The sequence below is a fragment of the Schistocerca piceifrons genome, chromosome 9 (genome assembly GCF_021461385.2).
Source record: "Schistocerca piceifrons isolate TAMUIC-IGC-003096 chromosome 9, iqSchPice1.1, whole genome shotgun sequence".
NCBI lineage: Eukaryota > Metazoa > Arthropoda > Insecta > Orthoptera > Acrididae > Schistocerca > Schistocerca piceifrons.
The window spans coordinates 44,001,051-44,577,766 of NC_060146.1; the positions used below are offsets into that span (position 1 = coordinate 44,001,051).

The 576,716-nt window shown below is 44.1% G+C and overlaps 2 protein-coding genes and 1 non-coding gene across 3 annotated transcripts; 1 reads left to right on the forward strand and 2 right to left on the reverse strand.

Moving 5' to 3' along the window:
- Positions 1 to 35,543: 35,543 nt before the first annotated feature.
- LOC124716682 (endothelin-converting enzyme homolog) lies at positions 35,544 to 366,535 on the reverse strand. Its single transcript, XM_047243221.1, has 9 exons — positions 366,523 to 366,535; positions 366,359 to 366,476; positions 270,841 to 270,940; positions 132,360 to 132,536; positions 113,849 to 113,952; positions 86,225 to 86,292; positions 83,540 to 83,670; positions 60,580 to 60,747; positions 35,544 to 35,717 (listed from the first exon to the last, which is right to left on the reverse strand). Exons 1-9 carry the CDS (start codon positions 366,533 to 366,535, stop codon positions 35,544 to 35,546), a joined length of 1,053 nt encoding a protein of 350 aa, XP_047099177.1.
- An 8,417-nt stretch (positions 366,536 to 374,952) lies between these two features.
- LOC124716683 (membrane metallo-endopeptidase-like 1) lies at positions 374,953 to 485,645 on the reverse strand. Its single transcript, XM_047243222.1, has 9 exons — positions 485,633 to 485,645; positions 485,499 to 485,574; positions 472,981 to 473,087; positions 463,456 to 463,512; positions 452,697 to 452,858; positions 417,197 to 417,449; positions 393,697 to 393,985; positions 384,555 to 384,659; positions 374,953 to 375,147 (listed from the first exon to the last, which is right to left on the reverse strand). The coding sequence occupies exons 1-9, from the start codon at positions 485,643 to 485,645 to the stop codon at positions 374,953 to 374,955; spliced, it is 1,257 nt and encodes a 418-aa protein (XP_047099178.1).
- An 87,502-nt stretch (positions 485,646 to 573,147) lies between these two features.
- Trnas-cga lies at positions 573,148 to 573,222 on the forward strand. Its single transcript has one exon. It is a non-coding gene; the product is annotated as a tRNA-Ser (tRNA).
- The last annotated feature ends 3,494 nt before the right edge of the window (positions 573,223 to 576,716 follow it).

Consider the following 576,716-nt stretch of genomic DNA (forward strand, 5'->3'; position numbering starts at 1 on the left):
GGCCTCACAACGACGGGGCATGCTGTGAATTATATCATCAGTCTCATGTTGAGGCAATAACACCCATTGTTTTTGCAGAGCTGTGGGCAAGTCTTGGAGAGTGGTTGGTGGATGCTGACATGATGCAACCCATCTCCCTAGTGCATCCCAGACATACTCTATGTAATTCAAATTGGGAGAGCGAGCGAGCTATGCCAGGCGTGGAATATCTTCCGCTTTCAAGAAAACACTAACCGCACATGCTCTATGAGGTCCAACATTATCGTCCTTGAACAGTAAGTCCGAGCCCACGAGACCTCGCAGCAACCGTACATGAGGGCCCAAGACCTCGTCATTATACCTCATGGCAATTAAGCCTTGCCAATTCACCGCCACAATTTCACAAAGAAATGTTAGAATGGTCAACATAATCCCTGCCATTACGGACCCTCCTCGATATCGGTCTCTTTCCACTATGTTTGGGTCTCGAAATCGTGTTCCACATGCCCTTCAGATGCGAGTTCGTCGATAATCAGTCTCCAGACCAAATCAGGAGCATCTGTAAAAAGAACATGGGCCATCTGTTCGACCGTGCAGGTGGCATGTTGACGACTCCACTCTAGACGCTCCCTTCTGTGAAGACGTTTCAGAGGTAAACGTACTGCACGTCTGCGCCAATAAAGGCCACTCTGCCGGAGTCTTCCGCACACCGTTTGCCTCGATACAACACGACCAGTGGTAGCTGCGAGGTCAGATGCCAGTTTGCGTGCAGTACAAAGGCGGTACCGTCGTGTCCTTACAGCCAACAGTGATCCTTTGTTTCTCATGTCACACGTGGTTGGCCCTGTCCTGGTCTTCAGGATACAGTTTCGGTCTCTGTAAATTGTCGCAACATCCGAGAAACGACTGAACGATTTCAATTCAGCCATCGGGCCACATCAGACTGCGACTGTCCTGCTTCCATTCTTCCTAAGGCCCTCGACTGCAGACATCAGGTAGGCGTCTTCACTGTGCTATACTCTGCCGTCTCTGACAGTGGACAAAGCGATTGTGGTTCTTGGACTTCCCGACAAACGCTACCGTGTTTGGTAGGTGTCCTGACGTCATTGTTGGCATGGTTGCCCGTTGTCCGAAATGCCATCTTCCGTGCAGAACACGATTCTACGGACATCTCTCGACAGCTCTTATGACTATATCGCGAATTAGACCCAGGCCGTGGAAATAGTGGTTTGTTGCTTTAATTATGGACACCAGTGTATATAAGTTGACTCGTTCCGCACATCTATTTAGGAGCGTAAAATGAAGGCGCCGGCCGCTGTGGTCGAGCGGTTCTAGGCGCTTCAGTCCGCAACCACGGGGCTGCTACGGTCCCAGGTTCGAATCCTGCCTCGGAGCGGCCGCGGTGGTCTAGCGGTTCTAGGCGCTCAGTCCGGAACCGCGCGACTGCTACGGTCGCAGGTTCGAATCCTGCCTCGGGCATGGATGTGTGTGATGTCCTTAGGTTAGTTAGGTTTAAGTAGTTCTAAGTTCTAGGGGACTGATGACCTCAGATGTTAAGTCGCATAGTGCTTAGAGTCATTTGAACCATTTGAAAATCAAGACATAACCAGGATTTCACAGAATGCAGTGAAGACTTTTTATTTCTTCTTTCATTCATTCAGTCACACTGTTTGTTCCATAAATGCGATTCCGAAGAAGAGTCCTTACGGATGTAGAAAGAGTGAAACTATGTACTAGTAGGAGGAAGTGACCAGTGTAAATTATATATGCTATGCTAACAACAACTACATCCAAAAATATTACCACACTTTCTCTTACAATATTCAACTGCTACTTTTGTTTACCACTTCATACAAGCCATCTATGTCCCTTTAGAGACAGTAAATGCAACTGCCAAAGGCTAAAAGTAGTAAAAAAGAGAAAGATCTGTGCCTGTGGCAGCCGGCCGCGGTGGTCTCGTGGTTCTAGGCGTTCAGTCCGGAGCCGCGTAACTGCTACGGTCGCAGGTTCGAATCCTGCCTCGGTCATGGATGTGTGTGATGTCCTTAGGTTAGTTAGGTTTAAGTAGTTCTAAGTTCTAGGGGACTGATGACCACAGATGTTACGTCCCATAGTGCTCAGAGCCATTTGAACCATTTTTTTGTGCCTGTGGCACCACCCATCTGGCACTGACATTGGTATAGCATTGATATAGCATCTGTCTCTTTGAATAGCGGCAAGAATTCTGCACAGGCCTGGCATAGTTCCCAGCTTTTTTGAGATCAGTAGCCCTGAGTGTAATCAGATGTTACGCCCCTCGCTCTCCCAATCTCGAACAGCGCGCGGAAAAAACGAACGACTGTATCTTTCCGTGCGAGTTCTGATTTCCTTTATTTGATTATGATGATCGTCTCTATGTATGTAGGTCGTCGTCAACAAAATATTTTCGCATTCGGAGGAGAAAGTTGGTGACTGAAATTTCGTGAGAAGATTCCGCCGCAACGAAAAACGCCTTTGTTTCGACGATGCCCACTCCAAATCCTGTATCATGTCAGTGACACTTTCTCCCGTATTTCTCGATAATACACAACGTGCTGCTCTTCTTTGAACTTTCTCGATGCACACCATTAATCGTATCTGGTAAGAATCCCAGACCGCGCAGCAGTACTTCAAAAGAGGACGGACGAGCGTAGTGTAGGCAGTCTTTTTCGTATATTCGTTACATTTTCTAAGAGTTCTACCAATAAAACGCAGTCTTTGGTTAGCTTCCCCACAACATTTTCTGTGTTTTTTTTTTTCGAATTTGAGCTGTTCGTAATTGTAATTGCTAAGTGTTTAGTTGAATTTACGGCCTTTAGATTTGACTGGTTTATCGTGTAACCGAAGTTTAACGGATTCCTTTTAGTACTCATGTGGGTGACCTCACACTTTTCATTTTTAGGGTCAATTGCCATTTTTCGCACTGTCAGGTATCTTTTCTAGACCGTTTTGCAATTTGTTCTGATGGTTTTACTAGACGATAAATGACAGCATCACCTGCAAAGAACCTAAGACGGCTGCTCAGACTAAGTCGTTTACAAAGATAAGGAAGAGCAGAGGGCACATAACACTACCTCGGGGAACGCCAGTTAGTTACTGTTGTCAGTTTGCTTATTGTTGCGAAGTAAGTAATGAGGAAGATATTGTTACACAAACTGTACCCCATACCACAGAGTGTCACTCATTAATCTAGCACAAGAAAAACATGTAATTATCGATAACTTTTGTAACTGGCATAACAGTCTTACCAAACATTGGTGATAATAATGATCCATTAAAAATAATTTAGTTTCATGACTGATATATAGTTCAACCCTATTGTTTTATTCCCTCAGAAAATTACATTTTAAGCCTCAAGGGGTAATTTAGCCCCATACTCAGAACTACTGGTGAAGACGAATGCAACACATACGGTGCATCCAGTAATAACTGGGACTCAGTCTCTCCCCTTACAGTTCAAAGAATGTGTCCCATCTGGATACTGGAGTAACAACAAAACTTGTTTCATCTGTAACCTGCTAGTTTCGCTGCGTATTTTGGAAATAAAACAACATTGTTTCACTTTTTTCTCCAAATGTTCAACAGATTTACTAGTAATTCCGAAACCTTAAGAAATAGCAACAGAAATGTAATTTTCCACAAATAAAAGCTAGGCGAAACAACTGTTATCGTTCTAAGTGTATCAACTACCTTCCTGGTTTTGCTTTTCCTCCTGTCTTTTTCGCATTATTCGTTATACGTTATTTGTTTTCGAATTGTTGACTGCAAAAAGGTAGCAAATGTTAGCTTTTTCATCTGCCGCATTTTGGTCGAACAACTTCGTAATTATAAATGAAAAACGCCAAATTAATGTTATAGATGTTAAAGTCTGATGATGGACTGCGGAGCCGAAAACCGTCTAATGAAATAAATTAAAAGCGTATAATATCGATTTCGAGTGTGTCAGTTATGATAGTTCGTGTTTATACATATTATAGTTAACAATATGTGTTTTCAACAAAAACAATACATACATTGTGAAAATGACGCAACCAAATTTCCATATTTGCTGCACTCTCGTTACCCCCACAGCTACATCTATATTTTTCCAACCCCTGCGAGGTGTATGGCAGATGGTACGTCCCACTGTATCAGTTATCAGGGTTTCCTCATCTTCCATTCACATATGGAGCGCGTCAAGAATCATCGCTTGGATGTATCTTTGCGTGAAGTAATTATTCTAATCTTATCCTCACAATCACCATGTGAGCGATACGTAAGGGGATTGTAGCATGTTTCTAGAATAATCATTTAAAGCCGGTTCTTGAAACTTTGTTAACAGACTTTCTCGCGATAGTTGTCTATATTGAGTCTTCCAGTTCAGTTCGTTCAGTATTTTCGTGACACTCTCCCGCGGATTAAATAAACCTGAGACTGTTCGTGCTGTTGTTCTCTGTATACGTTCATATCCCCTATTAGTCCTATCTGCTACGGGTCCCACACACTTGAGCAATATTCTAGAACCGGCCGCACCAGTGATTTGTAAGCAAACTCCTTTGTAGACTGATTGCACTTCCCCACTATTCTACCAATAAACCGAAGCCTGCTTTATCCACGACTGAAACTATGTGATCATTCCATTTCGTATCCCTACAAAGTGTTACACCCAGGTATTTGTATGAGTTGGCCGATTCCAACAGTGAGTCACTGATATTATAGTCACAGGATACTGCATTTTTTCTTTTTGTGAAGTGCATATTTTTACATTTCTGAACATTTAAAGTCAGTTGCCAATCGGTGAACTACTTTGAATCCTATCAAGATCTGACTGAATATTTGTGCAGCTTCTTTCAGTTAGTACTTCATAACAAATAACTGCATCATCTGCAAAACTCCTGATTTTACTATTAATATTGTCCGCTAGGTCAGTAATATACAACTTGAACAGCAAGGATCCCAACAAACTTCTCTGAGACACACCCGAAGTTACTTCTACATCTCACGATGACCCTCCATCCAAGACAATATGCTGCGTCCTCTCTACCAAACAAGTCCTCAATCCCATCACAAAGTTCACTTGATATGTCGTGTGATCGTAGTTTTCACCATAAGCGTATGTGTGGTACTGAGTCAAATCCTTTTCGGAAATCAAGAAAAACCGCATCTACCTGATTGCCTCGATCCAAAAGTTTCAGAACGTCATGTGAGATAATTACGAGTTAGCATGATCGGTGTTTTTGGGATCCATGCTGGTTGGCATTGAGGTCATTCTGTCCAAGATACCTCATTATGTTTGAGCCCAGAATGCATTCTAAGATTCTGCAACAAATCGGTGTCTAGGACATTGGACGGTAGTTTAGTGGGTCACTTCTACTTCCCGTCTTGCAGACAGGTGTGACATTGACATTCTTACACGAACTGAGCACTGTTTTTTTGTTCTAGTGATCTACGATGGATTACAGTGACACGAGAACTAACACAGCCGAAAATTCAGTTTAAAATGTGATAGGTATTCCAGCGGGCCAATATTTCCCGTGGTACGAGGATTAAATTCGGGCAGTTCTCCGAGGCTTTTCTTCATAATGGAACATTTGAAACGGAGTTAAGCATTTCAGCTTTTGCTTTGCTACCGTCGATTTCCTTTCTCATTCACTAGGGACTGGGCACAAACTTTGGTATCACTAACGGCCTTTACATACGACCAGAATTTCTTTGGGCTCTGTGAAAGGTCACTTGACAATATTCTGCTACGGTAGTCATTGAAGACATCACGCATTGCTCTTTTGACAGCCAAACGCGTTTTATTCAGTATCTATCTATCTATGGCCCTACGCTTTGTTTTACACCTACTATGCAGTAATCTCTGTTTCTTTAGAAGTTTCGTTACAGAATATTCTTTATTATTTTACTTCAAGGTAGTTGTGTACACTGGATTTGTAATATATCTGCATGAAGAATACTGCATGGCTATAACACTCATATGACACCTGCTAATGGCCAAATTATCACATAAGAGAGCATGCATTTTGAAAGAATTATAATGTAGAAGGCGGTGTGTCTTCCTGATATGTTCCTGAGTTTTGAAGCTATAAATCTTGCGGCACTCAGGCATAATTCTAGAAAGCGTTCATCCTTCCCGTGATTCTGCTTTGATTTCTTTCAAATATACAGGCAGTGCTTGCTGATCGTTATGCTGTCGAATGAACAAAAGCCAGATACGAAAATTTCGAAGTGATACATAATGCCTTGATGCAAAGAGAACACTTGTATTATTGTTGTTGTCACATGATGGTGTCTTTCTCCAAACATCCAACTCCTGTACCTGTTTTCTGATTAAATATTAGGTGATCGTTACAGATCCTCCTGTTATTCTAAAGTTTTGTAAAGCTGATAATCATACACCTTGTAGAGACCTCCTCCATGGAATTCCTTTGCTTGCACAATTATATCACTTTTTAGAAATTGCGACCAACTACAATCAACACAACCACAGTGCAAGGTACTAAAGGAAATTCCACATTAGTTTATGTCATTACGTTAGGATCAGAGCGGAATTCTGTTGATCGTGAAAAGTTTTTAAGAGAAAAATTAGGAATACCAGCACATACAGAATACAGCTAAATATATTTTTTATGAGCCATTCCTTATACGGGTTATTTGTTTACCTATTTCAAAGACTGAAGATCCATATTTTCCGTGTCATATTTAGTAATGATAGCCATAATCAGTTCTCTCTTTGAACTATACACAGATAACTACTGCAGTGTGACCGTGTCCATATAAAGATATTTCAATGAACGGAGAAGTAGTATATTTATCTGATAATGGTGGCTTCTGAGCTAACTGCAATGTCAACTTTTGGCAAAACAGAGACATTTTTAGTGTCTTAGTGATAGATAATTACTTATTCAGTTTCTAGGAGCTGTATGACATTTGTTGTGAATGCCTCGATTAATTGTATAATTTTGAAGGTTTCCTTTCATCACGGGTGAATGGATTTCAAGGAATGAGTAAGTGAATACAGATACAAAACCGCATAAATGCAACATTTATTATAAATACAGCATTTATTGCTATTCATCACCTACAAAATGCTTTCCTTATAAATAACACTGTCCATGAATTGTCTCGCTCTGTCTCTCTCAAACACACGTACAGCTACCCCACGCCCCACACACACACTTACACACTTTGAACATAAGCAAAGAATAACTTTAACTTATGAAAAGTGTTATATGTTCAATTTGCTGCCATATCCTGACAGAAGCATTCTTAAGTTTCACATCTTCAGTCTCAACGCAAACTTCCCAAATAATACTGTTCTTGTGATGGTTGTCTTATATACGACGAACCAGTCCTGATCTGATCTGGGAATCTGTACCGAAGAAATATCTCAAAGTTTTGAACTGATAGTGATTTTTCTTCCAAACCTAGTGCTACAGTTAAGCACTGACAGTTCTTTGCAAACAATTTCACTCCCACGTTCATTTTCTGACGGAGTGTTACTTCACCATTGCAGCTCCTCATTTTTTTTTGAATTTACGTAAAGAATATTTTTATGAGTCTCTTCAAGAAACTTGAAATGCGTTCAAACTCCTATGTCATTTGCTGCTTAATAGTACTTGTGGCTAGTAGCCAAAATGTAATGCAGGTGAAATCCAAGACAACAAAGTAATTTCCCTGTGAACATTACTTACTTCATAATCACAATATAATGGTGCTATGGTCTGCACTGATGCTAAGATCTTTAACGTGCTACTGCAGACACAAGATTTTCTAGGTTAATTTCTGTTAGCTACACGGCAAGGAGCTGTGCAATTATAAAGCTATCTGTCAAGTAGTAACATACTGCAAACAAGACTATTTACAGAGGTTAGGTAATAATTTTCTTTGAAAAAGTGTCAGTGTAATCGAGTAAATTTTGAAACTACCAACAAAAGATAAATAGCAAGTATGTTATTTCCGTTGCCATTACTATATAATTTCCATTACCACAAACTTAAATGTATATAATATCTAGAAATATACACAGTACGAGTAAAAGAGCGACTTTGAAAAGAGCGATTGCTTTGAGAGATTGCTCTTTCTCCTAAACTGCGCAGCTGCTGTTTTTTTCTACTGCTTCATTCCCACCGCATATGTAACAACAGATTTCAGAGGACTGATCCACCCATCTTGTAAACTGTAAAGTAAAAACCATCTTAATATGAATGTTGGTATTGACTGCAGGTGGTGTTGCTCAGAAAAAAATACCTAAAAAGGAGGCGCGGTTACTTTGGTACTCTTCTATCTTCCCTTTGAGTATCGGGCAATTCCGAGTTTCCTAACTGACGTCTGTTGGCGAGCTGTTGTAGACTATGCAAAAGAATATAAAAACGTTGTGACCCCTAGACAGGTATGCATAGTCCATATGGAAATAATTTATTCCTGCTATCGTGGCTTTGAAACACACAGTCGACTGCATCGACTCGTCGGTTCAAAATGGTTCAAATGGCTCTGAGCACTATGCGACTTAACTTCTGAGGTCATCAGTCGCCTAGAACTTAGAACTAGTTAAACCTAACTAACCTAAGGACATCACACACATCCATGCCCGAGGCAGGATTCGAACCTGCGACCGTAGCGGTTGCTCGGTTCCAGACTGTAGCGCCTTTAACCGCACGGCCACTCCGGCCGGCTGACTCGTCTGTGTTAATAATGAATACCAGTATGGAATAAATGAACTGAGACGTCAGTGTCTGAATCCCATGGCCTCTGCAGAGGTTTCTACCACATGATTCGGTTGTGAACTTTGTTTAATCTTTACGCTTCTGTAACGTGTAAGAAATGCATAACATGAATGCTTATGTTTTAGTCACCAACCGCTTTCAGTGCAAGGCCATGCTGACGGTAGTCAAAATGCTATTGCTTCACTGGCTTTATTCGAACGGATGTGCGGCTGCTTCTCACATAGCCATTGTTCATTGGGTCTGTACTGTTTGGATTTAATTATGTTTCTTACGCTTTCATAAGACGTACGTCATGTACTGAAATCGTTGGTGAATCAAATACAATGAAAGTCAGCATTCGTGTTATGCAGTTCTTAAAACATGTACATGCTGATATTCGCCTGAAAAGGACGTTTTAAAAACGTTTGACTTCATCTACATTGCGTCAGAAGGTGTCATAACCATCGAAATACCAGGTGTCGAGGAGGGGGAAGGTGGGGGGGGGGGAGTCGGGGAGTAATTTATGGCCATCTTTTCAAAACATTGTAATCTAGTCAGATACTTTATATTTTAATATTCTGAAAAAAATTATTATTTTTAAATGAAGTCACCTATCAGATTTCATAAATGTTTTAACTTTTCAGCTAAACTTGACCAAAAAATGTAAGTCTTAGTAGTAGATACGACTTTTCGCAATTAGTATCATATTCAGTACTTTCAGTTTCAGGTAAGACAATTTGTTGTCAATGGTTGGTAATACTGTAGATAAGACTGTATTGAGAGAAAGTATACGAAGTTTGCCATCTGCAAGTTAACACGATGTGAGGTCTATCTACGTGTAAAGTTGGCAGAACTTCTCTCCTTCAGACTGTGGCGTGGCATTGTTTCAAGGGCGACGCAATTTTATATATTATTGACCACAGCAACAGCTTTTGAGGTTCCACAACATAGAGACGTCTGGCTCGGTTTCCCACCGCTCATGGTACAGAACTCATTGTGTTTAAGCTTTCACTCTATGTGCGAGGCGTCTTCCAACTTATTAACCGTTCACATACAACGGGGTGGTCAAAAAGTCTCTTCGCAGTGCCTTATGATTGTTCGCCTGCCTGGGTTACTTCCCTTCAAGTGGACTCTCCCAACATTCCACTGTTTCGTTTATCTCAGCCAGCGTCAGTAACATCTTTGGTGTGTGTCGTTACGTGTTGACGTGAACGTTTGAGTTTAGTTCCTTTGTTCGTTTGTTTCGTTTTTGTCACTGTTAAAATGCTAACCATTGAAGAACGTGTGTTTTTAGTCGAACAAGTGTTCAAAGCTGGCGGTAAATACACAGTTTCAGTTCGTCAAACATTTAACTCAGTTACTCCGGAGACAACACTCCCACATCGCGATACCTTGCGAGATTTCGTTAACAATTTCGAAGTGCGGATTCAGTGACTGATGCACCGAGAAGTGGTCGCCCTAGCGTTTTGTCTGGGAATAAACTATTCGATATTTGCGATAAAATGTCCATGAGTCCGAACAAGTCAGTAAAAAAACTCGCCCAGGAAATCAATGTTAGTGTCGGAACGGCCCACACAGCTGTAAGGAAAAAATTAGAACCTTTCCCATACGAAGTGACAGTCGTGCAAGAACTGAAAAATACTGATCATGGCAAGAGACTGCATTTTTGTCAGTGGTTCAAAAATGGAAGGGATATTTTTAATGAAACGTTTTTCGATGATGAGGCGTGGTTTCATTTATCCCGGTTCATGAAATCGCAAAATTCGTGTATGTGGAGTACTGCAAATCCATTGTGTATTCATGACGAACCATTTCATTCTGTGAAAATAGGAGTTTGGATTGCTATTTCTAGACGTCGGACTGTGGGTCCCATATTTTTCAAGGAAAGAATAAATGCACAACGATACTGAAGTGCTATTCTGTACCCATTCATAGGAGAACTTGTGTTAAGCGAAATACTGAACGGTTATTTTCAACAAGATGGTGCAACCGCGCATACAGCTCGCTTTTAAATGTTGCTGCTTGCTGTTTTTGGTGATCGCATAATTTCACAGGGGCTTTGGCCTCCACGATCGCCTGACCTAACACCGCTTGTCTTTTTCTTCTGGGTGCAGCGAAAGCCGCTGTCTATAAAAACCGTCCAAATATCCACTTTGACAGCTTCTGTTACAGAAGAAATGCCGGCCGTGGTGGCCGAGCGGTTCTAGGCGCTTCAGTCTGGAACCGCGCAACCGATACGGTCGCAGGTTCGAATCCTGCCTCGGGCATGGATGTGTGTGATGTCCTTAGGTTGGTTAGGTTTAAGTAGTTCTAAGTTCTTGGGGACTGACGACCTCAGATGTTAAGTCCCATAGTGCTCAGAGCCATTTGAACCATTTTGAACAGAAGAAACGTTACAGGTTGAGTTTGGAAATATGATTAGACAAATTGAATTGTGTATTCAACAACAGGGTGGAGACTTTCAACATTTAATGTGAAAATTTGTAAGTAAAAATGAATATTCAATAAATTAATAACTTGTATTCCACTGAGTTTCATTTCGGTATATTCACTGCGACATACGGCAAGCGCGGCTAACAATCATACGGCACTGCGGAGAGACTTTTTGAACACTCCGTATAAATCGCTGGCGATATCGTCTGCAGTCAGTCGCTTGCTTCGGTCCCGCTAAAAGCCAGAGATTTAGCAAGCCTTTTCAACCAGAATTTCGAACGTCATTGTGTCGCGAAGCTCTGCTATGGAAAATGAACTGTTTTGTTTATCAGCCATGGTAGTTTATCTGCTCATGTCGAATAACACTTGCAAAAATAAATACACTCTAAGACAGAATAAAGACGTACATGGGAGGAATTATCCGAACGGGACAGAAATCGGTAGATGTATAGAAAAAATAAATAAATAAATAAATAAAATAAAATAAATAAAAAAAGTAATAAATAAAATATCAGGAAGAAGTGGATGACTTATTCAAGAGAAAGAGCTTCAGAAATTGAGCAAGTCAGTAGCGTTTTTGTCCTTCTGTGGCCTTCATGCAAATAGGCATTCGGCTTGGCATTGTTCGATAGAGTTGTTGGATGTGCTCCTGAGAGATCGTTCCAGATTCTGTTCAACTGGCGCATTAGATCGTTAGAATCCCCAGCTGATTGGAAGGGCCTGTCCATAATGCTCCAAACATTCCAAACTGGGAAGACATCTGGCGACCTTACTGGCCAAGGTGGGGTTTCTTAAGGACGAAAACAAGCAGCAGAAACTCTCGCCGTGTGCGGGCGGGCATTATCTTGCTGAAATGTAAGCCAGGATGACTTGCCATGAAGGGCGACAACACGGCGTGTAGAATATTGTTGACATACCGCTGTGCTGTAAGAGTGCCGTGGGGGACAACCAAAGTAGCCATGCCATTTTTTTTTTTTGAGTCATCTGTCATCTGAATGGTTTGGTGCTGCCCGCTACGAATTCCTCTCCCGTGCCAACCTCTCCATGTCCGAGTAGCATTTACAACCTACGTCCTCGATTATTTGCTGGATGTTTTCCAGTCTCTGTCTTCCTCCACAGTTTTTGCCCTCTACAGCTCCCTCTATTTCCCTGATATCTTAGCAGATGTACTATTATCCTGTCCCTTCTCCTTTTCAGTGTTTTCCACGCATACCTTTCACTTCTAGATTATGCGCAGAACCTCCTCATTCCTTACCTTATCAGTCCACCTAATTTCCACATTCCTCTGTCGCAAATGTTTAGACTCTCTTCTGTCCCGATTTTCCCACAGTCCATGTTTCACTACCATCCAATGCTGTGCTGAAAACGTACATTCTCAGAAATCTCATCCTAAAATTATGGCCTATATTTGATACTAGTACACTTTTCTTCGCCAGCATTGCCCTTGTTTCCAGTGCTAGTCTGCTTTTGATTTCCTCCTTGCCCCGTCCGTCACTGGTTATTTTGCCGCCTAGGTAGCAGAATTCCGTAACTTCATCTACTTCGTTACCGTCGGTTCTGATGTTAAGTTTCTTGCTGTTCTAATTACTGCTACTTCTCACTACTTTCTTCGATTTACTCTCAGTCTATATTCCTTACTCATTAGACCTTTCATTCCACTCAGCAGATTATGTAATTCTACTCCGCTTTCACTCAGGGTAGCAATGTCATTAGCGAATCGTATCACTGATGTACTTTAACATCAAATTTTAATCCCACTTTTGAACCTCTCTTTTATTTCCATCGTTGATTCTTTCATGCACAGATTGAATATTATGGGCGAAACAGTACATCCCTGCCTTACACCGTTTTAATCCGAGCACTTCGTTCTTGGTCGTCCACTCTTATTATTCCCTCTTGGGTCTTGTCCATATTGGGTATACCTCTCTTTATAGCTTATCCCTACTTTATTCAGAATTTATAACATCTTGCACCGTTTTGCATTGCTGAACGATTTTTCCAGATCGACAAATGCTATGAACGTATCTTGATTTTCTTTAGTCTTGCCTCCATTATCAACCGCAACGTCCGAATTGCCTCTCTCGTACCTTTACCTTTCCTAAAGCCAAACTGATCGTCATCTAACACTTAGTTTCTTTTGCATTCTCCTGTATATTATTCTTGTCAGCAACTTGGATGAATGTGCTGTTAAGCTGATTGTGCGTTGATTCTTGCACTTGTCAGTTCTTGCAGTCTTCGGAATTGCGTGGATAATATTTTTTCGAAAGTCGGATGGTATGTCCCCAGACTCATACAGTCTACACACCAACGTGAATAGTCGTGTTGTTGCCACTTCCCCCAATGATTTTAGAAATTCTAATGGAATTTTATCTATCCCTTCTGCCTTATTTGCTCTTAAGCCCATTCTTAAATTCCGGTTCTAATACGGGATCCCCTACCACTTCTAAATCGACTTATATTTCTTCTATCGAATCAGATAAATCTTCCCGCCTCACAGAGACCTTCAGTGTACTCTTTCCATCTATCCACTCTCTCCTTTGTAATTAACAGTGAAATTCGCGTTGCGCTCTTAATATTACTACATTTGCTTTTAATTTCACCGAATGTTGTTTCGACTTTCCTATGTGCTGAGTAGTCCTTCCGACAATCATTTCTTTTTCGATTTCTTCACGTTTATCCTGCAGCCATTTAGTCTTACTTTCCCTGTACTTCCTACTTATTTCGTTGCTCAAAGACTTGTATTTCTCTAGTCCTGAATTTCCCTGAACTTTTTTGTAGTTTTTTTCATAGATCAACTGAAGTATTTCTTCTGTTACCCAAGGTATCTTCGCAGTTACCTTCTTTGCATCTATGTTTTCCTTCCCAACTTCTGTGATTACCGTTTGTAGTTATGTATATTACTCTTCAACAGTCCTGCTTACTGAGCTATTCCTTGTTGCTGTATCTATAGCCTTAGAGCACTTCATGCGTATCTCGTCATTCCTTAGCACTTGCACATCCCACTTCTTTGAGTATTTATTCTTGCTGACTAGTCTCTTAAAATTCAGCCTACTCTTCATCATTGCCGGCCGAACGGTTCTAGGCGCTTCATTCCGGAACCACGCGTCTTCTACGGTCGCAGGTTCGAATCCTGCCTCGAGCACGGATGTGTGTGATGTCCTTAGGTTAGTTAGCTTTAAGTAGTTCTAAGTTCTAGGAGACTGATGACCTCAGATGTTAAGTCCCATAGTGGTTAGAGCCATTTGAACCATCTTCATGCCGGCCGTTGTGGCCGAGCGGTTCTAGGCGCTTTAGTCTAGAACCGCGCGACCGCTACGGTCGCAGGTTCGAATCCTGCCTCGGGCATGGATGTGTGTGATGTCATTAGGTTAGTTTGCTTTAAGTAGTTCTAAGTTCTAGGAGACTGATGATCTAAGATGTTAAGTCCCACAGTGCTTAGAGTCATTTGAACCATCTTCATCACTACTAAATTATGATCTGAGCCTATATCTGCTCTTGGGTACGCCTTGCAATCCAGTATTTGATTTCAAAATCTCTGTCTGACCATGTAATCTAACGAAAATTTCCCGTATCACCCGGTCTTATCTAAGTGTACTTCCTCCTCTTGTGATTCTCGAACAGAGTATTCGCCATTACTAGCTGAAATTTATTACAGAAAATTAGTCTTTTTCTTTCTCTCATTGCCTGTCCCAAGGCCATGTTCACCTACAACCCCATTCCAGGCCGCCATGAGTATTAGATTTTTCATTTCCATTCACATACTGTATTACACTTTCAGTAGGCTCATGTACTTTCTCTATCTCTTCATCCTCAGCTTGCGAGTTCGGCATGTATACCTGAACTATCGTTCTGCTATGAAACGAAATGTCACCTCAGACCATCACACCTGGTTGTTGGGTCATAGCGCGGGTGACAGTCGGAATGGCAATCCACCTTTGTCTGGGGCGTCTCCACACACACACACACACACACACACACACACACACACACACATCTTCGCTGGTCAGTGGCGCTCAGTTTGGAACGGGACTCATCACTGAAGACAAATCAATCCATTGCAGTCAGTGAGATTCCAGGCAATGACACGTCTGGAGAATCCCTAGACAGCGGTGAGCGTCTCCAGCCGTATGACCTGGCAACGAGGTGTGTTGGTCTGTGGTGCCATTTCATTTCACAGCAGGAGGCCTTTGGCTGTAAACCGCACCCTTCCACCACAGCAGTACGTCTGCGTCCCGTTTTGTTGCCCATTTTGGCAAGCCATTCTGGACTTACCCGTCAGCAGGATAATGCCCTTCTACACGCGACCAGAATTTCTATTGACTGACTTTGTGCTAGTCAAATCATACCTTGGCCAGAAGGTCCCCAGTTGAGAAAGTTTGGAGCTTTCTGAACAGGACTATACAACCAGTTCGAGATTTTGACGATCTGACGAACTAATTGGACAACATTTGGCCCGACATCGCTCAGGAGGACAACCAATAACTCTGTCAACCAATTCCAAGCCGAGTAACAGTTTGCACATGGGTGAGAGGTTGATCGGTGCGTTATTGACAGTTTCTGAAGCTCTTTCTCTTGAATAAATCATCCTATCTTTTTTGACCCCCCATGAACCATGGATCTTGCCGTTGGTGGGGAGGCTTGCGCGCCTCAGCGATACAAATAGCTGTACCGTAGGTGCAAACGTTTGGTTCGTGAAGAGGGGCAGCAGCCTTTTTGTAGTTTCAGGGGCAACAGTCCGGATGATTGACTGATTGGGCTTTGTAACACTAACCAAAACGGCCTTGCTACGCCGGTACTGCGAACGGCTGAAAGCAAGGGGAAACTACAGCCGTAATTTTTCCCGAGGGCATGTAGCTTTACTGTATGGTTATATGATGATGGCGTCCTCTTGGGTAAAATATTCCGGAGGTAAAATAGTCCCCCATTCAGATCTCCGGGCGGGGACTACCCAAGAGGACGTCGTTATCAGGAGAAAGAAAACTGGCGTTCGACGGACTGGAACGTGGAATGTCAGATCCCTTAATCGGGCAGGTAGGTTAGAAAAGGGAAATGGATAGGTTAAAGTTAGGTGTAGTGGGAATTAGTGAAGTGCAGTGGCAGGAGGAACAAGAGTTTTGGTCAGGTGAATACAGGGTTATAAATACAAAGTCAAATAGGGGTAATGCAGGAGTCGGTTTAATAATGAATAAAAAAATACAAATGCGGGTAAGCTACTGCAAACAGCATAGTGAACGCCTTAATGTGGCCAGGATATATACGAAGCCCACGCCTAACACACTAGTACAAGTTTATATGCCAACTAACTCCGCAGATGACGAAGAGATTGATGAAATGTATGATGAGATAAAAGAAATTATTCAGATAGTGAAGGGAGACGAAAATTTAATTGTCATGGGTGACTGGAATTCAATAGTAGGGAAAGGAAGAGAAGGAAACGTAGTAGGTGAATATGGAATGGAGGTAAGGAATGAAAGAGGAAGCCGTCTGGCAGAATTTTGCACAGAGCATAGCTCAATCATAGCTAACATTTGGTTCAAGAGGGCAATATTATGGAAATGGAAGAGGATGTAGATGAAGATGAAATGGGAGATAAGATACTGCGTGAAGAGTTTGACAGAGCACTGAAAGACCTGAGTCGAAACAAGGCCCCGGGAGTAGACAACATTCCATTAGAACTACTGATGGCCTTGGGAGAGCCAGTCCTGACAAAACTCTACCATCTGGTGAGCAAGATGTATGAGACAGGCGAAATACCCTCAGACTTCAAGAAGAATATAATAATTCCAATCCCAAAGAAAGCAGGTGTTGACAGATGTGAAAATTAGCGAAGTATCAGTTTAATAAGTCACGGCTGCAAAACACTAACACGAATTCTTTACAGACTTAGACAATGCTTTTTACGATTTGTACAGAAACCAGATGGCAATTATAAGGGTCGAGGGGCATGAAAGGGATGCAATGGTTGGGAAAGGAGTGAGACAGGGTTGTAGCCTCTCCCCGATGTTATTCAATCTGTATATTGAGCAAGCAGTAAAGGAAACAAAAGAAAAATTCGGAGTAGGTATTAAAATCCACGGAGAAGAAATAAAAAGTTTGAGGTTCGCCGATGACATTGTAATTCTGTCAGAGACACCAAAGGACCTGGAAGAGGAGTTGAACGGAATGGACAGTGTCGTGAAAGGAGGATATAAGACGAACATCAACAAAAGCAAAACGAGGATAATGGAATGTAGTCGAATTAAATCTGGTGATTCTGAGAGAATTAGATTAGGAAATGAGACACTTAAAGTAGTAAATGAGATTTGCTATTTGGGGAGCAAAATAACTGATGATGGTCAAAGTAGAGAGGATATAAAATGTAGACAGGCAATGGCAAGGAGGGCGTTTCTGAATACGAGAAATTTGTTAACATTGAGTATAGATGTAAGTGTCAGGAAATCGTTTCTGAAAGTATTTGTATGGAGTGTAGCCACGTATGGACGTGAAACGTGGACGATAAATAGTTTGGACAAGAAGAGAATAGAAGCTTTCGAAATGTGGTGCTACAGAAGAATGCTGAAGATTAGATGGGTTGATCACATAACTAATGAGGAGGTACTGAATAGAATTGGGTAGAAGAGAAATTTGTGGCACGACTTCACTAGAAGACGGGATCGCTTGATAGGACATGTTATGAGGCATCAAGGGATCACCAATATAGTATTGGAGGGCAGCGTGGAGGGCAAAAATCGTAGACTGAGACCAAGAGATGAATACACCAAGCAGATTCAGAAGGATGTAGGTTCCAGTAGATACTGGGAGATGAAGAAGCTTGCACAGGATGGAATAGCATGGAGAGAAGTCTCTGGACTGAAGACCACAACAATTAAAACAACTGTTTTGAAATTGTAATCAGTTGTTTCTCCGCACATGTACATCACATCCACTTATTCGTGATGCGTCGTTTTTTTTTTTTTTTTTTTTTTTCGTAAGTGTGTACGTCAAAACTCACGTAACAACGTCATGAAATTCTCCACATTGTTTGCTGTAACGAAAAGACCCTTTATATATACGAGGTGTATCGAAAAGGACTTTACAAAATTCGTACAAACTTATTTGTACGACTTTTTAACAGATTCAGTCTTCGCCTCATCTTAAAACATAGATCACGTTTTGACTCGCCTAGTACGCTAGTTCTGAATCGCACCAAAGCTAGCTATAGCAGTATGTACAGCAAAGATGCTGTGTGTATTGGTTTGAAGGGTCTAACTCTGGCACAACTCTGCAACGTGCTAGATCCTTTCAGTAGGCCTTGCCAGCTTCTGTACCCGATCTGAGAGCTTGAATTTATCTCGTAACTATACAAGTCAGACCTGACATGCTGAAGCGGGGTTGGTAAGCAACTGACTGGAGATAGATATGTGCCACATAACCAGTGGAAGTCACATTGAACCTGTTTCCCTATAACGTAAAAAACGTGGTGTATTTTGCTATAAAAAGACACCATGACCATGACTGTAAGATAAATGAATTAATTAGTATGAGTCTTCAAAGCTGGGAAGTTCATTTTGATACACCCAATAATTACTCGTTACGGGAACGTTTCAGGCGGCCTGTCTTAGCTGCCTTAGCTTTCTACTAGATGGAAAAGTAAATGTGCAGTCCTGTGAATAAGCTGTTTCACGGTACACTTAAATTCTCCCTCGCCCCAGTGTTTCGTGCAAGCCTGGATTTTGAGGCTGTATTTGGGCCAGAGGACGCGCTTATCAGCTGATTAGCACATGCAGTGTTACGCCGAGGTTAGCTGTGGTGGTACATGACATTAAAAGGCAAGTGCACGACTGGAATGTAATCGTCCACGTTTTCTGGGAGCCAGAGTTGGATTACCATGGAAAGTGGCGGGCTATAACGGCTGTCACGAAAACAGGAGCTTCAAGGTCATCTCACTGTCTTACAAAAAAAAAAAAAAAAAAAAAAAAAAAAAAAAAAAAAAAAAAACAAAAAATTTGTTCAAATGTGTGTGAAAGCTTATGGGACTTAACTGCTAAGGTCAACAGTCCCTAAGCTTACACACTACTTAACCTAAATTATTCTACGGGCAAACACACACACCCATGCCCGAGGGAGGACTCGAACCTCCGCCGGGACCAGCCGCACAGTCCATGACTGCAGCGCCTAAGACCGCTCGGCTAATCCCGCGCGGCACTGTCTTACAGCATTGCCAATTAGTGGAGATTTCAGATGTTAGTAAAATACCGAAAAAATATTAGAAATCTCTATTTTTAGTCAAGACTATGAGTACTTCGCAAAATAAAACTGTTGCCAACTGCTACAAAAAATAAAATAATATAAAATCTGATGTAAGAAGAAATTTTCAAGAAAAATAATTTTTTACTTCATCTTCATGTAAGAACAATACATATATATTCCAAACACATTAGTGTTATATATGTATATATGTATATGAAAGTTCTGAAAGTTTATAGATGCATGTGATAAATATTTTATCAATACAACATAAAAAATTCCGAGGTAAAAAAATGAAATAATATGAGTGTTGTGAAGCTGTTCCGTATATGTAACGAAAAATGTCGCTACTGATGAATGGCCTTTGTGTTGGATCTTGTAGAAAGTTCTAGCGAAAAAGTTGTTTAGAATACTATAAAATTAATGTTGGTAACATCTAAAACATCATAATTGTATCGTATAATCTGTGAAAGCATTTTACTTGCTAGTGACTCGGTGCATGGCAGCATGCCAGTACTTCTGTGCCGCCGCTAGGATTTCCCTTCCGATGGCTCGCCTTAATACTACCAAGAATCTTCCATACTGGTACCTCGAGAAAGTTTTTTGCTCGCAGCTCCAACCGCCACTGCACCCATCACCCAAATCGTCGATATACATTATACAAAACTAACTGTACGCACTTTCTAGCCAGTACTTCTGTTGAAGTCGAGCAAAACATACTTGTGCGATGCTTTCGTGGAACCCAGTATTATCTCGTAATGACTGGGTGTTGTGTGATGTCCTTAGGTTAGTTAGGTTTATGTAGTTCTAAGTTCTAGGGGACTTATGACCATAGATGTTGAGTCCCATAGTGCTCAGAGCCATTTGAACCATTTGAACCCAGTATTATCGAAGTATACTACAATAATACTGTCCTCGTCACGCAATAAGTGCGTGTACGCAAAACTTCGTTCGCGCTGCTGCGATGTTTCTGCGTTCCATTAAAAAATTTCGTCTACCATTACACTTAATGAATCAATAACCAGGTGAGCGAGGAAGACAGTTCTTCAAACTAATTTCTTGTCGCCAAACTCTGTAGAGTTCCGTTTTCATTTATTTTCCTTTCTTGGAGAACCGAAACATATGCTCACATACATAAATTCTTAGTTTACTGCACTGTTAATATGGAATACAGTCGATCCTGAAACATCTCATAGGTCCGGCTCATCCATTTCACTCACTACAAAACACACATGAAGACAATGAAGACAAGACTGAAACCACACGACGCACTGACATACTGCACTGTTAACTGTGTGCCAACAAAGCTATGAAGCGTGTGAACCACAGCGAGTAGTGCCTGTGGGTTGCAGGCAGTGGGTGAGGCATCTGAGGTGATTGATTTCGTGTCGGCCTCTCTAGCCAATGGTGCATCGCCTGGGAACAGGCATTGGCGCAATGGCTGAGCTTGTTTGGTATTGGCAGGGTCAGCCCAGATGTATTGATGTATTGTTCGGTGTGACGGGGGAGGTGGGGTGGAGCAATCTCGGAGTTGAAATCCATTGGAAAAAGCTAACGTCTTCAAACAGTACCGCCTGGAGTAGAAGTGCATGGTGTGGAGGCAGCAGGCAGTGAATTTGCAATCGGACAGCACTGGATGTGTCCGCTGTTAACATGAGGCACCGTTTGGCTGGGGTAGCATATGGTGCTTGCTTCCGGATGGCCAGAAGGCAGCAAGAATTTGCGGAAGAAAGATTTCTGTTATGACGATTGAAAGGCTACGTGTAGAAGTAACTTCCGCCATTTTGTTATTCTGGCCTTAAGAATCTGTGGTGTCAATTGTGTATTGCCAACATTCCGAACTAATGAAACATGGCAGGGCCTGTATTGGGCCAGTAATTGTGGGATCTATACCTTGTACAATAAAAGTGTATTGTATTTTTCTGAAATGCAGTGAGGCCATGAGGGGCATGAATACTGAAATCTCTTATTGGTTCAAGTTGCCTTTCTGTGTGCCTTGATAATTGATGAACATTTGGTTGTTTTGTTACAGTAGATCATGTATATGCAGAGTGTTGCCTGTCTATGTTTGCTTTAAGGTGTATCACTGTGCTACCTTGCTGACCAGTGTGTGTTGTAGTACGTTATACTGAGTGCCCACTTTCAAGTTAATGTCAGTGGGGCGATGTATTTATATTGGACGATACGCTCTTACGTACATTAGGTTAAGATTTTCTGATTTGATGTTCTCTGGTGCCACAATAAGGCTTTATTATTATTGAGGTGCTACAGCTTACGTTCCTGAATTTCTATGTTGTTGTAAAGGTGTTTAGTCGTTTGTAAAACTGACTACAACTCTTGGTTTGTTTTCTTTAGTATGCACTGTGATAATTGTGCGGTTCATGCTGTGAATAAGATTAAAGTTGTTGAAGAATCCATGAGCCGCGACGCGGGTTGGGCTCTCACTATCGTTTAAACAATCAGTGCCCTATGGTTTGGTTGACAAAAGCAGCGTTGACGAAAATTAGACTAAATGCCTACCACGGAAAGGCCACATAACTCAAGTCCATGGGCAGTAGCGCTACCCGAAGTAACGTCTAATGTATTTTCATTCTGATAAGTGTTCCAGTAAATATTTAGTCTTATTTATGATATGTGTTGTTTCTTCTCTTTGTACGCTATCTGGTAGATATGATCAGAACCAGTAATTAGCTACACCTCTTACTGCTAGTGCTTCTGGGTTACTTGGCAGAATCTTGTAGTCGATAGTATCTACAGCCTTAAAAGATCGCCGGCCGGTGTGGCCGTGCGGTTAAAGGCGCTTCAGTCTGGAACCGCGTGACCGCTGCGGTCGCAGGTTCGAATCCTGCCTCGGGCATGGATGTGTGTGATGTCCTTAGGTTAGTTAGGTTTAATTAGTTCTAAGTTCTAGGCGACTGATGACCTCAGAAGTTAAGTCGCATAGTGCTCAGAGCCATTTTGAACCTTAAAAGATCAGAGAATACAGGGTGAGTCACCTAACGTTACCGATGGATATATTTCGTAAACCACATCAAATACTGACGACCCGATTCCACAGACCGAACGTGAGGAGAGGGGCTAGTGTAATTGCTTAATACAAACCATAAAAAATGCACGGAAGTATGTTTTTTAACACAAACCTACGTTTTTCTAAGTGGAATCCCGTTAGCTTTGTTAGCACATCTGAACATATAAACAAATACGTAATCAGTGCCGTTTGTTGCATTGTAAAATTTTAATTACATCCGGAAATATTGTAACCTAAAGTTGACGCTTGAGTACCACTCCTCTGCTGTTCGATCGTGTGTATCGGAGAGCACCGAATTACGTAGGGATCCAAAGGGAACGGTGATGGACCTTAGGCGCAGAAAGAGACTGGAACAGCACATTACGTCCACATGCTAACACCTTTTTATTGGTCTTTTTCACTGATGCACATGTACATTACCATGAGGGGTGAGTCAACTTTAGGTTACAATATCTCCGGATGTAACTAACATTTTACAATGCAACAAACGGCACTGATTACGTATTTGTTTATATGTTCAGATGTGCTAACAAAACTAAAAGGATTCCATTTAAAAAAACGTAGGTTTGTGTTAAAAAACATACTTCCGTGCATTTTTTATGGTTTGTATTAACCAATTACACTAGCCCCTCTCCTCACGTTCGGTCTGTGGAATCGATTCGTCAGTGTTTGATGTGCTTTACGAAATATATCCAGCGGTAACGTTAGGTGACTCACCCTGTATACTTGTAATACCAGAATGGAAAAGAAAATTGAGAATGTGCTAGGTGACGATCAGTTTGGCTTTAGGAAAAGTAAAGGGACGAGAGAGGCAATTCTGACGTTACGGCTAATAATGGAAGCAAGGCTAAAGAAAAATCAAGACGCTTTCATAGGATTTGTCGGCCTGGAAAAAGCGTTCGACAATATAAAATGGTGCAAGCTGTTCGAGATTCTGAAAAAAGTCGGGGTAACCTATAGGGAGAGACGGGTCATATACAATATGTACAAAAACCAAGAGGGAATAATAAGAGTGGACGATCAAGAACGAAGTGCTCGTATTATGAAGGGTGTAAGACAAGGCTGTAGCCTTTCGCCCCTACTCTTCAGTCTGTACATCGAGGAAGCAATGATGGAAATAAAAGAAAGGTTCAGGAGTGGAATTAAAATACAAGGTGAAAGGATATCAATGATACGATTCGCTGATGACATTACTATCCTAAGTGAAGAAGAATTAAATGATCTGCTGAACGGAATGAACAGTCTAATGAGTACACAGTATGGTTTGAGAGTAAATCGGAGAAAGACGAAGGTAATGAGAAGTAGTAGAAATGAGAACAGCGAATATTTCCGTTTCCTTCAAGTTCTCCATTTCTAGCTCGTCTCTCAAATAAAAAATATCATAAGATTGTTGTCTGTTGCAACGTTGTGTTGTGTACGTCTACGTGTTATTAGCTTTGTCAAGTGTGGATCAGTCAATGTGGCCTTTAAAGCGGGTATAAAAATTTCTGCCCATTTCAAAATACAGTATTTATTGGAACGTCTACTCGTTAATTTAAAAATTCCTGATTTGCTCAGTTTTTCAGCTGGCTACGATGTCTTGCACAAGTTTCTTCCTTAAATTGTAGTTGATGACAAAAATGCTCATGGTGACTGCGTTTAAAAACAACTTGGCTGTTTTGTCTGAAATAACTCTTAAATATGATATCTATACATTTAATAAAAGTGGATGTATGTATGTTCCACATCTCCTCCTACACCACTGGATCGGTTTCAGCCAAACTTGGTACACATATCACTTACTGTCTAGCAAAAACCATTGTGGGGCAATAACCACCTCGCAGACAGCCCAACAAAATGATGAAAGGAAAAAAGTTTATCACTTACTACATTTTTGCTGTTTTTGCAGTATATTTACTGCGTCACGAACGACCGCTTAATTTATTACTTCTTTATCAGTTACTGTATTCGCAACACATTTCACAGACAATATCCAGATATAACACTAGGTATACATGCAAAATTGCATCATTATACGCCACATGCGTCATGAGATATGTCAAACACTGAGCTGCGTGAAAACGGAATTGCATCGCGAAATTCGATAGAGATACAGAAGCAATGCACGTACAGTTATGTGTGAAATATGTGAAATACGTATGAAATATATATTATATGTGCGCACGAAGGCAAAGCCACGGGGAAATTACTTCTCCTAAACCCCCGGATCGATTTCATCCAAACTTAGTAGAAATAAAACATTTTTCCACCTCATAATGGGATTGGTTCCGCAACCAGTATGTACGATGTGAAGAAACAAGCGGTCTTGGCTGCGGTGTTAAAATTTTTTATTATTTTGGCGTCTTCGGATTAGTCTACAGATAGTGGTGTGACCCCATTTAGGGAGTTTGAATTACCAAGAAAATATAAAAGATATTAGTGATATTTGGTAGCGATGGGTACATGGGATATCGTGCGTAAAATGCAGTAGGTAAATGCCTCTTGCATTTGCTTTAAAACACTGAGCGCTGTCCTATAAAATAAGATAACAGAAGATAAGCGAAAGGTATTTTTTTGAAAAAAAATTGTAGCCTGCTTTGTCGCTAAATTGACAACCCACACCAGAAATAACAAGGAAGCAGCAGATTACCTTATTACAGCATATGGCTCAGTCCAGTGCAAACTAAACGTGATTAGACATACAGTGAATCCTTAAACCATGAACATGCCGGAGGTTTAGTGCATATTATGGCTGCACACATCACACTGGATATGAAAACATACAATGCCCCTAAGACTAGTGCACGCAGCTCTCGGCAGAGAGCGCTTGCATAGTGTGAGCTGATAGTGTTAGTTGCTAAATCTTGTCAAAAACAAACAAACAAACAATGACAGTTATTATAGATAACTAGTCTTCTAAAAATTGTTGATAAAATTCTTAGATTAATAACCGGAATTATAATAAATTTTAACACTGCAACCAAGAATGCTTGTTTCTCCATGTTGGTACAAATATTACTTGCCATATGGTAAGAAATACTGTGGATGTAAGAATCAGCCACCTCCAATAGGCGGCGGCGGGGGGTGGGGGTGGAGATGGACGGACAGAGAGAAGGGAGGGTGGGAAATGGACCGAAAGTAAAGGGCAGGACATGGACAGAGAGAGGGGAGCAGAAGATGGAATGAGAGTGGGGAGGAGGAAGGAGGGAGGTGGACAATGGCAAGGAGGAAATGGTGAAAGAAAGGGAGGAGGATGAGCTGGACAGAGAGAGAGGAGGTAGGAGGTGGACAGAGAGGGGGAGGAGGTCAGAGGGTGGTGAGAGGAAATGGTCAGAGGAAGGGAGTGAGATGGACGGAGGAGAGAGGATAAAATGGACAAAGAGGGTAGAGGACAGAGCAAGCGAGGAGGAAATAGAAAGAGGAAGGGAGAAGGATGTGGTAGACAGAGAGAGCGCGGTGGAGGACGACAGACGGTGGCGGGGGGGAGCAGGTGATGGAGAGGAGGGAGGTGGAATGGACAGAGAGTAGGGGAAAGGTGGAGATGGACGAATAGACGAATAGGAGGTTGTAATAAATACACACTAGGGCAACGCCAAGTGCTCAGCTAGTATTTATATGATTAGGATTTTATGTGTTGTTGTGGTTGGTGGCTTTTAATTTTTGTTATGTGTGATCAATGTGCGTCTCTTACATATTCATAATAGCATTTGCTATGCAGTGTATTTGATTGTGTACATTTCTGTCTCATAGCCGGCAGCTCTTTGTTAAGTGGGAATTTCTGTGCTCCGTTTAAGAAAGTTCTGAATGCATTTTGTTCACTGAGTTGGGTGTGTGGAGGAATTACAGGGTGACAATTATTGAACTACACTAGCCTCCATATGTTTGGAAACACCTAGTAATTATAGACAATGGAAAGTAAATGCAGTATAAAAATGCATTTTGTTGTTTTCCAAATGTTTATTAAGCTCAAATAATACACAGGAAGATGCAACAATTAAATTTTCGATCCCTCAAAATAGTCGCCCTTTGCTTTCATCACTATCTAGCACACTCTCGGCATGCGCTGCGTCAATATTGCCAAGGTGTCAGTCGGAATTAATCTCCATTCTTGCTGCACGACCTCCCACAATTATGACACACTCATGATTTCCCGTTTTCAGATCCTCAAGTCCAGTTCATGCCGTAGCAGCGCGATTGGGTTACAATCACGGGATTGGGGCGGCCATTCCATGTTTTTCAATATTTTACGAACCTCTAGAGACGTCACATATTTCTGACACAAGCGAGACGTATGTTTCGGGTCGTTGTCTTGCTGCAAGACGAACCCTTTCCCAATTTGACGCAAACCAGATGTCTTAGCATGTCGCTGGAGAATGGCATTATAATCCTTTTGGTTCATTTTTCCACCTATTTTCACCAAATCTCCGACTTTATTCCCTCCAAAGGATCCCCATACCATCACAAAAACCCCTCCATGCTTTACAGTTGGATTTACGCACTGAGGATTCAAGCGTTCATGGGGTAAACGGCGCACAAACTGAAGGCGTTTACTTCCAAATATTTCGAAGTTGGATTCATCAAAATGGCTCTGAGCACTATGGGACTTAACTTCTGTGGTCATCAGTCCCCTAGAACTTAGAACTACTTAAACCTAACTAACCTAAGGACATCACACACATCCATGGCCGAGGCAGGATTCGAACCTGCGACCGCAGCAGTCCCGCGGTTCCGGCCTGCGCGCCTAGAACCACTAGACCACCGCGGCCGGCTTGGATTCATCAGTGAATAAGACTCTTTCCCAATCCCCCGCTGTCCATTGTTGGAATGTCTTCGCCCACTGAAGCCTTTTCTTCTTGTTAACAGGGCGCAACAGTAGTTTCCATGTTGCTACATAACCTCGGAGGTTGTTGTCTGCCAGGCGTCGTCTCACTGTTGACTCACAGCCGGCCGCGGTGGCCGTGCGGTTCTAGGCGCTTCAGTCTGGAACCGCGTGACCGCTACGGTCGCAGGTTCGAATCCTACCTCGGGCATGGATGTGTGTGATGTCGTTAGGTTAGTTAGGTGTAAGTAGTTTTAAGTTCTAGGGGACTGATGACCTCAGATGTTAAGTCCCATAGTGCTCAGAGCCATTTGAACCATTTTTTTTGTTGACTCCCTCACCGGTGTATCCCTCGTTGCGTTTAGTTCAGCAGTCAATTCACGGACAGTTTTTAATCTGTTACGTTTACTGGCCACTACCAAATACTTTTGCTGGCGTTCTGATATTTTCCTGGGTGCTCATGAGTGAGGACGGTCTCCAAAGGAGCCTGTTTCTCGATACCGGTGTATGGTTTTGGCGACCCCGCTGATGGAAATCATCAGTTTCTTTGCTATTTGTCGGACACTATTGCCTTCTGGGTGCAAAGTGATTATCATTACCCGTGATTCACGAGGTACTGTGGAGCCATTTTCAATTACTTTCGCGGCGTGTTATACCGTTATGCAAACGCAACTACGATTGAACAGAAATGTAAACAACGTACTTCTACATAGCCACCTGGCGTGTTTAGTAGAACTGCTTGGACTGGTAACGTCGATTTAAATAAAACGGAGCAATACTAGTATGTTCCAATATGTATGTATATATACAATAATTAAGTGTACAATACTGTACGTGTCATTATTAACCGTTATTTGAGCTTGCTATTCCGTATTCTAACCAATAACTCACATAGATCACTGACATCTTGCTCCGTTGTAATACACAACTTGGTGTTTCAAAACTTATGGAGGGGCAGTGTACGTGAAATAAAATTGTCGTAACTTCTGAACCGTTTGCGTTCGGAAGTTCAAATTGCACGATTGGCCGCGGGGCATGATGGGAATTATGTACATTATGGTTGGTTTAGTGACGAAGTCCACTTTCATTTGAATGGGTTCGTCAATAAGCAAAATTAGCGCATTTTTGGGACTGTTAATCCGCATTTCGCGATTGAGAAGTCTCTTCATGCTCAACGGGAGACTGTGTGGTGTGCACCGTCCGGTCACGGAATAATCGGTGCTATATTCCTTCATGGCATGGTGACTACCGAAGGTTTTGGAAGGGAAATTTATCCCCATTATCCAAAGTGACCCTGATTTCGAGAAGATGCGGTTCATGCAAGACGGAGCTCGACCCCATCGAAGCAGGGCATGGACCTCGATTGTCCGCCATATTCTCGGGATCTGAACACATGCGACTCCATTTTGTGGCGCTGTATTAAAGACAAGGTGTGCAGCAATTACCCCAAAACCATTGCTGAGCTGAAAACAGACATTCAGGAGGTCATTGACAGCATCGATGTGCCAACACTTCAGCCGGTCTTACAGAATTTCGCTATTCGTCTGCGCCACATCGCCTATCGAAAATGTCATAACCGAAATCGGAATATCCGTAGTGAAGTTTGCATGTTGAATAAAGTGTTTGCGCGCTGTAGTTTGCAACTAATTTACGTTTTTCTTCATATTGTTCAATAACTGTCACCCTGAATCGATGATCATGTCTAAGCTAACTGGTTTCCTTTGTACACTGATGTTCAGGGTTTGGTTTGCGTTTATTTATTTTATAGTCACGGGTATAACTTTTATTTTGTTATCTTTTTCGTGCTCTACTGTGCAGTGAAGTGAATTTACTTAACAAAGTTTCTATTTCTTCATGTCACATTCAGTGGAAACATGTATAAACCGATTGTATGGCTATCAATGAGTAGTTTAGTCGGTGAGATCAAAGCAGAAATTTTCATTAATCACCTTGAAAATAAAGTTTTGAAAGACAATGACACGTCATTCAGCAGAAAATTGTCGCTACTACAGATATGTAGATGATACATTGATGAAGCATAATAGGTCTCAGATAAATAAACAAATATTGCAAATTTTCAGTTTGCTCAACACGTTTAATTTAATTTTCCACACAAAATATTTTCTCTTTGTACAATACGTCTTAAGAAAATACACATTATTGAATTTGTTTACACTTTTTCAGTACAGTTATTTCTCACAGCCTGTGGCAAGGATAAGGAAACACACGGTGCACAGATAATATCTGCACAAACACACAGCTACTGTGCAGAAAATTTAACAGCTCTGTCCTATTCCTAAAATAGATCAGTGGACACAGGAGTAGCGGACAGACATAAAAATTGAAAATATACCTTTCAAAACGTCTGCTGACATCTTCCTCTTAATTTATGCACCATGTTTGGCACTCAAAGATATTGTTCATTCTGGTGTTTTGTGTTGAAAATTACTCTCAAATTTTTATCTTTCCACCCCACCAAACAGTGAATTACAACAATTGTGTGTATTGTAGTGAATGACAAAAGTTAAACAGACAGTATGACTTTTCGCAGAAAAGAAACCGTTAAGGGCTTGGTTATGGATGCGGACAATGCGGACGGACCGAGACCCCTCTATTTTCGACCTTACTGCGGAAATACTTTTGACTGACTTAGGAGACTCATAGACATCTGCCTTTCTGCGCTGTGAAAAGACTTTCCTTCGCTAAATCTACGCCTCCTTTAGAATCAGCTAACCTTCTTGCGAACGTCCGACCATCGCTAGGCCACCTCGAGGGATAAGCTTGCCTTCAACATTCAGCGAACCGTCATATTGTGGGACAAGGCCGTGAGGATGCTTGCTAAACGTGTGTGCGTGCTATTTGTACACAGTAACGCAACGGAGCGGGGACATGGATGAAAACTGACTTTCAGGGACGTGGACTTTTTGATGTCGCTAGAGTGACGACATTCTGTGGACTTTCTCGGGGATACTTTTGGCAATATTAGTGTTGGAAATTCACACCCTCCAGGGTAGCCGAGAGCGCTTCTACAAGAATCCCCACTACCAGTGAGATATATCGATACTTGCGGCGTCATCACGGCAGCAATGTTGTCGAACTTAAATACCCAACGCGAGACTGGCAACAGATTCGGCGAGCTGTCCATACGCCTCTCCTCACCACGGCAGCGAGGTCGTCATGGTATGTATACATTCATCAACCGCAAGACAGTCAACCGCCAACGATTGTACGACATTCGCATGGTAGATTCCCCACTCTGCCTTATATGTGGCATGCAGGACACCGACGAACATTCTCTGCAGTGCGGTGGGGCAAAGGATGTCTGGCGGCTGACGCAGTGCATCATGGCCCTCCTCCGACGCACCGCCGACTCCACGATCACGACGGACGCTTTATTTTTCCCTGACGCTATCTTTTTCCCCTCACAAAAAACATCGGCAATCCGATGGATTGGAGGACACGCATCGCACTACGTGCTCTCGCAGACCTTGATATCGGGCATGGACTATTGGCATTATCTACTAGAACAACACGAAATCATCCGACGCCACTCTATATATAAAACGCATTTTGCGAACTTTCTAGGCAGCATGTTTCATAACCCCCCGAAGCGGTGGGGAGTCCAGGTTTACGTCGTTTCGAGGGATAGGATTTACTCCCAGTGAAGTGTTGAGGATGTCACTTCGTCCCTATATTTCTTTCCCTTCTTTTGCATATATGATTTTTCTTTTGGGACATTAAAATTAAATGAATAAATAAAATATTATCCTTACTAATAAAAAAATTACATAATTGTACAATGTTTCCTTCCCGCTGCCTCTCCCTTATCCTGTCAGGAGACGGGGACTCCGTAGCCAGGGCTCCAAGTACGACCTCTGCCCACGCTGCACCCTGACCTACTACACCTTAAAAAAAAAAAAAAAAAGAGAGAGAGAGAGAGAGAGCGCTATAACGCGCTGCTTCCTGGACTCGGGTAGGCGCGCCGGCCCCGAATCGAATCCGCCCGACGGATAGCCGACGAGGGCCGATGTGCTGGCCAGCCAGGATGTGATTTTTAGGCAGTTTTCCACATCCCGCTAGGTGAATACCGGGCTGATAGATAGATAGATAGATAGATAGTATTGGAAATTCACCTCAAGGCTTGGTAGTGAAGACTTGGTTTGTACTTGCTCTTGGTGCTGATCCAGTTTCGTTGTGACTTAAATCTACTCCATGTTTTCTCTCATATCCATTGCAATATTTGCTGAATTTCATCCCAGTTCGATGTTTATTTTCAAGCGCATTTGACTTCGTTTCCTTTTCTGAAGCCAGTCTTTCGTTTATCAGCCGTCTAATTTAAATACTAACCCGAGTTCTGACTCTGTTGCCAACGAGTAATTCTCATCCCCATTATCATCCTGTTAAAAACCGTGTGAAGCCTCTGTAATTCCGCTACGTACAAAACACCGGAGAACCAACTCCTCGTCGCACAACTATATGAACGCTAAATGTGTCAGCCGTGTAGCGCTCACCAGTGGCCCACAGCGATAATTAAGTGTCAAATCAAAACTACTTCAGTTACCTAATTTTCTAGTTTTGTTTGTACAACCAATGTCAGCGTTACAATAGGCCATTTTCAGCCCCCCTGACTGACATTTAGGATGAATCCTACCCAGCCGAAATAGGGTTAGAATTCAGTTATTGGTGTCCGTAGATTTCTTTTTAACACAGCAATTCCTTTGATCATTGCCGCGCGGGGTAGCCGCACGGTCAACGGCGCCTTGTCACGGTTCGCCCGGTTCCCCCTGCGAAGGTTTGAGTCCTTCCTCGGGCATGGGTGTGTTTTGTTGTAAGTTAGGTTAATTAAGTTAGATTAAGTAGTGTGTATGCCTAGGGACCGATGACCTCAGCAGACTGGTCCGATGGGAACTTAGCACAAAAATTAAAAAAAAAAAAAAAAAACGCCTTTGACCATCACTTCAAGATGGCTGCACGAATAAAATAAAACTGCAAATTTAAACAGCTGAAGGTATTTTGATTTGACATTTATACTGAACAGCTGAAATGCTGCGATCATCTTGTATAAAGATAGACATACAGAGACAGCGATAATTATCTCTTCCTGCACAAAGGAACAGACCGTTCAGCCGCCGACAGTCGCCAATCATCCACCAGGCGCTGCCCACTCGCGGAGGGGAGGGGCAAGACAGCCCAAGACACGAATGACTAAACTGAGGACATACAATGGCATACGGCTGGCGTTCGGCTGAAATCGGAAATCAGTCACGTGACGTCCATCACTCATTACTTTTGAGACGCCATATTGGATTCATCGTATTCCTTTGTTTCCGTATTAGAACTAGCGTGTTCCGAGAGTATTCCGTTTCAGGGCAATGGCGCATTGAAGATTTATCGCAAGCATATCACTCTGGATACAGTATGTTTAATAAACAATTAATGACACATCCGCAGTAAAAACATTTAAGGGGTAGTGAGGTGAAAAATAGTGATCGCAGACGTCAGGTGGTTAGAGAGGCGCAGTTACAGAGTCGATGGATCATGTTCGTGTCCCACTATACGCTCTTTTTTCCGTCTTCACGTTTGTAACACTTTCTGGGACTTTCCTATTCATGTAATAGAACTATATTTTGCAATATACGATCTTATTTACATGTAAGAGGTTGCTCTCTCAAGAATGAGTTTCATCGACTTTGTGACTTCTGCATGATTAAATAAACGAAAGACGAAACTGTTGCGAATGAAACAATGGCATTGACATTTACATTCCTCCTTTGTCAAAAATATCTGGTTATTTTTTTCTGAATATTTTCGAAGGTGTGTTTAGGTAGGACCGAAGAAGACAGCTGAAATTTCTGCGCGGTGTCAAAAATATTTGTCCCTTTTTTCGAATATGTCACTATTTCCGAGGGTTTCTTTAAGCATAAACCTAAGAGTATAGCTTATTTTACCGCGAATGAAACGAGTAGCACTGACATTTGTACACTTGTCTGTCACAAGTATTTAGCTTCTCAACTCCATAACAACGCATTCGATGTGCTGTGAAATGAGAATCTACCTTCCCAGCGTGACGAAACCCTCCTCACGTCCGTGGGTCTTATGAATCCCCACCGTTAATTCTGCCTTGTAGGCGCCCAGGACTAACGACCATTACCTTTCTACCTCTGACATCTGCTTTGCACTATTTCAAATAATGCCAGGCATTTATTACACTAATTTTGTATGACTGTACAACTTTAGCGTCTGAACTTCCAGAAATAGCAGTGGATAAGCATGTTGGAATTTGCTGTATTCAGATACTTCGTATTGCGATTCATTGTTGACACATTTAATCAACAATGCGCCAGCTAACATCTCTCAGAATGTGCTGTGGTCCGCTGCATCAGGGTGAACTGCAGTTCTTATCGAGTGCCGTCCATTTTAAGATTTGCGTCCAGCTCATGTCGTGCAAGGCTGCCGTAATGGGAGAGGAATGCGCCGCCATTAGTACTAATTCGACCTGTAACCTTCCAAGGGGCTGTTAATGGTCTGGTGTTGGTCCTCAGAGAAGGGGAGAGACACCCATTCTGCTTTTTGTAGTTTTTAAAAGAAACAGATCCTTGGGTTTAAAATCTTCTATTTCGTCGTCGTGTGGTAATTATCAGTTCTCATAGTATGCGTTCCGTTTACTGAACACGGCATAATACACGTACCAGTAAATTTAAGGACCACATAGGAATGGGTATTGTCCAAGAATTACGAATTACACACATTTGCATAGAGTGAGCGTAAAAAAGGTTTCGGTGACTTCGAAATTTCAGCTTTGAAGCATGTTTTCGAGACAGTGCACCGTGCGTAAAAGAAAGCACACTGCTGATTTTCGATTTTTAAGTCTATGTTATTTAAGAGAAGCTCGGAAAAAAACTAAACATTAACCCATTCAGTCCGAGTAAACCATTAAGTAATCGTCTATTTCTAATACGCAGGTGGCACTTAACAAGGACTGACACCTGGATTTGTCGTCTTAGAATGTTTCCTATGTACAAATTGCTCTGCTAATATGGAGCAAATGCGTAACAGGAACCTGAAAGGTGTTCTAACACACATCTATTTTTGGTTCACAGGTGAATTACACTGCTACTCTCAACATACGTTGAAGACTGAAAGTTCGAGTTGCTGGGATGATGATCTAAGGAAATGGGCACATAAAACGAGAAACATATTATATACTGCTTCAAAGATGTCATATTTGTTAGCATTGGTCAGTTTAAGAATTTTTACTTTATTCCGATACATAATACGACGTTAAGTTGCTACATAGGCGCAAAGAGTTTTGTCAACAGATTTAGGAGGTACAACGCGAGTACTGAACTCGCCGCTCGTTTCAAAAATCCGAGATCGATTGTGAGCATTCGATCTACTTCATGACTACTGCATTTGATTAAAATTTCTGTCTAAACTATAACCTAAAATTCTACGTAATAAAAGTTGGTTCTGATTAAAAGTAAGAGAAGTATTCGGCCACTACATAAAATTGTTTGAAATTATCCTTCCCTTCCCACAAAGATTTTTTTTTTGCCTGTAACTTTTTTCATCAGCCTTCTTCGTGTTGTTCAAGTTCTTATCCACCCCAGTTATACTGAAGTATACTGGAAATCGAAGCCACCTCTAGTTCCCAGTGATATAGTTTGTGTGGCTGAAACCTTCCATATATATATATATTACTCCTACAAGGCCAGATATGAGAACACAACACATTTTAATTTTGACTCGATTTTTGAAAAGTCTTTTGAAGCAATTACGGTGTTTCAGTGGAAGGACGAGGTCAAAGATCTCGATTGTCATAAGCAATCTTCTTAAAAGACCTTATTTAATGATAATTACAACATCGATAAGATAGATCGATAAATTTCGTAATGTTTCGCGTAAACGAAATAAAATTTCTGTTTCGTGACACTCTGAAGAAACGGATTCATTCACTTACCATAACAGCAATATTCTGTTTTCTTTTTCTTTTTGGCGTTCTTCTAGTGATAGTTGTGTTTATATGTGTACCTATAGCAACAAATACTGCCATTAGTAAGTGAAAAAAATGATGAAATTTCACATGTAAAAAAATTATTTCGTTATGTTTTCGAACTTCCACTGCTATGAGTGTGAATTCTGAATCGTTCCTGGTCATTCTGACAAAGTTTTATGAATTTTTTTGTAAAAGTATAGACAGTGGAAATTAAAATGTCATGTGCTGCCTCTCCTGCACCAAGTCGGTCCGTTTGACGTCATACCCCCCCCCTCCCCCCTTAACTTGGCCCCTTCTTCCTTGAGGATCAGGTGGAGGTGGATTCCACGGGCGAAGTTCGTCTGACCATTTGCGGTGTCCGATCGAGGTGATGGCCGTCTACCAGAGCTTGCAGCGGTTGTTAGGGTTCATGCGCGACCCATTTGGACAGCTGAAGGCTTCGGCGAAGTTGGGAAGGTTGGAGAGCGTGCCCTGCACCCTGACGTGGTTGGGCGCGTGCTCGTCCTCCAGGGCCCACTGGAGGCCTCGGGGCGTGCTCGCTGTACACCACATCTGGAACCGAACAACGCACTTTGTCATCCTCTGCCCCTAACCCAGATACTGTTCTTCACAGGTTTAACATGTGTTCAGAACAAAGACTCTAACCTGGCATTTGCCTACCCGCCATTTCCCTGCAACTGAATAAACTGAATACATTGTACTTCAAGATCACATTAGGATGAGTATTTACGTAGAAATAATGGGGTGAGCTCCACTCAGGGACCACAACACGCATTCACTCAACCCACGAGGCTTGCTGTACAGCCGCTACCAGACCTTCACCCCCTACTAAAAATGGTTCAAATGGCTCTGAGCACAATGGGACTTAACATCTGAGGTCATCAGTCCTCTAGAACTTAGAACTACTTAAACCTAACTAACCTAAGGACATCACACACATCCATGCCCGAGGCAGGATCGAACCTGCGACCGTAGCGGTTGAACGGTTCCAGACTAAAGCGCCTAGAACCGCTTGGCCACCAACGGCCGGCTCACCCCCCACTGCTACAACACTTTCCGTCTGCACTAAGGTTGGGCTAAATCAGAGGTGCAACCACTTGCCAGTGTAGCGGGCCGCAACCCGTGACTTTCACAAAGTAAGGGCCGTAAGAGGGGGCAAAACGCCACATAATTAGTTTGCACCATTTGTTTTACTAATATTCACTTCATTTAAGAAACAGAGGTACAACAATGTATTCTCGAAAGAACTAAGGTCTGCTAGCTGTTGCCCTCTCCTGGAAAGGAGTGAAAGATCAGTAAAAAGAAAAAGATTGCAAGAACGAACTGTGAGGGGCGGTCCGCTATCAGATCAGTGGAGGGCCGCATATGGTTGCTACAGTTTGGTGAGGCGTAGAACGGGCAGACCTCTTAACTCTGTCTCGAACTGTCTGCAGCTCTTACAAAACAATGTACTCAAAATCATAAGCAATGCTCTACGATACACACGCATCGCGGACCTTCATCTGGAATACCGACTTGAGACTCTCACGGAGGTATTCCACAAACTCACCACAAGACTATACAGAAACTCCAGACATTCACAGAATCCGTTTATTCTGAATCTGGGGAACTACGACCACAACCATAGATGGAAACGAAAAGACCAAAAGACATACTTGAAAGGACCTAACATCTATGGCCAAGCACACGCAAACACAACGGTACAGGTTAATCAGACGCCATTACTGGATATCCATCTGGAACACACTGGCACCACGCACCACGCAGGGAAGCCGTACCGTACACTGCATGAAGACAAGCTCCACACATCCCCCACACAGTGAGATGATCTATGGCCGATCTCCCACTACTGTATAACGATCTTGATTGTTCCAGGAATGTAGCGGCTGCATCAACTGGGACACATCGCCATCGCTTTCCACGGTAATGATGCATGATACCTATACTAACAAATCCAACCTTGCATGAACTATCGCAGATAGTAACCCACTACTGCTTTTACTACCTATCCCACTGTCGAAGAGGTTTTTTTTCCCACGACACGAGCCTTGACACTTTTTTCCCTCTGCTCTTCAAATTGCTACCCTCATTCGCGTTTCGTCCACCATCTATCACCTGACGGACCGTGTTAATGCGTAGTCTTACCCAGACGCACGGACAACATCACAGCCCAGCATCCTGTGATCCGCTTACTAGATAACTAACATGTTTTACGGAGGTGACAGTAGAACTTTTAGTCTGGTCACCACGTTGGTGCTGGCGTGGAGGGGCCCCATCTCTATAAAAAAAAAATGCTCTGTCTTAGATTATGGAAACATCGTCTGTAGCAACGCGACGAAATCGACGTTTTGTAAAGTCGATGTCGTCCATTATAGGATGCTTCGTGTGTTGTTCTTGGAACCATGCAATCAACTCCCACCAAAGCACTGTTAGTGAAAACGTCTGCAGTGTCACTCGCCATACGTCACCAGATGTAGTCTGACAATTTTCTCTTTAGCTATAATAATGTCGTGTGACTAGGGCCTCCCGTCGGGTACACCTTTCGCCTGGTGCAAGTCTTTCGATGAGACGCCACTTCGGCGACTTTCGCGTCGATGAGGATGAAATGATGATGATTAGGACAATACAACACGCAGTCCCTGAGCTGAGAAAATCTCAGACCCAGCCGGGAATCAAACCCGGGCCCTTAGGATTGACATTCTGTCGCGCTGATCACTCAGCTACCGGGGGAGAACTCTCTTTAGTTGTTCTCCCATATTTGATTGTGCTTCCCTCAAGGCAGTTGTTCCGTGGGGACTCACACAGGCGCCTCACAAGCGAAGTCCCATACTAATTCGCAGCTATGGGAAATGGCTGCATCTTTTACCGCTAATCCTAAAAGACCCGAACCTCTCTTGCTTTCGCCCTCCGTTTGGTGCGTTCTTTACTCTAGCCCCGGTGCCGCACTTGCCATTCGATTTCAGAACGGGGGTGAAGATTAATCACGACCTGGAGCACTTTCTTACCCGATATTGGTCACGGGGAGGCTATTTATAATGACACGCAGACTTTCCGGTTCGTATTGATCCTCAGCGATCCACAAAGTACACTCATGCTCATAAATTAAGGATAATGCTGATACATGGTGAAACAACGCTCTGGTGGGCGGTTTGCAGGTTTAAATCACCTCGCGGTATGATCATGCGGTGCATTTGAACTGCGGTCGTCGCACGGTGGCGCTGGCAGCAGTCCACATATGCAGAGGAGTGTTGGTGCTTGTCAGGGTACGGTGCAGCGAGTAAGTATGCAGACATTTTCAGACGTGCTAATGGTGACTGTCTCTTGAAAATGACTCAAAGGATTGTTTGGATTGGATTGCTTGAGGGAAGAGACCAAACAGCGAGGTCATTGGTCTCATTGGATTAGGGAGGACGGGGAAGGAAGTCGGCCGTGCCCTTTCAAAGGAACCATCCCGGCATTTGTCTGGAGCGATTTAGGGAAATCACGGAAAACCTAAATCAGGATGGCCGGACGAGGGTTGGCTCAAAGAACACACATTGATGACGTTATAAGGGGTAGAATAGTAGGGCGACTGGTGGCTGGTCAAACACAGCTGGTCGTAGCACGGGCCCTCCGTGTGCCACAAAGTGTCATCTCAAGATTATGGCAACTATTCCAGTAGACAGGAAATGTGTCCAGGCGCTACAGTACGGGGCGTCCACAGGGTACAACACCACAAGGAGACCGATATCTCATCTTCAGTGCCCCCAAGACGGCTACGCAGTACTGCAGGTAGCCTTGCTCGGGACCTTACCGTAGCCGCTGTAAAAGTTGTTTCCAGAGACACAGTCTACAGACGACTGAACAGACATGGTTTATTCGCCCAGAGACCTGCAAGGTGCATTCCACTGACCTCTGGTCACAGGAGAGCCCGTAAGGCCTGGTGTCAAGAACACAGTACATGGTCATTGGAACAGTGGTCCCAGGTTATGTTCACGGACGATAATATGAGCAGTGATTTTCACGGGTTTTCATCTGGCGTGAACCAGGAACCAGATAACTGCCCCTTAATGTCCTTGAAAGGGACCTGCATGGAGGTCGTGGTTTGATGGTGTGGGATGGGATTATGATGCATGTACACATGTCTTTGTCAGGTGTATCGAGACGTTATTTTGCACCAGTATGTCCGCCTTTTCAGGGCTGCAGTGGGTCCCACCCTCCTGATGGATGATAACGCACGGCCCCACCGAGCTGCCATCGTGGAGGAGTACCTTGAAACAGAATATATCAGGCGTATGGAGTGGCCTGCCTGTTCTCCAGACCTAAACCCCATCGAGCACGTCTGGGATGCTCTCTGTCGACGTATCGCTGCACATCTTGAAACCCCTACGACACTTGAAGAGATCCGACAGGCTAAACCCCAGCAACTGCTCGACCACCTGATCCAGAGTATGCCAACCAGTTGTGCGGCGTGTGTACGTGTGCATGGTGATCATATCCCACACTGGTGTCGGGGTACATGCGCAGGAAACCGTGACGTCATTTAACACATGTGTTTCGGGACGGTTTGCTCAACTTATCACCAATACCGTGGATTTACAGATCTGTGTCGTGTTTGTTCCTTATGTGCCTATGCTATTAGCGCCAGTTTTGTGTAGTGCCACGTTGTGTGGCACCACATTCTGCACTTATCCCTAATTTATGAGCATGAGTGTATGTTGCAGAAGCTGGTACAGGGTGCCTTTGGTAAACAGACCAATAGATATGTCTTGGAGGCCATAACAGACAGGCGGACTTTGTTCATTGACGTCCCCTCATTTTGGACGAAAGGGCATCTTGGCATTTTCCATAATGAAACTACTGACCGCCTCTCTAAGAGGAGCATTACTCTAGAAGGACAGTTCCACCCAGCGTCAATCCCTTATACGAATGTCGACGGTCAGGGACGCTACTTATGTCGAATGGAGTTGTGGGTGGCACGTATTCCAGAACTATGAGAGCGGCCATACAACCGAACGTCTCTTCGCAGCCGGGGTTTATCTCGGTGAAACTAAGTAGACATCATGTGACCTCTCTTATCCACACGAGGCCGGTCGAAAACCATCGTTTCTGGACACTTATCAGGACACGACGCTGGTGGCGGGTCTGAAACACGTCATATTGGCGTGTGCAAAGTACTCTGCAGTGCAGGCAGTCTTGTACAAAAAAATGGTTTGTGGGGCTACCTCCTTTCTACGAGTGTAGCTGCTTTTCTTCACCGCTGTCATATATACAGCGTGAGTCACCTAACGTTACCGCTGGATATATTTTGTAAATCACATCAAATACTGACGAACCGGTTCCACAGACCGAACGTGAAGAGAGGGGCTAGTGTAATTGTTTAATACAAACCATACAAAAATGCACGGAAGTACGTTTTTTAACACAAACCTACCTTTTTTTAAACGGAACCACGTTAGTTTTGTTAGCACATCTGAACATATAAACAAATACGTAATCAGTGCCGTTTCTTGCATTGTAAAATGTTAATTACATCCGGAGATATTGTAACCTAAAGTTGACGCTTGCACCCTCCGACGTTCAGGTGCGTGTTGTAACAAACACGGGCCACGGGCGTTTCATAGGACGTGGAGGACGCATAAATTGGCCAGCCCGTTCTCCTGATCTTACACCTCTGGACTTCTTTCTGTGGGGTACGTTAAAGGAGAATGTGTACCGTGATGTGTCTACAACCCCAGAGGATATGAAACAACGTATTGTGGCAGCCTGCGGCGACATCACACCAGATGTTCTGCGGCGTGTACGACATTCATTACGCCAGAGATTGCAATTGTGTGCAGCGAATGATGGCCACCACATTGAACATCTATTGACCTGACATGTCGGGACACACTCTATTCCACTCAGTAATTGAAAACGGAAACCACGTGTGTACGTGTACCTCACCCCTCATGGTAATGTACATGTGCGTCAGTGAAAAAGACCACTAAGAAGGTGTTAGCATGTGGACGTAATGTGCTGTTCCAGTCTCTTCTGTACGTAAGGTCCATCACCGTTCCCTTTGGATCCCTACGTAATTCGGTGCTCTTCGGTACACACGATCGAACAGCGGAGGAGTGGTACTCAAGCGTCAACTTTAGGTTACAATATCTCCGGATGTAATTAACATTTTACAATGCAACAAACGCCACTGATTACGTATTTGCTTATATGTTCAAATGTACTAACAAAACTAACGGGGTTCCATTTAAAAAAACGTAGGTTTGTGTTAAAAAACATACTTCCGTGCATTTTTTTACGGTTTGTATTAACAAATTACACTAGCCCCTCTCCTGACGTTCGGTCTGTGGAATCGATTCGTCAGTATTTGATGTGGTTTACGAAATATATCCAGCGGTAACGTTAGGTGACTCACCCTATATATATATATATATATATATATATATATATATATATATATATATATATATATATATATATATATATATATATATATATATCGTTGTCAGCGGAACTGTAGAACTTGCCACTGCTTCTTTAAACAATGTTCGTCTGAGGAGAGGTTACATTCTAAGTTTGTGAAAACTTGCAAGTCGATGACATCCCCCGCTCAAGTGCTTTCACTACCGGAAATGTTAGCAATTTTACCCTGTGACACTCCCCCACAGATCAATCGACCGTTGCTTGTAACGTCGGTAAACAGGCGGCACACGGCGATTAATGTTATAATGCTACTTTTAGTTGTTACTTTTGACTTATATCGTCCTTGAGAACGGTCGAAATAACATCATAACAGTTGAAACAGCGTGACTGAAATCACAGCCAGATACGATAACTTGTAAATAAGAAAGCTGTGACTTCTCAATAACCTGTGATTTGTAACATTCACGTGATTTCGTACCCATCCCTATTATTCAGTTCAAATTGATTACCCAGTGATTTTGTGGTCATATTCTGGTTTCACGCCACGACGAACATCAATGAGTTGTACTTGCGTTACTTTACTTTACATGTGGCAATACGCCTGCTGCACGAGCCTCTTCCACTTCTGTCCGTCCAATGCACTGTTTGTCCAGTTGCTGTTGCTGTTCATCCTAGTTGTGTCCTCCCGAATGTTATCCTGCCATCTGATTCTGGGTCTCCCTCTTACTCTCGTTCCGTCTACTGTTCTGCTGAATGACATTCTAGGTAGTCTTTTCTCTGTCATCTTTGCTATAGGCCCTGTCCAATTCAACCTTCTTCTCTTGAGCATCTCGACGATGTTACGGTGTTTGTACATCCCTCTTAATTCTTCATTTCTTCTTATTCTCCATTCCCTGTTATTTTCGTCATATACAGGCTCAAAAATTTTCCTTAGTACTTTTCTTTCGAATATTAACAGTTTTTCTTCATTTTTATTTCTCAATATTAATGTTTCACATCCATATAACATCACAGGCATAATGGTCGATTGATATAAACGGATTTTGAAGTTACTGCTAAGTGATCTTTTTCTTAGAATTTTAATGAAACTAAAAGGTGTCTTGTTTTCTGTTGCCAAACGGGCATCTATTTCTATACCTGTGCTGTTGTTATTACTAAAAAGACTTCCTAGGTACTTGAAGTGGTCAACAGTCTTGAAATTGAATCCATCTACAGTCAGAGGTGCATCTTTTCTGATTTTTTACTTATGGGCGGGTATTCTGTCTTTTCTTCATTAACATATAATCCTGTTTTCTCCGCAATTTTATAATAGTTTTGCAGAATTCTGATTAATTCTGTTTTGGAACTGCTTATTAGTGCTACATCATCTACATAGGAAAGTCTAGTAATGTTCACATTCTGTAGCTGGATCCCTTGTGGACTGGTTTTAGAAAAATCTCTATCGATCTTCTCTAGGACAAGTTTAAATAAAATAGGTGAAATGGCATCTCCTTGTCTCAGTCCGGTGTACATCTTAAAATCTTCAGTTTCTTCTACCGGTGTCTTTATGCGACATAAGATTTCGTCTATACACATTTTAACTAATCTGATTAATTTTAATGGTATTTTAAATTCCTTCATTATATTTAGGAGTGTCTGTCAGTGTATGCTGTCATAGACCTTTTTAAAATCTACGAATAATATGTAGACATCTTCATTCAATTCCCACGCCTCCCCAGTTACTTGTATTAGGGTGAATAAGTAATCTAATGTGGATCTGTTTCTGCGGAAACCGCATTGGTAGTCCCCAATCGGTTCTACTGTTATTGGAATCAGCCTGTTTAACAGGCAGCTCGATAAGATTTTGTAAGTGACATCCAGTAAGGCAATTCCTCTGTAGTTATCACAAACAAGTGGATCATTTTTCTTAAACACGGGGCACACAATTGCAGTTTTCCAATCTGCAGGAATGCTTTCTGTCTTCCAAATTGTTTCTATTAGCGCCTGTATTTCTAATTCCAGTTGTGGGCCTCCATTCTGTAATAACTTAGCCTATATCCGGTCTTCGCCACAAGCCTTATTATTCTTTAATTTCTTTGCTGCTTGCTGTATTTCATTTACAGATGGGGAAGTAACTGTGGTTCCGAGCACTATGCGACTTAACATCTATGGCCATCAGTCCCCTAGAACTTAGAACTACTTAAACCTAACTAACCTAAGGACATAACACAACACCCAGTCATCAAGAGGCAGAGAAAATCCCTGACCCCGCCGGGTAGTAACTGTATTAGCTGTATCAATGAGTTGTACTCTGCCGAAATATTGCGACAGTGTGCTTTCATTTGGTGTAAGAATATTATATTTTAGCTGAAAAGGGGGCGACATATGTGGTTATGCTTAACGGAATCCTTGCTTTTTTCGAGCATTTTTGACGAGTGTCAATTCTGAAACATAGCAGAAACTAGGCGGTACTTACGTTAACAGTATCCTTTGAACAATTTAAAGATACAACCAGTCTCTTCTTAAAGGCGAATTTTCGTTGCTTTCTGATTAGTCGTTTCATCGTAATCATTGCGATTAGAGAGAGTGCCGCAATTCGCCTAATGGAGATACGTATGAACAACACGAGTAAGTGCCAGCTCTATCGTTGCCTTTAATAACTGTTATGTTTTATGCACATAAACTTACATAAATCTCTAATATCAGGAGTGCAATTTATTTGCATTTGCGTCTTTATGCGCCTCGTGCTCCCATATGTTGGTTGCATTTCATTTATGCATTGTTGCAGAGTGCGCATCAGGACTTTCCGTCGCATAGAAAACAACCGTGCCGCAATTCCTTATTGTGTATGCGTGTGATCGTCTTCGTGATGCAATCACTTGTCTTGTACTCGTATGAAACCATGCACTCACGGAATTGTGAGAAGTTCATGATCATCAGTGCGAGTGCGAGGCCGATAAAGAACAGGACACTAGCATTTGAGCATCACAGCCAGTATAAACTTCCTAATGTCTCGGTATTAGTGAAAGTACACGGAACTAAATTTCGAGAGAATATAGATATGAACTTCGTATCAGCAAAAAAAGATTTCTGGCGCGCGACAAAAGTTTGTATTTAACAAGTTCACAAAGGGATAGGTACACTACTGGCTATTAAAATGGCTACGCCACGAAGATGACGTGCTAAAGACGCGAAATTTAACCGACAGGAAGAAGATGCAGTGATATGCAAATTATTAGCTTTTCAGAGCATTCACACAAGGTTGGCGCCCGTGGCGACACCTACAACGTGCTGACATGAGGAAAGTTTCCAACCGATTTCTCATACACAAACAGCAGTTGACCGGCGTTCCTTGGTGAAACGTTGTTGTGATGCCTCGTGTAAGGAGGAGAAATGCGTTCCATCACGTTTCCGACTTTGATGAAGATCGGATTGTAGCCTATCGCGATTGCGGTTTATCGTATCGCGACATTGCTGCTCGCGTTGGTCGAGATCGAACGACTGTTAGCAGAATATGGAATCGGTGGGTTCACGAGGGTAATACGGAACGCCGTGCTGGATGCCAACGGCCTCGTATCACTAGCAGTCGAGATGACAAGCATCTTATCCCCTTGGCTGTAACGGATCGTGCAGCCACGTCTCGACCCCTGAGTCCACAGACGGGGACGTTTGCAAGACAACAACCATGTGCACGAACCGTTCGACGACGTTTGCAGCAGCATGGACTATCAGCTCGGGGACCATGGCTGCGGTTGCCCTTGGTGCTGCATGACAGATAGGAGCGCCTGTGATGGTGTACTCAATGACGAACCTGGATGCACGAATGGCAAAACGTCATTTTTTCGGATGAATCCAGGTTCTGTTTACAGCATCATGATGGTCGCATCCGTGTTTGGTGACATCGCGGTGAACGCACATTGGAAGCGTGTATTCGTCATCGCCATAGTAGCGTATCACCCGGCGTGATGGTATGGGGTGCCACTGGTTACACGTCTCGGTCACCTCTTGTTCGCATTGACGGCACTTTGAACAGTGAACGTTACATTTCTGGTGTGTTACGACCCGTGTGTCTACCATTCATTCGATCCCTGCGAAACCCTACATTTCAGCAGGATAATGCACGACCGCATGTTGCAGGTCCTGTACGGACCTTTCTGAATACAGAAAATGTTCGACTGCTGCCCTGGCCAGCACATTCTCCAGATCTCTCACCAATTGAAAACGTCTGGTCAATGGTGGCGGAGAAACTGGCTCTTGATGAACTGTGATATCGTGTTGAAGCTGTTTGGGCAGCTGTACCTGTACACGCCATCCAAGCACTGTTTGACTCAATGCCCATGCGTATCAAGGCCGTTATTACGGCCAGAGGTAGTTGTTCTGGGTACTGATTTCTCAGGGTGCACCCAAATTGCGTGAAAATGTAATCACATGTCAGTTCTAGTATAATATATTTGTCCATTGAATACCCGTTTATCATCTGCATTTCTTCTTGGTGTAGCAATTTTAATGGCCAGTAGTGTAAGAAGGAAAATAGACGACATCTATGTGGAGAAACATTTTCCAACGGTAGCAGCCGTATTGGAAAAGTTGAGTGTTGAAGTGAAAGACTCTCCTGATATGAGTGAAACAACTCTTTTGCGCGCTATTCGGAAATAGGGCTTAACATCCAAAAAGTCCAACACAAAACATAAGCTGACAAAACGTAAGCGAGTAGCAGGGAAAGGAAACGTATTCTTGAAGGATATAAGACACCGAAAAGACCATTTGTAACACTGAACGAGCCGGCCGGTGTGGCCGTGCGGTTCTAGGCGCTTCAATCTGGAACCGCGCGACCGCTACAGTCTCAGGTTCGAATCATGCCTCTGGCATGGATGTGTGTGATGTCATTAGGTTACTTAGGTTTAAGTAGTTCTAAGTTCTAGGAGACTGATGACCTCAGATGTTGAGTCCCATAGTGCTCAGAGCCATTTGAACGATTTTAACACTGAACGATTTTAACACTGAACGATTGGCGTGCAAATCATTGCAGGAAGTTTGGATGGTAGAGACAAAAAGTGCCTTATGCCTCAGAGAATGTACACGCTTATCACAGAGGAAGTGTTCACAATGGAGTGGCTGGAATGGAAGAATTGAAATAGTGTGCAGGTCTGGAAAATGGATTTACCTTCTGTAAAATGTATTCTGTTTAGTGGGCAAGGAAATTAAACTTCTGTGGTTGCCTGTGGAGCATTTCGAATTCAACGCCACTAAAAATATTTGACCATTTGCAAAGATCTATGTTGGAAACTAGAACAAGACTGTTACGGTAAGGGACACTTCACAGTTGTTCCTCTGCGCACTGGAAAGTTTTCCGCACAGCGTACGGAGGAATTTAGTGAGTCACGTGCACAAATCTGAAAACAGGTACGACCAAAGAGCCTTCTGTCTTGACATAGAACCGCTGCAGAGCCAAGCAGACGGCTGTAATAGCAGCAGCGAGATCTCTGCCAGGAGAGAAAGCGGCTAAGTTGGTTTTATTTCATTCGTTATTACTACCTGCAGACTGTATTCGAGCTAGTCGGTTTCGTTTACTGCTAAAATGTAAAATACATTTCATTGTTCGTTTACTGGGTGCTCCTTGCATACCGAGCGTTCAGGTATAATTTCGCATGTGATTGCCCTCTACCCGTAACAAATGAACGCGGCAATGCTGTACTGGAATGAGACTACGAAATCGCCATTCTTCGCTGGTGGATAGGCGCTTACTGTGTACTTAGCAGTGGCGGCGTGCTGGTATAACTGCGCTCCACCTCAGACTCCATAGACTGCGACTACTAACGCAACTGCTTTACAAACTCGCAACTGACAAACACGGAGAGTATTGATTAGTAATGACATACGATGTAATCAACAAAAATTCAAGCTTCACAGTCGTGCTTTCTCCGTCGCAGTGTCTACAACGGAAAGATCAATAGCAGGGTCTTGCTTTTGACATTATAGCCATGAAGCAACTGATCAAAACATAATGAAAATCTGCCTGAAAACAGAAAAGGGTTGTATCTTTAAACTGACCAAAGGAAACTGTTCTCCTAATTATGGTCCGGATTCTACAGCTCCTCAAAGTTGAAACTGGCCAAAAATGCTCGAAAAAGTACGCTTTCTCTTAAATAATGCTTCCGAATTCTTACGTGAAAATATTAAAACATTTTAAATAAAACGAACTTTATTAACTTTCTACATCTTTGTTCTTCGTGCCTAGTATTAATTTTTCAACGTGGTCGCCCTGGCGACGAACACATTTCTCCCGACGAGACGCCGGTTTCCCGGTACCGCTACTATAGTACAGAGATCGTCAAACGGTGACGCACGGTTCTCAGCAGCATTTTACAGTTCCAAAAATGTCAACTAACACTGAGACTTCTTAACAGTGTAGTTCTTCTTCTCGGCAACAAACAAAAATGCTTACACAGACAGTAATATTTTAAGATGTTTTTAATTTTAACTGAAGTAGGTGAATTAGGCCATGAGGTAAGTTAGCCGCTTATCTCAGAGGCAGAGGGGTAAGCAGCGCGGCCACCGCAGGGTTAGAGGATGTGAGAAGGGGAATATTATTTGTCTCCCAATGCTGGGAACTCACGGACGTACCAGACAGGTGCTATGATATAAATTTAGTCACGGAGGTAAGATGGATTTATGGGTGCGCGTTACAGAGATGGTCATCGTCAAATACGGTACATATTTGTGGCAACGAATAGGGAATTAAATTAAGGCTGTTATAATACAACGCAACGAGTAGAAGAAGTGGTAGTAGAACCGACGCACTCACGTGTCCGTACAAATTTATTTACGTATGTAGACAGTTGGTACATTACGAGTATCGAGAATCTGGATGATTTTTGGCTGTGATTGACAATGATACTGGCAAGATATCGCTCGCAGGGATTCCATGACTCTCAAGAATGTCTTAATTTCAACTTTGACGTCGGATAACAGATGACAAAAGCAATATTTTTTTCCCTTTGATATAAATACAAATTAACAATTTTTTGATTATTTACTTTTGCCTTGAAACCTTGGTTCTTGCCAAATTTGATGGGTCTACGTCTAAAGGAGGTACCCTTTAGGTTTTCTAGAATCAAAACATGTGACATAAACGGCCGTATGTTTTGATTGCACTGACCTTTACACCTGTAAGGGACTGTAGACCTTAGTCTAATTGTAAAATGTGAACTTTCACAGCCATAAATGTCGCAGTTAATAGAATGTTTTGGAGTCTTATGCCGTAGTTGGATGGATTTCACCTTAAAACCCCGTCTGCGGAGGATATTTTCGAGGCGGATCGTAGCTTCTTTGAATGTCCAGTTGACACCTGGCTCGCTACTGACTTCAGCAAAATTCCGCCTCTCCGTGCCTCCGCACAGTGGCGTGTCGTCATATGTTTTGAACACGCGAGTGCAATTTGCCGTTCAGACAATAAGAAATTCAGCCTTCAGTTGCAACTGCAACCTTGCAATTGAAGGCTGAACTTCTTTTTGTCTGAACAATTCACGGTTGCTGACTGCTGCATTATGCTAAAGATTTATTAATTTGCTGTTGTCGACTGCGTCGTTCGCTGTCGCTGCCATCGCATGGTGGAAGACTGGCACAAATCTTCTTCAGCACCAGCTGTCGGAGTTCATGCTTGTTAGCTTCAAATCGGAACAAAAGAAAAGGAAAAAAAAATCATGTTTGGATTCGTGACTAAATAAAGAGAAGACATCCGCTGTGCTATTCAAATGGTTAAAATGGCTCTAGGCACTATCGGACTTAACATCTGAGCTCATCAGTCCCCTAGAACTTAGAACTACTTAAACCTAACTAACCTAACGACGTCACACACATCCATGCCCGAGACAGGATTCGAACCTGCGACCGTAGCAGCAGCGCGGTTCCGGACTGAGGCGCCTAGAACCGCTCGGCCACACCGGCCAGCTGTGCTATTCAGCAGAGTTGTTGAAATAAACTATTGTTTGAGATTCCAGAAGCTGTTTTGACCAACCAAAGAATGACGCCAGAACAGTTCACGGATCTCCTCAACAGAATTGAAGATGTGTTAAGGAATTAAGATACTGATCTGAGAACCATTTACGTCGCTGAAATCGCAGATCACTCTGCGTTTATTTTGGCAAGCGGAAATTCTCGTATGTTTCTATAGAATCCGTACTGGTTTCCAAACTCCACGATTGGGAAATTCGTCCCAGATATCTTTGGTAACATGTATTAGGAAACGTCCTTCTCTCCAGTATTCAGACACTAAAGCTTTTCACTTCGTACATATTAAGTTTTGTAATGTCCGCCATCAACTCCACATTCCATTCTTTGAGTAACTTCCGTAACTGCGTAGCTGTGCTTTCATCGATACTGACTATTTCGTCAGCATCTTGGGGAACACTTTATATGACCTGGGACCATTTTCCAACTGCAGAGAAGTATCTTTATTTATATTAGATGTTTATTATTGCTCCCAAAACACATTTTATTCATACCAACGGCTTCGAAAATCCTTCGCGTTCATCTAATGAAGAACCGCCTGAGCTGCAGTACTTCATCCCACTTTATTCTTATAACGATTATCTTTAACGTCCCAAAAGAACATACGCATAGTGCAATTGTCCATAAGCCGAAAGTTTTCTCAATTTACCACTTCCTACCGCACTTATTGATGCGCCGTTCATCCTGAAAGTATATGCAACTGATAGTCACGTGTCGTAGAAGTTGAAGAGACTAAGGAACTGAATAGTTTCGCCAACGAATTTCGCCACTGTGCGGTTCGAAAGTGCAGTGGCTGGCAGCACTGCTTTGAAACTTAATTTCGCAATTTAGTGCCTCCGTGTAAAGTAGGCCTAAAGTAGTCTTGACCAGGTATAGTTACACAAGAAAGTGTGGTAATGGGACATATACACTATCTCAAGAAGAGTATGCAGACAACTACATGTTGAGTCAAAATTATGTGGTCTTAATTTTGTTTCGTTTTCTGTTCCGGGTTGTTGATACTTATGGCTGACAGACTCACATTGGAGCAAAGAAAAGTGGTTGCAAGCTTAATGGAAGTCGTGCAATCCGCGATAAAGTGCGTGGAAGGTTTTCAGAACCAGTTCCAGATAGACGGCCATCAACTCGGCCAACAGTTTATCGCATTTACGAGAAGTCTGTATCAACTCGATCAGTAGCAGACAATTATCACAGAAATGCGGGGCGACCAAGGACTGGCAGAAGTGAAGTACATTGCTGTAATGCAGGAGGGCATATTACAGAGTTCGTAAGAAATCGATGAGATGGTGCAGTCTGGAAACATGGATTCCACTGTGGACAGTGAACCGAATTCAATCCAGGGACCTTGGCATGTGACCACGTCACCTACAACTCGTTCAAGATTTGACTGCTCGGCAGAAACACATACGACTGGAACGCTGTGAGATTCTGACACAAATGTCACGGACGCATCTGGGCATTGTTAGGAAAATGACTTTCAGCGGCGAAGCTACCTTTCATTAGTGCTCATGTCAATCGTCATAACACAATTTTCGTAAGTACTGAAAATTCACGTATCGTTTGTGAGCATTAATGTGCATCTCCGGAGGCAAGTGTGTGGTGTGCCGTGACTGCTGCTGGTGTTCTTGGCCCACTGTCCTCTACAACCACCACGGCAAATGCACGTGACTACTTACAACTGCTGAAAAAGTTTGCCGTTAATAACGTGCCCATACAACTAAGACGTTAAAGGTCCGCAGCTCATGGTCGTGCGGTAGCGTTCTCGCTTCCCACGCCCGGGTTCCCGGGTTCGATTCCCGGCGGGGTCAGGGATTTTCTCTGCCTAGTGATGACTGGGTGTTGTGTGATGTCCTTCGGTTAGTTAGGTTTAAGTAGTTCTAAGTTCTAGGGGACTGATGACCATAGATGTTAAGTCCCATAGTGCTCAGAGCCATTTGAACCTAAGACGTGTATTTTGAACATGATGGTGCACGCCACATTTTGCTCTCCCACTCGTGGTTATCTTGAACAAACGTTCCCAAAACGTTGGATTGGTTGCGACAGACCGTTGTTACGGCCTCCCCCATCTCCAGAGCTCACACCTAATGACCTCCGGTTATGGGGTATGATAAAGGAACGCGTGCATTGGGCAAAAGTAAGAGTCCTGTAAGAACTCAAGGACAGTATAAAAGGTGTGATCTTCAACATTTCTCAGAAATGCGTGTTCGGGCACTAAATTGTACTGTTGAACAATAGTTTGAGCGCATTAATCATGCTGGCGATGGGATTGAGACTCTGTATATTGAAAATTCTGAGTAAATGCTTTCTCTCAAACAGTGTACACATAATTTTGACTCGCCCCATATTGTGTACTGTGTATTAAGCCGGAGACCTAGAAACAACGGAGAGGCTACGTCTTGCCATAGCCCTCAGTGGTTCACAACCTCCTAACAGGCCACCCACCACACCGAACCCAGGGTTATTGTGCGGTTCAGCCCCCCAGTGGCACCCGCCCCCCCCTCTGCCTTTCCCCCTCCACTCGCCTGGGAACGTCTCATACCAGACGAGTGTAACTCCAGATGTTAGATGTTAGCGTGGTAGTGTAACTATGGTGTACGCGTACGAGGAGACAGTGTTTGCACAGCAATCGCCGACGTAGTGTAGCTGAGGCGGAATAAGGGGAACCAGCCCACAAGCGCCGAGGTGGATGGAAAACCGCCGTAAAAACCATCCACAGGCTGGCCGGCACACCGGACCTCTACACCAATCCGCCAGGCGGATTCGTGCCGGGGACCGGCACGCCTTCTCGCTCGGGAAGCAGCGCGTTAGACCGCGTGGCTACCCGGGAGGGCCACCCCTTATTAGTGGACATTAATGTAGAGTGTGCCAATTCTTTTCCTTTATGACTGTTAGATCTCTGCTGTGCACACTTCCAGTGAAGTTTTTGAATATCTGTGGAGGAATGGCAGTCATTTATTCCTCAAGGGCCGCAACTAGTCTGGAGCGAAGTCGACGTTGTAAATCATACTTACAGGTGTTGCGTTGTGTTCAGGCCGAGTCTCAGGGCGGGACAATCCATTCCAGAAATGTTATTGTCTGAAAGCCACTGCTTCACAGTTGCTGCTTTCCGACAGGGAACATTGTCATGGTGATACAGTTTGTGAGCAGTTCCTCTACTGTACGTGGCACACAATGCTCACCCGCCTACGAGATCTGTTAAGGGGAGCCGGAGGTGCCTATGCTGACAATGTTAAAATCACTAAGTCTGACGAACATTTATGAATAAACTACCAAGTAGAAAAATTTGAATTTTTTTTTACATATAGAGTGGTTTAGTATTGCAGTTATGACAAAGGGATTTTGGAGTATCTTTTCTAGTTTCCTTCCAATTATTTTTTTTATTAATGACCCAAATTTTTTTACAAATAATTGCTTTATAATAAAACTGAAATGAAACTACTGAACATATTGCCAAATGGCTGTGTTACAATATAAGTTTGACCACTAGGAGTGCTGTATAAAAATTTCATCTCTCTAGCTTGATGGATTTTGAGAAAATTTTCCTTTTATTCGAAAAATTCTAATTTACGAGAAATGGCTATCAAAGTTTCTCAATACATTCCTGCACTAAAGGATGGATTATCAGGGTCTTCTTCTTCATCCTCCAAAAGCTTCCTCTTCTTTTTTGGCCTGTTGTTCCATCATACTTCATATGCCTTTGTCTTCTTTCTGCTCCTCTTATCCTTTCTCTGTCAATATTTCTTAGTGCTCGTACAGTGTTCTCCCCAGCTGTAAATCCTAATGCCTTCAGAACTTCACACTTCACACTGTTCCCTTGTTTGTAGGTTGCTATTGCATCATAAATGCCAAAGTGCTGTGTTTTTATGCTTACAAACACCCTTTTAGGAATCACTTTCCAAATCAAATTGTTTACGCTCTCATTAGGATTCTGCTTCTTTCCGTGTAGACATTTGTGTAACAATTGTGGCTGTGCTAAGTCATGAAAAATTGGTTTTATTGTTCCCTCCTGATTCTTGTACATATTGCATATTACCCGCTTTACACAAGAAGTATAATACTACCAACAACAGGCGCAACACTGAACTAATTGCCCGTATCTCGTGGTCGTGCGGTAGCGTTCTCGCTTCCCACGCCCGGGTTCCCGGGTTCGATTCCCGGCGGGTCAGGGATTATCTCTGCCTCGTGATGGCTGGGTGTTGTGTGCTGTCCTTAGGTTAGTTAGGTTTAAGTAGTTCTAAGTTCTAGGGGACTGATGACCATAGCTGTTAAGTCCCATAGTGCTCAGAGCCACTGAACTAATTCGAAACGGTAAACAGGAAAGAGACGATGTTCCGCGCTCTTATTCATTATAGTATCGCAACTTGGTATTAGTGTTAATTATCTTTTCCCTACGGTCTTCCTCTTCTTATATACACGGTTACTAAAACGTGGCATCGTAACCAGAACAAAAGTGTACGACAATATTAAATGGAGGAAGATGTTCGGAATTCTGAGGAAAACAGGAGTAAGCTGTAAGGAAATACGGGAAATATTTGTCACAGAAAACAACGTAGCCAACCCTTGCACACTTGCTGTATGCGTAACATAAGGCGCTGTATGCGTAACAGGCCAAGAAAATCCCAAGCAGTTCGCCAGGAAGTCACGAGAGGGTGTTAGATGCATTCAGCGGCCGCCCATTTCCTCTGCAGGCGTGGGGGAAAATGGTAATAACTCCACTTCTAGGGCGAGTAAAACAATAATTCAAAGTTTACATTAAAGAGGAATGTTCCAATTAATTTTCGGTAGCAAAAAAAAATCGTAATTTTTTGGACCACCTCCGGCTCCCCTTAAAAAAATTCCGCAGCTTCGTCCACAAAACTTTTCTACTGCTACCTTTTACTTATTGTGAATGGTCTCCTTTGAAATATTCTCCTCCACAATTGATACAGCGCTCCCAACGCTGTTTCCACTTCCGGAAGCAGTCCTCGTACACCTCTTGCTGGATCGCTCGAAGCGCCATCTGCGAATTTTCTTTTGTCTCGTCCATCGTTGCAAATCCTTTAAAAGGATTTTTCAGCTCTGGAAATAAAAAAAAAATTCCGTGGGACCAGGTCTGGAGAGTACGGAGGACGAGGCAGGACACTGATTTCGTTTTTTGTGCAATAGTCACGCACCAACAGGTATCAATGTTCGGGTCCATTATCCTGATGCAAGAGCAGTGAATTGTCTCGCCACATTGCAAGCTATTTCTTTCTCACATTTTCTCGCAGGCGTCGCCACACGTCCCGACAGTAGCATCGATTAACAGTTTGTCCCTGTGGCACGAATTTACGAGGGCGGTTCAGAAAGTAACCTCCGATTGGTCACAGTGCGGGTTGTGGGGGGAGTAGCGACGCCATCTGTGCGTTCACGCACTCAACAGGTCAGTCGGCATCAAGCCGTGGTCGAGTGAACGTCGTATCTGCGCTAGTTTAGTTTTTGTGGCAGTTTGAAATGTGTGCTGCAATAGAAAACCCCGCCAAATGTGAAGTGCGTGCTGTCATAAGGTTTTTTACAGCCAAAGGATATTCTGCAGCAGCTATTCATCGTGAGCTTTGTGCCATGTACGGACCAAGAGTTATGAGTGAAGGAGTTGTCCGTGAATGGATACGTTTATTTAAAAGTGGACGAGAAAACGTTCATGATGAAGAGAGGAGTGCTAGACCATCATTGGTGACTGACGAACTCGTTCAGACAGTTGATGCAAAAGTTCGTGAAAATCGACGTTTCTCAATGTCGGAGTTGTCTACTGGTTTTCCACAGATTTCTAAGACTCTCTTGTTCGAGATAGTGACAGCAAGATTGGGTTACCGTAAGTTCTGTGCACGATGGGTGCCCAAAATTCTTACCGACCACCACAAAACTCAAAGAATGGCCTCTGCCTTAGACTTTCTGTCACGTTATGAGGACGAAGGAGAACCATTGTTAAACAGAATCGTGACCGGTGACGAAACCTGGATTAAGTACGTGAACCCTGAGACAAAAGAACAATCAAAGATGTGGGCACATTCAAATTCGCCTACCAACCCAAGAAAAGCCTCGCAAGATTTTTCTGCCAGAAAACTGATGGCAACGGTGTTTTGGGATGCCAAAGGGGTGTTGTTGGTTGAATTCATGGAACGTGGTACGACCATTAATCAAGACGTGTACTGTGAAACAATAAAAAAGTTACGACGGGCTATACAGAACAAACGCCGTGGTATGCTGACTTCCGGTATCGTTTTTTTGCACGATAACGCCCGTCCTCACTCTGCTCGCAGAACAACAGCCCTTCTTGAGTCCTTCAAGTGGGACGTTATCAACCATCCACCTTACAGCCCAGACCTGGCGCCAAGTGATTATCACCTCTTCATACATTTGAAGAAATGGCTCGGGTCATAGCGGTTTGATGACGACGAAGAGCTCAAAGATGCCGTCACAGGCTGGCTCCAGGCACAAGCGGGTGATTTTTATGCAGAAGGAATTTCAAAGCTTGTGAAGAGATACGATAAGTGCCTCAATCGCTATGGAGACTATATAGAAAAATAGTGCAAAGGTGTAGTTGTAAGATGTATATATTAAAATATTTTTATTTAACTTGGTGTATTTTTTTAAATCAACCGGAGGTTACTTTCTGAACGGCCCTCGTATAATGAACAAATTCTTCAAAGTCAAAGAAAACTTTCAGCATGGTATTCACATTTGACCTGACGGGCACTTTTTGTCTTGGAGAACCTTTCCCGACTCTTTGTGAAGTCTGAACCTTGGTCTCAATATCATACCCGTAGAACCACATCTCATCACCAGTAGTGATTCTCTTAAAGAACATCTCTTTCTTATTTGTGTGATTCAAAAGTTCTTCACAGATAGCGAGGCGAAGGTCTTTCTGGTCTTGACTCATGAGCCGTGGGACGAACTCGGCGACAACACGATGCGTTCCAAGATGCTGTGTCAGGATTTCATGAGATAATCCAACTGAAATATTACATTCTTCTGCAATCTCTCGGACAATCATTCTTCGATTGGCATGGACAGATTCGTTGACGTTCGTGACATGAGCGTCGAAGGGCGTTCCGAACGAGGGTCATCTTTAACTTTCGTCCGGCCATTTTTAAAGGGTGTGAACTATTCGTAGCACCGAGTAAGGCTTAAGCACTCATGACCGTAGGCTTCCTGCATTATTTTGGTGTTTCTGTGCAAAGGTTTTCTTGAGATTCACGCAGAATTTTGTGCAGACTCGTTGCTCCTCTAACTCTGCCATCTCGAAATCCGCAAACTGTGCGACACAACTTTCTGTTCAGTTCAACATTAACAGACATGCAACAATGAAACCTCTAGGCGCGCAGTCCGGAACCGTGCGACTGCTATGGTCGCAGGTTCGAATCCTGCCTCGGGCAATGATGTGTGTGATGTCCTTAGGTTAGTTAGGTTTAAGTAGTTCTAAGTTCTAGGGGACTGATGACCACAGCAGTTGAGTCCCATAGTGCTCAGAGCCATTTGAACCATTTTTTGAACAATTCCGGCGGTTACGCATTAAAAACAGGCGTGTGCAGGGATGCCGACCATATTTCGCTCCAACAAACCATAGTTGTTGTTGTTGTGGTCTTCAGTACTGAGACTGGTTTGATGCAGCTCTCCATGCTATTCTATCCTGTGCAAGCTTTTTCATCACCCAGTACCTACTGCAACCTTTATCCTTCTGAATCTGTTTAGTGTATTCATCTCTTGGTCTCCCTCTACGATTTTACCCTCCATTCTGCCCTTCAATATTAAAGTGGTGATCCCTTGATGCCTTAGAACATGTCCTACCAACCGATCCCTTCTTCTAGTCAAGTTTTGCCACAAACTCCTCTTCTCCCCAATTATATTCAATACCTTCTCATTAGTTATATGATCTACCCGTCTAATCTTCTGCATTCTTCTGTAGCACCACATTTCGAAAGCTTCTATTCTCTTCTTGTCCAAATTATTTATCGTCCATGTTTCACTTCCATACATGGCTACACTCCATACAAATACTTTCAGAAACGACTTCCTGACATTTAAATCTATAGTCGATGTTAACAAATTTCTCTTCTTCAGAAACGCTTTCCTTGCCATTGCCAGTCGATATTTCATACCCTCTCTACTTCGACCATCATCAGTTATTTTGCTCCCCAAATAGCAAAACTCCTTTACTAATTTAAATGTCTCATTGCCTAGTCTAATTCCCTCAGCATCACCCGACTTAATTCGACTACATTCCATTATATTCGTTTTGCTTTTGTTGATGTTCATCCTATATCCTCCTTTCAAGACATTGTCCATTCCAATCAACTGCTCTTCCAAGTCCTTTGCTGTCACTGACAGAATTACAATGTCATCGGCGAACCTAAAAGTTTTTATTTTTTCTCCATGGATTTTAATACCTACTCCGAATTTTCGTTTGTTTCCTTTACTGCTTGCTAAATAAACAGATTGAATAACATCAGTGATAGCCTACAAACCTATCTCACTCCCTTACCAACCACTGCTTCCCTTTCATGCCCCTCAACTCTTATAACTGCCATCTGGTTTCTGTACAAATTGTAAATAGCCTTTCGCTCCCTGTATTTTACCTTTGCCACCTTCAGAATTTGAAAGAGAGTATTCCAGTCAACCTTGTGAACAGCTTTCTCTAGGTCTACAAATGCTAGAAACATAGGTTTGCCTTTCCCTTAACCCTTCTTCTAAGGTAAATCGTAGGGTCAGTATTGCCTCACGTGTTTCAGCATTTCTACGGAATCCAAACTGATCTTCCCCATGGTCGGCTTCCACCATTTTTCCATTCGTCTGTAAAGAATTCGTGTTAGTATTTTGCAGCTATGACTTATTAAACTGATAGTTCGGTAGTTTTCACATCTGTCAGCACTTGCTTCTTTGGGATTGGAATCATTATATTCTTCTTGAAGTCTGAGGGTATTTCGCCTGCCTCATACATCTTGCTCACCAGATGGTAGAGTTTTGTCAGGACTGGCTCTACCAAGGCTGTCAGTAATTCTAATGGAATGTTGTCTACTCTCGGGGCCTTGTTTCGACTCAGGTATTTCAGTGCTCAGTCAACAACCATTAGCGCGAAGTTACGAATGTTCCAGAATTTTTGAACTGACCTGATACCGTAACACCACAGCCTCCGTACTTGAGTATTGGCAGTACACATGATGGCAGGTAACGTTCTCAAAGCATTCGTCAGCCCAAACCCTCCCACTGGACTATCATAGGGTAGAGCGTGATTCATCACTCCAAATCACTTGTTTCCAGTCATCCACTGTCCAGTGGATCATGTCCGAAGGAACAGGTACGGCTGCAACTACCGCTGCTATGAAAAACATGAAACGTATGCGCAGTTGCGAATGTGAACCACCTCCAGTTGTATAATGGAATGACGACAGTGAAAATTTGTGCCGGAACGGGACACGAACCCGGAATTCCTGCCTTATGCGGGCGGTGTCCTAATCCATTTCGGCTATCTAAGCACGACTCACGGTCCGACCACTCCCGTAATGCGGGAAGTCCGAGTTTGAGTCGTGGACTGGCACACTTTTTCATTCCAGTGTACAGCTGGAAGTGGTTCATCTTCGCTACTGCGAATACATTTCATGACGAAGATCTGTTGTTCAGAGGTAGCTGGTCGACACTTTTACCCCACGCTTTTTAACTCCTTATTCCAGCTAGACTGCTGGTAGTGCGGCAGAACTCACGAGTGATTCCTTCTGCTGTTTTCATGCGACTTCTTGCAACCGTCCTTCGAAACGCTCGACGGTCCCTGTCCGTGATCACATGAGCTCTACCTGGTCTCAGTTTAGCTGTGGTCGTTCCTTCACATTTCCACTTCACAATCACATCAGCAAGAGTCGACCTGGGCAGCTATAGATGGGCTGAAGTGGTCCTCATGGACATATTACTCAGGTGACATCCAAAAACTAAAACACATTCAAAGTCACTAAGCTCTCCTGACCAACCCTTTACCAAGGTTTTGGTGATTTCCGTAAATCGCTACCGGCAAATGTCGGGATGGTTCCTTTGAAAGGTTACGACCGACTTCCTTCCCTAGTCTGAAGGTACCGATGACCTCGCTCTTTCCTCCCCTCCCCCAAATCAACCAACCAACCCATTCTGTTGTTGTTACAAGTGTAATGTGCTGCGAATACATAGAAATATAGATCCCTTATCATTTAGCTACAAAATAGCAGGTCAGCAACTGGAAGCAGTTAATTCCATAAATTATCTGGGAGTACACTTTAGGAGTGATTTAAAATGGAATGATCATATAAAGTTGATCGTCGGTAAAGCAGGTGCCAGACTAAGATTCATTGGAAGAATCCTAAGGAAATGCAATCCGAAAACAAAGGAAGTATGTTACAGTACGCTTGTTCGCCCACTGCTTGAATACTGCTCAGCACTGTGGGATCCGTACCAGATAGGGTTGACAGAAGAGATAGAGAAGATCCAACGAAGAGCAGCGCGCTTCGTTACAGGATCATTTAGTAATCGCGAAAGCGTTACGGAGATGATAGATAAACTCCAGTGGAAGACTCTGCAGGAGAGACGCTTAGTAGCTCGGAACGGGCTTTTGTTGAAGTTTTGAGAACATACCTTCACCGCGGAGTCAAGCAGTATATTGCTCCCTCCTACGTATATCTCGCGAAGAGACCATGCGGATAAAATCAAAGAGATTAGAGCACACACAGAAGTATACCGACAATCCTTCTTTCCACGAACAATACGAGACTGGAATAGAAGTGAGAACCGATAGAGGTACTCAGGGTACCCTCCGCCACACACCGTCAGGTGGCTTGCGGAGTATGGATGTAGATGTAGATGTATTGATTCTCTACTGGGAGCACAATATTTCTTCCCTCCTTTTATGCTAGCGGGGCCACCTGTCGTGACATCTAGTGGCCAAATGCGCATTACTTTGGGGTGTACGAATACTTTATATCACGTAGTGTTTATTTTGATAATGGAACACGCTGATAGCTAGAGATGCAGATGCTGATTTACTCACGTTTCCATATCCGATGAAGAACATTTGGTTATGAGTGAAGTTCTGGAATCCAGGCAGCACGCCATCCTCATTACGGTTGCGTATGAGGTACAGCTGGTAGGCTACGAACGCCTCCAGCAGGCCCCCATTGTCTGCGATGTTCTCGTCCAGCGTCTGCTCTCCATCAACCTGCCAACAGTCACCGACACATCAAAAAATCAACGTTTCTTCCTGTTGTTTTATGTATGATATGGTACAATAGCGTATCCAAAGTTGTGACCTCTAGGACAGGAATAGCTCATATTAATGATGAGCACGTAATAAGACGGATGGTGATGCTTTGCACAATTTCATGGGTCAGTGTAGTCCGTTGTGCTCCAGCCAAGGGCGTTATTCCATCACATCTGTCTGCAGCATATGCTTCGGGGCGCATGCAGAATAATTACCGTTGTTTTCATGTTAGGTTACAAGTGATGAGGATACTTAGCTACTGTACTGGCCACTATGGGTGCCAGAAAGCAAAAAGGCAATTAATACATTGTGAAACGATAGTTTTTGGACGATATAAATTGTACTAGAGAGAGTCAGAAGTAGAAGGAATGACCCAATATGGCACTTACCCCAGCTTAGTCTGTTACCGGGGTAGGCAACAGCTGGTTCATGTGGAGTGAGACAGACAAAAAGAACTGATGGGCGGGACGTAATTATACTCTGTCAGTCCCCATATGCAACCCATCATACACCCTTCTTCTTACTTGCACATTACAGCAGTATCTGCTATCTGTGTTACATGCTGAGCTTTTGTTCAAATTGATACTGAATTGATGTATTTGTCTGTTTAGTGAGGCAGTTCACTTTGTAACGATCATTTACTTCTGCAGTTGGTGGGTGGGGGGTTGGTAGTAGAGGGTAGTTGTCCCCTCCCCCCGCCCCGCACCTATCCCAACTGGATATGCTCTTGGTATGACACTCACAATGGGCACACAAAATAAAAGTGGTTCTCAAAACATACCTTAACACATATGAGTATAAGCCAGTATGATTTCTGTAACGATAATGTTGACTGAACTTTAAAACTTGCAAGGTAAAATCTATTTCTAAAGTCTTTATGTTTGAATGTAAGTCACAAGAGTATCAGCCAGTATGATTTCTGTAACGATAATCTTGTCTGAACTTTAAAACTTGCAAGGTAAAATCTATTTCTAAAGTCTTTACGTTTGAACGTAAGTCACTGACGTCACTAAGCAGCGTAATTTGAAAAGGCAATAAACCTCTACTGTCATCAGATGGCAACCTGTTTAAACACGATCAGATGAAACCATGTGCTTCCAGAGGCCGTTCCAAGTCTCAGGCATTTATGATATCTACGTGCTGGCATAAGCTGGCGCCAGCCCACCATGCGGCAAAGTGGTTGCGAGACGATAGACAGAGGCCAACAACAGACTCACAGGAAACGCGCCGCCAACGCCCTCTCGGCTGGCAGTATTTAGGATCGCCACCACGGACCCGAGGGCGAGTCTGTTCGAGTCTGTCGCAACCGAGTTAATTGCAGTGTCATCAGTCGTGGCTCCGCCACTAACAGAGACAGGCAGCACAAAGCAGGCATAATTGCCTAGTGGACTTTACACTTCATCACCACTGAGATTAATGAGGACTATACATAAGAACTTGTACCAAAACTAATATCTTTAGTTAAGTAAACAGTTTGTGTTACAGAAAGAGGAAACTGGTCACCAAACAAAAACCTCTCCTTGCTTCATCATTGTACAGGTCTACAGAGACAACGAGATGACATAAAAGTTTATAAGCAGACTAAAAATATGTACCAAGACCGGATTCGAACCCAGTTGTCCTGCTTAGGAGACAGATGCGCTAACTATACGCCACTGTGCCACAGTGGCTTGCCACAGACTACCCTAGGGTGCCTCCCTCCCCATTTATGTCTCAGCTCACTTGGTATTCCTCCCAGGATAGTCCATGCAGTTGTGCGTAGGGTGGCAAATTGGTTTACTCATCTGCCTAGCGAGCAGGAGAGCTGGATTCGAATCCTGGCATTGCTACAAATTTTCAATCGTCGCTTCAGTCTGGATATATACATCACTGATGCTTGACACTTGAAAAGTTCTCTCTTCAAGTGATAAAGCAACTAGGTCTGGGCTTCAGGCAGGCTCTCCCTTTTCATTCCTTGCAGAGGTGCCATTCCAATGCAGTTGGAGTGCCTATGCAACGCGGTTCGAGTTGAGGGTGAACACGAAGTGGATTGAGTCATGAATGGGAATTTGCGTTGAAGAGGTACGTGTGCTAGGGTAGTCTGTGCCGGTGTGCAAAGCCATGTGCCAGTGTGGCGTAGAAGATAGCGCATCTGCACATTGCGCAGGAGACCCGGGTTCTAATCCCAGCCGTGGTAAAAAAAATTCATTTGTCTCTTTTGTCTTCATATGGAAATGTTTAAACGCAAATTTACGTGCCATCTTTACTTGTATAGCAGGCAAATAAACCTGTGTCTAACGGTTTTGGAAGGATAAAAAAGCAAAGGCAAAGCTCCGGGTATTGACGCTCATGGGCCAATAGGGGCCGACCGACCGCCGTGTCGTCCTCTGGCAATGTTCTCACTGGATGCAGTATACAGGGGCTTGTGGCCAGCACACGGCTCTCTCGGCCGTTCTATTCCCTGGAGCTGCTATTTCTCACTCAAGCACCTCCTCGAACGGCTCCACAAGGCTGAGTGCATCTTGTTGCAGTCCTCCCACCTAGGAGAAATCTCTGGCGGTATCGTGAGCCGAATCCTGGGCCTACTCATAACAGCCAAATATGCTGCCCACCGAGCTAGGAAGGTGGATTTCAAAGTACACTATAATATTTCTGGCTTAGTCAGCCATCATATTTGTCTCCAATAAGCTGTTCCCAGAGCAGTGGAGATGCAAGAAGTATATACGAGCTGCATTCAAGTTATAAGGCCTCCCATTTTTTTTCTCCGGACTGGAAAGAGAAAGAAACATGCGCATTGTTTTAAAATGAGGCCGCGTTCATTGTCAATACGTCCCAGAGATGGCAGCACCGTACGGCACATGGAATTTTACCGCCAGCGGCGAGAATGAGAACTGTTTTAAATACTTAAAATGGCGACGTTTTCCTTAGTTGAACAGCGTGCAATCATTCGTTTTCTGAATTTGTGTGGTGTGAAACCAATTGAAATTCATCGACAGTTGAAGGAGACATGTGGTGATGGAGTTATGGATGTGTCGAAAGTGCGTTCGTGGGTGTGACAGTTTAATGAAGGCAGAACATCGTGTGATAACAAACCGAAACAACCTCGGGCTCGCACCAGCCGGTCTGAGGACATGATCGAGAAAGTGGAGAGAATTATTTTGGGGGATCGCCGAATGACTGTTGAACAGATCGCCTATAGAGTTGGCATTTCTGCGGGTTCTGTGCACACAATCCCGTATGACGACCTGAAAATGCGAAAAGTGTCATCCAGGTGGGTGCCACGAATGCTGACGGACGACCACACGGCTGCCCGTGTGGCATGTTGCCAAGCAATGTTGACGCGCAACGACAGCACGAATGGGACTTTCTTTTCGTCGGTTGTGACAATGGATGAGACGTGGATGCCATTTTTCAATCCAGAAACAAAGCGCCAGTCAGCCCAATGGAAGCACACAGATTCACCGCCACCAAAATAATTTCGGGTAACCGCCAGTGTTGAAAAAATGATGGAGTCCACGTTCTGGGACAGCGAGGGCGTAATCCTTACCCATTGCGTTCCAAAGGGCACTACGGTAGCAGGTGCATCCTACGAAAATGTTTTGAAGAACAAATTCCTTCCTGCACTGCAACAAAAACGTCCAGGAAGGGCTGCGCGTGTGCCGTTTCACCAAGACAACGCACCCGCACATCGAGCTAACGTTACGCAACAGTTTCTTCGTGATAACAACTTTGAAGTGATTGCTCATGCTCCCTACTCACCTGACCTGGCTCCTAGTGACTTTTGGCTTTTTCCAACAATGAAAGACACTCTCCGTGGCCGCACGTTCACCAGCCGTGCTGCTATTGCCTCAGCGATTTTCCAGTGGTCAAAACAGACTCCTAAAGACGTCTTCGCCGCTGCCATGGAATCATGGCGTCAGCGTTGTGAAAAATGTGTACGTCTGCAGGGCGATTACGCGAGAAGTAACGCCAGTTTCATCGATTTCGGGTGAGTAGTTCATCAGAAAAAAAATCGGAGGCCTTAGAACTTGAATGCACCTCGTAGATGACGAAATGTGGTGTGAGGTACCTGTGACAGATGTTAGATTCGGTACCATTCCCGTGAGAAAGACCGCCTGCGTAATGCTACTGCTGTATGATTGGCTGCTCGGGACATCAACTTGAAGACAGCAGGTTAGTGAACTATAACAGAACCTTCCTATTCCACACAGTGCAGTGGAAACAACTAGGCGCCTCTCGTGTACTGCACGCACGGAACAAATGTGCTCAGTGGCACGTCATCTGCAGTAATGCAGAGAAGGTAAAGAAGGATGATTGTTCAACCTCGGTGTAGAAAGAGGACGTCTCCATACTCCTTTAATGCGTCGATACTCGCGAAGAGCAGTAGAACTATTGCTGTTTTTTTTTTTTTTAATATAAAACAGCTTTACTCACCAAGTCCAGACCCGTGTTGACCGTCTGGAACTGTATTCACACTGATGCTTGTGTTATCGACCCTACGTCACCGTATCAGTACTGGCGCCTAACGGCTTGTCATCGAACTAACACGTAACGACGCAAATCCTGCAGCGCTCAGTCTGAACATAATACCTGTAAAGTTGGGTACCCATACGACAAAAAGTTTCCCTCCTGCACTGGACCAGGTAGCGAAAGTTTATGACCACCCTTCACATTTCCATTGGCGTATGATGGCAGTCGTAAGCATGGCTAAAACATGATTACTTCTTGCTATGTTGACTAGGACTCAAGTTACGGTAAAGGAAATAAACGTATTTTGCAGTTCCTATTGACACGTTCCTTTCGCTGTGATTACCCTAGCCAGTTGATCAACACAAGTGTTTTCATATGTTTCACTGTACCAAAGCTTATCCAGTTCATAATCCTCCAATCTAACATTCGAATTACAGATCTTTGTAACTTCACGGACGCCCTTTTAAAAATGCCGAGAGCGATTGTAACCACTGGAAGTATTCCAAAACTATTACGTAAAATGAAAACTCCTTCGTAATAGAAGTTGGTTCTGAAGTAACGTAACAGACACTTTCGACAACTACATACAATTACCCGACCCTTCCATATCGATCTTTTCACTTTGTAATGACTCTATCAGCTTTCTTCGTGTGGTACAAGTTTTTGTATTTGGTTTCTCTTTTAGAAATAGTCCCTCACTTGTGACGGAACGTCACATAAATTGACATTTCGAGAAAAATTAAAAGGGTTTTTTGTGTGTTAAAAACAGTGACGTGTGAACTATAAATTATTGAAAGACTGCGTCCGTGTGCGCGATGAATATCAACTATTAAAAAAGTATAGTTTACTATCTGTAACGCTCGCAAACAGCGATCCGTTTAACAGCCTTTTGTTTTAGTATCTGTGTAATGTAGATGAAGAAGAACAGAGATAATTTTTTTGGGTTAGACTTTTTTTCCTAGTCTGTTTCGTCTAGCGGAAGGCCGCCATTGTATCACAGTCTGATATTTAATGTAAGTCTGCCTGTAAGTTATCAGAATGTATGTCAAACTGTTATTAAAAGTGTTGGTTATTGAGGTAGTGAGCACCTCCCATAATAGCCACCATTAACTGTAATTAATACCTCTATTTCAGAACTTCGTATTGCGGGGAGCTCTCTTTCCCTAGCAGCATTTGGTCGGCCATTACGCTGATGATATTTTTTAGTTAGAAATTCAGTCTGTAATATTAAATGTAAATGCGGGAGACTTCTCTATTTTGATCTTTTAATAGTTTCAAAGCTAGTAAAGTAAAGACAAATTCCATTCTTTAATGTTTTCGTACTGAATGAGTTCAATATGTTTAAGATTGGCTGCTTAACGACAGATGAGATTCTCCTCAGCTTTTGTCTTGCAGATAACAAATAGTAAATACAGAAAAATATATCGTTTAATAAGCATAAAAAATATCTCAGTTTCTTTGTGGAAGTTAATACGTAAATGACCAGTAGCCCCTGACAACCAAATTAGTTATTACAGTTTGTGTGATGTCCTTAGGTTGGTTAGGTTTAAGTAGTTCTAAGTTCTAGGGGACTTATGACCATAGATGTTAAGTCCCATAGTGCTCAGAGCTATTATTACGGTTTGTGTAAAAGCACACACATTTTCTCTCCCTAATAGCAGCGCTCACGCGAACTATCTGTTAGAAGGCGGTGAGTCGCGCGCTGTGTATGAAATATTATTTCGTGCGTACTTCGGAATAACCGATGTACGTACGTATGTTATCGTGGTACTAGGTTATTTCAGAGTCTCATGCTTGTCCACAATATTTAACAGAGAAAATAATATTGCAGTACGGAGTAAATAATATTGCAGTATTCAGTATTTATTTTTTTGATTAATCACTGCATGTATAGAATTTAACAAAACTCTCAATCCCGAGTATCGCGCTATACTTTATTAATATGTGTCGGGGGTCAGTACAACCTATTACTATTAGGTTTTGTGGCGAATAACTTCCGTCAACTAACCCTGCACACTTGATATGAGAGCACTACTCATCTTCATTTTAACGCCGTATTTAGAAAAGCGTATTGAATCAATTTGCCAGAAGCTGGGTGCGCTTTGAATGCTCATCAGATGCCTGGTAGGTATGCAGATTAGATTTACAGTTATGACTCCAGATCAAATAACATGATAGATCACTTCCATGAAGTTAATAGGCTATCTGAAATATCAACTACCGTACACAAAACAAACTTATTTGATAAGATCATGAATTCGCCAGGGGCCTCGAGTATTGCTTATCGCTACAAGACCTGGGAATTTCAGTTGAATAATTTACTTTAATGGTTGCTGAATGATAGTATTTGATCTGGTACACGTTACTAAAACAATATGCAATTTAGTCCGAACACATCAACGTCAAGATTACAGACAACTTGAGAATGAATTTTAAGTAAATAAAATAAAACAGCGATCGAAAAATTAATGGTTATTAGGTTTGTCATCAGCGTGATGCTGGACAAATACGGTTGATATCGTGCCCACGTGCATAAAGTACACAACTCAACATACATTTTCTACCATGCCTGTAAAACTGTCTAAAATCAGTAGAGAATGAATCTGAAAAGAGCACATGACAAGTCAATGAGTAAAGGAAGGAACGGAAAGAATCGCAATCGGACGGGTGAACTTGAGTGAATTAACTAAATACCTAAACGAAACACGAGTAGCTACGGAGAAAGATCCTCTTTGAAACAGGGATTAGATGCAGAGTACACGCAGACTAGTGCGTGAAGCGCGTAGATCAAATTATGGAAACTGAAAGTGAAAATGTGGGAATGAACTCCTCTCCCTTCATTATACCATGGTCACCGAAGTCGGGAATCTTCACGCGACTGTGGTTGAGCTGACTCCACGCGAGTCACCGTGCGAATTGCTGTAGCGGCTGCTGATCACTGCCGGCATAGCCAGATGTGGTGATCGTGAGTGGAGAATCTCCTGATAACCGATCACAGATGCCGATAAGTTCAAACTAGAACTTCGAAAACTTGGCAGAAAGCTGAAGCCAAGAAAAATATCGTGCAAACGCGAAATCTGAAAAGTATGAACATCCAAATGAGAATCCGAAATAGAGTCCCTGCCTAAATTTTGATTGCCTTCTTTCATACAGCGGAAAGGCACCCGGTACAGTATTCTTAGCCAGTTCCAGAAATAACTGTCAGTCTCAATAAAATTCCCAACAGCCGTGTAATTTAAGATGCTATTTCATTTTATTTTGAAGGCTACCAGTTTCAGGATTTCACTATGCCATCTTCAGGTCCCATATGCATAGTGAAATGCCGAAACTGATAGCTTTCAAAATAAAATAAAATAACATGTTAAGTTACACGGCTGTTGGGAGTTTTATTTACGTTGACAGTTAATTAACCAGCCGATGTCCCCTGTCCATGATGGACCAACATAGTCCCAGAAATGGTGAAATTGCTCCTCCAATGAGGTGTCTGGAAGTCTGTTCAACACCGCCGATCATCAAGTGGAAGGTGTATCTATCAGTGAGCTTTGTTTTTATGGCACCCAAGATCGAGAAACGCCCCGTTCCCACGGTCAGACTCGTTTGTCGGAAATCTTGGAAATTTTGTAGAGCATGTCAGAGGATTCTCAGGGAGAAGGGAGAGTCTGGAAATTTCGCAGAATCGTGTGCCAACATTTACATAACTTTTGGAAACGGCGTCTGGAGTCCGAATTACAGTGGGGTGACGGCAACTGGAAAGCTGAGAACCCCACCAAAAGTTTGTCAACAGGCGTAGTTCTCACTCTTTCCACTACTGGTTTCCCATTTTGCTACAGAGAATTCCAGTCATCCATTCTACCACCCATTGTTTGAGGTACCTTCAAGATAATTCCTGAAAGGGTTGCTCGGCTGCCCGTGCGGTTCGCCAACTGCTCTTTTAGTGACTGACAGCTCCTCAAGAACCTGAGAAACGTTCCGTCTTTTTGTCCACAGCGAAGAGGACTTTCCGTGACGAAAACCGGTCACATTAAGACAGAAACTACTATAAAAATTAAATGTTACATTTAGTATCGAGATATGGGTTATTAACATTACTACGAGCTACATCCTAACCACTCATGTAATCAGCGTGCAAAACAAGTCAGAAGTTGGCATAAAAAAAAGAAAAGGGAAAGTAAATGAAACAAGAGACTCTCAGATGTAAATTCATTATGTGAGTAGAAGGCTTGAAACATGCGGCCCCTTCACAGATTAAGTTATTTAGTAAGTTAGTTACATGTTCCATAGATCAAGTAAAGTATTATTTTATCGAAATTACGTGAACGACGAGTCACTATACAGTATACGCATACATGATTAGCCGAGCGGTTCTAGGCGCTACAGTCTGGAACCGCGCGACCGCTACGGTCGCAGTTTCGAATCCCACCTCTGGCATGGATGTGTGTGATGTCCTTAGGTTAGTTAGGTTTAAGTAGTTCTAAGTTCTGGGGGACTGATGACCTCAGATGTTAAGTGCCATGGTGCTCAGAGCCATTTGAACCATACATGATTAGTGTTAACATTAATGAACACATTTTCAGTCCTACCCATGCAGCTTCTCGTAATTGTTTTCTGGCTACCAGTTTCCAAGGAGAAATTCTTCAATGTAATATGAACAGTCCAGGAGCAATGATTTTAAATTAGATTAAAAAGTTGCTTTGCTACGTGTCACTGATTTTATGTTATTTGGAAAATGAGTAAAAAGTTTTGTTGCTACATATTGAACTCCTCTCTGAGCCACTGACAGCTTGAACAGTGGGTAATAAAGTTCATTTGTCCTAGTGTTGTAGGTATGTACATCACTGTTATTCTCGAATTGTGATGGATTGTTAATGACAAAATTTGTTCCCGAATATATGTATTGTGATAGCGTAGTTAAATTGCCTAGCTTCTTGAAGAGGTACCTACATGAGGTCCATGGGTTAACATCACATATTATTAACACTGTTCACTTTTGTGCAATCAATACTTTCTTTCGTAGTGATGAGTTAGCACAGATAATTATATCGTACGACATTACTGAGTGGAAATATGCAAAAGATGTCAGGAGATTGATACGTTTATTTCCAAGATTAGCAGTCATACGAAGAGCAAAAGCAGCTGAACTTAACTGTTTCTTCCAGTTAAAGTTTTCATCAATATGTACACCCAAAAATTTGGAGCATTCCACCCTACTTATTGGCTTCTTCTCACGTGCTACATCAATTCTTGGCACGACTCTAGTTGTTGCATGGAACTGACTGTAGTATGTTTTTTCAAAATTTATAGAGATTCCATTGTCAGGGAACCACATAATAAATATTTGGAAAATATTTACCAGCTTTTATACTACTTTCTCTCTAATGGGATTTATTATAATAATAGTATTGTCTGCAAAAGTACCAATTTTGCTTGTTGAATTTTAAGTGGAAGGTCATTCACATATATAAGGAATAGGAGTAGACCTAAAATTGAACCCTGTGCGACTCATTTATGATTTTTTCCCCCACCCGGTTATTAAAATTTTCTACCTTTCCGACACTGAACTGTTCAGCCCAACCTTTTGCATTCTGTTTGTTAAGTATGAATCAGACTAGATGTGTGTAAAGCTATCAGTTCCACAAAAATTGAGTTTTCCTAAGAGACTAAGACGATTACACAATCAAACGTCTTGAAAAGATGACAACTGGCAATGTATCATTACTTAAGGTTTGTACTATTTGTTGAGTGCATGTATAAATAACATTCTTAGTCGAGTATCGTTTCTAGTATCCAAACTGTTTTCTCAATTGAAGCATGAAGTCAAAATACCTCGATTCTGGTAAGTAACTTTACTTGTAATCATTGACAACTTTTGAACTATTTCGCCTAATCAAGATACAATTTCAGTTTTTTAATTTTGAGTTTTTTTACAACAATCACAATAACTTTCGGTTACATTTTTACTTTACAGTGACTTTTATTTTTCATATTTTTAGTCCTTCCACACCCTTTCGATCTTTGTGCAATTATCTATATTTAGTTCACAAAAACTGTAGAACTCAAAAAAATGGTGGTTTGTGATAACTGAAGGATAAATCACCAAGTTTATTTGCATATCTTTGTTGCAGGTGAAGCTGAGTAGAAAATACTATAGCCATTGTCGTTGTAAAATGGCGTCACGCGAAGAGAAAGTGCAGTGAGTTTTGTGGCATCACGAGACAAAATCTGCATCTATTGTGAAGCGAAATTTTCGAAGACAATACGGAAGAGAAGCGCCTGATGGAGTATTTGTGCCTGGTACATGAAGTTTAAATACACCGGCAGTGTGTTGCATCTCCTGCGAACAGGGCTGCGTTCAGTCAGGGGGGTATGAAGTGTCGGAGATGTTCAACAGGTGTTTTTACGAAGCCCTTCCAAATCTACTCGGTATGCACCTCGTGAATTAGCGAGTTCTAGGACGACGGTGCAAAGAATTCTACACAACGGATTGACCGTGCATGCATGTAGGGTCCAGACAAGTATGGAACTTGTCGAGCAGTTTTTGCGATTGATATGTTGGCACCAGTCGACACTAGCAATAAGCATCTTCAACGAAATTGTTTTTCAGATGTGGCTACTTTCCATGCATAAGGCAAAGTTAACAGGGACACTGAGAGGATATGGTATTCGGAAATTCCACTTGTTGCCTTAGATCAGGTTACGGATTCCCCTAAAAAGAATGTGTGATGCGGTTAAATGCATGACAGAGTAAGTAGCCATTTCTTTGGTCGGAGATCGGTAACAGCTAACATCTATTTGGATAGGATACGTCAGATTGCGGACCCACAACAAAGAGACTTGCAGCCTGAAGTGATTTTCCAACAAGTGTGAGCACTGCCTCATTGGGGATTGCAGCTTTGAAATTTTCTTGATGAAGCACTTTCTGATAGGTGGCTTGCGCATGACGGTCGCACTGCCTGCCCTGCGAGATCACCAGACATAATACCTTTAGATTTCTTCTTGTGGGGCTACGTAAAGGACAAGGTTTAAGCTACCTGATTTGGAAACATGAGGAAGAGGATAACAGATGCTGTTGCTGCTGTTACACAAGGGATGTTGTCCAACTTATGGAGTGAGAACTAAAATCGATTATACAATCTTAGAGCAACAAACGGCACACATGTTGTGCTTTAATGGTATCATAGCAAAAGCTTGGTGATTTATTCTTCATTTGTCACATACCACAAACTTGTAAGTTATACAGCTCTTGTAAAATAAATGTCGCTAATTGTACAAGGACTTCAGTTCTGTCCTCAATTATAAACATGGCTTACATGCGAGCAAAACAAGCAGTCTGTCAGTTAGCTATATTGAGTTATCCACATAACTGGCCATCAACATAACTTAAAATTATATGTAACTTAATTTCATTCTTCAGACACGTCGTAATTCTGACGTATGTCTTGCTTGAGGCCATGGCAATGATGTCACAAGTCACATGAAAAAAAAAAAAGTCTGAGTTGACGGTGGGCAGTTTCGTGGACAGTTTTGAAGAATGCCGAGTTAATTAGGCTTGATATCCTCCAACATCTATTTTTCAAAATAACACATTGGCAACAATCACTGAGCCAGGTGCGAGATGGTTCGGGTTTTGCTCTGAGCAACAATAAACAAGTATTACTTGAATTTTTGTTTATTATTTACGAAGATAAATCACCTAAAACTTTGGACAACTGTTAACCACTTCTTTTTCTTTTTCCTGGCCTTCATCATGCTTCTACGCTGGGCCAGCATGTTTTTTATGGCTTTGGCTGGTTGATTGTGCCAGGTGCCTTTCCTGTCGTCACCCCTTTGACTCCAAGCGACGAAATTTGTGTACGCCAACAGTCTAATTCTAGCGTTATCCTACCTGGAAGCCTACGAACATGCCAATGAATCGTGTAATTGAGGTGAGACCTGTGTCCAGCCAAATATTCGCCTAGTCGCAAATAGGAAAACGCCTAAAATCCACACCCAGGCTGGCCAGAACAACGGCCCTCGCCGTGAATTAGCCGCCCAGATGTCATTTGGGAAGTTGCATGCCGCCAAGCGTAGCTATCTGGGCGAATCGGCGGATAACGACCAGAAGATACCGACACGGTTTATTCACATTAATGTGACCACCGCCAATGTTCGATGTCAGAGTGCAATAACCAAGTGCAATAACCACCCACTGACTGCAGGTGGCTGCACTAGCATTGGGGGGTGGGGGGGTGGGGGGTGGGGGGGGTACACAAAGCATGCCAAGGCGACACGGACAACAGTGTAGCCGTTGTATTACAAAAATGGAGCGATTTACCCGACGTCCAAAAGGGCATAGCCATTGCCTTTTGTACCAAGGGTGGAACCATTTCTGAAAGTGAAAAGTTTGTGAACTGTTCATATGCCACGGTGATTAAAGTGTATTGTGCAATGCGAAAATGGGTCTATCCAGTTCTGGCACTGCGGGCAACTGCAGTACACTGCAGACCGTAGATGACAGGATGGGGCTGATGGCTGTGGAGATGTGTATGGGCGAATTGACGTGCAACTATTGAACAGCTGACCGTCCAGATGAATCAAGGACTACCAGCAGCGTCTCCTCAACAACTGTTCAGCAAGCGTTGCTGGACATGGGCTCCCACAGAAGGCACTTGGTTCGTGCATCCATGCTGACTGCTGTACTTCACCATAGATGGTTGGAGTATGCAAATATGCACACCCTTGCCACAACAGAACGTCTACTGGGTGGCGACAGGTGGCCTTTCCAGATGAATCAGGTTTAGGCTCCTTCCAACTGACAGAAAACACCCTGCAACAAACATTGGAAGGGTCCAGGCTGGAGGAGAGAGCATTACGATATGGGGAATATTTTCGTTGCATTCCCTGGATGATCTCGTTCTCTGGAAGGTACAGTGTATCAACACAGATATGCATCTGACCTCGCAGACCATGTTCACCCCCATATTCAGTTTGTTTTTCCTCAACATGGTGGCATCTACCAGAAGGACAGTTCAAGTCACACAGCTCAAAGTGCACGCGCATGATTCGAAGAGCATCAGGATGAGTCACCATACTCCCTTGGCCACCAAAGTCACCAAACTACGACCCAGCCGAGAATGCGGGGGACCAACTCAGATGTGCTGTTCGCGTCGTGGACCCTCAACCGAGAAACTCATCGCAGCTGGCGACAGCAATGGAGTCAGCGTGGCTCCACACCCCAGTCGATATCTTCCAGAAACTCACTGACTCTTCATGCACGGGGTCCCGGGTTCGATTCCCAGTGGGGTCAGGGATTTTCACCTGCCTCGAGATGACTGGGTGTTTGTGTTGTCCTCATCATTTCATCACCATTCAAGCAAGTGGCGAGATTGAACTGAACAAAGGTTGGGAATTTGTACAGGCGTGGATAACCGCGCAGTTGAGCGCCTCACAGTCCAAACATCATCATCATCATCATCATCATCATCTCTTCCTGCACGTCTTGCAGAGGTCCGTGCTACAACTGGTGGTTATTCAGGCTTTTGGGAGGTGGTCACATTAACGTGACTTGAGTGTATACCCATTGGAGTTGCAGGTTTGGAAATCTGCCGATGACAGCTACTTTTTGCGAATTAAACGACGAAGCATATTAGATTTCCGAGAGAGAAGGTCTAAGAGAGTCTCGCCGTTTCTGATGCCAGCGGCCCAACTAAAGATTCTGAGTAAGGAGGAACGTAAACAGCCATAGGATGATTTGCTAATGTAGCGAAACTCGTGAGGCTTGTATCCAGATAAGGTGGTATTCTTTAGATAGAACACAAGGCAGGAAAGAAGAGGCACTTTTAAACATGTGTCGGTATTTCGTTCAGATCTTATTAGCGGTGCCATGATGTCCACCATTATATGCTCCATCATCGATATTCAGTTAATTCAATGTTCACTAGAAATGCAGACGTCCACCACCAACTATAAAATCACATCCTTTGGTGACAATTGGCGAATGTCTATAAAGCTTTAAGAAAAATTTGACACAATAATAGAAAATTTCAGGTATGTACAAAGTAGAGAAACAACCCCAACATGAGCATACTACAGAGTTACTTTCAACTGAAGACAGCTTTACACCACCAAAAGCCGCTAGCAAATAATTATTCTACTGTGAAACATCGTCAGCGTATTGCAGACTTTAGAATGCAGATTGGTATAAACCACGAGTTCATAATTTTAATGTGCCTCAAATGTACAAGTATATTTAGCACTGTGGAAGTAAGGGCAGAACGTCGGCCAGCATAGAATTAAAAGTCACTTCCAGTCACCTCTTCGATACATGGGTCAGTCCAACGGATCTTCAGCGCCCAATGGAAACGCTATGTGGTATTATTTTACACAAACAACTTCAACACTAAAATTTTCCTACTGGAAACTCCTTCGGTCACTCATAAATCGTATTTAGCATTATTATAAAACGGTTTCAAAATGGCTAGAAGAAAATAGTCGTTTGGTGTTACGTCGAGATTAATGGCTTGATCCTTAAGAACTTAACAAAAAAACGTTTTAGGTCCCGACCGTTTCCCGTTTCGTGTGACTTAGGGTCAAGAAATATGGAGCAAAAACCATGCATCGGTATTTATCATTCTTGGTATGACCAGCCTATCGAAGCCCATTCGAGGTCTTAAAAAGTGTCTGTTGACGTTTGTGGGTTCATGTGGAGTCGAGATATCGATCAACAAAATGCTATCGTTTCCCCAAGAGAAATTCCCTGAGTTATTTATGTATGCAATGTTACGCCTACTGCATCTGTAACCTTATGGTTTACAAATATAACTAAGAACATTACACAGTATAACAACATAACAATCCCGAACGATATTAAAAATATCGTGAAACCTTACAGACTCCTGCTTTTGACGGTCGTCATTTTTATTTATTGTGGATAGGGATGTGATATAATTTTTAATTTCACTGTATTAATAGAGTTCATAGGTTACCTAGAAAGAATAATGAATGGAGATAGTGCAGAGAAATTTAAGGTGGAGACGGACAAGGTATATTGGGAGACAGTAAGTTGGGGGAAAATAACATGTATACTGAAAAAGCAGAGAGTGTTCTAGGGAAGAAGCAACTGAACCCAAGGAAACCACAAACGGCTCAAGATCTCATAAAAAAACTAACCTGGTTGAGAAAAATAGGCTTTAACTGCGAGAGAAGAATAAAAGAAACCGAATACAACTATGTGTCGCACGGAAATGGATAACTGATCTTTCAAATCTAATAGGATGGAACACTATCAGCGGCATTAACAAAAAGTAAAACAAATAACATATCAAAGAGTTGAAATACCAGTGATCATTCAAATGATTTAACTCTGGCGCTACTGCGCCATGCTTCAAATATTCTACTCAATACCGTTAAGCGAAGACTAAAAGCAAAGGTTAAACGACATTTAGGAGAAGACGGTTTGTTTTGGGGGGAAGGAAATGGAAACAGAAGGTTATAATGACACTACAAATTACCTCAGAAAGAAAAAGTTTGAGGAACAGGAAAACGTATGCTTTTTTTCATTGACCTAGAGAAAAGTTTTGAGAGATTGGACTGGACGGTACTGGTTGGAAATCTGAAAAGATAAAAGATTGAGTCACAGTCTGTACGAAACCGTTAGTACAGAATATATTTCAGTGGTAGTAAGAAATAGGCTAGGATAATAAGAGATGTCCGACGAAGCTGCTCTCTTCATATTTATTTAATTTATCGATGAAAAGTTAAAAAACGATGAAAAGTGGCACCAAAGGGCTCAAAATTAACGATAAATAAGTACATCGTATTCGATTTGATGATGCGTGCTAGCCTTAGGAGGATATGAAATATATGTTAAAAATTTTTGTTGTTGTTGTCCTGGATAACCACAAATTGAAAATAAACGCAGACAAAACTAAAATAATAAATACTTACGAGACTAAAATAATGGTGATAAATCAATCTAATGGACAAGCAAGGGCAAATATTAAGACAGTAAACAAAATGCTAATGCAGGTACATGAATTCCGCTACTTGGGAAGTATAATAACAGAGACAACAAAATTGTAATAGACGTTAAAAGAAGTAGTTCGGTAGCTAAACAAGCCTTCATAAATAAGAGTAATTTGTTAATAAACATCCGCTTTAATAGAATAACAAGAAAGAAATTTCTAGAAAGAATTTTCACTCTGCAGCGGAATATACACTGATTTGAAACTTCTTATCACATTAAAAATGTGTGCCGGACTGGGAACTGAAACTGGGACCTTTACCTTTCACGGACAAATGCTCACCTGCTGAGATATCCAAACACGATTCACGACCCTCCGTATAGTTGGTAGGACGGGTCGTGAGTCATCCGCGAGTAGCTGAGTCGGTAGAGCCTTGCACGCGAAAGGTAAAGGAACTAGGTTCTACTGACGGTCCGCCACAGAATTTTAATCTTCAGAGAAAATTCAGGAAAGAAGTTCATCAAGACTTTTGTCGTCTGGTTTTTTATTGCACTGCTTAAATGCTGAAGATATGCCGTTTTGTGTGTAAGGAAAGTAATATTAGTATTCGTACTATGTTGCGAGCGACTTCAGATTTTACTCTGTTACATTATGTGAATTCTACTCATTGTGCAGTGTTGGAAACGTGTAACATATGATTCAAACATCGTCTGGGTTGTGATGCTCCATGTAAGTTCATTACAAGTGCTACATCGCATTTGACAGCATGAACATGGCTATAAGAAATCAAGAATAATCATATTAGTTACTATTGGTTGAGACATTTATTTCAAGGAAGTGGTGGTGGTGAGATGATTCCAGAGAACATGACTGAGAAGTAGCAAAAAACCTATTTGTCGTTCAGGATTCATTTACTCCATCACGCTTGTGAAATTCCTCTGGCTATGTGGCAGTACTGTTGGTGTCACAAGAGAGAAACAGTTTAGTTAGTTAATAAGTGTTCGGTGTTTTAGGACGCTAAACGATGAGGTCATCAGTGTCCTTGCATGAAATAAATAGAGACAAGAGCTGTGAAAATCTATTAAAAACAAAAAAATGTAAAACTAAGCTGTATCAACAAACAGGAATTTAAAATAAAACACAGACATCGAGTAATTAAGAAAAGACCATCCACATAATGCAGATAAAACTACAGAATAAGTACATCACATAAAGTATAAAGTAGCACAGCTGGTACATACAAGGTGTGATTCAGAAGTTTCAAGACAGTCATTTCTGAGTAGGGGAGCAGACACAGACTGGTTCCGCTGGGTGGGGGAAGTAGTGGGGGGAGGAGGGGGTCTCAGGGAACAAACTGACGCTGCGGCAGTTTCCTCCAGAACCCTGGAAAGTGCGCATTGCTTGCAGCGTGAGTGTGTGTCATTGACCTCAGTCGAAAAGTGGGAGACGCGAAAGTGGAGCAGCGTTATGCGATTAAGTTTAGCGTGAAACTGAACAAAACCGCCACAGAGACTCTCAGGCCTTTAAGGAAAAAGCCATGTTCTGTGCAATGGTTTTCATGTGGCGCAAACGTTTCAAAGATGGCTGTGGGAATGTTGAAGACGGCGAACGCTCCGGGAGGCCATCATCAAGCCGAACGGATCAAAATGTGGAGAGCGTGCAGGAACTTCTAAACAATGACCATCGAGTTGAGGGATCTTTTTTTTCACTTGCCACCCTGATTTTACGACCCACCACCTAATTGCTTAAGGTGAGTCTTTATTGACCACTTAGCCGCTGCGATTGGTATATGGGCGCTGATACAGCTGAACCTCTGCACCAGTTCCCACATCTGATCGCACCGCTACCCATGTCCCGCCACGTGGAGGTGGGTCATAGTTTATCGTGTTTTGCTTTTGTCTCTTTTATTTTATTTTCTTTTACTTGGTTATCTTTGTTTGCTATTAGTCTTTCTTTTCTTTTCTTTATGGCAGCTTTCCCAAACAGTTTAACAAAAATTTACTTGAAATTTAAATTTTGAAAAAGAAATACAAAAATATAGTTTAGAATGAAGACGAGGAAAGAAGATAGGAAAAGAAGAAGTTTATAGTCCCTCCACCCTGGGGAACTGAGGATGAAAGCCTTGGAATTACTCGTCAAGGCATGATCCTCAGTCTCCAATCCCTCGCTTCCTATAACTAAGGAGATCTATGCTAATTACTAAAGCTGGTACTAAGATAATTACTCTGTTAACATATTTTAAGTGCCATGTTTGCCTGTGGCAATTGAGATGGTGCGCCGACACTGTTTACATCTACTCATGTTGAGCTTTGGTTATGTGTAATCTATTGTGATAGCTGTACATTATGTTTAGACTAATGCATTTCTGTCAGTCTTCTTTCTGTCTCGGTTTTCATCTTCCACATAATGGCGTTTATATAGGTGCTGCATCTAGGTTTGTCGTCTGTACGGTCTCTCGAGCCTGTACGCTTTATGGCATTCATCTAAGATTTTTTCTGTCAGTAAGTTTAGTTTGTCCCGAAAGTCAGGTGTTCTGATTGCATGGTATATGTATCTTTCAGTTTGTAAGTTTTGTATTCCTGGTGTGTTCCTGTGTTGTCTGTATTTGCCGCAGAATAGGATTGTGTGTTTGGGGCTTCCCACACCTCCGCATGTACATGTAGATGTGTCTCTTAGACTCACGCGGTTCAAGTCCGTGGGATAAGGTCCGTGCCCAGTCAAGAAATGCACCATGCCGCGGCTAGGACCGTCATGTTTTATTCTTAACCTTTCCGCGATATCCGGAAAAAGTGTATGTACTCTCCGTCCCTTATCACTTGTGCCCTATTCATCTGGCCATGTATCGATTTTTCATTGTTTGAGGTCCTGCTTGTCGCTCAGCGGAGAACCAGTTATTATATTAACCTGGTCTACTCTGCCCATCTTTAACCAGTACCGTGTGGCACGATGCCTAATAGTTATATCTATCGGGAAGATTCCAAGCACTACACACAGCGCTTCGATCGATGTCGTGCCAAATGCTCCAGATAGTCGCATTAGGAGGCTTCTCTGTCCTCGCCTAACTGCTGTGACGAGGTTGAGCCTGTGCGCCCATGTACTGGCCGCAAAACATAGTTGAGGGATCGAATTCGCCGCGTCCGCCTCGAGATCAAGGGCGATTGGATTCTCCACCACGACAACGCGCCCGCTCACATGTCACGCGCCGCCGCCGAAGTTCTGGTGAAGTTCAACATGACAACACTGCTGCAGCCACCCTAGAGCCCCGACTTGGCTCCAAGTGACTTTTTCGTCTCCCCCGAATCAAGACAGGCCTAAAAGGGAAGTGATTCGAGTCCATCATCGCGCCATCCAGCAGGCTTCGACGAGAGCCTTTGACAGCATGACGTCCGAGGCGTTCCAGAAGGTTGTAAGTAGGCTGTTTAGGTTTTTATGTTGGTAACGCCACGTAGCGCTTTGTATGAAAATCACTGACTGTGCTGTGTGCAGTCTGTGGCTGGTTTGCTGGAATACTCGCTATTGTAGTGTTGGGCAGCTGGCTGTGAACAGCGCGTAGCGTTGCGCAGTTGGAGGGGAGCCGCCAGCAGTGGTGGATGTGGGGAGACAGATGGCAGAATTTGAAGAGCGGACGATCTGGACTTGTGTTCATCAGAAAGAGTAAATTTGTAATACTGGATATTATTGACTTTTGAACATTATTAAGGTAAATACATTGTTTGTTCTCATATCAAAATATTTCGTTTGCTGACTATGCCTATCAGTAGTTAGTGCCTTCAGTGTTTAGAATCTTTTATTTAGCTGGCAGTATTGGCGCTCGCTGTACTGCAGTAGTTTGAGTAACGAAGATTTTTGTGAAGTAAGTGATTCATGAAAGGTATATGTTATTGTTAGTGGGCCATTCTTTTGTAGGTATTTTTGAAAGTCAGATTGTGTTGTGCTAAAAATATTGTGTGTCAGTTTAGTGTAGTGTTGATCAGAATAAGTAAAGAGAGTAATGTCTGAGTACGTTCAGTTTTGTTCAGCTGTTTGAAAATCAAATAACGTAAGAGTAATTTATAATTTTTTTAAGGGGATGTTTCAAGGTCTACGAACAGTGGAAAACGCGCTGGCATCGCTGTGTTGATGCTGAAGGAACATATTTTGAAGAATTTTAGTCCACTGTACTTAAATGTCCAATAAATTTCTAGTTCTGTGTTAAGTCTTGAAACTTTTGAATCGCATCCTGTGTAAAAGGTGCCAGGTTACTTTAGGTGAGGGAGTGCTTAAATGTGAAGGCTAACCAAGCCACTTTGCTACACATTTAAATTGGAACATCGAGTATTTTGGGAATTCGCCGTGGCAATAAACAAAAGCTTAAAATATCAGGGAAAGTACCACCACAGCTGTATTTTGAGAATGTCTTTATTCGATAAGCGACGAGTTTCGGCGGTACGGTACCGCCATCCTCAGGCCTCACCACTGCCAGAAGAGTAATTGATTTCCTTGGCGCATTTGCTGTTGGATCGTTGTTACTAGCACACGTGGCTATTCCATCAGAAGTCTATACTCGGCACCGTGTTGTCTACACACCCGCATTTTCGTCGTTTAAAGTAGGCAGGTCCTGTGGGGGAAACAGTTCTGCTCTCAGGTCGTCATACAAATCACTCTCAATTAAAATACACTACTGGTCATTAAAATTGCCACACCACGAAGATGACGTGCTATAGACGTGAAAGTTAACCGACAGGAAGAAGATGCTCTGGTATGCAAATGATTAGCTTTTTAGAGCATTCACACAACGTTGGCGCCGGTGGCGACACCTACAATGTGCTCACATGAGGAAAGCTTCCAACCGATTTCTCATACACAAGCAGCAGTTGACCGGCGTTGCCTGGTGAAACGTTGTTGTGATGCCTCATGTAAGGAGGAGAAATGCGTACCATCTCGTTTCCGACTTTGATAATGGTTGGATTGCAGCCTATCGCGATTGCGGTTTATCGTATCGCGACAGTGCTGCTCGCGTTGATCGAGATCCAATGACTGTTAGCAGAATATGGAATCGGTGGGTTCAGGAGGGGAATGCGGAACGCCGTGCTGGATCCCAACGGCCTCGTATCACTAGCAGTCGAGATGACAGGCATCTTATCCGCTTGACTGTAACGGATCGTGCAGCCACGTCTCGATCCCTGAGTCGACAGATGGGGACGTTTGCAAGACAACAACCATCTACACGAAAAGTTCGACGACGTTTGCAGCATTGTGGACTATCAGCTCGGAGACCATGGCTGCAGTTACCCTTGAAGCTGCAGCATAGACAGGAGCGCCTGCGATGGTGTACTCACCGACGAACCTGGGTGCACGAATGGCAAAACGTCATTTTTTCGGATGAATCCAGGTTCTGCTTACAGCATCATTATGGTCGCATCCGTGTTTGGCGACCATCGCGGTGAACTCACATTGGAAGCGCGTATTCATCATCGCCATACTGGCGTATCACCCGACTTGATGTTATGGGGTGCCATTGGTTACACGTCTCGGTCACCTCTTGTTCGCATTAACGGCACTTTGAACGGTGGACGTTACATTTTAGATGTGTTACGACCCGTGGCTCTACCCTTCATTCGATCCCTGCGAAACCCTACATTTCAGCAGGATAATGCACGACCACATATTGCAGGTTCTGTACGAGCCTTCCTGGATACAGAAAATGTTCGACTGCTGCCCTGGCCAGCACATTCTCCAGATCTCTCACCACTTGAAAACGTCTGGTCAATGGTGGCCGAGCAACTACTCTTGATGAACTGTGGTATCGTGTTGAAGCAGCATGGGCAGCTGTACCTGTAGACGCTATCCGACCTCTGTTTGACTCAATGCCCAGGCGTATCAAGGCAGTTATTACGGCCAAAGGTGGTTTGTCAGGGTACTGATGTCTCAGGATCTATGCACCCAAAATGCGTAAAATTGTAATCACATGTCAGTTATAGTATTTGTCCATGAATACCCGTTTGTCATCCGCATTTCTTCTTGGTGTAGCAATATTAATGGCCAGTAGTGCATGCTGCATCGACACTTGTGTTCAACGTCTTTGACGCACTGGTGGCTCCCTTGACCGGAAGAGAAAATCATTTGTTGATGGGCAGCATCCCGCACTGAGGCTTGGCAAGGGTCACTTCCTCAGCCATCGTGCTCGGAAGTAGGTAAGCCACGGCCACACTGGTGGTCTGTATTACCACAGCTGATTGCTGCTCACTTGCAGCCACTGAGCCCCAACCGACACATGGTCTTCAGGGCCACGTGTGTAGTGACTGTCTGCAAGAGGACTGAATATCGAGCAAGGAATAGTCTGGTGTACCTTACTGTGGAAGAGAGCAGGCAGGTGCTCTTACCTTTTTGTTGACTTCCGGAACCTCATAGGCGCTGTACTGGTTGATGTAGCACTGTGTGCGGTTACTGTATGCCTCCACTGTTCTGTTGGTCCACCACGGCACCAGTTCACCTCTCGGGTCGTACTGACGACCTGCGGGCAGCAGAGCAACAATGAACATGAGTGTGCTAGCAACATCTATGCAGTCAGCTGCGTGAGTGACTGAAATGGTGCCTAAGGTGATTTGTGATTGTCTGGTTAGTCCGTTGCTGCTATATTAGACATAAGATATGTTGATAAATCGTCGATAGTTCGATTTCTTCATCTACTCGTCAATATCGACTGTCGATAATAGTCGACCACAAAACGTCGAAGTTCTTAACATCAAGGTGAAATGGTGAATTTATAGAACTGGTTAAAAATCGACAGACAAATACATCTAATATCATCCTGTTCATTTATAAACACATCACTGCATATGCCATAATATTTTGTTCAAAGATTCTTTAGTACGAGGATGAGTCAAATGAAAACCTTAAATATTTTTAAAAATATTATTCATTGTGCAGAAGTGGTACAAAACTGTATCACATATAAACATAATCTCCCCCACGCTCAATGCAAGTCCTCCAGTGCTTACAAAGTGCATAAATTCCTTTAGAAAAAAATTCTTTTGGTAGTCCGCGCAACCACTCATGCACCGCGTGGCGTACCTCTTCATCAGAACGGAACTTCTTTCCTCCCATTGCGTCTTTGAGTGGTCCAAACATATGGAAATCACTTGGGGCAAGGTCTGGTGAGTCTGGTGGATGAGGAAGACACTCAAAATGCAAGTCTGTGATTGTTGCAATTGTTGTACGGGCAGTGTGGGGGCCTTGCATTGTCATGTTGCAAAAGGACACCTGCTGACAGCAATCCACGTCGCTTTGATCTGATTCCAGGCAACATATGATTTTTAGGAGATCTGTGTATGATGCACTGGTGACAGTGGTCCCTCTAGGCATGTAATGCTCCAAAATGACGCCTTTTTCGTCCCAAAAGAGAGTCAGCGTAACCTTCCCTGCTGATGGTTGTGTTTGAAACTTCTTTGGTTTTGGTGATGAGGAATGGCGCCATTCCTTGCTCGCTCTCTTCGTTTCCGGTTGGTGGAAGTGAACCCAGGTTTTGTCTCTAGTAACGATTCTTGCAAGGAAGCCATCACCTTCCCGTTCAAAGCGCCGAGGAAGTTCTACACATGCATCTACACGTAGTTCTCTCATTCCAGGAGTCAACTGCCGTGGCACCCAACTTGCAGACACTTTGTGAAACTGGACCACATCATGCACAATGTGGTGTGCTGACGCATGACTAATCTCTAAACATGCTGCAATGTCATTCAGTGCCACTCGGTGGTTTTCCGTCTCTATGGCTTCAACAACCGCAATGTTCTGTGGAGTCACAACTCGTTGTGCCTCACCTGGACGAGGAGCAACTTCCACTGAAGTCACACCATTTGCGAACTTCCTAAGCCATTCGTAGACTTGCTGCTGTGACAAACATGCATCATCGTACTGTACCTTCATTTGTCGACGAATTTCAATAGGTTTCACACCTTCACTACGCAAAAACCGAATAACAGAACGCTGTTCTTCCCTGGTGCAAGTCGCAGGTGGGGCGGCCATCTTTATACTGGTACTGTGACACTATGTGTGCATCTGCACTATGCTGCCACCTACAGGCCATTCTGCACACTATTTGTAGCACGGTTAACAACTTACAAGATATAGTATATGCAGTGAGCGTAATATGGTAGAGTCAGTCATGAAGATTCGGTTGGCTGTAAATGATTGTTTACGTGGGATAATATACCAGTCAATACTGTAATATTCTCTGAAATATCAATAAATGCAAAAATTTGACATAGGTGTAAGAATGTTTTTCGCTTTTGCTATGACTTAGACATACAGCCGTAGAGTAGACAGCTGTATTGTTGGTTGGCACTGATATGCAATCCTTGTTTCGTAGATAAGTGGCAGCTGACTTCCGTTAGTAAATGTGTGGGTGTTAAGCGCCACCGTTAATTACGATCTTTATACCATGACTTGTTTGTTGCTTGCCTATTTCTGACTGTACCTAGTAGTGTGATCCTTTTAAGATACGTAGTACTACGTGGACAACGAAGATACATACACGTTACATGTAATAACGTGAAATAATGCGATATAATGAATCGCGTTTAGCTTGTTTGTAGAACTCGATAATGACATCATGTCTTCTCGGATCATGTTTCTTCAAATTAAATCGCGTATTTGGTTATTTTATGTGTCATAATCTCTGTACTAAGTATCGAATATGAAGCAAATAATAGTTTGAATTCGACAAGCAGTTAGCCGCCTATGTTTTTTGACTTCGCAGTCGCGTTATGTAATTTGTTAAAAAATCTGATTTCATCGTGGAAAGTCAATGCACATCAAAGTAACGGGTATTTATGAACTTGTAAATCATGTTCACGTTTCCGCGAGAAAGAATGTGTAAAAGAATTGACAGTGTTTCAAACATACGTAATCGGCTTCTGATCATACAGATCACTGTTGTACTCCGTGTTTCTGTGCTACAGTGCTTCACATTACAGAACGCTAAAGTGCGGATGTGCTAAACGTCTGGATACTACGTGAAGTTTTCAAAGTGCTGGCGCGACACGCTTAGTACCGTCCCACACTAGACTCACCTGTATCATCAAAGCCGTGAGTGACTTCGTGAGCCAGGATGCTCCCTATGGCCCCGTAATTCAGTGCCCTGCAGCAGAGTGTTCAAGACAAGTGCACTGTGAGGAACAAAATGTGTACAAAGGCTTCTTATATCAAGCCTGTCTGCAGCTCTTACATCTTATTAGCATGTAAAGATTAGCTATTTAACCTACACTGACGATTACATAATATTTATTCCAGTCTTCTATGACGCATGAACATGATTGGAACAAATAAGCCCTCGGTCACAAATATTAAGTCAAAATTGACCAGGTTTCGACGCTACTATGAGCGTCGTCTTCAGAATTAGACTAACTGTTCTAAAACATATTAGGTATATAGTACATTAATAAAATTAATTTTTTTTAATGTGTGACTTGTAAGTACTGCATCTTTTCGAGTCAGTACAAACTTTAATTTTATTAATGTTGTGGTGTCACCGCCAGACACCACACTTGCTAGGTGGTAGCCTTTAAATCGGTCGCGGTCCGCTAGTATACGTCGGACCCGCGTGTCGCCACTATCAGTGATTGCAGACCGAGCGCCGCCACATGGCAGGTCTAGAGAGATTTCCTAGCACTCGCCCCAGTTGTACAGCCGACTTTGCTAGCGATGGTTCACTCACAAATTACGCTCTCATTAGCCGAGACGATAGTTAGCACAGCCTTCAGCTGCGTCATTTGGTACGACCTAGCAAGGCGCCATTATCATTTGCTATTTATCTTGTGATGCATGTACCGTCAGACAGATGTTCACCAATTATGGATTAAAGTTAAGTATTCCAGAAGCTACGTACTATTTCTGCTACTATAAAGACCTTGTCATTTTCCAGACCTCACGCCAGCCTGCGTGTGCTTTAACGCGTGCCTTTCGGCTTCACCTCATACTGGCTTGGCTGTCTTGCCAAGTCACAACAAATGTACTATACACCTAATATGTTTTACAACAGTTAGTCTAATTCTGAAGACGACGCTCATAGTAGCGTCGAAACCAGGTCAATTTTGAATTAATATTTGTGACCGAGGGCTTATTTGTTCCAATATAATTCTCACACGGTCACTGAACCTTAGCAGCTACGTTCAAAGGTTTGCATGAACATGAATTAAATTTCTTATAATATAAAACTAATTCTACTGTGTCCATCCACATTAATGTGACCGCCTGTCAATTGCCTGAATAACGACTGAGCGAGGTGGCACAGTGGTTAGCACACTGGTCTTGCATTCGGGAGGACGACGGTTCAAACGGGCATCCGGCCACCCTGATTTAGGTTTTACGTGATTTCCCTAAATCGCTTTACGTCGGGATGGTTCCTTTGAAAGGGCACGGCTGACTTCCTTGCCCATCCTTCCCGAAACCGATGACCTCACAGTCTGTTCTCCTCCCCCCAAATCAACTCAACCCTCAATAACGGCAGACCATGTCCACACCTACAGACGTACTGGGTGAGAGTCGATGAGGTTCTTGGAGGCACCGACATGGATGTGGAGCCATTCCGATTCTTTGTTTCTCGGTTGAGGACCCATGGCGCAAACACCCCAATCCAGGTGGTCTCGACTGGGTTTAAATACTGGGAATTTGATGGCCAGAAGAGCAAGGTAAAATGCTCTTCGAACCACCCAAGTACACTGTAAGCTATGTGGTTACATTCTCATGGTGGCAGATGCCACCATGCCGAGGAGAAACAAATAGCATATAGGTGTCTACATGATCCTGAAGAATAGATGCATAATTGTGTTGTGTACATAGTTCTGCGTAGTCAGCGTGTACACAACTTTCCCACTAGAGCGCGCCCTGCTAAGCACAACAGCGCAGGCACAGCGCTCGTCTGTCTCCACAGTACGAGATGGCGCTGCCTTGCTGCTGTCCACATCTGTTACTTTCCCCTCTTTGGGGAAGAACCCTCATAGAAGGCCCTTGCCAGATCCTGGAAGCGCTCTCTCAGGAGTGGGATTTCGGCTGCGGCGTGCAAGTCGTCTGTGGGGAATCCAAGAGGTAGGCGCAGTGCCCTTCTGAGGGCGCGGTTCTGCAGCCTCTGGAGTTTGTCCAGGTGCTGCTTTGCCGCGCATCCCCAGACAGGGCACGCATACTCCATTACTGGCCGGATCAGGGCCTGGTAAACATTTACTGCTACTGGGCAGGGAAGGGAGCTGTTTGTGTTCAGGATAGGGTATAGGATGGACATTCTGGCGCAGACCTTCCTGTGGACCTCGTCTATGTGGGGTTTCCACGTAAGACGAGAGTCCAAGGTTACGCCAAGGTACTTGGCGGTTCTGCGCCAGGGGAGTTGGATTCCATTTAAGTGAAGGTGGAAGGGGGGACGTTGAGGAGGTTCGCGCCTTCCGAGCCTGCGGGTAATCAGCATTGCCTGCGTCTTCTCGGAGTTGATCGAGATGCACCAGCGACAGGCCCAAGTTTCTGTGTCATCTAAAACCTTTTGTAGCCTACGGATGACCAGGTCCTTGTTCGCGTTTCTCGTGTAGAAGGCTGTATCGTCAGCGTACTGTGCAGTGTGCACCAGGGGGGCCGTTGGAGTGTCCGCAGTGTACAAACTGTACAATACGGGCCCCAGGACCGATCCCTGCGGCACCCCGGCACGAATACGCCTTCTGGTGGAGGTGGCTGTTTCTACTTTGACGGAGAAAGTCCTATTCGTGAGATAGCTCTTAATGAGCTGAACTATGCTCCCGGGAAACCCTTGTGTGTACAACTTGTAGAGTAGCCCTCTATGCCATACTGAATCAAAGGCTTTGGCTACGTCTAGTAGCACTATCCCGCAGTAGCCTCTGTGGTTGAAGCCCTCTGTGGCTGCTTCAACCATTCTCATGACCTGTTGTGGGGCAGAGTGGTTCTGCCGGAACCCTAATTGGAAATCCGGCAGAATTTGCTCTCTGGTAATATGTTCTTGTATGGGTCTTAGCAGGAGGCGCTCATAGATCTTGCTGAGAGTTGGCAAGAGGCTAATCGGCCTGTAGTGTTGCGGGAATAGAGGGTCTTTCCCTGGTTTGTGTATCGCGACCACTTCCGCATGTTTCCAGCAATCTGGGAAAACACGGGAACGAGTAATCTCGTTGAGGACGTTCGCGAGGTGTGTGATCGCTGTGGGTGGGAGTTTTTTGACTAACTGGTTTGTGACACAGTCGTGCCCTGGCGCCTTTTTTGTAGGGAGGGACCTGATTACTCTTGCCACGTCCTCGGGGCAAAAAGTATGGGTTCGTCCTCTGGGTCCTCCTCGGCATTGAGGAAGACGGCCAGTTGACGACTGACTACCTCTTCATGCTCTTCATCCTGGGGTTCTGCCGCTTGGAACTGCTTCTCGAAGGAGTCGGCGAGGGCGTTGGCCTTTCCAGCATGGCTGTAGACCAGTCCCCGCTCGCCATGCAGTGGCGGCATCCTAGCGCGTCGTTTTGTAAACTGTTTTGTCGCTTGCCATAGTGTATGATCGTCTACTTTGAGAGCTGTGAGGCGGTTTTGCCATTGCTGGTTTCTGTGCTCATTGAGCGCTACCTTCAGCTCTCTCTGTAGACGATTGAGCAGCCTCCTTGTGGCCTGATTTCTGGTGATCTTCCACTCTTTTGCCACTCTGTTCTTGTGTCGAATTTGAGCTAGCAAGTGTTCCGGGAGCTGTATTTGCGGCGGTGGGCCATCCCTTTGTGGAGGGGTGGCTTCTTCCGCTGCCTGCAAGATGGTGCCTGTTAGGTCTTGTAGCGCTTGTTCTACTGTTTCAGCAGTGGGTGGCGGAGCGCGAGCGATATCAGAGGCGACAGTTTCTTCGTATCGCTCCCAGTCTGTTCGTTTGTACGACGTCTGGTACCGTGGGAGTGCTACCCATTCTCCCACATCGACCTCCAGAATCACTGGGTTGTGGTCGGAGGACATTCTGTTGATTGTCCTTGCCGCCACGAACCCTGCGATCCTCCTAGTGAGAGCTATATCTAACACGTCGGGCCTGCTTCCATTTTTTGGAAACTGTGTGGGCTCGACTGGACCCCATGTTTCGAAGTGCTGGGTGCGCGCTAGTTGTTGCAGTTTGGCGCCTGCTCTGGAGGCTACTCTAGAATTCCAATCAGGATGTTTGGCATTGAAGTCTCCCCCTATTATGAGTTTGCCTTCAATTTGCCCTAGGGCAGCTATGTCTCCCTCATCTATCTGGTCATGTGGGGGTCGGTAGACTGCAACAATTGTTAGGGGTCCAGTGGCAGTGGTTACTTCCACCGCCACTGCTTCGATTTTGTTGGTAGCTGGTAAGAATACCTGGTGGTGGGGGATCCCTCTTTTTACATATATGGCCACTCCTCCGCCTTGGGTTGGCCTGTCTTTACGGTAGCTAATGTAGTTGGGAACTGTCGCTTTTACTCCCGGTTTTAGGTGGGTTTCCCCCATCATGCATATGTCGATGGAGAACTCCTTCATGAGTTCTCGGAACTCGACCTCTTGATTAACAATGCCGTCTGCGTTAAAGACGCACATTGTCAGGCCTTGAATATTTGGTCGTCTATTCATGATGGGGTGTTGATACTACTGAGGAAGTCGCAGAGGGGAGCGACTGCTGGACTGTTGCCTGAAGGGCGACGAGGATCTGTGTGTTCTGCTTCTGGGCTTCCCTGAATTCCTTCATCATTTCCATGACGAGGTTCATGGTCTGCACCATTACGCCTAACAGCTGATCCATGGGGGGGGAGTGTGTGTGGGGTTCCCTGGGGCTTCCTCCGTCATGGTGGACCTGGTCGTTGTTGCTGTGTGTTACCCGGTGTTGTTCTCGTGATAGTGTCTGGTGTTGTGATGGTTGGGCTACGCTTTCATGGTTCCTCGGGGGAGAAACCACTTCCGCGTAAGTCGCCCTCGGTGTGTCCGGCCTTGGTTTTACCCAGGCCTTGTCCGTGTGTGTTGCCATGGTTTGTTTTCTTGTGTGTCTTGGTGGGTTTATGGTGTTTTGTTTGTGTGCCTTAGAGACGCTGCCTTAGAGACGGACCAAATTCTGTTTCCGCCCATCCGCGTGTTAATATGTAACGCAGCCAATGAGATTGCTGCTAATGTAGAACCTTTTCTCCTCGCGGATCACACTCGCGCAGTGATACATGAATGCACGAGGTATTATAACGAGTGTACAGAACTCCGATTAGTCTGCATTAGTCTGCATTTCTCTGCACCAGTCTGCACCAGTCTGCATTTGTCTGCACCAGTCTGTACCAGTCTATAGTCAAGTTTCAGTCTGCGCCTAATAAAATTACCATATTCCTGTACATAACCATGAAGATAAATGAATAGACACTTTGCCAAGTATATGCCATGAAGATAAATGAATAGACACTTTGTCAAGTATCAGAGATATGTGAGAATAAGATTAACGTACCAAGACCAAAGGAACTTCAGACTGTCAATTGTAAACAGCATGCAGAATCAAGTTAAGTAATGTCTATGTTTTTTATTATTTTAATAAATGTGTGTGAAAATTAATCAAGTTCTGTTAAAAGTTGGTCACCGTCAATCTGCTACTGTAAGCGTGCAAGTGGCATTTCTATCGTCTGACATAACGGCAGAAGATAAACACGCCACGATAAGCCCACGAGACATATTGCTGACATTCGCCTACTTCGTTAGAGCGACAAGTCAAATAATCTGATGGTGTGTGTACCGAAGGTCTTAGAGTACGCACACCACAAATTGCGTTATGCACAGTGCCTTCCAAATTAACGAGATCACCCAGGGGATGCCATGAAGACACTTTCCAGACCATTACGCTCCATCCTCCTTCCTCGAGCGTTTCAGCGACTGTTACAGGCTGTTTGCTTCCAAACATTTCATGCCGATGATGTGTAAAACGTCACTGATCTGAAAAAGTCACTTGTCGTCACTCAGTGTACGTCCTGTTGCATTACTGGCGAGTAAAATCTAGCCTTTGTCGCCGATGGACAGCAGTCGGCAGTGGGCGCATGAACCAGGCGTCTGCTCCAGGCCTACACGCAACAGCGATCGCTAAACGGTCATTGAGGAGACACTGTTGTTAGCGCCTTGGTCCATCTGGGCGGTCAGTTGCTCAACAGCTGACCGTCTGTTCTCTCGTACACATATCCGCAACGGTTGTTCACTCTTCACATTTACTGCCCGTGGTACAGCAAGACTACTCTTCCAGCAAACATGTGGTCAAACGGCTGTAGATCGGAAATGGTATGTTTACAGACATGGGTTCCTATTGAGAATATTATGCACTCGCTCTCCTCTACAAGATCTAGAGGTCTGAAATGGGAATTTCCGAACACCGGCCGCCTGTGAGTGGCTATTGCACTTCAAATGGCTCTGAGCACTATGGGACTTAACATCTGAGGTCATCAGTCCCCTAGAACTTAGAACTACTTAAACCTAACTAACCTAAAGACATCACACACATCCATGCCCGAGGCAGGATTCGAACCTGCAACCGTAGCGGTCGCGCAGTTCCAGACTGAAGCGCCCAGAACCGCTCGGCCACACCGGCCGGCTATTGCACTTCGAACTTTGGGTAACGCCATTTGGTAAGCACGGTATTCTTCAACTACGGAGCTACGAGAACTGTTTACAAACTTTGCTGTTCTGGAAATCCTATCCCTCTTGGCTCGAAAGCCAATGATCATGCCCTTTGGGCGTCAGATAAATGGCTCCCTTTCCGCATTGCCACAACGATTGCACTGTTTCCACGTCCGCCTCACTCTTCATACAGGGTGTTCGGAAATTTCCGTTACAAACTTCTAGGACCTGTAGACGGGAGCGAGTACATAGTGTTCTGAATAAGAACCCATGTACGGAAACGTACAATTTCCGTCCAACTGCCGTTTGAAAACATATTTTGCTAGGTAGGTTTGCAACAGGGTAGTCACGGTTGGGCGGGGCGGAGGGGGGGGGGGGGGGGAGGAAGGGTGTAGGTGGTTACCTTGGATCGGCTGATGTCATTTGACGTTTGTTCTGCCTCTCTAATCTGATTCGAGCCTCATCAAGTATCTGTAAGTAGACGTTTGCAGAATACACCAACATAATCATTCTGTATGGCGGAGCTCACGGTAGTGGAAGAGTTTTTTTTCTTTATTGTTATTTTGACACCTTATACAAAAGGTGGGCCGGCAGCGGCATTATTATGCCGCTCTTCGGCCACAGTCAGTACAAATAGAAACAATGAAGATACAGAAAAACATAACATAATGGTGGACATAAAACAGTAGACACATGAGTTAAAAACACGGAGCCGTTCACAGGTGTAGTAAAAAATAAAAAAAACGGTCAGCACTGTACACGAACACTGTTGACTGAGATAGCACACGTCAACGATGGAGCGTGGTGCGGTGAAAACGCTGAAGCATGAACACTACGGCACACACACAGAACCGATGGCGATGATCTCCAGCGCGCAAATGTTCACTTGACGTGTGCGAGTCCGGGGACCTGCCAAAAGGGGAAAAAGCGGTGGAGGAGGGAGAGGGGAGAGTGTAGATGCCAGTGGCAGTGGAGATGGGAGGGGGAGGGAAGAAGGTTAGGGGGTAGGGGAAGCCCGGGGGGAGGAGGGAGGGAGGAAGGGGGGAGGAAGGGAGAGATGGTGCCCTAAGGAAATACAGGGAGGGGATAGGGAGGATCAATGTTGATAGAAGGGGTAGATGGAGGGGATAAGGGCATCATCAGGGAGGGGGAGTTGGTGGAAGCCACCTTGGGAGAAGGTATGGAGAGTGGAGAGATGGAGAGCAGGTGGGACGTGGGAATACAGGCGAGGCAGCAGGCGGAGGGGGGGGGAGAGGATGGGAGAGAGTAGTGGGTGAGGGGGATCAAGTTTACGGGAGGTGTAGAGGATCTGTATCCATTCGAGGAAAAGGAGGAGGTGCGGGAACGGAATTAGGTCATACAGGATCCACGTGGGGGATGGGAGACAGATGCCATAGGCGAGGCGGAGAACATGCCGTTCTAGGAATTGAAGGGATTTGTAAATGGTAGGAGGAGTGGAGATCCAGGCAGGGTGGGCGTAGCAGAGGGTAGGGCGGATGAGGGATTTATAGATGTGGAGGATGGTGGAGGGGTCTAGACCCCATGTACGGCCAGAAAGGAGCTTGAGGAGACGGAGTCGGGAGCGTGCCTTGGCTTGGATTGTCCAGAGATGGGGGGTCCAGGAGAGGCGACGGTCAAGGGTGACTCCAAGGTACTTGAGGGTGGGGGTGAGGCCGATAGGACGGCCATAAATGGTGATATAGAAATCGAGGAGACGGAAGGAAGGGGTGAATTTGCCTACAATGATCGCCTGATAGTGGAAGAGCTGCTCGCCAACTTTATGAAGATCGTTGTGCACAATGTCTGGCACCGCCAGACACCCTTTTCGCCACAATTACCCGACGACTTCGAGGATTGAGTATCTTCATCCTGAGCAGGCGTGGCAGTGGTGCTCCAAGGAGACACAGTATACCCGAACTGGAAGACGCCTCATGTTGAAAAGAACCTGTCGGCGAGTACACGAGCAATTGCGCGTGTAGTGGATGTTAATCCCAGCGCCGTCTGGTGTGCTGTGGATGAACAACAACTACAGCCTTGCCACCTTCAACACTCCATACCACCTCTAACACTCACAGACTCCTGAATGAGACTCGAACCGGGTGTGACTTCAAATGACGTCATCCAATTAGAAGTAATCACTGCCACCCCCCCTCTCTCACCATGAATACCACGTAGTGAAACAACCTAGCAAGTATAGTATGTACTCACTCCCCTCTACAAGTCACTGAAGTTTGTAACGTGTATTTCCGCACACCCTGTATACCCTCCATTGCTAGTGCTGCCAGCTGCCGCCTGTTAATGCACGTCACACATAGGAAGCGGTCACATTAATGTAACTGAACAGTGTACTTGCGTAATTTTACATACTCTGTGGTATACAATTCAGATTTTTACAATTTCGCCATTGGAAACAAATTACAACATTTCATTGTTTAGGAACGCTACCGGTTGCAGCCATCAGGTTCATTTACCTCTACACGCATTCTTTGAAAACTACCATTAAGTGCGTGGCAGAGCGTACTTCGCATTGTATAACTTATTAAGGCTTTTCCTCGTTCAATTCACATACCTAGCGCTGGAAAAGTGGTTGCCTGAAATCCTCTACGCGTACCGTAGTTAGTCTAGCCTTGTCTTTTCGACAGCGATACGTTTGGGGTGTATTATAATCCTAATGTCTATCTGAATGAAGATACATTAAGATTTTATACGGAATAAACTCCCAACAAACATCAGTGCACAACACAGCATATTATGAGGGGACTTAAAAGAAAACTGGAAATTTGTGGTAAGATCTTATACGACCAAACTGCTGAGGTCATCGTTCCCTAAGCTTATACACTACTTAATCTAACTTAAAGTAACTTACGCTATGGACAACACACACACCCATGCCCGAGGGAGGACTCGAACCTCTGACGGGGGGATCCGCGCGGGCCGTGACAAGACGCCTCAGACCGTGCGGCTACCCCGCACGGTGGAACATAAAAGTTACACGTTCATATGGCAGGACAAATAACTTATTCAGTGCTGCACAGTACGTCAGTGTGACACAGAAACATGACACGGCTTTTCAACATACCCACCAAGTCTCCGAAACAACGGTACGAATGTTCTACTAATAGTTCAGTTCCTTGTCGACAGAAATCTGATCCTCGGTTGCAGAACCATTGGAGAACCGCCGTGTGAACATCTTCATAGTTGTAATATCTCTTTCCCCCCCAGATGCTCTTGCAGCTAACCAAAAAGGTAGGAATGGTCCAAATGGCTCTGAGCACTAGGGGACTTAACATCTGAGGTCATCAGTCCCCTAGAACTTAGAACTACTTAAACCTAACTAACCTAAGAACAGCACACACATCCGTGCCCGAGGCAGGATTCGAACCTGCGACAGTAGCAATCGCGCGGTTCCAGACTGAAGCGTCTAGAACCGCTCGGCCACGGCAGCCGGCAAAGACAGAAATCACACGGTGCAAGATCGGACTTCCCAATCAACATCACCCACGTGTCTGTGACGGGATTTCACGGCGAATCTTTGTGGAATTCCCATGTTGTGTCCACAAGAAATGTAACGTTCCGAGAATTTCAACTCTGGAGTACGTTTCCAGTTGCTGCACCACATCGCTCGCACTCTGAGATGGCGCATTTATCCGTATCGCAGCAAAACTGTGTCTACAGGAAACGCACTACATCCACCCTCTTCTGACAATGCACTGTTCATTTGTACAGTGGTCTTAGTGTGAGACGATAGGGGGCAGGACCGAAGCCTCCCACAAGCAGGTTGGCGTGGCAGGTAGCAGAACCCTTGCCTCCCGAACAAGTCTAAGTACCAGCAGTAAGAAGCCCTCACCCATCCATGCCTCGTCGGAGTGCTATTTTGTGAGGGTAGGTTTCTGTTTACGTCAGGTAGTCTCATAGTGAACTATGAAATTACAATGAAATCCAGGCCATTAGCTGCTTACGGGCTTCGATAAATAACAACGGGGACAGTTGAAAATATGTACCCCAAGCGGGACTCAAACACGGAAGCTCCTGCTTACATGGCAGACCCTCTATCCGACTGACCCATTGAGGACACAGACGATAGTGCAACTGCAGGGGCATGTCTGGCACGCTCCCCGTGAGAACCACAAGTCCAACTTACTGTCCACACACTACATTTGTAGTTGGCTCTGAGCACTATGCGACTTAACTTCTGAGGTCATCATTCGCCTAGAACTTAGAACTAATTAAACCTAACTAACCTAAGGACATCACACACATCCATGCCCGAGGTAGGATTCGAACCTGCGACCGTAGCGGCCGCTCGGCTCCAGACTGTAGCGCCCAGAACCGCACGGCCACTCCGGCCGGCTACATTTGTAGTTCTCCTGCCCACTAGACTCATTACTCGCGGTAGCCAATCTACCGATTCCCTCAAGAGTTTGAGCAATGTGAGTGCATCCGCACTGAAGAAGATCATTGGCCGGTAAGCCTCATTTATATGAAGATCGTATCTGTTCTTTCGGACATGTCCAAAAGAATAGATACCATCATCATATAAATAAGGCAAACTTTTACGGGAATCGGTAGATTCACTACCGTGAGTAGTGAGTATAGTGGAAAGGAGAACTACAAATGCAGTGCGTGGGCAGTAAGTTCGAAGCATGAGTCTCACGGGGAGCTCGTCAGAGATAAGTCCCTGCAGATGCACTCTGCTCTGTACCCTCGGTGGCTCATTCGGATAGAGCGTCTGCCATGTAAGCAGGAGATCCCAGGTTTGAGTCCCGGTTGGGGCACGCATTTTCAACTCTCCAAGTTGATATTTATCAACCACTGGAAGCAGCTAATGGTCAGGATTACATTGTAATTTCATTCTTCGGGAGCTGCTAGAACACCAATGGCATCTGCTCTTTTGGACATGTCCTCCGACGCTGCTGCAGTTACTGTGAGTAGACCGGGAAGGAAAATTCTACTTTAGAAAGACAAAACTCTACCATCTGGGATAGCAAAATGTATGAGACAGGCGAAATACCCTCAGACTTCAAGAAGAATATAATAATTCCAATCCCAAAGACAGCAATCGTTGACAGATGTGAAAATTACCGAACTATCAGTTTCACAAATCACGGCTGCAAAATACTAACGCGAATTATTTACAGAGGAATCGAAAAACTGGTAGAAGCCGACCTCGGGAAGATCAGTTTGGATTCCGTAGAAATATGGGATCACGTGAGGCAATACTGACCCTTTGACTTATCTTAGAAGCTAGATTAAGAAAAGGCAAACCTGCGTTTCTAGCATATGTAGACTTGGAGAAAGCTTTTGACAATGTTGATTGGAATACTCTGTTTCAAATTAGGAACGTGGCAGGGGTAAAATACAGGGAGCGAAAGGCTATTTACAATCTGTACAGAAACCAGATGGCAGTTATAAGAGTCGAGGGGCATGAAATGGAAGCAGTGGTTGGGAAGGGAGTGAGACAGGGTTGTAGCCTCTCCCCGATGTTATTCAATCTGTATATTGAGCAAGCAGTAAAGGAAACAAAAGAAAAAATAGGAGTAGGAATTAAAATCCATTGAGAAGAAACAAAAACTTTAAGGTTCGCCGATGACATTGTAATTCTGTCACAGACAGCAAAGGACCTGGAAGAGCAGTTGAACGGACTGGACAGAGTCTTGAAGCGAGGATATAAGATGAACATCAACAAAAGCAAAACGAGGATAATGGAATGTAATCGAATTAAGTCGGGTGATGCTGAGGGAATTAGATTAGGAAATGCGACTCTTAAAGCAGTAAAGGAGTTTTGCTATTTTGGGAGCAAAATAACTGGTGATGGTCGAAGTAGAGAGGATATAAAATGTAGACTGGCAATGGCAAGGAAAGCGTTTCTGAAGACGAGAAATTTGTTACCATCGAGTATAGATCTGTCAATAGGTCTTTTCTGAAAGTATTTGTATGGCGTGTAGCCATCTATGGAAGTGAAACATGGATGATAAACAGTTTGGACAAGAGGAGAATAGAAGCTTTCGAAATGTGGTGCTACAGAAGAATGCTGAAGATAAGATGTGTAGATCACATAACTAATGAGGAGGTATTGAATAGAATTGGGGAAAAGAGGAGTTTGTGGCACAACTTGACTAGAAGAAGGGATCGGTTGGTAGGACATGTTCTGAGGCATCAAGGAATCACCAATTTAGTATTGGAGGGCAGCGTGGAGGGTAAAAATCGTAGAGGGAGACCAAGAGATGAATACACTAAGCAGATTCAGAAGGATGTAGGCTGCAGTAGGTACTGGGAGATGAGGAAGCTTGCACAGGATAGCGTAGCATGGAGAGCTGCATCAAACCAGTCTCAGGACTTAAGATCACAACAACAAGAAGACGCTATCGGATTCCAAAAATTGGTAAAATGTGGTGTAGCGTGATGGGCGTGCAACATTAACAGTTGCAAAAGTTTTGTACGAGTAGCAACTGTCTCCACTGAAGACACCGATGTGCTCCAGAATCAAGTCAACTACAACCATAAAGAAACAGCTGGTGGTAAAATTCAGAGACAGAAAATAGTTTGTGAACTGAAGAAGAAAGCTACAGAATATATATGTCACAGACCATCGAAACGTATACACTATGTGGTCAAAAGCATCCAGACACCTGGCTGAAAATGACTTACAAGTTCGTGGCTCCCTCCATCGGTAATGTTGGAATTCAGTATGGTGTTGGCTCACCCTTAGCCTTGATGACAGCTTCCACTCTCGCAGCCATACGTTCAGTCACGTGCTGGAAGGTTTTTTGGGGTATGGCAGCCCATTCTTCACGGAGTCCTACACTGAGGAGAGGGACCGATGTCGGTCGGTGAGGCCTGGCACGAAGTCGGCGTTCCAAAACATCTCAAAGGTGTCCTTTAGGTCACGACTCTGTGCAGGCCAGTGCATTACAAGGATGTTATAGTCGAGTAACCACTCCGCCACCGGCCGTGCATTATGAACAGGTGCTCGATCGTGCTGAAAGATGCAATCGCCATCTCTGAATTGCTCTTCAACAGTGGGAAGGAAAAGGTGCTTAAAATATCAATGTTGGCCTGCGCTGTGATACTCCCACGCAAAACAACACCACCACATCATAACACCATCGCCTCCGAATTTTACTGTTGGCACTACACACGCTTACAGATGCCCGTTTACTGGGCATTCGCCACACCCACACCCTGCCATCGGATCGCCACATTGTGTACCGTGATCCGTCACTCCACAAAACGTTTTTCCACTGTTCAGTCGTCCATTGATTACACTCCTTACACCAATCGAGGCGTCGCTTGGCATTTAGTGGCGTGATGTGTGGCTTACGAGCAGCCGCTCGAATATGAAATCAAAGTTTTCTCACCTCCCACCTAACTGTCACTGTACTTGCAGTGGATTCTGGTGCAGTTTGGAATTTCTGTGTGATGGTCTGGATACAACCCTTTTCAACTGTCGGCAGTCTCTGTCAGTCAACAGACGAGGTCGGCCTGTACGCTTTTATGTTGTACGTGTCCCTTCACATTTCCACTTCACTATTACATCGGAAACAGTGGACGTAGGGTTGTTTAGGAGCGTGGAAAACTTGCGTACAGACGTATGACAGAAGTGACATCCAATCAGCTGTTCACGTTCGAAGTCTGTTAGTTCCACGGAGCGCCCCAGTTTGCTGTCTCACGATGTCTAATGACTATTGAGGTCGCTGACATGGAGTACCTGGCAGTAAGTGGCAGGACAATGCACCAAATATGAAAAACGTAAGTTTTTGGGAGTGTCCGGATACTTTTGATCACATAGTGTGTATAATTAACTGGAAGAAGAATACGCGGAAGCGATTTCTACAGGTTTCGTGAACCAAATTACAATGCCGGACGGAAAATTCTATACTAATTACCAACAAGTATGAAGGAGGTTCTTCTTGTTCTGAATACATTAAGTGTGAATACTACAGATGGACAGTTAGTTATATGATGATGCTGACAAGAATTTTGTAATATACTTTGAAGAGGAAACCTCTAAATACGTAGTTAGACACAATACATGTTGATGGAGCTTTCAAGCATTGAATTAAGTCTTTTAGCAGCTATTTGCGATACATAGTCTTGTTAATGGACGTTATATTCCAATGGTTCTCTTTCTTTGTTGAACGATAAGAAAACTTAACCTTTTCAATGTGTCCTTTCCACAGCTGTTGGCCGGCCGGTGTGGCCGAGCGGTTCTAGGCGCTTCCGTCTGGAACCGTGCGACCGCTACGGTCGGCGGTTCGAATCCTGCCGCGGGTATGGATGTGTGAATGTCCTTAGTTTAGTTAGGTTTAAGTAGTTCTATGTTCCAGGGGACTGATGATCTCAGATGTTGGGTCCCATAGTGCTCAGAGCCATTTGAACCAACAGTTTTTGACAAATGTGATGCTCTATGTCTGAAATGGTTCAAATGGCTCTGAGCACTATAGGACTTAACTTCTGAGGTCATCAGTCCCTAGAACTTAGAACTACTTAAACCTAACTAACCTAAGGACATCACACACATCCATGCCGGAGGCAGGATTGGAACCTGCGACCTTAGCGGTCGCGCGGTTGCAGACTGTAGAGCCTAGAACCGCTCGGCCACCCCGGCCGGCTTTATGTCTGATCTTTCAGAGTTTGGAGGAAGTTGAATGCAAGCTAGAAGTGAAGTTTGGACTAATGCAAGAATCCAACGTTGTAAATTTCATCTACGACAGAGCTGGTGGTGAAGGATAACAAACATCAAATCGCGAAGTTTCTTTCTTGTACAGCTGGTTTGTCAGTGCTGGATCCTTCTATGGTTGCTGACTGTTTTGTTGACAACATAATGTCAACGATGTCTGTATGTGAAAAACTACGAACATTCTGCGACTATTGAGTAGACTTCCTTCGTCCATGTGGGCAAAAATAAGAAACAACGAATGCTTCTGGAAGTGTCCACAGCAAGTACCATAGTGTTCTACTCCTACAGGTCACATATACACAGATAAACCAAAATTGCAATCACTTTCTCAAAAACAAAAAGAAGAAAAGAAGTAGTTCGAATTTAAAACTCGTGAACCAACAAGTGGCTAATTTAAGGATGAAAAAATTAGAAGAAAACAATATGTGAAATTAGTTTCCTACACAGTGAGACATGAGGCAGTCCGCCTCTACATGGTGCACCCTGGATATCGCTAAACAAACTGGTACAAAAACCACCAAATAATTTTTAAGCAATAGCAGAGTAATCAGAAGCGTTTTTTCTTCTTACTTATGAATAAAAATGTTTTACAGCTTCGGCTAGAAGTATGTATGTTACTACGTGATTTGAACGGGAGGACTTGGTTGCTTCCCTCACCGTGGCACCCTTGGATGTTGTGCCCCAGGTTGACCAGAAGGGTCCGGGAGGCATGGATCCTATTTTTCTCACCGCGGGAGGCTTGGGTACTGCGTCCTGGACGAAATGTGTAACTTACTTTGTTAAGTCCCGGATATCCGCGCGCATTAAAGCACCACTTCCAGGACGGGGAGACGCGACAGTCCCGGATTGAGTCCGTCTGGCAGATAAACGACGAAAGTCGGGGCCGGCGAGCGTAGGTGTTTTCTTTTTTCTTTTTTTTTTTTTTTTTTTTAGGAAGTTTCCCACATCCAACTGATTTCATTGTCCAAGCAATAGCATCGACAGTATTATTGTTTTCAATTTTGCTGATTCAGATAAAATAACCAATAGGCTGGGAAAGAGAATTTATCCCATCGATAATAATTAGATCTAGATTTTAAATGCGAACATTTTAGGTTAGGCTTTACAGTGACCTTTATTGACATTAAATGAATCAACAAGTTTACCGCTACCAGTCACTGTTTATTTATCTCCAAGACGCGTTTTAAAGGTTTAAACCTCCATCATTAGGTCGATTTACATTTGTTGGTATGGATATTTGTGTGTGTTGTGTTACGTTTTTTGGACGAACTTCTGGCACTGTCTAGTGGAGAAACAAAACACTAACCAATTAAATTCACCTGATGATGGAGGTTTAAACCTTTGAAACGCGTCGTGGAGATAAATAAACAGTGACTAGCAACAGTAAACTAGTTGTTCCATTAAATCTAGACTACTATTAAAAATTGGGGATGCATAATTGCACTTTTGATTTCCGGAAGTTATAGGGCAACAAGTTGAAATAATTGTTTAACACTAATGACATGACAAAAAATAGCTCCTGTAATAGCACTCTCATATTGTAGTCAACTAAAAATATTTATTTGAATTATTATTATTACTATTATAAGAATTACTATTGGAGCGATCGGAGGTTTAAACCAAAAGTCACTTATAGTTACTTCTAGCATTAGCAAAATATAATATAAAAAATCAGTTGTACAAAATACACTAATATACTAAAATTATATTTATTAAAAAATTAAATAAACAAAAACTCAATAAAAGATAATCAATAATCAAGACGTATTGATTTGCAGAGAAAAAGTTTCAGTGTAAGTGAAATACTTTCACTCAATTTTGCTTGAATAACGGTACATGCAGGCAGTAGGGTTATGCGTATTGCATCACAGAGGAAGGGGGCGGGGGTAAGGGGGTGACGACGGAAGTCCCTATGTATGAATTAACACGATGTAAAATAAATAATGATGTATGTCGCTACTTTCCCATTTTATGTAACTTATTCCATTCGTACCTTGTTTTTTAAGCTTGTTAAGTTTCGTAAAGTACCAAATTGAGTGTTTTTATTTGTTACAAATTAATTATTACAGTTGCTTATACCCTGAACCATCATGTTCAACATGTTGGACAAAAATTCGCCACTGTCTTAACGAAATACAAAATGTGATTATTTTAGTATGCATGAAGTGTAGCAATAGCTAATAAACCATATGGTTAGCCTACTCTCCAGCAAACAACATACTTCAGGCAAACAGTCCACACTCGAATCAAATCTACAGTACGTAATAGACTGCTCTTCACTTTCCGTTAGTTTTGCTACCAGCCTTTCTTGCCTCCAGTTGCTAGACATGTGGGTACAGTGTTAGTCATTACTGTCGCCAGCTACCCTAGAGCAACCACACGCACACACACACACACGCACACACACACACACACACACACACATATATATACACTCCTGGAAATGGAAAAAAGAACACATTGACACCGGTGTGTCAGACCCACCATACTTGCTCCGGACACTGCGAGAGGGCTGTACAAGCAATGATCACACGCACGGCACAGCGGACACACCAGGAACCGCGGTGTTGGCCGTCGAATGGCGCTAGCTGCGCAGCATTTGTGCACCGCCGCCGTCAGTGTCAGCCAGTTTGCCGTGGTATACGGAGCTCCATCGCAGTCTTTAACACTGGTAGCATGCCGCGACAGCGTGGACGTGAACCGTATGTGCAGTTGACGGACTTTGAGCGAGGGCGTATAGTGGGCATGCGGGAGGCCGGGAGGACGTACCGCCGAATTGCTCAACACATGGAGCGTGTGGTCTCCACAGTACATCGATGTTGTCGCCAGTGGTCGGCGGAAGGTGCACGTGCCCGTCGACCTGGGACCGGACCGCAGCGACGCACGGATGCACGCCAAGACCGTAGGATCCTACGCAGTGCCGTAGGGGACCGCACCGCCACTTCCCAGCAAATTAGGGACACTGTTGCTCCTGGGGTATCGGCGAGGACCATTCGCAACCGTCTCCATGAAGCTGGGCATGTATCCCGTGCCACCCAACGTGCTCTAGAAGGTGTAAGTCAACTACCCTGGCCAGCAATATCTCCGGATCTGTCCCCCATTGAGCATGTTTGGGACTGGATGAAGCGTCGTCTCACGCGGTCTGCACGTCCAGCACGAACGCTGGTCCAACTGAGGCGCCAGGTGGAAATGGCATGGCAAGCCGTTCCACAGGACTACATCCAGCATCTGTACGATCGTCTCCATGGGAGAATAGCAGCCTGCATTGCTGCGAAAGGTGGATATACACTGTACTAGTGCCGACATTGTGCATGCTCTGTTGCCTGTGTCTATGTGCCTGTGGTTCTGTCAGTGTGATCATGTGATGTATCTGACCCCAGGAATGTGTCAATAAAGTTTCCCCTTCCTGGGACAATGAATTCACGGTGTTCTTATTTCAATTTCCAGGAGTATATATATATATATATATATATATATATATATATATATATATATATATATATACTGAGCGGTACAAGAAGTAATTAGCCATTCTGATACAGGTGACATTTGGTAATACTCACTCAACTCCTAGGTCGTAGAATGGAAAGTCCAGAATTGCTGCTGGAATAGCTGGAAAATGAAAAAAATTGTGTGTTAAGACAGCTTCGACTAGTCAAGACGTCAGCTACTGACCTGGACAAGGGACAATTTTAAGACAGTCATTGACAGCGCGAAAAGGACGACGTCAGTTGTAATTGTTTTGAGCGGGAAAATGCAATAGTTAACGCAGATGGACATTCAGAAAAGCATCTGCAAAAATTTATGTTTCTTCCTGTAAGGAAGTTTGTCACTATAGTAAGAATTTAGGCTATACACTCGGAGTAAACAGTAGAAATAAGCAGCAATATCACTTTACCTTACATCCACACAAATGAATGCACTTTCACCTACACTAGGCTTTAAATTTCTTGTCTGGGATACATTTTCTCAGAATTTATCTAACTACTAGTCAGTTAAAAGTATCCGGACTCCTATCAGTGGACATTAATAAGTGATGTGTGCAGCTTTGCCTATGTGATAGCTTGAGCTGTCCTGGGGATACTTTTGATGGGGGATGTCCGTTGAGGAATGGTACAGACATTCTTCCTCAAGAGCCGAAAACAGAGAAGGTTACGATTCTCTGACGGTAACTTTTCGTCATAAACGTCGATATTCAGGAGGGAATATAAGGAAGGATGCCTTCATAGAATGATCTTAAGTAATAAATGCATACTTTTTATTTCAAAAAGCAAGCATCTTCTTTCACCGTATCAAGTGAAATTTTAATTCGTATACAGCAATAAGACACGAAGGATTGTTTACTAGAAGGAACTATATTCCATTGTATAAGAACGTAGGCTCCGGCCGCCGGTGTCATTGTGATTAAAATTCTTCTGGGTATTATGCCGCGTCATTGCTAAAAAACTAAAAACAATAATAAACTAAAACCGACGTTTCGGCCGAATTGCAACGGCCTTCCTCAGGGCACGACTGGTTTTGCATGGGGATAGGTGCTTCTATTTATTACAGACTATCGATGTCTGATGTCACTGTTGTAAAACTTTTAATTGGCCCTCTAATATGATTGGCTAGTCATGACGTAAGGGAAGATGGAAGGAAAGAGGCTATTCGTGGATGTCCATGTCGTCAACGACAGCGTTCGCCTTCTGGTCGGCAAGTTTTCCTCCTGGTGTGCGCTGAAGTGCATTAGTCTTTAATGAATCCAGTGATCAGAATGGATTTTGTTATATAACGCCCTGGCCTCTAGATTTAATTTAACAAAAGAGCGCCGGCCGAAGTGTCCGTGCGGTTAAAGGCGCTGCAGTCTGGAACCGCAAGACCGCTACGGTCGCAGGTTCGAATCCTGCCTCGGGCATGGATGTTTATGATGTCCTTAGGTTAGTTAGGTTTAACTAGTTCTAAGCTCTTGGGGACTAATGACCTCAGCAGTTGAGTCCCATAGTGCTCAGAGCCATTTGAACCATTTTTTGAACAAAAGAGCAGCGCAACGACAACGCGAAATCCGTGACGACGTACGAAAGCCAAATGCTATTTTTACTAACCTATTTGTTCTTCTTACGCACACCATGACAGGTTCTTTACAATTTCATACGTTTCATCTACGGTTGTTTGCGGGTTGTACACTGTTCAGCCAGAACATATCGACCACTTACTTAATGTCCACCTTTGGCACGGATAACAGCGGCGACGCGTCGTGGCATGGAAGCAATGAGGCCTTAATAGGTTGCTGGAAGGATTTGGCGCCACATCTGGACTCACAAGTCACCTAATTACCGTAAAATCCGGTGAGGGGGGCGATGAACCCTGACGCCACTTTCAGTCACATCGCAGATGTGTTCGATCAGGTTCAAATGTTCAAATGGCTCTGAGAATTATGGGACTTAACATCTGAGGTCATCAGTCCGCTAGAACGTAGAGCTACTTAGACCTAACTAACCTAAGGACATCACGCTCATCCATGCCCGAGGCAAGATTCGAACCTGCGACCGTAGCGGTCGCGCGGTTCCAGACTGAAGCGCCTAGAGCCGCCCGGCGAGTTGAAGTGCCAGCACATCAACTGGAACTCGCCACTTTGTTCCTCGAACCACTTCATTACACTTCTGGCCTTGCGACGTAACGCATTATCTTGCTGAAAAATGCCACTGCCGTCGGGAAACGTGATCGTCATGAAGGGGTGTACGTAGTCTGTAACCAGCGTACGATAATGACTGGCCCTCATGGTGCCTTGGACGACGTCCACTGGACCCAGGGATTCCCAAGTGAATGTTCACTAGAACATAATGGAGCAGCCGCTAGCTTGTCTCTGTCCGGCATTACAGGTGTCAAAGAGCTGTTGCCCTGGAAGACGACGGATTTGCGTCCTCCCATCGGCGTGACGAAGAAGGTATCGGGATTCGTCAGGCCGTGCAACGCTCTGCCACTACGTCAGCGTCCAGTGCCGATGGTCAAGTGCTCGTTTCGGTCGTAGTTGGCGACGTTTTGGTGTCAACATTGGCACGTGCATGGGTCGACGGGTGCACAGGCCCATCGCTAGGAGAGTTTGGTGCACTGTGTGTTCACACACACACTTGTACTCTGTCCAGCATTAAAGTCTGATATTAGTTCCGCCACAGTTCGCCGTCTGTCCTGTTTTGTCACTCTGCCCGGCCTACGACGACCGCCGGCCGGAGTGGCCGAGCGGTTCTAGGCGCTACAGTCTGGAACCGCGCGACCGCTACGGTCACAGGTTCGAATCCTGCCTCGGGCATGGATGTGTGTGTGATGTCCTTAGGTTAGTCAGGTTTAAGTAGTTCTAAGTTCTAGGGGACTGATGACCTCAGAAGTTAAGTCCCATAGTGCTCAGAGCCATTTGAACCATTTTTGAACCTACGACGACCGACACCTGTTTTCAGGGGAGGCCGCCCACCTACACGGCATCTTGATGTGGTTTAACCACATGTTGAAGTCGCCTTCCCCGTTCTACACGCGGACAGCGCTCTCACTGGTACTACGGTACACGCACCATGGGTGTGACTGACTAGCAGTCATTCCTTGCCAGGTGACGCCGCTATCGCCTGGACGGGTCTATACCGATAGTAGGTCGGTGCTTACAATGTTCTGGCTGATCAGTGTATACGAGGTGTGGCTAGAAAAAAACCGGACTAGTACTGGTGAAACAATGAAATGAATGCAATAAGGCTGAAAGCCGCGTGGCCTGTCACGTGACTCTCGCTCCGCCTACTGCTCGAGTTTCATCTGCCTCCTGCACTCAGTCTGCCCGTGGCGTCTGTTTTAAGTAGTTGACGTTTTGTCTGTGCGTCGGAAAATGTTGAGTGTACAGAAAGAACTGCGTGTTAACATCAAATTATGTTTGAAACTAGGAAAATCTGCAAGTGAAACGTTTGTAATGTTACAACAAGTGTACGGCGATGATTGTTTATCGCGAACACAAGTGTTTGAGTGGTTTAAACGATTTAAAGATGGCCGCGAAGACACCAGTGATGACACTCGCACTGGCAGACCATTTTCAGCAAAAACTGATGCAAACATTGAAAAAATCGGTAAACTTGTTCGACAAGATCGCCGTTTAACAATCAGAGCAGTGTCTGAGTTAACACGAGTTGACAAGGAAAGTGTTAGGCAGATTCTTCATGAAAGTTTCAACATGAACAAAGTGTGTTCAAAAATGGTTCCAAAGTGTCTCACAATTGAACAGAAGGAACGCCGAAGAATGATTTGTTCTGACATCCTGGAAAACATTGAAAGTGATCCCACCTTTTTACAAAATGTTATTACTTGCGATGAATCGTGGTTTTTTACTTACGATCCTGAAACTAAACGCCAATCGATGCATTGGAAAACTCCTGGTTCTCCACGACAAAAAAAAGCACGAATGTCAAAATCGAAATTCAAGGCAATGATGATTGTTTATTGTGCACATTGATTGGGTACCAGAGGGACAAACAGTGAATCAGCATTACTACATTAGCGTCCTGGCTACCCTACGTGAGCGAGTACGGAGAAAACGGAACGATTTGTGGAGAAAAAAGTCATGGATCCTTCACCAAGACAATGCCCCAGCTCACAGTGCGTTGTCAGTGAAGACGTTTTTGGCAAAACACAACATTCCCATCTTAGATCATCCACCCTACTCACCTGATTTGGCCCCCTGTGACTTTTTTCTTTTCCCTAAAGTCAAGTCAGCTTTGAAAGGAACTAGATTTGAGACTGTTGAAGCAGTAAAAGAAAAAGCGACGGAAGTAATGTATGGACTTACCGAAAATGATCTGCAGCATTGCTATGAACAGTGGAAAATTCGTATGGAGCGGTGTAGAGACCGAGGAGGAGAGTACATTGACGGAGATAACATGAAATTGTAAATAATTGTAAATAAATGTTTTTTCCAGCATCAGTCCGGTTTTTTTCTAGCCGCACCTCGTATCATTAATACAGGGAATACCCAACATTAGTTTATTACAGTAAATCTCAGTATTGCTTACAAACGGGATTTGATTAGTCTACCACAATTTAACATTATATCTGCTTGAACGTTTACTTAAGCAGTCAAGTCTCTCAATAAGGAATTGAGTGGGAAAGGGGGAGAATGACGGAGCCTGACCGCTACTACGAGAAATTCACGTTAGTGATTACGAAGAAATAGTGAGGATTAACATGCAGACGCCGCTGAAGATACCTAAACCGGGAAACAAACCGCTACAGGTAAGTAAGAACAGCAAAGTAGGATCCGTTCTTCATGCTAGGTAACTCACTGGAGCACTCATCACACGATCTGTAACTTAATACAGCGTCACGTATAATATTATTCTTTTACGCAATACTACAATCAGCCGTTCGCCAAATACTTTTACAATCAGTAACAAAGCAACAAGAACTTGTCTTGCCATAAATTAACGGTGAAACGCCCCTTAGAAAAATTAATGAATGACTGTGCTGATATGATATCATATGATATCTGATCAACACTAAACTGACACACAATATTTTTAGCGCAACGCAATCTGACTTTGAACAATCCCTACAAAAGAATGGCCCCGACTAATATCAACCTATACCTTTCACGAATCACTTACCTCACAGAAATCTTCGTTACTCGAACTACTGCAATACAGCGAGCGCCAATACTGCCAGCTAAATAAAAGATTCAAACTACTGAAGGCACTAACTACTAATAGACATAGTTAGCAAATGAAAGCTTTTGATGGAGAATAAACAATGTATTTACCGTAATAGCGTTCAAAAGTCAGAATATATATATCAGTTCATGACATCCAGTCTTACAAATTTACTCTCTCTGATGGACACACGTTCAGATCATCCGCTCTAAAAACTCCGCCATCTCACTCCCCACATCCACCACTTCTGGCGGCTCACCTCCAACTGCGCAACGCTACGCGCTGTTCACATCCAACTGCCCAGCACTAGAATACCGAATATTACAACAATGCCAACCAGCCACAGACTGCACACAGCACAGCCAGTGATTGTCATACAGAGCGCTACGTGGCGTTACCAATATAAAAACCTAAACAGCCTACTTACAACGGTTACAAAAATACTCACTGGTGTCTGCACATGCATTGAAACGAAGAAGCCATGCTCTCAAGCTAAACTAGCTCTCTTTGCGTCGCCAAACACGCAGGAGAGCCAAGGTTTCAAAGGTTGGTACTGCTACTTGTGACAATAAGTAAAGGGGCTTATTCGGCCACGACAAGGCTTTTCAAATGAACGATTCATGCTTTTAAGCTAAACGAGTTTTCTTTGCGACACCAAACATACAGGAGGAGCAAGGTTTCAAAGGCTAGTACGAATACTTGTGAGAATAAGTAAAGGGGCTTCTTTGGTCCAGACAAGGTATTCAAACGAACGAGTCACGCTTTCAAGCTAGACAGTCTAGGCAGGAAAAAGGACTCCATTATGGCTACTTGACAGGAGAGATTGCAGTTTTTAAGAAAATAAAACAGAGATACCTTGCCCTCGTCCTCAGTAACAGTATGTTTTTAAGTGTAGAAAATTAAAAACCAACTGGGCATGACATTGACCGACCAAAAATGGGGGATTAAATATTATAAAAAATATGAAACGAGAGCAAAAAACGAGCGTCTTTCAACATTTCAGAACAGCAGTTTCGACTTATAATTCATCATCAGCGACCTCAAAATACTTTGTACCCGTAGGTCTACTTGAATCCGCAAAATTTCTAATTTTTGATCCGCTAAATTGGATCCACCGTTTTCAATTTTGTAGTTCTGACATCCGGTTCTTAGTCAGCGACCCAAAGAATCTATGAAGAACACTGTTGCAGGATTTCATATTCATTTTTCTGTTATGTCCAGGTTTTACTTAATTGGCATGATAAAGAGTTCTTGTGTTTATTACTTACTGATAGCGTTGGACTGGAATGTGTGGTACGCGTTGACAGTTGTAGGATCGCTGGCCCAGTCCGCACTGAAAAACGTAATTACCATTCATTAGGCAACGTTTTCTCCTGTGCACACGTCATAAAATATTGCCTGATATTGTAATTGAAAAAGCAGAGACAAAGTAGATGAAAGCATTCTGGGAGTGCTTTGAGTGGTAATCACAAAACTGGGTTAAAGAGGTGAACAAAATTAATTTAACTGCCAATTTTATCTCTCTTTACGTTCGTAAATTGCATTAACTCTGAATTCACAACTGATAATAACCTGTATTCGTTCAAAACCAGGACTAAGTTTGATCCCTAGTAGGAATTCATACCAGTTGTATCAAAAACTTAAATACATTTAGAAACTGAAGATATTGGAAATTAACCCAAATTTTAAATTATAAGAGAAGTAAAATTGTTTAGCCGTTAACGAAACTCAGTTAATTTCTAGCATCATACGTTCCATGGAAAAAGATCTACACTCATGCTCATAAATTAAGGATAATGCTGATAGATGATGAAACAAAGCTGTGGTGGGCGGTTTGCGGGTTTGAATCACCTCGGGATATGACCATGCGGTGCATTTGACATGCCACATACGCGGTGGTCTAGCGGTTCTAGGCGCTCAGTCCGGAACCGCGGGTCTGCTACGGTCGCAGGTTCGAATCCTGCCTAGGGCATGGATGTGTGTGATGTCCTTAGTTTGGTTAGGTTTAAGTAGTTCTAAGTTCTAGGGGACTGATGACCACAGATGTTAAGTCCCATAGTGCTCAGAGCCATTTGAACCATTTGAACTTCAGGAGCTCCGACAGGCATTGGGGCAAGAATGGGAGGCTATACCCCAGCAGCTGTTCGAGCACCTGATCCAGAGTGTGCCAACCCGTTGTGCGGCCTGTGTACGTGTGTATGGTGATCATATCCCATATTGATGTCGGGGTACATGCGCCGGAAACAGTGGCGTTTTGTAGCACATGTGTTTCGGCACGGTTTTCTTAACTTACCTCCAATACCCTTGGACTTACAGAGCTGTGTCGTGTGTGTTCCCTATGTGCCTATTCTATTAGCGCCTGTTTTGTGTAGCGCCATGTTGTGTGGCACCACATTCTGCAATTATCCTTAGTTTATGAGCATGAGTGTATTATGTTTCAAGGTTCCAAATGGTGCAGGACCGTCGAAGTATACTTTACATAATTAGCGTTAAAAATACACAGATTTTACCAACCATAGCAATGAGTGACTGAAGAACTAACGATGTATTCCAAACAGCATAAATATTTTATACAGCACTTACATGCACTGATGAACCAAAACATTATGACCACCTGTTTAATAGCTAGTCTGTCCGTCTTTGAAACGAAATACATCACCGATTCTGCGTATCAGGTATCCGACAGTTTCTTGGTGGGTTTGTTGAGGTATGTAGCATGAGATGTCTACGCAAAGGTCATGTGATTCGCATAAAAAAGGCCGCTGTCTGGCGTACTCGCTGATGGCGCCCGATAGCGACCCGTATGGGTTTCATAGGATTTACACGGTCGCCGAGACATCAACGTCAGTTCACTAAAATGCTCCTTAAACCACTATATCACAGTTCTGTCTCCGACTGCTGAAAGATGACATCACCATCGGGGAAGACACCAAGCATGGAGGGATTCAGGTTGTCCGCAGCTGTCAGCGTGTCTTTGATTACTACCACAGGTCCCACGCATGAGCAGAAGAATGTCTCCCATAGCATAATACTGCCTCCAGCAGCCTACGTCCGTGGGGCGCTGCACGTTTTGAGCCGCCATTCACCTCGATCACAGTACTTGTGGAGACGACCTGCGACCTAGTGTAGCGAAAGTGTGAAGTGCCGACACGTTTCCATTGATAGACAGTCGAATTCCAATGGTCCCGCCGCCACTACAATCGTAACTGACGATATCGTTGGGCCAACATATGAACACACAGGGATGGTCTGCTGCGGAGATCCATGTTCAACACCGTGTGATGAACGGTGTGCTGCGAAACACTTGTGCGCGCACCAGCATTGTGCTCTTTCGGCCGAGATGCTAAGATCACCCACCATCTGTGCTACTTAACAGAGCAGTTAAGCCTGCGAACCCCACTTTCTATGAAGAGGCGTGGACTTTCCACCATTTAGCGCATAGTCGTAGTTTCGCTGTCCTTCTACCTCTTTCCGTAGATGCTCATGACAGCAGCAAGTCATACGAGGGCATTATACGCGCCAGTTGCTGAAGCCCTTGCAGCGCACCAGTTACAGTACAGGTGGTTTCTCAGGGATGAGACGGCGGCTGGTGGGTCCTGAATGGACCATTAAGGTCATAATGCGCTCTTTGCTTGCTTACCTATACAGCGTGGACCTTGTAAATCGAAATATGATTTTTTTGTTACCTCCACTAGGTATGTTCATCGTAGGTATGTGTTATTATTGTAAAAAATAATTTGATCCCATCACATGAAAATTTATCTTACCTGACGTTATTGTTTGTGGTTCGTAAAGTCGACAGCATGGAGTAGACTTGCAACCGCAGGATTCCCAGCATATTCTCCAGATGTTCCCCCACCTGGATCTCCAGCTGTGGGAAGCAAATATTACGAAAGTATCCATTATAAAGACAACTATTGAAAGTCATACATTAAAAATCCTATCACAAATCACTTAATTAACAAACTGAATTCATACAATTCAGGAATGAGGATATAGTGGATTGTCGCAGAGGGTTTTAGTAAACAGAAACTCAAAGATATTTGCTTACATCACTTGCGCGATTGGAAAACACATCAATTTATTCATGAGTTTTAACCTGGCTCAATAGATAACACACTGCAAAAATTTGGCGCATATGTTTAAATAATGTGTTCCATAAGATCACCAGGTTTCTTTAGAGCACACAGTCAAAAAATCAGTACATAACTTGCTTACGTGCTGGCAGGATGATTGAGACGAACTAACTTCGCCTGCTTTCCCAGTACAAATAAGCAGTAGCTACGCCAAGAAAGTGGGACTCTTCATGAACACCCAACGTTAGAGATGTTCTGTGCTGATGAAACAACGACACACTAGTGGTCAAACAGGGAAGACGGGCAGGGACCAGCGTAACATGAAACAATGAAAGGTGACAAATCTCAGTGAAAATCCTCATACACACCAAAAATGTGGCATTTATGTAGGGAAGATATACTGTCTCCCTCAACAGGGAAGTTGTTCGAAGACAACAGTTTGTTGACCGCCTTGTAACATGAGATAATCCCTAAACAGTCCGCCCCGGTAGCTGAGTGGTCAGCGTGACAGAATGTCATGCCAGGGAACCCGGGTTCGATTCCCGGCTGGGTCGGAGATTTTCTCCGCTAAGAGACTGGGTGTTGTGTTGGTGTCCTAATCATCATCATCTCATCCTCATCGACACGCAAGTCACCGAAGTGGCGTCAACTCAAATGACTTGCGCCAGGTGAACGGTCTACCCGACGGGAGGTCCTAGCCATACGACATTGCATCCCTAAACAGGAAACCTGTCTCTTGCTTTCCAAATCGTTAGTGAAACTTACAGCTGTTGACAGATTATAGACTGAAAATAATGTTAGTGTCTCGATGTTTGTTAGAAACTGAACGACCCGTAATGAACAAAGGCATACTCTCCTCCGTAGCAGATATCTCATGCCTTTGAGGTGGCACTCATATGGGAGGTACATGGTTCGAATCCTGATGAGAAATTATCGTCATCAGTATTTGGCTGACAAGGTCGTGGAGATATGGTGGTGTGAAGTTTGGGCCAGCGATCTGGCTAAATTCCAGATCTCTCCACAGCGTCTCGTGCACTGAGTGTTAGTGATGCGTCGTTTGTCGAATTCGGTCGACAGTCTTCAGTTATATACCGAAGGGATTGAGTGTGTACTGTTAGAGAGAAAGAGAGAGAGAGAGAGTGAAAGAGAAAGAGAGAGAGAGAGAGAGAGAGAGAAAGAGAGAGAACGTTTACATCGACATGGACGCTCTGCAAATCACATTTAAGTGCCTGGCAGAGGGTTCATCTAAGCACTTTCACAATAATTCTCTATACTCCACTCTCGAACAGCGCGCGGAAAAAATGAACGCCTATATCTCTCCGTGTGAGCTATACGACAGTTGTGGGCACTTCTATTTGAGGTTTGAATACTTTTTCTCGAACCCCAACGTGCTATGGCACGAAAAATATATATATTTGTTAAACTTAGCTTAATTAAGTGGCCCAGAGATGTGGGTGGTCTCAGTTAGGAAACTGCTGCGGAAGCAAAGGGAACTTCACAGCAAACATAAACATAGCCAAAGCCTTGCAGACAAACAAAAATTACGCGAAGCGAAATGTAGTGTGAGGAGGGCTATGCGAGAAGCGTTCAATGAATTCTAAAGTAAAGTTCTATGTACTGACTTGGCAGAAGTCCTAAGAAATATTGGTCTTATGTCAAAGCGGTAGGTGGATCAAAACAACATGTCCAGACACTCTGTGGCCAAAATGGTACTGAAACAGAGGATGACAGACTAAAGGCCGAAATACTGATTGTCTTTTTCCAAAGCTGTTTCACAGAGGAAGACTGCACTGTAGTTCCTTCTCTAGATTGTCGCACAGATGACAAAATGGTAGATATCAAAATAGACGACAGAGGGATAGAGAAACAATTAAAATCGCTCAAAAGAGGAAAGGCCCCTGGACCTGATGGGATACCAGTTCGATCTTACACCGAGTACGCGAAGGAACTTGCCCCCCTTCTTGCAGCGGTGTACCGTAGGTCTCTAGAAGAGCGTAGCGTTCCAAAGGATTGGAAAAGGGCACAGGTCATCCCCGTTTTCAAGAAGGGACGTCGAACAGATGTGCAGAACTATAGACCTATATCTCTAACGTCGATCAGTTGTGGAATTTTGGAACACGTATTATGTTCGAGTATAATGACTTTTCTGGAGACTAGAAATCTACTCTGTAGGAATCAGCATCGGTTTCGAAAAAGACGGTCGTGTGAAACCCAGCTCGTGCTATTCGTCCACGAGACTCAGAGGGCCATAGACACGGGTTCCCAGGTAGATGCCGTGTTTCTTGACTTCCGCAAGGCGTTCGATACAGTTCCCCACAGTCGTTTAATGAACAAAGTAAGAGCATATGGATTATCAGACCAATTGTGTGATTGAAGAGTTGCTAGATGACAGAACGCAGCATGTCATTCTCAATGGAGAGAAGTCTTCCGAAGTAAGAGTGATTTCAGGTGTGCCGCAGGGGAGTGTCATAGGACCATTGCTATTCAAAGTATACATAATTGACCTTGTGGATGACATCGGTTGTTCACTGAGGCTTTTTGCAGATGATGCTGTGGTATATCGAGAGGTTGTAACAATGGAAAATTGTACTGAAATGCAGGAGGATATGCAGCGAATTGACGCATGGAGCAGGGAATGGCAATTGAATCTCAATGTAGACAAGTGTAATGTGCTGCGAATACATAGAAAGATAGTTCCCTTATCATTTAGCTACAAAATAGCAGGTCAGCAACTGGAAGCAGTTAATTCCATAAATTATCTGGTAGTATGCATTAGGAGTGATTTAAAATGGAATGATCATATAAAGCTAATATCTCGGCAATGCTTTGGCCGATTAATATGAACAAATTTTACAATTTTTAAGACGACAATAACTTTTAAACTAGTATATATTTTCGTGGTGCGTCTAGATAATTTAGTTTCACATATTTTTCTGTCCATGAGTGCCAGCTTGCATCTCCGTGTCACTCTTAGTTTTAGTTTTATCAATTTTTCTTTCTTTCTTTTACTGATGCCTTTATGCCAAGGTCGCAGGGTTGGCATGGTTAGGAACGGATTTGGCAAATTTAATGTTAAGGGGTGGCCAGATGCCTTCCTGTCGCCACCCTGTAACCCCTGGGAAGGAATTTGTGTACCTCAGCTGTCTGTGTCATTGAACAGTGTGAACGTTTTGAGATGTCTGTGAGTGGTGTAACTGAAGTGGAACGTGGGGCTCATCTTGGTATTCACCTAGTGGGATGTGGAAAACGGCCTAAAAACCTCATCCAGGCTGGCCACTACAATGGCTCTCGTCGTTAATCCGCCGGGAGGATTCGATCCGGGGCCGGCGCGGCTGCCCGAGTCCAGAAGCAGCACATTAGCACTCTCGGCTACACTGGCGAGTCAATTTTTTTTAGCAATTTTTCTCTCGAATATATATTCCTCCAAGCGCGAAAACACGGCCATACGCTCCCCTGACAAGCGCTCGGGTTTTTCCAAGGCCGAGTAGGCGCTAGCCGCTCGCCACGGCCCCGTAGCAACCGCCAGCCACGTGCTATGCGGCGGGAAACTGCCGCTCTAATCCCACCCCACAGCTTGTACGCTCACACCGCTGATTACCCTTACTTTATTATGATGATGATTACTCGCTGTGAACATCAAAATAATTTAGCATTCGGAGGAGAAAGAAACGCCTGTGTCATGTCTGTAACACTTTCTCCGCTGTTTCTGGATAATACAAAAGTTGCTGCTCTTCTTTGGACTTGGTCGATGTACTCAGTTAATCCCATCCGGTAAGTATCTCGCACCGCGCTGCAGTAATCCCAAAGACGAAGGAAAAACGTACTGCAGGTGATCTCTCTAGTAACTCTGTTGTATCTTCTAAGAATTCTGCTAATAAATCACAACCTTTTCATCGCCTTCCCCACATTTTCTATGTGTTCTCTCTACACTCACGCTCATGAATTAGGGATAATGCTGATACATGGTGAAACAACGCTCTGGTGGGCGGTTTGTGGGCTTAAATCACCTCGGGGTATGACCATGCGGTGCATTTGACCTGTGATCGTCGCACGGTGGCGCTGGCAGCAGTGCACATACGTAGAGGTGTGTTGGTGCATGTCAGAGTACGGTGCAGCGAGTAAGTGTGCAGACTTTTTCAGACGTGCTAATGGTGACTGTGTATTGAAAATGGCTCGAAGAACACGTATTCATCACGTTATGAGGGGTAGAATACTACGACGACTGGAGACTGGTCAAACGCAGCAGGTCATAGCACGGGCCCTCCGTGTGCCACAAAGTGTGATCTGAAGATTATGGCAACGATTCCAGCGGACAGGAAACGTGTCCAGGCGCTACAGTACGGGACGACCACAGCGTACAACACCAAAAGAAGACCGATATCACACCATCAGTGCCCGCAGACGGCCACGGAGTATTGCAGGTAGCCTTGCTCGGGACCTTACTGCCACCACTGGAACATTTGTCTAAAGACACGCAGTCTACTGACGACTGAAGAGACATGGTTTATTCGCCCGGGGACCAGCAACGTGCATTCCACTGACCCCAGGTCACAGAAGAGGCTGTAAAGCCTGGTGTCGAGAACATAGTACATGGTCAATGGAACAGTGGATTCGGCTATTCATCTGGCGTGAACCAGGAACCAGATACCAACCCCTTAATGTCCTTGAAAGGGACCTGTGTGGAGGTTGTGGTTTGATGGTGTGGGATGAGATTACGATTGGTGCACGTACACCCCTGCATGTCTTTGACAGAGGAACTGTAACAGGTCAGGTGTATCGGGACGTCATTTTGCACCAGTATGTCCGTCTTTTCAGGGGCGCAGTGGGTCGCACCTTCCTCCTGATGGATGATGACGCACGGGTCCAACGACCTGCCATCGTGGGGGAGTACCTTGAAACAGAAGATATCAGGCGAATGGAGTGGCCTGCCTGTTCTCCAGACCCAAACCCTATCGAGCACGTCTGGGATGCTCTCGGTCGACGTATCGTTGCACGTCTTCAAACCCCTACGATACTTCAGGGGCTCCGACAGGCACTGGTGCAAGAATGGGAGGCTATACCCCAGCAGCTGCTCGACCACTCGAAACAGTGTGTACCAACCCGTTGTGTGGCCTGTGTACGTGTGCATGGTGATCATATCCCATATTGATGTCGGGGTACAAGCTCAAGAAACAGTGGCGTTTTATAGCACATGTGTTTCGGGACGGTTTTCTCAACTTATCACCAATACCGTGGTCTTACACATCTGTGTCGTGTATGTTCCCTTCGTGCCTATGCTATTAGTACCAGTTTTGTGTAATGCCACGTTGTGTGGCACCACATTCTGCAATTATCCTTAATTTATGAGCATGAGTGTAATTTAAGTTGTTTATGTGGTGTCACCGCCAGACACCACACTTGCTAGGTGGTAGATTAAATCGGCCGCGGTCCATTTAGTACATGTTGGACCCGCGTGTCGCCACTGTGTAATCGCAGACCTAGCGCCACCACAAGGCAGGTCTCGTGATACGAACAAGCACTCGCCCCAGTTGGACGGACGACCTAGCTAGCGACTAGATGTACGAAGCCTTTCTCTCTCATTAGCCGAGAGACAGAATAGCCTTCAGCTAAGTTAATGGCTACGAACTAGCAAGGCGCCATTAGCCTTACAGTGATTGTAATTAAAGTCTCCTGTGTATAGTCAAGAGCGATGTACCACAATGATTGATTAAAGATAAGTATTAATCCAGCTACGTACTTTTCTTCATAGCATTAATTACGTAGCCTGTTCCAGTACTTCACGCCCGTCTGCGTTAGTCTAGCGTGCATTTCCAGCCATCTCGACCTACAAGGTGTTGGCCCAGCTGCCGACACATCACATGGCGACGACTCTACAAAGGATCTTGTGTTTTACTTTGTCCTAATTTATTTGTGTCATGGCTTCGCCACATTCTCCAGATGTACTGTCCGAATTTTATCGCTTGCATAATCAGCAGACGCAGGCGTTATTGGATGCCCTTGGACAGCTCGTCCAGGGTCAACGTGCCATTCAAACCGATGCGGCCGCCGCCGCTTCATCGCTACCGCAGCCACAACCTGCCGTTGCACCACCATTTCGAAGTTTTGATGAAACCCACGAGACTTGGCAGGAATGGTCCCGCCAGTTTGCCTTCCACCTCGCCGCCTACAGTATTCAAGGTAATGAGCGGCAGCCGTTTTTGCTTTCTTGTGTCGGTGTGTCCACCTACCGTGTGATAGTGAAATTGTGTCCCCGACGCGACGTAGCAACTCTGTCCTACGAGGAAATTTTGTCTGCTTTAGATGCCTATTTCAAAGAAACAGTTAATGTGGTTGCAAAACGGTATACGTTCTTTCGTACAAAACGTACGGCCGGTCAAACTAATAGGGAGTGGGTAGCAACATTGCAAGGACTTACTAGGGAGTGTTCTTTTGACTGTGACTGTGGTCTTTCTTATTCAGATACAATGGTATGTGATGCAATTGCACAGAACGTTTCTGATGTTCGCATACGGGAGCAAATTTTGAAACTAGTTAATCCCTCCCTTCAACAAGTGATAGACATATTAGATAGACAAGACACACTTGACTGTGCTCAGGAATCTTTTGAAACTTCGCCAGCAGTGTGTCGCATTAACCGGCCCGCCGGGCGAGCTGCGCGGCCCGGTCAACTGCCCTCGCGCAAACAAACGCAGCTGCCGCCGCGTTATAAACCAGGTGTGCCGCGCCAGCCCACAAATGCAGTGAAATCGTGCCCGCGGTGTGCTACTAGACATTCGCGTGAACATTGCCCGTCACGCCAAGCTATTTGCTTTTTCTGCAATAGGAAAGGACATGTTCAAAGTGTTTGCCAGAAAAAGCTCCGATCAGACAATCACAATCATTCCAGGCCCTTTGCTTCGCGCCGGAATCGAACCAAGGACACTCAGGATCGTGGACCTTCGCCCATGGACATTCATGTAGTTAATTCCGATTCGTCCAGTGCCACTTTCTCTAACAGTGACTGTGTTCGTCCCACAAACACTGTGCGTCGACGTCGCCGGAAATCACGTCAATTAGCAAGTGATTCTGTACCAGTGTCTATTCCTATTGCACAAAACAGTCGCTCTTGTCGTCAGCAGGACAATAAACTTTTTGTGGACTTAGACTTTGAGGGCAAAGTGATACCATTCCAGCTCGATACCGGAGCTGCAGTTTCATTGCTCAATCACGACACGTACAAACAACTGGGCGCACCTCCGTTGCGTGCCGCAAATGTTCAGTTAAAAAGTTATTCCGGACAGACAATACCTGTGTTAGGACAGTGCACTCTTCTTGCAACATATAAGGGACAATCAAAAATTGTGTCATTTTACGTTCTTCGTTCTTCTACTGCAGTGAATTTGTTTGGCTTAGATTTATTTCAGTTGTTTAACATGTCTATTGTAAATCAGATCCTATCAGTCAATCAGACTGTGCCTTCAGACAGTGTTTCTCGCTTATGTGACGAATTTGCAGACATTTTTGCACCGGGCTTAGGTTGCGCTAAAAACTATGAAGCACATTTGGAACTGAAGGTCAACGCGCAACCGAAATTTTTCAGAGCGCGCAATGTTCCCCACGCATTGCGTGATGAGGTCGCAAGAACGTTACACGATCTCGAATCACAGGGTGTAATTGAACGTGTGCAAGCTTCTCTCTGGGCCTCACCCTTAGTAATTTTGCCAAAACCTTCCGGCAAATTGAGACTTTGCGTGGATTTCAAGGCCACAGTGAATCCACAACTAGTGACTGCTACTTTTCCTTTGCCCCGCCCGGAAGATGTTTTTGCTAAACTGTGCCCGGGAAAATATTTTTCGAAGTTGGATCTAGCCGATGCGTACTTGCAAATACCTGTGGACGACGAATCCCAGAGCGTATTGGTGGTTAACACGCATCTTGGATTGTACAGGTTCAAAAGACTGCTGTTCGGGTGTGCATCCGCCCCTGCATTGTTTCAGCAGTATTTACAAACTACTTGTGCGTCGGTCCCTACTGCAGCAAACTATCTGGACGATATAGTGATCTCCAGACAGACAGAAGGAGATCATCTTGCGAACCTACGAACGTTATTTCAGGTCTTGCGACACAATGGTCTTCGCTTGAGGAAGGACAAATGTGTGTTTTTTGCTCGTGACTTACCATACCTGGGCCATGTCATCAATGCCCAAGGCATACATCCGAGTCCAGAGCACCTCCGTGCCATACAAGATTTACCTTCCCCTCGCAATGTGAAACAGCTACAGAGTGTGTTGGGTAAAATTAACTATTATCACAAATATATGCGCAATGCCTCTTCCATTTCAGCTCCGCTTCATCGCTTACGCCGTAAAGGTGTTCCGTTCGTCTGGACGACGGAATGCGAACGCGCCTTTCGCCAGTTGAAATCGGCGTTACTTTCTAATACTTGCCTCACGCCTTTCGATCACCAGAAACCCCTTTTGTTGATGGTAGATGCATCGGATTTCGGGATCGGTGCTGTGCTTGCGCACAAAGTTGGCTCCCATGATCGCCCTATTGCCTTTGCGTCCAAATTGCTCTCGTCTGCGCAAAGAAATTACTCGCAGATAGAGAAAGAAGCTTTGGCTCTCGTGTTTGGTGTTACTAAGTTCCATGATTTCTTGTATGGTCGTCACTTCACCATCATCACAGACCACAAACCTTTGACATCGCTTTTTCATCCGAACAAGCCTGTACCTCCGCGTACAGCGCAGAAATTCATTCGCTGGTCTATTTTCCTCTCGCAGTACCGCTACGATATCTTGTATCGGTCCACCGCTAAGCACGGAAACGCCGATGCATTCGATTCTTCCGAACTTGCTTGCATGTTCATTGATTCGGAAACCAATGAAGTGGTCGAATCGTTTCCGATTGATTTTCGTCGTGTAGCTACAGCCACCGCTGCTGACCCTGTCCTTGCTACTGTTTTGCGTTTTGTTGCTACGCAATGGCCTTTGTCAAAGTCTCGGATTGCGGATCCGTTGGTTCGCCGATTTTTTGCTCACAGGGAGAGACTTTTTGTTCGACGTGGTGTTTTGTTGTTGCGTTCTGATAATGATCAGTCCAGAGTCGTGGTCCCACGTTCGTTACAGTCCTCTGTCTTACGGCTTCTCCACCAAGGACATTGGGGTATAGTGCGAACGAAACAACTTGCTCGTCAGCACTGTACTTGGTTCGGAATCGATGCTGCGATTACGAATATGTGTTCTTCTTGCATGGCGTGTGCCGAACAACAATCCGCACCGCCGCGGAAAGTCTTTGCATGGCCGAAAGCCACTTCCCCTTGGCAACGCTTGCACATTGATTTTGCTGGTCCATTCTGGAATGCTCGATGGTTGGTTCTGGTCGACGCCTTCAGTAATTTTCCTTTTGTTGTCCGGATGTCTTCCACGACGTCCTCCGCCACCATCCAAGCGTTGTCTTCTATCTTTTGTATTGAAGGTCTTCCGCAGACTATTGTTTCCGACAATGGCCCACAATTCATGTCCGCAGAATTTCAGTCATTCTGCCAGGCCAATGGTATTCAACATCTGACATCCGAGCCGTTTTCGCCTCAGTCAGACGGTGCCGCTGAACGATTGGTCCGGACTTTCAAGTCACAGATGTTGAAATTGAAAGAGTCGCATTCTCGGGAGGACGCATTGTTGCTCTTTTTGTCTTCGTATCGCTCTCAGCCCCGAGATGGTCGCTCGCCGGCTGAGTTGCTCCATGGTCGTCCTCATCGCACCTCGATGTCTTTGCTGCATCCGCCGCATCAGGTTCCTGTGCAGCGGCAGACTCCTGCTTTTGCTCCAGGCGACGTTGTATTCTATCGCAACTATCGCGGTTCACGGCGTTGGCTCGCAGGGCGCATTCTTCGCTGCCTCGGCCGCGCGATGTATTTGGTTTTGGGGGCCTCTGGTGAGGTGCGTCGGCATCTCAATCAGCTGCGCCTCTGTCGTCGCACGGGTTCTGCCGCTCCCCGTCTGCTTTCAGCGACGGTGCCGTCTGGTCAGCGCCCTGGGGACCCATCTACTGGCTCGCCTCATCCCCAGGTGTTACCGACGATGCCTTCCATTTTGCCCCATGGCGACGCGCCGCCGCAGCCGCAGCCGCCGCCGCCGCCGCCGCCGCCTGTTCTCCCGCCGGCGCCGCCCGCATTAGACGCTTCGCTGCAGCCGCCAAGCGCCTCCCAGGGTCACGCGCCGCCGATCGCTTCCCGTGACCAGCTGTCCTCCGCCATGGAACTCCCGCCCGCTCCGGACCACATGACGTCATCGCGCGTCGGCTACCCCGACGCAATGGAGGTCGACCCTTCGGCCCCTCCTGTTTCTTTACGGGCGCATACACCGCATGTTGACGTGCACCCTGGACTAGGTTTTCAGGCGTTTCCTAGCTCCCCTCGGACCGAATGGCCGGGTGCGGGTGGCACAGCCTCGCCTGTTGTTAGGCTCCCCACCTCATCGCATACGTCAACATGGGGTCCTCCCCACGGCGGGCGGAAGCCTTATCTCACGACCGTTCGCCGATTTGCGGGGGAGGAATGTGGTGTCACCGCCAGACACCACACTTGCTAGGTGGTAGATTAAATCGGCCGCGGTCCATTTAGTACATGTTGGACCCACGTGTCGCCACTGTGTAATCGCAGACCTAGCGCCACCACAAGGCAGGTCTCGTGATACGAACAAGCACTCGCCCCAGTTGGACGGACGACCTAGCTAGCGACTAGATGTACGAAGCCTTTCTCTCTCATTAGCCGAGAGACAGAATAGCCTTCAGCTAAGTTAATGGCTACGAACTAGCAAGGCGCCATTAGCCTTACAGTGATTGTAATTAAAGTCTCCTGTGTATAGTCAAGAGCGATGTACCACAATGATTGATTAAAGATAAGTATTAATCCAGCTACGTACTTTTCTTCATAGCATTAATTACGTAGCCTGTTCCAGTACTTCACGCCCGTCTGCGTTAGTCTAGCGTGCATTTTCAGCCATCTCGACCTACAAGGTGTTGGCCCAGCTGCCGACACATCAGTTTATAATTGTTATTTCTTAGTAAGTTCAATTTACCGCTTTTAAATTTGATTGATTTATGGTGTAACCGAAGTTTAACGGATTCCTTTTAGCACACATTTGGATGACCTCTCATTTTTCGTTGTTTGGGGTTAACTGACAATTTTGTACCATACAGATATGTTTTCTGAATCGTCTTGCAATTTGTTTTGATCTTCTGGTGAGTTAACTGTACGATAAGCGATAGTATCCTCTACAATCAACCGAAGACTGCTGGTCAGACAGTCTCGAAAATCGTTTATATAGATAAGGAACAGCAGAGGACCTGTAGTACTACATTGGGGAACGCCGGAAATCACTTTTGTGTTGTGTTAATTAGTAAGAACTATGACTTCACTGACAGGAAATCACGAATCTCGTCGCATAACTGAAACGATGTACTATAAGCACCGAATCTGATTAGAAGCCGCTTGTGAGGTACAGTGTCCAAATCCTTCTAGAAATCAATAAATACGGAATCAGTTTGAAATATCTTGTCAAGAACTATGTTTCCTAAATCCGTGTAGACTGTGTGTCACTAGACCTTTGTCTTCGAAGTAAATCATAATGCTCGAACACAATGTATGTTCCAAAATCCTGCTGCATATGGACGTTAGTGATATGGGTTTGTATTCTAGTATGATCTTATCTAGCTTTTTAGCGATTTATTTTAACGACATTCATCTTAAATGCACATTCCATTAGAACTACTTACAGCCTTGGGAAAGCCAGCCATACAAAACGCTACCATCTTGTGAGCAAGATGTATGAGACAGGCGAAATACCCTCAGACTTCAAGAGGAATATAATAATTCAAATCCCAAAGAAAGCAGGTGTTGATATATGTGAACTATCAATTTAATAAGCCACGGCTGCAAAATACTAACACGAATTCTTTACAGACGAATGCAAAAACTGGTATAGGCCGACTTCGGGGAAGATCAGTTTGGATTCCGTAGAAATGTTGGAACTCGTGAGGCACTACTGACACTACGACTTATCTTAGAAGGTAGATTAAGGAAAGGCAAACCTACGTTTCTAGCATTTGTAGACTTAGAGAAAGCTTTTGACAATGTTGATTGGAATACTCTCTTTCAGATTCTGAAGGTGGCAGGAGTAAAATACAGGGAGCGAAAGACTATTTACAATTTGTACAGAAACCATATGGCAGTTATAAGGGTCAAGGGGCATGAAAGGGAAACAGTGGTTTGGCAGGGAGTGAGACAGGGATGTAGCCTATCCCCGATGTTATTCAACCTGTATATTGAGCAAGCAGTAAAGGAAACAAAATAAAACTTCGGAATAGGAATTAAAATCCATGGAGAAGAAATAAAAACTTTGAGGTTCACCGATGACATTGTAATTCTGTCAGAGACAGCAAAGGACCTGGAAGAGCAGTTGAACGGAATGGACAGTGTCTTGAAAGGAGGATATAAGATGAACACGAACAAAAGAAAAACGAGGATAATGGAATGTAGTAGAATTAAATCGGGTGATGCTGAGGGAATTAGATTGGGAAATGAGGCGCTTGAAGTAGTAAAGGAGTTTTGCTATTTGGGGAGCAAAATAACTGATGATGGACGAAGTAGAGAGGATATAAAATGTAGACTGGCAATGGCAAGGAAAGCGTTTCTGAAGAAGAGAAATTTGTTAACATCGAGTATAGATTTAAGTGTCAGGAAGTCGTTTCTGAAAGTATTTGTATGGAGTGTAGCCATGTATGGAAGTGAAACGTGGACGATAAATAGTTTGGACAAGAAGAGAATAGAAGCATTCAAAATGTGGTGCTACAGAAGAATGCTGAAGATTAGATGGGTAGATCACATAACTAATGAGGAGGTATGGAATATAATTTGAGAGAAGAGAAATTTGTCTCACAACCTGACTAAAAGAACGGATCGGTTGGTAGCGTATATTCTGAGGTATCAAGGGATCACCAATTTAGTATTGGAGGGCAGCGTGGAGGGTAAAAATCATAGAGGGAGACCAAGAGATGAATAGACTATGCAGATTCAGAAGGATGTAGGTTGCAGTAGGTACCGGGAAATGAAGATGCTTGCACAGGGTAGAGTAGCATGGAGAGCTGCATCAAACCAGTCTCAGGACTGAAGACCACAACAACAACAACAACAACAACATCTTAAATGGTTTTTAGACCCGCCAGGGTAGCCAAGAGCGCTAATACGCTGCTTCCTGGACTCGGGTTGGCGTGTCGGCCTCGGATCGGCCTCGGCCTCGGATCGGAGAGGTTTACGACGAGCTCCGGGATGCCGGCCAGCCTGAATGTGATTTTTGGGCGGTTTTCCACATCCCGCTAGGTGAATACAGGTTGGTCCCTACGTTCTTTCCCAGTTACATGACTCACAGACATTTGCGGACGTTCCCACAGATTCATGGCTTAAACTAGACGCAAACAGCTTGGGTAGACCACTTATGTGGTGGGGGGTTCGCGGTGGCGGCAGGAAGGGTATGCGGCCACCCTCTGCACCTAACACTGCCAAATCCGTCATAACACGGCCGACCCCGCGTTGGGGCGAGCAAGGCTCAGAGAAAGAAAGAAATCTTAAATATTACATACAAGGCCGCCGATGACTACGACACTGGACGCCATAAGCATCCAACAACATCAACAACAACAGTAGCAATAATAATAATAATAATAATAATAATAACAGCATCTGACTGCCGGATGGGAGGGATAACGACGGCGGGCTCCTTGATGCTTGAAAGGTGGCTACACTGAGCCACAGCGCCAGAGATTGCGCCAAAGAGTATTATTCAGCCGCCTCCACTGGCAGTGCTTGTTGAGAACTCGTAGTAGTGAGTGCTTGCTGAGATGTCGTAGTGAAAAGTTCTTGTCGAGAAGTCGTAGTGGAGAGTGCTTGTTCCATGTTTTACGCAGTTGTTTGATGGGATAGACAGCAGATGTTGTTCTAATGGAGATATTGTAATGATTAGAGTGCTTTTCATCAATGTATATGAAGGTAACAAAACTCGCTTTATTTTTCATTGTTTTAATGTCGTAAATAATGCGTCATTACAGGTTCAGTCAACAAAGCATCTGGCTTGTGTTCTTGTATTAGAGTGTAATTCTGGTTTTCTTGCGCAATTATAGTATTTCTAATTTTTTTTATCACTTTAGTATAAATGGTATTTGAAGTTTCTTGTCTTATTGAAGAGGAACCGTGCCAGATGTGTACGTTGAGTCATACTTCCACACACAGAACAGTTATACTTGTGCTTTGGTTTCGTAGGTTTTATAGTTGCTGGGGGCTTAATTAATTAATTGTGTTAACGAAAATTTTCATTTCATTCTTTGTTGTTGTTCTATGCAGTCTGATTGCGTACAAAAACTAGTCAGGGCCAACCGTTTACGAGACTTCGTAATCGGACAGACGACAACTACTAAAAATTTAAAAAGTATTTGCATTTCGTATTTATATAATTAAGCCCCCATGCATGCTGTTCGAGAGGAGGGAGGAGCCACTTCCTTCCTCTGTGCAACGTCCGTCAGCGGCCTACAGACGGTAGGCGCTTATCCTCGTCGATTCGTGGGTCGACAAGCTGAAGATACCGTCCGCTGCCGACACATACGCTGTCTTGCAGTGTTCTCTTGTCATCAGTCGATGCTAGCACGCTGTATGCATGCCTCATAACGACATGCGACTACGCCCTTTCCTTAGCCCGAGTACCAATGTACCGGATTGGCACATAAGTCCTGTTTCTTTATTTGAAAATTTTGCTTGGATAATAAATGGTTTTGGCAGCGCGTTTTATGTTATCCGATAGAGGCCTATGTGCTCTACAAAAGAGTGTGTTCGATTTTTGCTGCTGTTATACTCGTGGTGGTTTAATTCGGAGCGGGACTCACGACCGAAGACCAGTCAATGAGTTTCCAGGGAGAAGAGTATCCGGAGACGCCCTGTCTAGCGACAGGATACCAACCTGGGACTCTGCCACCATACAGCCCCACAATCAGGAGTGATAGTCTGGGGTGTCATTTCAGGACTCATAGCAGGACTCCTGTGGATGTGAGCCGCGGCACACTCACAGAACAGTGGTACGTTGACGCTATCCTACTGCCTGCTTTGTTGCCCTTCATGGCAAGCCAAATTGTGCTTACATTTCAGCAAGATAACGGCCGCCCGCACGCGGCGAGAGTTTCTACTGCTTGCTAAACCCTACCATGGCACCAAGGTCGCCGGATCCCTCTCCAATTGCGAACCCTTGGAGCATTATGGGCAGGGCTCTTCAGTAAGCTCGCGACTTTGACGATCTAATGGGCCAACTGGACACAGTTTGGTACTCTGTCCCCCAGGGGGACATCCAACAACTCTGTCAGTGAATGCGAAACCGCATAACTGCTTGCGTAAGGGTGGCAGGTGGACCAATGCGTTGTTGCCTAGCTCAGTTTGTGAAACTCTATCTCCTGAATGAATAATCAAGTATATCTGAAGTTGCAATTTGTCTGTGCATGTACATGACATATAGCGAAGTCGTTTCTTTTATTTTTGAGGAAAATCATGACAGGAAGGCCAAGAAAGATATAGTGTAGGGATGTATTCGTCCGCTTCTTTTCTTCGGTCTGTGCATCAAAGGGAATAACGTGTACAAAAGAAAAGGTCAGAAGTAACATTCAGCGTGAAACGATATAAAGGATAAGTTCCGTTGATGACACTGAAATTCTCATTGAAAATGAGGAGGAACTGCAGGACCTGTTGTACAGTATGGAATGGTTCAAATGGCTCTGAGCACTATGGGACTTAACATCTGAGGTCATCAGTCCCCTAGAACTTAGAACTGCTTGAACCTGACTAACCTAAAGACATCACACACATCCATGCCCGAGGCAGGATTCGAACCTGCGACCGTAGGGCTCGCTCAGTTCCAGACTGAAGTGCCTAGAATGGCTCGGTCATACCGGCCGGCTATACGGTATGAACTGCCTCATGAGCACGCAATACGGAGTGAGTAATGAGCACGTGCTGAAATGAGATTTGCGGCAAATTTAACGACGAAACTGCAGCTCACGACGATTACGAAGTGAGGGAATTCTGCTAGCCACGAAGTAAAATAAAAAGCAGACTAGCGTAGGCACAGAGGTTACTTCTGGTCATAACAAGTTTTGTAGTATCAAACATCAACGTGAATTTGAGGGAAAAAATTTCTGAGATCGTACGTTTGGAGAGTAGCATTGTATAGTAAAAAACTGTGGACTGTGGGGCAGAAGAAGAGAATCGAAGAGTCTGAAACGCTGCGCGACAAAAGTAGATTGAAAGCTAGGCGGACTGACGAGAAAACGTGGTTTCCAGAAAAACAGTGGTGCAGAGCAACGTCGCAATTATGTGAACTGCACAGGCTAAAACTGTAGGGAAATACACAGATTGGTATATATCTAAGAAATGACTGGCGTACACTATGTGATCAAAAGTATCCGGACATCCCCAAAAAACATACGTTTTTCATATTAGGTGCACTGCGCTGCCACCTACTGCCAGATACTCCATATCAGTGACCCCAGTCATTAGACATCGTGAGAGAGCAGAATGGGGCGCTCCGCGGAACGTGGTCAGGTGATTGGGTGTCACTTGTGGCATACGTCTGTACGCGAGATTTGCGCACTCCTAAACATCCCTAGGCTCACTGTCTCCGATGTGATAGTGAAGTGGAAACGTGAAGGGACACGTGCAGCAGAAAAGCGTACAGGCCGACCTCGTTTGTTGACTGACAGAGACCTCCGACATTTGAAGAGGGTCGTAAGGTGTAATAGGCAGACATCTATGCAGACAATCACATAGGAATTCCAAACTGCATCAGGATCCACTGCAATCACTATGACAGTTACGCGGGAGGTGAGAAAACTTGGATTTTATGGTTCAAATGGCTCTGAGCATTATGGGACTTAACATGTATGCTCATCAGTCCCCTAGAACTTAGAAATACTTAAACCTAACTAACCTAAGGACATCACACAACACCCAGTCATCACGAGGCAGAGAAAATCCCTGACCCCGCCGGGAATCTAACCCGGGAACCCGGGCGCGGGAAGCGAGAACGCTACTGGATTTTATGCTCGAGCCACTCCTCATATGCCACACATCACGCCGGTAAATGCCAAACGACGCCTCACATGGCGTAAGAAGTGTAACATTGGACGATTGAACAGTGGAAAAACGTCGTGTGGAGTGACGAACCACCGTAGACAATGTGGCGATCCGATGTCAGAGCGTGGGTATGGCAAATGCGAGGTGAACGTCATCTGCCACCGTGTGTAGTACAAATGGTTCAAATGGCTATAAGCACTATGGGACTTAACATCTGAGGTCATCAGTCTCGTAGACTTAAACCTAACTAACCTAAGGCCGTCACACACATCCATGCCTGAGGCAGCATTCGAACCTGCGACTGTAGCATCACCGCGGTTCCAGACTGAAGCGCCTAGAACCGCTAGGCCACAGCAGCCGGCTGTGTAGTACAACAGGAAAATTGGGAGGCGGTGGTGTTATGGTGTGGTCGTGTTTTTCATAGAGGAGGCTTGCACCCCTTGTTGTTTTTCTGACACTATCACAGCACAGGCCTAAATTGATATTTTAAGCACCTTTTTGCTTTCCACTGTTGAAGAGCAATTCGGGGATGACGATTACATCTCTCAACACGATCGAGCACCTGTTCGTAATGCACGGCCTGTGGCTGAGTGGTCACACGACAGTAACATCCTTGTAATGGACTGGCCTGCACCGAGGCCTGAGCCGAATGCTATAGAACGCCACTGGGATGTTTTGGAACGCCGACTTCGTGGCAGGCCTCACCGACCGACGTCGATATCTCTCCTCAGTGTAGCTTTCCATAAAGAATGGGCTACCATTCCCTAAGAAACTTCCAGCACCTGAGTGAAAGTATGCCTGCAAGAGTGGAATCTGTCACGAAGGCTAAGGGTGGACCAACACCATGCTGAATTCCAGCATTACCGATGGAGGGCGTCATGAACTTTTAAGTCATTTTCAGCCAGGTGTCCGGATACCTTTGATCACATAGTGTAGCGTGCAGGTGTTATTGTGAGGTTGACACTGGAGAGGAAATCGTTTCTATCCGTAACAAACGAGTCAGAAAAACGATGGCCCAATGATAGGTAGGCGTTAGCATAGTGTGTGCTGACTGACCTCCTGGTAGTATTCCTCAAAGGTGGTCCTGTTGGCCAGCCAGTCGGGGAAGGCGACCAGCCGGCTCATGGCGCGGACCTTCGTGATGGTGGCCTCTTTGGTGGTCTGGTCCAGCCAGTCAGAGAGCGTCACCAGCGTCTCAAACGCCTTCTGGATGTCCTCGATCATTTCCTCCACCTGTCACAGAGGTATTAAAAATATAGCTGTCGCTGTCAGTGACACGAAAATCCAGTGAAAATCGTAACACTCAGTATGAATTAACAGAGAAATTGCAAACTAAAAGGAAAGTAAAAAAAAAAAAGGTTACCAGCTATGAATGACTGTTTCGTGGGAGATGGTATACACACAGTGGCCGCAACTGGCCTCTCCCTAGTGACAAGAAATGCACGCCAAGGAAGAGGCTTTAGACCAAAAAGGAAGCATCGCCCGCTTGACATCATATTTTAAGGAGTAAAAAGCACAGATAGCAGATATCGGCCCTAGCAATCGATACCGGGCGAAAAATTGGTGCTGAGTCTATACTAATAACAAAAGTGTAAACCCGCCTTGTCTCTCTGTTTGAACACGCTAATCCCCCAAACAACTAGATCAATGGTTCAAATGGCTCTGAGCACTATGGGACTTAACTTCTGAGGTCATCAATCCCCTACAACTACTTGAACCTAACTAACCTAAGGACATCACACACATCCATGCCCGAGCCAGGATTCGAACCTGCGACCGTAGCAGTCGCGCGGTTTCGGACTGAAGCACCTAGAACCGCTCGGCCACTGAGACCGGCAACTAGATCAAAGTTCATTGTATTTTCACGTACAGCTTGAAGCAAAGTGTATGCATCATTTTATCAAAATAGTATTCCGGAAATACTGATACCTTCATTTAAACTTTTAATAGTTTGCTCACCTTAGTATGAGAGACGTTTAATAATTAATGCAACACATTTTTTCCCCGAGCAGCTTAGTTTGAAAAATTACGAAATCTGTTGTGGGGCATTGTGGAATAGTTTGCTGGCGTTATGTAGAGAGGAGTAACACCACCAGCAGTCGAGTCGCAGGTTCGAATCCTCCCTCGGGCATGGATGTGTGTGATGTCCTTAGGTTAGTTAGGTTTAAGTAGTTCTAAGTTCTAGGGGACTGATGACCATAGATGTTAAGTCCCATAGTGCTCAGAGCCATTTGAACCATTTGAACCAGCAGTCGACCAATGGTGTAAACGCCCAGAAGATGACCCCTACGTCGGGTTGAAACCGGTTCGCCGTATAATAATAATAACAATAATAAATGCGATTAAGGGGGGTAGGACGTCAAACGGACCGACTTGGAGCAGGAGAGGCACCACAGGACATTTTAATTTACACTGTCTACACTTTTACAAGTAAATTCATAAAACTTTGTCAGCATGACAAGGAAGGATTCAGAATTTACACTCATAGCAGTGGAAGTTCGAAAACATAACGAAGTAATTTTTTTTACATGTGAAATTTCATCATTTTTTTCACTTGCTAATGGCAGCATTTGTTGCTATAGGTACACTTTTCTTCATAAGTAAGAGATATGGTTCGATGAATTTTCCACAGCATACAAACCATACTTAAAGGTGTATGAAACTCTAGAATTTTCCAAATCTATTAAAAACTGAGGTAAAAATTGAGGTAATTAACTACAAAATTTGTGTTTTTTTAAACATGAAATTTAAAATACAATAGATCATTCGTTTTTTCACAAATTAAATAAATTCTAAAGTTTCATACACCTGTAAGTATGGTATGTATGCTGTGCAAAATTCATGGAAGAATCTCTCTAACTTATGAAGAAAAGTGTAGCTATAGCAACAAATGCAGCCTTATTAAGTGAAAAAATGATGAAATTTCACACGTAAAAAAATTATTTTGCTCTGTTTTAGAACTTCCACTGCAATGAGTGTGAATCCTGAATCCTTCCTGGTGATGCTGACAAAGTTTTATGAATTTATTCGTAAAAGTATAGACAGTAGAAATTAAAATGTCCTGTGGTGCGTCTCCTGCTCCAAGTCGGCCCGTTTGACGTACTACCCCCCTTAAGACTGTTTTTGAATAATTGATTAATCATACTAATCGCTGCTTCATCTCCACAACCATGTTGTCCAAAAATTGTGGAATATTTCCACTTCAGTCACTATAGTTTCGTGAAGTTCCGATAGTGTAGAATTTTGGAACACGTATTGTGTTCGAGTATTATGACTTTTCTGGAGACTAGAAATCTACTCTGTAGGAATCAGCATGGGTTTCGAAAAATACGGTCGTGTGAAACCCAGCTCGCGCTATTCGTCCACGAGACTCAGAGGGCCATAGACACGGGTTCACAGGTAGATGCCGTGTTTCTTGACTTCCGCAAGGCGTTCGATACAGTTCCCCACAGTCGTTTAATGAACAAAGTAAGAGCATATGGACTACCAGACAAATTGTGTGATTGGATTGAGGAGTTCCTAGATAACAGGACGCAGCATGTCACTCTCAATGGAGAGAAGTCTTCCAAAGTAAGAGTGATTTCGGGTGTGTCGCAGGGGAGTGACGTAGGACCGTTGCTATTCACGATGACCTTGTGGATAACATCGGAAGTTCACTGAGGCTTTTTGCAGATGATGCTGTGGTGTATTGAGATGTTGCAACAATGGAAAATTGTACTGAAATGCAGGAGGATCTGCAGCGAATTGACGCATGGTGCAGGGAATGGCAATTGAATCTCAATGTAGACCAGTGTAATGTGCTGCGAATACATAGAAAGATAGATCCTTTATCATTTAGCTACAAAATAGCAGGTCAGCAACTGGAAGCAGTTAATTCCATAAATTATCTGGGAGTACGCATTAGGAGTGATTTAAAATGGAATGATCATATAATGTTGATCGTCGGTGAAGCAGATGCCAGACTGAGATTCATTGGAAGAATCCTAAGGAAATGCAATCCGAAAACAAAGGAAGTAGGTTACAGTACGCTTGTTCGCCCACTGCTTGAATACTGCTCAGCAGTGTGGGATTCGTACCAGATAGGGTTGATAGAAGATATAGAGAAGATCCAACGGAGAGCAGAGCGCTTCGTTACAGGATGATTTAGTAATAGCGAAAGCGTTACGGAGATGATAGATAAACTCCAGTGGAAGACTCTGCAGGAGAGACGCTCAGTAGCTCGGTACGGGCTTTTGTTGAAGTTTCGAGAACATACCTTCACCGAGGAGTCAAGCAGTATATTGCTCCCTCCTACGTATATCTCGCGAAGAGACCATGAGGATAAAATCAGAGAGATTAAAGCCCACACAGAGGCATACCGACAATCCTTCTTTCCACGAACAATACGAGACTGGAATAGTAGGGAGAACCGATAGAGGTACTCAAGGTACCCTCCGACACACACCGTCAGGTGGCTTGCGGAGTATGGATGTAGATGTAGATGTAGATAGGTGGCGGCGCTATACATAGCCGTCAAAATCGCATCTGTTACGGAGGTGCGTTCCAGGCAGAGAACCGTTATTGAATTCTTTTTTTGGCGGAAAACTGAGTCATCGTAGATATTCATAGGCACTTGCAGACTGTATACGAACACCCGGCAGGGAACAAAAGCACGATGAGACGTTGGGTGAGGCGTCTGTTATGGTGGCAACACCGTCGCTCTATTAAGTCCGACCTTCAGCGTGCCGTCCGGCCGCGTACAGCTGTGACTCCTGCAGTGTTGGTACGTGCGGACACTCTCGTTAGAGATGATCGAAGGATCGCAGTCAAACACCTCGATTATCAACTTGACGTCTCTGTCGGTAGTGCTGACACACTAGGCCACCAGTTGGGGTACTCAAAGGTGTGTGCCCGCTAAGTTCTTCGCCGCCTAACGGAAGACCCCGAAGATCAACGAAGGACCATTCTGCGCGGAAATGCTGATCGTGACAATTCTTTTCCGAACATGGATGGATTCATCACTTCGAACCGGAAACAAATCGTGAATTGATACACCACCTCTCCTCCGACGGAAAAGTTCAAAGGCCTGTACGGTAAAGGCGGCGGTTTTCTGGGACTCTACATCTACATGGTTACTCTGCAATTCACATTTAAGTTTCTGGCAGAGGGTTCATCGAACCATTTTCATACTACTTCTCTACTATTCCACTCTCGAATGACGCGTGGGAAAAAGTAACACCTAAATCTTTCCGTTCGAGCTCTGATTGCTCTTATTTTATTATGATAATCGTTTCTCCCTACGTAGGTGGGTGTCAACGAAATATTTTCGCATTCAGAAGAGAAAGTTGCTGATCGAAATTTAATAAATAGATCTCGCCGCAAAGAAAACCGCCTTTGTTTCAGTGACTGCCACCCAAACTCGCGTATCATGTCAGTGACACTCTCACCCATATTGCGCGATAAAACGAAACGAGCTGCCCTTCTTTTCACTTTTTCGATGTCCTCCGTCAATCCTACCTGGTAACGATCCCACACCGTGCAGCAATATTCCAGCAGAGGCCGGACAAGTGTAATGTAGGCTGTCTCTTTAGTGGCTTTGTCGCATCTCCTAAGTGTTTTGCCAACAAAGCGTAGTCTTTGTTTCACCTTCACCACAATATTTTCTGTGTGGTATTTCCAATTTCAGTTGCTCGTAATTGTAATTCCTAGGTATTTAGTCGAATTGACAGCCCATAGATTTGTGCGATTTATCGTATATCCAAAATTTATCGGATTTCATTTAGTACCCATGTGGAGGACCTCGTACTTTTCTATGTTTAGTGTCAACTGCCACTTTTCGCACCATCCAGAAATTCTCTCTAGATCATTTTGTAATTGGAATTGATCGTCTGATGATTTTAATAGACGGTAAATTACAGCGTCATTTGCAAACAATCTAAGGGGGCTGCTCAGGTTACACCTAGATCGTTTATGTAAATCAGAAACAGCAGAGGGCCTATGACACTACCTTGCGGAAAGTCCGATATGACTTCTTTTCTACTCGATGATTTACCGTCTGTCACTACGAACTGTGACATCTCTCAGAGGAAATCACAAATCTAGTCGCACAACTGAGACGATACTCCACATGCAGGCAATTTGATTAATAGTCGCTTGCGAGGAACGGTATCAAAAGCCTTCTGGAAATCTAGGAATATGGAATCGATCTAAGATTCCTTGTCGACAGCACTCATTACTTCATAGAAATAAAGAGCTAGCTGTGTTGTACAAGAACGATATTTCCTGAATCCGTGTTGGTTATGTATCAATAAGTCATTTTCTTCAAGGTGATTCATAATGTTCGAGTACAGTATATGCTCAAAAATCCTACTGCAAATTGAGGTCAGTGATATGGGTCTGTAATTCTATGGGTTACTCCTATTTCCTTTCTTGAATATTGGTGTGACCTTTCCTACTTTGCTGTCTTTAGGATCTGACATTTCGTCAAGTGAGCGGTAGTATATGATTGCTAAGAAAGGCGCTATTGTGTCTGCATACTCTGGAAGGAACCTGATTGGTACGCCATCTGGACCGGAAGACTTGCCTTTCTTAACTAATTAGAATTGTTTCGCAACACCTAATATCTACTCTTATGTCACTCATGCTAACAGGTCATTCTGTTTGATGTCCTTGGTGCAACGATCAAATCTGAAGTGTATTGCCGCGCAGGATTAGCCGAGCGGTCTAGGACGCTGCAGTCGCGGCTGTGCGGCTGGTCCCGGCGGAGGTTCGAGTCCTCTCTCGGGCATGGGTTTGTGTGTTTGTCCTTAGGATAATTTAGGTTAAATAGTGTGTAATCTTAGGGACTGATGACCTTAGCAGTTAAGTCCCATAAGATATCACTCACATTTGGACATTTTTTGAAGTGTATTGTGCCACCCTCAGGACTCTGTGGAAATGACTTCACCGTGTTCGTCGCCACAAGAATGCAAACAAACTCCTGCTTCTCCAATATATGGCAAGGCCTCACACAAGTCTGCGCATTCGAGAGCAGCTCATAAGAAATCATTGGACTGTTGTTCCTCATCTGCAGGACAGCATGGACCTCGCGCCTTCTGAACTCTTGTCTGTATGAGGCCAATCAGAAATGCATTCCAAGGGAAGATAGGAAGGTTACTGAAGCAACAACACGTTGGCTCCGACATCGACAAGCAGAGCGGTCCCATTCAGGCATACAGTCCCACCCAGTAGGGTGGCGTAAGGCCGGTGCATTGAACGGAGAAGATGCTAAAAAACGGGGTTCTGCAACCAAAAGAGTGGGGAATAGTGTGATGCATTGGAATCCTGTTTTCCGAAAAATAATGTGATTAGCATTTCAGTACGTCAGTCCTCTTGTGGCGCTGCTACTAGGACTGTTGATATTTTTAAAAGTATCGAGGATCCCGTTTATCAGCATTTTAAAAATGATCGTTATCGGCCCTCGATATGTCGACAAGAAGAATCGAAATATCGATGTGTCGACGGAAGAATTACCGACGCACGTGACTACAGAAATATCGGCTGCACATGGTAAATATAATTCCAGTATTAGAGCTGTATATTTAAGTATTGATTCATTATTATATATTCTGTACAACAACAAACTAGTAGCCTGCTTCTCTCCCTTAGAGCAGGAATTGAAAGGAGAACGATGTACATTCGTGGAAACTAAAGGTGTCATATTGGATTTGTCAGAAACAGTCAACTTCCCTACTTTTTCATTTCTCAGACGCCAGCGACCTAGCAGTTGTAGTGTCAAAATTGCACAGTGAAGCTACACGTTGCAGTTTCTGTTGGTAGCGCCAAGCGCCGATTACGTCAGCATTTACTCTCTCACGTCTCCGCTCACCACAAAGACCAATCGTGTCTTTTAGATTTTTGCTCATCATTTTCAGCAACTGTTTTTTTGAAGAATACCGATTTGAAGAAATACCACACCAGTTGCGTTAAAAATTGGTTTCTAATGCAATTTCCTCACATCGGAAAACTTGTTATACCATTCACACTGCCAGCCTTCAGTGCAATCGGACTTCTTCTTTGTGCCACTTATACTTTTATCACACAGTCAAAGAAAAGGCTGGACGTGATGAAAATTTAAAAAGTGGTAACAGTCCTTCTCACAGTGAAAGTAAAATTATGTTATACTACAATTTCAAAGCGGACCGCTGTGGCCGAGCTGTTCTAGGCTCTTCAGTCCGGAACCACGCAGCTGCTAGGGTCGCAGGTTTGAATCCTGCCTCGGACATCGATGGGCGTGATGTCCGTAGGTTAGTTAGATTTACGTAGTTCTAAGTCTAGGGGACTGATGACCTCATGCTCAGAGCCATTTGAACCATTGGAACAATTTCAAAAGAACATTTTCAAATATTTACAGGAAATTGCTAAAAAAATATAATATAAAATAAAAATATTGGCCCTTGATATTGATTTTCGGTATAGATCCATTGTTAGTTTTGAGAGAAACAATTCGCCCCTATATATCGTTATATTTGAGAAATGTATCTACTCTACTGGCCATTAAAATTGCTTCACCAAAAAAAACAAAAAACAAAAAACAAAAAAACAGATGATAAACGGGTATTCATTGGACAAATATATTATACTAGAACTGGCATGTGATTACATTTTCACGCAGTTTGGGTGCATAGATCCTGAGAAATCTGTACCCAGAACAACCATCTCTAGCCGTAATAACGGCCTTGATACGCCTGGGCATTGAGTCAAACAGAGCTTGGATGGCGTGTACAGGTACAGCTGCCCATGCAGCTTCAGCACAGTACCATAGTTCATCAAGAGTAGTGACTGGCGTATTGTGACGAGCCAGTTGCTCGGCCACCATTGACTAGACGTTTCCAGTTTGAGAGAGATCTGGAGAATGTGCTGACCAGGGCCGCAGTCAAACATTTTCTCTATCCAGAAAGGCCCGTACAGGACCTGCAACATGCGGTCGTGCATTATCCTGCTGAAATGTAGGGTCTCGCAGGGATCGAATGAAGGGTAGAGCCAGGGGTCGTAACAATCTGAAATGTAACGTCCACTGTTGAAAGTGCCGTCAATGCGAACAAGAGGTGACCGAGAGGTGTAACCAATGGCACCCCGTACCATAACGCCGGGTGATACACCTGTATGGCGATGACGAATACACACTTCCAATGTGCGTTCAAAGCGATGTCGCCAAACACGGATACGACCATCATGATGCTGTAAACAGAACTTGGATTCATCTGAAAAAATGACGTTTTGCCATTCGTGCACCCACGTTCGTCGTTGAGTACACCATCGCAGGCGCTACTGTCTATGCAGCGTCAAGGGTAACCGCAGCCATGGTCTCCGAGCTGATAGTCCGTGCTGCTGCTAATGCCGTCGACTGTTCGTGCAGATGATTGTTGTCTTGCGAACGTCCCCGTCTGTTGACTCAGGGATCGAGACGTGGCTGCACGATCCGCTACAACCAGGCGGATAAGATGGCTGTCATCTCGACTGCTAGTGATGTGAGGCCGTTGGGATCCAGCACGGTGTTCCGTGTTACCCTCCTGAACCCACCGATTCCATATTCTGCTAACAGTCATATGATCTCGACCAACGCGAGCAGCAATGTCGCTATACGATAAACCGCAATCGCGATAGGCTACAATCCGCCCTTATCAAAGTCGGAAACGTGATGGTACGCATTTCTCCCCCTTACACGAGGCATCACAACGACGTTTCACCAGGCAACGCCGGTAAACTGCTGTTAGTGTATGAGAAATCGGTTGGAAACTTTCCTCATGCCAGCATGTTGTAAGTGTCGCCACCGGCGCCAACCTTGTGTGAATGCTCTGAAAAGCTAATCATTTGCATATCACGGCATCGTCTTCCTGTCGGTTAAATTTCGCGTCTGTAGCACGTAATCTTCGTAGTGTAGCAATTTTAATGGCCGGTAGTGTATATGTCGGGATATCGATGTTCTGTCAGCAGCCCTAGCTGCTATCGCAGATTTTACATTGTTCTTCAAACGGGTGACTCTTTCGTGCCCTTTAGTGCGTTCTTTTGATGTTTTCCCAATTTTGTCCAATTAGACTCTGACACGAACACATGTCACTAAAAAGACTCCCACAGTGTGGAGACAATCATGAATATCAGAGCGAGTTTTCAATGGCACGTCCCAAGGAACATTGTATCGTAATTCGGAATAATACAGGCACTGCAACATCGTATTTATCTGACGACACTGGGAAAAGGACTTTCAAATATAACGTGTGCCCTGTAGGAATATACGTAATGTATGTACGAGTACCGGTCAAATGGCAGCCGGCACGGTAGCTCAGCGTGTTCTATGAGAGGAATTAAAAAAATCTGAATGAATAGATCAACGACGAACTTGAAGTGGAGTCATGGGACGTCCGCCGCGAGTCGTCATTCCACTATACAGCTGGTGGTTGTCTACATTCGCAAGTGAAAATATAGTTCATATCCTCCAATGTGTGGTGCTTGTGGTGTGCAGATCACTGTCGGCAACATTTTATTGGACTGAGTTTCATTTTACGACCTGCATGCCGCGGCGGGTTTGCCGACCGATCTGCCCTGTATTTTAGGTAACGTTCAAACGAATGTGATTGGAGTTTTAAAGTTTTGTGAATTGTACAACATTTTTTTCAAGACGTTAGAGAGATGGCTTCAATGTATTCACAGCGTTACTGGCTCACCCACTTTTCTTGTGAGTGGTCACCCAGCGACTTTTCCCTGTGCCTTTCTTTTAGCTCCTCTGTCGTTTTACTTATGTTTTCATCTCATATGCAGTACATTTTACTCTTTCTCCGATCGTTAGCACGTGTGAGATAGAGTGATTTTGTTGTCACATCGAGTGAGATGGAAGTGAAAAAATGGTTCGAATGGCTCTGAGTACTATGGGACTTAACTTCTGAGGTCATCAGTAACCTAGAACTTAGAACTACTTAAACCTAACTAACCTAAGGACATCACACACGCCCATGCCCGAGGCAGGATTCGAACCTGCGACCGTAGCGGTCGCGCGGTTCCAGACTGTAGTGCATAGAACCGCTCGCCAACCCCGGCCGGCCGAAAGTGAAAGCATGAGTGTTATTTTATAGGTTTCCTCATCACTGTATGACGGCATTTTCGTAATTTTATCTACATTCGTTTCCTTTAATTGCGTAACGGCCCTGATAACCTCGACGTTGAACGCCTGTGCGCTCCAAACACACGCACACACATCTGTCTGGAGTGAAGAATAGACGGAAGTGAAACGTGAATTGCAATCATTTGAAAAGTTTTCAAACATGATGTTACAAAGGAATGTTGAAGATAAGATGGGTGTATCGAGTAACTAATGAGGAGTTACCGAGTAGAATTGGAGGAAAAATTTATGTCACAGCTGGACTAAGAGAATAGATCGCTTGATTCGATATATCCTGAGGCAAACGGGAATCATCCACTTAGTAACGGAGGTAAAAGTGCGCGGAAAGGGAGAAGGTTTTTATTGTAGAGGGTTCAAAATGGTTCAAATGGCTCTAAGCACTATCGGACTTAACATCTGAGGTCATCAGTCCCCTAGACTTAGCACTACTTAAACCTAACTAACCTTAGGACATCACACGCATCCATGCCCGAGACAGGATTCGAACCTGCGATCGTAGCAGCAACGCGGTTCCAGACTGAAGCGCCTAGAACCGCTCGGCCACAAGGCCGGGCCCTTGTAAAGGGAGACGAAGTCTTGAGCACCGGTAAGCAGCTTCGAATGGATGTACGAGGACGTGCTGAGAAGTATGGACCCGGAAGTTTTTATTCTTATCTCAAATCGCCTGAAGCATTTCATGTCATGCATATTAATCAGTCGACGTCACAGTTCGGCTGTCGCAGTTTGCAGCTCTCTGCCGTTAGAGGACTCCGAATTGTAGGGTGTAAGATGGCGGTGTGTAACGTAACTATGTCGGTGCAGAAAAAACAGCTTGCTGTAATCGAGTTTCTATCCGCAGAAAAATTCTCCCGCATATAGGGCACTGTCTCTTTCAGCACGACAACGCCAGACGACACACGACCGCTGCGACAATCCGACGCCTTCAATTCACTGTCATCGATCATCGTCCATATAGTCCCGGCTTGGCCCCATCCGATTTTCATCTGTTTCTAAAACTTAAAACCACCATCGACGTCGCCATTTCGATAGTGATGAAACGGTGCAAGCAAAGGTGAGGTTGTCATTCGACAGTGACGGTATAAACAGACGTTTCTCGTTGGGAGAACTGGGTTCGTTGCCAGGTCGACTATATTGAGATGTAAATATGTAAGATGAAGAAAAAAATGTGTAATGTTAATAAAGTTTGATTTGTTTAAAATTTTTTATTAGTTTTCACATAAAATACTCTGGGGCAGTACTTTTCAGCACGATGTCGTATAAGGGGCAGTCAAATTAAAACGAGACATGTAGAAAAAATCAAGTAGACTGTTTGTTATTACAAAAGTAATCGTCGTAACTGTTGATAAATTTACCCCACTGTCAGACAGGATGTGCATTTTCTTCGTCCCAAGCTCCAAGAATATGGAAGTCTCGTGGCGAGTCATCGGGACTGTATGGAGCACGTGCGTGGACTTTACACCGAAACTTCTACAGTGAAGTCGAAGCAGCCTTGGCAACGTTTGGGCGGACATTATCCTACAACAGAACCATGTAGTTTCGCCATGCTGGCTCTCTCACGTTTTTTTTTATAAGTCGTCAGCCAGTGACATTTATGTGTGTCCTTCTTTTAGCTCCTCGGTCGTTTCACTTGTGTTTTGACGTGATGTACAGCACGAGATATCTTCTCTGTTTCACCATCTTGTCTCACTGTGGAAAGAATTCATTAACAGTTATAGACATGACTTTTGAAATATGAACAGCTTTTTCCACCTGTCTCGTTTTCATTTGACCGCCCCTTATAAATCAGTAATTATGGAGATTTGAAGAGACTACACAACAGAGAGTAGGGTGAAGAGCTCTATCAGCAACAGCGACAAGAAATCAGAGACACGAAAGAAAAAAAACACTAATATGTGCGGAAGTACAAAAATTTACTGTAATCCACATAAAAATTACCACGCGGCCTAAATTACGATAGTGGATTTTATGAGTAACTATTTACAACTGTTATAAGCGTTGAAGTCTTTCAGGAAATATCTGTGAAGAATCCGCATTAACCATTGGCCATGTTACCCACTAGAAGTCCAGCGCTGATCTGCCGCTGTTACTGTAGACTGACGCGCTAAAGGAACTGGTATAGGCATGCGTATTCAAATACGGAGATGTAGGTTTAAGTAGTTCTAAGTTCTAGGGGACTGATGACCTCAGATGTTAAGTCCCATAGTGCTCAGAGCTATTTTGAAATACAGAGATGTGTAAACAGGCAGAATACGGCGCTGCGGTCGGCAACGCTTATATAAGACAACAAGTGTTGTTAGATCGGTTACTGCTGCTACAATGGCACGTTATCAAGATGTAAGTGAGTTTGAATGTGGTGTTGTAGTCGGCGCACGAGCGATAGAAGACAGCATCTCCGAGGTAGCGATGAACTGGGGATTTCCCCGTACAACTGTGTAACTAGTGTACCGCGAATATCAGGAATCCGGTAAAACATCAAATCTCCGAAATCTCTGCGGCCCACGAAATATCCTGCAACAACGGGACCAACGACGACTGAAGAGAATCGTTCAACGTGACAGAAGTGCAACCCTTTCGCAAATTGTCGCACATTTCAATGCTGGGCCAACAGAATGTCAGTTTGTCAACCATTCACCGAAATATCATCGATATTGGCTTTTGGTGTCGAAGGCCCACTCACGTATCCTTGATGATTGTACGAGACAAAGCTTTACGCCTCGCCCGGGCCCGTCAACCCCGACATTGGACTGCAGATGACTGGAAACATGTTGCCTGGTTGGACGAGTTTCAAATTGTATCGAGCGGGTGGATGTGTACAGCTATGGACACAACCTCATGAACCCATGGACCCTGCATGTCAGCGGGGAACTGTTCGAGGTGGTGGAGGCTCTGTAATAGTGTGTGGGGTGTGCAATTGAAGTGACATGGGACCCCTCATACTTCTAGACCCGACTATGACAGGTGACACGTAGGTAAGCATCCTGTTGGATCACCTGCGTCCATTCATGTCCACTGTGCATTCCGACAGACTTGGTCAATTCCAGCAGGACAATGCGACACCCCACACGTCCAAAACTGCAACAGGGTGGATTCGGGAACACTCTTCTGAGTTTAAACGCTTTCGCTGGCCACCACACTCCCCAGACATCGACATTATTGAGCATGAAAGTGGTATCTGCACACATACTATTGGTGATCTTGCAGCTCTCGAAGGATGAAATTACAATGAAATCGGACCTTTAGCAGCTTACAGGCCTTGATAAATATCATCGGGGACAGTTGAAAAATGTTACTCGAACCCGGGACCCCCTGATTACATCGCAGACGCTCTATTCGACTGACCCACCGAGGACAAAGAAGAAATATTCTTTTGGGCATGTGCGAAAGAACAGATACCATCTTCATATAAACAAGGCGTACCGACCAATGATCTTCTTCAGTGCAGATGCACTCACATTGCCCAAACTCTTACGGGAACCGGTAGATTGACTACCGCGAGTAATGTGTGCAGTGGGCAGGAGTACTACAAATGTATTGTTGGTCTCACGGGGAGCGTGCCAGGGATAAGTCCCTGCAGTCGCACTATCCTCTGTGTCCTAGGCGGCTCGTCGGATAGAGTGTCTGCCATGTAAGCCGGAGTTCCCGGCTTGGAGTCCCGGTCGGGGCACACATATTTCAACTGTCCCCGTTGATATTAAGCAACGCCTGCAAATAGCTAACGGTGTTATTTCATTGTAATTTCGTTACTGAGCATATCTGGGATGCCTTGCAACGTGCTGTTCAGAAGAGATCTACACCACCTCGTACTCTCACGTATTTATGGAAAGCTCTGCAGGAGTCACGGTGTCTGTTCCCTCCAGCACTACTTCAGACATCAGTCGAGTCCATGCCACGTCGTGCTGCGCCACTTCTGCTTGATTGCGGGGGCCCTACACGATATTCCGCAAGTGTACCAGTTTCTTTGGTTCTTCAATGTAGCTGATGCAGAAGACACGAGGGGAAAGTGTTGTGCAAGAGTTTATTGCCTTCTACAAACCAACATCTAGGAACGGGACACCGACCTTACAATCCCCAAGGGGAAGTCGATTTTCACTTGAACGTCATTTATAAAATCGGCAAATCTGCTGGGTAACGAGTAACTCCATTTCTTCGCAAAAAACATCAGAAATTGCTGTTCCGAAATTAACGTCGCCCGTGGTTTCCACTCGTATTCTGTCATTCCGGCAAATCAGAAAATTCTTGAGGCAGATATCACCAGACGGGTTGAAAACTCAAATCTGAGTAGTGTAATGCGGCCTAATGTACTGTCTCCTTCTGTTGCTATATATTCGCGAAACTGCGACGCCGATTCACTTTTTTGTGTCAATATTTTATGTTTGTTTTATTAGTCGCGAGTCTTTAGGTAAAAAGAAGAACTGTGCAAGAAGGTACAATCTTCAATAAATCATCTATCCAAATGAAGCTACAGATGCAAAACAAAACCTCGTAGTTTTCGAGACTACGATGCAATACATGCAAAACGGTTCTACGAGCGAAGCTCTACCACTATCTAATTCTATCTGTGAAAGTTTTCTCCAGTAGTTTATATATTTTGGTTAGAATGGTGATTTTCCAGCATGTGACCGTTACTTGTCTTTCCACATTTAAATGAAAGTTACGTAATCTAAAGTTTTATGTTGATAATTCCGGACTAGCTCACAAATGAAATCTAAAGATAGCAATTATTTCTCGCAGTCGATTGCTCCGACGATTGATAGATTAGGGCTTAACGTCCTGTTAACAGGGGGGGGGGGGGGGGGTTCATCAGACATGGCCTGACAATTGAGAAGCACCTTGGGCCAAGGTCCTTCGGACACCCTCCGTACCGCAATATTTAGACAGCTTGCAGTGAATCATATTTGATAAACGGTGTTCCGTTTATGTACCGCAATATTTAGACAGCTTGCAGTGAATCATAAAGTTTCCCCAAACTGCTTGTAGGAAAGCGCCTTGATTTCAAAACTGTCGCATTTTCGTTCTCTCTAACGCAGACCTGACACAAGATATAAGACCCAAGTCACAAGACACCAGAGACAGGGGACAAGAAGAAAGAAGAGCTGGGGTTCATCAGACATGGCCTGACAATTGAGAAGCACTTTGATCCAAGGTCCTTCGGACACCCTCCGTACCGCAATATTTAGACAGCTTGCAGTGAATCATATTTGAAAAACGGTGTTCCGTTTATCTAGCTACCTGTTGATCTCTCGAGTCTCTGCCGTTCACATTTTAGGATAAAGTTTCCCCAAACTGCTTGTAGGAAAGTGCCTTGATTTCAAAACTGTCGCATTTTCGTTCTCTCTAACGCAGACACGACACAAGATATAAAACGCAAGTCACAAGGCACCAGAGACAGGGGACAAGAAGAAAGAAGAGCTGGGGTTCATCAGACATGGCCTGACAATTGAGAAGCACTTTGAGCCAAGGTCCTTCGGACACCCTCCGTACCGCAATATTTAGACAGCTTGCAGTGAATCATATTTGAAAAACGGTGTTCCGTTTATCTAGCTACCTGTTGATCTCTCGAGTCTCTGCCATTCACATTTTAGGATAAAGTTTCCCCAAACTGCTTGTAGGAAAGTGTCTTGATTTCAAAACTGTCGCATTTTCGTTCTCTCTAACGCAGACGTGACACAAGATATAAAACGCAAGTCACAAGACAACAGAGACAGGAGACAAGAAGAAAGAAGAGCTGGGGTTCATCAGACATGGCCTGACAATTGAGAAGCACTTTGAGCCAAGGTCCTTCGGACACCCTCCGTACCGCTATTTTTAGACAGCTTGCAGTGAATCATATTTGAAAAACGGTGTTCCGTTTATCTAGCTACCTGTTGATCTCTCGAGTCTCTGCCATTCACATTTTAGGATAAAGTTTCCCCAAACTGCTTGTAGGAAAGTGCCTTGATTTCAAAACTGTCGCATTTTCGTTCTCTCTAACGCAGACGTGACACAAGATATCAAACGCAAGTCAAAAGACACCAGAGACAGGAGACAAGAAGAAAGAAGAGCTGGGGTTCATCAGACATGGCCTGACAATTGAGAAGCACTTTGAGCCAAGGTCCTTCGGACACCCTCCGTACCGCAATATTTAGACAGCTTGCAGTGAATCATATTTGAAAAACGGTGTTCCATTTATCTAGCTACCTGTTGATCTCTCGAGTCTCTGCCATTCACATTTTAGGATAAAGTTTCCCCAAACTGCTTGTAGGAAAGTGCCTTGATTTCAAAACTGTCGCATTATCGTTCTCTCTAATGCAGATGTGACACAAGATATAAAACGCAAGTCACAAGACACCAGAGACAGGGGACAAGAAGAAAGAACAGCTGGGGTTCATCAGACATGGCCTGACAATTGAGAAGCACTTTGAGCCAAGGTCCTTCGGACACCCTCCGTACCGCTATTTTTAGACAGCTTGCAGTGAATCATATTTAAAAAACGGTGTTCCGTTTATCTAGCTACCTGTTGATCTCTCGAGTCTCTGCCATTCACATTTTAGGATAAAGTTTCCCCAAACTGCTTGTAGGAAAGTGCCTTGATTTCAAAACTGTCGCATTATCGTTCTCTCTAACGCAGATGTGACACAAGATATAAAACGCAAGTCACAAGACACCAGAGACAGGGGACAAGAAGAAAGAAGAGCTGGGGTTCATCAGACATGGCCTGACAATTGTGAAGCACTTTGAGCCAAGGTCCTTCGGACACCCTCCGTACCGCAATATTTAGACAGCCTGCAGTGAATCATGTTTGAAAAACGGTGTTCCGTTTATCTAGCTACCTGTTGATCTCTCTAGTCTCTGCCATTCACATTTTAGGATAAAGTTTCCCCAAACTGCTTGTAGGAAAGTGCCTTGATTTCAAAACTGTCGCATTTTCGTTCTCTCTAACGCAGACCTGACACAAGATATAAGACCCAAGTCACAAGACACCAGAGACAGGGGACAAGACGAAAGAAGAGCTGGGGTTCATCAGACATGGCCTGACAATTGAGAAGCACTTTGAGCCAAGGTCCTTCGGACACCCTCCGTACCGCAATATTTAGACAGCTTGCAGTGAATCATATTTGAAAAACGGTGTTCCGTTTATCTAGCTACCTGTTGATCTCTCGAGTCTCTGCCATTCACATTTTAGGATAAAGTTTCCCCAAACTGCTTGTAGGAAAGTGCCTTGATTTCAAAACTGTCGCATTATCGTTCTCTCTAACGAAGACGTGACACAAGATATAAAACGCAAGTCACAAGGCACCAGAGACAGGGGACAAGAAGAAAGAAGAGCTGGGGTTCATCAGACATGGCCTGACAATTGAGAAGCACTTTGAGCCAAGGTCCTTCGGACACCCTCCGTACCGCAATATTTAGACAGCTTGCAGTGAATCATATTTGAAAAACGGTGTTCCGGTTATCTAGCTACCTGTTGATCTCTCGAGTCTCTGCCATTCACATTTTAGGATAAAGTTTCCCCAAACTGCTTGTAGGAAAGTGCCTTGATTTCAAAACTGTCGCATTTTCGTTCTCTCTAACGCAGACGTGACACAAGATATAAAACGCAAGTCACAAGACACCAGAGACAGGAGACAAGAAGAAAGAAGAGCTGGGGTTCATCAGACATGGCCTGACAATAGAGAAGCACTTTGAGCCAAGGTTCTTCGGACACCCACCGTACCGCTATATTTAGACAGCTTGCAGTGAATCATATTTAAACAACGGTGTTCCGTTTATCTAGCTACCTGTTGATCTATCGAGTCTCTGCCATTCACATTTTAGGATAAAGTTTCCCCAAACTGCTTGTAGAAAAGTGCCTTGATTTCAAAACTGTCGCATTATCGTTCTCTCTAACGCAGACGTGACACAAGATATGAAACATAGTCACAAGACACCAGAGACAGGGGACAAGAAGAAAGAAGAGCTGGGGTTCATCAGACATGGCCTGACAATTGAGAAGCACTTTGAGCCAAGGTCCTTCGGACACCCTCCGCACCGCAATATTTAGACAGCCTGCAGTGAATCATACTTGAAAAACGGTGTTCCGTTTATCTAGCTACCTGTTGCTCTCTTAAGTCTCTGCCATTCACATTTTAGGATAAAGTTTCCCCAAACTGGTTGTAGGAAAGTGCCTTGATTTCAAAACTGTCGCATTTTCGTTCTCTCTAACGCAGACGTGACACAAGATATAAAACGCAAGTCACAAGACACCAGAGACAGGGGACAAGAAGAAAGAAGAGCTGGGGTTCATCAGACATGGCCTAACAATTGAGAAGCACTTTGAGCCAAGGTCCTTCGGACACCCTCCGTACCGCAATATTTAGACAGCTCGCAGTGAATCATATTTGAAAAACGGTGTTCCGTTTATCTAGCTACCTGTTGATCTCTCGAGTCTCTGCCATTCACATTTTAGGATAAAGATTCCCCAAACTGTTGTAGGAAAGTGCCTTGATTTCAAAACTGTCACATTTTCGTTCTCCCTAACGCAGACGTGACACAAGATATGAAACATAGTCACAAGACACCAGAGACAGGGGACAAGAAGAAAGAAGAGCTGGGGTTCATCAGACATGGCCTGACAATAGAGAAGCACTTTGAGCCAAGGTCCTTCGGACACCCTCCGTACCGCTATATTTAGACAGCTTGCAGTGAATCATATTTAAAAATCGGTGTTCCGTTTATCTAGCTACCTGTTGATCTCTCGAGTCTCTGCCATTCACATTTTAGGATAAAGTTTCCCCAAACTGCTTGTAGGAAAGTGCCTTGATTTCAAAACTGTCGCATTATCGTTCTCTCTAACGCAGACGTGACACAAGATATAAAACGCAAGTCACAAGACACCAGAGACAGGGGACAAGAAGAAAGAAGAGCTGGGGTTCATCAGACATGGCCTGACAATTGAGAAGCACTTTGAGCCAAGGTCCTTCGGACACCCTCCGCATCGCAATATTTAGACAGCCTGCAGTGAATCATACTTGAAAAACGGTGTTCCGTTTATCTAGCTACCTGTTGCTCTCTTGAGTCTCTGCCATTCACATTTTAGGATAAAGTTTCCCCAAACTGGTTGTAGGAAAGTGCCTTGATTTCAAAACTGTCGCATTTTCGTTCTCTCTAACGCAGACGTGACACAAGATATAAAACGCAAGTCACAAGACACCAGAGACAGGGGACAAGAAGAAAGAAGAGCTGGGGTTCATCAGACATGGCCTGACAATTGAGAAGCACTTTGAGCCAAGGTCCTTCGGACACCCTCCGCATCGCAATATTTAGACAGCCTGCAGTGAATCATACTTGAAAAACGGTGTTCCGTTTATCTAGCTACCTGTTGCTCTCTTGAGTCTCTGCCATTCACATTTTAGGATAAAGTTTCCCCAAACTGGTTGTAGGAAAGTGCCTTGATTTCAAAACTGTCGCATTTTCGTTCTCTCTAACGCAGACGTGACACAAGATATAAAACGCAAGTCGCAAGACACCAGAGACAGGGGACAAGAAGAAAGAAGAGCTGGGGTTCATCAGACATGGCCTGACAATTGAGAAGCACTTTGAGCCAAGGTCCTTCGGACACCCTCCGTACCGCAATATTTAGACAGCTTGCAGTGAATCATATTTGAAAAACGGTGTTCCGTTTATCTAGCTACCTGTTGATCTCTCGAGTCTCTGCCATTCACATTTTAGGATAAAGTTTCCCCAAACTGCTTGTGGGAAAGTGCCTTGATTTCAAAACTGTCGCATTTTCGTTCTCTCTAACGCAGACGTGACACAAGATATAAAACGCAAGTCACAAGACACCAGAGACAGGGGACAAGAAGAAAGAAGAGCTGGGGTTCATCAGACATGGCCTGACAATTGAGAAGCACTTTGAGCCAAGGTCCTTCGGACACCCTCCGTACCGCAATATTTAGACAGCTTGCAGTGAATCATATTTGAAAAACGGTGTTCCGTTTATCTAGCTACCTGTTGATCTCTCGAGTCTCTGCCATTCACATTTTAGGATAAAGATTCCCCAAACTGTTGTAGGAAAGTGCCTTGATTTCAAAACTGTCGCATTTTCGTTCTCTCTAACGCAGACGTGACACAAGATATAAAACGCAAGTCACAAGACACCAGAGACAGGGGACAAGAAGAAAGAAGAGCTGGGGTTCATCAGACATGGCTTGACAATTGAGAAGCACTTTGAGCCAAGGTCCTTCGGACACCCTCCGTACCGCAATATTTAGACAGCTTGCAGTGAATCATATTTGAAAAACGGTGATCCGTTTATCTAGCTACCTGTTGATCTCTCGAGTCTCTGCCATTCACATTTTAGGATGAAGTTTGCCCAAACTGCTTGTAGGAAAGTGCCTTGATTTCAAAACTGTCGCATTATCGTTCTCTCTAACGCAGACGTGACACAAGATATAAAACGCAAGTCACAAGACACCAGAGACAGGGGACAAGAAGAAAACAGAGCTGGGGTTCACCAGACATGGCCTGACAATTGAGAAGCACTTTGAGCCAAGGTCCTTCGGACACCCTCCGTACCGCAATATTTAGACAGCTTGCAGTGAATCATATTTGAAAAACGGCGTTCCGTTTATCTAGCTACCTGTTGATCTCTCGAGTCTCTGCCATTCACATTTTAGGATAAAGTTTCCCCAAACTGCTTGTAGGAAAGTGCCTTGATTTCAAAACTGTCGCATTTTCGTTCTCTTTAACGCAGACGTGACACAAGATATAAAACGCAAGTCACAAGACACCAGAGACAGGGGACAAGAAGAAAGAAGAGCTGGGGTTCATCAGACATGGCTTGACAATTGAGAAGCACTTTGAGCCAAGGTCCTTCGGAAACCCTCCGTACCGCAATATTTAGACAGCTTGCAGTGAATCATATTTGAAAAACGGTGTTCCGTTTATCTAGCTACCTGTTGATCTCTCGAGTCTCTGCCATTCACATTTTAGGATAAAGTTTCCCCAAACTGCTTGTAGGAAAGTGCCTTGATTTCAAAACTGTCGCATTATCGTTCTCTCTAACGCAGACGTGACACAAGATATAAAAAGCAAGTCACAAGACACCAGAGACAGGGGACAAGAAGAAAGAAGAGCTGGGGTTCACCAGACATGGCCTGACAATTGAGAAGCACTTTGAGCCAAGGTCCTTCGGACACCCTCCGTACCGCAATATTTGGACAGCTTGCAGTGAATCATATTTGAAAAACGGTGTTCCGTTTATCTAGCTACCTGTTGATCTCTCGAGTCTCTGCCACTCACATTTTAGGATAAAGTTTCCCCAAACTGCTTATAGGAAAGTGCCTTGATTTCAAAACTGTCGCATTATCGTTCTCTCTAACGCAGACGTGACACAAGATATAAAACGCAAGTCACAAGACACCAGAGACAGGGGACAAGAAGAAAGAAGAGCTGGGGTTCATCAGACATGGCCTGACAATTGAGAAGCACTTTGAGCCAAGGTCCTTCGGACACCCTCCGTACCGCAATATTTAGATAGCTTGCAGTGAATCATATTTGAAAAACGGTGTTCCGTTTATCTAGCTACCTGTTGATCTCTCGAGTCTCTGCCATTCACATTTTAGGATAAAGTTTCCCCAAACTGCTTGTAGGAAAGTGCCTTGATTTCAAAACTGTCGCATTATCGTTCTCTCTAACGCAGACGTGACACAAGATATAAAACGCAAGTCACAAGACACCAGAGACAGGGGACAAGAAGAAAGAAGAGCTGGGGTTCATCAGACATGGCGTGACAATTGAGAAGCACTTTGAGCCAAGGTCCTTCGGACACGCTCCGTACCGCAATATTTGGACAGCTTGCAGTGAATCATATTTGAAAAGCGGTGTTCCGTTTATCTAGCTACCTGTTGATCTCTCGAGTCTCTGCCATTCACATTTTAGGATAAAGTTTCCCCAAACTGCTTGTAGGAAAGTGCCTTGATTTCAAAACTGTCGCATTATCGTTCTCTCTAACGCAGACGTGACACAAGATATAAAACGCAAGTCACAAGACACCAGAGACAGGAGACAAGAAGATAGAAGAGCTGGGGTTCATCAGACATGGCCTGACAATTGAGAAGCACTTTGAGCCAAGGTCCTTCGGACACCCTCCGTACCGCAATATTTAGACAGCTTGCAGTGAATCATATTTGAAAAGCGGTGTTCCGTTTATCTAGCTACCTGTTGATCTCTCGAGTCTCTGCCATTCACATTTTAGGATAAAGTTTCCCCAAACTGCTTGTAGGAAAGTGCCTTGATTTCAAAACTGTCGCATTATCGTTCTCTCTAACGCAGACGTGACACAAGATATAAAACGCAAGTCACAAGACACCAGAGACAGGGGACAAGAAGAAAGAAGAGCTGGGGTTCATCAGACATGGCCTGACAATTGAGAAGCACTTTGAGCCAAGGTCCTTCGGACACCCTCCGTACCGCAATATTTAGACAGCTTGCAGTGAATCATATTTGAAAAACGGTGTTCCGTTTATCTAGCTACCTGTTGATCTCTCGAGTCTCTGCCATTCACATTTTAGGATAAAGTTTGCCCAAACTGCTTGTAGGAAAGTGCCTTGATTTCAAAACTGTCGCATTATCGTTCTCTCTAACGCAGACGTGACACAACATATAAAAAGCAAGTCACAAGACACCAGAGACAGGGGACAAGAAGAAAGAAGAGCTGGGGTTCACCAGACATGGCCTGACAATTGAGAAGCACTTTGAGCCAAGGTCCTTCGGACACCCTCCGTACCGCAATATTTGGACAGCTTGCAGTGAATCATATTTGAAAAACGGTGTTCCGTTTATCTAGCTACCTGTTGATCTCTCGAGTCTCTGCCATTCACATTTTAGGATAAAGTTTCCCCAAACTGCTTGTAGGAAAGTGCCTTGATTTCAAAACTGTCGCATTATCGTTCTCTCTAACGCAGACGTGACACAAGATATAAAATGCAAGTCACAAGACACCAGAGACAGGGGACAAGAAGAAAGAAGAGCTGGGGTTCATCAGACATGGCCTGACAATTGAGAAGCACTTTGAGCCAAGGTCCTTCGGACACCCTTCGTACCGCAATATTTAGACAGCTTGCAGTGAATCATATTTGAAAAGCGGTGTTCCGTTTATCTAGCTACCTGTTGATCTCTCGAGTCTCTGCCATTCACATTTTAGGATAAAGTTTCCCCAAACTGCTTGTAGGAAAGTGCCTTGATTTCAAAACTGTCGCATTATCGTTCTGTCTAACGCAGACGTGACACAAGATATAAAATGCAAGTCACAAGACACCAGAGACAGGGGACAAGAAGAAAGAAGAGCTGGGGTTCATCAGACATGGCCTGACAATTGTGAAGCACTTTGAGCCAAGGTCCTTCGGACACCCTCCGTACCGCAATATTTAGACAGCTTGCAGTGAATCATATTTGAAAAACGGTGTTCCGTTTATCTAGCTACCTGTTGAGCTCTCGAGTCTCTGCCATTCACATTTTAGGATAAAGTTTCCCCAAACTGCTTGTAGGAAAGTGCCTTGATTTCAAAACTGTCGCATTATCGTTCTCTCTAACGCAGACATGACACAAGATATAAAACGCAAGTCACAAGACACCAGAGACAGGGGACAAGAAGAAAGAAGAGCTGCGGTTCATCAGACATGGCCTGACAATTGGGAAGCACTTTGAGCCATGGTCCTTCGGACACCCTCCGTACCGCAATATTTAGACAGCTTGCAGTGAATCATATTTGAAAAACGGTGTTCCATTTATCTAGCTACCTGTTGATCTCTCGAGTCTCTGCCATTCGCATTTTAGGATAAAGTTTGCCCAAACCGCTTGTAGGAAAGTGCCTTGATTTCAAAACTGTCGCATTATCGTTCTCTCTAACGCAGACGTGACACAAGATATAAAACGCAAGTCACAAGACACCAGAGACAGGGGACAAGAAGAAAGAAGAGCTGCGGTTCATCAGACATGGCCTGACAATTGAGAAGCACTTTGAGCCAAGGTCCTTCGGACACCCTCCGTACCGCAATATTTAGACAGCTCGCAGTGAATCATATTTGAAAAACGGTGTTCCGTTTATCTAGCTACCTGTTGATCTCTCGAGTCTCTGCCATTCACATTTTAGGATAAAGATTCCCCAAACTGTTGTAGGAAAGTGCCTTGATTTCAAAACTGTCACATTTTCGTTCTCCCTAACGCAGACGTGACACAAGATATGAAACATAGTCACAAGATACCAGAGACAGGGGACAAGAAGAAAGAAGAGCTGGGGTTCATCAGACATGGCCTGACAATTGAGAAGCACTTTGAGCCAAGGTCCTTCGGACACCCTCCGTACCGCAATATTTAGACAGCTTGCAGTGAATCATATTTGAAAAACGGTGTTCCGTTTATCTAGCTACCTGTTGATCTCTCGAGTCTCTGCCATTCACATTTTAGGATAAAGATTCCCCAAACTGTTGTAGGAAAGTGCCTTGATTTCAAAACTGTCACATTTTCGTTCTCCCTAACGCAGACGTGACACAAGATATGAAACATAGTCACAAGACACCAGAGACAGGGGACAAGAAGAAAGAAGAGCTGGGGTTCATCAGACATGGCCTGACAATAGAGAAGCACTTTGAGCCAAGGTCCTTCGGACACCCTCCGTACCGCTATATTTAGACAGCTTGCAGTGAATCATATTTAAAAATCGGTGTTCCGTTTATCTAGCTACCTGTTGATCTCTCGAGTCTCTGCCATTCACATTTTAGGATAAAGATTCCCCAAACTGTTGTAGGAAAGTGCCTTGATTTCAAAACTGTCGCATTTTCGTTCTCTCTAACGCAGACGTGACACAAGATATAAAACGCAAGTCACAAGACACCAGAGACAGGGGACAAGAAGAAAGAAGAGCTGGGGTTCATCAGACATGGCTTGACAATTGAGAAGCACTTTGAGCCAAGGTCCTTCGGACACCCTCCGTACCGCAATATTTAGACAGCTTGCAGTGAATCATATTTGAAAAACGGTGATCCGTTTATCTAGCTACCTGTTGATCTCTCGAGTCTCTGCCATTCACATTTTAGGATGAAGTTTGCCCAAACTGCTTGTAGGAAAGTGCCTTGATTTCAAAACTGTCGCATTATCGTTCTCTCTAACGCAGACGTGACACAAGATATAAAACGCAAGTCACAAGACACCAGAGACAGGGGACAAGAAGAAAACAGAGCTGGGGTTCACCAGACATGGCCTGACAATTGAGAAGCACTTTGAGCCAAGGTCCTTCGGAAACCCTCCGTACCGCAATATTTAGACAGCTTGCAGTGAATCATATTTGAAAAACGGTGTTCCGTTTATCTAGCTACCTGTTGATCTCTCGAGTCTCTGCCATTCACATTTTAGGATAAAGTTTCCCCAAACTGCTTGTAGGAAAGTGCCTTGATTTCAAAACTGTCGCATTATCGTTCTCTCTAACGCAGACGTGACACAAGATATAAAAAGCAAGTCACAAGACACCAGAGACAGGGGACAAGAAGAAAGAAGAGCTGGGGTTCACCAGACATGGCCTGACAATTGAGAAGCACTTTGAGCCAAGGTCCTTCGGACACCCTCCGTACCGCAATATTTGGACAGCTTGCAGTGAATCATATTTGAAAAACGGTGTTCCGTTTATCTAGCTACCTGTTGATCTCTCGAGTCTCTGCCACTCACATTTTAGGATAAAGTTTCCCCAAACTGCTTGTAGGAAAGTGCCTTGATTTCAAAACTGTCGCATTATCGTTCTCTCTAACGCAGACGTGACACAAGATATAAAACGCAAGTCACAAGACACCAGAGACAGGGGACAAGAAGAAAGAAGAGCTGGGGTTCATCAGACATGGCCTGACAATTGAGAAGCACTTTGAGCCAAGGTCCTTCGGACACCCTCCGTACCGCAATATTTAGATAGCTTGCAGTGAATCATATTTGAAAAACGGTGTTCCGTTTATCTAGCTACCTGTTGATCTCTCGAGTCTCTGCCATTCACATTTTAGGATAAAGTTTCCCCAAACTGCTTGTAGGAAAGTGCCTTGATTTCAAAACTGTCGCATTATCGTTCTCTCTAACGCAGACGTGACACAAGATATAAAACGCAAGTCACAAGACACCAGAGACAGGGGACAAGAAGAAAGAAGAGCTGGGGTTCATCAGACATGGCGTGACAATTGAGAAGCACTTTGAGCCAAGGTCCTTCGGACACCCTCCGTACCGCAATATTTGGACAGCTTGCAGTGAATCATATTTGAAAAGCGGTGTTCCGTTTATCTAGCTACCTGTTGATCTCTCGAGTCTCTGCCATTCACATTTTAGGATAAAGTTTCCCCAAACTGCTTGTAGGAAAGTGCCTTGATTTCAAAACTGTCGCATTATCGTTCTCTCTAACGCAGACGTGACACAAGATATAAAACGCAAGTCACAAGACACCAGAGACAGGAGACAAGAAGATAGAAGAGCTGGGGTTCATCAGACATGGCCTGACAATTGAGAAGCACTTTGAGCCAAGGTCCTTCGGACACCCTCCGTACCGCAATATTTAGACAGCTTGCAGTGAATCATATTTGAAAAGCGGTGTTCCGTTTATCTAGCTACCTGTTGATCTCTCGAGTCTCTGCCATTCACATTTTAGGATAAAGTTTCCCCAAACTGCTTGTAGGAAAGTGCCTTGATTTCAAAACTGTCGCATTATCGTTCTCTCTAACGCAGACGTGACACAAGATATAAAACGCAAGTCACAAGACACCAGAGACAGGGGACAAGAAGAAAGAAGAGCTGGGGTTCATCAGACATGGCCTGACAATTGAGAAGCACTTTGAGCCAAGGTCCTTCGGACACCCTCCGTACCGCAATATTTAGACAGCTTGCAGTGAATCATATTTGAAAAACGGTGTTCCGTTTATCTAGCTACCTGTTGATCTCTCGAGTCTCTGCCATTCACATTTTAGGATAAAGTTTGCCCAAACTGCTTGTAGGAAAGTGCCTTGATTTCAAAACTGTCGCATTATCGTTCTCTCTAACGCAGACGTGACACAAGATATAAAAAGCAAGTCACAAGACACCAGAGACAGGGGACAAGAAGAAAGAAGAGCTGGGGTTCACCAGACATGGCCTGACAATTGAGAAGCACTTTGAGCCAAGGTCCTTCGGACACCCTCCGTACCGCAATATTTGGACAGCTTGCAGTGAATCATATTTGAAAAACGGTGTTCCGTTTATCTAGCTACCTGTTGATCTCTCGAGTCTCTGCCATTCACATTTTAGGATAAAGTTTCCCCAAACTGCTTTTAGGAAAGTGCCTTGATTTCAAAACTGTCGCATTATCGTTCTCTCTAACGCAGACGTGACACAAGATATAAAATGCAAGTCACAAGACACCAGAGACAGGGGACAAGAAGAAAGAAGAGCTGGGGTTCATCAGACATGGCCTGACAATTGAGAAGCACTTTGAGCCAAGGTCCTTCGGACACCCTTCGTACCGCAATATTTAGACAGCTTGCAGTGAATCATATTTGAAAAGCGGTGTTCCGTTTATCTAGCTACCTGTTGATCTCTCGAGTCTCTGCCATTCACATTTTAGGATAAAGTTTCCCCAAACTGCTTGTAGGAAAGTGCCTTGATTTCAAAACTGTCGCATTATCGTTCTGTCTAACGCAGACGTGACACAAGATATAAAATGCAAGTCACAAGACACCAGAGACAGGGGACAAGAAGAAAGAAGAGCTGGGGTTCATCAGACATGGCCTGACAATTGTGAAGCACTTTGAGCCAAGGTCCTTCGGACACCCTCCGTACCGCAATATTTAGACAGCTTGCAGTGAATCATATTTGAAAAACGGTGTTCCGTTTATCTAGCTACCTGTTGAGCTCTCGAGTCTCTGCCATTCACATTTTAGGATAAAGTTTAACCAAACTGCTTGTAGGAAAGTGCCTTGATTTCAAAACTGTCGCATTATCGTTCTCTCTAACGCAGACATGACACAAGATATAAAACGCAAGTCACAAGACACCAGAGACAGGGGACAAGAAGAAAGAAGAGCTGCGGTTCATCAGACATGGCCTGACAATTGGGAAGCACTTTGAGCCATGGTCCTTCGGACACCCTCCGTACCGCAATATTTAGACAGCTTGCAGTGAATCATATTTGAAAAACGGTGTTCCATTTATCTAGCTACCTGTTGATCTCTCGAGTCTCTGCCATTCGCATTTTAGGATAAAGTTTGCCCAAACCGCTTGTAGGAAAGTGCCTTGATTTCAAAACTGTCGCATTATCGTTCTCTCTAACGCAGACGTGACACAAGATATAAAACGCAAGTCACAAGACACCAGAGACAGGGGACAAGAAGAAAGAAGAGCTGCGGTTCATCAGACATGGCCTGACAATTGAGAAGCACTTTGAGCCAAGGTCCTTCGGACACCCTCCGTACCGCAATATTTAGACAGCTCGCAGTGAATCATATTTGAAAAACGGTGTTCCGTTTATCTAGCTACCTGTTGATCTCTCGAGTCTCTGCCATTCACATTTTAGGATAAAGATTCCCCAAACTGTTGTAGGAAAGTGCCTTGATTTCAAAACTGTCACATTTTCGTTCTCCCTAACGCAGACGTGACACAAGATATGAAACATAGTCACAAGATACCAGAGACAGGGGACAAGAAGAAAGAAGAGCTGGGGTTCATCAGACATGGCCTGACAATTGAGAAGCACTTTGAGCCAAGGTCCTTCGGACACCCTCCGTACCGCAATATTTAGACAGCTTGCAGTGAATCATATTTGAAAAACGGTGTTCCGTTTATCTAGCTACCTGTTGATCTCTCGAGTCTCTGCCATTCACATTTTAGGATAAAGTTTCCCCAAACTGCTTGTAGGAAAGTGCCTTGATTTCAAAACTGTCGCATTATCGTTCTCTCTAACGCAGACGTGACACAAGATATAAAAAGCAAGTCACAAGACACCAGAGACAGGGGACAAGAAGAAAGAAGAGCTGGGGTTCACCAGACATGGCCTGACAATTGAGAAGCACTTTGAGCCAAGGTCCTTCGGACACCCTCCGTACCGCAATATTTGGACAGCTTGCAGTGAATCATATTTGAAAAACGGTGTTCCGTTTATCTAGCTACCTGTTGATCTCTCGAGTCTCTGCCACTCACATTTTAGGATAAAGTTTCCCCAAACTGCTTGTAGGAAAGTGCCTTGATTTCAAAACTGTCGCATTATCGTTCTCTCTAACGCAGACGTGACACAAGATATAAAACGCAAGTCACAAGACACCAGAGACAGGGGACAAGAAGAAAGAAGAGCTGGGGTTCATCAGACATGGCCTGACAATTGAGAAGCACTTTGAGCCAAGGTCCTTCGGACACCCTCCGTACCGCAATATTTAGATAGCTTGCAGTGAATCATATTTGAAAAACGGTGTTCCGTTTATCTAGCTACCTGTTGATCTCTCGAGTCTCTGCCATTCACATTTTAGGATAAAGTTTCCCCAAACTGCTTGTAGGAAAGTGCCTTGATTTCAAAACTGTCGCATTATCGTTCTCTCTAACGCAGACGTGACACAAGATATAAAAAGCAAGTCACAAGACACCAGAGACAGGGGACAAGAAGAAAGAAGAGCTGGGGTTCACCAGACATGGCCTGACAATTGAGAAGCACTTTGAGCCAAGGTCCTTCGGACACCCTCTGTACCGCAATATTTGGACAGCTTGCAGTGAATCATATTTGAAAAACGGTGTTCCGTTTATCTAGCTACCTGTTGATCTCTCGAGTCTCTGCCACTCACATTTTAGGATAAAGTTTCCCCAAACTGCTTGTAGGAAAGTGCCTTGATTTCAAAACTGTCGCATTATCGTTCTCTCTAACGCAGACGTGACACAAGATATAAAACGCAAGTCACAAGACACCAGAGACAGGGGACAAGAAGAAAGAAGAGCTGGGGTTCATCAGACATGGCCTGACAATTGAGAAGCACTTTGAGCCAAGGTCCTTCGGACACCCTCCGTACCGCAATATTTAGATAGCTTGCAGTGAATCATATTTGAAAAACGGTGTTCCGTTTATCTAGCTACCTGTTGATCTCTCGAGTCTCTGCCATTCACATTTTAGGATAAAGTTTCCCCAAACTGCTTGTAGGAAAGTGCCTTGATTTCAAAACTGTCGCATTATCGTTCTCTCTAACGCAGACGTGACACAAGATATAAAACGCAAGTCACAAGACACCAGAGACAGGGGACAAGAAGAAAGAAGAGCTGGGGTTCATCAGACATGGCGTGACAATTGAGAAGCACTTTGAGCCAAGGTCCTTCGGACACGCTCCGTACCGCAATATTTGGACAGCTTGCAGTGAATCATATTTGAAAAGCGGTGTTCCGTTTATCTAGCTACCTGTTGATCTCTCGAGTCTCTGCCATTCACATTTTAGGATAAAGTTTCCCCAAACTGCTTGTAGGAAAGTGCCTTGATTTCAAAACTGTCGCATTATCGTTCTCTCTAACGCAGACGTGACACAAGATATAAAACGCAAGTCACAAGACACCAGAGACAGGAGACAAGAAGATAGAAGAGCTGGGGTTCATCAGACATGGCCTGACAATTGAGAAGCACTTTGAGCCAAGGTCCTTCGGACACCCTCCGTACCGCAATATTTAGACAGCTTGCAGTGAATCATATTTGAAAAGCGGTGTTCCGTTTATCTAGCTACCTGTTGATCTCTCGAGTCTCTGCCATTCACATTTTAGGATAAAGTTTCCCCAAACTGCTTGTAGGAAAGTGCCTTGATTTCAAAACTGTCGCATTATCGTTCTCTCTAACGCAGACGTGACACAAGATATAAAACGCAAGTCACAAGACACCAGAGACAGGGGACAAGAAGAAAGAAGAGCTGGGGTTCATCAGACATGGCCTGACAATTGAGAAGCACTTTGAGCCAAGGTCCTTCGGACACCCTCCGTACCGCAATATTTAGACAGCTTGCAGTGAATCATATTTGAAAAACGGTGTTCCGTTTATCTAGCTACCTGTTGATCTCTCGAGTCTCTGCCATTCACATTTTAGGATAAAGTTTGCCCAAACTGCTTGTAGGAAAGTGCCTTGATTTCAAAACTGTCGCATTATCGTTCTCTCTAACGCAGACGTGACACAAGATATAAAAAGCAAGTCACAAGACACCAGAGACAGGGGACAAGAAGAAAGAAGAGCTGGGGTTCACCAGACATGGCCTGACAATTGAGAAGCACTTTGAGCCAAGGTCCTTCGGACACCCTCCGTACCGCAATATTTGGACAGCTTGCAGTGAATCATATTTGAAAAACGGTGTTCCGTTTATCTAGCTACCTGTTGATCTCTCGAGTCTCTGCCATTCACATTTTAGGATAAAGTTTCCCCAAACTGATTTTAAGAAAGTGCCTTGATTTCAAAACTGTCGCATTATCGTTCTCTCTAACGCAGACGTGACACAAGATATAAAATGCAAGTCACAAGACACCAGAGACAGGGGACAAGAAGAAAGAAGAGCTGGGGTTCATCAGACATGGCCTGACAATTGAGAAGCACTTTGAGCCAAGGTCCTTCGGACACCCTTCGTACCGCAATATTTGGACAGCTTGCAGTGAATCATATTTGAGAAGCGGTGTTCCGTTTATCTAGCTACCTGTTGATCTCTCGAGTCTCTGCCATTCACATTTTAGGATAAAGTTTCCCCAAACTGCTTGTAGGAAAGTGCCTTGATTTCAAAACTGTCGCATTATCGTTCTGTCTAACGCAGACGTGACACAAGATATAAAATGCAAGTCACAAGACACCAGAGACAGGGGACAAGAAGAAAGAAGAGCTGGGGTTCATCAGACATGGCCTGACAATTGTGAAGCACTTTGAGCCAAGGTCCTTCGGACACCCTCCGTACCGCAATATTTAGACAGCTTGCAGTGAATCATATTTGAAAAACGGTGTTCCGTTTATCTAGCTACCTGTTGAGCTCTCGAGTCTCTGCCATTCACATTTTAGGATAAAGTTTAACCAAACTGCTTGTAGGAAAGTGCCTTGATTTCAAAACTGTCGCATTATCGTTCTCTCTAACGCAGACATGACACAAGATATAAAACGCAAGTCACAAGACACCAGAGACAGGGGACAAGAAGAAAGAAGAGCTGCGGTTCATCAGACATGGCCTGACAATTGGGAAGCACTTTGAGCCATGGTCCTTCGGACACCCTCCGTACCGCAATATTTAGACAGCTTGCAGTGAATCATATTTGAAAAACGGTGTTCCATTTATCTAGCTACCTGTTGATCTCTCGAGTCTCTGCCATTCGCATTTTAGGATAAAGTTTGCCCAAACCGCTTGTAGGAAAGTGCCTTGATTTCAAAACTGTCGCATTATCGTTCTCTCTAACGCAGACGTGACACAAGATATAAAACGCAAGTCACAAGACACCAGAGACAGGGGACAAGAAGAAAGAAGAGCTGCGGTTCATCAGACATGGCCTGACAATTGAGAAGCACTTTGAGCCAAGGTCCTTCGGACACCCTCCGTACCGCAATATTTAGACAGCTCGCAGTGAATCATATTTGAAAAACGGTGTTCCGTTTATCTAGCTACCTGTTGATCTCTCGAGTCTCTGCCATTCACATTTTAGGATAAAGATTCCCCAAACTGTTGTAGGAAAGTGCCTTGATTTCAAAACTGTCACATTTTCGTTCTCCCTAACGCAGACGTGACACAAGATATGAAACATAGTCACAAGATACCAGAGACAGGGGACAAGAAGAAAGAAGAGCTGGGGTTCATCAGACATGGCCTGACAATTGAGAAGCACTTTGAGCCAAGGTCCTTCGGACACCCTCCGTACCGCAATATTTAGACAGCTTGCAGTGAATCATATTTGAAAAACGGTGTTCCGTTTATCTAGCTACCTGTTGATCTCTCGAGTCTCTGCCATTCACATTTTAGGATAAAGTTTCCCCAAACTGCTTGTAGGAAAGTGCCCTGATTTCAAAACTGTCGCATTTTCGTTCTCTCTAACGCAGACGTGACACAAGATATAAAACGCAAGTCACAAGACACCAGAGACAGGGGACAAGAAGAAGGAAGAGCTGGGGTTCATCAGACATGGCCTGACAATTGAGAAGCACTTTGAGCCAAGGTCCTTCGGACACCCTCCGTACCGCAATATTTAGGCAGCTTGCAGTGAATCATATTTGAAAAACGGTGTTCCGTTTATCTAGCTACCTGTTGATCTCTCGAGTCTCTGCCATTCACATTTTTAGATAAAGTTTCCCCAAACTGCTTGTAGGAAAGTGCCTTGATTTCAAAACTGTCGCATTTTCGTTCTCTCTAACGCAGACGTGACACAAGATATAAAACGCAAGTCACAAGACACCAGAGACAGGGGACAAGAAGAAACAAGAGCTGGGGTTCATCAGACATGGCCTAACAATTGAGAAGCACTTTGAGCCAAGGTCCTTCGGACACCCTCCGTACCGCAATATTTAGACAGCTCGCAGTGAATCATATTTGAAAAACGGTGTTCCGTTTATCTAGCTACCTGTTGATCTCTCGAGTCTCTGCCATTCACATTTTAGGATAAAGATTCCCCAAACTGTTGTAGGAAAGTGCCTTGATTTCAAAACTGTCACATTTTCGTTCTCCCTAACGCAGACGTGACACAAGATATGAAACATAGTCACAAGACACCAGAGACAGGGGACAAGAAGAAAGAAGAGCTGGGGTTCATCAGACATGGCCTGACAATAGAGAAGCACTTTGAGCCAAGGTCCTTCGGACACCCTCCGTACCGCTATATTTAGACAGCTTGCAGTGAATCATATTTAAAAATCGGTGTTCCGTTTATCTAGCTACCTGTTGATCTCTCGAGTCTCTGCCATTCACATTTTAGGATAAAGATTCCCCAAACTGTTGTAGGAAAGTGCCTTGATTTCAAAACTGTCGCATTTTCGTTCTCTCTAACGCAGACGTGACACAAGATATAAAACGCAAGTCACAAGACACCAGAGACAGGGGACAAGAAGAAAGAAGAGCTGGGGTTCATCAGACATGGCTTGACAATTGAGAAGCACTTTGAGCCAAGGTCCTTCGGACACCCTCCGTACCGCAATATTTAGACAGCTTGCAGTGAATCATATTTGAAAAACGGTGATCCGTTTATCTAGCTACCTGTTGATCTCTCGAGTCTCTGCCATTCACATTTTAGGATGAAGTTTGCCCAAACTGCTTGTAGGAAAGTGCCTTGATTTCAAAACTGTCGCATTATCGTTCTCTCTAACGCAGACGTGACACAAGATATAAAACGCAAGTCACAAGACACCAGAGACAGGGGACAAGAAGAAAACAGAGCTGGGGTTCACCAGACATGGCCTGACAATTGAGAAGCACTTTGAGCCAAGGTCCTTCGGAAACCCTCCGTACCGCAATATTTAGACAGCTTGCAGTGAATCATATTTGAAAAACGGTGTTCCGTTTATCTAGCTACCTGTTGATCTCTCGAGTCTCTGCCATTCACATTTTAGGATAAAGTTTCCCCAAACTGCTTGTAGGAAAGTGCCTTGATTTCAAAACTGTCGCATTATCGTTCTCTCTAACGCAGACGTGACACAAGATATAAAAAGCAAGTCACAAGACACCAGAGACAGGGGACAAGAAGAAAGAAGAGCTGGGGTTCACCAGACATGGCCTGACAATTGAGAAGCACTTTGAGCCAAGGTCCTTCGGACACCCTCCGTACCGCAATATTTGGACAGCTTGCAGTGAATCATATTTGAAAAACGGTGTTCCGTTTATCTAGCTACCTGTTGATCTCTCGAGTCTCTGCCACTCACATTTTAGGATAAAGTTTCCCCAAACTGCTTGTAGGAAAGTGCCTTGATTTCAAAACTGTCGCATTATCGTTCTCTCTAACGCAGACGTGACACAAGATATAAAACGCAAGTCACAAGACACCAGAGACAGGGGACAAGAAGAAAGAAGAGCTGGGGTTCATCAGACATGGCCTGACAATTGAGAAGCACTTTGAGCCAAGGTCCTTCGGACACCCTCCGTACCGCAATATTTAGATAGCTTGCAGTGAATCATATTTGAAAAACGGTGTTCCGTTTATCTAGCTACCTGTTGATCTCTCGAGTCTCTGCCATTCACATTTTAGGATAAAGTTTCCCCAAACTGCTTGTAGGAAAGTGCCTTGATTTCAAAACTGTCGCATTATCGTTCTCTCTAACGCAGACGTGACACAAGATATAAAACGCAAGTCACAAGACACCAGAGACAGGGGACAAGAAGAAAGAAGAGCTGGGGTTCATCAGACATGGCGTGACAATTGAGAAGCACTTTGAGCCAAGGTCCTTCGGACACCCTCCGTACCGCAATATTTGGACAGCTTGCAGTGAATCATATTTGAAAAGCGGTGTTCCGTTTATCTAGCTACCTGTTGATCTCTCGAGTCTCTGCCATTCACATTTTAGGATAAAGTTTCCCCAAACTGCTTGTAGGAAAGTGCCTTGATTTCAAAACTGTCGCATTATCGTTCTCTCTAACGCAGACGTGACACAAGATATAAAACGCAAGTCACAAGACACCAGAGACAGGAGACAAGAAGATAGAAGAGCTGGGGTTCATCAGACATGGCCTGACAATTGAGAAGCACTTTGAGCCAAGGTCCTTCGGACACCCTCCGTACCGCAATATTTAGACAGCTTGCAGTGAATCATATTTGAAAAGCGGTGTTCCGTTTATCTAGCTACCTGTTGATCTCTCGAGTCTCTGCCATTCACATTTTAGGATAAAGTTTCCCCAAACTGCTTGTGTGAAAGTGCCTTGATTTCAAAACTGTCGCATTATCGTTCTCTCTAACGCAGACGTGACACAAGATATAAAACGCAAGTCACAAGACACCAGAGACAGGGGACAAGAAGAAAGAAGAGCTGGGGTTCATCAGACATGGCCTGACAATTGAGAAGCACTTTGAGCCAAGGTCCTTCGGACACCCTCCGTACCGCAATATTTAGACAGCTTGCAGTGAATCATATTTGAAAAACGGTGTTCCGTTTATCTAGCTACCTGTTGATCTCTCGAGTCTCTGCCATTCACATTTTAGGATAAAGTTTGCCCAAACTGCTTGTAGGAAAGTGCCTTGATTTCAAAACTGTCGCATTATCGTTCTCTCTAACGCAGACGTGACACAAGATATAAAAAGCAAGTCACAAGACACCAGAGACAGGGGACAAGAAGAAAGAAGAGCTGGGGTTCACCAGACATGGCCTGACAATTGAGAAGCACTTTGAGCCAAGGTCCTTCGGACACCCTCCGTACCGCAATATTTGGACAGCTTGCAGTGAATCATATTTGAAAAACGGTGTTCCGTTTATCTAGCTACCTGTTGATCTCTCGAGTCTCTGCCATTCACATTTTAGGATAAAGTTTCCCCAAACTGCTTTTAGGAAAGTGCCTTGATTTCAAAACTGTCGCATTATCGTTCTCTCTAACGCAGACGTGACACAAGATATAAAATGCAAGTCACAAGACACCAGAGACAGGGGACAAGAAGAAAGAAGAGCTGCGGTTCATCAGACATGGCCTGACAATTGTGAAGCACTTTGAGCCAAGGTCCTTCGGACACCCTCCGTACCGCAATATTTAGACAGCTTGCAGTGAATCATATTTGAAAAACGGTGTTCCGTTTATCTAGCTACCTGTTGAGCTCTCGAGTCTCTGCCATTCACATTTTAGGATAAAGTTTAACCAAACTGCTTGTAGGAAAGTGCCTTGATTTCAAAACTGTCGCATTATCGTTCTCTCTAACGCAGACATGACACAAGATATAAAACGCAAGTCACAAGACACCAGAGACAGGGGACAAGAAGAAAGAAGAGCTGCGGTTCATCAGACATGGCCTGACAATTGTGAAGCACTTTGAGCCAAGGTCCTTCGGACACCCTCCGTACCGCAATATTTAGACAGCTTGCAGTGAATCATATTTGAAAAACGGTGTTCCGTTTATCTAGCTACCTGTTGAGCTCTCGAGTCTCTGCCATTCACATTTTAGGATAAAGTTTAACCAAACTGCTTGTAGGAAAGTGCCTTGATTTCAAAACTGTCGCATTATCGTTCTCTCTAACGCAGACATGACACAAGATATAAAACGCAAGTCACAAGACACCAGAGACAGGGGACAAGAAGAAAGAAGAGCTGGGGTTCATCAGACATGGCCTGACAATTGGGAAGCACTTTGAGCCATGGTCCTTCGGACACCCTCCGTACCGCAATATTTAGACAGCTTGCAGTGAATCATATTTGAAAAACGGTGTTCCATTTATCTAGCTACCTGTTGATCTCTCGAGTCTCTGCCATTCGCATTTTAGGATAAAGTTTGCCCAAACTGCTTGTAGGAAAGTGCCTTGATTTCAAAACTGTCGCATTATCGTTCTCTCTAACGCAGACGTGACACAAGATATAAAACGCAAGTCACAAGACACCAGAGACAGGGGACAAGAAGAAAGAAGAGCTGCGGTTCATCAGACATGGCCTGACAATTGAGAAGCACTTTGAGCCAAGGTCCTTCGGACACCCTCCGTACCGCAATATTTTGACAGCTTGCAGTGAATCATATTTGAAAAGCGGTGTTCCGTTTATCTAGCTACCTGTTGATCTCTCGAGTCTCTGCCATTCACATTTTAGGATAAAGTTTCCCCAAACTGCTTGTAGGAAAGTGCCTTGATTTCAAAACTGTCGCATTATCGTTCTCTCTAACGCAGACGTGACACAAGATATAAAACGCAAGTCACAAGACACCAGAGACAGGGGACAAGAAGAAAGAAGAGCTGGGGTTCATCAGACATGGCCTGACAATTGAGAAGCACTTTGAGCCAAGGTCCTTCGGACACCCTCCGTACCGCAATATTTAGACAGCTTGCAGTGAATCATATTTGAAAAACGGTGTTCCGTTTATCTAGCTACCTGTTGATCTCTCGAGTCTCTGCCATTCACATTTTAGGACAAAGTTTGCCCAAACTGGTTGTAGGAAAGTGCCTTGATTTCAAAACTGTCGGATTATCGTTCTCTCTAACGCAGACGTGACACAAGATATAAAAAGCAAGTCACAAGACACCAGAGACAGGGGACAAGAAGAAAGAAGAGCTGGGGTTCACCAGACATGGCCTGACAATTGAGAAGCACTTTGAGCCAAGGTCCTTCGGACACCCTCCGTACCGCAATATTTGGACAGCTTGCAGTGAATCATATTTGAAAAACGGTGTTCCGTTTATCTAGCTACCTGTTGATCTCTCGAGTCTCTGCCATTCACATTTTAGGATAAAGTTTCCCCAAACTGCTTTTAGGAAAGTGCCTTGATTTCAAAACTGTCGCATTATCGTTCTCTCTAACGCAGACGTGACACAAGATATAAAATGCAAGTCACAAGACACCAGAGACAGGGGACAAGAAGAAAGAAGAGCTGGGGTTCATCAGACATGGCCTGACAATTGAGAAGCACTTTGAGCCAAGGTCCTTCGGACACCCTTCGTACCGCAATATTTAGACAGCTTGCAGTGAATCATATTTGAAAAGCGGTGTTCCGTTTATCTAGCTACCTGTTGATCTCTCGAGTCTCTGCCATTCACATTTTAGGATAAAGTTTCCCCAAACTGCTTGTAGGAAAGTGCCTTGATTTCAAAACTGTCGCATTATCGTTCTGTCTAACGCAGACGTGACACAAGATATAAAATGCAAGTCACAAGACACCAGAGACAGGGGACAAGAAGAAAGAAGAGCTGGGGTTCATCAGACATGGCCTGACAATTGTGAAGCACTTTGAGCCAAGGTCCTTGGGACACCCTCCGTACCGCAATATTTAGACAGCTTGCAGTGAATCATATTTGAAAAACGGTGTTCCGTTTATCTAGCTACCTGTTGATCTCTCGAGTCTCTGCCATTCACATTTTAGGATAAAGTTTCCCCAAACTGCTTGTAGGAAAGTGCCTTGATTTCAAAACTGTCGCATTATCGTTCTCTCTAACGCAGACGTGACACAAGATATAAAACGCAAGTCACAAGACACCAGAGACAGGGGACAAGAAGAAAGAAGAGCTGGGGTTCATCAGACATGGCCTGACAATTGAGAAGCACTTTGAGCCAAGGTCCTTCGGACACCCTCCGTACCGCAATATTTAGACAGCTTGCAGTGAATCATATTTGAAAAACGGTGTTCCGTTTATCTAGCTACCTGTTGATCTCTCGAGTCTCTGCCATTCACATTTTAGGATAAAGTTTGCCCAAACTGCTTGTAGGAAAGTGCCTTGATTTCAAAACTGTCGCATTATCGTTCTCTCTAACGCAGACGTGACACAAGATATAAAAAGCAAGTCACAAGACACCAGAGACAGGGGACAAGAAGAAAGAAGAGCTGGGGTTCACCAGACATGGCCTGACAATTGAGAAGCACTTTGAGCCAAGGTCCTTCGGACACCCTCCGTACCGCAATATTTGGACAGCTTGCAGTGAATCATATTTGAAAAACGGTGTTCCGTTTATCTAGCTACCTGTTGATCTCTCGAGTCTCTGCCATTCACATTTTAGGATAAAGTTTCCCCAAACTGCTTTTAGGAAAGTGCCTTGATTTCAAAACTGTCGCATTATCGTTCTCTCTAACGCAGACGTGACACAAGATATAAAATGCAAGTCACAAGACACCAGAGACAAGGGACAAGAAGAAAGAAGAGCTGGGGTTCATCAGACATGGCCTGACAATTGAGAAGCACTTTGAGCCAAGGTCCTTCGGACACCCTTCGTACCGCAATATTTAGACAGCTTGCAGTGAATCATATTTGAAAAGCGGTGTTCCGTTTATCTAGCTACCTGTTGATCTCTCGAGTCTCTGCCATTCACATTTTAGGATAAAGTTTCCCCAAACTGCTTGTAGGAAAGTGCCTTGATTTCAAAACTGTCGCATTATCGTTCTGTCTAACGCAGACGTGACACAAGATATAAAATGCAAGTCACAAGACACCAGAGACAGGGGACAAGAAGAAAGAAGAGCTGCGGTTCATCAGACATGGCCTGACAATTGAGAAGCACTTTGAGCCAAGGTCCTTCGGACACCCTCCGTACCGCAATATTTTGACAGCTTGCAGTGAATCATATTTGAAAAACGGTGTTACGTTTATCTAGCTACCTGTTGATCTCTCGAGTCTCTGCCATTCACATTTTAGGATAAAGTTTCCCCAAACTGCTTGTAGGAAAGTGCCTTGATTTCAAAACTGTCGCATTTTCGTTCTCTCTAACGCAGACGTGACACAAGATATAAAACGCAAGTCACAAGACACCAGAGACAGGGGACAAGAAGAAAGAAGAGCTGGGGTTCATCAGACATGGCCTGACAATAGAGAAGCACTTTGAGCCAAGGTCCTTCGGACACCCTCCGTACCGCAATATTTGGACAGCTTGCAGTGAATCATATTTGAAAAACGGTGTTCCGTTTATCTAGCTACCTGTTGATCTCTCGAGTCTCTGCCATTCACATTTTAGGATAAAGTTTGCCCAAACTGCTTGTAGGAAAGTGCCTTGATTTCAAAACTGTCGCATTATCGTTCTCTCTAACGCAGATGTGACACAAGATATAAAACGCAGGTCACAAGACACCAGAGACAGGGGACAAGAAGAGAGAAGAGCTGGAGTTCACCAGACATGGCCTGACAATTGAGAAGCACTTTGAGCCAAGGTCCTTCGGACACCCTCCGTGCCGCAATATTTGGACAGCTTGCAGTGAATCATATTTGAAAAACGGTGTTCCGTTTATCTAGCTACCTGTTGATCTCTCGAGTCTCTGCCATTCACATTTTAGGATAAAGTTTGCCCAAACTGCTTGTAGGAAAGTGCCTTGATTTCAAAACTGTCGCATTATCGTTCTCTCTAACGCAGACGTGACACAAGATATAAAACGCAAGTCACAAGACACCAGAGACAGGGGACAAGAAGAAAGAAGAGCTGGGGTTCATCAGACATGGCCTGACAAATGAGAAGCACTTTGAGATAAGGTCCTTCGGACACCCTCCGTACCGCAATATTTAGACAGCTTGCAGTGAATCATATTTGAAAAACGGTGTTCCGTTTATCTAGCTACCTGTTGATCTCTCGAGTCTCTGCCATTCACATTTTAGGATAAAGTTTGCCCAAACTGCTTGTAGGAAAGTGCCTTGATTTCAAAACTGTCGCATTATCGTTCTCTCTAACGCAGACGTGACACAAGATATAAAACGCAAGTCACAAGACACCAGAGACAGGAGACAAGAAGAAAGAAGAGCTGGGGTTCATCAGACATGGCCTGACAATTGAGAAGCACTTTGAGCCAAAGTCCTTCGGACACCCTCCGTACCGCAATATTTCGACAGCTTGCAGTGAATCATATTTGAAAAACGGTGTTCCGTTTATCTAGCTACCTGTTGATCTCTCGAGTCTCTGCCATTCACATTTTAGGATAAAGTTTCCCCAAACTGCTTGTAGGAAAGTGCCTTGATTTCAAAACTGTCGCATTATCGTTCTCTCTAACGCAGACGTGACACAAGATATAAAACGCAAGTCACAAGACACCAGAGACAGGGGACAAGAAGAAAGAAGAGCTGGGGTTCATCAGACATGGCCTGACAATTGAGAAGCACTTTGAGCCAAGGTCCTTCGGACACCCTCCGTACCGCAATATTTAGACAGCTTGCAGTGAATCATATTTGAAAAACGGTGTTCCGTTTATCTAGCTACCTGTTGATCTCTCGAGTCTCTGCCATTCACATTATAGGATAAAGTTTCCCCAAACTGCTTGTAGGAAAGTGCCTTGATTTCAAAACTGTCGCATTATCGTTCACTCTAACGCAGACGTGACACAAGATATAAAACGCAAGTCACAAGACACCAGAGACAGGAGACAAGAAGAAAGAAGAGATGGGGTTCATCAGACATGGCCTGACAATTGAGAAGCACTTTGAGCCAAGGTCCTTCGGACACCCTCCGTACCGCAATATTTAGACAGCTTGCAGTGAATCATATTTGAAAAACGGTGTTCCGTTTATCTAGCTACCTGTTGATCTCACGAGTCTCTGCCATTCACATTTTAGGATAAAGTTTGCCCAAACTGCTTGTAGGAAAGTGCCTTGATTTCAAAACTGTCGCATTATCGTTCTCTCTAACGCAGACGTGACACAAGATATAAAACGCAAGTCACAAGACACCAGAGACAGGGGACAAGAAGAAAGAAGAGCTGGGGTTCATCAGACATGGCCTGACAATTGAGAAGCACTTTGAGCCAAGGTCCTTCGGACACCCTCCGTACCGCAATATTTAGACAGCTTGCAGTGAATCATATTTGAAAAACGGTGTTCCGTTTATCTAGCTACCTGTTGATCTCTCGAGTCTCTGCCATTCACATTTTAGGATAAAGTTTCTCCAAACTGCTTGTAGGAAAGTGCCTTGATTTCAAAACTGTCGCATTTTCGTTCTCTCTAACGCAGACGTGACACAAGTTATAAAACGCAAGTCACAAGACACCAGAGACAGGAGACAAGAAGAAAGAAGAGCTGGGGATCATCAGACATGGCCTGACAATAGAGAAGCACTTTGAGCCAAGGTCCTTCGGACACCCTCCGTACCGCAATATTTAAACAGCTTGCAGTGAATCATATTTCAAAAACGGTGTTCCGTTTATCTAGCTACCTGTTGATCTCTCGAGTCTCTGCCATTCACATTTTAGGATAAAGTTTCCCCAAACTGCTTGTAGGAAAGTGCCTTGATTTCAAAACTGTCGCATTATCGTTCTTTCTAACGCAGACGTGACACAAGATATAAAACGCAAGTCACAAGACACCAGAGACAGGGGACAAGAAGAAAGAAGAGCTGGGGTTCATCAGACATGGCCTGACAATTGAGAAGCACTTTGAGCCAAGGTCCTTCGGACACCCTCCGTACCGCAATATTTAGACAGGTTGCAATGAATCATATTTGAAAAACGGTGTTCCGTTTATCTAGCTACCTGTTGATCTCTCGAGTCTCTGCCATTCACATTTTAGGATAAAATTTCCCCAAACTTGATGTAGGAAAGTGCCTTGATTTCAAAACTGTCGCATTTTCGTTTTCCCTAACGCAGACGTGACACAAGATATAAAACGCAAGTCACAAGACACCAGAGACAGGGGACAAGAAGAAAGAAGAGCTGGGGTTCATCAGACATGGCCTGACAATTGAGAAGCACTTTGAGCCAATGTCCTTCGGACACCCTCCGTACCGCAATATTTAGACAGCTTGCAGTGAATCATATTTGAAAAACGGTGTTCCGTTTATCTAGCTACCTGTTGATCTATCGAGTCTCTGCCATTCACATTTTAGGATAAAGTTTCCCCAAACTGCTTGTAGGAAAGTGCCATGATTTCAAAACTGTCGCATTTTCGTTCTCTCTAACGCAGACGTGACACAAGATATAAAACGCAAGTCACAAGACACCAGAGACAGGGGACAAGAAGAAAGAAGAGCTGGGGTTCATCAGACATGGCCTGACAATTGAGAAGGACTTTGAGCCAAGGTCCTTCGGACACCCTCCGTACCGCAATATTTAGACAGCTTGCAGTGAATCATATTTGAAAAACGGTGTTCCGTTTATCTAGCTACCTGTTGATCTCTCGAGTCTCTGCCATTCACATTTTAGGATAAAGTTTCCCCAAACTGGTTGTAGGAAAGTGCCTTGATTTCAAAACTGTCGCATTATCGTTCTCTCTAATGCAGACGTGACACAAGATATAAAACGCAAGTCACAAGACACCAGAGACAGGGGACAAGAAGAAAGAAGAGCTGGGGTTCATCAGACATGGCCTGACAATTGAGAAGCACTTTGAGCCAAGGTCCTTCGGACACCCACCGTACCGCAATATTTAGACAGCTTGCAGTAAATCATATTTGGAAAACGGTGTTCCGTTTATCTAGCTACCTGTTGATCTCTCGAATCTCTGCCATTCACATTTTAGGATAAAGTTTGCCCAAACTGCTTGTAGGAAAGTGCCTTGATTTCAAAACTGTCGCATTATCGTTCTCTCTAACGCAGACGTGACACAAGATATAAAACGCAAGTCACAAGACACCAGAGACAGGGGACAAGAAGAAAGAAGAGCTGGGGTTCATCAGACATGGCCTGACAATTGAGAAGCACTTTGAGCCAAGGTCCTTCGGACACCCTCCGTACCGCAATATTTAGACAGCTTGCAGTGAATCATATTTGAAAAACGGTGTTCCGTTTATCTAGCTACCTGTTGATCTCTCGAGTCTCTGCCATTCACATTTTAGGATAAAGTTTGCCCAAACTGCTTGTAGGAAAGTGCCTTGATTTCAAAACTGTCGCATTTTCGTTCTCTCTAACGCAGACGTGACACAAGATATAAAACGCAAGTCACAAGACACCAGAGACAGGGGACAAGAAGAAAGAAGAGCTGGGGTTCATCAGACATGGCCTGACAATTGAGAAGCACTTTGAGCCAAGGTCCTTCGGACACCCTCCGTACCGCAATATTTAGACAGCTTGCAGTGAATCATATTTGGAAAACGGTGTTCCGTTTATCTAGCTACCTGTTGATCTCTTGAGTCTCTGCCATTCACATTTTAGGATAAAGTTTGCCCAAACTGCTTGTAGGAAAGTGCCTTGATTTCAAAACTGTCGCATTATCGTTCTCTCTAACGCAGACGTGACACAAGATATAAAACGCAAGTCACAAGACACCAGAGACAGGGGACAAGAAGAAAGAAGAGCTGGGGTTCATCAGACATGGCCTGACAATTGAGAAGCACTTTGAGCCAAGGTCCTTCGGACACCCTCCGTACCGCAATATTTAGACAGCTTGCAGTGAATCATATTTGGAAAACGGTGTTCCGTTTATCTAGCTACCTGTTGATCTCTCGAGTCTCTGCCATTCACATTTTAGGATAAAGTTTCCCCAAACTGCTTGTAGGAAAGTGCCTTGATTTCAAAACTGTCGCATTATCGTTCTCTCTAACGCAGACGTGACACAAGATATAAAACGCAAGTCACAAGACACCAGAGACAGGGGACAAGAAGAAAGAAGAGCTGGGGTTCATCAGACATGGCCTGACAATTGAGAAGCACTTTGAGCCAAGGTCCTTCGGACACCCTCCGTACCGCAATATTTAGACAGCTTGCAGTGAATCATATTTGAAAAACGGTGTTCCGTTTATCTAGCTACCTGTTGATCTCTCGAGTCTCTGTCATTCACATTTTAGGATAAAGTTTCCCCAAACTGCTTGTAGGAAACTGCCTTGTTTTCAAAACTGTCGCATTATCGTTCTCTCTAATGCAGACGTGACACAAGATATAAAACGCAAGTCACAAGACACCAGAGACAGGGGACAAGAAGAATGAAGAGCTGGGGTTCATCAGACATGGCCTGACAATTGAGAAGCACTTTGAGCCAAGGTCCTTCGAACACCCTCCGTACCGCAATATTTAGACAGCTTGCAGTGAATCATATTTGGAAAACGGTGTTCCGTTTATCTAGCTACCTGTTGATCTCTCGAGTCTCTGCCATTCACATTTTAGGATAAAGTTTCCCCAAACTGCTTGTAGGAAAGTGCCTTGATTTCAAAACTGTCGCATTATCGTTCTCTCTAATGCAGACGTGACACAAGATATAAAACGCAAGTCACAAGACACCAGAGACAGGGGACAAGAAGAAAGAAGAGCTGGGGTTCATCAGACATGGCCTGACAATTGAGAAGCACTTTGAGCCAAGGTCCTTCGGACACCCTCCGTACCGCAATATTTAGACAGCTTGCAGTGAATCATATTTGGAAAACGGTGTTCCGTTTATCTAGCTACCTGTTGATCTCTCGAGTCTCTGCCATTCACATTTTAGGATAAAGTTTCCCCAAACTGCTTGTAGGAAACTGCCTTGATTTCAAAACTGTCGCATTTTCGTTCTCTCTAACGCAGACGTGACACAAGATATAAAACGCAAGTCACAAGACACCAGAGACAGGGGACAAGAAGAAAGAAGAGCTGGGGTTCATCAGACATGGCCTGACAATTGAGAAGCACTTTGAGCCAAGGTCCTTCGGACACCCTCCGTACCGCAATATTTAGACAGCTTGCAGTGAATCATATTTGAAAAACGGTGTTTCGTTTATCTAGCTACCTGTTGATCTCTCGAGTCTCTGCCATTCACATTTTAGGAAAAAGTTTCCCCAAACTGCTTGTAGGAAAGTGCCTTGATTTCAAAACTGTCGCATTTTCGTTCTCTCTAACGCAGACGTGACACAAGATATAAAACGCAAGTCACAAGACACCAGAGACAGGGGACAAGAAGAAAGAAGAGCTGGGGTTCATCAGACATGGCCTGACAATTGAGAAGCACTTTGAGCCAAGGTCCTTCGGACACCCTCCGTACCGCAATATTTAGACAGCTTGCAGTGAATCATATTTGAAAAACGGTGTTCCGTTTATCTAGCTACCTGTTGATCTCTCGAGTCTCTGCCATTCACATTTTAGGATAAAGTTTCCCCAAACTGCTTGTAGGAAAGTGCCTTGATTTCAAAACTGTCGCATTATCGTTCTCTCTAATGCAGACGTGACACAAGATATAAAACGCAAGTCACAAGACACCAGAGACAGGGGACAAGAAGAAAGAAGAGCTGCGGTTCATCAGACATGGCCTGACAATTGAGAAGCACTTTGAGCCAATGTCCTTCGGACACCCTCCGTACCGCAATATTTAGACAGCTTGCAGTGAATCATATTTGAAAAACGGTGTTCCGTTTATCTAGCTACCTGTTGATCTCTCGAGTCTCTGCCATTCGCATTTTAGGATAAAGTTTGCCCAAACTGCTTGTAGGAAAGTGCCTTGATTTCAAAACTGTCGCATTATCGTTCTCTCTAACGCAGGCGTGACACAAGATATAAAACGCAAGTCACAAGACACCAGAGACAGGGGACAAGAAGAAAGAAGAGCTGGGGTTCATCAGACATGGCCTGACAACTGAGAAGCACTTTGAGCCAAGGTTCTTCGGACACCCTCCGTACCGCAATATTTTGACAGCTTGCAGTGAATCATATTTGAAAAACGGTGTTCCGTTTATCTAGCTACCTGTTGATCTTTCGAGTCTATGCCATTCACATTTTAGGATAAAGTTTCCCCAAACTGCTTGTAGGAAAGTGCCTTGATTTCAAAACTGTCGCATTTTCGTTCTCTCTAACGCAGACGTGACACAAGATATGAAACATAGTCACAAGACACCGGAGACAGGAGACAAGAAGAAAGAAGAGCTGGGGTTCATCAGACATGGCCTGACAATTGAGAAGCACTTTGAGCCAAGGTCCTTCGGACACCCTCCGTACCGCAATATTTAGACAGCTTGCAGTGAATCATATTTGAAAAACGGTGTTCCGTTTATCTAGCTACCTGTTGATCTCTCGAGTCTCTGCCATTCACATTTTAGGATAAAGTTTCCCCAAACTGCTTGTAGGAAAGTGCCTTGATTTCAAAACTGTCGCATTTTCGTTCTCTCTAACGCAGACGTGACACAAGATATAAAACGCAAGTCACAAGACACCAGAGACAGGGGACAAGAAGAAAGAAGAGCTGGGGTTCATCAGACATGGCCTGACAATTGAGAAGCACTTTGAGCCAAGGTCCTTCGGACACCCTCCGTACCGCAATATTTAGACAGCTTGCAGTGAATCATATTTGGAAAACGGTGTTCCGTTTATCTAGCTACCTGTTGATCTCTCGAGTCTCTGCCATTCACATTTTAGGATAAAGTTTCCCCAAACTGCTTGTAGGAAAGTGCCTTGATTTCAAAACTGTCGCATTATCGTTCTCTCGAATGCAGACGTGACACAAGATATAAAACGCAAGTCACAAGACACCAGAGACAGGGGACAAGAAGAAAGAAGAGCTGGGGTTCATCAGACATGGCCTGACAATTGAGAAGCACTTTGAGCCAAGGTCCTTCGGACACCCTCCGTACCGCAATATTTAGACAGCTTGCAGTGAATCATATTTGGAAAACGGTGTTCCGTTTATCTAGCTACCTGTTGATCTCTCGAGTCTCTGCCATTCACATTTTAGGATAAAGTTTCCCCAAACTGCTTGTAGGAAAGTGCCTTGATTTCAAAACTGTCGCATTTTCGTTCTCTCTAACGCAGACGTGACACAAGATATAAAACGCAAGTCACAAGACACCAGAGACAGGGGACAAGAAGAAAGAAGAGCTGGGGTTCATCAGACATGGCCTGACAATTGAGAAGCACTTTGAGCCAAGGTCCTTCGGACACCCTCCGTACCGCAATATTTAGACAGCTTGCAGTGAATCATATTTGAAAAACGGTGTTCCGTTTATCTAGCTACCTGTTGATCTCTCGAGTCTCTGCCATTCACATTTTAGGAAAAAGTTTCCCCAAACTGCTTGTAGGAAAGTGCCTTGATTTCAAAACTGTCGCATTTTCGTTCTCTCTAACGCAGACGTGACACAAGATATAAAACGCAAGTCACAAGACACCAGAGACAGGGGACAAGAAGAAAGAAGAGCTGGGGTTCATCAGACATGGCCTGACAATTGAGAAGCACTTTGAGCCAAGGTCCTTGGGACACCCTCCGTACCGCAATATTTAGACAGCTTGCAGTGAATCATATTTGAAAAACGGTGTTCCGTTTATCTAGCTACCTGTTGATCTCTCGAGTCTCTGCCATTCACATTTTAGGATAAAGTTTCCCCAAACTGCTTGTAGGAAAGTGCCTTGATTTCAAAACTGTTGCATTTTCGTTCTCTCTAACGCAGACGTCACACAAGATATAAAACGCAAGTCACAAGACACCAGAGACAGGGGACAAGAAGAAAGAAGAGCTGGGGTTCATCAGACATGGCCTGACAATTGAGAAGCACTTTGAGCCAAGGTCCTTCGGACACCCTCCGTACCGCAATATTTAGACAGCTTGCAGTGAATCATATTTGAAAAACGGTGTTCCGTTTATCTAGCTACCTGTTGATCTCTCGAGTCTCTGCCATTCACATTTTAGGATAAAGTTTCCCCAAACTGCTTGTAGGAAAGTGCCTTGATTTCAAAACTGTCGCATTATCGTTGTCTCTAATGCAGACGTGACACAAGATATAAAACGCAAGTCACAAGACACCAGAGACAGGGGACAAGAAGGAAGAAGAGCTGGGGTTCATCAGACATGGCCTGACAATTGAGAAGCACTTTGAGCCAAGGTCCTTCGGACACCCTCCGTACCGCAATATTTAGACAGCTTGCAGTGAATCATATTTGAAAAACGGTGTTCCCTTTATCTAGCTACCTGTTGATCTCTCGAGTCTCTGCCATTCGCATTTTAGGATAAAGTTTGCCCAAACTGCTTGTAGGAAAGTGCCTTGATTTCAAAACTGTCGCATTATCGTTCTCTCTAACGCAGGCGTGACACAAGATATAAAACGCAAGTCACAAGACACCAGAGACAGGGGACAAGAAGAAAGAAGAGCTGGGGTTCATCAGACATGGCCTGACAACTGAGAAGCACTTTGAGCCAAGGTTCTTCGGACACCCTCCGTACCGCAATATTTAGACAGCTTGCAGTGAATCATATTTGAAAAACGGTGTTCCGTTTATCTAGCTACCTGTTGATCTTTCGAGTCTCTGCCATTCACATTTTAGGATAAAGTTTCCCCAAACTGCTTGTAGGAAAGTGCCTTGATTTCAAAACTGTCGCATTTTCGTTCTCTCTAACGCAGACGTGACACAAGATATGAAACATAGTCACAAGACACCAGAGACAGGAGACAAGAAGAAAGAAGAGCTGGGGTTCATCAGACATGGCCTGACAATTGAGAAGCACTTTGAGCCAAGGTCCTTCGGACACCCTCCGTACCGCAATATTTAGACAGCTTGCAGTGAATCATATTTGAAAAACGGTGTTCCGTTTATCTAGCTACCTGTTGATCTCTCGAGTCTCTGCCATTCACATTTTAGGATAAAGTTTCCCCAAACTGGTTGTAGGGAAGTGCCTTGATTTCAAAACTGTCGCATTATCGTTTTCTTTAACGCAGATGTGACACAAGATATAAAACGCAAGTCACAAGACACCAGAGACAGGGGACAAGAAGAAAGAAGAGCTGGGGTTCATCACACATGGCCTGACAATTGAGAAGCACTTTGAGCCAAGGTCCTTTGGACACCCTCCGTACCGCAATATTTAGACAGCTTGCAGTGAATCATATTTGAAAAACGGTGTTCCGTTTATCTAGCTACCTGTTGATCTCTCGAGTCTCTGCCATTCACATTTTAGGATAAAGTTTCCCCAAACTGCTTGTAGGAAAGTGCCTTGATTTCAAAACTGTCGCATTATCGTTCTCTCTAACGCAGACGTGACACAAGATATAAAACGCAAGTCACAAGACACCAGAGACAGGGGACAAGAAGAAAGAAGAGCTGGGGTTCATCAGACATGGCCTGACAATTGAGAAGCACTTTGAGCCAAGGTCCTTCGGACACCCTCCGTACCGCAATATTTAGACAGCTTGCAGTGAATCATATTTGAAAAACGGTGTTCCGTTTATCTAGCTACCTATTGATCTCTCGAGTCTCTGCTATTCACATTTTAGGATAAAGTTTGCCCAAACTGCTTGTAGGAAAGTGCCTTGATTTTAAAACTGTCGCATTATCGTTCTCTCTAACGCAGACGTGACACAAGATATAAAACGCAAGTCACAAGACACCAGAGACAGGGGACAAGAAGAAAGGAGAGCTGGGGTTCATCAGACATGGCCTGACAATTGAGAAGCACTTTGAGCCAAGGTCCTTCGGACACCCTCCGTACCGCAATATTTAGACAGCTTGCAGTGAATCATATTTGAAAAACGGTGTTTCGTTTATCTAGCTACCTGTTGATCTCTCGAGTCTCTGCCATTCACATTTTAGGATAAAGTTTCCCCAAACTGCTTGTAGGAAAGTGCCTTGATTTCAAAACTGTCGCATTATCGTTCTCTCGAATGCAGACGTGACACAAGATATAAAACGCAAGTCACAAGACACCAGAGACAGGGGACAAGAAGAAAGAAGAGCTGGGGTTCATCAGACATGGCCTGACAATTGAGAAGCACTTTGAGCCAAGGTCCTTCGGACACCCTCCGTACCGCAATATTTAGACAGCTTGCAGTGAATCATATTTGGAAAACGGTGTTCCGTTTATCTAGCTACCTGTTGATCTCTCGAGTCTCTGCCATTCACATTTTAGGATAAAGTTTCCCCAAACTGCTTGTAGGAAAGTGCCTTGATTTCAAAACTGTCGCATTTTCGTTCTCTCTAACGCAGATGTGACACAAGATATAAAACGCAAGTCACAAGACACCAGAGACAGGGGACAAGAAGAAAGAAGAGCTGGGGTTCATCAGACATGGCCTGACAATTGAGAAGCACTTTGAGCCAAGGTCCTTCGGACACCCTCCGTACCGCAATATTTAGACAGCTTGCAGTGAATCATATTTGAAAAACGGTGTTCCGTTTATCTAGCTACCTGTTGATCTCTCGAGTCTCTGCCATTCACATTTTAGGAAAAAGTTTCCCCAAACTGCTTGTAGGAAAGTGCCTTGATTTCAAAACTGTCGCATTTTCGTTCTCTCTAACGCAGACGTGACACAAGATATAAAACGCAAGTCACAAGACACCAGAGACAGGGGACAAGAAGAAAGAAGAGCTGGGGTTCATCAGACATGGCCTGACAATTGAGAAGCACTTTGAGCCAAGGTCCTTCGGACACCCTCCGTACCGCAATATTTAGACAGCTTGCAGTGAATCATATTTGAAAAACGGTGTTCCGTTTATCTAGCTACCTGTTGATCTCTCGAGTCTCTGCCATTCACATTTTAGGATAAAGTTTCCCCAAACTGCTTGTAGGAAAGTGCCTTGATTTCAAAACTGTCGCATTTTCGTTCTCTCTAACGCAGACGTGACACAAGATATAAAACGCAAGTCACAAGACACCAGAGACAGGGGACAAGAAGAAAGAAGAGCTGGGGTTCATCAGACATGGCCTGACAATTGAGAAGCACTTTGAGCCAAGGTCCTTCGGACACCCTCCGTACCGCAATATTTAGACAGCTTGCAGTGAAACATATTTGAAAAACGGTGTTCCGTTTATCTAGCTACCTGTTGATCTCTCGAGTCTCTGCCATTCACAATTTAGGATAAAGTTTGCCCAAACTGCTTGTAGGAAAGTGCCTCGATTTTAAAACTGTCGCATTTTCGTTCTCTCTAACGCAGACGTGACACAAGATATAAAACGCAAGTCACAAGACACCAGAGACAGGGGACAAGAAGAAAGAAGAGCTGGGGTTCATCAGACATGGCCTGACAATTGAGAAGCACTTTGAGCCAAGGTCCTTCGGACACCCTCCGTACCGCAATATTTCGACAGCTTGCAGTGAATCATATTTGAAAAACGGTGTTCCGTTTATCTAGCTACCTGTTGATCTCTCGAGTCTCTGCCATTCACATTTTAGGATAAAGTTTGCCCAAACTGCTTGTACGAAAGTGCCTTGATTTCAAAACTGTCGCATTATCGTTCTCTCTAACGCAGACGTGACACAAGATATAAAACGCAAGTCACAAGACACCAGAGACAGGGGACAAGAAGAAAGAAGAGCTGGGGTTCATCAGACATGGCCTGACAATTGAGAAGCACTTTGAGCCAAGGTCCTTCGGACACCCTCCGTACCGCAATATTTAGACAGCTTGCAGTGAATCATATTTGAAAAACGGTGTTCCGTTTATCTAGCTACCTGTTGATCTCTCGAGTCTCTGCCATTCACATTTTAGGATAAAGTTTGCCCAAACTGCTTGTAGGAAAGTGCCTTGATTTCAAAACTGTCGCATTATCGTTGTCTCTAATGCAGACGTGACACAAGATATAAAACGCAAGTCACAAGACACCAGAGACAGGGGACAAGAAGAAAGAAGAGCTGGGGTTCATCAGACATGGCCTGACAATTGAGAAGCACTTTGAGCCAAGGTCCTTCGGACACCCTCCGTACCGTAATATTTAGACAGCTTGCAGTGAATCATATTTGAAAAACGGTGTTCCCTTTATCTAGCTACCTGTTGATCTCTCGAGTCTCTGCCATTCGCATTTTAGGATAAAGTTTGCCCAAACTGCTTGTAGGAGAGTGCCTTGATTTCAAAACTGTCGCATTATCGTTCTCTCTAACGCAGGCGTGACACAAGATATAAAACGCAAGTCACAAGACACCAGAGACAGGGGACAAGAGGAAAGAAGAGCTGGGGTTCATCAGACATGGCCTGACAACTGAGAAGCACTTTGAGCAAAGGTTCTTCGGACACCCTCCGTACCGCAATATTTAGACAGCTTGCAGTGAATCATATTTGGAAAACGGTGTTCCGTTTATCTAGCTACCTGTTGATCTTTCGAGTCTCTGCCATTCACATTTTAGGATAAAGTTTCCCCAAACTGCTTGTAGGAAAGTGCCTTGATTTCAAAACTGTCGCATTTTCGTTCTCTCTAACGCAGACGTGACACAAGATATGAAACATAGTCACAAGACACCAGAGACAGGAGACAAGAAGAAAGAAGAGCTGGGGTTCATCAGACATGGCCTGACAATTGAGAAGCACTTTGAGCCAAGGTCCTTCGGACACCCTCCGTACCGCAATATTTAGACAGCTTGCAGTGAATCATATTTGAAAAACGGTGTTCCGTTTATCTAGCTACCTGTTGATCTCTCGAGTCTCTGCCATTCACATTTTAGGATAAAGTTTCCCCAAACTGGTTGTAGGGAAGTGCCTTGATTTCAAAACTGTCGCATTATCGTTTTCTTTAACGCAGATGTGACACAAGATATAAAACACAAGTCACAAGACACCAGAGACAGGGGACAAGAAGAAAGAAGAGCTGGGGTTCATCAGACATGGCCTGACAATTGAGAAGCACTTTGAGCCAAGGTCCTTTGGACACCCTCCGTACCGCAATATTTAGACAGCTTGCAGTGAATCATATTTGAAAAACGGTGTTCCGTTTATCTAGCTACCTGTTGATCTCTGGAGTCTCTGCCATTCACATTTTAGGATAAAGTTTCCCCAAACTGCTTGTAGGAAAGTGCCTTGATTTCAAAACTGTCGCATTATCGTTCTCTCTAACGCAGACGTGACACAAGATATAAAACGCAAGTCACAAGACACCAGAGACAGGGGACAAGAAGAAAGAAGAGCTGGGGTTCATCAGACATGGCCTGACAATAGAGAAGCACTTTGAGCCAAGGTCCTTCGGACACCCTCCGTACCGCAATATTTAGACAGCTTGCAGTGAATCATATTTGAAAAACGGTGTTCCGTTTATCTAGCTACCTGTTGATCTCTCGAGTCTCTGCCATTCACATTTTAGGATAAAGTTTCCCCAAACTGCTTGTAGGAAAGTGCCTTGATTTCAAAACTGTCGCATTATCGTTCTCTCTAACGCAGACGTGACACAAGATATAAAACGCAAGTCACAAGACACCAGAGACAGGGGACAAGAAGAAAGAAGAGCTGGGGTTCATCAGACATGGCCTGACAATTGAGAAGCACTTTGAGCCAAGGTCCTTCGGACACCCTCCGTACCGCAATATTTAGACAGCTTGCAGTGAATCATATTTGAAAAACGGTGTTCCGTTTATCTAGCTACCTGTTGATCTCTCGAGTCTCTGCCATTCACATTTTAGGATAAAGTTTCCCCAAACTGCTTGTAGGAAAGTGCCTTGATTTCAAAACTGTCGCATTATCGTTCTCTCTAACGCAGACGTGACACAAGATATAAAACGCAAGTCACAAGACACCAGAGACAGGGGACAAGAAGAAAGAAGAGCTGGGGTTCATCAGACATGGCCTGACAATTGAGAAGCACTTTGAGCCAAGGTCCTTCGGACACCCTCCGTACCGCAATATTTAGACAGCTTGCAGTGAATCATATTTGAAAAACGGTGTTCCGTTTATCTAGCTACCTGTTGATCTCTCGAGTCTCTGCCATTCACATTGTAGGATAAAGTTTGCCCAAACTGCTTGTAGGAAAGTGCCTTGATTTCAAAACTGTCGCATTATCGTTCTCTCTAACGCAGACGTGACACAAGATATAAAACGCAAGTCACAAGACACCAGAGACAGGGGACAAGAAGAAAGAAGAGCTGGGGTTCATCAGACATGGCCTGACAATTGAGAAGCACTTTGAGCCAAGGTCCTTCGGACACCCTCCGTACCGCAATATTTAGACAGCTTGCAGTGAATCATATTTGAAAAACGGTGTTCCGTTTATCTAGCTACCTGTTGATCTCTCGAGTCTCTGCCATTCACATTTTAGGATAAAGTTTGCCCAAACTGCTTGTAGGAAAGTGCCTTGATTTCAAAACTGTCGCATTATCGTTCTCTCTAACGCAGACGTGACACAAGATATAAAACGCAAGTCACAAGACACCAGAGACAGGGGACAAGAAGAAAGAAGAGCTGGGGTTCATCAGACATGGCCTGACAATTGAGAAGCACTTTGAGCCAAGGTCCTTCGGACACCCTCCGTACCGCAATATTTAGACAGCTTGCAGTGAATCATATTTGAAAAACGGGGTTCCGTTTATCTAGCTACCTGTTGATCTCTCGAGTCTCTGCCATTCACATTTTAGGATAAAGTTTGCCCAAACTGCTTGTAGGAAAGTGCCTTGATTTCAAAACTGTCGCATTATCGTTCTCTCTAACGCAGACGTGACACAAGATATAAAACGCAAGTCACAAGACACCAGAGACAGGGGACAAGAAGAAAGAAGAGCTGGGGTTCATCAGACATGGCCTGACAATTGAGAAGCACTTTGAGCCAAGGTCCTTCGGACACCCTCCGTACCGCAATATTTAGACAGCTTGGAGTGAATCATATTTGGAAAACGGTGTTCCGTTTATCTAGCTACCTGTTGATCTCTCGAGTCTCTGCCATTCACATTTTAGGATAAAGTTTGCCCAAACTGCTTGTAGGAGAGTGCCTTGATTTCAAAACTGTCGCATTATCGTTCTCTCTAACGCAGACGTGACACAAGATATAAAACGCAAGTCACAAGACACCAGAGACAGGGGACAAGAAGAAAGAAGAGCTGGGGTTCATCAGACATGGCCTGACAATTGAGAAGCACTTTGAGCCAAGGTCCTTCGGACACCCTCCGTACCGCAATATTTAGACAGCTTGCAGTGAATCATATTTGAAAAACGGTGTTCCGTTTATCTAGCTACCTGTTGATCTCTCGAGTGTCTGCCATTCACATTTTAGGATAAAGTTTGCCCAAACTGCTTGTAGGAAAGTGCCTTGATTTCAAAACTGTCGCATTATCGTTCTCTCTAACGCAGACGTGACACAAGATATAAAACGCAAGTCACAAGACACCAGAGACAGGGGACAAGAAGAAAGAAGAGCTGGGGTTCATCAGACATGGCCTGACAATTGAGAAGCACTTTGAGCCAAGGTCCTTCGGACACCCTCCGTACCGCAATACTTAGACAGCTTGCAGTGAATCATATTTGAAAAACGGTGTTCCGTTTATCTAGCTACCTGTTGATCTCTCGAGTCTCTGCCATTCACATTTTAGGATAAAGTTTGCCCAAACTGCTTGTAGGAAAGTGCCTTGATTTCAAAACTGTCGCATTATCGTTCTCTCTAACGCAGACGTGACACAAGATATAAAACGCAAGTCACAAGACACCAGAGACAGGGGACAAGAAGAAAGAAGAGCTGGGGTTCATCAGACATGGCCTGACAATTGAGAAGCACTTTGAGCCAAGGTCCTTCGGACACCCTCCGTACCGCAATATTTAGACAGCTTGCAGTGAATCATATTTGAAAAACGGTGTTCCGTTTATCTAGCTACCTGTTGATCTCTCGAGTCTCTGCCATTCACATTTTAGGATAAAGTTTGCCCAAACTGCTTGTAGGAAAGTGCCTTGATTTTAAAACTGTCGCATTTTCGTTACCTATCGCAGACGTGACACAAGACATAAAACGCAAATCACAAGACACCAGAGACAGGGAACAAGAAGAAAGAAGGGCTGGGGTTCATCAGACATGGCCTGACAATTGAGAAGCACTTTGAGCCAAGGTCCTTCGGACACCCTCCGTACCGCAATATTTAGACAGCTTGCAGTGAATCATATTTGAAAAACGGTGTTCCGTTTATCTAGCTACCTGTTGATCTCTCGAGTCTCTGCCATTCACATTTTAGGATAGAGTTTGCCCAAACTGCTTGTAGCAAAGTGCCTTGATTTCAAAACTGTCGCATTATCGTTCTCTCTAACGCAGACGTGACACAAGATATAAAACGCAAGTCACAAGACACCAGAGACAGGGGACAAGAAGAAAGAAGAGCTGGGGTTCATCAGACATGGCCTGACAATTGAGAAGCACTTTGAGCCAAGGTCCTTCGGACACCCTCCGTACCGCAATATTTAGACAGCTTGCAGTGAATCATATTTGAAAAACGGCGTTCCGTTTATCTAGCTACCTGTTGATCTCTCGAGTCTCTGCCATTCACATTTTAGGATAAAGTTTCCCCAAACTGCTTGTAGGAAAGTGCCTTGATTTCAAAACTGTCGCATTATCGTTCTCTCTAACGCAGACGTGACACAAGATATAAAACGCAAGTCACAAGACACCAGAAACAGGGGACAAGAAGAAAGAAGAGCTGGGGTTCATCAGACATGGCCTGACAATTGAGAAGCACTTTGAGCCAAGGTCCTTCGGACACCCTCCGTACCGCAATATTTAGACAGCTTGCAGTGAATCATATTTGAAAAACGGTGTTCCGTTTATCTAGCTACCTGTTGATCTCTCGAGTTTCTGCCATTCACATTTTAGGATAAAGTTTGCCCAAACTGCTTGTAGGAAAATGCCTTGATTTCAAAACTGTCGCATTATCGTTCTCTCTAACGCAGACGTGACACAAGATATAAAACGCAAGTCACAAGACACCAGAAACAGGGGACAAGAAGAAAGAAGAGCTGGGGTTCATCAGACATGGCCTGACAATTGAGAAGCACTTTGAGCCAAGGCCCTTCGGACACCCTCCGTACCGCAATATTTAGACAGCTTGCAGTGAATCATATTTGAAAAACGGTGTTCCGTTTATCTAGCTACCTGTTGATCTCTCGAGTCTCTGCCATTCACATTTTAGGATAAAGTTTGCCCAAACTTGATGTAGGAAAGTGCCTTGATTTCAACACTGTCGCATTATCGTTCTCTCTAACGCAGACGTGACACAAGATATAAAACGCAAGTCACAAGACACCAGAGACAGGGGACAAGAAGAAAGAAGAGCTGGGGTTCATCAGACATGGCCTGACAATTGAGAAGCACTTTGAGCCAAGGTCCTTCGGACACCCTCCGTACCGCAATATTTAGACAGCTTGCAGTGAAACATATTTGAAAAACGGTGTTCCGTTTATCTAGCTACCTGTTGATCTCTCGAGTCTCTGCCATTCACAATTTAGGATAAAGTTTGCCCAAACTGCTTGTAGGAAAGTGCCTCGATTTTAAAACTGTCGCATTTTCGTTCTCTCTAACGCAGACGTGACACAAGATATAAAACGCAAGTCACAAGACACCAGAGACAGGGGACAAGAAGAAAGAAGAGCTGGGGTTCATCAGACATGGCCTGACAATTGAGAAGCACTTTGAGCCAAGGTCCTTCGGACACCCTCCGTACCGCAATATTTCGACAGCTTGCAGTGAATCATATTTGAAAAACGGTGTTCCGTTTATCTAGCTACCTGTTGATCTCTCGAGTCTCTGCCATTCACATTTTAGGATAAAGTTTGCCCAAACTGCTTGTACGAAAGTGCCTTGATTTCAAAACTGTCGCATTATCGTTCTCTCTAACGCAGACGTGACACAAGATATAAAACGCAAGTCACAAGACACCAGAGACAGGGGACAAGAAGAAAGAAGAGCTGGGGTTCATCAGACATGGCCTGACAATTGAGAAGCACTTTGAACCAAGGTCCTTCGGACACCCTCCGTACCGCAATATTTAGACAGCTTGCAGTGAATCATATTTGAAAAACGGTGTTCCGTTTATCTAGCTACCTGTTGATCTCTCGAGTCTCTGCCATTCACATTTTAGGATAAAGTTTGCCCAAACTGCTTGTAGGAAAGTGCCTTGATTTCAAAACTGTCGCATTATCGTTCTCTCTAACGCAGACGTGACACAAGATATAAAACGCAAGTCACAAGACACCAGAGACAGGGGACAAGAAGAAAGAAGAGCTGGGGTTCATCAGACATGGCCTGACAATTGAGAAGCACGTTGAGCCAAGGTCCTTCGGACACCCTCCGTACCGCAATATTTAGACAGCTTGCAGTGAATCATATTTGAAAAACGGTGTTCCGTTTATCTAGCTACCTGTTGATCTCTCGAGTCTCTGCCATTCACATTTTAGGATAAAGTTTGCCCAAACTGCTTGTAGGAAAGTGCCTTGATTTCAAAACTGTCGCATTATCGTTCTCTCTAACGCAGACGTGACACAAGATATAAAACGCAAGTCACAAGCCACCAGAGACAGGGGACAAGAAGAAAGAAGAGCTGGGGTTCATCAGACATGGCCTGACAATTGAGAAGCACTTTGAGCCAAGGTCCTTCGGACACCCTCCGTACCGCAATATTTAGACAGCTTGCAGTGAATCATATTTGAAAAACGGTGTTCCGTTTATCTAGCTACCTGTTGATCTCTCGAGTCTCTGCCATTCACATTTTAGGATAAAGTTTGCCCAAACTGCTTGTAGGAAGGTGCCTTGATTTCAAAACTGTCGCATTATCGTTCTCTCTAACGCAGACGTGACACAAGATATAAAACGCAAGTCACAAGACACCAGAGACAGGGGACAAGAAGAAAGAAGAGCTGGGGTTCATCAGACATGGCCTGACAATTGAGAAGCACTTTGAGCCAAGGTCCTTCGGACACCCTCCGTACCGCAATATTTAGTCAGCTTGCAGTGAATCATATTTGAAAAACGGTGTTCCGTTTATCTAGCTACCTGTTGATCTCTCGAGTCTCTGCCATTCACATTTTAGGATAAAGTTTGCCCAAACTGCTTGTAGGAAAGTGCCTTGATTTCAAAACTGTCGCATTATCGTTCTCTCTAACGCAGACGTGACACAAGATATAAAACGCAAGTCACAAGACGCCAGAGACAGGGGACAAGAAGAAAGAAGAGCTGGGGTTCATCAGACATGGCCTGACAATTGAGAAGCACTTTGAGCCAAGGTCCTTCGGACACCCTCCGTACCGCAATATTTAGACAGCTTGCAGTGAATCATATTTGAAAAACGGTGTTCCGTTTATCTAGCTACCTGTTGATCTCTCGAGTCTCTGCCATTCACATTGTAGGATAAAGTTTGCCCAAACTTGATGTAGGAAAGTGCCTTGATTTCAAAACTGTCGCATTATCGTTCCCTCTAACGCAGACGTGACACAAGATATAAAACGCAAGTCACAAGACACCAGAGACAGGGGACAAGAAGAAAGAAGAGCTGGGGTTCATCAGACATGGCCTGACAATTGAGAAGCACTTTGAGCCAAGGTCCTTCGGACACCCTCCGTACCGCAATATTTAGACAGCTTGCAGTGAAACATATTTGAAAAACGGTGTTCCGTTTATCTAGCTACCTGTTGATCTCTCGAGTCTCTGCCATTCACATTTTAGGATAAAGTTTGCCCAAACTGCTTGTAGGAAAGTGCCTTGATTTTAAAACTGTCGCATTTTCGTTCTGTCTAACGCAGACGTGACACAAGATATAAAACGCAAGTCACAAGACACCAGAGACAGGGGACAAGAAGAAAGAAGAGCTGGGGTTCATCAGACATGGCCTGACAATTGAGAAGCACTTTGAGCCAAGGTCCTTCGGACACCCTCCGTACCGCAATATTTAGACAGCTTGCAGTGAATCATATTTGAAAAACGGTGTTCCGTTTATCTAGCTACCTGTTGATCTCTCGAGTCTCTGCCATTCACATTTTAGGATAAAGTTTGCCCAAACTGCTTGTAGGAAAGTGCCTTGATTTCAAAACTGTCGCATTATCGTTCTCTCTAACGCAGACGTGACACAAGATATAAAACGCAAGTCACAAGACACCAGAGACAGGGGACAAGAAGAAAGAAGAGCTGGGGTTCATCAGACATGGCCTGACAATTGAGAAGCACTTTGAGCCAAGGTCCTTCGGACACCCTCCGTACCGCAATATTTAGACAGCTTGCAGTGAATCATATTTGAAAAACGGTGTTCCGTTTATCTAGCTACCTGTTGATCTCTCGAGTCTCTGCCATTCACATTTTAGGATAAAGTTTCCCCAAACTGCTTGTAGGAAAGTGCCTTGATTTCAAAACTGTCGCATTATCGTTCTCTCTAACGCAGACGTGACACAAGATATAAAACGCAAGTCACAAGACACCAGAGACAGGGGACAAGAAGAAAGAAGAGCTGGGGTTCATCAGTCATGGCCTGACAATTGAGAAGCACTTTGAGCCAAGGTCCTTCGGACACCCTCCGTACCGCAATATTTAGACAGCTGGCAGTGAATCATATTTGAAAAACGGTGTTCCGTTTATCTAGCTACCTGTTGATCTCTCGAGTCTCTGCCATTCACATTTTAGGTTAAAGTTTGCCCAAACTTGATGTAGGAAAGTGCCTTGATTTCAAAACTGTCGCATTATCGTTCTCTCTAACGCAGACGTGACACAAGATGTAAAACGCAAGTCACAAGACACCAGAGACAGGGGACAAGAAGAAAGAAGAGCTGGGGTTCATCAGACATGGCCTGACAATTGAGAAGCACTTTGAGCCAAGGTCCTTCGGACACCCTCCGTACCGCAATATTTAGACAGCTTGCAGTGAATCATATTTGAAAAACGGTGTTCCGTTTGTCTAGCTACCTGTTGATCTCTCGAGTCTCTGCCATTCACATTTTAGGATAAAGTTTGCCCAAACTGCTTGTAGGAAAGTGCCTTGATTTTAAAACTGTCGCATTTTCGTTCTCTCTAACGCAGACGTGACACAAGATATAAAACGCAAGTCACAAGACACCAGAGACAGGGGACAAGAAGAAAGAAGAGCTGGGGTTCATCAGACATGGCCTGACAATTGAGAAGCACTTTGAGCCACGGTCCTTCGGACACCCTCCGTACCGCAATATTTAGACAGCTTGCAGTGAATCATATTTGAAAAACGGTGTTCCGTTTATCTAGCTACCTGTTGATCTCTCGAGTCTCTGCCATTCACATTTTAGGATAAAGTTTGCCCAAACTGCTTGTAGGAAAGTGCCTTGATTTCAACACTGTCGCATTATCGTTCTCTCTAACGCAGACGTGACACAAGATATAAAACGCAAGTCACAAGACACCAGAGACAGGGGACAAGAAGAAAGAAGAGCTGGGGTTCATCAGACATGGCCTGACAATTGAGAAGCACTTTGAGCCAAGGTCCTTCGGACACCCTCCGTACCGCAATATTTAGACAGCTTGCAGTGAATCATATTTGAAAAACGGTGTTCCGTTTATCTAGCTACCTGTTGATCTCTCGAGTCTCTGCCATTCACATTTTAGGATAAAGTTTGCCCAAACTGCTTGTAGGAAAGTGCCTTGATTTCAAAACTGTCGCATTATCGTTCTCTCTAACGCAGACGTGACACAAGATATAAAACGCAAGTCACAAGACACCAGAGACAGGGGACAAGAAGAAAGAAGAGCTGGGGTTCATCAGACATGGCCTGACAATTGAGAAGCACTTTGAGCCAAGGTCCTTCGGACACCCTCCGTACCGCAATATTTAGACAGCTTGCAGTGAATCATATTTGAAAAACGGTGTTCCGTTTATCTAGCTACCTGTTGATCTCTCGAGTCTCTGCCATTCACATTTTAGGATAAAGTTTCCCCAAACTGCTTGTAGGAAAGTGCCTTGATTTCAAAACTGTCGCATTATCGTTCTCTCTAACGCAGACGTGACACAAGATATAAAACGCAAGTCACAAGACACCAGAGACAGGGGACAAGAAGAAAGAAGAGCTGGGGTTCATCAGACATGGCCTGACAATTGAGAAGCACTTTGAGCCAAGGTCCTTCGGACACCCTCCGTACCGCAATATTTAGACAGCTGGCAGTGAATCATATTTGAAAAACGGTGTTCCGTTTATCTAGCTACCTGTTGATCTCTCGAGTCTCTGCCATTCACATTTTAGGTTAAAGTTTGCCCAAACTTGATGTAGGAAAGTGCCTTGATTTCAAAACTGTCGCATTATCGTTCTCTCTAACGCAGACGTGACACAAGATGTAAAACGCAAGTCACAAGACACCAGAGACAGGGGACAAGAAGAAAGAAGAGCTGGGGTTCATCAGACATGGCCTGACAATTGAGAAGCACTTTGAGCCAAGGTCCTTCGGACACCCTCCGTACCGCAATATTTAGACAGCTTGCAGTGAATCATATTTGAAAAACGGTGTTCCGTTTGTCTAGCTACCTGTTGATCTCTCGAGTCTCTGCCATTCACATTTTAGGATAAAGTTTGCCCAAACTGCTTGTAGGAAAGTGCCTTGATTTTAAAACTGTCGCATTTTCGTTCTCTCTAACGCAGACGTGACACAAGATATAAAACGCAAGTCACAAGACACCAGAGACAGGGGACAAGAAGAAAGAAGAGCTGGGGTTCATCAGACATGGCCTGACAATTGAGAAGCACTTTGAGCCAAGGTCCTTCGGACACCCTCCGTACCGCAATATTTAGACAGCTTGCAGTGAATCATATTTGAAAAACGGTGTTCCGTTTATCTAGCTACCTGTTGATCTCTCGAGTCTCTGCCATTCACATTTTAGGATAAAGTTTGCCCAAACTGCTTGTAGGAAAGTGCCTTGATTTCAACACTGTCGCATTATCGTTCTCTCTAACGCAGACGTGACACAAGATATAAAACGCAAGTCACAAGACACCAGAGACAGGGGACAAGAAGAAAGAAGAGCTGGGGTTCATCAGACATGGCCTGACAATTGAGAAGCACTTTGAGCCAAGGTCCTTCGGACACCCTCCGTACCGCAATATTTAGACAGCTTGCAGTGAATCATATTTGAAAAACGGTGTTCCGTTTATCTAGCTACCTGTTGATCTCTCGAGTCTCTGCCATTCACATTTTAGGATAAAGTTTGCCCAAACTGCTTGTAGGAAAGTGCCTTGATTTCAAAACTGTCGCATTATCGTTCTCTCTAACGCAGACGTGACACAAGATATAAAACGCAAGTCACAAGACACCAGAGACAGGGGACAAGAAGAAAGAAGAGCTGGGGTTCATCAGACATGGCCTGACAATTGAGAAGCACTTTGAGCCAAGGTCCTTCGGACACCCTCCGTACCGCAATATTTAGACAGCTTGCAGTGAATCATATTTGAAAAACGGTGTTCCGTTTATCTAGCTACCTGTTCATCTCTCGAGTCTCTGCCATTCACATTTTAGGATAAAGTTTGCCCAAACTGCTTGTAGGAAAGTGCCTTGATTTCAAAACTGTCGCATTATCGTTCTCTCTAACGCAGACGTGACACAAGATATAAAACGCAAGTCACAAGACACCAGAGACAGGGGACAAGAAGAAAGAAGAGCTGGGGTTCATCAGACATGGCGTGACAATTGAGAAGCACTTTGAGCCAAGGTCCTTCGGACACCCTCCGTACCGCAATATTTAGACAGCTTGCAGTGAATCATATTTGAAAAACGGTGTTCCGTTTATCTAGCTACCTGTTGATCTCTCGAGTCTCTGCCATTCACATTTTAGGATAAAGTTTGCCCAAACTGCTTGTAGGAAAGTGCCTTGATTTCAAAACTGTCGCATTATCGTTCTCTCTAACGCAGACGTGACACAAGATATAAAACGCAAGTCACAAGACACCAGAGACAGGGGACAAGAAGAAAGAAGAGCTGGGGTTCATCAGACATGGCCTGACAGTTGAGAAGCACTTTGAGCCAAGGTCCTTCGGACACCTTCCGTACCGCAATATTTAGACAGCTTGCAGTGAATCATATTTGAAAAACGGTGTTCCGTTTATCTAGCTACCTGTTGATCTCTCGAGTCTCTGCCATTCACATTTTAGGATAAAGTTTGCCCAAACTGCTTGTAGGAAAGTGCCTTGATTTCAAAACTGTCGCATTATCGTTCTCTCTAACGCAGACGTGACACAAGATATAAAACGCAAGTCACAAGCCACCAGAGACAGGGGACAAGAAGAAAGAAGAGCTGGGGTTCATCAGACATGGCCTGACAATTGAGAAGCACTTTGAGCCAAGGTCCTTCGGACACCCTCCGTACCGCAATATTTAGACAGCTTGCAGTGAATCATATTTGAAAAACGGTGTTCCGTTTATCTAGCTACCTGTTGATCTCTCGAGTCTCTGCCATCCACATTTTAGGATAAAGTTTGCCCAAACTGCTTGTAGGAAAGTGCCTTGATTTCAAGACTGTCGCATTATCGTTCTCTCTAACGCAGACGTGACACAAGATATAAAACGCAAGTCACAAGACACCAGAGACAGGGGACAAGAAGAAAGAAGAGCTGGGGTTCATCAGACATGGCCTGACAATTGAGAAGCACTTTGAGCCAAGGTCCTTCGGACACCCTCCGTACCGCAATATTTAGACAGCTTGCAGTGAATCATATTTGAAAAACGGTGTTCCGTTTATCTAGCTACCTGTTGATCTCTCGAGTCTCTGCCATTCACATTTTAGGATAAAGTTTGCCCAAACTGCTTGTAGGAAAGTGCCTTGATTTCAAAACTGTCGCATTATCGTTCTCTCTAACGCAGACGTGACACAAGATATAAAACGCAAGTCACAAGACACCAGAGACAGGGGACAAGAAGAAAGAAGAGCTGGGGTTCATCAGACATGGCCTGACAATTGAGAAGCACTTTGAGCCAAGGTCCTTCGGACACCCTCCGTACCGCAATATTTAGACAGCTTGCAGTGAATCATATTTGAAAAACGGTGTTCCGTTTATCTAGCTACCTGTTGATCTCTCGAGTCTCTGCCATTCACATTTTAGGATAAAGTTTGCCCAAACTGCTTGTAGGAAAGTGCCTTGATTTCAAAACTGTCGCATTATCGTTCTCTCTAACGCAGACGTGACACAAGATATAAAACGCAAGTCACAAGACACCAGAGACAGGGGACAAGAAGAAAGAAGAGCTGGGGTTCATCAGACATGGCCTGACAATTGAGAAGCACTTTGAGCCAAGGTCCTTCGGACACCCTCCGTACCGCAATATTTAGACAGCTTGCAGTGAATCATATTTGAAAAACGGTGTTCCGTTTATCTAGCTACCTGTTGATCTCTCGAGTCTCTGCCATTCACATTTTAGGATAAAGTTTGCCCAAACTGCTTGTAGGAAAGTGCCTTGATTTCAAAACTGTCGCATTATCGTTCTCTCTAACGCAGACGTGACACAAGATATAAAACGCAAGTCACAAGACACCAGAGACAGGGGACAAGAAGAAAGAAGAGCTGCGGTTCATCAGACATGGCCTGACAATTGAGAAGCACTTTGAGCCAAGGTCCTTCGGACACCCTCCGTACCGCAATATTTAGACAGCTTGCAGTGAATCATATTTGAAAAACGGTGTTCCGTTTATCTAGCTACCTGTTGATCTCTCGAGTCTCTGCCATTCACATTTTAGGATAAAGTTTGCCCAAACTGCTTGTAGGAAAGTGCCTTGATTTCAAAACTGTCGCATTATCGTTCTCTCTAACGCAGACGTGACACAAGATATAAAACGCAAGTCACAAGACACCAGAGACAGGGGACAAGAGGAAAGAAGAGCTGGGGTTCATCAGACATGGCCTGACAATTGAGAAGCACTTTGAGCCAAGGTCCTTCGGACACCCTCCGTACCGCAATATTTAGACAGCTTGCAGTGAATCATATTTGAAAAACGGTGTTCCGTTTATCTAGCTACCTGTTGATCTCTCGAGTCTCTGCCATTCACATTGTAGGATAAAGTTTGCCCAAACTGCTTGTAGGAAAGTGCCTTGATTTCAAAACTGTCGCATTATCGTTCTCTCTAACGCAGACGTGACACAAGATATAAAACGCAAGTCACAATACACCAGAGACAGGGGGCAAGAAGAAAGAAGAGCTGGGGTTCATCAGACATGGCCTGACAATTGAGAAGCACTTTGAGCCAAGGTCCTTCGGACACCCTCCGTACCGCAATATTTAGACAGCTTGCAGTGAATCATATTTGAAAAACGGTGTTCCGTTTATCTAGCTACCTGTTGATCTCTCGAGTCTCTGCCATTCACATTTTAGGATAAAGTTTGCCCAAACTGCTTGTAGGAAAGTGCCTTGATTTCAAAACTGTCGCATTATCGTTCTCTCTAACACAGACGTGACACAAGATATAAAACGCAAGTCACAAGACACCAGAGACAGGGGACAAGAAGAAAGAAGAGCTGGGGTTCATCAGACATGGCCTGACAATTGAGAAGCATTTTGAGCCAAGGTCCTTCGGACACCCTCCGTACCGCAATATTTAGACAGCTTCCAGTGAATTATATTTGAAAAACGGTGTTCCGTTTATCTAGCTACCTGTTGATCTCTCGAGTCTCTGCCATTCACATTTTAGGATAAAGTTTGCCCAAACTGCTTGTAGGAAAGTGCCTTGATTTCAAAACTGTCGCATTATCGTTCTCTCTAACGCAGACGTGACACAAGATATAAAACGCAAGTCACAAGACACCAGAGACAGGGGACAAGAAGAAAGAAGAGCTGGGGTTCATCAGACATGGCCTGACAATTGAGAAGCACTTTGAGCCAAGGTCCTTCGGACACCCTCCGTACCGCAATATTTAGACAGCTTGCAGTGAATCATATTTGAAAAACGGTGTTCCGTTTATCTAGCTACCTGTTGATCTCTCGAGTCTCTGCCATTCACATATTAGGATAAAGTTTGCCCAAACTGCTTGTAGGAAAGTGCCTTGATTTCAAAACTGTCGCATTATCGTTCTCTCTAACGCAGACGTGACACAAGATATAAAACGCAAGTCACAAGACACCAGAGACAGGGGACAAGAAGAAAGAAGAGCTGCGGTTCATCAGACATGGCCTGACAATTGAGAAGAACTTTGAGCCAAGGTCCTTCGGACACCCTCCGTACCGCAATATTTAGACAGCTTGCAGTGAATCATATTTGAAAAACGGTGTTCCGTTTATCTAGCTACCTGTTGATCTCTCGAGTCTCTGCCATTCACATTTTAGGATAAAGTTTCCCCAAACTGCTTGTAGGAAAGTGCCTTGATTTCAAAACTGTCGCATTATCGTTCTCTCTAACGCAGACGTGACACAAGATATAAAACGCAAGTCACAAGACACCAGAGACAGGGGACAAGAAGAAAGAAGAGCTGCGGTTCATCAGACATGGCCTGACAATTGAGAAGCACTTTGAGCCAAGGTCCTTCGGACACCCTCCGTACCGCAATATTTAGACAGCTTGCAGTGAATCATATTTGAAAAACGGTGTTCCGTTTATCTAGCTACCTGTTGATCTCTCGAGTCTCTGCCATTCACATTTTTGGATAAAGTTTGCCCAAACTGCTTGTAGGAAAGAGCCTTGATTTCAAAACTGTCGCATTATCGTTCTCTCTAAAGCAGACGTGACACAAGATATAAAACGCAAGTCACAAGACACCAGAGACAGGGGACAAGAAGAAAGAAGAGCTGGGGTTCATCAGACATGGCCTGACAATTGAGAAGCACTTTGAGCCAAGGTCCTTCGGACACCCTCCGTACCGCAATATTTAGACAGCTTGCAGTGAATCATATTTGAAAAACGGTGTTCCGTTTATCTAGCTACCTGTTGATCTCTCGAGTCTCTGCCATTCACATTTTAGGATAAAATTTGCCCAAACTGCTTGTAGGAAAGTGCCTTGATTTCAAAACTGCCGCATTATCGTTCTCTCTAACACAGACGTGACACAAGATATAAAACGCAAGTCACAAGACACCAGAGACAGGGGACAAGAAGAAAGAAGAGCTGGGGTTCATCAGACATGGCCTGACAATTGAGAAGCACTTTGAGCCAAGGTCCTTCGGACACCCTCCGTACCGCAATATTTAGACAGCTTGCAGTGAATCATATTTGAAAAACGGTGTTCCGTTTATCTAGCTACCTGTTGATCTCTCGAGTCTCTGCCATTCACATTTTAGGATAAAGTTTGCCCAAACTGCTTGTAGGAAAGTGCCTTGATTTCAAAACTGTCGCATTATCGTTCTCTCTAACGCAGACGTGACACAAGTAATAAAACGCAAGTCACAAGACACCAGAGACAGGGGACAAGAAGAAAGAAGAGCTGCGGTTCATCAGACATGGCCTGACAATTGAGAAGCACTTTGAGCCAAGGTCCTTCGGACACCCTCCGTACCGCAATATTTAGACAGCTTGCAGTGAATCATATTTGAAAAACGGTGTTCCGTTTATCTAGCTACCTGTTGATCTCTCGAGTCTCTGCCATTCACATTTTAGGATAAAGTTTGCCCAAACTGCTTGTAGGAAAGTGCCTTGATTTCAAAACTGTCGCATTATCGTTCTCTCTAACGCAGACGTGACACAAGATATAAAACGCAAGTCACAAGACACCTGAGACAGGGGACAAGAAGAAAGAAGAGCTGGGGTTCATCAGACATGGCCTGACAATTGAGAAGCACTTTGAGCCAAGGTCCTTCGGACACCCTCCGTACCGCAATATTTAGACAGCTTGCAGTGAATCATATTTGAAAAACGGTGTTCCGTTTATCTAGCTACCTGTTGATCTCTCGAGTCTCTGCCATTCACATTTTAGGATAAAGTTTGCCCAAACTGCTTGTAGGAAAGTGCCTTGATTTCAAAACTGTCGCATTATCGTTCTCTCTAACGCAGACGTGACACAAGATATAAAACGCAAGTCACAAGACACCAGAGACAGGGGACAAGAAGAAAGAAGAGCTGGGGTTCATCAGACATGGCCTGACAATTGAGAAGCACTTTGAGCCAAGGTCCTTCGGACACCCTCCGTACCGCAATATTTAGACAGCTTGCAGTGAATCATATTTGAAAAACGGTGTTCCGTTTATCTAGCTACCTGTTGATCTCTCGAGTCTCTGCCATTCACATTTTAGGATAAAGTTTGCCCAAACTGCTTGTAGGAAAGTGCCTTGATTTCAAAACTGTCGCATTATCGTTCTCTCTAACGCAGACGTGACACAAGATATAAAACGCAAGTCACAAGACACCAGAGACAGGGGACAAGAAGAAAGAAGAGCTGGGGTTCATCAGACATGGCCTGACAATTGAGAAGCACTTTGAGCCAAGGTCCTTCGGACACCCTCCGTACCGCAATATTTAGACAGCTTGCAGTGAATCATATTTGAAAAACGGTGTTCCGTTTATCTAGCTACCTGTTGATCTCTCGAGTCTCTGCCATTCACATTTTAGGATAAAGTTTGCCCAAACTGCTTGTAGGAAAGTGCCTTGATTTCAGAACTGTCGCATTATCGTTCTCTCTAACGCAGACGTGACACAAGATATAAAACGCAAGTCACAAGACACCAGAGACAGGGGACAAGAAGAAAGAAGAGCTGGGGTTCATCAGACATGGCCTGACAATTGAGAAGCACTTTGAGCCAAGGTCCTTCGGACACCCTCCGTACCGCAATATTTAGACAGCTTGCAGTGTATCATATTTGAAAAACGGTGTTCCGTTTATCTAGCTACCTGTTGATCTCTCGAGTCTCTGCCATTCACATTTTAGGATAAAGTTTGCCCAAACTGCTTGTAGGAAAGTGCCTTGATTTCAAAACTGTCGCATTATCGTTCTCTCTAACGCAGACGTGACACAAGATATAAAACGCAAGTCACAAGACACCAGAGACAGGGGACAAGAAGAAAGAAGAGCTGGGGTTCATCAGACATGGCCTGACAATTGAGAAGCACTTTGAGCCAAGGTCCTTCGGACACCCTCCATACCGCAATATTTAGACAGCTTGCAGTGAATCATATTTGAAAAACGGTGTTCCGTTTATCTAGCTACCTGTTGATCTCTCGAGTCTCTGCCATTCACATTTTAGGATAAAGTTTCCCCAAACTGCTTGTAGGAAAGTGCCTTGATTTCAAAACTGTCGTATTATCGTTCTCTCTAATGCAGACGTGACACAAGATATAAAACGCAAGTCACAAGACACCAGAGACAGGGGACAAGAAGAAAGAAGAGCTGGGGTTCATCAGACATGGCCTGACAATTGAGAAGCACTTTGAGCCAAGGTCCTTCGGACACCCTCCGTACCGCAATATTTAGACAGCTTGCAGTGAATCATATTTGAAAAACGGTGTTCCGTTTATCTAGCTACCTGTTGATCTCTCGAGTCTCTGCCATTCACATTTTAGGATAAAGTTTGCCCAAACTGCTTGTAGGAAAGTGCCTTGATTTCAAAACTGTCGCATTATCGTTCTCTCTAACGCAGACGTGACACAAGATATAAAACGCAAGTCACAAGACACCAGAGACAGGGGACAAGAAGAAAGAAGAGCTGGGGTCCATCAGACATGGCCTGACAATTGAGAAGCACTTTGAGCCAAGGTCCTTCGGACACCCTCCGTACCGCAATATTTAGACAGCTTGCAGTGAATCATATTTGAAAAACGGTGTTCCGTTTATCTAGCTACCTGTTGATCTCTCGAGTCTCTGCCATTCACATTTTAGGATAAAGTTTGCCCAAACTGCTTGTAGGAAAGTGCCTTGATTTCAAAACTGTCGCATTATCGTTCTCTCTAACGCAGACGTGACACAAGATATAAAACGCAAGTCACAAGACACCAGAGACAGGGGACAAGAAGAAAGAAGAGCTGCGGTTCATCAGACATGGCCTGACAATTGAGAAGCACTTTGAGCCAAGGTCCTTGGGACACCCTCCGTACCGCAATATTTAGACAGCTTGCAGTGAATCATATTTGAAAAACGGTGTTCCGTTTATCTAGCTACCTGTTGATTTCTCGAGTCTCTGCCATTCACATTTTAGGATAAAGTTTGCCCAAACTGCTTGTAGGAAAGTGCCTTGATTTCAAAACTGTCGCATTATCGTTCTCTCTAACGCAGACGTGACACAAGATATAAAACGCAAGTCACAAGACACCAGAGACAGGGGACAAGAAGAAAGAAGAGCTGGGGTTCATCAGACATGGCCTGACAATTGAGAAGCACTTTGAGCCAAGGTCCTTCGGACACCCTCCATACCGCAATATTTAGACAGCTTGCAGTGAATCATATTTGAAAAACGGTGTTCCGTTTATCTAGCTACCTGTTGATCTCTCGAGTCTCTGCCATTCACATTTTAGGATAAAGTTTCCCCAAACTGCTTGTAGGAAAGTGCCTTGATTTCAAAACTGTCGTATTATCGTTCTCTCTAATGCAGACGTGACACAAGATATAAAACGCAAGTCACAAGACACCAGAGACAGGGGACAAGAAGAAAGAAGAGCTGGGGTTCATCAGACATGGCCTGACAATTGAGAAGCACTTTGAGCCAAGGTCCTTCGGACACCCTCCGTACCGCAATATTTAGACAGCTTGCAGTGAATCATATTTGAAAAACGGTGTTCCGTTTATCTAGCTACCTGTTGATCTCTCGAGTCTCTGCCATTCACATTTTAGGATAAAGTTTGCCCAAACTGCTTGTAGGAAAGTGCCTTGATTTCAAAACTGTCGCATTATCGTTCTCTCTAACGCAGACGTGACACAAGATATAAAACGCAAGTCACAAGACACCAGAGACAGGGGACAAGAAGAAAGAAGAGCTGGGGTCCATCAGACATGGCCTGACAATTGAGAAGCACTTTGAGCCAAGGTCCTTCGGACACCCTCCGTACCGCAATATTTAGACAGCTTGCAGTGAATCATATTTGAAAAACGGTGTTCCGTTTATCTAGCTACCTGTTGATCTCTCGAGTCTCTGCCATTCACATTTTAGGATAAAGTTTGCCCAAACTGCTTGTAGGAAAGTGCCTTGATTTCAAAACTGTCGCATTATCGTTCTCTCTAACGCAGACGTGACACAAGATATAAAACGCAAGTCACAAGACACAAGAGACAGGGGACAAGAAGAAAGAAGAGCTGGGGTTCATCAGACATGGCCTGACAATTGAGAAGCACTTTGAGCCAAGGTCCTTCGGACACCCTCCGTACCGCAATATTTAGACAGCTTGCAGTGAATCATATTTGAAAAACGGTGTTCCGTTTATCTAGCTACCTGTTGATCTCTCGAGTCTCTGCCATTCACATTTTAGGATAAAGTTTGCCCAAACTGCTTGTAGGAAAGTGCCTTGATTTCAAAACTGTCGCATTATCGTTCTCTCTAACGCAGACGTGACACAAGATATAAAACGCAAGTCACAAGACACCAGAGACAGGGGACAAGAAGAAAGAAGAGCTGGGGTCCATCAGACATGGCCTGACAATTGAGAAGCACTTTGAGCCAAGGTCCTTCGGACACCCTCCGTACCGCAATATTTAGACAGCTTGCAGTGAATCATATTTGAAAAACGGTGTTCCGTTTATCTAGCTACCTGTTGATCTCTCGAGTCTCTGCCATTCACATTTTAGGATAAAGTTTGCCCAAACTGCTTGTAGGAAAGTGCCTTGATTTCAAAACTGTCGCATTATCGTTCTCTCTAACGCAGACGTGACACAAGATATAAAACGCAAGTCACAAGACACCAGAGACAGGGGACAAGAAGAAAGAAGAGCTGGGGTCCATCAGACATGGCCTGACAATTGAGAAGCACTTTGAGCCAAGGTCCTTCGGACACCCTCCGTACCGCAATATTTAGACAGCTTGCAGTGAATCATATTTGAAAAACGGTGTTCCGTTTATCTAGCTACCTGTTGATCTCTCGAGTCTCTGCCATTCACATTTTAGGATAAAGTTTGCCCAAACTGCTTGTAGGAAAGTGCCTTGATTTCAAAACTGTCGCATTATCGTTCTCTCTAACGCAGACGTGACACAAGATATAAAACGCAAGTCACAAGACACCAGAGACAGGGGACAAGAAGAAAGAAGAGCTGGGGTTCATCAGACATGGCCTGACAATTGAGAAGCACTTTGAGCCAAGGTCCTTCGGACACCCTCCGTACCGCAATATTTAGACAGCTTGCAGTGAATCATATTTGAAAAACGGTGTTCCGTTTATCTAGCTACCTGTTGATCTCTCGAGTCTCTGCCATTCACATTTTAGGATAAAGTTTGCCCAAACTGCTTGTAGGAAAGTGCCTTGATTTCAAAACTGTCGCATTATCGTTCTCTCTAACGCAGACGTGACACAAGATATAAAACGCAAGTCACAAGACACCAGAGACAGGGGACAAGAAGAAAGAAGAGCTGGGGTTCATCAGACATGGCCTGACAATTGAGAAGCACTTTGAGCCAAGGTCCTTCGGACACCCTCCGTACCGTAATATTTAGACAGCTTGCAGTGAATCATATTTGAAAAACGGTGTTCCGTTTATCTAGCTACCTGTTGATCTCTCGAGTCTCTGCCATTCACATTTTAGGATAAAGTTTGCCCAAACTGCTTGTAGGAAAGTGCCTTGATTTCAAAACTGTCGCATTATCGTTCTCTCTAACGCAGACGTGACACAAGATATAAAACGCAAGTCACAAGACACCAGAGACAGGGGACAAGAAGAAAGAAGAGCTGGGGTTCATCAGACATGGCCTGACAATTGAGAAGCACTTTGAGCCAAGGTCCTTCGGACACCCTCCGTACCGTAATATTTAGACAGCTTGCAGTGAATCATATTTGAAAAACGGTGTTCCGTTTATCTAGCTACCTGTTGATCTCTCGAGTCTCTGCCATTCACATTTTAGGATAAAGTTTGCCCAAACTGCTTGTAGGAAAGTGCCTTGATTTCAAAACTGTCGCATTATCGTTCTCTCTAACGCAGACGTGACACAAGATATAAAACGCAAGTCACAAGACACCAGAGACAGGGGACAAGAAGAAAGAAGAGCTGCGGTTCATCAGACATGGCCTGACAATTGAGAAGCACTTTGAGCCAAGGTCCTTCGGACACCCTCCGTACCGCAATATTTAGACAGCTTGCAGTGAATCATATTTGAAAAACGGTGTTCCGTTTATCTAGCTACCTGTTGATCTCTCGAGTCTCTGCCATTCACATTTTAGGATAAAGTTTCCCCAAACTGCTTGTAGGAAAGTGCCTTGATTTCAAAACTGTCGCATTATCGTTCTCTCTAATGCAGACGTGACACAAGATATAAAACGCAAGTCACAAGACACCAGAGACGGGGGACAAGAAGAAAGAAGAGCTGGGGTTCATCAGACATGGCCTGACAATTGAGAAGCACTTTGAGCCAAGGTCCTTCGGACACCCTCCGTACCGCAATATTTAGACAGCTTGCAGTGAATCATATTTGAAAAACGGTGTTCCGTTTATCTAGCTACCTGTTGATCTCTCGAGTCTCTGCCATTCACATTTTAGGAAAAAGTTTCCCCAAACTGCTTGTAGGAAAGTGCCTTGATTTCAAAACTGTCGCATTATCGTTCTCTCTAACGCAGACGTGACACAAGATATAAAACGCAAGTCACAAGACACCAGAGACAAGGGACAAGAAGAAAGAAGAGCTGCGGTTCATCAGACATGGCCTGACAATTGAGAAGCACTTTGAGCCAAGGTCCTTCGGACACCCTCCGTACCGCAATATTTAGACAGCTTGCAGTGAATCATATTTGAAAAACGGTGTTCCGTTTATCTAGCTACCTGTTGATCTCTCGAGTCTCTGCCATTCACATTTTTGTATAAAGTTTGCCCAAACTGCATGTAGGAAAGTGCCTTGATTTCAAAACTGTCGCATTATCGTTCTCTCTAACGCAGACGTGACACAAGATATAAAACGCAAGTCACAAGACACCAGAGACAGGGGACAAGAAGAAAGAAGAGCTGCGGTTCATCAGACATGGCCTGACAATTGAGAAGCACTTTGAGCCAAGGTCCTTCGGACACCCTCCGTACCGCAATATTTAGACAGCTTGCAGTGAATAATATTTGAAAAACGGTGTTCCGTTTATCTAGCTACCTGTTGATCTCTCGAGTCTCTGCCATTCACATTTTAGGATAAAGTTTGCCCAAACTGCTTGTAGGAAAGTGCCTTGATTTCAAAACTGTCGCATTATCGTTCTCTCTAACGCAGACGTGACACAAGATATAAAACGCAAGTCACAAGACACCAGAGACAGGGGACAAGAAGAAAGAAGAGCTGGGGTTCATCAGACATGGCCTGACAATTGAGAAGCTCTTTGAGCCAAGGTCCTTCGGACACCCTCCGTACCGCAATATTTAGACAGCTTGCAGTGAATCATATTTGAAAAACGGTGTTCCGTTTATCTAGCTACCTGTTGATCTCTCGAGTCTCTGCCATTCACATTTTAGGATAAAGTTTGCCCAAACTGCATGTAGGAAAGTGCCTTGATTTCAAAACTGTCGCATTATCGTTCTCTCTAACGCAGACGTGACACAAGATATAAAACGCAAGTCACAAGACACAAGAGACAGGGGACAAGAAGAAAGAAGAGCTGGGGTTCATCAGACATGGCCTGACAATTGAGAAGCTCTTTGAGCCAAGGTCCTTCGGACACCCTCCGTACCGCAATATTTAGACAGCTTGCAGTGAATCATATTTGAAAAACGGTGTTCCGTTTATCTAGCTACCTGTTGATCTCTCGAGTCTCTGCCATTCACATTTTAGGATAAAGTTTGCCCAAACTGCTTGTAGGAAAGTGCCTTGATTTCAAAACTGTCGCATTATCGTTCTCTCTAACGCAGACGTGACACAAGATATAAAACGCAAGTCACAAGACACCAGAGACAGGGGACAAGAAGAAAGAAGAGCTGGGGTTCATCAGACATGGCCTGACAATTGAGAAGCTCTTTGAGCCAAGGTCCTTCGGACACCCTCCGTACCGCAATATTTAGACAGCTTGCAGTGAATCATATTTGAAAAACGGTGTTCCGTTTATCTAGCTACCTGTTGATCTCTCGAGTCTCTGCCATTCACATTTTAGGATAAAGTTTCCCCAAACTGCTTGTAGGAAAGTGCCTTGATTTCAAAACTGTCGCATTATCGTTCTCTCTAACGCAGACGTGACACAAGATATAAAACGCAAGTCACAAGACACCAGAGACAGGGGACAAGAAGAAAGAAGAGCTGGGGTTCATCAGACATGGCCTGACAATTGAGAAGCTCTTTGAGCCAAGGTCCTTCGGACACCCTCCGTACCGCAATATTTAGACAGCTTGCAGTGAATCATATTTGAAAAACGGTGTTCCGTTTATCTAGCTACCTGTTGATCTCTCGAGTCTCTGCCATTCACATTTTAGGATAAAGTTTCCCCAAACTGCTTGTAGGAAAGTGCCTTGATTTCAAAACTGTCGCATTATCGTTCTCTCTAACGCAGACGTGACACAAGATATAAAACGCAAGTCACAAGACACAAGAGACAGGGGACAAGAAGAAAGAAGAGCTGGGGTTCATCAGACATGGCCTGACAATTGAGAAGCTCTTTGAGCCAAGGTCCTTCGGACACCCTCCGTACCGCAATATTTAGACAGCTTGCAGTGAATCATATTTGAAAAACGGTGTTCCGTTTATCTAGCTACCTGTTGATCTCTCGAGTCTCTGCCATTCACATTTTAGGATAAAGTTTGCCCAAACTGCTTGTAGGAAAGTGCCTTGATTTCAAAACTGTCGCATTATCGTTCTCTCTAACGCAGACGTGACACAAGATATAAAACGCAAGTCACAAGACACCAGAGACAGGGGACAAGAAGAAAGAAGAGCTGGGGTTCATCAGACATGGCCTGACAATTGAGAAGCTCTTTGAGCCAAGGTCCTTCGGACACCCTCCGTACCGCAATATTTAGACAGCTTGCAGTGAATCATATTTGAAAAACGGTGTTCCGTTTATCTAGCTACCTGTTGATCTCTCGAGTCTCTGCCATTCACATTTTAGGATAAAGTTTCCCCAAACTGCTTGTAGGAAAGTGCCTTGATTTCAAAACTGTCGCATTATCGTTCTCTCTAACGCAGACGTGACACAAGATATAAAACGCAAGTCACAAGACACCAGAGACAGGGGACAAGAAGAAAGAAGAGCTGGGGTTCATCAGACATGGCCTGACAATTGAGAAGCACTTTGAGCCAAGGTCCTTCGGACACCCTCCGTACCGCAATATTTAGACAGCTTGCAGTGAATCATATTTGAAAAACGGTGTTCCGTTTATCTAGCTACCTGTTGATCTCTCGAGTCTCTGCCATTCACATTTTAGGATAAAGTTTCCCCAAACTGCTTGTAGGAAAGTGCCTTGATTTCAAAACTGTCGCATTATCGTTCTCTCTAACGCAGACGTGACACAAGATATAAAACGCAAGTCACAAGACACCAGAGACAGGGGACAAGAAGAAAGAAGAGCTGGGGTTCATCAGACATGGCATGACAATTGAGAAGCACTTTGAGCCAAGGTCCTTCGGACACCCTCCGTACCGCAATATTTAGACAGCTTGCAGTGAATCATATTTGAAAAACGGTGTTCCGTTTATCTAGCTACCTGTTGATCTCTCGAGTCTCTGCCATTCACATTTTAGGATAAAGTTTGCCCAAACTGCTTGTAGGAAAGTGCCTTGATTTCAAAACTGTCGCATTATCGTTCTCTCTAACGCAGACGTGACACAAGTAATAAAACGCAAGTCACAAGACACCAGAGACAGGGGACAAGAAGAAAGAAGAGCTGCGGTTCATCAGACATGGCCTGACAATTGAGAAGCACTTTGAGCCAAGGTCCTTCGGACACCCTCCGTACCGCAATATTTAGACAGCTTGCAGTGAATCATATTTGAAAAACGGTGTTCCGTTTATCTAGCTACCTGTTGATCTCTCGAGTCTCTGCCATTCACATTTTAGGATAAAGTTTGCCCAAACTGCTTGTAGGAAAGTGCCTTGATTTCAAAACTGTCGCATTATCGTTCTCTCTAACGCAGGCGTGACACAAGATATAAAACGCAAGTCACAAGACACCAGAGACAGGGGACAAGAAGAAAGGAGAGCTGGGGTTCATCAGACATATCCTGACAATTGAGAAGCACTTTGAGCCAAGGTCCTTGGGACACCCTCCGTACCGCAATATTTAGACAGCTTGCAGTGAATCATATTTGAAAAACGGTGTTCCGTTTATCTAGCTACCTGTTGATCTCTCGAGTCTCTGCCATTCACATTTTAGGATAAAGTTTGCCCAAACTGCTTGTAGGAAAGTGGCTTGATTTCAAAACTGTCGCATTATCGTTCTCTCTAACGCAGGCGTGACACAAGATATAAAACGCAAGTCACAAGACACCAGAGACAGGGGACAAGAAGAAAGGAGAGCTGGGGTTCATCAGACATGGCCTGACAACTGAGAAGCACTTTGAGCCAAGGTCCTTCGGACACCCTCCGTACCGCAATATTTAGACAGCTTGCAGTGAATCATATTTGAAAAACGGTGTCCCGTTTATCTAGCTACCTGTTGATCTCTCGAGTCTCTGCCATTGACATTTTAGGATAAAATTTCCCCAAACTGCTTGTAGGAAAGTGCCTTGATTTCAAAACTGTCGCATTTTCGTTCTCTCTAACGCAGACGTGACACAAGATATGAAACATAGTCACAAGACACCAAAGACAGGAGACAAGAAGAAAGAAGAGCTGGGGTTCATCAGACATGGCCTGACAATTGAGAAGCACTTTGAGCCAAGGTCCTTCGGACACCCTCCGTACCGCAATATTTAGACAGCTTGCAGTGAATCATATTTGAAAAACGGTGTTCCGTTTATCTAGCTACCTGTTGATCTCTCGAGTCTCTGCCATTCACATTTTAGGATAAAGTTTGCCCAAACTGCTTGTAGGAAAGTGCCTTGATTTCAAAACTGTCGCATTATCGTTCTCTCTAACGCAGACGTGACACAAGATATAAAACGCAAGTCACAAGACACCAGAGACAGGGGACAAGAAGAAAGAAGAGCTGCGGTTCATCAGACATGGCCTGACAATTGAGAAGCACTTTGAGCCAAGGTCCTTCGGACACCCTCCGTACCGCAATATTTAGACAGCTTGCAGTGAATCATATTTGAAAAACGGTGTTCCGTTTATCTAGCTACCTGTTGATCTCTCGAGTCTCTGCCATTCACATTTTAGGATAAAGTTTCCCCAAACTGCTTGTAGGAAAGTGCCTTGATTTCAAAACTGTCGCATTATCGTTCTCTCTAACACAGACGTGACACAAGATATAAAACGCAAGTCACAAGACACCAGAGACAGGGGACAAGAAGAAAGAAGAGCTGGGGTTCATCAGACATGGCCTGACAATTGAGAAGCACTTTGAGCCAAGGTCCTTCGGACACCCTCCGTACCGCAATATTTAGACAGCTTGCAGTGAATCATATTTGAAAAACGGTGTTCCGTTTATCTAGCTACCTGTTGATCTCTCGAGTCTCTGCCATTCACATTTTAGGATAAAGTTTCCCCAAACTGCTTGTAGGAAAGTGCCTTGATTTCAAAACTGTCGCATCATCGTTCTCTCTAACGCAGACGTGACACAAGATATAAAACGCAAGTCACAAGACACCAGAGACAGGGGACAAGAAGAAAGAAGAGCTGGGGTTCATCAGACATGGCCTGACAATTGAGAAGCACTTTTAGCCAAGGTCCTTCGGACACCCTCCGTACCGCAATAGTTAGACAGCTTGCAGCGAATCATATTTGAAAAACGGTGTTCCGTTTATCTAGCTACCTGTTGATCTCTCGAGTCTCTGCCATTCACATTTTAGGATAAAGTCTGCCCAAACTGCTTGTAGGAAAGTGCCTTGATTTCAAAACTGTCGCATTATCGTTCTCTCTAACGCAGACGTGACACAAGATATAAAACGCAAGTCACAAGACACCAGAGACAGGGGACAAGAAGAAAGAAGAGCTGGGGTTCACCAGACATGGCCTGACAATTGAGAAGCACTTTGAGCTAAGGTCCTTCGGACACCCTCCGTACCGCAATATTTAGACAGCTTGCAGTGAATCATATTTGAAAAACGGTGTTCCGTTTATCTAGCTACCTGTTGATCTCTCGAGTCTCTGCCATTCACATTTTAGGATAAAGTTTGCCCAAACTGCTTGTAGGAAAGTGCCTTGATTTCAAAACTGTCGCATTATCGTTCTCTCTAACGCAGACGTGACACAAGATATAAAACGCAAGTCACAAGACACCAGAGACAGGGGACAAGAAGAAAGAAGAGCTGGGGTTCACCAGACATGGCCTGACAATTGAGAAGCACTTTGAGCCAAGGTCCTTCGGACACGCTCCGTACCGCAATATTTAGACAGCTTGCAGTGAATCATATTTGAAAAACGGTGTTCCGTTTATCTAGCTACCTGTTGATCTCTCGAGTCTCTGCCATTCACATTTTAGGATAAAGTTTGCCCAAACTGCTTGTAGGAAAGTGCCTTGATTTCAAAACTGTCGCATTATCGTTCTCCCTAACGCAGACGTGACACAAGATATAAAACGCAAGTCACAAGACACCAGAGACAGGGGACAAGAAGAAAGAAGAGCTGGGGTTCATCAGACATGGCCTGACAATTGAGAAGCACTTTGAGCCAAGGTCCTTCGGACACCCTCCGTACCGCAATATTTAGACAGCTTGCAGTGAATCATATTTGAAAAACGGTGTTCCGTTTATCTAGCTACCTGTTGATCTCTCGAGTCTCTGCCATTCACATTTTAGGATAAAGTTTCCCCAAACTGCTTGTAGGAAAGTGCCTTGATTTCAAAACTGTCGCATTATCGTTCTCTCTAACGCAGGCGTGACACAAGATATAAAACGCAAGTCACAAGACACCAGAGACAGGGGACAAGAAGAAAGAAGAGCTGGGGTTCATCAGACATGGCCTGACAACTGAGAAGCACTTTGAGCCAAGGTCCTTCGGACACCCTCCGTACCGCAATATTTAGACAGCTTGCAGTGAATCATATTTGAAAAACGGTGTTCCGTTTATCTAGCTACCTGTTGATCTCTCGAGTCTCTGCCATTCACATTTTAGGATAAAGTTTCCCCAAACTGCTTGTAGGAAAGTGCCTTGATTTCAAAACTGTCGCATTATCGTTCTCTCTAACGCAGACGTGACACAAGATATAAAACGCAAGTCACAAGACACCAGAGACAGGGGACAAGAAGAAAGAAGAGCTGGGGTTCATCAGACATGGCCTGACAATTGAGAAGCACTTTGAGCCAAGGTCCTTCGGACACCCTCCGTACCGCAATATTTAGACAGCTTGCAGTGAATCATATTTGAAAAACGGTGTTCCGTTTATCTAGCTACCTGTTGATCTCTCGAGTCTCTGCCATTCACATTTTAGGATAAAGTTTCCCCAAACTGCTTGTAGGAAAGTGCCTTGATTTCAAAACTGTCGCATTATCGATCTCTCTAACGCAGACGTGACACAAGATATAAAACGCAAGTCACAAGACACCAGGGACAGGGGACAAGAAGAAAGAATAGCTGGGGTTCATCAGACATGGCCTGACAATTGAGAAGCACTTTGAGCCAACGTCCTTTGGACACCCTCCGTACCGCAATATTTAGACAGCTTGCAGTGAATCATATTTGAAAAACGGTGTTCCGTTTATTTAGCTACCTGTTGATCTCTCGAGTCTCTGCCATTCACATTTTAGGATAAAGTTTGCCCAAACTGCTTGTAGGAAAGTGCCTTGATTTCAAAACTGTCGCATTATCGTTCTCTCTAACGCTGACGTGACACAAGATATAAAACGCAAGTCACAAGACACCAGAGACAGGGGACAAGAAGAAAGAAGAGCTGCGGTTCATCAGACATGGCCTGACAATTGAGAAGCACTTTGAGCCAAGGTCCTTCGGACACCCTCCGTACCGCAATATTTAGACAGCTTGCAGTGAATCATATTTGAAAAAAGGTGTTCCGTTTATCTAGCTACCTGTTGATCTCTCAAGTCTCTGCCATTCACATTTTAGGATAAAGTTTCCCCAAACTGCTTGTAGGAAAGTGCCTTGATTTCAAAACTGTCGCATTATCGTTCTCTCTAACGCAGACGTGACACAAGATATAAAACGCAAGTCACAAGACACCAGAGACAGGGGACAAGAAGAAAGAAGAGCTGGGGTTCATCAGACATGGCCTGACAATTGAGAAGCACTTTGAGCCAAGGTCCTTTGGACACCCTCCGTACCGCAATATTTAGACAGCTTGCAGTGAATCATATTTGAAAAACGGTGTTCCGTTTATCTAGCTACCTGTTGATCTCTCGAGTCTCTGCCATTCACATTTTAGGATAAAGTTTCCCCAAACTGCTTGTAGGAAAGTGCCTTGATTTCAAAACTGTCGCATTATCGTTCTCTCTAACGCAGACGTGACACAAGATATAAAACGCAAGTCACAAGACACCAGAGACAGGGGACAAGAAGAAAGAAGAGCTGCGGTTCATCAGACATGGCCTGACAATTGAGAAGCACTTTGAGCCAAGGTCCTTCGGACACCCTCCGTACCGCAATATTTAGACAGCTTGCAGTGAATCATATTTGAAAAACGGTGTTCCGTTTATCTAGCTACCTGTTGATCTCTCGAGTCTCTGCCATTCACATTTTAGGATAAAGTTTGCCCAAACTGCTTGTAGGAAAGTGCCTTGATTTCAAAACTGTCGCATTATCGTTCTCTCTAACGCAGACGTGACACAAGATATAAAACGCAAGTCACAAGACACCAGAGACAGGGGACAAGAAGAAAGAAGAGCTGCGGTTCATCAGACATGGCCTGACAATTGAGAAGCACTTTGAGCCAAGGTCCTTCGGACACCCTCCGTACCGCAATATTTAGACAGCTTGCAGTGAATCATATTTGGAAAACGGTGTTCCGTTTATCTAGCTACCTGTTGATCTCTCGAGTCTCTGCCATTCACATTTTAGGATAAAGTTTGCCCAAACTGCTTGTAGGAAAGTGCCTTGATTTCAAAACTGTCGCATTATCGTTCTCTCTAACGCAGACGTGACACAAGATATAAAACGCAAGTCACAGGACACCAGAGACAGGGTACAAGAAGAAAGAAGAGCTGCGGTTCTTCAGACATGGCCTGACAATTGAGAAGCACTTTGAGCAAAGGTCCTTCGGACACCCTCCGTACCGCAATATTTAGACAGCTTGCAGTGAATCATATTTGAAAAACGGTGTTCCGTTTATCTAGCTACCTGTTGATCTCTCGAGTCTCTGCCATTCACATTTTAGGATAAAGTTTGCCCAAACTGCTTGTAGGAAAGTGCCTTGATTTCAAAACTGTCGCATTATCGTTCTCTCTAACGCAGACTTGACACAAGATATAAAACGCAAGTCACAAGACACCAGAGACAGGGGACAAGAAGAAAGAAGAGCTGGGGTTCATCAGACATGGCCTGACAATTGAGAAGCACTTTGAGCCAAGGTCCTTCGGACACCCTCCGTACCGCAATATTTAGACAGCTTGCAGTGAATCATATTTGAAAAACGGTGTTCCGTTTATCTAGCTACCTGTTGATCTCTCGAGTCTCTGCCATTCACATTTTAGGATAAAGTTTCCCCAAACTGCTTGTAGGAAAGTGCCTTGATTTCAAAACTGTCGCATTATCGTTCTCTCTAACGCAGACGTGACACAAGATATAAAACGCAAGTCACAAGACACCAGAGACAGGGGACAAGAAGAAAGAAGAGCTGGGGTTCATCAGACATGGCCTGACAATTGAGAAGCACTTTGAGCCAAGGTCCTTCGGACACCCTCCGTACCGCAATATTTAGACAGCTTGCAGTGAATCATATTTGAAAAACGGTGTTCCGTTTATCTAGCTACCTGTTGATCTCTCGAGTCTCTGCCATTCACATTTTAGGATAAAGTTTGCCCAAACTGCTTGTAGGAAAGTGCCTTGATTTCAAAACTGTCGCATTATCGTTCTCTCTAACGCAGACGTGACACAAGATATAAAACGCAAGTCACAAGACACCAGAGACAGGGGACAAGAAGAAAGAAGAGCTGCGGTTCATCAGACATGGCCTGACAATTGAGAAGCACTTGAGCCAAGGTCCTTCGGACACCCTCCGTACCGCAATATTTAGACAGCTTGCAGTGAATCATATTTGAAAAACGGTGTTCCGTTTATCTAGCTACCTGTTGATCTCTCGAGTCTCTGCCATTCACATTTTAGGATAAAGTTTGCCCAAACTGCTTGTAGGAAAGTGCCTTGATTTCAAAACTGTCGCATTATCGTTCTCTCTAACGCAGACGTGACACAAGATATAAAACGCAAGTCACAAGACACCACAGACAGGGGACAAGAAGAAAGAAGAGCTGCGGTTCATCAGACATGGCCTGACAATTGAGAAGCACTTTGAGCCAAGGTCCTTCGGACACCCTCCGTACCGCAATATTTAGACAGCTTGCAGTGAATCATATTTGAAAAAAGGTGTTCCGTATATCTAGCTACCTGTTGATCTCTCAAGTCTCTGCCATTCACATTTTAGGATAAAGTTTCCCCAAACTGCTTGTAGGAAAGTGCCTTGATTTCAAAACTGTCGCATTATCGTTCTCTCTAACGCAGACGTGACACAAGATATAAAACGCAAGTCACAAGACACCAGAGACAGGGGACAAGAAGAAAGAAGAGCTGGGGTTCATCAGACATGGCCTGACAATTGAGAAGCACTTTGAGCCAAGGTCCTTCGGACACCCTCCGTAACGCAATATTTAGACAGCTTGCAGTGAATCATATTTGAAAAACGGTGTTCCGTTTATCTAGCTACCTGTTGATCTCTCGAGTCTCTGCCATTCACATTTTAGGATAAAGTTTGCCCAAACTGCTTGTAGGAAAGTGCCTTGATTTCAAAACTGTCGCATTATCGTTCTCTCTAACGCAGACGTGACACAAGAAATAAAACGCAAGTCACAAGACACCAGAGACAGGGGACAAGAAGAAAGAAGAGCTGCGGTTCATCAGACATGGCCTGACAATTGAGAAGCACTTTGAGCCAAGGTCCTTCGGACACCCTCCGTACCGCAATATTTAGACAGCTTGCAGTGAATCATATTTGAAAAACGGTGTTCCGTTTATCTAGCTACCTGTTGATCTCTCGAGTCTCTGCCATTCACATTTTAGGATAAAGTTTGCCCAAACTGCTTGTAGGAAAGTGCCTTGATTTCAAAACTGTCGCATTATCGTTCTCTCTAACGCAGACGTGACACAAGATATAAAACGCAAGTCACAAGACACCAGAGACAGGGGACAAGAAGAAAGAAGAGCTGCGGTTCATCAGACATGGCCTGACAATTGAGAAGCACTTTGAGCCAAGGTCCTTCGGACACCCTCCGTACCGCAATATTTAGACAGCTTGCAGTGAATCATATTTGAAAAACGGGGTTCCGTTTATCTAGCTACCTGTTGATCTCTCGAGTCTCTGCCATTCACATTTTAGGATAAAGTTTCCCCAAACTGCTTGTAGAAAAGTGCCTTGATTTCAAAACTGTCGCATTATTTTCTCTCTAACGCAGACGTGACACAAGATATAAAACGCAAGTCACAAGACACCAGAGACAGGGGACAAGAAGAAAGAAGAGCTGCGGTTCATCAGACATGGCCTGACAATTGAGGAGCATTTTGAGCCAAGGTCCTTCGGACACCCTCCGTACCGCAATATTTAGACAGCTTGCAGTGAATCATATTTGAAAAACGGTGTTCCGTTTATCTAGCTACCTGTTGATCTCTCGAGTCTCTGCCATTCACATTTTAGGATAAAGTTTCCCCAAACTGCTTGTAGGAAAGTGCCTTGATTTCAAAACTGTCGCATTATCGTTCTCTCTAACGCAGACGTGACACAAGATATAAAACGCAAGTCACAGGACACCAGAGACAGGGTACAAGAAGAAAGAAGAGCTGCGGTTCTTCAGACATGTCCTGACAATTGAGAAGCACTTTGAGGAAAGGTCCTTCGGACACCCTCCGTACCGCAATATTTAGACAGCTTGCAGTGAATCATATTTGAAAAACGGTGTTCCGTTTATCTAGCTACCTGTTGATCTCTCGAGTCTATGCCATTCACATTTTAGGATAAAGTTTGCCCAAACTGCTTGTAGGAAAGTGCCTTGATTTCAAAACTGTCGCATTATCGTTCTCTCTAACGCAGACGTGACACAAGATATAAAACGCAAGTCACAAGACACTAGAGACAGGGGACAAGAAGAAAGAAGAGCTGGGGTTCATCAGACATGGCCTGACAATTGAGAAGCACTTTGAGCCAAGGTCCTTCGGACACCCTCCGTACCGCAATATTTAGACAGCTTGCAGTGAATCATATTTGAAAAACGGTGTTCCGTTTATCTAGCTACCTGTTGATCTCTCGAGTCTCTGCCATTCACATTTTAGGATAAAGTTTCCCCAAACTGCTTGTAGGAAAGTGCCTTGATTTCAAAACTGTCGCATTATCGTTCTCTCTAACGCAGACGTGACACAAGATATAAAACGCAAGTCACAAGACACCAGAGACAGGGGACAAGAAGAAAGAAGAGCTGGGGTTCATCAGACATGGCCTGACAATTGAGAAGCACTTTGAGCCAAGGTCCTTCGGACACCCTCCGTACCGCAATATTTAGACAGCTTGCAGTGAATCATATTTGAAAAACGGTGTTCCGTTTATCTAGCTACCTGTTGATCTCTCGAGTCTCTGCCATTCACATTTTAGGATAAAGTTTGCCCAAACTGCTTGTAGGAAAGTGCCTTGATTTCAAAACTGTCGCATTATCGTTCTCTCTAACGCAGACGTGACACAAGATATCAAACGCAAGTCACAAGACACCAGAGACAGGGGACAAGAAGAAAGAAGAGCTGCGGTTCATCAGACATGGCCTGACAATTGAGAAGCACTTGAGCCAAGGTCCTTCGGACACCCTCCGTACCGCAATATTTAGACAGCTTGCAGTGAATCATATTTGAAAAACGGTGTTCCGTTTATCTAGCTACCTGTTGATCTCTCGAGTCTCTGCCATTCACATTTTAGGATAAAGTTTGCCCAAACTGCTTGTAGGAAAGTGCCTTGATTTCAAAACTGTCGCATTATCGTTCTCTCTAACGCAGACGTGACACAAGATATAAAACGCAAGTCACAAGACACCAGAGACAGGGGACAAGAAGAAAGAAGAGCTGCGGTTCATCAGACATGGCCTGACAATTGAGAAGCACTTTGAGCCAAGGTCCTTCGGACACCCTCCGTACCGCAATATTTAGACAGCTTGCAGTGAATCATATTTGAAAAACGGTGTTCCGTTTATCTAGCTACCTGTTGATCTCTCGAGTCTCTGCCATTCACATTTTAGGATAAAGATTGCCAAAAACTGCTTGTAGGAAAGTGCCTTGATTTCAAAACTGTCGCATTATCGTTCTCTCTAACGCAGACGTGACGCAAGATATAAAACGCAAGTCACAAGACACCAGAGACAGGGGACAAGAAGAAAGAAGAGCTGCGGTTCATCAGACATGGCCTGACAATTGAGAAGCACTTTGAGCCAAGGTCCTTCGGACACCCTCCGTACCGCAATATTTAGACAGCTTGCAGTGAATCATATTTGAAAAACGGTGTTCCGTTTATCTAGCTACCTGTTGATCTCTCGAGTCTCTGCCATTCACATTTTAGGATAAAGTTTGCCCAAACTGCTTGTAGGAAAGTGCCTTGATTTCAAAACTGTCGCATTTTCGTTCTCTCTAACGCAGACGTGACACAAGATATAAAACGCAAGTCACAAGACACCAGAGACAGGGGACAAGAAGAAAGAAGAGCTGCGGTTCATCAGACATGGCCTGACAATTGAGAAGCACTTTGAGCCAAGGTCCTTCGGACACCCTCCGTACCGCAATATTTAGACAGCTTGCAGTGAATCATATTTGAAAAACGGTGTTCCGTTTATGTAGCTACCTGTTGATCTCTCGAGTCTCTGCCATTCACATTTTAGGATAAAGTTTGCCCAAACTGCTTGTAGGAAAGTGCCTTGATTTCAAAACTGTCGCATTATCGTTCTCTCTAACGCAGACGTGACACAAGATATAAAACGCAAGTCACAAGACACCAGAGACAGGGGACAAGAAGAAAGAAGAGCTGCGGTTCATCAGACATGGCCTGACAATTGAGAAGCACTTTGAGCCAAGGTCCTTCGGACACCCTCCGTACCGCAATATTTAGACAGCTTGCAGTGAATCATATTTGAAAAACGGTGTTCCGTTTATCTAGCTACCTGTTGATCTCTCGAGTCTCTGCCATTCACATTTTAGGATAAAGTTTGCCCAAACTGCTTGTAGGAAAGTGCCTTGATTTCAAAACTGTCGCATTATCGTTCTCTCTAACGCAGACGTGACACAAGATATAAAACGCAAGTCACAAGACACCAGAGACAGGGGACAAGAAGAAAGAAGAGCTGGGGTTCATCAGACATGGCCTGACAATTGAGAAGCACTTTGAGCCAAGGTCCTTCGGACACCCTCCGTACCGCAATATTTAGACAGCTTGCAGTGAGTCATATTTGAAAAACGGTGTTCCGTTTATCTAGCTACCTGTTGATCTCTCGAGTCTCTGCCATTCACATTTTAGGATAAAGTTTCCCCAAACTGCTTGTAGGAAAGTGCCTTGATTTCAAAACTGTCGCATTATCGTTCTCTCTAACGCAGACGTGACACAAGATATAAAACGCAAGTCACAAGACACCAGAGACAGGGGACAAGAAGAAAGAAGAGCTGGGGTTCATCAGACATGGCCTGACAATTGAGAAGCACTTTGAGCCAAGGTCCTTCGGACACCCTCCGTACCGCAATATTTAGACAGCTTGCAGTGAATCATATTTGAAAAACGGTGTTCCGTTTATCTAGCTACCTGTTGATCTCTCGAGTCTCTGCCATTCACATTTTAGGATAAAGTTTGCCCAAACTGCTTGTAGGAAAGTGCCTTGATTTCAAAACTGTCGCATTATCGTTCTCTCTAACGCAGACGTGACACAAGATATAAAACGCAAGTCACAAGACACCAGAGACAGGGGACAAGAAGAAAGAAGAGCTGGGGTTCATCAGACATGGCCTGACAATTGAGAAGCACTTTGAGCCAAGGTCCTTCGGACACCCTCCGTACCGCAATATTTAGACAGCTTGCAGTGAATCATATTTGAAAAACGGTGTTCCGTTTATCTAGCTACCTGTTGATCTCTCGAGTCTCTGCCATTCACATTTTAGGATAAAGTTTGCCCAAACTGCTTGTAGGAAAGTGCCTTGATTTCAAAACTGTCGCATTATCGTTCTCTCTAACGCAGACTTGACACAAGATATAAAACGCAAGTCACAAGACACCAGAGACAGGGGACAAGAAGAAAGAAGAGCTGGGGTTCATCAGACATGGCCTGACAATTGAGAAGCACTTTGAGCCAAGGTCCTTCGGACACCCTCCGTACCGCAATATTTAGACAGCTTGCAGTGAATCATATTTGAAAAACGGTGTTCCGTTTATCTAGCTACCTGTTGATCTCTCGAGTCTCTGCCATTCACATTTTAGGATAAAGTTTGCCCAAACTGCTTGTAGGAAAGTGCCTTGATTTCAAAACTGTCGCATTATCGTTCTCTCTAACGCAGACGTGACACAAGATATAAAACGCAAGTCACAAGACACCAGAGACAGGGGACAAGAAGAAAGAAGAGCTGGGGTTCATCAGACATGGCCTGACAATTGAGAAGCACTTTGAGCCAAGGTCCTTCGGACACCCTCCGTACCGCAATATTTAGACAGCTTGCAGTGAATCATATTTGAAAAACGGTGTTCCGTTTATCTAGCTACCTGTTGATCTCTCGAGTCTCTGCCATTCACATTTTAGGATAAAGTTTGCCCAAACTGCTTGTAGGAAAGTGCCTTGATTTCAAAACTGTCGCATTATCGTTCTCTCTAACGCAGACGTGACACAAGATATAAAACGCAAGTCACAAGACACCAGAGACAGGGGACAAGAAGAAAGAAGAGCTGCGGTTCATCAGACATGGCCTGACAATTGAGAAGCACTTGAGCCAAGGTCCTTCGGACACCCTCCGTACCGCAATATTTAGACAGCTTGCAGTGAATCATATTTGAAAAACGGTGTTCCGTTTATCTAGCTACCTGTTGATCTCTCGAGTCTCTGCCATTCACATTTTAGGATAAAGTTTGCCCAAACTGCTTGTAGGAAAGTGCCTTGATTTCAAAACTGTCGCATTATCGTTCTCTCTAACGCACCCGTGACACAAGATATAAAACGCAAGTCACAAGACACCAGAGACAGGGGACAAGAAGAAAGAAGAGCTGCGGTTCATCAGACATGGCCTGACAATTGAGAAGCACTTTGAGCCAAGGTCCTTCGGACACCCTCCGTACCGCAATATTTAGACAGCTTGCAGTGAATCATATTTGAAAAAAGGTGTTCCGTTTATCTAGCTACCTGTTGATCTCTCAAGTCTCTGCCATTCACATTTTAGGATAAAGTTTCCCCAAACTGCTTGTAGGAAAGTGCCTTGATTTCAAAACTGTCGCATTATCGTTCTCTCTAACGCAGACGTGACACAAGATATAAAACGCAAGTCACAAGACACCAGAGACAGGGGACAAGAAGAAAGAAGAGCTGGGGTTCATCAGACATGGCCTGACAATTGAGAAGCACTTTGAGCCAAGGTCCTTCGGACACCCTCCGTACCGCAATATTTAGACAGCTTGCAGTGAATCATATTTGAAAAACGGTGTTCCGTTTATCTAGCTACCTGTTGATCTCTCGAGTCTCTGCCATTCACATTTTAGGATAAAGTTTGCCCAAACTGCTTGTAGGAAAGTGCCTTGATTTCAAAACTGTCGCATTATCGTTCTCTCTAACGCAGACGTGACACAAGAAATAAAACGCAAGTCACAAGACACCAGAGACAGGGGACAAGAAGAAAGAAGAGCTGCGGTTCATCAGACATGGCCTGACAATTGAGAAGCACTTTGAGCCAAGGTCCTTCGGACACCCTCCGTACCGCAATATTTAGACAGCTTGCAGTGAGTCATATTTGAAAAACGGTGTTCCGTTTATCTAGCTACCTGTTGATCTCTCGAGTCTCTGCCATTCACATTTTAGGATAAAGTTTGCCCAAACTGCTTGTAGGAAAGTGCCTTGATTTCAAAACTGTCGCATTATCGTTCTCTCTAACGCAGACGTGACACAAGATATAAAACGCAAGTCACAAGACACCAGAGACAGGGGACAAGAAGAAAGAAGAGCTGCGGTTCATCAGACATGGCCTGACAATTGAGAAGCACTTTGAGCCAAGGTCCTTCGGACACCCTCCGTACCGCAATATTTAGACAGCTTGCAGTGAATCATATTTGAAAAACGGTGTTCCGTTTATCTAGCTACCTGTTGATCTCTCGAGTCTCTGCCATTCACATTTTAGGATAAAGTTTGCCCAAACTGCTTGTAGGAAAGTGCCTTGATTTCAAAACTGTCGCATTATCGTTCTCTCTAACGCAGACGTGACACAAGATATAAAACGCAAGTCACAAGACACCAGAGACAGGGGACAAGAAGAAAGAAGAGCTGGGGTTCATCAGACATGGCCTGACAATTGAGAAGCACTTTGAGCCAAGGTCCTTCGGACACCCTCCGTACCGCAATATTTAGACAGCTTGCAGTGAATCATATTTGAAAAACGGTGTTCCGTTTATCTAGCTACCTGTTGATCTCTCGAGTCTCTGCCATTCACATTTTAGGATAAAGTTTCCCCAAACTGCTTGTAGGAAAGTGCCTTGATTTCAAAACTGTCGCATTATCGTTCTCTCTAACGCAGACGTGACACAAGATATAAAACGCAAGTCACAAGACACCAGAGACAGGGGACAAGAAGAAAGAAGAGCTGGGGTTCATCAGACATGGCCTGACAATTGAGAAGCACTTTGAGCCAAGGTCCTTCGGACACCCTCCGTACCGCAATATTTAGACAGCTTGCAGTGAATCATATTTGAAAAACGGTGTTCCGTTTATCTAGCTACCTGTTGATCTCTCGAGTCTCTGCCATTCACATTTTAGGATAAAGTTTGCCCAAACTGCTTGTAGGAAAGTGCCTTGATTTCAAAACTGTCGCATTATCGTTCTCTCTAACGCAGACGTGACACAAGATATAAAACGCAAGTCACAAGACACCAGAGACAGGGGACAAGAAGAAAGAAGAGCTGCGGTTCATCAGACATGGCCTGACAATTGAGAAGCACTTGAGCCAAGGTCCTTCGGACACCCTCCGTACCGCAATATTTAGACAGCTTGCAGTGAATCATATTTGAAAAACGGTGTTCCGTTTATCTAGCTACCTGTTGATCTCTCGAGTCTCTGCCATTCACATTTTAGGATAAAGTTTGCCCAAACTGCTTGTAGGAAAGTGCCTTGATTTCAAAACTGTCGCATTATCGTTCTCTCTAACGCAGACGTGACACAAGATATAAAACGCAAGTCACAAGACACCAGAGACAGGGGACAAGAAGAAAGAAGAGCTGCGGTTCATCAGACATGGCCTGACAATTGAGAAGCACTTTGAGCCAAGGTCCTTCGGACACCCTCCGTACCGCAATATTTAGACAGCTTGCAGTGAATCATATTTGAAAAACGGTGTTCCGTTTATCTAGCTACCTGTTGATCTCTCGAGTCTCTGCCATTCACATTTTAGGATAAAGTTTGCCCAAACTGCTTGTAGGAAAGTGCCTTGATTTCAAAACTGTCGCATTATCGTTCTCTCTAACGCAGACGTGACACAAGATATAAAACGCAAGTCACAAGACACCAGAGACAGGGGACAAGAAGAAAGAAGAGCTGCGGTTCATCAGACATGGCCTGACAATTGAGAAGCACTTTGAGCCAAGGTCCTTCGGACACCCTCCGTACCGCAATATTTAGACAGCTTGCAGTGAATCATATTTGAAAAACGGGGTTCCGTTTATCTAGCTACCTGTTGATCTCTCGAGTCTCTGCCATTCACATTTTAGGATAAAGTTTCCCCAAACTGCTTGTAGGAAAGTGCCTTGATTTCAAAACTGTCGCATTATCGTTCTCTCTAACGCAGACGTGACACAAGATATAAAACGCAAGTCACAGGACACCAGAGACAGGGTACAAGAAGAAAGAAGAGCTGCGGTTCTTCAGACATGTCCTGACAATTGAGAAGCACTTTGAGCAAAGGTCCTTCGGACACCCTCCGTACCGCAATATTTACACAGCTTGCAGTGAATCATATTTGAAAAACGGTGTTCCGTTTATCTAGCTACCTGTTGATCTCTCGAGTCTCTGCCATTCACATTTTAGGATAAAGTTTCCCCAAACTGCTTGTAGGAAAGTGCCTTGATTTCAAAACTGTCGCATTATCGTTCTCTCTAACGCAGACGTGACACAAGATATAAAACGCAAGTCACAAGACACCAGAGACAGGGGACAAGAAGAAAGAAGAGCTGGGGTTCATCAGACATGGCCTGACAATTGAGAAGCACTTTGAGCCAAGGTCCTTCGGACACCCTCCGTACCGCAATATTTAGACAGCTTGCAGTGAATCATATTTGAAAAACGGTGTTCCGTTTATCTAGCTACCTGTTGATCTCTCGAGTCTCTGCCATTCACATTTTAGGATAAAGTTTGCCCAAACTGCTTGTAGGAAAGTGCCTTGATTTCAAAACTGTCGCATTATCGTTCTCTCTAACGCAGACGTGACACAAGATATAAAACGCAAGTCACAAGACACCAGAGACAGGGGACAAGAAGAAAGAAGAGCTGCGGTTCATCAGACATGGCCTGACAATTGAGAAGCACTTGAGCCAAGGTCCTTCGGACACCCTCCGTACCGCAATATTTAGACAGCTTGCAGTGAATCATATTTGAAAAACGGTGTTCCGTTTATCTAGCTACCTGTTGATCTCTCGAGTCTCTGCCATTCACATTTTAGGATAAAGTTTGCCCAAACTGCTTGTAGGAAAGTGCCTTGATTTCAAAACTGTCGCATTATAGTTCTCTCTAACGCAGACGTGACACAAGATATAAAACGCAAGTCACAAGACACCAGAGACAGGGGACAAGAAGAAAGAAGAGCTGCGGTTCATCAGACATGGCCTGACAATTGAGAAGCACTTTGAGCCAAGGTCCTTCGGACACCTTCCGTACCGCAATATTTAGACAGCTTGCAGTGAATCATATTTGAAAAACGGTGTTCCGTTTATCTAGCTACCTGTTGATCTCTCGAGTCTCTGCCATTCACATTTTAGGATAAAGATTGCCAAAAACTGCTTGTAGGAAAGTGCCTTGATTTCAAAACTGTCGCATTATCGTTCTCTCTAACGCAGACGTGACGCAAGATATAAAACGCAAGTCACAAGACACCAGAGACAGGGGACAAGAAGAAAGAAGAGCTGCGGTTCATCAGACATGGCCTGACAATTGAGAAGCACTTTGAGCCAAGGTCCTTCGGACACCCTCCGTACCGCAATATTTAGACAGCTTGCAGTGAATCATATTTGAAAAACGGTGTTCCGTTTATCTAGCTACCTGTTGATCTCTCGAGTCTCTGCCATTCACATTTTAGGATAAAGTTTGCCCAAACTGCTTGTAGGAATGTGCCTTGATTTCAAAACTGTCGCATTTTCGTTCTCTCTAACGCAGACGTGACACAAGATATAAAACGCAAGTCACAAGACACCAGAGACAGGGGACAAGAAGAAAGAAGAGCTGCGGTTCATCAGACATGGCCTGACAATTGAGAAGCACTTTGAGCCAAGGTCCTTCGGACACCCTCCGTACCGCAATATTTAGACAGCTTGCAGTGAATCATATTTCAAAAACGGTGTTCCGTTTATCTAGCTACCTGTTGATCTCTCGAGTCTCTGCCATTCACATTTTAGTTTAAAGTTTGCCCAAACTGCTTGTAGGAAAGTGCCTTGATTTCAAAACTGTCGCATTATCGTTCTCTCTAACGCAGACGTGACACAAGATATAAAACGCAAGTCACAAGACACCAGAGACAGGGGACAAGAAGAAAGAAGAGCTGCGGTTCATCAGACATGGCCTGACAATTGAGAAGCACTTTGAGCCAAGGTCCTTCGGACACCCTCCGTACCGCAATATTTAGACAGCTTGCAGTGAATCATATTTGAAAAACGGTGTTCCGTTTATCTAGCTACCTGTTGATCTCTCGAGTCTCTGCCATTCACATTTTAGGATAAAGTTTGCCCAAACTGCTTGTAGGAAAGTGCCTTGATTTCAAAACTGTCGCATTTTCGTTCTCTCTAACGCAGACGTGACACAAGATATAAAACGCAAGTCACAAGACACCAGAGACAGGGGACAAGAAGAAAGAAGAGCTGCGGTTCATCAGACATGGCCTGACAATTGAGAAGCACTTTGAGCCAAGGTCCTTCGGACACCCTCCGTACCGCAATATTTAGACAGCTTGCAGTGAATCATATTTGAAAAACGGTGTTCCGTTTATCTAGCTACCTGTTGATCTCTCGAGTCTCTGCCATTCACATTTTAGGATAAAGTTTGCCCAAACTGCTTGTAGGAAAGTGCCTTGATTTCAAAACTGTCGCATTATCGTTCTCTCTAACGCAGATGTGACACAAGATATAAAACGCAAGTCACAAGACACCAGAGACAGGGGACAAGAAGAAAGAAGAGCTGCGGTTCATCAGACATGGCCTGACAATTGAGAAGCACTTTGAGCCAAGGTCCTTCGGACACCCTCCGTACCGCAATATTTAGACAGCTTGCAGTGAATCATATTTGAAAAACGGTGTTCCGTTTATCTAGCTACCTGTTGATCTCTCGAGTCTCTGCCATTCACATTTTAGGATAAAGTTTGCCCAAACTGCTTGTAGGAAAGTGCCTTGATTTCAAAACTGTCGCATTATCGTTCTCTCTAACGCAGACGTGACACAAGATATAAAACGCAAGTCACAAGACACCAGAGACAGGGGACAAGAAGAAAGAAGAGCTGCGGTTCATCAGACATGGCCTGACAATTGAGAAGCACTTTGAGCCAAGGTCCTTCGGACACCCTCCGTACCGCAATATTTAGACAGCTTGCAGTGAATCATATTTGAAAAACGGTGTTCCGTTTATCTAGCTACCTGTTGATCTCTCGAGTCTCTGCCATTCACATTTTAGGATAAAGTTTGCCCAAACTGCTTGTAGGAAAGTGCCTTGATTTCAAAACTGTCGCATTTTCGTTCTCTCTAACGCAGACGTGACTCAAGATATAAAACGCAAGTCACAAGACACCAGAGACAGGGGACAAGAAGAAAGAAGAGCTGGGGTTCATCAGACATGGCCTGACAATTGAGAAGCACTTTGAGCCAAGGTCCTTCGGACACCCTCCGTACCGCAATATTTAGACAGCTTGCAGTGAGTCATATTTGAAAAACGGTGTTCCGTTTATCTAGCTACCTGTTGATCTCTCGAGTCTCTGCCATTCACATTTTAGGATAAAGTTTGCCCAAACTGCTTGTAGGAAAGTGCCTTGATTTCAAAACTGTCGCATTATCGTTCTCTCTAACGCAGACGTGACACAAGATATAAAACGCAAGTCACAAGACACCAGAGACAGGGGACAAGAAGAAAGAAGAGCTGGGGTTCATCAGACATGGCCTGACAATTGAGAAGCACTTTGAGCCAAGGTCCTTCGGACACCCTCCGTACCGCAATATTTAGACAGCTTGCAGTGAATCATATTTGAAAAACGGTGTTCCGTTTATCTAGCTACCTGTTGATCTCTCGAGTCTCTGCCATTCACATTTTAGGATAAAGTTTGCCCAAACTGCTTGTAGGAAAGTGCCTTGATTTCAAAACTGTCGCATTATCGTTCTCTCTAACGCAGACGTGACACAAGATATAAAACGCAAGTCACAAGACACCAGAGACAGGGGACAAGAAGAAAGAAGAGCTGGGGTTCATCAGACATGGCCTGACAATTGAGAAGCACTTTGAGCCAAGGTCCTTCGGACACCCTCCGTACCGCAATATTTAGACAGCTTGCAGTGAATCATATTTGAAAAACGGTGTTCCGTTTATCTAGCTACCTGTTGATCTCTCGAGTCTCTGCCATTCACATTTTAGGATAAAGTTTGCCCAAACTGCTTGTAGGAAAGTGCCTTGATTTCAAAACTGTCGCATTATCGTTCTCTCTAACGCAGACGTGACACAAGATATAAAACGCAAGTCACAAGACACCAGAGACAGGGGACAAGAAGAAAGAAGAGCTGGGGTTCATCAGACATGGCCTGACAATTGAGAAGCACTTTGAGCCAAGGTCCTTCGGACACCCTCCGTACCGCAATATTTAGACAGCTTGCAGTGAATCATATTTGAAAAACGGTGTTCCGTTTATCTAGCTACCTGTTGATCTCTCGAGTCTCTGCCATTCACATTTTAGGATAAAGTTTGCCCAAACTGCTTGTAGAAAAGTGCCTTGATTTCAAAACTGTCGCATTATCGTTCTCTCTAACGCAGACGTGACACAAGATATAAAACGCAAGTCACAAGACACCAGAGACAGGGGAGAAGAAGAAAGAAGAGCTGCGGTTCATCAGACATGGCCTGACAATTGAGAAGCACTTTGAGCCAAGGTCCTTCGGACACCCTCCGTACCGCAATATTTAGACAGCTTGCAGTGAATCATATTTGAAAAACGGTGTTCCGTTTATCTAGCTACCTGTTGATCTCTCGAGTCTCTGCCATTTACATTTTAGGATAAAGTTTCCCCAAACTGCTTGTAGGAAAGTGCCTTGATTTCAAAACTGTCGCATTATCGTTCTCTCTAACGCAGACGTGACACAAGATATAAAACGCAAGTCACAAGACACCAGAGACAGGGGACAAGAAGAAAGAAGAGCTGCGGTTCATCAGACATGGCCTGACAATTGAGAAGCACTTTGAGCCAAGGTCCTTCGGACACCCTCCGTACCGCAATATTTAGACAGCTTGCAGTGAATCATATTTGAAAAACGGTGTTCCGTTTATCTAGCTACCTGTTGATCTCTCGAGTCTCTGCCATTCACATTTTAGGATAAAGTTTGCCCAAACTGCTTGTAGGAAAGTGCCTTGATTTCAAAACTGTCGCATTATCGTTCTCTCTAACGCAGACGTGACACAAGATATAAAACGCAAGTCACAAGACACCAGAGACAGGGGACAAGAAGAATGAAGAGCTGCGGTTCATCAGACATGGCCTGACAATTGAGAAGCACTTTGAGCCAAGGTCCTTCGGACACCCTCCGTACCGCAATATTTAGACAGCTTGCAGTGAATTATATTTGAAAAACGGTGTTCCGTTTATCTAGCTACCTGTTGATCTCTCGAGTCTCTGCCATTCACATTTTAGGATAAAGTTTGCCCAAACTACTTGTAGGAAAGTGCCTTGATTTCAAAACTGTCGCATTATCGTTCTCTCTAACGCAGACGTGACACAAGATATAAAACGCAAGTCACAAGACACCAGAGACAGGGGACAAGAAGAAAGAAGAGCTGCGGTTCATCAGACATGGCCTGACAATTGAGAAGCACATTGAGCCAAGGTCCTTCGGACAACCTCCGTACCGCAATATTTAGACAGCTTGCAGTGAATCATATTTGAAAAACGGTGTTCCGTTTATCTAGCTACCTGTTGATCTCTCGAGTCTCTGCCATTCACATTTTAGGATAAAGTTTCCCCAAACTGCTTGTAGGTAAGTGCCTTGATTTCAAAACTGTCGCATTATCGTTCTCTCTAATGCAGACGTGACACAAGATATAAAACGCAAGTCACAAGACACCAGAGACAGGGGACAAAAAGAAAGAAAAGCTGAGGTACATCAGACATGGCCTGACAATTGAGAAGCACTTTGAGCCAAGGTCCTTCGGACACCCTCCGTACCGCAATATTTAGACAGCTTGCAGTGAATCATATTTGAAAAACGGTGTTCCGTTTATCTAGCTACCTGTTGATCTCTCGAGTCTCTGCCATTCACATTTTAGGATAAAGTTTGCCCAAACTGCTTGTAGGAAAGTGCCTTGATTTCAAAACTGTCGCATTATCGTTCTCTCTAACGCAGACGTGACACAAGATATAAAACGCAAGTCACAAGACACCAGAGACAGGGGACAAGAAGAAAGAAGAGCTGCGGTTCATCAGACATGGCCTGACAATTGAGAAGCACTTTGAGCCAAGGTCCTTCGGACACCCTCCGTACCGCAATATTTAGACAGCTTGCTGTGAATCATATTTGAAAAACGGTGTTCCGTTTATCTAGCTACCTGTTGATCTCTCGAGCCTCTGCCATTCACATTTTAGGATAAAGTTTCCCCAAACTGCTTGTAGGAAAGTGCCTTGATTTCAAAACTGTCGCATTATCGTTCTCTCTAACGCAGACGTGACACAAGATATAAAACGCAAGTCACAAGACACCAGAGACAGGGGACAAGAACAAAGAAGAGCTGCAGTTCATCAGACATGGCCTGACAATTGAGAAGCACTTTGAGCCAAGGTCCTTCGGACACCCTCCGTACCGCAATATTTAGACAGCTTGCAGTGAGTCATATTTGAAAAACGGTGTTCCGTTTATCTAGCTACCTGTTGATCTCTCGAGTCTCTGCCATTCACATTTTAGGATAAAGTTTGCCCAAACTGCTTGTAGGAAAGTGCCTTGATTTCAAAACTGTCGCATTATCGTTCTCTCTAACGCAGACGTGACACAAGATATCAAACGCAAGTCACAAGACACCAGAGACAGGGGACAAGAAGAAAGAAGAGCTGCGGTTCATCAGACATGGCCTGACAATTGAGAAGCACTTTGAGCCAAGGTCCTTCGGACACCCTCCGTACCGCAATATTTAGACAGCTTGCAGTGAATCATATTTGAAAAACGGTGTTCCGTTTATCTAGCTACCTGTTGATCTCTCGAGTCTCTGCCATTCACATTTTAGGATAAAGTTTCCCCAAACTGCTTGTAGGAAAGTGCCTTGATTTCAAAACTGTCGCATTTTCGTTCTCTCTAACGCAGACGTGACACAAGATATAAAACGCAAGTCACAGGACACCAGAGACAGGGGACAAGAAGAAAAAAGAGCTGGGGTTCATCAGACATGGCCTGACAATTGAGAAGCACTTTGAGTCAAGGTCCTTCGGACACCCTCCGTACCGCAATATTTAGACAGCTTGCAGTGAGTCATATTTGAAAAACGGTGTTCCGTTTATCTAGCTACCTGTTGATCTCTCGAGTCTCTGCCATTCACATTTTAGGATAAAGTTTCCCAAAACTGCTTGTAGGAAAGTGCCTTGATTTCAAAACTGCCGCATTATCTTTCTCTCTAACGCAGACGTGACACAAGATATAAAACGCAAGTCACAAGACACCAGAGACAGGGGACAAGAAGAAAGAAGAGCTGGGGTTCATCAGACATGGCCTGACAATTGAGAAGCACTTTGAGCCAAGGTCCTTCGGACACCCTCCGTACCGCAATATTTAGACAGCTTGCAGTGAATCATATTTGAAAAACGGTGTTCCGTTTATCTAGCTACCTGTTGATCTCTCGAGTCTCTGCCATTCACATTTTAGGATAAAGTTTGCCCAAACTGCTTGTAGGAAAGTGCCTTGATTTCAAAACTGTCGCATTATCGTTCTCTCTAACGCAGACGTGACACAAGATATAAAACGCAAGTCACAAGACACCAGAGACAGGGGACAAGAAGAAAGAAGAGCTGGGGTTCATCAGACATGGCCTGACAATTGAGAAGCACTTTGAGCCAAGGTCCTTCGGACACCCTCCGTACCGCAATATTTAGACAGCTTGCAGTGAATCATATTTGAAAAACGGTGTTCCGTTTATCTAGCTACCTGTTGATCTCTCGAGTCTCTGCCATTCACATTTTAGGATAAAGTTTGCCCAAACTGCTTGTAGGAAAGTGCCTTGATTTCAAAACTGTCGCATTATCGTTCTCTCTAACGCAGACGTGACACAAGATATAAAACGCAAGCCACAAGACACCAGAGACAGGGGACAAGAAGAAAAAAGAGCTGGGGTTCATCAGACATGGCCTGACAATTGAGAAGCACTTTGAGCCAAGGTCCTTCGGACACCCTCCATACCGCAATATTTAGACAGCTTGCAGTGAGTCATATTTGAAAAACGGTGTTCCGTTTATCTAGCTACCTGTTGATCTCTCGAGTCTCTGCCATTCACATTTTAGGATAAAGTTTGCCCAAACTGCTTGTAGGAAAGTGCCTTGATTTCAAAACTGTCGCATTATCGTTCTCTCTAACGCAGACGTGACACAAGATATAAAACGCAAGTCACAAGACACCAGAGACAGGGGACAAGAAGAAAGAAGAGCTGCGGTTCATCAGACATGGCCTGACAATTGAGAAGCACTTTGAGCCAAGGTCCTTCGGACACCCTCCGTACCGCAATATTTAGACAGCTTGCAGTGAATCATATTTGAAAGACGGTATTCCGTTTATCTAGCTACCTGTTGATCTCTCGAGTCTCTGCCATTCACATTTTAGGATAAAGTTTCCCCAAACTGCTTGTAGGAAAGTGCCTTGATTTCAAAACTGTCGCATTATCGTTCTCTCTAACGCAGACGTGACACAAGATATAAAACGCAAGTCACAAGACACCAGAGACAGGGGACAAGAAGAAAGAAGAGCTGGGGTTCATCAGACATGGCCTGACAATTGAGAAGCACTTTGAGCCAAGGTCCTTCGGACACCCTCCGTACCGCAATATTTAGACAGCTTGCAGTGAATCATATTTGAAAAACGGTGTTCCGTTTATCTAGCTACCTGTTGATCTCTCGAGTCTCTGCCATTCACATTTTAGGATAAAGTTTGCCCAAACTGCTTGTAGGAAAGTGCCTTGATTTCAAAACTGTCGCATTATCGTTCTCTCTAACGCAGACGTGACACAAGATATAAAACGCAAGTCACAAGACACCAGAGACAGGGGACAAGAAGAAAGAAGAGCTGGGGTTCATCAGACATGGCCTGACAATTGAGAAGCACTTTGAGCCAAGGTCCTTCGGACACCCTCCGTACCGCAATATTTAGACAGCTTGCAGTGAATCATATTTGAAAAACGGTGTTCCGTTTATCTAGCTACCTGTTGATCTCTCGAGTCTCTGCCATTCACATTTTAGGATAAAGTTTCCCCAAACTGCTTGTAGGAAAGTGCCTTGATTTCAAAACTGTCGCATTATCGTTCTCTCTAACGCAGACGTGACACAAGATATAAAACGCAAGTCACAAGACACCAGAGACAGGGGAGAAGAAGAAAGAAGAGCTGCGGTTCATCAGACATGGCCTGACAATTGAGAAGCACTTTGAGCCAAGGTCCTTCAGACACCCTCCGTACCGCAATATTTAGACAGCTTGCAGTGAATCATATTTGAAAAACGGTGTTCCGTTTATCTAGCTACCTGTTGATCTCTCGAGTCTCTGCCATTCACATTTTAGGATAAAGTTTGCCCAAACTGCTTGTAGGAAAGTGCCTTGATTTCAAAACTGTCGCATTATCGTTCTCTCTAACGCAGACGTGACACAAGATATAAAACGCAAGTCACAAGACACCAGAGACAGGGGACAAGAAGAAAGAAGAGCTGCGGTTCATCAGACATGGCCTGACAATTGAGAAGCACTTTGAGCCAAGGTCCTTCGGACACCCTCCGTACCGCAATATTTAGACAGCTTGCAGTGAATCATATTTGAAAAACGGTGTTCCGTTTATCTAGCTACCTGTTGATCTCTCGAGTCTCTGCCATTCACATTTTAGGATAAAGTTTGCCCAAACTGCTTGTAGGAAAGTGCCTTGATTTCAAAACTGTCGCATTATCGTTCTCTCTAACGCAGACGTGACACAAGATATAAAACGCAAGTCACAAGACACCAGAGACAGGGGACAAGAAGAATGAAGAGCTGCGGTTCATCAGACATGGCCTGACAATTGAGAAGCACTTTGAGCCAAGGTCCTTCGGACACCCTCCGTACCGCAATATTTAGACAGCTTGCAGTGAATTATATTTGAAAAACGGTGTTCCGTTTATCTAGCTACCTGTTGATCTCTCGAGTCTCTGCCATTCACATTTTAGGATAAAGTTTGCCCAAACTGCTTGTAGGAAAGTGCCTTGATTTCAAAACTGTCGCATTATCGTTCTCTCTAACGCAGACGTGACACAAGATATAAAACGCAAGTCACAAGACACCAGAGACAGGGGACAAGAAGAAAGAAGAGCTGCGGTTCATCAGACATGGCCTGACAATTGAGAAGCACTTTGAGCCAAGGTCCTTCGGACACCCTCCGTACCGCAATATTTAGACAGCTTGCAGTGAATCATATTTGAAAGACGGTATTCCGTTTATCTAGCTACCTGTTGATCTCTCGAGTCTCTGCCATTCACATTTTAGGATAAAGTTTCCCCAAACTGCTTGTAGGAAAGTGCCTTGATTTCAAAACTGTCGCATTATCGTTCTCTCTAACGCAGACGTGACACAAGATATAAAACGCAAGTCACAAGACACCAGAGACAGGGGACAAGAAGAAAGAAGAGCTGGGGTTCATCAGACATGGCCTGACAATTGAGAAGCACTTTGAGCCAAGGTCCTTCGGACACCCTCCGTACCGCAATATTTAGACAGCTTGCAGTGAATCATATTTGAAAAACGGTGTTCCGTTTATCTAGCTACCTGTTGATCTCTCGAGTCTCTGCCATTCACATTTTAGGATAAAGTTTGCCCAAACTGCTTGTAGGAAAGTGCCTTGATTTCAAAACTGTCGCATTATCGTTCTCTCTAACGCAGACGTGACACAAGATATAAAACGCAAGTCACAAGACACCAGAGACAGGGGACAAGAAGAAAGAAGAGCTGGGGTTCATCAGACATGGCCTGACAATTGAGAAGCACTTTGAGCCAAGGTCCTTCGGTCACCCTCCGTACCGCAATATTTAGACAGCTTGCAGTGAATCATATTTGAAAAACGGTGTTCCGTTTATCTAGCTACCTGTTGATCTCTCGAGTCTCTGCCATTCACATTTTAGGATAAAGTTTGCCCAAACTGCTTGTAGGAAAGTGCCTTGATTTCAAAACTGTCGCATTATCGTTCTCTCTAACGCAGACGTGACACAAGATATAAAACGCAAGTCACAAGACACCAGAGACAGGGGAGAAGAAGAAAGAAGAGCTGCGGTTCATCAGACATGGCCTGACAATTGAGAAGCACTTTGAGCCAAGGTCCTTCAGACACCCTCCGTACCGCAATATTTAGACAGCTTGCAGTGAATCATATTTGAAAAACGGTGTTCCGTTTATCTAGCTACCTGTTGATCTCTCGAGTCTCTGCCATTCACATTTTAGGATAAAGTTTGCCCAAACTGCTTGTAGGAAAGTGCCTTGATTTCAAAACTGTCGCATTATCGTTCTCTCTAACGCAGACGTGACACAAGATATAAAACGCAAGTCACAAGACACCAGAGACAGGGGACAAGAAGAAAGAAGAGCTGCGGTTCATCAGACATGGCCTGACAATTGAGAAGCACTTTGAGCCAAGGTCCTTCGGACACCCTCCGTACCGCAATATTTAGACAGCTTGCAGTGAATCATATTTGAAAAACGGTGTTCCGTTTATCTAGCTACCTGTTGATCTCTCGAGTCTCTGCCATTCACATTTTAGGATAAAGTTTGCCCAAACTGCTTGTAGGAAAGTGCCTTGATTTCAAAACTGTCGCATTATCGTTCTCTCTAACGCAGACGTGACACAAGATATAAAACGCAAGTCACAAGACACCAGAGACAGGGGACAAGAAGAATGAAGAGCTGCGGTTCATCAGACATGGCCTGACAATTGAGAAGCACTTTGAGCCAAGGTCCTTCGGACACCCTCCGTACCGCAATATTTAGACAGCTTGCAGTGAATTATATTTGAAAAACGGTGTTCCGTTTATCTAGCTACCTGTTGATCTCTCGAGTCTCTGCCATTCACATTTTAGGATAAAGTTTGCCCAAACTGCTTGTAGGAAAGTGCCTTGATTTCAAAACTGTCGCATTATCGTTCTCTCTAACGCAGACGTGACACAAGATATAAAACGCAAGTCACAAGACACCAGAGACAGGGGACAAGAAGAAAGAAGAGCTGCGGTTCATCAGACATGGCCTGACAATTGAGAAGCACATTGAGCCAAGGTTTTCGGACACCCTCCGTACCGCAATATTTAGACAGCTTGCAGTGAATCATATTTGAAAAACGGTGTTCCGTTTATCTAGCTACCTGTTGATCTCTCGAGTCTCTGCCATTCACATTTTAGGATAAAGTTTCCCCAAACTGCTTGTAGGTAAGTGCCTTGATTTCAAAACTGTCGCATTATCGTTCTCTCTAATGCAGACGTGACACAAGATATAAAACGCAAGTCACAAGACACCAGAGACAGGGGACAAGAAGAAAGAAAAGCTGCGGTTCATCAGACATGGCCTGACAATTGAGAAGCACTTTGAGCCAAGGTCCTTCGGACACCCTCCGTACCGCAATATTTAGACAGCTTGCAGTGAATCATATTTGAAAAACGGTGTTCCGTTTATCTAGCTACCTGTTGATCTCTCGAGTCTCTGCCATTCACATTTTAGGATAAAGTTTGCCCAAACTGCTTGTAGGAAAGTGCCTTGATTTCAAAACTGTCGCATTATCGTTCTGTCTAACGCAGACGTGAAACAAGATATAAAACGCAAGTCACAAGACACCAGAGACAGGGGACAAGAAGAAAGAAGAGCTGCGGTTCATCAGACATGGCCTGACAATTGAGAAGCACTATGAGCCAAGGTCCTTCGGACACCCTCCGTACCGCAATATTTAGACAGCTTGCTGTGAATCATATTTGAAAAACGGTGTTCCGTTTATCTAGCTACCTGTTGATCTCTCGAGCCTCTGCCATTCACATTTTAGGATAAAGTTTCCCCAAACTGCTTGTAGGAAAGTGCCTTGATTTCAAAACTGTCGCATTATCGTTCTCTCTAACGCAGACGTGACACAAGATATAAAACGCAAGTCACAAGACACCAGAGACAGGGGACAAGAAGAAAGAAGAGCTGCAGTTCATCAGACATGGCCTGACAATTGAGAAGCACTTTGAGCCAAGGTCCTTCGGACACCCTCCGTACCGCAATATTTAGACAGCTTGCAGTGAATCATATTTGAAAAACGGTGTTCCGTTTATCTAGCTACCTGTTGATCTCTCGAGTCTCTGCCATTCACATTTTAGGATAAAGTTTGCCCAAACTGCTTGTAGGAAAGTGCCTTGATTTCAAAACTGTCGCATTATCGTTCTCTCTAACGCAGACGTGACACAAGATATCAAACGCAAGTCACAAGACACCAGAGACAGGGGACAAGAAGAAAGAAGAGCTGGGGTTCATCAGACATGGCCTGACAATTGAGAAGCACTTTGAGCCAAGGTCCTTCGGACACCCTCCGTACCGCAATATTTAGACAGCTTGCAGTGAATCATATTTGAAAAACGGTGTTCCGTTTATCTAGCTACCTGTTGATCTCTCGAGTCTCTGCCATTCACATTTTAGGATAAAGTTTCCCCAAACTGCTTGTAGGAAAGTGCCTTGATTTCAAAACTGTCGCATTTTCGTTCTCTCTAACGCAGACGTGACACAAGATATAAAACGCAAGTCACAGGACACCAGAGACAGGGGACAAGAAGAAAAAAGAGCTGGGGTTCATCAGACAAGGCCTGACAATTAAGAAGCACTTTGAGTCAAGGTCCTTCGGACACCCTCCGTACCGCAAGATTTAGACAGCTTGCAGTGAGTCATATTTGAAAAACGGTGTTCCGTTTATCTAGCTACCTGTTGATCTCTCGAGTCTCTGCCATTCACATTTTAGGATAAAGTTTCCCCAAACTGCTTGTAGGAAAGTGCCTTGATTTCAAAACTGCCGCATTATCGTTCTCTCTAACGCAGACGTGACACAAGATATAAAACGCAAGTCACAAGACACCAGAGACAGGGGACAAGAAGAAAGAAGAGCTGGGGTTCATCAGACATGGCCTGACAATTGAGAAGCACTTTGAGCCAAGGTCCTTCGGACACCCTCCGTACCGCAATATTTAGACAGCTTGCAGTGAATCATATTTGAAAAACGGTGTTCCGTTTATCTAGCTACCTGTTGATCTCTCGAGTCTCTGCCATTCACATTTTAGGATAAAGTTTGCCCAAACTGCTTGTAGGAAAGTGCCTTGATTTCAAAACTGTCGCATTATCGTTCTCTCTAACGCAGACGTGACACAAGATATAAAACGCAAGTCACAAGACACCAGAGACAGGGGACAAGAAGAAAGAAGAGCTGGGGTTCATCAGACATGGCCTGACAATTGAGAAGCACTTTGAGCCAAGGTCCTTCGGACACCCTCCGTACCGCAATATTTAGACAGTTTGCAGTGAATCATATTTGAAAAACGGTGTTCCGTTTATCTAGCTACCTGTTGATCTCTCGAGTCTCTGCCATTCACATTTTAGGATAAAGTTTCCCCAAACTGCTTGTAGGAAAGTGCCTTGATTTCAAAACTGTCGCATTATCGTTCTCTCTAACGCAGACGTGACACAAGATATAAAACGCAAGTCACAAGACACCAGAGACAGGGGACAAGAAGAAAGAAGAGCTGCGGTTCATCAGACATGGCCTGACAATTGAGAAGCACTTTGAGCCAAGGTCCTTCGGACACCCTCCGTACCGCAATATTTAGACAGCTTGCAGTGAATCATATTTGAAAAACGGTGTTCCGTTTATCTAGCTACCTGTTGATCTCTCGAGTCTCTGCCATTCACATTTTAGGATAAAGTTTGCCCAAACTGCTTGTAGGAAAGTGCCTTGATTTCAAAACTGTCGCATTATCGTTCTCTCTAACGCAGACGTGACACAAGATATAAAACGCAAGTCACAAGACACCAGAGACAGGGGACAAGAAGAAAGAAGAGCTGCGGTTCATCAGACATGGCCTGACAATTGAGAAGCACTTTGAGCCAAGGTCCTTCGGACACCCTCCGTACCGCAATATTTAGACAGCTTGCAGTGAATCATATTTGAAAAACGGTGTTCCGTTTATCTAGCTACCTGTTGATCTCTCGAGTCTCTGCCATTCACATTTTAGGATAAAGTTTCCCCAAACTGCTTGTAGGTAAGTGCCTTGATTTCAAAACTGTCGCATTATCGTTCTCTCTAATGCAGACGTGACACAAGATATAAAACGCAAGTCACAAGACACCAGAGACAGGGGACAAGAAGAAAGAAAAGCTGCGGTTCATCAGACATGGCCTGACAATTGAGAAGCACTTTGAGCCAAGGTCCTTCGGACACCCTCCGTACCGCAATATTTAGACAGCTTGCAGTGAATCATATTTGAAAAACGGTGTTCCGTTTATCTAGCTACCTGTTGATCTCTCGAGTCTCTGCCATTCACATTTTAGGATAAAGTTTGCCCAAACTGCTTGTAGGAAAGTGCCTTGATTTCAAAACTGTCGCATTATCGTTCTCTCTAACGCAGACGTGACACAAGATATAAAACGCAAGTCACAAGACACCAGAGACAGGGGACAAGAAGAAAGAAGAGCTGCGGTTCATCAGACATGGCCTGACAATTGAGAAGCACTTTGAGCCAAGGTCCTTCGGACACCCTCCGTACCGCAATATTTAGACAGCTTGCTGTGAATCATATTTGAAAAACGGTGTTCCGTTTATCTAGCTACCTGTTGATCTCTCGAGCCTCTGCCATTCACATTTTAGGATAAAGTTTCCCCAAACTGCTTGTAGGAAAGTGCCTTGATTTCAAAACTGTCGCATTATCGTTCTCTCTAACGCAGACGTGACACAAGATATAAAACGCAAGTCACAAGACACCAGAGACAGGGGACAAGAAGAAAGAAGAGCTGCAGTTCATCAGACATGGCCTGACAATTGAGAAGCACTTTGAGCCAAGGTCCTTCGGACACCCTCCGTACCGCAATATTTAGACAGCTTGCAGTGAATCATATTTGAAAAACGGTGTTCCGTTTATCTAGCTACCTGTTGATCTCTCGAGTCTCTGCCATTCACATTTTAGGATAAAGTTTGCCCAAACTGCTTGTAGGAAAGTGCCTTGATTTCAAAACTGTCGCATTATCGTTCTCTCTAACGCAGACGTGACACAAGATATAAAACGCAAGTCACAAGACACCAGAGACAGGGGACAAGAAGAAAGAAGAGCTGGGGTTCATCAGACATGGCCTGACAATTGAGAAGCACTTTGAGCCAAGGTCCTTCGGACACCCTCCGTACCGCAATATTTAGACAGCTTGCAGTGAATCATATTTGAAAAACGGTGTTCCGTTTATCTAGCTACCTGTTGATCTCTCGAGTCTCTGCCATTCACATTTTAGGATAAAGTTTCCCCAAACTGCTTGTAGGAAAGTGCCTTGATTTCAAAACTGTCGCATTTTCGTTCTCTCTAACGCAGACGTGACACAAGATATAAAACGCAAGTCACAGGACACCAGAGACAGGGGACAAGAAGAAAAAAGAGCTGGGGTTCATCAGACATGGCCTGACAATTAAGAAGCACTTTGAGTCAAGGTCTTTCGGACACCCTCCGTACCGCAAGATTTAGACAGCTTGCAGTGAGTCATATTTGAAAAACGGTGTTCCGTTTATCTAGCTACCTGTTGATCTCTCGAGTCTCTGCCATTCACATTTTAGGATAAAGTTTCCCCAAACTGCTTGTAGGAAAGTGCCTTGATTTCAAAACTGCCGCATTATCGTTCTCTCTAACGCAGACGTGACACAAGATATAAAACGCAAGTCACAAGACACCAGAGACAGGGGACAAGAAGAAAGAAGAGCTGGGGTTCATCAGACATGGCCTGACAATTGAGAAGCACTTTGAGCCAAGGTCCTTCGGACACCCTCCGTACCGCAATATTTAGACAGCTTGCAGTGAATCATATTTGAAAAACGGTGTTCCGTTTATCTAGCTACCTGTTGATCTCTCGAGTCTCTGCCATTCACATTTTAGGATAAAGTTTGCCCAAACTGCTTGTAGGAAAGTGCCTTGATTTCAAAACTGTCGCATTATCGTTCTCTCTAACGCAGACGTGACACAAGATATAAAACGCAAGTCACAAGACACCAGAGACAGGGGACAAGAAGAAAGAAGAGCTGGGGTTCATCAGACATGGCCTGACAATTGAGAAGCACTTTGAGCCAAGGTCCTTCGGACACCCTCCGTACCGCAATATTTAGACAGCTTGCAGTGAATCATATTTGAAAAACGGTGTTCCGTTTATCTAGCTACCTGTTGATCTCTCGAGTCTCTGCCATTCACATTTTAGGATAAAGTTTCCCCAAACTGCTTGTAGGAAAGTGCCTTGATTTCAAAACTGTCGCATTATCGTTCTCTCTAACGCAGACGTGACACAAGATATAAAACGCAAGTCACAAGACACCAGAGACAGGGGACAAGAAGAAAGAAGAGCTGCGGTTCATCAGACATGGCCTGACAATTGAGAAGCACTTTGAGCCAAGGTCCTTCGGACACCCTCCGTACCGCAATATTTAGACAGCTTGCAGTGAATCATATTTGAAAAACGGTGTTCCGTTTATCTAGCTACCTGTTGATCTCTCGAGTCTCTGCCATTCACATTTTAGGATAAAGTTTGCCCAAACTGCTTGTAGGAAAGTGCCTTGATTTCAAAACTGTCGCATTATCGTTCTCTCTAACGCAGACGTGACACAAGATATAAAACGCAAGTCACAAGACACCAGAGACAGGGGACAAGAAGAAAGAAGAGCTGGGGTTCATCAGACATGGCCTGACAATTGAGAAGCACTTTGAGCCAAGGTCCTTCGGACACCCTCCGTACCGCAATATTTAGACAGCTTGCAGTGAGTCATATTTGAAAAACGGTGTTCCGTTTATCTAGCTACCTGTTGATCTCTCGAGTCTCTGCCATTCACATTTTAGGATAAAGTTTGCCCAAACTGCTTGTAGGAAAGTGCCTTGATTTCAAAACTGTCGCATTATCGTTCTCTCTAACGCAGACGTGACACAAGATATAAAACGCAAGTCACAAGACACCAGAGACAGGGGACAAGAAGAAAGAAGAGCTGCGGTTCATCAGACATGGCCTGACAATTGAGAAGCACTTTGAGCCAAGGTCCTTCGGACACCCTCCGTACCGCAATATTTAGACAGCTTGCAGTGAGTCATATTTGAAAAACGGTGTTCCGTTTATCTAGCTACCTGTTGATCTCTCGAGTCTCTGCCATTCACATTTTAGGATAAAGTTTGCCCAAACTGCTTGTAGGAAAGTGCCTTGATTTCCAAACTGTCGCATTATCGTTCTCTCTAACGCAGACGTGACACAAGATATAAAACGCAAGTCACAAGACACCAGAGACAGGGGACAAGAAGAAAGAAGAGCTGGGGTTCATCAGACATGGCCTGACAATTGAGAAGCACTTTGAGCCAAGGTCCTTCGGACACCCTCCGTACCGCAATATTTAGACAGCTTGCAGTGAATCATATTTGAAAAACGGTGTTCCGTTTATCTAGCTACCTGTTGATCTCTCGAGTCTCTGCCATTCACATTTTAGGATAAAGTTTGCCCAAACTGCTTGTAGGAAAGTGCCTTGATTTCAAAACTGTCGCATTATCGTTCTCTCTAACGCAGACGTGACACAAGATATAAAACGCAAGTCACAAGACACCAGAGACAGGGGACAAGAAGAAAGAAGAGCTGGGGTTCATCAGACATGGCCTGACAATTGAGAAGCACTTTGAGCCAAGGTCCTTCGGACACCCTCCGTACCGCAATATTTAGACAGCTTGCAGTGAGTCATATTTGAAAAACGGTGTTCCGTTTATCTAGCTACCTGTTGATCTCTCGAGTCTCTGCCATTCACATTTTAGGATAAAGTTTGCCCAAACTGCTTGTAGGAAAGTGCCTTGATTTCAAAACTGTCGCATTATCGTTCTCTCTAACGCAGACGTGACACAAGATATAAAACGCAAGTCACAAGACACCAGAGACAGGGGACAAGAAGAAAGAAGAGCTGGGGTTCATCAGACATGGCCTGACAATTGAGAAGCACTTTGAGCCAAGGTCCTTCGGACACCCTCCGTACCGCAATATTTAGACAGCTTGCAGTGAATCATATTTGAAAAACGGTGTTCCGTTTATCTAGCTACCTGTTGATCTCTCGAGTCTCTGCCATTCACATTTTAGGATAAAGTTTCCCCAAACTGCTTGTAGGAAAGTGCCTTGATTTCAAAACTGTCGCATTATCGTTCTCTCTAACGCTGACGTGACACAAGATATAAAACGCAAGTCACAAGACACCAGAGACAGGGGACAAGAAGAAAGAAGAGCTGGGGTTCATCAGACATGGCCTGACAATTGAGAAGCACTTTGAGCCAAGGTCCTTCGGACACCCTCCGTACCGCAATATTTAGACAGCTTGCAGTGAATCATATTTGAAAAACGGTGTTCCGTTTATCTAGCTACCTGTTGATCTCTCGAGTCTCTGCCATTCACATTTTAGGATAAAGTTTGCCCAAACTGCTTGTAGGAAAGTGCCTTGATTTCAAAACTGTCGCATTATCGTTCTCTCTAACGCAGACGTGACACAAGATATAAAACGCAAGTCACAAGACACCAGAGACAGGGGACAAGAAGAAAGAAGAGCTGCGGTTCATCAGACATGGCCTGACAATTGAGAAGCACTTTGAGCCAAGGTCCTTCGGACACCCTCCGTACCGCAATATTTAGACAGCTTGCAGTGAGTCATATTTGAAAAACGGTGTTCCGTTTATCTAGCTACCTGTTGATCTCTCGAGTCTCTGCCATTCACATTTTAGGATAAAGTTTGCCCAAACTGCTTGTAGGAAAGTGCCTTGATTTCAAAACTGTCGCATTATCGTTCTCTCTAACGCAGACGTGACACAAGATATAAAACGCAAGTCACAAGACACCAGAGACAGGGGACAAGAAGAAAGAAGAGCTGCGGTTCATCAGACATGGCCTGACAATTGAGAAGCACTTTGAGCCAAGGTCCTTCGGACACCCTCCGTACCGCAATATTTAGACAGCTTGCAGTGAATCATATTTGAAAAACGGTGTTCCGTTTATCTAGCTACCTGTTGATCTCTCGAGTCTCTGCCATTCACATTTTAGGATAAAGTTTGCCCAAACTGCTTGTAGGAAAGTGCCTTGATTTCAAAACTGTCGCATTATCGTTCTCTCTAACGCAGACGTGACACAAGATATAAAACGCAAGTCACAAGACACCAGAGACAGGGGACAAGAAGAAAGAAGAGCTGGGGTTCATCAGACATGGCCTGACAATTGAGAAGCACTTTGAGCCAAGGTCCTTCGGACACCCTCCGTACCGCAATATTTAGACAGCTTGCAGTGAGTCATATTTGAAAAACGGTGTTCCGTTTATCTAGCTACCTGTTGATCTCTCGAGTCTCTGCCATTCACATTTTAGGATAAAGTTTGCCCAAACTGCTTGTAGGAAAGTGCCTTGATTTCAAAACTGTCGCATTATCGTTCTCTCTAACGCAGACGTGACACAAGATATAAAACGCAAGTCACAAGACACCAGAGACAGGGGACAAGAAGAAAGAAGAGCTGGGGTTCATCAGACATGGCCTGACAATTGAGAAGCACTTTGAGCCAAGGTCCTTCGGACACCCTCCGTACCGCAATATTTAGACAGCTTGCAGTGAATCATATTTGAAAAACGGTGTTCCGTTTATCTAGCTACCTGTTGATCTCTCGAGTCTCTGCCATTCACATTTTAGGATAAAGTTTCCCCAAACTGCTTGTAGGAAAGTGCCTTGATTTCAAAACTGTCGCATTATCGTTCTCTCTAACGCAGACGTGACACAAGATATAAAACGCAAGTCACAAGACACCAGAGACAGGGGACAAGAAGAAAGAAGAGCTGGGGTTCATCAGACATGGCCTGACAATTGAGAAGCACTTTGAGCCAAGGTCCTTCGGACACCCTCCGTACCGCAATATTTAGACAGCTTGCAGTGAATCATATTTGAAAAACGGTGTTCCGTTTATCTAGCTACCTGTTGATCTCTCGAGTCTCTGCCATTCACATTTTAGGATAAAGTTTGCCCAAACTGCTTGTAGGAAAGTGCCTTGATTTCAAAACTGTCGCAATATCGTTCTCTCTAACGCAGACGTGACACAAGATATAAAACGCAAGTCACAAGACACCAGAGACAGGGGACAAGAAGAAAGAAGAGCTGCGGTTCATCAGACATGGCCTGAGAATTGAGAAGCACTTTGAGAAAAGGTCCTTCGGACACCCTCCGTACCGCAATATTTAGACAGCTTGCAGTGAATCATATTTGAAAAACGGTGTTCCGTTTATCTAGCTACCTGTTGATCTCTCGAGTCTCTGCCATTCACATTTTAGGATAAAGTTTGCCCAAACTGCTTGTAGGAAAGTGCCTTGATTTCAAAACTGTCGCATTATCGTTCTCTCTAACGCAGACGTGACACAAGATATAAAACGCAAGTCACAAGACACCAGAGACAGGGGACAAGAAGAAAGAAGAGCTGGGGTTCATCAGACATGGCCTGACAATTGAGAAGCACTTTGAGCCAAGGTCCTTCGGACACCCTCCGTACCGCAATATTTAGACAGCTTGCAGTGAGTCATATTTGAAAAACGGTGTTCCGTTTATCTAGCTACCTGTTGATCTCTCGAGTCTCTGCCATTCACATTTTAGGATAAAGTTTGCCCAAACTGCTTGTAGGAAAGTGCCTTGATTTCAAAACTGTCGCATTATCGTTCTCTCTAACGCAGACGTGACACAAGATATAAAACGCAAGTCACAAGACACCAGAGACAGGGGACAAGAAGAAAGAAGAGCTGGGGTTCATCAGACATGGCCTGACAATTGAGAAGCACTTTGAGCCAAGGTCCTTCGGACACCCTCCGTACCGCAATATTTAGACAGCTTGCAGTGAATCATATTTGAAAAACGGTGTTCCGTTTATCTAGCTACCTGTTGATCTCTCGAGTCTCTGCCATTCACATTTTAGGATAAAGTTTCCCCAAACTGCTTGTAGGAAAGTGCCTTGATTTCAAAACTGTCGCATTATCGTTCTCTCTAACGCTGACGTGACACAAGATATAAAACGCAAGTCACAAGACACCAGAGACAGGGGACAAGAAGAAAGAAGAGCTGGGGTTCATCAGACATGGCCTGACAATTGAGAAGCACTTTGAGCCAAGGTCCTTCGGACACCCTCCGTACCGCAATATTTAGACAGCTTGCAGTGAATCATATTTGAAAAACGGTGTTCCGTTTATCTAGCTACCTGTTGATCTCTCGAGTCTCTGCCATTCACATTTTAGGATAAAGTTTGCCCAAACTGCTTGTAGGAAAGTGCCTTGATTTCAAAACTGTCGCATTATCGTTCTCTCTAACGCAGACGTGACACAAGATATAAAACGCAAGTCACAAGACACCAGAGACAGGGGACAAGAAGAAAGAAGAGCTGGGGTTCATCAGACATGGCCTGACAATTGAGAAGCACTTTGAGCCAAGGTCCTTCGGACACCCTCCGTACCGCAATATTTAGACAGCTTGCAGTGAATCATATTTGAAAAACGGTGTTCCGTTTATCTAGTTACCTGTTGATCTCTCGAGTCTCTGCCATTCACATTTTAGGATAAAGTTTGCCCAAACTGCTTGTAGGAAAGTGCCTTGATTTCAAAACTGTCGCATTATCGTTCTCTCTAACGCAGACGTGACACAAGATATAAAACGCAAGTCACAAGACACCAGAGACAGGGGACAAGAAGAAAGAAGAGCTGGGGTTCATCAGACATGGCCTGACAATTGAGAAGCACTTTGAGCCAAGGTCCTTCGGACACCCTCCGTACCGCAATATTTAGACAGCTTGCAGTGAATCATATTTGAAAAACGGTGTTCCGTTTATCTAGCTACCTGTTGATCTCTCGAGTCTCTGCCATTCACATTTTAGGATAAAGTTTGCCCAAACTGCTTGTAGGAAAGTGCCTTGATTTCCAAACTGTCGCATTATCGTTCTCTCTAACGCAGACGTGACACAAGATATAAAACGCAAGTCACAAGACACCAGAGACAGGGGACAAGAAGAAAGAAGAGCTGGGGTTCATCAGACATGGCCTGACAATTGAGAAGCACTTTGAGCCAAGGTCCTTCGGACACCCTCCGTACCGCAATATTTAGACAGCTTGCAGTGAATCATATTTGAAAAACGGTGTTCCGTTTATCTAGCTACCTGTTGATCTCTCGAGTCTCTGCCATTCACATTTTAGGATAAAGTTTCCCCAAACTGCTTGTAGGAAAGTGCCTTGATTTCAAAACTGTCGCATGTTCGTTCTCTCTAACGCAGACGTGACACAAGATATAAAACGCAAGTCACAAGACACCAGAGACAGGGGACAAGAAGAAAGAAGAGCTGGGGTTCATCAGACATGGCCTGACAATTGAGAGGCACTTTGAGCCAAGGTCCTTCGGACACCCTCCGTACCGCAATATTTAGACAGCTTGCAGTGAATCATATTTGAAAAACGGTGTTCCGTTTATCTAGCTACCTGTTGATCTCTCGAGTCTCTGGCATTCACATTTTAGGATAAAGTTTCCCCAAACTGCTTGTAGGAAAGTGCCTTGATTTCAAAACTGTCGCATTATCGTTCTCTCTAACGCACCCGTGACACAAGATATAAAACGCAAGTCACAAGACACCAGAGACAGGGAACAAGAAGAAAGAAGAGCTGGGGTTCATCAGACATGGCCTGACAATTGAGAAGCACTTTGAGCCAAGGTCCTTCGGACGCCCTCCGTACCGCAATATTTAGACAGCTTGCAGTGAATCATATTTGAAAAACGGTGTTCCGTTTATCTAGCTACCTGTTGATCTCTCGAGTCTCTGCCATTCACATTTTAGGATAAAGTTTGCCCAAACTGCTTGTAGGAAAGTGCCTTGATTTCAAAACTGTCGCATTATCGTTCTCTCTAACGCAGACGTGACACAAGATATAAAACGCAAGTCACAAGACACCAGAGACAGGGGACAAGAAGAAAGAAGAGCTGGGGTTCATCAGACATGGCCTGACAATTGAGAAGCACTTTGAGCCAAGGTCCTTCGGACACCCTCCGTACCGCAATATTTAGACAGCTTGCAGTGAGTCATATTTGAAAAACGGTGTTCCGTTTATCTAGCTACCTGTTGATCTCTCGAGTCTCTGCCATTCACATTTTAGGATAAAGTTTCCCCAAACTGCTTGTAGGAAAGTGCCTTGATTTCAAAACTGTCGCATTATCGTTCTCTCTAACGCAGACGTGACACAAGATATAAAACGCAAGTCACAAGACACCAGAGACAGGGGACAAGAAGAAAGAAGAGCTGCGGTTCATCAGACATGGCCTGACAATTGAGAAGCACTTTGAGCCAAGGTCCTTCGGACACCCTCCATACCGCAATATTTAGACAGCTTGCAGTGAGTCATATTTGAAAAACGGTGTTCCGTTTATCTAGCTACCTGTTGATCTCTCGAGTCTCTGCCATTCACATTTTAGGATAAAGTTTCCCCAAACTGCTTGTAGGAAAGTGCCTTGATTTCAAAACTGTCGCATTATCGTTCTCTCTAACGCAGACGTGACACAAGATATAAAACGCAAGTCACAAGACACCAGAGACAGGGGACAAGAAGAAAAAAGAGCTGCGGTTCATCAGACATGGCCTGACAATTGAGAAGCACTTTGAGCCAAGGTCCTTCGGACACCCTCCGTACCGCAATATTTAGACAGCTTGCAGTGAGTCATATTTGAAAAACGGTGTTCCGTTTATCTAGCTACCTGTTGATCTCTCGAGTCTCTGCCATTCACATTTTAGGATAAAGTTTCCCCAAACTGCTTGTAGGAAAGTGCCTTGATTTCAAAACTGTCGCATTATCGTTCTCTCTAACGCAGACGTGACACAAGATATAAAACGCAAGTCACAAGACACCAGAGACAGGGGACAAGAAGAAAAAAGAGCTGGGGTTCATCAGACATGGCCTGACAATTGAGAAGCACTTTGAGCCAAGGTCCTTCGGACACCCTCCGTACCGCAATATTTAGACAGCTTGCAGTGAGTCATATTTGAAAAACGGTGTTCCGTTTATCTAGCTACCTGTTGATCTCTCGAGTCTCTGGCATTCACATTTTAGGATAAAGTTTCCCCAAACTGCTTGTAGGAAAGTGCCTTGATTTCAAAACTGTCGCATTATCGTTCTCTCTAACGCAGACGTGACACAAGACATAAAACGCAAGTCACAAGACACCAGAGACAGGGGACAAGAAGAAAAAAGAGCTGGGGTTCATCAGACATGGCCTGACAATTGAGAAGCACTTTGAGCCAAGGTCCTTCGGACACCCTCCGTACCACAATATTTAGACAGCTTGCAGTGAGTCATATTTGAAAAACGGTGTTCCGTTTATCTAGCTACCTGTTGATCTCTCGAGTCTCTGCCATTCACATTTTAGGATAAAGTTTGCCCAAACTGCTTGTAGGAAAGTGCCTTGATTTCAAAACTGTCGTATTATCGTTCTCTCTAACGCAGACGTGACACAAGATATAAAACGCAAGTCACAAGACACCAGAGACAGGGGACAAGAAGAAAAAAGAGCTGGGGTTCATCAGACATGGCCTGACAATTGAGAAGCACTTTGAGCCAAGGTCCTTCGGACACCCTCCGTACCGCAATATTTAGACAGCTTGCAGTGAGTCATATTTGAAAAACGGTGTTCCGTTTATCTAGCTACCTGTTGATCTCTCGAGTCTCTGCCATTCACATTTTAGAATAAAGTTTCCCCAAACTGCTTGTAGGAAAGTGCCTTGATTTCAAAACTGTCGCATTATCGTTCTCTCTAACGCAGTCGTGACACAAGATATAAAACGCAAGTCACAAGACACCAGAGACAGGGGACAAGAAGAAAAAAGAGCTGCGGTTCATCAGACATGGCTTGACAATTGAGAAGCACTTTGAGCCAAGGTCCTTCGGACACCCTCCGTACCGCAATATTTAGACAGCTTGCAGAGAGTCATATTTGAAAAACGGTGTTCCGTTTATCTAGCTACCTGTTGATCTCTCGAGTCTCTGCCATTCACATTTTAGGATAAAGTTTCCCCAAACTGCTTGTAGGAAAGTGCCTTGATTTCAAAACTGTCGCATTATCGTTCTCTCTAACGCAGACGTGACACAAGATATAAAACGCAAGTCACAAGACACCAGAGACAGGGGACAAGAAGAAAAAAGAGCTGCGGTTCATCAGACATGGCCTGACAATTGAGAAGCACTTTGAGCCAAGGTCCTTCGGACACCCTCAGACCGCAATATTTAGACAGCTTGCAGTGAGTCATATTTGAAAAACGGTGTTCCGTTTATCTAGCTACCTGTTGATCTCTCGAGTCTCTGCCATTCACATTTTAGGATAAAGTTTCCCCAAACTGCTTGTAGGAAAGTGCCTTGATTTCAAAACTGTCGCATTATCGTTCTCTCTAACGCAGACGTGACACAAGATATAAAACGCAAGTCACAAGACACCAGAGACAGGGGACAAGAAGAAAAAAGAGCTGCGGGTCATCAGACATGGCCTGACAATTGAGAAGCACTTTGAGCCAAGGTCCTTCGGACACCCTCCGTACCGCAATATTTAGACAGCTTGCAGTGAGTCATATTTGAAAAACGGTGTTCCGTTTATCTAGCTACCTGTTGATCTCTCGAGTCTCTGCCATTCACATTTTAGGATAAAGTTTGCCCAAACTGCTTGTAGGAAAGTGCCTTGATTTCAAAACTGTCGCATTATCGTTCTCTCTAACGCAGACGTGACACAAGATATAAAACGCAAGTCACAAGACACCAGAGACAGGGGACAAGAAGAAAAAAGAGCTCGGGTTCAGCAGACATGGCCTGACAATTGAGAAGCACTTTGAGCCAAGGTCCTTCGGACACCCTCCGTACCGCAATATTTAGACAGCTTGCAGTGAGTCATATTTGAAAAACGGTGTTCCGTTTATCTAGCTACCTGTTGATCTCTCGAGTCTTTGCCATTCACATTTTAGGATAAAGTTTCCCCAAACTGCTTGTAGGAAAGTGCCTTGATTTCAAAACTGTCGCATTATCGTTCTCTCTAACGCAGACGTGACACAAGATATAAAACGCAAGTCACAAGACACCAGAGACAGGGGACAAGAAGAAAGAAGAGCTGGGGTTCATCAGACATGGCCTGACAATTGAGAAGCACTTTGAGCCAAGGTCCTTCGGACACCCTCCGTACCGTAATATTTAGACAGCTTGCAGTGAATCATATTTGAAAAACGGTGTTCCGTTTATCTAGCTACCTGTTGATCTCTCGAGTCTCTGCCATTCACATTTTAGGATAAAGTTTGCCCAAACTGCTTGTAGTAAAGTGCCTTGATTTCAAAACTGTCGCATTATCGTTCTCGCTAACGCAGACGTGACACAAGATATAAAACGCAAGTCACAAGACACCAGAGACAGGTGACAAGAAGAAAGAAGAGCTGGGGTTCATCAGACATGGCCTGACAATTGAGAAGCACTTTGAGCCAAGGTCCTTCGGACACCCTCCGTACCGCAATATTTAGACAGCTTGCAGTGAATCATATTTGAAAAACGGTGTTCCGTTTATCTAGCTACCTGTTGATCTCTCGAGTCTCTGCCATTCACATTTTAGGATAAAGTTTCCCCAAACTGCTTGTAGGAAAGTGCCTGGATTTCAAAACTGTCGCATGTTCGTTCTCTCTAACGCAGACGTGACACAAGATATAAAACGAAAGTCACAATACACCAGAGACAGGGGACAAGAAGAAAGGAGAGCTGGGGTTCATCAGACATGGCCTGACAATTGAGAAGCACTTTGAGCCAAGGTCCTTCGGACACTCTCCGCACCGCAATATTTACACAGCCTGCAGTGAATCATATTTGAAAAACGGTGCTCCGTTTATCTAGCTACCTGTTGATCTCTCGAGTCTCTGCCATTCACATTTTAGGATAAAGTTTCCCCAAACTGCTTGTAGGAAAGTGCCTTGAGTTCAAAACTGTCGCATTTTCGTTCTCTCTAACGCAGGCGTGACACAAGATATAAAACGCAAGTCACAAGACACCAGAGACAGGGGCAAGAAGAAAGAAGAGCTGGGGTTCATCAGTCATGGCTTGACAATTGAGAAGCACTTTGAGCCAAGGTCCTTCGGACACCCTCCGCACCGCAATATTTAGACAGCCTGCAGTGAATCATGCTTGAAAAACGGTGTTCCGTTTATCTAGCTACCTGTTGATCTCTCGAGTCTCTGCCATTCACATTTTAGGATAAAGTTTCCCCAAACTGCTTGTAGGAAAGTGCCTTGATTTCAAAACTGTCGCATTTTCGTTCTCTCTAACGCAGGCGTGACACAAGATATAAAACGCAAGTCACAAGACACCAGAGACAGGGGCAAGAAGAAAGAAGAGCTGGGGTTCATCAGACATGGCCTGACAATTGAGAAGCACTTTGAGCCAAGGTCCTTCGGACACCCTCCGCACCGCAATATTTAGACAGCCTGCAGTGAATCATGCTTGAAAAACGGTGTTCCGTTTATCTAGCTACCTGTTGATCTCTCGAGTCTCTGCCATTCACATTTTAGGATAAAGTTTCCCCAAACTGCTAGTAGGAAAGTGCCTTGAGTTCAAAACTGTCGCATTATCGTTCTCTCTAACGCAGACGTGACACAAGATATAAAACGCAAGTCAGAAGGCACCAGAGACAGGGGACAAGAAGAAAGAAGAGCTGGGGTTCATCAGACATGGCCTCACAATTGAGAAGCACTTTGAGCCAAGGTCCTTCGGACACCCTCCGTACCGCAATATTTAGACAGCTTGCAGTGAATCATATATGAAAAACGGTGTTCCGTTTATCTAGCTACCTGTTGATCTCTCGAGTCTCTGCCATTCACATTTTAGGATAATGTTCCCCAAACTGCTTGTAGGAAAGTGCCTTGATTTCAAAACTGTCGCATTTTCGTTCTCTCTAACGCAGGCGTGACACAAGATATAAAACGCAAGTCACAAGACACCAGAGACAGGGGCAAGAAGAAAGAAGAGCTGGGGTTCATCAGTCATGGCCTGACAATTGAGAAGAACTTTGAGCCAAGGTCCTTCGGACACCCTCCGCACCGCAATATTTAGACAGCCTGCAGTGAATCATGCTTGAAAAACGGTGTTCCGTTTATCTAGCTACCTGTTGATCTCTCGAGTCTCTGCCATTCACATTTTAGGATAAAGTTTCCCCAAACTGCTAGTAGGAAAGTGCCTTGAGTTCAAAACTGTCGCATTTTCGTTCTCTCTAATGCAGACGTGACACAAGATATAAAACGCAAGTCACAAGACACCAGAGACAGGGGACAAGAAGAAAGAAGAGCTGGGGTTCATCAGACATGGCCTGACAATTGAGAAGCACTTTGAGCCAAGGTCCTTCGGACACCCTCCGTACCGTAATATTTAGACAGCTTGCAGTGAATCATATTTGAAAAACGGTGTTCCGTTTATCTAGCTACCTGTTGATCTCTCGAGTCTCTGCCATTCACATTTTAGGATAAAGTTTGCCCAAACTGCTTGTAGTAAAGTGCCTTGATTTCAAAACTGTCGCATTATCGTTCTCGCTAACGCAGACGTGACACAAGATATAAAACGCAAGTCACAAGACACCAGAGACAGGTGACAAGAAGAAAGAAGAGCTGGGGTTCATCAGACATGGCCTGACAATTGAGAAGCACTTTGAGCCAAGGTCCTTCGGACACCCTCCGTACCGCAATATTTAGACAGCTTGCAGTGAATCATATTTGAAAAACGGTGTTCCGTTTATCTAGCTACCTGTTGATCTCTCGAGTCTCTGCCATTCACATTTTAGGATAAAGTTTCCCCAAACTGCTTGTAGGAAAGTGCCTTGATTTCAAAACTGTCGCATGTTCGTTCTCTCTAACGCAGACGTGACACAAGATATAAAACGAAAGTCACAATACACCAGAGACAGGGGACAAGAAGAAAGGAGAGCTGGGGTTCATCAGACATGGCCTGACAATTGAGAAGCACTTTGAGCCAAGGTCCTTCGGACACTCTCCGCACCGCAATATTTACACAGCCTGCAGTGAATCATATTTGAAAAACGGTGCTCCGTTTATCTAGCTACCTGTTGATCTCTCGAGTCTCTGCCATTCACATTTTAGGATAAAGTTTCCCCAAACTGCTTGTAGGAAAGTGCCTTGAGTTCAAAACTGTCGCATTTTCGTTCTCTCTAATGCAGGCGTGACACAAGATATAAAACGCAAGTCACAAGACACCAGAGACAGGGGCAAGAAGAAAGAAGAGCTGGGGTTCATCAGTCATGGCTTGACAATTGAGAAGCACTTTAAGCCAAGGTCCTTCGGACACCCTCCGCACCGCAATATTTAGACAGCCTGCAGTGAATCATGCTTGAAAAACGGTGTTCCGTTTATCTAGCTACCTGTTGATCTCTCGAGTCTCTGCCATTCACATTTTAGGATAAAGTTTCCCCAAACTGCTTGTAGGAAAGTGCCTTGATTTCAAAACTGTCGCATTTTCGTTCTCTCTAACGCAGGCGTGACACAAGATATAAAACGCAAGTCACAAGACACCAGAGACAGGGGCAAGAAGAAAGAAGAGCTGGGGTTCATCAGACATGGCCTGACAATTGAGAAGCACTTTGAGCCAAGGTCCTTCGGACACCCTCCGCACCGCAATATTTAGACAGCCTGCAGTGAATCATGCTTGAAAAACGGTGTTCCGTTTATCTAGCTACCTGTTGATCTCTCGAGTCTCTGCCATTCACATTTTAGGATAAAGTTTCCCCAAACTGCTAGTAGGAAAGTGCCTTGAGTTCAAAACTGTCGCATTATCGTTCTCTCTAACGCAGACGTGACACAAGATATAAAACGCAAGTCAGAAGGCACCAGAGACAGGGGACAAGAAGAAAGAAGAGCTGGGGTTCATCAGACATGGCCTCACAATTGAGAAGCACTTTGAGCCAAGGTCCTTCGGACACCGTCCGTACCGCAATATTTAGACAGCTTGCAGTGAATCATATATGAAAAACGGTGTTCCGTTTATCTAGCTACCTGTTGATCTCTCGAGTCTCTGCCATTCACATTTTAGGATAATGTTCCCCAAACTGCTTGTAGGAAAGTGCCTTGATTTCAAAACTGTCGCATTTTCGTTCTCTCTAACGCAGGCGTGACACAAGATATAAAACGCAAGTCACAAGACACCAGAGACAGGGGCAAGAAGAAAGAAGAGCTGGGGTTCATCAGTCATGGCCTGACAATTGAGAAGAACTTTGAGCCAAGGTCCTTCGGACACCCTCCGCACCGCAATATTTAGACAGCCTGCAGTGAATCATGCTTGAAAAACGGTGTTCCGTTTATCTAGCTACCTGTTGATCTCTCGAGTCTCTGCCATTCACATTTTAGGATAAAGTTTCCCCAAACTGCTAGTAGGAAAGTGCCTTGAGTTCAAAACTGTCGCATTTTCGTTCTCTCTAATGCAGACGTGACACAAGATATAAAACGCAAGTCACAAGACACCAGAGACAGGGGACAAGAAGAAAGAAGAGCTGGGGTTCATCAGACATGGCCTGACAATTGAGAAGCACTTTGAGCCAAGGTCCTTCGGACACCCTCCGTACCGCAATATTTAGACAGCTTGCAGTGAATCATATATGAAAAACGGTGTTCCGTTTATCTAGCTACCTGTTGATCTCTCGAGTCTCTGCCATTCACATTTTAGGATAAAGTTTCCCCAAACTGCTAGTAGGAAAGTGCCTTGAGTTCAAAACTGTCGCATTTTCGTTCTCTCTAACGCAGGCGTGACACAAGATATAAAACGCAAGTCACAAGACACCAGAGACAGGGGCAAGAAGAAAGAAAAGCTGGGGTTCATCAGTCATGGATTGACAATTGAGAAGCACTTTGAGCCAAGGTCCTTCGGACACCCTCCGCACCGCAATATTTAGACAGCCTGCTGTGAATCATGCTTGAAAAACGGTGTTCCGTTTATCTAGCTACCTGTTGATCTCTCGAGTCTCTGCCATTCACATTTTAGGATAAAGTTTCCCCAAACTGCTTGTAGGAAAGTGCCTTGATTTCAAAACTGTCGCATTTTCGTTCTCTCTAACGCAGGCGTGACACAAGATATAAAACGCAAGTCACAAGACACCAGAGACAGGGGCAAGAAGAAAGAAGAGCTGGGGTTCATCAGCCATGGCCTCACAATTGAGAAGCACTTTGAGCCAAGGTCCTTCGGACACCCTCCGCACCGCAATATTTAGACAGCCTGCAGTGAATCATGTTTGAAAAACGGTGTTCCGTTTATCTAGCTACCTGTTGATCTCTCGAGTCTCTGCCATTCACATTTTAGGATAAAGTTTCCCCAAACTGCTAGTAGGAAAGTGCCTTGAGTTCAAAACTGTCGCATTTTCGTTCTCTCTAACGCAGACGTGACACAAGATATAAAACGCAAGTCACATGACACCAGAGACAGGGGACAAGAAGAAATTAGAGCTGGGGTTCATCAGACATGGCCTGATAATTGAGAAGCACTTTGAGCCAAGGTCCTTCGGACACCCTCCGTACCGCAATATTTAGACAGCTTGCAGTGAATCATATTTGAAAAACGGTGTTCCGTTTATCTAGCTACCTGTTGATCTCTCGAGTCTCTGCCATTCACATTTTAGGATAAAGTTTCCCCAAACTGCTTGTAGGAAAGTGCCTTGATTTCAAATCTGTCGCATTATCGTTCTCTCTAACGCAGACGTGACACAAGATATAAAACGCAAGTCACAAGACACCAGAGACAGGGGACAAGAAGAAAGAAGAGCTGCGGTTCATCAGACATGGCCTGACAATTGAGAAGCACTTTGAGCCTAAGTCCTTCGGACACCCTCCGTACCGCAATATTTAGACAGCTTGCAGTGAATCATATTTGAAAAACGGTGTTCCGTTTATCTAGCTACCTGTTGATCTCTCGAGTCTCTGCCATTCACATTTTAGGATAAAGTTTCCCCAAACTGCTTGTAGGAAAGTGCCTTGATTTCAAAACTGTCGCATTATCGTTCTCTCTAACGCAGACGTGACACAAGATATAAAACGCAAGTCAGAAGGCACCAGAGACAGGGGACAAGAAGGAAGAAGAGCTGGGGTTCATCAGACATGGCCTGACAATTGAGAAGCACTTTGAGCCAAGGTCCTTCGGACACCCTCCGTACCGCAATATTTAGACAGCTTGCAGTGAATCATATATGAAAAACGGTGTTCCGTTTATCTAGCTACCTGTTGATCTCTCGAGTCTCTGCCATTCACATTTTACGATAAAGTTTCCCCAAACTGCTTGTAGGAAAGTGCCATGGTTTCAAAACTGTCGCATTTTCGTTCTCCCTAACGCAGGCGTGACACAAGATATAAAACGCAAGTCACAAGACACCAGAGACAGGGGCAAGAAGAAAGAAGAGCTGGGGTTCATCAGTCATGGCCTGACAATTGAGAAGCACTTTGAGCCAAGGTCCTTCGGACACCCTCCGCACCGCAATATTTAGACAGCCTGCAGTGAATCATGCTTGAAAAACGGTGTTCCGTTTATCTAGCTACCTGTTGATCTCTCGAGTCTCTGCCATTCACATTTTAGGATAAAGTTTCCCCAAACTGCTAGTAGGAAAGTGCCTTGAGTTCAAAACTGTCGCATTTTCGTTCTCTCTAACGCAGACGTGACACAAGATATAAAACGCAAGTCACAAGACACCAGAGACAGGGGACAAGAAGAAAGAAGAGCTGGGGTTCATCAGACATGGCCTGACAATTGAGAAGCACTTTGAGCCAAGGTCCTTCGGACACCCTCCGTACCGCAATATTTAGACAGCTTGCAGTGAATCATATATGAAAAACGGTGTTCCGTTTATCTAGCTACCTGTTGATCTCTCGAGTCTCTGCCATTCACATTTTAGGATAAAGTTTCCCGAAACTGCTAGTAGAAAAGTGCCTTGAGTTCAAAACTGTCGCATTATCGTTCTCTCTAACGCAGGCGTGACACAAGATATAAAACGCAAGTCACAAGACACCAGAGACAGGGGCAAGAAGAAAGAAGAGCTGGGGTTCATCAGTCATGGATTGACAATTGAGAAGCACTTTGAGCCAAGGTCCTTCGGACACCCTCCGCACCGCAATATTTAGACAGCCTGCAGTGAATCATGCTTGAAAAACGGTGTTCCGTTTATCTAGCTACATGTTGATCTCTCGAGTGTCTGCCATTCACATTTTAGGATAAAGTTTCCCCAAACTGCTTGTAGGAAAGTGCCTTGATTTCAAAACTGTCGCATTTTCGTTCTCTCTAACGCAGGCGTGACACAAGATATAAAACGCAAGTCACAAGACACCAGAGACAGGGGCAAGAAGAAAGAAGAGCTGGGGTTCATCAGTCATGGCCTGACAATTGAGAAGCACTTTAAGCCAAGGTCCTTCGGACACCCTCCGCACCGCAATATTTAGACAGCCTGCAGTGAATCATGCTTGAAAAACGGTGTTCCGTTTATCTAGCTACCTGTTGATCTCTCGAGTCTCTGCCATTCACATTTTAGGATAAAGTTTCCCCAAACTGCTAGTAGGAAAGTGCCTTGAGTTCAAAACTGTCGCATTTTCGTTCTCTCTAACGCAGACGTGACACAAGATATAAAACGCAAGTCACAAGACACCAGAGGCAGGGGACAAGAAGAAAGAAGAGCTGGGTTTCATCAGACATGGCCTGATAATTGAGAAGCACTTTGAGCCAAGGTCCTTCGGACACCCTCCGTACCGCAATATTTAGACAGCTTGCAGTGAATCATATTTGAAAAACGGTGTTCCGTTTATCTAGCTACCTGTTGATCTCTCGAGTCTCTGCCATTCACATTTTAGGATAAAGTTTGCCCAAACTGCTTGTAGGAAAGTGCCTTGATTTCAAAACTGTCGCATTATCGTTCTCTCTAACGCAGACGTGACACAAGATATAAAACGCAAGTCACAAGACACCAGAGACAGGGGACAAGAAGAAAGAAGAGCTGGGGTTCATCAGACATGGCCTGACAATTGAGAAGCACTTTGAGCCAAGGTCCTTCGGACACCCTCCGTACCGCAATATTTAGACAGCTTGTAGTGAATCATATTTGAAAAACGGTGTTCCGTTTATCTAGCTACCTGTTGATCTCTCGAGTCTCTGCCATTCACATTTTAGGATAAAGTTTCCCCAAACTGCTTGTAGGAAAGTGCCTTGATTTCAAAACTGTCGCATTATCGTTCTCTCTAACGCAGACGTGACACAAGATATAAAACGCAAGTCACCAGACACCAGAGACAGGGGACAAGAAGAAAGAAGAGCTGGGGTTCATCAGACATGGCCTGACAATTGAGAAGCACTTTGAGCCAAGGTCCTTCGGACACCCTCCGTACCGCAATATTTAGACAGCTTGCAGTGAATCATATTTGAAAAACGGTGTTCCGTTTATCTAGCTACCTGTTGATCTCTCGAGTGTCTGCCATTCACATTTTAGGATAAAGTTTCCCCAAACTGCTTGTAGGAAAGTGCCTTGATTTCAAAACTGTCGCATTTTCGTTCTCTCTAATGCAGACGTGACACAAGATATAAAACCCAAGTCACAAGACACCAGAGACAGGGGACAAGAAGAAAGAAGAGCTGGGGTTCATCAGTCATGGCCTGACAATTGAGAAGCACTTTGAGCCAAGGTCCTTCGGACACCCTCCGTACCGCAATATTTAGACAGCTTGCAGTGAATCATATTTGAAAAACGGTGTTCCGTTTATCTAGCTACCTGTTGATCTCTCGAGTCTCTGACATTCACATTTTAGGATAAAGTTTCCCCAAACTGCTTGTAGGAAAGTGCCTTGATTTCAAAACTGTCGCATTTTCGTTCTCTCTAACGCAGACGTGACACAAGATATAAAACCCAAGTCACAAGACACCAGAGACAGGGGACAAGAAGAAAGAAGAGCTGCGGTTCATCAGACATGGCCTGACAATTGAGAAGCACTTTGAGCCAAGGTCCTTCGGACACCCTCCGTACCGCAATATTTAGACAGCTTGCAGTGAATCATATTTGAAAGACGGTGTTCCGTTTATCTAGCTACCTGTTGATCTCTCGAGTCTCTGCCATTCACATTTTAGGATACAGTTTCCGCAAACTGCTTGTAGGAAAGTGCCTTGATTTCAAAACTGTCGCATTATCGTTCTCTCTAACGCAGGCGTGACACAAGATATAAAACGCAAGTCACAAGACACCAGAGACAGGGGCAAGAAGAAAGAAGAGCTGGGGTTCATCAGACATGGCCTGACAATTGAGAAGGACTTTGAGCCAAGGTCCTTTGGACACCCTCCGCACCGCAATATTTAGACAGCCTGCAGTGAATCATACTTGAAAAACGGTGTTCCGTTTATCTAGCTACCTGTTGATCTCTCGAGTCTCTGCCATTCACATTTTAGGATAAAGTTTCCCCAAACTGCTTGTAGGAAAGTGCCTTGATTTCAAAACTGTCGCATTTTCGTTCTCTCTAACGCAGACGTGACACAAGATATAAAGCGCAAGTCACAAGACACCAGAGACAGGGGACAAGAAGAAAGAAGAGCTGGGGTTGATCAGACATGGCCTGATAATTGAGAAGCACTTTGAGCCAAGGTCCTTCGGACACTCTCTGTACCGCAATATTTAGACAGCTTGCAGTGAATCATATTTGAAAAACGGTGTTCCGTTTATCTAGCTACCTGTTGATCTCTCGAGTCTCTGCCATTCACATTTTAGGATAAAGTTTCCCCAAACTGCTTGTAGGAAAGTGCCTTGATTTCAAAACTGTCGCATTATCGTTCTCTCTAACGCAGACGTGACACAAGATATAAAACGCAAGTCACAAGACACCAGAGACAGGGGACAAGAAGAAAGAAGAGCTGCGGTTCATCAGACATGGCCTGACAATTGAGAAGCACTTTGAGCCAAGGTCCTTCGGACACCCTCCGTACCGCAATATTTAGACAGCTTGCAGTGAATCATATTTGAAAAACGGTGTTCCGTTTATCTAGCTACCTGTTGCTCTCTCGAGTCTCTGCCATTCACATTTTAGGATAAAGTTTCCCCAAACTGCTTGTAGGAAAGTGCCTTGATTTCAAAACTGTCGCATTTTCGTTCTCTCTAACGCAGACGTGACACAAGATATAAAACGCAAGTCACAAGACACCAGAGACAGGGGACAAGAAGAAAGAAGAGCTGGGGTTCATCAGACATGGCCTGACAATTGAGAAGCACTTTGAGCCAAGGTCCTTCGGACACCCTCCGTACCGCAATATTTAGACAGCTTGCAGTGAATCATATTTGAAAAACGGTGTTCCGTTTATCTAGCTACCTGTTGATCTCTCGAGTCTCTGCCATTCACATTTTAGGATAAAGTTTGCCCAAACTGCTTGTAGGAAAGTGCCTTGATTTCAAAACTGTCGCATTATCGTTCTCTCTAACGCAGACGTGACACAAGATATAAAACGCAAGTCACAAGACACCAGAGACAGAAGAGCTGAAACTACACTCCTGGAAATTGAAATAAGAACACCGTGAATTCATTGTCCCAGGAAGGGGAAACTTTATTGACACATTCCTGGGGTCAGATACATCACATGATCACACTGACAGAATCGCAGGCACATAGACATGGGCAACAGAGCATGCACAATGTCGGCACTAGTACAGTGTATATCCACCTTTCGCAGCAATGCAGGCTGCTATTCTCCCATGGAGACGATCGTAGAGATGCTGGATGTAGTCCTGTGGAACGGCTTGCCATGCCATTTCCACCTGGCGCCTCAGTTGGACCAGTGTTCGTGCTGGACGTGCAGACCGCGTGAGACGACGCTTCATCCAGTCCCAAACATGCTCAATGGGGGACAGATCCGGAGATCTTGCTGGCCAGGGTAGTTGACTTACACCTTCTAGAGCACGTTGGGTGGCATGGGATACATGCGGACGTGCATTGTCCTGTTGGAACAGCAAGTTCCCTTGCTGGTCTAGGAATGGTAGAACGATGGGTTCGATGACGGTTTGGATGTACCGTGCACTATTCAGTGTCCCCTCGACGATCACCAGTGGTGTACGGACAGTGTAGGAGATCGCTCCCCACACCATGATGCCGGGTGTTGGCCCTGTGTGCCTCGGTCGTATGCAGTCCTGATTGTGGCGCTCACCTGCACGGCGCCAAACACGCATACGACCATCATTGGCACCAAGGCAGAAGCGACTCTCATCGCTGAAGACTACACGTCTCCATTCGTCCCTCCATTCACGCCTGTCGCGACACCACTGGAGGCGGGCTTCACGATGTTGGGGCGTGAGCGGAAGACGGCCTAACGGTGTGCGGGACCGTAGCCCAGCTTCATGGAGACGGTTGCGAATGGTCCTCGCCGATACCCCAGGAGCAACAGTGTTCCTAATTTGCTGGGAAGTGGCGGTGCGGTCCCCTACGGCACTGCGTAGGATACTACGGTCTTGGCGTGCATCCGTGCGTCGCTGCGGTCCGGTCCCAGGTCGACGGGCACGTGCACCTTCCGCCGACCACTGGCGACAACATCGATGTACTGTGGAGACCTCACGCCCCACGTGTTGAGCAATTTGGCGGTACGTCCACCCGGCCTCCCGCATGCCCATTATACGCCCTCGCTCAAAGTCCGTCAACTGCATATACGGTTCACGTCCATGCTGTCGCGGCATGCTACCAGTGTTAAAGACTGCGATGGAGCTCCGTATGCCACGGCAAACTGGCTGACACTGACGGCGGCGGTGCACAAATGCTGCGCAGCTAGCGCCATTCGACGGCCAACACCGCGGTTCCTGGTGTGTCCGCTGTGCCGTGCGTGTGATCATTGCTTGTACAGCCCTCTCGCAGTGTCCGGAGCAAGTATGGTGGGTCTGACACACCGGTGTCAATGTGTTCTTTTTTCCATTTCCAGGAGTGTATGTCTTAAATAAGTATACGTGTAAATGGTAAAGAACAATGCACCAATTGCAGTTTCACGTTCTTTAGACTTTGCTGTACTTAGTCTTTTGACATTTATTATTTCAGTGTTAATGTTATGAAGAGTAATAAAAAGTTGTCTCGTGACATATTGTAAGGATTGTCGGTATGCCTCTGTGTGGGCTCTAATCTCTCTGATTTTATCCTCACGGTCTCTTCGTGAGTATACATAGGAGGGAGCAATATACTGCTTGACTCCTCGGTGAAGGTATGTTCTCGAAACTTCAACAAAAGCCCGTTCCGAGCTACTAAGTGTCTCTCCTGCAGAGTCTTCCACTGGAGTTTATCCATCATCTCCGTAACGCTTTCACGATTACTAAATGATCCTGTAACGAAGTGCGCTGCTCTCCGTTGGATCTTCTCTATATCTTCTATCAAACCTATCTGGTACGGATCCCACACTGCTGAGCAGTATTCAAGCAGTGGGCGAACAAGCGTACTGTAACCTACTTCCTTTGTTTTCGAATTGCATTTCCTTAGGATTCTTCCAATGAATCTCAGTCTGGGATCTGCTTCACCGACGATCAACTTTATATGATCATTCCATTTTAAATCACTCCTAATGCGTACTCCCATATGTTGTTGTTGTTGTGGTCTTCAGTCCCGAGACTGGTTTGATGCAGCTCTCCATGCTACTCTATCCTGTGCAAGCTTTTTCATCTCCCAGTACCTACTGCAACCTACATCCTTCTTAATCTGCTTAGTGTATTCATCTCTTGGTCTCCCTCTACGATTTTTACCCTCCACGCTGCCCTCCAATACTAAATTGGTGATTCCTTGATGCCTCAGAACATGTCCTACCAACCGATCCCTTCTTCTGGTCAAGTTCTGCCACAAACTTCTCTTTTCCCCAATCCTATTCAATACTTCCTCATTAGTTATGTGATCTACCCATCTAATCTTCAGCATTCTTCTGTAGCACCACATTTCGAAAGCTTCTATTCTCTTTTTGTCTAAATTATTTATCGTCCATGTTTCACTTCCATACATGGCTACACTCCATACGAAAACTTTCAGAAATGATTTCCTGACACTTAAATCAATACTGGATGTTAACAAATTTCTCTTCTTCAGAAACGCTTTCATTGCCATTGCCAGCCTACATTTTATATCCTCTCTACTTCGACCATCATCAGTTATTTTGCTCCCCAAATAGCAAAACTCCTTTACTACTTTAAGTGCCTCATTTCCTAATCTAATTTCCTCAGCATCACCCGACTTAATTAGACTACATTCCATTATCCTTGTTTTGCTTTTCTTGATGTTCATCTTATATCCTCCTTTCAAGACACTGTCCATTCCGTTCAACTGCTCTTCCAAGTCCTTTGCTGTCTCTGACAGAATTACAATGTCATCGGCGAACCTCAAAGTTTTTCTTTCATCTCCATGCATTTTAATACCTACTCCGAACTTTTCTTTTGTTTCCTTTACTGCTTGCACAATATACAGATTGAATAACATCGGGGAGAGGCTACAACCCTGTCTTACTCCCTTCCCAACCACTGCTTCCCTTTCATGTCCCTCGACTCTTATAACTGCCATCTGGTTTCTGTACAAATTGTAAATAGCCTTTCGCTCCCTGTATTTTACCTCTGCCACCTTTACAATTTGAAAGAGAGTATTCCAGTCAACATTGTCAAAAGCTTTCTCTAAGTCTACAAATGCTAGAAACGTAGGTTTGCCTTTCCTTAATCTTTCTTCTAAGATAAGTCCTAAGGTCAGTATTGCCTCACGTGTTCCAGTGTTTCTACGGAATCCAAACTGATCTTCCCCGAGGTCGGCTTGTACTAGTTTTTCCATTCGTCTGTAAAGAATTCGCGTTAGTATTTTGCAGCGGTGACTTATTAAACTGATAGTTCGGTAATTTTCACATCTGTCAACACCTGCTTTCTTTGGGATTGGAATTATTATATTCTTCTTGAAGTGTGAGGGTATTTCGCCTGTCTCATACATCTTGCTCACTACATGATAGAGTTTTGTCAGGAATGGCTCTCCCAAGGCTGTCTAATGGAATGTTGTCTACACCTGGAGCTTTGTTTCGACTCAGGTCTTTCAGTGCTCTGTCAAACTCTTCACACAGTATCATATCTCCCATTTCATCTTCGTTACATCCTCTGCCATTTCCATAATATTGTCCTCAAGTACATCCTTGTATAGACTCTCTGTATACTCCTTCCACCTTTCTGCTTTCCCTTCTTTGCTTAGAACTGGGTTTCCATCTAAGCTCTTGATATTCATACAAAGGTCTCTTTAATTTTCCTGTAGGCAGTATCTATCTAGCCCCTAGTGAGATAATCCTCCACAACCTTACATTTGTCCTCTAGCCATTCCTGCTTAGCCATTTTGCACTTTCTGTCGATCTCATTTTTGAGACGTTTGTATTCCCTTTTGCCTGCTTCATTTACTGCGTTTTTATATTTTCTCTTTTCATCAATTAAATTCAATATTTCTTCTGTTACCCAAGGATTTCTACTAGTCTTCCTCTTTTGACCTACTTGATCCTCTGCTGCCTTCACCACTTCATTCCTCAAACCTACCCATTCTTCTTCAACTGTATTTCTTTCCCCCATTCCTGTCAATTGTTCCCTTATGCTCTCTCTGAAACTCTGTACAACCTCTGGTTCTTTCAGTTTATCCAGGTCCCATCTCCTTAAATTCCCACCTTTTTTCGGTTTCTTCAGTTTTAATCTACAGTTCATAACCAATACATTGTGGTCAGAGTCCACATCTGCCCCTGGAAATGTCTTACAATTTAAAACCAGGTTCCTAAATCTCTGTCTTACCATTATATAATCTGTCTGAAACCTGTCAGTATCTCCAGGCTTCTTCCATGTGTACAATCTTCTTTTATGATTCTTGAACCAAGTGTTATCTATGATTAGGTTGTGCTCTGTGCAAAATTCTACCAGGCGGCTTCCTCTTTCGTTTCTTACCCCCAATCCATATTCACCTACTACGTTTCCTTCTCTCCCTTTTCCTACTGAAGAATTCCAGTCACCCATGACTATTAAATTTTCGTCTCCCTTCACTATCTGAATAATTTCTTTTATTTCATGATACATTTCTTCAATTTCTTCGTCATCTGCTGAGCTAGTAGGCATATAAACTTGTACTACTGTGGTAGGCGTGGGCTTCGTATCTATCTTGGCCACAATAATGCTTTCACTATGCTGTTTGTAGTAGCTTACCCGAACTCCTATTTTTTTTATTCATTATTAAACCTACTCCTGCATTACCCCTATTTGATTTTGTATTTATAACCCTGTATTCACCTGACCAGAAGTCTTGTTCTTCCTGCCACCGTACTTCACTAATTCCCACTATATCTAACTTTAACCTATCAATTTCCCTTTTTAAATTTTGTAACCTACCTGCTCGATTAAGGGATCTGACATTCCACGCTCCGATCCGTAGAACGCCAGTTTTCTTTCTCCTGATAAAGACATCCTCTTGAGTAGTCCCCGCCCGGAGATCCAAATGGGGGACTATTTTACCTCCGGAATGTTTTACCGAAAAGGACGCCATCATCATTTAACAATGCAGTAGAGCTGCATGCCCTCGGGAAAAATTACGGCCGTAGTTTCCCATTGCTTTCAGCCGTTCGCAGTACTAGCACAGCAAGGCCGTTTTGGTTAGTGTTACAAGGCCAGATCAGTCAGTCATCCAGACTGTTGCCCCTGCAACTACTGAAAAGGCTGCTGCCCCTCTTCAGGAACCACACGTTTGTCTGGCCTCTCTACAGATACCCCTCCGTTGTGGTTGGACCTACGGTACGGCTATCTGTATCGCTGAGGCACGCAAGCCTTCCCACCAACGGCAAGGTCCAGGTTCATGGGAGGGAATTAATGGAATTCACTGCTTCCAGTTGCTGACCTGCTATATTGTAGCTAAATGATAAGGGATCTTTCTTTATATGTATTCTCAGCACATTACACTGGTCTACATTGAGATTCAATTGCCATTCCCTGCACCATGCGTCAATTCGCTGCAGATCCTACTGGATTTCAGTACAATTTTCCACTGTTACAACCTCTCGATATACCACAGCATCATCCGCGAAAAGTCTCAGTGAATTTCCGATGTCATCCACAAGGTCATTTATGTATATTGTGAATAGTAACGATCCTACGACACCTGAAATCACTCTTACTTCGGAAGACTTCTCTCCATTGAGAATGACATGCTGCGTTCTGTTATCTAGGAACTCTTCAATGCAATCACACAATTGGTCTGACAGTCCATATGCTCTTACTTTGTTCATTAAACGACTGTGGGGAACTGTATCGAACGCCTTGCGGAAGTCAAGAAACACGGCATCTACCTGTGAACCCGTGTCTATGGCCCTCTGAGTCTCGTGGACGAATAGCGCAGGCTGGGTTTTACACGACCGTCTTTTTCGAAACTCATGCTGATTCCTACAGAGTAGATTTCTAGTCTCCAGAAAAGTCATTATACTCGAACAGAGATATAGGTCTATAGTTCTGCACATCTGTTGGACGTCCCTTCATGAAAACAGGGATGACCTATGCCCTTTTCCAATCCTATGGAACGCTACGCTCTTGTAGAGACCTACGGCACACTGCTGCAAGAAGGGAGCCAAGTTCCTTCGCGTACTCTGTGTAAAATCGAACTGGTATCCCATCAGGTCCAGCGGCCTTTCCTCGTTTGAGCGATTTTAATTGTTTCTCTATCCCTCTGTCGTCTATTTCGAGGTACTAGAGTGGTTACACCAACCACAGAGAAGATTATACCTTCAAAGACAACCGCCAATGGTGTCTCGTGGCTTTCACTGCGAATGAAGTTCGCAGTAGGGGAATTCTGGGCTGTTTCCTGAGTTCTTGTGGTACTGCGCTCTCTGTCTTTGCTGAGCTCGATGTTAAACTCTGAGCTCAGTTTATTCTTCACTGTGAGCGTAGGTCTTGGTTTGCAAGGCGTGCTTCTGGTTCGGCTACTGACCTTCCTGCGCGTGCTGTTGAGGAACCTGGGCTCTGCGACGTACATGTAGCTCACCACCATCCCCAGCAGCTGGTTGACCGCGCTGGCGCACAGCAGGGGCCTGCAAAACACCCACGTACATACAGCGACAGCTCGACAGCTCGTGCATCCGAGTTTCTCACAAGAAAACTATACAGAAGAACGGCAAAGGAAGTTAAGTGGCTGCTATGCGGTCAGTTTGGTTTTCGGAAGGGTAAGGGCACCAGAGAGGTAGTTCTGACGCAATTTATAACAGAAACAAGAGTCATGTAAATTAAGAAACGTTGGTGGTAGGATTTGTCGACAGGAGTCTAAGATGGTGTAAGATATTCGAAATTCCGAGAAAAACAAGGGGAAGCTAAACGGAAGAAGGGTAATGTATAATGTGTACAAGAAGCAAGAGGGAACAATAAGAGTGGGACACCACGAACGAAGTGCTCGGTTTAAAAAAGGTGTAAGACAGGGATGTAATCCTTCGCCTCTACTGTTCAATCTATACATGAAAGAAGCAACGATGGAAGTAAAGGAAAGGTATAGCGTCCCCAGTGAAATAATACGAAAGACTTAAAAAAACATTATTTATAAAGAAGAGACATTTAAAATTTAATAATATACATTTTTCTCATGTACCCATATAATAATAATTTCTGTGTGTAAGTTTCGATGGCAAAGAAATATAACAAAATGATCTAAAGAGACGACAAGATACGCTCTTTTGTTAATTTTTTAGTCGCCTTCGCTTCTTCTCTTGTCTTGGTTGTGTGTAGACGGACATCTTGCGAGTGCTGGCAAATGTAAGCATATTTGTATGAGTTAAGCATATAATATATTCATTTAATACTATTGCGCACTTTTAATTTGTAAGAGGTGATCCCGATTTCATGTCCGCCTTCCTTTGAATTAACCTTCATTCGAGTAATTTACAGTTCAACAATCGCAGCGGTCGATGCAGCCAACGACACCATTACGTGGTGATAATAACATAAAAATTAGCGGAAACGAAAAACTCGCCCGCTATTAACATAATATATATTTTTCTCCACAGCCGCCCGACGCTGCAGAAAATACGTAGCTTTAAGATTCTTATTTTCAGTACAACAGCCGAGAGCCAGAGCCAGGACTCCGACTACAATTCAATGGTTAACGGAGGTAAGAAGAAATACTCTCGCGCGTGTGTGGGCAATCGTAATTGATAACTAAAGATTATTTGCTTTAAAATGAGCTGACTAGCCGAGGAAATTAATAGGGAAAGCTTACTCCATTGTTCAACTTATATGCTCATGTTTTAAGATTCAGTGAGTCTAACGTTAATTAACGTAACAAATAATTTATGCTGAAGATTAATATTGTTAAAAAAAGGGAGAACTTCACAAAAGCGTTTGATTGTAAATCAAAATAAAATAAAATATAATTTTTATTAAGGCCCACCACGTAAGTCGGCAACAATCAACATAATAATAATATATTAAATTACGACGGCCGACGGACGCGAGAAAGGATAAGGAGTTGGATTAAGATTCAGGGCGAAAGCATCAGTGATAAGATTTGCTGATGACACTGCTATCGTCAGTAAATGTGAAGAAGAACTACAGGATCTGTTGGTTGGAATGGTCTAAAGAGTACAGAATATGGATTTAGAGTAAATCGAAGAAATACGAAATTAAAGAGAAGTAATACAGATGAGGACTAGGAGAAAGTTAACATCAGATTTGGGGACCACGAAGTAGATGAAGTTAAGGAATTCTGCTAGCTCGGTGGCAAAATAACCAATGATGGACGGAGCAAGGACGAAATAAACGGCACACAAGCACTGGCAAAAAGGTCATTGTTGTCCAAAAGTAGTCTACAAGTATCAAAGATAGGCCCGAACCCCAGGGAAGCCGGCCGCTGTGACCGAGCGATTCTAGGCGCTTCAGTCCGGAACCGCGCTGCTGCTACGGTCGCAGGTTCGAATCCTGCCTCGGGTATGGATTGTGATGTCCTTAGGTTAGTTAGGCTTATGTAGTTCTGAGTCTAGGGAACTGTTGACCTCAGATGTTAAGTCCCAAAGTGCTTAGAGCCATTTGAACCCTCTGAATCCCAGGAAGAAATTTCCGACAGTGTAAGTTTGGTATGGTACTGAATCATGGACTGTTGGAAAATCGGAATAGAAGAGAATCGAATTAAGGTATGATACTGCAGAAGTTTGTTCAAAATGAATTGGACCGATAAGATGAAGACTGAAGGTGTTCTCCCGCGAAGAAAGGAACATACGTAAAACGCCGTGCGATATGAGGCGCTTAGTTTAAGTTAGATTAAGTAGTGTGTAAGCCTAGGGACCGATGACCTCAGCAGTTTGGTCTCATACGATGACCTCAGCAGTTTGGTCCCATAGGAACTTACCAAACATTTGCAAATATGAAAAACATTGACAAGAAGAAGGGATGGGATGACGGGATACATGTTAAGACATCATGGGATGACGCTGATCATACTGGATGGAGCTGCAGAGGGTAATAGCTGTAGACAAAGACAGAGATTGGAATACATACAACATGTCATTGGGAACTTAGGGTGCACTTACTACTCTGAGATACAGGTGTTGATACATGAAAGGAATTCGTGGCTGGCCACACTGAACAAGTCAAAAGAATAACAACTTAAAAAAGTGAGAGTATGAAATCGAAGTTTTTCGCGCCAGTATCCATGCAAAAACATTGTCATTAACCTGACACTTCAAACGATATCCTCCACCGTGTTCATCAGAAATAATTGACTTTTCGTGCTGCTTTTAGTGTTAACATTTGTATCCTACACACGCCACATGTCATCAACACATAATGCTGCCAGAGACTGTGTCCATGTCTACATTGACCCCCAACCTCCAGATGCCAGATCCTCAGATCGGTACCAAATGCTGTATGTCGACAGAGTATCAACCAAAACACCGATTTAGTTCGTGCTGTGTGCTGTCGTCCAGTAGAACATGTGTAAATGGCAATTAAAAGTAACACCAGAGCTATGGCGTACACGAAAAGCATATCTGTGAACTTTTGGTATGAAGATCTCTGGTAGGTGAGTTGGGAGAGCGTCAGATCGTTGTACAAAACCTCTGGAGTTCGAGACTCAGTGAGAGCGATTTTTTCAATACCTTACGCGTGGAATTATTATATGGGAGAACATTTTTCTGAGATGTAAAAGGAGGTTTCGGAGTTTGTACCCACGTTCTTTTGGCGGTCTGCTATTGCTTCGTTAGTTGCAAGTAGAAAACCAATAGTGTACATTTGTATAGGTAACACTACATCTACCTATACAAACATATATATAAGGGTGGCATAGCCAGAGTCTTGATGATTCTGGCGTTTAGACTCTTGCTCTTAATGGGGACTTAATATATACCATAGTATAGTATACTAAGCCTCTCGGCTTGGCAAGATCAATGTGTAGTATCCTATTTGTGGTGGGGGGGGGGAGGGGGGAGAGGCCAGCCACGCCCCCATATGGTATGCAGAACTGCCATTACTCCACTACTACTAGTCACATAACGGCATGACTTACACTGACTAGCTTATGACCCAAGACTGCCCGCACAAAGTATATTGAGTTTAACATGTAGATCTTATCAGCTATACACAGCAGCTGCACTGTGCTACTACATGTACATTATGCATAGCATATGGGTGGGGGAGTTTGTGGGGGCCTCACCCCCCCCCCCCCCCTATGGATACTACACATTGATCTTACCAAGCCGAGAGGCTTAGTATACTATACTATGGTACATATTAAGTCCCCATTAAGAGCAGAACTCTGGCTATGCCACCCTTATATATGTGTTTGAATCACTCACTAATTTAAACTAACGAAGCGAAAGCAGACTGCCAAAAGAACAACAAATTCCGAAACGCCCTTTTACGTATCAGAAAACTGTTCTCGGATATAAAAATTTCAGGCATCAACTGTTAAAAGAATACTTACGCTCAATTGGTTTCAAACCTGGTACCTTAAATACAACGAGCTGACGCTCTACCAACTTTTTTGTGTCGCTCTCATTTTGTTCGTTAGTGGTCGTTGTATGTGTTCGGGGCGAACGTCGCATGACGCTTGTTCAAGTTAGTAGTTGATCCATTAACTCAGTTTTTTTTATTACAGAGGGTAGCTAACCCTCTGACCGAACACGTTTTTTTTTCGCCTTAACCAGTTCTTTTTTTTTTTGTTTATCGTGGGCAAGTGCTCTACCAACTTTTTTTTTAATAGTATAGCGAGCGGGGCAGGCAGATGGCGGCAAGAAGGGCAGGGGTCAATTAGTCCGAGGCCTGGCCACGGTGCCGCCCTCATACCTGTCATCACATTGATTGTAAAGGAACATTGATTTCTTTTTATTTTTATTTATTTATTTATTTTTTTATTTATTATTATTATTTTTTTTTTGGGAAAGCATCAGTTGGGATTGGAGCCAGATCATTCGGTTGATACATAAACGGGTGAAGGTTTTAGAGCTCGAACAGCTATCCAATACCTGTTCTATTGAATGCAATATGAAGCATATTACCGTACTTGCGACGGTGATCCGCGTAGTTTCTAATTTTAATATCTTCCGTTTCCATGTGTAACTGAAACTCGCTGTAATCTTCGCCCATCAGCCGATTGGAGACATGACTTGTATATTGGCCCAACAGCCACATGACGGCATTATTTTTAGTTGGCGGAAAATATTTGACGTCTGGTCTGTGCAGTAAGTTCGTGTCGATGTTATTTTCAGAAGTCCTAGTTATAAGGGCGACTTTTTGACGCACCCATTGCCAATTGCGCATGCGGTGACTGCAAGTATATCTGTGGGGAACAGTATCCACTTGGTGACAATCTGGACAATGGGCTGTGTCGCTTAGCCCAATCGCATGCAGGCGCTCATTTGTGCTGATAATGTTGTTAACCGTTTTGTACCATGTCGACCTGACCAAGGACGGAAGTACACTGTTGCTGATGTTCGCCCACAGGACATCCCAATTGACTCCAGTGTGCTTTTGTTCGATTTTGTTCTTGCCCTCATATTGTTTCCTGTGCTCCAGAATGTCCTTGGCAGTTAAGGGTCGATGTTGGAGAAGGACCTCGCTCCAGTAGCTCTTTTCCAGATAATATGCGCGGATGTGGGAGACCTGGTAGTCGATCGTCTGCACATTGATCGGCGGTTCTACGCTTTTCGGCGCGACTGCCTCAAACAACCTTGCCGTAAGGGTGTCAGAGTAGTTTTGGATTAAGGATGTCATCCGTTTAATGTACAAAGCCATTGCTTTGGCGTTCAGATCGGTCAGACCCATACCGCCATGCAGAGGGTCGAGGGTCACAGTCTTCACGTCAACTCGAAATATTTCCCACCGCCACAGAAAATTGGTCAACTTTCGCATTATCTGTTTGACTATGACAGTGGGGATTGGAAAGACCTGTGCCACGTAATATGCTCGCGACAGGATACCTGTATTTATAAATTTAACCCTCTGAATTTGGTCCATACTGCGATAAACGTTATCTATTAAAGCACCCTTGACTTTGAACGAGACATCCCGCCAATTTGCCGTTATCATCCTTTGTGGAGGGACCGTCAGTATCGTCCCAAGAGATTTGTGTTCCGTAACATGGGTAGCCCATTCTAGGCCGACATCGTCAAGTCCCCTGATACGTAGAAATTTGCTTTTAGTTTCATTCATTTTTGCGCCAGAAGCGGAACAATAGCTTCTGAGGTCTGCCTCCAGTTGAATCACATCATCCCTGTTCCTCACGACGATGCCGACATCATCAGCATATGCCCCAACTGCAGTTTTCTTCCCGGCGATCGTTATGCCCGTCATGTGCTCTTGTACTAGCCGCAGCAATGGTTCTAGTGAGATGACAAAGAGCAACATGGAAAGGGGGCTTCCTTGGGGGACACCCCTTGCGATGGTAATTGGTCTTGTGAGCTGGCAGTTGACGGAGATCGTGGCGGCCAGACCAGTGATCATATTGCGCACGACAGCGATGGAGTCATGCCCGAAGCCCATCCTCCGCATCGTTTCGAAGAGGTATTTATGGCTGACACTATCAAATGCTTTATAAAAGTCGACAAAAAGGAGGCCGCAATTAATGGTGCTCGCAGACGACAGAGCGACGATATCTCTATATTGTGCTGAAGTCTGAAATATGGATCGCCTACAAGCACAAGTCTGCCCAATTATGTTTGCGGTCAACGGCATCATTCGATTGTTTAAAGCTCTCGCAATAATCTTATAATCTGAATTAAGAAGAGAAATCGGCCGGAAGTTGTTAATCTTTTTACATCCCTTATTTTTAGGAATCAACACGATTTTACAATCTTTAAGTTCTGATGGTACAAACTTTCCCCGCAGTACGTCGTTAACGGTTATGTCAACTTATCACCTATGATTCTCCAATATCGTTGATAGATTTCGACCGGAAGGCCATCAGGGCCCGGCTATTTACTTTTAGGACTTCATCTGGACTAAAAGCCGAAAATAAGCTGGCGTTGTCGTCGGCCGTAATTGTGGAGGTTGTAAACGCAAATAACTCATCCAAATCGTCCTCTTACGTTGCTCCTGCCTCATACAGGGCACTGTAATACCTGTGGATTTCTCTGATTGCACAGTGAGGAGAGTACCGTTTTCTAATTAAAGTTCGTCCATGAATATCCGTCGTCGGTTCTTGCGATGTTTAATCAGATGATATAACGCAGCCGTATCGTCCTGATTGCACAGTGAGGACAGTACCGTTTTCTATTTAAAGTTCGTCCATGAACATCCGTCGTCGGTTCTTGCGATGTTTAATCAGATGATATAACGCAGCCGTATCGTCCTCGCTAACAGATCTGGCTTTTGACTTAAGTTTAAGACCCTCCAGTTGTTTTCTCTTTAAGCTTAATAATGTCGCTTTAATTTTCTTGATGTCGGACAAGCGCCTATCTGAGTCATCTGCCTGATCATACAAATCGCTTAAGACCATGTAGTAAAATTCCATTGTACGGTGAACTGCCCGAGATCTCTCTATACTATAAGATATAATTACTTTCCGTAATTTGGGCTTCGCCTTGCGGGTCCACCACTCCAAAACACTCGGAAAGTTGTGTACAGAGCGCAAGCAAAATTCCCAAGCTGTCTTTAATTCGACCTCGAGCTCGTCGTCTGTTAAAAGGCCGACATTCATGCTCCACTGATTCCTAAACCAGTGAGTTGGTTGCCGGTCTAAGTTTATGCAAGCACTCACACTACAGTGATCAGAGAAGCTGACTGGAGTGATTTCCACTTGTAGCAAATTCCTCACTATGTGACTTGACATATAGATTCTAACAATCCTGCTACTGGAATTATGTGAAATGTGCGTGTATTTCACAAGCGTGGGATACTTAACTTCCCATGCGTCCCTCAGTTTCATTTGGGAGACAAGAAAGTTTAATTCAGGGGAATAATTAAAATTGGGGGATTGATCTTTATGGTGCAATACACAATTAAAATCGCCTGCAATGATCAAGTTTGGAGAGTCTCTCCGCAGTAAGTAAATGATATCCTCCTTAAAAAACTTCGATCTGTCAGCGCGCCGTGTACTTCCAGATGGTGCATACAGATTGATTACACTGACGCCCATGATATTCACACCTATGCCCCGTCCAGAGTCTAACTTTTCGACATCGGTTAGAGGTATTCCTTCCCTGACTAAAATCGCTGTGCCAGCACTGAATTCAGGAGCGAAATTGATTATTGCAACATAGCCGGGAATGTTAATTTGCCATGTTGCAACCTCTTGTAAAAGGGCAATATCTGTACCAGAGTCAAACAAAAATTGTTTAAATAAAGCAAGTTTTAACTCTGACGTAATCCTATTGATATTAAGGGAGGTGATAGTATAGGCCTGTAGCATATAGGTAATGAGATGTAAAAGTATAACAAAACGATGGCATGGAGCTCAAGAGTGCCGGCTGCAGAATTAAAAAAGGTATAATGTGGGCAGCCATGAGAGGATTATTGGATCAAGAAGCGAAATAAAAACCATAACAAGTGATACACTACGAATCATAGGCCGGTTGTAGCAAAAACGACACAGTGAATGTTGCGAACCATAACCGGATAAGAGGACAGAAAGAAACACGAAGAAGCTTTGCAACCTTAGGCGACAGCACGGAACAAACCTTGTAACAATGGAATTACTACTGTGGGGGATGGGCTTCGCCGAGTTCTTTGCTGTTGTCATCACCGAACCCTTCCCACACAATTTCACAACTAATATTTCGGGGTGCTACATCCGCTTGCGTCGAAGTGGAATTGCCCTTGTTGCGAGGAACGGAGAGATTTGGCTGTGGATTGAGCCTTCGTCGTGGGGCGTTTTGAGGTCCCGAAGTTTTTGTGGATTCTTTGAGACGCGGTCGTGTCGTTGTCGCAGCACTGCCGCCGGCAGCTGGCAGGTTGGTAAACACTTTCACTTGTTTACTTCCGCCCGGAACTTGTTGTCGGGTGTCAGCTGTAGCGCGTTGTTGACACAACACTTCCTCACTGTGTGCTCGTTGTAGCGGCTGTTGTCCTTCGGGCGCGGCACGCAGAATTGGAGGTTCCTGTTCATGACCCGGCGTCTCAGAATTCGGCATCCCCTCAAGTCCATCCGCACTGGCTTCAAAATCGACCCGCATAACATCATCTCGTACTAAATCCTCTGCGATTGATGGTTTTGGTTTCCGGGCTGCAGGAGTCGCGTGAGATACTTCCTCATCTGAATGCCCATCACTACGTTCCAGCGGCCTTTTCTTTGGCTGAGATTCACTTTCAAGACGAACTGGCGCAGCAGTTTGCCGTCCTACGAGTGGTGGAAGCGCATCAGCGGTTATGTGCGGGGTCTCGGAGGTAGTTGCCTCGGGAGCATCAACATCAGGGTGTGCAGAAGAACCAGAAATATCTACTGCCATTACCTCGTTAAGTGTTAATCTACGCCGCGGCTGGAGATTACTTTTTAAGACAAAAACTCGGCGGGGGCAGTCCTGGCGAAGATGGCGTAGTTCATTGCGGATATGGCAGGTGGGGCTCGACCAGAATATTTAATGTGAGCCTTATAACCATCAACCGTGATGTGAGAAGGAATGTTCATTTTTACTTCCATGTCCACAGATCTAATCCCATTGAAACATTGTAATTTGTAACGAGACGACCACTTATCGTTGACAATTTCTTTAACCTCACCAAACTTAGAAAGCGCATCTTTAATTTTAGCATTATCAATCTCTATGGGCAAGTTAAGTATTCGAACTGTCTGAATCGAGGTATCGGCATGTGTTACATTAACCATACTAGTGGTGCAGTCGCGATGAACAAAAGGGACTTGTTTGCCGATTTTTTCAAGAAGTCGATCAACTGCTACTGGACTGAGAAACTTGACAAACACGCAATAACGATCAGAATCTAGCTGGGTGGTGTGCACAGAATCAGAAGTGATGCCTATTACCTCGGTTAGCCAGTCACGAATCTCGAGGGCGGTCGGTTGAACTCAGCGGGTATCCTTGTCAAAGCCAAAAACCAGGGTGACCCCCAGCCTCACCTACCTAGGCCTCACCATTGACCGTCACCTCACCTGGATCACTCATCTCCGCTCCATCCAATCCAAAGCCCACAACCGCCTCCGACTCCTCAAACTCCTCTCCGGCCGGACATGGGGGTTGCACCCCTCTACTATCCTCCACACCTACAAATCCTTAATCCGTCCCATCCTCTGTTATGCCAGTCCTGCCTGGATATCTGCCCCCCCCCCCAAATTCTATAAGTCCCACCAGATCCTTGAGCATCATGCACTCCGCCTCGCCTTCCGTATATGCCTCCCATCCCCCACGCGGATCCTCTATGATATCATTCCTTTCCCCCATCTGCTCCTATTCCTCGAACATATCCGCATCCTCTACACCTCCTGCCGCCTTGAACCCCCTCACCCCCTGGTTGCTCCTCTCCTCTCCCATCCCTGCCCCCAGCCACGTCTTCACTGTTGTGTCCCCCCTACCCTCCATCTCTACACCCTACATCTCCTTTCCCAAGGTGGCTTCCATCAACTCCCCCTCCCGGATGATGCCCTCTCTCCCTCCATTTATCCCTCCTATCAACTCTGATCCTCACTCCCCCTCCTTTCCTCTGTCCTTTTCCCAGGCTCCCTCTCCCCCCCCTTCCATCCTCTTTCTTCCCCACCTCCCCTCTCTTTGCCCCCTTCTCTCCCCCGCGTCCTTTTACATTTCCGTCCTCTGCCTCCTCTCATTCCCTCTTGCGTCTGCCCTTCTCCCCCCTTTATTAGTCCTCTCCCTCCTTGGTTCCCCCCCCCCTTTTCGTTTTTCCTCTCCTCCCTCTTTGGTTTTCCCCCTCCTCCAGGTCCCCCCCCCCCCCCCCCATTTGCCTTTGGCTCGGGAGTGCCATCTTTGTGCCGCCTTTTTCGTGCAGTGTTTTACAGTGTGTTTTTCCAGTGCGTGCTCCGTGTTGTGTGTTTTGGGAAGTGTAGCGAACAGCCATCATACTGTCGCTGGGTGTGCTTTTTATCACTTGCGAACAGAAACCAGACTATCGCCATGTTTTTTAATTGTGTGTCTACTATGTTACTTGTCTGATTCCTGTGTCTTTTATCTACATTGCCAACCCCTTTTGCTTTCTGTTTTAACTTTCCGCAATTTTACGCCATTTTACACTATAAATCGCCATTTTATCGCCTGTTTCTCCTTGTTTCTTTCTTCTTCCTTTATTTAAAAAAAAGTCTGTGGGCTGTAGAGCAGCGTAGTGAACTGCTGCCGGCCCGCCCCCTTCGGGGGGAATTGAAAATCAATAAAGAAAAAAAAAACAGGGTGTTTTTCCGGATGGTGGTCGACATGGCGCTACAGCTGTATGGAATCCGGTATAGCCCGAATCCCGTACAAGATCGGCAAGTTGCTGACGAAGAGGACGACCACAAAAAAAAGTACAATGCACGTGAATCACTCGGAACACAGAAACACACAACGGCAAACAGTAAACACTGGCAACGACACCGACGACGCGGAGCAACCAGCTAGCACGTCCGACCGCGGCGACAGCGAAAGCCGGAATGTTTGGTTTCAAACCTGGTACCTTAAATACAACGAGCTGACGCTCTACCAACTTTTTTGTGTCGATCTCATTTTGTTCGTTAGTGGTCGTTGTATGTGTTCGGGGCGAACGTCGCATGACGCTTGTTCAAGTTAGTAGTTGATCCATTAACTCAGTTTTTTTTATTACAGAGGGTAGCTAACCCTCTGACCGAACACGCTGAGCTACCGTGCCACTATCAACTCAGCTTTCAGAGATCTTTACATTCACAACTCACAGATACAATTTCCGTATACTTCGTAGTTCTCGCGTTACTTTTAATTACCGTTTACGCGGCTTCTACTCGACGACAGCACACAGTTCGGACTAAATCGATGTTTTGGTCGGTACTCTATCGACACACTATAACTGCAGACGTCGTGTTGTGCCGACTCCACTGTAGCTTGAATGGATTTTTAAGTTTGTTTTATATGCCCGACTTCGAATTTCACCACACAAGTCTCCAGGGTTGAGAAGTTATTGCCCGATGACGACACGCAATACAGTTTGTTAAAGCGGAGTTAGTCCGCAGCTCGTGGTCGTGAGGTAGCGTTCTCGCTTCCCACGCCCGGGTTTCTGGGTTCGATTCCCGGCGGGGTCAGGGATTTTCTCTGCCTCGTGATGACTGGGTGTTGTGTGATGTCCTTAGGTTAGTTAGGTTTAGCAGTCTGCTTTAGGCAGTGGCGCGTCACGGACCTGCTGTCCCGGCCGCGGGCGCGCGTGAACGAGGAAGTGTTTACACCGCCGGTACTCGCGCGTGTTGTTGTCTGACTTGATCGCCATGGCACACAATTTTCGAAAGACTACGCTCCAATTTACGTTCGACAACGAATTTGCCAGACCCAAAGCTTTCGAAATAGAGCGTTTTTTGAGGGAAGAAGTTCGTTTACCTGCTGCAGACATAATTGGAATACACCTGTCCATTGTAAGCAGTACAATGTACGTAAAGATGACTGATGACGCTGCGTGTGAAAGAACTCTCTCCGCTGCTCAAAGAGGATTTAAATTTCGACACTCTGATGGCCATATCAGCGATGTAACAGTAGCTCCTTCAGGATTGGGTGTGAGGGTCATTCGGATCTTTGAATTGCCGTTTGAGGTGCCAGAATCGATGGTTACTGAATCGCTGCGACCATATGGAACGGTACTTTTAGTCATACGCCTGAACGCTGGGCTAGTTTTAATACCTATCCTGTGCTAAACGGCGTGCGACAGGTGCGGATCGTCCTTACTAAACATATCCCGTCTTATTTATACATTGGCGGATGTCGAGCTATTGTGATCTACGATGGCCAGCCACGCACCTGTTCTGGCTGTGGTGGAGGACATATCCGCTCGGAGTGCATACAACGCCGCGTCGTGCAACTGCCACGTGGAGAAGCGTCACAGCGAGAAGTTCCCACGCAACTGCCGATGACGTACGTGTCGGTGGCCCGCCGGGAAGTGTTGCCAAGTTCGGAGCGTGACAAGGACGTGTTTACGCAAGAGCAGACCGAGTTACGGGAGCATGGAGGTGACTCGGAGAATGTCCCTGCACCCATGTCACGACAGTTGAGGGAGGAACCTTCCGAAAACTCACATGTAGCAAGAGACGTGGAAGTGGAGGTCCAGACGGTGGCGCCGGCAACGGACCAACGAACGACCGACGATCACAGTGAGGCAGCAGAGGGCAGGGCACGCAAACAGCGATCGCCGAAGCGTCGCAAAAAGCGTCGCCATAGTTCGGGTGACACGTCCCCCCCTAGCCTAGGGGACACGGAAGGTATCCTAGCCGAAGAACTGTCTGACACAGAACACGTGTCTTCAGAGGACGCTGACAGGATTCCGTCCGATGGTGACCGGATGTCCTGCCTTTTAGATGGTCCCTCTTCATTGACACCGACTGACCCAGCGCTGCCGACGAAGGAGTCAGGGACACCAATGTCCCGGCAGCCACGTCGAAATACATCAGAGGACATTTCTCGGATGGATGACCACTGCGACTGGGCGGAACCAGTCGAAGACCTACAGGAATTGCCACCCCCAAATGATGACCACTCACCTACAGGATGCACACCACGGAACGACAACGAAGGACGGCAGCCCGTTGGCGGGCACCCCTCTGAGCACGAATAGTGGACTAAAGCCCTTGGAGTTCTCAACGACATGACACGAGCATGACAACGACAACGAACCAAGCATATAAGGTGGGCACAGTGAACATTAACACCGCACGTTCGCTTGCAAAGATGCAACTTCTCCGGGACATGATTTACGCCACAGACGTTGATATTCTGCTGATGCAGGAAACCTTCAATGCTGCTTTTCCCGACGTGCATGGATACAACACTTATCTAGCGCCGACTCCAGATGGAGGACGTGGCACAGTGATACTAGTCCGGGAAGGGATTCCGATGTGTGACCTCGATTACCTTCCTTCGGCTCGGGGTTTGGCTATGACCGTGAACGGCATTCGTATCGTCAACATCTATGCACCCTCCGGATCTGACAATGGACAGGCGCGTGCACGATTCTACTCGGAGGAGATTGCCCCCCTATTCCATGGGAGGTATGACCACATCTTGGTAGGGGAGGATTTTAACTGTGTACTCACACCGAAGGATCAAACTCCTAATTTCAGCTCCTGCCACGCATTGAACACGATCTGCCGGGACATGGCCCTTATGGACACGTGGGAAAAGATCCATGGGCAGCGAGAGGGCTACACGTATTTTACTAGCCACTCGGCGAGCAGGCTGGATCGGATTTATGTTTCTGACGGATTAAGAGATCACGTGTTGGCTGCTGAACGTTGGCCCACAGCTTTTGCGGATCACCTTGTGTATTTATGCACGTTAACCCTCCCACGGCAGCGGGTCTGGCGGAGTCGTAGTTCCTGGAAACTTAATTCCTCCTTATTGGTGGATCTCGAATGTCGCCAGCGGATCGAAGAAACATGGCAGACTTGCACTCGCCGTCTGCCGCTGCACCGTACGGTTCTTTCGTGGTGGCTGCAGTGTGCAAAACCGGCGATACGAAGAGCTCTCATAACATATGGCAAGGAAAAAGCGAAATGGCTCCGAGATACACTTGACTATTACTACATGGTACTCCGCGACCTGTCCTCCAGGGCCCCATCGCCCGAACGTCAAGCGGAAGTCCATCGCATTCAGGCCTGCATTTTATCGATCACGAGACGTCGACTGGAGGGACTTTCGATCCGTGCTCGGTGCTTGGACAACGTCGATGGAGAACGTATTGGCATGCATCATGTGTCCAAGGGACATGCGCGTAATCGCCGATCCCTAATCACAGTCCTCCATGATGACGATGGTCGGCCCTTGACGTCACAACAGGCCATTGCTGCTGAGTTTCTGGAGCATTACCGCCTCCTTTTCACTGGGACGCCGACGGACAATCGGACAGAAGAAGAAATTTTGCGACAGATGCAAACGGAGGTGGATGGTCCGGATGCAGAGGTGCTATTGGCACCCCTAACGGAAGATGACATCCGGGGCGCACTCGCGAAGGGTGCGGTGCATAAATCCCCTGGGCCAGATGGGTTGACACTCGAATTTTACCGCGCATTTGCGGATTTAATGATGTCCCAGTTGGTATTGATGTATAACGACTTATTGAGCCCTGACACGGATGTGTGCTCCCTGCCGCCGTTGGATAAGCAGCTGCAGCAGCAAGTCGTATACTCCTAGCTCACTCATTTGTTACATAGTTTAATTCTTAATTTCTTTGCGTGTTTTTGGTACTTGCATTGTGTAATTCATAAATTTCGGGAGTATTATAGTATTTGAGAGTTGTAGCATCGCGTTTTAGTACCTGAATAGTGTAAATTCGCGTAGTCGTTTGTCTACTGTTTTGTTTTGAACGGCCAGTGTCGGTTGGTCGCAGTTAGTGTGCTCCCTGCCGCCGTTGGATGAGCAGCTGCAGCAGCAAGTCGTATACTCCTAGCTCACTCATTTGTTACATAGTTTAATTCTTAATTTCTTTGCGTGTTTTTGGTACTTGCATTGTTTAATTCATAAATTTCGAGCGTATTATGGTATTTGAGAGTTGTAGCATCGCGTTTTAGTACCTGAATAGTGTAAATTCGCGTAGTCGTTTGTCTACTGTTTTGTTTTGAACGGCCAGTGTCGGTTGGTCGCAGTTAGTGTGCTCCCTGCCGCCGTTGGATAAGCAGCTGCAGCAGCAAGTCGTATACTCCTAGCTCACTCATTTGTTACATAGTTTAATTCTTAATTTCTTTGCGTGTTTTTGGTTCTTGCATTGTTTAATTCATAAATTTCGGGCGTATTATAGTATTTGAGAGTGTAGCATCGTGTTTTAGTACCTGAATAGTGTAATTTCGCTTAGTCTCCTTCCGCCGCCGAGCAGTGTCAGCAGTGCGCAAGTAGCAGCATTACTGCATTTACTAGGCAATCTTGTATTTTAATAACCGTTTAAATTTTGTCGATTTGTTTGCGCTCTCTGTAGATTAGTTCAGACGTTCTTAGCAAAACAGTTTTTAGCATGGATAGGGACTGCAACTGCTGTGTTCGGATGCAGGCTGAGTTGGCATCCCTTCGCTCCCAGCTTCAGGCAGTGTTGGCTTCGGTCACACAGCTTGAGGCTGTTGCCAATGGGCATCACTGTGGGGGTCGGGATGGGGGTTTGTCGGGGACGGCCAGCTCGTCCCACGCATCCCCTGATCGGACTACGACTGTGGTTGCCCGGGATACTGCCCGCATTGAGGCTGATCCCTCACCTGTGGTAGAGTGGGAGGTCGTTTCAAGGTGTGGCAGGGGGCGAAAGACATTCCGGAGGGCTGAACGGAAAGCCTCTCCAGTTTGTCTGACGAACCGGTTTCAGGCTCTGTCTCAGGCTGATACTGATCTTCGGCCTGACATGGCTGCTTGTCCTGTTCCAGAGGTTGCCCCTCAGTCTGCAAGATCCGGGCAGTCGCAGAGGGTGGGCTTACTGGTAGTTGGGAGCTCCAACGTCAGGCGCGTAATGGGGCCCCTTAGGGAAATGGCAGCAAGAGAGGGGAAGAAAACCAATGTGCACTCCGTGTGCATACCGGGGGGGAGTCATTCCAGATGTGGAAAGGGTCCTTCCGGATGCCATGAAGGGTACAGGGTGCACCCATCTGCAGGTGGTCGCTCATGTCGGCACCAATGATGTGTGTCGCTATGGATCGGAGGAAATCCTCTCTGGCTTCCGGCGGCTATCTGATTTGGTGAAGACTGCCAGTCTCGCTAGCGGGATGAAAGCAGAGCTCACCATCTGCAGCATCGTCGACAGGACTGACTGCGGACCTTTGGTACAGAGCCGAGTGGAGGGTCTGAATCAGAGGCTGAGACGGTTCTGCGACCGTGTGGGCTGCAGATTCCTCGACTTGCGCCATAGGGTGGTGGGGTTTCGGGTTCCGCTGGATAGGTCAGGAGTCCACTACACGCAACAAGCGGCTACACGGGTAGCAGGGGTTGTGGGGCGTGGGCTGGGCGGTTTTTTAGGTTAGATGGCCTTGGGCAAGTACAGAAAGGGCAACAGCCTCAACGGGTGCGGGGCAAAGTCAGGACATGCGGGGACCAAGCAGCAATCGGTATTGTAATTGTCAACTGTCGAAGCTGCGTTGGTAAAGTACCGGAACTTCAAGCGCTGATAGAAAGCACCGAAGCTGAAATCGTTATAGGTACAGAAAGCTGGCTTAAGCCAGAGATAAATTCTGCCGAAATTTTTACAAAGGTACAGACGGTGTTTAGAAAGGATAGATTGCATGCAACCGGTGGTGGAGTGTTCATCGCTGTTAGTAGTAGTTTATCCTGTAGTGAAGTAGAAGTGGATAGTTCCTGTGAATTATTATGGGTGGAGGTTACACTAAACAACCGAACTAGGTTAATAATTGGCTCCTTTTACCGACCTCCCGACTCAGCAGCATTAGTGGCAGAACAACTGAGAGAAAATTTGGAATACATTTCACATAAATTTTCTCAGCATGTTATAGTCTTAGGTGGAGATTTCAATTTACCAGATATAGACTGGGACACTCAGATGTTTAGGACGGGTGGTAGGGACAGAGCATCGAGTGACATTATACTGAGTGCACTATCCGAAAATTACCTCGAGCAATTAAACAGAGAACCGACTCGTGGAGATAACATATTGGACCTACTGATAACAAACAGACCCGAACTTTTCGAATCTGTATGTACAGAACAGGGAATCAGTGATCATAAGGCCGTTGCAGCATCCCTGAATATGGAAGTTAATAGGAATATAAAAAAAGGGAAGAAGGTTTATCTGTTTAGCAAGAGTAATAGAAGGCAGATTTCAGACTACCTAACAGATCAAAACGAAAATTTCTGTTCCGACACTGGCAATGTTGAGTGTTTATGGAAAAAGTTCAAGGCAATCGTAAAATGCGTTTTAGACAGGTACGTGCCGAGTAAAACTGTGAGGGACGGGAAAAACCCACCGTGGTACAACAACAAAGTTAGGAAACTACTGCGAAAGCAAAGAGAGCTCCACTCCAAGTTTAAACGCAGCCAAAACCTCTCAGACAAACTGAAGCTAAACGATGTCAAAGTTAGCGTAAGGAGGGCTATGCGTGAAGCGTTCATTGAATTCGAAAGTAAAATTCTATGTACCGACTTGACAGAAAATCCTAGGAAGTTCTGGTCTTACGTTAAATCAGTAAGTGGCTCGAAACAGCATATCCAGACACTACGGGATGATGATGGCATTGAAACAGAGGATGACACGCGTAAAGCTGAAATACTAAACACCTTTTTCCAGAGCTGTTTCACAGAGGAAGACCGCACTGCAGTTCCTTCTCTAAATCCTCGCACAAACGAAAAAATGGCTGACATCGAAATAAGTGTCCAAGGAATAGAAAAGCAACTGGAATCACTCAATAGAGGAAAGTCCACTGGACCTGACGGGATACCAATTCGATTCTACACAGAGTACGCGAAAGAACTTGCCCCCCTTCTAACAGCCGTGTACCGCAAGTCTCTAGAGGAACGGAGGGTTCCAAATGATTGGAAAAGAGCACAGATAGTCCCAGTCTTCAAGAAGGGTCGTCGAGCAGATGCGCAAAACTATAGACCTATATCTCTTACGTCGATCTCTTGTAGAATTTTAGAACATGTTTTTTGCTCGCGTATCATGTCATTTCTGGAAACCCAGAATCTACTATGTAGGAATCAACATGGATTCCGGAAACAGCGATCGTGTGAGACCCAACTCGCCTTATTTGTTCATGAGACCCAGAAAATATTAGATACAGGCTCCCAGGTAGATGCTATTTTTCTTGACTTCCGGAAGGCGTTCGACACAGTTCCGCACTGTCGCCTGATAAACAAAGTAAGAGCCTACGGAATATCAGACCAGCTGTGTGGCTGGATTGAAGAGTTTTTAGCAAACAGAACACAGCATGTTGTTATCAATGGAGAGACGTCTACAGACGTTGAAGTAACCTCTGGCGTGCCACAGGGGAGTGTTATGGGACCATTGCTTTTCACAATATATATAAATGACTTAGTAGATAGTGTCGGAAGTTCCATGCGGCTTTTCGCGGATGATGCTGTAGTATACAGAGAAGTTGCTGCATTAGAAAATTGTAGCGAAATACAGGAAGATCTGCAGCGGATAGGCACTTGGTGCAGGGAGTGGCAACTGACCCTTAACATAGACAAATGTAATGTATTGCGAATACATAGAAAGAAGGATCCTTTATTGTATGATTATATGATAGCGGAACAAACACTGGTAGCAGTTACTTCTGTAAAATATCTGGGAGTATGCGTACGAAACGATTTGAAGTGGAATGATCATATAAAGCTAATTGTTGGTAAGGCGGGTACCAGGTTGAGATTCATTGGGAGAGTGCTTAGAAAATGTAGTCCATCAACAAAGGAGGTGGCTTACAAAACACTCCTTCGACCTATACTTGAGTATTGCTCATCAGTGTGGGATCCGTACCAGGTCGGGTTGACGGAGGAGATAGAGAAGATCCAAAGAAGAGCGGCGCGTTTCGTCACTGGGTTATTTGGTAACCGTGATAGCGTTACGGAGATGTTTAATAAACTCAAGTGGCAGACTCTGCAAGAGAGGCGCTCTGCATCGCGGTGTAGCTTGCTCGCCAGGTTTCGAGAGGGTGCGTTTCTGGATGAGGTATCGAATATATTGCTTCCCCCTACTTATACTTCCCGAGGAGATCACGAATGTAAAATTAGAGAGATTAGAGCGCGCACGGAGGCTTTCCGGCTGTCGTTCTTCCCGCGAACCATACGCGACTGGAACAGGAAAGGGAGGTAATGACAGTGGCACGTAAAGTGCCCTCCGCCACACACCGTTGGGTGGCTTGCGGAGTATCAATGTAGATGTAGATGTAGATGTAGATGTTCCGTCGCAGTTCATGGCGGGACTGCTTATACCAATACCGAAATCGACATCGAGTGACAGCGCCCATCAATTTAGACCGCTCACGATGCTCAATACTGACTATAAGATCTTTGCGCGAATGTTGGCGGCAAGGCTCAAGATTGTAATATCCAAAACAATACCACCAGACCAGGCTTGTCTAGGGGTTCGGAGCAACATACATTCTATCCTTGGCGAATACCGTGACGTAATTTCCCTGACGGAAGCTTGTCGCATGCGAGCGGCGTTCGTATCGGTGGATTTTGATCGTGCCTTTGACAGGATCAACCATGATTTCCTTGACTCGACCATGCGACGCATGGCGATACCACAGGATTTTATTACCGTCCTCATGCGCCTCCTTCGCGGCGCTTCTTCGACGGTGAGAGTCAATGGCAGGGAGGTAGGAACGATTCCTGTTTGCAGCTCAGTTAGGCAAGGATGTCCGTTGTCGATGATACTGTTTACAATAGCGCTCGAACCATTGATGCAGACTCTTAGACGGACTCTTAACAGGCGTCCGACTCCGTGCGAGCTCCTTCACGTGTCGTGCGTATGCCGACGACTTGATGATACTCGTCCGGTCGGAGAACGAAGTAAGTCAGGTGGTTACCCTTCTTACTACGTACGGGGTAGCTGCGGGAAGCAGGGTCAACATGAATAAAACCAAGATCATGCACATCGGTCGGGGGCTGGACGCTCTGCGAAGATCAAGGGTGATATGCGAACAACTTTCGTTACGTCCGTTTTCACGTATCTGTCAAAACTAATCCTGTCGCCCACAATTCAAATTAACATTGACGTTAAACCCTTTTGTCGGAACATCGTAACTATTATGTGAAAGTTTATTCTAGTCCCCGAATTAATTCCTTTCAGATACGCGCACGACGGAACAGCAGAACTGAACACAAACGACTTGTTTTAGGCCGGCCGAAGTGGCCGTGCGGTTAAAGGCGCCGCAGTCTGGAACCGCAAGACCGCTACGGTAGCAGGTTCGAATCCTGCCTCGGGCATGGATGTTTGTGATGTCCTTACGTTAGTTAGGTTTAACTAGTTCTAAGTTCTAGGGGACTGATGACCTCGGCAGTTGAGTCCCATAGTGCTCAGAGCCATTTGAACCATTTGAACTTGTTTTAACAACCGAACAACGCAATGACCTTACATTACGACAATGTCCGCCCAATGAAAATCTCTTTGACTTTATCTTTTCTACTCTGCTTAATTAAATTATTCGCCGGCCGGTGTGGCGGTGCGGTTCTAGGCGCTTCAGTCTGGAACCATGTGACCGCTACGGTCGCAGGTTCGAGGGGACTGATGACCACAGATGTTAAGCCGCATAGTGCTCAAAGCCATTTGAACCATTTGAACAACTTATTCGGCTATTTAACGAAAACATCTAACAAATAAAACATCTAACAAAAAATAAAATAAATTTATCCCAACGTAAAAGATCCGTTACAACACAACGTTTGGTACCGATCTGAGCATCCGACATCTGGAGGTTTCGGTGTGAGCCAGCCCGTCGTAAGAGCGTAAACAATATCGCGCATTTCTCTGCCGCTAGCTCGCTTCCTCGCGCTTTAAACGAGGGCGCTATACGAAAGCCCCTCAGCGATTTGATTCATATTGACAGGGTACGTAGGGCACGAATAGGACTTCAACATGTGTAGACAGAATGACACAAGTCTCAAATGTTTTAGACAAAATAGAATTTGACAATTTTAGTCAAGCGTATGCTTTGCACGTACACTGTCCAGTTACACATGTCAGAAACCTGAGTACACACGTCTAGGTAGAGCGCATCGCTGCGAGACGTTTGTAAGTAGGCTGTTCAGGTTTTTATGTTGGTAACACCACGTAGCGCTCTGTATGAAAATCACTGTGCTGTGTGCGGTCTGTGGCTGGTTGGCATTGTTGGAATATTCGCTGTTGGGCAGTTGGCTGTTAACAGCGCGTAGCGTTGCGCAGTTGGAGGTGAGCCGCCAGCAGTGGTGGATGTGGGGAGAGAGATGGCGGAATTTTGAGAGCGGACGGTCGGGACGTGTGTCCATCAGAAAGAGTAAATTTGTATGACTGGATGTCATGAACTGCTATATATATAAAATCATCATCAGCCAGTTCAATCATTAGATGATGTGGCCTCTTCGAGTCGTGGATTCAGGTAGGCTTTCAGAAGTCTTCTCCAAGTGGGACGGTCTTGGGCAGTTCTCTGCCAGGTGTTACCAGCGATGTTCTTGATGTCTTTGTCCCATCTGTCTGGTGGTCTTCCTCTAGGCCTTCGGTGCTCTCTCGGACTCCACTCCAGTACTAGCTTCGTCCATCTGTTGTCTTTTCTTCTTGCAACGTGGCCAGCCCACTGCCATTTCAAGGAACCTACTCTCTCTAAGATGTCATTAACCTTCGTCACAGACCGGATGTCATCTGCCCTTTTCCTGTCCTTTCTTGTATAGCCCAGCATTGATCTCTCCATGGCTCTCTGTCCTGTCCTAAGTTTCCCTTTTGTGAATGAGTTCAGTGTCCATGTCTCGCAGCCATACGTCATCACAGGAAGAATGCATTGATCAAATACTGCTTTCTTCAGATTTACTGGCATTTTTGACCTGAATACTTTTGAATTCTTCCCAAATGCTTGCCAGCCAAGCTTGATGCGTCGATAGATTTCTGGTCTTATGTCTCCCTTCAGATTTATAATCTGGCCAAGTAGACGTATTCACTGACCTCTTCTAGTAGACTGTCCTTGACTTTCACATCTCCAGCTGGGACCCATTTGTTGGATATTACTTTTGTTTTGGAAATATATATATATATATATATATATATATATATATATATATATATATATATAATGACTTTTTAACACTATTAAGGTAAATACATTGTTTGTTCTCTATCAAAATCTTTCATTTGCTAACTATGCCTATCAGTAGTTAGTGCCTTCAGTAGTTTGAATCTTTTATTTAGCTGGCAGTATTGGCGCTCGCTGTACTGCAGTAGTTCGAGTAACGAAGATTTTTGTGAGGTAAGTGATTCATGAAAGGTATAGGTTACTGTTAGTCAGGGCCATTCTTTTGTAGGGATTATTGAAAGTCAGATTGCGTTTCGCTAAAAATATTATGTGTCAGTTTATTGATGATCAGAATAAGTAAAGAGATAAATGTCTAAAGCACGTTCAGTTTTGCTCAGCTGTTTGAAAATCAAATAACGTAAGAGTAATTTATAATTTTTTAAAGGGGATGTTTCAAGGTCTACGAACAGTGGGAGACGCACTGCCATCTCTGTGTCTTAATGAGCATGTGGTTCCTTCACTGCATCCCCCTCAGGGAGATAAGCAGAGATAAACCCTAGTGTCGAGTTCCATTCTCTCATCCAGACCGCTGTGCGAAGGCACTGGGTCATCACTCTCAATCTGTGACGATTCTGTCACGGTGCCCGTCAATTCTAAATTTGTCGCGTTTATGGAGTCTGATGTTCCCTGTCTTCCAAGTGGTCCTATGTTTGTCATGTTCAAATGGTTCAAATGGCTCTGAGCACTATGCGACTCAACTTCTGAGGTCATCAGTCCCCTAGAACTTAGAACTACTTAAACCTAGCTAATCTAAGGACACCACACACATCCACGCCCGAGGCAGGATTCAAACCTGGGACGGTACCGGTCGCACGGTTCAGACTGTACCGCCTAGAACGGCTCGGCCACCCCGGCCGGCTTTGTCATGTTGATCGATGTCGACACTCCTACGTAATTGAAGGGGAGGTGCGTAATCGTACGGGGTGATGCCGATTCTCCTAATGTATTGAATACGCGCTGAACGTACATGACATTCCTCACCGCAACTACAACTATATACTTATACGGATATGTTGTCTGTATAAGTATGTAGTTCTAGCAATACCGGCCATGACGTTGTTCTTCTGTGCGGATGAACACATATTACCCGAACTCTTACGGCACGTGATAACGATGTCTTCCACGAGTATTGAGTTTATTGAATAGGGACACTACGAATGTCGTGTGTGGACATATAAGGTGAGAATGTGGCTCTCGCGGGAGGCGTGCATGAAATACTCCCTGCAGTCGCACTATCCTCTGTGCCCTCGGTGTCTCAGATGGATAGAGCGTCTGCCATGTAAGCAGGGGATCCCGGGTTCGAGTCCCCATCGGGACAAACGTTTCCACCTGTCCCCTTTGATATACAGGGTGAGTCACCTAACGTTACCGCTGGGTATATTTCGTAAACCACATCAAATACTGACGAATCGATTCCACAGACCGAACGTGAGGAGAGGGGCTAGTGTAATTGTTTAATACAAACGATACAAAAATGCACGGAAGTATGCTTTTTAACACAAACCTACGTTTTTTTAAATGTAACCCCGTTAGTTTTGTTAGCACATCTGAACATATAAACAAATACGTAATCAGTGCCGTTTGTTGCATTGTAAAATGTTAATTACATCCGGAGATATTGTAACCTAAAGTTGACGCTTGAGTACCACTCCTCCGCTGTTCGATCGTGTGTATCGGAGAGCACCGAATTACGTAGGGATCCAAAGGGAACGGTGATGGACCTTAGGCGCAGAAGAGACTGGAACAGCACATTACGTCTACATGATAACACCTTTTTACTGGTCTTTTTCACTGACGCACATGTACATTACCATGAGGGGTGAGGTACACGTTCGACGGGCGTTTCATAGGACGTGGAGGACGCATAAATTGGCCAGCCCGTTCTCCTGATCTTACAACTCTGGACTTCTTTCTGTGGGGTACGTTAAAGGAGAATGTGTACCGTGATGTGCTTACAACCCCAGAGGATATGAATCAACGTATTGTGGCAGCCTGCGGCGACATCACACAAGACGTACTGCGGCGTGTACGACATTCATTACGCCAGAGATTGCAATTGTGTGCAGCAAATGATGGCCACCACATTGAACATCTATTGGCCTGACATGTCGGGACACACTCTGTTCCACTCTGTAACTGAAAACGGAAACCACGTGTGTACGTGTACCTCACCCGTCATGGTAATGTACATGTGCGTCAGCGAAAAAGACCAATAAAAGGTGTAAGCATGTGGACGTAATGTGCTGTTCCAGTCTCTTCTGTACCCAAGGTCCCTCTCCGTTCCCTTTGGAGCCCTACGTAATTCGGTGCTCTCCGATACACACGATGGAACAGCGGAGGAGTGGTACTCAAGCGTCTACTTTAGGTTACAATATCTCCGGATGTAATTAACATTTTACAATGCAACAAACGGCACTGATTACGTATTTGTTTATATGTTCAGATGTGCTAACAAAACTAACGGGGTTACATTTAAAAAAACGTAGGTTTGTGTTAAAAAAACATACTTCCGTGCATTTTTGTATGGTTTGTATTAAACAATTACACTAGCCCCTCTCCTCACGTTCGGTCTGGGGAATCGGTTCGTCAGTATTTGATGTGGTTTACGAAATATATCCAGCGGTAACGTTAGGTGACTCACCCTGTATATTAACTCCCGTGAGCAGCTGAAGGTATTTATATATAATTATGATTTGCAACTAGAACTAGTGCGTGGCTGTTCGTCGTACATCAGGATCGCCTAACGTGCATCTGTGACTAATTAGAACGGCATGTGTTGTTCATTCAATTTTTACTTTTTGCACGCCGTAGAAGACCAGGTATGTCTCGAATGTGTTCCATTTTCCAGTCACGTGGCTAATGACCGCCTCATACCGTCCGAAAGCCTCGGTGAGTGCGCCTGGCGACCCTTCGGATGGAAGAGTGCGTAATCCTAGTCCCGCATGGTCAACGGTAACTGCCCCAATGTGACAGTCGGAGTGTTTGGAATTTGAGGTATTGTCACGTCTACTCACGACACCGTTTCATATCGTGCCATTGGTAATCTTGACATAGACGGCGCTAAGTGATGGGTGGTGGATATCGACGACGTGCTGTGATTCTATTTGAATTGCCTCATGGAGGGAGCGTTCGATTTCTTGGACGTGCGTGATCCGGTTGGGAACTGATCTTAAAGGTGGCTTTTCTGTAAGAACGAGCCACAGCAACTCAATGTCAACAGACTCAAGTACTAGTTACGGCGGAGAAGTAAACATAATAAGAACGCTCGCGACTCTACGAGCCGGCCACTGTGGCCGAGCGGTTCTAGGTGCTTCAGTCTGGAACCGAGCGACCGCTACAGTCGCAGATTCGAATCCTGCCTCGGGCGTGGATGTGTGTGATGTCATTAGGTTAGTAAGGTTGAAATAGTTCTAAGTTCTAGGGGACTGATGACTTCAGATGTTAAGTCCCATACTGCTCAGAGCCATTTGAATCATTTTGACTCTGCGAACGAGACGCAAACAAGGCGTCCTCGCTGCTTCGCTACCGAAGGCAGACTGCCCACTAGGATGTGGGAAACTCAGTATTTGAAACATAGCTGCACAACAGCAACGGTTCCACGTAATAAAATTATAAGCAGCCGACCAGTTGCAATGGATAAAGAATTCTTTACCTAGGTTTCAACAAATTTAAATTTGTCTTCTTCAGAAGGTGGCAATTAAAATATAGCCCTAAAAATAGGGTTTGTCACGTAAATATAAATTAGTACATGGATGTTGCAGAGCTCACAACCGAGTCGCACTGACCACTCAGCTGCCAGCGGCAGACTTATCCGCCGGTATACCTCACCATTCCGGAAGCAGTCGCGTCAACGCGCGCCGCTACACGAGCGATGGTGTGTTACGATCTAGTATAAGACCATCAGATCTTGATTGAGTTTCAAAGTGGTGCAAAGAATGAGAACTTGTTTATTCTTTCGGAAAATGTGAAATCGTGCACTGCACGACATGAAACTGTGACTACTACATGAGTCGTGGGCTTAGTCGTAGGTAAAGCAGATGTAAGGCTTAGGTCCGCTGGTAAGCTACTGGGAAGAAAGCAAGGACGCTTCGAACAGAACATGACTACGATGCATCCTAGAATATTGCTCAAATGTGTGGGATCCGTACCAATCAGTATTAACTGGGGGAATAGTCAACGTATGCAAAGAAGGAAGCACGAATGGTCACAATATTGTTTGACAGACGAATATCTTGGAAATTCTGAAAAATCCGAACTGTTCGACCCTGGAGATAGACTTCAACTGTCCCACGAATTTCCACTTACGAACTTTCAGAATAGGAGAATATGCATCACTCCCGTGGCTGCTGCAGACAAAAGGTTAGACTAATCAAAGCGAGCAAAGAGCATTTAGACATTCATTCTATCCGTGTTCCGTGCTCCTTTGGAACGGGAATAGAATTTTGTATGAGATGCAGTCGGAAGTACCCTCTGCCATGCGCTTCACAATTGTTTGCAGAGTACGTTTTTAGATGTAGATTAACACAAATCATCCACAAAAAACTTAAACTAAGCGCATATGGATCCCTCTTTCCTCCCTTGAGAAGATAGTGAAATACTGCTCGCCATAGTATGGTGTAAACTGAGAATTTTACTCAGTCTTCTCATGTAATACTTTTACATATTTGAAAAAAATTCCATCTCTTTTCCCGTACTCTCTCTCTCTCTCTCGTCTAATTGCTATAAGTCTTTATAGTGCTAACGGCAAGTCGTCATAAGAATCACCGAACGACATTCCTGTGACCGGCAGCTGTCAGTTATGAACACAGAATAACGTCGTGATATACTGTACCTTGCATTATAATAGGGGATGTCCCTTGTTGCGTGAACAAGGCACGTCCCAGCTTTTCTTAGCTTTGTTGATTAATAAGACGACTATATATATAGGTAGGTGTAATGTTATCTACACAGATGTACACTATTGGTTTGCTTCTTGCAACTAACGAAGCGATAGCAGACCACCAAAAGAATATGGCATAGCCAGAGTCTTGATGATTAATAAGAATATTCCGATATATGCACGAGAGAGTCATTCCGACCCGATGTGCAGCGGAGTACATACTACGACCGCTGAATAAAGCCATGAGGCGTTCGAGAAACACACCGGGAAGGGACTGACTCACTCGTACGAGGCACATTTTTTTTTCCTTTATTGTAATTTTAATCACCTATACAGGCGGGCTGGCAGCAGCACATTACGCTGCTCTTCAGCCTTAAGGGGAACAATAACATGACAGAGGTGATACAGACAATACAAAAAACGGCGTTCAAAAAATGGAGATAAAAAAAAAAGACAATAAACATGAAGCCGTTCACGTTGGACGATAAAAACACTAACACTTGTGGACACGGCGCACAAAACACGGAGAACGGCGATGGCACATGTGAACAGTGGAGTCGTAACTGCACGAAACACAAAACGAAGCACACACACGAGATACTGATGTCGATGATCTCCGGCGCGCGAATGTTCACTATGCGTGTGCGAGTCCGGGGACCTGCCAAGAGAGGAGGAGGAGGAAGGGGAGTGGGAGAGCGAGAGGGGAGAGCAGAGATGCCACGGGCAGGGGAGAAAGGGGGGAGGGAGGAAGGGGGAGGGGAAACCCGGGGGAAGAGGGGTGGAGGGAGGGGATGTGGGAAAAGGAAAGAGAAGGGAAGGGAAGAGAAGGGAGGGAGGGTGCCCAAAGGAAAGGACACCGGAAGTGGGGGGTGGGGCAGGGTCAAAGTTGATAGGAGGGGTAGATGGAGGGGAGGAGGGCATCATCAGGGAGGGGGAGCTGGCGGAAGCCACCTTGGGACAGGGTAAGGAGGGTGGAGAGATGGACGTGCGAATACAGGCGCGGCAGCGGGCGGGGGTGGGAGAGGATCAGGGAGACGAGCGGGTGAGGAGGACCGAGTTTGCGGGAGGTGTACAGGATCCGTATCCTTTCAAGGAAAAGGAGGAGGTGGGGGAAGGGGATGAGATTGTACAGGATCCGCGTGGGGGAGGGGAGACGGATGCGATAGGCGAGGCGGAGAGCATGACGTTCACGGATTTGGAGGGATTTATAAAAGGTAGGGGGGGGCGGAGATCCAAGCCGGATGGGCATAACAAAGGATAGGGCGGATGAGGGACTTATACGTGTGGAGGATGGTGGAGGGGTCCAGACCCCACGTACGGCCAGAGAGGAGCTTGAGGAAACTGAGGCGGGAGCGTGCCTTGGCTTGGATTGTCCGGAGGTGGGGAGTCCAGGAGAGGCGATGGTCGAGGGTGATGCCAAGGTACTTAAGGGTGGGAGTGAGGGCGATAGGACGGCCATAGATGGTGAGATAGAAATCAAGGAGGCGGAAGGAAGGGGTGGTTTGCCTACAATGATCGCCTGGGTTTTGGAGGGATTGACCTTGAGCAACCACTGGTTGCACCAAGCGGTGAACCGGTCAAGATGGGATTGGAGAAGGTGTTGGGAGCGCTGTAGGGTGGGGGCAAGGGCAAGGAAGGCGGTGTCATCGGCAAACTGGAGAAGGTGGACGGGGGCTGACGGCGGCGGCATGTCCGCCGTGTACAAAAGGTACAGAAGGGGGGAGAGTTCGGAGCCTTGGGGCACACCGGCAGAGGGGAAAAAGGTGTAGGAATCTGTGTTATGGATGGTGCCATAGGAAGGACGTCGGGAGGGAAAGGAGCCGATGAGACGGACGTAGTCAATGGGAAGGGCGAAGGTTTGGAGTTTGACGAGGAGACCGGAATGCCATACGCGGTCATATGCACGTTCGAGGTCCAGGGAGAGGAAGATTGTGGAGCGACGGGAATTAAGCTGTTTGGAAAGGAGATGAGTGAGGTGAAGGAGAAGGTCGTCGGAAGAGAAGGACGGCCAAAAGCCACACTGGGTAACGGGAAGGAGGCGGTGCTGGCAGAGATGCTGGTGGATGCGTCGGTGAGGATAGATTCCAGGACCTTGCTGAAGACCGAGGTAAGGCTGATGGGACGGTAGGAGGAGACGGTGGACGGCGGTTTGCCAGGTTTAAGGAACATGAGGATACGGGAGGTTTTCCACAGGTCGGGGTAGTAACCGGTGGACAGGACTACATTGTAGAGCCTGGCCAGGGTGGAGAGGAAAGAGACAGGAGCTTCACGAAGGTGACGGTAGGTGACACGATCGTGACCAGGAGCAGTGTGGCGTTTTGTGCGGAGTGTAGCAATGAGATCCTGTGTAGTGATAGGGGCATTGAGTTCCGTGTGTGCAATGTTGTCCAAGTACTGGAAACCAGGAGCGAGGGGAGGGACGGAGGTGTCAGTTTGATCGCGGACATCTGGGAAGAGGGAGTAATCGAACTGGGGATCATCGGGGATGGAAAATACAGTGGAGAGGTAGGAGGCAAAGTGATTGGCCTTACTAAGGGTGTCAGGGAAAGGGTGATTAACATGGAGAAGAGGATAATAGGGGGAGGGTTTAGTTCCGGTAAGGCGACGGAAGGCCGACCAGAACTTGGACGAGTTGATTGGTAGGGTAGCATTTAAACGGGTGCAAGTCTGTCACCAGTCCCGGTGTTTCTTAGCCGCGAGCAAATTACGAATGTGTCGCTGGAGTTGCCGGTGGCGTCGTAGTGTGTCCGGGTCATGCGTGCGGAGGAAGGCACGGTAGAGACGACGGGATTCACGGAGGAGGAGAACGGCCTGTGGGGGTAAGGTAGGACGGTGGGGGTGGATGGCGACAGTAGGGACGTGGGGCTCCACGGCCTCAGACAAGGTCTGCTGGAGAAAGGAGGTGGCATGGGTGACATCGTCAGGGGGGTGGTAGGTGAAGGGGTGGCTATCGACCTGGGTGGAAAGGGTATCCCGGTAGGCATTCCAGTCGGCACGGGAATAGTCGTGGACATACTTAGGGGGAGGGTCAGACCGTCTGAAATGGTGAGGAGGACAGGGAGATGGTCGCTACCAATAGGCTCCAGGACATCCACCGTTATGCAGCCGAGGAGGTTGGGGGAGGAGAGGATTCGGGACGGGTGTGCTGGGGGATGGGGATGAGGTCGCCTTGAGGGAAGGAGAGGAACCGATGCCTCCGCCGTAACTGGGCGGCGGAACGACTATGGATGTTGAGGTCGGCGGCGATCACGTAGGAGAAGGCACGGTCAATGTGGGAGAGGAAGTTGAAGGGAATAGGGGCGTTAGGGCGGACATAGATGGTGGCGCAGGTAACGGTAAGGCCGGGGAAGAAGAGACTAAGGATCAGGTGTTCGGTGGGGTCAGGAAGGAGAGGTTGGAGCCGAATGGGGATCTGGCGGTGGTGACCAATGGCAACTCCGCCACGCGCAATTTGGAGGGGGTTATCGGGGCAGTGGAGGAGATAGGGTGAGGTGTGGATGGAGTGGTGGGGTTGGAGGAAGGTTTCATTGAGGAGGAAGCATCCACGCGGTGGGTGGCAAGGGTGTGCAGGAAGAGGTTCTTGTTGGCGGAGAGGGAGCGGATATTGTTGAAAAGGATACGTTGCTGTCGCGCCATGACAGGGATTTAGACGAGGGTGTCAAGACGGGAGAAGGTGAAATGGGCCTGGTTGTTGGAGTAGGTGGCGTACATCTTGAGTTGGAATATGGAACGGGCGGCAAGGGAGATCTGCTGGAGGGTGTGGGGGCGCTGAAAGGGATGAACATTTTGAAGGACGATAGTGATGAACCTGATGATGTCCTCAGCAGTGGGGGGGGGGGGGACGAAGGGAATTGCCAAGAGGGGTGGGGGCGTCCAGGGGACGGACAGGGACGGTGAGTTCAGGAGTGGTCGGAGGGGGTCGGGCTTTACACTTTTTGGTGGGATGGGGGAGATTGCAGGTATTGCAGGAAGGAGGGGATTGGAGGTTAGGGCACTGCCTGAGGAAGTGCGCTTGCCTACAATGCGGGCAGGTGGGAGCCTCGTGGCACTCAGCTGTGGGGTGTGCGTTATAGCGCAGACATCTCTGGCAGCGCAGGGATTGAGGAGGGGAATGGGAGGGGTCAATCTTAAAACGCTGGTTAAAAAGGAGGGCACCCTCCTTCAGGAGACGGTCTATGGAGGGGGTGTGCTCAGAAAAAACCCGCATAAGGCAGGTGGGGCCGGCAGCGTTATGGATCCGGCGAACCGCACGCACCTCCAGATGGGGATGGGCCTGAAGCTCCGCCAACACCTCCTCCTCCGTGATCACTGGACTGAGCCGAGTGATCACGGCGGTGAGGGTCGGCAGGCGACGCGGAGGTTGGGGTTGGCGGGAGGGAGGTGGCGAGGGAGCAGGGGTGAGAGAGGCATGAGGGCCAAAGCGGGTGACAGGGATGCGGGAAAGGAGGTCTGTGTGGAGGGTAGGGCTGGGGGAGGAGATGAGTACCGAATCACGGCGAGGAGTGAGGAGGGAGATGGGGGCACCAGGACAATTCTGGCCAAGGAAGAGGGTGAGGTTCCGGGCTTCAAGGAGGGAGGGATCCGGACGGGAGAGGAGGTAGCGGTAGGAGGAGGGGGTAGAGGAGGAAGAGGAGGGGGCAGGGACGGGCGGGGAGACATCCATGGTAGCAGGGGTGGGGGAAGGGGGACGAGGTGGAGCCTTTTTTGGAGCAGACGAGGCAGGGGTGCCACTGGGGCGCTTGACGGCGGTGGAGGAGGTGTGGGGGATGGGAACAACAGGAATGTGACGGGGAGTGGCAGGTCCCAGGGCTGGAGTCGGCGCCGGAGATGGTGACGGTGGCGGTCGTGATGGGGACGGGGAGAGCTGGGCATGGACAGTGGCCCGACGGGCCACCACCCTAGCCGAAGCTGCAGTGACAGGCTGGGGGAGTGGGGGGAAAGGATCAGATCGAGAGGAGCAGGAGGAAGAAGCTGGAGAGGGGGCGACAAAGAGCGAGGGCGAAGGGAGAGTGAGAAGAGGTGGGATGGAAGGAGGGTGGTGGGACTGGGCACACCACGTTATAGTTGTGGAGGCGGCGGAAGGGGAAGTGTAAACTATGGCGGTGGTGGTAGTGGTGGCGGTGGTGGCGGGGGCGGACATGACGACAGGGAGAAACAATAACGCACAGAACGAAAGGGAAAGGACACAAACTGGGGCAGGCGAAGACAAAGACGGAGGAAGACGAGGACGGCCGAAGACCAGGGTCGGACGGCGACGGCGGCGGCGGCGGCGGCGGCGGCGAGCACCGGCTGGCGGCGGCGGCGGCGGCGGCGGCGGCAAGCACTGGCTGGCGGCGACGGCGGCGGCGGCGGCGGCGAACAGACGGACGGACGCACGGACGGACGGACAGCAGGCAGCTGCGGTAGCGGCGGAGACGGACAGCGAGCAGGCAGGCGGACGGACGGACGGACGGACGGACGAACAGCTGAGAGTAGCCCAGGCTTTGCAATCTGGCGCCTTCGAATGAGGGGATCCAACGCTCTGATGTACGAGGCACATCTTGTCAAGTCGTTGTAAGTACTTCCTCAGCGCCTAGCGAGTCGTTTCGAGCGCGGGAGCGAGCGAACCAGGATTCAGTTAGTGCTAGCAACTTATAAACAATGCGCGTATGTTGAAATGATCGGAAGAAAACCTACTTTTACAGTCATAAACCGTTCTTTATTTTCAGTGTCAACACGTATAATCAGCGACACTTTTGCTGCCTGTGACCTGAGTGAGTTCCGCACTACGTCGGAAGAGGGCAGCACCACTCTTTCAGGTAGAGCTCCGTAGAAGCCCGTACACGACAATGCACGGTACCAGCATGTTTCAAGAAGCCAAGCGCTAAAACGAGATTTTTCATGGATCATGCCTCGGGTTCTATTGATCACAGAAATAAGGCATCAAGTGTTCCGGATAGCCCTTGCACCTGCGACCGTTTGTACACATATATGAAGAACAGGCACAGTGCATCAATCCTACGCGACAGGGTCACGATTTAAACATTACACACCTCCTTCAGGCCAAGCAAATTGAGAGAATCGGTTGCTTCTTTCGTATTAGATGTGATCTAAAGTGGGCCTTAGGCGGCTTATAGATGCGCCATTTATTCAAATGGTTCTGAGCACTACAGGACTTAACTTCTGAGGTCATCAGTCCCCTAGAGCTTAGAACTACTTGTACCTAACTAACCTAAGGACATCACACACGTCCATGCCCGAGGCAGGATTCAAACCTGCGACATCTATCCAGACCATCACACAGGAATTCCAAACTGCATCAGGATCCACTGCAGCTACTATGACAATTAGGCGGAAGGTGAGAAAACTTGGATTTCATGGTCGAGCGGCTGCTCATAAGCCACACATCACGCCGAAAATGCCAAACGACACCTAGCTTGCTGCAAGGAGCGTAAACATTGGACGATGGAACAGTGGAAAAAGGTTGTGTGGGGTGGCGAATCACGGTACAGAACGTAACGATCCGATGGCAGGGTGTGAGTATGGCAAATGCCGGGTGAACGTCATCTGCTAGCACGTGTAGTGCCAACAGTAAAATTCGGAGGTGGTGGTGTTGTCGTGTTTTTCATGGAGGGGGCTTTAACCCCTTGTTGTTTCGCATGGTATTATCACAGCACAGGCCTACATTGATGTTTCGATCACTTTATTGCTTCCCACTGTTGAAGAGCAATTCGGGAATGGCGATTGCATCTTTCAACACGATCGAGCACCATTTCATAATGCACGGCCTGTGGCGGTGTGGTTACACGACAATAACATCCCTGTAATGAACTGGCCTGCACAGAGACCTGACGTGAATCCTATAGAAAACCTTAAAGAGATGTTTTGGAAGGCCGACTTCGTGCCAGGCCTCCCCGAACGACATCGATACCTCTCCTCAGTGCAGCACCCCGTGAAGAATGGACTGCCATTCCAGCACCTGATTGAAAGTATGCCTGCGAGAGTGGAAGCTGTCATCAAGGGTAAGGGTGAGCTAACACCATATTGAATTCCTGCATTACCTATGAAGGGCGCCACGAACTTGTAAGTCATTTTCAGTCGGATGTCCGGATACTTTTGATCAAATAGTGTATGTTTGTGACGTTAACTAACAACAAGTCACCACAATCACAGAACGACATTTCTGTGACGCTTACCTGTCTCTTGCGAAGTGTCATCACCTCTGTCTCTAAGCTGGTCGTAGGCTGTGTTCCAAAAATGATCAGAATTGACAGAAGTGATGATACTTTCTGAAGGACCTGACCATCATTTTGCAAGACAATGCTCAAGCACGTACAGTGCAAGCTGTTACTGATTTGTTTGACTAATGGGGCTGCTAAGTGCTATACCACCTACTAAACCCCCCTGACGTAAGTCCTCGTGAGTTCAACTTGATTTCTAAACTGAAGGAAACACTTCACGGCACTCGCTTCAGAACTGCTGCAAATTCGTCGGGCAATAGACCACGCCGCTCGAACTGTCAACACAACTGGCACTGCTGAGAGTATCCTACGACTTCCACATCGCTGGCAGCGGGTTACACACAATGCTGGTGACTACTTTGAAGGTCAGTGGAACTTTGAAACACATATCTATTTTGCACGAGCTGTAAATAAATAGTTGCCACTATTGAAGTGCCAACCCTCGTATGTGATCTACGGTGGACCTTAGACGGCTTAGAAAAGCCGGTTCATGGACGGCTCCTGAGACAACGGCAAAAACCAGATTTTCATAAATTTTTTGCGCCTTGGGCTGTCCGAGCACAACTTGTGCCCATACTCAAAATTTCCACAAGTCGTCAACCAAGTGCCTACAGCCTGCACTCGTACATTCGTTATGTATATTCTCGTACAGGGGAGAAATAATAATTGTTCGTCTCTTGCCCAGCACCAGCAGACAAGCACGATATTGCATTGCCTGTGTTGTTCATAAGTACATGCATGAATGCCCAAGGAACACTGCACCGTACTTACGAACAACACAGGCAGAATATCGTATCCAACTTGTATTTGGACAAAACGGGAGACGATTTCCCTATGAAAAAGAAGAACGCCTATTGTGCGTTCTGGGAACAGCTTCCGGACGTTTGAGTTCTAATAAACTGTCAAATCGTACTGACCTACAAATTTGGTTTTATGAAAGCAGCTCATCTGCTATAACGAGGAAAAGAAGGGAACGAGAACTGCTGCAAATTCGTTGGAGCACAAAAAAGGTGAATATGTTTCTCTTTAAAAGACTCTGACTGAAAAGTGGGCGAGCAGATGCCTCAATCCTCATCCGCCTTCCTGACGAACAATTATGGCGCGTCAAATTACACACATAAAACAAAGTTTTGCATCACCTTGGTTCCTAGTGTTCCGAAACCTGTACACAATATTGGAATAGAGATCAACATAAACATCATTTCCGCCCTTTTTATTACTCATGATAACCACACATAGCATGAGACCTTCAGAGCTGGTGGTCCACATTGCTGTACACACCGGTACCTCTAATACCCAGCAGCACGTCCTTTTCCACTGATGCACGCCTGTATTCGTTGTGGGGTACTATCCACAGGTTCATCAAGGTACTGTTGGACCAGATTGTAACACTTCTCAACGGCGATTCGGCTAGATTCCTCAGAGTGGTTGGTGGGTCACGTCGTCCATAAACAGCCCTTTTCAATCCATCCTAGGCATGTTCGATATGGTTCATGTCTGGTGAACATGCTGGCCACTCTAGTCGATCGATGTCGTTATCCTGAAGGAAGTCATTCACAAGACGTGCACGATGGGGGCGCGAATTGTCGTCCATGAGGACGAATGCCTTTCCAATATGATGCCGATATGATTGCACTATCGGTCGGAGGATGGCATTCGCGTATCGGACAGCCGTAACGGCACCTTCCATGACCACAAGCGGCGTCCAATATGCTTCAGATATGACTACACTATCGGTCGGAGGATGGCATTCACGTATTGTACAGCCGTTACGGCGCATTCCTTGATCACCAGCCGCGTACGTCGGCCCCACATAATGCCACTCCAAAACAGCAGGGAACCTACACCTTGCTGTACTCGCTGGACAGCCTAAGGCGTTCAACCTGAACGGGTTGCCTCCCAACATGTCTCCGACGATTGTCGGGTTGAAGGCGTATGCAACAATCATCGAGAAGAGGACGTGATGCCAGTCCTGAGCGGTCCATTCGGCATCTTGTTGGGCCCTTCTGTACCGCGCTGCATGGTGTCGTGGTTGCAAAGATGGACCATACCATGGACGTCGCAAGTGAAGTTGTGCATCACGCAGCCTAGTGCACACAGTTTGAGTCGTAACACGACGTCATGTGGCTGCACGAAATGCATTATTCAACATGTGGCGTTGCTGTCAGGATTCCTCCGAGCCATAATCCGTAGGAAGCGGTCATCTACTGCAGCAGTAGCCCTTGGACGGCATGTCAACGACAGTTCCTGTCTCTCTGTATCTCCTCCATGTGCGAACAAGATCGCTTTGGTTCACTCAGAGACGCCTGGACACTTCGCTTGTTTAGAGATCTTCCTGGCACAAAGTAACAAAGTGGACGCGATTGAACCGCGGTATTGACCGTCTAGAGTTGGTTGAAATACAGATAACAAGAGCCATGTACCCCTTCCTGGTGGAATGACTGGAACTGATCGGCTGTCGGACCCCCTCCGTCCAATAGGTGCTGCTCGTGCATGGCTGTTTACATCGTTGGGAGGTCTAGTGACATCTCTGAACAGTCAAAGGGACCGTATCTGTGATATAATATACACAGCAATCGTCTATCTTCAGGAGTTCTGGGAAATGGGGTGATGCAAAACTTTTTTTGTCACGTGTGGTTTGCTAAGTATGTATGTATTTATAAACTGAACTTCCTGCAGTCGGTCTAACGGTCACATGTTATGGTCCTTTAGCAAGGCTCCTATGACATTAAGTTTCCGCTCCCAATTGTTTATAGCCGTGAGTTTGGGATTTGCCCTTAACCACAATCCGCGTTGGAGTCTCTTTCTTCATTTACATCCAACCAGTGCGCACCTATTGCACCGAGAACCGATATGCATTGTTCTGGATTTTTGAAGATTCAATTTTGCGCCAGGGAACCTTGAGAACTGGTGTACCAAAGGTTACACTTCAGCGACCTCACTATTCGAACTTACAATAACACTTATGTCGTCACCATAACCATGACAAACTGTCTCAATATTGAAGTGTTGTAGTTTTCTCAATTTCTGGTGCATTGTCTAAAGCAAAGGCTCCACCGCGACCGCATATAATGTCAGTGGAGACCCTTGACGTACTGATTCTTGAACTGGAAATGTTTCAGTGAGTTGACCATTGATTTTAAACCTTGAAAAATCACCACTGATGCATTTACGTATGACAGTTATAAAGTGGTCATTGAAGCCAATTTTCCGCAATGTGCTGAATAAGAAGTCATGATTGATCCTATGAAAGGCTTTATCATAATCTAAAAACAGTAAGGGAAAAGTATTGTCACTTAATCAAGTAAGGTTTATGACGTCTCTATACTCACATAGGGTACCAAGCACTGATCTACCCTCATTGCACTAGTTTGGCAAGGAACTATGACATTTTTCAGGAGGGGCCTCATCCTTCTATTCAGATACGAGTGAGAATCTTAATGTCAGCGTTGAGGGAGGTGAGTGGTCTTAAACAGTGACACCTCTTGCTGTTTGGCTTTATATGAATGGGTACAATCATTCCCTCCGTAAATATAGAAGGGAACGCCTGGTGTTAATAACTCATTGTACATATCCGTCAGCTCATCCCCTATTATGTCGCACGTGCGTAAATAAAAGCCGGCTGGCGTGGCCGAGCGGTTCAAGGCGCTAGTGTGGAACCGCGCGACCGCTACGGTCGCAGGTTCGAATCCTGCCTCGGGCATGGATGTGTGTGATGTCCTTAGGTTAGTTAGGTTTAAGTAGTTCTAAATTCTAGGGCACTGATGACCTTAGAGGTTAAGGCCCATAGTGCTCAAAGCCATTTGAACCATTTTTCGTACATAAAATTCGACCCGGAGCCAATCGGGACCAGCTGACTTGTTCCTCTGAGCGTCGTTAATTTATTATGGTTTTTATTTCGTCCTGAGTTATACGTTCCATTACACTGGCATTATCGTCCTCACGTATTCCTGTCGTAAGTTCTTCCCCGGGCCACATATTGTTTTATGGCGGTCTGAGTACTGTGCTCTCCTCCGTCATCGTCCGCCAGCGCGGTTATTATTCTCTGTTTCCCTCTACGTGTCTCCCTTGTCACATGGTATAGCGACGTACGTTCCTGCATAAGATCGAACTTGCCTCGAGCTCGCTTACGCACTCCGTCCAGGAGCTGTCGGGCTAGGGCGGTTGTTTTCTACTTAAAGCGTTTCAGTTTCAGTACGTTAGACGAAAGGCCATCTGATTGTTGAAAAAGGTCTCGCAAACAGGAGAAGTAATATTCCGCCGTTCGTTTAAGCCAATATGCTTGGGTCTTTGCATAATGTGTAATGGACTTACGAAGTAAGGGGTTTTGCATATTCAGTCCACCAAATAATCCGCTCCCGATACCTCGTTTGGGAGTGTAAGCATTTGTGATAAGTCTGTCTAATGTGTTATTTAAGTTCAGCATGCTGCAATAATGAGACGTTGAGTTGGCATAACCCACGGCCACGAAATGTTTATGGTTGGATATACCTGAATGAAATATGGTGCGCGGGACTGCTACGGTCGCAGGTCCGAATCCTGCCTCGGGCATGGATGCGTGTGATGTCCTTAGGTTAGTTAGGTTTAAGTAGTTCTAAGTTCTAGGGACTGATGACCTAAGATGTTAAGTCCCATAGTGCTCAGAGCCATTTGAACCATTTGAAATATGGTGCGCACAATGGTCGCAGAAGTTTATAGATTTCTCACAATCATCTATTGCTCATGAATTCTTTGGTAACACAGAGTCTATCTAACCTGCTTGCTGACGTGCTACTGACATAAGTATATGGTATGGTGGGGATCCAAGAAAGTCCAGGTGTCTTGCAGTTCCAACTAAGTCAGCAATGTTTGTAGTTCCCGACAGTTGTTAAAATTGGCGTCTGGTCGTCAAGGCGCAAAACACAGTTAATATCTCCGGCAAGCATGGTGGTGGCCCCAACCTTCTTTAACAGTTCAACTATCCCATTCCGATAGAAGTTACTTCTGTGTGGTGTCACCGCCAGGCACCACACTTGCTAGGTGGCAGCCTTTAAATCGGCCGGGGTCCGTTAGTATACGTCGGACCCGCGTGTCGCCACTATCAGTGATTGCAGACCGAGCGCCGCCACACGGCAGGTCTAGAGAGACTTCCTAGCACTCGCCCCAGTTGTACAACCGACTTTGCTAGCGATGGTTCACTGACTAAATACGCTCTCATTTGCCGAGACGATAGTTAGCATAGCCTTCAGCTACGTCATTTGCTACGACCTAGCAAGGCGCCATTGCCAGTTACTATTGATACTGTGAATCATGTACCGTCAAGAGCGACGTTCACCATTAATGGATTAAAGTTACGTATTCCACCAGCTACGTCCGTTTTTTCTACATTCTAATTTCCTTGTCCTGTTCCAGACCTCACGCCAGCCTGCGTGAGCTAAAACGCGTGCCTTTCGGCTTCCTCTAGTAATACGATGTTGGCTCTCCTGCCAACCACAACATTCTGTGCCGTCTTTCATTAGTCCCAGATGGCGCATATGAAAAAATGTGTGTGAAATCTTATGGGACTTAACTGCTAAGGTCATCAGTCCCTAAGCTTACACACTACTTAACCTAAATTATCCTACGGGCAAACACACACACCCATGCCCGAGGGAGGACTCGAACCTCCGCCGGGACCAGCCGCACAGTCCATGACTACAGTGCCTTTGACCGCTCGGCTAATCCCGCGCGGCTGGCGCATATACGTTAATTAAAATGAGGTCATGAAGTTGGATCGTCATAGCCCGACCAGTCTCTAAAATTGCATGATCTCGATACGTGATACCCTCTTTGAATAAAGCCGCTGTTCCTCCTTCATTTCCGATGTTGATTATGGCTTCACAACCTGTTACGTCCGCTACTTTGCTGTTGCAACCTGTTGTAACATGGCAACATCTATGTCTGCGGCATAAAGATAAGCTTTCAGACATTGTAACTTTACTGCTGAACTTATCAGAGGCACATTAACTGTAGCCAGCTTGTAAGACTGCGTATAACTGTTTACTACTGCTCCGTATCTTCCGACCAAAGCGCTCTCGGAACCGGGTGAGACTCGGAAGACGCTACCACGGTTGTATTCCCGTGATTTTCTAATTCCATCTAAATGCCCTCATTCGGAATGGGAGCCATTATCCTAATTGCATCAGCCATCCCCGTTTGCCCTGTCTGAGAATCTTTGAGGATTTCTCTTGTTCGTGTTCAAATGGCTCTAAGCAGTCCCCTAGATTTAGAACTACTTAAGCCTAACTAACCTGAGGACATCACACACAGCAGCGTCCGAGGCAGGATTCGAACCTGCGACCGTAGCAGCAGCACGGTTCCTGACTGAAGCGCCTATAACAGCTCGGTCACAGCGGCCGGCTGCTCGTGTTGTTTTTTTACAGCGGCTGGCTGTTCGTGTTGTTTTTTTACCTAATTCCTGTATCTCTTCCAGACTTTGTATTCCAGTTTTTTTTTAAATTGTCCTTACATTATACTGGATGATCAGACCGGTCGCTGAATGTTGGGTTGTTTGGGTTTGTGTCCTCGTCAACTAACATGTCACCACCTACTGATGACACTGGAACATCATCGGAATTGGAACCTAGTGGTACCTCGGGATGTTGGACAGGCATAGTAATTTCTTTTCCAAGTGGCTTGCTACCATCTAAGGCCTGGGTAACAGTCACTCCCGGAGAGGCCTGATTCGAACATTTTGGCAGGGCAACCGTTAAACTCTGTTGATTTGCCAATATGCTACGTGCAGTTGAATTCTGATTTCCTTCATTTTCGTCCTGACGTGATATGTAAGGGCCCAGCCCACTCCCAGTTTCCTGTAATGGGGCTGGCAAGGTTTCCGCATACGACAGTTTTTGTTGATGTCACACATTGCCCGAGTGGGTAAGTGCCTGATTTTCTCTCCATAAAGATTTGACACGGGAGCAAGTTGCCTTAAAATGATCCGTGGATACACATGCCATGTAGTTCCTTGGTTGGCCATCATAAACAACAAGGCTTTGAAACCTTGTACCATAATATACGACGGGATATGCTTATGAAGATCAATTATAACATTTCGCACACCTTTGCAACATTAAAATGTTTGTTGTCTGTCCATTTCTCACCAGTAACCTGCAAAACCGTTCCTTAAGGCGTTAACACTTGCTTAATGAGATCGAACTTCAATTCAAATGGCAGGTTGAATATGTGCACAGGTCGCAACCCTAAACCAGCACGGTTGATCGCAATTGAACTGGATTCACCATTGGAATGAAGGAACTTCGCCAAACCGCATACTTTCGTCTTAATACGTCTACATGTTTCAACGTCTCGCACTTTAACATACGCTGCATTACCAAGGAAATCATATGCCAAATCGTGAACGTCATCTTGTAAACCTATCTCTTACAAGGGAACCCCCCATCGCACCCCCCTCACATTTAGTTATAAGTTGGCACAGTGGGTAGGCCTTGTAAAACTGAACACAGATCAATCGAGAAAACAGGAAGAAGTTGCGTGGAACTATGAAAAAAATAAGCAAAATATACAAACTTAGTAGTACATGTGGAAGATAGGCAACATCAAAGAGCGTGTAATCTCAGGAGCGCCGTGGTCCCGTGGTTAGCGTGAGCAGCTGCCAAACGAGAGGTCCTTGGTTCAAGTCTTCCCTCGAGCGAAAAGTTCAATTTTTTATTTTCAGACGATTATCAATGTTCAGGCACTCACACACAATTAACTTCGCTCTCCAAAATTCCAGGCCATGTTCAGATTTGTTTGGGCATATGCAGGATTTGACGGTCTACACACGGAAAAATTTGAAAACGTTAAAAACATATGTTTTGACGGAGCACAGGGAAAACTGTGCGACTGGGAAACTATTGCATTCATTTGTTGCAGTTTATGTGACAAACTCTTATGTTTTCATCACTTTTTTGGGAGTGATTATCACATCCACAAGAAAACCTAAATCGGGCAAGATAGAAGAATCTTTTTACCCAATCGCCAAGTGTACAAGTTAGGTGGGTCGAGAACATATTCCTGTCATGTGACGCACATGCCTTCACCAGTGTCGTATAGAATATATCAGACGTGTTTTCCTGTGGTGGAATCGGTTCACCTATGACCTTGCAATCAAATGTTTTCGGTTCCCATTGGAGAGGCACGTCCTTTCGTCTACTAAACGCACGGTTTTGCGGTGCGGTCGCAAAACACAGACACTAAACTTAATACAGTGAACACAGACGTCAATGAACGAACGGACAGAAAATAAAGAAAAACTTTTCACTCGAGGGAGTCTTGAACCAAGGACCTCCCGTTGCGCAGCTGCTCACGCTAACCACGGGACCACGGCGCTCTTGAGCTTACACTCTCCTTGATGTTGCCTATGTTCGCATGGACTACTCAGTTTGTATATTTTGCTTATTTTTTCATACTTCCACACAACTTCTTCCTGTTTTCTCGATTGATCTGTGTTCAGTTTTTAAGGCCTATCCACTGTGCCAACTTGAAACTAAATCTGAGGGGGGTGCGATGGGGAGGTTCCCTTGTTAGAACAACTAATCGTCGATTTCAGAAACTTTCGGCCTGTCATATCGGAACGGGAACGAAAATTACAACGTAGAATTCCTAATCTGAGCTTCCATAGCTGGATGGGTGTGTCGTACTCAAAAGCTACAGCGACACCCGACCATCAACGTGACCCACTCGCGGCGAGCTCCGCACACAGCGGCGCCTAGGCCAGCACTGGTGATCATATGGTGGCTAGGGGAGGAGGGGGGAGGGGGGAACCTAGACCTCCCCAGAGCGGCGAACTTTGGCGTATAAGTATAACAGGGGAGGGTGCAATTTGGACTGTAAGTTTAAACACGTTCGTATAAGGGAAAAATTAAGTTGACCTTCCAGAATTTTTGAGCTGGCGATGTATGATGGAGACAGTAGCAGTGTGAAGAAAAGACAAAAGGAGACGGTTTAACCGAGAGAACAGAGGATGGCACTGGGACAAACTGTAAATACAGAAGCGTCTGGATATAGCATCAGGTCTTCAAATGTCATCAAATGCCGTATCAGAGACCTGAAGGACTTTACGAGTACTAAAGCAATGTAGGTGCAGGTGTAAAATACAGGTGTAAATACAGGAAGCGAAAGGCTATTTACAGTTTGTACAGAGATATGATGGCAGTAATAAGAGTCGAGGGGCGTGAAAGGTAAGTATTGGTTGAGAAGCGAGTAAGACAGGGTTGTAGCCATGGCATTATTCAATTCGTATATTGAGCAAGCAGTAACGGAAACAAAAGAAAAATTTTGGAGTAGGAATTAAAATCCATGGAGAAGATATGAAAACTTTGAGGTTTGCCGACGATATTGTAATTCTGTCAGAGACAGCAAAGGACCTGGAAGAGCAGTTGAACGGAATGGATAGTGTCTTGAAAGGACATAAGATATCAAAAAAGCAAAACAAGGTCAATGGAATGCAGTCAAATTTAATCAGGTAACTCTGAGGGAATTAGATTAGTAAATTAGACACTTAAGGTAGTAAATGGGTTGGAGCAAAATCACTGATGATGGTCGACGTAGAGGGGATATAAAATGTAGACTGGCAATGGCAAGGAAACAGTTTCTGAGGAAGAGAAATTTTTTAACATCGAGTATAGATTTTTCTGAAAGTATTTGTATGGAATGTAGCTATGTGACGGCCGGGGTGGCCGAGCGGTTCTAGGCGCTAGAGTCTGGAACCGGGCGACCGCTACGGTCGCAGATTCGAATCCTGCCTCGGGCATGGATGTGTGTGATGTCCTTAGGTTAGTTAGGTTTAAGTAGTTCTAAGTTATAGAGGGACTGATGAGCACAGCAGTTAAATCCCATAGTGCTCAGAGCCATTTGACACATTTTTTAAAAACATAACCCAATCCATGGAGTCTCGTCATCCGGGTTCCCCCTCGGAAGAAGAAACCAAGACTTTCACGAACAGCAGGCCGAAAGGTGATGGCCTCCTTCTTCTGGGGTCAGTGTGGTGTCATTTTCACTGACGTTTTGGACCCTGGCTCCACAATTAACCGGGACCGTTACTGTTTGTCACTGGACAAGCTGCGACGTGCCATCAAGACCCACAGACCACAGCTTTAGGGTCAGCTCATCAGACTACACCATGACAATGCCAAACCCCATACAACCCTTATCACACAGGAGAAAATCAGGAAAATGGGTTGGAAAATTGTTTCTCATCTTCCCTGCAGTCCGGATTTGGCTCCGTCTTATTTTTACCTCTTTGGTCGTCAGAAGGCCCACCTGCGCGGTAAAACATTTGATAGTGACAAAGATCTTATTTCCTGTGTCAAGCGATGGTGTGAAAGTGAGTCCCCAGAATTTTACCAAAGTGCAAAATGGTTCAAATGGCTCTGAGCACTATGGGACTTAACAGCTGCGGTCATCAGTCCCCTAGACTTAGAACTACTTAAACCTAACTAACCTAAGGACGTCACACACATCCATGCCCGAGGCAGGCTTCGAACCGGCGACCGTAGCAGCAGCGCGGTTCCGGACTAAAGCGCCTAGAACCGCTTGGCCACAACGGCTGGCTTACCAAAGTGCATTTACATCATGCAAAGGAAGATGGGCGAGATGCGTCACAGCTGATGGAGGCTACATTGAGTAGGCTCTATGTATTGATAAATGTTCCAAGTATGTTCTCAAAAAATTTCATTCTCCTCCTGCAAAAAATAAAAACAAAATTGAGACGACTGTGCAAAACTTTTTGAACTCCCTTTGTAATTCGAAAAGTACTTTGCCATAGAATTGCACAAAGAAAAACAAAAACTAATGTGTATATGTAGCCTTTAAGAGTGCTACAGGAAGTAGAAGCTTTCACATTCATAACACTGATGTCACATTCTCTATCGGGCGTTAAAATCTCCAATACCTGGACATAGAAACCTGGAGAGGTACGAACCTCTGTCCTGCATACCGATCAGGTGGTAGACGTGACACAACGAAAGTAACAACATCCCGTGAAATGGGATTCCAGGGGCTTCCACGTTTACGTTGTTCATTTGCAGTAAGACATGCATACCGCGCATTTACAGTGCGACAACTGCCAAGTGGTCAGTGTTGTCAGAAGTAAAAATCAACATATCCTAGCAACGAAGTCTGTAAATAACGTTGTATATTGGCGTCGTTATTTCGCTTACTTTTCTGTAAAAGTAACTGTGTGATCATTTGCTGCCATTACCAGAAAATCTGAAGTACATTCTAATTTTTTAATTTATTCATTTTGAATATTTACGACTTCTGTATTATTATGCGAAAAGTATAGAGCATGGCCAGAAGGAGAATACCAATGGGTCAGCATGGAAGACGCAGAGGTGGACAGTCACATCTTTCGCGTAGAGAAAGTAATAGCGATGTGGACATGCATAATGATAAATCATCTGTTTTATTTAACGATCAGAGTTTCAGGGAGAGCATAAGGGGACAATTGACAAGAATGGGGGAATGACATACAGTAGAAGAAGGGGTGAAGTAGTGAAGGCAGCAGAGTTTCAAGTAGGTAAAAAGACAAGGGCTAGTAGAAATCCTTGGGTGACAGAAGAAATATTGAATTTAATTAATGAAAGGAGAAAATATAAAAATGCAGTAAATGAAGCAGGCAAAAAGTAATACAAACGTCTCAAAAATAAGATCGACAGGAAGTGCAAAATGGCTAAGCAGGCATGGCTAGAGGACAAATGTAAGGATGTAGCGGCTTATCTCACTAGGGGTAAGATAGATACAGGAAAATTAAAGAGATCATTGGAGAAAAGAGAACCACTTGTATGAATATCAAGAGCTCAGATGGAAACCCAGTTCTAAGCAAAGAATGGAAAGCAGAAAAGTGGAAGGAGTATATAAAGGGACTATACAAGGGCGATATACTTGAGGGCAATGTTATAGAAAGGGAAGAGGATGTAGATGAAGATGAAACGGGAGATATGATACTGCGTGAAGAGTTTGATAGAGCACTGAAACCTGAGTCGAAACAAGGCCCCGGGAGTAGACAACATTGCATTAGAACTACTGACAGCCTTGGGGGAGCCAGTCCTGACAAAACTCTACCATCTGGCGAGTAAAATGTATGAGACGGGCGAAATACCCTCACACTTCAAGAAGAATATAATATTTTCAATCCCAAAGAAAGCAGGCGTCGACAGATGTGAAAATTACCGAACTATCCGTTTAATAAGTCGCCGCTGCAAAATACTAACGCGGATTCCTTACAGATGAATGGAAAAACTGGTAGAAGGCGACCTCGGGGAAGATCAGTTTGGATTCCGTAGAAATATCGGAACACGTGAGGCAATACTGACCCTACGACTCATCTTAGAAGCTAGATTAAGGAAAGGCAAACCTACGTTCCTAGTATTTGTAGACTTAGAGAAAGCTTTTGACAATGTTGACTGGAATACTCTCTTTCAAATTCTGAAGGTGGCTGGGGTAAAGTACAGGGAGCGAAAGGCTATTTACAATTTGTACAGAAACCAGATGGCAGTAATAAGAGTCGAAAGACATGAAAGGGAAGCAGTGGTTGGGAAGGGAGTGAGACAGGTTTGTAGCCTCTCCCCGATGTTATTCAATCTGTATATTGAGCAAACAGTAAAGGAAACAAAAGAAAAATTCGGAGCAGGTATTAAAATCCACGGAGAAGAAATAAAAACTTTAAGGTTCGCCGATGACATTGTAATTCTGTCAGAGACAGCAAAGGACTTGGAAGAGCAGGTGAACGGTATGGACAGTGTCTTGAAAGGAGGATATAAGATGAACATCAACAAAATCAAAACGAGGATAATGGAATGTAGTCGAATTAAGTCGGGTGATGCTGAGAGAATTAGATTAGGAAATGAGACACTTAAAGTAGTAAAGGAGTTTTGTTATTTGGGGAGCAAAATAACCGATGATGGTCAAAGTAGAGAGGATATAAAATGTAGACTGGCAATGGCAAGGAAAGCGTTTCTGAAGAAGAGAAATTTGTTAACATCGAGTATAGATTTAAGTGTCAGGAAATAGTTTCTGAAAGTATTTGTATGGAGTGTAGCCATGTATGGAAGTGAAACATGGACGATAAATAGTTTGGACAAGAAGAGAATAGAAACTTTCGAAATGTGGTGGTACAGAAGAATTCTGAAGATTAGATGGGTAGATCACATAACTAATGAGGAGGTATTGAATAGAATTGGGGAGAAGAGGAGTTTGTGGCACAACTTGACTAGAAGAAGGAACCGGTTGGTAGGACATGTTATGAGGCATCATGGGATCACCAGTTTAGTATTGGAGGGCAGCATGGAGGGTAAAAATCGTAGAGGGAGACCAAGAGATGAATACACTAAGCAGATTCTGAAGGATGTAGGCTGGAGTAAGTACTGGGAGATGAAGAAGCTTGCACAGGATAGAGTAGCATGGAGAGCTGCATCAAACCAGTCTCAGGTCTGAAGACCACAACAACAACAATATCAGTACGTGAGCATCGAAAGTTGAAGTGCCGGTTTTTAAAATGAATTGTACAAGGAGACCAATGAAAGTTGAATAAAACGAAAGGAACCTTGGCGTACGTTTGCACAAAAGAAAAAATTCATTTTAATAGATACCCATTAAGAGAGGTAAAAGGAAGAACACACACCCATCTGAAATGTTTTCCTTAGTCTCTGACATTTCTGCCAATTTCTACCACTCATAACGTTCGGGTGCCATTGTAGAAGCGACAAAGTTTCGTGGAGTTTCATTATAGAGACGTTCATGCAGAAATATTGCACATGGTTCATTTGCAGTATGTGTGAGTATTGAACCGGGGACCAAGAAACGACGGCGAGGCTTCGTCCCTGGCGTAGCCCTCAGTGGTTCTCAACCCCACAACAGGCCACAGCAGTCCATCCACCTCACCGCCGCCCCCAGTGGACCCCCAGTGGACCCCCTGGGAACGTCTCATACCAGATGTGTATAACCCCAAATGTTGGCGTGGTAGAGTAATTATGGTGTACGTGTACGTCGAGATGGTGTATGCGGAGCAATCGCCGACATAGTGTAACTGAGGCGAAATAAGGGGAACCAGCCCGCATTCACCGAGACAGATGGAAAACCGCCTTGAAAACCATCCACAGGCTGGCCGGCACACCGGACCTCGACACTGATCCGCCGGGCGGATACTTAGCGCGGACCGGCACGCGTTCCTGCAGCCGTGCAGAGACTTGCAGTAACACACGCATACCGGACAGATACAAGGCCGCAACTGGCACGTCGTTGATGTCAACAGTGGAAAACGAAACGTAGAAACGAAGTCGTCCGGTGGCAACAAACGTTGTGTACTAGCGCCGTTTTTTCAGATTCTTTGGTCCAAGAGTGAACGGAACTAAGTCTGTGTCCGTTTCTCGCCGACACCACATAATTTAGAGTGTTCCTAATTTTCAGTATCTTCATTTTGAGTAGTTACAACGTCCCTTGATATCAGGAAGCTGTATATTTTTAGGGTATACCTCAAAGAAGAAAACAGTAACTGGTCGGAATGAGTGACGAAGCGCTAGAGAGGCACAATTTTTAGATATAGGAACTAATAGGAATAATTCATATGCTGATAACGATCATTATATTGTCGTTCTGAAAGACACATTTAAATGTGCACTGAACATAACTCGAAACAGTTTTCAGAACTGTAATTGTGGTATAATGAATTTACAGTATAGATTTTTTAATGCAAATAATTTCGCGTCTGAGGTGGCTTTACACGATACAGTGGTATTGTGTTGTCATAAACGAAAAGTGAATCTGGCGCGTTAACACAATATCTAGTTTTTAACGCAGTGTATCAAAGAAATACAAGTCGCTGAGGAATGAAATAAATAGGAAGTGAAGGGAAGCTAAGACGAAATGGCTGCACGAAAAATGTGAAGACATCGAAAAAGATATGATTGTCGGAAGGACAGACTCAGCATACAGGAAAGTCAAAACAACCTTTGGTGACGTTAAAAGCAACGGTGGTGACATTAAGAGTGCAACGGGAATTCCACTGTTAAATGCAGAGGAGAGAGCAGATAGGTGGAAAGAATACATTGAAAGCCTCTATGAGGGTGAAGATTTGTCTGATGTGATAGAAGAAGAAACAGGAGTCGATTTAGAAGAGATAGGGGATCCAGTATTAGAATCGAAATTTAAAAGAGCCTTGGAGGACTTACGGTCAAATAAGGCAGAGGGGATAGATAACATTCCATCAGAATTTCTAAAATCATTGGGGTAAGTGGCAACAAAACGACTATTCACGTTGGTGTGTAGAATATATGAGTCTGGCGATATACCATCTGACTTTCGGAAAAGCATCATCCACACAATTCCGAAGACGGCAAGAGCTGACAAGTGCGAGAATTATCGTACAATCAGCTTAACAGCTCATGCATCGAAGCTGCTTACAAGAACAATGTACAGAAGAATGGAAAAGAAAATTGAGAATGCGCTAGGTGTCGATCAGTTTGGCTTTAGGAAAAGTAAAGGGACGAGAGAGGCAATTCTGACATTACGGCTAATAATGGAAGCAAGGCTAAAGAAAAATCAAGACACTTTCATAGGCTTTGTCGACCTGGAACAAGCGTTCGACAATATAAAATGGTGCAAGCTGTTCGAGATTCTGAAACAAGTAGGGGTAAGCTATAGGGAGAGACGGGTCATATACAATATGTACAACAACCAAGAGGGAATAATAAGAGTGGACGATCAAGAACGAAGTGCTCGTATTAAGAAGGGTGTGAGACAAGGCTGTAGCCTTTCGCCCCTACTCTTCAATCTGTACATTGAGGAAGCAATGATGGAAATAAAAGAAAGGTTCAGGAGTGGAATTAAAATACAAGGTGAAAGGATATCAATGATACGATTCGCTGATGACATTGCTATCCTGAATGAAAGTGAAGAAGAATGAAATGATCTGCTGAACGGAATGAACAGTCTAATGAGTACACAGTATGGTTTGAGAGTAAATCGGAGAAAGACGAAGGTAATGAGAAGTAGTCGAAATGAGAACAGCGAGAAACTTCACATCAGGATTGATGGTCACGAAGTCAATGAAGTTAAGGAATTCTGCTACCTAGGCAGTAAAATAACCAATGACGGACGGAGCATGGAGAACATCAAAAGCAGACTCGCTATGGCAAAAAAGGCTTTTCTGGTCAAGAGAAGTCTACTAATATCAAATACCGGCCTTCATTTGAGGAAGAAATTTCTGAGGATGTACGTCTGGAGTACAGTATTGTATGGTAGTGAAACATGGACTGTGGGAAAACCGGAACAGAAGAGAATCGAAGCATTTGAGATGTCGTGTTATAGAAGAATGTTGTAAATTAGGTGGACTCATAAGGTAAGGAATGAGGAGGTTCTACGCAGAATCGGAGAGGAGTGGAATATGTTGAAAACACTGATAAGGAGAAGGGACAGGATGATAGGACATCTGCTGAGACATGAGGGAATGACTTCCATGGTACTAGAGGGAGCTGTAGAGGGCAAAAACTGTAGAGGAAGACAGAGATTGGAATACGTCAAGCAAATAATTGAGGACGTAGGTTGCAAGTGCTACTCTGAGATGAAGAGGTTAGCACAGGAAAGGAATTCGTGGTGTGCCGCATCAAACCAGTCAGTAGACCGATGACCAAAAAAAAAAAGATTTTTTAATGCAAATAATTTCGCGTCTGAGGTGGCTTTACACGATACAGTGGCATTGTGTTGTCATAAACGAAAAGTGAATCTGGCGCGTTAACACAAAATCTATTTTTAAACGCAGTGAATCAAAGACTCCCTTAAAGTGATCGAACAGTTAAAGAGAAATCAGAGAATTATTTGAACGCCGGCCGGAGTGGCGCTACAGTCTGGAACCGAGCGACCGCTACGATCGCAGGTTCGAATCCTACCTCGGGCATGGATGTGTGTGATGTCCTTAGGTTAGTTAGGTTTAAGTAGTTCTAAGTTCTAGGCGACTGATGACCTCAGGAGTCGCATAGTGCTCAGAACCATTTGAACCAATTATTTGAACAACACTTTTAGCTACAATGCAGCATTTGCCACGGAGCAGTTCTACTAGTAAAATTTCAGACTCTTTAAGATACATGACATTTGCTGTCACAGATGAGGTCCACTGACGGAACTGGTCGAATTTCGACCGCAGACGATACCATTTTTCGTAAATAGACGAGACGTTCTACCGATCTTTAATATTTCCAAACAGTAATCCCCTTATTGGTCGTGTGAGCCTTTTGACAACTACTGTGTAAACGTCATTGTCGTCGGAAAATCTGAGACTGCTGTGAATCAGTTCCTCGTCTGCTAGAGAATTGTCATCTTTTGTCGACGTCGAAAACCTTCATTTCCGATCAGAGTTAACCACGTCTTGGTGGCATTGGTCGAATTATTACAACCACTTTATTACGACTGAATGTAGCGCTACATTTGTCCCATATATTGCCAAAATTACGTGAATCTGTGTGCAGTTTCGACGTTTCGGCGAGAATAATCCAATCGCCACGCCACTTCATTCGCAAACTGTGGTGCACCTTCTACTTTGTCTGCAGGAGACCACGAATATGTACTGTCTTATTACAATTTGTCACTCATGTTGCGCAGTGGTCTTAGGGTCTTAGCGTGGGACAACGTGTGTCATTTACTGTGGTGTCACCGCCAGACACCACACTTGCTAGGTGATAGCCTTTAAATCGACCGCGGTCCGTTACTATACGTCGGACCCGCGAGTCGCCACTATCAGTGATTGCAGACCGAGCGCCGCCACACGGCAGGTCTAGTCTAGAGAGATTCCCTAGCACTCGCCCCAGTTGTACAGCCGACTTTGCTAGCGATGGTTCACTGACTAAATACGCTCTCATTTGCCGAGACGATAGTTAGCATAGCCTTCAGCTACGTCATTTGCTACGACCTAACAAGGCGCCATTACCAGTTACTATTGAGACTATCAATAATGTACCGTCAAGAGCGATGTTCACCATTTACGGATTAAAGTTAAGTATTCCACCAGCTACGTCCGTTTTTTCTAAAGTCTAATTTCCTTGACCCGTTCCAGACCTCACGCCAGCCTGCGTGAGCTAAAACGCGTGCCTTTCGGCTTCCTCTAATATCACGGTGTTGGCTCTCCTGCCAACCCACAACACTTACTTTTCGAAGTCCCGTCTTATCGTGGACGAAACTGATGCGCAATGAACCACTGACAAAAAACTATAGATTCTGTTATTGAGAATTTTTTTAAAATTGTCAACTTGCTTTAAATGCTTCGGCGTGTAATAAAATATTCTACACTTCACAAAACGCAGAAAGGCTGCATCTATGATTACAATTTCAGTGACTCACCAGTGGAGTCTTTCAACTGTACCTGTGTGTACCACTTGGTAGGGATATGAAATGTAACGATCACATAGGGCCGGCTGTTATCGCCGAGCGGTTCTAGGCGCTACAGTCTCGAACCGCGCGACAGCTACGGTCGTAGATTCGAATCCTGCCTCGGGTATGGATGTGTGTGATGTGCTTAGCTTAGTTAGTAGCTCTAGGGGACTGATGACCTGAGAAGTTAAGTCCGATAGTGCTCAGAGCCATTTGAACCATTTGATCACATAGGCTCAGTCGCGTCAACTACAAAGACGAATACAGCCCAGTTAGGCGGGAGGTGAGAAAACTTGGATTTCATGGTCGAGCGGCTGCTCATAGGCCACATATCACGCCGGTAAATGCCAAACGACTCCTCGCTTGGTGTAAGGAGCGTAAACACTGGACGATTGAACAGCGGAAAAACGTAGAATGGAGTGAGGAATCACCGTACAGAATGTGGCGATCCGATGGCAGGGTTGTGGGTATGGCGAATGCCCGGTGAACGTTATCTGCCAGCGTGTGTAGTGCCAACAGCAAAATTAGGAGGCGGTGGTGTTACGGTGTGGTCGTGTTTTTCATGAAGGGGGATTGCACCCCTTGTTATTTGCGTGACACTATCACAGCACATGCCTACATTGATATTTTAAGTATATCTTACTTCCCACTGTTGAAGAGCACACAATACTTGCAGTGGATCCTGATGCAGTTTGGAATTCCTCTGTGATTGTCTGGACAGATGTCTGCCTATTACACATTACGACCCTCTTCAACTGTCGGCGGTCTGTCAGTCAAGAAACGAGGTCGGCCTGTAAGCTTTTGTGCTGTACGTGTCCCTTCACGTTTCCACTTCACTGTCACATCGGGAACAGTGGAACTAGGGACGTTTAGGAGTGCGGAAATCTCACGTATAGACGTATGACGCAAGTGACACCCAGTCACCTGACCACATTCGAAGTCCGTGAGTTCCGCGGAGCGCCCCATTCTGCTTTCTCACGATGTCTAATGACTGCTGAGGTCGCTGATACGGAGTATCTGGCAGCAGGTGGCAGCTCAATGCACCTAATATGAAAAACGTATGTTTTTGGGGTAGTCCGGACACTTTTGATCCCATAGTGCAGGTACATACTCGACGATAATAATCAACGCATCAATGGACAAACACTCAGGTTATCAATATAATAAATGATCTCACGACAAAGAAATAAAAGACAAGTGAAGGCTTTGCCTCAGCCGGCCACTGTGGCCGAGCGGCTCTAGGCGTTTCGGTCGGGAACCGCGCTACTGCTACGGTCGCAGGTTCGAATCCTGCCTCGGGCATGGCTGTGTGTCCTTAGGTTAGTTAGGTTTAAGTAGTTCTAAGTTCTAGGGGACTGATGACCTCAGATGTTAAGTCCCATCATACCTGTTGTGGACTGGCAAGACAGCCAATCCACAGTGACCGGTAGCCGAAAGGCACGCGTTTAAGCTCACGCAGGCTGGCGTGAGGTCTGGAACAGTTAAAGGAGTTATACTAGCAAGAAAAGTACGTAGCTGCTGGAATACTTAACTTTAATCCATAATTGGTGAACATCGGTCTGACGGTACATGCATCACAAGATAAATAGCAAATGATAATGGCGCCTTGCTAGGTCGTAGCAAATGACGTAGCTGAAGGCTATGCTAACTATCGTCTCGGCAAATGAGAGCGTAATTTGTCAGTGAACCATCGCTAGCAAAGTCGGCTGTACAACTGGGGCGAGTGCTAGGACGCCTCTCTAGACCTGCCGTGTGGCGGCGCTCGGTCTGCAATCACTGACAGTGGCGACACGCGGGTCCGACGTATTCTAACGGTCCGCCGCCGATTTAAAGGCTACCACCTAGCAAGTGTGGTGTCTGGCGGTGATACCACAATACCTGCTTGATTTCCTTCTCCCCCACGAGAAATCTGAAATCGACACGATCATGAAACATAAAACTTAGTATTATCATTGTTTATAACAAAATATTCCCAAATAACGTTCTTGTAATTCGTCTTACGATTAAAAAGCTATATGCAGCAGTAACCTCAAATAGCAACAAGTGAAAGTGAACGCAATTCGTAGTAAATCAATATGCCATTCTCTGTCTCCTCACTCATGAACGACGATGTTCGACTCTACCCTAATCCGTGGCATCGCCCGCCACTGACATTCATACGACCGCTCATGATGACTATGAAAAAAATGAAATGATTGGGTGGCACTGACGGGAAGTTCGGCCGCGGAGTTGGAAGTCCTACTTCGGGTGACGCCACACTGGGCGATTTCAGTGTCGGCGATGATGAAACGATGACGAGGACAACACAACTCGCAGTCCACGAGCGGAGAAAAACTCCAGCCTGGCCGGGAATCGAACCCAGGCCCGCTGCATGGTAGGGAGACACATTACCACTCACTTCTTTTTAAAAAAAAAAATCTCAATTAGTTGGTTAGTGTTCGTTGCATGTGTTCGGGGCAGACGTCATACGACACCCATTCAAGATCGTCGATGATTCGGTCACTCAGATACTTTTTAGTGCAGAGGGCAGCTAACCATCTGACTGAGCACGATGAGCTACCGCGCCGGCTAACCAGTCAGACAGGATGGACATCTTCTACATCTACATCTACCTCTCCATACATATTCCGCAATCCACCATACGGTGCGTGGCGGAGGGTACCTCGTACCACAACTAGCATCTTCTCTCCCTGTCCCACTCCCAAACAGAACGAGGGAAAAACGACTGCCTATATGCCTCTGTACGAGCCCTAATCTCTCTTATCTTATCTTTGTAGTCTTTCCGCGAAATTGGCGGCAGTAAAATTGTACTGCAGTCAGCCTCAAATGCTGGTTCTCTAAATTTCCTCAGTAGCGATTCGCGAAAAGAACGCCTCCTTTCCTCTAGGGACTTCCACCCGAGTTCCTGAAGCGTTTCCGTAACGCGTGATGATCAAACCTACCAGTAACAAATCTAGCAGCCCGCCTCTGAATTGCTCCTATGTCCTCCCTCAATCCGACCTGGTAGGGATCCCAAACGCTCGAGCAGTACTCAAGAATAGGTCGTATTAGTGTTTTATAAGCGGTCTCCTTTACAGATGATCCACATCTTCCCAAAATTCTACCAATGAACCGAAGACGACTATCCGCCTTCCCCACAACTGCCATTACATGCTAGTCCCACTTCATACCGCTCTGCAATGTTACAGCCGAATATTTAATCGACGTGACTCTGTCAAGCGCTACACTACTGATGGAGTACTCAAACATTACAGGATTCTTTTTCCTATTCATCTCCATTAATTTACATTTATCTATATTTAGAGTTAGCTGCCATTCTTTACACAAATCACAAATCCTGTCCAAGTCATTTTGTATTCTCCTACAGTCACTCAACGACGACACCTTCCCGTACACCACTGCATCATCAGCAAACAGCCGCACATTGCTATCCACCCTATCCAACAGATCATTTATGCAGATAGAAAACAACAGCGGACCTACCACACTTCCCTGGGGCACTCCAGATGATACCCTCACCTCCGATGAACACTCACCATCGAGGACAACGTACTGGGTTCTATTACTTATACAGAACTGCACCTTAACGGGGTAGACCAGGGTAGGAACCTTTTACCTAATTTTTTAATGGCGTAAAATCTACCTTAGCGAGTCGATTTTTAAGATCCATTCAAACAAAGTATGCCACAATTTTTAAAACGTGTTAAAATGGCGGTTTACCGCATGGGGATTTGGCGCATCGGAGCATTCGAATGCAACCGATATAATACTGTCGGAATAGGACATGTTAGTTTCTGATGTATCACAGAGGGCGTTAGTGTCAACTAGTCGCAATAAGATTTATCTTCAAAACGTGATTCGTTAGTGGTAAACATCCTGAAAGCACGTGCTTATCTCGCATCTGCTTAACTTGTCATTTCGCTTGTTATTTCTTACACAAAGTAAAACATGAGTGCTTGTTAGTTATTAATGTTTCTACCAATAGAAAAGGTTCGAAACGTAATGCCAATCGTGAAAAAAAAATTGCTTCAATTGGTAATTGGAATACAGGTAATCGTTGCTCCTCCCCCCCCCCCTCCCCCTCTGACGCCGTGTTGGCTCTACAGTACTGGTTTAAGTGGGTGTTCAGTGTGTTGTGCGTCCCTGCGAGCAGCCACCATAATGTCGCTAGTTGTGTTTTTTATCTCGTGCGAACAGAAACCAGACTGTCGCCGTGTTTTTGTATTTTACGTTCCGCCAATTTCCGCCATTTTATTGTTTTTAACGAAGTCACCGTTTGATCTCCTTTTTATATAATGTTTGCTCTGTCACCATTGTTTGTTTACCTTTTCTCTCGGCTGTAGAGCAGCGTATTAAGCTGCTGTCTGCCCGCCCCTCCCCAGTTGGGGGGTAATCGAAAATCAATAAACAAAAAGAAAACGGGTAACCGGCATAATTTCGTCAAAATGAGTGTGTTTCCATATCGGCGAAGAAAAGCCCAACTGTACTGTGCTGCTATTGCCGATTAAATGTGTGTTCGGTTTCAATATTGAAAAATACAAGTTGGAACTTTAAACGCTTGCTTTTTTTCAAAAGAATATTTTTAAAATTGGCGGGCGCTATAACTCACGAAATGCGCACGCAAACGCATTATACCTTTTTGTAACTTGTGTGTGTCGACGTTTTCTCTATTGCAGTATATAGGACTTTATGCGATATATTTTATTTTCAAATCTAGGCGCACGATTTTATAACGACATTTTTGTAGAAAAAATTTAATTTTATTTCAGAGCGCCGCCATTCTATTAGAAACTATCTGTTTTTAAACATCTCTACGTATTACGTTACACAGTACCATCAGTTCGAAAACAGTTTTTGAAATTTTATTCTAAGCTGAAAATCGTGGCGTTCAGAGCTCCCAACAAATGGCCTCGCACTCCACGAATGCCTTTCGTCCATGTCGTGTCGTCGATGTCGTGAAGTCCGGGTGCAATTTTTTTTTTCTAAAAAGAAAACCTAATGTAATCTTAAGTGTGTGCAATAAAGGTCTGAAGTCAGATTCGTACCTTGTTTGTCATTCCACGGAAAAAAAATCACGTATATCGTACGTCACCCTATTCCATGCCCTTAAACACGGTGATACTGCCCTCTTGCGATCTAGTGTGGAACTCAACTCACTACCGTAGGCGCCGACGCCGATTGTACCTGCTAAAACTGGAAATAGATAAGGTTTGTAATTTGAAAAAATATGGAAAGCAACTTACTGTGTCATAAACAATATTTTCTTCCCATTCATGGTCAACACATGCGCTTTTTTGCCGAGGTTCTAGCACTACGCGAATGTCGTTCCTAGCCCTTGCGCTCGAAACTGCTTGCAAGGCACTGACAACCTTCTTATAAAGACTTAAGAGCAACACTCTGCTCGTACGAATGGGCCGCTCCTTTCTCGATGTGTTTCGTTACTGCCTCACGGCTTGCTTTGAGCGATCGTAGTACATATACCGAGTCACGTCAGGATAGGAACGACTTACTCGTATTAATATTGGAATAGTCTTGCTAATCAAGAATTTTGAGACATGCAGGGACAAAAATTTTTCACGCTACAAAGTACAGCCCATTCCTAACGCAAAGTGCAGGACGATGTTGCTCCACGGCCGTAAGCACATCTACTTCTACATCGTACTCCGCAAGTCAGCTAATGGTGTGTGGCGGAGGGTACTTTCGGTACCACCATCTGATCCCTCCAACCCTGTTCCACTCGCGAATAGTGCGTGGGAAGAATGATTGTCGGTGAGCCGGTGTATTGGCTCTAATTTCTCGAATTTTCTCTTCGTGGTCAATACGCGAGAAGTATGTGTGAGTAAGTAATGTCTGACTCCTCCTGAAAAGTGCTGTCCTGAAATTCCAGTAGTAAATATCTCCGTGATCTTGTAACGTCTACCAGTGGAGTTCCTTTAGCATATCCATAACGCTCTCTCGCCAGCTAAACGATCTCGTGACGAAACGCGACGCTATTCGTTGGATCTTCTCTATCTCCTCTATCAGCCCTACCTGATAGGGATCCCAGATAGATGAACAATGCTCAAGAATCTGGGGAACAAGCGCCTTATAAGCCACTTCCTTCGTGGATGAGTTATATTACCTTAAGATTCTTCCGATGAATCTGAGTCTTTTTGTGTCTGCTTTTCCCACTATCTGTTTTACATGGTCACTATGGATAGATACGCCTAGATATTTTACGGGAGATACTGTCTCCAGCTGTTTATCATCAATAGTGTAGCTGTACGGTAGTGGATTTCTTTTCCTATGTATGCGCAATATATTACATTTATTTACGGTCAGGGTCAACCGCCAGAGTCTCCACCATTCATCAATTCTCTGCACGTCGTTCTGCAAATTCTTACTATCTACTGGCGTTGCTACTTTGGTATAAACAACTGCATCATCTGCGAATAGCCTCAAAGAGCATCCGATGCTTTCTACTACATCATTTATATATACTGTGAACAGCAACGGTCCTATCACACTTTCGTGTGGTGTTCCAGATATTACCTTCACATCTGTCGAGTTAGTTCCGTTAAGAGCGACGTGTCCGAGTACTATCTGCAGCCGGCCCGAGTGGCCGAGCGGTTCTAGGCGCTACAGTCTGGAACCGCGCTGCTGCTACGGTCGCAGATTCGAATCCTGCTTCGGGGATGGATGTGTGTGATGTCCTTAGGTTAGTTAGGCTTAAGTAGTTCTGAGTTCTAGGGGACTGATGACCTCTGAAGTTAAATCCCATTGTGCTCAGAGCCATTTGAGTATTATCTGCAAGAAAGTCTTGAATCCAATCGCAGGTGTGCTCCGACACTCCGTAAGCTCGTATACAGGGTGAGTCACCTAACGTTACCGCTGGATATATTTCGTAAACCACATCAAATACTGACGAACCGATTCCACAGACCGAACGTGAGGAGAGGGGCTAGTGTAATTGTTTAATAGAAACCATACAAAAATGCACAGAAGTATGTTTTTTAACACAAACCTACGTTAGTTTTGTTAGCATATGTGAACATATAAACAAATACGTATCAGTGCCGTTTGTTGCATTGTAAAATGTTAATTACATCCGGAGATATTGTAACCTAAAGTTGACGCTTGAGTACCACTCCTCCGCTGTTGGATCGTGTGTATCGGAGAGCACTGCAACATACATCGCGTTTCTACAGAATGATCTGCCAACGTTGCTCGAAAATGTCCCACTGGAAACGCGTCGACGTATGTGGTATCAGCATGATGGTGCACCTGCACATTCCGCAATTAACACTAGGCTGACCCTTGACAGGATGTTCGACGGGCGTTTCATAGGACGTGGAGGACGCATAAATTGGCCAGTCCGTTCTTCTGATCTTACACCTCTGGACTTCTTTCTGTTGGGTACGTTAAAGGAGAATGTGTACTGTGGTGTACCTACAACCCCAGAGCATATGAAACAACGTATTGTGGCAGCCTGCGGCGACATTACACCAGATGTACTGCGGCGTGTACGACATTCATTACACCAGAGATTGCAGTTGTGTGCAGCAAATGATGGCCACCACATTGAACATCTATTGGCCTGACATGTCGGGACACACTCTATTCCACTCCGTGATTGAAAACGGAAACCACGTGTGTACGTGTACCTCACCCGTCATGGTAATGTACATGTGCGTCAGTGAAAAAGACCAATAAAAAGGTGTTGGCATGTGGACGTAATGTGCTGTTCCAGTCTCTTCTGTACCCAAGGTCCATCACCGTTCCCTTCGGATCCCTACGTAATTCGGTGTCTCCGATACACACGATCGAACAGCGGAGGAGTGGTACTCAAGCGTCAACTTTAGGTTACAATATCTCCGGATGTAATTAACATTTTACAATGCAACAAACGGCACTGATTACGTATTTGTTTATATGTTCAGATGTGCTAACAAAGCTAACGGGGTTCCATTTAAAAAAACGTAGGTTTGTGTTAAAAAACATACTTCCGTGCATTTTTTTGTGGTTTGTATTAACCAATTACACTAGCCCCTCTCCTCACGTTCGGTCTGTGGAATCGGTTCGTCAGCATTTGATGTGGTTTACGAAATATATCCAGCGGTAACGTTAGGTGACTCACCCTGTATTTTTCATTAAACGGCAACGCGTGACGGTATCAAATGCCTTACTGAAGTCAAGGAACATGGCGTCGGCCTGACCCCTGTTGTCCACTGCGCTGTGGACCTCATGGAGGAACAGAGAGAGCTGAGCTTCGCAGGATCTGTGTTTGCGGAATCCATGTTGATTTTTATACAGGAGTCATAATTCTTCAGCATCAAAAGTGGTCCATATTCCTACAACAGATTGACGTCAACGACATATATCTATAATTGTGTGGATCTGTCTTACGGCCTTTCTTAGAAAAGGGAACGACCTGCGTTCTTTTCCAGTCGTTAGGTACCTTTCGTTGCTCAAGCGATCTACGATAAATTATTGCTAGAAGTTATTTCGCATAGGTATCTCATCTGGTCCTGAAGCCTTTCCACTACTAAGCGATTGTAGCTGCTTTTCAATTCCGAGATCGGTTATCTCAATATCTGCCATTTCGACGTTCGTACGAAGTTTGACTGGCTTTTATGTAATATCATAACGCAAAATTTGTACATATTTATGTAATGAAATTGGGTGAAATATGTAATGTCACGAAAATGTTTGATTACGTAAAAAGCAATCCGACTTCAGGACACAAGTGTCCCATCGGGACCTTCCGGCCGCCGCGTCATCCTCATCTGAGGATGCGGATAGGAGGGGCGTGTGGTCAGCACACCGCTCTCCCGGTCGTTATGGTGGTTTTCTTTGCCGGAGCCCCTACTATTCGGTCGAGCAGCTCCTCAATTGGCATCACGAGGCTGAGTGCACCCCGGAAAATGGCAACAGCGCATGGCGGCCTGGATGGTCACCCATCCAAGTGCCAGCCACGCCCGACAGCGCTTAACTTCCGTGATCTGCCGGGAACCAGTGTATTCACTGCGGCAATTAAAGTAAAATAATAATACCAAACTTCTAACACTGTAGCCTACTACACATGATCAACGTTAATTAAGCCAAGGAACTACAGGGACGTATTTCCGACTTCAAATGGAGAAAAAAAAGGTCCTATGAACATGTGTCTGGAAATGTGCGGTGTGCGTGAAACGACAGGAAATCGCCCCGGAACACAGTACAGAGATGCATCGCACCCACGTCACAACAGGTGTTCGCAGTGGCCTCTAGGGGGTTCAGTGCACGCGTTCACACGTCGGATCGTGGACTGCCCCACTCTTTCGCGTGTTCCGGCCTCTCTCCGAACAGCGTCACAGGAGTCGTGAACACGCCGTTGGAGCGCGCCCACGTCACGAACTGCTTCAGCATGCACCACGCTTTTCAGATGCTACCAGAGGTAAAAATTCGGTAGGCGTTAAGTCCGGTGATCTAGCGGGACATGCTACAGCGCCTCCGCGGCCTAGCCACGCGTGGTAGCCGCGCGGTCTTAGGCGCCTGGTGACGGGCCGCGCGGGTCCCCCCTGTCGGAGGTTAGAGGCCTCCCTCGAACATGGGTGTGTGTGTCATCCTTAGCGTAAGTTAGTTTAAGTTAGATTAAGTAGTGTGTAAGGTTAGGGACCGATGACCTCTGCAGTTTGGTGCGGTAAGACCTTGTAATGCTATTGTAAATATAATACTGCCATTAATCTGTATATTTAAAAATTTTTTTTGTTCCGTAAAAATTTTGAAAAATTAAGCAAATACTATAATGAGAGTAAGCTTTTGTTAAGTGTAGTTTATCTGTTTAAAATAACCTCTTTGACTTAGGTGGAATGAATGTATTAAAACATATTTTGAAAACAATTATATAATATTTCAAGTACAACTGTAATTAATTATGTCAATTTTGTATGTATATGCTATCATGCAATTGTAGATGGTTCATACTTAGGGTATTTGTAAGCAGAAGTGTTAACTGAAAAGGTGTAGGGATCATAGGTAGAACGGAACTCCGTTTGTACGTAGGCTGTTTACGTTCTTATATTGGTAACGCCACCGCCACCTAGCGCTCTGTATGAAAATCACTGGCTGTGCTGTGTGCAGTCTGTGGCTGGGTGGCATTGTTGGAATTTGCTATTGTAGTGTTGGGCAGCTGGCTGTTAACAGCGCGTAGCGTTGCGCAGTTGGAGGTGAGCCGCCAACAGTGGTGGATGTGGGGAGAGAGATGGCGGAGTTTTGAGAGCGGATGATATGGACAGAGACAGTAAATTTGTAATATTGGATATCATGGACTGATATAGATATTATGACTTTTGAACACTATTAAGGTAAATACATTGCTTGTTCTCTATCAAAATCTTTCATTTGCTATGCCTATCAGTAGTTAGTGCCTTCAGTAGTTTGAATCTTTTATTTAGCTGGCAGTATTGGTCTTCGCTGTATTGCAGTAGTAACGAAGATTTTTGTGAGGGAAGTGATTGATGAAAAGTATAGATTATTGGTAGTCAGGGCCATTCTTTTGTAGGGATTTTTCAAAGTCAGATTGCGTTGCGCTAAAAATATATTGTGTGTCAGTTTAGTGTTGATCAGACTAGGTAAAGAGCGAAATGTCTGAGTACGTTCAGTTCTGATCAGCTGTTTGAAAATCAAATAATGTAAGAGGTTTATCAGCACAGTCATTCATAATTTTTTCTAAGGGGACGTTACACGTTCTGTGGTGGAATGTAAAAGGTGGTGGGACGCGCAAGTGAGAATTGGCGCGCAAGTGCCTCAGACAGTCGGTAGCTGCCCTACAAGTGGTGAACACGCATTACGTTGGTCGAGCACTAGAGGCCCCGAATTTACCTGCAAGACTGGGTTTTGGCCTCGGATGGGTTCTACATGACTGGCGCAGTACAGCAATAAATTAACAGCTCAGAAAATTGCAATTTAATCATAGCCACCAAGAGGAAGACAGAGCTATGTACGAGGTGCATTCAAGTTCTAAGGCCTCCGATTTTTTTTCTCCGGATCGGAAAGAGATAGAAACATGCGCATTGTTTTAAAATGAGGCCGCGTTCATTGTCAATATGTCCCAGAGGTGGCAGCACCGTACGGCAGATGGAATTTTACCGCCAGCGGCGAGAATGAGAACTGTTTTAATTACTTAAAATGGCGACGTTTTCCTTACTTGAACAGCGTGCAATCATTCGTTTACTGAATTTGCGTGGTGTGAAACCAACTGAAATTCATCGACAGTTGAAGGAGACATGTGGTGATAGAGTTATGGATGTGTCGAAAGTGCGTTCGTGGGTGCGACAGTTTAATGAAGGCAGAGCATCGTGTGACAACAAACCGAAACCACCTCAGGCTCGCACAAGCCGGTCTGACGACATGATCGAGAAAGTGGAAAGATTTGTTTTGGGGGATCGCCGAATGACTGTTGAACAGATCGCCTCCAGAGTTGGCATTTCTGTAGGTTCTGTGAACACAATCCTGCATGACGACCTGAAAATGCGAAATGTCATCCAGGTGGGTGCCACGAATGCTGACGGACGACCACATGGCTGCCCGTGTGGCATGTTGCCAAGCAATGTTGACGCGCAACGACAGCATGAATGGGACTTTCTTTTCGTCGCTTGTGACAATGGATGAGACGTGGATGCCATTTTTCAATCCAGAAACAAAGCGCCAGTCAGCTCAATGGAAGCACTCAGATTCACCGCCACCAAAATAATTTCGGGTAACCGCCAGTGCTGAAAAAATGATGGTGTCCATGTTCTGGGACAGCGAGGGCGTAATCCTTACCCATTGCGTTCCAAAGGGCACTACGGTAACAGGTGCATCCTACGAAAATGTTTTGAAGAACACATTCCTTCCTGCACCGCAACAAAAACGTTCGGGAAGGGCTGCGCGTGTGCTGTTTCACCAAGACAATGCTCCCGCTCATCGAGCTAACGTTATGCAACAGTTTCTTCGTGATAACAACATTGAAGTGATTCCTCATGCTCCCTACTCACCTGATCTGGCTCCTAGTGACTTTTGGCTTTTTCCAACAATGAAAGACACTCTCCGTGGCCGCACATTCACCAGCCGTGCTGCTATTGCCTCAGCGATTTTCCAGTGGTCAAAACAGACTCCTAAAGAAGCCTTCGCCGCTGTCATGGAATCATGGCGTCAGCGTTGTGAAAAATGTGTACGTCTGCTGGGCGATTACGTCGAGAAGTAACGCCAGTTTCATCGATTTCGGGTGAGTAGTTATAGAAAAAAATTTGGAGGCCTTAGAACTTGAATGCACCTCGTACATTAAGAGTCGTACCTGTGCAATGTTACTACGCAGCACCGCCTCACACCACCATCGACGTCAGTAACGGGCAAAGTATTTTATTTAGAAGTCTTTGACAGTATGAACCATCCATCTTCAGTCAGTGGAATATAAGTGTTAAATGTACCTTTGTGTTTAACCGTGATTTTCCTATGTCATTTACCTCAGTAGGGTCCTTACCTAAACGAATTTATTCCGACTATCCTAATGTTTATTGAAGCATGAATAATAAATAGTAAGTTACTGGCAAGAGTACTGTTTTGGTAGCAAATTCTGAAAATCATTCTTAAATACTAAAGTTTGCGCGTATCAGTTTAAGGGCCACCGCTTTGCGTGACCATGAGGAGAAGTTTTCAATAGCATTTCTGAAAGTAAAGTAACATAATTGTTTAACTGCAACAATCAACAGTAATTGTTCGTGTTGCTTCTGCACGTCAAAGAAAGCCAGACAGTATTGGTGTTAGTAAAATGTTAACAAATAACAGTCCTATAGAAATTAAATTTAGTCGTGTTAAATTATAGTTTTGGTCATATGAATGATAGCTGTAAGTCTAATATTTTTTTGTATCCTTGTTGAAACATATGTGTGTTTTGATTAAACAATTACTGAAGTATAGTGATATATTCCATAAGTAACAGAAAGTGCAATTAATAGTACTTACTGCCAAGCGACCGTAGTAAATGGAAATTAAGTGGTTGTGTTTAAATTACGTGGTAAGTGAAAGTAGTTATTTATTCAGCGTCGAAAATTGACTTCATCTTTTTGTGTAGACACTGTGCCCGATTTGTTTTAACAGGCTTTGTCTGATAAAAGGTTTCCAAAAGTAGTTATTCTGACTGCTTTTCCCACAAACTGTATGATTGGGAGAAAAATAGTTCGATACTTTACCATTAGGTTGAACACGGTTAAAATATCTCACCGGGAGTCGATGGTTTGGAGTGTTAGTGCTGCGTGATTTTGTGGTGGTGTTCCTGCCGCTACTTGCTGCACAGTTCTGACATTCCGAATCGCGGATCTTCCGTCTTTATGGTGGTAGAACTTCAACGTTCTGGGACCGTATTGACGAGAACGCGAAAGAACCGTTGCAACCTTACCACAAATTTCCAAAATTTTTCCGCGTCCTATCCAGTCCGCAGAAGATGTTGAGTTGTCGGCGAACTATAATGCGGAAGTGGGGTGGTGCTCGGCCATGCAGAAACCAGGTGACCTGTCGTATTGCCAATGGCACATCATCAAGCATCCCACGCAGAGCATTCCCGGGAAGTCTAGGTATGTTCCACTGCCGAGGCGTAGTGGGATAATAATCGGTCCAGGCGTGTAGTCGACAAGAATCCCTGCCCACTCCGATGCTGATTAGACGCCTGAACCATTCGCCGAAGATTGTTTGTAGCCCATAGACAACGATTATGGCTCTGAGCTCTGAGCACTATGGGACTTAACATCTGAGGTCATCAGTCCCCTAGAACTTAGAATACTTAAACCTAACTAACCTAAGGACATCAAACACATCCATGCCCGAGGCAGGATTCGAACCTGCGACCGTAGCAGCAGCGCGGTTCCGGACTGAAGCGCCTAGAACCGCTCGGCCACTCCGGCCGGGACAACGATTATGCACATTGATGATCTCAGTTCTGGTAAAGAGGATTGATGACAGAAATTCCATAATGTGATGGCGGGGTGCAAAAACCATCGACTAAAAATCCTTCCCGTAGAGAGAAATCCGTTGTTTACAATCCTTGGCACACATTTCAGTAGCGGTTGTCATGCAGGATACACGTAATCGTACTTTGGCTCACACCAAGTTGGGGAGAGACTTTCCTGGAACTAATACCAGGGTTTGTATCAATGTCCTGTAGAATCCGGTCCTCCGAATCTGATGTACGCACAGTCCACCTCCTTCCTGCACGTTCATCTGTCTGAAAGGACTCCCGATCACACAAACTCCTAAAAATGGCGTGTAATGTGCCATCTCGACGTATTCCCGACATGAATACCGGACTATTCTGTCCGCAGCTCGTGGTCTTGCGGTAGCGTTCTCGCTTCCCGCGCCCGGGTTCCAGGGTTCGATTCCCGGCGGGGTCAGGGATTTTCTCTGCCTCGTGATGACTGGGTGTTGTGTGATGTCCTTAGGTTAGTTAGGTTTAAGTAGTTCTAAGTTCTAGGGGACTGATGACCACAGATGTTAAGTCCCATAGTGCTCAGAGCCATTTTTGAACCGGACTATTCTACTGCTTACAATACGCTGCGTCAATCAAACAGTTTGCATCAAATTACAATTAAAACAATAAAATGAAGTAAATACCCTTAGCTGCATACAGGCGTTGCTATACCTCAATGGGGACAGTTGAAAATGTGTGCCTCGAACGGGATTCGAACCCGGGATCTCCTGCTTACATGGCAGACAGTGTATCCATCTCACCCACCGAAGACACAGAGGATAGTGCGACTGAAGGGACTTATCTCTGGCGCGCCTCCCGTCAGACCCACATTCCCGCGCTATATGTGTAGTGCCTCTGCCCATTACACTCGTTACTCACGGCTTTACCGATTCCCGTAAGATTTCGGGCAATGTTTGTGCATCCGCACAGAAGAAGGTGGTTGAATGTCCGGTGAGCCTTCACTATATATATAGGGTGTTACAAAAAGGCACGGCCAAACTTGCAGGAAACATTTCTCACACACAAAGAAATAAAATATGTTATGTGGACATGTGTCCGGAAACGCTTACTTTCCATGTTAGAGCTCATTTTATTACTTCTCTTCAAATCACATTAATCATGGAATGGAAACACACAGCAACAGAACGTACCAGCGTGACTTCAAACACTTTGTTACAGGAAATGTTCAAAATGTCCTCCGTTAGCGAGGATACATGCATCCACCCTCCGTCGCATGGAATCCCTGAGGCGCTGATGCAGCCCTGGAGAATGGCGTATTGTATCACATCCGTCCACAATACGAGCACGAAGAGTCTCTACATTTCGTACCGGGGTTGCGTAGACAAGAGCTTTCAAATGCCCCCATAAATGAAAGAGGGTTGATGTCAGGAGAGCGTGGAGGCCATGGAATTGGTCCGCCTCTACCAATCCATCGGTCACCGAATCTGTTGTTGAGAAGCGTACGAACACTTCGACTGAAATGTGCAGGAGCTCCATCGTGCATGAACCACATGTTGTGTCGTACTTGTAAAGGCACATGTTCTAGCAGCACAGGTAGAGTATCCAGTATGAAATCATGGCGGTGAATCGAGGAAGTACAGTACATACTGACGAAACTAAAATGAGCTCTAACATCGAAATTAAGCGTTTCCGGACACATGTCCACATCTTTTCTTTATTTGTGTGTGAGGAATGTTTCCTGAAAGTTTGACTGTACCGTTTTTGTAACACCCTATATATATATATATATATATATATATATATATATATATATATATATATATATATATATATATATATACCGGGTGATCAAATAGTCAGTATAAATTTGAAAACTTAATAATCCACGGAATAATGTAGATAGAGAGGTAAAAATTGACACACATGCTTCGAATGACATGAGGTTTTATTAGAACGAAAAAAAAAACACCCCATATTGCTAGACGTTTGAATGATCTCTTGCGCGCTTCGTTTGGTGATGCTCGTGTGCTCAGTCGCCACTTTCGTCATGCTTGGCCTCCCAGGTCCCCAGACCTAAGTCTGTGCGATTATTGGCTTTGGGGTTACCTGAAGTCGCAACTGTATCGTGATCGACCGACATCTCTAGGGATGCTAAAAGACAACATCCGACGCCAATGCCTCACCATAACTCCGGACATGCTTTACAGTGCTGTTCACAACATTATTCCTCGACTACAGCTATTGTTGAGGAATGATGGTGGACGTATTGAGCATTTCCTGTAAAGAACATCACCTTTGCTTTGTCTTACTTTGTTATGCTAATTATTGCTATTCTGATCAGATGAAGCGCCATCTCTCGGACATTTATTCAATGTTTGAATTTTTTTGGTTCTAATAAAACCCCATGTCATTCTAAGCATGTGTGTCGATTTGTACCTCTCTATCTACATTATTCCATGATTTATTCAGTTTTCAAACTTATATTGACTTTTTGATCACTCGGTATATACACACATATATATAGGAATCGGTAAATGGCCAGTGTAATGGCCAGGGGCACTACACATATAGTGTGGGACAATAAGTTGGGGATGTGGATCTCACGGGAGGCGTGCCAGAGATAAGTCCCTGCAGACGCACTATATTCTGTGTCCTCGGTGGCTCAGGCGGATATACCGTCTGCCATGTACGCAGGAGATCCCAGCTTCGAGTCCCGGTTGGGGCACACATTTTCATCTGTCCCCATTGATGTATATCAACCTCTGTATGCAATTAAGAGGATTAGTTTCATTGTATTGATTTAATTGTAATTTCATTCTAACGAGCTGCACAGTCTCCGATGGTATCTGTTCTTTCGGACATCTTCGAAAGAACAGAGGTATTAAGATGGTAATCTTCATATATATACAAACAGCTTGCAACGCAAGGCACGTGGTCAAGGAACTTTCACTCGTCAGCTCCATCTACTGTGGCAACCAAGCATTGCCGGACACATGTTCATAGGAGCTCTTTTCCTTCTATTCCAGTCTGGAATCCGCCCCTGCAATTTGTCTGTTTCATTAATGTTCACCCTAAGTGGTATGCATTCATAGCGTCCAGCAGTAAGGAAAGCGTTATACACCGTGCCCCTAAATTTTGGGCTAGATGATTAATTTTGATGCAAAAACGAGACATCATGAATACAAACAGTTGTTAATTCTTACGAAGTACGATTCATATTTGACAAACTTTCCTTTTTGCACACTCCCGCTAGTTACGGATCGATAGAAGTTGCTAGTAGTTGGAAAACTTCGGGTCGTTAGTCTTCAGTTGACCCTTCTGCCAACGTAGACAGCTCAGCAAACCATTTACTAAACACATTAATGACTACTACAATTCTACACGCTGTGTAGGCTCCACTTTTTGTAACTGAAATGACGAATCTCAGAAAATTAAGCACCAGAATGTGCTTCATAAAGCAAATCTAAGTGCACTTAACCAGGATTTACTGCCGCAGAAGGTGATTTTTGAGGTAATTCACTTCCTGTCTTCAGCTTTTATGGTAGGTCGGATTCGAATATACTTCTAAGGTAAGAGCATAGTGAAAGGGTAGGGAAATATAAAGAAGGTTACAAAAGCATTATTATGTAATTTTATGTTGCGTAAAGTTAAAGTATGCAAAAAGGTGTAATTATAGTGAAATATGTTAAATTATGTAACGATAAAATGAAATATATCAACTCTATAAACATAATTAGTGAACATTTACACATTTCACGTGCTTAGAAGCGAAGGAAAATATTGCATAATTATATGAAAATCCGTACCATGTTCACGGGGGACAGTTACTGGACACAGAAACTTCATTCTCTAGTTTCGCTGCGACTTGCCGTTAACTTTATTAAGACAGATAACAATTACAAAGGAGGAGAGAGAGGGTGAAAGAGAGAGAGAGAGAGAGAGAGAGAGAGAGAGAGAGTGAGAGAGAGAGAGTGGGAGCGTCACAGAGAAAGAGAGAGCATGGGGAAGGCCACACAATATTTGTCAAACAGGTAGATGTAGCATAGGAGGAGACTTCGTAAAATACTCTCCTCCGGACAGGAAAAAAAAGTTAAAATGAGCTTCCTTTAAGTGTTCTATAGACGACGATGTTCCAAAATCCGAAAAAATAGGGGTAAGCTATCGGGATAGACATTTAATATAGCCGGCCGGTGTGGTCGAGCGGTTCTAGGCGCTTCCGTTTGGAACCACGTGACCGCTACGGTCGCAGGTTCGAATCCTGCCTCGGGCATGGATATGTGTGATGTCCTTAGGTTAGTTAGGTTTAAGTAGTTCTACGTTCTAGGGGACTGATGACCACAGATGTTAAGTCCCATAGTACTCAGAGCCATTTGAACCATTTTGAACATGTGATATAGAATCTGTACAAGAGCCAGTAGGTGGTAATGAGAGTCGACGACCAAGAACGAAATGGTCGGATCAAAAAAGGTGTAAGGCGGGGATGTAGTCTTTCGCCCCTACTGTTCAATCAGTACATCGAAGAACTAATGATGGAAATAAAAGAAAGGTTCAGGAGTTGGATTAAAATTCAAGGTGAAAGGATATCAATGATACGATTCGCTGATGACATTGCTATCCCGAGTGAAAGTGAAGAAGAATTACATGATCTTCTGAACGACATGAACGGTCTAATGAGTACAGAGTATGGATTGACAGTAAATCGAAGAAAGACGAAAGTATTAGGAAGTAGCAGAAACGAGAAGCGCGAAATATTTAACATCACGATTGATAGTCACGAAGTAGATGAAGTTATGGAATTCTGCTACCGGGGTTGGTTCAAATGGTTCAAATGGCTCTGAGCATTATGGGACTCAACTGCTGAGGTCATTAGTCCCCTAGAACTTAGAACTAGTTAAACCTAACTAACCTAAGGACATCACACACATCCATGCCCGAGGCAGGATTCGAACCTGCTACCGGGGCAGAAAAATAACTGGCGGAACAAGGAGGACATCAAAAGCGGAGTAGCACTGGCAAAAAGGGCATTCCTGGCCAAGAGAAGTCTACTAGTATCAAACATAGGCTTTAATTTGAGGAAGAAATTTCTGAGACTGTTCGTATGGCGAACAGCATTGCATGGTAGTGAAACATGTACTGTGGGAAAACCTGTGTAGAAGAGAATCGAAGCATTTGAGATGTGGTGCTACAGAAGAAGATCGAAAATTGGGTGGACTGGTAAGATAAGGATTGAGAAGGCTCTGCGCAGAATCGGAGAGGAAAGGAATGTGTAGAAAACACTGACAAGGAGAACGAACGGGACGATAGGACAGGTGGTAAGCAATCAGGAAATGACTTTCATGGTACTAGAGGGAGATGTAGATGGCAAAAACAGTACAGGAAGGCAGAGGTTGGAATACGTTAAGCAAATAATTGAGGATGTAGGTTGCAAGTGTTACTCTGAGATGAAGAGGTTGGCGCAGGAGAAAAATTCGTGGCGGTTCGTATCAAACCAATCAGAAGATAGATGATCCAAAAGAAAAAAAACTAGGTTGCAGTAGAGCGAAGGTGAGGGTTGGAAACGAGCAACTGCTTCAGTCGCTGGCTGATAACTGGAGATGTGTACATGAAATTAACTCACGCGCAACTATAATGATTAAAGCAGTTCATCCCTTGCAGAGTCAGTGCGTATTTCGTTCCCAACTCTCTGGAGAAGTTCGCGGAATGTAATTATTTTTTCGCGGACTGTAATTGTTTTTATAATGATTGTATCTTGCAATGAAAAACTTATCTCCTCTCTACGTCCCTTAATGAAAACAATAAGAAGATGAGTTTGTCATTGGAAAACAAGTACCAGTAGTTTATTACGGAACAGTACATGCTTGGATTACCAGAACCGTTTTTAATAGTTTTACGTTAGCACATAGCTGTGGGGGAAGTTGCCCTGAAGCTGAATGAAACAGTACACAGGAGAGAGCATGCGAACGTTACACGGGGAGCCTAATTACGTCCCACTGCGTTACTGCAGCTGGTTAACCATCTTAAGAAAGGCCTAGCCCGAGGAGGAATTGGTGTATAGCCTATTTCACGATGTTTCGTCGAATCCAAATTTGAATAGTGTGCGCTAAAGACAAAATACACTGACGGCGGTGTCGTCTGTCAGTCGTGTCGAGTGTCAAGTTTTACCCCACATACAGGTCAGTAATCATGTCATATTGGTTCAAGCAAAAAAAAAAAAATGATGGACAATTCGGAAACACTCACCGTCATACACACTTGGTGAAGGGACATTTGCCCTTTATGATCTTCCCTATCTTCTGTTTTTGTAATTTCTAAAAGTATGGTTATGGTTTACACTTCGATTTTCCAGAATTTTGTCAATTTCATAAATGTTTATTATTGTTATATCCTAGCCAGTAATGCCACCCGAGCCCGCTGCCAAAAGGTTGGCAGCATCAAAGTCCGGACGCCGTCCGCATAAGCAGCGCCAGCGAGACAGGAAATCGCCGCAAGTCTGCGCGCGCCACCGCTGGCTTCTGGTTTCTTAAGCGCTGGAGTCGCGAGCGCTAGGACAGTTCTGTATTCGCCGCTCAGTTGTATACTCGCCACCGAATTGTGTACTTGCTAGTCAGTTGTGTGTTCATCGCAGCAGAGTTGTTGTTTGTCGTCAGCCGACGCTGACCTAGCCGCTCCGACTCGAACTAGACAGATCTCTGTAGACACGGAGTTCACTACTGTTTCTGTATCTTCGTTAATAAAGATAAGTACCGACTTTATTTAATCAGAGTGTTTGGGTTTTCATCTTTCTGTTCACTGTTCCAGCGGACCGGTCGGCCCGCTATTAAAAGTGTGGCGGTGACTTCGTAGGCCGTTTCTACAGCGAATTGTTTGTCCCTACGAACGCCGCCACAAAACTGGCGACGAGGACTTCCGACCTCGTGTGCAGGGCTGGTTCAACTTGTTCTTGTTCTACTAATTATAGAGATAAAATTTTGGGGGCTGGTTTAATTTGTGTTCACTATGTCTGCCGACTTACAACAATTGATCTTGTTACAGAGTCAGCAAATACAAAGTCTGGTGGAAGCAATCGCCAAACAAGCGGCTAATCCTCCAACACAAAAGGAACAAGCACAGGCAGCACCACCTTTCCGTGCTTTTGATGCATCACGAGAAGAATGGCGAGAATATTTCGCGCAGTTGCAGGCGCACATGACAGTCTACAAAATCACAGGTACTGAGCGGCAGCTTTATTTAATTTCCACTGCAGGCGTGGAAATCTATCGACTACTTTGTAAGTTGTTCCCGGAATCCCAGCCAGAAGCTTTAGACTATGACGTTGTTGTTAACAAGCTTGCTGAGTATTTCGAGTCGCGAGTTCATGTGGCAGCAGCCAGATTCAAGTTATTCAGATTAAAGAAACTGCCACATCAATCTAATAAACAGTGGTTAACAGATTTTCGGGGCCTCACCCGTCAGTGCCGATTTAATTGTGTGTGTGGAGCTTCCTACAGTGATGTCATGTTACGAGACGCTATTACTCAAAACATTGCAGATTCTCGTATTCGTGCTGCTATCTTAAAGTTGCCTGACCCGTCATTAAAGACTGTGATGAACATCATTGAAGCCCAAGATACTTTTGACTATGCTGAGTGTGAGTTAGATCAGCCATGTATTTCTCAAATTGCCTGTGCTAAGCAAGTTATGTCACGCCCGCGGCCCCACCGGCAGAGTCAGACTGTAAACACTAGCCGGCCGCGTCATGTTATACACATTCGTCAGCCGCGTGTGCAAAATGATAGAGTTAAGTCTTGCCCTAAGTGTGTTCTTGCTCATCCTCGTGAACGTTGCCCGTTAAGAAACGCGGTTTGTCACTTTTGTCAAAGGAAAGGACACATCCAGACTGTTTGTTTGCGTAAACGCAAGAACAATTCTAGTGCTGCCCAGCCCATGGATATTCATGTTCTTCAAAGCCAGCCCGCCCAGAAGGTCGCGTGTAAAGACTCTTCCACGGTTCGTGTGGGTAATAAACTTGTTCGCAATACGCCACCCACCCAGCCCTCTGCTATGCGACCCAAGCGTAATTCCAACGCTGTAAAAAGTAATGTACAGACTGCAAGTGAAGCGGGAGTTGTTGTTCCACCCGCCCAACCCACGAGTTGTCGTAAGCAGCGAACACGCGCTAAACGCGCTGATTTTGTGTCTTCCGCCTCCACTGCACCGATCCAGAGACAGTGTAATAAACTATTTGTGAAGCTACGCATCCAGGATAAGACCTTCAATTTTCAATTAGACACTGGTGCGTCTGTGACTCTCATAAATAGTGATACGTATGCGGCTATCGGCCGCCCTAAACTTTCAGCGGCAAAACATTCTTTGGCTACTTATAGTGGAGAACAAATTCCTGTGTTAGGTGTATGTAGCGTGACAGCCACATTCCGTGGCAATACACAAACAGTTTCATTCAGTGCTCCGCGCTACAGACAGTGTAAACATTTTCGGATTAGACTGTTTTGACTTGTTTGGCCTGTCTATCCAAGACAATGTGTTGCAAATTAATTCTGTTGTTGTTCCTCAAGACAGCATAACCGATTTGTGTAAACGATACAGTGACATATTTAAAGACGAACTAGGTTGTGCTGCGAACTTTGCCGCTCATATTACGTTAAAAGATAATGCTCAGCCTCGATTTTGTCGTGCTCGTCCAGTGCCTCACGCCCTCCGGGCACCTGTAGAAGATGAACTTCGTCGTTGGCAAACCAACGGTGTTATTCAACCCGTTTCAGCGAGCCAATGGGCTTCTCCCTTAGTTATTATAAAGAAACCGTCTGGCAAGTTACGTTTGTGTGCTGATTTTAAGTCGACAGTTAATCCTCAGACTGTCATTGATTCTTTTCCTTTGCCTAGAACGGACGAGCTGATGGATAAGTTAGGGGAAGCTCGTTTCTTTTCCAAAATTGATCTCCGTGAAGCATATTTGCAATTGCCCCTCGACGAGCAATCACAACAGTATTTTGTCATCAACACGTCGTTGGGGTTGTTCCGTTTTCTGCGTTTGCCTTTTGGTTGTGCGTCAGCTCCAGCTGTTTTTCAGCGTTTTTTGTCACAACTTCTGGCTAATGTGCCATCGTGTTGCAACTATTTAGACGATATTGTTGTGTCCGGTCGGACGCCTGCTGAACATTTCCGTAATTTGGAGTGTTTGTTTACAGTGTTGTCTCAGGCAGGCCTATGTTGCAACATCGATAAATGTTCATTTTTCCTTACGGAGTTGGAGTATCTGGGACAAGTTATTAATGCTCAAGGCATTCCTCCCTCCCAGTCACATTTAGCAGCTATTCGTGATTTGCCCGCCCCTCGCAATCTGCAGGAATTGCAAGCAGTTCTTGGCAAATTGACATATTATATTAGGTTTATACCTAATGCATCACAGATTGCTGCACCGTTGCATCGTCTCCGCCGTAAGAATGTTCCGTTTGTGTGGTCAGCTGATTGCCAATCAGCCTTTCAGCAGCTTAAAGAGGCTTTATTGAATGATCGTTGTCTGGTCCATTACGACCCTAACAAGCCTCTGGTGTTAGCTTGTGATGCCTCTTCTTTCGGCCTCGGTGCTGTGTTGTCTCACCGAGTCGGTAACACCGAACGTCCTATTGCGTTCGCATCTAAATTGCTAAACAAAGCTCAGTGTAATTATAGCCAATTGGACAAGGAAGCGTTGGCTATTGTGTTCGGTGTCACAAAATTCCATCACTACCTCTATGGTAGACCATTCTCTTTAGTAACAGATCACAAGCCCCTGACGTCACTGTTTCATCCGTCTAAACCAGTTCCTCAGCGGACAGCTCAGAGACTACAACGTTGGGCTCTTTTGTTATCACAATACCAGTATGAGATACTGTATCGCCCTACAGCTCAGCATGCAAACGCTGACGCGCTTTCTAGATTGCCAATTGCTGCGGATGATGTCTTCGATTCCTCTGACGACTCTTGCCATCAGATTGACGCCGATGAGCATCAATCCCTCCGGGATTTTCCGATTGATTATCGTCAGGTGGCACGTGAGACAGCTACGGATCCTCATCTGAGTTTACTATTACGTTTTGTTCAACGTGGTTGGCCGTCCAAGGCAAAGGACATATCGGATCCTGTGGTTCGTCGCTATTATCCGCAACGTCATCTGTTGTCTATTTCGCACGGAGTTTTGCTGTTACGCACCGAGAATGACCAGCTTCGTGTAGTGGTTCCCCAAGTGCTCCAATCCAAGCTCCTCGCCTTGTTGCATCAAGGTCATTGGGGAGTGGTCCGCACCAAGCAGCTTGCCCGCCGTCATTGTACATGGATCGGCATTGATAAGCAGATTACGCAGACGTCTACAGATTGTTCGACGTGTGCCGAACACCAAGCTGCTCCGCCTCAACGCTATTTTGAGTGGGCACGCCCTGCCGGTCCCTGGCAGCGAGTACATATTGATTTCGCTGGTCCATATTGGAATTCTCGTTGGCTCATCGTGATAGATGCATTTAGTAATTTTCCGTTTGTTGTGCCCATGCAGTCTACAACGTCTGCACAAACTATACAGGCGTTGACTTCAATTTTTTGTATTGAGGGTCTTCCAGAAGTTTTGGTGTCTGACAATGGTCCACAATTTACCTCTGCTGAATTTGAAAGTTTTTGTTCTGCCACTGGCATTCGCCATGTTCTTACTCCGCCGTTCCACCCTCAATCGAATGGTGCAGCGGAACGTTTTGTACGCACATTCAAGGATCATATGGACCGCCTTCGTGCTACGCACTCTCGTCAGCAGGCCCTCATCACGTTCCTGTCGTCGTACCGGACCACGCCACGCGACGGCCCTTCGCCTGCGGAGCTTCTCCACGGCCGTCGTCATCGCACCCTACTACGGTTGTTGCACCCCCCGGATCGACCCGCCGCTTCTGAGCATCGCACGCGTTTTCAGCGCAACGACGCCGTTTTTTTCAGAGTTTATCACGGTCGCCGTCGTTGGGAACGTGGTACCGTGATAAGTGTCCAGGGTCGCGGTTTTTATACTGTTCAAGGTGCTACTGGGGTGCACAGGAGGCATCAGAACCAGTTGCGCCGCGCTGGCCGCCCGGATTCTGCCGCTCGTTCTTTGTCCACAGATTTGGTCCGCGGTGGGTTCCAGCCGCGCCTTCCGACTTCGCTGCCGCCCCCAGGGCAGCAACAGCAGCCGTCGCCGCTACCACGCCGACAGCCCGTCCCGTTGATGCCTCCCGCGCAGCTTCATCCGGGAGCGCCCCAGGTGGTCGCTCCGGCGTCTGCGGTCCCTCTTCAGTCGCCACCACCTTCGGAGCTGATGGACGTCGACCCCTCAGCCGGGCCGCCTTCCCAAGCGGTGGCTGTGCAGCCTGTCCTGCAGCCGCTTTCCTTGGGCACCCCCAAGGAGTCTGACACCGCAGCGCCTTGTCCGGCGCCCACTCAGCAGCCGTCGACGCAGCGTCAGGAGACGCTGCCTCTCTTCGTGGGTCCCGACGCCCCGTCGCGTCCAGTACCAGAAGCTGCGCCCGTGGTCACAGGCGTGCACCCTGACCTCGGTTTTCAGTCGGTGTTTCCAGAGGCCCCGCGCAGCCAATGCTGGGGTGCGGACCGGGGACTGCCACCGACAACAGTCTCCGCCCCGGTCTCTTCTGCTACGCCTGCGGCCAGACCCCTCCCCCGCCGACGACGCTCGCCACGTCATTATTCAACGACGGTGCGGCGATTTGGGGGGGAGGAGTGTTATGTCCTAGCCAGTAATGCCACCCGAGCCCGCTGCCAAAAGGTTGGCAGCATCAAAGTCCGGACGCCGTCCGCATAAGCAGCGCCAGCGAGACAGGAAATCGCCGCTAGTCTGCGCGCGCCACCGCTGGCTTCTGGGTTCTTAAGCGCTGGAGTCGCGAGCGCTAGGACAGTTCTGTATTCGCCGCTCAGTTGTATACTCGCCACCGAATTGTGTACTTGCTAGTCAGTTGTGTGTTCATCGCAGCAGAGTTGTTGTTTGTCGTCAGCCGACGCTGACCTAGCCGCTCCGACTCGAACTAGACAGATCTCTGTAGACACGGAGTTCATTACTGTTTCTGTATCTTCGTTAATAAAGATAAGTACCGACTTTATTTAATCAGAGTGTTTGGGTTTTCATCTTTCTGTTCACTGTTCCAGCGGACCGGTCGGCCCGCTATTAAAAGTGTGGCGGTGACTTCGTAGGCCGTTTCTACAGCGAATTGTTTGTCCCTACGAACGCCGCCACAAAAATTATCTTTTATTTATCCATCAAATAGAAGTTTACTTTATAAAAAAATTCGAATTTATACGAGGGTTGGAACTTAAATAGTGGCAACTACTTATTCACAACCGATACGAAAGAATTACATGTTTGCACCTGTTACTGTCCTTCAGAGTAGTCACCAGCGTTGTGGAGAACCCGTTGCCGGCAATGTGGAAGGCGTAGTATACCGTTAGCAGAGCCTGTTCCGTTGATGGAGCGAATGGAGCGGTCTACTGCCTGTCGAATCTCTGGAACAGTTCTGAAGCGAATGCCGCTAAGTGGTTCCTTCATCTTCAGAATGAAATCAAAGTCATAAAGAATGAAGTGCGGGGAGTATGGTGGATGGTACAGTACTTCCCAGTCTCATCGACCGATAAGAGCAGCCACAGCTTTCTCTGTATGCGCCCGCGCATTGTCGTGCAAAATGATGGGTGGGTTGCCCAGAAAGTGTTACCGCTTCTTTGGCAAAGCTGCTCGCAGGTGGTGCTCCAAAAACGAACAGTAATACTGTGCATTGACGGTCTGCCGTGGAGGAACGTAATGCGTTAGGATAACACCATCACAGTCGTACACGAGAATCACCATAACTTTAGACCGCTCCATTCGCACCATCAACAGAACAGGCTCTGCTAACGGTATACTACGCCTTCCACATGGCTGGCAACGGGTTCTACACAACGCTGGCGACTACTTTGAAAGACAGTAACACGTGCAAACATGTAACTCTTTTGTATCGGTTGTGAATAAATAATTGCCACTATTTAAGTTCCAACCCTCGTAGTATGTCTTAAAGTTATATTATGTCATAACCTCTTTTCTGTCTTCATAAATTCCTATCTTTGTTCATAAAGAGTTAATGTTAAGATTTTCGTTTCTTAATTGCTTTTAAGTCTGCAAGTATTCAAAGCTGCAATATTATCAATCCTTATCAAAAATGAGAAATAACAAATAAGTTTCACATTCTGTACAGGAACAAATTAGTTTTGTGAAACCACGACCACCCTTAGTAAGGTGGCAGGTCATTTGTAACTGGCAGCAAATAAATAAATAAATAAAATAATAACGATCGCGGTGGATTGCTATTTTCGTTACGGCGAATATGTCATGCGCTTGCAACACGCCTTTCGTAAGCATTTCATGATTCAGCCGCCGTGTCCAATTCATGCTCTTGGAACAGTATTGAATTGTCTGAGTAACTTCAATGCAACCGCAAGCGCATCGAATCGAAAGTCAAACGGCCCATGAAAACCGTTCGAACTCCAGAGTACCTCCAACGCATGCGTAGCAGTTTACGGGCAAGCCTTCGTTGTTAGTTACGGAAAGTTGGTTGCGGCAAGACGCTTGCGAACTTGCAATTTCTCTGTGAAGCGTTCGATAAACGCGCAATTTACAAAGATGGATGTCTCCTGGTTTAACCGTGCCAAACTTTTACCTAGGTATTTTGTAACTCTTTGGTGTTGGGTTACAGGGCCATACAGCAACAACGATTACAAAGTTCAAGAGAAACATAATTGCAAAAAAGCAAATTACACAAAATTACAAAGTTAACATGCGAACACACTCTTAAAGTAAAACAAAATCGAAATTAGATGAACACCTGACAGCCGGAGGAAGTGATGACAATTACATTGGAGCAGAATTACAGACAACGCTATACAGCAACATTATGACAAACATGCGTATGCTCTTATATTACAGGGTGACAATAATTGAAGTATATGAAATAAAATCGTCAGAACTTCTGAACGGTTTGCGTTAGGACGTTCAAACTGCACGGTTGGCGCGGGGCATGATGGGAATTCGTCTTGGCATGCATGGTTTGGTTTAGCGACGAAGTCCAGTTTCGTTTGGATGGGTTCGTCAATAAGCAGAACTGACGCATTTGGCGACAGAGATTTAGCGTTGTAGAAGTCTCTTCACTCCCAACGGGTGACTGTGTGGTGTGCAATGTCTAGTCACCGAATAACCGGTGCGATATTCCTTGATGGCACTGTGACTACCGAACGGAACGTGAATATTTTGGATTTTATCCCCATTATCCAAAGTGACCCTGATTTCGTAAAGGTGTGGTTCATGCAACACGGAGTTCGACCCCATCGAAACAGAAGAGTGTTTGATGTCCTGGAGGAGCACTTTGGGCACCGTATTCTGGCTCTGGGGCACCCAGAGACCACTATCATGGGTCTCGATTGGCCGCCATATTCTCCGGATACATATTCTCCGTCTACATTAAAGACAAGGTGTACAGCAACAACCCCAAAACCATGGCTGAGCTGAAAACAGCCTTTTAGGAGGTCATCGACAGCATCGATTTTCTGACACTTCAGCGGGTTGTGCAGAATTTCGCCATTCGTCTGCCCCACATCGTCGCCAATGCTGGCAGGCATGTCGAGCATGTCATAACCTAAAACCGAATATCTGTAGTGACCTTCAGATGTTGAGTAAATGTGCACGCCGTAATTTGTAACTAATTTACATTTTTTATTTTTTTATGTAGTTCAATAACTAGCACCCTGTGAAAGGTAAAACGTGAAAGGGGGAACACCATACATCACACCATAAGTACCGCAATAGCTTAAGAACAAAATTTAAATAACATCATATAACAATGTAAGAAGTGTAGCATACAGATGTACTTGAAATAAAAGAAAAACCCACAATGACAAACAGAATACAACCAATGGCATGTAAAATAGTGCCAGTAGTACAGTGACATAAAATGCACAATGTACAAATAGAGGTCTGTGCACAAATTAAAACACAAAATTACGCACCCGATTACGGACCCTGCTGATCTCATGTGAAAATGAGGACCTTGGAAACTAGTAAATTAAATTTGGGTGCCGGTAACTTTCAAATAGCGTGTGAGTAAGTCATATTTATCAAAATGGTGGAGTATAACAGGAACACTGGAGGGAAGTGGCTAACCCCTCGCAATCAATTTCTGATACTAGTCTGATTGTGCAGTCGTGCACTGGGAACTTGCCAATGTGATGTGGTTAAGACCTACTACTGCCGTTGCGTCCTTATCGCAGTGTCTAGACGCGATAATCTTCAACCTATACCTATGGGGTTAATTGAAGGCGAGAGCGTACTCCGACTGCTCGAGAAACGTACAACAGTTGAAAGATAAAATTCACGATGAAATTTCCGGTATTCCTCTGGCAATTATTAAAAACTAGCTGACCCGGCGAACTCTGTTCCGCCTTAAAGCCAATAAATAATCAGATTTTGGATGTTAAGTTCAATTTTTTATTACGACAAATAAAAATTAAGTATTTTAATGATTCTTTATGTTTTTTGGTGCATAGCTTCCACTCTTCAATTCAATACCTTGTGATACACGACATTTTTTGTTTTATTATCAGGCGCAAGAACAAACAACGCATATGGTCTTCCGACCCGTGAACATGCCACATATAATTGACCATTTGAAAAATATGGATATTCCAGATTTAAACCACAAACTTTCAAGGATTGGCCTTGTGATTTGTTAATGGTCATGGCGAATGCAAGACGGATCGGAAATTGAAGTCTTTTAAACTCAAACGGCACATCGGTTGGGACCATCGGGATCCTCTGAATGAGAACTTCCTCACCCTCGAATTTTCCTTTGAGTATCGTCGCGTAAATAAGATTGGTCATCAATTTACTTACCTCAAAACGTTTACCGTTGCACAGTTTTGGTTGGTTTATGTTTCGATGCATGATTACTACGGAGCCAACTTATAGGCGTAAATTGTGCGGTGGTATGTCAGGCACATCCTAAGAGTTTAAAAATTCAATTGGATAGTTGGTGGCTTCATCTTCATTTGTTACACAGTCAATAGATTTGAATGAATGCATTTTACCAATGATCTCATTCTGAATTATGTAGTTTAGGTCATCTACATCTTTATTCTTAGCCGCTAAAATTGCTCGCTCACTCAACCATTCATTACTTTTGTAGTTAATAATGATGTTTGGGAATACTTTGTTGATAAGTTCGTCTTTTGATGAGACAAAGTTACAGAAATTATGAGGAAATGAAATCAATCCGCTCGATTCTTCGACAGATACTCGACCATTACCGATAGTCAGCAATTGCTCAAAGAAATCTTCAGCAGATGTATCATTAAGCAATGCAACTCTCATGTTTGTTGTCAGTTAAAGTTTCTTCACAAAGCGCCATAGATTCGATGATTTGAGGCAAGCATTTATTTCATCTGCAGCCATTGATCTTGGAACTACTGGCAGTGTTTGGCGGAATTCGCCAGACAGTAAAATCATTGCTCCTCCAAAACATCTCGAGTCATTGCGTAGATCTTTCAATGTTCGGTTAAGTGCCTCTAATGCACGTTTATGAGCCGTTGTGCATTCGTCCCAGATCTTGGATGCTGATAAAACTTCGGCCACTGCTGAGTTTTTTGTAATATTACATGTTGGTTATTCAATAGCTTGAAGATTTAACGGTAATTTTAATGCTGACTGAGCCGTACGGCATCTTTCTAACAATGTGTCTGCTATTCCGGAAGAACCAACTGCAACCGCAATGTTGGATCTCGCACGAACAGTGCCTAAAACTACTGACATGAGGAATGTCTTGCCAGTTCCACCAGGGGCATCCAGGAAATATAAACCACTATTTCCATCATCAATTTTGTTGGGGGTTCAACAGGGGTACATTCGTTTGAACTACTAAATCTAATTTGCGTTTTGTTATTCCACGCCAGATGCGTTTCTGTTATACTACGTTTTATAGCTGTCGAAGGGGATAAAAAGTATCCTATGCCCGTCTCCTGGTTCTAAGCTACCTCTCCACCAATTTTCAGCCAAATCGGTCCAGCCGTTCTTCAGTTTAAATAGTGTAACTAACACGACTTTCTTTTATATATATAGATTAAGTATTCATTACACATTTCTGAACGCACGCGTAATATTTTTCAATCTTTTTAAAAAAAATACACATAATAGTTAATTCATTCATTTTAAATAGTTTATGAACGCATGCATAAATGTCAATCATTACTTACAGATTTTGACAAAAAAATTTGACAGCTCCGAAACTAAAGAACTTTTAGGGAAAATAACGCATTTTTCAAGTATTCGTCAATTTTTCATTATTTTTAAGATGTATTCTGCTATTCGGGGCGGAGACAAATCCAACAAATCAAAAACCATGAAAATTGGTCCAGCAGATCTCGAGTTATAAGTGTTGTAACAAACCCGACTTTGTTTTATATATAAGATATGTCAAAAACGGCAAAAACCGGGTGAAACGCCTCGAATATTGTGCAGGCGTGAATGGTCGCCGTTTGTCCAATGTAGAACTTCATAAAAAAACTAGAATAAACTTCGTTGGTTGTGTAAAATGTTCAACTTCTTTTCGCAGTTAGTTTGTGTGTCATTCAAATTTGACATCGTCAAAACGTTGTGAAACATCCTTTAGTATGCTGCAAGGGATAGTAATGACAGAAGACTCACCTCATGGAAGCTGCCCACATGACGTAGCGCTGGTGGCGGAGGTGGACTGCGAACGGTCACGTAACTCGAGTAAGGTCTGCGAGAAACTGGTACAAAATGAGGGAGGTCAACAGGATGCTGCTGTTGGGATATTTCCCACACCCTTCGAAGATTGCTCAGGTGGGGCCTATTCCCAAACCTGTAAAAGATCTAAACCAGTCTTCCAGTTGTAGACGAATCAATCTCTTGCCGACAGTATCCAAAGTTCTTGAACGGTTGCTACTCTACAGGATGCGACCTGTAATCCTGGACCAGGACATGATAAGGACGGAGCATTCCGCATTACAACCTCGGCTTTCGGCGGAATTACAACTCCTATGGATCTCAGAAATTATCATTTATGACATGATTATGTTCAGTTATACCGCCGCCATTTCTTTGGATGTAGAGAAGGCATAGGTCCGGATCTGGCGTGACAAACCGATCAGCAAATTGTGTGACCTTCATGTCTTTCGCGACCACTGCATTAAGTCCATCATCGGCTTTCTTCAGGACAGGAAGAGAAGATAACAGTTCAGATAGAAGGACAATGGTCCAGTCTCAGCTTTCGGAAGGCATCCCACAGGGATCGGGTTAGTCACCGATTCTCTTTGTCCTCTATGTTGACGACCTTCCAGTTCTGCCGCAAGTGATGCTTGCCCAATTTGCTGACGCTACGGCTTTGCTTCATAGTAGCCGACGAGTCAACGCCGTCATCAACAGCCTCCAGTGACAGCTGACATTAACTCAACAATGGGCGGCGCAAAACTGTATTAAACTCAATGCAAAAAAGACGAAGGTGGTGATGTTTGCACGACGACGCCCTGATCTCCACGATCGCCTGATTCTCCACTGAACTGGACGGACAGAGTTTAATATTTGGTATTATTCTTGATAAGAAGCTACTTTTAATACACGTGCACTAGAGAAACGAATCCAGCTGCTACACCTTCTTCATCAGATCTATCATACGCTGGCCAGCACAGAATTACGGACCAGGACAAAACTCCGCCTTTATTCTGCAACAATCCTCCCGGCGCTTCTTCGTGGCTGCTCGACTTGGGGCACAGTTTGCCTCTCTTCCTTACGCCTCCTCCAGACAGTCCAGAATGGGTGCTTTCGGGGCACACTCCAGGCACCTCGTTGGTCCCGGATCCACCATCTCCACAATGAACTTGACATGCCGCTCCTCAGGGAATGGAGTCGGATGTCCACTATGAAAATTCTCATGAAGGTTTAAGTATTACTTCCGACATTCAGGCCTCTTGAGTATGTCGTCTCTGTGGTACCAGCACGGTGGCATAAGGTCAAGGAACCGTGAGCCATCGTGGAAGATCTTCCATAATGAAGCTGTGTGAAGACAATGTATATATAGAAAATTAAATAAACCACGACCCACCACTTCAGTATGGTCTCCGGGACCCAGCGCCCAAGATCCTGGTTCAGACTAATAAAGATCCAACTTGAGCCATTTACCCTCACACCCCAGGAGTTCAGCCACACGGATGCTGGTGGCTTTATAGTCTCGCGATGTGAGCTTTCCGTTGACCAGGGCTCACACGACTTATCTCCAGGTACCAAAAAAAAGTGGGCTAATCTGCAATAACCATTCCCCATTCTTCCGTAGTCCATTCCAATAGCGAGCATCCCCAAAAGATAACAGAACGTGGACAAGTAGTGGCGAAGGCAACGGAGGATTATTGTGTTCAGGGGCCTCGGCGCCAGGAAACGGAACTATAGTTATCCCTCCGCCTGACGGCCCAGAATTATCGACATTTTTACTGGCCTGAGGCTTTTCACACAGCTTTTTCGACCTTATTTGCACCGTTTCCATTTTTTTCAAATATATGATAAGGAGAGGATGGCAACATGACTGAATGTGAATGTGAGCTCGGAAAACCAGTTCTTTAAGCAGTGGAGCCCGTTACGGCATATTGATAATTTTTACTTATGGACCGTCTGACAGCAACTGAATAAAACACAATTTTAGTGCCATACGCGTTTCGCCTTTATTTTCTGCTAGGCATCATCAGTGGCCTGGAATATGTACATATGTTAGCTATTTTATTTACATTTTTGTAATTGTGCCTATAGGTTATAAACAGTTCTGGTGGTTGGTATTTCCTATTAAGTAGTAATGTTTTGAACTGTACTTACAGGTTGCGTGGACAATTTCTTACATATTACGCTCCTGTTGCATTTTTGGTGTTGTTCTTCTTCTTACGAACGCCAATTTGCGGTTTTTTTCCACATTCCACAGCACTATGCACTGAACGGTTGTTTTAATGCAATGTTTTGGTTTCGGTTGCCGACTGTCTAATGTTTTTGCCAAAGATCGAATGTTATTGCCAAACTTATGAGTGTAACTATTGAAGTATCTGTGGTCTGTTTGTGTATGCATTTGTGTGTGCGTTTGTGTATGTGTGTGTGTGTGTGTGTGTGTGTGTGAGTGTTTTTTGGTGTGATATACATTTTTTGTGATGTGTGTGTGTGTATTTTGGTGTTATATAATTTTTTTTGCTGTGTGTGTGTGTGTGTGTCTCCAGATGGTGTGGGGAAGAGTTTTTTTTATTATTTTTTGTTTTATGTTATCATTTCCTTTACTAAGTGTAGTAGGGAGCCTGTGCTGATGTGTGTTTGTTCATTTATCACATGTTTGTTTTCTGCTATGGCTTTCTGGATGTGGAAGTGTTCTTGCATTTGTATAAGATGTTTGTCATGGTTGCTTATTCTCATTATTTTCATTTCTTGTTCCATGTTTGTAGGATGATGGTTGCAGTGTTTTAAATGCTCTGCAAATGTGGAATGGTTTGTTTCATACTTCCAACATCTGATATGTTCTTTGTATCTTGTTTCAAAATTCCTGCATGTCATGCCTATGTATACTGCATCACAACGTTGACATTCAAGTTTATATATTCCTGATTGTTGGAATTTGTCCCTCTTGGTAGCTGACTGGCTTAGGTGTGATTGGAGGGTTTGCCCAGGCTTATATGCTATTTTGAAGCCCTGTCTCTTTAGGATGTTTGCAACTCTGTGTGTTAGTTTATGTGTGTAGGTCATGGTGTACCATCTGGTTCTTTTCTGTGTGGTGTTGTCATTGTGTGTGTTTGTTGAGTGTGTTTGTAAGTTTTCAGCTTGTGAGTTCTTTTGTATTGTGGAATTGTTGTGTTTGTTTTTTATTTGTGTTTTTATTTTTTGATTGAGCTTGTGTACCACATGTGTGTCATACCCGTTGTTCCTAGCTATTTGTATGATTGTACTCATTTCTTGTTCATAGTTCCTCTTGCTGAGTGGGATTCTGTTTAATCCATGTAACATGTGTCTTAGTGCTGCAAGTTTCGATCATTGGCAAAAACATTAGACAGTCGGCAACAGAAACCAAAACATTGCATTAAAACAACCGTTCAGTGCATAGTGCTGTGGAATGTGGAAAATAAAACCGCAAATTGGCGTTCGTAAGAAGAAGAACAACACCAAAAATGCAACAGGAGCGTAATATGTAAGAAATTGTCCACGCAACCTGTAAGTACAGTTCAAAACATTACTACTTAATAGGAAATACTAACCACCAGAACTGTTTATAAGCTATAGGCACAATGACAAAAATGTAATTAAAATAGCTAACATATGTACATATTCCAGGCCACTGATGATGCCTTGCAGAAAATAAAGGCGGAACGCGTATGGCACTAAAATTGTGTTTTATTCAGTTGCTGTCAGACGGTCCATAAGTAAAAGTTATCAATATACCTAATATTACACGCAACTGAGGAAGATAGGACTATAAAAGTTGAAGATGTCAAAGTGGAGCCCGTGTTTATGATGCAGTGATTCTAGGTGGATGAATGAACTTGTTCATTGGACTCGTCAGCATTCCTTCAGTAATCATAGTGGGTGAATAATTATTCTGAGTCGTCGAGCTAGGGGCTGTCTGCGACGTTTGACTATTGGAGCGGCGTTCTGGTGCTTGGAGTTACAGAATGTTATTTAATACTGCCTGAATAGTGCCTTGCCTTCTGCTACATCAGCGGTACGTCACGTAAACATACGAATGGCATACTGGTCATGAGGTGGCCTGCTTGGCTAAGGGCCCGTTGGGTAGAAACTTCAAAAAATTTTGGGCGTATGCTCCGGATACATTCTGGCGTCCAACATTAGAAATTCGTGGGACAGTTGATCTTTCAACGTTTCATAATCCAGATTTTTCAGAATATCTGCGACACCTCCCCGTGAGTCAAACAGTACTGTGACCACTCATGATGCCCATTTAGTCCTACTGCCTTCGTAGCAGAGATCGGGATTTCATGCCTGTTTGGTGGCGCTCGATTCGGAGGTACACTGGTTGGATCCCGGTGGTGGGAAATTTTTCGCTTTCGGTATTTGCCCGGCAAAAGGGGGACAAGCGAATGCGTGAAGTTTTTGATCGTCAGTCTTTGCGTCAATGTCCAACCGTCTCCACTGTTATTTATGAAGGTAGGGCATGTGACGCAATAGATGGTGATCTGTCCATTGGATAGGGAAGTTAAGCTCGGTGACTCCCTTGATGCTATTCGAGAGGAGACGGTGGTGTGCCAACACTGGATTTAACCCTCTCCCTTCCCTCCATCCGTAACAACACAAACCAAACACTGTACCGTACATGCACTCATTATCACAGTCATCTACATGACACAGATACACACCTGACACTTCACGACAGGTTGGGGGAAGGCAGCGGAAAACCGCACCCGCTACGAACTTGCCCACGATCGCGATGCATCTGGTCTGCAACACTCATTCCGTGAGCATGTTTCCTTTTTTTTATGGTAAAGCAAGAACTTGACCTCAATTTAGCTTAGGAATTTTTTTCGAGTTAAAACACTGCAGTTCTCTGCTGTATGACATATTCATCATCGAATCTTACATCTTGTGACGATACATGTCAATGCATAAATATTTCTTGTTGCTGTATAACTCCCATCAGCGGGAATCCTAGAATATTTTCCTCCCCTCCGGCCTCGAAAAGTGAAGCCGAATGCTGAGCACTGTGACAATATTTCAGTGTGATCTTCGTGCATCATATACAAGGCAAAATTGGAAAATCTTTGCCCTTATTTTTTTTTTCAGCCAAATTACCACTGTAAATGCGAAGTCATTCCCAGCGATGGGCCTTTGTGCCGGCCTTGTCTGCCGGTAGCTCCGCCGCACGGCGCTGCTCTCAGTCGTTAAAGATGGCGGTTGCTCTCCAAACGTCCACAGCGTTAGAGGAACGAAGTCTGATTTGTTTTCTATGGAGCAAGGGACGAATGCCTATCGAGATCTGCAGTTAAATGCAGCCCACATATGGGGAAACTGTCTAGCTTTGAGAACTGTGATGTGGTGGTGCTGAGAGTTCAACAAAGGCCGTGAAGTCTTGCACGACAATGATCGGTCGGAGACGCCACGTTCGTCGCTGACTGATGACAACATTTCTCGCCTGCATGCAACAGTGAAAGCGGATCGGCACCTGATTTCCACGTTTTCGGGCCGCTGAAGAAGTTCCCGGCAGGACAGCAGTTCACAAGTAACAATGAAGCCAAGACAGCAATCCCAAAGTGATCCCATAGTCAGCTGGACGACTTCTACTGCAGGGGCATCTCAAATTTAGTGCTGTGATGAGGCAAATTTGTGAACCGATGTGGGGACTATGTGGCAAAATAGTATAGTGTGGGTGGGATGTGCTGTAAGTAGGCTGTTTAGGTTTTTATGTTGGTAACGTGACGTAGTGCTCTGTATGAACATCACTGACTGTGCTGTGTGCAGTCTGTGGCTGGTTGGCATTGTTGGAAATTCGCTAGTGTAATGTTGGGCAGTTGGGTGTGAACAGCGCGTAGCGTTGTGCAGTTGGAGGTGAGCCGCCAGTAGTGGTAGATGTGGGGAGAGAGAATCCAGAATTTTGAGATGTTAATATGAGCGGACGAGCTGGACGTGTGCCCGTCAGAAAAAGGAAATTTGCCAAACTGGATGTCACAAATTATACATATATATTATGACTTTTGAACACTATTAAGTTAAATACATTGTTTGTTCTCTATCAAAATCTTTCATTTTCTAACTATATGCCTAATAGTAATTAGTGCCTTCAGTAGTTAGAATCTTTTATTTAGCTGGCAGTATTGTCGCTCGCTGTATTGCAGTAGTTCGAGTAACGAAGATTTTTGTGAGGTAAGTGATTCATGAAAGGTATAGTTTATTGTTAGTCAGGGCCACTCTTTTGTAGGGATTATTGAAAGTCACAATGCGTTGCGGTAAAAATATTGTGTGTCAGTTTAGTGATGATCAGAATAAGTAAAGAGAAAACTGTTTGAGCACGTTCAGTTTTGCTCAGCTGTTTGAAAATAAAATAACGTAAGAGGTTTATCAGCACAGTCATTTATAAATTTTTCTAAGGGGACGTTTCAGTGCCTTACTTTGGCCAGCAAAAAACAGGGGCAAAGACCTTCTGATTTTCCCTCATGTAATTTTCGCTGTCCGTGAAAACACTCAATGCAGTGGCTGATGGGAGGGACTATAGGCGTTTTCCCTTTTTATTCGTTGCCATCAGCCACTGCACTGAGTGCAGCTTGCGATGTGCGAACGGTACTAAGAAGAAGGCCCAATATGGCCGGCAGTGTGATGTGACACGAGTTAAGACCATTACGATCTGCAAACGGTAGCAAAATGGGGCGAAAAGGGTGGCTGCATTTCCTATACAGAACTTTACTTTCGTGACCTAACCTTTTGTTTAGGAAGTGTTCTGATGGCCATCAACTGCTCTCGGTTTTCATGCCACATCGCTTCGAGTAAAAAACTCGATCTTTCGACAGACGTTTCCAGCGTCGTCATAAGCGTAAAAAAACTGCCGGGGCTACCATGGTGTTCTGAAATTCGTATGACAGGACTGCCTTATACTTCCAGAGAGGGCACATGATTGGGACGGCTTGTTGGGCAGCTCACAGCATCCGTGAATCGAATGACGTCAGGTGGCGTGAGCGGTCGGCATGACAGCACATTTGAAATTGTTGATCCCGCCTCCCTGGAAACGTCAATCATCAGTTTTTGCTTTCACACGATTTCTTAAGGGGTCATGCTCGTGAAACTGACCAAAAATTTGAAAAAAGAATTCTTGGTCTATAGTAAAGAGAATTTCATGCTGATTTCAAAAATGTATAGGTTATGGGCATTTTCATTTTCCGTTCGCTCTAAAATTGAGGTTGAACATAATGTTGCACAGGAGCCACGCCCATCTGTCAGTCTGAAGTGCGTCAGAATATGTAATGCATTTTTGTGTTCTTCCGTTTTTTCCGTCGTTAGTTACGGATCGTTAACACAGATGTATTCTAGAAGGCACTGACTCCCAGAACCAAAGTACAGGAATGTCTAGAAGGCTATGGTTCGAATCTAAACAAAGATCTGAAAATAGAAGATTTCGTAATTTCATACGCGCGTGGTTTTGTAGTTATTGTGAGTTGTTTTGTTTCTGTGTGTGTGTTTCCGGTACAACAAATGCAGAAAGTAAAGAAATTTAGCCCCAAACGAAAGTTTCGCAGCAACCAGCTCCAAACACAGCAGTTGCTTCAAAAGTCGCCCGCAGAAACTGTGTCTTCAGACAGTGCTTCTAGACGTAAACTTTCACTTTATGAATATAATAAGGACAAGCCTACTAGCACTGTGAGCAGCAATAACGACGGAAATGTCATTGTGAACCTAAATAAGCGGTCAAGGCCTTTGAAGAGTGCTGTGAAATGTAAGTACTGCAGATGTGAAGATAGTATTGACGCCACTGAGGACATTTCAGCGAGGAAGGGTCTTGCAAGTCGGTTAGTGATTGCCTGTAACTCGTGTAAGGAGCACAGTAATACATTGACATCGCTAGTTACAGATAGTCGACATTAGAGTGTAAATAAAAATGGTTCAAATCGCTCTGAGCACTATAGGACTTAACATCTGAGGTCATCAGTCCCATAGACTTAGAACTACTTAAACCTAACTAACCTAAGGACATCACACACATCCATGCCCGAGGCAGGATTCGAACCTGCGACCGTAACTGTCATGCGGTTCCAGACTGAAGCGCCTAGAACCACTCATCCATCACAGCCGGCCTTAGTGTAAAATATTTAGCTTCCTTATGCAATGCAATGTATTGGAAGGGGAAGGAGAGCTTCCCAGACCTTTTATGGAGTGATGGATTTGCCTCCACCTCCACTGAGGTTTCTCAGATACAATAAATTAATACATAATGCTTTATGTGGTGTAAGTGAAAAAATGTTAGAAATGGCTCTGAGCACTATGGCACTTAACATCTGAGGTCATCAGTCCCCTAGAACTTAGAACTACTTAAACCTAACTAACCTAAGGACATCTATGCTCGAAGCAGGATTCGAATCTGCGACCGTAGCGGTCGCGCGGTTCCAGACTGAAGCGCCTAGAACCGCTCGGCCGCACCGGCCGGCGGTGTAAGTGAACATTCAATGAAAAGAGCAGAAGCTGTAGCCTTGTCTGAGAATACAGACATTGTAGCGGCATTTGATGGATCTTGGCAGAGTGGGGTTGTAACTGCCACATTTATTGAAACTGGTAAGATACTAGAGTATGAATGTCTAAAAAAACACTGCCAGGGTTGTTCAAGTAAATTTATTGGCACCCATGTATGTGTAAAGAACTTCGATGGCCCAAGTGGAAGCATGGAAACGAAAGGAGTTCTAAACATTTTTAGATCAGAGGTCAGTCGTGATGTGAGGTATGTAGGGTACCTTTGGGAAGGAGACTGTAAACGACACAATACTGTTGTTAATGAATGACCATATGGGGACACTTGATAGAAAAGCTTGAATGTGTTGGGCATGTACAAAAAAAGAATGGGAGCTTGGCTGAAAAAAATTATGTAATGACTTAAATGAGAAAAAAAAAACTGTCAGATGGGAAACACATAGGTGGTCCAGGTCTTGTTACAAAAAGTGAAATTGATTCCTTCACTCAATATTATGGACTAGTAGTAAGGAGAAATGTCGAAGATTGCGAGAACATGAGACGAGCAGTTTGGGCAACGTGGTTTCAGAGAGTGTCAGCAGATGAAACCCCACAGCATGGTTTGTGTCCAAGAGGGGAAGATTCGTGGTGCAAGTAGTGGTTGAGCAATGCTACAGGCATACAATATACCCACAAGGTTTCCTTACCACATGCTGTAATGGAGGCAACTGGACCTATTTATAAGGATTTGGCAAATAAAAGTCCACTTGGGAAATGTATGTATGGTCTCTCTCAGAATGCAAATGAAAGCTTCGACAGCTGTATATGGGAAAGAATACCGAAAACTTGAATTTTCATCATTCAGATACACTTTCCTCCTAAATGACTGAAGTTAAACACGCAAAAATTTGTACAGATATTTAGAATGACGTCACCTACCTCCCTTGCCTACTATTTCCTGAAAAATTTATAACCATGATGACGATGTCGGTGATATTTCAGATACATTTTTAAATATTTTTGTTGTAGTAAAATAAATTACTTGTCTTTTCACAGGTCAGCATCAGGGAAGGAAACTGGAGGTATAAAACACTTATGTGAATGTTGTCTGTACTCTGACTCATTTTCCAAGCTGTGCAGTCAGTGGTTCCATAGAAAATGGTACTGCAGAGAAACAGTGTTCCGTTTTTAATGCTATTACAAAGATTGTTGCAGTACCAAAATATAATAAATATGGCAATGTTTTTTTGGAAAATGCTTTGACTAATGACCCGATTTGTGTGTAAGAATTTTGAGCTAGCTCTCATTTATTGATCAGTTGCACTATGAGAGTGAAGGTGATGCTAAAACTGCAGCCCATTCAGGGGAGTGCCCCCTTAAGCTGGTTCCCATACTCTACAAAATGAGAATACCTGGTCTCAGCTGGAATTGCTTCAGTTTATTGTAACGTTGGCAGCCTCCTTCATAACAGAATCTCGTTATGGTACCACATGAGTCGAGGCTCTCATATTTCCAAACTGCATTTTGAATCCATTCTCCAGGCAGTGTTCAGCCACCGCCAACTTCTCAAGCTCCTGACCGAACACCGTACGACTTAGGCTATCTGAGTAAACTTTCTGGACCAATAGAAAATTCTGTATGTCGCACACCTATCTGTTTATTCTAATAGATTATTAATTAATTTACCACTCCGCCCCGGTAGCTGAGTGGTAAGCGTGACAGACTGTCAATCCTAAGGGCCCGGGTTCGATTCCCGGCTGGGTCGGAGATTTCTTCCGCTCAGGGACTGGGTGTTGTGTTGTCCTAATCATCATCATTTCATCCCCATCGACGCACAGGTCGCCGAAGTGGCGTCAAATCGAAAGACTTGCACCAGGCAAACGGTCTACCCGACTGGAGGCCCTAGCCACACGACATTTCCATTTCCAATTAATTTACCCACACTCGTAAGTCGATCGCTAGGAATAAGCGAGAAATCCGGGTTTGCGTCACGGTCCAGCACAGATTTTTCATATATCACTTTAGTTCAAGCGTCGATACCTATTACAATTAGGTTGGAAATCAGGATATATTACTTCGAGATAAAGTAAAGATATACTGAAACTTCCTCACAAATTAAAACTGTGTGCCGATCCATGACTCGTACCTGGGACTTCGACCTCATGTGGGAAATGCTCCCCCGATTGAGCTGTCCAGGTTCGCCGCACTGCTGGCTGTAACATCCTTATTCCCGTCAGTACGTCGTCTCCCACCTTCCAAGTATCACGGAAGTTCTTAAGCATACCATGCGAGACTAGCACTCCCAACACTGTGGTTAAGCCATGTCTCGGCAACATCCTTTCTTTCAGGAGTGTTAGTTCCACAATGTATGCTGGGCAGCTTACGGGAAGTTAGGAAGGTAGGAAAATTGGTTCCGGTGGAACTACAGCTGTGGGGATGCGTCATGAGGCGCGAAAGACAAAGGTCCCAGGTTCGACACGATGCTTCTTCAATTGGCCGGGAAGTTTCAGATTAACGTTCACTCCGAAACAGAGTGAAAATTCATTATGGGTGCAATGACACCGTGATTTACGAACCTGGCCTGCCGGAACTGGATGCCCAGCGACGCCTCCAGGTAGTTGTGCTTGAGCTGGCGCATGGCGCGGTCCGTGTGCGGAGACAGCACGCGGAACACCTGCCACCACAGCGACGTCCCTGCAACATCGCGCCGCGGCTCACAGACACCTCTCACTGCAGGTACCAGGAGGAGCCATAAGGTACACTACTGGCCATTAAGGTTGCTACACCACGAAGATGACCTGCTACAGACGCGAAATTTAACCGACAGGAAGAAGATGCTGTGATGTACAAGTGATTAGCTTTACAGAGCATTCACACGAGTTTGGCGCCGGTGACGACACCAACAACGTGCTGACATGAGGAAAGTTTCCAACCGATTTCTCAACAGCAGTTGACCGGGGTTGCCTGGTGAAACGTTGTTGTGATGCCTCGTGTAAGGAGGAGAAATGCGTACCATCACGTTTCCGACTTTGATAAAGGGTGGATTGTAGCCTATCGCGATTGCGGTTTATCGTATTGCGACATTGCTGCTCGCGTTGGTCGAGATCCAATGACTGTTAGCAGAATATGGAATCGGTGGGATCAGGAGTGTAATACAGAACGCCGTGCTGGATCCCAACGGCCTCGTATCACTAGCAGTCGAGATGACAGGCAACTTATCTGCGTGGCTGTAACGGATCGTGCATCCACGTCTCGATCCCTGAGTCAACAGATGGGGACGTTTGCAAGACAACAACCATGTGCACAAACAGTTCGACGACGTTTGCAGCAGCATGGACTATCAGCTCGGAGATCATAGCTGCCGTTACCCTCGACGTTGCATGACAGGCAGGAGCGCCTGCGATGGTGTACTCAACGACGAACCTCGGTGCACGAATGTCAAAACGTCATTTTTTCGTATGAATCCGGGTTCTGTTTACAGCATCGCGATGGTGGCATCCATGTTTGGCGACATCGCGGTGAACGCACATTGGAAGCGTGTATTCGTCATCGCAATACTGGCGTATCACCCGGTGTGATGGGATGGGGTACCATTGGTTACACGTCTCGGTCACCTCTTATTCACATTGACGGCACTTTGAACAGTGGACGTTACATTTCAGATGTGTTACGACCCGTGCCTCTACCCCTCAATCCCTGCGAAACCCCACATTTCAGCAGGATAATGCACGACCGCATGTTGCAGGTCCTGTACGGGCCTTTCTGTATACAGAAAATCTTCGACTGCTGCCCTGGCCAGCACATTCTCCAGATCTGTCACAAATTGAAAATGTCTGGTCAATGGTTGCCGATCAACTGGCTCGTCACAATACGCCAGTCACTACTCTTGATGAACTGTGGTATCGTGTTGAAGCTGCATGCGCAGCTGTACCTGCACATACCATCCAAATTCTGTTGGACTCAATGCACAGGCCTATCAAGGCCGTTATTATGGCCAGAGGTGATTGTTCTGGGTACTGTTTTCTCAGGATCTATGCATCGAAATTGCGTGAAAATGTAATCACATGTCAGTTCTAGTATAATATATTTGTCCAATGAATACCCGTGTATCACCTGCATTTCTTCTTGGTGTAGCAGTTTTAATGGCCAGTAGTGTAGTAAATAACACATCTAAGTAGTCGTCAAGAGTTCGTACTTCACCACTGCTTAAATTCTGAATAAAAATCGTCATCAGCGGCGGCCAATGCAGTAAAAAAAAGATTGTCGGCATAAGAAGTCACCCTCACTCTGCCAATGACACTGGCAAAGAGAGCGGCTGAGCAGACAGTGGTACAGGGTGAGGAAACTGTCCCTAAAAGGCGGAAGAATCAGCAATGATCTACGACATGAGGATGCAAGCGGCAAAAGCAACCGTTGCTTTAAAGACTGATGTGTTGTCTTAATAGGACATGTGGCCGGTAATTGAGAAAGTGTCATGATGATCTCTCCATCACTCCTTTGCCAAAAGATTACGGACTACTCCCCCCTTCGGACCTCTGGGAGGGGACTGTAAAGGGGGAGCTGACCACGAGAAAAAGACTGAATAAAATTAATGAAAGGGCAACGTTCTTCGAACTGGGCATGGAATGTCAGAAGTTTCAGCGTCATAGCGAAGCTATAAAATCTGAAAGGGGATGCTAAGGTTCAGTCTACATTTATTTTGGGTCATTCAAGTGAAATGGGAAGAAGACAAGGTTCAAATGGCTTAGAGCACTATGGGACAATATCTGAGGTCATCAGTCCCCTAGAACTTAGAACCACTTAAACCTAACTAACCTAAGGACATCACACACATCCACGCCCGAGGCAGGATTCGAACCTGGAACTGTAGCGGTCGCGCGGTTCCAGACTGAAGCGCCTAGAACCGCTCGGCCACAATGACGCGCACACATTTTACCCTTTCTTTTGACGCCTCCCCTATGGAGTTTTTGTATGTCCATCTTTGTGGTTGGATGTCTGGGGGACTTTGGTCGTTCACTTACGTAAGAAAATGAAATATCTACATCCGTACTTATGATGTCATTTAGTGTATGGCAACCAGTTTTGGTGCTTCAGTGCACCATCTTCAGGCCTCAGTTGATGGCAAGAGGGTTAACATCATCCATACACACGATGTATCATTGGCCAACATCTACATTGGCCTAGAACCGCTCAGCCACCGCGGCCGCCAGAAGACAAGGATCTCTGGTCAGACGAGTATAGAATAATATCAACAGCAGCAGAAAATGGTATGTTCAGTATTAATAGGAAAGAGGGTTGGAGAGTGAGCCACTGCGAACAGTTCAGTGATAGGGTTGTTCTCGTCAGAATCGACAGCAAGCAATCACAGACAGTTCAGGTATACATGCGGAGGTCACAAGCTGGAGATGTAGAGAAAGTATATGAGGATATTGAACACAACGGCATACTTAAGATTTCTAGAAGAGAAAAATGTTTAAAAGCAAGTGCATACTCGAAAAAATGTTGCGAAAGAAGGAAAACAAAAACAATGATTTGAAGTGATTCTTCAGTTTCTCCTGGCGTATTTGTTGCTCGAACAGTCCACGGGTGTACTGCCGGTTCATGGTGTCCAACGTGCACAATATTTCGGCGATCAGACATGTCACCATCGTCAGGTGCGCTGACGAACTGAGCTCGTGAGGGCGGGCGGCCGATTTAAATTCCCTCCCCCCGCGGGCCGCTCTCTTCTCCGTCCGTGCCCGCGCACACTTGAAACATTCTGTCTCAAACTGAAGTACAATATCAGCTTTAACAAAATTACATGTCCACCTAAAACTTCACTATCACTGTTCCTTCACGGTGAAGCTGACAGTTGAAGCTGAGGTCACAAACTAGAGTCGAGCTCTTGCGTGCCGGGAACTATAGTGACCTCAGCGTGAGGGCGCTGCTACGCCGACAGGGCGGTATGGTCTTCTGGAGTGCCTCCCTTTGGTTGTTGAAGATTGAAGCGAACCTTCGCTAATGTCTGTATCATCGATTCACGTCGGCAACTCTAGTGCGGCATAGCGATCTCAGGATGGTACCATAGGTATAATCAAGGTGCCTCCATTACTTACATCACAGAAATAAATTATAAGCATATAGCATCGTATAGAAATTCATGGGTAACAGACGAGTTATTGAATTTAACTGACGAAAGGAGAAAATATAAAAATGCAGTAAACGAAGCAGGCAAAAAGGAATACAAACGTCTCAAAAATGAGATCGACAGGAAGTGCAAAATGGCTAAGCAGGGATGGCTAGAGGACAAATGTAAGGATGCAGAGGTATACATCACTAGGTGTATGATAGATACTGGCTACAGGAAAATTAAAGAGACCTTTGGGGAAAAGAGAAACACTTGTATGAATATCAAGAGCTCAGATGGAAAATCGTTCTAAGCAAAGAAGGGAAAGCAGAAAGGTGGAATGAATATGTAGAGGGTATATACAAGGGCGATGCACTTGAGGGCAATATTATGGAAATGGCAGAGGACATAGTTGAAGATCAAATGGGAGACATGATACTGCGTGTAAAATTTTACAGAGCACTGAAAGACCTAAGTCGAAACAAGGTACCGGGAGTAGACAACATTCCAATTAGAACTACTGACAGCCTTGGCAGAGCCAGTCCTGACAAAACTCTACCGTCTGGTGAGCAAGATGGATGAGACACGCGAAATACCCTCAGACTTCAAGAAGAATATAATAATTCCAATCCCAAAGAAAGCAGGTGTTGACAGAAGTGAAAATCACCGAACTATCAGTTTAATAAGGCACGGCTGCAAAATACTAACACGAATTCTTTACAGACGAATGGAAAAACTGGTAGAAGTCGACCTCGGGGATGATCAGTTTGGATTCCGTAGAAATGTTGCAACACGTGAGACAATACTGACCCTATGACATAGAAGATAGATTAAGGAAAGGCAAACCTACCTTTCTTGCATTTGTAGACTTAGACAAGGCTTTTGACAATGTTGATCGGAATACTCTCCTTCAAATTGTGCTGGTGGCAGGGGTCAAATACAGGGAACGATAGGCTATTTACAATTTGTGCAGAAGCCAGATGGCAGTTATAAGAGTCGAGGGGCATCAAAGGAAAGCAGTGGTAGGGAAAGGAGTGAGACATGGTTGCCGCCTATCCCCGATGTATTCAATCTATACACTGAGCAAGCATTAAAGGGAACAAAAGAAAAATTTGAAGTAGGAATTAAAATCCATGGAGAAGAAATAAAAAGTTTGAGGTTTGCCGATGACATTGTAATTCTGTCAGAGACAGCAAACGACGTGGAAGAGTAGTTGAACAGAATGAACAGTGTCTTGGAAGAAGATATAAGATGAACATCAAAAATGCAGAACAAGGCTAATGGAATGTAATCAAATTGTGTTAGGTGATGCTGAGGTAGTTAGATTAGGAAACATAAGAGTTTAGCTATTTGGAAAGCAAAATAACTGATGATGGTAGAAGTAGAGAGGATATAAAATGTAGACTGGCAATGGTAAGGAAAGCATTTCTGAAGAAGAGAAATTTGGTAAGATCGAGTATAGATTTAAGTTTCAGGAAGTATTTGCTGAAAGTATTTGTGTGGAGTGTAGCCATGTATTGAAGTGAAACATGGACGACAAATAGTTTAGACAAGAAGAGAAAAGAATCTTTCGAAATGCGGTGCTACAGAAGATTGCTGAAGATTAGATGGGTAGATCACGTAACTCAGTGAGTAGTTACTGAACAGAATTGGGGAGAAGAGGAATTTGTGGCACCACTTGACTAGAAGAAGGGATCGGTTGGTAGAAAATATTCTGAGGCGTCAAGGGATCACCAATTTAGTATTGGAGGGCAGCGTGGATGGTAAAAATCGTAGAGGGAGACCAAGAGATGAATACACTAAGCAGGTCAGAAGGATGTAGGTTGCAGTAATGTCTTGGATATGAAGAAGCTTGCATAGAATAGAGTAGCATGGAGAGCTGCATCAAATCAGTCTCTGACCGCAACAATAAGAACAGCATCATCTGCTCCTTTGCGGAGAGAGCAATTGCGATGCCATCCTTAGCAAAAATTTCGCACAACCCTGGTAGTTACGGGCACAACAATCTCAGATGTGAAGTCCATATGTAGAAAAGGAATATAAGTGACCCTTATGCGGGTTTCGTCATTGTGCCAAAGCATAACACACTACAATACCTTATTGTAACATTAAAATGTTACTGGTCAGCGTCTTAAAATCCAAATCGCACTCCACCCTCCCCTTCCCCCTCTCCCTCCGTCTGAGATAGTTGTAACCGTTATTAAGGAAGTCATATAATGTTTCCTCCACACATATGTATGGAATATTTGGTGCCACAAACTTAGAATAGCTAGAGAAAACCAAAAATTAAACCCAGATGGAGTAAGACTGAGCAATAAAACAATAAATTGGCCTCGATATGCGGACAGTATTGGTCTAATAAGTCACAGGGAAGAGGACTTGCAGATCTTGACAAGTTTCAGGAAGCGGGAAATTCGACCGAGTAATATGCAGCAAATGTAATATATCAACCGATATGGAGGACAGAATAAAAAAATTGGAGGCATTAGTTTCCAGGTTGCCCTCGTAAAAATCTTGGAACTGGCAGACCAATGTACTTACAAGCAGATATTGGCTGAAGGATGAAGAAAAGACTGGGTGGTTATAATTAAACTGTCAGTATTGTAAATGCTGAAGTGTAGGCTGTACATATCATAGCATGCTGAAACATTGTAGGTTCGTTCATTATTTGCACTTTCTGCCACCAGATGAAAATACGGCGCTGCAAGCAGTTAGAACGTGGTGTGGCTACAGGAAAAGAGAAGAAATGATCAAACACATGATAACGGTGGATCTGACAGCCTGCACTGGAGCATAAGGAGCGCATCATCAGTTTAGTTACAGCCACTGGGCATCATCAAGGATAAGGAGACAATGGTAAAAGAAGAATGGACCATGCGAGCCAGGAGCAGAAACGGTTAGTGGAGGAATGTGCAGAAAGCTTATGGTCTCTCAGGTCAGAGCCACAGTTAAGAAGAAGAAGCCGAATATGCTGACAATATTTTACTGTTATGCAAGTAACAGAAAGAGCTTGATAATGGATGGAAAGTAGCTAACAGTTAAACCAGGAAATACAGTAATCATTTGAAAAACTGCTAGTGAAGGCAGACTGGTGTGGAGAGCATCCAAGTAGTCTTTGGACTCAAGACCACAACAGCAGCTGTATGCGCTGTAGTGAAAGTAGCATATGAGTCAGCTGATACACAGGGTGAGTCAGCTGCCCGCACTCATGGGTTTCATGCGACCCCCAACGTCTTCAAATACCACACTCAATATTTTCATATTTTCTCATTTACTATGTGGAAACTATTAGTACTAGAGAAGAAAATGAATAGGACCTTTTTGTAGGAAATTAATATACACTCCTGGAAATGGAAAAAAGAACACATTGACACCGGTGTGTCAGACCCACCATACTTGCTCCGGACACTGCGAGAGGGCTGTACAAGCAATGATCACACGCACGGCACGGCGGACACACCAGGAACCGCGGTGTTGGCCGTCGAATGGCGCTAGCTGCGCAGCATTTGTGCACCGCCGCCGTCAGTGTCAGCCAGTTTGCCGTGGCATACGGAGCTCCATCGCAGTCTTTAACACTGGTAGCATGCCGCGACAGCGTGGACGTGAACCGTTTGTGCAGTTGACGGACTTTGAGCGAGGGCGTATAGTGGGCATGCGGGAGGCCGGGTGGACGTACCGCCGAATTGCTCAACACGTGGGGCGTGAGGTCTCCACAGTACATCGATGGTGTCGCCAGTGGTCGGCGGAAGGTGCACGTGCCCGTCGACCTGGGACCGGACCGCAGCGACGCACGGATGCACGCCAAGACCGTAGGATCCTACGCAGTGCCGTAGGGGACCGCACCGCCACTTCCCAGTAAATTAGGGACACTGTTGCTCCTGGGGTATCGGCGAGGACCATTCGCAACCGTCTCCATGAAGCTGGGCTACGGTCCCGCACACCGTTAGGCCGTCTTCCGCTCACGCCCCAACATCGTGCAGCCCGCCTCCAGTGGTGTCGCGACAGGCGTGAATGGAGGGACGAATGGAGACGTGTCGTCTTCAGCGATGAGAGTCGCTTCTGCCTTGGTGCCAACGATGGTCGTATGCGTGTTTGGCGCCGTGCAGGTGAGCGCCACAATCAGGACTGCATACGACCGAGGCACACAGGGCCAACACCCGGCATCATGGTGTGGGGAGCGATCTCCTACACTGGCCGTACACCACTGGTGATCGTCGAGGGGACACTGAATAGTGCACGGTACATCCAAACCGTCATCGAACCCATCGTTCTACCATTCCTAGACCGCCAAGGGAACTTGCTGTTCCAACAGGACAATGCACGTCCGCATGTATCCCGTGCCACCCAACGTGCTCTAGAAGGTGTAAGTCAACTACCCTGGCCAGCAAGATCTCTGGATCTGTCCCCCATTGAGCATGTTTGGGACTGGATGAAGCGTCGTCTCACGCGGTCTGCATGTCCAGCACGAACGCTGGTCCAACTGAGGCGCCAGGTGGAAATGGCATGGCAAGCCGTTCCACAGGACTACATCCAGCATCTCTACGATCGTCTCCATGGGAGAATAGCAGCCTGCATTGCTGCGAAAGGTGGATATACACTGTACTAGTGCCGACATTGTGCATGCTCTGTTGCCTGTGTCTATGTGCCTGTGGTTCTGTCAGTGTGATCACGTGATGTATCTGACCCCAGGAATGTGTCAATAAAGTTTCCCCTTCCTGGGACAATGAATTCGCGGTGTTCTTATTTCAATTTCCAGGAGTGTAGTTATATTTTGTAGTGAAATACGCTTTCGCTAGAAGCCGTAGTTTTCGAATTATTCAAGAAAAATAAGCTAATGTGACCTTGAAATGCGATTTTCTTGAATCACGCGAGAAGTGTGGCCTCGAGTGATAATGTATCCCAGTACAAAATTTAACAATATTGAATTTCCAGCAAAAAATTACTCTTCATTTTCTATGTAGGACCAATAGTCTGCACTTACCGAGTGAGAGAATATGAAAATCACGTGCGTGAGTTTTGATGGCATTGCGTGTTGCACAAAACCCATAGGTAGGGGCAGGTGATTCATCCTGTGTATTGGCAGGACAGGATTCGCAACTCACACACGGTGTCGGCGTTGTGATTGGCCAGTATGGCGGCCACGGAGGTGAGGTAGTCCACATCGAGCACGGCCACCAGGTCTGCGTCACGCCCATCCAGGCGCAGGGTCACGTTCTCCACCCCGGAGAACACCTCCTCCAGAAACTCGCGCCAGTTCACCTGCGGGGCAAACACACCCACATCTCATAACGAGCCAGCTGTCTTGCACATACTGCAGGACGTGTCACTTTTCTCAGTCTGTTCTCAGTGTTTGTCACACGTTTGTAACATGCTACACTGCGCAACAAAATTAAAGGATCACTTTGTCGAAACCCCGTAATTGTTCCCCCCCTAGCGAGGCATACGTATGGCATCTGGCTCGAAGGTGTCTACAATCTGTCACTGTAATGGCGCAGAAGTTGGCGCTCTGCATCGTCGCCCTCGGGTTAAGCATCGCTTCAAGCAGTGGCGAGTCGAAACTTGCCAAAAAAGGTCAGAGTTCAGAAGTTCATGCGACGTGCAAAATGGATTAATGATGTCATATTGCCATCAAATTTCATCACAATTCTTCTCAATACCACGGTCGACGTTTGACACGAAGGGAAACTCGTGACACATTTTATCAAATGGCTCCAAGCACTGAGGTCATCAGTCAGCTAGACTTAGAATTACTTAAACCTAACTAACCTAAGGACATCACACACATCCATGCCCGAGGCAGGATTCGAACCTGGGACCGTAGCGGTCGCGCGGTTTCAGACTGAAGCGCCTAGAACCGCTCGGCCACAATGACCCGCACACATTTTACCATTTCTTTTGACACCTCCCCTGTGGAGTTTTTGTATGTCCATCTTTGTGGTTGGAGGTCTGGGGGACTTTGGTCGTTCACTTACGTAAGAAAATGAAACATCTACATCCGTACTTATGATGTCATTTAGTGTATGGCTACCAGTTTTGGTGCTTCAGTGCACCATCTTCAGGCCTCAGTTGATGGCAAGAGGGTTAACATCATCCACACGATGTATCATTAGCGAACATCTACAACTGGTCTATGCAGGGTACCTGTAACCGCAGTGTTCTCTCTCCAACCATCAACTGTCAACCAGTTTCAGACGTAGACCTCTAACACATCGCGTACACGGATCGTGTTAACCCTCTCGGCACAAACTATGAAGAGGGTGCATTGACGCACCAAAGCTGGTAGCCATCCAACAAATGACATCATAAGGACGGCCGTAGGTGCTTCATTTTCTTACCTCTCCTATGAAGATGAGAACTATGACGCCTAGCGTTGATATCACGCGATTTTCTTATGTGTGGCCGAGGAAAACACTTCATACCATCTGCAGTTCAGAGTCAACACGACAAGGCTTCAGGGAGTGACATAAGGGGCGTCAATGAAAGCATCATTTTTCTTGTAACGTTGATTCCCACCCATTTCTCAGGTGAAAACGACTGTTTGTAGCGCGATGAGCTACGGGAACACTTCCATTTCTATCTTTCATACTGCTGACATCCCTCTGGCGCTTCAACCCATCTCTAAGGACATTGTGGACAAGAAACCTCATTGAAGGTGATCTTTCATCTTTGTAGTGCAGTGGTACCACGATTTTTACTTTTGTGTACAGGGCAGGACCACTAAAGAGCATTCAGAACCATTCGACGAAATTTGAATATGACCCGAAACAGCAAACTGTACTTGTGCTTTTTCAGTGCTCCTGTTCATGCAGTCCTGTTGTGTGTCCACAGAGGGGTGTGACACGACGCGTGCGGGAATAAAATGGCACAGGGTCTACGTAAGAATTCCCAGTTCCGCAAAACCACCAGTGCTGCGGGCTCACTTCCAACGAGAATTTTAAAAATGCGCATTTAGAGAGAAAAGCTGCAAAGTAGCTCTAGGCGCCTGTAGGCAGGTAAGCACATGACACACCTGCTTTGCCAGTTGCCTGCCTGCAGGCGCCTCGGGCTCCTTCGCAAGTTTTCTCTGAGTGGTGGTGTGTCTCTTATCAGCGCGATTTCTGACCTCCGTCCCAGAGGCGATCCGTGGAGGACAGAAGGGGCTCAGGAAGAACACAGACAAGAAGGAATGATGGTGCCAGATGGTTATAATTAAACAGGCAGTGTTCTAAATGCTGAAACGCAGGCTGTTTACATAACAGGATGTTGAAACATCGTAGGAACGCTCATTAATCGGTGAGCACACGCAGTATAGCGAAAAAATATAGTTCAACTTTCTGCAGTCGAGTGAAATTATGTCGCTGTAAGCAATCGGTATGTCGTGTGGCTCTAGGAAAAAGGGAGGAACGATCAGGCACATGATGAGGGCGAAATGTGGGTAAGAGCGGTTGTGACGGAATTAGTATCATGGGAAACGTCCCCGCCGACATTAAGCAAAATTGTAATGAAATTCGGTGCCATTGTGAGATCATTAACTCACTTTACACGTCACATGAACTTCTGAGCTCTAACCTTTTTTCGCACGTGTCGACACTGTGCTGCCGGCCGGTGTGGCCGAGCGGTTGTAGGCGCTACAGTCTGGAACCGCGCGGCTGCTACGGTCGCAGGTTCGAATCCTGGCTCGGGTATGGGTGTGTGTGATGTCCTTAGGTTAGTTAGGTTTAATTAGTTCTAAGTTCTAGGAGACTGATGACCTCAGAAGTTAAGTCCCATAGTGCTCAGAGCCATTTGCACCATTTTTGACACTGTGCTGTGTGGAGAATCACCGAACCCGAGGGTGACGTCGCAGGGTGCCATGTTTTTGCATCTTTCCAGAGGATGAGCCAAATTTCATATTTATCCGTCGCAGTGATAGAGGATTACGGGGTTTTGAAAAGGTGCTACTTTAAGGGGTCATGCATGCGAAAATGACCAAAATTTGAAGAAACTTTTCTTAGGCTATAGAAGAGAGAATTTCATGCTGATTTCAAAAATATACATTTTATGGACATAACCATTTTCCGTTCGTTCTAAAATTGAGGCTGAACGTAATGTTTCACAGGCGCCTCACCCATCTGGCAGTTTGAAGCGTGTCAGAATACGTGATGTATTATTTTTGTCCTTCCGTCATCAGTTACGGATCATTAGTACAGGCGTATTCTAGAAGGCACTGACTCCCAGAACCAAAGTACAGGCATGTCTAGAAGGCTATGATTTGAATGTAAACAAATATCTGAGAATGTGTGATTACGGAATTTCATACGCTTTTGGTTTTGTAGTTCCTGTGTGTTGTTTTGGTTCTGTGTGTGTGTGTGTGTGCTTCCTGTGCTGCAAATGCCGAGAGTAAATAAATTTAGCCCCAAATGAAAGTTTTGAGGCAACCAGCTCCAAACACAACTGAATAATACACATCAGTTGCTTCAAAAGTCGCATGCGGAAACTGTGTCTACAGGCAGTGCTTCTAGACGTAAACTTTCGCTTTCTGAATGTAATAAGACAAGCCTTGTAGTATTTGAGTAGCAAATAACGACGGAAATGTTACTGCGAACCTAAATATGCTGTGAAGACTTTTTAAGAGTGCTGTGAAATGTGAGTGCTGTAATTGTGAAGATAGTATTGACGTTTCTGAGGACATTTCAGCAAGGAAGGGTCTTACAAGTCGGTTAGTTATTTCCCGTAACTTGTGTAAGATGCACAGTGATCATATGACCTCGCCAGTAACTTATAGTCGACATTACAGTGTAAATATTAAGTTTGATTATGCAATGCGATGTATTGGAAGGGGAAGGAGAGCTGCCTAGACTTTTTGTGCATTGATGGATTTGCCTCCACCTCCACTGAGGTTTGACAGATACAATAAATTAATACATGATGCATTATGCGGTGTAAGTGAACATTCAATGAAAAGAGGAGCAGAAGAAACAGTAGCCTTGTCCAAGAATGCAGACATTGTAGCAGCATTTGACGGATCTGGGCAGAAGAATGGGGTTGTAACTGCCATATTTATTGAAACTGGTAAGATACTAGATTATGAATGTCTAACAAAGCACTGTCAGGGTTGTTCAATTAAATTTATTGGCACCCATGTTTGTGTAAAGGACTTTGATGGGCCAAGGGGAAACATGGAAACGATAGGAGTTCTAAACATATTTTTAGAAGATCAGGGGTCAGTCGTGGTATGAGGTATCTGGGCTACCTTGGAGATGGAGACTGTAAAGGACACACTACTGTTGTTAATGACAGACCATGTGGAGACGCTTTGATACGAAAGCTTGAATGGGTTGGATATGTACAAAAAAGAATGGGAGCTCGGCTGAGAGAATTATGTAGACTCCAACGGAAAAAAACTGTAAGATGAAAACGCATAGATGGTCCAGGTCATCTTACAAAAAGTGAAATTGACTCTTTGACTGAATATTATGGACTAGCAATAAGGAGAAATGTAGGAGATTTGGAGAACATGAGACGAGCTGTTTGGGCAACATGGTTTCACAGAGCGTCAACATGTGAAACCCCACAGCGTGGTTTGTGTCCAAAAGGTGAAGATTTGTGGCACAGGCATGCCACAGGCATACAATATACCCACAAGCATTCCTTACCACTTGCTGTAGTGGAGGCAATTAGGCCTATAGATAGGGATCTGGCAAATAAAAATCTGCTTAGGAAATGTATTTATGGTCTCTCTCAGAACGCAAATGATTGCTTCAACAGTTGTATATGGGAGAGAATACCGAAAACTTGAATTTTAATCATTCAGATAGACGTTTTTCCTAAACGACTGAAGTTAAACTCGCAAAAATCGGTACAGATATTTGGAATGACCGCCTCTACCTCCCTTGCGTACAATTTCCTGAAAAATTTATAACGTGATGATGATGTCGGTGATATTTGAGCTACATTTTTAAATATTTTAATTGTAGCAAAATAAATTACTTGTCTTTTTCACAAATCAGCATCAGGGAAGGAAATTGGAGGCATAAAATACTTATGTGAATGTTGTCTGTATTCTGGCTCTTTTTTCAATCTGTGCAGTCAGTGGTTCTAAAGAAAATGGCACCGCAGTGAAAAAGTGTTCCGTTTTATATATTATTATAAATATAATTGGCAGTACCAAAATATAATAAATATCGCAATGACGTTTTGCGAAATGATTTGACTAATGCCCCTAATTGCATGTAAGAATTTTGAGATATCTCTCATCTGTAGATTAGTTGCACTATGAGGGTGAAGATAATACAAAAAATGCGGCCTGTTCAGGGGCGCGTCCCCTTAAGTCTGTTGCTCAGTGTAGATGATAACTTGAACATATTTTTCCTTACACTAAACTTATTTTGTTGAAATTAGTTTGCTTATGTGCGGGTCCTCAGTCTCGATGTAATTTCTCGATATTAAAACAAGTTTAAACATTTACCAAAGGCCGTAAAATTCTTTATACAGGATGACATACGTTGTATCATACTTTACGAGGTGTGGACGAAAAGATGGAAACGCCAAAAACACAAAACGTTAGCATGGCCCATACAGTGTAGGAAAGCAGTTGATGTTCAAAACAGTTTGCAGTAATTTTGGAGTGAATAACTACAAGTCGGGTCTGGTCTCCAAGGGGATCTTATACCATTCTTCCACCAAACTAGTGACAAGTCCAGGTGATGGTGATATAACTGGATACCGATAACACACCCTTCTCTCCAAAGTAGACCACTAAGGCTCAATAGTCTCGAGCTCTGGTAACTGTGGTGGACAGATGAGATACGAGGATTCATCCTGGTGCTCTCAAAACCAGTCCTGGATGATGCGAGTTCTGTGAGCAGGGGACCTATCGTCATAAAGTACACCATCACCATTATGGAGCAAACATTGTACTAGGTGATGGCAAAATGGTCACATAAGCCTAGGCATTAATGCAGGCTTGCAGAGCAACAATGGGACACATGGAATACCACGATATGGCTGCTCATATCATCACCAACCACCACCGTGTTCACTCTTGGGACGTAAGCTCAGCCTGAAGTTGGAAACATTGCGCACCAAGACTCATCTGACCTCATTAAATTCTTGCATAGTCCCATACAGCAGGTTCTGTGGCTTTGGCACCACGTTTTCTTTTTAATGGCATTTGAATCACTAATGAATGATTTTAAGAATTCCAGTTCGCCTTGGAATTCCGTGATTATGGAGGTCTCTTCGTATTGCTCTGGTGCGGAGGGAGTCTGGGAGCGCACATTCAGTTCTGTAATGAGTGTTGCAGCTGCAGGTTCTCGTACTTTTCGTCACAACTCTCTTCAAGACTGTCTATTAAGATTACTAATCACATATGTTGAGACATATGTTTTTGCCCTTTCCCTGTATGCGATATGAATTTTCCGTTGTCTCCGTTGGTTTTTGAAGTACCCATCATAAGAGCACCAACAACTTGCGCATGTTCGAATTCCTTTAGCTCAGACATAATGCGCTCACAATTACATAGAACACCGTAGTGGCTACAGCTGAGACTTAGAACATACTAAGGATAATGTGAAGGACAATCAAACAGCTTAAAATCAGTGATGGTAAAATAGTCTATATTAAAGTGAGTGAAAGTGCAAATCCGCAATAGCTGTTTATTGTGTTTTCACTGTATGACGACCGTGTCATACCCAGGAAGAGTACATTACTGGCCATTAAAATTGCTACAGTAAGAAGAAATGCAGATGATGAATGGGTATTCACTGGACAAATATATTATACTAGAACTGACATGTGATTACATTTTCACGCAATTAGGATGCATAGAACCTGAGAAATCAGTACCTCTGGCCTTAATAACGGCCTTGATACGCCTGGGCATTGTGTCAAACAGAGCTTGGATGGCGTGTAAAGGTACAGCTAGCTGCCCATGCAGCTTCAACACGATACCACAGTTCATCAAGAGTAGTGACTGGCGTGTTGTGACGAGCCAGTTGCTTGGCCACCATTGACCAGACGTTTCCAATTGGTGAGAGATCTGGAGAATGTGCTGGCCAGGGCAGCATTTGAACATTTTGTGTATCCAGAAAGGCCCGTACAGGAACTGCAACATGCGATAGTGCATTATCCTGCTGAAATGTGGGGTTTCGCAGGGATCGAATGAAGGGTAGAGCCACGGGTACTAACACATCTGAAATGTAACGTCCACTGTTCAAAGTGCCGTCAGTGCGAACAACAGGTGACCGAGACGTGTAACCAATGGCACCCCATACCATCACGCCGGGTGATACGCCAGTATGGCGATGACGAATACATGCTTCCAATGTGCGTTCACCGTGATGGTCGCCAAACACGGATGCGACCATCATGACGCTGTAAACAGAACCTGGATTCATCCGAAAAAAGGACATTTTGCCATTCGTGCACCAAGGTTCGTCGTTGAGTACACCATCGCAGGCGCTCCTGTCTGTGATGCAGCGCCAAGGATAACCGCAGCCATGGTCTCCGAGCTGATAGTCCATGCTGCTCCAAGCGTCGTCGAACTGTTCGTGCACATGGTTGTTGTCTTGCGAACGTCCCCATCTGTTGACTCTGGGATCGAGACGTGGCTGCACGATCCGTTACAGCCATGCAGATAAGATGCCTGTCATCTCGACTGCTAGTGATACGAGGCCGTTGGGATCCAGCACGGCGTTCTGTATTACACTCCTGAACCCACCGATTCCATATTCTGCTAACAGTCATTGGATCTCGACCAACGCGAGCAGCATTGTCGCGATACGATAAACTGCAATCGCGTTGGGCTACAATACCGACCTTTATCAAAGTCGGAAACGTGATGGTACGCATTTCTCCTCCTTACAAGAGGCATCACAACAACGTTTCACCAGGCAGCGCCGGTCAACTGCTCTTTGTGTATGAGAAATCGGTTGGAAACTTTCCTCATGTCTGCACGTTGTAGGTGTCGCCATCGGTGCCAATCTTGTGTGAATGCTCTGGAAACGTAATCATTTGCATATGACAGCATCTTCTTCCTGTCACTTAAATTTCACGTCTGTAGCACATCATCTTCGTGGTGTCGTAATTTTGATGGCCAGTAGTGTATCTTCTGGTCATATAAAACCAATACTTCATGTTCCACACTTTCAAGGTGCAAGTGCGTATGGAAACATGTCACTCCTCGGTGAAACATTGAATGAAATGGCAGATGGACATCCGAACCGTCCACGATCAGTGAAACATCTCCACAATGCAGTCGAAAGACGAGCCCAGACAGCACATGATGATCCACGTATGATAGGACCTTGGAAGTCGAGACACCTTAATTTTGGAGATATGTCTCCAGGGTAGGAAACCGGTCACCATACACTGAAATCACAGTCAAGAGCTACTGGCCGTCGTGGCCTTTCACTCAGTTTACTCGTGATATGGACTATTGTACCATCTCTGATTTTAAGTTGTTTGACTGTCCGTCACATTCTGTACAAGTTCTTTAGCTGTGGTTTGTCATAGGTATTAAGGGCACTGTGCAGGCTTGGCTAGTATCTCCATTCACATTAATTTCCGGCAAGGATTCCATATTTTTATCCAACGCCTCTGGGTTACTGGACAGTTTCGGCCTCTGGCCGCTTTAGAGCGCCTATAATGGCAATACCAACAATCTTAAAAGGCAACTCTTTTCTTTGATATATTTTAATGGCCGTTGCATTGCCTGCCATACGAGGTCTGTTTAAAAAAAAATCAGGACATCGTAATTACGCCCCAGTGATGTGTTGCAGCGAAATGAGGTTGATATCGCCGCACACACCTGTGTTCATGTGTAACTGTCAGCTGCGTTCTTCTTGAATACTAGCGACCATGCAAAATGTGTAAGAACTCCTAAGAGTTTCAAACTCGATTTTACTGAAAACAGTCGAGAGTTACATCTTCAAGTTTACATACGTCCTAGCCATAGGTATTTTAGTGTTTTAGTTCGGTGGAATGTAAGGTTGTGAACTGTTAGATAGCAGTCTTAGGGTAGAATACACCAGTGGTTTTTCTTGTTATTATGGCCTAAATGCTTGCAAGGTTGATAGAGAGGTACCACGTGTTACACTGGAGATGAAATGGTTGGATTGGTTTTGGAAGGGTGGTAGGGGTGCATAGAGAATGATATGCACAGCAAGTTTCGAAATTTCAGGCAATGTTTTCTTGAAACTTCCTGGCAGATTAAAACTGTGTGTCGGACCGAGACTCGAACTCGGGACCTCTGCCTTTCGTGGGCAAGTGCTCCACCAAAGAACGACTAACGTCCCGTCCTTACAGCCTTAATTCCTCCAGTACCTCGTCTCGTACCTTCGAAACTTCACAGAAGTTCTTCGGCATACCATGCAGAACTAGATATCCTGGAAGAAAGGATGATGCGGAGATATAGCTTAGCCACAGCGGAGCGGATGTTTCTAGAATGAAATTTTCACTCTACGTCGGAGTGTGCTCTGATATGAAACTTCCTGGCAGGTTAGAGCACTTGCCCGCAAAAGGCAAAGGTCCCGGGTTCGATTCTCGGTCCGGCACACAGTTTTAATCTGCCAGGAAGTTTCATATCAGCGCACACTCCGCTGCAGAGTGAAAATTTCATTCTGGAATGTTTTCTTGATGCAGTGGATTCGGGATACGGAGGGGAATGGGGATGCATAGTAGCAGGTGGTACCTCCGGCGCTACTCACTCTGACGTCGGTGGTCCCTTTCTCGGCGGCTGCGTCAGTCAGATTCTGCAGCTCTGCCACGGTCATCAGGCTGTAGTCCTGGCCTGCAGATTCTTCATAGTACGCCTGTGGAACAGCAGAAGAACGGAGAGTGAAGTTCAGCAGTACAACAGTAGCTCACGTACATGTCACAGTTCGAATACAATTATACATATCACACCTCACGAATTTAAAAAAGAATTGAATTTAAATGGAGCTTCTTTCGAATATCTAGGTGTGAGCAAGGACTGAAGGATGTGTTGAATCGCATGAACAGTCAGATGAACTCGCACTGTGGATTAAGAGTAAACTAAGAAAGTCGAAAGTCGTGATAAACAGCAGAAATGAGGTTGGTGAAAAATTAATATCAAAATTGAGGACTACAAAGAAGTCAAAGTAGACGAATTCTAGAAATTAAGAAACAAAGTAATGACGGAAAAAGCAAGAAGAACACAAAAAGAAGGCCACTTCAGGCGAAGAAGGTATTCTTGGCCAAAACAAGACTGCAAGTAGAGGACAGATGTAACCTGGAGGATAATGTACTTAGGAACAAATGCTGGCTCTGTTCGTGTTTTACTCTAGTGAGGGTTTTTTAAAAGCACACAAAGGAATACACACTAGAAAATTCCATAAGCAGTTCCGAGAGGTTTTATGCAGCTTTTGTTTTTTTGGGCCAACGGCCTTGTCACAGTGTTAACACCGTTTACCATCGTAATACCGAAGTTAAGCAGTGCTGGGCAGGCAGATAGGCAACCAGCTACAACACTTTAGAGACGAGATTTTCGCCCATATGAACAAATATTAATGAACGTTTAGCATCACAGGGTGCCCCAAAGAGCATCCCAGGTTACCCCAGAGAGCTACAACACCAAGAAGAGCCGGCCGGAGTGGCCGAGCGGTTCTAGGCGCTTCAGTCTGGAACCGCGTAACAGCTACGGTCGCAGGTTCGAATCCTGCCTCGGGCATGGATATGTGTATCGTCCTTAGGTTAGTTAGATTTAAGTAGTTCTAAGTTCTAGGGGACTGATGCCGTTAAGTCCCATAGTACTCAGAGCGAATTGAGCACCAAGAAGAACCGCTTCTCGGCTTTTGGCAAGATCAATGTGTAGCTTTTTTAATAGATAAGGATTAAGGATAAGGAAGGGAACTTTATTTAATTTCTATAGTAATGAGTCAGATCACCAACGAGTGCGATCTTTTTACAGTTGGCAACACCTTTCACCCACACCGAGACAGATTCTGATTCATTTATTTTACGACGATTCCTGGTCCTAAGAACCAAAGGCATAGTCGACATGTAATATGAGTCAAATGGCTCTCAGAACTATGGGACTTAACATCTATGATCATCAGTCCCCTAGAACTTAGAACTACTTAAACCTAGCTAACCTAAGGACATTACACAACACCCAGTCATCACGAGGGACATGTAATACGATGAACCCTTATCTCTGTTGTACACTTCACAAATCCGAAATGTCCGATAAGCGTTGACATCACGTGAGTTGAAATTATCTAGCCCTTCTACTTTATCGACTTTTGGTCCGCGTACAAGAGCAACGGTGACCCAGCCACTGCCGTGTTCATTCGCATCCTTGTTAGCGAGTGTGAAGTTCAAAAATCCACCGCAAAACACCGACGCACCATGCAAGATGACTTGGGCGCCTACGAAATCGTTGGTAGTAATAGAAATGTCGTCTATTGCTTTATGGGTGACCATCCGGTTCTACCGAGCTCTGTTGCCTAGTGGGCTGCAGTCATCCCATGTGAGACCAATTGAGGTGCTACTTGACAGCGAAGTAGCAGTTCAGAACACGAAAGCTGCCCACATGTCCCTCTATATCCACATAGAGTGATGCCTATGTGCTGAGGATGACATGGCGTTCGGTTGGTACCATAGCGCCTGTCTGAATGGACTTTAGTTTCAGTTTAGTTTTTTGATTTTATTTTTGTGGGACATGTGGTTTTGTTAAGTGCAGCATTTGTGATTAAAATGAGTTCTACTCATTTAATTGCTGTGTAATACACGAAGTTTATTCGGAAAGTATGGAGCGATCGGTCGCAAAATGGAAAATAGTGTGAAAATCTGATGAAGCTTTGCACAGATGTGTTGGGCACTGTGTCTAGTACGCCCGTCGATCGCATCATGTCGCTCTTTTCAGTTCTGAGCTCACAGTGAGAACGTAAAGATGGCTGGAAATTAACGTCTCCCGCCAAGTATGAGGGCCTGGTGAAAGATTTCGCCTAAAGCTATGCAATCCACGTAATATAGCTGTCATGCTGTTCGTTCTAAACGACAGTTCTCGGCTGCACTCTGCAGAGGCAATGAAGACGCTCCTGCAGCGTTTTCGATGGGAAGTGTTTGGTCTCCTACAATACAGCCCGTAATTGGCTACCCCTGAGGTTCATCTCTGCTCAAATGAACCGCTAGCTATGAACACAACCATTTGGCACAGAAAACGAGCTGCAGTCCAGAGTAGAAAATTGTCGAAAAGCACTGGCGGCTGTCTTCTATAACGAGGGAATTGAAAAGTTGATACAACGCTACGACAGATGTCTGAGTGGCGACTGTGTAGAGAAGCAGCTGTAAGGTGTAGCTAACGGTTGCCAATAAAACAGCTTTGATTCTCAGTGTGTTTTCCATTTCGCGACCTATCTTTCCTTACTTTCCGAACAGCCCTCATATCAAAGCTATTTGGAGGGTGACTTCTTCAGTTACAGAGTTTTATCTTATGAATCTATAATATTGTTCCAGAAACCTTTTTAAATCTCGAACATCAATAACATATATATATGTGAAAATTTGTCCCAAGGTTGGGATTCGAACCAGAGTCTCCCACTCAGTAGGCTGATGCGCTAACCACTGTGACAGACAGGCACTGTGACTTCGCACAGCGGCACACTTTATCTTAGCACGCCCCCCTCCCAATCCAAACTCCCGTTCACGCCTCTGCCTACTCCGTATTGTCCCTCAACTCGAACGTCATTGACATCTGCATACATACAGAATTTAATGGTGAATAAAATTGAGGATTTTTTTAAAAATTACTTATATAACGTGCGGACGATTAGGCGTCCTTCGTCGGCCTTGAAACAGAAGGTCCTCTACCATGGAGCACGTGATATTTGCAGAGACACTGTGTTTCCTTATGTCTTCACTATTTTCCCTGTCTAGAAAACGGAGAAAGTTCGTTGCCAGTAGCTTCATTTTCAAAATGTAATGGTTTTCATAACTTTTTTTTATAATGTTTCTTCTTAATTTGATTTCAGTCACATATTATTTATGTGTGGTAAATTAATAATATACGGTACCATATTGACACTGTTTTGTGGACGGCAACATTTTTAAAATTGAATAGAAAATTTTTGTAGGTACATCATCATGTTCTACGTTGGAAGAATTTTTCACATTTAGAAAACCTAATTTTTCTGGAGTAACATGTGCAGTCTCTGAGGAAGAGTGAAGCACATACCAAATGCATGCTATAGTTTCCATATAGAATAAAAGAAGGTAATAAACTTTTATTACAGGGAGGGCTGGGGCCGAAGGTTGGTGAGGGAACGTTGCGAAGTTGGACTGACGATAGAGAAGAACCACTAAAGAGTGGCACGGTTTAACGTGGGCTCTCTGAGTAGGCACGAGAGCGTTACGGATGTGTTCAAGAAATTCCAGTGGCGGACGCTACGGGAGAGGTTTGAGTAGCACGGACAGGTTTACTCCTGACATTTCGAGACAGTATTCGTCTGACCGTTGGGATACTCCCTTCAGAAAGAGATTCACGGAATCCAGATTTATTTGATAGCTCCTGCGGTACTGCACCAAGTTTTGTGGTACATGCCTTCACAGCGTGCACACGGGCTTGAGGATGCCGCAAGTGAAGTGACGAACCTAGTAGATCAAAGAGAAATACACTGCTGGCCATTAAAATTGCTACACCACGAAGATGACGTGCTACACACGCGAAATTTAACCGACAGCAAGAAGATGCTGTCATATGCAAATGATTAGCTTTTCAGAGCATTGACACAAGGTTGACGCCGGTGGCGATACCTACAACGTGCTGACATGAGGAAAGTTTCCAACCGATTTCTCATACACAAGCAGCAGTTGACCGGCGTTGCCTGGTGAAAAGTTGTTGTGATGCCTCGTGTAAGCAGGAGAAATGCGTACCATGACGATTCCGACTTTGATAAAGGTCGGATTTTAACCTATCGAGATTGCGGTTTATCGTATCGATACATTGCTGCTCGCGTTGGTCGAGATCCTATGACTGTTAGCAGAATATGGAATCTCTGGGTTCAGGAGGGTAATACGGAACGCCGTGCTGGATCCCAACGGCCTCGTATCACTAGCAGTCCAGATGACAGACATCTTATCCGCATGGCTGTAACGGACCGTGCAGCCACGTCTCGATCCCTGTCAACAGATGGGGACGTTTACAAGACAACAACCATCTGCACAAACAGTTCGACGACGTTTGCAGCAGCATGGACTATCAGCTCGGAGACCGTGGCTGCAGTTACCCTTGACGCTGCATCACAGACAGGAGCGCCTGCGATGGTGTACTCAACGACGAACCTGGGTGCACGAATGGCAAAACGGCATTTTTTCGTATGAATTCAGGTTCTGTTTACAGCATCATGATGGTCGCATCCGTGTTTGGTGACATCGCGGTGAACGCACATTGGAAGCGTGTATTCGTCATCGCCATACTGGCGTATCACCCGGCGTGATGGTATGAGGTGTCATTGGTTACATGTCTCGGTCACCTATTGTTCGCATTGACGGCACTTTGAACAGTGAACGTTACATTTCAGGTGTGTTATGACTTGTGGCTCTACCCTTCATTCGATCCCTGCGAAATCCTACATTTCAGCAGGATAATACACCATCGCATGTTGCAGGGGATGTACGGGCCTTTCTGGATACAGAAAATGTTCGACTGCTGCCCTGGCCAGCACATTCTCCAAATCTCTCGCCAACTGGAAACGTCTGGTCAATGGTGGCCGAGCAACTGGCTCGTCACAATACACCAGTCACTACTGTTGATGAGCTGTGGTATCGTGTTGAAGCTGCATGGCAGCTGTACCTGTACACGCCATCCAAGCTCTGTATGGCTCAATGCCCAGGCGTATCAATGCAGTTTTTAGGGCCAGAGGTGGTTGTTCTGGGTACTGATTTCTCGGGATCTATGCACCGAAATTGCGTGAAAATACAATCACATGTCAGTTCTAGTATAATATATTTGTCCAATGAATACCCGTTTATCATCTGCATTTCTTCTTAGTGTAGCAATTTTGATGGCCAGTAGTGTAAATACCACTGACTGAAATGCGGCTGCTGTTTGGTATTTGCCCTACATACATATTACACTGTTCAGCGGGAATATTATGAGCACCGACCTACTATCGATATAACAGCGTCGCCTGGCGGGGAATGGCTCGTAGTCAGACACACACACGTTGCATGTAGTATCAGTGAGCGTGCTGTCCGTGTGTAGAATGGGGAAGGCGTGCCATCTACGTGTGTTTGACCGAGGGCAGATTGTGATGGCCCGGAGGCTCGGCACGAACATTTCGGAAACTGCACGACTTGTAGGGGTTTCTACGAATGCTGTGGTGAGTGTCTTCAACACGTGGCGAAACCAAGGCGATACCTCGTCCAGACGTCGTGGGATTGGGTGACCACCCCCCCCATTATGGATGACGGACGACGTAGGCTTGGCAGACTGGTGAAACAAAAGAGGCGGCGAACTGTGGCGGTACTAACATCAGACTTTAACACTGGACAAATTGTAGGTGTGTCTGAACACACAGTACACCAAAAACGTCTAACGATGGACCTCCGCAGCCAACGACCCATGCGTCTACCAAAGTTAACATCAAGACATCGCCGACTACGACTGAAATGGCCACGTTACCATCGGCACTGGACGTTGGCGCAGTGGCAGAGCGTTGCATGGTCTGATGACTCCCGCTACCCTCTTCATCATGCGTATGGGAGAGCGCGGATCTATCGTCTTCCAGGGGAACAGCTCTTTGACACCTGTACTGTGGGACGCTGGGCAGCGGCTCCATCATGCTTTGCGGAAAATTCGCGTGAGCATCCACAGCTTGTACAAGGCGCTATGACGGCTGAGGAGAATCGTACGGTGGCTGCAGACCACTTACACCCTTCGTAACGATCCTATTTCCCGACAGCAGTGGCATTTTTCAACAAGACAATGCGCCATGTCACAAGAGCAGTAGTGTGATGGAGTGGTTCGAGGAACACAGTGGCGAGTTCAAATTGATGTGCTGCTTCCCCGGCTCTTCAGATCTGAATCCGATCAAGAAGATCTGGGATGTAATGGAACGTGGCGTCAGAGCTCATCGCCCCCTCCCCAGAATGTACGTGAATTACTGGAGTCGTGTGTGTGCAGATGTGGTGTCAGTTCCCTCCAGCGACTTACCAAAGTCTCATTGCTTCTATGTGATGAAGCGTCGCCGCTGTTACCAGTGCCAAAGGTGGTCAGACCGGCTATTAGGTTGTTGTTGTTGTGGTCTTCAGTCCTGAGACTGGTTTGATGCAGCTCTCCATGCTACTCTATCCTGTGCAAGCTTCTTCATCTCCCAGTACCTACTGCAACCTACATCCTTCTGAATCTGCTTAGTGTATTCATCTCTGGGTCTCCCTCTACGATTTTTACCCTCCACGCTGCCCTCCAATACTAAATTGGTGATCCCTTGATGCCTCTGAACATGTCCTACCAACCGATCCCTTCTTCTAGTCATGTTGTGCCACAAACTTCTCTTCCCCCCAACCCTATTCAGTACCTCCTCATTAGTTATGTGATCTACCCATCTAATCTTCAGCATTCTTCTGTAGCACCACATTTCGAAAGCTTCTATTCTCTTCTTGTCCAAACTATTTATCATCCATGTTTCACTTCGATACATGGCTACACTACATACAAATACTTTCAGAGACAACTTCCTGGCACTTAAATCTATACTCGATGTCAACAAATTTCTCTTCTTTAGAAACGCTTTCCTGTACCATTGCCAGTCTACATTTTATATCCTCTCTACGTCGACCATCATCAGTTATTTTGCTCCCCAAATAGCAGAACTCCTTTACTACTTTACGTGTCTCATTTCCTAAACTAATCACCCGACTTAATTCGACTAGATTCCATTATCCTCGTTTTGCTTTTGTTGATGTTCATCTTATATTCTCCTTTCAAGACACTATCCATTCCGTTCAACTGCTCTTCCAAGTCCTTTGCTGTCTCTGACAGAATTACAATGTCATCGGCGAACCTCAAAGTTTTTATTTCTTCTCCGTGGATTTTAATACCTACTCCGAGCCCGCATCTCGTGGTCGTGCGGTAGCGTTCTCGCTTCCCACGCCCGGGTTCCCGGGTTCGATTCCCAGCGGGATCAGGGATTTTCTCTGCCTCGTGATGGCTGGGTGTTGTGTGATGTCCTTAGGTTAGTTAGGTTTAAGTAGTTCTAAGTTCTAGGGGACTGATGACCATCGATGTTAAGTCCCATAGTGCTCAGAGCCATTTGAACCATTTGAACCTACTCCGAATTTTTCTTTTGTTTCCTTCTCTACTTGCTCAATATACAGATTGAATAACATCGGGGAGAGGCTACAATCCAGTCTCACTCCCTTCCCAACCACTGCTTCCCTTTCGTGCCCCTCGACACTTATAACTGCCACCTGGTTTTTGTACAAACTGTAAGTAGCCTTTCGCTTCCCTTCAGAATTTGAAAGAGAGGATTCCAGTCAACATTGTCAAGAGCTTTCTCTAAGTCTACAAATACTAGAAACGTAGGGGTTAATAATGTTCTAGCATTTGTAGACTTAGAGAAATCTTTTGACTATTTTCACTGGAATACTCTCTTTCAAATTCTGAAGGTGGCAGGGGTAAAATACAGGGAGCGAAAGGCTATTTACAATTTGTACAGAAAGCAGATGGCAGTTATAAGAGTCGAGGGACATGAAAGGCAAGCAGTGGTCGGGAAGGGAGTGAGACAGGGTTGTAGCCTCTCCTCGATGCTATTCAATCTGTATATTGAGCAAGCAGCAAAGGAACCAAAAGAAAAATTCGGAGTAGGTATTAAAATCCATGGAGAAGAAATAAAAACTTTGAGGTTCGCCGATGACATTGTAATTCTATCAGAAACAGCAAAGTACTTGGAGGAGCAGTTGAACGGAACGGACAGTGACTTGAAAGGAGGATATAAGATGAACATCAACAAAAGTAAAACAACGATAATGGAATGTAGTGGAATTAAGTCGGGTTATGCTGAGGGTATTAGATTAGGAAATGAGAGACTTAAAGTAGTAAAGGAGTTTTGCCTTTTGGGGAGCAAAATAACTGATGATGGTCGAAGTAGAACGGATATAAAATGTAGACTGGCAATGGCAAGGAAAGCGTTTCTGAAGAAGAGAAATTTGTTAACATCGAGTATAGATTTAAGTGTCAGGAAGTCGTTTCGGAGAGTATTTGTGTGGAGTGTAGCCATGTATGGAAGTGAAACATGGACGATAAATAGTTTAGACAAAAAGAGAATGGAAGCTTTCGAAATGTGGTGCTACAGAAGAATGGTGAAGATTAGGTGGGTAGATCACATAACTAATGAGGGGGTCCTTAATAGAATTGGGGAGGAGAGAAATTTGTGGCACAACTTGACTAGAAGAAGGGATCGGTTGGTAGGACATGTTCTGAGGCATTAAGGGATCGCCAGTTTAGTACTGGAGGGAAGCGTGGAGGATAAAAATCGTGGAGGTAGACCAAGGGATGAACTCATTAAGCAGATTGAGAAAGATGCACGCTGCAGCAGGTACTCGGAGATGACGAAGCTTGCACAGGATAGAGTAGCATGGAGAGCTGCATCAAACCAGTCTCAGAACTGAAGACCACAATAACAACAACAATATTGTTCTGGCTGATCAGTGTAGTTACTCCGACATACGCCCGACGAGAAAATGAGAGAAGCTGTAGCCTACACGGAGCTTAGCCGGAGGTCGTCCTCCCCGCACGCCATTCGGAAATGGAACAGGTGACGAGGGGGGGGGGGGGGCAGCGCCACTAACGGTTAGGTGACCTGGGGAGGGTAGGTGTAGACCGACCTTGCGCAGACTCTGCTCCAAGTCCAGGATGGTCCAGGCGGCCTCGTCCTGGAGGTCTCGGTCCAGCGCGGCGGCGCTGCTCCTGCCGCTGGTCCAGACGTGTGCGTGGGTGGCGGCGGCGCGCACGTAGTCCACGTAGGCCAGCTCCTCCCTGGAGGCCGCCCTCCTGCGACTCTGGCTGACGACGGCGCACAGCCGGCCGCTGCACTGCCGGGGCTCCCCTGGACGAGCCTGCTGGCGCGCCCTCATGCGCCACAGCTTGCGGATGCGCTCCTCCAGCTCCTGGTGCCTGCCAACGAGGGTCTCCGTCATGCACTCCGAGCGTTACAATCACACAGACGTCAAATGAACCGAATGAGTTGAAAAGGACATGAGACAGCGTTGCCAGATGTACTTGCCTCTATACACCACAAAGATGACGTGCTACACACGCGAAATTTAACCGACAGGAAGAAGATGCTGTGATATGCAAATGATTAGCTTTTCAGAGCATTCACACAAGGTTGGCGCCGGTGGGAACACTTACAACGTGCTGACACGAGGAAAGTTTCCAACCGATCTCTCATACACAAACAACAGTTGACCGGCGTTGCCTGGTGAAACGTTGTTGTGATGCCTCGTGTAAGGAGGAGAAATGCGTACCATCACGTTTCTGACTTTGATAAAAGTCGGATTGTAGGCTATCGCGATTGCCGTTTATCCAATCGCTACATTGCTGCTCGCATTGGTCGAGATTCAATGACTGTTAGCAGAATATGGAATCGGTGGGTTCAGGAGAGTAATACGGAACGCCGTGCTGGATCCCAATGCCCTCGTATCACTAGCGGTCGAGATGACAGGCATCTTATTTCCATGGCTGTAACGGATCGTGCAGCCCTGTCTCGATCCCTGAGTCAACAGATGGCGACGTTTGCAAAACATCAACCATCTGCACGAACAGTTCGACGAAGTTAGCAGTAGCATGGACTGTCAGCTCGGAGACCATGGCTGTGGTTACCCTTGACGCTGCATCACACACAGGAGCGCCTGCGATGGTCTACTCAACGACAAACCTGGGTGCACGAATACCAAAACGTCATTTTGTCGGATGAATCCAGGTTCTGTTTACAGCATCATGATGGTCGCATCCGTGTTTGGCGACATTGCGGTGAACGCACATTGGAAGCGTGTATTCGTCATCTCCATACTGGCGTATCATCCGGCGTGTTGGTATGGGGTGCCATTGGTTACACGTCTCGTACACCTTCTGTTCGCATTGACGGCACTTTGAACAGTGGACGTTACATTTCAGATGTGTTACGACCCGTGCCTCTACCCTTCATTGGATCCCTGCAAAACCCTACATTTCAGCAGGATAATGCACGACCGCATGTTACAGGTCCTCTACGGGCCTTTCTGGATACACAAAGTGTTCGACTGCTGCCCTGGCCAGCACATTCTGCAGATCTCTCACCAATTGAAAACGTCTGGGCAATGGTGGCCGAGCAATGGCTCGTCACAATACGCCAGTCACTACTCTTGATGAACTGTGGTATCGTGTTGAAGCTGCGTGGGCAACTGTACCTGTACACGCCATCCAAGCTCTGTTTGACTGAGTGCTCAGGCGTATCAAGGCCGTTATTACGGCCAGCGGTGGTTGTTCTGGGTACTGATTTCTCAGAATCTATGCACCGAAATTGCGTGAAAATGTAATCACGTGTCAGTTCTAATATAATATATTTGTCCAATGAATACCCGTTTATCATCTGCATTTCCTCCTGGTGTAGCAATTTGAATGGCCAGTAGTGTATAAAAGGCAATGTCCTCACTAACTGACTCAACATCGCCCAGCCAACACCGCTGACGACAGAAACTTGAAATTTGGAGAAGATGTATATCTTACACTGTAGGCGTCATTTAAGAAGGAATTTTTCCAATTTCAACCCTAAGTAGGTGAAATAGGCCATGAAAATTTTTATGAAAAAGGTCGCTACTAAGACAGTTTCGAAGATGGACCTACAAGAAGGTCATAGCGAGTCTGCATGGAATCCGAAGAACGGGCTGCCTTGGGACTGGCGTACGCCAATATCCACGCAGCTGGGCCATCAACAGGTGGAGAAGATACCCACTGATTGAACTGACGAGAACACTACCAGCAACCAACCAGTGGAATCACCTGGGACATGCGTGGAGAGATTCCTGGATGATGAAGAGAAACAATGTACGACAGTACGGAGATTATTTGATTTTTGTTCCCTAGGATAAAACTACTTATCCTCTATATAAATGTCAGTCCTGACTGACTAACTGACCTACCATCGCCCAGCCCAAACCGTTAAGGATAGAAACCTGATATATGGAGAAGGTGTGGTTCTTATACTGAAGGCGTCGTTTAAGAAGCGGTTTTTCGAAATTCCTACTGTAAGCGGGTGGAATAGGCGAAGAAGGTTTCTTTTTAAAAGTTTCGCTATTCAGCAAATTTTGAAGCTAGATATACGAAAATTTGTGTTTGGTTTCTCGGTCAGATACAAAGACATTTAACCCTGTGAGGGTGAAATAGTAGCTGATAGCATTTTTCAGAAATATATCCTTATTAATGAACTACTGAAATATTTTTAATGCTACATCTGTGAACATTGGTATTTGACTTCTCAGTTACTAACAAAAAATACGTGTTTCAGTGTTTTTGGGAAGTGAACCCCTGAGAGGGTGGAATAGCGGATGAGACTTTTTATGAAAATATTTTATTACGGAAACATTTTTAACGATAAGTCTATGAAAATTTAAATTTGACTTCTCAGACAGAAATAAAACGTACCGTATATGTTTCACTGTTTTTGGAAATTCAACCCCTTTGGCAGTGAAACGCATTTTTCTGTGTAAATACACTCCTGGAAATTGAAATAAGAACACCGTGAATTCATTGTCCCAGGAAGGGGAAACTTTATTGACGCATTCCTGGGGTCAGATACATCACATGATCACACTGACAGAACCACAGGCACATAGACACAGGCAACAGAGCATGCACAATGTCGGCACTAGTACAGTGTATATCCACCTTTCGCAGCAATGCAGGCTGCTATTCTCCCATGGAGACGATCGTAGAGATGCTGGATGTAGTCCTGTGGAACGGCTTGCCATGCCATTTCCACCTGGCGCCTCAGTTGGACCAGCGTTCGTGCTGGACGTGCAGACCGCGTGAGACGACGCTTCATCCAGTCCCAAACATGCTCAATGGGGGACAGATCCGGAGATCTTGCTGGCCAGGGTAGTTGACTTACACCTTCTAGAGCACGTTGGGTGGCACGGGATACATGCGGACGTGCATTGTCCTGTTGGAACAGCAAGTTCCCTTGCCGGTCTAGGAATGGTAGAACGATGGGTTCGATGACGGTTTGGATGTACCGTGCACTATTCAGTGTCCCCTCGACGATCACCAGTGGTGTACGGCCAGTGTAGGAGATCGCTCCCCACACCATGATGCCGGGTGTTGGCCCTGTGTGCCTCGGTCGTATGCAGTCCTGATTGTGGCGCTCACCTGCACGGTGCCAAACACGCATACGACCATCATTGGCACCAAGGCAGAAGCGACTCTCATCGCTGAAGACGACACGTCTCCATTCGTCCTTCCATTCACGCCTGTCGCGACACCACTGGAGGCGGGCTGCACGATGTTGGGGCGTGAGCGGAAGACGGCCTAACGGTGTGCGGGACCGTAGCCCAGCTTCATGGAGACGGTTGAGAATGGTCCTCGCCGATACCCCAGGAGCAACAGTGTCCCTAATTTGCTGGGAAGTGGCGGTGCGGTCCCCTACGGCACTGCGTAGGATCCTACGGTCTTGGCGTGCATCCGTGCGTCGCTGCGGTCCGGTCCCAGGTCGACGGGCACGTGCACCTTCCGCCGACCACTGGCGACAACATCGATGTACTGTGGAGACCTCACGCCCCACGTGTTGAGCAATTCGGCGGTACGTCCACCCGGCCTCCCGCATGCCCACTATACGCCCTCGCTCAAAGTCCGTCAACTGCACATACGGTTCACGTCCACGCTGTCGCGGCATGCTACCAGTGTTAAAGACTGCGATGGAGCTCCGTATGCCACGGCAAACTGGCTGACACTGACGGCGGCGGTGCACAAATGCTGCGCAGCTAGCGCCATTCGACGGCCAACACCGCGGTTCCTGGTGTGTCCGCTGTGCCGTGCGTGTGATCATTGCTTGTACAGCCCTCTCGCAGTGTCCGGAGCAAGTATGGTGGGTCTGACACACCGGTGTCAATGTGTTCTTTTTTCCATTTCCAGGAGTGTATATTTTTGTCTTCTCTGTTGGAAATAAAACATGCGCATGTCACTGTTTTTGGGAATTCAATCCCTAAGGTAGTGAAACGGGGGTGAAACGTTTTACGAAAATATTTCATTACGAAAGCATTTTAGAGTTGTATTTTTGAAAACTGGTGTTTGGCTACTCGGATAGAGATGAAAAATTTTGTGTTTCACTGTTCTTGGTAAGAATACTCAATTCAATGAACTGTGAATGAAGCCCGACCAACAGGCATTATATGCGTTGATCAAAACTGATAGTGCATTGAGGATGGCTAGTTTCTGGCTGAAATCTAGATCTGCCAATAAAATTTCAAAAGGACGACTGATAGCTGAATCTATTATTTAAAAATTTTTAAGTACATTGTTTCAAAATACAGTATGATCCCTTAACTATCATTGCCCACAAAAGGTCTGTGGTTGTTATAATAGAAGTACTACATGAAACGTCTAAAAACAGTTTCTTTTTGCTACAAAGCACTGACCAATTTCATAGTTTCCGCAATTTTGTACAATCGACTGTCCCTGAGCGCAAAGTTTACATCTTCATGTTCCGTGTGAGCAACAAGGGTTAAAATGAATGGGTAAATAGTTAAGAATCATAGATATATGAGGTGTGAGTTAGACCTCTAATCTACATCAATATCTACGTGATTACTCTGCCATTCAGAATTAAGTGCCTGGCTGAGGGTTCAATGAACCACCTTCAAGCTGTCTCTCTACCGTTCCACTCACGAACGCCGCGCGGGAAAAACGAGTACTTACATTTTTCTGTGCGAGCCCTGAGTTCTCTTATTTTATTGTGATGATCATTTCTCCCTATGTAGGTGGATGCCAACAGAATGTTTTCGCTATCGGAGGAGAAAACTGGTGACTGAAATTTCATGAGAAGATCGCCTTTGCCGGCCGCGGTGGTCTAGCGGTTCTAGGCGCTCAGTCCGGAACCGCGCGACTGCTACGGTCGCAGGTTCGAATCCTGCCTCGGGCATGGATGTGTGTGATGTCCTTAGGTTAGTTAGGTTTAAGTAGTTCTAAGTTCTAGGGGACTGAGGACCACAGATGTTAAGTCCCATAGTGCTCAGAGCCATTTGATTTTGAAGATCGCCTTTGTTTTAATCATTGGCAATCCAATTCACGTATCATGTCTGTGGCCCTATCTCCCCTGTTTCGCGATAATACAAAACGAGCAGCCCTTCTTTGAACTTTTTTCAGTATCATGCGTCAGTCCCACCTGATACGGATCCCATATCGCACAGCAATACTCCAGAACAGGGCGGACAAATTATAGTGTAAGCAGTCTCTTTAGTAGATCTGTTGCGCCTTCGAAGTGTTCTGAAAATGAATGGCAGTCTTTGGTTGGTCATACCCACAACATTATCTATGTGATCGTTCCAACTTAGGTTATTTGTAATTGTAATCCCTAAGTATTTAGTTGAATTTACAGCCTTCACATTTGTGTGACTTATCGCTTAATCGAAATTTAGCTGAGTTGTTTTAGTACTTATGTGAATAACTTCAGACTTTTCTCTATTCAGGGTCAATTTCCACTTTTCCCACCACACAGATATCTCATCTAAATCATTTTGCAATTTGTTTTGGTCATATGGTGACTTTACAAGACGGTAAATGACAGCATCGTCTGCAAATAATCTAAGAGGGCTACTCAGATTGGCTCCTATGTCGTTAATATAGATTAGGAACAATAGAGGGCCTATAACACTTCCTTATGGAATGCCTCTTCAGCTACTGGGTCTGTGAGGATAGTAGCTCCTATAACATTATTTAGCATAGTTTTAATCTGCGAACAGGTAGGATTACAAAGTTTCAGACGATTCAGATCCGTTGTAGTATTCTAATCATAGATCGGTAAGTCATAACTACGAGGGTAAGTCAATAATTATATATCCTCTCTACTTCGACCATCGTCAGTTATTTTGCTCCCCAAATAGCAAACTACTTTAAGTGTCTCATTTCCTAATCTAACTCCCTCAGCATCACCCGACTTAATTCGACTACATCCTACCCGTATTATCCTTGTTTTGCTTTTGTTGATGTTCATCTTATATCCTCCTTTCAAGACACTGTCCATTCGGTTCAACAGCTCTTCCAAGTCCTTTGCTGTCTCTGAGAGAATTTCAATGTCATCGGCGAACCTCAACGTTTTTATTGCTTCTCTGTCGACTTTAATACCTACTCCGAATTTTTCTTTTGTTTCCTTTACTGCTTGCTCAATATACAGATTGAATTTTTTTTGTAATCAAATTTTTTTTATAATCAAATAGGAAACTTACAAGAAAGGTCCCGAGTTCGAGTCGCGGTCCGGCACACAGTTTTAATCCGCCAGGAAGTATCAACAAGAACATCATTTTTCTATATAGTCTCCTTGAGTTTCAACGCACTTTGTCCATCGTTGTACAAGCTTCCTGATGCCCTCATAAAAGGAGTTTCTAGGTTGAGCTGTGAGCCAGGAATGTACCGCTTCTTTCACTGCTTCGTCCGAGGCAAATCGACGTCCCTTAATGACTGTTTGAGTGGACCAAACAAGTGATGGTCAGAAGTGAGAAGATCGGGACTACATGGAGGATGACCCAGTACTTCAAATTTGAGTTTCTGGAGCGGTTCAGCAGTGTGGGCGGCAGTATGCGGTCGGGCACTGTCGTGCAACAACACAACACTTTTTGACAGCAGTCCTCGGCGTTTGCTTGGAATTGCAGGCTGTAACCTTACAGTAAGCATCTCACTGTAACGTACACTGTTTATTGTTGTGCCCATTTCCCAATAATGTTCCAGTGCTGGACCTTGTGCGTCGCAAAAAACCGTGAGCATCAGTTTTCCTGCGGACGGTTGGGTCTTGAACTTTGTCTTCCACGGCGAATTTGGATATTTCTATTCCATATTCTGCCGTTTAGTCTCTGGCTCGTAATGATGGATCCATGTTTCGTCACCGGTAATGATCCTGAATAAGAAGTTGTCCCCTATGTTAACACAGCGATCCAAACGTTTTTTGCAGATGTTCGACGCGTTTGTTTATGCAACTGTGTGAGTTGTTTTGGGACCCATCTTGCACAAACTTTATGAAACCCAAGTCGGTTGTGGATGAGTTCGTGGCAGAACCGTGACTAATTTGCAGAAGATGTACCACTTCGTCTGTTTAAGACAATCATTTCACGTGAACGCTCAATGGTTTCTTCATTTGTGGCGATAAACGGTCGTCCGGCTCCTTCATCGTGCGTTACACCTGTGCGACCATTTCGGAATTTTTCAATCCATTCGTAGACGCTCCGTTCTGGCAAAACACTGTTCCCGTACTGTGCCGAAAGTCTTCGATGAATTTCGGCCCCTGATACGCCTTTCGACCACAGAAAACGGATCACTGAACATTGCTCTTCTTTGGTGCAAATAGACGCGGAGCAGCCATGATTAACAGCACGGCAGCGATAACGAAACTAACCTAGCAGCTTGAAAATTGCAAAGATATAACAGCAAATGAACAAAGCATGCGTCATCAACCTAAAACGACGCTACTATGAAACTAAGTTGACCATACATCCCGATTAATTGGGATTGTCCCGTTTTTTTGAGGCTCAAAAATTTGTCCCGACTTTTTTTTTTTTTCAAACAAGCAATTTGTCCCGATTTTCAAGGATTATTTTCAGACATTTACAAAGTGGTTAAAATATTTTCTGAGTGTCGATTTTATCAACTATCAATTGAAACTGACATTCCGTACGTTGGTACCCCCTGTAATGGACAGCTTAAGCACTATAATTGTTGCGTACTCTTATTTTCTTTGTTTTTGCTTGCCATTGTTGTCGGCACTCAGTATCAGTTTCGTGAAGTGCTAGCACGTCGTGGCTATGCCGAAACGAAAATCAAAGTTTTCGGAAGAGCTTCAGAGGAAATTTCCTTGCTTCACTGCTACAGACAATGACTGTTCAGCAAAATGTAACGTATGTAGCTGTGCTGTATCCGTGTCTCATGTTGGTGCTGCAGATCTCAAGCATCGTATGGAATCAGAGAAACACAGGAAGAATCTTCGATCGGCAGCTTCCTCGCAAAAAATGACGAGATATTTTGTAATTTCAAATACACAGGAACAGAAAAACGTAGCTGCAGCAGAGGGAACACTGTCATTCCATGTTGTTAAACACCACCAAAGCTATCGTTCTAATGACTGCAGTGTTCAACTAAACAAAAAAAAAATTTCCTGATTCTAAGATTCCAGAAAATGTTTCGTGTGGAAGAACAAAGTGTGAAGCAATTATCAACAATATTATAGGTCCTCATTCCCAGAAACAGGAAATAGCTGCTGTAAACAGTGCAAAATACTTTTCAATAGCTACTGATGCTAGCAACCATGGGCTTCAGAAACTTTTTCCTCTGATAGTTCAGTATTTTTCTGTAAGTGAGGGTGGGCTGCAGACGAAATTGCTTGATCTTGATGAATTGCAGAACGAAAAGTCCAAAACAATTTCCAATTATCTTTCTCATGCTATACAGTCATTCAAAATCATCTCAAAGTGTGTTGCATTTGGTGCAGACAATACTAACTGTAATTTTGGGGGGTAATGAAGAATAAGGGTAATAATGTCTTCACACATCTGAAAGAAAAATTAAAAAAACTCTAACATTGTTGGCATAGGTTGTCTGGCACATGTTGTTCATAACACACTTCAAAGTGCTTGTGATGTTTTACCTGTTGACATTGACTGCATTGTCATGAAGTTGTACAACCATTTTCTTATTTTTTCTATTCGTGTTGTAGAACTCACTGAATTCTGTGAATTTGTTGGTGTCAGTTACAAAAATTTATCTTCCTTTTCCAAAACAAGGTGGCTTTCATTGTTGCCAGCCATAGAAAGGATCTTGAAAATGTATGAACCTTTGCAACCTTCCTTTTTGTCACAGTCTAACTCAAAGTGCCCTGCAATCTTAAAGAGTTTTTTCAGTGATCCTATAAATGAATGTTATTTACTTTTTGTACATTCACAAATGAGCGTTTTCCAACAATCCATTCTGAGCATTGAGAAGCAGAATAATTCCATATGTGAAGTGTTAGCAGTCTTCAATAAAGTTTTGAAAGTCTTAATTCAAGGAAACATGAACATTTGTACCACTAAGTGTAAAAAAACTGCTGAATGATTGTGATGACCAGTCTGTTAAGAAATTTGACATAGCAGTATCAACGTTTTATGATGCTTCAGTACACTGTTTGTCCTCATGGTTACAGGGAATAGCTGAGTTTTCTGTATTCTCATGGATGATGCTCACAGAACCACCAGAATGGTCAGTAGTTGAAAATACTTTAATGTGGCTAAATGAAAAGGGCATTCTAGTAAATGACAGCCTCTTATTTGATGAAACAGTTCATATACAGTCATTTGTAAAACAACAAGTGGAAATAGACAGTGAACAATGGAATCAGTTGATTGCACATGAAAAATTCTGTAGGTTTTTCAGATCTTGCCAGTGTAATGAACAGTTCAGAGAATCGCTTAATATAGCGCAGTACTTCTTTTCACTCCCGGCCCACAATGCAAATGTTGAAAGAGTTTTCAGCTTATTATCGTCACAGTGGACAGACGAGAAGAATAGATTTACTGTCAGGAGCGTTAAGTGTATTTTACTGACCTGTTTTAACTTCAGTAAATACAGTTGCACTGACTTCTGTTCATACCTATTAGGCAAACCTGAGTTGCTGAATGAAATTTCATCTTTGAAGAAATGTGATTGCAGTGTGGAATCCACAAAACCATAAATTCCTATTGTTCACTAAGAACTTTTTTTGTAGTGATTGTTAGTGTATGTCTTTCTACATTCTGTGTTATAAGTGTTACATTTCTTAATAAGTAAATTTCTGAAAACTTGAAATGTACTTCTTTCCAGTCTTTGTTTGGTTTTGTACACACACACACACACACACACACACACACACACACTGATATCAGTGAAGGCTATATTTTCAGAGGAAGAAGAAATGTTAGCATTAAAAGTGATATTTAACGAGAACTAAAAAATTGTCCCACTTTTTGGCTAAAAAAATGTATGAATGTCCCACTTTTGTCCGAAGAAAATATGGTCACCTTATATGAAACTAAACCAAAATATAACTAAATTGCGGATAATAATTGGCTTACCCTCGTACAAATTACCAGTTTTGCGTTAAAAACGACTGCGAGGAGAAAACAGAACAGCATATTGTTGCGCATACAATTTTTGCTCAAAATCATGTACTACGAGAAATAATATGTAAAGATAAACAGTTTCATCCAATAGTATACGTGAAATGCAGCCGTGGTTAGAGCAGACCGATAGAAAAGAAAAGGGAACCACGCATCTTCTCAGTACAGAAGAGCAATTTTTCCCTCCCAATCAGTTTTAACAGAAAACCAGTATAGTGTTCTTAAAAAAAATGTAGCTTTTGTCGCTCTAAACGTTTATCAGAGCAGCGCGTGAAGAGTTGAAGTAAATCAGTCGAGAACTTTTCGACCATTTCAGAAACAACGTTTCGACTTTATACAGTATTTCCTAGGAGTCACCAGGCGCATTTCCTCTGGTGTTTCAACAGATAATTGCAATTTCGTTCTTGCACTCTGTAGTTGAAATCAGCTCAAACATGTAATGCTCATCACATCTTTCATTGGCAAGAACACACAGAAAATGTTGTGGGGTAGACGAACCAAAGACTGCGTTTCATTGGCTGAGCACTTAGAAGATGCCAGCTGTCGTGCCCGCACGACGCTTCTCCGTCCTCTTTTGAAATACCGCTGCGCGGTCTCGGATCCTTATCAGATGGACTTAACGGATTACATTGAAAAAATTCAAAAAAGGGAAGCACGTTTTGTATTATCGAGAAATAGGGGAGAGAGTGTCATGGACATGACACAGATTTTGAGGTGGAAATCATCAAAACAAATGAGTTTTTCGTTGCGGCGAGATCATCTCATGAAGTTTCAATCACTAGCTTTCTCCTCTGAATATGAAAATATTTTGTTGACGCCGAACTACATATAGAGAAATGATCATTATAAGAAAACAAATGAAATCAGAGTTCACACGAAAAGATATACACGGTGTCCCAGCTATCTTGTCCACCCAAAATATCTCTGGAACAATAACAGCTATTGGAAAACGACTTTCACCGGTATCAATGTAGGGCTGGGGCCCATGAATGTACATATTTGGAAACATTCTAAAACGAAAGCATATGTGTTTTTTAACACAAACATATGTTTTTTTTAAATGGACCTCCTATATTTTTTCTTCAGCAATCCATAGCATGACAAAGCACATACACAATGGCGTTGATTGTATCGCAATATTCCCATTACATCCCGAGATATTGAGACGCGAAGTTGACGCTTCAAACACCCGAGATGCGCTGCTAGCGCACGTCCTGAGGCTCAGGCGTGAACCCCATGCTGCCCGTAATCGCGATGTGATTGACATGCGTAATCACACCTCCATACTTATCAAGAGGTCCGAAACGAATAACACGGTCTGCTGCCATCCTGCTGCGATTACGGGCAGCATGGGGTTCACGCCTGAGCCTCAGGACGTGCGCTGGCAGCGCATGTCGTGTGTTTCAAGCGCCAACTTCGCGTCTCAATATCTCGAGATGTAATAGGAATATTGCGATGCAATCAACGCCATTGTGTATGTGCTTTGTCATGCTATGGATTGCCGAAGAAAAAATATAGGATGTCCATTTAATAAAACATAAGTTTGTGTTAAAAAACACATATGCTTTCGTTTTAGAATGTTTCCAAATGTGTACATTCATGGGCCCCAGCCCTACATTGATACCGGTGAAAGTCGTTTTCCAATAGCTGTTATTGTTCCAGAGATATTTTGGGGGGACAAGATAGCTGGGACACCCTGTATGTGTTCTTTCTTTCCGCGCTGTTCCAGAGTGGAATAATAGAGAATTCGGTGAAGGCATTTCGATGAACCCTTTGTTAGGAACTTGCGTGTGATTTGCAGATTAGCTGCATAGATGTAAATGTAAGTAAAACTAAACGGCTTAAAATTAATACAAACAAAATCATAACAAAAGAGCTAATGCTGGGGGTTATCTCTTTTGCCCTTCCGCCCCTCTGTCGGTGCCCATTTGATGGGGGTGGGGGGCTCCATAACGCCACATTACCAATTTCTTGGATTTGCGCATACTGATCCTGCCCTTAAGGTGACGTCACCGCCAACATGAAGTCACGTGACCAATCACAATCTTGAAGGCCTCTATACAGATAGCAGATTTCGTTCCCGGTAGGGCGTTATTTCCTGACGAAGAAGATGGTGATAATCTTGGAAAGCTCGATTGCAACTCCGATCTGATGCGGTCTGAACAACGCGAAGACTTTATACAGGGATGCTTCCATGGAAAACTTCCAAATCGGACCCACCTTTCAGCGAACAAAGCTGTAATGGTTATTTCTGGTAGGGACCCCGTAGCTGCACTTATCTACTTTAATAGAAGGAAATTACCGGGCAGCAATTTTGAATTAAAAGGATGTCACTGTTTAACGTTCCCATTGTTGTTGTGGCTATGGGGAATATAGTCTTCTTCTTCTTCTTCTTCTTCTTCTTCTCCTTCCTCTTCTTCGGACTGCAGTGCTTGGACATTTCACCTGTACCGTATTCGGTTATTCACTATCATCTCGTTCGGGGTCTTTTTACGCCCCTTCTTAATCTTTTCATTAATATTATAAATATCTAGACGACTCTTTATAGCCTCATATATTATGTGATCTTCCCTGACAACAACTCTCACTTTTCTCAGGATTCTCATTTCTGTTGCTTGTAGCTTGCTTTTACCGCACCGTTTAGGGATCCATTACTGAGTTCCGTACAGCAATGCGGAAAAAGCCATGGTTTTACAAAATTTTTATTTTTCCCCCTTTTTAAATATTTTGTTTATCACTCTTCACACTGATTGATATTTGCGAACCTTATATTCTATATCCTTGTCCGTATTATAACTTATATCATACCCTAAAAAATAACAAAGCTGGAGATCTGCTCATGTGGGGGATTATGAATCATTATTTTTGAGGAGGTAAAGTATTTCTCATGATGAGACGTAACTGCAGTTTTCATTATTGATATGCGAAAGTTATGTTCTCTTTTTACTAACTGATGTAGTTTGTAGACTTCTTGCAGTTCATCTTTCTTTCAAAATTGTGCTATTAGCTGCACACTTAAGGATATTAACATATTCATTTCTATTAATCTATACGATCAGATTTATTGTCTGCAGTTCTTAATCAAATCATTTATACACACATTTCATAAGGTTGGTGAGGGTTGCAGCCTTATTGGTAGCGATATCTTCAGTTTTATTTTTGCCTACTTTTATTATTACTTTCATCTCCTTCTATAAGCCTTTTAAAGCTTCCCTAAAGTGTGTAGGATATGAGCTTATAAACGGTATGTCCCACAGTTTTTTTCTGTTCACATTGTTTCAAGCTTTTTCTAATTCAACACATTTGCATGATTCAATAGAGGGAAAAAGAATTACCATGTTCGATTTAGAGGCTTCCAGTCTAACCATTACATGTGTCTCATACATAATACACCTATTAGAAGTGCAGCATGTTCATCTTAGGCCCATGTCTTTCTGACGTCAATTGAAGAGTGGAATGTCAAATGTCTAAGCTCCATTTTTCAGCAAAACAAGTTTTCAGTTCTGTTGTGTTCTCGGTATTCTGTTGCTTGTCCATTGGCATTTTTCAAGTGATAAATCATGGAGAAAATGTTTCAAATATTCAATTAGATCATGCATGCTTTTTGTGTCAAGTATTGCTTTGCTCTGGAGTTCCAAGCGTCACGCATCGAGATGTCCGCCGTTTAGTTGATGCGCAGATTGTTTTGTCAGCTAAAGCATGACCCCATTCCATATAATTCCAACGCGTACAACTGGCTTCTTTGATTTTAACGATATATTCCAGTCAAAACTGTCAAAGACTTTTTCTAAACGTTGTAATCGCGCGTTCCTACAGTTCTTCAGAGCCCAAACCGACCTCCCTAAAGGATGGTGCCTGCCAGTATTTCTATACGTTGGATTATATTCACACCTGATCAGAACCTGCCTCGTCATGATTTTTATTTGCGAAGCTAGGAGCAGAAAATTTAAACAAAGGGTAATTTTATACATAATCAAGAGCTTATTATCACCTCTATCATCACTGTCGTGGTCATTATCATTACCATTTTCCATCCACAGGTAGATGGACCAGCCCACTAGACTCTTCCGTATACTACGGTCTAGATCTAAATGCTGTAAGGGGGAGGGGGGGAGTGGGGGATGGCAAAAGGAAAACAGCAACGTTTAGACTTGTGCTGGTGGAATGCAATATTCAACATACCAAGAACAGGCAGTCTCTGGAATAAAAAAGTGCGTAGACGAGCAGAACAGACCATGAGCCTACTCCAAACAGATTTTTACAGGGAGTAACATCGTTAGCTATACCTGCTTCAGTCTATTGAGCGGTTCTATAGGGTCCGCCACGAATTTTTTTTCTTGCACCAACTTCTTCGTATGAGAGTAGCACTTACACCCTATGTACTGTCCGCCCCGGTAGTTGAGTGGTCAGCGTGACAGACTGTCAATCCTAAGGGCCCGGGTTCGATTTCCGGCTGGGTCGGAGATTTTCTCCGCTCAGGGACTGGGTGTTGTGTTGTCCTAATCATCATCATTTCATCCCCATCGACGCGCAGGTCGCCGAAGTGGCGTCAAGTCGAAAGACCTGCACCAGGCAAACGGTCTACCCGACGGGAGGCCCTAGCCACACGACATTTCCATTTCCATTTACGCTATGTACTCAACCATTTGTTGGATGAATTCCAATCTCTGTCTTCCCCTACTGTTTTCACACTCTACAGCTCCCTCTAGTACTATGCAAGTGACTCACTCATATTTTAACACTTGTCCTGTCATGCTGTTCCTTCTTCTTTTCAGAATTTTCGATATGTTCCTTTCTTAGCTGATTCCTCGGAGAACCCCTTCACTTCTTATCAGTCCACCAAACTTTCTACAGCCACCTATAGCACCACGCCTCAACGACTTTGGTTCTCTTCTGTTACGGTTTTCTTATAGTCCACGATTCACTTTCACACAGTTTTCTTTCTTTCTGTGGGCCTTGTCCCGCTTCAACGCGGGGACGGCCGTGTTATTACGGATTTGGCAGTGTTAGTTGCAGAGGATGGCTGGATGCCATTCCTGACCCCACCCTGAACACCCCGAGACGTAAGTAGTGTACCCCAGCTGTCTGAGTCTCGTGTAAGCCATGAAAGAGTGCAAACGTCTTCAAATGTCTGTGAGTTGTGTTACTGAGGCGGAGGACCAGCCCGGTATTCACTTATCGGAATGTGGAAAACCACCTAAAAACCATATCCAGGCTGTCCGGCATACCAGTCCTCGTCGTTAGAGCTGGCGCGCCTACCCGAGTCCAGGAAGCAACGCATTAGGGCTCTCAGCTACCCTGACGGGTATTCACTTTCACACAGTCCTGTGCGCTAAACACACGTTCTCAGATATTGTTCCTCAGCTTAAGGACGGTATTTGATACAAGCATTCTCCTCTCGACCTGGAATGCCCTCTGTGATAATCTACTTTTCATGTCTCCTTGTCCGTCAAATGTTATTTTGCCTCCAAGGTAGCAGAAACCGTCTACTTCTCGGTTCTGTTTTCATGCTACGCTTCTCGCTACTATCGTTTCTGCTGCTTCTAATTGCTTTTGTTATTTTCTGCTAGACTCTCAATCTACATTCTGCACTCAGTTGACTCTTCATTCTATTCTACAGCTCCTGTAATTCTTCTCCACTTTCACTAAGGATAGCAGTGTGGTCAGTGAATCATATTATCGATATTTTTTCTTCCTGAATTTTAATCCCAGTCTTGAACATTTCCTTTGCTACTGTCATTCCTTCATCGATATGTAGTGGGGGCAAACCGGTACATCTCTATCTTAGATCCTTCATAATACGAGTATTTACTTCTGGGTCTTCTCCTCCTATTGTTTCCTGTTGGTTGTGCGCATTGTATATTATACGTCTTTCAATATAGAATTTCTGAGAATTTCTAACATCTTGCACTACTTTATATTGTCAGTACTCTGACAGATAGAATTATTGGGGGGGGGGAGGGAGGAGAGGGGGGGGGGGGGACAGACAGGAAGATCGATACAGGAGTTCATGGATGAAAGTAAAGGTACCAGAAGATGCAAGAGCATTAAGAGACTGCCATTAAGAAAAAACACACTTCGCGAAACACTCCCAATGAACATCCTACATCAGAGCGCCAAACAGGGCGACTGACAAAGCATAGATTTTGCTGCCTCGGATGACTTCAAATTTCGTCAAATAATTTTGAACGGTCTCTAGTGTTTCCACCCTATACAGGGCGATGTTTTAATGTGTTATTCTACAAGTAAAACTAAAGAGAAAGTTCACATAAACATAGGTCCGCAAATGTTTAGTTACAGACAGTAAAAGGTTTTGCCTGAATTTTAGCAAATCAAATGGATCAAATGGATTTGAGCACTATGGGACTTAACATCTGAGGTCATCAGTCCCCTAGACTTAGAACTACTTAAACCTAACCATAAGAACAGCACGCACATCCATGCCCGAGGCAGGATCGAACCTGCGGCTTTTCCGGACTGAAGTGCCTAGAACCGCTCGGTCACAGCGGCCGGCGAAATTTAGCAACTTTGCTAATATGAATCCGTCGTAAAACTGTACGCGGTTAAAGTAAAGCACGATTTCCATTCATTTGGTTCTTATTGGTCTGGTAAATGTAATAAAACATCTCTCAGACGTGTATCTGCAGTAGTTTTCCAGAACATCCAGAGAAGCAAAATTTTTAATTTATTAAGTACTTGGCCGAATTTGTTTTTTTAAATTCCAGACAATGGCACAAAGTTTTCAACAGATGTTGTTGAGAATTTAGTTCTGTAAGAATGATGGTAATAACGTTAACTGAAATTGTATGAATGTGACAGATAATCTGTTTTTATTAATGCCATAGCACACGTGAATTCATGTTAAACCGGAAAGAACAAAGCTCGGTGTTAAGGAAGTTGTACAGTGTACATATAATTTTTACAATCCATTCACAATAAATATTTTAAAATGTCTCCACCGAGTTCAATGCATTTAACTGCACGCGTATGGACAGATTCTGTTGCTCGTTTCAGTTTCACAGGGTTGTTCTTAATTTCTATTGCATTCATAATGCGAGCAAGTAATGCCTCACGTGTATTGACTTTGCCTTCATAACCTATGTCTTTCATCCACACCCATACACAAAAATCCATTGGTGCTAAATCGAGCGATCTGGGTGGCCACAGATGTGTAGCTACACGACCAATACATTTCTGGGGGCCGGCCGCGGTGGCCGTGCGGTTCTGGCGCTGCAGTCCGTAACCGCGGGACTGCTACGGTCGCTGGTTCGAATCCTGCCTCGGGCATGGGTGTGTGTGATGTCCTTAGGTTAGTTAGGTTTAAGTAGTTCTAAGTTCTAGGGGACTTATGACCTAAGATGTTGAGTCCCATAGTGCTCAGAGCCATTTGAACCATTTCTGGGGAAAATGTTCATTTAAATGTGTAGTAGCGGCAATGGTGAAATTTGGAGGCCGCCGTCATGTTGAAAATACATTTACAATTGCGTAGCAAGTGGAACATTTTCGAGCAAACGGAGCATTTCTTCTTGAAGGAATTATAAGTACGTCTCGCCAATTAGACGTCCTGGAGACAGTGTGTGTTGCTTATACCACACCACACATTTATGTCAAATCGTTGCTGGAAATTGCGTTGCGCTGTTGCATTTGGGTTTGCTTCAGACCATACGTGCTCATTATGTAAGCTGTTTATACCATTTCCAATAAACTGTGCGTCATCAGTAAATGAAACGTATTTGTGTTACTGCCAATTAGTATTCAGTCAGTTGCACAACTCCAAGCGAAGGGCAGGAGCTTCCGGGTGCAAATGATGCACTTTTTGTTTATGGTAAGGATACAGATTATTGTGCTTCAGTGTACGCCATACCTTAGATTGCGAAATGCCTAGTCGTTAAGAGATACGTCGTGTACTGGTACCCGGGCTACGTTGAGCAGCATCCATAATACCTTCATCATCGTATTTCACGTATGGAGCGCTCGTACTGATTATGAACGCTCCCGTAACATTCGAAATACTTCACTAATGGTTCGTGCATTCGGAGTCCTCCGAGTTGGATAACGTACGCGATATTCGTTAACTGCAGCCGTAGGATTACCATCACATTTGCCGTAAATAAACACCATATCGGCGTATTCCTCTGTCGTAACTTTGAAAGGCATCCCTATTTCATAAATAATATACAAACTACAACAGTTGCTGTATGGTTTCACTGAAATGCACTGTTGTTATATGTTCTTTCACTGAACAATACAAATAACTGACTCGTTTCAAGGTCAGGAAACGTTTGAAACAACTCACTAACGGTTGCCAACAATGACATAAACGTTTCTACATTGTCAATCGAAAGTAAACAAATTTACTTGCATGATAATCTTTGCTTCTCTGGATATTCTGGAACCCCCCCATGAACCATGGACCTTGCCGTTGGTGGGGAGGCTTGCGTGCCTCAGCGATACAGATAGCCGTACCGTAGGTGCAACCACAACGGAGGGGTATCTGTTGAGAGGCCAGACAAACGTGTGGTTCCTGAAGAGGGGCAGCAGCCTTTTCAGTAGTTGCAAGGGCAACAGTCTGGATGATTGACTGATCTGGCCTTGTAACAATAACCAAAACGGCCTTGCTGTGCTGGTACTGCGGACGGCTGAAAGCAAGGGGAAACTACAGCCGTAATTTTTCCCGAGGGCATGCAGCTTTACTGTATGATTACATGATGATGGCGTCCTCTTGGGTAAAATATTCCGGAGGTAAAATAGTCCCCCATTCGGATCTCCGGGCGGGGACTACTCAAGAGGATGTCGTTATCAGGAGAAAGAAAACTGGCGTTCTACGGATCGGAGCGTGGAATGTCAGATCCCTTAATCGGGCAGGTAGGTTAGAAAATTTAAAAAGGGAAATGGATAGGTTGAAGTTAGATATAGTGGGAATTAGTGAAGTTCGGTGGCAGGAGGAACAAGACTTCTGGTCAGGTGACTACAGGGTTATAAACACAAAATCAAATAGGGGTAATGCAGGAGTAGGTTTAATAATGAATAGGAAAATAGGAATGCGGGTAAGCTACTACAAACAGCATAGTGAACGCATTATTGTGGCCAAGATAGATACGAAGCCCACGCCTACTACAGTAGTACAAGCTTATATGCCAACTAGCTCTGCAGATGACGAAGAAATTGAAGAAATGTATGATGAAATAAAATAAATTATTCAGATTGTGAAGGGAGACGAAAATTTAATAGTCATGGGTGACTGGAATTCGAGTGTAGGAAAAGGGAGAGAAGGAAACATAGTAGGTGAATATGGATTGGGGGACAGAAATGAAAGAGGAAGCCGCCTGGTCGAATTTTGCACAGAGCACAACATAATCATAACTAACACTTGGTTTAAGAAGGTTGTATACATGGAAGAACCCTGGCGATACTAAAAGGTATCAGATAGATTATATAATGGTAAGACAGAGATTTAGGAACCAGGTTTTAAATTGTAAGACATTTCCAGGGGCAGATGTGGACTCTGATCACAATCTATTGGTTATGACCTGTAGATTAAAACTGAAGAAACTGCAAAAAGGTGGGAATTTAAGAAGATGGGACCTGGATAAACTAAAAGAACCAGAGGTTGTACAGAGATTCAGGGAGAGCATAAGGGAGCAATTGACAGGAATGGGGGAAATAAATACAGTAGAAGAAGAATGGGTAGCTTTGAGGGATGAAGTAGTGAAGGCAGCAGAGGATCAAGTAGGTAAAAAGACGAGGGCTAGTAGAAATCCTTGGGTAACAGAAGAAATATTGAATTTAATTGATGAAAGGAGAAAATATAAAAATGCAGTAAGTGAAACAGGCAAAAAGGAATACAAACGTCTCAAAAATGAGATCGACAGGAAGTGCAAAATGGCTAAGCAGGGATGGCTAGAGGACAAAGGTAAGGATGTAGAGGCCTATCTCACTAGGGGTAAGATAGATACCGCCTACAGGAAAATTAAAGAGACCTTTGGAGATAAGAGAACGACTTGTATGAATATCAAGGCCTCAGATGGAAACCCAGTTCTAAGCAAAGAAGGGAAAGCAGAAAGGTGGAAGGAGTATATAGAGGGTCTATACAAGGGCGATGTACTTGAGGACAATATTATGGAAATGGAAGAGGATGTAGATGAAGATGAAATGGGAGATATGATACTGCGTGAAGAGTTTGACAGAGCACTGAAAGACCTGAGTCGAAACAAGGCCCCCGGAGTAGACAATATTCCATTGGAACTACTGACGGCCGTGGGAGAGCCAGTCCTGACAAAACTCTACCATCTGGTGAGCAAGATGTATGAAACAGGCGAAATACCCTCAGACTTCAAGAAGAATATAATAATTCCAATCCCAAAGAAAGCAGGTGTTGACAGATGTGAAAATTACCGAACTATCAGCTTAATAAGTCACAGCTGCAAAATACTAACACGAATTCTTTACAGACGAATGGAAAAACTAGTAGAAGCCAACCTCGGGGAAGATCAGTTTGGATTCCGTAGAAACACTGGAACACGTGAGGCAATACTGACCTTACGACTTATCTTAGAAGAAAGATTAAGGAAAGGCAAACCTACGTTTCTAGCATTTGTAGACTTAGAGAAAGCGTTTGACAATGTTGACTAGAATACTCTCTTTCAAATTCTAAAGGTGGCAGGGGTAAAATACAGGGAGCGAAAGGCTATTTACAATTTGTACAGAAACCAGATGGCAGTTATAAGAGTCGAGGGACATGAAAAGGAAGCAGTGGTTGGGAAGGGAGTAAGACAGGGTTGTAGCCTCTCCCCGATGTTGTTCAATCTGTATATTGAGCAAACAGTAAAGGAAACAAAAGAAAAATTCGGAGTAGGTATTAAAATTCATGGACAAGAAATAAAAACTTTGAGGTTCGCCGATGACATTGTAATTCTGTCAGAGACAGCAAAGGACTTGGAAGAGCAGTTGAATGGAATGGACAGTGTCCTGAAAGGAGGATATAAGATGAACATCAACAAAAGCAAAACAAGGATAATGGAATGTAGTCTAATTAAGTCGGGTGATGCTGAGGGAATTAGATTAGGAAATGAGGCACTTAAAGTAGTAAAGGAGTTTTGCTATTTGGGGAGCAAAATAACTGATGATGGTCGAAGTAGAGAGGATATAAAATGTAGGCTGTCAATGGCAAGGAAAGCGTTTCTGAAGAAGAGAAATTTGTTAACATCCAGTATAGATTTAAGTGTCAGGAAGTCATTTCTGAAAGTATTCGTATGGAGTGTAGCCATGTATGGAAGTGAAACATGGACGATAAATAGTTTGGACAAGAAGAGAATAGAAGCTTTCGAAATGTGGTGCTACAGAAGAATGCTGAAGATTAGATGGGTAGATCACATAACTAATGAGGAAGTATTGAATAGGATTGGGGAGAAGAGAAGTTTGTGGCACAACTTGACCAGAAGAAGGGATCGGTTGGTAGGACATGTTCTGAGGCATCAAGGGATCACCAATTTAGTATTGGAGGGCAGCGTGGAGGGTAAAAATCGTAGAGGGAGACCAAGAGATGAATACACTAAGCAGATTCAGAAGGATGTAGGTTGCAGTAGGTACTGGGAGATGAAAAAACTTGCACAGGATAGAGTAGCATGGAGAGCTGCCTCAAACCAGTCTCAGGACTGAAGACCACAACAACAACAACAATATTCTGGAAAACTGCTGCAGATACGCGTCTGGGACATATTTTATTAGATTCAAGAGACCAACAACAACAAAATAAACGGAAATTATGCTTTAATTTTACATCGTACAGTTTCGCGATGGCTTCATATTATCGGAGTTGCTAAATTTGAGGCAAAATCTTTTATTAGCCTTAACCCCGTAACTAAACATCTGCTGTCCACAGCTCGTGGTCGTGCGGTAGCGTTCTCGCTTCCCACGCCCGGGTTCGATTCCCGGCGGGGTCAGGAATTTTCTCTGCTTCGTGATGACTGGGTGTTGTATGATGTCCTTAGGTTAGTTAGGTTTAAGTAGTTCTAAGTTCTAGGGGACTGATGACCATAGATGATAAGTCCCATAGCGCTCAGAGCCATTTGAACCATTTTTTCTAAACATTTGCGGACCTATGTTTACATGAACTTTTGTCTTTAGTTTTACATGTCGAATAACATATTAAAATATTTTCATATCTTCGTGACTCAGCCTGTATACCAGAACAAAAACTGCGGTCGCGCTCCACTCGAAGGAAGTCAGATCACGCTCGCTGGGATTGCAGCGCGTAACGTCCTTAGAGAAGTTTTTATTCGTCGGCCTGGTGTCATCCGTGTGCAAGGTTGTCAAGAAAGGTGTTATTTGTATGTTTCACAGTGCAGAGCGAACTGTCGTTTTCGACCACGAGTTGTGTGCACATGATCGCCCCAAGGGAAGGGGCGGTTTCACTGACGCCCTCTATGCCGCCTCCTGAGGCCCCTTTTGCGTCGATTAGGATCGGCGGTGTGTATGGAAATGTTTTCCTCGGCCCCCATAAGAAAACAGCGTGATTTCAACACTGGGCCTCACGGTTCTGACGTCTGTCGCAGAGGTGTCAAGAGAGTGACTGACATTAGGCAAGGTGTAGGTGGTGTGGGGTTGTGACGACCTTGCGTGTGACCACATTCACGTTGGCACTCGGCAGATTAATGGTGAAATTTGGTGCCAGAGTGAGGTCAATAACCGACCTTTCTACTCGTGTGAACCTCAGAGCACTGGCCTTTTTTCCACATGAAATTTGGTGCCAGTGTGACGTCAGTAACCCACCTTTCTACTCGCGTGAACCTTAGAGCCACGCTTTTGGACCGTTGCATAGGAAGATTGTAGGCCCCTTAGAGCCTAATTCAGAATTACTGCGTCACAGTGGGATAATTGACAGGACTTTTTTTTTTTTTTTTTTAAAAAAAAAGACGGCCATTTAGCTGTGTTCCGCGGTGTATGAGCGAGCCCACCAGGAGAAGATGAAGCGACACGCTGTCAGGAACAGGACAAAGGGTGCAGGCTGGCGACTCACGAGGGCAGCGGCGACTTGCTGGCGGGCCGCCCCAGCATGATGGTGTTGACGGAGCGGTTGTGGAGGTCCCAGTAGACGCCGACGCCGAACAGCGTCTCGTAGGCGAGCAGGCGCCGCGTTCGGCCCATCACCGCCGACCACGACGACTGCGCGGGCACCGCGCCCCCTCCCAGTGGTGCTGGAGCCTCCAGCTCCAGACCGACAGACTCCATGGCGCGCTTGGCTGGGCTCAGGCCGCGGCTCTCCAGCGTCTCTGCAATCCAGCCAGACCCCTTACTTTTTGGTGCAACACTGTGCATTCGTGGCACCAGGATACAAGACGTATTTAAAAAATAATGAATATATATATATATATATATATATATATATATATATATATAATACTACTGGCCAGTAAAATTGCTACACCAAGAAGGTGACGTGCTACACACGCGAAATTTAACCGACAGGAAGAAGATGCTGTGATATGATCCAAATGCTAACCTTTTCAGAGCATTCACACAAGGTTGGCACCGGTGGCGACACCTACAACCTGCTGACATGAGGAAAGTTTCCAACCGATTTCTCATACACAAACAGCAGTTGACCGGCGTTGCCTGATGAAACGTTGTTGTGAAGCCTTGTGTAAGGAGGAGAAATGCGTACCATCACGTTTCCGACTCTGATAAAGGTCGTATTGTAACCTATCGCGATTGCGGTTTATCGTATCGATACATTGCTGCTCGCGTTGGTCGAGATCCAATGACTGTTAGCAGAATATGGAATCGGTGAGTTCAGGAGGGTAATACGGAACGCCGTGCTGGATCCCAACGGCCTCGTATCACTAGCAATCGAGATGACATGCATCTTATCCGCATGGCTGTGACGGATCGTGCAGCCACGTCTCGATCCCTGAGTCAACATATGGGGACGTTTGCTAGACAAAAACCATCTGCACGAACAGTTTGACGACGTTTACAGCAGTATGGACGATCAGCTCGGAGACCATGGCTGCGGTTACCCTTGACGCTGCATCACAGACAGGAGCGCCTGCGATGGTGTACTGAATGAACAACCTTGGTGCATGAATGATCAAACGTCATTTTTTCGGATGAATCCAGGTTCTGTTTACAGCGTCATGATGGTCGCAACCGTGTTTGGCGACATCGCGGTGAACACACATTGGAAGCATGTATTCGTCATCGCCTTACTGGCGTATCACCCGGCGTGATGGTATGGGGTGCCATTGGTTAAACGTCTCGGTCACCTCTTGTTCGCATTGACAGCACTTTGAACTGTGGACGTTACATTTCAGATGTGTTACGACCCGTGGCTCTACCCTTCATTCGATCTCTGCGAAACCCTACATTTCAGCAGGATAATGCACGACCGGATGTTGCAGGTCCTGTACGGTCCTTTCTTGATACAGAAAATGTTCGACTGCTGCCAGCACATTCTCCAGATCTCTCACCAATTGAAAATGTCTGGTCAATGGTGTCCGAGCAACTGGCTCGTCACAATACGCCAGTCACTACTCTTGATGAACTGTGGTATCGTGTTGAAGCTGCATGCGTAGCTGTACCCGCACACGCCATCCAAACTCTGTTTGACTCAATGCCCAGGCGTATCAAGGCCGTTATTATGGCCAGAGAAGTGATTGTTCTAGATACTGATTTCTCAGTATCTATGCACTGAAATTGCGTGAAAATGTAATCACATGTCAGTTCTAGTATAATATATTTGTCCAATGAATACCCGTTTATCATCTGCATTTCTTCTTGGTGTAGCAATTTAATGGCCATTAGTGTATATATACAGGGTGGTCCATTGATAGTGACTGGGCCACATATCTCACGAAATAAGCATCAAACAAAAAACTACAAAGAACCAAACTCGTCTATCTTGAAGGGGAAAACCAGATGGCGCTATGGTTAGTCCGCTAGATGGTGCTGCCATAGGTCAAACGGATATCAACTGCGTTTTTTAAAATAGGAATCCCCATGTTTTATTACATATTCCTGTAGTACGTAAGGAAATATGAATGTTTTAGTTGAACCACTTTTTTCGCTTTGTGATCGATGGCGCTCTAATAGTCACAAACGTATAAGTACGTGGTATCACGTAACATTCCGCCAGTGTTGACGGTATTTGTTCCGTGATACAATACCCATCTTAAAATGATATATATATATATATATATATATATATATATATATATATATATATATATATATATGAGCTCAAAACTATCTGGACGCCCTCAAAAACATACGTTTTTGATATTAGTTGCATTGTGCTGCCACCTACTGCCAGGTACTCCACATCAGTGACCTTAGCTGTCATTAGACGTGGTAAGGAAGCAGATACGGAAGTACTAAGGAATGCCGAGATACGTTTGAAGTTCTCTAACGCTATAGATACAGCAATAAGGAATAGCGCAGTAGGCATTACAGTTGAAGAGGAATGGACATCTCTAAAAAGGGCCATCACAGAAGTTGGGAAGGAAAACATAGGTAGAAAGAAGGTAATTGCGAAGAAACCATGGGTAAAAGAAGAAATACTTCAGTTGATTGATGAAAGGAGGAAGTACAAACATGTTCCAGGAAAATCAGGAACACAGAAATACAAGTCGCTGAGGAATGAAATAAATAGGAAGTGCAGGGAAGCTAAGACGAAATGGCTGCAGGAAAAATCTGAAGACATCGAAAAAGATATGATTGTCGGAAGGACAGACTCAGCATACAGGAAAGTCAAAACAACCTTTGGTGACATTAAAAGCAACGGTGGTAACACTAAGAGTGCAACGGGAATTCCACTGTTAAATGCAGAGGAGAGAGCAGATAGGTGGAAAGAATACATTGAAAGCCTCTATGAGGGTGAAGATTTGTCTGATATGATAGAAGAAGAAAAAGGAGTCGATTTAGAAGACATAGGGGATCCAGTATTAGAATCGGAATTTAAAAGAACTTTGGAGGACTTACGGTCAAATAAGGGAAAAGGGATAGATAACATTCCATCAGAATTTCTAAAATCATTGGGGGAAGTGGCAACAAATCTACTATTCACGTTGGTGTGTAGAATATAGGAGTCTGGCGATATACCATCTGACTTTCGGAAAAGCATCATCCACACAATTCCGAAGACGGCAAGAGCTGACAAGTGCGAGAATTATCGCACAATCAGCTTAACTGCTCATGCATCGAAGCTGCTTACAAGAATAATATACAGAAGAATGGAAAAGAAAATTGAGAATGCGCTAGGTGACGATCAGTTTGGCTTTAGGAAAAGTAAAGGGACCAGAGAGGCAATTCTGACGTTACGGCTAATATTGGAAGCAAGGCTAAAGAAAAATCTAGACACTTTCATAGGATTTGTCGACCTGGAAAAAGCTTTCGACAATATAAGATGGTGCAAGCTGTTCGAGATTCTGAAAAAAGTAGGGGTAAGCTATAGGGAGAGACGGGTCATATACAATATGTACAACAACCAAAAGGGAATAATAAGAGTGGACGATCAGGAACGAAGTGCTCGTATTAAGAAGGGTGTAGGACAAGGCTGTAGCCTTTCGCCCCTACTCTTCAATCTGTACATCGAGGAAGCAATGATGGAAATAAAAGAAAGGTTCAGGAGTGGAATTAAAATACAAGGTGAAAGGATATCAATGATACGATTCGCTGATGACATTGCTATCCTGCGTGAAAGTGAAGAAGAATTAAATGACCTGCTGAACGGAATGAACAGTCTAATGAGTACACAGTATGGTTTGCGAGTAAATTGGAGAAAGACGAAGGTAATGAGAAGTAGTAGAAATTAGAACAGCGAGAAACTTAACATCAGGATTGATGGTCACGAAGTCAATGAAGTTAAGGAATTCTGCTACCTAGGCAGTAAAATAACCAATGACGGACGGAGCAAGGAGGACATCAAAAGCAGACTCGCTATGGCAAAAAAGGCATTTCTGGCCAAGAGAAGTCTACTAATATCAAATACCGGCCTTAATTTGAGGAAGAAATTTTTGAGGATGTACGTCTGGAGTACAGCATTGTATGCTAGTGAAAATATGGACTGTAGGAAAACCGGAACAGAAGAGAATCGAAGCATTTCAGATGTGGTGCTATAGACGAATGTTGAAAATTAGGTGGACTGATAAGGTAAGGAATGAGGAGGTTCTACGCAGAATCGGAGAAGAAAGGAATATGTGGAAAACACTGATAAGGAGACGGGACAGGATGATAGGACATCTGGAAGACATGAGGGAATGACTTCCATGGTACTAGAGGGAGCGGTAGAGGGCAAAAACTGTAGAGGAAGACAGAGATTGTAATACGTCAAACAAATAATTGAGGACGTAGGTTGCAAGTGCTACTCTGAGATGAAGAGGTTAGCACAGGAAAGGAATTCGTGGCGGGCCGCATCAAACCAGTCAGTAGACTGATGACCAAGGGAAAAAAAAAGAAGTAGAACGGGGTGCTCCGAGGAACTCGCCGACTTCGAACGTGGTCAGGTGATTGGGTGTCACTTGTGTCATACGTCTGTACCCGAGGTTTCCACACTCCTAAACATGCCTAGGTCAACAGTTTCCGATGTGACAGTGAAGTGGAAACGTAAAGGGACATGTTTAGTACAAAAGCATACAGGCCGACCGTGATTGTTGACTGACAGAGACCGCCGACAGTTGAAGATGGTCGTAATGTGTAACAGGCAGACATCTATCCAGACCATCACACAGGAATTCCAAACTGCATCAGGATCCACCGGAAGTACTATGACAGTTAGGCGCGAGGTGAGAAAACTTGGATTTCATTGTCGAGCGGCTGCTCATAAGCCACACATCACACCGATAAATGCCAAACGACACTTCGCTTGCCGTTAGGAGCATAACATTGGACGATTGAACAGTGGAGAAAGGTTGTGTGGAGTGACGAATCACGGTACACAATGTTGCTATCCGATATCAGGGTGTGGTTATGGCGAACACCCGGTGAACGTCATCTGCCAGCGTGTGTATTACCAACAGTAAAATCCGGAGGCGGTGGTGTTATTGTGTGGTCGTATTTTTCAAGGAGGTGGCTTTAAAATGTTTCAAATGGCTCTGAGCACTATGGGACTTAACTTCTGAGGTCATCAGTCCCCTAGAACTTAGAACTACTTAAACCTAACTATCCTAAGCACGTTACACACATCCATGCCCGAGGCAGGATTCGAGCCTGCGACCGTAGCAGTCACGCGATCCGGACTGAAGCGCCTAGAACCGCACGGCCAACGCGGCCGGCTGTACGCGAGGTTTCCACACTCCTAGACATACCTATGTCAACTGTTTCCGATGTGACAGTGAAGTGGAAACATAAAGGGGCACGTTCAGCACAAAAGCATACAGGCCGACCTCGTTTGTTGACTTTCAGAGACCTCCGACATTTGAAGAGGGTCGTAATGTGTAATAGGCAGACATCTATCCAGACCATCACACAGGAATTCCAAACTGCATCGGGATCCACCGGTAGTATTATGACAGTTAGGCGCGAGGTGAGAAAACTTGGATTCCATGGTCGAGCGGCTGCTCATAAGCCACACATCATGCCGGCAAATGCCAAACAACGGCTTGCTTGGTGTAAGGAGCGTAAACATTGGACGATTGAACAGCGGAAAAACGTTGTGTGGAGTGACGAATCACGGTACACAATGTGGCGATCCGATGGCAAGGTGTGGGTATGGCGAATGCCCGGTGAACGTCATCTGCCAGCGTGTGTAGTGCCGACAGTAAAATTCGGAGTCGATGGTGTTATCGTGTGGTCGTGTTTTTCAAGGTGGGGGTTGCACCTCTTTTTCTTATGCGTGGCAGTATCACAGCACAGGCGTACATTGATGTTTTAAGCGCCTTCTTGCTTCCCATTGTTGTAGAGCGATTCGGGGATGGCGACTGCATCTTCCAACACGATCGAGCATTTGTTCATAATGCACGGCCTGTGGCGGTGTGGTTACATGACAATAACATCCTTGTAATGGACTGGCCTGCATAGAGCCCTGTCCGGAATCCAATAGAACACCTTTGAGATGTTTTGGAAGCCGACTTCATGGCAGGCCTCACCGATAGACATCGATACTTCTGAGTGTAGCATTCAATGAAGGATGGGCTGCCATTCCCCAAAAATCCTTCGAGCACCTCATTGAACGTATGGCTGCGAGAGTTAAAGCTGTCGTCAAGGCTATGGGTGGGGCAACACCACATTCTAGCATTACCGATGGAGGCTGCCACGAACTTGTAAGTCATTTTCAGCCAGGTGTCTGAATACTTTTAATCACACAGTATTGAAGTGAAGAGGTACGAAACGTCTTAACAACCGAACTGGTTGGAATTTTTATATGCTGGTATGGGATAACGTAGAGAGGCTGGGTGACACTCACCATCTTTATCTACGCCCAAGGTCCGATGCCGATCGAATTCCTCGAGTACGGTGAAACCTTTAATAGCGACGTCTACTGCGAGACACTCTCTGTAGCCTACATACGTCTATCAACAGCAAAAGGCCTGGGCTGCTCACAGAGGGAATGGTTCTGCTCCACGATAATGTGCATGCAATATAACAGTAGCAACAAAGATCCGTATTGTGAGGGCTATGGTCTTTCCAGTTGTGATGTATGGATGTGAGACCTGGACCATTAGAAAGGCTGAACGGCGAAGAATTGACTCCTTCGAATTGTGGTGTTGGAGGAAACTTCTTAGAGTTCCATGGACTGCAAAGAGAACCAACAGATCAATATTGGAGCAAATAAAACCAGATTTCTCCCTGGAAGGTCTAACGTTAAAACAAAAGCTGACCTACTTTGGACACACAATGCGAAGGCATGCCTCGCTGGAAAAAACATTAATGCTGGGGAAGATTGAAGGAACTAGAAGAAGAGGACGTCAGAGGATGAGATGGATCGATGGCATCACAGAAGCAATGTGTTCCAACCTGGAAGGTCTACGGGAGAAAGTGCAAGACAGGAAAAAGTGGCGTGATTCGGTTCATGGGGTCACGAAGAGTCGGAACCGACTAAACGAATAGAGAGAGAGAGAGAATGTGCATTCACACGTCTCCCCAACGTCAAACAAACTGTGATGGCCAAGGTCAAGTGGAACAGTTTGAGCATCCGCCCTACAATCCAGACATGTCACCCTGCGACATTCATCTGTTTCTTGCGCTTCAAAAGTAACTCAGAGGAAGGGCTTCAACTCGGACGGCCAACTGAATGACACAGTGGAGGAATGCCCCCTGCCACAGGCACAGGAATTCTGGGAATAGGGAATCCTTAGGCTCGTGAAACAGTGATATAGTTGCAATCGGGTCTCTGGTGATTGGTTTTCATAAAGGTTGAGTTATAGGAGCAGTGTTGTTTTGTACCTTTTCTTTAGAACATCCCTCACACATGCGTGCTACAGAAAGTTAATATCACTTTGCAGCATAACCCACACCATTTGGTTGATAATTTTTTTTTTCTGGCGGACTGCATCTGTTGCCTTGCTTCCAACAGATCTGCACCAATTGTGCACATTCTGTGTTACGTAAGCTCATGATCAGACCAGTTCTAACCTACGGATGAGGAACATGGGCACTGACAAGTACTGATGAGCAGCAGCTGAAGACATTTGAACTTGGGGTTCTGCAGCAAGATCTACTGGGCAGTTCAGGATAACAATGATGCAGAACGAACAATGAGCTGGGTCGCTGCGTACAAGGAGCTGACATAGTAAAAATAACAAAGAGGAGGAGAGTAGCCTTGCTTGGACATGTCGTTAGGACGAATTCTGGAAGAAAAAGAGGTTTTTGAATGAAGGGAGGCCACGAAACCCTTGGCTAGATCACGTGAAAGAAGGTATGAAGTGTCTTTAGAGTCGGAGGATGGCGGATAACCACTCTGGGGAGTCAGAACAGCTGAAACCTGTTGAAGAGACTGAAACCCACGCAGCGTTGTCACGCCATGAGAAGATTGACAGTTGTGGCACTTGACCAAAGATCATACATACAACTAAAAATGATAACGTCAAAACCATGGCAAATGTAAGGATCGAGCGTCTTTGGCCAACTGTCACATCCGTCAGTCCGTTGACTCTGACAGTAAAACGTCAAATAATAAAAATTATGAGAAAGGTCGATGAACAACAGCAAAAAACCTCAAACAGTTTGCAGCATAAGAGTCCTAAATCGACACCACGTTGTAATACAATAGAGAATGACAGATACCACTGACGATATAGGAAGGTAAACGCAAAACTCGTATACATCGAAATAATCAATAAGTAGTTGCACAAAATAAATTTAATTTCTTAACCACTATCACAGACTTAGTGCCATTTTCAGAAGGTTATACGTATCGCATTATTTGCGATTGTTCAGCAATAAGATTCATACAGCAAAATGCCGTGGTACTGAAAAATACAAGAGCAATGAGTAATGGAATAATGAATCCATTACTACAATAAATGCGCGAAACCGATGAAGATTAATTTTCTCAGCTGGTTGCCGGTTATTTGACTATGTACGACAACAGTTGCTGAGGTGGATAAAACACCAAATTTATGTATCTGAAAATACGATCAATCAACATTATAATAAAATAAAAAATGTTATGTAACTTTCGCAGATGGTCTGAATGTGGCTTTCTAGCCGAAATGGATCCATCGCAGTGAAAACACTAAACTACTGTAGCAGGAGTCCATTTAATTACACACTTTATAAGTTTCTTTAAACAAGAATGTTCAGGATGGAAAGAGATGTAGTTGGTCTTACACAAGATGGCCAAAAGTCGTGGGGAACCATCGGATAATGCGTGGATATGTCTTAAGTTTTGCCCATGGTTTGCATATCCCCATATTATCGTAAAACGAGACTGTCAGTTGGTATGTGAAAGTAAGCTACCACTTAACAGAAACTACTTTCGGTGATAAACAGTTCTCTTCCCGCCACCTACTTGCTTTTTACACAAGTGTGTTTCGTGACTGTAACTGCAACAATATTCGAACGTCGTTTACGGAAATTGAAAATTTGTGGTAAGTTGCTTGGTTCAAATGCCTCTAAGCACTATGAGACTTAACATCTGAGGTCATCAGTCCCCTAGATTTAGAACTACGTAAACGCAACTAACCTAAGGACATCACATACATCCATGCCCGAGGCAAGATTCGAACCTGTGACCGTAGCAATAGCGCAGATGGTAAGTTGCTATGGGACCAAACAACAGAGGTCAACGCGCCCTAGGCTTATACACTACTTAATCTAACTTGAACTAAATTCTATATTACGCTAATGATAACACACACACCCATGCCCGAGGGAGGACTCGAACCTCCTACGGGTGGTGGTGGGGAGGGGGTGGGGGGAGCTGCGAACCGTGACAAGGTGCCTTAAACAGCGCGGCCTCTCCGCGCGGTGTCGTTTACGGAACGTCTTCAACTGAGACAACAGGTTTCGCGACTGTTAGTCATTCATTTTATCTTCTGACGCATCTCTTTCACTTTTACACCTAATCGCCGTTCACGCACAAGCACATTTCGTTGTGTTATACTAGCTTCTCTCCCACTCTGCATAGAAGCTTCCGTCTGGCCACTGGACAATGGTAGTCTGGGCTCCTCCCCGTCTTCGCAATGTTGTCAACGAAGTCAAGTGCGCCGGCCGTAGTGGCCGAGCGGTTCTACGCGCTACAGTCTGGAACCGCGTGACCGCTACGGTCGTAGTTTCGAATCCTGCCACTGGCATGGATGTGTGTGATGTCCTTAGGTTAGTTAGGTTTAAGTAGTTCTAAGTTTTAGGGGACTGATCACCTCAACAGTTAAGTCCCATAATGCTCAGAGCCATTTGAACCATTTTTGAAGTCAAGTGCAGGATGAGGTAAAAGGGGTTGAGTGGGAGATCAGAGGTTTAATGTGGTACAGATGTGTGAAGCAGGTAGGCAACCATACCACATAGACCCACTCGTGTTTACTACGGACAAATGAGCGACCTTGAAAGGGGTCAAATTGCGGCTTTTCGAGGGATTGGATGGTGCTTTCGGAGAACTGCCGCACAAGTTCTACGTGCTGCGCCAACTGTGCAACGACGTTGGTAGCAGTGATTGTGTGAACACCCTCTCATCCACGGAGGAGGTTCTGAACATCCACGCAGTACAGACGCCCGCCTGGATTGCCATATTGTAATGACAGCAGTGGCAGGTCCTACAGGTACCACAGCACACATAGGGGTATATGAAGTCTTCACGGGTTGTCAGCCGAGTAGCATCGTCGTCTCGTAGCAACGTTTCGATGGAATGCGTCTCCATCATCTTCAGGAAAAGTGTCGGTCTGCTGGACCGCTCTCCGCTTCCCGCTGCCGGCCAATCACGCGCCCGCGGAATCGCCCGATGCGCCTGGATCGGCCGGTGGTGGTGGTGGTGGGGGGGGGGGGGGGGGGGAGGGGGGACGCGTGCGCGAGGTTCGAGTCCCGGCGTCCGTCTCTGTCTGCTCCGTGCGCGGCCCTTGGTGGAACGGAACGTTCTTCTCTGATTTTCCTGATTGCAGGCTCCCAGGCTGTGCTGAGATGGTAGCCACTGTCACAGTTGATTAGGTTGTCGTGTAACCGTATTTCTATGGGCTCTTTGATTACTGAGTCCCAAAATCCGTTTGTACTGCATATTTTCTTTGTGGCCTCGAAATCGAAGGTGTGCTTCTCGTCAAAACTACGTTCCGCCACAGCAGATTTGTTGGTCTGACCCAAGCGTACATGCCTGATGTGTTCACTGCGGCGCTGTGGGATGCAACGCTGCGTCTGTCCTTTATACTGCATCCCACATTCGCGTACGATCTTGTACACACCTGGTGCCATCACACCTCGTGGATTCTTGGTTGAACCGAGAAGGTCTTTGATTTTTCCTGCTGCGCGGAAAACGGTCTTCACTTTATGTTTCCCGAGAATTCTCGGCGATATTGGACGTCGGAGGACCCGCTTGTGGCAAGAACGCACAGCCCATTGCTTCGTCTTCATCCGGTCTCTCTTCTCTCTTCTTGTGGTCGGTCTTCAGAGCTCTCCTTATTTGTGTCTCACTGTATCCGTTTTTCTTGCAGGTGTCCTTTAGGTGTTGCAATTATCCTGGCAAACTTTCCTTACCGCAGATGGACCTGGCCCTATGCACTAAGGTGTTGAGTATAGAATTGCGATGCGCAGGGTGGTGGCAGCTATCGGCGTTGAGATACAGTACCACGACAACCTAATCCACCGCGACAGTGGCTACCACCTCAGCACATCCTGGGAGCCTGCAATCAGGAAAATCAGAGAAGAACGTTCCGTTCCACCAAGGGCCGCGCACGGGGCAGACAGAGACGGACGCCGGGACTCGAACCCCGCGCAAGCGTCCCCCCCCTCCCCCCCCCTCCACCACCGGCCGATCCAGGCGCATCGGGCGATTCCTCGGGCGAATGATTGGCCGGCCGCGGGAGGCGGAGAGCGGCCCAGCAGAGACGTCAGCCCACAACCGACGATATCCCGACACTTCACCTGAAGATGATGGAGACGCGGTCCATCGAAACGTTGCTACGAGACGACGACGCTACTCGGCTGACAACACGTGAAGACTTCCTACATGAAATTCGCCGAGAAAGCCTGCACTCGCATATAACACATAGGAGGTGTTGTGAGCCCAGACGGGTTGTGAACCGGTTATTAGCAGTGGGTCTAAGGTCACGCACCACCTCTAGCCCATCTTCCAGTCACGCCACAGCACTGATGTGCATGGCCCGACACGTGCCACCAGGGGATAACTTGCAGCGGCGCGCTGTGGTCTTCAACGACGAAAGCGGATTCGGACTGCATGCAAGTGATCGGTTTGCGCTTACAGCGGGGACCTGGAGAGTGTCATCTTGCAGAGTGTACTCATCCAAGACACACCAGCCCCACCACACACCTTCTGGTCTGGGATGCGACAAGCTGGAACACTCATTGCGCCTTTGGTGTTTTTGAAGCGGACATTAACCAGCACTCAGTACATGCAGGCAGGATATTGGTTCAAATGGCTCTAAGCACTATGGGACTTAATATCTGAGGTCATCAGTCCCCTGGACTTAGAACCACAGGGCTATTACAAATGATTGAAGCGATTTCATAAATTCACTGTAGCTCCATTCATTGACATATGGCGACGACACACTACAGATACGTAGAAAAACTCCTCATAAAGTTTTGTTCGGGTGAAGCCGCACGTCAAGTTTCTGCCGCCAGAGCGCTCGAGAGCGCAGTGAGACAAAATGGCGACAGGAGCCGAGAAAGCGTATGTCGTGCTTGAAATGCACTCACATCAGTCAGTCATAACAGTGCAACGACACTTCAGGACGAAGTTCAACAAAGATCCACCAACTGCTAACTCCATTCGGCGATGGTATGCGCAGTTTAAAGCTTCTGGATGCCTCTGTAAGGGGAAATCAACTGGTCGGCCTGCAGTGAGCGAAGAAACGGTTGAACGCGTGCGGGCAAGTTTCACGCGCAGCCCGCGGAAGTCGACGAATAAAGCAAGCAGGGAACTAAACGTACCACAGCCGACGGTTTGGAAAATCTTATGGAAAAGGCTAAAGCAGAAGCCTTACCGTTTACAATTGCTACAAGCCCTGACACCCGATGACAAAGTCAAACGCTTTGAATTTTCGGCGCGGTTGCAACAGCTCATGGAAGAGGATGCATTCAGTGCGAAACTTGTTTTCAGTGATGAAGCAACATTTTTTCTTACTGGTGAAGTGAAGTGAACAGACACAATGTGCGAATCTGGGCGGTAGAGAATCCTCACGCATTCGCGCAGCAAATTCGCAATTCAGCAAAAGTTAACGTGTTTTGTGCAATCTCACGGTTTAAAGTTTACGGCCCCTTTTTCTTCTGCGAAAAAAACCTTACAGGACACGTGTATCTGGACATGCTGGAAAATTGGCTCATGCCACAACTGGAGACCGACAGCGCCGACTTCATCTTTCAACAGGATGGTGCTCCACCGCACTTCCATCATGATGTTCGGCATTTCTTAAACAGGAGATTGGAAAACCGATGGATCGGTCGTGGTGGAGATCATGATCAGCAATTCATGTCATGGCCTCCACGCTCTCCCGACTTAACCCCATGCGATTTCTTTTGTGGGATTATGTGAAAGGTTCAGTGTTTAAACCTCCTCTACCAAGAAACGTGCCAGAACTGTGAGCTCGCATCAACGATGCTTTCGAACTCATTGATGGGGACATGCTGCGCCGAGTGTGGGAAGAACTTGATTATCGGCTTGATGTCTGCCGAATCACGAAAGGGGCACATATCGAACATTGGTGAATGCCTAAAAATACTTTTTGAGTTTTTGTATGTGTGTGCATAGCATTGTGAAAATATCTCAAATAATAAAGTTATTGTAGAGCTGTGAAATCGCATCAATCATTTGTAATAACTCTGTACTTAAACCTAAGGACATCACACGCATCCATGCCCAAGGCAGGATTCGAACCTCCAGCGAGGTTCCAGACTGAAGCGCCTAGAACCGCTCGGGCACAGTGGCCGGCTGCAGAATATTGTTATATCCATTATTTTGACCTTTGTGCAGCAGAAAAGTGCTCGCCCACTTACTGCCCATGAAACTCAGTGTGTTTTGCAGCAACTTCCCTGGCGAGCACGATCTACGGATCTGTCTGCAATTGAGCATGTGGGCGATATGATGGAACGAGAGGTGATTCCTGCGCCTCGTCTACCAACAACTCTTACATAACTACGTGAAGAGTTCGAACTGGCGTGGCATAACGTATCGCAAGACGGTATTCGCCATCTGTACGATCGACTGGATGCCAGCGTCAGCATCTGTATTGATACTTGTGGAGACTACACCACGTATCAACATGGGTATTTCACCATGGGTCGGTAACTGGTACCTCACAACCGCTTGTGATATTGATCTGTAAATGTATTTATTTCATGTAATCCATATGTACTGTCGCAACAATAAATCTGGAGTGAACTGGAAACCCCTAAAAGGGTCTACTAATTTTTTCTGGCAGCATATTTTAGGTAGTGGTAGTGTAGATTGATTCGAATGAAATATTAGATGTAATACGAGCTGCATTCAAGTTCTAAGGCCTCCCATTTTTTTTCTCCGGACTGGAAAGAGATAGAAACATGCGCATTGTTTTAAAATGAGGCCGCGTTCATTGTCAATACGTCCCAGAGATTGCAGCACCGTACGGCAGATGGAATTTTACCGCCAGCGGTGAGAATGAGAACTGTTTTAAATACTTAAAATGGGGACGTTTTCCTTACTTGAACAGCGTGCAATCATTCGTTTTCTGAATTTGCGTGGTGTGAAACCAACTGAAATTCATCGACAGTTGAAGGAGACATGTGGTGATGGAGTTATGGATGTGTCGAAAGTGCGTTCATGGATGCGACAGTTTAATGAAGGGAGAACATCGTGTGACAACAAACCGAAACAACCTTGGGCTCCCACAAGCCGGTCTGACGACATGATCGAGAAAGTGGAGAGAATTGTTTTGGGGGATCGCCGAATGACTGTGGAACAGATCGCCTCCAGAGTTGGCATTTCTGTGGGTTCTGTGCACACAATCCTGCATGACGACCTGAAAATGCGAAAAGTGTCATCCAGGTGGGTGCCACGAATGCTGACGGACGACCACATGGCTGCCCGTGTGGCATGTTGCCAAGCAATGTTGACGCGCAACGACAGCACGAATGGGACTTTCTTTTCGTCGGTTGTGACAATGGATGAGATGTGGATGCCATTTTGTAATCCAGAAACAAAGCGCCAGTCAGCTCAATGGAAGCACACAGATTCACCGTCACCAAAAAAATTTCGGGTAACCGCCAGTGCTGAAAAAAAGATGGTGTCCATGTTCTGTGACAGCGAGGGCATAATCCTTACCCATTGCGTTCCAAAGGGCACTACGGTAACAGGTGCATCCTACGAAAATGTTTTGAAGAACAAATTCCTTCCTGCACTGCAACAAAAACGTCCGGGAAGGGCTGCGCGTGTGCTGTTTCACCAAGACAACGCACCCGCACATCGAGCTAACGTTACGCAACAGTTTCTTTGTGATAACAACTTTGAAGTGATTCCTCATTCTCCCTACTCACCTGACCTGGATCATAGTGACATTTGGCTTTTTCCAACAATGAAAGACACTCTCCGTGGCCGCACATTCACCAGCCGTGCTGCTATTGCCTCAGCGATTTTCCAGTGGTCAAAACAGACTCCTAAAGAAGCCTTCGCCGCTGCCATGGAATCATGGCGTCTGCGTTGTGAAAAATGTGTACGTCTGCAGGGCGATTACGTCGAGAAGTAACGCCAGTTTCATCGATTTCGGGTGAGTAGTTAATTAGAAAAAAAATCGGAGGCCTTAGAACTTGAATGCACCTCGTATGCACCCAGTGATCATAGACATACAGATGTTAAAATCTGACAGAAATAAATATTCACTAAGGCATTAAGCAATGGCAAGCAATTAAGCTTAAATTCAGTTTACACGAATACCAAATTCGATTTCCACAACCCGAACGATCGACTGGTTTTTTTTTTATGTATGAGCCGCGCACGGCTCGTGTTCAGCCCGTTAACTGTTTGTCATCTTCTATTACGGTACTGCCGCCTCGTTTTCTTATTCCATTTCCTGGCGTCACTAGCTTCCTGCCTTACTTGTCTGTGAGTGGCAGCAGCAGCGCTTATCGATAAGCGCACTGTTGTACCATCTGTGGAGCGACCGAGAGTATTTCCGGGTCGTCGTGTGTCGGGTAGTCAGTGTGTGGGAGACGCACCAGCAGTGCAGTCGCGACGGAGCAGCAGTCTCGGACGGACCAGCAGTCGCGTGGGTCGGTTGGCGTGGAGCAGCAAGCGAGCCCCCGTCGCGCGGACTCGGACTGGAGCCGCTGGCGGTGTGCACGCGCGGTTGGAGTGTGAGGTGCTGCTTGCGAGCGCTACAAAGTTCTCCGCCCACCGATCTTGGACATGAAAGTTGAGTCCTCACTTAACTTACTATCGAGCCTCAACTGTTTACATTTCTTCGTTTGATCCTGGTTGTCTCTTTTGGGACATTCCCGCGAACAACAACGTATGTGTATTTAAGTTGCTAAGATTGCAGCTGTCTTCCTGTGAAATTAAACTTAATTTATTCCCTGCTATGGAAGTGCACCAGCGGTATCTTCTGTCTTGTGGCCGTTGACGTTCCGGTTACCTGCCCTGGTCGTTGACGTAATTTTATGCAGTGTATTTTCCTCGTCATGTTGTTGCTGTCCAGCGTGGCGTGTAGTTCGACAGCTGAGGTGTTGTTGGTCGGTGCGGGCGTCAATATTCTGTGCATTGTGTATTCAAATCTTGTGGTCGTTCTGCAGGTTGCGTGGAGCGGAACTGATTTGGTTGATTGATCGGTCGGCGGTCTGTCGGATGGGTTGCCTCTAGATTAAGAAGTCGTTGGACAGGCTGCCTGTCTCACCTAAATGTGCGTTAGTGTTAAAATCACAGGCTGACTCTTGGAAACTTCTGAGCGCCGTTCCTTGTGTATTATGTAGTAATTTCCCTCTTTGGATTTTATTTATTTGGATGATGTGTGGACTTCAGCCGGGTATTAATGTCTCTTAAATTAATATCCTTGTCTTTCCCTTAAGGCTTAAGTTTGTTATGCTTTTGTTTTAAGATAAGGCCTTCTGCCTTTTGATTGAAACTCTTCTTATTGCCTAATATGCGGCCTCCAGCCAAGTCTCATTAAAATTAAATTGCTAAGGCCTCCAGCCTGTTTAGATTGAATATTTGCAAAATATTCTTGGGCGAAACCTCCAGAAGGACCTTGTTTTTCAATTTCTTACTTAGGCCCTGTGTCTTGAATTTTGAGTGTGGCCTTCAGCCGATCTAAACTTAATCAAAGGAGGTCTATTAAAGTTTTGAGTGATTTGCATCCTTGTTTTGATATTGTGTATTGATGAATAAAGTTTGTATGTTGAGTGGAACTGACAGCAACATATTTTGGCCCCTTTTCACAACCTAATCCGCTCTGTCCTGCCATCACAGGCACCACAAAATATTCTTTGTAGACTTCGCCTTTCAACCATCTCCACATGCAAAAATGCAAGGGGATAAGTTTCCGGGACGTTAGCGACCAAGAACCGCTACCATTTCTGCCGATCCATCTTTCGGCGAATGTTAGCCCTTTTGCCTCTGCTTCGAGTTAGACGCATATTTTTGCGAGTTATCTTTCAATCAGCATGTGTCTGTCCGTTTTTTAGTGTTTCTTGCTTCATGTTATTGTTGCTGCACCTTATTCGCTAAGTCATTTAGCTGGGCTCTGTACGTGAAATTTTGCAAATGGTTTATACAGGGTGTTTCAGAAGTGATGGTCAATAATTCACACACGGGAAGTACAGGCCAAAGGTAGTTAAAAAGTTCCAATAAACATTGGTCCACAGATGAACCGTTGTCGAATTACAACACATTTTCCGTTGCGATTCATCAGTGTCTACGAACAAATGGCATGTCTAAACGTTACAGTATGTGTTCGAAATGTTGTTCATACGTCTGAATGCAACACTGAACTCGTGTCTGAAATGAGTTGCGAATCCTCACAGGAAGTCCTGGGGAATTCTGTAAATGCTTGAAAGCTGCTTCAATCTGCAGGCGTAATTGCTCAAGACGTAGCATAGACCAGGCTTTTGACATGACCCCACACACGGAAATCCATGGGTTTTAAATCGTGAGACCTTGGAGTCCATGGCACAGGTCCTGCTGTATGTATCCAGTGTTGACCATACGTCCGAGTTAGAACCTGGAGCGCTCGTAAATGAAAATGTGTTGGATCACTGCGTCATGCATGAACCACACGTTCAGGCGTTGGTTCAGTGGGACATCATCATATGCATCTGGAAGTACAGTCCCCAGAACCGCATGTACTACTGTCCCGTTAGTGTCTGTAATAGAAAGTGTGGTCCAGTGGTGTGGTCTCCGAGCAGTCCCGCCCAGACGCTCAACGAACAATGCTGTTGATCTCATGATACGCATGTTGCAATAGGACTGACATTAGCCCAAATGTGACAGTTATGGTAGTTGCAAATACCGTACAATGAAGGCTTTCACGATCGGATGTTTCAGCAGCTGAGAATTCTTCCGGCTTGTATGGTCATGGTCCATGAAACTCTTCTATCCCTGACATTTCGTCCAAGGCTACGCTGGACATCTTCGGGGGTGGTCTTGGTTGTGCCGAGTCCTGCCGAGTCTTGCCGGGTCTTGCCGGGTCTTGCTGAGTCTAGCCGAGTCCAGCCGAGTCCAGCCGAGTCTAGCCGAGTCCAGCCGAGTCTAGCCGAGTCCAGCCGAGTCTAGCCGAGTCTAGCCGAGTCTAGCCGAGTCTAGCCGAGTCTAGCCGAGTCTTGCCGAGTCTAGCCGAGTCTAGCCGAGTCTTGCCGAGTCTTGCCGAGTCTTGCCGAGTCTAGCCGACTCTAGCCGAGTCTTGCCGAGTCTTGCCGACAGTCGGCAAGCCTTGGATTTAACGTCAGGGCTAGAAGAGTTCCATGGCCCACGGCCATACAACCTGGAAGAATTCTCAGCAGCTAAAAATACTGTCACGGGTAAATTTCGCCTCATCGGCGAACAGAATACTGCTTACAAACAGAGGATTCAGAGGACGCTGCTGTTGCTCCCATTGTCAGAAATTCTCTCTAGGAGGGAAGCCTGCATGGTTGAGGGCTTGCACTCGCTGGAGATGATGTGGATAGAATACTTGGTACGCACTGCTATGGTTCAGGACACGCTCTTGGGTAACAATTCTCCTTGTTGAAATACTAGAACGTCCGTGTGCAATGCGTAACACTCTTTCCCCAACATCAGGTGTTCTGGAGGCGCTGATGTAACCGGCTAAATGTGCGCCTGTCGGGCTGTCTGCGGAGAGGAAAAGCTTCTTCATACAACTGTGCAGCCTCAAGGGCACTGCCATTCACTTTGCCATACATGAACAAATGTATTTCGTGCATGTCAGCGTACTTTTTTTTTTTTTTAAAAAAAAGATGTTCAGATGATATGTGAATTCCTAAGAGACCAAACTGCTGAAGTCATCAGTCCCTAGACTTAAACACATTTAAACTAACTTATGCTAAGAACAGCACACACACTCATCCCCGAGGCAGAACTCGAACCTCCGGTAGGAGGGGCCGCGCAATCCGTGACATGGTGCCTTAAACCGCGCGGCCACTCCGCGCGGCAGCGTACTTTTCATTGGTGTAAGCCCTGTCCATGGTGCCTTCATAGTCCTAACTGATCTTGAGGCCGGTACAGCACAGTGCACGGAGGGGGAAAGGGAAGTAGTTGCGCATGCGTAAACAGATAGTCGATACCAAACCTTGAGACACCAACATCAGTACCACGGTACCCAGGGTCGTTTACTGTTGGTTCCCAACTCGAATTAATGCGATACGGTTGATTTGTGTACCCATGTTTATTGGAGCGTTTTGGCTACTTTTGGCCTGTGCCTTTCTTGTGTGAATTATTGACCTTCAATTCTGAAACACCGTTCATAGATGAGACGCATGATGTGACTTCGTCAGGGTGTCCCCCGTGATCGGGAAGTGCTTATTCCCGCTGTGGAGGGGTGGATATAACGTCGTGGGTGATCAGTACACACGGAACGATGGGGACTCACTTCTGAACTATTGTGACGCTACTTACGGGTGTCCATGCAGACGCGGTACATCAGTCTGGCCTTCCTCACTGGCTCGGGATCCTCATCGCTGTCGTTCTGCTTCAGGAAATCTGAAACAAGCAGTAAGACCCCTCCATGAGCTACTATCCAAGGAAGAATGGTAGGTAAAATAGTGTTCGTTACCAGGAGAGTTATATGTGTCGTATATGGCGTCACATTCGAGTTAGATTCGGTGGTAGTCGGTCAAGAGGACACCATTAAAATACTTGAGCTGAAGAAATTCGTAGTCACAGAAAAGTGTCATCTTTCAACTATCTGGGACGTTAAGGCGGCCATGTTAGAGATTATGGTACTGACACAAAACTAGTAGAGTTAGGATACACAGCGTACAAACCGTTAATCACATAAATTATTTCTTCTCAACACATAGTAATCGTACAGTGATGGTGAGGCATCGTTAGAAAGGTTCTTTGACGTGCTTATGATTAGGTTGTTGACTGTTAATACACATCTGGCTTCATACCTATATTTTACGAAGTACAATTATTACTCACGAATGAGAGACTGCCTTTTCGTGTTATCCTATCCCAAATACCATTTTATTTGTTTTAAAATAATTATTAGCTGGATAATTTGTACATAGCATTGTCTCATATAGTATGCTTGACCACTGCAGTAGTCAATTGTATCTCTTTCGCTATCCATTAAAGAAAATAAAAAACCAAAAGTACACGAATATTACATTCTTACGTCAAATATCGTTTACATCTAGGTATTGTAATGCTTTGTAGAGAATTTTGTTGGAAGTTATATACATGGGTACACAAGTGTGTCATAAATTCACGATTTTTATTTCACCTCATTCAGTTCATTTATAAAAATGGCTTCTCTTCGTTCCCACGACTATCCTTATCCCAATGACTATATTTATTCCAAATAATGTCATCATTTACCAACAAGAATGTGAAAGTTTCGAACAAATGGTTCAAATGGCTCTGAGCACTGTGGGACTTAACATCTGAGGTCATCAGTCGTCTAGAACTTAGAACTACTTAAACCTAACTAACCGGAGCACAAGATACACATCCATGCCCGAGGTAGGATTCGAGCCTGCGACCGTAGCGGTCGCGCGATTCCAGACTGAAGCGCCTAGAACCGCTCGGCCACACCGGCTGGCAGTTTCGAACAGGTCTCCCGGCCTGTTATATAATGCAAAGAGGAAAAGATGAGTAGTCATTGTGAAAATATGACTGACCAGCTCTTACCCATGGCTGCACTTGCACATCAGCAGTTCTGTTATGATGAGTCGTGGTGAGTAAGTCACCTATTGCACGTGCAATAATGTCAGCTTCAATCACGTGTCCACATGTTTGGGTAAGTGTAGCTCAAGATGTGCGAACTCCTCCAACTACTTCAACAGGAGCGTTGGCATCTGTACATAATGCATCATGTGCATTAAGCAACAAATTTAATATTTTTTTGATATGGTGTATAGTCACTGGCTTAAAAAGATGATGTTCCATTCCCTGCTTCCCCATCTTTACGTCGTATTTTTATTTGACGTCTCTTCAGCGATTAGGTATTCGATAATGGTAAAAGGGCGATGCGGACAACACAAACACCCAGTCCCGAATGGAAAAAAAAACGCTGTTGAAGCTTTAGTTTGGTATCAGTTGAGTGACGGGAACTGAAAGAAAATATGGACTTTCTAAAATTATTAAAAATAGTTTAACTTACGAAGAAGGGAAACAAATAATTTGTAGCTTGCAGCAGCTCAAGTTTAATAATAGTCGTACACGCAATAGCGTCAGCTACCCTCACTTGTCTGGTTGTCACCCACTCCTACTCTCGAATGTCATAATCAAATGCAGCCTCACTAAAAGCCTTCGACATTCTACATATAACGGCACAACGTCTCTCTATTTTGTCGTACAGCACTGAAAATGACGCTGTTGTTGTGGATCTTCAATCGTCTCAGAAGCTATGAGACACTTGACGCTCAGCGGCTAAAATGCGATGGCCTTGCCTTGTCAGCGATATTAGTATGAGAGTAGCGATTAAACACGTTGAGGACTGTACAAGCATTGAATTCAATGGCCTGAATCGTGTTATGTAGTATATACGAAACAATAAAACCATTTTCACACACACGATAAAAATCAAAAGTCAGAGAGTAAACAGCTGTTTCAAAGAGTAATTATCGTTCCATATTTGGCGTTAAATTCTTGAAAGCAATAAATGTGCTACACACGTTCTGAAGTAGCTCATGTTCTCCCTCAGTGTTCAGACTATCTTCAAATTACATTTCATCAAAAACGGTTCAACGGTTTAGTCGTAAAACTGTAACAGAGTTACTCTCGCACTTGTAATATTAGTATGGATTGTGTTAACACAAGTTTAACTACCTTACATGAAACGCAAAATGTAATAATTAAACAAAACAAAAATGCAAGAAATGCCTAGGACCTAAAGGGGTTAATATAGATTTGATTGAACATGGTGGATTATATGTTACGCTCAGAATTTTACTTCTTATTGATACCTGTTTCCTGAACAGTAAAATTCCAAAAGACTGGCTTACGTGTAAGTGTTGTCACTGTTGAAAAGAGGGGATCACAGGAATACTTGAAATTATAGAGGTATCAATACCTTAAAAACTATCTGCAAAGTGTTTTCAGATGTACTAAACAACAGATTAAAGTTTATTACGGCAGTGGTACTTCTAGAACAACGAAGAGGCTTCATAACAGGAAGATCATGCAACAATAACGTACACTGACGGAATAGAATTAAAAAAGTTAGTGCAGAGTAATGAAATTTTGGGAATGAATTTGTCTAGGTAACATATTTACGTGACTGATATTGCAACAGCACAGGTAAATGTAAAAATGGCACGATAAGCCATCGTAAATGTGGAATGCTGGTAGATTAATAACAGGTGTAACCAACAGCATGTTGAATGCAAGCATCCAAACGTGCATGTATTGTGTCGTACAATCGCTGGATGACAGTTTGTGGTATGGAGTTGGACGCCTGTTGCACTTTGTAGGTCTGTACAGGGACGGTTAACGCTGGTTGTGGACGACAATGGAGCTTTCATCCGATGATGTCTCATACGTGCTCTGTCGTGGACAGATCTCACAATCGAGTACACTAAGGCAACATGTCGACACTCTTAGAGCATGTCGGGCTACAACAGCGGTATGTGGGAGAGTGTTATCCCCAAACTTCCTGGCAGATTAAAATTGTGTACCGCACCGAGACTCGAACTCGGGACCTTTGCCTTTCGCGGGCGAATGCTCTACCATCTGAGCTACCCAAGCACGACTCACACCCCGTCCTCACAGCTTTACTTCTGCCAGTACCTCGTCTCCTACCTTCCAAAGTGCACAGATGGTGGAGCACTTGCCCGCGAAAGGCAAAGGTCCCGAGTACGAATCTCTGTCCGCCACATACTTTTAATCTGCCAGAAAGCTTCATATCAGCGCACACTCAGCTGGAGAATTGAAAATCTCATTCTGGAAACTACCCCAAGGCTGTGGCTAAACCATGTCTCCTCAATATCCTTTCTCTCAGGAGTGCTAGTTCTGCAAGGTTCGCAGGAGAGCTTCTGTATAGTTTGGAAGGTATTAGACGAGGCACTGGCAGAAGTAAAGCTGTGAGGATGGGGCGTGAGTCGTGCTTGGGTAGCTGAGTTGGTGGAGCACTTGCCCGCGAAAAGCAAACGTCCCGAGTTCGAGTCTCACAGGCACACAGTTTTTATCTGCCAGGAAGCTTCATATCAGCGTGCACTCCGCTGGAGAATTGAAAATCTCATTCTGGAGTGTTATCCTGTTGGAAAACACATCCCTTGGAATGTTGTTCATGAATGGCAGCACAACATGTCGAATCACCAGACTGACTTCAGTGTTGTCAAGCGAGAACTCGTTATTAGAGGGCAGGGTGGATTTCAGTTGTGTTTTCTTATGACAGCTGGATCTGCTTCGGTAGCAGCGATGGCCGTGTGTTAGGCCTGCAAACAACCTGTCTGGCGCCAGACACACCAGACCCACACCTTGAGGTACCTTCTGGGGTATGACGCTGGAGCACTCTCGTGGTCATCCCACGCACCCTTACTTTGCAGGTCGTTTTAGTGAGACTGGACATCGCGACATCCAAATCCACCAAAAATAAACATGAAATGATTCTTATTACGGTATATTGATAATTTTTACTCGTGGACCGTCTGACAGCAACTGAATAAAACACAATTTTAGTGCCATACGCGTTTCGCCTTTATTTTCTGCAAGGCATCATCAGTGGCCTGGAATATGTACATATGTTAGCTATTTAATTTACATTTTTGTCACTGTGCCTAATTAAATAGCTAATATATGTACATATTCCAGGCCACTGATGATGCCTTGCAGAAAATAAAGGCGAAACGCGTATGGTACTAAAATTGTGTTTTATTCAGTTGCTGTCAGACGGTCCACAAGTAAAAATTATCAATATACCGTAATATTACATGCAACTGACGAAGACAGGACTACAAAATGTTGAAGATGTTGATGAAATGATTCTATTTAAAACTCAAATAAAAATACACTTGACGCCTTCCTAAGAGACTGTTTCCACTCCTTCCAAGTAACTGTGTAACCGCAGACCAAATGTATGTTGAAAGAAATACTATCGGATATAACTGGAAGGATAACCAGCATTGGTCGAATTTTTTTGTTTTATCATCCGCAAATACGATTTTCGGTCACTTAGTGATCATCCTCAGTGCTGTCATATACAATTAAAATTGGTAGGCACTGGTATCAACAAGCTTAGAGCTTAGAGCTCAGTTTATGTGATCGCTCTAAGCTTGTTGATACCGATGCCTACCAATTTTAATTGTATATTACAGCACTGAGGATGCTCACTAAGTGACCGAAAATCGATTTTGCGGATAATAAAACAAAAAAAATTACGATCAATGCTGGTTCTCCTTCCAATTATATCCACTATTTGCTCGTGGTGCACAGAACACTCCATGGAGTCGCCAATCAATACTATCGGAAGCAATTGAGAGATATTTACCAAATAAATTAATAAGAGATGGTACTGATTCCCATCCTACACAAAACAAAGCACTGTTACAGGAGAAACTAAAAAAGAGTACCAAATTTTTAAGAACGTGGAATCCCCAAGATCGTCGAAGTTTTACAGAAGCTCGAAATTTACCGCAAACTCCAAAGCGAGATGCTTTTAGCAGTTTCCACAACGTAACTCTCTCTCGAAATCTGACAGAAAGACGCAGTCAACACCTTCCCTGCGCAATAACAATGGTGTTGTTATTGATGACAAGTCCACTAAGGCAGAGCTACTAAACACGATTTTCCGAAATTCCTTCACAAAGGAAGACGAAGTAAATGTTCCAGAGTTCGAATCGAGAACAACTGCCAACAAGAGTAACTTAGAAGTAAATCTGGAGTTCTCTATATAGCGAAGCAGCTCAAATCAATGAAGGACAGTCTTCGGGTCCAGACTGTATGCCAGTCTGGTTCCTATCAGAGCTTTCTGATGTAGTACGACGGTTGTCCAGCAAGTAAGTTATGATCGGTCGTGAAATGGTCACCACAGTGAAAACCCGATGAAGCTTTGCACAAATGTGTTGGACAGTGTCTCTAGTATCACTGTCGATCGCATCAAGACGCTCTTTTCAGTTGTGAGCGCACTGTGAGAGAGTAAAGGTGCCCAGAACAACGATGTCTCCCGCCAAGTAGGAGGGCCCGCTGAGAGACTCCGCCTTAATGAATGCAGCCCACCTAACACAACTGCCACGCACTTCCTTCTTCTTGGCAATTCTCAGCCGCACTCTGCAGGGGCAGTGAAGACGCTCCTGCAGCCTTTTCGATGGGAAGTGTTCGATCACCCACAACACAGCCCCAACTGGCTCGTCCTGAGTATCATCTCTGTTCACATGAAACGCTGGATACGAAGACAACACTTGGGCGCAGGCTACGCGCTATACAGCAGCGTAGAGAATTATCGGAATACACAGGCGGCTGCCTTCTATGACGATGTTGTTGGAAATTTGGTATAACGGTCTGACAAATGTCTAACTGGGAGCGGCGACTACGTAGAGAAGTATCTGGAAAGTGTAGCTAATTCTTGCAAATAAAATGTCTCTGATTTTCACTGTGTTTTCCATTTAGTGACCGATCGGAACTTACTTTCTGGACAATCCTCGTAGCTCCATACTTGGTAATCACATACAACCCCGCTCGACGAAAAGTTCGTACCCAGAGAATGGAAAGCTGCACATATCACACCAGTATTCAAGAGACGCAATAGGAGTAATCCACTAAATTACAGGCTCACATCATTAACGTCGATACGCAGCAAGGTTTTTGGAACATATGTTGTGTTCGACCATTATGAATAATTTCCTAGAAGAGAGCGATCTTTCGACACAGCAAACGGAGGTTCAGAGGATATTGTTCTTGAGAAACACAAATGGTCCTGTATTCACATGAAGTAGTGACTGCTGTCGACGGGGGATTTCACAGACATTTCATATCTCTAGATTTACAGGAGGCTTTTGGCACTGTTACTCACAAGCAGCTTTTAATCAAATTGCATGCTTATGGAGTATCGTCTCAGTTGTGAGTTGGATTTGTGATTTTGTGTCAGAAAGTTACAGTTCATGATAAATGATAAAAAGTCATTGGGAAAAACAGAAATGATATCTGGCGTTCTCCAAGGATGTGTTATAGTTTCGCATCTATGTAAACGATTTAGGACACAATCTGAACAGCTCTCTTAGATAGTTTGCAGATGATACTTTCATTTGCCGTCTTAATGTAATCTGATTATGAAAACCAGCTACAAAATGATTTAGATATGAAACCTGCATGATGCGAAAATTGAAAATAGGCACTAAATAATGAAAAGCATGAAGTAATCTAAACGAATACTAAAAGGAATCCTTTGAAATTCGGTTACACGTAAAATCATTGAAGCGGCGAGAATGATATAGCCCAAAGCTGCACTTTTCTCAAAATACGTTTTTCGTGTTAGTTCTGCTTCCTCAACAGAGGAAGCTACTGCGTAAATATTTTAACTTGTTGTTCTCATACTGTGAGGAAGCAGTCTTTTTCGCATCTGAAACAACCCAAAGCCACAGTACAATGGCGCTTCCAAAGAAGAGGCTACTTCCATGGATAAGCGAAAAAGAAGATTCAGATACAGAAATGGCTAGTTCTGAAGACTATTTTTCGTCCACTGGCAGCAGTTATTGCCCCTCTCATGAATTTTCATCTGAAAATGAATTGGTAAGTCTAAAATACTTACTTTTTAAACATTTAAAAGATTGAGGCTTAGGTCTGCATTAAAGTGAAATATTATTGCGTAATTATAACTGTTATCTACTCGCTAATTAAAATATGTACATGTGAATCATGAACAAATTCTACTTCTCCTATTAATTACTGCATTATTGGTAATAATTTAAATATTATAAGCCTATTTGTATAATATATTAACGTTTGGTATATGTGTTAAAGTGTCTTTGGTCTTTCTCATTCTGAATACTTTATTTGGCTTAGGATGCTGATGAATGTGAAAGCTCTCCTGAAGTATCACCTGCTACAGAACCTAAAGGCACAAAGAATAGGAGAAATATGAGCAATTGGAAAAAGGAAAAATGTAAACGTCGTAGAAGTTGTGGCAGACAGTACATATCTGATAAAACAGGACAAATTGTTGGTGCTCAAAAATGTGTGTGAAATCTTATGGGACTGAACTGCTAAGGTCATCAGTGCCTAAGCTTACACAGTACTTAATCTAAATTATCCTAAGGACAAACACACACACTCATGCCCGAGGGAGGACTCGAACCTCCACCGGGACCAGCCGCACAGTCCATGACTGCAATGCCTTAGACTGCTCGGCTAATCCCGGGCGGCTGTCGGTGCTAAAATTCTTGTTCCTAGATGTAAATGTAAACACAAGTGTTGGGGCAAAATTCATGAATGTGTAGAGCAGATACTCAATTCTTTTTGGTATATGGGTGATTTCAATTGCCAAAATAATTACCTTCTAAGCAATATTAAGATGCAACAAGTGCAAAGGAGGTAACTATGATTAATGATAATTTGAAATTGATTTTTATATCATGTACTTTTTATAAATAAAATATTATTATTTTGATTAATAAATTTCACTTTTTAAGGTACCCAATGAAAAGAAAAAGCACAATTTCACGGCGAAGGGTCACTTTTTCGTACCAGGTTAAGGTTAATGGCTGTAATATTTTGGTATGCAGAGAAACACTTTTAAGTGTGCATGGGCTTCAGAACAATCAAGGACGCCTTAAGAACTTACAAAAGTACTTGCGTGAGGGACACTCCACTTCTTCAAAAGATAGAAGAGGTATTTAACGATTAAGTTAATGTCGCTTCCAAGAAAAACGATAATTTTGTTCTGTTGTGCTTATTTATCCAGTGTTTTTCTTTGCATATCATATTCAGACACAAATTCACTAAATTTTGTCTGACCTGGGCATTTACCTTTAAAATCACTTTTTCTTTTTCTTTGTTTCCAGGAAAAAAAGGGAACCCGTCAAGGAAAATTTCACAAGAAGCAGTTCAGACAGTTCACAATTTCATAAATAATATACCTAAGTATGCCAGTCACTACAGCCGCTCACAGAACCCCGATAAAGTGTACTTCGACCATGACATGTCCATTTCTTCATTATATCAAGAACATTATTTGAAATATTGTGAAGAAAATAATGCACCACAAGTAAAAGTTTCGAAATTTCAAGATATATTTAACCAAGATTTTAATATTGGTTTTAAATTGCCTCGTTCAGACACATGTCATGTTTGTGACGAATTTCAAATTCAAATAAAAAATGCACAGTTGACCAACTCTGAAGATATTATAAGAAGATTAAAAATTGAAAGGGACCTACATCATGCCAAACATCTGCTGGACAAAATATGATTACACAGCTTTCCAAATTAGCTAGGGAAAGTAAGATATCCTTTGATCTACAACAAACCTTTTCAACACCAAGTCTTACATCTGGGCCTGCATTCTATAAGAGGAAGTTGTGGACTTACAATTTTGGTATTCATGATTGCGGGTATGAAAAGGGACATATGTTCGTGTGGAGTGAAGCTGAAGCAAAGCGTGGATCTCATGAGATAGGAAGCTGTCTGATAAAATTCTTAGAAATACAAAATTCTCAGGCAAACATTCTTCACATTATTAGTGGTAAATGCAGAGGCCAAGGCAAAAACTGGGCAATTGATGCTCTAGACAGATCACTAGTGCGTACAGGAAAATTTAAAGCCATTGAACATTGGTTTCCACAAGTTGGACACACTCGACTGCCCTGTGACCGAGATTTCGGTCGAATTGAGAAGCACGTTAAGAACAGAAACCCCACTGTGTACACCCCTCATGATTGAGTTACAGTCATGAAAGAGTCGTGCAAGAATAAGCCATTTTCAGTCGTTAAAATGAAGCAAGCAGACTTTATAGATCTGACATCCCTGCAGATAAATATTGTAAAGAAGGACAAACATGATGATGGATCTCAAGTCCGATTTTTTGAAACGAAAACTTTTCAAAAAAAAAAAAATGGTTCAAATGGCTCTGAGCACTATGGGACTTAACATCTGAGGTCATCAGTCCCCTAGAACTCAGAACTACTAAAACCTAACCTAACCTAAGGACATCACACACATCCATGCCCGAGGCAGGATCGCGGTTCCAGACTGTAGCGCCTACAACCGCTTGGCCACCACAGCCGGCGTTTTGATGAAGGAATCCCATCACATTTAAAAGTGAAGTATCAGTACACTGAATTTGAAGAATTCAGAAAATTCACTAAAAAAGGAAGAGCACACCAGGAGAGTAATCCGTTCCAGCTCTCAAGGAAGTACTTAAAGCCCATTCCAACATGTGACAAAAAACTCAAAGATGTTATGTCATTAATGCCACACATACCAGATGTTTCGAAGGAATACTTCAACAGTCTGAGTGAATCAAAGGAACAAAGCGATGAAAATGAAACAGAGGTGATAGATAATGGCTATATTGTGTGAAACACTGTAGTGACTATCATTGTAAGTTATGTTGTATATTGATGCACAAATTTTTGTAAACTTTGTGTACAGTTAGTATGAGACAGGCCAAAGCCCAATGTTGTGTCACCCAGGGAAAATTATTTTTTTATTAACAATGTTTAACTTTATTCACAATATAACTATGCAAAAATGTATAGTAACACATTAGAGAAATAAACTAGTTTTGTCAAAAAACCCGAAAAGTTGAAATACGATTTATGGATTTATTCGAAGTTTTAAAACCATCCCCTGAAAAATTTACATTTTGTGGCTTTGGATTATGTCATTCTCAACCTTTCATATAAATTTCAAGTCTTATCGATCCGTTTGAATACCTAGGTGTTATAAAAAGGAACGGCTTAAATTAGAACGATCAGTTAGAAAATGTTGTGGGGAAGGCAAAACTAAGACTGCGTTTTGTTCCCAGAACGCTTAGAAGATGTTAAGGTCTACTAGGGAGACAGCCTACACTACTCTTGTCCACCCCCTCTGGATTTCTACTGCGCAGTATGGGATCCGTACGAGATAGGATGGACGAAGCATATCGACAAATTTCAAAGAAAGGCAGCTCGTTTTGTATTATTGCGAAATAGGGGACAGGGTGTCACGGATATAATCGCCAGCTGAAGTGACAATAATTGAAGCAAGAGTGATCAAGCCATCAAGTAAATAATAGTGAAATTGTCAACTTTGACTGTCGAAAGAACAACTTTTGTGCACAAACGTTTCAAATACGCAGTCATAAACTCTTTATTAATCTACCCATCAAATAATTTTTTTTTTGCTGTAATCGCTATGGGACTTAACATTTGAGGTCATCAGTCCCCTATTTTTATGACTACGTAAACCTAACTAAACTAAGGACATCACACACATCCATGCTGGAGGCAGGATTCGAACCTGCGACTGTAGCAGCTGCGCGGTTCCGGACTGAAGCGCCTAGAACCGCTCGGTCATAACGGCCGGCTGCGAAATAAAATGTCTTAGAGATTGTAGAATTGTTCGCAAACCTAGATTAAAGCTGTTTCTCTTTCACTCCTCGCTCTGCACCATAGTGGAAAATACAACAAATGATCAGCGTGTAATCATTGTTATCTATTTTGTTATTTTTAGTTCTATATATAAGGGTCGAGAAACAGATGACAGACCGCCCGGTGTGGCCGAGCGGTTCTAGGCTCTTTAGTCTGGAACCGTGCGACCGCTACGGTCGCAGGTTCGAATCCTGCCTCGGGCATGGATGTGTGTGATGTCCTTAGGTTAGTTAGGTTTTAGTTCTAAGTTCTAGGGGTCTGATGGCCTCAGATGTTAAGTCCCATAGTCCTCAGAGCCATTTGAACCAGCCAAACAGATGACAGTTATAAGAGTCGAAGGGATGAAAGGGAAGAAGTGGTTGAAAAGGGAGTGAGACAGAGTTGCAACCCATCCATGACGTAATTCAATCTGTACATTGAGTAGCAGTAAAGAAAAGCAAAGAAAAATGTGGTGTAGAAATTAAAGTCCGGGGAGAAGAAACAAAACCTTCGAAGTTCGCCCATGACGTGGTCATTATGTCAGAGACAGCAAAGGAATTGGAAGAGCTGTTGAAAGAAGCGGGTTGTCTGTTGAAAGGAGATTGTAAGATGAACATAGGCAAAGCAAAGCAAGGACAATGGAATGTAGTGGAATTAAATCAGGCGCTGATGAGGGAATTGGATTGGGAAACGAGACAAGTAAAGTAGTAGATCTGTTTTAGTATTACGCCATTAAAGTAACTGATGTTAGCCGAGGTAGAAGCGATATAAAATGTAGACTGGCAATGTCACAAAGATCGTTTCTGAAGAAGAGAAATCTGCTAACATCGAATATAGATATAAGTGTTAGGAAGCTTTTTCTGAAAGTATTCGTATGGAGTTCAGCCATATATAGAAGTGAAACTTGGGCGATAAACAGCTCAGACAAGAAGAAAATAAAAACTTTTCAAATGTGGTGCTACAGAAGAATTTTAAAGACTAGATGCGTATGTGACATAACTAATAAAACTGAGGAGAAAAGAAATTTATAATTCGATTAAAAGAAGGGATCGGTTGATACGATACATTCGGAGACATCTACATCTACATATACGTAATTACTCTGCTATTCACAATAAAGTGCTGGCATAGAGTTCAATGAACCACCTTCATGCTGTCTCTCTACCGTTCCACTCTCGAACGGCACGCGAGAAAACGAGCACTTAAATTTTTCTGTGCGAGCCCTTATTTCTCTTATTTTATCGTGATGATAATATCTCCCTACGTAGGTGGGTGCCAACAGAATGTTTTCGCAATCAGAGGAGGAAACTGGTGATTGAAATTTCATGAGAAGATCCCGCCGCAACGAAAAACGCCTTTGTTTTAATGATTGCCACTCCAATTCACGTATCATGTCTCTGACACTATCTCCCCTATTTCGCGATGATACAAAACGAGCTGCCCTTCTTTGTAGTTTTTCGATGTCATCCGTCAGTCCCACCTGATGCGGGTCCCACCCCGCACTGTAATACTCCAGAATAGGGTGGAAAAGCGTGGTGTCAGCAGTTTCTTTAGTAGACCTGTTGCACCTCTAAGTGTTCTACCAATGAATCGCAGTCTTTGGTTTGCTCTTTCCACAATACGAGGGCTATCCACAAAGTACATTACGTTTTGGAATTAAAAATAAATAAAGTATTGGAAAATATTTTTATTATATACAGATGAAAGCCACACTACGTCGTAAAATTCGGCCGCCTGCGCCTTCAACCACGTGGTTACCTCTTCTCGAAGCTGTGCCTCGTCATCAAAACGCTGCATAGCCACCCACTTCTTCATTGCTGGGAATAAGTGGAAGTCGCTCGGTGCCAGGTCGGGACTGTACGACGGATGGGGAAACAACTCCCACTTAAAAGATTCGAGAACTTCACGAGTGGCATTTGCCGTGTGGGCCCGGGCGTTGTCGTGAATCAGCAAGATCTTTGAGCCCAACTTTCCCCTACGCTTGTTTTGTATAGCTCTTCTGAGGTTGTGCAGAGTTTGGAAATACCTTTGAGAGTTTATTGTAGTGCCTCTTTCTAGGAAATCCACAAATATCGTATTTCTACCGGGTTACTGATTAACCACGTGGTTGAAGGTACAGGCGGCCGAATTTTACGACGAAGGAATTTCCAAGCTCGTCCATCGCTACGATAAGTGCCTTAATTTAAATGGCAACTATGTAGAAACGTATTATTTAAGTGTAGCTTTCATCTGTATATAATAAAAAAAATTTCCAATACTTTATTTATTTTTAATTCCAAAACGTAATGTACTTTGTGGATAGCCCTCGTATTATCCATGTGATCGTTCCATTTTAGGTTATTTGTAATTGTAATCCCTAAGTCTTTAGTTGAATTTACAGCATTCAGGTTTGTGTGACTTATCGCGTAATCGAAATTTAGCTGACTTCTTTTAGTACTCATGTGAATAACTTCACACTTTTCCATATTCAGGGTCAATTGTCACATTTCGCACCATACAGATATCTTATCTAAATCATTTTGCAAGTCGTTTTGATCGTCTGATGACTTTACAAGACGGTAAATGACACCATCATCTGGAAACAATCTAAGACGGCTACTCGGATTGTCTCCTATGTCGTTAATATTGATCAGGAACAACACAGGGCCTATAGCACTTCCTTGGGGAACGCCGGATATTACTCCTGTTTTAGTCGATGACTTTCCGTCTATTACTACGAACTGTGACCTTTCTGACAGGAAATCACGAATCCAGTCGCACAACTGTGGCGATACTCCGTATGCACGCAGTTTTGTTAGCAAACGCTTGTGAGGAAAGGTGTCCAAAGCCTTCTAGAAATCTAAAAATATGGAATCAATTTGACAAGGGAACACCAATTTAACATTTGGAGTGAAGTATAGGGGGTAAAAATAGTAGAGGAAGACTTACAGATAAGTGCAGCAAGCAGGTTCAGAAGGATGTAGGCTGCAGTAGTTATTCAGAGATGAAGAGCCCTGCGCAAGTTAGAATAGCATGGAGACCTGCATCTTCTGACTGAAAACCACAACAAAACAAGCGTTCTTTGTGGTTCTGTTGTCACGTCCCACATCATAACTTCTGTCGTGGTCTTGATGCACGGAGCAAGCTACTACCTTACTAGCTACTACTACCAGATGTGGTGAGAATAATGGTGAAGCCGCGCGGGATTAGCCGAGCGGTCAGGGCGCTGCAGTCATGGACTGTGCGGCTGGTCCCAGCGCAGGTTCGAGTCCTCCCTCGAGCATGGGTGTGTGTGTGTGTTTGTCTCTAGGATAATTTAGGTTAAGTAGTGTGTAAAAGCATCATCCACACAATTCCGAAGACGGCAAGAGCTGACAAGTGCGAGAATTATCGCACAATCAGCTTAACAGCTCATGCATCGAAGCTGCTTACAAGAATAATATACACAAGAATGGAAAAGAAAATTGAGAATGCGCTAGGTGACGATCAGTTTGGCCTTAGTAAAAGTAAAGGGACCAGAGAGGCAATTCTGACGTTACGGCTAATAATGGAAGCAAGGGTAAAGAAAAATCAAGACACTTTCATAGGATTCGTCGACCTGGAAAAAGCGTTCGACAATATAAAATGGTGCAAGCTGTTGGAGATTCTGAAAAAAGTAGAGGTAAGCTATAGGGAGCGACGGGTCATATACAATATGTACAACAACCAAGAGGGAATAATAAGAGTGGACGATCAAGAACGAAGTGCTCGTATTAAGAAGGGTGTAAGACAAGGCTGTAGCCTTTCGCCCCTACTCTTCAATCTGTTCATCGAGGAAGCAATGATGTAAATAAAAGAAAGGTTCAGGAGTGGAATTAAAATACACGGTGAAAGGATATCAATGATACGATTCGCTGATGACATTGCTATCCTGAGTGAAAGTGAAGAAGAATGAAATGATCTGCTGAACGGAATGAACAGTCTAATGAGTACACAGTATGGTTTGAGAGTAAATCGTAGAAAGACGAAGGTAATGAGAAGTAGTAGAAATGAGAACAGCGAGAAACTTAACATAAAGATTGATGGTCACGAAGTCAATGAAGTTACGGAATTCTGATACCTAGGCAGTAAAATAACCAATGACGGACGGAGCAAGGAGGACATCAAAAGCAGACTCGCTATGGCAAAAAAGGCATTTCTGGCCAAGAGAAGTCTACTAATATCAAATACCGGCCTTAATTTGAGGACGAAATTTCTGAGGATGTACGTCTGGAGTACAGCATTGTATGGTAGTGAAACATGGACTGTGGGAAAACCGGAACAGAAGAGAATCGAAGCATTTGAGTTGTGGTGCTATAGACGAATGTTGAAAATTAGGTGGACTGATAAGGTAAGGAATGAGGAGGTTCTACGCAGAATCGGAGAGGAAAGGAATATGTGGAAAACACTGATAAGGAAGGAGAAGGGACAGGATGATAGGACATCTGCTAAGACATGAGGGAATGACTTCCATGGTACTAGAGGGAGCTGTAGAGGGCAAAAACTGTAGAGGAAGACAGAGATTGGAATACGTCAAGCAAATAATTGAGGACGTAGGTTGCAAGTGCTACTCTGAGATGAAGAGGTTAGCACAGGAAAGGAATTCGTGGCGGGCCGCATCAAACCAGTCAGTAGACTGGTGACCAAAAAAAAAAAAAAAGTGTGTAAACCTATGGACTGATGACCTTAGCAGTTAAGTCCCATAAGATTTCCCACACATTTGATCATTTTTGAAGAATAATCGTGCAGCAGCTCACCCCGTATCTCCATCTGGACGCGGTCTGCCCGCTCGTCGAACCAGCTGTGCGCGTACGCCGCCCCCGGTATGGGGTGGTCTCTCGGCCAACCACCGCACGTGTAGCGGTAGAAGTCGTCGCAGGGGTCCGCAGTAGGGTCCATGGAGCGCTTCAGATTGGCCGCTGCAACCAACACGCGTTACAATTACGCGACTCAGATGTGAGGTACCGGAAGCTGTAGATGAAGGTAGGTACGTGATATATTTCTCGACTTCCAAACAGCATTTCTTAAAAGACATCATAGTCACCGTTGACTGTATGAAAAATTTATTATTACGATTGCAATTTCGGCCGTAGGCGCATTTTCAAGTAATACTGCAGTAGTTACATTCTGTCAAAATATAAGACTATCTGACATGAGTACATGTCGAAGCCAAAATGCAGCCTTTTGAATGCGAGAGTCCCACAAGATGCGATGAATACAAAACTTATTACATCGTAATTTGTTGTTAAATATGTGCTGAATTGTCAGTGTTACCATCCAGAACGAGATTTTCACTCTGCAGCGGAGTGTGCGCTGATATGAAACTTCCTGGGAGATTAAAACTTTTTGCCGGACCGAGACTCGAACTCTGGTCCTTTGCCTTTCGCGGGCAAGTGCTCTACCAACTCAGCTACCCAAGCACGACTCACGGCCCGTCCTCAGAGATTTACTTCTGCCAGTACCTCGTCTCCTACCTTACAAACATTGTAGAAGCTGTCCTGCGAATCTTGCAGAACTAGCACTCCTGAAAGAAAGGATATTACGGAGAAATGGCTTAGCAACAGCCTGGGGGATGTTTCCAGAATGAGATTTGCACTCTGCAGCGGAGTGTGCGCTGATATGAAACTTCCTGACAGATTAAAACTGTGTGCTGCACCGAGACTCGAACTCGGGACCTTTGCCTTTCGCGGGCAAATTTGGAAGGTAGGAGACGAAGTACTGGCAGAAGTAAAGCTATGAGGGCGGGCCATGAGTCGTGCTTGGGTAGCTCAGTTGGTAGAGCACTTGCCCGCGAAAGGCAAAAGTCTCGAGTTCGAGTCTCGGTCCGGCACACAGTTTTAATCTGACAGGAAGTTTCAGTGTCAGCCTTGTTCTAATTATCTATCACAAATAAAGCTCAGGTGCACTGACAACATGTTGATCTAAGTGTTACTTGAAAATGGCCCTAAGGCCGAAATTGCAATCGTAATAATAAAATTTTCATACAGTCAACGGCGGCTATTGGTTCAAATGGCTCTGAGCACTATGGGACTCAACTGCTGAGGTTATTAGTCCCCTAGAACTTAGAACTAGTTAAACCTAACTAACCTAAGGACGTCACAAACATCCATGCCCGAGGCAGGATTCGAACCTGCGACCTTAGCGGTCTTGCGGTTCCAGACTGCAGCGCCTTTAACCGCACGGCCACTTCGGCCGGCTCAACGGCGGCTATTATATCTTTTAAGAAATATTATATGAATGTAAATCCCACCCATGAGAAGTTAATTAAACAGCATTTCATTTGCGAGGAGAACACGACGAGTGCCATAACCCGATTTTCCGGAAACTTTGCTCAGCGGTGTTGTAAAAGTTCGATCAAAGCTGCGAAAGAGAAAGTTGTTTTCTCTGAACGTTATATGTTCAAAAGAGCAGAAATGAAATGTCAATACTTATTTTAAGGAAACAGTCCTCCCCACGCAATAGTGCTGATGGCAGAATATCTCGAACAACAAGAACTCAGGTTAAACAGCAATTAAGTAGCAATTATAAACTTAACACTACCTATTGTAAAACCTTTATTTTGCCAAGAACTTTCGTTAACTAGTAGAAGCACTTACAATCTCCCGCGTCCGGTCATCCCGATTTAGGTTTTCCGTGATTTCCCTAAATCGCTCCAGGCAAATGCCGGGATGGTTCCTTTGAAAGGGCACGGCCGACTTCCATCCCCATCCTTCCCTAAACCTATGAGATCGATAACCTCGCTGTTTGGTCTCTTCACCCAAACAACCAACCAACTTACAATCAGCAGACTTGAAAATTTACAACTTTATTATTATCGGTTAAGAGAGTACTCCGATGGAAGAACCTGTCGTCCTAACGTCGAATCAGAACCGATGGACAGAATTCCATACGTTTTCCGTAGGCCCGCTGGTTAATCTGCTGGTGGAGTGCCGCGTGATAGAGAATTGCGAACAGCACCGGGCTGACTTATTCTAGAGGCACTGCTAGCTTCTCTGGAGCCGACATGCGTATTATAAACAACAGCTGTCAAAACATCTCTTTCGTTCGTCTCGCCCGTTGCAGGTTTTGTCCTTACCGTATTGCGTAGTACTCCAGTGCACTTCTAGCAATAATTTTTTTGCAGATTTGTTGTATTATCATTCTTGCTGTACGCTGTCTGTCGTAATACCTCTGTGCGTAAAATTCAACTGTCCTCTTCAAGGTCTTTCTGCATTCTCTGCAAATACTGGGTGTAACAGAAATGTGCGGCAGAAATTGGAGGACACATTCCTCACACATAGACGAAGAAATTATGTCATATGAACATTGGTCTGGAAACGCTTTGTTTCCATGTTACAAATCATTTTCTCCAATTCATTAATCATGGGAAACAAACAGGAATAGAACGCACCAGCATACTGTGAGCGTGGGGTTGCTGTTGTGTCATTCTGCACAACGGATTAATCTCAGATGTACCCTTTACCCTGTGGCTCCTGCAAGATGCAGTTTCCACCTCCACACTACTACAGAAGTCAGACAGACGCTCCTAATATTCTACAGAGTAATGCCTGAAAAACTTCCAGCAATAAATATCTTCTGGAGTCGTCCGCTGTAAGGAAATGACACAAAAATTCACAAAATTTCTTACGTAACTAGTGGGATACTTGGGTACTGGAGTAGTGCTAGTTAGTGTAAGAAAAACATGAAACTAACGAAAATTATTATTTATTTTGCTAAAATTCTGAGAAATCACAATGGCACCTTTAGTTATGAACTGAACAAGTTATTTCCGGGTTCTTTTCAGAATGTGAAGTTATCTCTCAAGGATAGGATTCGCTAATGAAATTTTTATACAAAGTTTAAGTCAATAACAGACTTAGCGGAATGGCTGAGAGCCGCACCTACCCAACTTGAATAATTATCCAGTAGAATGTTGCTAGGTATGGTCGAGGCTGTCGCATGTGAAATGCAGTGAAGTGTACTGTTGTGGAGGAAATATGGGGCTCGCAAGAGCTGTAGTGCACAATATTGTAAGCTGCGATGACTGCCGTCTGCGCCGCTCGCTGCTGACAAATAAGATAACTCTCGTTCTATCTGGATTGACCTTCGCCAATCAAACTCTCCCTATGCCTTGATGAAGTCAAGGACTCCTATTCGCCCCTAGTCTAACTATTGGCGTGGTACACCGGTCAGATAACCAGTCCATCACGATGCCACTCAAAAATTCGCTGGCAGGCGCTTAACTATAACTCTGTCCGTTCACACGGCACAATAAGTGTGGCAGCCACCATAGTGAACAACGCTTAATCACAAGAACTCAATACAGACTCGCACTCCGATTCGCTCTCGACAGAGGTGCTATCCCAGTGAAGTACTGAGGAGAGACTTGTTCCTCGCTCTTTGAGTACACGTACGAGCACACATGCCCTCGTTACGTGTTCTCGCTCCAAGAGCGAGAACAGAACGGTCCCTCTTCACACCAGATGTGAAGGGGTATATCTTTCGGTCTCTTCCATTACTCCTTCAGCTCAAGGCATCAGAAATATCGTCTGCCAATCAGCATTGCTCTTCTAAAACGGGAGAATGACGTTTCGTTTAAGGTGACCAATCCGGAAATCAGTAGCATCGGTGTTTGGCGTTTGATGTCTCCCTGTGAAAATCTCTGAAACTGTGTGCTATATTTGTAAAGAATGCGTAGGCTGGGCGCTCCCACCCAATGTAGCGGAATTTGCTTTTAAGCCGAACATGGGGTCGTTCTTCCTTTCACTCAGGCAAACGCTGTCCGTTCCACGGGCGGTCTAGGTTGACTCATCCTCTGAAGGGACCAGAATCCCGTTGTGCGGTTGGTGTCTCCCGAACTAAAAGCCCCTGCGACCGTCATGTCTTGAATGTGTGTGTGTACGCCAGCCTCGAGTATTTCAGTCTCGGATCGCATTTGTGATTTACTAGTTATTTGCATATCGTTTACATGAATTCATACAACACTGACTTTATCTTATCGAGTTTGGGTTCAAATGAAGCATCTTGATATGCGGAATATGACTGTGAGGTAAGCAATGAAGGTCAGGAGACCACGACGTCTTAGGACACTAAATGGAACTTTTTCTCACTGGAGATGTTCAGTATGCCCTCCGTGGGCAAAGATACATGCATAAAGCTGCCGGCACAGCGAATCAAGGATGCGATAATGTGTTCCTGGAGTACTGAGTATGGTTTCGCAGAATTCCGTGATACGTGTACGGGGACTCTGAACATCTCCTCCTGGGGTTCTGTACGCAAAAGCTTCCAAATGGCTCCACAGATAAGAGTCCAGTGGGTTAAGGCCTGAAGAGCGTGGGGGCTAGGGAATTGGGCCATTGGGCACCTCCGACTTGGAAATCTCTCCCGGTACAAAGGTTGAGTGCGAGCGTCATTGCCGTCAACTAATCCATACATCAAATGGGAATGTGCCACGTCTGCATTTGTGTACACCGCCACTACACGAGCCAAGTCTGTGATTAACTCTACGTAGTAACCCGAGTGCTTTCAACAGTTGTACTGATCGCTGGAACAGTTGATGTTAACTGTAAACAAGAGACGACCTTCATTGCATGGCAACAGGGACGTGTAAAACAAAACACTGGCGGTGCACAACGCAACCAAACGTCACCAAGAGGGGTCAACGGAAGCGTCCGATTCCACCCGTCTGCTTGGACCCAGGACTTAAGGGTGTTTTGGTGTGTGACGTCATTACAACGCGGAGTTTATGAGTTGGTTGTGCTTGCTGATGTCGTATTTTTGTGTTTTTTGTGTATTTATTGTGTACTGAATGTGTCTTAACTTTCGTAGGGATGTTTGGCTTTTGAACTTTTGAGGTGTTGTGGTTTTGGTTTTGTTTTTCGTAGTTGTAGGTGGTAGTTTTTTCGTATCAATAGTTATGGTTGACCTATACAGGTCAAGGGAAGTGTCTGATTCCTGTAGATTTTGTAAATTATTTTTGTTCGTCATTTTTGTGTTTTGGGATGGTGGTGTGTCTTTTTTTTACTGTTGCATTTAGCTTGTCTCCTCCCTAAAACCCCCAATTTCCCATTGCTGCCCCGTTAGTTTGATTGTATTTTTGGAGAGGGATGTTATTGTCGTATTTGTACGTATCTTCGTGTTTGTTTCCGTGTGTATGTAGTGACATCATAGGCGCCATATTGGAGACGCTTAGAATAGTCACTTCCGCCATATTGATGACGTATGGGTCAAAGCAGACGGGTGGAGTAGGACATTTCAGTAATCTCATGATTCTAACGTTCTGTTCTTGTTTGTTTCCCATGATTAATGAGTTAGATGAAATGAGTTGTAACATGGAAACAAAGCGTTTCCACACCCATGTTCATATAACATAATTTCTTTGTCTGCGTGAGAGAAAAGTATTCTGCAGTTTGTGCCGTACATTTTTCTTACGCCCTGTATATTACTTTTTCAAAGTAACCGGCTCTCGGAAGACTTGGACAACACGAACGGAATGAAAGCTACGTATCCTCTACGTCACTTTTCTACCAGTTTGTGGGAGTACAAGACTGTTTCCTCCTTGTCCGACGTGACGTATTTCCTTACTTGTGCATGAGAAGAAAAACTCGCTCTCAACGCAGCAATCTATTTCATGTTCAAAACTGATAATTCGTAAGTTCTAAATAGTGTGATATCTCCAAAACTAGTAATCGTATTTTTGAAGACTGAAACAGCGCTCAATTCGTCCGTTTTAAAACTACGATACTGGCAGAAATTGGTGTATTTCCGTTGAAACAGCGAAATTAACATCGCTATCTCTGCTGTGAAGAGAGACTGTACATCGTTTATATATCTGTGTAGGCTCTCGGGGCCAGAGGAGTTGACTGCTTTTACTGAGTACGTGTGACGCCTCTATTACTGCATACTGGCACTCCCATAATCGGTGAAAGTGTAATGTCCCTTTTCCCTGCCAAGCCACTATTCTTCCAGCGAAAGCGAGGCGACACAACACTACGTGACATTTCACTCAATATTTGTTGATCAATCAGTTTAAATTCAAATTATTACCGTCGGCTAACTGCGTTGTTTAGCGTTTACCGCCTAAGAATCTCATTAACAGTTACTATGCGGCCGATTCGCGTTTCAGGATGAATTGGTAGCTTTGATTTGCGTAGCCCATGTTCACTGAACTACTTCCTTCAAAGGTCACAGGGTTCATTTAACACACCACGAAGTTTTGTCCATTGAAAATTATTCCCTTTAATGTTAATATTGAACAAACTATTATTATTATTATTATTATTATTATTGTGGTGTGACCGCCAGACACCACACTTGCTAGGTGGTAGCCTTTAAATCGGCCGCGGACCGTTAGTATACGTCGGACCCGCGTGTCGCCACTATCAGTGATTGCAGACCGAGCGCCGCCACACGGCAGGTCTAGTCTAGAGAGATTCCCTAGCACTCGCCCCAGTTGTACAGCCGACTTTGTTAGCGATGGTTCACAGTCTACATACGCTCTCATTTGCAGAGACGACAGTTTAGCATAACCTTCAGCCACGTCATTTGCTACGACCTAGCAAAGCGCCATATTCAGTTACTATAATTACTATCTTCAAGAATGTATTCTGAACAGATAATATTGTACCCGGCCGCGGTGGTCTCGCGGTTCTAGGCGCGCAGTCCGGAACCGTGTGACTGCTGCGGTCGCAGGTTCGAATCCTGCCTCGGGCATGGATGTGTCTGATGTCCTTAGGTTAGTTAGGTTTAAGTAGTTCTAAGTTCTAGGGGACTTATGACCACAGCAGTTGAGTCCCATAGTGCTCAGAGCCATTTGAACCATTTTTAGATAATATTGTGAATCATGTACCGTCAAGAGCGACGTTCATCATTAATGGATTAAAGTTAAGTATCAAAGTAATTACGTCCGCTTTCTGAATTCTAATTCCTTGTCATGTTCCAGACCTCACGTCAGTATGGTCCTTCACTCCTCACGCCAGCCTGCGTGAACTGAAACGCGTGCATTTCGGTCTCCTCTCGTAACACGGTGTTGGCTCTTAAGCTAAGACAAAAATTTTCTAGAGAGAATCAAATATACGGTTCACTTCTCGTGATACTGTGTTCGAAGTGGTAGGACGCTATAGTTTTCATTAACTCGGTTTTTACTAACACTGTTTCTTCGATATGATTCACTGCGATGAATGGTCATACTTAAGCCCGATAATGTCCAAACTGGTTCTACAATCGAAAGTCAAAGAAATCTAATTTTAATTAGACCGGGTTCCAACGAGTTCAACTGTTTCACGCCACGGCACACGAACTTAACAGACGCGAATATTCAGGACTCCAACGCTAAAAGGTCGGGCACTAAAATCTCAAACGCTGAAGACACCCTGACGCTAAACACTCACATACGCTAGAGACGTTAAGAATAGCTGTTTGGGTTAAGGGACGTTTGTTAGAAACTCTTTGAATAAAGCCCCTTGCTACTTTGCATATAATACTCTATTCGATTGACTCTTATTATTCTTTTCTTTAATTTTTCTCGTTTAAAATTAGAATTCGTGGTTTTATATCAAATATGGGAATTGTTCATGGCCATGGCTGTGGCTAGGTCTTGTCTCCACAGTATCCTTTCTTCCAGGAGTGCTAGTTCTGCAAGGTTCGCAGAAGAGCTTCTGCGAAGTGTCGCGGGCAGGAGACGAGGTACTGGCAGAATTGAAGCTGTGAGGACGGATCGTGTGTCGTGCTTGGATAGCTCAGTTGGTGAGTAGCACTGTGGTATAGTGGTTATAATACTGAACTGTTGTACCTAGGATCGTGAGTTCAAAACTAACCTGGACGGTACTATTTTAGCCGGCACGGTAGCTCAGCGTGTTCGGTCAGAGAGCTGTTGGCCTCTGTAATACAAAACTGAGTGAAAGAAACAACAACGAACTTGAACGGCTATCCTATAATGTCCGCAACGACCAAACACAGCGATCAATTACGAACAAAATGAATAATAATAATAAAAAGAAAAGTTCGTAGAGCACTACACCGCGAAAGCAAAGGTCCCGAGTTCGAGTCTCGATCCTGCACACAGTTTTAATCCGCCAGGAAGTTTCATATCAGCGCACACTTCCCTGCAGGGTGAAAATCTCATTCTAGAATAAATTTTAGTTTCAAAAAAGACCTGATATGTAAGGAGGGGTTACGTTCGGTACGGTGCCGTAATGAAAAAAAAAACCAATTAGAGGGATTTTCTTCTGAGCTACCGGTGTGTTTTAGCGGTGCAGAGTCACTTATATCTCGTTACAACTGATCACTGAACACGCCAGTACGTTTCACTTTTAAAAGATCGTCCTGACACTCTTTATCGTAGTAACCCGTTACAATAAAGTTCCTGCTCCTCCCATCTCAAGAGACAAATCACAACAACGATCCTTTGAAGCTGAGACGTAATATCACGCTCATTGAACAGTAATAATAAAATATAAGTGACACTGCACCGCTAAAACACACCAGTTGATCCAGAAGACGACCATTGTAGCCGTGGCGGAAACGTTGGTTTCTTCAATAAAAATTTTTGTATTGTGATGCGGTACCATACTTAGTTTCGACTTTTCCTCATTTCATCTGGAAGCAAACAGATTTAGCATATCTTAAACGGTTCCGCAAATATTTCAACCGAAATGCTTAAGCTGAATCACTGTGAATATACCACGAGGAAACTTCTTTCACTAATCGTAAAAATGGTAGGCATAACGTTGCGCTCACTATCATTGCCAGGCGAATGGTGAGCTACCGAAGCTTTACGGTCTTTCTCAACGCGGAATCACAATAACCTACGAGAAATTCTCATTAGGATAGATTTACCGTCACCACAGGCAACCTTAGTTAAATTTTTGCGAAAAATGCAACCGTAACTGTGGTCTGATGTCTGGTACGTCATGCAGAATATGCAAGTAACGATTGTTCTCTTTTAGTTTTATTAACTTTCTTTAATACTTTTCCACATAACTCGCATCGTTTACATTTCCGTCACTGACCGTTTGAAATTACTTGATGTGAGTGGCTACCTCCGTAAATCTACACTCCTGGAAATGGAAAAAAGAACACATTGACACCGGTGTGTCAGACCCACCATACTTGCTCCGGACACTGCGAGAGGGCTGTACAAGCAATGATCACACGCACGGCACAGCGGACACACCAGGAACCGCGGTGTTGGCCGTCGAATGGCGCTACCTGCGCAGCATTTGTGCACCGCCGCCGTCAGTGTGAGCCAGTTTGCCGTGGCATACGGAGCTCCATCGCAGTCTTTAACACTGGTAGCATGCCGCGACAGCGTGGACGTGAACCGTATGTGCAGTTGACGGACTTTGAGCGAGGACGTATAGTGGGCATGCGGGAGGCCGGGTGGACGTACCGCCGAATTGCTCAACACGTGGGGCGTGAGGTCTCCACAGTACATCGATGTTGTCGCCAGTGGTCGGCGGAAGGTGCACGTGCCCGTCGACCTGGGACCGGACCGCAGCGACGCACGGATGCACGCCAAGACCGTAGGATCCTACGCAGTGCCGTAGGGGACCGCACCGCCACTTCCCAGCAAATTAGGGACACTGTTGCTCCTGGGGTATCGGCGAGGACCATTCGCATCCGTCTCGATGAAGCTGGGCTACGGTCCCGCACACCGTTAGGCCGTCTTCCGCTCACGCCCCAACATCGTGCAGCCCGCCTCCAGTGGTGTCGCGACAGGCGTGAATGGAGGGACGAATGGAGACGTGTCGTCTTCAGCGATGAGAGTCGCTTCTGCCTTGGTGCCAATGATGGTCGTATGCGTGTTTGGCGCCGTGCAGGTGAGCGCCACAATCAGGACTGCATACGACCGAGGCACACAGGGCCAATACCCGGCATCATGGTGTGGGGAGCGATCTCCTACACTGGCCGTACACCACTGGTGATCGTCGAGGGGACACTGAATAGTGCAGGGTACATCCAAACCGTCATCGAACCCATCGTTCTACCATTCCTAGACCGGCAAGGGAACTTGCTGTTCCAACAGGACAATGCACGTCCGCATGTATCCCGTGCCACCCAACGTGCTCTAGAAGGTGTAAGTCAACTACCCTGGCCAGCAAGATCTCCGGATCTGTCCCCCATTGAGCATGTTTGGGACTGGATGAAGCGTCGTCTCACGCGGTCTGCACGTCCAGCACGAACGCTGGTCCAACTGAGGCGCCAGGTGGAAATGGCATGGCAAGTCGTTCCACAGGACTACATCCAGCATCTCTACGATCGTCTCCATGGGAGAATAGCAGCCTGCATTGCTGCGAAAGGTGGATATATACTGTACTAGTGCCGACATTGTGCATGCTCTGTTGCCTGTGTCTATGTGCCTGTGGTTCTGTCAGTGTGATCATGTGATGTATCTGACCCCAGGAATGTGTCAATAAAGTTTCCCCTTCCTGGGACAATGAATTCACGGTGTTATTATTTCAATTTACAGGAGTGTACTTCACGTGTGGTGTGGCTTTGAATCAATCACCGGAACTCCTAACATTTTATGAAGCTTACCCGATCTGATGCACTCCGGTGAGTCACATATCCGCACGGCATAGCTTCTCTTGAGGTCTGAAAAAGAAAAAGAAGAAAAGTTAGTTATTACAATGGCGTTCAAAGAATTGTAAAAGATATGTAGCACAGTCAGTAGAACTTTCTTGAACAGCATGAGGCCCTATGTCGTGTGGGATTAAAAAAAAATTTTTCAAATGTGTGTGACATCATATGGGACTTAACTGCTAAGGTCATCAGTCCCTAAGCTTACACACTACTAAACCTAAATTATCCTAGGGACAGACACACACACACATGCCCGAGGGAGGACTCGAACCTTTGCCGGGACCAGTCGCACAGTCCATGACTGCAGCGCCCTAGACCGCTCGGCTAATCCCGCGCCATGTGGGATTCGAAATGCTCACTGGCCCCCCCCCCCCCCCCCCCCACTATTTAGCTGTCTGAGCACCCAAAATTTCTGGAACAGCTGTCGTGTGAATGTGCAAATCAATATGCCAGACTTACTAAAACATCATTGTAAACGTTTTATGGAAAGACCTCTAGTCAATTGTGCAGATCTTGTGAAAAGAGGGTCACAGAAAGACTGAGGTATGATAACAAGAGAAAGTATGTGGCAAAGGACACAAGTTCATGTGATGAAGTTAGCGAAAAGAATCATAAAATGCCTGTTCCAGTCATGTTATACCAGTCTGCCCGTGCGGTCTAATGCACTGCTTTCCGATAGGAATCCAACCGGCAGATTAGTGTCGAGGTCCGGTGTGCCGGCCAGTTCTGTGGATGCTTGTTAAGGCGGTTTTCCATCTGCCTCGGCGAATGCTGGCTGGTTCCCCTTATTCTGCCTCAGTTACATTATGTCGGCGATTGCTGCGCAAGCACTGTCTCCACGTACGCGTACACCACCATCACTCTTCCACGCAAACATAGGGGTTACACTCGTCTGGTGTGAGACGTTCCCGGGGGGGGGGGGGGGGGGGGGGCACGGGGGGCCGAACCGCACAATAACCCTGGGTTCGGTGTGAGGCGGCGGTGGGGTGGGTGGACTACTTAGCCTGTTGTGGGATTGTGAAACATTGAGGAGCTCCGTCGTTTCTAGGTCCCCAGTTAAATACAATACAATACAATGTTATACCGGTCAAGGAATGAAATTTCTTATATGCAACTGGTTGATTCTTATTTCATAATAAAATATTATATTTGCTTATGACATTCTTGCGTGAAAGAATAAATATGTAACAGAAATGACATAATTTGATTATTTTTACACTGACCGCTTTTCCACGAATGGAACATAAAGAAAAATCTTCACACATACCCTCCTGGGACAGTTATTCCAAAAGTGAAAGTCTTTTAAGGGGGGTAGGGCGTCAAACGGGCCGACTTGGAGCAGGAGAGGCATCAAAGGACATTTTAATTTCCAGTGTCTATACCTATACAAATAAATCCATAAAACTTTGTCAGCATAACCAGAAAGAATTCAGGATTAACTCTCATTGCAGTGGAAGTTCGAAAACATAACAAAATAAATTTTTTTAAGTGTGAAATTTCATCATTTTTTGTCACTTACTAATGACTGCATTTGTTGCTGTAGGTACACTTTTCTTCATAAGTTAGTGAGATTCTTCGATGAATTTTGCACAGCATACATACCAAACTCCGGAATTTATTTAATTTCTGAAAAAACGAATGAGCTGTTATATTTTAAACTTCATGTTTAGAAAAAACACCAATTTCATAGTTAATTACCTCAATTTTTAAAACAGTTTTTAATAGATTTTGAAAATTCTGGAGTTTCATACACCTTCAAGTATGGTTTGTGTGCTGCGCAAAATTCATCGAAGAATCTCTCTTACTTATGAAGGAAAGTGTACCTATAGCAACAAATGCAGCCATTAGTAAGTGAAAAAAATTATGAATTTCTAATGTGAAAAAATTATTTCGTTATGTTTTCGTACTTCCACTGCTATGGGTGTAAATTCTGAATCCTTCCTGGTCATGCTGACAAAGTTTTATGAATTTATTTGTAAAAGTATAGACAGTGGAAATTAAAATGTCGTGTGGTGCCTCTCCTGCTCGAAGGGGCCCGTTTGACGTCCTACCTTCCTTAAATGGAAAAAAAATCAATGAGTACATTTTGTTATTCTAAAGACAAGAAACCCTTGAAATGATTATTTACTTAAGAAAACGTAAGTTCGTCTCAGATGTGATAACGTTCTTAAGTCTGTTATGGTTATTCACAAACACAGTTTGATACCAAAGAGTTCACATAGAACTTGAAGACATGGAGTGCCCTAGCCAAACGTGGCAGCATAGCCCCAACATATATAAACGTAACGCTTTAAACATGATATCTGTCATCATTGGCCAGTCTCAGCAATCAGTGACAACCATAGATTATCAAATAGGACCTATCTTCATACAATTAATGCGGGACGACTACATAAATCTGGCCTTGGGATAGTCAGCTGACGGACTGAGAGCAGCTGGAAACATCAAGAGGGAGCTTCTTATCCCAAAAAAAAAAAAAGATCACTAACAAAACATTGGTTCGAGCAGTTCTTGAGCATAACTCGCCGCTATTCGACTCTTACTAAGCTGAAAGAGTGTAACCGAAATGTTCGACAAACTACAGTTGCACAGGCTACAGAAGACTTTTCCGTCGCGGAAGAGCCTTACTCCAAAATCCTATTTTCCGAGCTCGGATGGAGATATCTCGATGAAATTACGGAATCCAGAGGTACAGGAACCTACGTATCAAATAATGTGACTGTGGCCTTCAGTCCTAATACTGATTTGATGCAGCTCTCCACACTTGTGTTCATGTCTCTTTATCTTAACTAATACAACATACAGCCATTTGAATCCATTTGAACCTGGTTACTGTATTAATGCCGTGGTCTTCCTCTACCATTTTAACCACCTCCCTCCCCCAATCACTTCCCTCCATTACCATAAATATTCCTTGACGCCTCATAATACGTCCTACTAATCTATACCTTCTTTTAGTCAAGCTGTACCATAAATGTCTCCCAATTAGATTCAGTTTCTCCTCATTTCTTTATTTGATCTACCCATCTAATGGTCAGCGTAGTTTTATAGCATGTCACTTCAAATGTTTCTATTCTCAGCTTGTCTGCTCTGTTCATCGTCCACGTTTTACTTCCGTGCAAGACTACTCTCCATCTTCTGAAGATACTTTCTAACCATTAAATTTATCTCCGAGTTAACGAACATCTCTTGCCTAGAAGTGCTATTATTACTTTTGCCAGAATGCATTCTGTGGTGTCACCGCCAGACACCACACTTGCCAGGTGGTAGCCTTTAAATCGGCCGCGGTCCGTTAGTATACGTCGGACCCGCGTGTCGCCACTATCAGTGACTGCAGACCGAGCGCCGCCACACGCCAGGTCTATTCTAGAGAGACTCCCTAGCACTCGCCCCAGTTGTACAACCGACTATGCTGGCGATGGTTCACTGACTACATACGCTCTCATTTGCCGAGACGACAGTTTATCATAGCCTTCAGCTACGTCATTTGCTACGACCTAGCAAGGCACCCTATTCAGTTACTATAAGAACTATCTTCAAGAATGTATTCTGAACAGATAATATTGTGAATTATGTACCGTCAAGAGCGACGTTCATCATTAATGGATTAAAGTTAAGTATCAAACTAATTACGCGCGCTTTCTGAATTCTCATTCCTTGTCATGTTCCAGACCTCACGTCAGTATAGTTCTTCCCTCCTCTCGCCAGCCTGCGTGCATTTCGGCCTCCACTCGTAACACGGTGTTGGCTCTTCTGCCAACACAAAACATTATATATCATAATTTTTGCAGAAACACCACAGAGTTTACAGCTAACGACTATCTAGCTGGATCGAATGGGTAGCTCTGTAGCGCCAAAAGGAGACGATTACAAGACAAACAGGATTGGCATAAAAGTGGAAATGTATCTACGTACTGAAATTATAGGGCAACAGGAGGCATTAAAAATGTTGACAGATTTCCACATCTGTGGAGCCTTATCTGTAGATACAGACCTCACCACCAGAACTGGAATCGCTTTTGCGTTCTTCGAACGACTGTTACCCATGCGGCAGTTAGAATCTATATGTGCAGGATGGCAGTTATTGCACTATATGAAAAAAAGTAGATTAGTTACAAATTACGGCGTGCATGCACTTTATTCAAGGTGTAAACGTTACTACAGGTATTTAGATTTAGGTTATGACATGTTCGATATGCCAGACGTCATAATTTGCAAACAAATATGATAGTATGCATGTGATGTCTTACGACTGTGACAGGAACCTGTGACCACTGGATACAGTGCCATAAGTCCCTCCAAAAAAAAAAAAAAAAAAAAAAAAAAAAAAAAAAAAAAAAAAAAAAAATCAATCCACCTGATGATGGAGGTTTAAACCTTTGAAACGCGTCGTGGAGATAAATAAACAGTGACTGGTAATAGTAAACTTGTTGTTTCACTTAATGCCAATGTGATTAGTTTACATCTTTTATTGAAAGGAATGCCAGTGATGCTCCTGACATCACCTTGTATCCAGTCGGCCTGGTTCGACTTCTATGACCATATTAACACACAGAACACACTATTATGGCCAATGGAGAACTGTCGAACTATCCTTGAAACGCCATGGAAACTGGTGTGTGGGTAGCAATACTCAGAAGGGTAGTAATATCTAGAAGGCCCGGTAGTAGATCGTTATTTTTCTGAAGATACCGTGAACAGTGGACGTCATTGTATAATGACCAACGATTTCACTGGTCAACTAAAAGAAGATGAAATCAACTACTCATGGTTTCAACAGGATGCCGCTACTGTGCCCACAGCTGACAAGACTGCACGACTTCTGGAAGAGTTTTTTTCGTTATGTCATCTTAAAAAACTATGGCACCCGCGTCCGCAGGGCATTACTCAACCACACGTTTCCCTTCCGGGTGCAGCAAAATCTGTAGTGTGTCGAAGTCGGTCACATATGCTCTGTGACTTAAAAATTGAAATAGCAGCGTACGTGAGAAGCATATCACAATCATATCTGCAGAAAGTGCTTTCCAGTAAAATTAAGCGAGTTTAGACTTGTACAGCCATCGGTGGACATCGTTTCCGATATATGTTGTAACAGCACAGCGACTTCGTGAACACCCTGTATATCAGGTTATTAATGTCACTCAATAAACCCGTTGTTGTTGTTGTGGTCTTCAGTCCTGAGACTGGTTTGATGCAGCTCTCCATGCTACTCTATCCTGTGCAAGCTTCTTCATCTCCCAGTACGTACTACAACCTACATCCTTCTGAATCTGCTCAGTGTGTTCATCTCTTGGTCTCCCTCTACGATTTTTACCGTCCATGCTGCCCTCCAATACTAAATTGGTGATCCCTAGATGCCTTAGAACATGTCCTACCAACCGGTCCCTTCTTGTCAAGTTGTGCCACAAACTCCTCTTCTCCCCAGTTCTGTTCAATACCTCCTCATTAGTATCTAATCTTCAGCATTCTTCTGTAATACCACATTTAGAAAGCTTCTTTCTCTTCTTGTCCAAACTATTTATCGTCCATGTTTCACTTCCATACATGGCTACACTCCATACAAATACTTTCAGAAACGACTTCCTGACACTTAAATCTATACTCGATGTTAACAAATTTCTCTTCCTCAGAAACGCTTTCCTTGCCATTGCCAGTCTACACTTTATATCCTCTCTACTTCGACCATCATCAGTTATTTATCTTCCCAAATAGCATATCTCGTTTACTACTTTGTGTGTCTCATTTCCTAATCTAATTCCCTCAGCATCACCCGAGTTAACACGACTACATTCCATTATCCTCGTTTTGCTTTTGTTGATGTTCATCTTATATCTTCCTTTCAAGACACTGTCCATTCCATTCAACTGCTTTTCCAAGTCCTTTGCTGTCTCTGACAGAATTACAATGTCATCGGCGAACCTTGAAGTTTTTATTTCTTTTCCATGGATTCTCATACCTACTCCGAATTTTTCTTTTGTTTCCTTTACTGATTTCTCAATATACAGGTTGAATAACATCGGTGAGAGGCTACAACCCTGTCTCACTCCCTTCCAAACCACTGCTTCCCTTTCGTGCCCATCGACTCTTATAACTGCCATCTGGTTTCTGTACAAATTGTAAATAGCCTGTCGCTCCCTGTATTTTACCCCTGCCACCTTCAGAATTTGAAAGAGAGTATTCCAGTCAACATTGTCAAATTCTACAAATGTCGGAAAGTAGGTTTGCCTTTCCTTAATCTTTCTTCTAAGATAAGTCGTAAGGTCAGTATTGCCTCACGTGTTCGAGTATTTCTACGGAATCCAAACTGATCTTCCCTGAGGTCGGTTTCTGCCAGTTTTTCCATTCGTCTGTAAAGAATTCGCGTTAGTATTTTTCAGCTGTGACTTGTTAAACTGATAGTTCGGTAATTTTCACATCTGTCAACACCTGCTTTCCTTGGGATTGCAATTATTATATTCTTCTTGAAGTCTGAAATAAAACCGTAGGCTAATAAATTTTTCATATAGTCAGCACCTCTGTAACAATTATGCATATAGCACTTAAATTTTACATGTATACGACGATGGTTATTTGTGCCAATCATTCTCACTGTATCTTTTCTACACATGCCACATAGATCTGATCAGTGTGTGTACTCAGATCTGAAAATGGTCACTACTGACTGAAATCAATAACGTGATACGCAAAATTTCTCTTGTGATCCATTGTTGAAAAAAATGTACATATCTTCTCCGATTACTTTGAAAATTTTGCTGTGACTTCATCGCAACATATGAAATACTGTGAGTTATTTGGGACTGCCATGGCGTGGTGCTAACGTATTATGCTGTTAAGGTGCAAACCGTTACAGGAGCATATAACTGAGAGCTCCTAACCAAGTAATGGGAAGGCTCTCAAGATGAAACGTCGAGAGAAGCTGCCCAAGAGGTGTCTTTTCGCCACGACAACACTGTAGCTAATTCTTTTCGAAATCAAAGTCTGCACGCTCCCTGTATTCGCTGACGCCACTTTTTCCTATTTCCTCAGATGAAGCAACTGTTTTGTGACAAGAATTTCCAGAATCACAACGGTAAGGTTTGTTAGATGGAATGTTTCCTAATAGCCAAACTGTGGCCTTCTGTAACCAAGTTCTCTCTGTCGCATAGAGGTGTGTAGACAGTAGAGAAGTACTGAAATAATCACAAACTTTCATTGTCACGGCTTGATGTTTTCGAGGTGGTAATTAATACTTAACGACTAAACTTCATAGAAATGGTAGTCACTTCGCTGAAGGTCCCTGTAAACGAACTCGTATGTCAAATTTACTTTTTGCTGTCCACGGGTCTGTCAAATAAGCTCCCAGCACGGGTCTGTCAAACAAGCTTCCAGAAGTACAAGTGAATGGACTTATCACTTAAGTTTATCAGACTTAACCTCGGCCCGTATCTCGTGGTCGTGCGGTAGCGTTCTCGCTTCCCACGCCCGGGTTCCCGGGTTCGATTCCCGGCGGGGTCAGGGATTTTCTCTGCCTCGTGATGGCTGGGTGTTGTGTGATGTCCTTAGGTTAGTTAGGTTTAAGTAGTTCTAAGTTCTAAGGGACTGATGACCATAGATGTTAAGTCCCATAGTGCTCAGAGCCAGCCACTTAACCTCAGTTTTGAAGCAGCTGTCACGCTATGTGTACTGCCTGCACTGGCTGATGATAGCGACCGTATGTAACGCCATTTGCCATATACTGTCGCTCCCATCAGCAACTGTGCCAGGTGTCAACTTAGTCTGTGCGGGCAGTACGGTGTCGCAAAGTATTTTGATACCAGTGGGACTGGCAACGATGCAGACCAATTTCTTCTCTCATTGACTTTAGCGCTGTGTACAAAGAAGAAAAGGAAAACGAGATGCTTGTCCAAGGAATGGTTGAAACTCAGAGATAAATGTACCCATGAAAATGTGCAAGAGGACTCAGAACCTGATGATTATATCAATGCACAGTCAAGCTTTTAATAACTTGTTGGAGTTACTTCCCACTCACCTTGAAAAAGAAGGCCGCTATGCGAAAATTTATTCCAGTTTCACAGTGATTCTCTACCAGTTTGAGATATCTGTCAAGTGAAACAGATTTCGAACACTGTATGACAGTGTTATGAAAAAGATGTGAAGCAATATTTAATTATTGTCTGTATGTATGTCACATGGAGATTATTGATTTTTTTTCTTTATGTCTTCCTGTGTAGCATTTCGATGGGAAAGATGGGACACCTGTACCATTTCGGTAATAGCCTGTAATCTGCTTCTTTTGTCCTTACAATGCTTCGATTTTAGTTTATACTATTGTGGAAAGTAACGACAGAAAGAGATCAAGATGAAATCAACTACTCATGGTTTCAACAGGATGCCGCTACTGTGCCCACAGCTGACAAGACTGCACGACTTCTGGAAGAGTTTTTTTCGTTGTGTCATCTCAAAAAACTATAGCACACGCGTCCGCAGGGCTTTACTCCATCACACGTTTCCCTTCCGGGTGCAGCAAAATCTGTAGTGTGTCGAAGTCGGTCACATATGCTCTGTGACTTAAAAATTGAAATAACAGCGTACGTGAGAAGCATATCACAATCAGATCTGCAGAAAGTGCTTTCCAATAAAATTAAGCGAGTTTAGACTTGTATAGCCATCGGTGGACATCGTTTCCGATATATGTTGTGACAGCACAGGGACTTCGTGAACACCCTGTATATCAGGTTATTAATGTCACTCAATAAAACCGTATTTGTTGTTCTTGTTGTTCCTGAGACTGGTTTGATGCAGCTCTCCATGCTACTCTATCCTGTGCAAGCTTCTTCATCTCCCAGTACATACTACAACCTACATCCTTCTGAATCTGCTCACTGTATTCATCTCTTGGTCTCCCTCTACGATTTTTAGCCTTCATGCTGCGCTCCAATACTAAATTGGTGATCCTCAGATGCCTTAGAACATGTCCTACCAACCGGTCCCTTCTTTTCAAGTTGTGCCAGAAACTCCTCTTCTCCCTCTGCGCTGCTTCCGCTGCCTTACATGAGGAGATTCATCAGGAAGAGACAGATGCCTGTCTACAAGAATGTAGATACTTTCGACATGAAGCACAAACAAACTGCACAACAACAACTGCTTGGAGGACCTATTACCTTTGTAGGATGCAAGATTAATTTTTCTTGTACAACTACAGAGGTAGAAAAAAATCTTTTTTTTCCAAACATTCGTTCAGTCTGTCATCTCGACATCTGTATTGTTTGAGAAGCCCCAGTGTACACTGTCAGAACCGAATGTTACATCTGCCGTGAAACAAAATTCCTATGAAACACTTCAAGCAAAGTGTATGTTTGACAAACACGTCAAACAAAGTATCACCACTGTCAAATAATTTGATAAACATGTGAAGTTTGACAAATTGTTTGGCCTGTATGGAGGTAGCTCCCCCTACTGTGATGTTGCATAGCTCCGTCTCCGGAGTCTGTTCATACTCACAGAGACAGGCGAGGATGATCAGGGCGATGAGCAGCGCCGCAGCGGTCAGTCCGAGAACTACGAGCAGCACCAGCAGGCGGCGCTCGCGTCTCGTCGTCCTCTTGAGGCTGTGGACAGAGGAGCAAGGCGTGAGATGCCGGTGAGGTGAGCGAGCGTCTGCATGGCCAGTTTACAAGATAGGGAGAGACGAGTCGCTGGATGTTTTCACCGACACCAAAGTCAGAGTGTCGAAATGTGAGCTGCACAGACTGCGTATTTCGTCTTTATAGCACGTTTGTGTTAGTTGTCCCCCAGTCACCCCCACCTGATATTTTGATGCACAGTATAAGTCTTTCCTAGAGCTATGCTGTCATCTGAGGGCTGTTACATTTCATGCCTTGGCAAATTTATTTTATTTAACTTGTGTGTAGTGTCCTCCTGTCAACAAAGTCATTGGCAAAACCTGCCGGAATCTGTGCGTGTGAACTTTATTCTCTGTTCAAAAATGTTTCAAATGGCTCTGAGCACTATGGGACTCAACAGCTGTGGACATTAGTCCCCTAGAACTTAGAACTACTTAAACCTAACTAACCTAAGAACATCACACACATCCATGCCCGAGGCAGGATTCGAACCTGCGACCGTAGCAGTCGCACGGTTCCGGACTGCGCGCCTAGAACCGCGAGACCACCGCGGCCGGCTTTATTCTCTGTGTTAAGGTACTTTAACTGTTGGTGTATCGCATTTTGTGAGGTGAAAATTGAAGCCAAACCTACCATCTTTCCAAAATGAGCATTGGAGACAGTAAAAGCCGCAGTCAGGCTGGCTGAATACAGGCTGACAGTCGTCCCTCTGCTGCATGATGTGGCTCAACTGGACCTGCTGCTCGATTCCCATTTGGCTCTGCCCTGAATACTGGTTTGATACAGCTCGTCAAACCAGCCTGTCCTGTGCAAGCCTTTTCATCTCTGCATTACAACGTCCACCTGCACCTGCTCGCGACATTCAATCTTTAGCCTCCTTCTACAATTTTTGCCTTCCACGCTTCAGCCTTCTACCCGACTACCATATTCACTACTCCTTATTACCTCAGAACATGTTCTATCAACAAATCCATACTTTTTGTCACACCGTGCCACAAATTTCTTTCTTCCCCCCCATTTTCGTCCAGTTCCTCCTCATTGGTTTTTCAGTCCTCCCATGTAAACCTCAGAATTCTTCTGTAGGGTCATAGTTGAAAAGCATCTATTCTCATGTTGTCTGGTCTACTTATGATTCAAAGTCCACTTCAGCAAAGGACCCGCTCCTGACAAATACATTCAGAAACAACTTCGCAACATTGAAATTTATCGTTGATGTTGACAAATGTTTAACTGTCAGAAATGTTTTTCATACTAAGCATTTCTGCATTTTATTTTTTAGCTATTTGTTAATTTATTTATATGATGCATATATATGGACTGAAGTGACAAATAAAAACTTATGCCGGCCGCGGTGGCTGTGCGGTTCTAGGCGCTCCAGTCAGGAGCCGCGCTGCTGCTACGGTCGCAGGTTCGAATCCTGCCTCGGGCATGGGTGTGTGTGATGTTCTTAGGTTAGTTTGGTTTAATTGGTTCTGAGTTCTAGGGGACTGATGACCACAGCAGTTGAGTCCCATAGTACTCAGAGCCATTTGAACCACTTGAATAAAAACTTATGCTGAGGTCAGGATTCGAACCCGAGTCTCCTACTCACTGGAAAGACGTGCTAACCACTACGCCATCCTGACACAGTGGCTTTTCACAGATGTACGGACTACCCTAGCGCGCCTCCTCAATCGAATTCGCATTCTCACCTCAGACCACTTGGTATTCAAAAGTGAATGGAAACTTGGACTGAGGAGGATGGCATGCTACAATAATCCATGCAGCTGTGCAAAGCCACTGCGCCAGCGTGGCGTAGTGGCTGGCACATCATCCCAGTGAGCAGGAAACTCGGTTTCGATTCTCAGCCTTGGTACAAGTTTTCATTCACCGTTTCAGTCTGCATATACAGGGTGTCCCATTTATCATGATCACCCTAAATAACTGTTTGCCCAGATGCAAATTACAAAATGTTTGAAGCAAATGTTCTTTAGTCGTCAGGGGGACATCAATCAGCATGATTGACTTCGTTGTACCTTTGTTTTTTTACAAAGGTATGAACAGCGGTATGACTTTTTTAAATGGCTTCCTGTATTTTTTATTCGATAATTCATTTCCTCTCCTAAAGACCTATTCAAAAATGTATCACAGTGTACCATTCACTGAAACACAACGTTATGAATTACGTAACACAACACTGACGTTGACGCTCCCAGCGCTTGTTGCAGGTACTCGGGGTAATGGAACACATCCACGTGCTGACGTTGACAGAGGAGAAATGTAAACGTAAGTAGAATGCAACCCGTCATTCCGTCAACCAGCGTCAGTTAAAGAGTTGTCTCAGTATAATGTACACCAACGAAGAGAAAGCATAAATGCTACTCGTCTATGGGGAATGTAAGTTAGCAGAACACTTATTGCAATACTGTTTTCCAATGTACGGGTACATTTAGTATAGTAGTTACGATCCTTTTAAATACTTTTGTGTAGAGTAGGCATACAGTATAGACTGTCCTTCCTACAAACTGCATCGAAATAACGCATCCTTTACTGTTGTTGTTGTTGAAGGTAGGCGAAATGCTACTACGCAGGTAGCGGAACTGTACAGAGGGTGATATCCTGACAAGAACCCACCTTCCCGACGGATGTTTTCTCGTCTCGTTGCGACGCTTCCGGAAACGGGAAGTTTCAACCCACGACAACGCAATCGTCGTAGCACTCGCACAGACGAAGCTGCCGAAGTTACTGTTCTCGTTTCCGTTGCTATGAATCCACATATGAGCACACGGCAGCTTGAACACTAGATTGGCATTCCTAACACCAGTGCACATCGTATTCTTAGAAGTCACCGGTTCCATCCTTACCATGTACACCTACATCAACAATTAGATGGGAATTGTTTCCAGAATCGTGTACAGTTCTGACAATGGGCGCAGCAGCATATCCTTGCCACCCGAACTTCTTCTCCAATGTTTTACTGACCGATCAATGTTCCTTCTCAAACGAAGGACAGGTAAATATAAGGAACATGTGTTACTGGTCCAGCGACAGCCCACGATGGCTTAGACAGATGGAACATCAGCGTCAATGGAGAGTTTGGTGTGGGATGCTTGGTACTACAATTATTGCCCCTTATTTCATCAATGGTAGTCTAAACGGCACAGCGTATGCCAACTTCCTCAGGCGAATTCTTCCTCCTCTTCTGGATGAAGTACCGCTAAGAGCCAGAATACTTAAAAGGGAACCTCCCCATCGCACCCCCCTCAGATTTAGATATAAGTTGGCACAGTGGTTAGGCCTTGAAAAACTGAACACAGATCAGTCGAGAAAACAGGAACAAGTTGTGTGGAACTATGAAAAAAATAAGCAAAATATACAAACTGAGTAGTCCATGCGCAAGATAGGCAACATCCATGAGGGTGTGAGCTCAGGAGCGCCGTGGTCCCGTGGTTAGCGTGAGCAGCTGCGGCATGAGAGGTCCTTGGTTCAAGTCTTCCCTCGAGTGAAAAGTTTACTTTTTTTATTTTCGCAAAGTTATGATCTGTCTGTTCGTTCATCGACGTCTCTGTTCACTGTAATAAGTTTAGTGCCTGTGTTTTGCGACCGCACCGCAAAACCGTGCGATTAGTAGACGAAAGGACGTGCCTCTCCAATGGGAACCGAAAACATTTGATCGCAAGGTCATAGGTCAACCGATTCCTCCACAGGAAAACACGTCTGATATATTCTATACGACAGTGGTGACGGCATGTGCGACACATGACAGGAATATGTTGTCGGCCCACCTAACTTGTACACTTGGCGACCGGGTAAAATGATTCTTCTACCTTGCCCGATTTAGGTTTTCTTGTGGATGTGATAATCACTCTCAAAAAAGTGATGAAAACATAAGAGTTTGTCACATAAACTGCAACAAATGAATGCAACAGTTTCACAGTCGCACAGTTTTCCCTGTGCTCTGTCAAAACATATGTTTTTAACGTTTTCAAATTTTTCCGTGTGTAGACCGTCAAATCCTGCATATGTCCAGGTAAATCTGAACATGTCCTGGAATTTTGGAGAGCGAAGTTGATTATGTGTGACTGCCTGAACTTTGATAATTGTCTGAAAATAAAAAATTAAACTTTTCATTCGAGGGAAGATTTGAACCAATGATCTCTCGTTCCGCAGCTGCTCACGCTAACCACGGGACTACGGCGCTCCTGAGCTCACACCATCATGGATGTTGCCTATCTTGCGCATGGACTACTCAGTTTGTATATTTTGCTTATTTTTTTCATATTTCCACACAACTTCTTCCTGTTTTCTCGATTGATCTGTGTTCAGATCCACTGTGTCAACTTGTAACTAAATCTGAGGGGTGTGCGATGGGGAGGTTCCCTTGTTAGGTGGTATCAACACGATGGATGTCCAGCACATACGCCTTGCGTGCACGTCGTGTTCTGAACCTAAGGTAGCCTGCCAGATGGATTGGTCGAGGAGGAACAATTACTTCGCCTGCTAGGTCCCCTGATTTAAATCCTCTGGCATTTTGGGGGGGGGGGGGAGGAAGGAAGGGATGCATTAAAGACGTTGTCTATCGAGATATTCCAACGACTCCAGAGGAGATGCAGGAACGTGTCGTGCTTGCTTGTAGTTCTCTTCAGCAGGCAACACTGAAAGCAACAAATAATTCTTTCAGTCAACGAGTACACCAGCGTGTCAGTGCCCAGGACCACCACTCTGACTACCTCCTGGACAATGGTACAGGAGATTCAAAGTCAATTTTGTTTTACGTTTTTACTTGGTTTTCATTTGTTTTCTGACAACTCCAGCAAGTGGACGAGTTTGTGATCCCGGGCTCAAAGTGAATGTTGGGTTATGTAATTAATAACGTTGTGTTTCAGTGAATGGTACACTGTGATACATTTTTGAATAGGTCGTTAGGAGGATAAATGAATTACCGAATAAATAATACAGGATGCCATTTAAAAAAGCCATACCACTGTTCATATCTTTGTAAAAAACAAAGCTGCAACGAAGGCCATCATGCTGATTGATGTCGCCCTGAAGGCTAAAGATTAGGAGATTAGATTAGATTAGATTAGTTATTCGTTCCATAGATCCGTGTTGAGGAGATCCTCGTGGATGTGGAACATGTCCCTTTTTTTTAAAGCTGAAATAACAATACTAATAATATGAATATATACACTACATCATTTATTTCTATTAAAAAATTCGTCAATGAAGTAGAAGGAGATGGCCACTAGTAAGTCTTTCAGGCTCCTTTTAAACTGATCTTTATTTGTAACTAAATTTTTTATGTTTGCTGACAAATTATTGAAGATGAGTGTTCCTGAGTAGTGGACCCCTTTTTGAACTAAAGTAAGTGCTTTTAAGTCCTTGTGCAGATCATTTTTGTTCCTGGTATTGTATGGATGAACTGAGCTGTTTGTTGGAAAAAGAGATATATTATTTAGGACAAATTTCATTAAGGAGTAAATATACTGAGAGGCAGCAGTTCTTTGAAGAGGTTTCTACAAGACGTCCGTGAGTTTACTCCACAAATAATACGTATTACACGCTTTTGGACTCTGAAAACTTTTGTTTGACTTGAAGAGGTACCCCAAAATATTATACCATATGACATTACGGAATGAAAGAAGGCAAAGTATGCAAGCTTTTTCACTTTTATGTCGCCTATGTCTGCTAACACTCGAATTGCAAATACAGATTTGTTAAGGCGTTTCTACAGTTCTGTGGTGTGCTCCTCCCAACTGAATTTATTATTGAGGTGTAATCCCAGGAATTTAAGACCGTCAACCTCTTCTATCTGCTCTTCTTCGTATTTTATCCGTATGCTGGGTGGAAACCTCTTACAGGTTCTGAATTGCATATAGTGAGTCTTTTCGAAGTTTAATGTCAGTGAGTTGGCTTTAAACCATTTATTAATATCCATGAAAATATCATTAGCAGATCTTTCTAGAACTACACTCGACATACTATTTATTGCAATAGTTGTGTCATCTGCAAACAAAAGGAACTCTGCTTCTGGCAGTGTAACTGATGAGATATCATTAATGTACACAAGAAAAAGCAATGGCCCTAAGATGGATACTTGTGGGATACCAAATGTAATTTCTTCCCATTCTGATGATGACTGATGACTTAATTCACTAGTCCCTTGCACTGACACCCTTTGTTTCCTGTTAGCGAGGTATGACTTGAACCATTTTGCAGCACTGCCCGTGACACGATAGAATTCTAATTTATTTGAAAGAACGTTGTGGTTTACGCAGTCGAATGCCTTTGACAAATCACAGAAAATACCTGCTGCTTGTAACTTGTTATTTAATGAATTAAGTACATTTTCAGTGTAGGTGTAAATAGCCTTTTCGATATCAGAACCCTTCAGAAATCCAAACTGTGTTCTTAATAATATGTTATTTGTTGTCAGATGGTTGAGAAGAAGCCTGTACATTACCTTTTCTAAAATTTTTGAGAATGCTGGCAAAAGTGAAATCGGTCTGTAGTTTCATGGCATCTCTTTATCCCCTTTCTTGAATAGAGGCTTAACATCTGCATATTTCAGCCAGTCAGGAAATGTCCCAGTTATAATTGACTGGTTACACAACTTAGAATTGTACTAAACTCACAAGAACATGCCTTAATTAACTTTGTTGATATTTCATCGTAACCACTAGAATGCTTTGTTTTTAAAGATTTTATTATGGATGTTATTGCTTTTGGTGAAGTGAGTGACATATTCATGTACCTGATGCTATTTGTAAAGGCTAGTTTCAGATATTCAAGGGCATTATTTACTGATCCTGACAATCCCATTCTATCAGTAATGGATATAAAGTACTTGGTAAATAGATTTGCCACACTATGGCCATCGGTTACTAATGTGTCATCTACCCTTAGTGCTATTTGCTCCTGTTCCTTTCTGGTTCTACCAATCTCCTCTTTCACTTTATCCCATATTGTTTTTATTTTGTTCCATGACATTGCTATCTTCTTCTCGTAGTGCATTTGTTTAGATGTCTGAATTACTTTTTTTTATATTTTATAGTATTCCTTGTATTTAGCTAAATCATCAGCATTGGAGCTATTCTTGGTCGACAGATACATTTTCCTTTTTGTCTTACAGGAAATATTTATTCCTTGTGTGATCCATGGTTTTATTATAGACTTCTGTTTAATTTGAGTAACTTTTAGAGGAAAACAGTTTTCAAACATGGTACTGACATTGTTCATGAATGTGTTATATTTTTCATTCATGTCATGAGCACTATAAACATCTTTCCAGTTCATATCTTTGAGCATTTTTCTAAAACACTCAATTTTTGGTTGATTGAATACTCTCCTGTACTCAGATTTAGCAGTATTGATAATCTGCTTAGAACTTGCATCTAAAACAAGGAGCTGCATGTCATGATCTGATAGTCCATTTATTACAGGTTTTATGATATGATTTTGTTCCTTTGATTTGTCTATAAAAATGTTCTCAATGGCTGTCCTTGAGGATTTAGTGATCCTAGTTGGAAGGTTTACAGTGTGAGTTAGATTGAAAGACAACATTAGTAACTGCAGTAAATGTTTACTGGAAGATTGAATTAGAAAATCTGTATTAAAGCCACCAGCAATCAAAATTTCTTTGTTTCTTCCTGTTAAATAACCCAAAAGAGCTTCCAGATGATTTATGAATAGATTATAATTTCCTGCAGGTGCTCGGTAAATAGTTACTGTTATATAGGATCTGTTATGGAACTCTACTTCTGTTGCACATGCTTCTAGATGCTGCTCTAAACAGAATTTATTAATGTCAATGTTCTTGAATTTATGGCAGTTTTTAATAAATGTGGCAACTCCTCCTCCATCCATATCTACTCTGCGGAAGTGGGAAGCTAGCTTAAATCCTGAAATGTCTAACATATCTATACCAGTGGTCACTTGATGTTCAGAGACGCAGATTATGTCAATTTGGTTAGATGAATTCATTTCATCGATACAAATGAGTAGTTCATCAACTTTATTTCTGAGTCCCGGAATGTTCTGGAGTAATAAAGATAACTAATACTGCATACTAACGGGATTATAACTGCTTTGGTGGAGATGGACTGGCAGTTTTTGATTACTTTCTGTTAAACAGTGTGTAAATGGAGGCTGTATGCTAAAATCTGACTCCTGTTCATCTGTTTTCTCAAACTGAGTGTGTCTGCCAATCTCTCTTAAAACTCGTTTTCTTTCCCCCCTTCCCTATCCTAGAAAAGGTATCCCTCTGACACCTGTGACCACTGGTATTTTACCACTTGTGACAGTGTCCCCCCTTAAGTTTTCTGCGATCAACCCAGACAGTTTTCCCTTCCCTTTCCTATTAAGGTGAAGGCCATGCCTAGTGTAGTCCCACCTATCAATAGCATCCACAGGAATCAATCCAATATGGGACCCTATATCCATCCTAAGCAGCCACTCCATCTCCAAGTTCACCCTCCCTACAGAAGAGTTCAAATGAGGGCGATCATGGCGTCTCAACACAGACACAAATCCCACACCTGTATGCTTCGTTGCTGATGCTATCTTCACCAGGTAACTCTCTATGGAATATTCAGAGTCTCTGTCAATGCTGTTTCCCGGACCACCCACTATAACCACGGCATCCTCCTTTGTGAAATCCTTGCATATCCTCTGTTACCTGACCCAGATCTGCACTAGGCTTGAAAAAGTTTGTGACCTGGTACTCTGGAACTAGATTTTCCTGCAGTAGTTGTCCAACACCTCTACCATGGGAACTACCTAACAACAGAACTTTCTTTTTCTTTACAAATTTCCCTACCTTTTTCAAGTCCTTGATAGCTTGTTGTGCCCTTTCTACAGCTTCAGCTACATGAGGCTCATCCGATTCTGACTGAGGCAACAGGTCAAATCTATTATCAAGATTTATCACAAAGCTGTCTGGTGCTCTCCTTTGCCTGTTCCCCCTATTACCTGTTGCCACTTCCCACCTCTGTTCACCCTTCTCCCTCTTTAACCTGTCCAGATCCTCCCTTTTGTCTAGGTCAGCTTGAAGAGCTGCAATTTTCCCTTCCTGTTCCAGTATTGTCCTATCCCTACTGCAGATCCTACAATACCACTGGTGAGCCTCATTTATGTCCCCATTTCCCACGCCACTACATTCGCCCCAATGAAAGAAACTACAACACCCATCACACCATAGCCCGGAACCAACGATCCTACGGCATGTCACACACTTCTCACTCATGGCAAAAACAGAAATCGTATAAACTGATTTAAGTACTGACTAATACGTAAACAAAGGATCCTAGAAACTATTCAGGCAGATCTAAATAAATTGAAAGAGTAGTGAATAAAAAACTGGTGATTACATATAAGTTTAAGTCACTGTTTACTTACGATACGCACGTGTGAAATTAAGCCTAAAATCTGTGCTATAGGCGCGAGAAGGAAAATAAACTTCTTACCCCGTTTAATCTTATTTAACACTTCACTAACACTTCCACTAATGTAACAACACTTATAATATATTTATACCAACTGGAAACGTTTACCTATAAGTTTAATTTACTGCTTACTTACGATTCGCGCGCGTGAAATTAGGCCTAGGATTCGTGCTACAGGCGCGAGAAGAAAAATACGCTTCTTACACCGTATAATCTTATTTTACACTTCACTAACACTTCCACTAATTTAACAACACTTATATTTATAGCACCTGTAGACTTTTAAAAATAGCTTAATAACAACGCTTTTTATAATTATTTAGTGCACCAAATACTCGAAGAGTCCGCGTCGGCGCAGTGTTGCCAACACAAAAAAGAACATTTGCTTGAAACATTTAGTAATTTTCATCTGGGCAAACAGCTGTTTAGGGTGGTCAAGATAAATGGAACACCCTGTTTAAATCACACGTACTTGGAAAGGTATCTGAAAAGTACAATTTCATTTGATTTAATCTGATCTGACTAGGTCCATCAGGCCTTCTCTTACTTTTTATCAGGGTTTCCTGCAAACAGTAACTCTTTAACATCATAGTTACCTAAGAAATAACAATTTAAATATGACAAGTAGTATAAAAATTATTTGAGTGTCTATAGTGACAATGGGAATCAATAATACTATGAACTAATAAACATAATATTGGCAGTACTTCTGCAACTGCTGCTGCTGCCACTAATAATAATAATAGTAATAATAACGACCATAATACCAATAATTATAGTGACAGATATAAAAATAATTTGTATATGTACAAAATAGGTATTTTCTGGTATAGGTAGTTATGAGTTAAGGAAATTTACGGAGACTGCAGCAGTTAGGAATACTGGGAAATTTGAACGATCTGGTTGAAAACAAGGATGTAGAGGGTTAACGAGTGCATACAGGGACAATGGTATTGTCTTACTTCCCTCGTCAGTTATTCTGCTGCCAGAAAAACGAAACTCATCTACTGCTTTTAGTGTACCGTTTCCTAATCTGATTTCCTCACCCTCACCTATTTTATTGGAGTACATTCCATTATCCTGGTTTTACTTTTGTTGGTGATGATCTATAAGCTTTTTTTTAGACACTATACATTCTATGCTAACTTTGGAAGCTGAAGAAGTGAATTGAAATCTCTACAGCGACCGGAATTCGAACCTGGGCCTTCTTGTTTAGTAGGCAGGTATGCTGACCATTACACCACCACAGCATTATGATCATTGTACCTGCACGAACTACCCAAGTCAAATACCCTCTCCAACACAAACACTCATTCACATCTCCCCTTATATTGTCACTATTACCAGGGCTCTCCGACATTGGAATAGCACCCCAGCATCGGACGTAATGGGGAAGTCCTATATTTCATGCGATCCTGTAGGTCTTAAATTTAATACTGGGGTGCTATTCGAATGTCGGAGAGCCCTGGTAATAGTGACAATATAAGGGAGATGTAAATTCGTTTTTGTGTTGAGGAGTGCAGGTCTGTTGACAATAATGCTGTGGTGGTGTAATGGTCTGCACATCTGCTTTGTAAACAAAAAGATCCAGGTTCGAGTCCTATCTGGAATGCAAATTTTAATTCATTTCTTTAGCTTCCAACGTTATCGTAGACAAATTAGAGATTTTAAAATCTCAGGGAACATTTAATTTAAGAACTACACATTCTGTTCAACTCCACTTTCAAGTCCTGTGCCGTCTCTAACAGAATTACGTTTTAGGCAAAACGTAAATTTCTTATTTATTCTCCATGAACTCTCCTTTTGTAAATTTATCCCTGGTCTCCCTGACAGCTATCTCAATGAACAGACTGAGTAACATGGGACATGGGCTACAACCCTGTCTCACTCCCTTCTTAAACACTGCTTCCATTTCATATCTATTGAGTTTTATAGCTTCAGTCTTGTTTCTGTCAAGATTGTAACTTTTCTTTCCCTGTACTATATCTCCTCTGAGTTCAGTTTTTCAAAGAGGATATTCCACTCAACATTGTCAAACGGTTTCCCTAACTCTTCAAATACTATAACTGTAGGTTCGTATTTCTTCAGTCTGTCTTCTAAAATATGTCGTAGAATCAGTACTGCGTGTTCCGACACGCATCTGAAAGCGAGCTTGTAAAATGACAAACAGAAGTAAACCAGGTGTAATGGGAAGCAACATGTGCAGAAGATACGCCGCTGGTGTAACTAGACTAAGAAAGGAGACGTCAAAAGTAGTAGGGAAGAAAAATAATTGATGATTTCAGGTAGGGGGATGATAAAAAATGCAAGAGTGTTATTTCTGAAAGAGAGACATTTGTCAAAAGAATATTCCTTTCTGAACGTCTGTGTGCGGAATGTAACCGTGTACGAATATAAAACGTCGACAGCATACGGGTTGGTTGCGTGATGGTGTTACAAACTTTTTTCCAGCATAAATCGGATCCACGTTAACTCAATACAGTACCTACCTAACTTCGCTGCCATACGATAATCTGAGCCCTCACTGTATCTTCATGAGTAGATCTAGTTTAATTATAACCACCTGGTAAATATAACCGTCATCATGCACTATTAAGTGATTTGCCGAGTGTTTATGTAGACGTGAACGGGTATTTAAACTGTGCACTAAGATATTTTTGTTAGTAGGATGGCCTGATGCTGTTACTTGGTACCGAATCCTGTTTTTAGTTGACGAAATAATGGCCCAACTGTAGATCGAAGGAAGTAAAATTTTTTTGTTACTTTGTTGGTCAATGTTCCAAACGACAAGATGTCTGGAATACGTTTATGTTAATTAGTCATTTACTCGTTCCACGACCATCCGCTTTGGCCCATATGATCCCACGGAACGTGCTAAGTTAACAAATTTTAAAAATTCAATAATTGAAATAAATATACTTTCTATGTTGCTCATAAATTCGTTGCCTATATAATGTGAATGAAATACACTTACTAAGTGGCCCTTGTGTTGATCGGTATGAGATCTTCATGGCTGGATGCTCCTATGGTGGAAATAGTCGAGGTTGAGCCTGAAAAAGAAGGAAAAAATGGTTACTAATGTAGAGTGATTATCTACAACGCCTTTACCCTCTGGACACATCATTAGTTTGAGACCAGTTTTCGAATTGTGCCGAAGGCAACTAAATTACCTTTTAACTTCTCAGCTTATGTTGCGGGGGGACTCTTATTTCTTGAAATAAGAGCAGGGCTAGGGAATGACCATCAACTCAGATAGAACTAACAGAGACATTGGAGGTCCGCAACGGATGCGGGAACAGAATTCGCCTAATTTACACTCGCATAGCATTGTCTGCGGACCTGTGTTTACAGTCGTAGTACTAACTGAAATACCGATAGTGGTGAGTGCACTTTCATGTCGTCAAAAGTTGTGAGAGTTTTTAGTTGTTATAGTTCTTAAATCAGTTTCGAGACTCATGTTGTTCTCAAATTTTCTGATAAATGCTCTTAAAATAATGCATTTTTCTGAATCGTAATTTATTGAAATTTATGCAAAAGCGATGTACTAAGCACTAATGTATAGAAATTATTATAACACAAGTACCTGATGGCACAGAGCAGCAAACAGCTAAAAATACGAGTTTCGGTGTAGTTTTAAAAGAACAGTTACCGATTCGAATTGATACAGTTTGTCTGCATAGTTCCGTCAAAACACATGTTAAGTGAGTTTACAGGTGAGTTTTCCTAGAATTTATATAAATAAATATGTAAGTGTTCGTTTGTTCAAAATAGTGCATCTCCGAAAGCTATTGACGTATTAGCCGGCCGAAGTGGCCGTGCGGTTAAAGGCGCTGCAGTCTGGAACCGCAAGACCGCTACGGTCGCAGGTTCGAATCCTGCCTCGGGCATGGTTGTTTGTGATGTCCTTAGGTTAGTTAGGTTTAACTAGTTGTACGTTCTAGAGGACTAATGACCTCAGCAGTTGAGTCCCATAGTGCTCAGAGCCATTTTTTTTATTGACGTATTAATTTCAAACTTTGACAAAACATTACATTGAAATACAGGCGGATTTTCAGATAACCATTTCTTTTAATAGTGTGTGTGTGTGTGTGTGTGTGTGTGTGTGTGTGTGTGTGTGTGTGTGTGTGTATCTTCTTGAGATTTTTTGTGACAACTTTTCCCTGTTATTAAAGGCACAAAAATATATGTACTATATACATTTTAAACAATAGGCAAATGAAAGCAAGCGTGGTTACCAATGGAACGCTGTGTCAAAGTTTCAGAGCAATCAGTCGAAAACTTTCGGAGATTTGCTACTAGAAACATCACATTTCTCTATTTAAGTACAAACGTAGATGCTCGTTTTTTCAAAATCTCAAATCTCCGACAGTTCTGATTTGCATTGAAATTTTGACACGACATTGCATTCGAATGCTCAAACGTTTAAATGTTTTTATATGCCTACTGGAACGCGATCTGGTACGTATATACACTCATGCTCATAAATTAAGGATAATGCTGATACACGGCGAAACAATGCTCTGGTGGGCGATTTACGGGTTTAAGTCACCTCGCGGTATGACCATACGGTTCATTTGACCTGCGGTCGTCACACGGTGGTAATGGCAGAGGTGTGTTGGTGCATGTCAGACTACGGTGCAGCGAGTAAATGTGCACACGTATTCAGACGTGCTAATGGCGACTATGTGTTGAAAATGGCTAAAAAAACACACATTATTGACGTTATGACGGGTAGAATACTAGGGCGACTGGAGGCTGGTCAAACACAGCAGTTAGTAGGACGGGCCATCTGTGTGCCACAAAATGTGATTATGGTAACGATTCCAGCAGACAGGAAACGAGTCCAGGCGCTACAGTACGGGACGTCCACAGTGTGCAACACCACAAGAAGACCGATATCTCACCATCAGTGCCCGCAGACGGCCATGGAGTGCTGCAGGTAGCCTTGCTCGGGACCTTACCGCAGCCACTGGAACAGTTGTCTCCATACACACAGTCTACAGACTGCAGGGTGCATTCCACTGACCCCTGGTCACTGGAGAGACCGTAAAGCCTAGTGTCAAGAACACAGTGCATGGTCATTGGAACAGTGGTCCCAGGATATGTTCACGGACGAGTCCAGGTATAGTCTGAACAGTGATTCTCACCGGGTTTTCGTCTCGTGTGAACCCGGTAACAGATACCAACCCCTTAATGTGTTTTAAAGGGACCAGTATGGAGGTCGTGCTTTGATGGTGTAGGATGAGATTACGATTGGTGCACGTACACCCCTGCATGTCTTCGACAGAGGAACTGTAACAGGCCAGGTGTATCGGGACGTCATTTTGCACCAGTATGTCCGCCTTTTCAAGGGCGCAGTGGGTCCCACCTTCCTACTGATGGATGATAACGCACGGCCCCACCGATCTGCCATCGTGGAGGAGTACCTTGAAACAGATGAGGCAAATGGAGTGCCCTGCCTGTTCTCCAGACCTAAACCCCATCGAGCACGTCTGGAATGCTCTCGGTCGACGTATCGCTGCACGACTTCAAACCCCCACGACACTTCAGGAGCTCCAACAGGCACTGGTGCAAGAATGGGACGCTGTACCCCAGCAGCTGCTGGAGCACCTGATCCAGGATATGCCAACCCGTTGTGCGGCCTGTGTACGTGTGCATGGCGATCATATCCCATACTGATTCGGTGTACATGCGCAGGAAACAGTGGCGTTTTGTAGCACATGTGTTTCTGGACTGTTTTTGCTACTTATCACCACTACCGTGTGTGTTCCCTATGTGCCTATGCTATCAGCGCCAGTTTTGTGTAGTGCCATTTGTGTGGCACCACATTCTGCAATTATCCCTAATTTATGAGCATGAGTATATATATAATGGATGCAGTAAAAGGGGGAACCTTACAACAATGTGAATGTTGATTTGTTCAAAGTCTTTAATCCTTCGAAAGTTGGTGGCCATTTCCTTTGAAATTTTGACACAAGTTGAATTCTAACACGAGTGTGTTTTTAGGTACCTAATTCATTAACACATGTATATCGTCAATATCTCAAAATGTACCTTTTCGATTTATTTCAGAGTTTTACATGTTGCTGTAACAAACGCTTAACCACATTTAAACTGTATATTTTTAATATATAAATATACCGAGTGGTCAAAAAGTCAGTATAAATTTGAAAACTGAATAAATCACGGAATAATGTAGATAGAGATGTACAAATTGACACACATGCTTGGAATGACATGGGGTTTTATTAGAACCAAAAAAATACAAAATTTCAAAAGATGTCCGACAGATGGCGCTTCATCTGATAAGAATAGCAATAATTAGCATAACAAAGTAAGACAAAGCAAAGATGATGTTCTTTAGAGGAAATGCTCAATATGTCCACCATCATTCCTCAACAATAGCTGTAGTCGAGGAATAATGTTGTGAACAGCACTGAAAAGCATGTCCGGAATTATGGTGAGGCATTGGCGTCGGATGTTGTCTTTCAGCGTCCCCAGAGATGTCGGTCGATCACGATACACCTGCGACTTCAGGTAACCCCAAAGCCAATAATCGCACGGACTGAGGTCTGGGGACCTGGGAGGCAAGCATGACGAAAGTGGCGGCTGAGCACACGATCATCACCAGATGACGCGCGCGTCTAGCAATATGGGGTGGAGCGCCATCCTGCATAAACATGGTACGTTCGAGCAGATGTTTATCAGCCAGGCTGGGGATGATGCGATTCTGTAACATATCGGCGTACCTCTCACCCGTCACGGTAGCAGTTACAAAACCAGAATCACGCATTTCCTCGAAGAAGAAAGGCCCGATAACGGTAGATGTGGTAAATCCAACCCATACCGTGACTTTCTCGTCGTGCAATGGAGTTTCCACGACAGTTCTAGGATTTTCGGTAGCCCAAATTTTGCAGTTGTGGGCGTTGACAGACCCTCGGAGCGTGAAATGAGCTTCGTCGGTTCACAACACGTTATTCAACCAATCGCCATCTTCCGCCATCTTTTGAAACGCCCACACGCCCTCCGCTTCACTAAATCGCCAGGTAACAGTTCATGATGCCGATGGATTTTGTACGGATAGCATCGGAGGGCACGCCTCAGTGCGAACTAAACAGTAGTGTATGGAATGGCGGTGCGACGTACGACTGCACGAGCGCTGACTTCCCCGTGCATAGTTCTTCCTGAACTGCCTCAGCAGCATTACGCCTTGAGCTCTGTCGTCCACTACGGGGTCTATCGTCTAAACAATCCGTGGCTTCGAACTTCGAAATCATTCTCGCCACAGCTGCATTTGTCAACGGACATTTACCCGTTCGAATCCCCTCCCTAGGGCGATAGGATCGTAACGCTGAACTAGCACATTCCCCATTCTGATAATACAGCTTCACTAAAAGCGCCTTTTTCAGGCAACGTCAACATGCTGCGACTGCTGGCGCGTCTGATTCTCTCTCAAATTACAGCTCCTTTGATACACGATTGTCATGCGCAGTCACTGACGTTTTGCTGTCCAGTGCCATCTGTAGGACGTTTTGTGAACTTTTTTTTTCTTTTTGGTTCTAATAAAACCCCATGTCATTCCAAGCATGTGTCTCAATTTTTACTTCTCTATCTACATTATTCCATGGTTTATTATGTTTTCAAATTTATACTGAGTTTTTGATCATCCGGTACATATGTGCAAAATAAGCAACAGTGACTGTTGTTAGGAAGCTGTGTTTATGGCTTATTGCTTTATGATTAGAATACTACTACAGAATGGGAATCTGCAATGACAATAAACAAGTCTCAAGGTCAGAGGAGGGGGCAGATGGAGGTAGAGAAAGAGAGGGAGAGAGGGAGGATATGATGGATGGAGAAAGGGGGGAAGAGAAGGTGGACTGAGAGAGGGGCGGAAGAGTGGACAGGAGGAGAAGGTAGAGGTGATGGAGAGAGAGTGGCGGTTGGAGGAGGAGATGGACAAAGAAAGGGGGAGTGGAAGATGGACAGGGTGGGGAGAGACAAGGAGATTAGGAAGTATATCCAACTCCCATACATGTTAGACACGTGTGCTTTCTCTTTCCTTTCCATTTAAGCACACAGAGACAGGCAAGCGTAGCCAGGTACAGCTGTTGTCTGCGATCGCCTGCCCAGTGCGCGTGCAGGAACGGTTTAATCGGATGTGTTTATTACGTTACTACAGAACCTAGTTCTCTCCCCTCTCCTGTGACGAGCGAACGTGGGTGAATCTGCAGCGAGTCTGACCACTGGCCGCGCTGTCGAATACAGTAGTAGCCGCCACGAGCCGAAGACCGACGCACACGAAACTTTCAACCCCGCATTGTGCCGGTTTGCTCCATGTAAGTTATTCATTGAAATTTGTATCTGGTTACTTGCCACGAAGTATGAAATTTGTTGAGACATTTTGGATGTGTTGTACTCTTTATGATAGATTAAAAAGACATAAATAAACGATAAAATCGAAACTGAGCTGGAAATATTATTTCTGGTGGAGCTGTTCGAGAAGTGTCTGTAAAGACCCCCGTAAACGATCAAACATTTTGTCAAACTTACGTATGCTTGGCAAATATTTGACCGTGTACGGTGCAGTTTGGCGTGTTTGTCAAGCATAGATCGTCCCGGAGTGAAAGTTTGACAAGATGGCGGACGTCGTTGTGTTGACGTTTCGCCGCATAAGTTTACTGCAAAATTGCTTTATTACGATTTATCTTACTGTATCGTGAGATTCCGCTACTATGAAATCTACGATCAAGTATAGAAACAAAACAATTCTGGCAATTACCAAAATGGTAGAGGTACCATATCTTTTCCAGCCATATGTTACGCATGAAGAGGTTATGAACAAAATCGATATTTTATGCATATAATGAGAGACAAGTGGAGTGGAATGAAATCAACGAAATCGAAGTTCTTACACGGATGATGTGGGCTACATGTACTCACGTTGTGATATTTTAATGACCTGTCGTTAGAAGACATACTTGTCTCCTTTTTCGATGTGAGGGTGAAATAAAGCTGAACATGTTATTAAACGTTTCACTGTCCGTCCGCAGAAAATTGATGTACTCATCAGTTCTGAGTGAAACATTTCCATTAACAGATTTCCAGCTGCATATTTCTCACTTTAAACTATTCCCTGGACCTGCGTCTTGTTCTCTTCTTGTTTAAATACAGTGCCAGAGACAATGTTAGAATTGCTTTATGTGCATTTGTAGTCATTCGCACTGCTGCAAAAATGCAGCATATACGAAAAGTGTCTGCTTCGAAAGGACGGTTAAACTGACAAGTTTTCTTAGTACGTGTACGGGTTTGTTTGACACATCTGTGGCTGGACAAGAGCGAACTTGACAGGCAAGTTTGCTCTTTCGGGAGAAACATAAAGTGTAAAAAAATTTCATTGTCCATGCGATGAAAGTTGATGTAATCGTCGGGTTCTGAGGATAATATTACCTTCAGCATGTTTTTGTGCGTAAATCTCTCATTTTAAGCCATTCCCTGGATCAGAGTATTGTTATCTTCTTCTATTTTAAACACAGTTCCAAAGTCAACGCCAGGAGTGCTTGGTCTGCATTTGTGGCCGTACTGACTAGGCTCAAAATACACACGAACACGAATAGCGTCTGCTTCAAAGTGAGGTTAAACTGACAAACATTGTTTGAACTTTTACAGGCTTGTTTGACAAATCCCTCGCTAGATAAGAGCGAGTTTGTCAACCACATTTGACCGTTTACGGGGACCTTAAATAGGCGGGACTGATGTTGTCACAGAGTAAGTACGCATGCGCCAAAGATGGAGGAGTAATAACTGTGAAGCGTGAAGCCTTCTCAGCCGAATGCGGCATCTCTGCTGTCTGTAAACAAATCATTGTGGCTGTGGCCTTCGTTTGTGTGAGAGTTGTTATTTTATTTAGCCGGAAAAAATGATGACTGCATAACAGAGCAACGAACTGTCGTGAAATTGCAGATGAAAGCTGGAAAAACTGCTATTGAAACCTGCCTTTTAGTATGAGAAGTGTATGATGAAGTTTGTTTATCAGATACGCGAGTTTCTGAGTGTTTCGAGCGTTCCCAGCTTGACGGAGAATACGTAGAAGGTGACTCACGCCCGGGACGCCCCGCAACATTAAAAACGGTTGATAATATCGAAAATGTAGTTAATCAGATTCGATCTGACCGTCGGTTTGATTATTCAATCGATCACTGGTGACCAAAATTCTCACGACCGAACAAAAAGAAGCTCTTGAAAATTTTTGTACCTACACTTTCATTACCATTAAAACAATTCTAATTTCTTCGAAAGAGTGGTGATGTATGACGAATCTTGAGTATTCACTTGTGATCCAGAAACTAAGCGCCGAACCATGCACTGGAAGAGTCCAAATTCACCAAGAGCGAAGAGAAGCTCGAGTGAGCAAATCAAGATTAAAAGGGATGATGAATTTTTATCTTCATGGAATTATGTACCTTCACTGGGTTCCTGAAGGTGAGACTATTAATCACCATTACTGTCTTGCAGTCATTGCTCCAATCCGTGAGAAATTAAAAAAAAGGTCGACCCGGATTGAAGAAGAACAATTAATGGGTTCTGCGTCGAAACAACGCATCGGTTCACACCGCACTGTCTCTCAAGAGCTTTCTAGCGAAGTACAACATCCCGGTGTTAGACCAGCCACCTTATTAGCCTGACGTTGCACCATGTAACGTATCTATTTCCCGAGGTAAAATCTGCGTTAAAAGGAAGAAGATATCATTTAGTTGAAGCTCTGAAATAAAAAGCGTCACGCGTAATTAAGGAGCTCATAGAGAAATTCTTACATCTCGTATATTCTTCTAAAAAGTACTGAATGAATTGATTACTATTGCTAAGAAGTAATTTTACCCAAAAATAGTTTTGTTCACCAGCTGAAGAGGAAAGAAAAGGTATTTACCAATAATTTCTTCGTTATAATTAACGGTATTTCAATGGGTTCAGATTTGTTCTACTAGAAGAGAGGAGTGGATTAATAATTTTGAACATTATACAGAAGTAGGGGAATTAAAGAGGAATCTGCCAGATGGAATTTTGAGTCGTGCATAGTTAGATGATCGCTAACACTTGTTTTAAGAAAGAAGGTTCTATATGTGGAAATCTAGAGGAACCGGAAGGTTTCAGATCGGTTATATAATGATAAAATAAAGCTTTCGGAACCAGATTTTAAACTTTAGGACATTTCCAAGGGCAGATGTAGGCTCCGAGCATAATTTATTTGTTATAAACTAGAGATTAAAACTGAAGGTATTTGTAAAATGGTGAAAAATTAACGATATGGGACGTCGATAAGTTTGAAAGAACCAGAGGTTGTTGAGAGTTTCAACTGGAGCTTTAAACAAGATTTGACTGAAACAGGGGAAAGGAATACAGTATAAGACGAATGGGTAGCTATGAGAGATGAAATAGTAAAGGCGGCAGGAGATCAAATGAGCAAAAAGACAATGCCATGTAGAAATCCTTGGATATCATTGGACCTAACTGACGAAAGGAGTAAATATAAAATTGTAGGAAATGAAGCATGCAAAAGGGAGCAGAGATGCTACGCAGGAACTATAAGAGGATAAATACAAGGCTGTATAAGCATGTATACCTAGGAGACAGATAGAAACCACCTATAGGATCTTTAAAAAGATTCTTGGAGAAAAGAGGAGGAGCTGTATGATCACTAAGAGTTCAGAGGGAAAGCCAATACTAAGCATAGACGGAAACCTGAAAAGTGAAAGTAATATATAGAGGGTTTATACATGGGAGAAGGCAGTATTATGAAACGAGAGAAGAACATAGGTGAAGATGAGGTGGGAGATACGATACCGCGAGGAGAATTTGACATAACCCTGGAAGACCTAATTCGAAATGAGGGCCCTGAAATGGACGACATTCCCTCAGAAGTATTGATATCCTTGACAGAGTCAGCCATGAGAAAACGATTTCACCTGGTGTGCAAGATGATGAAACAGGCGAAATATGCTCAGGCATAAAAAAGAATGCAGTAATTGCAGTTCCAAAGAAAGCAGGCTCCGACAAGTAAGAATACATCCGATCTACGAGCTTAATATGTTGCAAAATGCTGCCATGAATCATTCACAGAAGAAAGGAAAAACTGGTCGAAGCCGATCTTGGGGAAAATCTGTTTGGGTTCCAGAGAACTGTAGGAACAGGTGCGACAATACTGACCCTAAGACATTTTAGAGGGTGCGTCAAAGAAAGGGAGGCTAAAGCTTATAGGATTTCTAGATATTTTATATAAGGTTTTTGACGACGTCGATTGTAATACACTCTTTGCAATTCTGCAAGTAGCAGGGATAAAACAGCCTAGCAGCAATTGTTATATACTGGCTTACACGAGGGCGGGTTATCTGAAAAATTACCTACATTCGTCATCTGTGCTCTACTTCTAGAATTTTGGTCGTTCTCATGCATTTAAGAGTCGAACCGGCGCTCTGAAGTTATAATCTGAAATTACATCGACACCGCTATGTTGTCGACCGTTATAACGAAGAAGAAGCAAAACCTCACGTTACAGGTTTGTGTTAGAACGCAAAATGCGTGAAATGTCAGCCTCTGACATTTCTTTCATTATTAAACACTTTCATTTGGCCACAAAAAATCATCAATGTGGACCACTTGCTTACACTATTTATAACAAAAGGAAACAAATAAAGAATGGCCAAAATGTTATTTCCCTGTATTTAACGTCCTACTTTTAATGTACAGTACATTTACAATTGAATACAACAATAATTTACCGTAATATTCCGGATATTTTTGTAATTTATCACTGTGTCACAGCATCTTTGACACTCACGTGCATTGCAACCAATCTCTATTTGTTTTCATATGTCGGAAGTAAGTAAAACACGTAGTGCATATTGGTAACTTTTTTTGGTCTATCGAAAATGTATAATAACGTAAACCAACTTGTGTGTGTGTGTGTGTGTGTGTGTGTGTGTGTGTGTGTTTGTGTATGAAAATGCAAATAACAACATGGATTTGATGTGACCCTTTAGAAATGGTTGATGAAAGCCAGCGGCTGTAAAAACAATGTTTGTATATGAAACAAAGTTTCTACTGCCAGTCACGAATTTCTTTTTATTTATATTTTGCACCATCGTTTTCAGGTAATGATTACCTTTTTCGAGTACGTTTTCTATATGCTGTACGCTGTGATATTTTCGATGTGTAAGGTGCTGCATTCTTCTGTTGCCTTTAACGTAATACACAGGTTGATTCAGCTGCCACTGTCCATAGTTCACAACACCTTGAAAAACCACACAAAAGATTTTCGCATTCTCTCGCTCACTTTGCACAAACTTTTAGTCCTACAGAAAAATGCACGTTACCTCTGTATAGAAAATTTAATGTAGTTAGATTCTGTACTAGGAGCTACTTTCAAATGGTTCAAATGACTCTGAGCACTATGGGACTTAACATCTGTGGTCATCAGTCCCCTAGAACTTAGAACTACTCAAACCTAACTAACCTAAGGACATCACACACATCCATGCCCGAGGCAGGATTCGAACCTGCGACCGTAGCAGTCCCGCGGTTCCGAACTGAGCGCCTAGAACCGCTAGACAACCACGGCCGGCGAGATATTTTCACTGGAGGTCCAGTATTCGAGTTAGTCAGGAAAAAAAAGTGTGAAGATCAGTTATCTTGGAAATTCGAAGACTGCAGCCTCTAGCGAAAACAAATCTCAGTACAAAATGTAACTGCATAATTTCCTGAAAATGTTTGTGTTTATTTTGTCTGTGGGACATATAATTTGCACGTAGCGAGCGTCAGAATACAAAAATCCCTTAAGTTGTTTTTGAAGGTAGTGTGGATTGCATAAAGTCTATAGGTATGTGCAGCTGAATCACACTGAATAAAAAAATGCTCAATTTTTAATTAATGACTGAACTTTCTATACATTTAGTGGCGCAATTTGGAGAGAGCTTCTACCTAGAGTTTTCTTACCGCCTACTTGTGTACAAACTCACACATACTAATCACACAGCCGGCCGTTGTGGCCGAGCGGTTCTAGACGCTTCAGTCTGGAACCGCGCTGCTGCTACGTTGGCAGGTTCGAATCATGCCTCGGGCATGGATGTGTGTGATGTCCTTATAGTCCAGGGAAACTGTCAGAAAAACAGCCTGTACCTTGCAAAAGGTGGGGTAGATTTTATTTTTTTAACTCGTTCATATTGTTGGAAAGGTTAGAAAACCAAGTTTTGCCAACAAAATTTCTCTTGGAAAAACTTTCTGCAGTCAAAAAACTTCGAAAATGTCGGATTTTTTTCAATTTTTTCAAAGTACCTCAGTTTCATTTGCTCCTATCGCTTTGACGTCTATTTCCTTTTTTAAAGAGCACTAAATTTTCTACAAATTTGATTCTTACCATTTTTTTCTACTCGCAGTATCTAAGACGCTACAGCGCCCCAAAAACATACCAATTTTTCAAATTTCGAGCTAAGTGGCAAATTACCTAATTTTTGAACACTGTTAGTTCAGTTTCTATTTGTGTAGTATAAACGTATTACTCATCATGTTATTCATTAGAACTTACCATCTCACTCTGCTGCAGAGCCAGGACAAACAGCATCATATTCAGTTACGACCACATTCACGTCGGACTGCGTGAAGTTTATTCGTGTTACAATATGTAATACGATGGCATGCTGGTGCCGTACAATTTCGACAGTTGATTGACGTTAATGATCAGTTATAAGAAAAAGTATGTAGGAATTGTTCTTTAGCGGACAAAAGCGTATTTATTCTTTGGCGGGCGGAATGCGATTATCTCTGGTGATTGTTCGCAGCGCGCTGACAGCTATTAGCACACAACAATAAGGGTCGTACAGTTTGGAGTCGCTTCCATTTATATGTTGTGGTGCTGAAAATGAGTATGTCTGACATGAATTTGTGTTTCATTTGCGAAAAAACTGTGGTGAGTGGTGGACGCAATCTGAAAAATAAAGGACTGAGCACATTTATCGATTGTAGTGCTAAGCGCAGGGAGTCTGCTCACACCCGTCTTTTGAAAACGCTGAGTGAAGTGATGGTGCATGAAGCACGCTACAAGAAGGACATTAATGAGAGAATGATAGCAGCTAGCCTTCGACATCCTCAGGAACCAACAGGTGTGCTACGTCGGTCGCAGGAAAAAGATCAGTTCAATTCCAAAGAGAAATGCTTCTTATGTGCAAAAGGGAATTCTGATGACTTTTTAACCAAGCAGTTAACATTGCCACATGCCAAACGAAATTTTGTTTACAAAGTAATGAAATTGGAAGTGCAATCGACAGTATTAGAACAGGCTAAACGACGTGCTGATGAATTTGGTCAACAAGTGATAGAGCGGATTCAAAATGTAAATGATTTGGTTGCTAAAGATGGGTGGTACCACAGATTTTGCTACAGAAAGTTCTTTCAGCGTGTTTCAGCTACTGGACGGAAACGAGGTTACCGACCTGCAACACAAGTAGATGAAGGCATGGAGGCTGTAGTTGCCTACCTGGAAACGAGTACGGAAGAATGTCAGTTTTCTATGGACGATCTGTTAGAGCAAATACCCACATCACCTCGTCCTGATATTAGAACTGTCAAGGCTCGCCATTTCCAGAAATATGGTGACGATGTGGTGATATAGCTGAAACAGCTTCAAAGCCAGCAGTCGTATGTTTCAAAAATGTTGGGCACCAACTACCCAGTGAAAATTGGTACACCAAAAGAAGTTCAGATCCTCTGCAAGAAAGACTACGAATCGTCAAATCAGCTGCAAGTATCATATTAGACGATATAAGATCAGTAGTGTACGATGTAAAACAGTAACCTCCCTCTGATAATTTTTTATGTGATGTAGAGTCTGTCATACCAGAATCTGTACGATTGCTCTTTGAAACTATAATTTTGAAACACAAGCGGTCTCCCAGAAAATGGGGGAAAGTATGTGTTTCTCTTGCTCATACACTCATAAGTGCTGCGAGGCCACGTTCATTTATTTCATCACTTTTGACTGCTATTAGTGCATACTTGTACCGGAAGTTTGTCTCAAAACATCTCATCCAGGTTTTGTCTTCCCTTGGCTTTGCAGCATCTTATACGGAAGCTGCCCTATTGGAAGTGTCTTCAATCCTCCAGCTTGACAACGAAAGACAACGAAGTGACGCATTTTGCCAATTTGTGATTGATAATGCAGATTTCAATGTAAACACCTTAGATGGAACTGGTACTTTTCATGCAATGGGAGGTATAATGTGTGTTACTCCTCATGATGCATTGCTTCCTCAGAAAAATATTAAAAAGTTGAATCATCGTCCCTCAGCTGAACTTGTTAGTGAAGCCCGAAAAAATGACATACAGACATTCCACAGAACACAAATTGGAGGGCTGAAGGCTATAAAAATTGAAGATTTGGACGTAATTGCTCCTGCAAAAGGTGAGATCGTCATCTCAACAGCGGAAATTACGTGGTTATATTGTAAATGGTCTCACAATGACGTTGTTTCAGGATGGAATGGTTACATGGAACGCTTGACGGGAGGCAAAGAATATGAACGTTCTAAAATAAAGTGTCTTCCATTTCTTAATTCATCACCAACCCATTATGACACCATATATACTGCTCTGATGATAGCTAGAGATGCATGTAAAAGACATAATCAGACTACATGCTTTGTCACATTTGATCATCCTCTGTGTTGGAAGGCAAGGGATATTGTGGAGATTGACCTTCCTCAATTTCATTATGTAGAGGTTCGACTTGGAGGTTTCCATTTCCTTATGTCGTTCATGGGATGTATCGGTATGATCATGGGTGGAAGTGGATTAAAGGACTTACTTGGTGTAATATTCGCTGAAAACAGCGTTGAAAAGATTTTGTCAGGACATGCATATTACAGGGCTGTGAGAGCGCATTTATTGTGTCACCTTGCTTTGGCCTGTCAAGTGTGGGATCACATTGAGCTGACAGAAGATGAACATGGGACATTGAATGACTTGTCTTCTCCTTGTGATGAGTCAGAACTGTCAGTTGGCCAGGATACCAGTGTTCTCAGGGAACAAGTCAAAAAAATATTTGTAACTGCCCTGAAAACGATTGAAAGTAAGGGACCCACAGCAAAATTATGGGTTCAGTACTACAAGATGGTCACCCTCATGAAACAATTCATTGAAGCGGATCGATCAGGCAATTGGAAACTTATCTTGAAAGCGTGCGGAAAATGCTTCCCTACTTCCATTCAGCTGGACATTTAATGTACGCTAAAAGTGGCCACCTCTACCTACAGGATATGTTGAGACTCGAGGAAAAATGGATTTATCAGAATATGAGAAGTTAACAACGAAAGGACATTTTACAATCCGGCGATCAGAAAAGTATTGGTCAGGGGTTCCTTCTGACATGACTATAGAACAAACATTGATGAGAGTCATGAAGAGTTCTGGAGGACTTACTTCTGGCCGAGGAATTACGGATAGTGTATTAACCAGATGGACATTGGGTATGATTCACATGCAGAACATTTGTGAAGAAATTGAGTAGTATTGCGAACATCAGAACAGCATGTAGATGCAAGAAGTTGTCGCATCGAACGAGATGGCATAGACTTGCGTAAGCTGTGTTATTGGTTTCCAGTGCACCCTCCCTTCCCTGAAATCATATGTCTCACGAAGAGGGGGAAAAAGGCATGGAAAGAATAGTTGGTGACAATTTCCACGATGTAAAGTTCCGTAGAAAAGATAAAGTTGTGACTCTCCTTTCTGCGTTCAGATCTGTAAAAGATGGGAGCACGAAAATTACTCCTGTTGATCCTTTAACTCTTTTCCAAAGGATTTATTTAATGAAACAAAGTGAAGAAGAGTTAAAAGCCTTTCTGAAATATGAACTTGCTCCTTACCTAATGTCCCTATTCTCAGAAAAAGGCGTGCGAAAAGGAACAAAATCTTCATTCTACAATGCAGGTGGACGGAGTAAATTTTTTGTCATTGATGGAGGGTACCTTACCCACAAAGTGACTTGGACTCGAAATGTTTGCTTCAAGTCAATAGCCCAAAGCTATGTTTCTTACCTGCCACGTCATTTTGGATCTCAATTTGCTATTGTATTTGATGGGTATCCATGTGAGGGAGACAAATGTAGCACAAAGAGTGCTGAGAGGATTCGTAGGTCCAAACAACATTCTTCGGTTGACGTTGTGGTTGAATCAGAGATGGTGAACCAAGTCCCTCAGGACAAGTTCTTGTACAACGAACGAAACAAGATGCGTTTGATCACACTTCTTAAAATGGAATTTCTGGAGCGTAGCATTGAAGTGCACCAGGCACAAGGAGATGCCAACGTTATGATTGTAACATCTGCCATTTCAAGAACCAAAGATTCTGGAAGTGTTGTCATTGTAGGAGAAGATGTTGACCTTCCTGTGCTCATGACCAGTTTGGGGCAAGGCATTGAAAACTTATTTTTCTTAAAGTCAGGAAGAGGAAATACAGAAGTGGTTTTCCACTGCATCTTACAAGTTTGACAGTGAATATATTCTGTTCACTCACGCCTTTAGCGGATGTGATACAACATCCGCTTTTTTTGGTCAAGGAAAAATTAAGTGCTGCAATATTATTGCGAAAAATGAACACCTAACCTCAGCGCTTTGCACGTTCAATAAACCACATGCCACCCGTGAAGAAATAATAACAGCAGGAGAACAGGTTACTATAGCATTGTATAGTGGAGGTGTCAGCAGTTCCCACACACTAGACCATTTGCGGTACCAGCTATTCGCCAAGTCTGCCACAAAAAGCAAACTGAATCTTGCACGGTTGCCATCTACACAAGATGCTGCACAACATCATTCGTTGCGGACTTACCAACAAGTCCAGAGTTGGATGGGAAACTGGAAACCTCCTGAGAAATGGGGCTGGAATCACAGTGACCACGGTCCAATACCCGTTATAATGGGCCAAGATCCAGCACCTGAAGCACTTCTTCATATTGTTTCACGCTCATGCAAGCTGAACTGTGGCGGAGCGTGCTCCTGCAGAAAAGCGGGTTTGAAATGTTCTTCAATTTGCAAGAAATGTATTGGGGTCAACTGTGAAAACATGCTAAAATTTTTATATGAAGACAGTGAAGAAGATGTTATTGAGGATGTTGAGGAAACCGCTGACGAAATCAACGAACTTGCTGAGGCTGACTCGCTGTTTAAAGAAGATGTCAATCTGGGCTCAACTCTATGTACAGACCCTGAACCCGTACCTCAAGGTATTTCTGGCGACACTGAGGAACCTGGCCTCTCAAAACGTTGGAAGTGATTCTCATATCTGTCTCAAGTGCGCTAAAGTGCGATATTACAAGTATTACACACCCAGAACTGTCAACATTTTTTAGTAACTGACAATGCATTTTAATTGTAATAAAGCTACTTATTTTTAATGTCAACAGTGTGGCTTTTATACACAAGAATAATTACCTACCTAATTAGGTTACCTATTGCAGCTAATAATAGTTCAGTTTCCTGAGACAATTTATTTTGTGTGTGTTTGTATGTGTATGTATGTATGTGTGTGTGTGTGTGTGTGTGTGTGTGTGTGTGTGTGTGTGTGTGTGTGTGTATGTGTGTCTATGCCTCTTAATGATGTATTTTTATATTTATAGTTTTACAAATACCAGGGCTGAGGTGGCCCATACTGAACTTCAGGTAGTGATGTAAGAATCACAATAGTTGGATGCCCAGCAATCCTCATGTTGCATACAGAGAAATTGAATACCTGAAAGTGAGGTGGTAAATTCCAACATATAACATGATGTATAATGTATTTATACTAGACAAACAGAAACTGAAAAATTAGTGTTCAAAAATAAGGTATCTTGCCACTATGTTCAAAATTTGAAAAATTGGTAGCGCCTTAGATATTGCGAGTAGAAAAAAATGGCAACAATCAAATTTGTAGAGAATTTTGTGCTCTTTAAAAAAGAAAATATATGTTAAAGCGATAGGAGCAAAAAAACTGAGATATTTTGAAAAACTGAAAAAAGGCCGAAATTTTCCAAGTTTTTTGACTGCAGAAAGTTTTCCCAAGGGAAATTTTGTTGGCAAAACTCGGTTTTCTAATCTTTCCAACCATATGAACGAGTTGAAAAAATAAACTCTTCTACCCCATCTTTTGCAAGGTATATCTGCTATTTGAATGGACTGTTGGGTTAGTTAGGCTTAAGTAGTTCTAAGGCTAGGGGACTGATGACATCAGATGTTAAGTCCCATAGTGCTCAGAGCCATTTGAACCATTCGAACTAATGACACAATTTTCTGAAAACAGTACACAATAAAAATAACAAACATACATAAACAGAAAGTTACAAATATATTTTTACGTGAAATCAATAGAGATAATGCTACAGGTCGTCCACAGTGTAGTATATTTTCTTACAGCGGGTTGATACTTATTTCTGTCACTACAATTATTTTTCTGAAGAAATTCACTGTTTCACTTTCCAGCCTTTCATTCAATGATGCATTTCATATTTTTGTAATTTGAATATATCTCTTGTTCTCCCAAGAGATCCATTTTATGACCTTTATATTTTAGTCGGTGGTGTGCTTTAACATTTTGCTCTGCTTTACCAAATTGGCATCCCGTGTCATACATGTGTGTGGCTACTGCTTATATGGGCTTCTTGTGTGTGTTCGTTTTGATGTGCTCTATATACCTACTGTTGACATCTCTTGTGTTTGTCCTGTGTAGACATAGAGCATTCCTGGTATGTAATTTTGTATATCCCTGAGTTTGAACACGGTTCGTGAATTCACATTATCTTATGTATTATTTTTTTCTTGTGCTTTAGTAGATTTAGAAAACCTAATTTTTAATTTGTGATTTTAGTAGGTGTTTGCAATCTTTTCTGAGACGTTGGCAGACGATGGCATGGTAGCTATACATTTGTTTTGTCTTTATGTCTGAGTAAAAGCTAATAATAACAGGTGATAAAAGCCGAGTATTTTTATGGAGTTCAGTGGCTTTTAGTTCTTCAGTTACTACCATCTTTTTTTTATATAGAATAGATTCTTCCACATATATAACTTGTCAACAGTATTTTTATTCATTTCTGTGACAGTTTATATGCTGAATTATTTATAGTGTTTACTGATGGTCTTACTGGATACCCTTCTATGTTTACTTTAAGCCGTGCTCTGAAATGTGAGGCCCTTGGGCTCATACAAGTGCAACATGTCCTTTGGCTTCATACAAGTGTGACATATCTTTTCAGTTTTTGTCAAGAGGAAATCTATGTTCTTTAACTGCCCCTTAACTTTACTCCGAGATTGTTTTGTTGAGAGCTTTTTATGTGTTTAATATTACTGGCACCAAAGAATTCTTGTGGTTCGTCTATGTGCTCCCTTCTTTCATTATTAATAGTGTATGGCCTTTGTCTGCCGTTGTAGACTGATAGGTTTTCGATTTATTATTTCTGTATTTTAAAGTTTTTCTATTATTTATTGCATACTTGGATCTAAACTTTCCTTTCTTCATTTCTTTTCAAGACCCTTACTTCGTGACTTATTGTTGCTTTTGTATTTCATCTGAGTTTTTGAGCAGCAACCGTATTTTTATTTGCAACTGTGACCTGCTTTAGTTTATCGTTGCTGAGGTTGCGATTTATGTTGTATTTTAGTCCTTCTTGGAGTAGACTATTTTCCCTTCGGTTGAATTTTATATCAGTTCTTCACAATTCCGCTGTAAAACATTTGCGTGTATTTAGTAGTTTTTAATAGTTATTTTGATAGGAGCTCAAAGCTTGCAGTCTCTTGTCATGTCTACTGAAAATGTTCAAGTACTACTTATCGACCATGTCTCCGATATGCAACCATGATTATTACAATTTTATACCTGTGAATAATTGTTTATTATAGGGCAACTCACCTGTAAACCAAGGTCGCATGTGGTTTGATGAAGGCATTGAAATAGTCTGATGACAAACTGTATCAATTTGAAACTGGTAATGGTACGTTTTCAATAAAGTAAACCAAATCTATTTGTAGTGGTTCGCTGCTGTTCAGCATCAACAAACTCTATCGCATAACACCAATGACCCAAATTTTTTTCTGTCCACTCCTGACAGGCATGTAATCCCTACACAAAGCAACGAATTGATGCATGGTGCAGGGAATGGCAATTGAATCTCAATGTAGACAAGTGTAATGTCTACGAATACAAAGAAAGAAAGATCCTTTATCATTTTGCTACAATATAGCAGGTCAGCAACTGGAAGCAGTTAATTTCATAAATTATCTGGGAGTAGGCATTAGGAGTGATTTAAAATGGAATGATCATATAAAGTTGAACGTCGGTAAAGCAGATGCCAGACTGAGATTCAATGGAAGAATCCTAAGGAAATGTTATCCGAAAACAAGGGAAGTAGGTTACAGTACACTTGTTCGGCCACTGCTTGAATACTGCTCACCGGTGTGGGATCCGTACCAGATAGGGTTGATGGAAGACATAGAGAAGATCCAACGGAGAGCAGCGCGCTCCGTTACAGGATCATTTAGTAATCGCGAAAGCGTTACGTAGATGATAGATAAACTCCAGTGGAAGTCTCTGCAGCGAGAGACGCTCAGCAGTTCGGTACGGGCTTTTGTTGAAGTTTCGAGAACATACATTCACGGAGGAGTCAAGCGGTATATTGCTCCCTGCTTGATTTCACGTATATCTCGCGAAGAGACCATGAGAATAAAATCAGAGAGATTAGAGCCCACACAGAGGCATGCCGACAATCTTTCTTTCCACGAACAATACGAGACTGGAATAGAAGGTACTCAAGGTACCCTCCGCCACACACCGTCAGGTGGCTTGCGGAGTATGGATGTGGATGTAGATGTAGATGTAGAAGCCAAGCTTGTTGAGAGCAGAAGACTCAGGGAATATAAACTATGGGAATAAGAAAGTCCAAAACAATACAGGAAACAGAATGGCGTGATTGTCAGTAGCTCACACAGACGAGTGTACCAGACTGAATCATGGGTTTCTACTTGGCCCTTCTTCTGCCAGTGGTTTGGCCCGTGAGACAACCCACACATGCCCCTGCTGGCGATCATCCACTCTGAGCTGCAATACTAAACCATTTGTGTCTTTCTTTGTAAGAGCTGAGCTATTATAGTCGTATTCAAAGACCAGAAGTTTATGCTCTACAAGACATAAGAAATGGTAGATGAAAAGACATTCAGAATAGCTAAAATAGGCAATAAAAGGAAATAAAGGAAAACGTTACATTACTCCTATTTATGTAACACAGTCAGTGTACTTATGTTAACACCATTTTGTATTATATTTTTAAAGTAACAAGTTTTGAACAAAATACTAGTTGTACTTGACAGAAAAATGTTTGTGTTTTTTTTGAAATCCTGTACATTACAGTGCCTTATTGGTTGCACTGAACAACCAATTTTTTTTCAGTTTGTGTGTTCAGCCTCCTGCCAGATAATACAGTTTTCATCAGAGAAAATGACCTCTCAACATCTACAGAGGTAACTGGAGCAAGTCTAAGACAGTGAACAATTGTAGGGTACATTTCTTCTGCTTCATAACTGTCTCTTTCTCTCTCTCTTCTCAGCGGTCACAGGCCCTGTAGACCACGCGCTGCACCAACGATCTGCTACCACCGCCTTCTATCTCTCGCAGCCTCTCTCCACCCTGTGGAAATTCTTAATGCTGCAATGTCCTTCTCTATGTCATCTTTCCACCTTGTTCAAGGTCGGCCGAATGGTCTTGTTGCCTGCTTTCTTGGTGATTCTGTTGTTTTCCATTCCGGCCACATGTCCAGCCCATTGAAGCCTCCTACTTTTTAATTTCTGGATGATAGTGTGTTGCTTCATTAACTGATAAATTTCATTGTTCTTTCGAATTCTCCAAACGCCATTCTCCAACACAGGTCCCCAGATTATTCTCATTACTTTTCTTTCGAAAACATTCAGTTTTTCTCTTTCATTCTTTGTAAGCGTCCAGCTTTCTGAACCGTACAGTACTATGGGGCAGATAATAGTGTTGTATATTTTCATCTTTGTGGTAACTGACAAAGCTTTACTTTTGAGTGGGTTGCTTAGTAAGTACAGACATCTTGACCCTGAGGCTATTCTTTCATTTATATCCACTGTTACGATATTTTTACTGTTGAAACGTGATAAAAGGTATTTAAACTGGAGAAAATTTCTGAATTTAGAATGCTGCTCAATTTCAAAGTAAGCATTTGGGTTTATGACTCGACCTATTTCCATATATTCGGTTTTCTCTTAGTCAAAAGCCCGATTTTGCCGGCACTGTGCCTGAGAGATGTCTCCATATCTTTCAGTTCTTCAGTTTCACTCAGCAACACTGTATCATCTGCATAAGCCAGGAGTTTTACTTCACTGTGTTCGAATCGGAGACAATTGTATAGATGTAAATTACTCTCTCGAACCACTTTCTCTAATGCAAGGTTGAAGAGGACACATGAAGGAGCGTCTCCCTGTCGTAAGCCTGTTGTAATTGGAAAGGTGGGGGATATGGATCCTCGGAACTTCACTGCTGCCTGGGAGCCATCCATGCACAGTTGTATCATCCTAATGATTTTACTGGGTATACTAAATTCTCGTAATGTGTTGTAGAGGCTACTTCTGTGGATGCTGTCGTAGGCTCGCTGGAAGTCAATGAAGAGATTTTTGTTAAATTCCCACTATTTCTCAAAAATCTGTCGTATAGTAAACAAATTATCAGTTGTGGAACGGTTTGTTCGAAATCCAGCCTGGTAATCTTGAATAATGTTTTCTGCGTAAGATTTAAGTTTTTCCAGAATGATCATTGACAGGATTTTGTATGTTATGTTCAGCAAGCTGATTCCTCTGTAATTTCCGCAGCATAACTGTCATCTTGCAAAATGTTTGAAATTTTTCCAAATTTTTCTAGATCAGGATTTTTCGAATGCGTCATTTTACACTTTTGTTCAATTCGTGAAACCCATTTCCCTGGCACACTCTTTAACCTCTACGCTACATCACCCACACCTTCCACTGACTTTGTCAATGACCGCACTTTTTCTTCAAGATGGCGGATCACTTTTGGTAGGAAAACTGAGCTGAGCTGCAATGAAAGTTAAGTCATGTCTCAGTTCTGAAGGTCTGAAAAAGCTTCTTTGCTGCTACAATTTAAGCCGCTTCGTGCTGCAGAGTGATGACCGTCTTAGTTACACTAGAGAAGTTTGAAGTGCAGTAAACTGCTGCTGAAATCCATGTCCCCAAATTTCGTTATGGTAGGCTGAGGGGGCAGACGTATATCTGGTCCAATGACTTTACATGTCTGAATCCTTGAGGAGGCTTTCACAAAGATCTTCTTCAGACTGGAAACCAATTTGACGACAGCCTAAAACAAGCTCCATATCTCTCCTGACACCCTGTGAAAAGAATGTGAATCATTATTGGATATAGATTCCACCTGTTTTTTCTTATTATCCAAACATGTATCAGCACCTTTGTGCCACCATCAGCGGGTTTTGTTTATTGGAAAACTGTAAAAATGAACATGTTTTAGGTTGTAACTGATCTAACAAAATGAGGCTTAAAGAAAATATTTGTAAGGTTTTGTTCTTACGTTGATTTCACATTACATGGTTTGGTAGGACCATTTGCATGGTGTCCTGCACTGATAGCTTGTCACCTGCAAACCAAACGATGTAAACCTGAATTTCACTGGCGAGTTAAGAAATCCCTTTATTTTTTTAAAAAACGCGAGATATCATATTTTGTGTACTTATCTGTTATTACTTTACATTTTTTGTGGCTGATCCTTCTTCTTTCTCGTTCCGACGACACTGCACACACATATTGAATGTACTTTGCGTATTTTCGTTTTTGCAACCGCCTTTTCACTTCTCAAAACGAGATGTACACGATGTTGCTGTGTGTTCTAAAACCGTCGGCGTCCATTTGTTCCCGAGTGAATTCGGAGCGGAATTTGAATTTTGTTTATTTTTTCTCTCTTTTTCTTACGTGTGTGTGTGTCTTTGTTTAAGCTCCTTTAGCTGTTTGTTTTGCCTTTTCTGTGAAGTGCCTTCAGTACTTTAAATAATGTACCTTTACAGAGTGTAGTGTATTCATTTAAAACTTGTTTACCTTTTTGAGATATATGGTAACAACATCAGACGACGACTTGTATGTAATGTAATGAAAAAAAGATTTCTTTCCTTCCTACAGCTTATACCTATTTTTCTGGGAATTTCGAACTCATTGCGCCACTTTGCATTATTGAAAGCGACAAATCTTATGAACATGCCCTGATTATTCAGAAGTCTTGCTTCTGCAACGTCAGAACTGCCCCTCTGGTGGTTTTACCACTACAGCAGCCAAATTTGTCGTCAACTGAGACATCCTCAGTTTTATTTTCCATTACTCTGTGTACTGCTCTATCAGATACTTTCATGCAGGAGCTGGTGAGCTGATCGTACGTTTGTTTTCGCATTTACCTGGATCTTTCTATCTTCGAGATTATGTGTGTATGATATTTCTCCGAAAGTCTGATGGTGTATCTTCAGTCTCATACATTCTACAACCAACAACAACTATTTGGTGGACACTTCACCCAATGGTTTGAGAAATTCTGAAGTAATGTTACCTATGCTCTCTGCCTTATTTGATCTCAAATCTTCCAAGCCTCTGTTAATCTCCAATATTGGATCTCCTACGTCTTGCCTATGGACTCTCTTCTAGCATGTCACCAGGGAAGTCCTCCCCCAATAGACGCCCTCAATGTAGGAGAAGGGTGAGAATAATGGCTACGGTGGGCATATTGTTCACTGGCTGCTTTTTTTTTACCTTAGATTGCTGCTACCAAGTGGCAAACGCGTCAACTATTCCTCTAGTACGCTATTAGTGTTGTGTTGAAGTTAGAAGAAATTCCACTTAACTGTTTGGAAGTTATCCATGATTGTCATGTTTTTCAACTTTCAGATTTAAGGTAAGCACTCTACTTAAATTGTTATAATTTAACTTATGTTTCAAAGTAAGATACAATGTGCATTTGAGCATTTAAATACTTTTCCAAATTGGTATTAATGCCTAGCGCACTTTTCCGTTGTAGTCATTTAGCTTCATCTTTGCCGAGCGAAAATGACGTTTATCCTTGAATTAATTACAAACATTTTACTTCTGGTTAGCAGCATTTATGGTGTCCAAATATCAAAGAAGAGCCAGCAGCAATCCTCTCAGGCTATGCAATGAGCTACTGATGCTGTGAAAAAAGGTGGTATATGGTAACAACAGCTGCTGACACCATTAACGCACCTAGGAACACCCTAAGGAAATGTGCCGTTCTAATAAAATAATCAGCACGTTACTGAAAACAAAAATGTCTAGGACGCTAAGTGTTGTCTTCAATTAACTTCAGCGTGTATAACATGTTTCGGATAAGGAGGTCAGTTTTTATGGAATTACAGTTTCTGGATTGTGTAGCCTTGCTTGCCAACAGGCAGAACAGAATAATATCCCTAATAACTTCAACAACAACAAAAAATTAGCTGGGAAAGATTTAGTTAGTGGCATCAGAGAGTGCCATCCTGAAATTGTTTTGAGAAAATCACAGGCGACATCGGTAGCGAGAGTCCAAGCATTTAACAGAATAAACGTTGCTAAATTCTTTGATATTTTAGAACATCTCCAGAAAAGTCACTTATATCCACCTAATAGTGTCTATAGTGTCGATGAAATGGGACTTCAGACTGTACCGTCTAAATCAACTTATGTTTTTGCACTAAAAGGTAGATGCCAAGTTGGCTCCCTCACAACCGCCAAAAGAGCCGTTCTCTCTATGTTTGTAATTTGTATGTCGACTGGAAGAATTTTTTATCCTTATGTTATATTTCTCAGACAGCGGTTGAAAGGAGAACTCCAAGGCGGTATTGTAACTGGGAAAACTTTTGCTTGTCACAAGAGGATGCAAAGTGAGACCATTTTTGAAGTATACTGAAGCAACAAAACACTACCCTGTATGTCTAACAGTGAACATGCTGAACACACACGAGGAATGTTGAATTCATTGAAAAGGCTAGGAATAATGAAACAACTGCAGTTAGCATAAACCCTCCCACACTCGCACATAGCAGCTTGAAGCTCCAGCTGCTGGATGTATCTTTTATTGGACCTTTCAACACCTTTTACGCTTCAGATATTGAGACACTCTTGTGAAATAACCCCGTAAAGACAAGTCACTTAGTATCAGGTGTCTCGCCTGGTTGGGGAGGCTTTTTTAAATGCATCTACCCCTGCTGTTGGCGTAAAGGGATTTTGAAGGAGTGCCGTAGTACTAATCGACATGGACGTGTTTACTGTAGTGGATTTTGCTGCAACTACAACCACAGGAGTTCTCACTCCATCTATCTCTTCCACATGGCCTCCGGCTGAAGAAAGTCAGGATCCATGGGAAAATCGTTCTGCTGAGACTAATTACAGATCGGCAGACCCTCAATCCAACACTGCACTTTCTGCAGATAGCATTGTAGGATTTACTGTAGGTTATAGAGACTCCAAGACTGTATTTGTTCTCATCTCTCGAGGCACATCAATCACCTCATCTGCAGTTAATCCACCCACAAAGTGCAGTATGTAGTTATGGGAACAATCAAAAAAGAAAACAACCAGTTAAGTCAGTTGTTAAAAACCAATCGACTCATTCGCTGGTAGCTTTACGCATTGGTTGAATTATTCATTCATTCATTCCTTTGAGTGTAACCAGTCTATGAGAGCAACCGAATGGAAACACATCAGTCGCGCGGTGTAGCCGAGCGGTCTGGGGCGTCTTGTTACAGTTCGCACGGCTCCTCCCATCGAAGGTTCGAGCCCTCCCTAGGGCGTGGGTGTGTGTGTTGTCCATAGCGTAAGTTAGTTTTACATTAAGTAGTGTGTAAGCTTAGGGACCGATGACCTCACCAGTTTGGTCCCATAAGATCTTACCACAAATTTAAAACACACGAATCAGTTGTTTGGAGCTTTGCTTATCCGTTCAAGTATTCTTTTTCTTTCACATCAAACTAGTCTCAGGGAGCAACCGTATGAAAATATTCGACACAATTCGGTGGCATTTAGCGCACTGAGTTATTCATTCTTTCTTTTGAAATGAAACCATTATTCAGTTTCTCTGTTGGCTGAAGCATGTATCCATTCGTTCATTCTTCTGAGTGATAAAAGTCTGTAGTACTTTCATCAGGTAAGTAAAGCAGTGGTACACAATACAAACTGGGGTATACACACCCACAAAGGGTAGCCCCACCCTGCAGGTGTATGCGAACGCATCTCAGGGATACGCCGAAGCTGGAAAAAGCATGAAATGTGTGGACATTAATTTAATTATGTACTGAAAGACTAGTCCTTCTTTACACCACTGAAAACTGATATATAGAGCTTGCTGTGCATTAAATTGTTGTTCGCATTCCTTTTTACTGAAAAGATGTGATGATGAGTGTAATATCTCTTTATATTCTACTAATTATCCCTGCACAATTCTATGAGTGAATTACGTTTCCTACTTGACCATCTATATACCCGCAGAATCGATGCGCAAAGTAGTACAGTACTATTACTATTACAGGAGCGTATAATTACTCTGTAATATTCTCTCTGGTGTGTTGAGGGGACTTCCAGGATCTTCTCCATGCCGAATAGCCGTATTGAATAATTGTAATTTTGCTATCGAGATTACTGGAAGGAAGAGATTGAAAATATATTGTATGCTACTCAAGAAAATATATACTGAGCATTTACATCAAAGGTGTGTAAGGAATTTCATTATATATGTATTCTCTAATTGGAAATTTGCACGTAGGTGTCGTTTCGTTGGTAATAAGAAGGGAACATCCGATGAATTGGAAACGAACCTGCAATTATTAGATCCAAGAGCTCCATTATTTCATCAGATAGTTAAACTCTATCAAAGCAAACTTTCCGCTTGATCTGAGGTTTCCCAACTGACTACGCAACGCAAGAAAACCAAGACATTTTATTTACACAGGACTGCAGACCGCTTCGACTCATCGAGACTGCGGACAAGGAGAGTCATTGTCCGATTCTGATTAAACAAGTAAAGCTTAATTATAACTTTCTTGAGCGACTGTGATGACTGTAATATGGCTGCTTATGAATGAGATCATTAATAAAATACTAATACAATAGAGCGTCGATTATCCGAACGTCGGTCGACCGAACGACCGCCTAACCGAACTGTGTACTCGCTCGCACCTGTTACTCTCCCGCCCTACCGTCCATCATCCCCCTCACTCCCAAACCAAGTTTCCCACAGTAGTCGCCGCACTGGGCCAGCGCTGGCGGAACATTGCTTCTAATGGGGCCTTCACAAGGCGCTGCTGACCGGCCGAGCACGTTAATATGTCAGCCTTGCCTGTTGTGTACACCTCACAAAAGAGTGCCTGGATGGACAGTGCGATTTTGATGAAGTGGTTTCTCGACGTTTTCGTACCCTCCGTAAAAGCTCGTCAGCTAAAGAATGGGAAGAGGCAGAAAACACTACTTCTCCTTGACAATGCACCAACTCATCTGTCATGTGATATTTTAAACGAAAAAGATGAGTTCTTAAAGGTAACATTTCTTCCACCTAACGTAACCTCCTTATAACAGCCCATGGATCAAGGCGTTATTGAGACTTTCAAACGATATTACAGGAAAGAATTGTTGCGTAAGTTATTGTTAGAAAGAGAAGAGGATGGAGAAGAAAGTCTCTTAAGAAATCATAAGAATATTGACTTGAAAGACGCGTCCTTCATGATCAGCGCAGCATTGAATAGTGCATAGGAAGAGAATTTGAAGAAAGCCAGGAATAATATTTTGGACACAGAAGAAAATTCACAAGGTATGATTGAAAATGACGAACAGAATGATATGTCCGGAATTCTCGGTACGCTAAAAGAAATATATTGCCGCGAATGTGATGAAGGAGACGTTCATGAATGGATGAATATCGATGATGCAGATCCAGGACACCAAATCATGCAGGACAGCGAGATTGTAAACGTCGTCACTGATAAAGATGGCGCCGCCAGCATCTCATCAATCAGTGCTCCAGAAAGTGAAAATGAAAGTATACCAACAGCTTCTGAGGCGTTCACTTGTTTAGATACTGCCTTGCGATGGTTTGAAGCCCAAGATGAAAGTGACCAGTTTCATATATCTGTAATGGACTTAGCTGCTCGTAAGCACACTCCACGTCAGAGTCTCGCTACCGCCAGGACCTGGGTGGCAGCCGGCGCGAGGAGGTAGCCAATCGCCGCTAGCGCAGGTCCTGGCAGTGCTGCGCTCTAGCTGGCTACCGCGCCACCTCCTCGCGCCAGCTGCCACCCTGGCCCAGCTCCCTTTGTGCCACCTCCTCTGCCTCCTGACACTGCAGCGGCAGCGCCTGCCTAACTCTAACCGACAGAATGAAATATACAACTGAAATAAATGACGGATGCTTGTGTCAGTCAGCTGTTTTATATTAAGTGAAACCTTTCAAACCTGAAGAGTGACGTAGTCGCAGAGTGGTTTTATATGGTTGTTTCATTCGGCTGAAAAAACCGACTGGACAGTCAATTGTTGAAAACAGTCGCGTTGTCACGTCAGTAAGCTCACCTGCTGTGAACCCACGCTCCATGCACAGCAAGCCAACCTCATTTGCTGTATGTAAGTCATCGTGATATTGTCTCATTCCTAACAGTAAGTAAACATTGGCGAACGACAAAACAAACGAAAAAAAGGTTCAGCAGTAGTTTTAACTTCATCCCATTACAAGATTGAAGAAAAATAAAATACAGTTAAAGAAGGAAGAGGGTGATAAAAATAAGAAGTTAATAAAGAAGAATGAAGTTCAAAGGAAGGAAGAAATAGAAAGTGGGAAAGAGGGCTTTGTTTCAAGGCTCTGTATAGTGACGTGAGTGATGCTCATTTATGTATTGTGGGGACTTATTTCCAAGGTCCAGAGAAAGTGAATGTATCGGGTTCTAACAACCCTACCACAACAAAGGTCAAAAATTAACTATGATTGTAGTGTTGCTCACGCTGCTAAATATTGCATTTTCGGGCAACAACAAAGTTACATTAATTATGTGGTAGGTGTCATTAGAGCACAGTTAATAAAGTCATTTCTTGAAATAATGGATAAACTAGGCACTCATTTTTTCTTGTTTCCCACGCTGGTCTCGTTGTGAACTCATGGCTCAATCGTCGAAAATCTAGGTAGTGATGATTCCAAGCTCGGATGCAAAGAGGCCTAGGTGTTATTCTGCGATATTCAAAAGTTTTATAGATGTGTTTCATAAACCATTCTTGAAAATTAAACTATTGCAAGTTAGGACAATGGTGATGCAAAAAAAGTAATCAGCACTCCGAATTTAAGTTATACATCTTTTTTATTACTTTTGTTGCAATATCACGTAACTCATTCCAAAACATCACTTCACAGTATAAAACATACTTGAAAATATCTTCCTCGCTGTTAAAGTTCACATTTCATAAACATGACGACCAAAGCTTGACTCTCTAATAACCGCTTACGCGCCCAAAAATCAGAGTTACAAGTACGTCAATGATGATGGTGACAAAAGAAAGAATACACATAAGAATAATATCATTGCAATATATACATATCGATGCATCGAAGTACCTTTACATTAATGAAATCAAATCTGAATGTTGTCACAGAAATACACTCCTGGAAATGGAAAAAAGAACACATTGACACCGGTGTGTCAGACCCACCATACTTGCTCCGGACACTGCGAGAGGGCTGTACAAGCAATGATCACACGCACGGCACAGCGGACACACCAGGAACCGCGGTGTTGGCCGTCGAATGGCGCTAGCTGCGCAGCATTTGTGCACCGCCGCCGTCAGTGTCAGCCAGTTTGCCGTGGCATACGGAGCTCCATTGCAGTCTTTAACACTGGTAGCATGCCGCGACAGCGTGGACGTGAACCGTATGTGCAGTTGACGGACTTTGAGCGAGGGCGTATAGTGGGCATGCGGGAGGCCGGGTGGACGTACCGCCGAATTGCTCAACACGTGGGGCGTGAGGTCTCCACAGTACATCGATGTTGTCGCCAGTGGTCGGCGGAAGGTGCACGTGCCCGTCGACCTGGGACCGGACCGCAGCGACGCACGGATGCACGCCAAGACCGTAGGATCCTGCGCAGTGCCGTAGGGGACCGCACCGCCACTTCCCAGCAAATTAAGGACACTGTTGCTCCTGGGGTATCGGCGAGGACCATTCGCAACCGTCTCCATGAAGCTGGGCTACGGTCCCGCACACCGTTAGGCCGTCTTCCGCTCACGCCCCAACATCGTGCAGCCCGCCTCCAGTGGTGTTGCGACAGGCGTGAATGGAGGGACGAATGGAGACGTGTCGTCTTCAGCGATGAGATTCGCTTCTGCCTTGGTGCCAATGATGGTCGTATGCGTGTTTGGCGCCGTGCAGGTGAGCGCCACAATCAGGACTGCATACGACCGAGGCACACAGGGCCAACACCCGGCATCATGGTGTGGGGAGCGATCTCCTACACTGGCCGTACACCACTGGTGATCGTCGAGGGGACACTGAATAGTGCACGGTACATCCAAACCGTCATCGAACCCATCGTTCTACCATTCCTAGTCCGGCAAGGGAACTTGCTGTTCCAACAGGACAATGCACGTCCGCATGTATCCCGTGCCACCCAACGTGCTCTAGAAGGTGTAAGTCAACTACCCTGGCCAGCAAGATCTCCGGATCTGTCCCCCATTGAGCATGTTTGGGACTGGATGAAGCGTCGTCTCACGCGGTCTGCACGTCCAGCACGAACGCTGGTCCAACTGAGGCGCCAGGTGGAAATGGCATGGCAAGCCGTTCCACAGGACTACATCCAGCATCTCTACGATCGTCTCCATGGGAGAATAGCAGCCTGCATTGCTGCGAAAGGTGGATATACACTGTACTAGTGCCGACATTGTGCATGCTCTGTTGCCTGTGTCTACGTGCCTGTGGTTCTGTCAGTGTGATCATGTGATGTATCTGACCCCAGGAATGTGTCAATAAAGTTTCCCCTTCCTGGGACAATGAATTCACGGTGTTCTTATTTCAATTTCCAGGAGTGTATGTTAACTATTTTACAGAAACACAGTAGAATATTGCTCGTATCGAGAGGTTGAGGTGAGGTGCCGTAATGGTTACGTAACTCAAGTACCATTACAAGGTGCTCAGACTGTCTAAATTGTGCCCACGAGGATTGTGCCAGGTGTGAGGAGACAAAGAGTTTACCTGCGGTCTCTGCAAAAAATGAAAAATGAAAAAGAAAAGCCGGCAGGGGTGGCCGAGCGGTTCTAGGCGCTACAGTCTGGAACTGCGCGACCGCTTCGGTCGCAGGTTCGAATCCTGCCTCGGGCATGGATGCGTATGATGTCCTTAGGTTAGTTAGATCAAAGTAGTTCTAAGTTCTAGGGGATTGATGACCTTAGAAGTTAAGTCCCAAAGTGCTCAGAGCCATTTTTCTGAAAAAGGAAATAGCCAAAGAAATGTTGCGAAGAAATGTTGAAATGCCATTTCTGATAAACTGTTTCATTTAACTTACGACAAAATTTGAAAACAAGTTGTTAGTTGTCGACTGTTTGAAAAGAATGAAAAGATCATATTATTGCAGAATAATACATACATTTCAAAATGCAGTTAAACTGTAATTTTTTATACCAAGCATCGTGACCGTCAGTAGCCATTTTACCTTATCCAAAAGGGTAAAGTGACAATTTTGCACGAGCGGCATGGGTGTGTGTGTGTTTGTCCTTAGGAGAATTTAGGTTAAGTAGTGTGTAAGCTTAGGGACTGATGACCTTAGCAGTTAAGTCCCATAAGATTTCACACACATTTGAACATTTTTGAACAATTTCGCAGAGTTAGTTAAAAACGGTCTTCACAAAAAGTAAGTGAAATACGGCAAAGGTGAAAATTTTCGCTTAAACGTAAATTTTTATTTTTTTCTATCACTTTTTACTTAACGAAAAAAACATTTTCCCTTACCGTGGCCACTTCGCTCACCCTTCCCCTACTGTTTCGAACGATCCGCCCTTTTTTCTGCAATTAAGAGTGAAATTTCTCTTGCATTCTTAATCTTGACGCCATTGGTTTTGATTTCACCAAAGGTTGTTTTGACTTTGCCATACTGTGTCTCTCGTTGCGACGACCAGTGCTTTTACTTTCCTGCGGCCGTTTCGCTTTAGGCTTACCTGAATTTCTTATTTATTTCCTTCATAAGTGACTTTTACTGGTGTATTCCTGTCTTCAGTGCGCATTTTTGTACTTATTGCTTTTGTCGGTCAATGCAACATTATTACAAGCCACGCTAGTTGACAAGTCTTAAATCTACAGACGGTGACAAATTTAAAGAGACGCAAAATCTCCAAGGTTGGAATACTTTTACAGAAGCTCGAAATTTAGCGCGGACTTCCATGTGAGATGCTTCTAATAGATTCCACAACGAAACTTTGTTTCGAAACCCGGCAGAAGATCCAAAGAGATTCTGGTCGTATGTGAAGTATGCTAGCAACAAGACACAATCAATGCCTCTTCTGCCCGATAGCAATGGAGATACTATCTAAGACAATGCTGCCAAAGCAGAATTACTGAATACAGCCTTCCGAAATTCCTTTCACCAAAGAAAACGAAGTAAATATTCTAGAATTCAAATCAAGAATCGCTGCCAACATGAGTAACATAGAAGTTGATATCCGCGGAGTATTGAAGCAACTTAAATCGCTTAATAAAAGCAGGTCTTCTGGTCCAGACTGTATACCAATTTGCAATAGCTCCATACTTAAAAATCATATACAATCGTTCGCTCGACGAAAGATCCATACTCAAAGTTGCACAGGTCACACAAATATTCAAGAAAGGTAGTAGGAGTAATCCACTAAATTATTGGCCTATATCATTAACGTCGAAATGCGCAGTATTTTGGAACATATGTTTGTTCAAACATTACGAATTACCTCGAAGAGAACGGCCTATTGACAGGCAGTCAACACGGAGTTTAAAAACATCGTTCTTGTGAAACAAAATTTGCTCTTTACTAGCATGAAGTGTTGAGTGCTATTGACAAGGGATTTCAAATGGTTTCTGTATTTATGAATTCCGGAAGGCTTTTGTCACTGTGCCACACAAGCGCCTCGTAGTGAAATTGCGTGCTTATGGAATATCGTCTCAGTTATGTGACTGGATTTGTGACTTCCTGTCAGATAGGTCAGAGTTCGTAGTAACTGACGGAAAGTCATCGAGTAAAACAAGTGATTTCTGGCGTTCCCCAAGGTGTTGGTATAGGCCCTTTTCTGTTCCTCATCTATATAAACGATTTGCGAGACAAAGTCAGCAGCAGTCTCAGACTGTTTGCAGATGACGCTATCGTTTATCGACTAGTAAATCCATCAAAAGATCAAAACAAATTGCAAAACGATTTAGAAAAGATATCTGTATGGTGCTAAAATTGGCAATTGACCCTAAATAACGAAAAGTGTGAGGTTATCCATTTAGTGCTAAAAGATTTCCGTTAAACTTCAGTTACACGATATATCAGTCAAATCTAATGTCCGAAAATTCAACTAAATACCTGGGAGTTACATTTACGAACAACTTAAATTGGAAGAAACACACAGAAAATGTTGTGGGGAAGGCTAAACAAAGACTGCGTTTTATTGCCAGGACACTTAGAAAATGTAAAAGATCTGCTAAAGAGACTGCCTACACTTCGATTGCCCGTCCTGTTTTAGAATACTGCTGCGCAGTGTGATATCCTTACCAGATAGGATTGACGGAGTACATCAAGAAAGTTCAGAGAAGGGCAGCACGTTTTGTATTATGTTATCAGTAGTACTATGAATTGTGCATGTGATATTATCTATATGTATTTGACGATGCTGGTGCTGATTCCGCATTTAACATTTGACGATGCCACTATGGCTGCAGTACATTAAGACTTTGTTTTTATGAAACACATCTGATGATGGTCATTAAAGACCGAAACCGGTAATCTTTTATCAAACAGTTTGTGACCATAGACGTAAATTAAAGGAAACTTATTACAATCACGGGTACTGTTTTTTCACGACGATGTCGCAGCTTGTGAATAGGGGAGAGACTGTCACTAAAATTATACAGAATTTGAGATGGACATCATTAGAAAAAAGGCGTTTTTCGTTGCGGCGGAATCTTCTCACGAAAGTTCAATCACCAACTTTCTCCTCCGAATGCGAAAATATTTTGTTGATGCCGACCTACATAGGGGGAAAAGGATCATCACGATGAAATAAGCGAAATCAGAGCTCGCACGGGAAGATATAGGTGTTCGTTCTTTCCACGCGCCGTTGTTGTGATCTTCAGTCCTGAGACTGCTTTGATGCAGCTCTCCATGCTACTCTATCCTGTGCAAGCTTCTTCATCTCCCAGTACCTACTGCAGCCTACATCCTTCTGAATCTGCTTAGTGTATTCATCTCTTGGTCTCCCTCTACGATTTTTACCCTCCACGTTGCCCTCCAATACTAAATTGGTGATCCCTCGATGTTTGAGAGAATGTCTACCTACCGATCCCTTCTTCTAATCAAGTTGTGCCACAAGCTCCTCTTCTCCCCAATTCTATTCAATAGCACCTCATTAGTTATATGATCCACCCATCTAATATTCAGCATTGTTCTGTAGCACCACATTTCGAAAGCTTCTATTCTCTTCTTGTCTAAGCTATTTATCGTCCACGTTTCACTTCCATACATGGCTACACTCCATGCAATACTTTCAGAAACGACTTCCTGACTCTTACATCTGCACTCGATGTTAACAAATTTCTCTTCTTCAGAAACGCTTTCCTTGCCATTCCCAGTATACATTTTATATCCTCTCTACTTCAACCATCATCAGTTATTTTGCTCCCCAAATAACAAAACTCCTTCACTACTTTAAGTTCTCATTTCCTAATCTAATTCCCTCAGCATCACCCGACTTAATTCGACTACATTCCATTATCCTCGTTTTGCTTTCGTTGATGTTCATCTTATACCCTCCTTTCAAGACACTGTCCATTCCGTTCAACCGCTCTTACAAGTCCTTTGCTGTCTCTGACAGAATTACAAAGTCATCGGCAAACCTCAAAATTTTTATTTCTTCTCCATGGATTTTAATACCTACTCCGAACTTTTCTTTTGTTTCCTTTATTGCTTGCTCAATATACAGATTGAATAACATCGGGGATAGGCTACAACCTTGTCTCACTCCCTCCCCAACCACTGCTTCCCTTTCATACCCCCGACTCTTATAACTGCCATCTGGTTTCTGTACAAATTTTAAATAGCCTTTCACTCCCTGTATTTTACCCCTGCCACCTTCAGAGTTTGAAAGAGAGTATTTCAGACAACATTGTCAAAAGCTTTCTCTAAGTCTACAAATGCTAGAAACGTAGGTTTGCTTTCCTTAATCTTTCTTCTAAGATAAGTCGTAGGGTCAGTATTGCCTCACGTGTTCCAACATTTCTACGTGATCCAAACTGATCTTCCCCGTGGTCGGCTTCTACCAGTTTCTCCATTCGTCTGTAAAGAATTCGCGTTAGTATTTTTGCAGCTGTGACTTATTAAACTGATAGTTCGGTAATTTTCACATCTGTCAACACCTGCTTTCTTTGGGATTGGGATTATTATATTCTTCTTGAAGTCTGAAGGTATTTCGCCTGTCTCATACATCTTGCTCTCCCAAGGCTGTCAGTGCGCGCCATACGAGAGTGGAATAACAGAGAATCGTGAAGGTGGTTCGATGAACCCTCTACCAGGCACTTAAATGTGATTTGCAGAGTACCCATGTAGATTGAGATGTGGACGGTAGATAAGTACACGACAAGAGTCGTTTTTCTGTTTATCAATGACTGCTTGCGTCACAGAGTAATTGGCAGGCCCCAAACACGGAAGGTCCGGAGCGTTGGACTCGGCTCAAATCGTTATTAGCGTGGTGTAGAATCGCTGGTCAGCTGTCTGTCATACATAATGGACGAGAATAATGGCGTGCGGCCGTGCTGGGACAACACCAGTTGGCTCACGTGCGCGATGGTCTGCCCGTTATCTCGCTCGTTCCCACTGCTGAATCTTTCATGCGCCTCCCGGTTCAAGGACCCGTACCCAATACCGCCGGCGCCGTTTATAGGCCTACGAATAGAATACACCCTCAGCCCCTCTTCCCCGCACCGCTAACCGTGGAAATATTCCGAGGTCGAATTCACAAGCGGCCGCAGCGAGTGATCGACAAAGGCTCGATTGAGGTAGCGATAGCGTCTGGTATCGACGGGCATTGTGCGGTCCGTAATGGGTACAGATTACAGCGGGTGAGAGCGTCGTGAGAGGAACACCGACTTTGACGAGAATAACGAAAAAGGAGTAAACAGTGAAAGTGAATCGTTTCCTGTCAGCAAGGTCGCAGTTCGTAGTAATAGACGGAAAAATCACCGAGTAAAACTGAAGTGATATCAGGTGTTCCCCAGGGAAGCGTCCTGGGACCTCTGCTGTTCCTGATCTATATAAATGACCTGGGTGACAATCTGAGCAGTTCTCTTAGGTTGTTCGCAGATGATGCTGTAATTTACCGTCTAGTAAGGTCATCCGAAGACCAGTATCAGTTGCAAAGCGATTTAGAAAAGATTGCTGTATGGTGTGGCAGGTGGCAGTTGACGCTAAATAACGAAAAGTGTGAGGTGATGCACATGAGTTCCAAAAGAAATCCGTTGGAATTCGATTACTCGATAAATAATACAATTCTCAAGGCTGTCAATTCAACTAAGTACCTGGGTGTTAAAATTACGAACAACTTCAGTTGGAAAGACCACATAGATAATATTGTGGGGAAGGCGAGCCAAAGGTTGCGTTTCATTGGCAGCACACTTAGAAGATGCAACAAGTCCACTAAAGAGACAGCTTAGACTAAACTCGTTCGTCCTCTGTTAGAATATTGCTCCGCAGTATGGGATCTTTACCAGGTGGGATTAACGGAGGACATCGAAAGGGTGCAAAAAAGGGCAGCTCGTTTTGTATTATCACGTAATAGGGGAGAGAGTGTGGCAGATATGATACGCGAGTTGGGATGGAAGTCATTAAAGCAAAGACGTTTTTCGTCGCGGCGAGATCTATTTACGAAATTTCAGTCACCAACCTTCTCTTCCGAATGCGAAAATATTTTGTTGAGCCTAACCTACATAGGTAGGAATGATCATCAAAATAAAATAAGAGAAATCAGAGCTCGAACAGAAAGGTTTAGGTGTTCGTTTTTCCTGCGCGCTGTTCGGGAGTGGGATGGTAGAGAGATAGTATGATTGTGTCTAGAATAAAATTTTCACTCTACAGCGGAGTGTGCGCTGATATGAAACTTCCTGGCAGATTAAAACTGTGTGCCAGACCGAGACTCGAACTCGGGACCTTTGCCTTTCGCGGGCAAGTGCTCTACCGACTGAGCTACCCAGGCACAACTCACGCCTCGTCCTCCAAAGGTAGGAGACGAGGTACTGGCAGAAGTAAAGCTGTAAGGGCGGGCCGTGAGTCGTGCCTGGGTACCTCAGTCGGTAGAGCGAAAGACAAAGGTCCCGAGTTCGAGTCTCGGTCCGGCACACAGTTTTAATCTGCCAGGAAGTTTTAGTATGATTGTGGTTCGATGAACCGTCTGCCAATTGCCATTGCCGACTTTCGCCCAGATAAAGAGGTACTCATCAGCATTTAACTTCTTCTTCCTTCTGGTAGTCAAAACAAATGGCATGCTTGGAACAAGAGTACCATAAGGCTGTTTAGCCAAGAGTCCTGTAGTCTCAGCTATACTCCATGTCTTCCAAGCTAGAATGTTAGCATCTGGAAATGCTTCAAGGCCATCATAAACTGCTTGATTGCCCCATACAACAGCAAGTGTCAACCAGGTACTACCTCCAAACACCGCTTGTACATCACAGGTAAAGTTCAGATGGAGTCCACGAAAAACATTTGGACCTCCAATCAATTGCTGTTTATTAAACTGCCCAGCCAAGTCAATGTCAATCGCCTTCAAACTGCGATACACAGGCACACTGAGCCGCCAGCGAGGACGGTAACCACGTCGCAGAGGCATTGCTGTGGCACGTTAACACAAGTGAACGTAGCAAGCCGACGCCCAGCGAGACACCCAGAGCTATGCGTCCGCTCTCCTCGACGTTCGCAGAGCGAATGACGCTCCGTGCTGCGGCGCAGCTGGACCCCAGTAGCGCTTTTCGAATGTGAATTGCAGAATAATCATGTAGATGTTAAAAATGTGCGACAGAGCAAAAGGGGTGACAGGCTGGTCAATAAAAAGGATGCAACATAGCGAAATTTTATCTATCATTTGTATACAGCGTAGTAGAGAGGACTTTTTTTATTTGACTCGTCGACCTTCAGACAGCGGCCTGCCACGAATCCCTTACCTGCACTAAACTTGAAAGATTACCTTCAAACCGCCTTGCCTAGGGACGCCAGATGAAAGTTGATGTCGTCAAGCCCTGAATGAAAATTGCGCAACGGATAACTGGGGAGGGGAGCTTGAGAGTGCTACCTAGAGAGCGTGCCGTTTCTGTACGATACTAGGCAAGGGGCTGGAGGGCTCACGCGCTGATGTGTGGCTCCCTGCATTATAAATGAATTCCTTTAACTTCACTTCTTTGTGATTTTTAAGGTATGTTAAAGACTGATGACAATTGATTACCTATTTATTTTGAACATTATCACTCGATTTCACAGCGATTGCAGCAATTGTTCCAGTTTACAGATATTAAAATTTTACAACTTGTAGCTCGGGTATATTATATACTAATCTGCACGCACATTTCTACGGGAAAGACGGAATTGCGTTGGTCAAATGTATACCACCAAGTCTGCCAGTATTTTACATAGGACATCCACTACTACGGGCAAACTGGGGACCAGATACATTAACACAGGGGGCCAAATTTCCGAAAATAAACGAGAACATTAATTTCCTTACACAATCCGTAGCTGGAAACAAAAGAATTAGTACAAATATTCAAATACCTCTCTTCCATGCGTGGACATTGAGACAGACGCACTGAGGGCACGTCTGCTCACTTACCCGTCTTCTGTAACCCTCCCCGAATATGGCGGGCCCCCGGAGGTCTTCCTGGGCCCCGGTGGAGGGGATGGTCGAACCACTTGGCCGTGACTAACCTCTCCACCCCAAATCTTGTGACACTGGGAAGTCCTTGACTTTTACCTGCCTGTGATGTCTCTCTGATCTCCTACCCAGGAGTAAGGTTGACACTACTATGCTATAGAACTACTTCCCAACTAAGATTTGGTCACGCTTTACGGAAAGGTGTGAGGAGGATTAGGAAAGTTCATGTGCAGATTCACATTCACGTACAACAAATGCATAATACACGACACATACAAATACATATTATGAAGCCTGACACATTTCTTTCCACCCGTCCACATGGGTTCTGTTGCACCCGCGGCCGGCCGCTTTGTGTAATAAAACTGGCGGCGGAGCCGCCTCTGTTTGTATTTCCCGGTGCGAGCGAGCAGCGAAACCTGCTGCTTATGGAGCGGAAACTACTGTACCGTTTCAAAAAAATTGTTCAAATGGCTCTGAGCACTATGCGACTTAACGTCTGAGGTCATCAGTTACCTAGAACTTAGAACTAATTAAACCTAACTAACCTAAGGACATCACGCACATCCATGCCCGAGGCAGGACTGAAACCTCCGAGCGGTCGCTCGGTTCCAGACTGTAGCTCCTAGATGCGCACGGCCACTCCGGCCGGCTGTACCGTTTCAAACTCTTCATATTACAATAGCACTTGCGCCTCTACGTCCTCAGTTACGTATATTTGTTGCATGTATTCAAATTTCTATTTTCCTCTGCTATTTATACCCTCTACCGTTTTCTTTAATACCATGCAAGATATTCCCTGATATCTTAACAAATATTCTTTCTTCCTGTTTCTTCTTCTTCTCAATGTTTTCGACATGTTCCTTCATTCCGCCGATTCTGCGGAAAACCACCCCATTCTTTATCAGTCCACATATTTTCAACGTTCTTCTTTAGCACCAAATTTCAGATGCTACGATTCTCTTCCGCACTTCCTATTATTGTAAGTAGGCTGTTTAGGTTTTTATGTTGGTAACGCCACGTAGCGCTCTGTATGAAAATCACTGGTTATGCTGTGTGCAGTCTGTGGCTGGTTGGCATTGTTGGAATATTCGGCTATTGTAGTGTTGGGCAGTTGGATGTGAAACAGCGCGTATCGTTGCGCAGTCGGAGGTGAGCCGTCAGCAGTGGTGGATGTGGGGAGTGAGATGGCGGAGTTTTGAGAGCGGATGTTCCCACGCCTCGTGATGACTGGGTGTTGTGTGATGTCCTTAGGTTAGTTAGGTTTAAGTAGTTCTAAGTTCTAGGGGACTGATGACCATAGATGTCAAGTCCCATAGCGCTCAGAGCCATTTGAACCATTTAAGAGCGGATGATCTGGACGTGTGTCCATCAGAGAGAGTAAATTTGTAAGACTGGATGTCATGAACTGATATATATATATATATATATATATATATATATATAATGACTTTTAAACACTATTAAGGTAAATACATTGTTCGTTCTCTATCAAAATCTCTCGTTTGCTAACTATGCCTATCAGTAGTCAGTGCCTTCAGTAGTTAGAATCCTATATTTAGGTGGCAGTGTTGGCGATCGCTGTATTTCAGTAGTTCGAGTAACGAAGATTTTTTTTCGAGGTAAGTGATACATGAAAGGTATAGGTTATAGTTAGTCAGGGCCATTCTTTTGTAGGGATTATTGAAAGTCAGATTGCGTTGCGCTAAAAATATTGTGTGTCAGTTTAGTGATGATCAGAATAAGTAAAGAGAGAAATGTCTGAGTACGTTCAGTTTTGCTCAGCTGTTTGAAAATCAAATAACGTAAGGGGTTTACCAACACTGTAATTCATTAATTTTTCTAAGGGGACGTTTCATACTATCCGTGATTCACTACCATACAATGATCAAAAGGTACTCAGTTCCTCAAATTAGGGCCGATGTTTGATACCATTAGACTTCTCTTTGCAAGGAATGACCTCTTTGCGTGTGCTTGTCTGCTTTTAATGACATCTTTGCTTCGTCCGCCAAGTACAATAAATTTTGCTTGCAAGGTTGGAGAATTCCTGAACTCCGTCTACTTCGTGATCGTCAATTTCGGTGTCAAATGTCCTGCTAACCTGATTTCTGTTACAGCTTATTACCTTTGTCTTTTTCTAGCTTACTTTCACTCCACATTTTTTACTGAATTTGACTGTTCATTTCATTGAACTGATGCTGTAATTCTCCTTCACATTCCTTGAGAATAGTAATGTCATCAGCGAATCTTATCACTGATATCGTTTCATTTTGAATTTCAATCCGAATCTTAACCCTTTCTTTTGTTTCTGTATTGCTTCGTCGATGTATAGATGAAGTAGTAGGAGGAGGAAGACTACATCCCTGCATTGCACCCTTTTTAAACCAGGCTCTTCGTCCTTGGTCTTACATTCATATTGTTCCCTCTTTGATCTTGTACATATAGTACATTACTCATCTTTCCATATAGGTTATCCCTATGGGTTGTTTTGTTGCCCAGGTAGCAGAATTCCTGAATTTCATCAACTTCGCTATCACCTATCCTGATGTTAAGCTTCTCGCTGTTCTCATTTCTGCTAATTCTCAATACTTTCGACTTTCTTCTGTTTATTCTCAAGCCATATTGTGTACTCATTGCACTGTTCATTGCATTCAGCAGGTCATGTTATTCTACTCCACTTACACTGAGCATAGCAAAGATATCAAAAAATCTTGTCATTGATATCTTTTCACCTACAATTTTAATTCCATTCTTGCACCATTCTTTTATCTCTGTCTTTGCTTCTTCGATGTGTAGACTGAACAATAGGGGCGAAGACTACACATCTGTCTGACACTCTTTTTAATCCGAGCACTTCATCTTTGGTCTTCCACTCTTATTGTTCCCACTTGGTTCTTGTATGTATTGCATATTACCCTTCTTTCCCTTACCCCTATTTTTCTCAGAATTTCGAACATCTTGCTTCATTTTACATTGTCGAACGATTTTTTCAGGTCAACAAATTCAATTAATGTGACTCAGTCTTTCTTCAGTCTTACTTCCATTCTGAATTTTAAGGTCAGAACTGCATCTCTAGTGCCTTCACCTTTTCTAAAACGAAACTGATCGTCATCTAACAGATCCGCAATTTTGTTTCCCGTTCTTCTTATGTGCCCATGCCATCTTCAGAACTGTGTGGATGACATTTCTCCGAAATTCTGATGGTATGTCGCCAGTCCCATAGACTAGATAATTTCGGTAGTCGTTTGGTTGCCATTTCCCCAACGATTTTAGAAATTGCAGCTGAATATTATATTTCTGTTATTTAATCTCACGTCTTCCAGAACTCATTTAAATCTGAGTCTAACAGTGGATCTTCTATGTCATCCCTATCAACTGCAATTCCTCCTTCTTGTATCACTTTTTCGAGACAAATCCTCTCCCTGACTGAGGCCTTCATTATCTCTTCCCACCAATCCGCTCTCTTCTTTGCATTTAACAGTGGAATTCCCTTTGCACTTTCAATGTTACCACCCTTGCTGTTAAAGTCATCAAAAGTCGTTTTGACTTTTTTTATGCTGAGTCTGTCCTTGTGACAGTCATTTCTTTTTCTATACCTTCACACTTTGTATGCAGCCATTTTGCCTTGACTGCCCTGAACTTCCTATTTGTTTGATTCCTGAGGGATTTCTATTGCTATATTCTTCAGTCGATCAGTTAAAGTATTTCATCAGCTACCCAAGGTTTCTTCGCACCGACCTTCCATGTACCTTTTTGTGTCTGTTCAACAGCTGTGATTGCCGGTTTTAGAGATGTCCACTTTTCTTCCACGGAGCTGCTTGCTCTGGGGATCCTTTCCGGTGCATCCACAGCCTTATGGAACTTCAGACGCGTCTCGACATTCCTCAGTACTTCAGTACCATACTTCCTTCCTCACTGATTCGTTTGGACGATTCTCTTAAACTTCAGTTTACTCTTCATCATTATTAAATTGTGGGGGGAATCTATATCTGCGTCTGAGTGCACCTTACATCCAATATTTGATTTAGACATTTGCCTGATCATGATTTAATAGTCAGAAAGTATACATAACTAAACAGTAGGTGATTTCGGATTACACAGGATGAGAAATTTGCTATACGGGACTGCCACCTCTGGCAGCAACAACAGCTCTAACTTTGTTGGGCATCGAGTCGAATTGGGTGGATGACTCATATGGGTACGTCATTCCATTCTACTTCAAAACCATGATAGAGTTTTCATGTATATAGACTGAAGCGATGAATGAAAATTTGTACCAAATCTGGGAATCGAACTCAGGTCTCCTGCATACTAGACATCAGTTTGTGAACCGCTGTGTCGGGGTGGCTTCATGGCTAACTCACCTGTCTAGTGAGCAGTACATCTGAGTTCGATTCCCCGATTTGGTACAAATTTTCAGTCGCCGCTTCAGTCTGTATGCATAAATTCATTTTTGCATGAGAACAGTAAAGTCTGCCGGCCGCGGTGGTCTAGCGGTTCTAGGCGCGCAGTCCGGAATCGCGCGACTGCTACGGTCGCAGGTTCGAATCCTGCCTCGGGCATGGATGTGTGTGATGTCCTTAGGTTAGTTAGGTTTAAGTAGTTCTAAGTTCTAGGGGACTGATGACCACAGATGTTAAGTCCCATAGTGCTCAGAGCCATTTGAACCAGTAAAGTCTCTGAAACCATGTCATTCTACGAGGTTCGTTTAATAAGTAATGCCCCACATTTTTTTCTCAGAACATATTTATTGTTAAAGAGTCAGAATTTGGTGACAATATAAATCAGCATGTCCTAATTTTCTACGTAGTTTCCATCACGTTTTAAGGCCGTAAGCGAACGTTGTGGAAGACCATGTATTCCCTGCTTGTAAAAGCTCTTGTCCTGCAGGCGTAGCCATGTTTTCACTGCATGACTGACACTTTAGTCATCTTCAAAGAGTGTTCCCCGAAGAGAATGTTTGGTTGGCCCAAAGAGATGGAAGTCCGAGAGTGCCAGGTCTGGACTCTAGGGTGGATGAGGCAATCATGTCCAACGCAATAGGCGATGGGTTCCCTGGTTCTCAGACTCGTAAATGGACGTGCATTGTCATGTTGGGGCAAGATTTCTGCTGGAGCCTTGTCCGATCGAACACGTCGGAAACAGCTCTTGAGTTCACTGCCTGTATAAAACATATTCACTCGAAGAGCAGCCAGAATTTTAATAAGTCCGACCCGACTAATTTTCACGTTCTACCAGTCACAGACCCACAAATATTCGCGAGTTAAACATTCGGTCGTTTCAGTGGTCTTCGTAAGAGGAGCTCACCAAAATATTCCGTACAGAGCACGATCTACGCCACGTAGAGTTGTTACTACGACCTGACACGCTCATATCTCTCAAACTATTTAATTTGGAAACACCAGACTTTCATTAGAAATGTTCGTAACTCCAGTCACTTCAGTCACGATATGTTCGAACCGAAATTAGCTCACTATTTCCTCATCTTACAGAGTATTCTTAAGGAGCGATCTGACATCGTGTTATCCGTAGACCGGCTAGCAAGCGACTCTTCTCGAGGTACTCTCCTACATGCCCACTCCTCATTTCGCGCGGGAACAGCTTATTTCGGATTGGTTGTTGACCTAAACGAACAATCAGAACGTCCCTTCAAGATCATTCTCGCGGCAAATCATGCCTTATCCAGTTACTACTTTAATGGTAATTAATGACAACAAAACTTCAAATTCTTGCATTTTGTTTAATCAGAATAAACGAAGTGCGAAATATTCTTCAAATTGATAAATAAACTTATTCCGCCTCTAACTTCCATTCTGGCCGCTTTTATACAAAAGTAAGCACACGAGGATATACGCCACCTGAGTCGTGGTTGCAACATAGCTTTCCCACGGTTCGTTTGTACAAGGTTACACGTAAAATGAAATATGAAATTTTAATATATGGCCCACATACACTCTCACAATCATTCTGACGCACTCACATGGGAAAATATTTTCAAATAATAATTTTGACCGATTTTTGTATTACGTAATGCACAGTGACAAAACTTTTAAAAAGAAAATTCTCATTAATTGATTTACAGGGTGATCAAAAAGTCAGTATTAATTTGAAAACTTAATAAACCACGGAATAATGTAGATAGAGAGGTAAAAATTGACACACATGCTTGGAATGACATGGGGTTTTATTAGAACCATCCCCTATTGCTAGACGCGTGAAAGATCTCTTGCGTGCGCCGTTTGGTGATGATCGTGTGCTCAGCCGCCACTTTCGTCATGCTTGGCCTCCCAGGTCCCCAGACCTCAGTCCGTGCGATTATTGGCTTTGGGGTTACCTGAAGTCGCAAGTGAATCGTGCACAGTTATTGACGGGCTATCCACCGGACCATCTTGCCACTAAATCTGATGGAGAGTTTCCCTTGTCAGCAACACCCAACGACTAGAGCAGGTTCGAAGTAACTGAGCTCTCCCGGCCGATGCAGTCTGCTATTAGTACTGCTCTGCTGGCAACATGATACTCCCCGCCTCCTTTTGCAGTGATGGGAACTGGAGAAATGAATTAAATTTTGTGTTATGGCTGGGTCTTAAACGCCGGCCTTCTCGTTTACTAGGCAAGTGTGAACCCATTACACCACCACAGTGTTATAGCTAGCATTGCTGCACGGACTATCCTAGCCCAAAGCCTCCCGCCCCTAACACAAACTTCAGATCACTTCTTCAGCTTATTTTCCTCTTTTTTGATCGGGACTTTTATAGTGCCTGTTCCGCCTGTCGTAGATCTAGTGAACAAATTCCGCACTAGGTAGGACTGTGTGGATACTTTCAGACAGACAATGTACTTAAGGAAAGCTACAGTTTCCTCTGGTATTTATTCTTCATGTTATGGCGTAAATTCAAGTTCCGGCTCGCCAGTCGGGAACGATAGAGAAGTGGCTGTGAGAAGACGTCAGCCGAAAGCACGCTGGCCGCCCCCTCTTCAGGAAGACAACGCGAGATCAGCGGCCCCTGTGTGAAGTCGCGACCGAATGGTGACGGCCCAGTTCAGTAGTAGCTTCAAGATTAGCGAATTCGCTTGTACGTTGTATGTAGCACAGACTTGCGAGTGTCTGTACTGAAGAAGATAGATTACTTCAGACGAGGGTTGGAACTTTAATAATGGCAACTATATATTTACCGCTCGTACAAAATAGATCCGTGTTCGAAAGTTTTACTGACCTTCAAAGTAGTCACCAGCACTGTGTGTAAACCGTTGCCAGCGATGTGGAAGTCGTAGGATACTCTTACAAGGGAACCTCCCCATCGCAACCCCCTCAGATTTACTTATAAGTTGGCACAGTGGATAGGCCTTGAAAAACTGAACACAGATCAATCGAGAAAACAGGTTCAAATGGTTCAAATGGCTCTGAGCACTATTAAAGTTCCCTCTTACGTCGCCCTTTGCTTGCGACATAGCTGAGTAATTGCTAAGTTAAGTGTTACCTCATTAATACGGCTAGGATGTAGGTTTACTAGGCACCACATATTTGACGACGAGGCTGGACGTAATACTCGAAACATTCTATAACGCTTCGTGATGTTTCAGATAGTGCTAGAATGAATCGACAGTGAATGGAAAGATGTGTACTCTGCATTAGCACTAAGTAGAAAACTGAAAGGAAGGACGTCAAAAAAAAAAAAAAAAAAAAAAATGGCTCTGAGCAATATGGGACTTAACTTCTGAGGTCATCAGAACTACTTAAACCTAACTAACCTAAGGACATCACACACACCCATACCCGAGGCAGGATTCGAATCTGCGACCGCAGCGGTCACGCGGTTGCAGACTGTAGCCCCTAGAACCGCTCGGCCACACTGGCCGGCGAAGGACGTCACAGTGCGTACATGGGAAATACATCATGCGTGGTGGTCAACTGGTAAAGCACGGGAACGGAAAGGCCGTGGGATCGGATTCCGGTCATGCCACGGGAATTCTGAGTCTGTCTTAAGTTAGCCTTCACATCTCAGTGATATGAGCAGTCGTCAGGAACGAAATGGTGGTTCGGACTCCACGTTAAACTGGAGGTTCCCTTCACCCGACACATTCGGTACAAGCAAGTCGACGAATTGGCGGCCGGTTCAAGGACCTGCGATCAGTCCTTGAGCCATACGAAACATGTTAAACAAATGAACAAACTTTGTAAAAGGATTATCAAGGAGAACGTCTATGCAGTACCTGCGATAACTGGATCATGGGAAAATAAATTCGGGCGATAAGCATGCCCGCCACTCATTGGTTACTACAGAAATGACAGACGCTACCAGAAAAGTTTCGTGACCTGAAAGATTTGATATCAGCCCTCTCTGCAAGAAATCCGAAATGAAACATTAATATTTACCGTGCTTCTGAACCTGTCACTCGCAAACACGAAAGCAGTTCGCGAACTGCGATTGTCTTGAATTCGGAAACGCCATCAGGCGGTACAACTGCGGCCCCCATGAGAAGCGAAAGGGTTTGGCCGAGGCGAGCACGAAACAGTTCTTTGGGCGGGTTTAGTGACATCTCTGAAGAGTCAAAGGGACACCCAGGTGTACCGGTATGAAATGAGCGTTAAGATACAAATGTGACGATAGGGAACATTTGTTGTGAACGAGCCTTAATTTTTGTTCTGTTTGGTTGGTATCACATATGTCAAAGATATTTAGTATACATCATGTCATGGAACAAACAACATCATGTGTTTTCATCGTGTTAACAATATCGAATTTTGTACCAGAAAGTGATGATTTGCGGAAAGCATTAATTTTCTGTTTTCAATTGAAAAAAAAAAAGTGCTGCAGAGTCGCATAGAATGCTTGTTGAGGCATATGGTGATCACGCTCTATCAGAAGCAACACGCAAATGTGCAAAAAAGTGTGTGACTATGTATATATCCCAGTATGTACTGCAAAATTAAAGATGTGTATTGTGTTTACCAACTGCACAACAGAAGCAGACATCATACAATGTTAAACTGTAAGTTAGTTTCATATTATTAACACTGTTAAACTTATTTCTACAATATACCATGTTGTAACACAAAAATGTAATATCAACAGGCAAACAAGTAAAAAACCTGATGTAAATCACTAAAAAGCAGCTGAAGATGAGCCTCGAGTGCTCGAAATGCATAGTGCAGTAAATAAGTGCAACTTGTGACTGAAGGCGGTTTGTTCTTCATTTTACGAAAGTAAAACAGTCGCGGACGAAACACTGGAAAACAATAGATAAAATTAAAATGCAAAAGATGGTTTCGACGGTTCAGAAATAATGATTTTGATGTAAGAAATGAAGAACGTGGAAGACCACCATAAAAGTTCGAAGACGCCGAATTGCTACCAATATCGGATGAACATGATACTTTGAGTCAGAAGCAAATGGCAGCAATGCTAAATGTTTCACAACAAACAATTTCTGACCGTTTGAAAGCTATGGGAAAAATCCAAAAGTGTGGAAAATGGATGTGACATGAATTGAATGAAAGACAGATGAAAAACCGAAAAACCATTTGTCAAATTTTGCTTCAAAGACGTGAAAGAAAATCAATTTTGCATCCAATTGTTACTGGCGATGAAAAATGGATTTGTGTTAAGAATCCTAAATGGGAAAAATCATGGGTTAATCCGGGACAACCATCAACATCGACTGCAAAACCAGATCGATTCGGCAAGAAGACAATGCTCTGTGTTTGGTGGGATCAGAAAGGTGTGGTGTATCATGAGCTTCTAAAACCCGGTCAAACTGCGAATACTAATCGCTGCAGACAACAAATGATCAATTTGAACTATGCATTGATCGAAAAAAGACCAGAATGGATCAGAAGACATGGCAAAGTAATTTTTTTACACGACAAGGCACCCGCAAATAAAGCAAAACTGGTTCAGGATACAATCAAAACACCCGCCGTATTCACGAGATTTGGGCCCCTTCCGACTACCATTTGTTTTCATCAATGGGACACGCATTGGCTGAGGAACACTTCAATTCCTACGAAGAAGTCGAAAATTGGGTGTCTGATTGGTTTGCTTCAAAAGACGAACATTTCTATTGGCGTGGTGTCCACAAATTGCCAGAAAGGTGGTCAAAATGTATAGAAAGCAATGGTCAGTACTCTGAATAAAATGTTTTTACTTTTAAATTCAAAATTGGTGTTTCATTTTCAGAAAACAACGCTCATTTCATACCGGTACACCTGGTAGGTATGTCTGTGATAAAATGTCCACTGTCAACATGTTTCTTCAGGAGTTCTTGGAACCGGGGTGATGCAAAATTTTTTTGGTGTGTGTATTTGACAGAACGTATAGACTGTTACAGCATAGTGGCAGATCGGTTGTAAGAATGAAAATACGAGTAAAAATGATAGAAACATTCATGTCAGAAGTATGTAAGTAATCTTCTTAGCAAGAGCAAAAACAGGTATAAGAACCAAAAACAAGTAGGCAATGTGAAAGACAAACCTGATCACAAAGAAGGACAATAACCAAGCTACACAGAATCCTGGAACATCATATTCCATAGCGCGCAGTTTTATGATGTTGCGGCCTTCTGTAGAGCCTGGTTGCTGTGATATTGAGATTCGGTTTCTTGAGATAACTTAAGGGAATGCAGCCGGGTCGCGTCGTCATTAACCAGCGGTATTCCGACAGGAGCACGTTCCAGGTGGACCACGACCGACGCTTGCAACTTATTGAGGACGCTGCACACTTGGCGTTTACCGCGCGGGGTAGCCGCGCGGCCTGGGGCGCATTGCCACGGTCCGCGCTGCTCCCCACGCCGGAGGTTCGAGTCCACCCTAGGGCATGGGAGCGTGTGTGTTGTCCTTAGCGTACGTTAGTTTGAGTACGATTAAGTGGTGTGTAAACCTAGGCAATATAATATAGAATATAATAATTCCAATCCCAAAGCAAGCAGGGGTTGAAAGATGTGAAAATTACCGAACTATCAGTTTAATAAGTCACAGCTGCAAAAAGCTAATGCGGATTCATTACAGACGAATGGAAAAACTGGCAGAAGCCGACCTCGGGGAAGATCTGTTTGCATTCCGTAGAAATGTTGGAACACGTGAGGCGATACTGACCCTACGACTTATCTTAGAAGAAAGATTAAGGAAAAGCAAACCTACGTTTCTAGCATTTGTAGACTTGGAGAAAGCTTTTGACAATCTTGACTGGAATACTCTCTTTCAAATTCTAAAGATGGCAGGGGTAAAATACAGGGAGCGAAAGGCTATTTACAATTTGTACAGAAACCAGATGGCAGTAGTAAGAGTCGAGGGGCATGAAAGGGAAGCAGCGGTTGGGAAGGGAGTGAGACAGGGTTGTAGCCTCTCCCCAATGTTATTCAATCTGTATATTGAGCAAGCAGTAAAGGAAACAAAAGAAAAATTCGGAGTAGGTATTAAAATCCATGGAGAAGAAATAAAAACTTTGAGGTTCGCCGATGACATTGTAATTCTGTCAGAGACAGCAAAGGCCTTGGAAGAGCAGTTGAACGGATGGACAGTGTCTTGAAAGGAGGATATAAGATGAACATTAACAAAAGCAAAACGAGGATAATGAAATGTAGTCGAATTAAGTCGGGTGATGCTGAGGGAATTAGATTAGGAAATGAGAAATTGAAAGCAGTAAAGGAATTTTGCTATTTGGGAAGCAAAATAAGTGATGATGGTCGAAGTAGAGAGGATATAAAATGTAGACTGGCAATGGCAAGGAAAGCGTTTCTGAAGGAGAGAAATTTGTTAACATCGAGTATAGATTTAAGCGTCAGGAAGTCGTTTCTCAAAGTATTTGTATGGAGTGTAGCCATGTATGGAAGTGAAACGTGGACGATAAATAGTTTCGACAAGAAGAGAATAGAAGCTTTCGAAATCGTAGAGGGAGACCAAGAGATGAATACACTAAGCAAATTCAGAAGGATGTAGGTTGCAGTAAGTACTGGGAGATGAAGAAGCTTGCACATGATAGGGTAGCGTGGAGAGCTGCATCAAACCAGTCTCAGGACTAAAGACCACCGCAACAACAACAACAATAACTGTGTTCCACATTTCATGAAGACACCCGACAACAGCACCGTGTAGTGAATCGAGGAAGAGTTTCTTGATTGAATTATCCCGTGAAAATAATCGCCACCGCTGATGAGAGCGAACTGGCACGCCTAGTTCCTCGGTTACTTCGTAATATTGCCCGTTTTACAGTAATCAAGAGGCATTGGTAGGATTTGTCGACCTAGAAACAGGGTTCGACAATGTCAAATGGTACACGATTAGCAGGAAAATCGGTCTGAGCTATAGGGAAAGAAGGGTAATGTATAATATGTACAATAACAGAGAGGGAACAACAAAAAAGGAAAATGGAACATCAAGGACGAAGTGCTTCGATTAAAAAGGGTGTACACAAGGGATGCAGTTGTTCATCTCTAATGTCCAATCCGTACATCGAAAAAACAATAACAGCACAAAGGAAGTTTCGCGACCGGTATTGAAATTCAGAGTGAAAGAATATCGGTGACCAGATTCGCTGATGACATTGCTATCCTCAGTGATGGCGAAGAAGAATTGCAGGATATGCTGAATAAACAGTCTAATGAATACAGAATGTGGATTTAGAAAAAATCGAAGAAAGACGAAAGTAATGAGACGCAGAATTGGTGATTACGAAGCAGACGAATTTAAGGAAATCTGCTACGTTGAGACAAAAATAACCCACAACAGAAAAAGCAAGGAGGGCATAAAAACAAAGCAGTCTAGCACGGGCAAAGAGGACATTCCTGGTCAAAAAAGTCTACGAATGAGGAACATAGGGCTTAATCTGCGCAAGAAATATGCGAGCCTGTACGAGGAGACCGCAGTATTGTATGGTAGTGAAACATGCACTGTGGAGAAAACCGGAACAGAAGAGAATCGAAGCATTTGAGATGTGATGCTACAGGCGAGTGTTGAAAATTAGGTGGACTGGTAAGGTAGGGAATGAGGAAGTTTTGAGCAAATTCGGCAAGGGAAGGAATATTTGAAAAACACTGAAAGAAGAATGAATAGTATGGAAGGACATATGTTAAGACATTAGGGAATGACTTCCATGGTAATAGAGGAAACCGCAAAGGGTAAACACTGTAGAGGAAGACCGAGACTGGAAAACATTCAACAAATATTAGAGCATGTTTAGTGCAATTGCTAGCCTGAGGTGGAAAGAAAGCTTATCGTACTCTCCGTTCTTGTTGGCTAATTTGAGAGGATTCCGTGTCAAGCAAGACACAGTTTCTTGTTTTTGCCATAACCAAATATATTTCATCATTTTGTCTGCCATGTTCAGTGGATGCACTTTACTATTCTGTCTTGTACTTATGACACGATAATGTGAAGGTTGTATGAATTTCAGCTTAAAGTTATTCAAATGTAAAACGTCAATAGTAACAGTTTTTAAAATAAGTGATTTACGTATTAACCTAAAGAGTATCAAGTTGTACCACGAAACGTTGTACGTTTATGTTATGGTTATAGTTAAGTCTAGAAAGACATGAAAAATCACGCAGTTGCTTACATGCCACACAAGAAGTCATCAGTTATTACTTACTTGGTGCTGTCAGTACATTATACAGCACTCTAAGCCCGTATATCACGCAATCGTTACGATAAAAAATACGTTGCATAATGCAGTCATGTGTGTATTGTCCAGCACGAATAAACCACTGTCTTTCGTCGTATTTTTAGTTCACAGAAAGAAATTGCAATATAATATTTGTAAACCTATTAGAAGTCATATTCAGTGAAAAAATCGGTCCAATACTTCATGTTGAACTACTAGATGGAGCTGTATAGGGTAGCAACTTTATTGTTGTTGTGGTCTTCAGTTCTGAGACTGGTTTGAAGCAGCTCTCCATGCTACTCTATCCTGTTCAGCCTTCTTCATCTCCCAGTACCTACTGCAACCTACAACCTTATGAATCTGCTTAGTGTATTCATCTCTTGGTCTCCTACGATTTTTACCCTCCAGGCTGCCCTACAATACTAAATTTGTGATCCCTTGATGCCTCAGAACATGTCCTACCACCCGGTCCCTTCTTCTTGTAAAGTTGTGCCACAAACTTCCCTTCTCCCCAATTCTATTCAATAACATAACAGCAGCAAATCAAGCTCTCACCAAATAGCAAAACTCCTTTACTACTTGAAGTGTCTCATTTGCTAATCTAATTCCTCCAGCATCACCCCACTTAATTCGACCTTATGTGATCGCTCTAAGCTTGTTGATACCAGTGCCTATCACTTTTAATTGTATATTACAGCACTGAGGATGGTCACTAAGTGACCGAAAATCGATTTTGCTGACAATAAAACCGAAAAAATACGACCAATGCTGATTCTCCTTCCAATTCTATCCACAATTTGGTGGTGCTGCACAGAACACTCCATGGAGTCGCCAATCAATTAAAAAAATTGTTGAGGAATATGAAGAGGTCATCACAAGGAAAGAACTCGTAGCGTGCCGCATCGAATCAGTCAGCAATCTGGTGATTCATATAGAGGAAGTGGATTGATGTCAAGAAGCACCCTAATGGGCCCCTTATTCCAGAGTTGCACCTTTGTATTGATACATAAAACTACGAAACAGTGAATTTTCTAATGGGTGAAAATAACACAAGTGTAACTAATAGGGTTCGCTGATTCCGATTTTACAATCAGAAATGTTGTAGGACTCTGGGTTTAATATTGTAGTTCAGAGTCATATGATATTAAAAGTAAATATAAGGTTCAATATGTATCTGCATACGCTAGCCGTGTTTGATGTGCTACTTCATGAGTGTGCGTGCATGTGTGGGTATTCTCAACGTTACTCTGCTTTATGCGTCTGTGGAAAGATAAGAGTGCAGTAGTAAAAACAAACAGGCAGACTTGGACAAGTTCTAACTTGTTTGCGGACTACAGCATGCAGGCAGGTTTCAATGTGTTTCATAAAATTACGTCCCGTGAAATTTCTCTCGTTCGTCCATCAGTCTGATTCGGAGGTGACTAGGGAATAGTGCTTGCTAGTGTGGTTCTGTGTTTTAATAATCAACACTCGCAGAAACATGCATGAGTTACTATGAAGAACGTATTTTCAACCCACTAGCAGGTAAAAAAAAAATTATTTTGTTGCATAGTGTAAGTTGCACAGTTCCACGGAGAAATATGCCTCGTGCTCAATGTGCGGTACACTATTTAATGAACTTTATTTAATTTATTATGACACTTTTTTCTGTTTTACTTACTACATGTACATCGCAGAGATATAAAAAATGCTGACGGCAGTACTTCGGTGGCAGCGCGAGTTTGTTACGTCGCCTGGCACAGCACCCATTTACCGGGTGATCAAAAAGTCAGTATAAATTTGAAAACTTAATAGACCACGGAATAATGTAGAGAGGTAAAAATTGACACACATGCTTGGAATGACATGGGGTTTTATTAGAACAAAAACAAAAAGTATTGCTAAACGCGTGAAAGATCTCTTGCGCGCGTCGTTTGGTGATGATAGTGTGATGGGCCGCCAATTTCGTCATGCTTGGCCTCCCAGGTCCCCAGACCTCAGTCCCTGCGATTATTGGCTTTGGGGTTACCTGAAGTTGTGGACATATTAAGCATTTCCTGTAAAGAACATCATCTTTGCTTTGTCTTACTTTGTTATGCTAATTATTGCTATTCTGATCAGATGAAGCGCCGTCTGTCGGACTTTTTTTGAACGTTTGTATTTCTTGCTTCTAATAAAACCCCATGTCAATCCAAGCATGTGTGTCAATTTGTACCTCTCTATCTACATTATTCCGTGATTTATTCAGTTTTAAAATTTATACTGACTTTTTGATCACCCGGTAGTTCCCACAATATGAAGCCTGAAGCTATACACTTTCCGCTGCGATTATGATCGTATAACGAAATAAACGAACGAATAATGAACGAGTGAGCTGTGTGTTTTTAAACATGTAGTCAGTCTGCTCTTGGCAGCTCTCGAATGAAGTTAGTTAGTATGCTACGAGTTGAAATATTTTATTGTTTGGCCATCCTCTGTAAATAACCAGTGTGAACGAAGCAAGTGAATGTGTCTTATGGAGAATAAGGACTATTCGTTAAACGACATTACTACCTCATTTTCCAGACCAATATAATTCCAGTGCTATTTATTATGGAATTTTAATTAACTGATCAACTGTAAATACACGAAGAAGGTATTTTAATCTGAGAAGTGCTAAAAGTCGTATCTCTGGTCTTATAATATTTCGAAAGAATATCTGGTGTTTCAAAGATATGAAAGAGCTACAAACTATAAGGGTGTCCCATTTATCTCGACCACCCTAAATAACTGTTTGTGCAGATGCAAATTACAAAATGTTTCAAGCAAATGTTCTTTAGCCGTCAGGGAGACATCAATCAGCATGTTTGCCTTCGTTGTAGCTTCGTTTTTTTAGAAAGATATGAACAGCAGTTTGACTTTTTTAAATGGCACCCTGTTTCTTTAATTCGGCAATTTATCCGGACTGATGTTTCCTCGTCTTGTTGCGACGCTTCAGGAAACGGGAAGTTTCAACCCACGACAACTCAATCGTCGTAGCTCTCGCACACACGAAGCTGCCGAAGTTACTGTTCTCGCTTCTGTTGCTACGAATCCACATGTGAGCACACGACAGTTAGAACACGAGATTGCCATTCCTAAAATCAGTGTACATCGTATTCTTACACATCACCAGTTCCATCTTTACCATGTACACCTACATCAAGAACTGCATGGGAATGATTTCCATAATTGTGCACAGTTCTGTCAGTGGGCACAGCAGCAAATCCTCGCCAACCCGAACTTCTTCTCCACTGTTCTGTTTACCGATGAATGTTCCTTCTCAAACAAAGGACAGGTAAATACAAGGAACTTGTGTTATTGGTCCAGCGACAACCCACGATGGCTTAGACGGGTGGAACATCAGTGTCAATGGAGAGTGTGGGATTCTTGATACTACAATTATTGGCCCTTATTTCATCAATCGTAGTCTAAACGGCACAGCGTATGCCAACTTCCTCACACGAATTCTTCCTCCTCTTCTGGATGAAGTGCCGCTAAGAACCAGTGTGTCGGTGTCCAGGGTCACCACTCTCAGCACCTTTGAATGTTCTCCTCCTGGGAGATGGTACAGGAGAATCAAAGTCAATTTTGTGTTTGTTTTTTACTTGGTTTTCATTTGTTTTCTGACAATTCCAGCAAGTGGACGAGCTTGTGATCACGGGCTCAATGTCAGTGCTGTGTTATGTAATTAATAACGCTGTGTTTCAGTGAATGGTGCACTGTGATGCATTTTTGAATAGGTCTTTAGGAGAGGAAATGAATTACCGAATAAAAAATACAGAGTTCCATTTAAAGAAGTCATACCACTCTTCACATCTTTGTAAAAAGCAAAGCTACAACGAAGGCAATCATGCTGTCCCCCTGACGGCTAAAGAACATTTGCTTAAAACATTTTGTAATTTGCATCTGCATAAACAGTTATTTAGGGTGGTCAAGGTAAATGGGACACCTTGTATAGTAACAAAAATTATATAGTTCACTTTTCTCGAAATTATTCCAATAGAATATTAATGTTGAAACATTTTATTTTCAAGTGTAACTGATCGTGTTATGAGGTAGAGAAGATAGAGACTGCCAAGAGTGGGGGGTGTGGCACGTTATCCAGCGTACCCTATGGTGCCACGCTGCCATGTTTCGGGACGTCATTCCGTCGCTGTTTTGCAGGCGAGAGAGTTGGTCAATGGTTTTTTAAGTAACACAATTGCTGAATTTCATTCCGGAGTCGATCCTTCTATGTTCTCAGAGTATAAAAGTACACATATATCTGGAAAAAAAGACGATTGATGTTGATGTATATACAGTCACCTACTGCAAATTATAGCTTCAAATCACAATAGGTGCTCTTTGTGTGCAAAATGAAAGGTGCAAATTACACTAAAACACAATGTTAGTATGATTTCATACATGGGCAGTCATGAAGCAGAGTTTGGACTGTATAACAAATAGCCGATAAACTAAATCAGGCGAATTATAGTTCATCTGGGCAATTTCATAAGTATTAATTTCGTAAACTTACGATCAAGCAACAACTTCGTTGCATATTGGATGCATTAGGTCTTAATGTACCTCATCATCGGACTTTGATCCATAGAACACACAGTTTATTGCACTTATTTAAAATGAAATTTTAGCCATATTTATTCACAACATCTCTCAATTAAATTTTTTCCAGATAATTTTCTTCCGAACTCTGTTCTCCGGAACTTACTTATAGTGAAGAGTGCGTTAATCACCTAGGGTGGGAGTGTTTCTACGTATGTGGTACAATAATCGCTGAAAGACGATGTATATGAAGTGTTCGTCCGTCATAATTAGTGGTAATTTCTCTTTTGGCTGTAACTGGTAAACACTGACAGATGGACGTTATTTCTTAGTTATCTGGCGCATTATCTACCTCTGTCCTACAACGCGTCCATTTCTTTTGAATTCCGGAAACACAACGGCCGTGGTGTAGCATCTGTATGGTACTCTTTCTCCTTTTTTAGGACAGAAGGGTAACGATTCTCCAGTTTAACTCGTACAGTAGAAATATCTCTTATGTTTCTACTTTTATATTTCTATCTCTTATATTTGAGTATCTGTTTAAACAGCATCACTTGTTGTCTGGGCAAAGATAAGAATTTGTACCTGCGCTTGTGAGTGAGATGAGCCTGTAGATATAAAAGAATCTACCGAGTTACGGTCAAAGGAGTTATTCATTGAAACATAACTGAAGAAGTACATTTGCGATAACGCCGTAAGCTCCGGCGTCAAAGACCGATCAACATCAAAGCTATAATTTATTAACGTTAAAGGAAATCATAATGATGACAAATAGTATTATCAGGTGCAATTGTGGCGGTTGCGGGATAGGTCATTGTTAGTGCATTATAAAATATATTTTTCAAGAATGTTTCATATTAAACAGAAACCCTTTAGAACTCATCATTCATTTATCACTACTAACGAGTCCTTAGGAAATGATCATTATCTCGGTAACAGCAGCAAAAACTTAAGAAGTTTCAGAAGTACTGAAGCGAGCAGTGTAGTGGAGGCTAATCATAATTTTTGCCCCCTGTCCTATACTTTAAAATTCAATTACCATACGGACGCTTCCTTGTTTAGCTTGTCAGCTTTTAATAACGAACAAAACGGAATTTTGCGATGGGGCAGGTAAGATAATTATTTCTGACAGTAGGTAGGTCAATTTGTCACAGCAGAGTAGTTTTATTGATTAGCTGCTACGCTGAAGGGCAACCGTTGTACACAAAATCAATAGTGACTGTAGTCTTTATTGTTGTCGTTCAAAAGCAATATGTATTTGGAATTAACGTCATAATGGAATCTAGATACGTTGTGCTCACTTCATTCTCATTGTGTTTTGCAAAGACTCATACGTGTTTTAATACTTAATACATTGTGCACTGAGTGGAAAAGCACAAGAAGCGTCCTGAACGGTTATCAACTGCGAATTGGTTTTGCTGTGGAGCGAAGACTCATAGCTTTGGCATTTGATTTTCTGAACACATCTGGGATATGCACAGAAGAGTAAATGCGATACAGATGTAAATCATTCCATTCCATTGTAACAGGGTGCTACGGCAATCAAATTCAAATTATTTCAAATCTTGTTGAGAAACGGTTTGATATCAATGACGCGCTTCACCGTTTTAGGTCATCATCAGATTGTCTAAAAAGTAGCTGGATATGCAATCCTCCGTCATAAAGCTATATAAAATGGCTTCCCTGGGGCACTCTCTTATAGTCTTTCTACTCCGAGCAATTTATTCTTCTTCCCCCATTATTTTTCCCTCTTGGGCATTGTACATATTTTATATTACCTGTCAGTTGCCTACAGCGCACGCTTTTTGAGAATTTTGAAGATCTTGTACCATTTTACGCTGTTTAACGCTTTTTCTAGTTCCTTAACGTTTCTCGAATTTTGTTAACTCTACGTCCATTATCAAGCACAACGTCTCATTCGGCTCCAGAGATTCCCACTTGAGTTCCCGAAGAATCTGTTTAACACGTGCTGTTGTTCAAATCTACCGGTAACAAATCCAGCAGCCTGTGTCTGAACTGCTTGGATCTTTTCCATTGATCCGATCTGGTACGGATCCCAAACACACGAGCAGTACTCAAGAACAGGGCGCACTAGCGTTCTATATGCCGTCTGCTTCACAGATTTTCAAACAACTTACGGGAATTGAGCCAGGTAGTATTAACAGCGACCGCCGATATTTCGGCGGGGAGCACACCCCGCCATTTTCAAGGCAAATTGCAACGGACAGGCGATGTACAGGCAGATTTAAAACCTCCATTCTCGGACTAATGCAGGAAAGACAACACACTCACCGAACACTAGAGCCACCAAAGATGACAAAAAAAGTTATCGATAGTGAGGCTACGAACTATCAGGTGAGATAACATTGACTCTGTCCCTCTGTTTTTTGACAAGGGAGAGAGCAGGATTCCAAACAGAGTTTAAACAGAAATTTCCATCCCTGTTTACAAGGTTGCTCGCTAATTTAATCTCAACTGCCTCCTTAATAACACTGTCTCAATAGCTCGACGTGCATGACAATATCTCGATGTTGTTGTATAACATAGAGTGACCAGGAGTAGTCTCAGGGCGCACCTGATGAAGGTAACGAACTGCGCTAGCGAAATATCGTGCAAGTACGACGCTGATATCCAGCAAAACACCCGACAACCCAAGATGTCATAGATCGCCGGGAAAGCTTGAAGAATTACAGTATTTTTGTTGTTTTAATTAGCTTCCTCCATTTCTTGTAAGGTTATTAAATTTGTGTTAAAATAACCAGTTATATTTCCATAATGACTACTTGCGTGCCGTGTTGAAAACAGAATAGATTAAACATGATGAATGACTACTTAGGTTTAGAGCTTTACATCTGTTCCATACCTGCTAGCTAAACATTGAAACTCCAGAAGTTTGACTGACAGCAAAAGTGTTGTCACTATTTAAGAGACAGTGGAATAATTTAAAACGAAGTGCTACATTGAAAAGAAAATTTTAATTAATTGACTTGCTTGATATTTGACTTTGACACGGATCAGACAGAAAATGGTTCAAATGGCTCTGAGCACTATGGGACTCAACATCTTAGGTCATAAGTCCCCTAGAACTTAGAACTACTTAAACCTAACTAACCTAAGGACAGCACACACACACATGCCCGCGGATCAGACAGGTACTGCATTTAAACTCTATTTTGATTTTTTTTTTTTTTTGCCTAGATGCATACATTCTAAAACGTTTTTACCTGTCTAAGATAAAATATAAAATATGTGAAAAAATTGACTATTGATGATTATGTTTCTTCGTAGCTGCTGTAAGGAGAGAACGGGTTAGGTACAGGATGAGTTGGCGGTCGGACGTTTCCGTTTCCCCGGTTCTCATGGAACGCCAGGCGAAGTAGGAGAAAACTGCTACTACTCGCGATGAGACTCCCGTCTCTCTTGGCAGCTAAAGAACTCAGAGTCGCCGTAAGATTTTCTGGAAACACTTTCAGAATGAGAAGGTTGGAAAACAGTGCAATATGGTATCTTCTGACTAACAAACTGGTCGCTTAGGGAACGTCTTGAACACACAAGCTGACGTCCAAATATTACGCGTCGTTCGGACCGTGATAGGAGATTCGCCCAGCATTGTTAAATCGCGAAGAAATCACTATGCACTGTATTGGTAAACACACTAATAGTTTTTATAAAGGTCTGGGGATCCAACATTGAATAAAAGTTCGTAGACGATATTTACCTTCTTTATCATAAGAGAAATTTTTTAATTCTTGATAATTCCGATTACAAGTTGACCTCTGCACTTCAGATTACGTCTATATGCAAACCTATCTGACCTAAAGGAAAAAAAGACATAGATGCTCCTTTTTTTCACAGCAAAGAGCGTTGTCGTCTCAATTACCGTAGCAGATCATCGCTGGTACTCGCAGCCGGAATATTACAATAATAATATGTGTGGACATTACAATCCTCGGTTTATAGAAGTGTGACTAAGTTTAACACCGGCAACATATATTCAGGTGTTTCAAGAAGCAGATGGAAGACTGATAAAAGGTATTTAAAATGAAGCAATCCGTGTAGCGCTGTTATGCTTAAACTTGTCCACCAAGCATGACTATTATGACGCTTGAAATAAGCATTTGATACGGAGTTAAGACAAAGCTATTTAATAATAAGCAATTCGTGTAGCGCTATTATGTTTAAACTTGTCCACCATGCATGACTATTATGACGTTTGAAATAAGCATTTGATACGGGGTGTAGAGAGAAACTATGGGAAATTATGGCAAAATGTGGATACCCATATCACTTAACAAATTGTGTGTGCTTGCATAATGGAACGTGAGTTGTATTGACGTCCTTAGTTATTCAGGGGAACAAGGTTTAATAAAGGAAGCTGTGAACAAGTGTACACTTCATTGCCTACTCTTTTTAATATTTACGTAGACGAAGCCATCCGAAAACAGAAAGAAAGAGCGCAAGAAGAGATACCTATAAACAAAAATAAATATGTTAACACGCTATTATATGTTGACTATAATACGTTAATGGCAGATTATGAAGACGAACTACAAAAATCAACCCTTCTCTTGAACTTAATTGGAAAGTATTCTAATTTTAATGTAGCAGTAAGTAAAACTAAGATAATATGATCTTTCCAAGGGGAAATAAGCAGTACGAAGCAAAATTGTAATTGAAGATCAGATTTTGGATCAAATTCAGCACTTCATTTACCTAGAGAGCTACATCACTTTCAACTAAGATAAAGACGTAGATATTTTAGTTGCAGAGATATCACAGTATATATGCAGAACATTAAAAAAAATGGACGTTTCAGTGTCTAACGAAGAAAAACACCAAAGATGTATTACCATACTGTATTTCCCGATATCCGCGAGAAACCAGGTCGAATTCACCGTACGTAAAAAGCAACATGTTGTTAACGAACCGTTTTCTGGATCTTAAACACAAATCAGATTATAAATATCTTTAATTACAGCCTACTGATGATGCTTTTCCTCAATAACGCGAAATGAATTTGGTGAAAAAAAAACTCTCATTTTCTTGTAATTGCAACGACAGAACGAAAATACCCTCAGGAATACACGGAAATCTACAAAAATGAAATTCTGTAAGATAGTGACTGTGCCTGTTCTACTGTATTGCAGTGAAACCTTAATTATGAAGAGAAAAAGAGTCTATCATGTACAGGCGGCTGAAATGAAATTTTTATGACAAGACGAAAGTTGCATTAAGCTGGACAGGATTCCCAATGGAAACGATAGGAAAGAACTATACACAAACAAAACTGAAAAGAAACTTATGGAATGAACTGATGAAGCAAGGATTCTAAAGGCAACTTAACAATAAAAACCGAAAGAAGAAAGGGGTATATAACACCAGTTGACAGGTGTAACTGAGGCCAGAGCAGGTCGATGGGCCTCATCTGTGGAAGGCAGAAGAAGAAGAAGAAGAAGAAGAAGAAGAAGAAGGAGAAGGAGAAGGAGAAGGAGAAGGAAGTTAGTGCTACACTGTACGTTAATTTATCGACACCAATCTACATCTACATCCATACTCCGCAAGCCACCTGACGGTTTGTGGCGGAGGGTACTTTGAGTACCTCTATCGGTTCTCCCTTCTATTCCAGTCTCGTATTGTTCGTGGAAGGAAAGACTGTCGGTATGCCTCTGTGTGGGCTCTAATCTCTCTGATTTTATCCTCATGGTCTCTTCGCGAGATATACGTAGGAGGGAGCAATATACAGCTTGACTCCTCGGTGAAGGTATGTTCTCGAAACTTCAACATAAGCCCGTACCGAGCTACTGAGCGTCTCTCCTGCAGAGTCTTCCACTGGAGTTTATCTATCATCTCCGTAACGCTTTCGCGATTACTAAATGATCCTGTAACGAAGCGCGCTGCTCTCCGTTGGATCTTCTGTATCTCTTCAGTCAACCCTATCTGGTACGGATCCCACACTGGTGAGCAGTATTCAAGCAGTGGGCGAACAAGTGTGCTGTAAACTACTTCCTTTGTTTTCGGATTGCATTTCCTTCGGATTTTTCCAATGAATCTCAGTCTGTCGTCTGCTTTACCGACGATCAACTTTATATGATCATTCCATTTTAAATCACTTTTAATGCCTGCTCCCAGATAATTTATGGAATTAAGTGCTTCCTGTTGCTGACCTGCTATATTTTAGCTAATTGATAAGGGATCTTTCTTTCTATGTATTCGCAGCACATTACACTTGTCTACATTGAGATTCAATTGCCATTCCCTGCACCATGCGACAATTCGCTGCAGATCCTCCTGCATTTCAGTACAATTTTCCATTGTTACAACCTCTCGATATACCACAGCATCATCCACAAAAAGCCTCAGTGAACTTCCGATGTCATGCAGAAGGTCATTTATGTATATTGTGAATAGCAACGATCCTACGACACTCCCCTCCGGCACACCTGAAATCACTCTTACTTCGGAAGACTTCTCTCCATTGAGAATGGCGTACTGCGTTCTGTTACCTAGGAACGCTTCAAACCAATCACACAATTGGTCTGATAGTCCATATGCTCTTACTTTGTTCATTAAACGACTGTGGGGAACTGTATCGAGCGCCTTGCGGAAGTCAAGAAACACGGCATCTACCTGGGAACCCGTGTCTATGGCCCTCTGAGTCTAGTGGACGAATAGCGCGAGCTGGGTTTCACACGATCGTCTTTTTCGAAACCCATGCTGACTCCTACCGAGTAGATTTCTAGTCTCCAGAAAATTCATTATACTCGAACATAATACGTGTTCCAAAATTCTACAACATCAATGACACAAACTAGACGCTCACTATCAGCTGACATCAGCAGGACTGTGACGATGATGTTTCGTTTCAATTACGTGTATTGCAACTTTACAACGCTTGTTCACTACCAATGAAATGCAGGCTACGTGATAAAATGTTATGTTTGACGGTGGTAGAGGGAACGACACATGATTAAGTGATGAGGGCACCGCATTTTGGGATCGCAGCCGTGAAACAGGACACGGAACCGTGCGTGTGCTGCTACCGGTCACCGACCTTGTCTGGCTGCCGTATTGAGTTCCAAGTCACTGTCTGTCGTGTTGTCCTCCTTGCGTGCATTGTCTAGTCACACACAAGCGCTCTCACTAGCGTTTTTTTACGACGCAGTGTCATTAGCCCCTCTGCTTCGATGTGCAAAAGCTATCTTCATCTCTCTCCAGTCTGTGATCACAAATGAGTTCTTTAGACGATGACCGGTTTCAGTCTGTAATGATCATCTTCAGATCTTTTTTACACCATGTCCTAAAGTGATACGGCTATAATGGCATCGTCAAAACATATAAATATAATCAGCATAGCATCGTCACATAAACTTAAAATATGGCGTAGAATAAGCCACATTGTCCGCATAGTGATTATTGCCAACTAGCTACTACGAGAAATATCTTTCGGAACTGATCATCGTCTGTGGAATTCGGAGGTCAGAGAAGAAAGTGGAGGAAACAATTGGCTTGCGGCAAGGAATTACACAGGTCTGTGACATGAAAATTGTTTCACATTTATTAAGTGATTTTTTATAGTGTTTTCAACGCTGATTTCTGGAAAAATAGTGAAAAAATTCCTTCGCGCACAGTTATTTCACAAACTGCTTGTCTAGTTTTAGCTTTTTTCGGTATTTCAGCACTCTAGAGAGTTTCAATTTTGGTTTTTAGGATCTCCATAAACTGTTATTTAGCCGTTTTTATATTAGATATACGTAAAATAAAGAGAAATTAGGAGAAACCAGCAGTGTTTTCATGTCAGTACCCGTCTGTCGCGCTGCCCCTTCCCCCACCATCACCAAGCAGTGAGCTTCTGCTGTTGCCCTTCAGTTCACAGCACCTCTTCACTCTGTGCTGTTCACGTATTGTTGTTACTGGTGCTTTAAAGTAGTGACTGTTTTCTTGTGTTGTGAAGTTGTTTTACAGACAATGGACAATGGCTACCAGAGTATGTATACGCTCGCCAGATTGCCTCTGCAACATTTGTGGTAGCTATACCGTTAAAAAGCAACAAAGATACATTTCCGATTTTGTTGAAAAAGTATATTTCGCCTATTTTGGTATAAGGTTAGGCGACCAAGATATGCCTTGGGCCTCACACGAAGTTTGTTCAGTGTGTGTTGCAGAACTGCGGCCATGGTTCAAACGGCTCTGAGCACTATGGGACTTAACATCTGAGGTCATCAGTCCCCTAGAACTTAGAACTAGTTAAACCTAACTAACCTAAGAACATCACACACATCCATGCCCGAGGCAGGATTCGAACCTGCGATCGTGGCGATCGCGCGATTGCAGACTGAAGCGCCTAGAAGCGCTCGGTCACAACGCCCGGCTGAGGCAATGGTTTCAACGTAAAATGCAGTCCTTACGTTTTGAAATACCAATGGTTTGGAGGGAGCCCAAAAATCATAGTGATGACTCCTATTTTTGTTCTTGCAACGTACGAGGTTTCAATTTGAAAAACGAAAAGGATATTTCTTCCCCTAACATTCAATCAGCCATTCACCCTGTTCCTAATGGACCTGAAGTACCAATACCCTCTCCTCCAGATTCTTTGGATGATATAGATGATCAGATCACGAGCCATTGTCTCAGCAAGGTGATAGTGAAGAAGACAAAGATTTCTACGATCATGGAACAACCGATCCCATTCCATTCTCGCAATCTTAACTGAACGATTTAGTTAGAGACCTAGGCGTTTTTAAAGAATCGGCAGAGGTTCATCAACGAGTCCACAGCCTCAAAAGCAATAAAAGAAGCTTCGACAGAAAGAGAAAGTGTTATTATAAGGACTTGTGAGCTTAAAGAGAAATGAAAGTGTACTGGAAATGCAGTTTAGAACATGATTTATAAATAAAATAAAATTTTATAAAGTTGGAAAGAATGTGATAAATTGCTTAAATTTTGTTATTATACCCAAAAACACACCCTTTTTTGTGAGAAAACCTGACGTGATAGAGAAAAACGGATTGCATTTTTGAAATCGACGCAGAAAAGTACATAAAGGTCAGTTATCAAATTTCAAACAACTTTCAAAAAATATTGTTTTACAGACCTGAGTTTTTTTACAATTATTACTATGAATATTTCTCCCTCTAATACTAGCACCATCTCAATCAATATTACAACTACTGCATCTACAGGTTCTCCAAGAAGTCTCCATACCCCTCTTGACATTGCAAAACTTGGCAAATAAATGGTTGTTTTATTGGAAAGAGCAGGAAAAGAATGGGTCGGGATGTTTCATCATACCTGAAGGGTACATTAATGGGTGAATACTTCAGCTCAAATACAAAGTACTCATGGATAACGTGTGGTTATAGCAGGCAGAAGCTCTAACACGCTTTGCTATTCAGGTGGGTCAGTTCCTCGACGACCAGTTTATAGACTGCTGGACTGGGCATTCTTCAGCAACATCTCTGCCCGTACTGAAGTGACCACCATGAAGATCGAAACTTAAATAACACAAGACACCTCATTATCGGGAATAATCAAGTCCAATGCGGCTCAAAGACGGTGCAAGACAAATAAAAAATGATGCAAATGCGAGACCTTTAGAAGCATCACTCCTCAGATGTTCCACAAAATGTCAAGGAATACGTCGCAACAAAGTCTCTGGGTACATAGCTTCTACTTGTAATCATAAGTACTACAACAAAAAATAAACTATTTCGAGTCTCAGACACACTGGACATATTTATACTGCTTCTGCTTCTGTTATCAAATATTGCCAAGGAAAACGCCCCACTTGTCGTACAGTTTTCCATCATAGATTCCTAGCAGTCACCCGGTGCCACTTCAGCCCGTAGGTTGAGTGCTGGGCCAGTGGAAATTTTAGAGGCTCTTCTGAAGTAATCAGAAACCTTCGCCAGATTCAGTTTAGCTTGGAAAGCAGACTCTGTCTGTTCATTTTTATTTTCTGCTCCCTGGTTGCAAGGGCGACTGTCCTGGTCCTATTACAAGATACATTGTTGTTCTGGTGCGCAGATCACCAGAGCTGAATTTCATCGTCGCTGATGTACCACTAGTGCAGAGGAGCATGTCGGTTCAGATTATGACGTCACTCTGACATTCTTTTGGACAGTGCGTCAGCAGTGTGATCCACAACCTGTCAGGGTGGTCTATGGTGCAGGCTGTGCTGAACAACTGGTGCTCCAGGCTGTTTAGTAGTAACCACTTCTGCATTCAAAGGAAATTCCCAGACAAGTTGCTCGCAGTGCCTATTTCTCCACATTTTCTGCAGGCACATTCGTGCGCTTTCTTCTGCTTTGGTTTCAGTACACACCTTACAGAACGTGCTCCACCAGACAGTAGGTCAGCCCTTAGGTTCATCTTTCTTTTTCGGGGTATTTTCCCAATTTGAAACAGTAGAGTCGTCTTTATTTTACTCAATGTGACTGTACCAATGTGAGAAAAAACGGTCTATTGCACAGTTCCAGGTAACAAGTAACCACTCTCCCCCTCCCCCCCCCCCCCCCCCATTGTCTAAAAAGTCGAACTCCCATGTATACAGATAAGGCTACTTCAAACATCGGATTACAAATGTGTTAATGTGTTCAACATTTGGCGCGGAGATCGCTAAGTTCTCTCATTATAAAAATGGGATAATTTACGGTTAGTTTTTAGAAAAGCTAGTTTTTCACACGTGTCAACGATCATGAAGTCATATATCCTATTGTATGTGTTGTACAATGATACAATTTTCTGATAGACTCAGTGGTTTACATGGATCCTGTATGAAAATTTAGGTGTGAATAGAGTTAGTGACGTTCGCCTGCTTTGTTTCTTCGTTGATAGTCTTAGGTGTCGACGTACTGCATTGTTATACTGGCTGAAAAATGGGGGGTGGAAGTTCAAAACTGACCACTGTAAATAATGTAGCTGACAGTTGCACAGTTGTGTTTCACAATTCTTTACTTTCACTGTTCACAACCCCACAAAATTACACAGTTATATGGCCAGTTCACTACTGGTAAATGTTAAGCCTCATTATGCGTTGCAGATAAACATAATCATACTACTACAATAGTTCACTGCTGAACATCTATGAGCAATAAATACATAACCGCACAGTTCACAGTTGTTGACGAATAATAAGGTACGTGTGACATTATTTTTCAAATAAATTGAACAGACATTGTCATTGTTTTAACCCACGCCCTATTTGTGTTTCCCTACTTGCGCTGTTAAGTTGATGCATTGTTCTTACTTGAAACAGTAAATAATTTCCCTCTGACTGTCTCGGGGCAAACAAATCGGGCTTTTATATATCCTCACAATAATAGGCAGTGAAACTAAGCATTGATCGATATTTAATTTACAAAAATCACAATTAAAACATAACTCATTCAGTTAACTGAGTACATCGAAAAATATCTTCTTTTTGACAGTTTCTTCTACCACAAAAGTTATGCCGAATTATTTGTTTAAATAATGAAATTAACAGATATAGTTACGCAAACAATGCTTTTGAATAATCTGGTAATTATTTTGGAATTGAATAAGGGCTGGCATGGCTAACAGGTTTTCGAATGGAGCCAAATAAATACTTAAAGAATCCTAGTACTTGTTCTTGCAGATGTTTATAATTAGTACACAATTTATATTTGATTATAAGTCAATAACACCAATTAAGTCACGAAACAATTACTGATTTCACCTTGTAACAAAAGATAATAACTAAACTAGGAATAGTCAAAATAAATTAGGAAATTGATTACACACACAAAACTAAGCAAAAATTAGATCTGTTGCTATATTTCTTAACACTTAAGGCTAACTTTTCTCTTTTATGAAAATGAAGATTATACTCTTGTATGTTAATGGTAATTAAGCAAAAATGAAAGTAAAATGAATTTAAGGAGGCAGATCGCACAACAAGAGAGGAAGTAAAAAGAACCCAGCCTGCTTCGTCACAAGTTAGTAGTAAAGACGTAATAAATTAAAACATCATTTCCAATGTTACGCAGTTACTGCATGGGTAGCACAAATATAAAAGAGAGACTATTTTCCTCTCATTATTTTGAGGGAGCGGTGTGTGTGTGTATGCGATATGTTTTCGAAAAGGATTGACATTACGTCCAAAGTTTGTTCGATGCCGCTAACTTCTCAAATAGATGCCTCAAGTGTACACAGTCCCTAATACCTGACTTTTGCGTCAGACTGAAAATTATACCTCCTTATGACTGCATTTTACACTTTTGAATTTTACCAGTACTTGTACGACCAACTGAAAATAAAAATTTTGTTGTAACTGGAGTCTTTAGTTAGGCAGCCTGCAGCTGGAAATGGATGACTATTTTAGGCTTTTAGTAACATACACTGCACAACAGAACTGAAGGATTATGTTTTCGAGGCGCCGTAACTGTCTCCCATTGCGACGCAGAAGTCTGAAATATACTTCAAAGTTGTGTTCGACCTTCCTCTGTAAAGGTGCAAAAGCATGGCGCCCTGTGACGCCCCCTTGGGCACTGTGTCGACACATTCGAGACAGAGGTCACAGCTCAGTTCATGTGGGTTATAAGACACCAAAATTTCGCCAGCATTCTATCCAAGTGAACCGTGTGTTATACAATGGTAGGTCGTCATCCCCTCCTCCCCCTTTGCCCTCGTTTCAACTCTTCTTTTGACGCCTCTACGATGGAGACAGCGATGCGACTGGCCGAGGTAAACATTTCAGATACACCGTCATTCAGAATCGACACGAAAAGTGCTTAGGACGTGGCATAAAGGGCGTCAGTGAACTCACCGTTTTACTCGAGACGTCGGTTCCCATACATTTCGCGGTCGAAAACAACAGTTCACAGTGTGATGAGTGAACCGTTAATTTTACTTTCAAAATCTTTTCTTAAAAAAATTTAACTTATTTACTAGCGATTCATCAAGACCACTAACACATTTAAGCACACTAGATGAGCGAGGAAGTACTTGCCAGGAAGTAACTGATGGAAAATGAAATTACTTTTAACAAAATGTGATTTTTATTCCGAAAAGCTTTTTCAAAAACAGATTTAAAATTATAAGCAGAAGAGCACCCTCGAAATATCAAGTTACAATTTTATTTAGAGGCAGAAGAACAATATTAACAGTATGAGCCTTCGGACTGAGAAGTTTGCTTGCTCCCTTTCAACACGGCCGTAGTCATGACCGCTCACAACAACCTCTGAAAGAGTACGCTGGTGCAAATCTGCAACACACCAGATTACTTTAAACAAAAAATTTTTTTAACTACTCACACAAACACTTAAGAGGGATGGAAATGGTACAACACTCAAATTATTTGTCACGGAAAGTGCAATTTTTTTTAAGTACTCTTACGGTGGAAGGGTGGCAAACTTATAACCTAAAATGACTATGTAAATAAAACCCATAAAATGCAGACTTACGCAAAACGTACAACATGCTCTACATTACACATATACCACCTCGCAAGATGATAGGCAAGATAAAAACATATTTGAAGAATTCGGCCTTTAAGCAATAAATTCGTTAACGCCGATTTCGACAAACATGACAGAGCTATTAACATACGGCAGATTGACGTGGGGTGGGGGGGGGGGGGTGTTACTAAACAACCCGAACCTCAGATTGCTCCAAACCTCCCCAATTCCACAAGGGAAAAACGGACCACCCAATTCACAAATAACCACCTTCCCGCGGGTGGCCAAACGGAGAAGAATGGTGGGAAGACCCCAAAACAAAGCGACTGGTGACCTCACCAAGAAAACAAGTAGTATTTAACAAGTAAATAAAACAACATATCTCCATTTACTTAACTTCTAATAAACTGCGATTTCTGGCGAAGACCTGGCGCAGCACCCCCAACGCTCTCCCGAACCGACCGCTGCCAGCCGCTTCAACGGACGCAGGAAGGCGCGCCGATCTCCCGTCTCACGGCGTCGCAGCTCGCACCGGTCAGACCGATGTCGTGGGTTGACTCCTGTTGCTCTCGTGTCGGCCGCGAAGCCGCTACCCCTCGCTATACGCCGCGGCCCACTGGACTCACGTGGCGACCTCACATGCGCCGACGCTCCAGGCGGACAAGTCGTCTTGTGTCTCAGTGCGCGACCGACCAACCGATCGATCCAACGATCGCCAATGACCGTTGCCCGAGCAACGGGCGGCCTAACGCGCAGACTCAGATGCAGGAACTCAGCCCAGACCGAGCGACCACTAGCTCTGTTACTGGCGGAGTGGCAAGACTCTCATATTCTGGCTTTAAAGTTTGATCCAAACGACAGACTCTACCTGCCGCACAAATGCAAACGAGAGAGAGACCAGCAACTGGTGACGCGAGACTGACCCAGCCTCACTGCGACTGACTCCCTGCCGAGCTGATAGCGCCCCTTAAATGCACGTGAACAGGCAACCTTTACGCTTTCCCACCAGAGGGAGACACCAAAAGCTGCAATTACCACAGCGGCGCCACCGCCAGAAACGGAGGGCGACTGCTTCACGCTACGCGCTGCGGCGCGCTCTTGAAACCCGACATTTTCACCGCGGCTCGGTGAGCTACACGACATCGTTCATGGCAACTTTTGCCATTACTGACACCCTCAGCACGATTCAACCCTTCTCTAAGGACTTCGTGGTCCAAGAACCACACTGGACACGATCGCACCCCGTTTGGAGCGCAGTGCGACCATAGCTCCCTCTCTGATGTACGAGGCAGAATGATAGATCGCGTTCAAAACCATTCGATGAAATGGAACATATTCCGAAGGAGCAAAGGGAACATGCTTCTTCAGCCCTTCTGTTTCGAGCCTCCTACAGCAGTGCTATCATGGACGGCTGCGACATTGAGAGGTGCGTGAATAGCAATGGTCCCTCTAAGACCCCACAGTTCGGCAACACTCGTCAGCCTTTGCTGAACACTGTAAGTCCATCTTTATACAGACAGTTGTCTGACTTTAGTTGTTCAATGTACACACATAAAAAAAAAAAGGTTTGCATCACCCCGGTTTCCAGAACTCCAGAAGATAGACGTTGACTGTGGATATTGTATCACTGACGCAGTCCATTTGACTGTTCAGAGACGTCACTAAACCCGCCCAAATATGTAAACAACCACGCATGAGCAGTGCGGGTCCGACAGCCGATCAGTTCCAGTCATTCCACCAGGAAGGAGGTACACGGCTCATGTTGTCTGTAGTTCAACCACGCCTAGATGGTCAATACCGCGGTTCGATCGCGTCCACGTTGTTACTTTGCGTCAGGAAGGGCTCTCAACAAGGGAAGTGCCCAGAAGTCTCAGAGTGAACCAAAACAATGTTGTTCGAACGTGGAGGAGATACAGAGAGACAGGAACTGTCGATGACGTGCGTCGTTCAGGCCGCCTTAGGGCTACTACTGGAGTGGGTGACCGCTAGCTACGGATTATGGCTCGGAGGAACCCTAACAGCAACGCCACCATGTTGAATAATGCTTTTCGTGCAGCCACAGGACGTCGTGTTACAACTAAAACTGCGCAGTAGGTTGCATGGTGCGCAACTTCACTCCCGACATCCATGGCGAGGTCCATCTTTGCGACCACGACACAATGCAGCGCTGTAGAGATGGGCCCAACAACATGCCGAATGGACCGATCAGGATTGGCATCACGTTCTCTTCACTGATATGCCTGCAACCAGACGTGTTTGGAGGCCAGCCCTGTCAGACTGAACGCCTTAGACACACTGTCCAGCGAGTGCAGCAAGGTGGAGGTTAGTATGAAGGCTTTCACGACCGGATGAAATATCTTCTGGTAAACCTTGCGGGATGTAAGGTCGTGGTCCATGAAACTCTTCAGCTCCTAACGTTTCGTCCAGTGCTTCGCTGGACATCTTCACCGGAGGAGAAACACCCCTCTGAAGATGTCCAGCGAAGCACTGGACGAAACGTTAGGAGCTGAAGAGTTTCATGGACCACGACCTTACATCCCGCAAGGTTTACCAGAAGGTGGAGGTTCCCTGCTGTTTTGGGGTGGCATTATGTGAGGCCGACGTACACCACTGGTGGTCATGGAAGGCGCCGTAACGGCTGTACAATACGTGAATGCCATCCGCCGACCGATAGTGCAACCACATCGGCAGCATATTGGCGAGGCATTCGTCATCATGGACGACAGTTCGCGCCCCCATCGTGCATAGCTTGTGAGTGGCTTCCTTTAGGATAACGACATTTCTCGACCAGAATGGCCACCTTGTTCTCCAGACATGAACCCTATCGGCATTGCCTGGGATAGATTGAAAAAGGCTGTTTGTGGACGACGTGAGCCGCCAGCCACTCTGAGGGATCTACGCGGAATCGCCGTTGAGAAGTGGGACAATCTGGACCAACAATGCCTTGATGAACTGGTGGGCAGTATTCCACGACCAATACAGGCATGCATCAATGTTAGAGGATGTGCTACTGGGTATTAGATTTACCGGTGTGTACATCAATCTGGGCCACCACCTCTGTAGGTCTCGCTGTATGGTGCTACAACATGAAATGTGTTTATGCTGATCTCTATTGCAAATTTCTGTACGGGTTCCAGAGCTCTCAGAACCGAGGTGATGCAAAACCTTTTTTGATGTTTGTAAATTGTTGAATCAAAACACCTTCAGCAGGCTAAATTTCCAGTTATTATTTTGGTTGAGCAACCAGTTTCAGCGCTACATTGCGCCATCTTCAGTTCCGCTGACCGATATGTAGGTAGAATCCCACCTGCGCTCCAACCAAAATAGGAGCCAGCATTCAGTGCCTGAATCTGTAGATTTTTGACACAGTGATCCCTTCGGTGAACATACTTGTAACTCTATAGACATAAACCATGACAGAGTCCTAGGCCCCTGCAGGCAGTCAACCCCTTCACACATCTCGTATTCTGCATTCCTACTATCAGGGGCAAGAGAAGCGGCGTAGCCTACCTGCAGGCGCACAGGACTCTCATCATCTTGGGGCACATCGCACTATGAACTCTTGTTTTCGACTGCGAAATGTGTCGGGATGAATGCCTTAAGGAAAGGGGTGGTGCCATTGATGCCCCTATGCCACCCCTACGACCTATCCGTGTCGATTCCTCGTCCATCCATAAGAAAACCGCGTGATTTCAACAATGGCGCAGCAGTTTTGACCTCCATCACAGAGGCGTCAAAAGAAGGTGTGAAATGTGCTTGAGAGGGTGTGTGGCGACTTTCTCATCGTCTGATACGTCCACAGTGGCACTGGGCAGAATTTTGGTGTAATTTGCTGCCAAAGTGGCACCATACAGCTCACATAAACTTCTGAGCTACCGCCATTACTTCGCGTGTGTCAACACCTTGATGTTTAATGCGTTGCCAAGTGCGAGGGTCAAATCGCATCGCGTAACATAATCATCAATTGCACTTCTTCCAACAGGGGAGACAAAGTCACTCCCAAGAAACGCCGATATTTCCGGCCCATTAAGCGACGTGGTCCCAAAATACGGTCAGTCAGCAAAAGAAGTGGATCGTCCACAACTTTTACCAATTATTATGGCAATAGAGGGCGCTAGGTCGTGACGTATGAGAAACAATGCCAACCTCTAGCAGGAAACCATACATATCGTATCTTTGGCTGCATGGTACAGCGCGAGATAAGCCGCAGTCTCTGTAGCAAAGTATGATTGAATGAATAGTCTCTAGTATGGAAACCAGGCAATTCGGAACGTAAGTTCATTAGATCTATTTTGTTCCGTATCCTCTTATCGATGAACCCCTAGAGTTTGTACACGGTGAAAAAAATTTCCCTCTATCAATGTGACGCGTCGCATCATAGGCTGTCCATGGCCAACGCCTCTGTCGAAGATATATAATACAATGTTTCCAGTCCATGGTGTGGTGGTACAGCAACCAGTATGTAGAATGAGCAGAAGAAAACAGCCATGGTTGCGATAGTGATGAATAAGTAAACAAGAATTCCAACGTCGCAACCAAGGCTGTTTTCTTCTCCTGAAGAGATATGGTGTCGTTGCCACTTGTGTATCATCCACTCAAATTCGACGAGAAGTGGCAGCGCAGTTGAAGAGCAGACAAACACCATCAGATGCCCGAGACTGAAGATCGAGAAACATTTTCTTTAAGACGACTGAGGCACTCACAGCACCACCACAGCAAACATGTTCTAGAACATGAAGACCTGGAACGCAGTGTTTGGAAATATGGATACTATCTGAAGAAGGATCCTCCTCAGAATGACACAAAAAATATAGGCTGCGCGGGATAGCCGTGATAGTATGTAAGCTTAGTGACCGATGACCTCAGTAGTTTGGTCCCATAAGCCCTTACCACAAATTTCCAAAACAAAAAATATACTGTGTGCAACGCACAAAAACTAAATCAATTCTGGCGCTAGGAAAGGCAAAACTGGTGTCTAGAGATAGAGTATGAGTTGTGTTAATATAAATTTGACCAGCATACTTCTGCCAGTGCTGCCTACGCCCAATTGCAAAACCAAAACTTCTTGTCATTCCTAATTTCCACTTATTTATAGATAATGTTTAGAGAGTGTGTTATGTATATCCTGTTTATGGTTATTTCTGATTTTGTATGAAACATGACGATGATGACAATCAGTTTGTCTTTAGGAAAGATAAAAGTACCAGGAAGGCAGTTCTGACGTTGCGGTTGATAATGGAAGCAAGAGAAGAAATATAAAGACACTTTTATAGGGTTTATCGACCTGGAAAAAGCGTTCGACGGTGTAAAATAGTACAAGATATTCGAATTCTAAGAAGAATAACGGTAAAGGGAAACGCGGTAACACACAAAACGTACAATTATCAAGATGGAACAATAAGACTGTAAGACCAAGACCTAATTAAAAGAGGGGGGGGGGGGTTGGAGAGGAATTTAGTCTTTCGCCCCTACTGCTCAATCTGCACATAAAAGAAACAATGACAGAAATAAATGGAAGGTTCAAGACTGTGGTTAAAATTCAAAGCGAACTAATGTCAGTAACAATATTCACTGATGACGTTGCTATGCTCAGTAATAATGAATTACAGGATCTCTCGAACTGAGGACGAAGCAGCAGTCAGATATCAGCCATCGTGATGGTTACATCCCAGATCCAATCTCTCTCTCTTTCCAAGCATTAATGCCGACTTGTGGCGTCTGCTGTTATGGTTAACTGGATTTGGCAATGTGGCATGTTAATTGTAAGGGGTGGCCGGATGCCCTTCTTGTCGCCGCACCCCATGCCCCCCCCCCTACCCCCCAGGACAGTATGTGTGTACCCCAAATGTCTGCAGCTAGTGTAATCCATGGAAGAGTGTGAACGTTTTTCAGATGTCTGAGAGTCGTGTAACTGAGACGGAACATGGGGACCAGGCCGGTATTCACGTAGCGGGATGTGGAAAACCGCCTAAAAACCACATCCACGCTGGCCGGCACACCGGTCCTCGTCGTAGTGCGCCGGGCGGATTCGATCTGGGGCCGGCACGCCTACCCGAGTCCAGGAAACAGAGTGAATAACTGATTTATTTCAGGATAACTATAGATCGTATTATGCCCCACTCCTTTGGCCACAAAACTATGTTTTTCAATATATCCTCCGTTCTGGGAGGGTGTGTGTGTGCCCTGATGATACCATTCCACTAGTCGACTAGTCGATGGCGGGGCCAAAGTCTCGCTGCCTCGATAGCCTCCCCGTTATCCACTTACTGATTCCCGCAGAATGCATTCTTCATTGTGCCGAAGTGATAGAAGTTGGAATGTGTTCAACCAGCCGGCACACGCCTTTGAATATTGCAACTGATGGAGGAGTGTGTCAGCGCTCCCAGCAGAGACTTCGAGTTGAGCGACAATGATGCTTGATTGCGATCCGCTGATCTCCTCGAATGAGAGTTTGCACACGTTCCATCAGTGAAAGACTCACAGTTGTGTGCGGCCGGCCGGTGCGTGGGAGATCGGACATGTTCTGCTAGCGAATATGATTACCCGGGAATATGAATATGAGGTTTTCGGCCAAAGAAACTCAATGAGAGCTCAATAATTCAAGAACAGTCTTATTCGCATTTATTATTGCTATAATACCGCCAACCGGTTTCAACCCGACGTAGGAGTCATCGTCTGGGCTTCTACACCATTGGTCGACTGCGATTAAGACTGTTCTTGAATTATTGACTAATCATATTAATCGCTGCTTCTCTCCACTTTTGAACGCTTCTAGTACAAAATATTCCAAGTCCCCGACGTAGTGCTTCGCACCGCCTCCAGGCAATGTATTTCCGCAGAGAGCAGCTGTTCGTTCGCTTAGGAGTGATGATGGAGTAGTCAGTAGTTTCATCAGCTGACAAGGGAAATGACACGGTTCTTCCGTCATGGGATGATTATGTCCTTAAAATGGGTTCAGTACTGAGCGGCCTGGCTTACAGAAGACTATCTACTGACACCGTAGAAAGAGTTGTAAAAGTATAGACAGTGCAAATTAAAATATCCTGCGGTGTCTCTCCTTCTCGAAGTCGGCCCGTTTGACGTCCTACCCCCCCCCCCCCCCATTAACAGCTGTTCTCAGTCCATATTTTGGCAAGTGTGAACACCATATCTCTATTTAGGCGGATTTTATTTAACGGTTGAAATCTTTGAGACTGGATCCTTCCGGTTTACTGGTTTAAATGGCTCTGAGCACTGAGGTCATTAGTCCCCTAGAACTTAGAACGACTTAAACCTAACTAACCGAAGGACATCACCCATTTACTTTTGAAAAAGAGCGCGTTGTAAGAAACTTCATCCGGGTGCTGCTGTTCGGCCTAGGTTGTACGATCTGCCAAAGTTACGTGAGGAAGTGGTTCCCTACGCCCTATTTTTAGTAATATGTTGCTTCCACTTATAACCTTGCGAAATACAACGCGCAGCCAAATTAAAGCGTCACTTTTACGAACTGCACCACATAGTGACGTATGCGTTTCAAATGTCGTTCAAATGTACCTAAATTATTCCTCTCTAATGGTGCAAATAGTGGCTACCTACGACGTCACCCTCGAGCTCGGTGACGGTAAGTGTCGACACATGTATCAAAAGGCCATAGCTCAGAAGTTCATGTGAGCTGCAAGGTGGGTTAATGATATCACATTGGAACCAAATTTCACTACAATTCTGCCCAAAGGCACCGTCATCGTGTCAGCCGATGACAAGATCGTTACAGTCCTCTTACGCACGTTTCATCCCTTCTTTCGACTTCTCTGCGATTGATGTCCGAATCGCGCAGAGATCAAGCGGTTTTGTTATGGGTGGCTGAGACACATTTCCGCACCACCGAGCGAGGTGGCGCAGTGGTTAGCACACTGGACTCGCATTCGGGAGGACGACGGTTCAATCCCGTCTCCAGCCATCCTTTTAGAGATGGGGCCCCTCCACGCCCGCACCAACGTGGTGACCAAACCAAAAGTTCTACTGTCACCTCCGTAAACATGTTAGTTATCTAGTGAGTGGATCACAGGATGCTGGGCTGTGATGTTATCCGTGCGTCTGGGTAAGACTACGCATTAACACGGTCCATCAGGTGATAGATAGTGGACGAAACGCGAGTGAGGGTAGCGATTTGAAGAGCAGAAGAAATAAAGTGCCATGGCTCGTGCCGTGGGAAAAAAACCTCTGCGACAGTGGGATGGGTAGTAAGAGCAGTAGTGGCTTACTAGCTGCCATAGTTCGTGCAAGGTTGGATTTGTTAGTATAGGTATCATGCATCATTACCATGACAAGCGATGGCGATGTGTCCCAGTTGTTGCTGCTGCTGCATTCCTGGAACAATCAAGATCGTTATACAGTAGTGGGAGATCGGCCATAGATCATCTCACTGTGTGGGGGATGTGTGGAGCTTGTTTGCATGCAGTGTACGGTACGGCTTCCCTGTGTGGTGCCAGTTATTCGGCAGTGTATTCCAGCTGGATATCCAGTAATGGGTCTGATTAACAGGGGCTCGCCTGTGCCGTTATGTTTGCGTATGCTTGGCCATAGATGTTATGTCCTTACAAGTATGTCTTTTGGTCTTTTATGTTTCCATCTATGGTTGTGGTCGTAGTTCCCCAGATTCAGAATAAACGGGTTCTGCGAATGTCTGGAGTATCTGTATAGTCCAGCCATCCTGATTTAGGTTTTCCGTGATTTCCCTAAATCGTTTCAGGCAAATGCCGGGATGTTTCATTTGAAAGGGCACGGCCGATTTCCTTCCCCATCCTTCCCTAACCCGAGCTTGCGCTCCGTCTCTAATGACCTCGTTGTCGACGGGACGTTAAACACTAACCACCTCCACCACACATTTCCGCTCGGAATCAACACGAAAAGGTGTCAGGGGATGTCATAAACGGTGTCGACGGAACCGCGTCTCTCCATGAGGCATTTATTGCCACCCATTTCGCGGTTGAAAACGGCAGTGCGATGAGCAACAGGAATATGTCCTTAACACCCTTTGGCACTACTGACACCCTCGGACGTTTCTACCCTCCTCTGAGGATGCTGCATCCCCATTCCACGTGATCGCATCCCTGCGAGGTGTAGCGCGACATCAATTTTTGCTGTCGTGTACTGGATCGAATTGCAAGCACCTGGTGGTTAGGCAGGCCCTTCGACAACCTGGCGTGTGAATTGCCTACCGTCAGGCGCAAGAGCAACAGCCACGCTGAAGTGGTGTCCACGTTCGTGACACGTACATTTGTTAAGTTCTCAGTAAAGCTGTTTTGATGGCACTGAAAGTGTTTCCGAAATGGAGGGGGGAGGGGCGACGTGTCTTGGAAGGAACCTTTCCCGTTTCAATCACGCACATTTAAATGTTGCTGATCCGCCTCGAGGATGGAAAACGGAAGAATGGTGAAAAAAGTAATTACCGTTTACTTCATCGGGTTACGTTCAAATTTTTTTGAGTGGTTTCGAAAGGTCTCTGGTCATTCCGACGTGTACACGAGAGCATAAATTGCGGTTGCGCTAGACTCCAAAGTGATGCGGTAGCGGCAATGGAGAGGTAGCTCCACGATGTTCTCAGCGAAGGGTAGAAAGGTCCAGGATGTCAGCAGTGTCAAAGAAGGTCCAGAACGTCTTCTAGTTGCTCATCGTACTGCAAACTCTCGTTTCCGAGCACGAAAGGTGTGAGAATCAGAGCCCCAGGGAAAGGGGTGGTTTCACTGACCCGCTTTGTGTCACCCGCTGAGGCCTTTCCGTGTCTATCCTGAGCTGCGGTTTGTCTGAAGTGTTTCCTTGACCACCTACAAGAGAACCGCGTGATTTCAACGCTAGACGTCGCGGTTCCGAACTCCATCGCAAAGACGTTAAAAGAAGGGGTGAAATGTGGCTAAGAGGGGGCGTGACGACCTTCTCATCTTCTGACACGTGTGCGATGGCCTTGGACTGAACTGTGGTGAGTTTTGGTGCCGAAGTGACGTCGTTAACCGACCTTGCAGCCCTCACTGGATTATGGCCCTTTCTTGGACTGTGTCGACACGTTGCTGATAGAAGCGTCACAGATCCTAGGGTGACGCACTGCACACGCTTTTGCACCATTACAAAGGACGTTTGTAGGCACTTTAGAGCCACATTTCGAATTTACGCATCTCAGTGGGAATATGGTTTCGAAAAAGTTATCCTTCAATTCGTTGCGCAGTTTATTTAAGGGGGGTAGGACGTGGAACGGGCCGACTTGGAGCAGGAGAGGCACCACAGGACATTTTAATTTACACTGTCTATACTTTTACAAATAAATTCATAAAACTTTGTTAGCATGACCAGGAAGGATTCAGGATTCACACTAATACCAGAGGAAGTTCAAAAACGTAACAAAACAATTTTTTTTACATGTGAAATTTCATAATTTTTTTCACTTGGTATTTGCTGCATTTGTTGCTGTAGGTACACTTTTCTTCACAAGCAAGATAGATTATAAGATGAATTTTGCACAGCATACAAATCATACTAACAGGTGTATGAAACTCTAGAACTTCCAAAATCTGTTAAAAACTGTGGTAAAAATTGAGATAATTAACTATAAAATTCTAGTTTTTTCTAAACACGAAGTTTAAAACGTAAGAGCCCATTCATTTTTCCATAGAATAAATAAATTCTAGAGTTCATACACCCGTAAGTAAGCTGTGCAAAATTCATCGAAGAATCTCTCTTACTTATGAAGAAAAGTGTACCTATAGCAACAAATGCAGCCAACAGTAAGTGAAAAAAATCATGAGATTTCACATTTAAAAATATTATTTTTTCGTGTTTTTGTACTTCCACTGCTATGAGTGTGAATCCTGAATCCTTCCTGGTCATGCTGACAAAGTTTTATGAATTTATTTGTAAAAGTATAGACAGTGCAAATTAAAATTTCCTGCGGTGTCTCTCCTTCTCGAAGTCGGCCCGTTTGACGTCCTACCCCCCCCCCCTCCCCCCCCCTCCCCCCCCCTACCTTAACAGCTGTTCTCAGTCCATATTTTGGCAAGTGTGAACACCATATCTCTATTTAGGCGGATTTTATTTAACGGTTGAAATCTTTGAGACTGGATCCTTCCGGTTTACTGGTTCAAATGGCTCTGAGCACTGAGGTCATTAGTCCCCTATAACTTAGAACGACTTAAACCTAACTAACCGAAGGACATCACACACATCCATGCCCGAGGCAGGATTCGAACCTGCGACCGTAGCGGTCTCGCGGTTCCAGACTGAAGCGCCTATAACCGCACGGCCACTCCGGCCGCCCTTCCAGCTTACTACTGGGTTTCTGTCTTGTCATCACACGCTAACATTCACGTATTTTTCATTTAATGATAACATTTTTTAACAGAGTGGCTATGGGCAGTCCCGTAACACCCGTAGACGCCACTTTTTTTATAGAGGTCTTCTAGGATACAGCACTGAGGACTTCAGATTTTCAACCAGTGTGCTTGCAGAGACACGTAGTCGATACCTATTTTGTCTGGCCCCCTGTGCGTGATGCCCTCAACATATTTTTGGACCACTTCAATTGTCTCCATTGCGCCATTAAATTTACCATGGAGATTGAAAGTGATGGGAGGCTTCCATTTGTGGACGTAATAGTTTTCTAGAAACAAAATGGCGCTCTGGGACATAGTGTTCAATGAAATGCGACACACGCAGATCGGTTTCTGCATGCTAAGAGCTGCGATTCTCTCTACCAAAGCAATGGCGTTCTTAGGACTCGGGCACACAGAGGATAAGCCATTTACGACACGGACATTTTAACTGAAAAACTTGCATATTTGATGGCAGTGTTTAAGGAAAATGTACACTCTGAGAAGCAGATTCGTCGGTCTATGCCGTTTCAGCCATCCCCGAAAGTACATGAACAAGAGCATGGTTCTTGGCCATTTATCCCTTATTCTGGGACATATGGATTAAGACGGGAAGAATTTTAAGGAGTTTTAATATTAAGTCTGTGTTCCATTCACCTTCCAAGATTTGGCCACTGCTCGCCTTTGTGAATGAAGATTTGGCACTGAGGGAGCCTGGCATATATAAATTTCCATATTAATATGGTAAGGTTTACGTCGGCAGTTCGATTCGCACAGTTCAGGATAGCTGCGTGGAACATCGAAGTCATACGAGAAAATCGGCGGTACCAGAACATTGCTTGCACAAGGGACATGGAATGAAATTTGACGGGACTGTGATAGTTCTTCCAGTTTTTGGAACAGAGTTTGTAAAGAGGCAATAGAAGTTAGGTTGGCAAACAATTTGATTAACAGAAACAAATGTTTTCTTCCTAGCAGGACTTGGAACCATGTACTATCCCGCATCAAACACAGTGCATGCGCCGTGTAGGGTATGGGGCCTGTACTAGTATAGGACGACGATTTTCAGCGTTGGAATGTTCACCTAAATTCAGTAAGTGCCTTAAAATCCTGGAAAGACATGCAATCCGCCTCGCCTTCCGCATCCGCCTACCTTCCCCAACTCGTACGTCATCCACTTCACCACTTCATACACCTTCTTCTCTTCCTAGAGCACTTTCAGGTCCGACACATTAATCTCAAAATCCAGTTCCAGAAACCGTTTTCTCACCCACTAGTCACCAATCCAGGTACCCTGCTGCGCCAAAACATCCGCATTCCACCTTCTATGCCCCTCCATGCCTTATCCTTCCTCTCCCACACGTATTCCAACCAACTCCCACTCCCCATCAATCAAATCCGTCCCGACATATACCCCTCTTTCCAACCCTCCACGTCACACCGTCGTCCCACTTCCCCCCTCCTCCTCCATCCACTTTACTGACTTCCAGTCGCTACTTGCGGTTCTACAGGGCCACACAGTCATAATCGCGGCTTCAGCATGACAACTTTTTCGTGTGTCACCTGACATCACCATTACACCATAACGTCATTCACTTTCAAGAGAGACCGTATTTTAACTGCAATATAAGATCGTCAAAAATCGTTTAAAAACCATCAGTATTTTCATATATGTGTATTTTACAAATCCTCGTTTATTGTCACTTGTCGTTATGTAAAAATCGTCTATCTATGTATTTTAACAAAATCGTTCGTTGTTGACACCTTTTATATGTTTTAACTACTTTTGAATACAGTTTTTGTAATCTTTGGCTGAAGAGCGTTTTACGTCTGCTGTCACCCCGCCCCTATTGTGGGGAATTGAAATAACAATTAAGAAAAATGAAAAAGCCTTGGCCTTAGTAAAACGTACACGCACATACAACGCTTCCACTCCTCACACATACACAAAATTTTAATTTCTGGCTGTGACAACATTCTTAACTAAGGATGATGTCCCAAAAATAAATTAACATAATTTCAATCCAGCAGTTCTGAGCAAGGTTTCCGGGGCTTTCTCTTGGTTGTAAGGCGTATGCAGGAACAGCAGAGACCCTCCCATTTATTACCAATTGGGATCCCCCTCTGCCCCACTAACAGCTAGTCTGATAATTGCCTGAACTGAACGGCGACTCATAATGTGACCTAAGCCATACAGCCTTAGTACCATAATTTTAAAGAGAAAACGCTCCTTTTTGCTTAACAAATACTGTAAGAAATTTACATTATCTTGAAAAATCAGCAATCGATTAAGTTTGGTTGAAAAGGGTCACAAATTTGCCCGTTGTGAAATATCACAATAGAGTCAGATGTCTTTAAAATCTGGGGAAACGATTATTAACTTTTTTTGCACTTCGTTGTTTCAAAAAGGTGTCAAGTCTATGATTTGTACTTTCGGTAGTGGAACATCTACAGGGATTGGACATAGGTAAAATAGGTAAACTACACTCCTGGAAATTGAAATAAGAACACCGTGAATTCATTGTCCCAAGAAGGAGAAACTTTATTGACACATTCCTGGGGTCAGATACATCACATGATCACACTGACAGAACCACAGGCACATAGACACAGGCAACAGAGCATGCACAATGTCGGCACTAGTACAGTGTATATCCACCTTTCGCAGCAATGCAGGCTGCTATTCTCCCATGGAGACGATCGTAGAGATGCTGGATGTAGTCCTGTGGAACGGCTTGCCATGCCACTTCCACCTGGCGCCTCAGTTGGACCAGCGTTCGTGCTGGACGTGCAGACCGCGTGAGACGACGCTTCATCCAGTCCCAAACATGCTCAATGGGGAACAGATCCGGAGATCTTGCTGGCCAGGGTAGTTGACTTACACCTTCTAGAGCACGTTGGGTGGCACGGGATACATGCGGACGTGCATTGTCCTGTTGGAACAGCAAGTTCCCTTGCCGGTCTAGGAATGGTAGAACGATGGGTTCGATGACGGTTTGGATGTACCGTGCACTATTCAGTGTCCCCTTGACGATCACCAGTGGTGTACGGCCAGTGTAGGAGATCGCTCCCCACACCACGATGCCGGGTGTTGGCCCTGTGTGCCTCGGTCGTATGCAGTCCTGATTGTGGCGCTCACCTGCACGGCGCCAAACACGCATACGACCATCATTGGCGCCAAGGCAGAAGCGACTCTCATCGCTGAAGACGACACGTCTCCATTCGTCCCTCCATTCACGCCTGTCGCGACACCACTGGAGGCGGGCTGCACGATGTTGGGGCGTGAGCGGAAGACGGCCTAAAGGTGTGCGGGACCGTAGCCCAGCTTCATGGAGACCGTTGCGAATGGTCCTCGCCGATACCCCAGGAGCAACAGTGTCCCTAATTTGCTGGGAAGTGGCGGTGCGGTCCCCTACGGCACTGCGTAGGATCCTACGGTCTTGGCGTGCATCCGTGCGTCGCTGCGGTCCGGTCCCAGGTCGACGGGCACGTGCACCTTCCGCCGACCACTGGCGACAACATCGATGTACTGTGGAGACCTCACGCCCCACGTGTTGAGCAATTCGGCGGTACGTCCACCCGGCCTCCCGCATGCCCACTATACGCCCTCGCTCAAAGTCCGTCAACTGCACATACGGTTCACGTCCACGCTGTCGCGGCATGCTACCAGTGTTAAAGACTGCGATGGAGCTCCGTATGCCACGGCAAACTGGCTGACACTGACGGCGGCGGTGCACAAATGCTGCGCAGCTAGCGCCATTCGACGGCCAACACCGCGGTTCCTGGTGTGTCCGCTGTGCCGTGCGTGTGATCATTGCTTGTACAGCCCTCTCGCAGTGTCCGGAGCAAGTATGGTGGGTCTGACACACCGGTGTCAATGTGTTCTTTTTTCCATTTCCAGGAGTGTAGAAATTCATGCTCGAACATAAATGCAAATGGCAGCCAAGCCAGCAGTGTTCACAGCAACTTCAAATTTTAAGGGTCCTTAAACACACCACATCCCCAACGCTTCGATTCTCTCCCAGTTTTCCCACAGCCCACGTTCCACTACGATACAATTCTTCGCTCCTCATGTGTATTCTCAGAAGCTTCTTCCGTAACTTAAGGCGTATCTTTCGTATTAGTGAACTTATTTTGGTCAAGAATGACAATTTTTATCTGTGCTAGTGTTCTCTTTATGTGTTACTAGCTTCGTGTGTCATCTACATCACACTCCCCAAGCCACCTAATGGTGTGTGGCGGAGGGTACTTTCGGTACCATTGTCTGTTTCCTTCAACCCTGCTCCAATCACGAGTAGTGCGTGGACGAATGACTGTCGGTAAGCCTCTGTATTGGCTCTAATTTCTCGAATTTTCCCCTCGTGGTCAATACGTGAGATGTATGTGGCGGGAATAATATGTTGTCTGACTCCTCCAGAAAAGTGCTGTCCCGAAATTCCAGTAGTAAATATCTCCGTGATGCACAACGTCTCTCTTGTAACGTCTGCCAGTGGAGTTTGTTTAGTATCTCCGTAACGCTCTCTCGCCAGCTAAACGATCTCGTAACGAAACGCGCCGCTCTTCGTTGGATCTTCTCTATCAGTCCTAGCTGATAGGGATCCCAGAAAGATGAACCGTACTCAAGAATCGGGCAAACAAGCGCCTTCTAAGCCACTTCTTTCGTGGATGAGTTACATTTCCTTAAGATTCTTCCGACGAATCTGAGTCTGGTGTCTGCTTTTCCCACTACCTGTATTATATGGTCATTCCACTTAAGGTCGCTCTGGATAGTTACGCCTAAATATTTTACCGCAGACGCTGTCTCCAGCTAATTGTCATCAATAGTGTAGCTGTAAAGTAGTGGATTTCTTTTCCTATGCATGCGCAATTTGTTACATTTATTTACGTTCAGGTTATAACAAGGACGCAATATTTACTGCAAAGCAGGCAACTAATGTTAAACTCCCACCAAATCTTCAGGAAGCTGTCAAAGTTGTTAGCCGGGAAACAACAAGTGCAGCGTCGTCTGGACAGTAGTTACTCGTTATTAATACTGAGAAGGAGATGGCGACCCCTGTGTTTGTAAAATTCGCTTTCAGGAATAGATGGGAGTGCTTTTCCTGCCATGCTGATACACATTTTATTCAGTCCAGTTTGTTACACACTCCAATCTACCCACTGTCATGAATGGTGATGATGGGGAAAGGTGAGGACAACACAAACACCCAATCCGCGGGCGTAGAAAATCCCCAACCCGGACGAGAATAGAACCCGGGACCACGTGATCCACAGGTAGCAACGCCAGCCAGTGGATCACGAGCTGCGGACAAGATAGCAGCATTCTTTAGCTTAATTTGTTTCGTCATCACCAATTCCAAGATTCCGTTCATATCTAATCTCCAGAATGAAATTTTCACTCTGCAGCGGAGTGTGCGCTGATATGGAACTTCCTGGCAGATTAAAACTGTGTGCCCGACCGAGACTCGAACTCGGGACCTTTGCCTTTCGCGGGCAAGTTTGGAAGGTAGGAGACGAGGTACTGGCAGAAGTAAAGCTGTGAGTACCGGGCGTGAGTCGTGCTTCGGTAGCTCAGTTGGTAGAGCACTTGCCCGCGAAAGGCAAAGGTCCCGAGTTCGAGTCTCGGTCGGGCACACAGTTTTAATCTGCCAGGAAGTTCCATATCTAATCTCATTTCTGGTACTTATCATTACTTTCGTCTGTCTTCGGTTTATCCTCATTAGACTTCCCATCCTGCTTTTCGACTTTCACTGAGGATAGAAATTTCATCAGAGAATCTTATCGCTGATATCCCAACAAAGTGAATATTAATACGAATGTCAAACATTTCTGCCGGCCAATGTGGCCGAGCGGTTCTACGCGCTTCAGTCGGGAACCGTGCGACCGCTACGGTCGCAGGTTCGAATCCTGCCTTGGGTATGGATTTGTGTCATGTCCTTAGGTTATTTAGGTTTAAGCAGTTCTAAGTTCTAGGGGACTGATGACCTCAGATGTTAAGTCCCATAGTGCTCAGAGCCATTTGAACCATTTTTAGAACATTTCTTTTATTTCCACCGTTGCTTCTTCATTGCATAGATTGAACAGTAGAGGCAAATGGCTCGTATGTACCTGTCTTCCTTACTTCTTAATTCAAGTACTTCGTTTATGGTCTTCCATTCTTACTGCTTCCTCATAGTTTTTGTGGGCATTTCACACACATTCGACCAGTCCTTACTTCAGATAACTCATTCCTCCAATTAAATCCTTACTTCGCTTACCACTGTAGTGTTTTTTTTTTATGGCACTCTGGTGCAACTACCATTGTTGTTTCGTTGCTGTTCCACTGAGGAATAACCCGTGCGAATAACGACTATCGATAAAACTAGGTACGAAATTTACTACGATTTTTCTGGTAAGGTAATTTCGTGAGCTGTTTGGAGGGGGAGGTAATTCATTGCAAGAGTGACTCCTCAAAATATCCATTAATAATATTACTTCGCTAATAAACTGAGATAAGGATTCTAGCAGTTGCTTTTTTCTACCGAACAATTGGCTGAACACGGTTTGAATGGGTGCGCGCTTGGACTACACAGCCGTCTGTCCACCACTTTGCTGACGGCCCCACGGGAGATGTTTATCGGCGTCGTGACATGGCGTGAACACCGGCCACGTCAGTGTTGACACAGCAGGTGGTGGACAGGAATCGATGCTTCTGTTGTGGCCGCTAAGTGATTACTTCCGCTCCGGTAGAGCGACATTGTGTGTCATTCCTGTAGAATGCACGTCCACCTCATTGTGAAGGGGTCTCGAAACGGTTTATGCTGTCATGTACAGCTCCCTGTCCGCTATAGACTTGACGGACAGTTTGCCTTTGGAGAGCATTCCCTTCAACGCACCATTATTCCGTTGTTGGGTAATATCGCAAAGTATAAAGATACCTGGTTGTACTTTGGACACGGAATTACTGTGCGAAGTACGCCTCATCGAAACTGAATTATCAAAAGCTGTGTGCAGTAATAAATTTCTGTATTACCCTCCCAAAAGCTGGACTTGTTAGCATGTCGCTTCCGGGTTTCAACCAGATGCGCTGGCCCCATAGCGAATCACCCTGGCTAATTAACGACGAGAGCCTTTGTGCCGGCCAGGAAGGATGTGGTTTTAGGCGGTTTCCCACATCCGACAAAGTGAATACCTGGTTGGGGCAGGGAGTCAAATCCCGCCTCAGTTACACGCTATGCGAACATTTATAAAACATTTGCGCATTTTCACATACCTAAGACTATAAAACTACACATGGATAGTTCAAAATGGTTCAAATGGCTGTAAGCACTATGGGACTTAACATCTGAGGTCATCAGTCCCCTAAACTTAGAACTACTTAAACCTAACTAAGGAGATCACAGACATCCATGCCCAAGGCAGGATTCGAGCCTGCGAACGCAGCATCAGCGCGGTTTCGGACTGAAATGCCTAGAACCGCTCAGCCATAGCGGCCGGCCATGGATAGTTGAGGTGCACATATTCCCTCTAGGGATGGGAGGGGAGATGAAGGGGGAGGGTACTAACAGAGTGGCTACAGGAAGGGTATCTGGCAAGCCATCAAAATAACCAAGCCAGATCCATTGGTAACAATGCCGACTCGGGAAGAGAAAAAGTAAAAACTATGTATTAAATCTATTGTTTATAGGCGATTATTATCGACTATCAGACACTGAAAACAGCAAATACGATTTGCAGTCAAAAAGTTAGCGGAACTCTTGTTTTTATTAAAGAATCTGCATTTATCCATCAACTTTGTCCTCTTCAAAGTAATCCCCCTCAAATTTAACACACTTGTGCCAGCGCGTTTTCGAATCTTGGAAGCACCTCTTCAACTCACTTTTCGTTATGGTGTTCAGCTTCTTCAGCGATCCTATTCTTATCTCAACGATGGCATTTCCCTGTTCTCTTCATCCTCGGGAACAGAAAGAAGTCGCGGGAATACGGTGGCGAATACGGTGGCTGAGGCAACATAACGGTTTTGTTTTCTTTTGCCAGAAAATCACGAACAAGCTACGAGGTGATGCAGTTTCCACGAGCGGTTTGACACAGTTCTGGTCTTTTTCCTCGGATTGCTTCAAGCGAACGGCTAATAACTTCCAGGTAATATTCCTGATTGACGGTACGACCATAAGGCAGGAGCTCATGATGCACTATCCCATTGTAACCGAGGAGAACCGCTGGAAGCACCTTCACATGTGCTGGAGCTTCTAGAAGTTTTTTCGGTTTTGGCTCTTCAGGCAGTTCCCATTGAGACGACTGAGTCTTGGTTTCAACGTCACACCCTATACTCATGTTCCATCACGGATCACAACCTTATTTAGAAGTTCTGGATCGCTGTCGACTCCATTCATCAATTCTTGGGCAATGTCTACGCGACGTCGTTTTTTGTCGAAATTCAGCAATTTTGGAACAAAGCTTGCTGCTACACGTTTCATGCCTAACTTACTGACTTACTTGATTTAATTCCTTTGGCCCCTATGGTGGCATAGGGCATCCAGGGGAACTCGCCATCCGTCTCTGTCTTTGGCCATTTGCCTCAATTCTGCCCAGGTCTTGCCAACTCTTTTTGCTTCCCGTTCCACTGTCCTCTTCCATGTGCCCCTTGGTCTTCCTCTCGTCCTTGTTCCCTGGGGATTCCATTCCAATGCTTTTTTCTCGATGGTTCCATCTGGTTTTCTCAAGGTATGCCCCAACCAGCCCCACTTTCTCTCTGGTCTTCTATAGGTATCTGGTTTGTTATTCGCCAGAGCACCTCATTACATATTTTTTCTGGCCACCAGATATTCATGATGCGTGGAAGACACCTATTTAAGAAGCATTGTAACTGGGATGTTATCTTTTTATCCATTTTCCAGCTTTCACTGGCGTACAGGAGGACAGCCTTCATATTTGTATTAAAAATACTGGTTTTTGTTTTGTACCTGATATTTCTATTTTTCCATATTGGATGCAATTGTATGAAGCCAGCATTTGCCTTTCTAATGCTGTTTTTCACGTCATCTCCAGCTCCATCGTCTTCCGCCACTATACTACCCAGATACAGGAATGAGTTGACAGTCTCCACCCGCTGCTCACCTATTAACAATGGCACCTCCATGTTCCCTGAA

What these genes read in the sequence shown, in the direction of transcription:
- LOC124716682 (XM_047243221.1), bottom strand. An exon ending in ATCCAGTTCCGGCAGGCCAG is followed by an intron (nt 270,941 to 366,358) that starts GTTCGTAAATCA and finishes GGTGTTTTGCAG; the next exon opens with GCCCCTGCTGTGCGCCAGCG. An exon ending in TCTTCATCGGATATGGAAAC is followed by an intron (nt 35,718 to 60,579) that starts GTGAGTAAATCA and finishes GTTCGGTTCCAG; the next exon opens with ATGTGGTGTACAGCGAGCAC.
- LOC124716683 (XM_047243222.1), bottom strand. An exon ending in GATCATCCTCGCCTGTCTCT is followed by an intron (nt 463,513 to 472,980) that starts GTGAGTATGAAC and finishes TTTCTTTTTCAG; the next exon opens with ACCTCAAGAGAAGCTATGCC. An exon ending in ACCGGAGTGCATCAGATCGG is followed by an intron (nt 452,859 to 463,455) that starts GTAAGCTTCATA and finishes TGTTGGTTGCAG; the next exon opens with CGGCCAATCTGAAGCGCTCC.